This window comes from Onychomys torridus, chromosome 15 (genome assembly GCF_903995425.1).
Source record: "Onychomys torridus chromosome 15, mOncTor1.1, whole genome shotgun sequence".
NCBI lineage: Eukaryota > Metazoa > Chordata > Mammalia > Rodentia > Cricetidae > Onychomys > Onychomys torridus.
The window spans coordinates 13,508,436-13,960,482 of NC_050457.1; the positions used below are offsets into that span (position 1 = coordinate 13,508,436).

At 38.1% G+C, this 452,047-nt stretch overlaps 5 protein-coding genes, 1 non-coding gene and 1 pseudogene across 9 annotated transcripts in view; 3 read left to right on the plus strand and 4 right to left on the minus strand.

Annotated features, from left to right (window-relative positions):
• Positions 1–47,584: 47,584 nt before the first annotated feature.
• Xrcc4 (X-ray repair cross complementing 4) lies at positions 47,585–306,412 on the minus strand. 4 transcript variants are annotated; one of them, XM_036207307.1, is made up of 8 exons: positions 306,377–306,412; positions 292,777–292,925; positions 239,322–239,497; positions 185,088–185,254; positions 175,744–175,896; positions 174,263–174,354; positions 127,109–127,256; positions 47,585–48,189 (listed from the first exon to the last, which is right to left on the minus strand). In XM_036207307.1, the coding sequence occupies exons 2-8, from the start codon at positions 292,913–292,915 to the stop codon at positions 48,084–48,086; spliced, it is 981 nt and encodes a 326-aa protein (XP_036063200.1). In that variant the 5' UTR covers positions 292,916–292,925; positions 306,377–306,412; the 3' UTR covers positions 47,585–48,083. The 4 variants fall into 4 exon arrangements, with proteins under 4 accessions (XP_036063200.1, XP_036063201.1, XP_036063199.1 ...); XM_036207308.1 differs by lacking the exon at positions 306,377–306,412 and adding an exon at positions 306,179–306,370; XM_036207306.1 differs by lacking the exon at positions 306,377–306,412 and adding an exon at positions 305,867–306,370.
• LOC118596421 (sentrin-specific protease 2-like) lies at positions 88,668–90,179 on the minus strand. Its single transcript, XM_036207304.1, has one exon. It carries the CDS (start codon positions 90,177–90,179, stop codon positions 88,668–88,670), a length of 1,512 nt encoding a protein of 503 aa, XP_036063197.1.
• LOC118596422 (sentrin-specific protease 2-like) lies at positions 257,757–259,259 on the plus strand. Its single transcript, XM_036207305.1, has one exon. The coding sequence runs from the start codon at positions 257,757–257,759 to the stop codon at positions 259,257–259,259; it is 1,503 nt and encodes a 500-aa protein (XP_036063198.1).
• Positions 303,191–303,712, minus strand: LOC118596556 (annotated as a pseudogene).
• Positions 306,413–306,604: 192 nt separating the features above from the next.
• On the plus strand, positions 306,605–326,380 carry Tmem167a (transmembrane protein 167A). Its single transcript, XM_036207458.1, has 4 exons — positions 306,605–306,684; positions 317,869–317,978; positions 320,483–320,517; positions 325,785–326,380. The coding sequence occupies exons 1-4, from the start codon at positions 306,682–306,684 to the stop codon at positions 325,853–325,855; spliced, it is 219 nt and encodes a 72-aa protein (XP_036063351.1). The 5' UTR covers positions 306,605–306,681; the 3' UTR covers positions 325,856–326,380.
• LOC118596631 lies at positions 318,364–318,498 on the plus strand. The gene has a single exon (XR_004946735.1). It is a non-coding gene; the product is annotated as a small nucleolar RNA U109 (small nucleolar RNA).
• A 118,996-nt stretch (positions 326,381–445,376) lies between the features above and the next one.
• Positions 445,377–452,047, minus strand: part of LOC118596557 (sentrin-specific protease 2-like) — an 8,317-nt gene continuing 1,646 nt past the window's right edge. Inside the window, exon 3 of the mRNA XM_036207480.1 lies at positions 445,377–446,573. Coding sequence (XP_036063373.1) covers positions 445,377–446,573 — 1,197 coding nt within the window. The remainder of the gene's footprint in view (positions 446,574–452,047) is intronic.

A 452,047-nucleotide genomic window follows, 5' to 3' on the forward strand; every position in this document is an offset into this window, starting at 1 on the left:
AGTTGCCTGTCAATTTGAGAGTGATTTCTCTACATCCTATAGCCAAGATGTTTAGTGTCTTTAGCAAAAGAGTTTTACTATTTAGTTACAGTGGGCAGCCAGGAACAATGACAAAATAGCCTATGTTATTTTGGATACTTCTGGGGCTCCCCTGACCAATAATATATAAAGAGATAACTAAGATTTTCATTTAATAATCCTTATATATGGGGAGCAGCTTTGTGCATCTTTGAAAGGTATCTCTGTCAAACTCTTTATTTTTAATGAGCTTACAAAATAGTATGTTTTCATAAAGTTTCTTTGTACATCATTAATGTTTCTTAACCTCCTCTGCAGTCCCTCCCTTTCTGTGCCCCCTTATCCTTTTAAAACAGTTTAAGCAATATTTTTTCAGTGACACAGGTTAATTCCATGGCAATACAAAGACTTTCAGAGAAAAGATGGAAAAATCCAGAAAAGCCAACTGAGACAGAGCGCAGTAATGCTTAAGGGTCAAGCCCTGGCTGATGGGTTTAGTATCCAAGAAACAACATTAAAATTGTACTGTTTCCTGGATAACGAGTCAACATTCTCCTTTCCTTCTTTTTCTTTTCTTTTCTCTCTCTCTCTCTCTCTCTCTCTCTCTCTCTCTCTCTCTCTCTCTCTCTCTCTCATTCCTTCTTTCTTCCTTTGAAAATCGACTCTGGCTCGTTTGCTATCCGGAGCACACAGAAGTCCTTTGAGCGGCTGGCATGTTTCTCTCCATGCTCCTTTTCTCTCATAGGGGCCTAGCTTTCTCCCTTCCTGGCTCCACACACACTTTCCTTAAAACAAATATCCTTGTTTCAAAAAGCAAAGAAATCTCTGCTCTCCATTTTTGTTTGACTTCCCACACATTGCTGTTAACAATTCCCCAAACACAGATGGAAGACAGGCTTGGACTCTTCCAGGCTTGACTATTTCACAAGCTCTCTGCCCTTTAAATGTTTTGATTTGTTCTTCAGGGAAGAAATTTTCCCTTTCAGGGATCCCCCTTCCTTGCTCCCCACTTACTCACCACCACCAAGAATGGTTATTTGTAAATCTTACCATTTGGGAGTTTTAGCCATTTAGTGATGCAAGGTTAAAAAGAAACTGCAACCTGGGATTCACCAGGATGCACCCATGGGAAAGAAAAATTATTCATTTAATTATTCATCATTCATAATTTTTTGTGTTGCCAATGAGCTAAGAAAGGTGTGGCCAACATTCTCAGTGGATTGGGGAAATTTGAGAGGACAGTTTGTCCTTGCTATTGTGGTATAAACCACTACTCCTCAGTGCTTTTGGAAGTGAAGTGGACTGTTCCTTTTCAAGGGGCAATGGACTTCACCTTAAATATAAGAATTACCAGCCTGAAACATTATAAAATTCTAGAGTGTGATTCTCAAATAATACAATGCTTTTACTTAGAAAAAGTTCACTCTAGAACAAAAAGTACATAGTTCAGAGATTACCTGGAAATGGGAATTCCCGATAACTTGGTCCTTGCATCTATGCTCACAGTCTTATCTTAACTATGTGGAAGTTAAACCAGAATCAACTCTATGCTGCTTCCAATGCCAATGTCTGTCCTCTCATGATTCATCACACATTGGTACTTGTTTGAAAACCTTGAGGCACCTCTAGTTTAAGAAAATTCACTACTCCAAATTTCTAGCCTTGACTAAGAGCCAATGATTCACAAAACTAGAAGGAAAAAGCTCTCCTTTCCCTTCCTTTCTTCCTCCCTCCTTCCTTTTTAAAATTAAAGCTTGGAAGTAAAAAATGTAACATTAAAATTTCAGACAACTTTGAAGAATTCATATTGATGGATGATGCATACAGTTGTATATCTTGAGACCAGAATGCATTTAAAATCAAATTTAAATTGATTTTTATTTTCTTAGTTGTCTCGTAATTTATAGATGACAGAGTTCTGACTATGTATACAATACATATTTCTCTATATAGACATATATGTGTCAAAGAAACATAGAAATAGTTCACAAACAATACCACTAATACAGAATATACACACATGCAAATATATACACACTAAACTTAAAATCAATATTCCATGAAACCTGATTTTTCTTATATTTTTTAAATTTTTATCCTTTAGACATATTTATTATTCACTCAATATCAAAGCCCATATATCAGTATACATAAAATAGATCTCTACAAATAAATAGATACAGTGAGGTCTCTATTATATAGTATTAATTACATATAATATTATAATTGAGTAATTATACAGCTATAGGGATATTTCTATTTTTGTACTTTTGTATTTGAATTCTGTATATGATATTTACAGATGTATCTATAGGTTTGGGATTTAATATGTATAACAGAAATATCTATTATGTATTTGCCATAGTAATAGCTGTAGATCTATATTTACAGACCTAAAGATAGAAGAATCAACAAATGAGGTGTCACAGGATATGTATTTTTTTCCTATTCTCTTCTTGAACAAGTTTTATAGGCAAAAACAAACATTTGCCCTCAGATATGTGTAGCCTACATTAATACTGTCATTCACCAAATAAATCAGTTGTGTTTTTTCCAGGATTGAGGTAGCATCACCTCTCCTTTGAAGTTAGATGAAGAAATGTGACGTCCTTGGCCAGTGGTATGTACGCAGATGTGGCGCATTTCACACACAGGTGGAAATTCCAGGAGCCAGTGTTCAGCTCAGATCATTCTCATTACTATATAGTGACTGTCAAACATATATTGACCTGAAATTTTCTCCAAGCTGGGTTTCTGATTAGTTCTGATAAGCAGGGAACCCTCATAACCTATGATGGGCATGGTTGGCAAGAAATAAGTTTTTGTTGTACAAAATTGCCGCAATGTGTGTGTGTGTGTGTGTGTCTGTGTGTGTGATGGTTGTTAACTCAGCACAGAAATACAATCTAGCTTGAGTGTTGGCAAACTTTTCCTGTAAGAAGCCAGAGAGTGGGCATTTGGGCTTTTATGGCCTACATATGGTCTCTGTAATATATTTTCTCTGTCTTTTCCCTTCTCATAACAAACAGCATTTAAGATACATTCTTAGGGTACAGCCCATACAAAAACGGGCTACAGTCCAGGCTTGCCTGGTGGGCTGCAGTTTTCTAATTGTCATTTCATGGCTTCCTGAAACAAAAGGCAGGAATGAGAGGGCTGGGAGACACTCCAGTGGTTAAGAGCACTTGCTTCTCCTGCAGATGCTAGTGTAGTTCCCAGTATCCACATCTGGCTACTCACAAACAGCTGTACCTCCACTTCCAAGGTATCTCACAGCCTCTTCTGAATGCCATTAATACCTGCATGTACACGGATATGCTAATGTGTGTGTGCACACACACACAGACATATACACTCACAGACAGACAAACATATACACACAGAAACATAAACACATAGACACAGATGCACACACTCACACACAGAAACACATATACACACAGACATACACACAGAGAGATACTCACATATACAATATGAGCACATATAAAATGTTAAGTTAAATATTTTTCACATATTCTACATCAATAAATACACCTGCATATACAATATGAGCACACATAAGATACCACTGGAAGAAACTGGAGAAATACAGAACTTACTATGGAAACTTGTATTTCACACGTGATGGTTCCAACAGATAAAGGGAAATAAGTGATAAGATGTAGTTAAGGTGATAAATAGTGGGCTGCAGCCAGTGGAGAAATGCCTTTCCACTCAGGACACTCTCTTCTTTCTGTTCAGTCCACGACTCCAGCACATGGACTGCTCTTCCTGTACTCAAGAGTCCTTTATCCTCAACCGAAGCTTTCTGAAAACACACTTCTGGACACTCAGAGGTGAGTTCCCTTGATGACTCTACTCCTTCCAAGTTGACCAGTGAGACTGATGATCACATATCCCATGTAAACAAGACAGTCGATTGTATCTGAATATCTATTACAGTTACTGTTTCTTCCCCTACTTGGAGTAGTGGACTACTTGCTGGGGACATTTTAGGCAAGAAAATACCTCTTCACTTCATATGTATATATTTCAAGAGTTTTACTGATTCTACTGTTCAGCACACAACCTGTCAGAAAAGTAAAATTTGTGCTGACCATTACCTAGAGAGACATATTTCACAAAACTGATGGAAATCAACCAGCTAATTTGGTGTGCTTCCTATGTTTATAAAACTTGACATTGCAGCTGTACCAAGCCCCAAATGCAAGAAACCATCTCCTTGTTGAAATGGCATATGGGTAAGCTGTTGCTGTTTCGGTTTTGAGACAGGATTGTGTGTAGTCTGGGCCTACAGCAAACTCACTGCGTGGCTAAGGATAACATATAGTCTTGAATTATAGATCCTCCTGCTTTTATTTCTGAGTGATGGGGCTACAGGTGTGTGTCACCACACTTCGTTTACATGGTGCTCAGAACTGAACTCAGTGTTTCTTGCATGTGAGACAAAAACTCTGTTAATGAACTACATTGCCATTCCCAGGGGAGATTTTTTTTTTTTAAATTTTTGAGGTTACAATACAATCACAACATTTCTTGCCCCTTCCTCTCTCCCAGCCTTCCCATATACCTTCTTCTCCTTTGCTCTCTTTCAAATTCATGGCCTCTTTTAAATTAATTGTTACTGCATGCACATACTGTCAGTTATTCATGAATTTATTGGTTGTGAAAAGTATAAATTGATTTGGAATCTGTTCTTCTACCTACTAGGGAACAATGTGCCTATGTGGCTGTTATTTTTGGAATATTATTCTAATTTCAATAGTTTTGAAAAGCTAATAAAATGAATCCATGTCTTATTTAAATGTTTATTTTAATAGTACTTAATCATTAGTGATTTAAGAATAAAATAAATAGGACATTACTATAGGCTACTTCACCTATCTCACTAAAAATCTGAGCTAATGCCAACATTGTAAATTCTATTGAAGTGTGATGTGGTCTAGTTTGAAAAGCTCTGTTCTGGAACTAGTCTGGTCCCAGGCAGCTCCCTGGGGAATGTGGGCTTTTGAGGACATAGATTAGAAATGGATGGACATGGAACAGGGAAGCCCATAAGCACCTATGAGAAAATGATCCAGAGCAGGGTCTTGAGTTGGTGGGTTAGTAACCATCATGAGCAAAATAATAATCATGACAGCTTGATGAGTATTCAACCATGCTCAACATCTCATAGCCTTTCATGCAACAATTTCTACAACAACAGAATTATATTCCTTTCACAAAGATGAAGAAAGTGAAACTTTAGCATTAAAGAAACTTGCTCAGAATCACCACTTCTATGCCTCGTAGCACCATGAGGATAGGACTCTACTTGAGTGAAGGCTGATGGGGGCCTGGACTGCAGGCAAGCTCACTACCCAAGCTTAACAAAGGACCAAAATTGATTTTCAGTCTTTTTAAAGCTAGGCTGTATGCTTCCAGTTTTCAAACAGTTCCATGAAAAGCAAATAAGTAAAAGTTTCCTTTAAAAAATATGTTACTTTGTCCTTATATTTTCTTTGAAGAAAACTGAATGACAATAGATAATAGATAATAGAAAATTGAATAATGATAACAATAGATAATTTCTCAGAACTACAAACACTGCTTAAACACCTTTTGTACTTCCAATAACCACAGTGTATGAAAGCATTTTTTTGCTTTCATTCTGCAAACGAAGTAAAGAAGTATAAAAATACTAAACAGTTTTCCCCTAAATTTCACAGCTATGAAGAAGGAAAAGCTGACTGCGATCCAGTCTCCATTGGTTAAATCTCAAGACTGTCTTATGGTACCATGCTGACAGAAGTAAGCGGAATAAATGCTTATGGAATCCACAGGATTTGAAAAACATCGCCCTAATTCCTGGGTATTCTGCCAAAATTCTCTCTCCAATATAGTTCCCAAAATAATTCAGCAACATCGTGGGACAGATACATGTGCTGAAAGTCCTTTACAGAACCAAATATTTCCAGGAGTCAGAAATGCAGAGAATAGAACAAAAGGTTCTTCAGAAACCGAACAGGATGCGGATTATCACAAACATTTTTTTTTCATCTAGTCAGTAAAAGTCATAATCTTATTGAGGTAATTACTGCTGCTATATAAAATACTGGAATTTGTTTGAAACATGTGTGCATTCAGCCATAAAAATAAAATGGAGAACAATGCAAATCAAATTGCATAATTTGTTCAAATGCATGTCTCTTTGGTCACACCTTCTTAATGAATAGAAGCAGACAAGCAAGGCAGCTAATAAGTTATTTTAATAGGGTGATGTAACGGTGTGTGAACTGTTACCTCCTGAGAGAGTGAGTGACAGAATCCTGTTCTCATTTCTGTGCAGATTAGTCTCAGAGAATTCATTAGTGCCCAGAGTGGCGGCTCTGCTGAGTACCCTTAATTTGAAGAAAGAGACAGGAGGCCGGTGTGCCCAAACAACTCCAAAGACGGATGATCTGGAACTGCAGGCTTTTAGGGCAAAGGACTCTCCTGAGAAGATGGCAATTATTCATGGGGTTTTCAGGCCAATGGTGACAGCTCTCTTCCCTTTATTCCATGCCACTATGTACAATAAAAACTACAGAGGACTGGACTTTTGCCTTACCTTAGAGGAAACAGACTGAACATAGGGTGCTTCAAAGAGATCTGTAGGGCTGAGCTTCATCAGAAATCACTTCTTTTACAGAAGGATGACGGTAAGCAGAAACAGCATAGAGAAGTGTAATCTGTCGTTTTTATGCAATAGGTTTGCCCTCTTCACCAGAGCTGTGTATTGACTGATTTTCAAATCCTCTGCATTATTTCTGCCACACATGGGAGAACTATTTCCCTGAAAAACTTCACGAGAAATGCAAACAATATTCTGATTTCTGGATAAGTGGCAGTATCCACAAATTATTGATCATATTCTACCAAAAATCTCTCCAACGTTTCCTCCAGCCCTCAGTAAGAAATACATCTTATCCACAACCAATACTCATAGACATGTAGGTCTGTCTATGTGTAATCAAATGCTATAGTACCTGTGAGGTAGTGTTTCTGTCTTATTCTGTTCTAGTCTCTTTCTTCATACCACTGTACTGTATTGTATTTCTTTTTTAAATAATTTTTTTCAAACTGTTGATTCTATTTTACTCTACCATATTGTAATAATATAAGATATATACATTAAAAAAGCATACAGAATAACCATCTCATGAAAAAAGCCCTTTCATACTAAATTTTGTAAGAAAAATTATTGTGTGTTTACAATTACAGCAGGCACAGTACAAGTGCTTTCCAGAAATGCTTTGATACATTCTTCAAACCAATCTGGAAGCACATACTAGTATTTTCATTACTAATATAAGAACACCCAGCTCAGAGAGGTAGCAAACGTTGGTTCAGACACAGAAAGTATGTGGCACAGGCTGAGTATCGGCACAGAGTAGCTATACCATAAACACTGTCTGAACAAATAGTGTATTATTTGCACACACAATCTTGGCTGCAAAAGCCAGGCTGTTCATGTTTAAAACCGTGACTTCTCACAGTGATTACTCTGTGGAGCTGAAGACCCAGTCAGGCTGGTTCTCACCATTAACTGCACTGGAACCTGGTGAAGGTACTTCCTGTCCTCCCTCAACCATCTCACAGACTCAGAGCCACTCAGAGTCAGGCAGGGGGTTCTTACTACCTGAACTCTTACATTGTCTACTACCCTTAGTAACTGGGTTTAAAGCTTGATTACAATTTCTGTGCATATTACTTATATCACTTATATCGGGAAACGGCATATAATGTAGACTTGTTTTTAACCATTTAGAGCAAATGTCTTGCATCCGGCACATGGTCAATCGGTGTCAGCCATTAGCACTATTACACAGAACATTTTTATTATACTACGTATGCGATTCTCCTTCAATTGACTGGAACAGTGACTTCTAACGCTTCCCTCTTTTCTAGCTAGAGACCCTGGCTGCTTTTTCTTTATCATCTAGGGATGCTGAAGTCAACAACAAAGCTTTGCTCTTTAACAATTCAAAATGTCAAAGTAGTATTCTTTTTGTTTTCAAAAGAAGTTGCTTTTGATAATCTATCAGACTTATGAAGATAAAGGCCACTAACTCTCCTCACAAGGCAGTACTGGAAAGCAGCCATGGATCTGCTATGTGTTTCTTTCTCTGCAGCTGAAAGGCATTTACAATACTCACGTCTGAGGTTTACTTTCCTAGTGTCCAAGGCTACCCAGACTAGCACATCTTTTTGATGAGGTTAGATTATAACAGTAAAGTCAAGAGTACACATTTCAGCATGGTTATAAGGATTGGGCGATTTAAAGTAAGCTAGAATGGGGCACTTGCAATGAATTTCTACACAAAATATTCTTGATGTTTTCCTTTTCAAATATCTTGGCAATTTTTGACAACAAATGAATGTTCAAAGGCTATTTTTGACCTTTATTTTTCATTAGACACTCCATCATGGTGTCAGCCAGCCTCTCTCATGAAGGTAGGAATGTAATTACTGGCCAGAGTTTATCAACTCTATTTCTATCCATCTCAAAATCCAATTAACAGTTAACGTGAAAAGGAACAAATGAGGTACGACCAGAAATCAAGCAGAAGCCTGAAGTTAGTATGGTAACAACAAAGAAATTGCCAGTCCTGGGTGACCATAAAAGCTGACTTGCCCAGACTGTCTGTATTGCCCTCATTGCTTACAGAAGAAAAGGGAGTCACTTTGTGTGCCTACTTTGGAAAGCTTGAGCACAAATCAATAGCTACTTGTTTTCATTTATAAGCTAAATCAGTGATGTATCTAATTATCAATTAATGAGTATCAGATACTTAAATATTAAATGAAGCTTTAAGTCAAAATATGTCTTCAATTGCAAAGTAAATATATATATATATATATATATATATATATATATATATATATATATATATATATTTTTATTTAACCGGATAAGGCAACAATGCAGTATTTTGTCCTTTTGTTGGTAGATTGGTCATGTTCTCTATAGGAACAGAACTTATAGAATGAATATATATATTCTCTATATACTTGCTAGATTTATTAGAATGGCTTACAGGTTATGGTCCAACAATGGCTATCTGTCAATGGAAGTTCCAAGAATCTAGTAGTTGCTCAGTTCATAAGACTGGATGTCTCAGCTGGTCCTCAGTATATGTCAAAAACCCAGAGAAGTATGTTCTAATGCCAATGAAGGATTGAACTTGACTTCAAGAGCGAGAGAGCTAACAGGCAAAGAGAACAAGCTTCTTTTTTCCATGTCCTTTACATAGGCTGCCAGCAGAAGGTATGACCAAGATTAAAGGTGACTCTTCCCACCTCCAAAGGTCTGGATGAAAGATATATCTTTCCACCTGAAAGATCTGTATCAGAAGTGGGTCTTCCCATTTCAAAACATTTAAGTAAAGTTCCTCACAGTTGTACTCAGCCATTTGGTTGTTAGTTAATTCCAGGGGTAGTCAAGTTGATAACCAAGAATAGCCATCACAAGTTCAGCCCTTGTCAATTTGACACACCACCATATTTCCTCATGTCATGCTTAATTTCCAAATGAAAATAATAACCAGGTCATAATTAAACTTAATATGGTGTAACTATCCCTTGCACAGCTACAAGCATCATGATGGGCCTCTTTTCTATCCCCTGATGGTGACACACAGTTTTAATTCCCTTTGCAGCACTGGATAAACAGAGCCAGGCACCTCCCGTGGCTTGCTGGCCAGTCAGCTGAGTCTAATTAGTGAGCCCCAGGTCTCAAAGAGAGATGCCCTCAAAAAACAAGATGGGGTGTGTGTGGTATGGATAGCTCCTGAAGAATGACACCCAAGATTGATCTCTGGTCCTGGCCTAAACACATGCACATGTACACTCAGTCATACACATTATTATAACCTGCATCCATACACACACACATATATGCATCTACACATAAACAACAATGCAGGTATACACATGCACACAGACACTCCTGCATACATACATATAGACACAGACACAGACACAGACACACACACACACACACACACACACACACACACACACTTGGAAGCACACACGAATCTAGTGAATAAACATTTTTTACTGCTACGTGTCTATTTGTTTTGTATAGTTTTTGCACACGTGATCCCGCTCAGTACTTATATCTTCACATAAGTTATATACCATGAACATCTTATTTAACAATATTTACAGACCATGTGTCATAAACTATTCTATGCATCTGGAAAACCAGCAAGTCTGTAGAAAAAAAAATGATTCGTGTTTAACAATCACTAAATTCTGTAGAAACTTGAATGTTTAACATTTTTAAACTTCAAAAAAATAACAGTTAAACATTATAGTCTTTGAAGTTTAGGTTAGGATATTTCATTATAACCCTAAGTAATTGGTGTTATTTTAAGTTTATTTTGATACTTTTCTAAAAATGTAAAAGGACACCAGAGTTTGCGGGTCGGTAGCTGGTGGGAATTCTTTTTGCAGCTGCCTGGGTCATTTGTCTTGATCAGGCACTAACTAAGCCTCCCGTTCTTCAGGATATTAAGATCACCGTGGCTTTTCTGTTCTGGCCCCTGGACTTTGAAAAAAACAGAGCTCGATTCTCTAATTTTTTTTCATCCACGTGGAAAAATACACAACAGAGTCTCTAAATCCCATTTCAATTCAACTACTTTAAAAATAAGAATTAAAAAATACTAGTTGTATGATTGCAGAAAAGAGAGGTTATGTTATATGTCTGTTTTACCAGAGATATGCAAAACACATGTGAAAGTACAATAATATAGAGGCCACTAGCATAAACCTTTAAGTATACTGCTAACCCCTCTGAGGCTCTAGTGTCTCACTGCCAATTACATATGTGAATAAGAAGTATATATGTATAAGCAAGTATATACATATGTATGCACACACACATACACACACACAATCACACACACACATATGTAATATCAGGAGTTGTATTTACTGGATAAGCAGTGATCTTAACCATTTTTAATTTCTTGTGTATGGTTTGCAAAAGTTAGTGAAGGGTGAAAGCCTGTCCAGAATGCTATCATAACAAGGTAATATGAAATCTGATTGTGTGAAAAGCTGAATATTTACATAAAGAGGTCAGAAACCAGCTGGCTATATGTAAACTAAAGAAAAGTCAACAAACATCCTCATACAGCTCTTTTTCTTGATCTGCTATAGGCAAGGTATAATTTTTAAGATCTAGATATTGCAAATGTTTTCTAAATCAGCACATGTTCCCTCAAAAACAATTTTTGGGGGTAGTTTGTGACCCAAATTATCCTCAATAAAATAAGAAAATGTGTTTAATTTCTCTCTGTGACTTTTTTTTTTTTGTCTTGAAAATTGCATTTTAAATTCAGTACTAACAGTTTATCTCTATTATTGAGTGAGAAGATCTGGACTATTTATATGTGGTTTTCTTTTTCTGAGTATCTGAGAAATTTTAATTTCTTACACATTGAAGTTAAGACCCTATTGCTGAAGGTACAACAACAACACACTTGGACACAGGCCTTGGAGAAATCGATCTGGAACTTGGAAATCTCCTTGACAACTAGTTCTCATAGTATACAAAGATTCTATGCACACTGCTCCCCCACCCACCCCCAAAAAGCAATCAGTAGTGCTATCCAGCTGTAAAGCCTATGAACCACAACAACAGCCACCCTGTCAAAGACATATTAATGATAGTTACATGTTTGGGTAACCAACAGCTGTGTAATTGGATTTAAGGCCCACTTAATAGGAGGAAATTTGTGCCTAATACTGTAAACCTATCCAATTACCCATGGCTACTGAGGTCACATAAGCTAGAGGAGAATGTACTATTATTCTAAACCATTATATTTTCTGACTTCAGTCTAATCATGTTTCCTTATCACCAGTGATAACTATAGCTCTCACCCCTCACCAAAGTGTACGGAGACTACCACAGCAACTCAAGGGGTCAAAATACTCTCATACAACTGACTGTTGGGTGTCCAACCCTTGAGGATATATTTACAACACAACCCCTGCACCTAAGGCTCAGGGACCATTAGGAAAGAAAGTAAAAAAGATTGTAAGAGCCAGAGGACCAGACTTCTACTGCAAGGTAGTGTCTTCTTTGACATGGAAGTCATGTCAACCATAAAGTCCCAACAATAGGGAAGTAAGACCTGCAAAATGGCAACCTGGTTGGCATTCCAACATAGATAGGGAAACTCTCAGAAGGTCTCACTCCTATATGAAAAGTTATAGGCAGTTAATAGTTGCCTTAAGAGGGTGTGTCAGTCTTCTCCAGGGGCAGCCCTTCTGATTGGTCATCCAAGTCCTAATGAGTAGCCCTGAATATATATACATATGAACAACACATAATGGACCCAGCAAGTTCTCTCTTTCTCTCGCCCATCTCTCTCTCTCTCTCTCTCTCTCTCTCTCTCTCTCTCTCTCTCTCTCTCTGTGTGTGTGTGTGTGTGTGTATGTGTGTGTGTCTGTCTGTGTGTGTGTGTGTGTGTGTGTGTGTAACAAATAAGAAGTCACAGGAATTGGGTGAGCACAGAACTAGTTGGCTGCGGAAGAGATGAATGGAAATGATGTAAATTCAGTACTCAGGTAAGAAATTTGAAAAGCATTAATTATTTTTGAACCCCACAAAGAGAGTCTCAAATAGAAGTTTTCTAATTCAGCTGCTGAAGGACCATCTAACTTTAAGTTCTTTTTTCCAAGACTAGACAGAAGTAGTAGCAGTCTGTAAAGGTCCCTGAAAGACTCCGATGCCTTGAACTTCTGAGGAGACTGTAATTGCTTCTTTATCACGCACAGGTTTCTACAGTCAGGGTCATTCACTCACAGAAAACTCCAGTTTTTTCTCCATTTTTTTTTTATCGTTGAAAATTTCATCATTTGTGCCTACAATACAATGTCAGCAAGTCTAGAAAGTCAAGTGGGGTTTAATTATAGCTTGGATGGCATTCACCAAGCATTTTGCTATCTATTTTTCTACATTTTTAATATGCATTTAAATATACATACAAAATTGTTAACCAAAGCACACAGACTATTTAACAATATGATAAAAATATATACCATTCCAATTTAAAGAGTATGCTGGCTAATTGAACCCAGGTGTTTCATATGCTAAGCAAGTGCTTTACTGTGGAACTACATGCCCAGCTCTCACCATCTGAATATTAGGTGTACAGTTCTGTTGAAGTCATTTGTTTGCATCACTCTGAGATGGATCTCCAGAGCATTTTCTTCTTGTAGAACTGAAGTTCAATATACATTAAACAACATCCATTTTCATTGTCCACTAACCACTATTGCATTTACTAAAATTTTGACTACTTTAGGTGGCTTGTCTTTACACTTTGTCATTTTGTGACAGGCTTACTTCATTAGCATGTCAAGGTTCATACTTATTGGATAATGTGACAGGATCGCTTCCTTTTTAAAGCAAAATAATATTCCATTGTGAAAACATACCAGTTCGGTTAGTTCATTCACCTTTCGGTGGATATATAGGTTGCTTCTACCTCCTGACTACTGTATGACATAATGGTGCTGACTGTATGGATGTACAAAAATATGTTTGGACTCTGCTTGCAATTCTCTGAAATATAGTGTTGTGTGAGAGATGTTTCCTGGGGAGATACAACACACACTAGTGTACTTATCCCAGGTATAGAGCCCACAACAGACTAAACTACAAATACCACCAAAGTTCAACTTGGTGAGCCAATGATTTTTTTGGGGTGGGGGGGTTACTTTCAGGAATACATGTAAGGAGTTGCTTCAAAGACAACTGCATCACTAAACCTCACACCAGCATGGGTGACCAATAATAAAAGCTGGAAACATGGAGCATATTGCATAGCCTGCAGGCAGCTTAATAGGCCGTCTTTTCCAGGTGTCTCAGTTGCCCTAAGCCTCTTCCAGGTAGATCTGTTAGTTTCTACTGTTTGGCCTCTGTATCTTGGCAGCTTTGCTCCTCTGAGTGTGTTTTCAGTGTGGCTTGCTTGAGAGTGAATCTCAGCAGTGTTTACTGTTTTTTCTCTAGGGCAGGGAGGGGACTAATGAATCAAGTCAACTTCAGGGACTTCCTGAAACTACTTGAGTTGCTTCCCATCTTAAGGTGTTTCCCTGTAGGGTGGAATGTTTTAATATCAAAGTAAACTGCTAAACTTATAACTTTACAGATGAATTATTAGATGTGTTGGTTTGGTTTTTGTCAACTTGACAACAGACTTAGACATATACAGGAAGAGGGGATATTAACTGAGAAAATGCCTCCATAATGTTGGCTATAGTAAGACATTGCTGTGGGATGTTCTGTATGTCAAATGTGTTGCTCTGATTGGGTAAAATAAATAAAGTGCTGATTGGCCAGTAGCCAGGCAGGAAGGATAGGGTAGGCGGGACAAGAAGGAGGAGAAGGCTGGGAACAGGAAGGCTGGGAAAGACACCGCCAGCAGCCGCCATGACAAGATGTAAGGTACTGGGAAGCCACGAGCCATGTGGCAAAGTATAGATTAATAGAAACGGGTTAATTTAAGATAGAAAAAGTAGATAACAGGAAGCCTGCCACAACCATACAGTTTCTAAACAATGTAAGTTTCTGTGTGTTCACTTGGTTGGTTCTGAGTGTCTATGGGCCTGGCGGGTGAGAGAGATTTGTCCTGAATGTGGGCCAGGCAGGAAAATTCCAACTACAGGGCATTTTCATAAGTAATGTGTAATTTCAAAGGACCCCACTCACTGTTGATGGTGCTACCCCTGGGCAAATGGTCCTGGCTGGTATATAACAGCAAGTTGAGCAAGCCACAAGAAGCAAGCCAGTAAGCATCATCCCTGCATGGCTTATGCTGCAGCTCCTGCCTCTAGGTTCCTTCCTTGAGTTCCTATCCTGATTTCCAGATAAATGATGATAAGCTATAAGATGAAACAAACCCTTTCTTCCCTATGTGCTTTTGGTCATGATGCTTCATTACAGCAATAGAAATCCCCACTAAAATCTGGATCATAAGACAATGCTACTTTTAACTTGAAAAAAATCACAATGTAATTTCCCATAATGGTCACACTGTTGTACATCTTCACCAGCTATGCAAAAATATTCCAGTTTCCTTAGGCCTCAACAACACGTGTTGTTTCTGTTTTTAAAAGACTAATAGAAAGCAAGATTGGGAGGTGAAAGTGCAGATACATGTGGAGGCCAGAGGTATATGATGAGTGACTTCCTCCATTGTTCTCAACATTGTTTTTGTTCATGAAAGGATGTTTCTATAAGCCTAGGGTCCATCTATTTGCTGCAACTGGTTTGCCAGTGAGTTCCAGGGATCTCTCTGTCTTCACCTCTAAGCACTAGAATTACAAACACATGCCATCATAACCAAGTTTTCACATGGTACTGGGAACTCAGATTTATCCCTGGAGCCTGTATTTTGGGTCTGATTGTCCAAACCACTCTAGAATTGGATGCTCCATATGGCTACAGCCCCTTGGACATTCTAGAACTGAATGTTCCATGTGTCTACCACCCTTGGACATCCTTTCATGAGCTTATAGCGTCCTCAACGGAAGTACCCCAAAGTGGCTTCACAAGAGGTGATTCAAGGCCCATGTCCTCGACACTATGCTTTTAGCTCTCTAGATAGGCAATAATTTTACCAGGAACACTAACTTTATTAGTCTGAAGGTTTTTTTCCTCTGTAACTTGGTATCTTCTTGTTAACATTTTTGAGTATTTATTTTTGGAGATTATAATTGCTTTATTTCACCCTTCCCTTCCCTGCCTCCAAACCTTCCTGTATACACATCCTTCCTCTCTTTTAAATACAGTGCCCCTTCCTTAATTGTTGTCACAAACATGGGTGTATATATCCCTAAATACGTGAGGACAACCTGCTCAGTCTGTTCAGAAATGTCACGGAGTGCATAAATATGAATTTTGTTTGATCACTAGATTTGGCCTTGGGTGGGACGATTGAGCTGAAGTTTCTCATCTTTCTCTAGCTCCAGTACACGTCTTTTTATTACCTGTTTGCACACTATTAGCATGTTTTTCTCTCTTTCCTTCTTTCTCTGGTTTTTATTAGTTGGATGTTGGCCTGCTCAGTTTGTTCCTTATCTTACCATCCTTTCCATTTGTAGTTTTATCTGTTGGTAGATTTATAATATTTTCTGGCCTCTGTTTGATGATTTTAAATTTGGCAGTCATAATTAAATCTCAGTTTCTCATTGCTCTGTTTCTTTGGTTGGATGTATTTTCAGGATGATTTTCTTTTTGGTTTTTCGAGTTTCTCTGTGTAGCTTTGCGCCTTTCCTGGAACTCACTCTGTAGCCCAGGCTGGCCTTGAACTCATAGAGATCTACCTGCCTCTGCTTCCCAAGTACTGGGATTAAAGGTGTATGCCACCACCGCCCAACTTTCAAGATGCTTTTAAGAATGTTTTAAATGTGTTTTTTATTTCCTCAGCTAGTTTAGCTTCCTCTAAGGTGACTTTTCTGTTTTCAGAGCTTTGGAGCTTCCTTTTTAATTTCAACTATTTTCCGTCTCTTATTAAGGAAGACTCTTGAGGAGATGAGTATATGTTTCTTACAAAGTTTCTCCTGTATCTATTGGAATGTCTTCCTGGGATGGGTCAGACAAGGTTGACTTGTAAGTTCTTCAGGGTGAACGATGGGAGCTGCCTGTTAGGTTAATGGTTCATAAATAATCCAGAGGTGATGGTTTTCCTCTTACGTACCTTTTAGAAGTTTTACTTCTCTGGATTTGTTTGGCTTCTTCAGAAAAAAGTTCTCAGGTGTCTCCCCTGGGACAAAATGCTGCCTCTCTGTGCTTTGTGTACATGTTGGTGAAGAGGTACTGGTTCGAACTGTCATATTCAGCCTCAAGTAATCTGTTTTTAGCTTCATTTTTTACCTTCCACCTAATTTTTTGTCAACTGATTTTGCACCTAGAGTTCTCTGGGGTACCAGAGGCAGGCCCTGCTGCCTTCTTTCTACATTGATCTCTATTGCAGGCTGTGGACTCCTCACTCTTTTCATGTCAAATGCTCTTCTCTACATTTATATTCCAAGCATTAGTTAGAAATTTGGCCTTCAGGAATGCACAGGCCTTGTCTCTCCTATTGTGCTGGGTATTTTCCTTTGTGCTCTTGTTCCCTATTCCCTGAGCCTCACTTATTTCAGTCACAGGGAACCAAACCCAGACAGTGATGCTTTGCGACCAACTTCCAGGCAGCCTTCATCCAGGTTCAACCACTAAGATGCACCAGAGATACACTGAAAATAGGGGAAAAGAGAGAAGGTAAGCGTATCTCTCCCTGAGGATGCCTTGGGCAGCCTCTCTACAATCGCCAGCACTTCTTTTAGTTCAGTCAACTCAGTACACTCTGAACCTACATAGCCCTTAACTTGTGATTCCAATTCCTGCCCGGCAGTCCTTGATTCTGGGATCTGCTAACCATATCTTGTCCCTGGGCACCTCCAGCCACAGTGTTGTTATTAACATCTGATGTTGCTTACTTTTATGACTTTTTACATCACCCCATACTTTGGTAAATGGTGGTGTATACTGAACTTTTTCCTCTAAAACTATTTGACTTGATTTTTTATTACTGTGTTCTGAAAGACATAGATGCAAGGGGTATTCTATATATCTATTCTTTTAGTTTAATGGTTCTTGGAAGAAATAGGAGGTCAATGTATATGGCCAGTCTATCACCATGAATTGAAAAACATACATGTTTTGAGGATTTTGGTGTATACTGCCAAAACCTCTGTGTCATATTTCATTTCCACTAACAGCAGATGGTGTCCATACCCTGACATCTGCACAGCACAGGGTTTGATGCTGACATTATCAGTGCATCTATCTTTATGTGGGAATCTGAATTTTTTTTCTTAAAAAAAAAATGCAAGTTCCCTTGGCTCAGAACATCTCAGACTTTTGTTTTCAACAGCTGGAAAAGATCTATGAGGACAGAAAACCAATAGCAATTTCCTAAGTTTGGGTTCAAAATGGCTGGTAAGTTACCCAGGAGTTCAGACTCACAACAGCAGGAGATACAGAAAGCAGCTTTCTGGGAGGTTGTTATGATTGATGGCTAACAAGGAGGGATTTTTCTGGCTCTCTAGAAACGTAAAATTCTTCCCAGAAAAGAAAGCCATTACTGAGATCCAAATATTTGGAGCATTACTCATAAAAGAGCATGTCTCACAAAAGACTGAGTCACAATTAACTACCTCTTCTCTCAAGATTAATGCCCAATCAGAAAAAAGTTGTTTCTTCAGAGATTTCCATATTTAGGACTGAAATAGGGAAGGATATAAGGAATATCTAAAAGTGACATGTTATCTTCTCTTCACCGTATGGAATAAACCTGACTGTATCCCTTATGGAAATCACATAGATTTATCAATTTGAAGTCTCGATTGGCTGTGATTCATGGCCTTTTATAGTGGCTTTGAAATTTTGCTCTCAGTCTTCATCATTTGTTAGTTAACATGGTCATCTACACACTCAAGATGTTCTAACACCTCACTTCTTCCACCTGCAGAGACGGTGCACTTTTTCATCACCACATTGCTTTTCTCTAATAGACATGGCTTGCATTCATTACTTGACATCTTTCTTATCTCTAAAATAAAGCTAAGTGGCACCAGAAGTATCTACTTAGTACTGAGGAGAGTCTATGACTGGGAAAGTTAGCATCTTTAGGAAGTCCATACAGCTAGGCCTTATATTAAAAAAAGCCCTGGATTGGACTGCATGATCTTTTCTCTCAGTGGGTTATTTTATTTTATATATTCACAGCACAATTTTAAAGAGTTAAGATGTCCCTCTCTCTTTTTTGTCCCAACCTTTCTTTCCTCGCCTTCCCCCATTATTCAAGGAGATTGAAAAAATGGAGCAGCTTCAGATCTCTTTTGACATCTAAGGAAGTTGGGCTTTATCATCAATGAGTTCATTCACAGACCTCACTTTCTCTATGGTCAATGAACAGGTTACTGTGGAATGGAGGGCCACTTTTAGTTTTATGGAGTGACGAATTGGTGTTCTGACTAAACTCAAATGTTTTGGTGACTTGTTGGGGTGGAGCCCAATAATTTTGCCAAGTTGGGATCCACACCAGTGCTACTTCCTGTTGGTGAATATTCAGCCTCAAATCTCAGCCAAAGGGAAACAAAGGCAGTTCAGCAGACAGACAACTCAAGTAGAGTAATCACTAGAAGTGGTGTGCTCAGCTTCCAGAAGAGAAATATGGACAAATCATTGACGTACAATGAATATGTTATTGAAGACTATTTCTAATGAGAAATTAAAAGCCAAAAGAGATGAAAAACTTAGGCCAACTGATTTGTGAAAAAAAAATGCCCCTGGAGTTTCCCTTACTTCATTTACCATGTTTCCACACACATCATTTTTATCTTATTATTTATTACTGATTCCCTTAAACCACAGAATTAAAGTAGAATTCTCAAATTATTTTAGAAAATAACATTTTAATAGTCACAAGAACTATGAAAAATCCTGTAACTATATGCTTCAATTTATGTCTGAAGGAATTTGACTTGAATCTTCTTGATCCCTTAGCAAAGATGAAACTTGGGAATCATGTAGTATGACTAAAACTTGCCCCACATGCTGTGGTTTTAATTGTGGCAAGCCAGTTACCCCTACAGTTCCCTTGAGTATCATGTATAAAATGCCTAGAAGGAACAAACCAAGTGTACTCCATGTTCTTCTAGTTGGAGACCTTCTCTCCAGGTGCCATCAAGCCCTGTTAGTCCAACAACCCACTTGTGAAATAAACACACAGACATTTATATTATTTAAACTGCTTGGCCATTAGCTCAGGCCTACCATTGTCTAGCTCTTACTCTTATATTTAGCCCATTTCTACTAATCTATACTTTGCCACATGGCTTATGGCTTACCAGTGCCTTATTTCTTTCTTGTCATGGCAGTGGCTGGCAGTGTCTCTCCTCCCCAGCATTCTACCTCCCACAATTCTCTTCTCTGCTTGTCCCGCCTATACTTCCTGCCTGGCTACTGGCCAATCAGCATTTTATTTATACAGAGTGATATCCACAACATGTTCTGAAATGATGGACACCTCTGCTTTCTATTTGGTTCAAACACACAACTGAATGAATCCATAAATAGACCACTTCTAAAGGTTCATTTCATTTTATTTATATGCGTGTTTTGCCCTTATGTATGTCTACATACATGCTTTGCCTGTGGAGGCTCAAAGAAGGCATTGGATTTTTTGAAACTGGAATGGTTGTTCGTTACTACTAGGGTGTTTGAATTGAACCTGGATCCACCGCAAGAGCAGCCATTACTCTTAACTAATCCTTCATACCAGAGACCACTTCTACTTTGTCACTAATTTTTAGTATAAAGTATTTTTATTTTTAAGCCATTGTTGACATTTGCCTATCAGTCTTTTTCAGCTACAATAGAAGATATCCTGCGACACTCAGAAACTGGACAGGGACATCATACCTCTTCTTGGATTTCCTTTGTATGAATTTGGGATAGAACTTAGGAAGATAATGAAAGGCGAAGTGTTAATAATGTCTCAAGTACTAAACTGAACAGAGATATAAGCATATATGTTTTAATTATATTTTTCATAAATGTCATAATCATGGGCTATTTTTTCTATGACAAGTGTTGATTTTGTATTTTGAATGTGACATGAAAATCTCTGTCATGACATTTCTAGCAGAGTCTGCTTTTTCTCACTGTTCTTTCTGACTCATAAATCTCCTATTTTAACTCAATTCAGTCTTCTTTAACGGGGGCAGTATGAATAGACAGCAACACCATTTTTTATGTGTTTACAGTATCAAGTTTAACTATGTAGTCTCAGCCCAAGTAGATACAAAAGTTCTGTCTCTACATTCTAAGTAAAGTTAAAAAGTAAAGTGTATTTGGTGTGTAACAAGTAGCACTCCCATTTCATGAAAAGCCATGTATATTTCAAGTATATAAATAAATAAATAAAAAGATTAACAATTTAGATAATAGTTAATAAGACACAACTACAAAGAAAAATGGTGCTGCTTGTTTTATAAACATATTGAGGTACACTGTAAGTGATTACGAGTAAGGAAATTGGGTGGTCTTGAATACAGGAGGGGCCTCCTGTCTTTTAGTCTCTTGACATTGGCAGTATATGGACATGGTTGACTTAAGAAATCTTAGGGAAATGTCTTCTGGGAAGAGCTTTTTTTGTGTGCATCATTCCACTGCCTCTGCTGCATCAGCCCCTGTCTGTTACTTAGATGGAAAATTTGGATAATCAAGATAAGTTTTCAAGGAAGCTGGCTTCCAAAATGAAGTCAAGAGGCTAGTTTGAGAATTGAGAATTAAGCAAGGAGATCTAGGACTGGAACATAGGTTAGTGACTTCAGCCCATTTATCCTACTTGTGATGTTGTCTCTAAAATGCTGTATTGGAAAAACAAGTATTGTGAGGATTATCCATCAACTGGAGTAGGCATTTGTGCTATTTACAGTCTTAGAAGGGAAATATTTTCAGTTAGCTGTAAGAAACACCCGCTCCTCTTGTTTCAGAGGTCACTGTGAGTGAGGTAGGTGTGGGATTCATTCTTTTTGGCAATAGCATCATGGAGAGAAAGGGAGAGCCAGGATTATCTCACAGATAGAAAGGAACAGTGAGTTTTACACCCACTGGCTGTTAAAACGATAGCAGTGACGTCTGACCTGAATTGAGTAAGGCACTTGAGATGACCCTGCCTGCGTTCCAAAAGTAATCTTTACCCTCTTATGTGAGTCGTCCCCGAGACACCATGACATAGAGGAAAAGGGAATAAAATACAAAGGATGATCCCTCCAGGCAGAAAGAAAGTAGAAGAGTAGAAGGAAGGTAGGATTTCCCCTTTTTCCTGCCTTGGTGAATACTATCAGTATTCAAAAGAGAAAACCCTCCTGTCAGATTAAAAATATTGTCTTGGGTGCTAGGTTTCATTTTCAAGTCATGCTGATGTTTTCATTGTGGACTAACATTGGCTTTAGCACAAAAGCAGTCTACAGGAATAACCATTGAGTAAAACAAGCAAGCATGTCATACCATTTTACAGAATTTTAATAATGCATGAAAAGCTTTAAAAACTCAGTGTAATGCGTTTAGAATGTCTTCAGTCAGCAGAGCGCTTGCCTAGCATGCAGCCCTTCTTACAACCACCAGGACCAAAGAAACCAGGCATGGTGGTGCACAGGTATAATTCGAGCACGAGGATGGCGGATGCAGGAGGATCAGAAGTACAACCTCATCTAAGAACCCGTGTCCACACACACACCAAAGCCTGCTGAGATGACTCACAAGCAAAGGTTCTTGTTATGAAGCTTGGCGATCTGAATTAGACCCCAGAACATAAGGGGAATAACCGACACCCACAAGTAGTTCTCTGAATTCCACATGTTATGACAGCCTCCCCCCAAAAATAGCTTCATAGAGCCTTTCTTCAAATGGCAATACTCACTCAACTGTTTTTGACTATGAGGATGTATCAATGACACTTTCAATATTTGTAGATTGAGAAGACCCACAGGCCAAGCTTGGCTTTTACTTCAGCCAAGTGAACAAAACTGTGCTTTCCCATCACCTCTTCTATAGACATGTTAAAAATAGTAATGTATGCTCATGACATATTATTTATTTAGTCTGCCCAGACTGAATGTGTATGTGGATTTACAGACCCCCTCACAATAAATTCTGCTACCCTCAGGGGTCTGAGACCTACTGCTTGAGAACCACGGGAACAGGACAGGCTTATGATTGATGACAATGAGGAGGGTCTGGGGCACATCTGCTATTCTTCCATGGCTTTCATCCTCACAGCCCTCACACAGCCTCCTTGAAACGCTGCACTCTGCTCTGTTTACTGGAAATGTTTCTGTGTAAACTTCAACAAGTTAGTTATGACTTTCTACAGCAGAAACATTTTTCATACAAAAAATGAAGTGTACCTTGGAGGGAGATTCATTTTTCAGGAAAAAAATGTTTTTTCCTTCAGGATCCACCAGGTCTTCAAATGTGCATGATAGTACTTTAAGTGGGAGGTGAATGTATGCTTGTTTATTCCATGAGTCACTAGACTTTTCTGAAAAGAATTATTAATAAATTAAGGCGAAAGATTTCCCACATCTCTGTTCTGTTTTCCTTTACATTGTGGTTTCAATACAGCAACAATTCCTACAAACAAAGACACTAACACTACACAATACAGCAACAATGCCTACCAACAAAGACACTAACGCTACACAATACAGTAACAATGCCTACTAACAAAGACACTAATGCTATACAATACAGTAACAATGCCTACTAACAAAGACACTAATGCTATACAATACAGTAACAATGCCTACCAACAAAGACACTAACGCTACACAATACAGTAACAATGCCTACCAACAAAGACACTAACGCTACACAATACAGTAACAATGCCTACCAACAAAGACACTAACGCTACACAATACAGTAACAATGCCTACCAACAAAGACACTAACGCTACACAATACAGTAACAATGCCTACCAACAAAGACACTAACGCTACACAATACAGTAACAATGCCTACCATCAAAGACACTAACGCTACACAATACAGTAACAATGCCTACCAACAAAGACACTAACGCTACACAATACAGTAACAATGCCTACCAACAAAGACACTAACACTACACAATACAGCAACAATTCCTACTAACAAAGACACTAACACTACACAATACAGCAACAATGCCTACCAACAAAGACACTAACGCTACACAATACAGTAACAATGCCTACCAACAAAGACACTAACGCTACACAATACAGTAACAATGCCTACCAACAAAGACACTAACGCTACACAATACAGTAACAATGCCTACCAACAAAGACACTAATGCTACACAAGACAACAACAATGCCTACCAACAAAGACACTAACGCTACACAATACAGTAACAATGCCTACCAACAAAGACACTAACACTACACAATGCACAGGCCGGTAGCGCTGTGAACTCCCTTTCTAGAGCCTTTGGGAGTCTCTGTTTCTCTGAGCAGACTTTTGTCAAAGCTTGGGATTCAAAATGTGAGTGTGTACATTTGTCCAGTTGTGCTTCCTTCCTCCCCATGTTTATTGTCTCCTTTTGGTTAATCCTAGGGAGAGTTTTGATTTTTTTTTTCTTTTTTTTGGCCAGAAGTGACTTTTAAAAAGTCTTTCATGTATGTATCTGTATATATGTTTCTCCACTTTTTGTACCAACAATATCTTCCTTTTTTAAAAAAATCATGGAACAACTTTTCAGGGAGTTTGCTCACCTTTGGCTCCTACACAGACTTATGTCACAACCAGTTTCAATGAACTCCACTTTGGTTTCCAGCCCCACGATGCCACTGAAACTCTTCTTGCCATAAACCCAAGTCATGCGGCTCTGGTTCTGGAGGGAACCTGCTGCTTCTCCTTCACCAGCTCTTACAGCAGTGTCTTTATATTGACCTATCTTTCGTTAAATGCTCTCTTAGTTTTATTCCCATGACAGGCTGATTCATTGATTCAGGAAGATTTGCTCATGTGCAGGATGGCACACAGAACAAGGAAGGCAGGGGCTGCTCGAATTCATGAGCTGAAAGTGTGAGATAATTAGAGAAGTGAACATGTGGCTGCAGTGGAGCAAGTGTGAGGCTGACACAATCCAGTTTTGAGAGCACACTTAAGAGAAATACCTACTTAAGACTGGAAAAGTCAAGGGAAACTTCCTGGGGACTGTGACACTTCATCAGAGATACTTGTCAGATGAATGAGAGTCAGCGAGTGAGCGAGCAGGCAGTACTGTGAAGTCACTGTACTGGACAAGGTGATGAGGGCAGAAGAATCGACATAATGGGCTCAGGGTCAGAGAGAAATCCACACACACACACACACACACACACACACACACACACACACACGTGCACACACGCACACACAGAGACAGAGAGGGACAGAGAGACAGACAGACAGAGAGAGAGAGATAGAGAGGGAGAAGAGAGAGAGAGAGACAGACAGACAAAGACAGGGAGACAGACAGAGACAGAGGGAGAGGGAGAGAGAGATAGAGAGACAGATACAGGCAGAGAGAAACAGAGAGGGGGAGGGAGAGAAAGAGAGAAAGAGATAGAGAGACACAGGGAGAGAGAGACAGACAGACAGAGACAGAGAGAAATGGAGAGAGAGAGAACTTACCAGTCACACATACAAAGCAGGGGAGCTTGAGAGGAGTATCACTAAAGGGTAGAGTAGAAAACAGGAAAAGTGCCACTGCCCCGAGGCAGCATCATGATAATGCGAGGCTAGACGTTTCAATGGAGTGGAGCTGTCACAGGAGCACAGACGTTACAGTTCCAAACAAGGGTTGGGAATGTGGCAAAGGTCGGTGAAGAGCTGCTGGAGGCTGTCACGTCAGGCCTTCACAGTGGGATTGTCACCCGGCATCGGTGTCGTCGGTGTTTCCCTGTGCAGCAGTCAGTTCTCTCTGCCCACCGACACTGTTATGGGTCGTTCGTGCTGGTGATGGTGGGGATGTGGACACCATAGCAGCAGTGTAAGAGAAAGGAGGCAGGGAAAAAGAGAAAGAAAGAAACGGGGTGGGGGAGGGAGGGGAAGGGAGAATTAAGTGCTACATGGTAAGAAATGAAAGACTTTTCAGCTGAAGCCAGAAGTAGGTATAATGCCTGGTCGTAGCAGGTTCTAACAAGGGCAGCCAGCAGCATGGTGATGCTGTTCAGCCCGCTGGAAAGAACTCCAGTGGGAATGTGGCATGGCCAACAGTGGAAAGGAGACTGGATTCAGGCTTAGGTTACTGGCACTTTCCAAAAGCAAACACACTCAGAGAGGCAGCTTTCTGGAGACAGGCAGCAGAGTGAAGAAATAAAAGGATTTGTGTGTTCCTAGGAGCTTTATTAGGGAGCGTGTCTGAATGACCCACAATACAAGAGAAGAGGAGTGGGGATGCTGTGGCCCTGGGGAAACCTCTTTTCTCTCTGGGCAGGAAGGATGCTTCCAAGAATAGGAAGAAACCACAGCTCTGGATTCTTAGCTCTTAATATTGAGATTTCCAAGATTATGTGACAAGAATCACCTCTGTAGGGCTAGAGGTAATTCTTCAGCGGCAGAGAACTTGGTTACACGAATAAGGTCCTGGATTCGAACCTTGGCACTGTCAAAAGAAAATACAAAGCACGAATGTTAAGGAAGTAAATAAAAAGAACCACACGTCTAGTACCTGAGGCCATGGGACTTTGTTGTGTCTTTATCACCATGCTATGAGTGACACTGGTCATCAGAGGGGCCAAGGAAAGTTTGGAGAAGTAAAAGAAGCCCCAGAATTGTTTCCCATGAATCTCAGGGGCTTTCACTTGCTCAGCATCCTGCCAAGGGCTTTGCGACATGACCAGGTATGGGATCTATAAGTCACACACAGTTCTAAAGAGAGCGCAGACATATGAAATACCAGGGAAGAAACCCAGTGGCTTTTCAACCTCGGCTGGTTTGTTCCTCCTTTTGTGTTTTATGGCACACACCACTTGCAGCACAAGTCACGTTTTTTGCGAGATCATTGCTTTGGGGACCGTGTGGAGCAATAGGTTACAAAAGGTGGGGGTTTTCTAAAAAAGAAGGAACTGTATTGAAGCCAGTTTCAAGACGTTGCCACATACTTAACCACTATCAGTGACATTTCTGACAGGCTTCACAGTGCTTTGAGAGAGATAATTTCAAAACAATTCCAATGTTGAGGCCAATATGGACTTTTTTTTTTGTTGTTATTGATATGCATTTTCAGTTCACATTTTCATTTTCAGTTCACATTTTCAGCTCACCATCATTTATCAAGCTCTACATCTCTGCTCATGCCAACGTATTCAGGGACACAACCTGCCAAAGGGCTGTTACCACACCATTAAGAAATGAATTTTACTTTAGGAATTCAAAACTAATTTCTAGAAATTTTGCATTTAGCGTATCTTATGGTTGCCCTTTGTTTCCTGAAAATGAGTAAATTTTTTCCAGCTTGTGAAATATTATAGCAGCTACAAGGATCAGACATTATCTATGGTGAAATTTCTTTAAGAAATCATGGTCAGTTTCCCAACAGTGTCTTATAAGAGGGTGGCCAATTCCCTTCTCTGTGTTAGTCATGGTTAGTTAGTCACAGCAGGGAGGGACTTACCTCTGCTCACAAAAAAGTGATTGTTCTACTACTCTAAGGGATGTGGTTAGTCACTAGCACCAGACTTTGCTGCCTGGGGCATGACATTGCATCCATCCCTCCCCCAGGACAGTTTTATACTCAGATGAAAGTGCCAGCAGATCAAACTACACCACCACCACCCCACCCCCCCCCCCCCCACCCCCCTCCCGCCACCATTTCCCAGAGGTTCTTGAGCACAGGCACAAGGAAAATCACTGTTCATGTTATCTCACTTGGTCCTCAGAACCACCTGGAATTTTTGGCTGCATTTCAGAGGTGACAAAGCTAGGGTTTGGAAGTAAAAGACATTTTCCAAGGATCAACCAGAATTGAGTTTTGAACAGAGCTTGGCTCTTGAGTCTGCCCTCATAACGATCACACCAACGCCTTCCAAATTGTGTCCCCAAAGTAAGAAGAATTGGAGTGTCCTACCCCGGCCACAGCATCTCCTCTCTCTGCTTTGTCTGTTGACATTCTGTGAGGAGCTTACTATCAGGGGCCAACAGACATGTTTTTAAAACTCTGTGAAACTGCTGCATCAAGAAAGTCCTGTGCCCCTCAGTGTAGCATGTGGCTGCAAATATAGAAATGTCTGTGCTGTTAGATCCTCTAAATTGTTAACTCAATAATAATCCAGCTGGATTATTAATTATGTCAGTAACTCTGAGTTAGATCAACTCAGACCTGCTAAAGTGCTCACATGAGAAGACAGTGCAGCAGCTTAATATCAATGACCTCAAAAGCACCATAAAAAGAACCAATGAATTATTTGTCTTGCATGTCCTTATGCATGTATTGTGGCTTTTGTAAAATACCTTCTGTTTCCGGTAATTTTCCAGAAGTCTAGCTACGGTCATTTCCTGAGTTTGCAGTACTTCTTTTGCACTATTGCTAACATTTTGGGTTTTCACACAATTGCCATTACAGTATAAGTACAAGAAAGATGATGGGCTGGCCAGTAGACTTAGCAATACAGAGGTTATTAGAGAACAGATGGGAACTTAAAGACATCCTTGTCTCAGCTGGGCCCATTTGGGGTATGAAACTTTTTTCGGGTGCATATTCAAGATTATATGGTTTAAGATGATAGCAAATTAAGTCTAGAGAGGGACAGAGACCTAAGACCCCAGCCAGATGGTTTGTCTGAAATGATAAACAATGACCCTGATGGATTTGCAGAGGGAAGAATTCAACATTTACACAGGCTGAAGGGCAAAGTCTTTGTTTTGAAATTTTAAGTTTAGTGATTTCAGCTGGGGCTTGTACATGAGATGTGCACACAGACGTGTAACATGAAAATAATGTCAATGTTAAGAGTCTGATTCTGTCCTTTTGCTCAACCTTTCATGTTTGATTTTATACAGGGTAAATGGTCTATTCTGGGACATTTCATTGAGATCAACCAACCATATCACAGGCCTTTTTATGTATTAATCTTTTGTATAGTTATAATGATACATAGATAAAATATTCATTGAGCACCTATTATACTTTGCTCTAGAGAGAGGCTATTGGGGAGAATGGATCAGAATAGTCCCCTGTTATAACTATATTTATAGTGCGGTGGGAAAAGGTGGTTAAAAACAAATAAATACACTATTTGGAATGCCTGGTTTTGATACACAGTGAAAAAAAAAAACCTAATCAGGGCAATGAGAATAGCACTGTGCTAGGCAGAGAGGAGGGGGCATTCTACATAGGGTGGTGAGGGAATGCTTCAGATGACATGAACTTTGAAGTTGAATAGCAACATAAAAAGTAGAAATGTAGGTATTATATAAGGGAAGGAACATTCCTGCACCCCTACTAGAAGGTACAGTACACACAGAGACAGTGGGTACAGTGATTGCTTCAGTGTGCTTGGAGCAGAAAGTGGACACAGAGGACCAAGACAGATAAATGATGTAGAGATAAAGTCAGTGAGGTGGTACAGGCTGGTTACTCCCAGATCTTTGTAAGTCATGGCAGGAACTGTGACTTCAATTTGAAGGCTAGAGGAGTCTTGAGGAGAGAAAGGGTGCCATGTGACATTTTGGTTAATCATTACTATGTGTCAAGGCCCAGGGAGAGTGACTGGGAGGTTCCTGCAATCATTCAAGTGAATGAGATGCTGAATTCACATAGCTGTGACATTACTAAAAAATAAATATTCTGGATGCATTCTGCTGTGAATTAGGTGTAAATGGTAGGGGAAAATGATGAATCAAAGAGGAGAGGAGAAATGGAATTGTTTATAAAATGGGAAAGACTTGTTCAAAGCAGTGTTTGAAAGGATTTTCCCCCTTGAGACCGAATATTGTTGATTAACTCTGACTAGCCTCATACTTGCAGTAATCCTGACTTTGCCTTTCAAATGCTGAGATTGCAGGGCTGTGCCATCACATCCACATTTTAGTTTCTTCTTCTTCTAAGGGTGCAAAGTTCATTACAGGAACTCTATTGTCATGACCCTAGATATCTACACCAATTATCCCTCTGAAGACCACACTGTCACAGGGGCAGGTAGAGGCTTCAACACATAAATTTTAGGTGGAACACAATTTAGTCTACAATAAGAATCAATGTGCAAAAGAAGAGACTGTGTCCAACTAGAGAGCCTTTCACAAGTCTTAGCAAACTTAGAAGGGAGTAAAAAGAGCCAAAGTGGGTTATTGTGAGGTAGTAAGAAGAGGGCTAAGACAGCTGTTTGTAAATGTGGAGTATATCGATCGTCAATGTCGTAGTATGACTCTGATGAGACTCAGGGATGGCCACTGAATTTAACACTGTGAATATCGTGGGGACATGAAGAACTCTGTGGTGCTATGGTAGAAATGATGGCCCCAGTGCAATGGGTTTCAACAGATCATGGGATGTAAGCCTCCAGCATGCCTTGTTTGAGACAGTGCTCTGGAATGTTAGTCATATTCTAAATCCTGAGTTATTCATTAAACATGGGGAATAATCACTACTGTAATTAAGTCAAACTAGTAAGAGTCAGTGGAGCGGTGAAGAGAGCCAATGGAGATGGGACACTTCTCTTCAGGCATGTTTTTGAGGACACACCTCAGATGTCAATAGAGGGGGTAATTGGAGGGGGCAGGAAAGTGATGGAAGGTATGTCTGCTGGCTTTCTGTCCATTTCTTTGTGGCATCCTCATACAGAAATGGAGAACTATTGTATAGTCATGAGACCTAAACAGGACACCGGCGACTTTTGTCACAGAGCCTGACACTGAAGCTCCCAGAAAGTCCATCTCGATTACCCTTTCTCTAGTCAAAATTAGAAGAAAAAAAACCCCACTTACTCAGTTTTACCTGTTTTTGATTTTGCTTTACACTAGTAAGTGCATTCCAGACTTATGCAGTATGTCCAGGGGGCAGAGTTTTTTGCCATTGATGGGCACTTTGGTTTGAGCATTATGGCACAAAACTGAGCGGTATCTGGAAACGTAAAAGCCAGACACTGAGAGCTTTGTTAGTTGCTTTATGCAGGAACTAATCACACAAAGGGTTAGGTTATCACCATTCTGAGACAGAAGATATCACAATTTCCATGACCCAGAGTGGGAACATCTCAGTGTTCCTGGACCCATGGAGGGTAAACAACATCCAATAGAGCCGTAAAATATTTTATTTATCTTAATTTTTCCTCTTGCATACAGAAAGTAGAATCTGATGGCCTAAATTAAGCATGCCCACACCGAATTTCCAGATTCTGGGGCACTCACTTTATTTTGCCACTTTAAGCCACACCAGGCTTCCAGCAGTTACTCTGAGGAGCCCTGCTGCAGGCAAGTACCCCATCAGTTTGCAGCAGGCTTGGAAACAATTTCCTTGAATGGGGAGTTCTATTGCCTTTTGAGCAGAGTGGTTGTACGAAACAAATCTACTGTACAGTAAGTTGTATTTCCTGAGGTAACCAAGTTCCCATCTAATGGTCCTGGAGTGCAGTTCCCAGGAGCTGTAATGCTTCTTGCACACAAGCTTGCAAATGCTCAGTGCAGACCTTGGCAAATAAGTCCCCCTATGCACACACGGTTCTAGAAATCTATTGCAGGCAATTCAAACAACATTGCACTCTCCTTTCTTCACCTTTCTCTAAGCTTATACCTCTGGGTTTTTGTTAACATTTAAAAAAGCTATTTAAAACTGCACTTTGGCCACCTTGTAAAATGAAAGAGTACATTGTCCAGGCACTGAAGGTACACGTCAATGCTTTTATCAAGTCAGGGGCCTGCACTGCCGCACTAATTGGAAACATGTGTCGAAAATGCAGGACAGAGTCTGCAGTGATTCTTTAATTGAGTAGAATAAAATAAGAACTAAACTCACATTTCTTTATGAGGCCATTCTGTTGGAGTCATTCTATTAGCAGGACTGATGGATGACTCTGAGGGCCAAAGCTGGCACCTGTGTCTAGGCTGCCAGGATGCTGGCAGTTGTTTTATTTAAGACATTATCAATGGTTCTATTATACATTTAAGCAACATTAGAGAGGACTTGGTTGCAAATGCTTCTCTGTTAATTACTAGAAGGATATTGATAGAAAGTCTAATTGATTTCAAAACACTGGATGACCGTATTCACGGAAGGTTTTTAAATAACCTTTTATCAGAAGCTAAATCCATAAAGTGTGCCTAAACATGACTCGAAGAAGGACAACAACAAACAGACATGCCAAAGTAGGCAAGGGGAAGACAGCAAGGCCTAACCTACGCCAAGACCCACAAGCAGTGAGGAAATGTGGAAAGTGAGAAACAGTCTTCCCCAGGAAGAGCACATCAACTGGCCATGTGATACAAAATGGTTAGCCCTAAAATCATACATTATACAGAATGAGCTGGTTATATGTATGTAAGAACAATTAATTACAAGAGAGTTCATGAATTTGAAAGAGAACAAGGAGATGTGTTTGGAGGGAGGAAAGGTAGGGGAGAAATGGTATAATTATATTATAGTCCCAAAAATAAAAGAAAGCAAAAATAAAAGTTACTGCAAAAATCATTCAAGAAGTAGAAAAAGTGTCTCCTCACACACTTGCTAATAAAGTATGTGGAGATACAGGGGCTGGCTTTTGGGCTCTGCTCAAAAATGATGACAAAAATTGTCCCAAGCTCTCTGTTTAAGTGAGTAACTACAATTTGAGATTTTTAAAAGAGTGTTATTTATGCCACTGTTTGCTTGGGGGAAAGATACTCTGTACCTTCTAACTGATGTAGGATCAAAATCCCAGGGAACAAAGTGTTAGCTCATAATATTTCCTGTCAGGCTTTAAGGCCGTTCTTCACAATTCTTTTTATAATTGAACATCCCTTGAATGAGAGTAGTGTGTGGAGCTGACTCCTTCCCCTGTCCTTCTGCAGACGACAATGATACTGGCGTAGACACTGAGTTGCTACCTTTGCACAAACTGCCTTAAGAAGCAAATGACTATTTCTTCCAAGATCACAGGTCCTCCTCCGCCTACCTCTGGAAAGAGGTTCCTAGGGAAGTGAATTAACAGAAACAACAGCAGCAATCATTTCAAATGTGCACACAAGTAGCCTTTGGTAGGAAATGAAGAGTCAATGCATGATTTGGAACAGTCGAAAAAGGAAATTAATCTATCAGAGCCTAAAAACACTCCTAACATCATCCCTGAAGGTGTGACCCAAGCTCCAGACAGAGGGCCTTTCAATAGGGATGAGTGAAGAGTTTCTCTGTCAGCTTCCATATTGTTCCATCTGTGAGTGTTCCTGGGTATGAAGTACAGTTTGGTGATGTCCCACACAAGCTGGAAATAGCATGAAGGAGTTGCACAGCCTACAGGAAAACTGAACCCTTCCTTTGAGTGCATATGGTAGTGCCTGCCCTCACATGACCTTCAAAATTTTCACTCAGAAAACAGATCCAATCAAGTCACCTCCCTACTTCCCTTGAGAATCTTCTAGAGCCTCCCATTCACATTAATAGCTTTACTCTTAGTAACAAATTCAAGACTCTTAGTTGGTAGACTGTGCTAGCACCTCAACCCATAGTTCCTTCTGACTACAGAGTACTGGTCATGGTACATACATTCCTCTGTGCCTCAAACAAATTCAAAAACTTTACTTACCTCTATCTTGCATTTCCTTGATCTCCAATCTCTTCTCCCTGAAGTTTCTCACAGAAATGAGAGCATAATAACATTCTAGGATTGTAATGGAGAAAGGAACTTCAGAAATGGCAATGTTTAGGGGCTGGAGAGATGGCTCAGTGGTTAAGAGTTCGCAGCACTCACATTAGGTGGCTCCAAACCACCTCTAATTCCAGCTCCAATGCTTTCTTGTGGCCACTATAGGGGCCTGCACTCATGCAACCCCTTCAACACACATACACACACACACACACACACACACACATACACACACACACACAAAGGAAAAATAGCAATGTTTTATATAGAAGTTGTACTACTTTTGGTACTGTATTCTTTTTCTTCTATCATAACTCTGGCAGAATGTTGCAGTAGCGCCTGCGCTACCACCACCCGTTTACCATGTCTGAGCGAGGGGCTGTGGAGGCAAAAGACAGTGGGTCATTCGTGCCAGGGGATGCCAAATGCTGTTTATTGAAGAAGGGAGAGAACCTTAAATACAGGCTAACAGCACAATGGAGGAACCTTGGAGGGCAGAAGTTCGCTATTGAACATTCTACATTCTTGCACCTAAACTGTTAACACCAAATGCAGGAAACACAAACAAGGAACTTCCCTTAAGTATTCAGGAGGGTGGAGACTGGTAGTGAATCAGCATAGGGAGGACATCAAGGTCAAGGTCAGGCAAGCAGGGCGGCAATTACCCAATTTGGGAGTTCCAGGGACCTACAGGTCCCCCCTTTTTACTAAAAAATGAGCTTCTGACTTAGGTTGCCTTACCTGTCATGGAGACACTTGTCCAGGCCACACAAGTGCTCTGTCTTAGGTTGACAACCGCCCCCCAGTATTACCCGTCTCTGAATACTCATTATCATACAGGCTCAGCCATGTTAGCTATAGGGTTAACTGCTGCCAAAGATCTCAAAGTGGCACTGGGCTTGCAATCTGTGTGACACAGAAAAGACCAACAGAAGTCCTAACCCACCCACAGCCATTAGGCTAGAGGCAATTGAGCCATTCCCTTCTTTAACGAGCCTTACTGCAAATTGGAGTCCTTGTAAGACGGTATCCCAAAAGCAAATGGAACTTGAGTTTATTGAATTTATAACATTCAAAGCCAATCAAAATGTATATAACTACTGAATTAAATTTATCATGCCCAATAGAATGAAAGAGTAATTAACTGTGGTAGCTACTTTTGCTGCCAGGGTCTCCATTGTGCTAGCTGCAGTGAAATGGCAATCCCAGAAACAGTAGCAGCAGTGGCTGCCACTGCTATAACAGCAAAAGCAGTGTCAAATTCTCTTCTGGAGCATCTGAGCATCATCGGTGTCTAACTGCCACAGTCCGCTGGCATGGACACAGCTCCAGGAACATGAACCACCAAGGCCCATTTTTCTTGATCCCTGCATGACTTAAGCTGGCAGATCTGTAAAAGAACAACTAAGAACCATAAAGAAAAAAGACAGACAGAAGACAAAAAGCAGAACTAATGGTCTCATAATGGCTACATTCAGGCTCACAGATTTTAAGGTATCTTCAAAAGGGGTTAGATGAATTTCAGGGGGCCAGTAAATGTTACACAGAGCCACTCCTGAAGAGTAGGTACTGCACCAGCTTGAAGAGGTTTGCAAAAAATGAAAAGGCTTAGCTGGCATGGTAAGTGTTAACAAATGGAAGTCAGTGACCTTCAGGGTTATCCTTAATCTCCAAGGTGTCTGGGTGACATGTTCTACTTGAAAGAGCAGTTACCATACATTACCTTCTGAAGAATCCAAGTGAATGGCTACAGTTCCTAGGCTTACATTAATGCTTGTCAAGGCTGGCTGTATTGGGCTCTCAATCCCCATTGGCATCAGAAGGGGAGAGTTTTTCACGAAGGCCCAATAGGTCTCTGCCATGTTGGGCTTCAGCAACAGCCACAGGGCGCACACAGCTCTCAGAAACCCAAAGAGGAACCTCATTGTCCTGAGGAAAGACACAAACAGAACCCTGGATCCACACCAACACCGAGTCGGGTCCCTTCCAAGTGCCAGTAGAAAGATCCTTCCATCGCACCAGAGGGTGATTTGCAACAGGAGCCCTCCAGTGCTTATCTGCAGCGGATACTCCAGCAGAATCCACCGATAAAAAATTTAAAATGTATAAAACAAGGGAAAGAATAGAATGTGGAGAGGAAAGATGAGCACCTAGCTCCCCCCTTTTTACTTTAGCAATATGTTTTTAAGGTATGATGGTAGCGTTCTACTATAGCCTGTCCTTGGGGGTTATAACAAATACCAATCTTATTAGCAATAGAAAAATCTTGGCAGAATTTTGAAAATCCCATACTGCTGTAGGCAGGACCATTATCAGTCGTTATGCATTTAGTCACTCCCATATAAGTAAAAGCATGAAGACAATGATTCTTTACATCCTTAACGTTTTCCCCTGAATGGGCAGAGGCAAAAATTAAAGAGGAATATGCATCAATAGACACATGGACATATTGTAATTTTCCAAGGGAAGGTACATGTGTGTCGTCCATCTGCCACACATGATTTGGTAAAAGTCCTCGAGGATTAACTCCCAAATGAAGAACAGGTAAAAATTTAACATAAAGAGGACGTGATTTACACACTCATCAGAAAATATCTGTAAAGCAAACAACAATGCCCGTACCTCCACCATCTGGGTAGAAGTGACTTGGTCTTTCATTCTTTTCACTATGTTACCAGAAACTAACTACTACAGCAAAACCACGTGATGTGCCATCAGTAAATATTACACAGGCCTGAGGAATAGGAGTCAACTGTACTATCTTGGGAAATATAACAGGATGCAATTTTAAAAAAACTGTTGAAGGGGTAGTGAGTATCAAACTGACCCTGCATGGAGCATGTCAGTATGGTCCAATCATTATCATTAGTTTGCAACCATGCTATTCGAGACTGGGTGTATGGGGTCACCAAAATAACTGGCTCCTTACCAAAAGTTTGAACAATGATCTTGATTCCTTTAAATATAATTTGAGTAATAGCCTGAAAATAAGGAGTAATGGTTTTTGCTGGAGAAGGTGAGGAATGTACCCATAGAATAGGACCTGTTTGCCAAAACACTCCAGTAGGTGAATGAGTGAAACAAAATATTCATAACCTAAATAATGATAGGGAAAGGATACCTATACCTTTTCTGGGGCTATCTGTAAATTAACCAGGCTAAGAACATCTTGTAATTTAGAAAAAACATCAAAAACAAGTTTTTATCTTTAGCAGCCAATAAATTATCCATGTAAGTCAATCACAATTAAATGCCAATGTTTAGGAATTGCCACAGGGGCAGGCAAACCAAGCTGTGTTGCTCCTATGAGAAGTACGGTTTTATGTACAGCTCTAAGATCCTGTAACCGTCTCCATTTTCCAGACTTCTTGTAGAGGCCAGTTGGGATCTCAGGATTCTTGTGAAATTTTAGATATATCCAGCACCAAAATCCAATAATCTTTCAGTCTCAATCCAATATAATTTTATTTTTAATTTAGGCTGTTTATCATCGATAACTGTTCGTCAAACACCTTTTCTCCTGAACTTCCTAAGCCTCCAGTTCTACATGTAGGCACCATTTTGCATTTAAAATATGAAAGCAAATAATAATTGAGCAATTATATCACCAGCTTTTATTTCTATGGTCCTTTTTACATATGCCAATTATAAAAGCTTTAAATACAATCTCTATAGGATTTGAAGAGGTAACTTTAGGCAGTACTCTTGAGTATAAAATCTTAAAAAAAAAAAAGAGGATCCTTTATAGATTCCAAGTAACACATTAATGCAAAAAGCCAATTATTAACAATGTGGACCAAACAATTTACCTGTATTTTACTTATTGGAGAAATAATTTTGTAACCTCTTTATCAGTAAGAGATTATTTTTTATGGGTTTATCTTAGCAACATTATTTAAAAAGCTAACAACCCAATCCATTTCAGGTGTTATATTTCTATAGCATTAAACCAAGAATTTCTAGAAAGCAGCTTAAAGAGCAGAGCCAAATTTTCAGTAATGACCAACAGACAAGAGCATACCTAATATATATAGTTTAGAATAATGAATTCTGTTCCTTTAGCTTATCTACCATAAGAATCAACCATTCATCCAAACATTTATTAAGACAATCAAAAGAACATAACATCCTTTATGCAATGAATGATTAATATTCCTGGAAATTCAAACTACATTGACTTAGCATTCCATGTCCTGACCGAAACCTTTTTTCACCAGAAGTTGTTGGGCCCGTTTAACTTTTAGCGCCTGACCCTCTCCAGGCCTTTGCTCTCTTGGTGCAAGCTTTGGCTTTGGATCTGGCACTGCTGGGTGCTTGGGCTCTAGTGCTGGCCTGCCTGGGCTGTGCTCCATTGCAACTCCATCTCCCACGGTACATATCTGTCGGCCTGTTGCTCTGAGTTGTTTATCACATGTACATGCACTTTTATTTAAACTGCCTCTTACTCCCATGAAGGGACTATCTCATAATGAGTTATTCCCACCATAAGGGAAAAATAGAAAAACATTTCCCATGAAGGGATCCTAAATATTGAATTATTCCCACTCTGAGGGAAAAATAAAAAACATTTAAACCAAAGTCAAGCAAATGGACAACAAAACTTGAACCTCTGGGTTTGCTTGCTTGTTCAGCCAGCAGCAGTGAGGCCTACCTGCCAACTCCCTGTAATTCAGATGCTGCCGCTCTGCGCTGGCAGGCAGAAAGAGTTCAGAGCTCTAGCTATCCTGAAACTTCTACATCAGAAAGAGCCCTTACTTCCTCCATTCCACTGGGAAGAGGCTTTTCTCTTTCCTCCATCCTTCCTCTACAAGGCCCCAAAATCTTCAGGCCTAGTTTCAAAAATTTTTACCTTTTACTGGGAAAATCCTTTTTACTTGATTAAAATTTTCTCCCTTTTCTAACGGGAAATTATCTTTCCTTCCCTCTTCTCCATTGGGAAGATTTCCTTTTTTATTTTAAATCTGTAGCCGTCTTGCTCTTTCTTACCTTTGGTGCCTTCCTGCTTCAACAGTCCAATTAACTGTGAGCTACCTGCACCCATTTCAATTCACCCTTATCTTCTCTTTTTTCTTTAAATTGCTGGCACCAGACTTACCCGGGTGTCCATCAGCTCTTCCTTTCTTTCTCAGATCTCGGTGGGACCTCCATTTGTTGCGGTAGCGCCCGCGCTACCACCACCCATTTACCATGTCCGAGCAAGGGGCTGTGGATCAAAAACAGAGACAAAAGACAGCAGGTCATTCGTGCCAGGGGATGCCAAATGCCATTTACTGAAGAAGGGAGGGAACCTTAAATACAGGCTTACAGCACAATGGAGGAACCCTGGAGGGCAGAAGTAAGCTACTGAATATTCTACATTCTTGCACCTAATCTGTTAACACCAAAAGCAGGAAACACAAACAAGGAACTTCCCTTAAGTATTCAGGAGGGTGGAGACCGGCAGGGAATCAGCATAGGGAGGACATCAAGGTCAAGGTCAGGCAAGCAGGGTGGCAATTACCCAATTTGGGAGTTCCAGGGCCCTACAGCAGAATAGGATGATCTTATTAAAATGAATAATCTTTGACCAGGCTGGGAAGACAGCTCACTTATGGGTAAGAATGCTTGACATGAAACTTAACAACCTGGGTTCATTTCCTCCCTGAGTGGGAGAAAAGAACTAATTACCCCAAATTGTCCTGTGACCTCTCCATGCGAACTGTAGCATGCATGCGCTCACACTTATACACACACACCACATAGCAAGTGGTCATTCCGGTTTGACAGTAGGATATTGGACTATAGTCTTACAGCCCAGCCTGTCTGTAGTGGCTTCATAGAACAGCTTTCCAGAAAGTCTCAATGAAGTGGACTGGGCTCGGCAAGTCAGCAGATGCCAGACATGGGGGACAGCAACTTCTTGGGAAATTGGTACTTGAAATCTTTGGAAAATGTATTTCATTTCCTTGCTAGTTTAATTTCCCCTCCCTTTAAAGAGCCATTAAACTAATAAAACTACAGAAAGGGAAGCATCAGTGTTTAGCAGAATACTCATGTCAGAACAAGCTCTGAAAAGCACAGGCATTGCTTTCCTTTGTCATTAGTCCTTAGAGTCCTTTGCTTCTCTCTGCCAGTTTGCTCGGGGTTTTTTTCCCTTTAGTTTCCCCATAACTTATGGATTGACTTCCCCAGAAAATCCACATTCAGACAAGTCATGAACCCTACTTAGCCAGGTCACTTATTCCTTGGCCCCCCAGTCTTATCAACTTGATTAAGGTTGTGAAATGGTATAACACAATGTGTTCCATATTGGTCAGCCATTGAGCTGTGGCTCAAAATAATCAAAGTCACTATCAATTGTGGTAATATTTGATGTCCTTCAGTAGGCGCATTGGCTCCCATACTTCTGCTTTTGACCCTAGGGCTTCTCTGTAGCTGCCACATGGGTCATCAGCAAGAATTGAAACATGAGGGATCAAGGCATCTAGGCCACCACTAACAGAAAACCAATAAGTGATTGTTTCCTTTTTCACTCCCCCATGCATAGTTCTGAAAAAAAAATCTACAGGGTTTCTTCCAAGATCCTGGTGGGAACACATAATGCTCATGTAACCGGTTAGCCATCTTGATAGGACATCTCTGCGCTGCCTTCTCCTTTCCTGTTTTACCCTGTGTCACACTCCCTTGATGTCTGGATTTTATCCCTAAGAATACTACCTTAATAAAAGCTCTTGTCTCAATCACAGCTGTGGGCAAAAAGCACAGCTCAGAGGCAGAGTTTATAGGAGGGTCTTGTATAAGCAGTTTCCCCCATTATTGTTTAATCTACCTATGCTTGACTGGCTAAGTATATCCAAGATAACCATTAAGTTGCAAACGCTCTATAAACAAAGCAAATGGTTCAGGACTCATCCATATTCCTTCAACTGGAACTTTGGCCACCAAAATATCTGCTGCTTTTCAGGAAAAAAAGTCCCTTATCAATATGGAGATAGGGATGTCTCTCTCCCACAGAATCAAGAGTCTTTAGTGGCAATGAGACCTTTGTGTGAAAGTCTATTCTCTGTGAGATTGTGGGATGTGACTATCAGATGAAATCCATAAAAGACAGGAAGAAAAAACCTAACAGGCAAGCAATAAAATTCATGTCGAATTTCACTCAAATATGGGAGAGGAAAATTAGAAATCATGGATAAATGAAAAGGATAATGGGGCAGGGAAAATATGAGCCAAGTATAGTCGGGATAGTATTGTATACTGAGGAGATAAGAGAGTTACTGGTCAGAAAGAGAGAAAGTGGACAATCATTTCAAAGCACTCTTTACAATTAGGATACAGAGAAAATCAGTTTAGGTTAATGCAGAGAACATCTACAGTGAAATCTCATCTGAAAAGCATTTGCTAGAAATTGTCAGAGCCCTGGTGAAAAACTTAAATCCAGACAAGAGCCATAAATATGTGTGGGGAAGGTCTCATGGGTGTCATCATTTCCCCTTACAATATCATTAAGATGAGGCAGAAGTGTGACCATGTGTTTTTGGGGATTATTAACTCATAGGTAAATTGAGGGGGCTTACTTTGAATGTAGATGACAGATATTTATGATGGGTCCTATCAATGATACTGAGTATAGGGATGAGAGAGATGTGAAATGATGAAGATTGCTTTTTCGGGGCCATGTCTAGCAAAAGTCTCACTGACCAGCAGTTTTCTTTGTCTTTTCTTCTTTCTTATTCTCAGATATCCTAAAAGAGCTAATTACAGAGTAGTTTCAGCTTCTCAATATATGGCCCTGTTCTGAGGTTTCCAGGCTTCACTTACTACAGTGTGAGCTCTATGGCAACAGAGTGCTTACCTATGTTGCTCAGTATCCCATCCCATGCCAAGAACAAAACCTAGCACAAATGTTCAGCAACTGTTTGTAAAATGAATAGACATACCCTTTATTTCTCCAGATGGCCAAGGTCTGTACTTTGTATATAACCTTTCTTTGGTAAGCATTTGTTGAACTGAACACCCAATAAAGAGTTGCTTAGCTCGACACAGAGTCCTGTATTTTAAAAATTTGAATTATAGGCCATGAAGCATATCTCTTTGAAAGTAGATCTCTGACCTTTTAAAACCATATAGTAAAGACACCTTTTCTTGTGCAGGGACTTTTTCTTCCTTCCCTAATGAATCCTGGACCATATCTAATTGTCAGTCCCCAACTTAGAAATTTTACGCTGAAGCCACCCTTTAGAGCAGAAATCCATTCATCTTAGAATGAAGATACTAACATTCAAAGAGTCACAATGTATTCCACATTCAGTTCTGTGCCTTACAAGTCAGTCAGTGGTCTTCAGAAAACTTTATTTTAGAGCAGAGACAGTGGAAATCATGAGTATAGATACAGCTTAGCATGGCAGGATCTGACCACTTTGGAGAGCTGTCTAGAGTGTGCATGAAACAGAATTCCCTGCCTTTCATGTCTCCACAAGGCATGAACAACCTGTGATTATAGGCTGTATGCACCCTGTTGAAACCAACTCAATCATTGTGACAGAGAAATGGATGAACATACCATTGTTCTACAAAGATAAAAAACAAATTAAAAACTTTCTCTGTGGAGAATTCTCTGTTTAGTTCTATAGCCCATTTATTAATTGGACTGTTGGGCATTTTGATGTCTAATTTCTTGAGTTCTTTATATATTCTTGATATCAGTTCTCTGTCAGATGTGGGGTTGGTGAAGACCTTTTCCCATTCTGTAGGCTGTCACTTTTTCTGGTTGACCATGTCCTTTGCTCTACAAAAGCTTCTCAGTTTCAACAGGTCCTATTGATTGATTGTTTCTCTCACTGTCTGTGCTACTGGTGTTATATTTAGAAAGTGATCTCTGGTGCCAATGAGTTCAAGAGTACTTCCCACTTTCTCTTCTATCAGGTTCAGAGTAACTGGATTTATGTTGAGGTCTTTGATCCACTTGGACTTAAGTTTTGTGCACAGTGACAGATATGGATCTATTTGCAGCCTTCTACACATTGACATCCAGTTATGCCAGCACCATTTGTTGAAGATGCTTTCTTTTTTCCATTGTACATTTTTGGCTTCTTTGTCAAAAATTATATGTTCATAGGTGTGCGGGTTAATGTCAGGGTCTTCAATTCAATTCCATTGGTCCACATGTCGGTTTTTATGGCAGTACCAAGCTGTTTTTATTACTGTAGCTCTATAGTAGAGCTTGAGGTCGGGGATTGTGATGCCTCCAGAGGTTGTTTTATTGTATAGGATTCTTTTGGCTATGCTGAGTTTTTTGTTTTTCCATATGAAGTTGAGTATTATTCTTTGCAGATCAGTGAAGAATTGTGTTGGTAATTTGATGGGGACTGCATTGAATCTGTAGATTGCTTTTGGTAAAATCGCCATTTTTACTATGTTAATCCTGCCTATCCATGAGCATGGGAGATCTTTCCATTTTCTGACATCTTCTTCAATTTCTTTTTTCAGGGTCTTAAAGTTCTTGTCATATAGGTCCTTCACATGCTTAGTTAGAGTAACCCCAAGGTATTTTATATCATTTGTGGCTATTGTAAAAGGGTGATGTATTTCTGATTTCCTTCTCAGCCTGTTTGTCTATTGTATATAGGAGGGCTACTGATGTTTTTTTGAGTTGATCTTGTATCCTGCTATGTTGCTGAAGGTTTTTATTAGCTGTATCAGTTCCTTGGTTGAGTTTTTGTGGTCACTCATGTATACTATCATGTCATCTGCAAATAGGGAGAGCTTGACTTCTTCCTTTCCAATTTGTATCCCCTTAATCTCTTTATGTTGTCTTATAGCTCTGGCTAGAACTTCAAGTACTATATTGAATAAGTATGGGGAGAGGGGACAGCCTTGGGCTGAAAGACATTTAAGGAATTGCTCAACATCCCTAATTATCCAGGAAATGCAAATCAAAATGACTCTGAGACACCACCTCATACCTGTCAGAGTGGCAAAGATCAAAAACACAGAAGACAGCTTATGCTGGAGAGGATGTAGAGCAAGGGGAACTCTCCTCCACTGCTGGTGGGAATGCAAGCTTGTACAGCCACTTTGGAAATCAATATGGTGCTTCCTTAGAAAATTGGGAATCCATCTTCCCCAAGACCCAGCTGTAGCACTCTTGGGCATATAGCCAAGGAATGCTCAATCACACCACAAGGGCATTTGCTCAGCTATGTTCATATCAGCATTGTTTGTAATAGCCAGAACCTGGAAACAACCTAGAGGCCCTTCAACTGAAGAATGGATAAAGAAAATATGGTATATATACACAATGGAGTACTACTCAGCAGAGAAAAACGATGACACCATGAAGTTTGCCGGCAAATGGATGGATCTAGAAAAAATCATCCTGAGTGAGGTAACCCAGACTCAGAAGGACAAACATGGTATGTACTCACTCATAGGAGGATGCTAGATGTAAAACAAAGATGACTAGACTGCTACACAACTCCAGGGAGGCTACCTAGAAAACGGGACCCTAGGAAAGACACAGGGATCACCCAATGACAGAGAAATGGATGAGACCTACATGAACAACCTGGATGATAGTGGGAGTAATGAAGGGCAAGATTTGAGGGAAAGAAAGCTTAGGGGAGCAGGAGATCCCAGCTGGATCAAGAACAGAAAGGGAGAACAAGGAATAACAAACCATGATAAGTGAAGACCACATGAGAACAGGAATAGGCAGAGTGCTCGAGAGGTCTCCTTAAATCCACAATGATATATCCTCTGTAGACTACTGGCAATGGTCGAGAGAAAGCCTGATCTGACCTACTCTGGTGATCAGATGACTAAATACCCTAACAGTCGATCTGTAACTCTCATCCAATAACTGATGGAAGTGGATGCAGAGATCCTCAGCCAGGCCCCAGGTAGACCTCCAGGTGTCCAACTGTCGAGAAAGAGGAGGTACTGTATGAGCGTGAATTGTTGAATCCAAGATTGCAAAAAGCACAGGGACAAATAGCCAATCGATTGGAAGCACATGAATTATGAACCAACGGCTTTGGAGCCCCCAGCTAGATCAGGCCCTCTGGATAAGTGAGACAGTTGAATAGCTTGATCTGTTTGGGAGGCACCCAGGCTGTGGGACCAGGACCTGTCCTTAGTGCATGAGCTGGGTGTTTGGAACCTTGGGCTTACACAGGGACACATGCTCAGCCTGGAAGAAGGGGACAGGACCTGCCTGTACTGAATCCACCAGGTTTAAATGAATCCCCAGGGTTGTCTTGGTCCTGGAGGACATGGGAATGGAGGGGAGGGGATGGGCGGAAGGTGGGGGTGGGGGTAGGAGTGGGGAGGACAGGGGAACCCATGGCTGATGTATAAAATTAAAACTAATAATAATAATAATAATAATAATAATAATAATAATAAACTTTAAAAATTGGATGAACTTTATGGATGTTATTGTCACTAAGATTCTTCTCTTTTACTCTATGCATACTGGTTGAGTACTTTTAATTAGCTGTGTACCATTTGACTTTTAAAAGTGCCTTGGTTTTACATCTAGGATCCTATTATGAGTGAGTACATACCATGTTTGTCTTTCTGAGTCTGGGTTACCTCACTCAGGATGATTTTTTTTTTCTAGATCCGTCCATTTGCCTGCAAACCTCATGATATCATTGTTTTTCTCTGCTGAGGAGTACTCCATTGTGTATATGTACCATATTTCCTTTATCCATTCTTCAGTTGAAGGGCATCTAGGTTGTTTCCAGGTTCTGGCTATTACAAACAATGCTGATATGAACATAGCTGAGCAAATGCCCTTGTGGTGTGATTGAGCGTTCCTTGGGTATATGCCCAAGAGTGCTACAGCTGGGTCTTGGGGAAGATGGATTCCCAATTTTCTAAGGAAGAGCCATATTGATTTCCAAAGTGGCTGTACAAGCTTGCATAGACTGCTACACAACTCCAGGGAGGCTATCTAGAAAACCGGACCCTAGGAAAGACACAGGGATTGCCCAATGACAGAGAAATGGAAGATGAGATCTACATGAACAACCTCGATGACAGTGGGAATAATGAAGGGCAAGGTTCGAGGGAAAGAGAGCTTAGGGGAGCAGGAGATCCCAGCTGGATCAAGAACAGAAAGGGAGAACAAGGAATAACAGACCATGATTAATGAAGACCACATGAGAACAGGAAGAAGCAAAGTGCTAGAGAGGTCCCCAGAAATCCACAATGATCCTCTGTAGACTACTGGCAATGGTCGAGAGAAAGCCTGATCTGACCTAGTCTGGTGATCAGATGGCCAAATACCCTAACTGTCGATCTGGAACTCTCATCCAATAACTGATGGAAGTGGATGCAGAGATCCTTGGCCAGGCCCTAGGTGGAGCTCCAGGAGTCCAATTGTCAAGAAAGAGGAGGGATTGTAAGAGTGTGAATTATTGAGACCAAGATTCGAAAAGCACAGGGACAAATAGCCAAACTAATGGAAACACATGAACTATGAACCAAAAGCTATGGAGCCCCCAACTGGATCAGGCCCTCTGGATAAGTGAGACAACTGAATAGCTTGAACTGTTTGGGAGGCATCCAGGCTGTGGGACCGGGACCTGTCCTTAGTGCATGAGCTGGCTGTTTGGAACCTTGGGCTTACACTGGGACACTTTGCTCAGTCTGGAAGGAGGAGACTGGACCTGCCTGTACTGAATCCACCAGGTTTAATTGAATCCCCAGGGGGGTCTTGACCCTGGAGGACATGGGAATGGAGGGGAGGGGACGGGGGGGGGGAAGTTGGAAGTGGGGACGGGAGTGGGGAGGACAGGGGAACCCATGACTGATATGTAAAATTAAAACACAAATATAATAAATAAAAAAGGAGAAAAAAATAAAAGTGCCTTGTAAATATCTAAAGTACATATATCTAAGATTATTGAAGACTCAACAGGATAGAAACATTCCTGGGTGACTCCATAGGTTTGTGTTTTAGAATTATATTTATAATTGATAATTTATAAATATATAGACATTTTCTTATGTAAGTCATCAAAAAATTAAAATGTGGTAAAATTTCTTTCTTTTAAAAATATTTTTCTGCAGCCCAGCTACCTTGGAACTCAGTAGGTAATACTGGCTGGTCTTGAAACCATGGCTAATTCTTCACCTTTGGCCTCCTGAGTCATGGGGTAATAGGTATAAGCTATATGTGGCAAAATGTAGGAAAATCTCTACACACACACACACATACACACACACTTCATTGCACACATATATGAAACTCAAGAATAAATGAAGAAATGTGAGTGCTTATGCTTGTAATGTAATCATCTATTTTGGAGACCAGAACAAAACAAAATAAAATAAACTAAACAAAAACATATGTGTGTGTGTATATATATATTTATATTTATATTTATATGTATATATGTATATATGTATATATACACACACGTAAGTCTCTTTATAACTTTGCCTACTAACTTTGGAGGTAAAAATACATAGGTGATATTTAAAAGCATAAGAAACCTAAAGTGGTGATATGGATAGCAGACAGCAGAGTGTTGACGAGCACACCTAGAGTAATGAAGCTTTTAGCTACCGTGCAGAGAACAATCAGCCAAGAAGCCTAAGTAGTAGGTGGAGAAAAAAGGAGGGCTGCCCAGAATATATGCTGTTCCAAAAGCCAAGAGCAGACAGCAGAAGTGCTGGGCTTTATCAACAGTGCAGGTGACACAGAGTGGACCAGTACTGATCTGACAACATGCTGTGCAGTATAACTTTGACAGGAGGGACCGGATGCTCAGCTGGAAAGAAATGAGGAAAGAATGTGGTTATGAAGCAGGATGGTGAAGAGTAGGAAAAAATGTACCCAGTTTGACTGATGACAAATATGCCATGGTCTTTGCTTTCAAGATGGGCTGGAAAAAGGTTACTTTTTTGTTGTTGTTTATTTTGTTTTGGTCCCCAAATGATTATATTTACATATGTAAGCACTCATATTACTTTCTTTATTCTTGAGTAAAATATGATAAATTCGTTCCTTATTTCTCCCCTCCAAATCCTTCCACAACTCTTCAATATCTTCCCTTCACAACTTCATGTCTTTTTAAAAAATAACCCACTAAGGCCAATTGGTGCTGCCCGTGTGCACATGGGTATGGGCCATCACTGGAACACAAGATGTCTACCAGTCAGAACTTCAGAAAACAATTTATTACAATAAAGAAAATGTGCAGTTAATAGTTTCTTTAAGAACACAAACTTTTATTAACTATCAGATTTCCGGATTGTTTACACACAACTTAAAGATATATTTTATATGTGTCACCTCATAAGTTAAACTTTTCAAAAACGTTGTTTAAAGTGCAATTCAAAAAGAATCATTTAAAGATTTTTTTTTTTTTTGCCCTATTCCCCAAATCTTCCCAGAATTGTTAGACAGTTACAATAACATGTAAAGGAATATGATAAATGTGCCCTGTGGAACAAAACTCAGATTTAACAGGCAATACGAATGGTAAAGTGTCCCTTTGCCATCCAATCACATTGTCATGTCCTTGTGGAATCCACTGTGTGTGTATGGTGAAGCTGCAATGCAGTAACCATCGCTGCTAAGTCAAAAGCCTCCCTTTTTATGAAAGAACTGGATACAGAAGGTACTTTAATGAACACCAAAGTCGGCTCCCAGGATTTGTAACTAATCAAAGATATCTTCTGGGCTGCTGTTTCTCAGGGTTTCTAAAGACATGTTTTCAGCAGAAGGGTGCTCCTCCTTCAAGGTCTGAGGCAGTACAGAGGCAAGCCTAGAGTAAAAAGAAAACCAAGATAGTTATCTGTTGTTAGTTTTTTTAATTTCTAATTTTTATTTTATTTTTTAAATCGTACCTAATATATTCTAAATAGTTTCCTCTCCCTCTACCCCTCCCAGTTTCTCCCCAACTCCTTTCTCATCCAGATACACTGCTTTTGTGTCTCTCGTCAGAAAACAAACAGGCTTCTGAAGGATAATAACAAAATACAATAAGATACAATAAAAACTAATATGTTGGATTAGGGCAAAACAAATAATCACAAGGGAAAGAGCCCAAGAGAGGGCACAAGAAACAGAGACCCACTCATTTTCACACTCAGGAATCTCGTAAAAACACTACACCGGAAGCCATAAGTACACACACACACACACACACACACACACACACACACACACACACACACACAGGACCTGTAGGGTAAAAGGCAAGAAAAATAAAGTTAAATAAAAAAAAAAAAAAAAAAAAAACAAACAAACAAAAAAACCAGATCAAATTAAGCAACAACAAAAATGACTTCAACTTCCAAAGATGCCATGGGGTTTGTTTTCTCTATGGCCATCTACTGCTGTGCATGCAGACTGCCCTCAAGAGTAGTTTGTTTACCCACTGAGACTCCGTGGTGAAAAATAAAATTTCATTTGCAAGTAGTTTTCGATTAGACATGGTTTCTGGGTCAGGGATGGAGCATGTGTCCCCTTTTCTGTTCATCTCTAGGACCCCAGCTGGTGCAGACCCACACAGACTTGAGCACGCTGCCCCAGTCTCTGGCCTCATCTGTGCTTCCATCATGTTGATTTAGAGGGCCTGTTTCTTTGGGGTCTTCCATCCCCTGAGGCTCTCACAGTCTCTTCTTCTCCTCCTCTGCAGGGATGAGCCCTGAGAGGAGGGGTTTGAGGGAGTCACCTTGTTTAGGGTGGAGATTGCCCAGTTCTCTCACTCTCTGCATGGCCATGGGTCTCTGTATTTGTTTTACACATTAATATCCACATTGTCCCTCAGTAACTGTACTCTCTGATCACATGAGTTTCCTCTAATAGTCAGCTGATCAATTGATTACTTGTGTATAATTAATAATGACTCCATATCCACCGCAGATGGGGATAAAATGTACTGGTCCACCTCATTTATTGGGTCTACATATAATTACACAGTAAACCGAATTCTATTGAGACCATGAGTGCAGCTACTACTTTACTGGATTTGATGTCTATATGTAAACACAGTTTGTGAAACCAAGACAACCGTCTTGTTCACTTCATGACCACTGTGGCCGAGCAGACTGGGATCACAGAGCTCAGCCCAGGGAAGCATTACTCAATATTAACTAGAGATGGTTTCAGGGGTAGATGTGATGAGATCAAATCAATCCATTAAATAGTTATCTCCATATATTCAGCTTCAAAGCCACGGCTTCCTTACTATAGCTGAAAGAGTTACAAGGCTGAAGTTGGAACACATGGGCGTGAACCAGTGGTGTGGCTTTAGGCAAGCCAATTCATCCAATGGGACTTCAGCTCTCTTTCCTGTAAAACTGAGGTGACATGTACCTTAACAGTGATGGGAAGATGAAACTAGGTGATGCAAAGGAAAATGCTTGTATATTCCCATACAAGAAACGCAGAAACTATTAATTATCAGTGGCTAAATACTGAATAAAGTATTAAGATCTGGTAGTAGCAGAATAAAGGAGCAACCAACTAAAATCCAGAAATATCAGCTATGTATGATTACTTTAAAGTCCTTGTACCTACATTTAGTTGCACAGATGATTAAAAATGAATTTAACATTCAGTCCTCCTTGGTCTCTTGACTATGCAGAATTAATCATGACTCGCTACTCTCAACCTGGGATGTGTCATTTTTACACCAAGTAAGCCAAGGGTAGATAACCTGATTGGGTCAAGGTGCTAGGTATTAATACAGTGTCAAAATGACAAGTACAACCCTTAGGAATTAATGGGAAATGCAGATGTAACTATCATAGCATGTAATCAAGTATCTAAAAATGTACTTCATAAGAGGGAAAAAAAGATACCATATACATAGCAGCTTATCATCACACACACGTATACACACACATACAATTTCACACAAGTACACACACATATAAATGCACACACACATTCTTTTTCCTCTAGTCTGAGATGTCTTAGTTGCTTTTAGCTCTCTTGTGTAAAATAGAGGACTGAGTTATGTCAATTGTAAGTCAGACTTGGAAAGGCCTCTGCAATTTTGTTCACTATCTAGACACTGTACTCCTAGAAAACAGAGGTCTATCAATTCTGTTTTGAAATATCAGCAGAGGATGAAAGGATTACCCTGAAGGGGCAGACAGAATGAAAGAGATCCCCAGTCCTACACTTACACTTGCTGTCTGTCTACACCCTGGTGCTTAAGAGATGGATTTAAGCCTTGTTAGGGTCCTGAGCCCTGAAAGGTGCAGCAAGAATGGCGACAGACAGGGGTGTACAATTCTCAGCCCTCACATCCACAGTGAGTCAACAGAGAACATTCAGAATTCCGTCCACACAAAGAAAAGGTAAGTTTTCACAAGCGACAACTATTTCAGAGATACTCTGTAAGTTACAGAAGACAGACAAACTCAAACAAAGTTTTCCTGTTTTACATCTTTACTATTTATGATTCAGGTTAACAAAAATAAATATGTAATAACATCAAAGCTTCCAGGGGATGTCAAATAACTAGATAAAATATTGTTGGTAAGATAGTCAACATCTGAAATTACTACAGAAAACTTGTCAATATCTGCCAAAGATAAGAAAATGTTTCTCCTTGTGGCTCAGGAATTCACCACTACATAGACACCCAGGACATACATACATACACATATACAATCATAGAGGTGCTTTTTAATAGTGAAAAACTAAAAACTAAACAAATGTCTCTCAACAGGAAAATGGCATATCGATTTCTGAATTTTCACGTACTAAAATACTATATAGCTACATACAAGCACAAATCTCAATGAATGTTGATCAAGGCACAAAAGAATGCACAGTACCGCATGGCTCTACCTAAAAGTCAAAATCACAAAACTAAGCAATACTGATCTTTGAACAGCGGCATATGTGTGAATATGTTGTGTGTACACACGTGTGTGTATACAGTATATATATATGTGCACCTATGGGTGTTTGTTATATCTTCTCTCCCACAAGATGTCATTTCTGGGTCTTTTCAGCTCCTCTGTGACAATTTTCTCAGACCTTGTGGCTTTGGCTGTGGTGGGGATGTTCATAGAGAGGAACAGGAGATTCAGTGCTAGCTTAGAGAGCTTGGTTCGGAAGTGAAGGGATCTGAAACACCAGTAGGTCATCTGTCTCCTTGGAGGGAGGGTGTGGTAGGGAGTGCTCACACAGGAACAGAGCTCAGACATCTTCAGGGAAGGGCAGACACGGCTGTCAGCGCCTCGTCACAGTCACGACAGCAAAGGGGAAGGGGAGAGATACCCAGAGGAGGGCCATCAGAGAGAAAATGCATCGATATGGACAGTGGAGATTAACACTGAGAGATGGAGACGTGAGCGAAAGGAGACAGAGCTGGGACTCGAGGCAGGACTAACTGCTTGAACTGCTGCTGCCTGCCCCAGGTCTGTTCTCGCTGTAATGTTGACTGCTGAAGCTCACACTTTCGGTAAATTATTTCACTCATTATTAATTATCTGGTGCTGAGAAGAATAATCTGGAAGGACACTGTTAAGTTTAAGATTTATCTTGGAAGGACAGGCAGTTTTTTCTCAGGACAGAGGAAGTAGTAAACTCCCAGACCCCAGCCTCACACATGGAAGTGCTGAACCATCATCCCCCAGCCACCTCAGCACGACAGCTGGAAACAACTGTTCTGCTGATGCTAAAACAGTCTACACAGTTCAACTTCGCTTTACTCTCTCTGTCTCTCTCCTGGGGCTTGCGTGGTGGCACACAAGCATCTGCCTGTGGAAGCACATGCACAGCACACATGCAGACACCGAAAATGCAACTTGGAAAAGTCCATGTGGCCAAGAATTGCTGGGGCATGTCAGCATTCCTAGTACATGGGGAGTTGAGGCAGTAGGATTACATGTTTGACGTGAGCCTGGGCTAGCTTGTAGCTTACAAATAAAAAGCTTATCTCTAGCTGGGCACTGGTGGTGCACACCTGTAATCCCAGCACTCGGGAGGCAGAGCCAGGTGGATCTCTGTGAATTCGAGGCCAGCCTGGGCTACCAAGTGAGTTCCAGGAAGGAAAGGCACAAAGCTACACAGGGGAACCCTGCCTCGAAAACCAAAACCAAACCCAAAACCAACCAAACAAAAAAAAGCTTATCTCTAAAAGCTCCCCGCTCCCAAGAAGAAGCCAACTATCTAATGGTTTGGCTTAGGATGTGTCAGGTCAAGTCTTCATGAGAAAGACTAAGAAAATGCCACAAAACCCAAAGGGGGGAAAAAAAGAAACCCATAATACAGCAATGGCAAAACTGAATCAAAAGATAAGGTCCTGCCGAGATGAATCAAACAGACCACCATCATACTGACTTTGAACAGAGTTCCTATCATGCATTTTACAGGAAACTTCTGAATTCCCCAACTCAACTACATTACTACCATTTAAATAAAATAGTTAAATAATGAACTTAAAGGGTAGATGTCACCAATGGCACTAGTTTATTTTTAAATTAGAAATTAATACTTAGAAATACATTGAGTGTTAGGACAGGAAGAGTAGCTGACTGATTTCTAGCTGCCCTTATAAAAACCAAGGCTTCTTCTAAATAAACTAACTAACTGAAGCTACCATGACCCAGTAAAATCAGAGGCTCACACTGTCTGGAATTCACTAGTCTAGACATCATTTCATTGGCTCGAGCAAATAAAAGAAGAGGAACAGACTCTCCTGGCAACCCAAGTGGCAAGCAAGAGCACCTACATTCATTAGTTTCAATTAAATTCACAGATATCTTCTAATACATATGACCCTGCTGCTCAAACATGAGCAAGAAGAACACAGAAATGCCCTTTGGAATATGTGACATTGAATAAAACAAGAAAGGAAGAAAAAAAAGTAGTCATATTTAACCCAATAATGCACTTAATGATTTATAGACATCATAAAAGGATAATTCTAAAAATGTCCTGTAAAAGTATCTAGAATAGATTTGAAAAGAAGACTATTAGGGATGAATGAGATGGCTCAGCATGTAAAAATTGTTGCCATAGAAAAATGATGACCTGACTTTGATCCCTAGAACCCATTATAAAGGTAGATGGAGAGGACCCACTCCACAAAGTTGTCCTCTGAGTTCTGTATATAATTCAGTTTTAAAACCAACCATTGGGCTTGGACCTGCCTAGGCTCAGTGTGCTGGGCTCTGCTGACTCCCCATGGGAGACCTTGATTTGGGGGATGTGGGGATGCGGGGTGGCTTGGGAGGGAGGGCTGGCAGGTGGGAGGAGGGAAGAGGTGGGATCTGTGGATAGTATGTGGTGTGAGTAGAAAATTTCTTAATAAAGAAAAATGAAAAAAAAATAAAACCAACCATTAGATAAATAAATCCACAATCCATAAGGAGGGAAGCACTCAGATGGAAATTTCATAACAATAAATACTTGCTAAATGTATTTGGATAAATAAATTATTGTGGCAACCAGCCACATAACTGGTAGACTAGTTCACACAAGCTTTAAAAACCAGTTTTGAGTATCTTCAGCTCCACTCTGTGTATTTACTGGGTTGAACTGGCACAGGTGATGTTTGCTATTGCTGCTCAGTACACTACTCATGAAACCTTCTTGGGAGGGCTCTGCTTTATTTTATCTGGCATTGTATCTGGCACACAAATGTTCCGGTGATTGCAAGAATTAACAACGACAAATGACTAAAGGAATGAGGTAGACAGCATGGAGGAGAAGACTCAATAAAGCCACATGATCCACCCAGCACGCAACAGTGGACGCGGTAGTAAGCAGTCAGGAAGCAAAGTCAGGGTGTTAGCCAACGAGGCTTTCCTCACTCCAAAGTCAACAGTACCTATGCCACACTTATTAATGGAGACTATGAATTTGTGTGTTTCCTCCAGGGGATGCTCCTGTTCTCAGGAGGGCAGCATGGATGTGGAAATGGCATGTCTGAAAAAGTTGTCCTGTGAGGTGTTCTTGGAAGAGGAAGGAGACTTTTGATGTAAATGTTAGGAGACTATTTTCTTTCACTAGCTCCTCTACTATTTCATGGGAACAGTCCACAACAGAAGGCACAGAAATCCTTCCATAATAACACTTTTAAGTAAAGTGAGTGCAAAGTACAGAATAGTATATGCAGAGAACTAGATCATATATATGTATTTACAGAAACATATTTGCACATAAGTGCATGAACATATGTGATTGTGTGTCTAGAACAGGTCTAGAAAGTGCTGTGGACAGTGTTCTCTGAACAGTCAACATTCACTTGCCCCCTGAGGATACAATCTATTGACTTGGACTCCAGAATTTAGTAGTTTCATGAAAGGAAATGGAAACACAGAACATGAACTCCAGGTTTAGGCAGGTCTAGTGCTGGAGCAGTGGAGAATGGTCTTCTGAGCCACAGAGGGTAGTGATTTCTCAAGAACGGAGGACCAAGGATGGCTTCCCACATATAGAAGAAGCTGCTATAATTCCCATGACTGGTGCTACAATTCACATAATGAATGTGGCACCTTAGAACACTCTACCATCCTGTAGTTAGAAGCTTGAGTTAAAAAATTAAGGTGTTGGCTGGAAGGTGCTCTCCTTTGGAGGCGCTGGTGGAGACCAAACTGTTTCCTCCACTTTCAGCTTCTTGAACTCTCCCACTTTCAATGTGGGTAGCTGTAACATTCTCACATCATCATCACGTTTATGCTGCCGACTTTTTCATTTTCTCTCACTTTCTCCTCCTGACTCTACCACATAGTGATCACACTGGATAATCTAATATTACACTTGTGCTAGTACAAAACCAGCTTATTTGCAACATCAGTTCACGTGTGAACTTAAATTTTGCTTTCATGTGGTCAAATACATTCTCAGAGTGCAGGGAGTACAAATGCGGGCAGTTTGGAGTGTTATCCTGCCATCATTCCACTATTCATTTTGTTCGGGCTCCATTGTTGCTCCTACTGACCAAGTTAAATACTTTTCAGGAGAACTGATTAGAGCAGGAGGCATAAGAACATGCTATGCAAAGCCCAGAGCTAAAGAAGCCCTTGGACTGGTTGACAGATGACTTGGAAAGGCATCTGACAGATTCATGTAAGATGACCCAAAACATCATACAAAATACATGTGGGGTCTTTGCTAGCGATGAATGGAACCAGAATCATTGACACAGGCTAGCCAGAAGGGTTTTTTTTCCTTTAAATTATGAGCTTATGAAATGAATTTTCTAAGTAGTTCTGGAGTACATGTTATATGCTTAAAGTTCATATTAGTACTTTCAGCACATTTTATTGGCAAGTTTGAAAGAGGCAAGTTGTGTTAAATGAATGGTCTTTCAATCTTCGTGGCTGTAGTATCAACAGGAAATGCTGGAAAATTGCCTGGCACACACATCCTCAGAAACCAACCAACTGAAGACCCTAGAATACTGAATTTTCTCTTTATATGACTTATTAAGTTATTGTTTGTTATTACTGGTAAGCCTTTTGGAGTGTCAGTAAATAAAAATGTCTTCTAGTTGGCTACTGAAAAACAAGTCAAGGATGAAATAAAATCTGCTACATATATCTGGTTCTTCTCAAAGGGGGATTACCAGCTCAGTCTCTCAATAATCAATCAAGAAAGAGAATCAACCAGAAAAAAATAAAAATATTCAAGCAAGAAAATATAACACTTGCTTGGAATTAAGAAATTCACAAGCATATTTACTCTACTAAAATTGAAGAAGCTATAACAACTCATGGGAACTATTCATCTGGGTTCTTTAGTCTGATCATAATTACTTTTATATATATAATTTCAAAATTTTCCCCAACTATTAATCTACAAAAAAACCCTTAATTCCTTTAAGCGACCATCTAAAGTACACTTTTTGTTTTTTTCATAACAGAAGGTTTGTTTATCACTGAAAAAAAAAAGGATGTTTAGGTTTGATATTTCCCAATATAGCGCTGAACAGTTCTGTATGGCTGGACAATTTGTAACTAACTACAAGAAACACCTTAATAGCTGGAATCTGTCATCACAAATCCATTCTGTGAGTGATTTTTTTATATGTAGACAACTTTCAACTCAAGAAATGCTTTTTAAGGTTTGTTTTAAACTCAACATATATTTTTCAAAAATGATATAAATAACACATACAAAGACTTCTTGGTCTATGATACAGACAAGTTATTAGAAAGTAGTAATCATAAGAACTGAATAATCAATCCAATCCATCAGAATGTGTTCTTCATACATTCCAAACTTCAACATTTTTAAGTCTCAGGTATCATGCTATCCCTTGATACAAAAGTCTATCTACAACTAGAAAAGTTGAATGCAACTCTGTATTTCCAAAAGTTCCTACTCCTAGGATGCTACAGAAGAAGTGCAGCTCATGAAAATACCATAGATAATTTTTTACAACCTGGAAATTTAATTAATTTTTAATACAGTTCTATTTTGATATGATCACCATAGAACGATGTGAGTTGCATAAAGCTATAAAGAAGTTGATGGGAACACAGACTACAACCTGGAAAGAAGGAATACATCTGGGGGAGTGGAGCTAGTACTTAGTCAAATGCAGCACATTATTAAAATAGAGGCTGAGTAAAACCATCTTTCAGTTTACCCTTGAAGACTTTCTTTCCTCACCGTGTCTCCTAATTCATAGTCATAACCATGTTCTGTAGATCCTATAAACATCACTCCAGAGCTAAAGCTTTACTCATTTTTTAAAATTTACTTCTGGGACTGATAGACCTATGCTGCCTTGAACTCTCTATGTACTACAGGATGTCATAGAGCTTCTGCTCCCCCTAACTCCACCTCTTTACAGACGTGTACCACCATACCTGGTTTTGTGGTGTTGGGGATCAAATCCAGGACTTTGGGCATTCTACTACAGAGCCTACGGATCCAGATCCCCAGGTAACTTTTACTTATTTTTTCCTGGAAAACATACAGTAGGCCATCTTATCAGTCATAGATGGTGTTTCTTATCTATTTACACTTGTACGGGGGCAAATTTTCTTTCTTACTCATGAAATAAATGGTTATTATTAATTGTTAAATAAGACAAGTTTTCTTCCATAGCTTAGTATCTACAGGCTTCTGAGCGTAATAGAGGGATCAACAGATGAGCTAAAAAATAAACGTAACCTATTCTTTGTATTCATCATAGAGATATTTAAGCTAAAAAATGTACGATGATAGCTTGACATCAATCAGAGAACATGTGTAACTGAAATAACACACACAACAGAAATCATTTTCAACCTTTGTCTGTGTAAGAAGATTTAGATGCCTATGTACAGCTGGAAGCTTCCTCCTACAATTTTCTTTTTGGTTGGCTGATTTGGTTGTCCTATTTCATGCAGTACTTAAAATATTATGAAAATTCAATGTAAAGTACTTACTAATCTTATGCCAAGCTCCTTATACAACCAATAACCTCATGTTCTAACAGTCTCTATTATCCAGATGAAAATAAAACCATAGACACAATAGTGATTCACCAAGGCCTCACAACTTGAAAAGTGGCCAAGGCAGTAGTCGACTCCAGGCCCTTCTATTCCCTCATGATCTGAACCATTGCTTCCTGCTCTGTTTTCCTCTTTTCTCCAACACTCCTTCCTTTTATTATAGGTTCAAATTCTACCTAGGAAATGCCAGCTAAAAATGGTACATCCTTCATGTACCTCAGTATATGTACAATGCATAATGTACACTATAGAACTATTTTCACATATTATGAACTCATTTTACTGAAAACAACATGGCTATGTGTTATCTTGCTAACTATAATGTATGGAATTCAAACCCGGACCATTTATACTGCTAATGCCCCTTTAATGCAAAAGGTGCTTATAGTCAGGTTATAATGCTATTTTTAAAAGTCATTAACATCTCCATCTTGACTGACAAAAACTTAGCAAACATTCAAAGGAGAATTATGCATTACTGGATGTTGTCTGCATAATATAAAACTGACATGGTCACTGCCTTCTTTGAGGTTACAATCCAAAACAGATGTCATGCTATGAATGAATACCAAAAGATCAAGGTGCTTTCACTACATCTGCTCAGCGATAGAAAAACATTTCATGAAATGTTTACATTAAATTTCAGGAACAGTGCAAATTTTGTGTTGTGTGTGAATGCATGTATCAGAATAAATTTTACATTCAACAATCGCTAAGGTACAAATTTTATGAATGCAATATTTTTGTCTCTCTGAGAAATCAAGAGTTCACGTTTGTGCATCTAGGACTTTATGAGAAGAATACAGTTGTCAGTCACCACAGAACAACCACTGTACACATGTGTACCAGATGCGTCCATGTAAAATAATCCAGCATGTTTCACAGATGAATCACTGAAAACCTAATTACACATCAGTCCTACTTTATTAGCAACAGGTCGACTTATGACAAAGCCATATGGTACAGTCCACCAAGAAGTCATAGAAAATTTAAAAGTTGCTACTTGGAGATGTTCAAACAGCAACTCTGCTTGTGCTGTTTTGCTTTGTTCTATTTGTGACAAGGTAAGTAATGATTGTGTTTTCAATAAAATATCTTTGAGGTAGGCATGTGTTGCCATCTCATTAGTAAATGTTATACTGATGAAGTATATTACCCTATTTTGAACAAAACGAAAACAGTTAGTGCTCACAAAACTCTCACCTATATAATTAATGACAGTTAAGACAAAATTCATTTTTAATATCTCAGATTATCAGCTTGGTACTGATTATTACAGGTATTTTACTTCTGTATATAGTTGAAATGTTAACTATATATATAAAACATATCTGTTATATATATGTATAGATATTCATACACACACACACACACATACATATATATGTTGACTTACTGAAAATAAATAAACACATGTAAACTCTGCCAGGAAATACCCACCCTTTATAGCATCAGCCCTTAGAGCATTAAGAACCACTAGTCTGTGTTTAATAAATCTCTTTGCCTATTTACATAGCAATTTGCTTCCTTCAAGTGTTAGAGTGCCATGTGACAAATGAAATTATCTATTTAGTGGAAAAGTCTTTTAAGAATTCAATTTTGTGTTTCAAAGAGAATATTTAAAACAAAGAAAAGCAGCACATCAAAATACACTGTGAATGCAATTCTTATCTGATAATTGTTTTTATTATAGAAAGTTTTACTGTGTTAGAGTTAAAACCTTTTTTTTTTGCATTTAAACAAAAAGAGAGAAATGTTGTGGAATATTTCTTTAGTCTGAGTAAAGATGTGCCACTGTGATTGGTTTAATAAAGAGCTGAATGGTCAATAGAACAGGCAGACTTCCAGGCAGAGAGAGAACTCTGGGAAGAAGAAAGATAAAGTCACTAGCCAGATGTGGAGGACACTGGATGGGCAGTACAGAGATGAGGAATGACCCACATGGAAGAATATAGACTGAAAAATATGGATTAATTTAAGTTGTAAGAATTAGTTAGGAACATGCTTAATCTAAGGCTCAGGCTTCACAATTTGTTGTTGAAGGGTTAAAATCAAAGTCCACAAAGTTGGTGGGATATTGTTGGATATTGAAAGGGGATGGATTTGGGAAGGGTGTCTGATTTTGATATTGAAATAAATAAATAAATATCATAATTACACCAATAAACATACCTAAGACCTCAAAGAGATTCTTTTTTGTGGTTAACTAATAATTCTATTGTCCATGAGATTCCTAGACCTCACTTAAGCTGAAACTTAGTACCTTTGACCTACCACTCTTCTAATTCCCCTTCCTCCCCTCATTTGTAATAATTAAAATGACTGCTAGAGTAAGCTTGCTTTTATCGCTTGAAAATCTTCAACTATGTTCTAGAATAATAGTGGCTTGTGATTTTCTGTGTGTTGCCCCCCCCCCCACACACACACATACTTTTGTCTGTTTCTGCAATCAGTGTTATGCTAGTTTTCTAGAATAAGTTGGTAATGTTTATTCATTTAATTTTCTGGAAACATTTGACAACATTGAGATAATTTATTACTTGGGAGACCTGTGGATTTCCTCAATAGACATCTGTTTTTACTTCTATTGACACCAATAGGTGTCTCTTAGGATACTCAGGGGTCTGATGTTAGTCTTCCCCTCATGTGCCCAATCATAATCTCTAAGTTGCCCTATTTGACAGTTCATTGTTGAGACCAAAGCACTTATTTTGGCTTTACCTTGTTTAAACCTTGTAGACATTATAATTTTAGGTTTTATTTTGTTTGTATTAAAACTTACATGTTTATCATTTATGTAGAAATTAGATCTTAGCAGAATGGCTACTCAAAATGTTAATTTTGACAAAAGCACTTTAAAAGTACTTCATTTTAACTTCTGTTTCCATGTGTGTGTTTCTGTGAGTATATGAGTGTATATGCAGGTGACATCAGAGGGTTAAAGAGAGCTCTGGATCCTCTCAAGCTGGATCTAGAGGCAGGTTTGGACTTTTTGGATGCTGGGACCTGAACTCTCAACCTCTCCAAGAACAGCAAGCATTTTTAACTTCTGAAAATTCTCTCCAGCTCTAGACTTAGCACTTTTAATTAAATAAGATTCCTAGGAAAGAATGAAGTTTCAAATCAGATAAAGTTGTGTTACTATCTTGGATCTGTCATTTATTGTCATTTACTGATAAGATGATCAGAAGAAAATCAGAACTTTGCCTGTTTGAATTGAGGATGACAAAATCAAGCTCTATAAAGTCCCCAGTGGTAGACAGCGCTGTGGATCAGGTGGGACCTACTCCAGAAGAGCAGGCGGCGAATGTCTGTGGCGATGGAAATGCCCGTCTGCTAAGGTGCCACAGCTCACAGAACCACATACTTAAGAAGCAAAGCCTTCACTTTATGTTAATTATGTCTTGATAAACAAAGCAAACAAGAGCATTTTCAAACAATTCAATACCCATAATGATCTGATTCCTGATTAACATGCAGATTTATGCCATCAATGATTTTAAGAATCTGCTGACATCAGAAACAGCATATTGTTAATTGTGAAGCACATTCCCATGGAACAGCAGCAGGGGTTCCTCATCAACTCTTTGGAAATGGAGAAAAGCAATTTAAAAGGAGAAGGTTGTTATTACTGTCAGATTACCAGGGACACTAAGTATGCGTCTTCAGGCTTTCTATTACTTTTCAGACTGTTTAAAAATCAGACTAAAAGCTCTTTACTGCTAAGAACTAGTTGTAGGACAGCAAAAGCAATATAATCCATAGAAGTAAAAGGTCATGTTATACAGTCACAAAATTACAACTGTCACAGCTGAACATCAAGGAGAACACTATGTTCCAGTCCAGAAGGAAAGAGTCGACATTGTGATGACACTATAATACACAGATCCTATGTGGACTTCCCTATCCAGACTTTTCCATGTGAAATGCCTGTTAGAAAGACCTCAGGAAGGGAGACAAGGTCTAATACAGAGAACACATACAATGGAAGCTTCAGAGAACAGCTTGCAGGAATAAAAGAATCAAGCTGACAATAAGCGAGGCCACAGCTCCTGAAACCACAGATCCAGAGTCACTGTAGGAGGGAGAGGCTGACTGTGGCTTACAACAGAAAGACCAGGAAACATCAATGAGCTAAAGGAGGTGGCTCTCAACTATGTCATTTAAGTAATATCTTCTTAAAAGACTCACTTGAAGGGTTCCCACGTCACCTATGAAAGCGGTGAGTGTGTGTGTGTGGGGCTGCTCCTACAAGTCTGCCGTAATGGCCATCAATCTATGAGTCTTCAATAATTCTATCTGTAAATTATTTTTATGCTGCTTCTATGGAACAGACCTTTTTTTTCTTTTAAATTTAGATAACAACAAATAAACTGACTCTATCAAAATACTTTCACCAGGGTATGATGGTTCATGCCTTTAATCTTAGCACTTGAGAGCCTGAGGCAGGAGGATTTCAGTGAACCTGAGGCAGGCATAAATGACATAGTAAATTCCATGAAGTCTAGGTTACAGAGTAAGACCCTGTCTTCAAAAATCAGCATATCCTGCATCCCTAAGATGACTATCCTAAATAAAAGGCCACAACCTTAACCCCCAATTCCATCTTTGGAAGAAACAAAGTCACTCACAGACATAGGCCACTGGCATCAACACATGGAATTCAAGGGCATGTTTGACCTTCTAAATACATACTGGATTTCCCACTTCCAAGTACTAACATTCATGATTATTGCAAAAGTCAATTTTATCTAATATATTAAAAGTATATTGATGTATGCATTTTAATTTTCCCTGTATCTTTACTGAAAATTTTATTTATGGGCTGAGGACCAAACCCAGGGTTTTTCATTTTCTAGGTAAGCATTCTACCAGGGACCTAGACTTCCAGCCTCTCCAAAGAAACAAACACTAAATAAATTTAAACAGTTACCCAAGATCAACTGTTATTTCTGTAAATTTGACACTGATATATTAGCTGATTAAGTTGGTATATTTAAAGTATATTAGTTTTGTTATAGCCTGAATGGTGAAGTTAGAAATAAGTTTTTTTTTGTGTGTGTGTAGTGGAGATCTGCGGAGTAAGTAGTTCAAGGATGATTTAAGTTTCTGGGCTTAGGGTAGTATAGGTTAAATTAAGATAGAGACAAGTTAATCCATTAAAAAGTTAAAATAGCCTATGGTACATCTTACTAAAGAACTTGGAAAACTAATGGAAATGTATCCATTTCTTTAAACAAAAAGTAACAACATACATGGACACATAACTTGGAAACTAAAAGTTAAAGTGTATCTTAGGATAGTTATAGGAATCTTATTTTACAATAAAACAAGAAGTAAAGATTTTAAAAATATTTAGGTACATCTTTCAATAAGTAAATATCAGCATATGTATTCTTCCTACAGGTGAGTATACTAGGAATATATTCTAAATACAGGATTCTAAATATGAGTAGAGATATTTAAAATAAATCTATCTACAAGCAAATATCAGCATATATGTTTTTCCTACAGGCGAGTATGTAAGAACATTTTCCTACTTATTTATTTATTTATTTTAGAAAGTCCAAGTGATATATTCCATGGGAAAAAGGGAAGGATGATCAGAGGGAAATGAGAGGGTAAATTCTTACTCTTCACCAGCAAAATTGCTGTGCATAAAAATAAAACATTTACAGAGTTTTATCAATAAGAGAGTTCTCTTGGACAGTTCATAAAAGCAAGCAGGCAAACACAGAAGCAGACAGGAAATTGCCATCTGTCTACATGAATTATAATCTCCTTTGCAGTTCTACATTCATTTGCATTAATAGCCAACTTATTTAGCCTGCGATGGAAGCAATTATCCCTGAAAACCCTCTGCCAGAATAAAACATGAAGGGAGGCCTCCCCGATGGGCTGAGCTTGCAAACCTGCATGTAACTGGGATGTAGACATTGCTTAATTTACTAAAGGTTTGGGCTGTTAGCCAGGGAAGCCTGGGATGGTCTTGTGTGCTCCAAGGCTCTCAGGTGAGCTGGGCATTTTTAGAAAGAGAGCAAGTGTTGGGCTTCCACAGAACACTGGTACATATGGATAAAACATCACTTTTAATGTTTATTTTCTAGTAGTTTGGGAAATACTAGGAAGTATTTGGCTTCTTTCCCTACAAAATTGAAAAGTTGGATAACATCTAATGCTATGATGTGGGAATGAGCTTTGCAGATTTATTGATCGGCTGGCTCTGTTGCTTGGCTCTTGGTACAGAGAGAAAATCAACAGTTGTCTTTTTATTTCCTTCATTATCACTGGATGAAATATAATCATCCTTTACATAATTTATTTGTCTTTTCATCTTTGTTTTCACAGCCAATCCACTGAAGCCTTCACATCATAGTCCATCTTCATTTTTCCTTATGGTGTCTTTTCTCACCTGTCCTCTAATTTGCTCAAATTCACCTTGACGACACGATTCACATCTCACTGGAGTGCTGTGTGACATGAGGGACTGCAGTACATCAGCTTTCTCCACTTATCTTTGCTACTACTTTGAAAAAAGAACACAGGAAAGTGACTTCTTCCTACTTTTCAATTTGTTAAAAATTATCAGGCAAAAATTCTCAGTGAAAAAAGGGACAAATGGGAAATATTTTTATTAGCACCACTGCCAAAATTTTATTAGAATTTCAGGTTTTAGTGATGTTCATAGACAGAAAAAAGTCTTGATTCCTTTGACTGATTAAAATATGGTGTCTTTGAGAAGCTCACTTCACATTTCTGTGAACCTGCTTCTCTAACATCCTAGGAAACTGTCAACAACGTAAAATGATGGTCGTTTCTGGGGTAACAGTGGAATATTCTTTTACCATATGTGATGTTACTTTTCAAACAAACAGCTTATACCATTGATGAATATGACTAATGAAAGTTTAGAAATCAATGAATATGGTTTAGGTCTTAAACTTTCTCCTATTTACAATAAACATGGAAAATATAGTGTTGTACTATTTAAGTAGCCCAGATTTGGTTTTAATTCTGCAACTTCTCATGCTTGCTTAGGAAACTCTTACTTCTGCTATGAGATCAGATTGGACTTTCTAAGTAGTTTCATATAACTCAGACTACCAGATTTAGGACATCTCCTGTACCCTGTGTTTCTTCCCCACATTCCAATCACACACTCATTTCACTAAAACTGGTAGTATTTTTATCTGTGTCTGTCATTAAAGTCATTCTATTTGATGTTTATGAATTGTGTAGAAAACTATCATAAACTCAGTGGTTTAAAACAACACAGGTTTACTCTCTCATAGTTCTGTATTCCAAAAACCTAAAATTCCTATTCTTGAACAAAATAAAGCTGTCAAATAAAAAGGCTGTGCTCTCTCTATGTCTACAAGGAGACAACCTGTTCTTCTAGCTTTGGGCTTATGGAGTTGTGGCATTTCTTGGCTTGGAGTTTCACCACTGCATACTCTGCTCACTTAATCACACTGGGGTTTTCTTCTCTGTCTCTGTATTATCCCTCTCTTCCCTACCATAAGACACACACCACTGCATACTCTGCTCACTTAATCACACTGTTTTTTTTTTTTTTCCTCTGTCTTTGTATTATCCCTCTCTTCCCTACCATAAGACACACACCACTGCACTTGGCCCACACTGAGATTCCAACAAAATTCAAGGAAAATCTCAAAATTCATACTTTAACCACAGCTTCAAAGTCTGTCATATATAGCAAAATCCATCAAGTCAAGGAAGAAAGATTTCCTTTTCATGCCAGACCTTTAGTCCTTAGATTATCTAATATAAGGTAGGTGCCATAAAATTATCAAATGTATTCAAAACTTCCCTGAAGCATATAAAAAAACCCTGAGGTTTATAGAGGCAAACTCATAGAAAACAATGGGCTTACAGTATTTATCAGAGTAACAAGTGAGAAACGCAACTAGAGGCTTTTATCGTGTTTGGGAATGATTGGTGCTATGTATGTTTAAATGATGTGTGATGTGTACTTGGCATATGTATACCATGGTACATATGTGAGGCCATCAGACAGCTTTGTGAAGTCAGTTCTCTCCTTTGGCCCTGAAGTGGTTCTAGTGATTGCGACTCGTCAGGGTTTTCTGCCCAGCATCTTTACCTGCTGGGCTGTCTTGCCGGCTCCAGGGTTTTATACATCACTTTTACTCATTTATCTTTTTTTGTCTTCAGTACTGGGGATTAAACCCAAGGCCTTGCACTGCTACCATTGAGATACAGACTCAGCTTGAGCAGGACATTTTTTGATGTACTTTTTGTGTCATTACAGAATTTCTGATGAAACTTGTGGTAAATTTTGCAATTCTTAACAATGAAGTGAAACTAATATCAGTGTACTACAGTCATTAATAGTGTCCATTAAAATCCATTATCATCCATACCATTTATATTGAAATTTAAGTAGTCAGTAGTTTCTTTTTTATTATGAATATAGACAATCTAGACCATAACATACATCAACTTCACATAAAACTGGAACATTTTTCTTACATAGTAAGTGATTTTCTTTTACTAATCTATGATTAACTCAAAGCTATATTAGAGGATACCACATTATCTATTTTTAGAGTTAGGCTTCTTACTTATTTGAGTAGCACAAGTTTTTAAAGTGCTTCATGCCATATACTATGATTATGATATTTAAAGAAACAGATTACACTGACATTTTCTAAAGGAAAAGTCTATAATATTTGAGAATAAAAAGGATGTATGTGGAAAAAGAATGATCATCAAATAATGACTAAGTAACATTAATGGGGAATGTTTCAGTTAAGATTATGATCTTAGTTGGACATACTGTGTCTGGAAATTCTATACTCAGATAACTATCAGCGGGAAACTGTGCATAAAACTTATTGTCTTCATGTAACACATATTGTGGAGAAGGTACATCACATGAATTTTAACATAATATTTTAGAAACTGGTACGGTCAGAGAGGAAAAAAATAAAGGTAAGAAACCCAGTCCTTGGGATGGGATAGGTTACAATATTGCTATGGCCAAGGCGGTTTCAAAGCGAGCGTGAAGTGTAGGCTGAGACAGGAAAAGGAGACAGCGAGTGTCTACCAGAGGAGCGCTCTGGGCAAAGGGATGCTTGAGTAAGGGCTGGTCTGCAGGTGACCCAGGTGGTGGCAGGTAAGCAGAAGAAGCAAGGGGGTGAGGGGCCTCAGGTAAGTTCTGAGGGGTATGGAGGGCACAGAGGAACAATTAGGGAAAAGTAAAGAAAAGAAGAGACACAAATATCCTGTGTCATGGGAAATCCATACAAGATATTTTGTTGTCATGGAAACTGAAATTTTTGTGTATTAAAGTATCTCAGGGGAAAGGGTCAGCATCATTGAGTAGTTCCTGACCCCACTTTAGCACATTAACACATAGTGTCTTCAATTGGAACGATACTTTAATAAAGATTACAGAAGCAAATTCAGTAGAAACATTTAGATAAAGGTTCAGAGGAAGGTTCAGTGAAGACTAACTTACTTCTCACTTGGTACTTCTTGTATTGTGGGCTTTTAAAACTACCTATATTATTTGTACTTTAGAAACCCAAGAATAAGAGCCCCACGTATGACATCAGCATGGTCTGCTTGCAGGCAATTATGTGGGTCCCACTTATTATTTTTAGGATAGCAGTAAACATCCATGTGTAAAGGATGTTTTAGACAGACTTAAGAGTCCTTTGGGTACATATGCAGAAGTGTTAGAGCTGGGTCATGAGGTAGTTCTGCTTTTACTTTTTTAAGCTTTTTTTTTTTTTTTTTTTTTTAAATTTCATGTGAATGTATGTTTTGCCTGCATGCATGACTGTGCCTCATATACATGCTGGGCTCATGGAGACAAGAAGAGGGTGTCTGATCTCCTGGGACTGGAGTTCTAGACAGTTATGTTCTGTGCTGTCATGTGGGTGCTGGGGATGGAATCCAGGTTCTCAGAAAGAGCTGTCAATGCTCTGAACTGCTGAGCCATCTCTCCATTCCCTGTTTGTAGTTTGTAAACAAGACTTCATACTGTTTTTCACAGTAGCTGCACAGATTAATTCCCACCATCAGTTAGTAAGTATTTCTTTTTTCCCAGATACTTGCTAATCCTTGTTGTCTTCTTGATGTTAGCCATTCTGACTGGGGTGAGATGGAGTCCCAGAACACTTCATTTGCATTTTTCTGATAACTAAAGACATTGAATGATTTTTCAAATAGTTATTAGCCATTTATGTTACTTGTTTTGAATACTGTCTCCACAGTTCAACAGCTTATTTATTGACTGGAGGACTTGAATATACTTTTCTTTAATTTTTGTAGTCTTTTATATATTGTAGACTTTAGAAAAGGTTTTTTGCTCGTTTGTTTTTCTGGGTCATCCATTCTATTCCCTTCCATTAGTCTATGAGTGTTTGTGCTATTACCGTATTGTGATGATAAGTTCTGTATGTGGAGAGATGGTGGACAGACTATATATATGCTCTTGTGGCCATTCACAAATTCTCAGGCTGTCATGCAGAGGGACTTTCTAGCTTAAACTACAGCTTCTCATGTTCTATTGGCAGACTAAATGGATCATTTCTACAGCAATTAGAGCCTAGTCCAGTCTTCCCCATGATTGTGGGAACTTAATTCCTAATGTCTATTGGATAGCTATGGATAAATGACCACAAAGTGGAGGATTTCATCAACAGAACATGTTCCACACAGTTCTGAAAGTCACATCTGAAATGACGCTCACACAGTTAAAATCAAGGTGTGGACAGAATGATGGTTTAACGGTAGTTCTGTGGGATAACCAGTCTCCTTGGCTTTTCTGCTGTGTAGTTTCAGTTCTTGCATGGCTTTTCTCAAGCCGCCTCTCTAAATGTGCGAAGGCAGCAGCTGAGCATCTTCTGTCCTCTGTGCTGTGGGCTCCTTCTCATCCATCTCAGCATCTTCTGTCCTCTGTGCTGTGGGCTCCTTCTCATCCATCTCAGCATCTTCTGTCCTCTGTGCTGTGGGCTCCTTCTCATCCATCTCAGCATCTTCTGTCCCTCTGTGCTATGGGCTCCTTCTCATCCATCTCAGCATCTTCTGTCCCTCTGTGCTATGGGCTCTTTGTCATCCATCTCAGCATCTCCTGTCCCTCTGTGCTGTGGGCTCTTTCTCATTCATCTCAGCATCTTCTGTCCTCTGTGCTGTGGGCTCCTTCTCATCCATCTCAGCATCTTCTGTCCTCTGTGCTATGGGCTCCTTCTCATCCATCTCAGCATCTTCTGTCCTCTGTGCTATGGGCTCCTTCTCATCCATCTCAGCATCTTCTGTCCTCTGTGCTGTGGGCTCCTTCTCATCCATCTCAGCATCTTCTGTCCCTCTGTGCTGTGGGCTCTTCTAATCCATCTCAGCATCTTTCTGTCCTCCTGTGCTGTGGCTCCTTCTCATCCCATCTGAAATTGTCTTTTCCTCCCTCTAACACAGACACACTTAGAGTTCATTTAGGGCCATCCTGATACTCTGAACTATGGGATCCTTGAGTTATTTATTGCTGAAAATCTAGTTTGTCCTACAAGGTAGCAATCACAAGCTCTAATGACTGTCATGGTGATCTTCGAAAACTACTCTTTTGTCACCACACTTTCACATGTTGTCACAGAAAGTCACATTTTCACAGACTCCAGGCAATTGGATTTTGACTATTTAGTTTTTTTTTTTTTTTTTTTTTTTTTTAGGGACAGTAGAAGCATTACTCTTTGTAATGCAGAAAGGTACAAAGTCACACCGAGTAAATGTGAAAATGTATGTGTTGCCCAAGGGAAAATTTCTGTTACATATTTCTAAATCACACCTCTTCCTTCTATTCAGCTCCTACTGGGATATCAAGCCTGGAGAGCTACAAAACTCCCAGAGGAAATCCTGATTTGGCTCACACGACCCTGTTCTGTGGGACTGTCTCTCCTCCTCTCTTCACAGTGCAAATCAAACAGATGTTCTCCTAGTCCTGGAAGTTGCCAATATGACTTCACCTTTAAGGATTTGGGGGGATCCATGGTCTACTGCTTTTATCACCATAATATTTAAAATACCATTTTACATTTCATTCATAGGGGCTATACATTGCAGAGTATATGAAGAGAAGATACATATGATTGAGCTTAAAAGAATATCTAATTTTTCTCTAAGAGACCTATAACATAAACTTGGTTTCAAATTTTGTAATAACTTGCTGTTCTCTCACATAGCCAGCCAATGATAGAAATGATTTTGATCACTGTGTGTTGTGGAAAATTCACTCCTTTCTAACTAAAACCTCAATCTACTTTCTAGAAGACTATAATATATTTTTCTTTTGTTCAAAAGCCACGTGAAAGTCACATGTTGCAAATACTAAAGAATGCCTTATGGAGTCCAAGGTAACTTTAAGATTTGATAATTTCACTTATTAAATTAATGGGGTGCCATGAACAGCCTGCTGAAACTTTCTAAATATATTTCTAAGGGTAGTATTACGTAAAGATCTGCCCCATGTGCAAAGAAATTGAAAATGAGGTTCTGGTATTATGAGTTCACACATACGGAAATATAGAGAAGCAAATAAAATTTTGGGAGTATGCTGACAATATTAGCTAACAGAACTAATTATGAATTAAGATTAAACTGAACAAAGATTATATAATTATATAATACAAATTTTAATGAGTGGTTTGTAGATTATTTGAATAAATTTTAGTTTTCACCATTTAATTTGAAAAACCCGAGGATAACATTTTCTGTACTTGAAGCTTAGTTGAAACACATTTAATGAGTCTTTTATTATAAAGAACATGGCATATTATAAGTACTCATAGTTTCATAGACCTCAAAAAGCAGTATTTTAAAAAAATGTTTAAATACATAAAAAACTTTCAGTATTGATTTTTCCAACAAACCAGGAAATTAGTTAGCAAACGTGAATCTATGCATTAAGAAAGATTACTGTTTTCTCCAAAATATAAATGGTTAAAAGCAGAGCATATTGTAACAGGTACTATCTTATTCCTATATCTATGGATTTTCATTCAAACAGCCACACCATACTTTACTATTTCTATACATCCACGTGTTTCTGTTTCAATCCATCCCTCGATCCAGGTGGTTTGTGTCCATGTTAAAAGAAATAGAATGCTCAGACTGAACGAATACTGTCTTAGTGGACAACACACAAACTTCCTTACTAGATTCAAACTTTTTTCATTGTTAGAATATTGCTTTTCAAGAGAAGTTTTGCAAGTAGTTTTCTAATAAGCAAAATGGTGAAAAGTTGACCTGAGTTGAGAATAAAGGAAGAGGAGATATCACTAAGATCCTTTGATTTACCAACAATTTTCTTGGCCCTTCAAAAATATTTGAGGGATATTTAAGGATTCATGAGACAGTCATAGAAAGAAGAATACACAATATGCTTAGTAAGACACAGAATATATCATGTACTTTTCAAAAGCTTTTTCACAAAAGTCAATTTTATCATTCAGTATTAACTCTAAGCTATTCTATTATAATATATAGGTATTTCTATGGCTCAATTAGGCCAATCTTCTACAGCATGTGCATGTAGTATATACATGAGCACATAAGTGCCTCTTGGATTTCATCTCTCTTACCCTTACTATTATGCCCTACATTTCAGCTACAAATTAACCTATTTCTTGTTCCTTACACATATTTCTTTTTTTATTTCCATGTTTCTGAATCTTTCATGACATTTTTGCCTTACCTATAACATTTCCAAACCCAGCACTGAACCATTTGATTAAACTTCCTGATAGCCACAACTAAGTTGGTACCATGTCCCCAGTCTGACATGCAGCTTATGACTTTCTTAAAATAGGTAAATGTACTCTTTATAGTTTCCTTAAAACATGAGTCCTACTTTGTATTAAAAGTGTTTTCTATAACTGCGTATCCTTTAGCTAATTGAAATATGCATTAGAAAGCTAGGCGGCCCTCAGTGTCGAATATGGTGTCGAAGCTGTCACAGTGCTTGCAGGATGCTCATAAATGGAATTCTGCCCATACTCTTTATTTATCCTCACTCCAAGACCTAAGCAATCAGCAGGAACAATGTGTAGCCGCTGTTTGTACACTAGAACAAATAACTAAAATTGCTGACTTGAAATAATGAAATTAAAAATCCCATTAGAGTTTTTAAAGCCTTCTAGTATTCTTCCATTAATGAGTATATCAGACTAAAGTATTATAGGCAAAACTAAATTTCTTTGCATCATTTGGTCAGAATAATCCTGCACTATGTTATGGGAGAGAGGAGAAGAAGTTAAATTTCCTCTATCATAGCAAAGACACTGAAAGCCAAATGCAATTATCCCCGAACCCATACTCCCACAGACAAAGAGGGTGATCAAAGAGCTGAGTACTGATACGTCTTATAGTTATGACATTTCCCTTTCTGTTTCCTCATTTCCCTTTTCTGTTCTGGTCTATGTTCTGGTTTATTGTGGGTTTCATGCAAGAAAAGAAACCCCAAAAGGATGACTCAGAATTTCCAGCATCTCTGATGCTCACGCCTGCCAAGCTGTAGCACTTCACCAGGGCAGGATCCTGTTGCCTAATCAGCCTCTCCCTGGAGTTGGGGTGGAAGAGTGCTGCTGTCTGTGGCTCTGCTCACGCCACCCACTTTCCAGCAGCACCATGTACTGCTGACTCAATTGGAGAAGTCATTAATCCAGCAAACTATCAAGCTACGAGGGTGAACACTGTATTATACCATCACTTTGGTACCGATTCTTCCGTCTGATTAAGAAATTATCCATACTAACCTAAAACTGATAATAATTTGGTATTTTAAAAGTCATTCTTAAGAGAAGAGGACACAACTGTAACAGATTTACCAATTACTTGATTTTTTTTAAATTAAGTTTAGCCCTGTGTTGAAATGTGTCTAGGTTGCTTAATATGGGAAATTAATATTGATTTTGATCTCACGAACTGAAGTCTTTTTCTTTTCATGTTTAAAGTGAGATGAACATACAACTTAATTATGAATAAAATTTAATATGATGAAAAGTTCGAGCTTTCAATAGCTACTAATTTTCCTACTTCTTGAAGGTTATGAATATTCATAAGTAGAGGCGTTAGCCTTAATTTTCTATGAAGTATAATAATAGCACTTGATTTAAGTCTTATAAATACAGTGATCTGTACTCTAAGCCCAGAGTGTTTGGACAACAATTTATGAGATCTGGTATGAAGCATGTATACATGTTTTTTTCTATTTTGGGATAATATCTATACACTAAGTTCTGAAATACAAGATCAAGAATAACTTAACTGGCTATAATTTTTATTAGTTTTACAGACCTATGTTAGTGACTATTCTGGGTAATCTATGATTTCCTTTCTACCTATTCCTCATCAAACTCTCGCCATACAATTCAGTTGACTGTGGCTGGATTCAAATAAATGGATTTTATAATGCTTAAATCTTTCCTTATTTTCCATGCATCATTTACAATAGTATCCAAACTTTCTTTCACTATATCTGCAACATTTAAACCAGGAAATCGGTCTCATTGGAATCATTATTTTATTTATTCACTCTCAGTTTACTTCATAAGTCATTAACAATATATAGGCTAAGAATTGCTCTTTGTCTCTTTAACAGGATTTGTTCTTATATTATTTGTAGTTTTTTGCTAGATTATAGTACTGTAAAATTTTTCCAGGTATCAGAAACAAAGTATAGAAAACACCTTGATAACAGAATTTCAAAAAATCTCAAGAATTCTCAAGAAAAATGAGTGTCATGTAATTCATGGTTACTTTAGCCACAGGTAACATGTACCTGAGAATGGTAGAAAGGACTACAGTGTTTGTCCAAAGGTGCCAACTAACCATAACAAACTAACCATTATTTATTATAGTCACAGAAATAATTTGGTACATCAAAACATACAAAAGTATTTATAGGCTACCAGGTGACGTTTTGATGCATGTATGTGTTATTTAACATCGTGGTGAAACACATTCAGGTGAAAACCTTCTATTGGGTTTCTGAAAGTAACAGTGCATCATTGTTTAAGTGTGCACGCCAGAAAACCTTTCCCAGTGACTGAAACAGTGCTGTCTGGAGGAGTGAGGGGCTTGATTGGCTTTCTAGCATGCAGAGTTAAGACAGTGTGTTCGACTGTAGAACCAGTAAAAGAAGAGAGGCAGCCCATCCCCCCATGTCAGCAAAGATCCAATCGATCAGACTTAAGAAAAACAAAACATTGCAATGCTGTACATCTACAGAGACAAAAATGTGAGCTTATATATAAAGGTAAAAAAAAAAAAGTTAGGACTGGAATATACCCATACCCTACAAACCCTAACAAAAGACAGTTCTGTGTTCACATAAACACCACATAAAACAGTGCTGTAAGAAATAATCAGAGCTAGTTTATAACAAACAGCACCTCTGTTCTCCAGGAAAACCACTTCATCTAACAACACAGCTTCAGACTGAGCACTGTAAAGCCCCAGGCACATTTATTGACACAGCAGGGATTTGTAACACATCTCTTTTCACTGAACAGAAGAAAATGAACTTTAGCTAGGACAGATATATAACAAATTTACAAATCTGACCCACTAAAACATGGCAGACACATCTCCCCAGCACCGTGAGGACATTTATAGTTCCATCTCAGTTTTCAGAAAAGTTCAAAGTTCAAATTCATACAAAATCTCAACCAAATTCTTTATCATATTCCTATCTTCATGTTCCTATAAAATCATTCTCTTTCTGAGTTCAGTCTCCTAAACTTCCAAAGGCGATGGAGCACTGGAACACTTGTAGTATGGGAGAGACAAAGCATGAAAGTGCCTTGCACTAATAGGAAAAGCTTGTACTTAGCCTGAATGAGTTCAAGGTGAAATGGCATGCTGTAGAATGGCAATTTTTGTAGGAAGTAAAGAATATCATAGAAAAAAGATATGTAAAAGCAGGCATATGGTCAGAAATAAATGACCATCAACAGAATGGGAAATACAAAGCTTGCTGAGATTGAAAGGAAACACCTTTACCTATATAGCCATGCTCACAAGAAATGTAATAAAGAAAACCCTGAAGAAAACCAATCACAATTAGGCTTACTAAATATGTGGACATTAGTGTAAAACCCTGGTGAACAAGAATACTGTAGGATATAGTTTTAAATTCCTTAAAAACATTCACTTAAAAACCAGCCTTTAAGGTAAGGATCTTTATGACTTAAGAAAAAGAAACAGAATCTTAGTATCATTTTAATATACCACTGACTACTCATACAGCTGTAGCTAGAGTTCTGGTCCTGCCTGGCCCACGGTCAGGACAAATCTCTCTTACCTGCCAGTCCCGCAGCCACTCAGACGTAACCAAGTAAACACACAGAGACTTGTATTGCTTACAAACTGTATGGTTGTGGCAGGCTTCTTGTCATCTAGTTCTTCTATCTTAAATTAATGCATTTCTATAAATCTATAAGTTGCCATGTGGCTTGTGGCTTACAGGTACCTTACATCTTGCTTGTCATGGTGGTAGATGGCACTGTCTCTCTGCCTCAGCCTTCTTGTTCCTAGAATTCTCTTCTCTGCTTGTCCCGCCTATACTTCCTGCTTGGTTACATGCCAATCAGCATTTTATTTATACAGAGTGATATCCACAGCATACAGCTTTACATACATTCATACATATAGGAGACATTTAATTTTAAAGCATTCTACAGTCCTGCTCTTTAGTACTGCCAACATAAAATACATTAGTGTTAGATAAGTTTCTTTACAACCAGCTCTCAAAAGCAAAAAGTATTTTTGCAAACTGAAATGAATAATTATTTAAATTTCCTCTGTATTACATAAGAATGTACACACACACACACACACACACACACACACACACACACACACAAACACGCTCCCTAACTTTAGAATAAAAGTCAAGAAAACAAACTTCTTAACCACTTAGATTTAAGGAAATACAGTTTGTAAATGTATCTTTTGCCTGGGTGGCAAATAGCAAATCAAACCGTCTCCTAACTCGCCTCTCAGAGTTCTTTTCTGGCCACTTTCGATCACATACAGAAGAAAAAACTGATTTTCTACAATATAAATCAAATAAGATAACTACTTATAATTTTGCCAAAGCCCCCCTAGGCACACTGAATAAAACACAAGCCTCTGAACTCAGGCATTTAGTGTCTGTGTGACCTGTACAGTTTTACCTCTTCATGCTAACACAGGAAGGCAAGGAGGCATGGGGAGAGGAGGAAGGAATGGAGGAGGGATGGAGAGAAAGAGAGAGGTCCAGATATCCAATATATGTGTCCGTAAATAATGACAACTCCTTGCCAGTCCCAACACAGCTTTTGCACAGATCTTCATTAGACTAGCTCACTTAAAAAACATTCCTGTTTGTTGCTTACATGCAGCTTAATTATTCTAAGAGGTGTTCCTGATCACTTTTTTTTATCTGAGGTAGTTTCTTTCTATGATTCTCTGTTTCAGTTTCCTCATTTGCTTCTCTCAACATCTATCACAGCACACAAATTCAAAATGACTCTTGGCACACTCCCAAGGTTCATCTTCCATTACACAGGTGTCAAGGTGACCACAAAGCATGCCTCTTTTCCTCTGATGGTGTTTGTGTTTATTCTAATGAAAGAAGTTCAATGTAGTTTATTAAATATGACCATTTGCTGGTTAGGATCAGTAGGTTGGCGTTAGAAAACATGTTCTGTGCTGGCGTATGATTTTAATAACAGAGATTTCACAGTCAGAGAATCTCTTTGGGGCTACATATGTCCCTTTTGAGAGGCCAGGGGGCACAGTAGAAACTCTTTGGGGAAGAAACTTTTATTTTTACTTAAGTCTGTTTATTTCTATAGTTGTGCATGTTCATCTCCATCTCCTTTATTAATCTCTAGAGATATTAGGATTCAGCCTTAAAAAAAAGAAGCCTTGAGAAATGATATTCTACAGCTCCAGGGAAGAACAACCTGACTGTTTATTTTCTATTTATCTATTCAATGTATTAAAAGGTTTTATGATGTTACATGATGTTACACAGGATTTAAAAACATAGAAGTCTTCTTGTTCTATGAAATAATGAACAGAGAAAACATGGCAGCTAGAAGAAAACTATTACTAAAGTGAAAGAATTTCATTGACCTTACAATAAATCATTAATAATTTATGAATACATAAATTTAGGTCAACATATAGATTTCTGTAGGGCATGTGGATTTGTATGGCCTATAAAACATAGTGAGTTAAATTAGATTTTAATTCATCACCTTACAATTCTCACATGAAACGCTGCTAATTTTCAGTTCTTTTGTTGGTTGGGATGTCAAGGCCATGCTTTCTCCCTCCTCCCTGCTCCTGAAAAGTATCAAGCTTTAAGTCCTGAAGACACATTCCTCTTTTTCCGTCTCATCTGGACCACAGCAGCCTCCTAACTCGTCGCTGAGAGTTCTATTCTTGCCACTTTTAATCACATATAGAAGAAAAACTGATTTTCCAACCATATAAACCAAATAACATGATCAATCACTGAAAACCTTGCCAAGCCTCCATAGGCACATAGAGTATTGTACAAGTTTCTTTGAATTGTCTGGGAACTAATACGATGACCAGGAATTTTATTCTTAGAATGCTGTCCAAGTAGAACATGCTGCAATGACAGTTTTCCTTGTGTCTTTGACAAGCCACATTTGTTCGATATCTATCGCTCCTAAAATACTTTCTGTAGCTGGTTTGCAGCTGTGCTGAGAGTCGTGAGTGCTATGGGGAGTCCCTGACTTCTAATAGCACAGTATAATGAAGATAAAGTTCTGCTGTCGAGACTACTTCAAAATATCACGTTACATCTGTAGAAATGCAACAATACCAAATCTTTCCTTTTGATCCACCTCTCTATCTTTTAACTATATGTTTTTGGTACAAAACACTTGCCCAATGTTCTTTCTATGCATGTAGGAGTGTGAGTTTCTCCACGCCATCAGCTGGAGCTCAAGGGTGTGGTTGCTCTCAAACGATATTAAATGTCAATCACGTTGTCGTCATCATCTCATAATTTGCTTTTAACTTGAGTCTACAAAATTTTATATATATATAAAGAATGTGCTCCAAATAAAGTATCCTTGAACAGTTCCAAAAGAAATTCAAAAACAATTCAGAAAAATTAGATATCAATGCCATATACATATTTTTATAAAATGCACCTTAAATATCTATATATTGATTATTTTTGTAGTGTTAATTTACAGGACTGTGGTGGTTTGAATGACAATGTCCTACAAAGACTCATAGTGGAATGCCTGCTCTCTATTTGGTGGACAATTTGGGGAAGGATTAGGAGGTGTGACCTTGTTGGTGGAGGTGTGCCACTGGGGATGGGTTACAGGTTTTCAAAAGACCCATTCCAGGCCTAAGCCATGGCCAAGGCCCAAGTGTGCACATTCTTTCCATTCTCTCGGTCTGTCTGTCTCTATCTCCCCTCTCCCTCTTTCCCTTCCCCATTCTCTCTCTGCCTCCACTTAACAAATAAGATGTGAACTCACAGCAGGGCAGCAGTGGCACACGCCTTTAATCCCAGCACTTGGGAGGCAAAGGCAGGTGGATCTCTGTGAGTTCAAGGACAGCCTGGTCTATAGAGCAAGATACAGGACAGGTACCAAAAAACAAAACAAAACAAAAACAAAACAACCCACAAGAAAAATCTACACAGAGAAACCCTGTCTCAAAAAAAAAAAAAAAACCCAAACAAACAAACAAACAAAACAAAACAAAAACCAAAAATAAAAAATAAAAAAACCCCAACCACCAGATGTGAGCTCCCAACAGCGCTCCTACCATGCCTATCTGCCTGCTGTCATGCTCACCATAGTGGTCATGGATTTACCCTCTGAAACCGTAGGCAAGCCAGCAATGAAATACTTTCTTTTATAAGTTGACTTGGTCATGGTGTCTCTTCAGAGTAATAGAAAAGATAAGGACAATTTAAAAATCTTCTTTGTTTAACATCATAAATACTTGTATATTTACAATGCCTAATTTTTTCTTAGGTAATCCAATATAACAGGTACAGAATAAGGGACTAGATGGGAGGGCTGGATCACTCTAGGAAGGGGAAGTAGAACAGATGGTTATGGGTGAAGAGTGGTGGCTAGAATGGCAGGGTTAAAGTGGGGAGAATGAGGGGATTGAGGGAGGAAATATGGGGAGGGACAGTAAAACTAAGGGCCAAATGAGGGGTCATATGGAAATCTAATACAGTCGAAGTTTATATATGTATATATACAAAATACATATATACATATATATACATATGTGTATATATAATCTAAACGGAATTGGCGTGGGAAACAGAGCCCCTGCCGGACATCTCTAATCCCCAAATAAGGTCTCTAATTCTAGGAATGGATTATATCTAATTGATTTATTGACTAAGGGGCCCCAAGGGAAATCCCAAACAATGTAGGTTATTGCCGAGATTATTGGTTGCTCTCCACATACTGACAGCAAGGCCCTGTTGCTTAGCACAATATCTTCAGAATTCACTGACCATGGAGATGTCAAGCTGGTGTCTACCTAGAGCCTTCACCTGCTCCTGACTGGTATTTTCTGCAAGCTACCAAAGGAGAAAGGTAAACACCAACCCAGCTACAAACTCTTCTATCTATAATGGTGACATGACATGCCTACTAGATAAACTGGTCAAATAGTGACACAATTTATTGGAGTAACCTACAAATGTCTGATTTGACTTAAGGCCCACCCGATGAAATGGAACCCATCCCTGACACTACTTACATGGACAAGAACCTGACAGCACATAGGCCAGGGACCTAGGGAAAACATATTCTACTCTTCTGCTAAAGGAATGTAGCAAAGAAATGATTCCTAATGGCATTCAGCTATCCTCCCAGGTCAGTATCTTGCTCAGGAATCATCAGAGAAGCTTCTTCCTGAAGTAGATGGAAACAGATACAGAGACCCATAACAGGGCAGTGTGCAAAGAATAATTCCTTGAAGCACTTAGCCCCAAATGGGATGCCTCCATCAAACCAGTCCCCTCAGGCTCAGGGAACCCTGTCAAAGAGGAGGCAGGAAGAATGTGAGAGCCTGAGGGGCATGGACACAGGGAAAAAAGGCCTTCTAACTACAGCAGGACTGATAACCATAAGAATCTAGAGAGACTATGGCAGCACACATAGGGCCTACACAGGATCGGACCACTGAGATCCCTGTGCTGAGCGGGGACAGGGACACAGGTTCACATGCCCAATTCAGAAGCTATCTCCAATTAGTAAGTACTCCCAAATGAGTAATTGTTTTCTCCAACAGAATCTCACTGGGTACAAAAACCACTCTTAAGGATAAGTAGTACACCCAGCTACCTAGTAGATGGTCAACACCAACACAAAATGAACTCAATGCATTTCTGATGGTCTTTGTTTTAGAATTTTTCCTTTTAATATTATGGTTTTTAGTTTTGTGGTTTTTATGGGACCTGTGTGTGTTCCTGTGTGTTTCTTAAGCTTTTTCTTTGGCTCCTTTTCTTCTGTTTGCTTTGTACTATTCTGGTTTGTTTTTATTTTTTCTAATTTTATTATTATTTTATTTATCATCATCATCATCATCATCATTATTATTATTATTAAATTTTATGTTTGTTTCCTAATAAGAGAGAAAAATAAAGGATGCTGATTTATGTGGCTGGGAAGTAAGGAGAATTTTGGAGGAATTGGGGGAGAGGAAACTATAATCAACATAGACTGTCATTTAAAAAAATCTATCTTCAATTAAAAGAGTTAGGGTCATTGAGATTTTTGTTAGAGAAAGGATTGAAATTTCCTTTGGGAAGAAAGAAATGAATTGGTTAGAAATAAGAAAGAGAGGTTCAATTACAAGAGACACAGAGTCTCCAGTGTGGTGGCCTGGGAATGAATCCCTGGAAGAAAGAGCTGAGTCAGCAGTCCAACACAAAGTTCCACATCCTCATTCACATTTCAACGCATAATTGTTAAATGCAATTACATTGGGCAAGAAACAGGCTGGTAGTAAATCTCATTGTTATTCTTATTGTTTATGACAATTGTAACTAATCCTGCCCAATTACCATATATTGACTTAAAAAGATCACATTTTCCTGCCATTATATCTATGGCGAGCTACAGAAAACTCTCTTTCCTTGTGAACAGAAATCAAAAATACTTTTTATCATCTAGTTCAGGAAATAAATAATAGAACATTTAATTTAATTGTGGGTTTATACAAATGTTTAATATGCTAGATTACTAGACCAAATCAAAATGAATGAAGAGAGGAGGGAAGGAGAAGGGGAAGGGGATGGGGAGTAAAGCAAAGCGTCCTAAGTGTCCATGCGCAGGGCTTTGGGACGCCAGCTAGCCTGGAGTGAGAGGGAAGTATTCTTGGTTAACTTGTAGAATTGTAAACCAACATCATCTTCAGAAAGAATTTATAACACTGAATTGATTTAGGTACAGTATTTACATTTCATTACCATAAGGCAAACAATGAGACTGTCAAAAGCATATTTAAATATTTGCTTTTAAATTGTATTTCAGTTTGTGGGTAAAGAATACCATAAAACACTCCAAATTCTTCAGTATAGAAACACTTAGTCAATCCTAATTTTTCTGAGGACATTAAGTACAAATTGTAATAATTTTAATGAGAAAATGCTCTGAGCCAGTGTTTTTTATAAAAGCCCACAAAATACTCCATTTAAAAAGATTTAAAATTCAAACACATTTGGGAAGTATTGATTCAATAAAGTTAACATGCTAGTGTGTGTTCTGAATCCCAGGCCAGTTCTCTTTCCTTCAGAGTTTCCCAAAAGTATGAAATGGGAAACACAGTACTGCCAGGTCCTTCTTTATTTTTCAGTTCAAGGAGTAAACTCTACCTGAGAGTCTATTCTATGAGAAATTATGGAAACTGCACTTCTCTTTAGAAAAATTGTGGTTTTGCTTAATCTTTTTTTTTTTTTTTTGTATCACACTCACAGAATACCCATGAGTTCTTCATGTTCCAATATATACAGATGGAAAGAAAGCAATTGCGCACATCTATATTTGTCTAACTATCTACCTTACCTACCTATCTGACACATACATATTTAGAGATAAACACATGCTCTTCTTGAAACTGACTCAAGACTCAGTTGTTTACATCCATCTTCTTTCCCAAAAGGTTTAACATACAAGCAAGCTGTCACAAAAGAAAAGCACCTAAAACAAATCATAATGATTTGGTAAGTAAGTAATTAGATAGGCATGGATTTTAAAAAATATACTAATTTATTTATTTAGGATGTGTGTGTGTGTGTGTGTGTGTGTGTGTGTGTGTGGCACACACACAAGAAGAATGGATTTCTAAGTGACCACAGTCTACCCTCTATATATCCAACAAGTCCTCTATATAAGCCCTCGCCCACTCAGCTGTACCATGCCAGTAATAAACACTGATATAGGAAAAGCACTACAGTTTTCCTAGGGAAACATCTTTACATTTTTATTGTTCTGGCCTTCCCAACTCTAAATTAAAAAAGATGTCAAAGAGAAACAGCCATTTCAATCAGAAAGGGAGCCATGAAAAAGTCTACAAATGGGTTCCTGAGATGACTTAGTTGGAAAAGGTGCTTATAACCAAGCCTGATGACCTAAGTTCCATCCCTGGAACCCACATGGCAGAAGTTAACCTCTGACCTCTGTCTTGGCACATGCATAAATGTGAACATACTAATAATTGTCTTATGTTAACAATCACTTTGCCAGGCAGCTGTGGTGCACGCCTTTAATCCCAGCACTCAGGAGGCAGAGCCAGGTGGATCTCTGTGAGTTCAAGGCCAGCCTGGTCTACCAAATGAGTTCCAGGAAAGGTGCAAAGCTATACAGTGAAACCCTGTATCAAAAAACCAAAATAAATAAATAATAAATAAATAAATAGATAGATAAATAAATAAAAAACCACACCAAAAAAAGACCAATTACTTCAACCAACCTTTTATTTTCAATGCATGTGTTAGGTGTGTCTGTATGAATGTACTCCACACGTGTGCCCTAAGAAGCCAGAACAGGGTCTCACATCCCCGGAGCTGCAGTCACTGGTGGTTGTGAGCCATCTGACATGGGTCATGAGGGGGTGAACTTGGTTCCTCCAGAAGAGTTCTAAGTGCTCTTAACCATTGAACTACCTGTGTAGTCCCTTAATATTCTCATTTATGAATGAAAATTCAAAAGGGGGAAGGATGACAAGCAAATACAAAACCATTTACACATGTGTACACAAAGGTACACAACCCAAGTTCCCACACTCCAGGTCTTAAGCCTTGACCTTAACAGTGTCTCTCACATGCTTGTTTCGCTTCTGAGTATATCAACCCCCCATCAAGAAGATATATAAATTTAGTACTGGTTTGTGTTTTACTTACTTAGACGTTTAATGAATTTAAAAGCTACCAGCAGAGTTCATCTTATTTTCTAAATTTATTTATATTTTATCCAGGAATCAAACCTTCTAAAGTGAATAAAATACAAAACACAATAAAGCAATCCTTTTATGGATATACATTTCCCCTTCAAAGATGACACATTATATTGTGGAAGAATGAATATATTTTATCTGCTAATATTCATTAGGAGGGGTAATTTGGTAGCAATTTATAAATTCCTGTTATATGAATATTAAAAGGATAAAGAATAATTTATTTATTATATGTGCTGCCAAAGCGAGCACAAGAATAATTTTAGATTAAAGAAAATAGTGGACAAACTAAGATTTTTTTGTACTAATTTAAAGAACCCCTGAGCTCTCTAAATTGATAAATTATAAGAAGTCTCAATGGAAAAAATTCCATTAATCTAAGTAATAAAGTGAATCCAACTATTTTGATTGTTTTTCAGACAACAAACTGCCATGTAAGCTTTAATGAAATGATCTACAAAGCAACAGAGTAATGTACATTGATTTTTAGCAGACAATCCTTACAAAAACACATGATACAGAATATAAGCAGGGTACTTATGATGTAGTACTAATAAAACACATATAGTATAAATGATGCACATATTTTAAAAATTTAAAAATATAACAAAAAACCTGCTGTGGGATATCTTTCTGTATGCTGTAAATATGTGTTGCTATGATTGGTTAATAAAGAAGCTGCTTTGGCCTATGGCAAGTCAAATTATAGCCAGGCAGGAAGTCCAGGAGAGAGACAGGAAGAGGAAGGGCAGAGTCAGGAGCGGCAGCCAGACACAGAGGAAGCGAGATGACAAGGCAAAACTGAGGAAAGGTACCAAGCCACATGGCTAAACATAGATAAAAATTATGGGTTAATTTAAATGTAAGAGATAGTCAGTAAGAAGCCTAAGTTAATGGCCAAGCAGTTATAATTAATATAAACTTCTGAGTCATTGTTTTATAAGAGGACGACAGGACTGTGGGGACCTCAAAGGGCTGGAGAACCCTTCTGACTACATTTGGCTGTTCAACATGGAGCAAGAATTTCTACCCAAAACCTGACAAAGCTTTAAAAAAGATTCTAAAATGGAGCTATAAACAGCTTCCTTGTTCTGTCTTCTCAGGCAAGGCTTGGCCTGCAGTCTTGAGCTACAATATTGTGGGTTTGTGGCATGTGGTCTTGACATGCAGCATGGTGGATTCTCGGTGGAAGAATCTCCAAGCCTGTGCACACACACACACACACACACACACACACACACACACACACACACACACAAAAAGGTTTCTGGGCTACATGCTGCTGGAGGCATGAACTCACTGCCTTCCAAAGTCAGCAGAGAGCATGGCTCCCAGAGCTGGAGGCGAATTACCTCCACTATGTTGAGAAGCTGAAATGAGTCAGCAGTTTAAAATCTGTCCTGGTCAGAGAATAATCATACATTCACAATAAAACAGACTCAGATGAAATAAATCTCTGAGCAGTTTATATTGTGTGTAAAAAATGTATGTAGGCTTGGAAGAGAGAGGAAAAGGAGTATATACAGCTATACAAAAATAGTATTAAAAATAAAGTCTTTAAAGGGACAATAAGAATAAAAGACAAGGTTGGGGATTTATCTCGGTGGTAGAGCGCTTGCCTAGCAAGCGCACACAGCCCAGGGTTCGATCCTCAGCTTAAAAAAAAAAAAGCCACATAAAGATGAATATTACAGAGAGAATCTGCACTGTGTTGTTTGGGATTTTTAAGTGCAGAAAGACATTTGATGGTAAAGCCTGCTGAGTTAAATCAATATTATAAAGGTATCTTGACTTCAAAATTTTTGTCTAAGGATATGTTGCTATGGAAAAGAGGTTCTCTTTTTGCTTCCACAGAAGATGAGAACCTGTGGATTGCTTCCAGGCTCATATGGTTTGATCAGCCAAGACCCCCTAAAAGGTCTCCAGTGACGCCATGGCCCAGATGATCCAACATCCAGAACAGCTTCAAGGCAACTGGCTCAGACAACACAGCCTCAAAGACTATTCCAGTCAGAATTTGATCATAATTCCTTTCTATTTATTTATTTTTTTGGATGTGAAAAAGCATTTTTTAAAATTTTTATTTATTTTATAATTTAATTTAACTTTACATATCAGCCATGGATTATGGATTCCCGTCCTCCCCCCACCTTCCCTCAACCCACCTCCCATTCCCATCTCCTCCAGGGCAAGGACTCCCCTGGGGAATCAGCTCAGCCTGGTAGATTCAGTCCAGGTAGGTCCAGTCCACTCCTGCCTTCACCCAGACTGAGCAAAGTGTCCTTGTATAGGCCCCAGGCTCCAAACAGCCAGCTCATGCGCTAAAGACAGGTCCCGGTCCCACTGCCTGGGGGCCTCCCAAACAGTTCAAGCTAATCGACTGTCTCACTTATCCAGTGGGTCTGCTCCAGTTCCATGGGGGCTCCTCACCTATTGGTTCACAGTTCATGTGTTTCCACTCGTTTGGCTTTTTGTCCCTGTGCTTTTTCCAATCATGGTCTCAACAATTCTCGCTCATACATTCCTTCTTTCTTGCCGATTGGACTCAATATTTTCTCACGATTATTTGGTTTGTTGGATGCTATAATCCACAGACCAAGAGAAGCTAAGTAACAAGGAGGGGAAGGGGAAATAGAACAGACATGGCAGGTGGGTGGGTACAGTGGGGAGGATGGGAAGAGAAGGGATCAGGTGAGGTGGAGAGGATAGAGGGAGAGAGTAATGGAAGAGAAAACTGGATTGCGGGATACAGCTTAGGGACAAGCTAGAAACCTAGTGCAATGGAAACTTCCAGGATTGTTTTTAGATATCCTGGAATTTTTGTGTTTCTATATGAAGCTGAAAATTGCTTTCAAGATATGTGAAGAATTGTGTTGGAATTTTGATAAGGATTGCATTGAATCTGGGGGTTGCTTTTGGCAGGATGACCAGTTTTACTATGTTAATCCTACCAATACATGAGCATGGAGATCATTCCATCTTCTAATATCTTGTTCAATTTCCCATCTTCTGATATCTTGTTAAATTTCTTTCTTCAAAGACTTGACTTGAAGATTTATTTATAAGTTGTTCACTTGCTTGGTTAGAGTTACCCCAAGATATTTTATAATTTTTGAGGCTCTTATGGAAGTTGTTTCTCTGATTTATCAGTCCATTTGTCTTTTGAATATAGGAAGGCTACTGATTTTTCTGAGTTAAATTTTTATCCTCGCACTTTTCTGAAAATGTCTGTGAGCTATTGGAGTTTCCAAGGGAAATATTTAGAGTCACTTATGCATACTATCATATCATCTGCAAATAAAGATACTTTCACTTCTTCCTTTCTAGTTTGTATCCCCTTGCTCTCCTCTAGTCCACTTGCTGCCCTAGCTAAGACTTCACATACTATATTGAATAGATATGGAGAGAGTGAACAACCTTGCCTTGTTCCTAATTTTAGTGGAATTGCTTTGAGTTCCCCCCATTTAAGTTAATGCTGGCTACAGAGTTGATTATCATAGTGTTGCCATTATCGTGTTGAGGTACGTCTCTTGTACCTCTAATCACTTTAGGACTTTAATCATGAAGAGGTGCTACAATTTGTCAAATGCCTATTCTGCATCTAATGAGATGATTATCTGGTGTTTGCCTTTCAATTTGTTTATATGGTGCATAGAATTTATAAATTTACATAGGTTAAAACATCCCTGCACTCTGGGATGAACCCTACTTGTTCATGGTGGATGATCTTTTGGATTGCATTATTGGATTCAGTTTATAAGTATTTTATTCAGAGTTTTTACATTAATGTTCATGAGGTAAATTTGCCTGTGATTCTTATTCTTTGTAGAGTGTTTATGTGGGTTAGGTATCAAGATAACTGTGGCCTCTTAAAAAACTGGGCAATGCTCTTTATGTTTCTATTTTGTGGGATAATTTGAGGAGTACTGTCTTCAACTCTTCTTGAAGAGTCTTGTAGAATTCTATGCTAAAACCATCTTGTCCTGGTATTTTTCAATTGTTTTGTTTTCTTTTATTGGTAGACATTTAGTTACTTCTTCTATTTTACTTGGGATTACAATTCTGCTAAAATTGTTTATCTAATACAGGTTTACCTTTAGTAGGTAGTATGTACCAAAAATTATTCATTTCTCCTTTATTGCAAATTATGCTTTCAACAACTTTAAACTTTATTGAATGAAAATTGCATAAACACAACTGTAAAAGTTAAATATAATTTATCACATGCAAAATGGATTATTGTATAATTAGCAGTATCAACCCTAAATCATCCGCACTTCCACAGTGGGGATGGGATACAGCAATGTTAATCTAATAAATTTTAAAAAAAACACTTATTGAATCAAACATTTCAAATAATTCAATATAGTCCTAGCAAAGCTGAGGTTTGGCTTCACTATAATAATATGGATATTTACCATTATAATTACTTCTAATCAACTTCCAAAACCTAAGGCAAGTCTCCTTAATTCTGGGAAAGAATGTGTCTTTAAGTAACCATGATGCTTTCCCCAATAGTTCTGCATCATATTCAAGTCTGGTAGAGGGTGATGGGTCAGAAAAGCATCAGTCTGTGCAATTCATCGTCCTTTCTTGTACTATTTTCAAGCTTTTTAAAAAAAATACATTAAAAAAAAAACCCAGCACCTCCAGCTTCAATTTAACAGATACAACTCCAGCATTAGAAATGCTAGTCAACACTTCCTGCCTCTTCTTGCTGATGTTCCTCCTGATCTTAAACAGGGAATGACATTGTGATGGGCATTCCTTTCAGGAATAAAGAGTTCAAACAAGGAACAGAGTTGGCAATTAGAGAATATTATAAAATGAAAACTGCCAAGGTTTGCAAATGAGTGAGTGAAAACATCAACAAGCATTGGTGGGGGAAGAAGGTAAAAAAATTCATAAACTAAATCTAACATTGAAACAATTAACAAAATAAATCCAACATGAAAACAACTCATAAACTAAATGCAATATTAAAACCATTGATAAAATAAATTCAACATTAAAACAATTCATAAACTAAATCCAACATTAAAACAACTCAAAAACTAACTCCAACACTAAAACAATGTTGTCTGAACATGTGTTCTTCTGTGGGTTGAATTGCTGTTTCTAAGCTTGCAGTTGTTACTTGCAGCTACAGATGGCATTGGGCAGGACTCCCCAGGTCAGGACTACATTGAAGAGAGTGGGCTTCATCCACGTCAGGCAGCTCAGTTTCTGTTTTAAATCTTTTCAACCCATCTTGCTTGAGGTATATAGAAACATCGATGGAAAAGTGCAGGGTGTCATAGCAACCAGGTGGACATTGTTACAGTAAGTGACTATGCAGGATCTCCCACACCATCCTCTTCCTAAAGATGGGCATGTGTTGCTGAGAAAAGGTAAGTGGTTGGTCTCTGGAAATGTAATCTGCATATTTACAAGTGAAAATTCCACAGTCACTTCCATTCAGTTGTTGAGGAATCTCCTTTGATGTCATACTGTATCGTTTCCACTCCAAAGGGTCCAGCTCAATGTTCCTTTGAGTCTTGCTCTCATTCTGTAAATATTCAAAGATGGTCTCACAAATACTCTGCCCTGTCTGTCCCATTGAATCAAAGTAAACAATACTTTGTTTTCTTAGGTCGATTACTATCAGGCTCCAATGAACCTTCTGGTGAATAGGTACTATAACAATTTCCTTTTCAAACAGTTTTATTCCTCGAGTCCATCGTTTAACAGAACAGTAGCCACCATGCTTTAGTTTAGGATAAAAGAAGGTGTTGAACACGTGGAGAGCTGGGTACCCTTTTTTGTTATTTCTCTCAACCAGAAGATTCATGTAAAAATTGATGACCTCATCATTGAGCCACTCACCATTCTTTAGTGTGTGGATATCTCCTCGAGTAATATGCAATTTGAATGCACTAGTTAAGATTTCTTCCTGGGGTCCTGGACCTAGTGCATTTCTTACTTCCTTTTCCATGTTCTCTGTAACATCAAGGACTTCATTTGTTACTCTGCCCTTTTCCTGTTTTGTAACAGGCTTTTTCTCTGTTATAACCACTGGCTTCATGTTGGGGAGTGACCTGCTGCTGCCACTATGCAGGAAGACTTGAGCCTCTGCTCTTAGCAAGTCAGGCTCTAAGTGTTGTTCCCGTCTTCCTTCAAGGTTTACTGCATCTTTCTTCTGTGTATCAGAAGGGTTCTCTGTACACGTCTTCACTTTTTTGTCTGGTAAGACACATTCCTTTGTGGTAACAACAGTAGATTGTTTAGGATCACACTGAGTTGTTCTGGATGCATGATTGTGCCCTTCCACACAACCTTTGATCTTCAAAGTATCCCTCAGGGTTGTGAGAGCCCTCTGTGGGTTAGAAATCATATGAACACTGGGTGGAAGGTGCTGCAGTAACCTTTGGTACTTTTGCCTCTGGTGGTTTTCAGCATATTCCTCCATGTCGCAAGAGGGCCGCTTGCGACCTTTGCCATCATCCCCAGACTTTTTCCCAGTTACAGCCTGCTCCTGTGAACCTTTGGCCCACTCTGGGGGCTTTAGTTGTCTTAGATTTTCTTCCTGGGGTTCCTGTACCTTATCCTTGCCTGGCTGTTGACTTTGAAGCTCTAGGCCTTGCTGTTCTTGAGGTATCCTCTTCCAAGGTTTGCTGTGCTCACCAAACGCCAGATCTGTTGCACCCTCATCCTGACATTTCAGTTTTTTACCTTGTCCCAAAGCTTCAGACTCGATGTCCGTCCCAACTTCATTCTGGTATTTTCGTTTGTGACCTTGCCCTGAAGTTCCAGGCTTCATCTCCATCTCACACTGTGTAGGTTGCCACATGGACTCACTTCTGAATTGGCCTTCCTTTGCTGGGTGCTGGCTCCCCAGTATGGTATAGCCTTCCTATTTCCAAATGAATGCAACTGTCTGCCTGACTCTGGCTGGGTATTCTGGGGCTACTGTCACCCTGAGGAATTACTTATTCCAGTAACAGTATAATCCACAAGTTGGTTCAAGGTTGGAAACCTATCAGTCCACAGGATGAAGAGCTCATAATAGCTTTTCTTTATAAGCAAGAGTTGACTTTGGACATCAGGATAAGACAGAGTAAGAAGCCAACTGAGCTGACAATGGGAAACAATTGGTAAATAATCAAATGGTGGCAGTTCACTGGGGTCCTAGAAACCCCGTGGAATTCTAGGACTCCTTCCTCAGAAGGGTCCCACAAGGGCTCAGTAACCAGCTGAAGATCTAGAACTTAGAAATTGGACAGATTGTCCTAGGCACCGTAAGACACCAGGCCTGAACCATGCAGCTAACACATCAGAGGCAAGCCTCACAAGTGATGCCTGACTCTGAGGTTGCCCTACTCACAGCCTTCAAGGTTCCATAGCTGATTGTGATGTGACCTGAAAGAATGTAAGTCAATGTTCTTTGGAGGGAGGCAGCCCTGCTCCCCCACAAATGGGTCCAGGAGTTGGATAAAAAGGGTTAGAGTGTTGCAAACTGATCATACACATCTCAGTTCACTTCCAGAGAGCACAGGCTTACATAGATCATCTCAGTATAATCTAGCTTGTCCTGATTAGCACATTTATCTTTTAGGAAATTGTCCATCATAGTCAATATTAGAAAACCAAATATAATTGCCCTTCAAAATGGCTCCTCACAATGCTTACTAATTACAAAGAAAAAAAATAGAATTTTACAGTTATAAAACCCAGTAGGTACTGTTGTGTGACAAAATTTTTCATGGGGAAATGAAACACACACATCTACTCTCTCCAGATAGAGAACCCTGGACAGATCAACATACAGATACCACCAAAGTCCAACTTGGTAAATAAGTTTTATTGGGGTTACTTACAGTAATATGGGTGAGAGCTTATTTACAGGAGCAGAAATTACTTAAAGACGGTGTATCATCATAGCCTACCCTCAGCATGCATGACAGCTCACCAAAGCTGAGAACCTGGAAACACTGCCTACCCTGTAGGCAACTCAACAGGCTGGAGAGTGTTCTTTCCAAGTGACTCAGTTGATCTAAACCTCTTTATGCAACTGGTTGGTTTCTGCTTCTTGCAGGTAGCTGGTCTGAGGTCGGCTCTTCTGAGAGTCTTCCTTGCTGCTCAGCTTCCTTCCATCTGAGAGGGACTCTCAGCTTTTATTGCTTATTCTGGCAAGGAGGGGTTTTTACTTATATGACCTGGTGTACCACATTTAAAACATTTGGTACCAGAGGGGCCTTATTCCATCTCTGGGAATTGCCTCTCCTATCCAAGCCTCATTAGTATCATTAAGAGACTCAACACCATTAGTATACTGAATCCATTCTTCCAAAGGAGCTGATCTAACGTTTAATGGTCTAAGTATTCTTTTGCATTCTGTATTAGTATTGTCGAATGCCAAGGGCTCAGTTAATACTTTTAATTTTTTATTTGACACAACTTTTGTTATAGCTGTGGTCAGCCTTTGTAAAAAAAATCAGTGAAGGTTTCTTGCAGTCCCTGAAATATCTTTGTGTATACCTTAGTTGATTTTCCTTGTTCTGGAATTTTCCACAAGCATTTATAGCTGCTGTACAGCACTGGGATATTATTGTAGGCTCATCGTAAGTGGCTTGTACGTTCCTATCAGCAAAATATCCCTCACCAAGAATTTGATCTTAGGAGATCTCAAAACCTCTGAGTTTACCTTGTTGCTCAAAATTTCTTGCCTCTTTTCTCAACCAGCTTTTCTATTGTACCTATATTCTATAGGTACCCATATTCTATTGGTCCATTTTACCTATATTCTATATTCTAGAACAGCTGAAATTAACTGATGACAGTCATCTGGAATGATTCTGCGTGAGGTAGACCACAAATTTAACATCTGTCTTACATATGTTGAGTATATCTCATACATGAAAATCGCTTCCTTCATATTTTTAAAGTCCCTCATTGAAACCGGTTGTAATGTATATGTCACATACGGCTCAGGGTGTGTATCATCTGCTGGCCTCTCATGGATGTTGACAGGATAAGCCATTGTATGAGAGCCATCTGGAGATGTTGCAACTTGTATGGTCTTGCCCTTGTGCTTATTAGGTCCCTTGTCATGTTTACTGAGAGTTTCTCCCAGGGCTTGCAAACGAGCTCCTAGGGTATGTTCTAGAGGGGTGAACCTCCTCTCTTGCTAGTGATTCCAGATTTCTCATGGAATCATGCAACTTTTTATGTTCTGAAACACATGATTCCATAGACATTATTTTATCAGTTAATGATAATCTTTATTCCTTACAAAGTGTCTGAGTAGCTACAACTTTACCCTGGATAGTTATTGTTCTACCCATTAAATATTCATATTTATTATCAATAAAATCAATTTTAGCTATACATTTATTATTAATGGACTGAAGTTCTTGTATTAGGTTAGCAGATTCAAAACTGAGAAGCCTGATTTGTAAATTTGTATTACTGTCTTGTAAATCCTGGTTAGCAGATTCCAGAGAAAGAATCTTTTTATGTAAGATTTCATTGCTATCTTTTACAGTCTGTATCAGTCTCAATAATGACTCATCTTTATAAAACCAGTATTTGAATGCTGTATGAATTATTATGGTAAATGCCAAAATGGTACAGGCCAGATATGCCTTAGGAAGGTCGTATATTTCCAGGAAAATGTCAGTCATCATATAGGCAAAAAAAGGTTTTAAAATCTTGTGAGGTAATGTTTTTGGTCATATTATAAGAATTACTCAAAATTTGTTAGTCAGTTTCAAGGTGTGAAATTATCAAGTACTCTAACCTGAAATTAAACACTGGCTTGCCTGTCATATCTTGCTTTTAATGGTGAAGGAGTGCTTCGGCCAGCAGTTGTTGCTGGTGTAGCTCTAAAGCAGGTACCCTTGAAGATGGTGGCTGGCAATAGCTGCAGGAGGGAGCAGAGTGTGCACAAGGCAGCACAGGCAGTTCTTCCTGTGATTCCCTGGAGCTCCAGGCTGCTCCAAGCCTCTCTCAGAGCCTTTGCAGCCAAGGAAGCCACACCCTCAAGGAGCCATCCAGTGCATGATGCGGCATCTATTTTAACCAGGTGAGACTGTGGAAGCCTTGGGCTCATGTGGGAAGCCAGTGCACAGGGACGGAGTGGGGGGGGGATCACCTCATTCATAGCATTTTTTTTTCCCACTGGTTTGGGGACTAAGTTTGCCAGGGGAACTGAGACTGGACATAGCTGCCCCCTTTCTTCGGGAATGGAACCACAGAGGCGCTCTATGGTTATATAGAACTTGGCAGGCAGGTTCAGGTGCCTGCCAGCTGGGGAGGATGAAGCAAAGTAAGGGAAGAAACAGTACTGGGAGGTTAAGGGCTGAATGGGTAAGCATTTGGTCACCAGGAGGGGTCGGCATTTAAAAAGAGACAGGAAAGAAGAGACAGGGAACTGTGGTAAGTGTGGAAAGTGTGCCACAGCAGCCACAGAGGAGGCTGAGGGTGGAAACCACCCAGCCCTTTGGAGTTTGCCCCATGTTGGGCACCAGATACTTGTGGAAGTATTAAAGCAACTCACCGTAGTTAAAGGGAGGTTTATTTTGTGGGGTAACTTGTAGTGGATAGCTATCCCAGCATTGGCCTGGAAGTTCTAACCCCCATTGAGGCTTTGGTAATGGTCACGCCCACAAGGCGGGGTGGGGGAAGGAAGCAGAAGACCCAGGATTGAGAGGAGAGGTCTCTCTTGGTTCTGGGACCCTGGACGCTGGAGGCAGAGAGAGTTCTCCAGAGAACACCGCTGGACTGCGCCATACCTTTGCCAGACCCTACAACCTATCCCTTCATTTGTAAGTTACCCCACAAAATAAACCTCCCTTTTAACTATGTGGAGTGGCCTTAATAATTTCACCAATAGTAACTTACAAGTGAAGGGATAGGTTACAGGGTCTGGGAGAGGTGAAGTGCTGTCCAGCGGTGTTCTTTGGAGAATTCTGCTTTGTCTACCATTCTGCATCCAGGATTACCAGGAACCAAGAGAGCCTGCCTCAGGGGCAGGACATAGGTAGGCATGACTGTTACCAGAAACCTCACTGGGGGTACTACTTTCAGGTCAAAGCTAGAACAGCTAACCACTACATCTTGTCAGTTGCAGCGAGTTTCTAAGCTCTTTTGAGTTGTTTGTCATCCCACTTAAGGAGTTTCCCATCAGAGTGGAATGTTTTAATCTTGGAGGAAACTGTTGTACAACAGGTACCAACACACTAAAGATAAGTATGTTGCCATAAGAGAGTAAATAAAATCTCAGCATTGTCAATAGGATTCATGCTGTGGGATAATGCTTTTGTACACTGGTTTATTAAAATGCTGATTGGCCAGTATAGGTAGGAAGTATAGGCAGGATAAGCAGACAAGGAGAATTCTGGGGAAAAGGTTGAGTCAAGAGAGACCAGTCTGCAGTTCAAGGAGCAGCATGTAATGGCACACAGGTAAAGCCACGGAACATATGGCGAAATATAGATTAACAGAAATGGGCTGAGTTTAAGTGTAAGAGCTAGTCAGTAGTTATCCTCAGCTAATGCCTGAGTGGTTTTCATTACTATAAGGCTCTGTATATTTACTTGAGTCTGAGTGGCTGTGGACCAGGCAGGATGCAGGAAAACTTCCAGCTACAGATTCATTGAGAAAAAGACACATCACTACCTTGGTGACAGTGCTGGCAATAACACAAGTCCTGAACTTGTCCCTAGAAAACAGTAGGAAGAATTAAATTGGAGCTGGAGTGACAGATGTGTGGTTTTTCAGTGGGTGATCTGAACGCAGTTGCCATCATTACACAACAAACACTTTAACTACTGATATTCTCTGGCCCCTTCAGCAGCTCTTTCATCGACTTTCAAAAGTAGAGATTTTTTTTTACAAAAATGTGAGTGAAGAAGTAGAGACACATATTGTTTGTTGTTTACCATTGATATGTAACCACTTAACAAACCATGTAAGTATATTTATAGCAGTGTGTTTTACTGTAAGGAAAAATGTACTTTTTTCTGTAAAAGATTTGACTTTCTTATGATTGTTATTTCCCCAGGTGTCATTTTATTCTTACCATGCTTCTTTCTCTCCTTTCTAATACAGCTTGGAGATATTTATTCACAAACAGAAAAAAAGAGTTCAAATTCCCACAATGATCTTTATATCACTGAATAACCTAATGACTAGGCTCCCTTTGTAATGATGAACAATATGTTTAGAGGATAAATTTACTGTACTAGGCTAAAAACCAAAAACAAAAACAAAACAAACAAAAAAACCCAAGTGTTTTTAGCTTGTGTGAGCCATGAGGAAGTTGCTCCTACCTTGAACATACCCTGTCTGCTTCCTGAAGATGATCTACTTCCTGGTGCAATAGGGGGTAGTTTGCTTTCCCGCTGGAACCACCAGCCCTCAAATAACAACATGAGACTATTATTAGTTATGAAAGCTTGGCCTTAGCTTAGGATTTTCTTCTAATTAGCTCTTTTAACTTAATTAACCTGTTTCTGTTAATCTATGATCCATCATGTGGCTTGATTACCTTTCCTCTGTCCAATATGTTTGACCTTTTCTACCTCCTGTTGGCATTTCCCAAGCACCTAGACTCATCCCTTTTACTTCTTCTCTCTCTTAGCCATTCAGACCTTTATTACATCCAACACAACTACTGTGGAATGTCATGCTGCATGCTGTGAATGTGTGTTGATAAAATACTGATTGGCCAGTAGCCAGGCAGGACATAGGAAAACTTTCAGCTACAAGTGGTGCCCAATGGCTTGAGTTTCCACCTGAAACCTGAGCGATTCTAAACAGAGCCAAAACCAGGATGTGGGCCACAAGATGCTGCAGCATTAGGGCTTGAATGCAGCATGGAGGATTCCCCCTGTGGTACACATTGGCATCTCCAAGCCACACATAGCACTGCATGGTAGATTTAGCTTTTGTTATTAAAAAAAGAAAAAGAAAAAGAAAAAGAAACCAAAAACAACAACAAAAAAGAGGTTTCTGGGGTACATGCTACTTTAATGGAGTCATAGACCCACTGCTTCTGAGAGTTGATGGTACACATGGCCTAGAGCTGAGGGTGAATTACCTCCACCATGTGAAAAGCTGAATTGGCTGTACTCTACAACTAAGACTGCCATTTCAGTCCTAAAATTTCAGTTTATCTTCTTCTTGGCAGAAATAGCCATTTGAGCAAGAAATTGTTCTTGCCTGGACTGCTTGTCAAAATGTTGTATCAACTGGACATGCAGAACCCATAGTAAGCTGACCACTGATCTTTGCAAGGCAAGATGTTTCTGCAGTTTCCTGTTTTACAGAAGAAATTGCCAGACATTCTACAGGATACAGAGAAAAGCCGCTGAAAGACTCTAGGCCTTTAGGCTGAAAAATAGATGCCCCAACATTGCAGAAGAACCTTGGGTAACTGTCCAAGCATCCAGATGTCTCTGTCATTCTAGAATTTTGGAAGTTGCTTACAATTGCTCTTCCTGTTTACTTAGGTAATATTATATCCTTCTGGGGTCTTTGATGTAGTTGAAGACGATAGTTTTCCTTGGTTATGATAAAAGATGTGAAACCTTAGACTCACAAATATAGGAGAGATACAATATTTTCTTTAAATTTGCCAAATACAAATAGGCTAGATATTGCAACTATAATTCTTGCTTGATAACTGTTTTGCTATATGTAAAAACCTTCCCTTTTGATTAGACAGAAAAGGGGAAGTGCTGTGGCATGTCTTTCTGTATGCTGTGAATATGTGTTGCTCTGATTGGTTGATAAATAAAGCTCTTTGGCCTATGGCAGGGAGGATGTAGCCAGGTGGGAAAATCCAAGAGAGATAGGTGGAAGGAGAAAGGAGAGGCAGGGGAGATGCCATCCCACCATCCAGGGAGCAGCATGTAATGGCACACAGGTAAAGCCATGTAACATGTGGAAATATACAGATTAATAGAAATAGGCTGGGTTTAGTTATAAGAGCTAGCTAGCAAGAAAACTGAGCCATAGGCTATGGCTATGAAATTTGTAATCGATATAAGCCTCTGTGTGTTCACCTGGGTCTGAGTGGCTGCAGGACTGGGTGGGATGCAGGAAAACTTCCAGCTACAAACTCCTTTGTATATAACATGAAACTCTGTTTTTTATATTTTCTGTCATGAAAATATAAATAAAATGTTAGTTATGGAATTAAAACATCATGTTATACACAGGTTAATATATGAGCAAGATATACCATTCAGTACATTTTCCTTCTTCAATGTAAAGAAATCTCATATTATTCTTGAAAGAAAAAGCTGAATAAATTGAAAAGCAACTTTTACTGACTCAATGAAGTAACTGAACTAGTAGAGCTATTGTATGGAAGAGAATACTCAAGAAGATTTCATGATTGCATTATTAGATACTTGCCTGCATTATAAAATGTAATGGAAACTGCAAAGTTGGAAGAGTCAAACATCAACATACCAATCAGACTCCAAGACCTTCCCTGTCAACACTCATCCTTTTCCAGTCTATCTACCTAAGACTATATTAACTAGACTTATGTGAAAACATGGGCTAAGCAAGCGCAGGAGGATGGGTAAAACTGTCATGAAACATCTGTGACATTACTTCTTGGCAGTATGCATGCCGAATGCTTGGCATGCCACACTCTAGGAAGGGCTGATCTAGAACACTCAGTCAGGGTCAATGCATGTATTAGAACAGTCCTTTACTTCTTGGTTACATCTCTTTACAACTGGTGACAGAGGCCAGTAGTACTCACTTTTCAGAACCACATCTAGGGTAAAACAGGTATATGACTAAAAAATATCATAATAATGTCATATCTGAAAATTTAATCTAGACTTCTAAAGCAGGAAAACTGTTATCAATGACCCTTCAGTAATTTGACCAATATCTGCTGGGTTTATTGCAAGTAACACCACAGAGAAGAAAACGATGCGCAGAGCTAAGTTCGACAGCAACACACATACTCATTACTGGTCTCTCTTCATTTGTTTTCAATGTAGAGTAAGATTCCTGTCAGGCACGTTTTTCTTCCAGGGGATTGAGTGCTTTTGTCACAGCCACATATTCTTGAGCTTTACTTACTTCCCAGTGTCAGGTTCTTTGTGTGTTTGGTGTCGATAAGAGTAAGTTAAGCTTATTATATGGATTGAAGAGTTTGTGTGTTATTATGATGAAAACCCAGCAAGTGCTAACTAAATAGTGACTGTATTTATTGCTATCATTATGTTTGTTATGACAAATATAGAGAGTCTTCTGTGTTTCATAAACTGTACATCCTGGCCGGATATTATGGCACACAGCTTTAATCCCAGCACTTGGTAGGCAGAGGCAGGGGTTTCTCAAAGTCTGAGACCACCCTGGTCTACAGAGCAAATTCCAGGACAGTCAAGACTACACAAAGAAACACTGTCTTGAAGCACCAAAAAATATGAGTAAGTAAAAAATAAAATGCACCTACAGGACAATCACATCAGAAAGCACTAAGCAAGGGGAGACCACTGTTAATGGCTCTGGTCTAGAAATGTCATGATTCTAGAAAGAACATGACAAGCAGTCAGGCAGAAACTCCAATCTGTGAGCCAGCAAAGTCAACAGGAAGCCTGACAGAGAGCTTCCTTCAGAGATTCTCTGACAGAAAGTTGATGAGTTGAGAAAGGAAACTGAAATTCATGCAGACAGACCAATTTCTAGTCCACTGGTCCCAAGAGAGCCACTTTGATTTCAGCCAGAGATTCACCAAATTATTCCTTCCCCCAGACCTCACCCAGCTGCGGATATTATCTTACTAACCAGGAATTAAGTACTCCATGGTCTGACTTTCCTAAATGAACACATGCCAGGGACGTGGATATCTTAGGCTAATGTCAAGTGAACTTTGGAAAATGAATAACAAGCTCCTGTGAAACGGCATGTTTTCAGCTTTTGAAAGTTAGTTGCCACATTGCAAGAGGGTGGAGTGACAGCGGAGGGGGGTCACAGACCATGCCTCCACCCCTCTGAATAAACACCAGCGGAAATACCACTGGGAACAGAAAAAAAAATTACCACTCAGATTCATAAGAACAGACTCGTGGTTTGCAACTGAATTTATTACTTTTAATTTATTGAGGCTATTGTAATGAAACCAACAACTCTCCCTTTGATTGTTATTAATTTGTTGTACAATTCTGCACCATAGCCATTTTATTTTTTTGGCTGGGTATTTTCCAAAACTACGACCAAATCAGAATTGTTCTGGAAAGAGGCTTGTTTTCAACTTTGTTTATACAATACAGCAAGTCACGAAAAACACAACAGAGAGACTCCAAAAGCAGTACAATGTCCCATGGTTTCTGTTTTTGTTTTTTCTTCACAAAAGCCGTGACTTCTTCATTTACCCTATCTACTCCTTCCTGGCATAGTTATGCCAGATTCTATCTGTGCAATTCTGAATTTTAATTCATAAGAAATATATTTGCTTTTAGAGTCCCGTTACTGAATGTACCATTTATAATCCTAACACTATTTTTACATATAAAAGAGCCTTTGTTGATTTCAAGAGCAACAGCCCTGTGAGAGACATGCCCAGGCTTTTGGACCCATGAACTCATGGCAGCTAGGACTGTCTGTGTAAGATCTGCACACGGTCAAGCTGCCCCAAACGCCTGCATGGAGTCAGAAAGTCCCACTCCTGGCTAAGGAGCAACTGCCAACAAATGGCTGCCTGGGGAGGGAAAGTTGGTTTGCTTCAGGGCAGCAGCCTCTGATGGGCCACTTATGCTCTGTGGATGGTCCTATATCCATGCAAATAAAGGCTTAGGGGATCTAGAAAAAACAGCCCCTGAAGTTGGGAAGGGAAAGCAGTTAAGGGAGGAGATGGAGGAAAGGTTTTGGGTGTGGATTTGATCAGAACACACATGCATAGATAAAATCCTAAAACAATATAACTGTTAAAATTCGAACTTAAAAAATCAGGAAAGACAACGTGACTCTAAGACATTTTAACATGAAAAAAATTAAAACTGAATCTCCTACATGTGGTTTCTGGAGGACCAAGTTAGGTAAATTAAATGGTAATACTTTCAGGTGCTTTGTTCTCTATGATACAAGACCAAATGGTTTCCACTTCAGTACATTATGTCATTAAGATTTTCAGTGGAGAATGGAAAAATACTTTAGTCTATGAGTTAGGATATATTATGATAAAGTTAATTACATATCTTTAACTAGGCATTTTATTTCCCTTTTACCATAATAATTAAATATCAAATAAAATGTTCTATGATACTCTCTTTTCCAAGCTTTTTTTTTTTTTTTTTTTTTTTTTTTATAAATGATGTCCTTAGTGATTAACTGTATCACTTCTGTCTTAAAGATATTGGTGTGTGCTTGAGTGCTCTGCATTAAGGACTAGAAAGTCTCTGGAGGGGGAGTGGAGTTCTGCAAATTAAATATTTTCCTTATACCACACATGGACATGGTATCTCTTCGCAGCAATAGAAACCCTAAGACAGCCTATCTTGTTCAACTTTGCTATGATAGTTTTGTTTGATCTCATTATATGTTATTTTGTTAAGTTTTGTTGTCGTCTCTTAGAAGCCTGCTCTTTTCTAATGAGGGAGAAAGGGAGTGGCCCCAGTTGAGAGGAGGTGTGGTGGAACTGGAAGAGTAGAGAGAGGGAAACTGCATTTAGATTATATTTTATGAGAAGAGAATCTATGCTTAATAAAAGGGGAAGAAAATCTCACTCAAATGGAAATAAATAATTTAAAATAAAAAATTCTGTGAAGAACTGCATTGGAATTTAGGTGGGGATTTTATTGACTCTGTAGATTATTTGGTAGGATGGACATTTTGCTATATTAATCCTACTACTGATCCATATAGTACAGGAGCACAGGAGATCTTTTAATCTTCCGATATCTTCTTTGATGTCTTTTTTCAATGTCTTAAAGTACTTATTATACAGATCTTTCATTTTCTTGGTAAGAGTTACCCCAAGTTATTTTCTGTTTTGGCCTTGCAGGAATGATTGATGGTTCTTCTTTCTTTTCCTACATTTCAAACATATCACCTCACTTTTTCTTCTGAATCTTCAAGTGAAAGTGAATACCAGTTTTCATATCTCAATATTAACATAAAAAAGAACCATGGGAAAGATTTGACTTATACTAGGGGAAAGAAGGCAAAGCGGTGATGAGCTAAGATCCTAAAGTACTGGGCAGATTGCTTCACAAACTCATTCATGTCTGCGAAGGAGGGTGGACCCATGGAACATGTATCTCATGTCTTCATTTCTGATGACAAAGTGTAGGCAAATATGAAAGCTTGGGTCTATTTAGTTCATTCAAATGACAAACCTGAGTGGATTTACGTGTTAATTGAATTAGTGAAATAAAATAGATTAGGAAAAACTAATCAAAGAAATCAGAAAACTTAGTCACATTGCAGTCTTCAGACATATTTTAATGCCCCAATTTGTGCTGATCTTTCTAAATAGAGAACTTTTGGTCACTGGCACTCCAAAAAACATTAATATTTTAATTAAGAAAAAATAAGAAATTATGATGGATGTTCCAAGTAGGTAGACACATAAGTGGAAGAAGTAAGAATTATGAAAAACCAATATACAACTGAGAGGCTAGAAAAAGCACAGAAAACCAAAGATTCCAGGTCTAGCCTCAGTATGCTAACAGACTGCTGGTGATCAGATTTTCATGTAAGGTGAGAATAGACTATTACTGTTCTCTATAGCTTGCAATATTAGCTGGAAAAATTTCCTAACTTTAGCAGGTCATGATTTAGAAGTGACAAATGGTAAGCTGGTAAGTTAATTCAATTACTGTTGTTACAAGAGGTGCATTCTCTGATGGAAAGAGACACTGCATGCACAGTGTGTTTCTTAAAAAAAGTATCAACCACAACGAAAGGAACACACACACACACACACACACACACACACACACACACACACACGCTACTGAAGACTTGTGACAAACATAATTCACTCTGAGGCCAGTAGACAGAGGGGAGGTTGGGGGAGTTTTCTGGAGAATGTGCTGCTTCTCCTGTAATTTGAGGGAGTCCATGGGCCAGTGCAACACAGACCTGGAATGGCAAGAGGCCATCCCAAACAGGAATGATCATCAATTTGGAAGGAACTTGGTGCAGTACAGGACTACAGATGATGAACACTTCAAAAGTGGTTGGTGAAGAGACTAGAATGGTAGACTAAATGGCCAAAGTTACCAAAAATGATGAATTTTGTGAAAATTAAAGAATGAGGAGCAGCAATACGGCTCATTGCAGTTGTGCCCAGATCTGATAGCCTGGGTTTGATCCCCAGGATGCACGTGGTGAGAGAGAAAACTGGTTCTCTTCAGTTGGCCTCTGATATGCACATGCATACTGTGGCATGTGCCCACCCACATCCATCCATACATATACTCACATAATACAATTAGTGACTTAATCTAAAAAAGAAAACTAAAGAGTGAATATGCCCTCTGGAGAAAACAGCTGCCATTTGCCATTTTATGTGGCAACAATGTGCTAATTTCAAGAGATGTCAGAAATCTCTTCTTTGTAAGTTAAAATGTCAATGCCAACTTTTAAAGAAAACACAAGGAAAGAAGGCCAAATGCAGATGTGACTGAATTCTGCTAACAGTCTGCCACTTTGCAACTGCAGAGCTAGAGTGAAGCAAAGGCAAGCTCACAAAAGAAAGGCTCTGTGTGTTAGGCCAAGGGGTTTGAACTTTCTTGAAACCCACAGGACTCATTAAGAGACCAGGAACTAACATTCCAGACAACATGCTCAGGCTGCAGTGCTGGAAGGCTGGAAAGGAGTTGCATAAGACGGGCTTCCACAAAGCAGTGATGTTCAGGGAAACCCCAATCTGGAAGAAGCTAAACACGATACAGGCTAGTTTTCAACACAAGGTAAACGTGAAGGCTGGTCTCCTACCTTGCTAGATGTTTGGATATCTACCTTAGTATTTTGATGTTTTCTGCCTTATGTATCTATTTATTTATTTTGAGCCAGGGTTTTACTATATAGCCCAGGGTGGTTTCAAACTTGTGATTACAGAGGTGCACCTTGGAGCCAAGCCAGAGATATCTTTTTAAAGTGATGATAAATCATGTAATGCATAAGGTGCCTGGATGATTCTTCACAAATACAAAAACTCAGGCAGTGCAGGTTGTTTTAGAGGTACTAAACTAACCTCTGAGAAGTATAAACAAAGATCATGGTGACAGTCAATGGAATGCTGAGTAAGGCCCCCAATCCCTGCTTCATTAGGGCAATTTTCTATGCAATTTACAATGAATCAAAAGATCGACATATGACAATGGCTTGAATGATGTTTCTCTTCCAAATTCATGTTGAAAATCTCCATTTGGGTGCAGGAAGACGTGGAGCCTTATAAGGAAGGACGCACATCTAGAGGCCTGCTTTTATGAACAGATGGGTGTCTTATGGAAAGGCAGGGCGGAACTCCTTTAGGTCTCTTTTCACTGTTGCATCTCTTCCATCCCAGGATACAGCACTGATCTCTTTTCCAGGTGTCTCAGGGTTACTATTGCTGTGTTGATACAGCAGGACCAGAACAACTTGGGCACAAAAGGGCCTTATGAGTCCATATCCCTGTTCATTATCAAAGGAAGTCAAGGCAGGAGCCCTGAGGCAGGAGCTGATACAGAAGCCATGGGTGGGTGTTGCTTACTGGCTTGTTCCTCATTGGCTTGCTCGTCCTGCTTGCTTCCTTCCTTCCTTTCTTCCTTCCTCCTTCCTTCCTTCCTTCCTTCCTTCCTTCCTTCCTTCCTTCCTTCCTTCCTTCCTTCCTTTCTTTGTTTATAAATGCTTATTTTTATTTAAGGAAGGTTGATTATAAATGCAATCTCCCTGTAAAGAAGAAAATGGGATAAAAATACAATAGGATGAAAGGACAGATCACCGAATCCACTTCCAAAGAGTAACATCTTGTCCGAAACACTTTACATTGCCACGGATTCTAGTCCACTGACAGAAATCCAAAGTTAATCTTGTTACACCGTATGCACATTTCCACTCTTGTCTAGGGCATCATACCTATACAGCTCATTTCAAAATGTAATATACAATTAAAAATACAAATTAATAGTCATCTATAATAGTCAAACTTATAGTCACAGTGATTAGGTCCTCTCGATATGCAGAGATATATCCCAGATAGACAGGCAATCCCCAAACACCCCAAAGACCTGCAGAACATGGCATTTAAAACGTTCTCAAGAACTTAGACTTTTCTGGACAGTGAGACACATCTGCTCCTGACAGCACCAATTACTTCAAGGAAGATGATGAGCATCAAAGACACGCCATATGGAGTTTCCTTTCTTTGTGGCAAAAGTTAGCCACTGGGCAAAAAAGTGCTCCTGCCTCAACTGGTAGACAGGATGCTGTATAAACTGGACATACAGGACCCACAGGAAGGCCACCAGTGAACCCTGAAAGGCAAGATGGTCCTTCAGGTTCCTGTGTTGCAGAAGAAACTGCCAGACTGAAGTTCTAAGATTTATTAGAGTCTTCTCAGCTTTAGCTAATTCATTTTGGAATAGCTCAGGAGAGATTTAAAGAAACTTTGCTTTGATTCCTTGATTGTTTGTATCAAAGCCCTATTTTTAACAGTCTAGGTAGGCTCAAGAAAGCCATTAAGTGACCTGGTATGGAGTGAGGCTAGATCTTAAGATAGTAGATCATTAGTTATGTGGTAACTACACATAATGGTTGTCCTTCCAGCATTCCTAGAGAGGAATGTAAGGGTTTTTTCAGAAGGTCTTTCAAGCACTATCTTCCGAAATACATGCTTATGCCTTTTCATCCAGCTGTATACTAGGAGAGCACTGGAATAGCACATGCTGGGAATGAAGTCTTTAAAGTCCTATGCTGTTTGAAGAACAACAACAAAGACATCATTATGTTGTGATGCTTCAGTATAGCTAGAGACTCAGACATTGAAAGAGAAATTTCTACTTCTCTTTAGTAGACGGGTACTAGACAACTACTAAGCCCACAAATTGAGCAAATATGTACTCCAGAATTAGTTCAAGGCTTGTAGCCATAAGTTTTCTCTGGTCCTGCCCGGCCCTGTGGTCCCTCAGCTGCTTATAAAATAATCATTCAGAGGCTTAAAATTAATTACCAATTGCATAGCCTGAGTCAAGTTTATTGCTAGCTTATAACTTAGCCCATTTCTATTGATATATAGATTGCCATGTTGCCATGGCTTTGTTGGTCTGCTGGCATCTTGCTGCTCCATTAGGTGGCAGCTGGCTTCTCTCCTTCCTTTCCTTTCTGCTCTCTGTATATCTGCTTGGATTTCCCAGCTGCCTCTAAGTTGCCTTGTCATAGGCCAGTGAAGCTTTGTTTGTCAGTCAATCAGAGCAACACATATTCACAGCATGCAGAAAGACATCCCACAGCACTTCCCCTTTTCTGTCTAATCAAGGAGGAAGGTTTAATCTTAACATCATCCTGCTTTCTTGTAGAACCGAGGACCATTATCCAAGGGATGGAACCACCCACAATGGGCTGAGCCCTCCTACATAAATCCCTGGTTCAGGATTGCCTACAGCAGAATTTTATGGAGGCATTTTCTCAAATGAGGTTCCCACTTTACTGATGACTCCAGATTGTATTATGTTGATACAACACTAACTAGCATACCAGGGGATAATGTAGCAAGAAAGCCCTCACTGGACACTGACTCTTAGACTGTACCTTGATCATGGACTTTATAGATAGAGAACTGTGAGAAATAAACATCTATAACATATAACGTACCCACTACATTGCATTTTGGTGTAAGCCATGAATGGGCTAAAACAGATATTTTCACATATGTAGGAAGGGAACAGAAAGTACTATCTCACTCTGGTCACACCTCACAAATGCTATGACTAAAAAATCAGTCACTTTACAAGTTCCCTGGACCATCTGCACTGTGGTTAAACTGCATATTTAGAGGGAACAAAGACAACAGCTTTCCTTTGGATAACTACATTTTCTTTTAAGCGCCAGACAACAGTAAATCAAATAGAAAGTGAAGTCATTAGGTGGGGCGAGGTGATGTCAAACCTCTGAGTGTTTTTTTCTCTTAACCTTTCAGTTAGAAGCCTGATTCTATTTGCCCAGCTGGCACAAGACAAGATTATAAAAGAGCATTTCTTAAATAGGTCTGTGAATAATAAAATCAATTCCTACTGCCTGCTTTTTAAAAAAGCTAAAAATGTTGCGTTTTTCTTTTTAAGTAAAATGCTAATTTTTAATAAGATAATTGAAAATATTTATTTGTTGTAAAGTTTCTATACCATGCAATTGTATTTATTTAAGAGTAGAGAAAATTGTTAATTATCACATATGGAGATAAGTTTCATAATTGTACATTTATAATAGCACAGCTAAGCAATCCTTTATTCCAACTCTACTCTGCTTCAAGTCAATATTCCCTCAAGGACAATGGTAACAAACTTTAGCCAAGGCTATCTAATGCTTTTTGGTTTTAAGAGGACATAGGAACATGAAGGTGATAAAAATATACTTTAATTAGATAAGTCCCTGCATTTAACCAGTCAGTTATATGAAATAACATCTAACACCAAAGTGGCCTGAAATAACAAAGATAGAACTTCTTAATTATTCTTCACTCATCAGATATGGCCTGGAGCATGGGGTAACTCTAGTCTCTGCTGTCCTCATTTCTTAAATTGAATGAGCAGAGGCCAACACTCACTAAGGCAAGTTTTCTGGCTTTAACCTTACAGGTACCACTTTTAATCAAAACCTTTTGTCAAGAATGGCTCTACTAGCCTCATTCAGCTACAGCTATAAAGTGCAAATTAACCATGTTCACAGACGGCAGAGCGAGGTCTGCTTATTGTTGGTGACAAGAGCTAATAACTATCACAATTGCCCATATAATGGACTGATTTTATCTCATGTATCTTTGTTTTCTCTATTTGACTAGACTATGGAGTCAGATACCATGGCTAAAGTTTCTCCCAACAATTTTGTTTTTGATTCACTCAATGTCCACAAAGACCTTAATTTAAGATCCGATTTTAGTCAAGTCAGCTAGGTATGGTAGCTTGCCTCTGACACCAGTTCTTGGGAGCCTGAGGCAAAAGGACTGTTGGAAAGTTTGAGGCCAGCATAGGATATAGAGAGATTGGAAGTCAATATAAACAAACAAGCAAGCAAACAAATAAAATCTGCTTAGGAATTTTCTCTTCAAACTCCATCTAACTGTCTGTTACTCTACATTTAAATCTAGTACTGAGATGACATGAAAGTTGCCAGAGACAGATAATAAAGTAGCCCAAGCACATCGAGGAACCAGAAAGGAAGCACACAGGTATTACATCTAGTATATTTCACAATAGACATCCAAGCTCTGGCTAATTTCATTATTCTACCGATGTTATCACCCATTAAAAGATGAAGCATGGAGCTTTGGCACCACAGTTATTCATTCCCTGCTTTTCTTGTATTGTTGTTTAAAGTTCAACTTTGTAATCACTCGTGTTGTTGAAGAGGGGAACAGTCAGCCATGCCGCCTGTTCCCACTCACTTTAAGGACTATTTGGTATGAATCGCAAATGCTTAGGGCTACTAAACCTTTTGCTTCAGATCTCTTTTCTCCCAGAAGAATACATTAACATCTCCGTTTTCATGATTGGTAAGTCTCAGTTGTCTTTCTAACTTAATGTAATTAAACCATCAAATTTTTGTTCTTTGATAGTTGATAGCTAATCTTGGTTTTCAACCTGTGAAATAACTAAAACCGAAGCACCAGGACACATTATGAGGAATTTTTTGAGTGGATAATTTAAGGTGGGAAGATCCACCCTAAATCTGAGCACTAACTCTTAGTGGTTGCCCAAGAAATGGAAGGAGTCTTTCGTTTTTGCCTGTTTGCCCTTACTCTCACTGGCAAGTTCATCTACCCCACTGCTGAGCCATTCCTTCTCTGGTATTAAATCCTACCTCTCTGTGATTCTGATGTAGAGTGAAAACTATCTCACCTCTCATCCTCAAGGACTCAGCTTCAGACAGAGGCTGCTGAGACATCCAGCTTTGCACTTTGAACAAACACTGATTATTGGCCTTTCCATAATTGGACTAGCTGGACCACCACCTGTAAACCACTTCAATAAATCATTTTTTAATATATAGATATACACTTTATTAGTTCTGTCCCTTAGAGGACCTTGACTAATACAACAGATGTATATTTCTATGCAATAAAGCATATCATTCATCCAAACAGGAAAACCCTTGATTTCCCTTCTTCCCCATCGTGACTCCTGGGAGCAAGCAAGACCTGACAAATTCCTGCTGAAATAGTCTAGGATCTAGGAACTCCTCAAACTCCAACCAGCAGAGATGACACACGACTTTTACTGGACTATTGGATAGACTATTTGTTGTCTTCATTCCCAACTTTCTGCCGACGCCTTGATAATTTGAGTGAAGTGAATCTAAAGACAATTTCTAAGTGTTTGGCAGAGGAAGTTTCAAGAAATCATAATATCCAGGTTATGGCATGGTTTACTGCACACTTCTTTTAGTCAGATCTACAGTGTCTTACACTTTTATTTCACTTGTTGCTGCAAGACAACACCTGCCAAAGGCAATTTAAGGAAGGGTAGGTTGACTTTAGCTGACGGTATGGTTGGAGTGGGGAAGGTGTGGCAACAGAGAAGTGAGGTGGCTGGTTACATCATGTCTGTAGTCAGGAGACCGGGACAGATGAGTGCTGGTATTCAGCTCATCTTCTCCTTTGTGTATCCAGCTCAGCAACCTGGCCCACGGAAAGTTGCCATTCAAACTCTGGGTGAGTGTTCTCACTTCACTTAAACCTTTCTGGAAACACACTGACATGTACAACCAGAGTATGTTTCCATGGTGATTCTAAAACCAGCTGATAATGAAGATAAGCCACTATATCACATGACAGAAATCAAATTTGCAGTTTGGTACAGAAAGTAGTATGAGCTTAGCATTGTAGTCAAGCTGGGCATAGAAAAAACAGATATAATTGTCAAAGTGATTAGTGTTATTAAAGAGAAACCTGGAGATGTATACTGGGACAATAAGATCCTCCCACTCATCAAAAAAGGCATCAGCTTTTAAAAGTGAAAATTCGGAAATAAGTGAAATACTGAAAGAAGAGTGACTGAGCTTAGACTGTCCCCAAACACGTTCCCTGTTTGAAAACAAACACCTGGATGACGTGTTTTGTTTTGACGGTTCAGTAAGCTCAACAGCTGTGTACGAGGAGGCCAGACATCTTAAATTGGAAATATAACTTGGCTCTGTTGTTGGTATGGTGCCCATTTCGCAGGCACTGAAAATGAAAGATGAAGTCATAAAGGCTTGATCCACAGTGGTAGAAACTGCTGAGGACAGGCAGCATTTTCTGGGTCAAATCTCCTTCTCACAAGGCTCTGAGAGGCCATGGTGTGAATCTGAGAAGCTTCATTATAAGTTCTTTTTTTTTTTTTTTTGAGCGAGACTTAATTACATTTTATTATGTATGCCTTTTAAACATTGTATTTTTTTGTTATTTATTAGATTTGTGTTTTAATTTTGCACATCAGCCATGGGTTCCCCTGTCCTCCCCCCTCCCATCACCGCCCCCACCTTCCCCCCAGCCCCTCCTCTCCATTCCCATCTCCTCCAGGGCCAAGACTCCCCTGGGGATTCATTTAAACCTGGTGGATTCAGTACAGGCAGGTCCAGTCCCCTCCTTCCAGGCTGAGCAAAGTGTCCCTGTGTAAGCACAAGGTTCCAAACAGCCAGCTCATGCACTAAGGACAGGTCTGGGTCCCACTGCCTGGGTGCCTCCCAAACAGTTCAAGCTATTCCGTTGTCTCACTTATCCAGAGGGCCTGATCCAGCTGGGGGCTCCATAGCCTTTGGTTCATAATTCATGTGCTTCCATTTGTTTAGCTATTTGTCCCTGTGCTTTTTCCAATCTTGGTCTCAACAATTCATGCTCTTACACTCCCTGCTCTTTCTCGACAATTGGACTCCTGGAGCTCCACCTGGGGCCTGGCCAAGGATCTCTGCATCCACTTACATCAGTTATTGGATGAGAGTTCCAGCTCGATTGGTAGGGTGTTTAGCCATCTGATCACCAGACTAGGTCAAGGTCAGATCAGGCTTTCTCTCGACCATTGCTAGCAGTCTATAGAGGATATATCATTGTGGATTTCTGGGGACCTCTCGAGCACTCTGCCTATTCCTGTTCTCATGTGGTCATCATTTATCATGGTCTGTCATTCCTTGTTCTCCCTTTCTGTTCTTGATCCAGCTGGGATCTCCTGCTCCCCTAAGCTTTCTTTCCCTCAAACCCTGCCCTTCATTATTCCCACTGTCGTCCAGGTTTTTCATGTAGATCTCATTTATTTCTCTGTCATTGGGTGATCCCTGTGTCTTTCCTAGGGTCCCGTTTTCTAGGTAGCCTCCCTGGAGTTGTGTAGCAGTCTAGTCATCTTTGTTTTACATCTAGTATCCTACTATGAGTGACAAGACAAAGCGACAGCCTACAGAATGGGAAAAGGTCTTCATCAACCCCACATCTGACAGAGGGCTGATATCCAGAATATATAAAGAACTCAAGAAATTAGACATCAAAATGCCCAACAGCCCAATTAAGAAATGGGCTGTAGAACTAAACAGAGAATTCTCAGCAGAGGAAGTTCAAATGGCTGAAAGACATTTAAGGAATTGCTCAATATCCCTAATTATCTGGGAAGTGCAAATCAAAATGATTCTCAGATACCACCTTACACCTGTCAGAATGGCTTAGATCAAAAACACAGAAGACAGCTTATGCTGGAGAGGATGTGGAGCAAGGGGAACTCTCCTCCACTGCTGGTGGGAATGCAAGCTTGTACAGCCACTTTGGGAATCAATATGGTGCTTCCTTAGAAAACTGGGAATCCATCTCCCCCAAGATCCAGCTGTACACTCTTGGGCATATACCCAAGGAATGCTCAATCATACCACAAGGGCATTTGCTCAGCTATGTTCATATCAGCATTGTTTGTAATAGCCAGAACCTGGAAACAACCTAGATGGCTTTCAACTGAAGAATAGATAAAGAAAATATGGTACATATACACAATGGAGTACTACTCAGCACAGAAAAACAATGACATCATGAGGTTTGCAGGCAAATGGATGGATCTAGAAAAAATCATCCTGAGTGAGGTAACCCAGACTCAAGGAAAAACATGGTATGTACTCACTCATAGTAGGATGCTTCATTATAAGTTCTAATAGAGAAGCCGGACAATGAGATCTGACATACCTGCCTAGGAAAGCTGCAGGCATGGAGTGAATCTGGCTTAAGAGAGCTAGAGTGATGGGACAACCAAAGCTCAATAAGACACAGATGATGCCAATCATAACCCTAGGTGCTAGACACAGAGCTTCAACATTTGGTGTTTGCCTTGCTGTAATTCTTGCTTATTTTTCCTTGCTATATTCTTATCCTTACCATTAGGAATAAGAATGCCTAATCTGTGTCCTTGTATGGTAGAAGTATATGACTTTCCAGGGGCTCATTGTTACAAGACTTCCTATTGCAGTACATATGCTGCCATAGTGAGCACTTTTAGGTGGATTTCTAAATGGAGAAAGATAATTTTGCTTTGGGAAAGATTATGTCTATCAAATTACTTTCAAAAGCAGGTGATGCTTCATCCATCTTGGGTTGTAGGGAGACAATAATGTTAAGTATCTCTCAGTTTCTGTTTATTCATAATCAAATTCACATTTATATTCCTTCTACTTAAGTTTTTCTTGGATTCCTACTACAGCATCTTTTCATCAATGCCAATCAGTAGTTTTTCTCCAGCTAACGCATTACATAGAGATATAGGTACTGGTGTTCAAATGATAGAAACATATATACAATAAGACCTTTTACTTGAAACTCAGATGGAGGAGCACAGATCCTTATTAAATTTATTTCATAATATATCCAAATCTGACAGTGCTTTTCAATGTGAACTTATGCGTTAACTTGAGAGGTATAAGTAGGGCTTGTTCCCACTGGGAGTTACGAACATAAAAAATATATTTTAAAATACACTTGGAAGCTCTATTGAAGTATATTATCTTCAGGTTTCATTAAAATAGAAATTAAATCACATTTACTTATAAGACTAATTTCCTGATAATTTCATAGGTATGCTTTCAAAGGTCACAAGACTATAGTTAATACAGCATACAATTTAAAATAAATGAATATTTTGTCCTTCTTGGACACTTAAAATGCTAAAAAATCCTCCTGGCAAACTTTATTTTAAATAATAATTTCTGATACTATTGGCAAATACATAATAATACATATGACCAATCTTACTTTTGGAGTTGCAAGCACAATTAATAAATCATCACTGAAGTGACCTGCCCATAGTCAGTGTGCTCGGGAACAAGGCCAGCAGGTCATTAATCAAAACATGCACCAGGGAAAGTGAGAGCCACAGTCTCAACAGCTAGGTAAACATACGGAAAGCTAATAAAAACTACCTTGTTTTAAAACTACCACAGTGTTTACTTTTGCAAGTAACATAAACATTATGATAAAATAAAGTTGTATAATAAAACTAGTTTGTTTTGATGACCTAATAAAATATATAGCAATTCGATTCTAGGTTCCTAATTTGACAATAACAAAGTTTAAAATTCAGATATGCCAAACTGTAAGAATTAGCTATTTCTGTATGACATTCTCTATATAGATAAATATATATACGCAAATATTTCAAATAGTTGAGTTTCAACTTCAAAAAGCCATACATTATTAACAACTGTAGGAATCAAATAAAAATACAGAAGTAGGTGGAACATTTGGAATATGCAATTTCCCCTCTCTCTCTTCATATATAATGTATATGTATGCCTATGTAGAGCAAATTTTATCAAATTTTTAAATAAGGCTTTCAAAACATGTTGCCTTCATTCATTAGTAAAGAGAAGGAAATATTTGCTGAGTTAACAGAAAAGAGGCATAAACAATTCTCATTTCCGCAGGAAATATATGAAAAGGAATTATTCCAAGTCTAAACATTTCATAATTACTCTTGCCTTTCCAGGAAAAGATACTCATGATTTAGCCAACAGACCTAGGAAGACAGTGTTTTAAAAAACAAAGTCCAGCACAATCTTAGTTATGCTAGGACTGTCTATCCTCAGCTGTCCTAAAGACACATAGCTGTTATTAACCCATCTCTGAACTCACAGGGCTTACAATTATGTCTCCATTGTGTTAATACAGTGGTTTGTAGCAAGAAATTGAACTTCACTGAAGTTCAACTTTATTCAGTTATTTTACAAATATGTATAAAAATGTAGCCCCAATTAACAGAGTTGCAATGAAAATTAAATACATTAAAGATGTTCAATTAAGATGTTAACATAGTAGTACTTGGCATACAGGGATCAATCCAAAATTAATATGGTAGTACAACTGCTATAGACTATTCCTTTACATTGCGTGAAGATGTGTCACTGCGACTGCTTTAATAAAAAGCTAATTAGCCAATAGCTATACAGGAGGTATAGGTGGGACTGCTAGACAGAGAGAGTTCTGGGAGAAAGGAAGGGGATGTTGCCAGTCAGTTACAGAAGAAACACATTGGACAGTGCAGAGTAAACCTAACTGAGTCACGTAAAAGAACACGGATTAAAAAAAAATACGCGTTCATTTAAGTTATAGGAACTAGTTAGGAACAAGCATAAGCTAAGCCCAAGCTTTCGTAATTAATAAGAGGTCTCTGTGTGGTTACTTGGGAGCTGAGAGACAGGAAGGAAGGCAGGCACAGAAAAAAACAGGATGGGCAGTAGTGGGTCAAGGTAATTAATAAGTCTCCATGTCATTTTTTGTGAGCTGGCATCACCCCAAATCCATCTACATGTAACAGTAGCTAAAAATACAGTCCTTGGAATAGGATGAATCTATCCTAAAACATAAAGCCAGAAAATTACTTAGTTTAAGAGCAAATAATCTAGTTTATCTAGAGTTGAGTTTTCTGAATGTGTAAAGATAAATAATATAACACACATATGAATCATTTATCTATTCATATCTATATGTGGTTTAGTACTATGCTTAAGATATGAAAATATTAGAAATGATTAAATTTAATAACTCAGCAGCATTTACAGAAATTGAAATTTAGGTGGCAAGCTGGAGAAACAAGATTAATATTTAGGATATTAGGAGCACTAAAGCAATAGGAAACAAATATCACTTACTGAAAGCTGAAGTTATGAAGAGGTAAAGATAAATGATAAAACTCTAAACAGGATCTGAGACTTGAAATATGGGGAAAGTGATTCAGGAAGATCAAAGTCAGCCTGGATAACACACGGAGACACTGTCACACACACACACAGGCATGCACACGCACACACCCATGCACACATGCATGCACAAGTATGCATACATACAAATGAGCTTGTTAATGGTTAAACAGAAAAGTTTCAATAATGGGGTAATATCTGTCTATTAAAATGATTTGGCTGTAACCAAAATGAGAAGATTATGAAAAGCACAAAGGATATGCTACTCCTTAAGTCAAAATAGTTAAGAGTCTTTGAAGGAATCTTGACAAAGACATGACTAACAGGTTTATTTCTCTGATGTTCTAGTAATTTTACTTTTGGGACCCTCCCTAAGAAAATAACCAAATTTTAAAAATTACACTACATATTATATTAACATAAACACAATTCTTTTTCCAAAAATGCAAAAAGACACAGATTCCAATGGAAGATTGGTTAAAGAAATGTTAAAAAATTTACGGAGAGGAATGTGAAATTCCACTGAATAAACTATTAAGGTGAAAATTTTACACGTATTTGTATTTAAGAATAGGTTGTATCATTCATGCTGTGTGCCTAGTTTTGTAAACTAAATGCTGATGAAGGAGAGCAAGATGATACAGAGCTACTACAGAGTTAGCACTGCTCATCTTCATGTGGAAGAGACTGTGAGCTACTCAGTTCCATCCTTGCTGCCTCTATTTTCTGATTATTTTGGAATGACCATTTACCCCTTCTACAATTAGAAAACAAATAAAATGAAGCTCACTTCACTAAAAACAAATGAATTAATAGTAACTTCTCTCTTGTATTTTTAGCAACCAGACCCTTAATTTTTAAAAAAAAAATATGCCTAACCCTGATGGCTCTGTGGGTGAAGAGCTTGCTATATAAGTGTCCTGACCTGAGTGGAGATCCCCAGAACACACGTATTTTCAGATGTGGAAGCATGTGTCTGTAATCCAAGGGTGCCTACAGAGATATGGAAAACAGACACAGAAGCATGTCCAGAAGCTTGCAGACCAGTTAGCCTGGCACACAGTGGGGAACAAGAGACCCTAAGACTCTCAGGTCCCTGGTAAGACACAATTTCAGGCTTATTTCAGAGTGTACCCTTTTACCATTCACTATGTACCCGAACTACAACAGCTTCCACACGTCTTTAATGGAACACTTAAGTGAGGGTAACTCAGAACACAGCTCAAACTCCTCTGGTACAGTTTGAGAAGCAACATCTGTGAAGTTTTAATAATTTTTTTATTATTTTGGAAAACATGTTTGAACTTTTTTAGAAGACATCTACCACACAGAAAACTAAATCATTCCCATGAAATTCTGCTTGAAATACAGGAACCTAGACATATTTTATTTGTAGCCTGTAGAAACAAAAACAGTCTCTAGAAGTTTCTAAAGGCTATGGAAGAATTTGTTTATACTTTGGCTTTGTGCTTTAATGGATTTGTCCTGCAACTCCAAATGAGGTGGTGCTGAATATTTTCACATGTGTCCTATCACTCAGAAAATGACCTTATTACTCCCAGCAAAGGCCATCAATGTGGTGTCAAACAACCTCCTAAGCAGGATTGTACAGAGAATGTAACGAGATCCCACAGACACACTAGAGTCTTCTCTTATAATTCATTTTAATGCCTAACATTATAATTATGTTTGAAATTTCTTCATATTATAAAATCACTGACATTAAAAAAAAAAAGAGTCCATATCCCAAATCAGTACTAAAGAGAATTCTATTCCTTGAGTTGTTACTATGTTCTGTATGTCTCCATTTTGGAGAGTGTAATGGAGATGAATTATTTATAATGCTGAGCTTAAGAACATTTGGAAACTCACATCAAATAAATTATTTACTGTGGAGTTTCTCAGAAAATTTAATGTGTAAATATCTAAGTTATGGAGACCAGAGTAGAAGGGGATAATGGTGATGATTCACTTCACTTTCCAACATAATTTGGAGGTAGAACTCTTGCTGGAGCCTAGCCTTTCACTCCTGTCTCTAAAATGAATGGTGTCATATGAGTGTGTCATCACCAAACTACAGTCAATGCTTCTATTTCTTCCCTGTATTTCACATGGAGGCACTTGGTTCATATCTACTAGGCTTCCCTTGGCCAGAGGAGACTCTTAGTTACATTGTTGGCAAAGGCTTGTGGAATGTACATGTTTGCACGTTTGATGTCCCACCTTGGTTGCCAGTAATGCTAGTCTGGCAACAACTTGATGTGGATCTACTCTTAGAGTCCTTTCCATTTTTTTCTCAGAACAACTATTTTAAGAGAAAACAGTTTTCATTTACAAGTTTTTATGAATAAATGACCCAGCCTTTGTTAATATGTAATCCCAATCTCTTTAGATAAAACAGCTTAGTGAGGGAGTGAGAAGCAGAAATATTAAAGGAGAAAAGCAGAATTTCTACATGGTAAAAGGGGATAAACATCTGAAAGGCATTAATTATACCTGTGGTGATAGTTAACCTGTGTCCCCCCCAATAAAGTTTATCTGAGGATCAGAGGAAAAAGCCAGCCACTATATTAAACATAGAGGTCAGGCAGTGGTAGCACACACCTTTATTCCTATCACTCAGATCTGTCTGGATTTCTGTGAGTTCAAGGCCACACTGGGAACAGAGTCAGCTGTGGTAGCACACGCCTTAAATTCCAACACTAGTTAGACCATAAAGGTCTGGAGGTCTGTACAGAAAGTTAGGAAGTGACAGAGCTGGGTAGGAAGAGGAAGTGATGTAGCTGGGCAGAGAAAGGAAATGAGATGGCAGAACAGAAAGGCATATGGGCATGGGTATACAGGAAGTAGCTCACTTTTGGCTGAGGATCTCCAAGTGGTGAGAACGTGACTGGCTTTTTCCTGATCTTTCGGTTTTAACCTCAAAATCTGGCTCCAGGGCTTTTTTTTTTTTTTAATTTATTAATAAGACCATTTAGCAATTCGTGTTACATATACCATTTACAATATTATTTTCTGGTTTTATTATTTGGCTGAGAATCCTAATAAGACAGGGTAATTGCCCCAGTTTAGCCAAATAATGAACATATTCATCAGTTTCTTTAAAAAGTCTAGGTAAGACTAGCCAGAATTGACTTCAGGACACACCAACAGTGTGCTATGAATAGACTTCTACTTACTTCTATGAACAGTTATACACACACACACACACACACACACACACACACACACACACATTAGCTTTTGTACGATTTTGGAAGACATAAAAATTTCTTTATTTAAAAAGATTTGTGTGGAAAAATTCTTTCTTAGATATTTTGCTATATAATATAGTAAGGCTTCATTAAGATTTTAAGATGAGCAGCTAGAGTGATGGTTCAGTGGTTAAGAGTACTTGTTGCTCTTACAGAGGATTTATTTGGTTCCCAGACCCCATGGTAGCTCATCACCATCTGACCCTCCAGTTCTAGGGGCTCTAATACCCTCTTTTTTGACTTTCATAGGCACTAGGCACATATGTGTAGTAAACATGCATTCAGAAATGTAGCCAAAACACTCCAAAATAAGTGACTTTTAAAGAATTAAAAGTAAAAACAACAACAAAAAACAAAAATAAAAAACTTGAAAAATGGACACCAAGTAAAGCTAGAATACAATGTTATTTCATTTAGTTATTTTTCCAGCAAAAATTTCATAGAAAGAAATTTTATAGTGCTCTTGTTTGCTCTCAGTATTGCTCACGATGACATTTTTGAAGTCTATAAATTTGGCAGTATTTTCACAACGTCTGTAGACTCTGCCGCTTGCTCCCTTTGATGAACACACAGGAGTGAGAAGGCCAGCCAGTCTACCACCACAGATTTACGCGGTGCAGTGCAGTAGAGAGCAAGGGATGCACAGCACATGGTAACCCTGAACAGTAACTGAGCACTGAGGCTGACGGACAGTGAAGCACAACCACATGTCTGCATTAGTCACACTAAGTTGTCAATAAATATTTATCAATATACACCAGACTGGAGGATTTCAGAATAATACTATGTATTAGTATGTATGATGTACTAGAAGCAGTACATCACTAGCAATCTAAAAATATACCTACGTAAAGGCATTTATATTCATTAGAAAGAAGCAAAATGACAGTTTAATTTAGCAACTCTGGACTGCTAATTCATGCTAAATTAAGCTTTTATTCTTATAAGCATCTAGTAACCTTCAGTATGTTTTCAATTTTTTACTTTGTGTTTTAAAAAATGAAAGCTGCATCATTGTGAATTTAAGATCATAACACAAGAAGCTTAAAACAAAACAGAGAAAAGTACAATAACTTGAGACATATTTAAATCATAGATCTCAATGATGTAAAAGTGGCCCATATATCAGAATTTTCTGTCCAATCTGATAGTTTGATAAGATTTTTAAAAGATTTTTTAATTAAAATATTTTCACATAGTTTGATCCCCTTCTTTTCCCTCCCTCAACTCTAAAGATCCTCTTAACTTCCCTTATTCATCAAACTTCATTCTCTCTTTCTCAAACAACAAAAACTCAACAAACAAAAATGATAATCAAAACAAACAAGTTAAATAAAATCTAATGAGACAAAAATTACAAAAACAAGACAAAGAGTAAAAAATAAAAAAGGAGTCAGTCTGTTTTGCGTTGTCCAAATTCTCCTGGGCATGGGGCCTGCCCTGGTTTTCCCTTTTCCAGATGGTGTCAATTGCAAATAGCTTCTTAGCCAGGGTGCTTTATGCCAACTTCCCTGCCTCAGGGCTTAGATTTTGTCTGTTTTTAACCTGTGCAGGTCTTGTGAATGTGTCACAGTTTCTCTGAGTTCATATGTGTATCACTCCGGTTATTTCTGTAAGACACTGTTTCCTTGGAGTTATCTATCACATCAGGATCTTACAATCTTCTTGAAAGCCTGCTCTTCTGTATAGAGCCTCGAGGGGAAGGGTTTGATAAAGATATCCATTTAGAGCTCAGTGCTCTGAAGTCTCCCACTCTGCATTTTGTCAGCTTTGGATTTCTGTGTTACCCACCATCTGCTCCAAGAAGAGCATTCTCTGGTGAGGCTGAGTGGTGCTCTCATCTCTTGGTGTAGCAATGGCCATTGGGACCATTTTGTTGCTATGTTCATTTAGTGGAATAACAGTAACAGGTTTTTCACCAGGGTCCATGATCCATCTAGTCTCAGGTTCTAGGCCATTTTAGTAGTGTCAGGTATGAGTTCCATTTCATGGAATGGGCCTTACACCAAATATTTTAAAATGGTCAGCTACTTCCATGACATTTATGTCTCTCCTGTACCAGTATATCTTGTATATAGGTAGGTCACTGCTGTTCATCATTGGGATTATAGCTGGGAGATATTGATGATTAATTTTCTCCTCTGGTAGCAAAGCAAAGTGCCTTCCAAAAGCATGAAGGGTAAGTTAATTGGTCAACAGTTTGGATTTTCCATGTTGGATGGCATAACCAAGTTATGTCTTCAGAAATAGGGATTTGCCATCCATTTATGAAGAAAGAGTAAAGGGGTGAAGCTGGACTAGAAAGAAATCAGAAAGGGACCACATGGAAAAATTAAGGGGTCCCTGGATCTGTACCAAGAGGTCCAAGTTCCTAGGAAATGAAAGTGGTGTGGGAGGAGGGGCACCTTCTGGGAGGATGCAGGACTAGGAGTTAAGTCAAGAGACTGGAAGCCAGGACAGAAAGGAACAGAAAAGTTCCCTCCCAGAGTCTCAGCCTACTATGAGTCCTTGGTACAGTGTGGTTCTATGGCTTCTCCCAGTCACAAAGGAATGGAGATGAGATAGAAGAAAGGCCTGAAATGGGGAAGACCTAGGGGCCTTGGCATGCACCATGATGTTAGGTACCAAGGATCTGGAGGTAGGATGGAAGGAATAATTTGATGCGCCTTAAAATGAGTTACAAAGCAGTGTCAACAGGCAGAAAACACTGAAGGGAGATTTACTCTATAATATTGGGGATACTCTTATATTGGAGGAAAGGTAGAGTTCCTAACAAGGGTACATGCTCACCGTGGTCTACCCTCAGAGTAGCACCCACCAGCATCTAACACTATCAGCCTTGTTCTATATCACATGTACACCTCTGAGCATGTCTTTCCAGCTTAAACCATGACTGAACACTTATTTCTACCCCACCTCACTGTTCTACTCCTCCTATCCCTTCAGGTTATAGATCACATGATGGATTCTTCAAGCTGAATACTCTGAGTGCTTCTGATACATCCTGAAGGTCTTCAAATCTAGGTTCATTATCTAATTGCATCCTGTCATACAAACTAAGTTATATGACATGAAGGAAGGTGAATACTTTGCATAACAATGTATGGCAAGTCATAGAAAAACAAAAACAAAAACAAAAACGCTCACTGTGCATTTCCTTAGTCAATGTACAGTTAGACGGCCATCATATAGTAAATGCCAGCTACTGAGGCTGAGGCCATCATGGGAGACACAGAGGAAATCATCTTGTAAGCAATTGAATCAAATACTTAAAATTCCACACGGGTTAAAACTAATGTTCTATTTCTGTCTTTCCCCGTCTTTGAGACAGTGTGACATTTAGGCCAGACAGGCTCACTATGCAGCCAACCAAGAGGATGTCCTTGAATTTCTGATTCTCTTGCTTCTAACTCCAAAGGGTTTGATTATAAGGGTATATCACCATACCAAAGTGCTGAGGATTGAACCCAGAGCTTTGGACATGCTAGATAAGCACTGGACAAAAACAGAACTATATTCCACTCTAAGAGATATTTCTACTGACCATCCTTAAAAATAAACCAAAAGAAACATTTTATATATTTTAGTAAACTTTACAAAAAAGATTACACCTCCCTTAGAACAATAAACTGAAGCAGACCATCATAAAAACAATTACATAAAAACAGTGACCCATTAATGTTGTATTTACAATGAAATGCTTTATAACATAAACAGTTCATTTGCTTGGGAAGATAAGGTTGATGGTAATAACCTAACTCATGTATACAGTGTTAAGGAGAACTGGTTAGGAAAAACTGTTTAAGATGCAGTTAACATATGGAAGTTTTGATTTTTTTTTTAAAAGGGTAGTCTGTAGTAGGAAGGTTTCTCCAGTCCTGCCAGGCACGTGCAGTTCTGTGGCCCACTCATAAAGTAATCACCCAGAAGCTTACATTAATTATTACTGCTGTATGGCCATTAGCTCAGGCTTATTAATGACTATCTCTTATACTTAAATTAACTTATAATTCTTATTTATGTGTAGCCATGTGGCTTGCTAACTTTTCTCATTTCTGCCTGGTCATCTTGCTTCCTCTGTGTCTGGCTGGCAGCACTGACTCAGCCCTTCCTCTTTCTAGCATTTTCCTCATCTGCTCGCCCCGCCTATACTTCCTGCCTGGGTACTGGCCAATCAGCATTTTATTTATCAACCAATCAGAGCAGCAGACATTTACAGCACACAGAATGACATTCCACAGCACTTTCCCTTTTTTCTCTAATCAAAAAGGAAGATTTTAACTTTAACACAGTAAAATTACATATAGCAAAATAGTTATTAAGCAAGAATTATAGTTATAATATCTAGTCTATTTGTATTTGGCAAAATTAAAGAAGATATCCTATCTATCCTATATTTGTGAGTCTAAGGTTTCATACCTACCTTATTTATTATAACCAAGGAAAACCATAATTATATCTACCTAGTCTTCAACTACATCAAAGACCCCAGAAGGATATAATATTACCTAAGTAAACAGGAAGAGCATTGTAAGCAACTTCCAAAAATCTAGAATGACAGAGACATCTGCATGCTTGGACAGTTACCCAAAGTTCTTCTGCATTGTTGGGGCACTGATCTTTAGCCCACAGGCCTAAAGTCTCTCAGTCACTTTTCTCTGTGTCCTGTAGAATGTCTGTTAATTTCTTCTGCAAAGCAGGAACCCGAAGGACCATTTTGCCTTGCAAAGTTCAGAAGTCATCTTCCTATGGACTATATGTCCAGTCGATACAACATTTTGTCAAGCAGTCCAGGCAAGAACAGTTTCTTGCCCAAATGACTATTTTTGTCAAGAGGAAGATAAACTTCATATGGAGTGTCTTTGGTGCCCATCATCTTCCTTGAAGTAATTGGTGCTGCAAGGAGCAGACGTGTCTCATTGTCTAGAAAAGTCTAAGTTTCAAAACATTTTAAATGCCATATTCTGTGGGTCTTTGAAGTGTTTGAAGATTATCTACCTAACTGAATTATACCTATGTATACCTAGAAAACTTAACATGACTGTAAGTTTGACTATCATAGAAGACTAATTATTAATCTGTATTTCTTAATTATTCATTACAATTTAATGAGCTGCACAAACATAATACCTTAAACAAGAGTAGAAGTATACATACAGTATAACAAAATTAACTTTAAATTTGTATCAATAAACTAAAATCTATACCATTGTAAAACATTTTAAACAAGTTGCTCTTTAAAAGTAGGTTCAGTACAGGTAGGTCCAGTCCCCTCCTTCCAGGCTGAGCAAAGTGTCCTCGCAAAAGCCCCAGGTTCCAAACAGCCAGCTCATGCACTAAGGATAGGTCTGGGTCCCACTGCCTGGGTGCCTCCCAAACAGTTCAAGCTATTCAATTGTCTCACTTATCCAGAGGGCCTGGAAGGGGCTCGGGGGAAGGTGGGGGCAGGAGGGGGGGAGGACAGGGGAACCCATGGCTGATATAAAATCACAAATATAATAATAATAAAAAAACTTGCTGTTTGAAAAAAAAAAGTAGGTTTAACAATCCACCCTTTTATCCTATCGTATCTATATCCTATATTTTATATCATATTCCCTTTTCTACTTTTAGAAAAATATTGACTATGACTAATAACAATTTGTAACCTACAACCTAAACAAAGACAAACATCCATAATCTATTTTTTGGAAATGTCAGCGTAGTTTTCTAGGCTACTTCCTGCTGATAAAGGGCACTGTATTCTCAGGGGATCCTGAGAAAATTACGAATTATGGTCAAGTCCTGACTGGAATAGTCTGTGAGGTTATTCTCCGAGCTAGTTGCCTTGAAGTTGTTCTGGATGTTTGATGATCTGAATTCTTGCCACGTTGGCTGCCAATTGTAGATGAATTTCTAAATGGTCTTATTAAATAAAAAGCAGGGAGCCAATATAGGGGTGAAAGCCATAGAGAGATCACGGGAAACAGGGAAAGCCACCAGCTAACCTTACCTCACCAACTCTGCAGCTTCCAAATGCAAGTTACTTCCTGTCTACCTACATCTATATGCCTTGCTGTTCTGCCATCTGATTTGTTCTCTGTCCAGCTATATAACTTCCTTTTCTTACACAGCTCTGTCACTTTCTGTCTGTCTGTACAAACCTTTAGACCTTCATGGTTAACTAGTTTTGGAATTAAGGTGTGTGTCAGTCACCAAGCTTGGCTCTGTTTCCAGTGTGTCCTTGAACACACAGAGATCCTGCCTGCTAAGTGATAGGATTAAGGGCATGTGCTACCACCACTGCCTGACTTCTTTGTTTACTTATAATGGCTGGCCTTTTTCCTCTGATCTCCAGGCAAGTTTTATTTATTAAAGCACAAATAAAATATCACAACATTTCAGCACAAATAAAATATCACCACAGTAATCATCAATATTTAGTCATGTCTTCTTTACCGGCCACACCTGCCCCTTAGTCACATCTTATCCCACTTTTTTTCTTGTTATTGTTGCTTTTTGTTTCATTTCCTGCTAAAAATGTATTTTTGTTTTTTAGAAGCTTCTTTTTCTAGAGGAATAATTGGAAATGAAGAACAAGTATTTAAATTTTGTAAGTGTTCTAAAATTTCAGCTTTATATATTCAAAATGAAAAAGACTTTCTAAAGTACAAAAAAGTAAAGCAAAATTTATACATTAGTATCTTACTTCAGTTGGATGATGAAAGAGGAATCTTAAAGCAGGGTGTCAGAGACTCAACCTCTGATTGACATGTGCTCAACTAAACTGCTTTTAGTCCTCAGAATTGTTATATATGCTTTTTAGTTCTGCATCGGGATAGCCTTGACAGATGGTCCTACAAAGATTGGCATACAACTCACAACAGATAGTATGGTTTATGACAACTTTTAAAATGCTGAAAATATATGGGAAAACTGTCACAATCATTTCAAAGAATAAAGGAACAGTATAATGTGGAATTTTTAGAAATAAAAGCATATTACATGTATTTAAAAGTTTTATAAAAATAGTAATGACTCAGAGCAAAAATTCTTTCACCTATCTACCAACATATATCACAAGCCTGTTTTAGCAACAATGTGTTCATAGGGAATGTTCGTAATCTTGAAATTTTAAACTTAGTTAACAAATGCACTGGAAAGATGTAAATACTATTCTACCACATAATCCAACACATTTCCTTCTTACAGCCTGAGATTTTCATTAGATAAAACAACCAGACCAAAAGTAGTAAGAGATATTGGTTAATTATTTCTGTTTTTGACTTTCTTGGATCTTAATATTTCCTATCATGCCTGACACATAACTGATACCAATGAATTACATTTTGCTGATTGGCTAAATCGGGGGTGGGGGGTAATTCTCCTAGTTTTTCTGGATTGCTAGTAATTTATTCTTGGCAATAATTATCTATATAAATATATTGGTAAACCTAATATAACTTAGTAATAACTCTTCCACACTCTGTAAAAGAGTAATATGCTTTGAATAATACAAGCTCTTTCAGCTGGTTAAGAGCTGAGGAAGAAACTCAGATGAGGAACAGGAAAGAGCAGGAGTTGAGTGCACACTGTTTCCTACATATGTTGTCTGGACACACATCTATATGCAATGGACAAAGAGATCAGATCAACTTCAGAAAGAAATAATGAGTATCCCAATTAATCCCATTTTTATCCATATGTTTTTGTTTTGTTTTGGGGGCAGGATCTCACTCTATAGGTAATTGGCCTTGAACTAACTATTAGAGGAAGGCTGGCTTTGAACTTGCACAATCCACCATCACCAGCCATAAGTGTGCCAGGATTATAGACTAGGAGAGCAGTTACATACATAAGCAATACTTATTTATGCTAGAAACTTTAAAAAAATCCTGCTGTCATCTTGACAGACTCCTGAGACATGACTTATGCCTCCGTTTGTATCTTCATTGTTTATAGAATTCGAAAAAGTTTTGGTATCAGGATCATTTTACACTTTTTAACTTTTTGAGCATCTCAAGAGTGTTAGATCCACATTTTTGTTAATGTGGACTATAGATGACATCTTGAAAATTAACACTAAAATATTCATTAATTATTTCAAGATTACACCAATCTTGCTGACAACGTGAATAACATACACTTTCGAACTTTTTTTTTTTAAGTTTTGAGACTGTAATATAATTACAGCATTTCTCCCTTCATCTCCTCCCTCTAACCCATCCACGCACCCTTCCCACTCTCCTTCAAATTCATGGCCCTTTTCCACTAACTGGAATAGCACACTCTTTATGAAACCTCAGTATCTTTTCCAAACAAACAGGGATCAGCTTGTTACAGCATTGTTCTGTACATCTGTAAATCTGTTTGTTTGCTGGCTTGATGGAAAGCAGTTCAATTTTCATTTGCTTCTGCATTTTATCAACTATGACATATTATTTTAATGAGGATGTAAAGAAAACCCAGCTTCACACAGGTGAGGACTTCAAGAAGTGAGGAACATATGGAGCCCCAAGGAAGGGCCGTCAGAGCCCCAGGTGTTCTCTTCCCAGATTCTGCAGAGATCTAACAAACAACACCATCTGCTAAATCAACCACAACTTATAAGAAAAGAAATCCTCAATACACACACACACACACACACACACACACACACACGTCACACATTCATTTAAAACTGAAGTAATAATACTATATAAATATTCATTGTTTTGTTATAATGAAATTTTTTTACTTTAAATTCAGTACAATTATATTAGAATATAAATTCCTGTTTGAAACCAAGAGTAAAAATAAAGCACATAATTCCAAAGTTTGATATAAATAAACAGATGACTAGAAAGAGGGATTTTATCAGAGGGGGAAAAAAAGAGCATAAACTGACAAAGGAGCTAATTTGAATGTGATCTGGGTGTCCTTTAAACAATAAATTAGATTGAAATGCTTTACTGAACACAAGCTTGCATGCTATTTCTATCAAACTGTGAAAAGTACAAAGAAAATTGTGTATATTTTTGGCATTTCCACCTTAAATATTAAAAGGAATTAACCAAACACCAGAGAAAATATATTTTCTGAGTCACTTTCTGTGATCTCACAGCATACCGTTGGAGCTCTAATGTTCTGGGATGTCCTTTCTGAGGATGCAGTCCGCGTCAGGCAGGACACTCACCTTTCCTTCTCCTGCAGCTGCGGCTCAGGCGGAATCATTTTAGGTTCTGTCCCAAGATTCTTCAGCATTTGATGTCTCCTCTTCCTACTTGGCGCAATATCAGTGACATCGGGACTTGAAAATAAGGAATCATCTTTACAAAGAGTGGCTAAAATAAAATAAAATGCAATGCTGTCAGATTATGCATGTAATTTATATTAAGTATTAAATTGCTTCCTCAACAACTACAGTGAAAAATCTAACAAAATTACTTCCTCAAACTGTTATGCACACTTGCTGGTGTGAAGCAGGCAGATGGTGTGCAGTGGTTCACTACCAATTTGAGAATTGTCAACAGAGTCTACTGAATAATCTGGTTAACAATCTCTGTCCATCTGAGGCAAACATGACTTCAACAGAGCATAAGAAATGTACTAGAGGGATGGCATGAAGCAACTTAGAACAGTGGTAATGTGAGGGTGGGAATTTGTTAGTTACAGAAAATTACAAGCTTAAGAATCAAAGGACCTTAGTGAAAGAGGAATTTAAAGAGGCTAAAGTCTGAAAGCCTCAAGGTGATCTGTACTTGTGAGGCACAGGCAATAGTGGAAACACACTTGGTTTATGTTCCTGTATTTTCTATTAATCTCCTTCCAAAAAGCTTAAGGGCACTAACAATACCTGCTTGTTAACCAATACACAAATTGTTCTACCAAGTTCCATGTTTCTATAAAAATGGGAGTGTTTGTGGGATTACAACAATGATATAAAAAAGATTTGAGTTTTAATGTGTCCTCATGGTATATATACATGTCCTTGAGTCTCATTTAATCTTATCAGACAGAAAAGTTGTGTTTCACAATGAAAGTGGAAGCTTGGACGCTATACAGACACTGAAATGAGAAGATGTAGACAGCTGAAAATACTGTGAAGGCCCAGTTCCTCTACCATAAACAGCAGCAGATTCAGTGAAGACAAGGGGTCAATAGAAGGTTTTCAAAAGGTAACTTTCTCTTAAGGTGAACATGGTGCCGAAGAAGGTGTGAAAACATCTCACCTGAATCCTTAATTGGATTTTTAAATGTCTGTTTTTTTTTGAGACAGGGTCTCACAATGTAGCCATAGCTAGCCTTGAACTTGCTATGTAGAACCAGTCCCGCCTCAAATGCACAGAGATCTGTCTGCCTCTGCAGTCCTAGGATTGAAGTTACACACCACTATACTTGGCTCAAGAGTCAATTTGAATAAAGTATGGGAAAGCAATGCATTCAAAGCCCATCGCTTCCAGTTTAAAGAAGGTGTGATGCAGAGTCAGTTGATTATGATGATGGGCTCAAGTGTTGCTTGAGATCTAATGTGATTATGATGATGGGCTCAAGTGTTGCTTGAGATCTAATGTGATTATGATGATGGGCTCATGTGTTGCTTGAGATCTAATGGAGCCAGGACTTTTACTAGTGTTGTAAACATATATCAACAAAAACAATAACAGAACTGCACAGATTCTGAACTCATGTCCAGATCTTAGTTGGCTTCCCAAGCAAACACTACTAATTTTAGTGTTAATTTTTTTAAATGAATAGTTCTGGAAATATATATATATATGTGTGTGTGTGTGTGTGTGTGTGTGTGTGTGTGTGTGTGTGTGTGTGTTTGTAATCTTCTCATACTTCCAAGTTATTGGGGACCATCATTCACCACAAAGAGCTGTGCATGACCAGTATTTCTGGACAGTTAACTGCAACACTACAATTCATTTATGTGGATGATTACTACAGAATCTTTCTACAAAATTAGTGTGAGGAAAAAGGCTAGCTGTATAATCTAACTACCATTTAATAGATTGGTCAACATCATATAGATATTCTGTTTGTAATCACAACTGGAGAAACAGTTATGGCATAAATCCTAAATGGTCTTACAATAAAAACCTGGAGCCAGATAACAGGGTGAAAACTGAAAGAGCAGAGGAAACAAGCCACAGACACCTCCTCTTACCTCACCAACTCCTCAGCTGAAATGAGAAGATCCTGTCTCCAGGAATCCTTAGACTGAAGGCCTCTGGGTCCTTAGCCAAAAGGGCCTCTCCTCACATCTTATATGCCCTTCTCTGCTCAGCCATATCAACTTCCTGTCTCAACCTTCCTACCTCCTACTGTTGATGAGATCTCAAGTGCTGGGATTAAAAGTGTGTGTCATTACTGCCTGGTTCTGTTTCCTTAGACTGGATTAATCTCATGTAGTTGAGGGTGGCCTTGAACTCACAGAGATCCAGACAGACCTCTGCCTCCTGAGTGCTAGGATTAAAGGTATGTGCCACCACTACCTGATTTCTATGGCTAATTCTGTGGTTAGTCCTGTCCTATGATCTTCAGGCAAGCTTTATTAGAGTACAAGAAGTTATCACCACAGGGTTCTCTGCTTCTTTCTCTGCAGTTTTTCAGGAACATGTAATGTCAACTGTATTGTGATGCATTCTCTTCAGGTATTGATTAAAATAAGATTTTTAACAACTACCACCCCTGTAATAAATGGCAAAATACCATGTTACATTCTTCCCACCTCACCCTGTAATTCCAGAAGACAGAAAAGGCACACTGTTCCTAAATCTTACATCACTTATTTCCAGAATTTTCACATTAATGCATCCTGGTGCCAGCTAGTTGTTTGGTTTTCTCAGTCCCTCAGATTTGAATGGTGTATACTATATTTCTAAGCTGTTTCATGTAAAACAGGGAACTGAATCATACTGAGAAGAAGTAAACAAAGAATTAGAACTTCCGAAATGCCTATACCATGCTGAATCTTTTAATACTAATAAGTAGTAATGTATTGGGATGGATTCTGCATCCAGGGATTCAAAGAACCAAGTATCAAATGTATTTTCAATATTTGTCTTGGTACCAAACATGTGCACATATGTTCTTTCTCAATCCATTCTGAAAAATGTAGCATAATAATTACTAAGCAGTGCCTAAGTGTTATTGGGCATAATAAATACATACTGGTGGATATGTAGCATAACTGCACAGTCAGCCACAGTATGAAGGAGACTAAACATCTAAGGACTTTAGTAGCTCCCATGAACATTTGAATGTGATTATATTTTTGTTATTTTTCTGTTTTCTTGATTCCTAGTCTCTTTTTAAATTGTTTATTTTAAAAAAATTATACAACATATCTTGATCATATTCTTTCTTTTCCCAAATTTCTCTCCTCCAAGATCTGTTCTTCTCCCTACCTACCCAATTTCATGTTCTTTTTCTCTCTTAAAAAACAGTACATATAAATATGTATGTATATGTGTATATGTATATACTAAAACCAAAACAACCCACCCCAACAAAACAAAGAACAACAAAACATGACATAAAAACCATGGTATCTGATTATGGTGGTCACTGGAGTGTAGTTTATATAATCAGTGATACTCCACTGTAAGACAAATGATTTTCCCTTTTCCAGCAGGGTCAACTGCAAACAGTTTCTTGGCTAAGGGTAGGATTTTGTGACCACACACCCTTTTCCTTGCTGAGGTTTTGTGTGCCTTGAACTTGTGCAGGTCATGTACATACTGTCATGGTGTCTATAAATTCATGTGCAGCAGCCCTTTGTGTCTGGAAAATGCTGTTTCCTTGAAGCCATCCACCATCTCTGGCTCTTAAAATCATCTGCCTCCTCTTCTGCATAGATATTTTTAAGTGGAACAACTCAAGTCTTCACTTTCAATTCATGTACCTCATTTTAAAGAAAACATTAAGTATGTTATAAATTACATATTCTATTCAATTTTTAGATTTATTTTACGTGTTTGAATGTTTTGTCTACATGTCTGTATATGTACCATGCCCTTGCCTGGTACCTGGAGAAGTCAGAAGAGAACATCAGATATGGTGTGGTGCTAGAAACAGAACCTGGGTCATTGTGGTAGTATGACTGTAATTGGCCCCTATAAGCTCATAGGGAGTGGCACTATTAGGAGGTGTGATTTTGTTGGAATATGTATGGTCTTGTTGGAGGAAGTGTGTCATTGTGGAGGCAGACTTTGAGGATCCTAAACTCAGGATATTGCTCTGTGTGGCAGTTGACTTTCTGTTCCCTTTAAGCCAAGATGCAGCCAGCATGACATTTGCTTGCACGCCACCATGCTCCCCACCATGATGATAATGGACTGAACCTCTGAAACTGTAAGCTATTCCCAATTAAAGGTTTTCTTTTATAAGAGTTACTATGGTCATGGTGTCTCTTCACAGCAATAAAAACCTTAATTAAGACAGTCATCTTCAAAAGTAACAATTGCTTTTAACTGATAAGCTATTGTTACATTCTTGATATTTATTTTAGACATAAGAGAAACTTGAACAGAATTGGAAAAGAAAGGATACTATTAAAAAACAATGAGGAAATGCATGGCCTGAATGGAATCATACTCATAATAAACTATAACAAACAGATAAGAAATGAGTATTGCCAAGGCTATTGATTGGTCTCTACAAACAGATGGTAAATACCTATTGCTGAAGACAATATCTACACAACTCACTGAACATGGAGAAGTTGATCTGGTGCCTAACTAGGGCCTTCATTTACTAATGACTAGTGTTCATAGTACTGGAAGTTACTCTGCATGCTACCAAAGGAGAAAGGTAAACACCGTTGATCTATAATGATGACCTATCTTCATGAAATGCTGGTGCAATGGTGGCAAACACCATGTGATACTAACCAACAATACCTAATTGGATTTAAAGCCCACTCCACGAGATGGACCTCATCCCATATACTGCTCAGTTGGCAAGGAACCTGAGAACAGATATGCCCGGGACCTAGAGGAAAACCAAATTCTAATGTTCTGCTAAAGGAACATAACCCTAAAATGACTCCTAATGACATTGTGCTATATTCATAGATCTGTTCCCTGCTCAGTCATCATTATATATGCTTCCTCCTGCAGTAAATGTGAAACAAGTACAGAGATCCACTGCTGGACAATGTGCAGAGAATGAGAAAATTTGGAAAACTCAGTCCTAAATGGGTTGTTTCCATTAAATCCCTCTTTTCAGAGCTCAGAGAACCCTATGGAACAGGAGGCAGAAAATTTGTAAGAGACAGTGGGGATGGAGGACAGCAAAGAAAAAAGGCTTTTAGACAAGGTAGGACCAGTCACATATGGCAGCATACAGAAGGCCTACAGGGGTCTGAGGTAGATGGGGTTTCAGGGCTGAGAGGGTAAGTAGACACAAACCCCCTTCCCTAACCTAGAAGGTATCGCCAATTGGTAACTGTTTGCAAATGAAAATTAGTTCTTTCCAAAGGCATCTCATCGGGGATAGAAACCACTCCTACAGGCAGGTCCGATGCCCAGTTTTAGATGGCCAACAGGAAATGAACAAAGGTCACCTTTGGATGTTTTTTGTCTCATGTTTGTCTGGAGTTTTTTTAACCTTACAGTTCCTTTGCTTATACATGATGGCCTCCCATTTTGTGTGTTTTTTTTTTTATGGGGTTCTTGTGTGTATGAATATGTGTGTCTCTGCATCTTTTACTTTTAGGCTTCCTTGGTTCTCTCTCTTCTGTTTGCTTTTTCTTTCGTTATTTTCCAGTTTTTTGTTTGTTTTTGTTTTATTCTGCTATATTACTTTTTTAGATGTTTATTTGTTTTCTAAGGAGAGGCAGATAGGGTATAGAATGAGATGGGAGGGGAGGTAGGGAAGATCTGGGAGGAGTTTGCAGAATAATCAGAATATATTGTATGAAAATAATCTATTTTCAATATGAGGAAATAGAGTGTAAAAAGAACAAAATAGGTAAGTGTTGATTACGGAGGAAGAAGAGTAAAGGAGATACATAGGTAATCAATTTCCCACCTCTCAAGTGGAGATGGGACACTAAGACTTCCAACTGATTGGAAGCTGAATTCCCTATAACCGTACTTTTTAAAAACTGTCATCTGCTCTCTTTCATCACAAAGTATCTTTCCGTATTTCCAGTAACTTCTAAACAAGGAAACCGAAGGAAAAGACCATTGCCAACCGACGCTCTAACACTGAAGCACTGCCTGGTGAGGTTGTGGGATGAATCTCAAGTTCTCATCAGATTCGCTGCTCTGGAAATGAGGGACCTTTACACAATCCCAGCTATTATAAAAGGTGGCTCACAAAAACCCACACTTCTCATCTGACAGCAGAGCTGCAGGGTCTTGGCAGCAGAGAGAGGACATGAGGAGAGTGTTGGCTTCCCTGGGCATTCTCAATGTCAAATTAAATGACCCTTGGCTAAACTGCCAGGAATTTGAAAAAGTTCCATGAGAAAAACTACTTGGTACATTTCAATTTCTGACCAATAAACCCTTAATTCTTAACAGTTTTAGATTTTTTTTTGTCAACACACACACACACACACACACACACACACACACACACACACACACACAGAGAGAAATGATTCATAATAATATTCTTCTACACTCATAGATCTGGCCTTGTCCAGTAATCATCAGAGAGGCTTCCTCCTGCAGCAGATGGGAGTGTGTGCAGAGACCCACAGCTAGACATTATGCAGAAGTAAAGTCTAAATTGCAGAAATAAAGTCTAAATGAGGTCCCTCCCCTGGGGAGATCAAGGAACCCCACAGAAGACGGGGAGGACACTAGTAGAAACTAGAGGAGTTGAGGACACCAGGAGAACATGGCCCACAGAATCAACTAAGCAGGGCTCATAGGAGCTCCCAGAGACTGAAGTGACAGTCACAGAGCCTGCATGGGTCTGCACCAGGTATATGTGTATATGTTACAGCTGTTTACGGTGATATTTTATTTGTGCTGAAGTGTGATTTTTATTAATAAATAAAGTTGCCTGGAGATCACAGCTAAAAGTGAGCCATTTAGCAGAAGTCTGGCAGTGGTGGCTCATGCCCTTAATCTGATCACATGGCAGGCAGAGTCTCTGTGTGGTCAAGGACACAGCTAAAAGGTGACACGAACCTTTAATCCTAGTACTAACCATAATGACCTGGAGGTCTGTATAGACAAGCGGTGACAAGGAAATCATGTGGGTTTAGAGGCAATGAGAAGGCAGAACAGAAAGTCAATAAAAAGACAGTCACCCAGGAAGAAGGTCTCTCTCTCTGGGGAAGCGAAGGCAGCAAGTGGCAAGCTAAAGGCTCTTCTCTAGTGTTTTGATCTTTTGGGCTTTTAACTCTGTATTTGGCTCTGTTTCTTATTTAATAAGACCATTTAGAATTTCATCTACAACTAACTGTTAGTTTGATGTTTTTATGGGACTCCTAACAGAGGGAATGGGTGTATCTCTGACTCTTTTGCCTGCTCTTGAGACTCTTTTCCTCCCTATTGGGTTACCTTGTCCAGCCTCGATGTAAGGGCTTTCCCCTTGCCTTATGTTACCTTGTTTTGATCTATTTGGTTGGCTATTGACTCTTGGAGGCTGCTCTTTTCTGAAGAGGAAACAGAGAGGTAGTAGATCTAGTGTAGAGGGGATATGGGGGGAGCTAAGAGGAACAGAAGGAGAGGAAACTGTGGTGGGGATGTGGGAATGTGGGAATGTATTGTATAAGGGAGACTCTATTTTCAATGAATAAAATAAAATCAAAATCAGAAATTTATTTCCAGGTTTATAATTTATCAGGTTCTCATCCTATCATTTTGTAGAGATTTTCATTATGATGCACAGCTTATTATATTCTAATGGAGGGAGCCACATCTCTTCTTCCTAGGCCACACACAGTTACTGATAACTTCCCATGTGCTTTCCCTGAGGAACATTATTTATTACTCATGGTATTGGCAATATGGTTCTCAGATTAAACTGTACTTTGAAGGAGGTACTGATCTTTAATCTTTGACCATTAATATAATAAATATGTGTTGTTTGGAAAGGTCATGAATAAACAAAAAGCCACCATTTGCTTCCCAGACTCATAACAAAGTATTAAGATCCTAGCTTTTAAATGTGACCCTGAATTGCTTTGGTGGCCATACCCTCCAGAAAATGTCTTCCACATTGTGTTGAGGTATGCAGTGTTCCTCATATTCACGTTTGTCCCTTGCTTCCTGTTCTGAAGGCCCACTTAAATTCCCACTTCAACACCGACTCATATTCATCACCTCTAGTAGCTCCAACCCACAGAAACCTTCCTCTTTTCCTTGGGCTTTGTCATTTTAGCTACTCATTTTACAGCCCCTATCTTGTATTGCTGCAATTTTCTTTCCATACAACCATCTCTCTCCAATTATAGTTATGAATATTAGTGATAATTTACATCTTACACATGGAAATATTGCAGTTTTACGTATGAGAAATTGGAACATCAAGCTCCTATTTTCACAGTCAGACTTACTCAGGAATCCAATACAGAGCAGGGCAAATGGAATGAGAGCACAGGAGTGTGGATCTCCAGTTCTGCCATTTACTGGGGGCAAATCATGGAATCTCCAAACTCCTCAGCTGAAAAGATGTATACTCATTCTGAATTCCAGTATATTAAAAACCAATCAACTGTAAATTAGACATCACTTTATACATGTACAAATTACTTTGTGAGTCAAAATATATCAGATATACATGACATAATTGCATTATTAAGAATACTTGTGATCTTATAGGAAAAAACTGAGATTCACATTGAATGAATTTGAAGAATGAATTTTTAGGACAACTTCTAGATCTTTTCATAAATTAACAGGGCAAAAAATAACCCAACTTTCAGAAAATCTCCATCTGATTATTAAGACAGTCAGCTATATCAATGCTTACACTGTTGGGCTACTTGATTCAATTACTTATTTTGCAAGAATTGATTAAGTATTTATAATCAATTAGGTATATATAGTCTTTTATTTCCAAAGATACAAAACAATAAGGGGGAAAAAGTCATCTGAAACTTCAGAAAATATATTCTTTTTTTCCACAGAGAGAGCAAACACCATAAGGCCTGAGGCTACCTTGTGCTTCTGTGTTATGTCTTAGTGACAAGAACCCAGATAATCAGGAAATGAAGCTAAGATAATGTGGGTCACACCACACTTCAAAAACCAGTATCTTAAGGAATCTATAGGGGTAGTAAATTAGTAATCTGATAGAGCAAGTGAACATTATTTTTCCTCGTCAGTCATCAAATAGCCCCTTTAAAACTCTAATCTTTTCTCATCCTGTTTTGATGATCTCCTGAACAACTGATGACCATCACAAACAAAAGGTCAACAGTTCAGCCTATTCATCAGCAATCACTAAATAAAATGATTATACAGCATAAAACACAGAAATCTTCTGTGTGCATGTAGACACACCCCCAGGTTCATACACACTGGTAAGTCAGGCTTCTCTCTGGCTAGCACACTTGACAACAAATATTTACCAAACTGGGGTAGCATAAGAGGTTATTTTAGAAATCCAGTTCTCTAAATTAAATGGCTAGTAATGAAACTCTATTCTTCATACAACAGTGATACATTATTCCTTCAATATCCAATAACTACTGAAGTTTTTCTACATTGGGTACTATCTACAAGACATTCACAAGGCTTACAGCCAAGTAGGACAGGAGAATGAAACTATTTCCAAGAAGCCATATGGAGGAAATTATAACATAAAGTTGAAAAAAGAACTCACAGTTTTAAACCTCTACCTCCCAGCAGTATATTTTTGTAATTAATCTGTGTAGCTCCACGTTAGCTATTTCTTTTGCCAACGATCTATTTCAATTTGATTTCCTATAATGCTTTCCTTATTTACAGGCACTTCTTTAGAATATGTAGTTGCTGTCAGATGGTATGGAGAGCAATTTCCCAAGAGGAAGTTAAAAATCTATCTCACTTCTGAGCACACTGATGTAAGGAAGGCGAGGGATGAAGGTTTTGTTTCAGTACAACTGTTTTTGTGTGGTGCTGTGCTGAGTATCAGGCCCAGGACTAGCTCCTTGGTGAGTAAGCATCCTGCCACTGAGCTACATGCTAAACCCTAGAGAATATTCTAGAGAAACTCAAATAACAAATGTGAATCAAAATTGCCTAGTCATCTTCTCAAGTCCTTTGGCTTGCTCCCCAACATGTTTAATCGATTTCATCACTCCTAAAATAATTAATTTGAAACTTACAAGAAGCATAAAACTGGGCAGGAACTGGCCTATGTGCTGCTAGTATTAGCACAATGTATAAAACAGAATAATTCCTCAATACACACTCATTGATTAACTGCCATAAATTTTAAATAGCAATCAGGTTAAAATAAGTAATTCCTCAAATTAGTTTATGTTTATGTGAAATATTACACTGTTGACTACGTCTGCTGCCACCAATCTAGTTAGCATTAAAAAAAAAATAGTGCTACCTAGGAAAAGCAGTTTACTAAAGAACCCATTAAGGATTCAGTTTATATAATTTTACTGTTAAAATAACAAACCTTAGAAAGTACTTTTGCTAGTTAATAAGTTTCCACAAAACAAAACTATAATTTCTCAGCTTCCAACAGTTCCCCATGTATGCAATGCTTGAGCCAACAGAGTGCATTGTTCCTGTGTCAGGAGCGGACCTCAGCCAATAGCAAACATTTGAGTGCGTTTGTTCATGAGTGTCTGTTCATACAGATTTCTATGATTTTTAGTTTTTCTCTTGATGAACTTTTAATGAAATGTAAGTCTTTATAAAGCTTATGGATTATTCCATTGAGATGAAAAACAAATAGATAAATAAAATAGAAACCACTCTAATGATATATAGGGATTCTCTGAGTTTACCTTTCTTAAATATATTACCACTATATACTCTAAAGTAACTCAGCATTAACATAAATCACACTCTGGTAAAAGTGGCTGAGGTAAAGGATGGACCTCCTGAAGGATGGGTGGGACTCAGTAGAGCTGCAAGCTCTCTCTGCTGAGGACTAGCATCCCCCCCCCCCAATCTCAGAAAATCTGACCTAATTTGATACATTTACAAAGCACTGATTGGACCCTTCATTAAGGTTGATGCCTTGGTGATACAAAGTTGCTAATGGTTCTTTGGGAGGCAAGAACGGCCAATTTCAGACATTCCTTGAAAGCATGAAGTGGTTCTGAACAATGAAATTACTATTTTGTAATGCTAAACATCTCACAAGGAACTTTCAAACACAATGACTAAGGTCATCAGGTTTGGCAACCAGCAACTTAAACCACTGAACCATCTCATGTGGTACTGTAAGCATAGTCAAATTCACAGCTAGAGGAGCCACAGGCCCTAGAAGGAAAACTATTCATACTTTTTGGTCACTGTCAAACTACCTATTAAATATTTATAATTCTATCCATAGATTTCTGTTTCTCCCAGCTTTGGTGGGGAAAGCTTGTTACTGTGAGTAATGCTTAATGTATAGATGTATTACTGTTCAAAGTGCAGAGAATAAGCAATTTTGAGTGCTTAGCCATAGATGGGGCATTGATATCAAGCCCAGTCCCCAACAGCCCAGGGAACACTGTTGAAGAGGGACAAAGAGAATCTAAGAGGAAGAAAATGGTAGAGTGTTGTGAAATGCCATCCTCTAGGGCCGACTTGGCTGCCGTATTGATTCATGCAGCTGTGGTTAGTTACATAGGACTCAAAGATGAAGGCAGGTAAGTGTTCAATCACTGTGAGGGAAGGGCTGCTGAGGCCCCTAGAGGAGGAGCTATTGACATGTGATGGCTGGGGGAGAGGGACAGTAACTCTTCTTTAGGAATGTGGTCACTGGTAGGTTCCTCAGGCCTCCTTGGATGATTGGACACTGATATGTGTCTTGGCAGCACTTATTGGACTCAGGCTTTAAAAAATTAATAAACAAAAAATGTTAAAGGAGGATATGAACTTGGGGAGAGATGTGACAGGCAATTGTGGGAGTCGCTGGAAGTGGGCTGTAATGGCTGGATGTGGTGGTCTGAAAGAAAATGCCTACAAAGGGAATGGCGCTGTTACAAGGTGTGTCTTTGTTGGAATAGGTGTGGCCTTGTAGGAGGAAGTGTATCACTGTGGGGATGGGCTTTAAGGTCTCCTTTTGCTTAAGCTACACTCAGTGTGGTACACAGTTCACTTCCTGTTGCCTGAGGATCAAGGTGTAAAACTCTCAGCTCCTTCTCCAGTACTGTGCCCTGCTTATGTGCCATCCTGTTTCCTGTCATAAGGATAATGGACCAAACCTCTGAAACTGTAAGCCACTCAAATGAAATGTTTTCCTTTATAAAAGTTACTATGGTCATGGTGTCTCTTCACAGCAACTGAAACCCTGACTAACTCACTGGATATGATCAAGATAAAGATACACTGTTTGCATGTATGAACTTTTCAAATAATAAATGATAAAAAGGGAGATATTGAGGGAGGATGAGCTAATCACCATTAGAGGCATGGATAGAGGGGGATAGAGAAGGACTTTGAGAGGGATTCGCAGAGCAATTCCCAGAACAAATGGGCTCTTACACTTTCATAAGCTTTTAGCAATGGCAAGAAGTTTTAATATCACGTGATTTTATTCAACATAGAATACAGGACAAAGAGCATCACATCCCAGTACTGCTTAGTACCATAAACCAGAAGCTCTCACAATCACAACACAAGATAACTCTATCTTAAAGAAAGCTGTAGGGAGAGCTGGCCTGATCTTTACAAGCAGAGCCAACACTGTCTATGGTTTGGGTAGCAGCTGTATCTGGGAGTTTCTAGGGAAGGAATATGGGGTGAACTGATCAAAATGTATTGCATGCATGCATAAAATTCTCAAAGATTTAATAAAGTACATTGAAAATATAGTAAGACATTAGATCAAATAGTTACTGTGAATATAAATGGATACAAGTTAAACTGATTATTCTTTCAAACAAGTGGTGATCTTATATTACTTAAACTTGCTAAGACAAAGTGGATAAAATCTCCAACTATCTCATAGTGCTGGAGTTATTATTAAAAGAAATGTCTTGCAAAAGTTGAAAGTTTTTCTTTCCTAAATATTAGTATGATACTCTTTCTCTTGTGGTATTTATGAATTAACTTTATTTTACAAAAAGTGTAGTTTTTATCTTGAAAACTGAATAGTTTATTTTTGTCACATGCATTAAAATGTACAAAAGTAAAAATTATTTTGTATATTAATTGATAAAATGGATATATGAGAAAAGTATCATTTATTTTGAATAGCTGATTTTACTCTCTATTAGCATTTATCAGGTGGCAGAAACCCACATTTAGTCATCATTCCTAACAAGGTGTCACCTTTCTAGTGTGTTCAGAAAAATCACTCTGAATTTGGAATCCATCTTGATCACTTTCAATACTTCATTTTGTATATGTAATTAATATCTCATAGGGAATATAAATGTGTTAATAATTCCAAATCATCAACACTTCTATAATATTTCACCAATATTCACCTGCTATAGGTTATATACAGTCGAAGCAAGATAATTCTAAAAATGCAAATTTGATCATTCCTTCTTTTCTGTTATCATTATGACAATGATATAACTCTCTACTTTTGTGATTCATCTTACATCTATAGAAATACTGGATTTTGTCTGATGGTCTTTCCTCCCTCTTCACACCTGGGCTTTGCTCATGGTATCTCTGCTAGAAAAGAGAGTTCCACCTGGCTCTCGGCCACCCTTGACATCTCCTTAAGGTTATCACTTGTACCAGGAAAGCTCTCCCAGTTCCAGAAATGTCGACTTAGTATCTGCCCTCTATGCACCAGGGAGTACCATAGTTATCACTGTAGTATAGAGGAAAGGGTAAAAGGTTAGGGAGCTAGAGCTATAATCTGACTGAGAAAACTAATAAAAAAACACAGCTTCTCTACTGAGTAGCAAGGTATACCAGCAAACACAAGGCAAACCAACAAGCAAACAAAACAACAATAAAAACTTTATGGAAAATTTCTCATTACATAAGAATAGTAAAACATATGGTTACCATATAACTCGGTGTGGTATACATGCACAGATATACAGTGAATACACACAGTGTATAATTTTACAGAGAAACAATATCCTCAAAGAAAAATTGTCAAGGATTTCAGTATTCCAAATACCTTATCAGTGTAGAAAGACTGAACCTGCTAGCTTCATGCCACCATGCACATCTTCTGTAGAAGATGGACTAGCTTCTGTGATGCATCCTCAGGAAGATTTCTCCATCACCCTAAATGCACTTCTCATTATCTTCTTTACACCTATATGTTACTTGCTTGGCGACCTAAACTATTATCTGTTCCTTCTAATAGAACTAAATAAAGTCATATTCATAAATGTATATAAATTTATACAACTGGAAAAACTCCAGTTAGTCTGGTTAAATCTAATACTTTGTAGGCTGATATTGTGTGTGCTAATGAGAGTATAAGTAATTAACATATCTGCTGAAAAACTAATTTTTCTTTCCTCTTGTAACATCTATATTTACATGAAAATACAAAGAGATTTAAAACTATACTTGTATGCATATACATGTCTGACTTGAGACTACCATGATTTGAAAGTACAAATTTCAATCTCTTACTGTGTAACAACAGTCTTGAAGAACTGAGAACACAAGATCATGGCAGAACTCACAGTTACCTATCTTACTAGTTTAAAAGTGTGGACTTTCAGCCTTTGGTCAAAATTCATTTATGCTAATTTTATCATAAACTAAGATGATATCTGGTTACTATAAGAAATGACTCATTTTTTAAATAATTCTTTTTGGTATAAAATGGAAAAAGAAAAACAAGGTCTACTAATAGATGTAAATTTCTATTCTATGTTCACATTTATTGATATTTATAATGTCTTCATAATAAACTGATATTTAGAATAATGACTTATCATTTTGCCTAGTGCATAATAGCTGCCTGAATATATTGCTGAGGAAAGAAAATAGCACCACACAGAGTACTATAGATTTATAAGTAGAATCTAAAATATAGCAAGGTATGTATAATTGAACACAGACTTTAGCAAAACAACAAAGTAAAAGTTTAATTGGTTACTTTATCCATAAATATGACTTCTAAAAAGATAAATCTGTAATTTTCATTATAATATACTAATACTGAATTCACAACGTATTAAAGAAAAGCCTGCATTCAAAATTCGACTGGAGAGAATAATATTTACAAAGAAGTACATTATTTGTATACCATCACTGCCAGATATCTCAGGCAAGGAACAGAGTCAGCTCCTGTTACTGGTAAGACAGATATACAGACATAGACATGACACTACCAGAAGAGAGGAAAGCAACAGTGGCCTTCAGGAATGAACCACCATCTACAGTCAATCCCCACTTCCTGGAGTTCCTGACTCTAGCAAAGGGAAGGATGCAGGGGATTGAAAGGGAAAGGCCGAGTGCACGATACTGGAGCGAATGACAAGTATCTATAGAACCTTTCACAAACAAGTGTCTGCTTTGCTTCATGTTTTATCAAATGGAATGTTGTCTATTGTCTTTCATTTACCGTAATAGCTGTGTGGGGTTTTTGTTGAATAAAAATTTCTTTTAAATATAAAAATCAAATGGACATTTTCATTAAACTCTGAATAAACTGGAAAATTTTAATGTCTCTGAATTTTCAGCAAAACCTGAGGTAATTATTCAAAGCAGTATTTTTAATATAATTTCTCTGTATTGATTCATTCTTGAGCAGTTATGCCATTCTCATAGTGATAATGAAATGGAAATTTCTCATTTCTAGCAGATTTATCCTTCTGATATTATATCCGGTGATAATGAACTATTATAAAATCTTTTAACTCTAGATCTAGATAATAGCACTAAACACAGCAGGTCCAAAGAGTAGGTAGATTATGCAACCCACTTCTTGGCCTGCTTTGTCCTACTTTACAGAGAGTATCAGATAAACTTCACATTGTCTTGTTGCAGGAATTATAACAAAGAGAATAGGGAGGCAAATGGGTAAGCCCTAAGTCCATTCTTTTAAATTAGAAAAGCACCTGCTGTTTATTCCAAACATATTTTCATTAAAGAATGCTAACTTTCTTTTGTTTAAGTTTATTTTACATATCAACCTCCTTTCCCTTGTTCCCTCCCCCCACATTATTAATGTACCCCCTTCATCCACACCTCAGAAAGGGTAAGTCCTCCCATGGGAGTCAACAAAGCATGGCATATCAAGTTAAGACAAGACCAAGCTCCCTGCACTGTATCAAGGCTGAGCGAGGCATCCTACCATAGGGAACAGGTTCCAAAAAGCCAGCTCATGGGCCAGGGACAGATTCTGGTCTCACTGCTAGGGCCCTACAAACAGATCAAGCTATACAACTGTCACCCACATGCAGAAGATGTAGGTCGGTCCTATGCAGGCTCCCTAGCTATCTGTCTAGTCCATGGGGGTTGAATGCTGAATTTCTTAGTCAAGGACATAAAGGCAAAGAAACAAGCTTTCATGATGGCCACTCTCAGAGCTTTCAACCCAAGTGCTTTTCACCAGCTGCTCTTCCTTGGGACAGGGTTTCCATAAAGGAGATAACATTATGGTTGCAAGCTGCTAATATATATATGTGTATGTTTAACTTTCTCAACAACAATATTACTATGAGAATATGATAAAATTTATCATTTCAAGAGGCATGAAATATGCATATGGAACTAACATGAAGATATTTCCAATTTCTCAATAATAAACAGCTTGTTTCCAATAGTGTACAGTCTGGGCATGGTTCTGTTTCCTAAAAGGAGGTAAGAGAGCAGAGCCATAGAACTATACTTTCTTTGAACATGGAGGCCCTTTCTGGACCTCAACACAGAGAGAGTTGGAGCCCATGCAGAATAGGATGACTTCCCCCACATAAAGAGCTCCATGCTACAGCTTGCCTTCACCAAGCAGTAGCAATGGAAAGATAACTGCAGAGTAAATAGGCCCCAAAGCAGTCATTGTAAGCTGTACACGGACAGTGCAGGACTCTGTTAGGGCCTGGTGAGGTGTGTAGTAGCCCAGACATCAACTATGCATTGGGAAATCGTCTAGACCCACCATGCTGTGCTTAAAAATTAGTAGAAAAGGGAGCAAGGTGAGTTGCCAGCAAACTGACTGCCTGCCAAAACAAATCAAACCTCTTTAAAGGAAAATAATAAATCCTGACTCTCTACAGCATAATAATCACAATGTCTAGTAGAAATCGGAAACTACTATGAATTATTAAGAAAAAATAACTCATAAAGCGACATGAAATTACTAATATGTCAAATGCATAAAAAAGATTAGTATTTTTGTATTGCATACTGGAATTGATACTCCTTGGAAAACTATCTTTCATTTAGTTACATCTCAATTCTAAAACTATCTTGAATTTATGCAGTGTTTAAAGTAAGATAAAGTCTAAGATCTGCTTGATCTGCTATACTCCACGGTTGCCTCTTCATTCTCAGAGACTTTCTTGCTCACAGAACTCAGCAGGGTGATAAGAACTGTAGAATATTGAATTTCTGCTTGCACACTGGGTGGATGGCTAGGTCAGAACTTAGCACATGTTTCCATCTTGTCCTCCCCGCCCCTCATTAAAATGTGATTTTGATTTCTAATTCTTACTGTCTTTATTCTGCTGATATCAGCATTCAGGATTAATACTTCTCTTTTGGCATGTCTTTCTTAGGTCTTATTAAATTAAGCCACCATACTTCTTTTGGAAACTGTGCAGTAGATTGCTGTTTGGTTGTAAAGAAATCCCTGAATGTTTCTCTTGAACCTCTCCCTGGTAGCTCAGTGTGGTGGTTTCAATGAGAAGGGCTCCCCAGGTTCATGAGTTTGAATAGTTGATCTCTGTGGGGTGGAACTGCAGGAGAAAGTTTAGGAGGTATAGCCTTGTTGGAGAAGGCATGTCACTGGGGACTGGCTTTGAATTTTCAAAACTCCTTGCCATTCCCAGTCTCTCTTTCTCTGCCTCTTGTCTCCACAGGTGAGCTCTGTGCTACTGCCCCACTGCCATGGCTGACTGCCTGCTGTCATGTTCCCTGCCATGATGGGGGACTTTAACCCTCCGAAACTGTAAGCCCCAAAAGAACCCTCTCTTCTAAAATTTGCCTTGTTCATATTGCCCGCATAGCAATAGAAAAGTAGCTAAGACATTCAGACTATGACAATATTTTTAAACAGATGTTTGAAGTTATCATTAGACTAAGTGAGGTGATAGGGCAGGACCTAATCAAGTCGTACTTGTGTACATGAAGAAGGTAAGAGAAAGACCAGGCATGTGCACACAGAGAGAAGTCAGCACCCACAAGCATGTCAGAGAAGTCTTAGAAGAAACCAGTGTGCAGATAAAACTAGTCAATTGCTGAACATATTTCACCTTTCCTAGAATTTCCACTCAAATTTATAACTTAGATACTGAGTTGGTGGCATCGCATCCAGGAAAATTCTCATCTCTGGAAGCAGTACAAGAATGTGAGTACCTTTTACCAACCATGGCTCCTTCTAGACTGCTATTTTACATACCAGTATTTAGAGATGGTAGGTTTGATCTGAATAGTGATATGTCACAGGAAAAAGGGAAAGAAGCAAGAGAAGAAGAAGGAGGACAGGAGGGAGGGAAAGGGCAGATGAAGACGGAGAGCAACAAAGTGAGAGAGCAAGAGAGCAGGTCCGAGATTAAGTAGAAATCATTGTTGATAATATGACATTGCAGAGATTAGCAACATAGGATGCCTTGGTTTGAATCTCAGTTTACCTGTTTCCTACCTGTAAGATACTGGGCAAAAGACTGAATTTCTTGGAACACTGTAAAAGAACTTACTATATATAGTAGCAAATAAACTATAATAATACATGTAAAGTAATGTAGCCTGGTACATTAATTATTATAAGTGCTTACTATTAGCAGAGACTTCGCCTGAGGCTGTTAAGGAAGTAAATTCGATGAAAGTAGCATTAGAGATAGGAAGGCTTAGGTAGTCATTGCTGATTACATAAACAAAAGTTTGAGGCTGGAGTGGCTGCTCTGGGTGCAGAGGCAATTTCAGCCAAGGCTAATGGCCTGAGTTTCACTCCTGAGACCTATAGAGTAGACGAAAGACCACAGAATGTGCACTCCCCCCAATAAATAATAAAATAAATGTAATACCAATTATAAAGAAACTGAAGATTAATAATGGAGGACACATTGGGTAGTAATTTTTAAATTAACCAAACAAGTTTCAAGAGAGGAATTTTAAATAATTTGTTTTAAGAGAAATTACAATTGTTCATTACATTACACTTCAAGGAATTCCAAGTTTATAATCTCAAACACCTACTGAAGATAATAAGAAGAATAAGTATCAGGGAAACAATACACTAAAATAAATTGAGGAGGTATAAAAATCTCTGAATAGAGGTTTTCAAAGAGCAGGACAAGATCCATGAGTGAGTTATAAAACAAAATGAGTAGTAACCAACATTTAGAAAATATTACCGCAGTATATAACAAAGCAAGGCTAAGTAGTGATTCATGCAACATTTATATCAGCTCTACATACATGTGTACACCCACTGAGGAAGTACAATATGTTATTAGAGGTCCCAGGGAACCCTTAAGTTTTATTGGAATATAGCGGTTTTCTTATTTTAATGTGAGATAAAAGGGATTAGAGAGTTTGAAGAGGGAAAGCCTTCACCAATTTCTTTCATTTTCTATGCACTACACCCTCTCTGGAGGAACTGGGCAGCTAATAGGTGCTGGGAGAAGGAGTCCACCTGTCCTCAGTGGTGCAGCTGCTGGCTAGTGTCCATGTCAATACATCACAGCCTCTCATGCTCTGCACACAACCAGAATTAAGCACGGCAAGACAGAAATAAACAAATAAACACACAAACAAATAAACAAACCACAAATAAATAAGTCAAAAAAGAAGGAAGGAGCTTGTTGAGAAGAGTTTAAGTGGGAAAGAAGGGTAGGAGAGGGGGGTATGAAGATAGTGAAATTCATACATGGATGAAACTGTCAAATAATATTAAAACATTCAAAGATAAAAATCTGCAAGGAATGCTTACAAATTATAGACTGGCAAAACATGATATGCTTTACTGCAACAGATAGGCATATCAAGAATAATATCAATATGAACTTGTAATTATTAAATTAGTGCTTTTACATGAAGTCTTACAACACAATTGCTTTACTTTCTTATTTTGTTTAGTTTCTGTTTTGAATTGTTCACATGTGAATGAATCACTGTTGGAAAAATCACTGTTGGGATATTCAGTTGGTGTTAATTAAATCTAACCACTGGCTTTCCTGTGCAGTGTTACCTAATTTGAGTCACTTAAAGAAATGCCTCAAATAATCTTTGTTTTTCTGACAGCACTCTTCCATGTAGGTCTCAGGAACTGAGTATATCCTGCTGGCTCTTGCCCACTGGGGAGCTGAGCTGCCACATTTTCTCCTTCAGCAGTCACAAAGGCAGAGTACCCACCCTGTGTGCTTGCGCAGCTCTGGATCCAGAACTCATCTGTTTCCTGAAAACTTATTTCAAACAAAATCTGAGGTTCCCCAACACAAACTCCACATCGAAAAGCTAGCTTATTCCATAAATCATTAAGGGCTGCCCAGGGGTTGGTTTCACACCAGCTCTAAGTCATTCTCCACTCTAGTGCTAGAAACAATGCTTTAGCTTGAGTCATTATTTCTCTCATTTCAATTCTATGCCCATTCAGCTCCGCCTTTTGCTCCAATACCACCCCTACTCCTGCAGTCCATCTTAGACGTTCTAATCAGCTATCTTCTAAAAGTCACATCACATTACTTCCACACACTCTACCCAGCCTTTTCTCACCACTATGCCAGACACACTGTAGGACTGCAGTCCATATCACCTTTCCCTTCCTTGACTATCTCCTATTGGCTCATTCAGCACTTTCATGGCTTTGTAGATTAAGTTATTATCCCTGAGTGTTCTGTGCTTTCTCCTCAGCCTTCTCACTTTTCTTTTTTTTCTTCATATATAGTTTCAAGATTTGTTCATTGTAAACAACAGGTTGAGGATGATTTCTTTATCTTTCTAGAATCTGATATATAGCATTTCAAACAAGTAGTCTTACTATACCATTGATTTATTTAACATATGCAGAGCACTGGCTGTTGTCAATGCATTCTGCCTGTACTTGCTATTTCATATTGCAATTGTTTATGTTTTCCTCTTCCCCTAGAAGGTGAGGATGGAATGAGAATGTTTTATTTAATATGGAATCCCCGAGCCAGAATTCAGGTCCAATACCTAATATGCACTTACCAAATATTGTAGTAAATGAATTAGTTTAATGCTAGCACACTTTTCTTCCATCTTCCAATGATTTCCACCTTCTCTAACAATGAATTAAAATTCTATGAGTACAGACTCATTAGGCATTAATTGCCTGATAATGACATAGTCTAATGCGAACAGGAATAAATACCACTTCTAATCACCCCTGGGGATGTGAACAGATATAGCCACTATGCAAATCAGAGAGCAGATTTCTTATATAACTAAAAATAGAAGTATCATATGACCCAACTACACCATTCCTGAATATATACCCAAAGGATTTGAAGACAGAATGCCATAGATATATTTATGCATAAAACTCATTGCTAACCATATAAAATAGCTAAGAAATCAAACCAACTATTATGTCCATCAGGAAATGATGAAATAAAGAACTTTGATACATATACATGATACAATTTAATTCAGCCATTAAGAAAATGAAATCTTAATACTTGTTGAAAAGTGATGAAACAATAGCCAGTGTATTCAGAGAAACAATCCCCACCAGAGCAACAAATGCCCTGTGACTTCTCACATACACAAAACTGTGTACATCCATCTGTCCCTCTCTCCCCCTCTATGTTCTTTGTGTATAAATCATGAATATAAACAGCATATCATGAGAAAAGATGAGATTTTATTTTAAGAGGTAGAGAGGAAAAGGGATATATATATATAATATATATATCATTTAATTTAGAAATATATAATATATAGAGAAAAATTAAAATGAGAGAGATCAATTAAAAGTGCTTAAAACTTGAAACTATTAGCATTGGATTATAATACCTCAGCAATTATCAAAATATTTCACTTTTAATTTTAATTTTGAATAGAAGAAATATTTTGCTGATTTCTTTATACTTCAAAAATTCTGTATCTCAACCACCTTTATACTTTCTGGTACTGTGAGTTCTTTTCTTGTTTTGTCCCTCATGAATCAAAGGTCCCTGTAGCTATTTGCATTAGAATACAGGCTTGCTTTTAGTTTTTTTTTTAATATAAAAAATAAAAGGCCTTATGAACAGTAATTGTGGTGGTTTGAATAGGCATGGCCCCCATAGGCTCACGTGTTTGAATGCTTGGGCCATAAGGAGTGGTGCTATTAGAAAGTGTAGCCTTGTTGAAGGGATTCTGCCACTATGGGGGTGGGCTTTGAGGTCTCATATGCTCAAGTTATGTCCAGTGGGACCCAGTTCACTTCCTATTGCCTGCGGATCAAGATATAAAATTCTCAGGTACCTCTCCAGTACCATGTCTACCTACCTGCTGCTTTGCTTCCTGCTATGATGATAATCGGCTAAACCTCTGAAACTTTTAGCCAGTTCTAATTAAATGTTTTCCTTTACAAGTGTTGCTGTGATCATATTATCTCTTCACAGTAACAGAAACCCAACTAAGGCAGAAGTTGGTACCAGAGACTGGAGTAATGCTGTGATAAGCCTGATCATCTTTTTATTTGGAAGAATTTAGACTTTGGTACTTTGGGTTAGAAAAGCAGTGAGAAGATTTAAGTACTGCTTGATGTGCCATAACTAGTAGGAACATGGGAGACAGTGGTGCTTAATGTGATTTTAACTGTAGGGTCTGGCTCAAGGGGTTTCAGAGGAGAATTTTAGTATGTTGCCTAGAGATTGTCCTTGTGATATTTTAGTGAAGAATGTGGCTGCTTTTTGCCCTTTCTGCAGAGTCTGCCTAAGGCTAAAGTGAAGAGTTTGGATTAATTCCATTGGCAGAGGAAATCTCAAAAAAGCCTAGTACAGACTCTGTTGTATGGTTATTAGTGTTAACTCTAATGAAGATTCATAGTGAATAAGTTATGCAGGGAAAAGTACAAAATGTACAATTTGAGGAGAAAAGGGGTACTCAGAAGTGGAATGGAGCTAAGTCTTGTATTCAAGGAGATAAACAGATTAAGAAGTGGAATAAAGGGATTGGTAATCTCAAGGCAAGATCCCAGTCAGCTAAGCCTCCAATTTGTGAAAAAGGGTTATAGAAAAGCTCAGAGACAGGTGTGGTGTTGCATGCCTTTATTTCCAGCACTCCAGAGGCACAGACTGGTGGATCTCTAAGTTCAAGGCTACCTTGGTCTACAGAGTGAATTCCAGGACAACCAAGGAAACGATTGAAAACAGAAAGCTAATGAAGATGTATTTGAACAAGGGGTTGATGTTCCAGCCCCAGCAAGCAATAGAACTTGGCCATATGATTCTAGCTTTAGAGTTAAGGTGTGGTCTTGTTGGAATACGTGTGGCCTTGTTGAAGGAAGTGTGTCACTGTGGGGGCAGGCTTTGAGGTCTCATATGCTTAAGCTATACCCAGTGTGGGACCCATTTCACTTCCTGTTGCCTGCAGGTCAAGATGTAGTTCTCTCAGCTACCTTTCTAGCACCATGTCTGCCTACATGCTACCTCGCTTCCTGCCATGATGATAAAGGGCTAAAACTCTGAAATTGCTAGCCAGTCCCAGTTAAATGTTTTCCTTTACAAGTGTTGCTGTGATCATGGGGTCTCTTCATAACAATAGAAACCCTAATTGAGACAGCGATCAAACTTACTTTGATATCAGCAATATTCATCCCTATGTAAAAACAATTGTTTTTTCCTCATATATACAGAAAGTCAAGCAGTTTGTACAGATAATTACTTATTAGTGTGTACTGTATATTTTCTATCTCACTTTTTTTTTCTTTGTTTTGTCTCATATTTGGTTGTAGGTAAGAGCATTTACTCAGAAAGATCATCCTGAAAATTTAATAACATGTACTGACTCTGATAATCCCTCAGAGAATTATTATAGGACAGAACCTCTGTCTACATTTTTTTTAAATGTCCAGAGGGGTGAAAATTCACTATTAGTTATCTAAAATGCACCATTCTCCAAACTCTAGCAGATATATGAAGTGATCTAATTCAAGGCTGGGGAAATAAGTAGGATTTAGATTGACATCAAATTTATTACAAGTTTTAAAAGTTCTTCACAAATAACCATGTCTTTGTATTTAACTGACTTTTAAGTCATATCTCAGCCATCCTGATTAAAACATAAAACAGAGCAAGATGGGCAGTGGTGACCCACGCCTGTAATCCCAGCACTCAGGAGGCAGAGGCAGGTGGACCTCTGTGAGTTTGAGACCAGCCCGATCTACAGAGCTAGTCCAGGACAGGCTCCAAAAGGTACAGAGAAACCCTGTCTCGAAAAACCAAAAAAACAAAACAAAACAAAACAAAACAAAACAACAACAAAAACAAAAACAAAAGGCCAAAAACATGGCTATTAGATTTCAGTTTACTCTACTTTAAATATTGTAAGTTCATGTAAAATAGTCAACATTTATTTAACAATAAAATATAGTTATTAACTATAAGGGAAAGACCTTCAAAGAGCCTGTGCTTTCATGGTATTTCAATATGATTTCAGCTGGATGTGATGACATATATTTCTATTCCAGCACAGTGGAGGGAGAGGCAGATAGACATCTATGTGTTAAGAATCTGCCTTTTCTACTTAATCACTGTATGTCCTTGGATAGATTATGTAACCTTCCTCAAATGAGAGCTATACGGCCTGATATTGATTGTGGTCAAGATGAAAAAAAGATAAATTATAGAAAGCACCTAGCTGCACAATAGTCTACAAAGAACACATAAAATCAATCTTGACTCAATTGCCCATCATTCTATTTGACCAACAACTTCCAAGTCTAAATGACCTTGCTTTTGAACCAGAGACAATTGAAGTAATCCTAGTCAGCCTAATTGAGATTCTGTTTGGAAAGGGAGCTAAGAATTGAATAGACAGATTGTGACAAAACTCTACAACATTCAACTTTAAATAGAAGTCCCTGTGCACTAATGAGTAATGTCATACACATGCCTGGGAATGGTGTCAGAGTTCAGTTACCACCCTAGATATTTTAGCTTTAGGTAACAGTACTGTTTAAATCTCCATGGGACACTCAGTGCGGTTTCAATCTCTATGCAACACTCTTGCCACAATTTTCTTATAGAAGTCCTATGTAAGTACTGGATGCTTCAACTTGATAAAATCTGCAAAAATCTTGGTAAATGTAAACTACTATGCCAAGGTTGGGATGGTAAAGCATGGTTCACTATTTTCTTGAAGATTAAACTCACGCAAACATACGATTAATTAAAACAGCACTGCTGAACATCATGACTGCAGAAAGGCATTTGTAAAAGCTGACTGATGTAAGGCTGGCAAGACATTATAGCTATCTATTATTATGGAAATATTTTATGGAGACACTATCTGCACACAGGCCTTTAGACAATATCCCAGGATAGTTTCATGGAAAGAAAGGGATAATAAGGGATGAGATTGTTACTAGGAGTGGTATCCAACAGCTAGATTAAACTAGGGTGAACTGCTATTAAAAGAAGCATACTGTGTGGTAAGTCACTAAAAGCACCTCACTGAATGCTGCAAAGCCCAATAGCCAAAAGAATTATGAGTCACTTGAACTGTAATAAATGACAAATCCAGTGAAGTGGTTCTCCCAGGCAGTTTATAATTCATCATTGTGCATCTGTGAGTACATGGCACACTAGCCAAAGAACAGAAGAAGAATGGTGTCTTGTAGGTTAATTTGGGTATAACACAATGTTAAGGAAATGTCATAAGGCTTGGAGAAAAACAACTGGTAAAAACTGTACTTTATCCTCCTGAAACACTTAGGAGGATTTAATTGTGCCAAATTAAAGTACTGAATGCTGGGTTTTGTTTAGCTATGTCATTGTGTACAAATAAACTATTAGTCTGTCTTCATGGTATGCTAGATAACAATAAGAGTCCAAATATGTCAACAATTTACAAAGGGCATTAAAACAACTCAGCAGGTGGGCTATTAAAAAAATAATTGTGTTAAACTTCATTTATTGTGCTTGTCTCAAATATATTCAATTATGAAACAAAACTTGGTCACAACATATTAAATGTTAAAAACACTACTGCCAGTACGAAAAAGAATGGGTGATGTGGGAAAACACATATTAGCTCATGTGTCTTTTGGAAATAGAAAAGTAGAGAGTAGAAGAACCTAGAAAAGTGAGTCAAATTTATAAACTTATAAACTTTTGCTTACAAGAATAAAACACCTAAGAATAACAGTAGTCTGTGCTCTATAAACTGCAAGTACCTGTATATATGTATGACTTTCAGAATCCCCACCTGATATATGTGTATGAGAGAGATCTTCTTTACTACTGACAATTATAAAGAACAGACATGAGAGCTCAGCTCATGGTTCAGATGATTTCCATTAAAGTGAGCTGTACTGCATCTCCTTACACACATGCCTTTTTAATTTTCATCATCACTGCTGACAGTGCAGCAAGAGAACAGAATCAGGGTATTTGAGAGATGGCTCCTGGTTAAGAGCATGCACGTGCTGATTAATCATGGGGACCAGAATTCACATCCCAGCACCCATGTCAGCTGACTCATAAATGTGTGTCACTCAGCCCCAAGGTACCCGATACAGATACATGCACACATACACATATACACAAAGAAAACAGAATAATCATTTACATGAAAATGCAGTTCCATCTAAAGTACATGAGTTACTGTAATGTTTGTGCTATTTAAGCAAGAAGGTGGAACAACTTCAGGCAAGGAACCTCACCGAAGCAAAATGAGTTCTTACAGCAGAATAGCAAGAAATCTTCAGACTCAGTAGGAACTGCTGGTTCAAGAAATATCTTACTTGTCCTTCTAAAAGACAACAGAATACATTAGTCAGTTCTTAGGCCCTTACGGCTCATGATTTAACTCTTTGGTCTCTGATCATGAAGATAGGCAATAGAAAAATAATTTTAACTCTTTGGTCTCTGAACATGAAGATAGGCAATAGAAAAACACTAATAAAATAGTGGCCCCTGCATCCTTGGTTCTCAAAGCAATGCTTTTCATATTCTATCATAAAACTGCCAATGACACTTTGTGATGTAAGTTATAAAAGCTTGGTTTGAGTAAAAGACTTTCTGACTGTGTTTATAGAAGGCTGTTTGTGTAACTAGTAGATGCTTTTCCACTTTTCTTTGTCAATTCTTAAATCTTTCATTAAATAAGTTCTTTATCGTCATACATATATGTATACAGTACATTGAGATTACTACACTCTCACCCTCTCTGGGAGTTTGAATGTGATTGGGCCCCATAATCTCATAGGGATTGGCACTATTAGAAGGTGGGTATTGTTAAGAGTGGGTGTGGCTTTGCTGGAGGAAGTGTGTCCCTGTGGGCAGGCTTTGAGGTGTCCTATGCTCAGCATACCAGCCAGCGTCTCAGTCCACTCCCTCTTGTCTGAAAGGCGTAGGACTCTCAGCTATTACTCCCATACCACCTCTGCCTGCACACCGCCATGCGCCCATGATGACGACAATGGACTGAATCTCTGAAAATGTAATTGAGCCACGCCAATTACATGTTCTCTTTATTTGAGTTGCAGTGGTCCTGGTGTCTCTTCCCAGCAATAAAGACCCTAACGAAGTCACCCTCTCTTACTCTCATCCCATTTCCACCTCATCATGCCCCACTTCCTCTATATGAGCCCATTTCCCACATTTTTGTCCTTTATTGCTGTTTTGTGATGAACTCAGTTTAACCAGGGCCATGTATGACCATGGTTTGGAACGATCCACCATAGTGTGGTGGGTTTATCAGAAGAGAATGTCTGCTCTTCCTCTAGAATTCATCAGTAGTCAACAGTGCATCAGGGAGGGTTAAGGCCACCTTGGTCCTCCCTGATCTATGACAGACTATTTACAGGCTCAGTGCTGTGCAGGCCCATTTCCAGCACCCACTAACAATACAAGATCCTGACCACACTGGCTATTTCACACCCATAAGATGACATTTCACAGCCCTTCTCTGAAGCCTAGAGCTCTTACATTTCCCCTTCCTATAACTTTTCTTCTACATTGTTCCCTGAGCCTCTGGGAAGGTGCAATGAATATCCTGTTTAGGGCTGATTGTTACTTATTCCCAGGACCATAAACAGCCCTGTGTCTCTGCATTAAGCACCATTCCCAGTGAAGGGAAGTTTCCTGATGAAGACTGAACATCTGTGCATACATATAAAAAGGAATATTCAGAAGACATTTTGGTGCTATGTCAGTTTAGTTAAACTTCAGTACGAAGATCATCCCCTAGGACATAACACAACTTCACTCATGGGTTTGGCTGAGTTCACAGTACCGGTAATGAATTTACTCTTGTGGAATGTTGGGTTGTCCTTATGACATTTGCACCGCCATTTTACCAGTGGGCACTCCTTGCCTGGCAGCCTCATGCTGTAGTTCACAGGGCTCTCCGCCGGGTAAGACCACCGATGCCTGTTCTCCCTAGGCCATCCATACTGAAGTTTCTAGATCTATGGGAGCTAGACAGCAGGGAGAAAACTGCAAGCTCATTTCAAGCTGAATTTCTTGGTATCATACACCAAGGTGTGTGGTTTCTTTAGCAACAGGTTCTTATCAACTCATTCCAATGGGCAACCAAGAGTAATGAAGGGTCTTGTATTGTTTGGGAAGCCTTTGGGACCTCCTTTACAAACAAGTCACCAAGAGGTATCCCACACGGGGCCCTGTGATTTTCATTTAGTAAGTCATGGCTATTACATGTAGCATTATGAAGCAATGAAGGTTATCACTGGAATAAGCCTACTGTCCATCAATGGATAAACGGATAATGAAAATGTGATTTATTTGGAAGTTGTATGAAGAAATCATATGGCCAGCTAATACTTGGTAAGCCAACAAAAAATATGGAAGTGTTTGGTTTCTTTCAGGGCTAAGAAGTATAAAAAGGAGAATGTCATTTAAAAAAAAAGAAATTAAAAAATGTTTTAATTAATCCTTTTTCCTTTGTAATGGATATGAAATAAAGAAGTTGTAGTTAATATACACTGTGATTAAATACATTTTCATTAAATATTTCAAAGTGCTCACCCCTGAATGGGACATCTGCATCACTGTCTTCCTCCCCAAGGTACAATTATCATTGCAGAAGAGGTGGCTGAAAGAATTCAAGAGCTGGAGCAGGGGAAATGTCAGGAAAGCCTGTCTAGACTGTACTGTCACTGCAACTGTCAACACAGAGCAGTAACAGATACCTGCCCAAGATTGACTTGATTCATAAATACAGGAAGTGCCCGCAAGGCCCCATTCCTTTCTGGTGCATATATGGTAGAGGAAGTGGGAACCATTTTTTCTTTAATGGTGTAGCAACCCTGGTAGAAAGAAGGGTTCAGAGGGAAAGGAAGGAAGATATTCAAGGGCTGGCAGGGGCATGTGTATATATATTAATAATGCATTGAGAGAAATGGAGAGAGAGAGAGAGAGAGAGAGAAGTAAAGAGAGAGGGAGGGAGGGAGGGAGAGAGAGATGGATGTGTAAACTCATCAAAACAACTGCCCTTATGAATGCTTTTTCCAATGGTAAAAAAAAAGTCCAATTTTACTTCACATTGGGAAGCTATATGATACTTACTACTGCACAGTAAGAGTTCATGAGTAGGCTTGCTATTCCTTTCAAAAGTCCCCAAAAGAATCCTTAAGAATCAACAAAGCAGGGCTCATTGGGGCTCACAGAGAATGAGTGGCAGTCACTGAGCCTGTACTGGTCTGTGCTAGGTCCTCTGCAAATATGTTATGGTTGTTAGTGAGGTCTTTCTGTAGGACTCCTAACAGTGGGAGTGGGGGTACCTCTGATTCTTTTGCCTGCTCTTAGACCCTTTTCCTCCTACGGGGTTGCCTTGTCCAGCCTTCGGGGTTTGTGCCTAGTTTTAGTGTATATTGTTAAGACTGTTTGGCTGATATCTCTGAAGACCTGCTCTTTTCTGATGGGAAACAGAGGAGCAGAAGATTTGGGGGCAAAGGCGTGGGGGTTAGGGAGAGACTTGGAGGAGTGGAAGGAGAGGAAACTGCAGTTGGGATGTATTAAAAAATAAGAAAACATAATTTTAAAAACTTTGAAAAAATTCAAAAAGTAAAGTCACATTAATAAACCTTATATATTGTTTTCCAAATGAGTGACAACAGCTTCTCAGGAAAAAGTAAACTAATGCTTGCAAGCTTCCAAAGTTAACATGATTAAATTTTTGTTTTTAAAAATATAATTGTGATACCTTCCAAACAATGCTGGAAATATCACAAAAAGTATTAAAAAGTATAAGAGACATTTCATAATTTTATAACTACTGATTATCAATGCTAGAAGTCTCACAATGAAACCAGTTAGGATATGAAAACTCATAAAAAGACAAATGAGCAGTTAAAAGTAAAGAAGCCTTTACTTGAACACATATTATTCTTTACAGATGTAATATCAATAAAAAGCAATTGTATAGTTAAAGGACAAATTTCAAAGTAAAGAATAACTAGTTACTCTCTTCTTTAAATTTTCATTCTTATGATCAGTTGGAAAGTAATTAACTTTTTAACAATGCAAATATTGAAATAAAGAAAATGATGCATGCTATCTGCATTCCTGATTTAATGAAACTGCTTTTAATAACCACATTAAAGTTAGTGATTCATAACTTCAATTTTTATTAACTAATTCTTTTTGAAATTTCTTTGGTTATAAAAACCTATCTTTAACAAGAAAGTACTTAAGTAATTATGGTAGAATGAAGATAATTTCTTATATTCCTCTCATCCAAATTGATCTTCCTGCTGTTATTTAATTTTAACTTCTCCCACTTAAACAAAACCACCGGAAGAGCATTCAGAAAGAGGACAAGTAACCCTTCATTCACAAGCCATCAGGGGTCTTTTCAGTGAATGAACCTGGAACACACTGGATCTTCTGTCATCGCTGTCATGGCCACTGGGTCTAGCAATAGTAACGTCACCATGATGACATACTGAAGAAAACATCCAGTCTGACTTAATACCCTTTCTTAACACAGACTGTAGCCATTACACTATCAACCAAAACAGTGTCTGAGAGATCACCACATGTGCCAGGGCCTTGTAATGCCAGTCTAGCTCATACAGGGAAATTCTTTGTCTCCATTCATGCTAGGACCAAACTTCCATTTCCCTTCTAATCCTTTTAAAAACCTCCAGTGATAGGTAACAGAATTTTATATCATGATTGACAAGGAGAGTACACTACATATAGTTTCTGTGTTCCAGAGGATCCTTCTTTTTCCTCAAATTGCTTCTTGGTGCACTTAAGATGTGTTGATACTATGTCATTTAAATGTCCAAATGAGCTGGTCTGTGTTTCTGTGTACCATAGGGGATATAAAAATTAGACTGGCCGACAAGATACTATTAAAATTTGATCTCCAGTGATACACAGATTCACAGTTACAAAAATTCTAAGGATGTGAATGGTATGACCTGTAGTAACTACAGAGCATGTTCCAGGACAGGCAGGGATACACAAATAAATCCTATCTCAAAAAAAAAAAATCATCTAGTGATCAATTCCTTTATACAAGACAGTGTAATATTTTAATATAATCAAATACATTCAGCTTTATGATATAAATCACCTCAGGACTACCTAAAATACCTAATGCAGTATATATCTAGTATAAATAGTTGTTGTTTTTGCTAGACAATTAAAAAAAATACTGTGTCTTAAGTTGTTTGAGTGTGTAGGTAAGGAAACTGGCCAGCAAACAGCAACTGAACATACAGGAGGCTATGAGCAGGTGATGTGTGTATACTATATATGTTATATAAGGGACTTGAACATCACAGAGTTTGGCCTCTGCCAGAGACACTGGATATAATCCCCTGTAGATACAAAGGGACAGAGACACACTGTCACCCAACATAGACATCATCTTCTTTCAAGAGTCACAAACATGCACTTTAAGAAGCAACACAGGGGTTGGGGATTTAAATCAGTGGTAGAGTGCTTGTCTAGCAAGCACCAGGCCCTGGGGTTGGTTCTCAGCTCCAGGGGAAAATGAAGAAGCCACACAAAAGACAGTAATGGAGAATATGAACCATGCATAAGATATTAGGAATTGTGGAGGTCCTATTACAGAGCCAGTGCCTTCTTTCAAGGCATTTATATACAATATTACTAGAAAAACTTAACACCAAAGGAAAATCAGAATATTCATCTTACTTCATAAAAGGAATCATCCATTTAGAACATTTAATTTTAGCTGGTTCATTCACTTAAATTACAGAATAACAGTACCCTAAGCTCTTTCCTGTTTGGACACTCTACAAAACATCTATATCTGTCTCCTTAGAAAGTCCCAGTGCTCACTGCTTTGCTCTGCTCCCTCATCCCTCAGTTTGCCACAGGCTTAACTTTGGCACTTGGGTCTCACATTGTGACTTTCATCTGGCCACCCTACTTGTGACCCTTCTCCTCCACACACCACACTGTTCAGCTTTGTCTGGCGAGCCTGCTGATATCCATCCTTCACACGTCCCAGGCTCCAGAGTGAAGCCACACCAGCTAGTACTGCATCAATGCTGGTGGGCTGGCAGCACTCCAACACTTCATCATGGTAACCTTTTCTATCCTTTTGATCTCAAATAAGTGACAGTGATGAATTGGCTTAAGGGACCAGATGTGCTGTTTGTGGTAGAGTTCCCTGTCACAGTAACAGAAGGTGAGAATTCTATATATGGCCTTATTGTGCCTCAGCTGATTTTGAGATAGCTGCTGTCTTCACACCAGCTTTTGTTTCAACTCAGTTATGGCATGATTTAAAGGATCAATGCAGATGTGAAGTTTCCCTTTCCTAGGATAATTCATAAGTGATTCAGACTTTGTTTTCTTCCCTTAGTATTGTGATCTGAACCCAGGCCTCATCCAGGGAGGTCTTCCACTGAACTACAGCTCTTGATGTGGGCATCCTTAAGTTGTTTTTACTACAACTAACTGTGTTATGTATTTAAGTATATGTAGTGATGTCTACAGTCAGGTTTAAACACCGGTCCTTAGACCTATGGGACTCAATATTAACTTAAATTAAAAGCCGCACAAAAACTTGGTAGTTCAATTTGTTTTCTTTATCATGACAACACAGAGTAAGCACAAAATGGGACATTTAGCACAGATATCATGATAAGTATGTTGAAAAGAAACAATGTGAGTCTTTGATTTTTAAAATGTGGCTAATACAAAGGATGGAAGTATTAACTTTGTAATAGGCACACTTTTAAAATAAAAAGAAAACTGAATTTGTAGTTTAGTGGTAAAACATTTACTGGGCGGAAAAAAGATCTGCATTACAAAGAAGACAATATTTAATATACCTGAAGAGATCCAAAATAGTATTCTAACATATAATATAAAAATGCACTAAGGAAGCATATTCTACTATTTTTAATAATAAGTTACACTAAAAGATTTTGAAATAATGTAGTATAGTTACAGCATATCGAAATCTGTACAAACTCACAATTTCATCCTAACAGTCCCACGTGGCTGGCTGCTACCTTACTGAAAAATGAAATTCTAGCCAGATCTCTAGTAAATGAACAGAAAGGAAGAAAGTCAGCTTTCTGCTTGAACGTGTCTACTCCTTCTTATCTCAACAAAACATCCACTCCAAGCTTCAGTTTTCATGCAATATCCTAATCCAGTCTTTGTACATTAAACACTCATTTGGAGGTTAATACAGTTCTGAGTCATTTTTAAAGAATTCAACAAAATTTGGATCCTTGCTCCAAAAAATTGGTGGTTTTTATTGCTAATGGTTGAATTGTAACTCTTATCATTCCTCTATAAAAACACACACACACAAAACAAAAACAAACAATTGACAATGCAGAAAGAGGCTCAGTGAGAAAAAGCACTTGTTACCTAGCCTGTATAACTGAGTTCAATTCCAGACACCCATATTTTGCAAAAAGAGAAATACGTTATCTTCCTCTAACTTCCATATAAAGAGACTAGGGATAAGGGGTTTGTGTATACACATACACAATTAAACGTAAAAGAAAGCAAAAGCATTTAAGAGTTCTAAAGTCTGTACATAAGAATGTAAACTTAAGACATGGTATTTATAAAGATAACAATATTGTGGGTCATACTTCAACATGGCTGGTATTGTTGTAAAGTTGGCTTTGATAGAGACAGAGGTAGGAAGATGATGTGCTTGCTGACACACGGAGATCATAGTAGCCTATAGGTCAGGCCATCAGGAAGGCCTGGAGCAGATCCTACTTTTAGAGCCCTCAGGAAGAACTACTCTGCAAATCTCTTGCCTTTAGATAGATCTATGGCCCCCATAAACGTAAGCAAATATATTTCTATTTTTCAACAACCAGCTTGATACAGTTAGCAGTTGTAGCTAAACAATATATGCAGATACATGCATTATTTTACACATAATCCAAAATAAAGACTTATCCTCTAAAAACTTCAGAATTACAAATTAGTAATCAATCTGATATTAATAAAAGAGAATTTGTGTAGTGTTTCTACAATTCATGTCTATTCATTATATCAACTAACATTTGTCTTAAGCCAATTCCAGTGCATTCTTCTTATTATAATGGCAAAGCAATATATTTAACTTCCCTCTAAATTCCTAAAGGTCTTTGTGTATTCTGAAGTTTAATATTTTCATTCTATACTTTGAAAAGGTATCTATTATCTTAAGATCCTCCTCTCATATTCAGTACACATCTTCTTATCATAGAAATACAGCAACTCTGCCCTTGGGAAATACTCATCTTATTTAGAGACTTCCTTATTTGCACGCTAGTACTCAGGAAGTTGAAGTCATCAGGGACAGTGTTTCTCACACAGTTGTTTTTCTAACACTAACATTCACTGAGAGGTGTTCATAGATCTTTTGAGTTTGAAATGGTACACAATATCAGAGCTAGAAAACAGGGAGAAAGGCTGAAAAAGGCCATCTTCCAATGCAGACACAGCCTCTGAGTGAGGAACACTCAGTACTTGTGGCGCCATGCACTGGATCTGTGTGAAAATGAGCCATCTCAACAGTCAGACATGGATAAAGGCAAGGCTCCTGAGGCCTTGCTACTCACTGCTGAACTACTAGCTCCAGACGGATTTCAGAGGGGGTGGGGGATCCTTGCTTCAGTTATACAGCCACTAATGATCACACCCAAATCAGACAGACACTGTCAGTCTAATAGTCACACAGATGGCAAGGTTAAATTGAATGAGTCACAGAATGAAACAAACCCCAAAGTTACGGTTCTGGGCCTTGTTGGGATGGGATGGGGACACTGATTTGGATGGGGGGAGGTAAGAGGATGTGTGAAAAGAGAAATAAGAACATACGGTTTCTATGAATGAAGTGATAACAACAAAGTCCATCTACAAATCCTCCTGAATTGATAGTCCTGTAATGTGCCTAATGACAAGATATTTATCATCCAATAACTGCTCTTGACTCCAGACAATCACAGATCGGACTCTGCCAATAATCACTGAAGATTCCACGGTCCAGATTCAAGTAGAGCTCAGTCAGCAACTTGAGTTTTGCCCTGTGCCTCATGACTAAGATGCAGGCAGCCCATGTCTATGTTTCTGATTCATAAAAATACTGGAGCATAAATTTTTCTCTATTAAAAGAAAAAAAAATCAGGATAAGCCAAAACCAAAGAACAAAACATGCTAAACCTGGGGCTGGAGACATGACTGAATGGTCCAGAGCACTTACTGCTTAGGCGAGAACCAAAGTTTCGTTCCCAGCACCCACTATGCAGCTCACAAGCACCCTTGGTTATAGTCCTAGGGTTGTACTCGTACTCACTTACTTTGTGCTCAATGGGCTCTTCATGCATGCAGTACATACACACTCATACACACAGGCAGACATTCACACACATGAAATAAATGTTTAAAAGAAAAACAGACACTGCAAGATGCTTTCCTAAAGTGTTTGGAACATTTTCCCTTCTCATGAGCAGAGCGTAACAGGTCAATTTCCTCTACATCTCTCCCAGTACTTGATTTGATCTGTATCTCTGTGAAGCAGTATTGCATTTTATTTTGGGAAATTTGTATTTCCCTAATGACTAATATTGTTGGACAGATTTCCATTTGGTTATTAGCAATTAGTGAGTATTATATCATCTTCAATGAACTGCCAATTCAAATCTTTTGTTAACATTAATTAGGTTGCTTCTTTCCTTTTTATTTAGTTACAGTGTTCTTTATTTAGGAAACAAGTCCCTTGTCAGATACAGGACTTGCAAATGCTTTCTCCTAAATTATAGCATTTACTTAATGGTGTCCTTATGAGCTACAAAGGTGTTATGATAAAATACAGTCCATTTCTGTCTAGTATGGGTTTCTCTGTGTAGTTTTGGTCCCTGTCCTTGACTTCACTCTGTAGACCAGGCTGGTCTTGAACTCACAGAGATCTGCCTGCTCTACCTCCTGAGTGCTGGGATTGAGGCGTGTGCCACCACTGCCCAGTGTATTTTACTTTTGATATCATAGATATGAACTAAGATTTTTCTTCATTTAGGCCTATGATCTACTTGAGCTAGTTTTGGAAACATGTTGAACAAATATTTAAGTTAATTTGTTTTTCAAACAGATAACACATGTCCAACTAAAATAGAAAAAACAAAAACAACAACAACAACAAACAAAACATCAAACTACCCTTTCTCTGTTGTCGTGGTAACTTTGCTAAGGATCAGTTGAACAGAACCATGACAGTCTGTCCTGCGACAATTCTGTTCAATTTATGTAATGGCCATCCATATGCTAAAATTACAATGTCTTAATTTCTCCATCTGTGTAGTAACTCTTAAAGTTCTGGTTCTTGTTTTTAGGAATATTTTAATTATTCCATTTAGTTTAAATTTTAAGATGGGCATGCCAATTTCTGCCAAAATACCAGCTGTGCTTTTTGTTATGGATGTGTGGAAACTAAAATCTGATATAATGGGCTGACTTTAACTAAGCAAAATAAAAATTTCCAGTCAATAAATTCAGATGCTTTCCCACTTATTCATTTCCTTTTTTCATGTTTTGTGGTTTTCAGTATACATGCTCTTGATTTTTTGTTTGTTCCTTAACTTAAGTCTTCAGAACTTATTATTATCACTATCTTTACAGAGCTGGGATTAGATCAAGGACATTCCTCATGCCAAGAAAATGCTCCTCAGTAGGGATGTATTCCCAGCCCTATTCTTCTTGAGGCTTCTCTCTATTTTCTTGCTTTCTTTTGGTTCGCTCATTGAAAATTTATTGAAAAACCAGTTAAGTTTTATGCATTGTTATCACACACTGACACCAGGTTTATTCATTGACTGGCTCTACTTTAATTCAGTTTCTTGGCTGATAGCATCAGGTCAATAAAGTGATAGTTCTCACTATTAGCCTGTCGGGGTGTCTTGTATTTATTCTCTCAAGTAACTATTCTGACTGGAATTTGCAATACGAAGTTGACAGATGTGATGAGGTGATGAAAACAGACATCCTCTTTTTCCAGATATTGGAGTGGTATTAGCCAGGAGCTCCCCTATAATAAAGTTGTAAGCTTCTGACAAATACTCTCATCAAGCTGAGGAAGCCTCTTTAAATTCCAATTTTGTTGAATGTTCCGGTAACGTGTATGGAAAAGTCCAGGTGCTTTTTTTTTTTTTTTGGAGGGGCGGGTTGTACACTGAACTCTCATTTTTGTGTGTGCATTAGTGTATTAGCAATGTAAGGTCAATTGATGATGAATTTTAAGATGCAAACTCTTTTGTCATCAGAAAGATAAAAATAAGTAAATAAGTTGTGCAGGATATATATTTACTGTTTCTGCTTTCAGTTTGCTAATATTTTGATTAGAGTTTCTGTATCATTGGTTATGAAAGATATTACTCTATAATTTCTTCTATTATTTGTAAAAATTTCTTCTATTTTACATTATGCTGATATCAGCCTCACAGAACGATTTGGAAGTATTAACCTCTCTATTTTCTGAAACAAATTTTCAGAGATTGTTACAACTTATTTAAATAGCTAAACCTTGAAACTACTAGGATGCCACCAGTGCCCAGAAATTTCTTTGTGGAAATATTTGAAATTACAAGCTGTACACTTTCATCTGTTGATGTACTCTAGGCTGCTGGTAATCTATGGAATCACTGTTCTATGTAGTTCTATGGCAGGTTTACTCTGTTATTGCTCTTTGTTGTATCTCTGTTTTAAGCTCACTCACAGTGTTACATTAACTTCATTGTCCAATCTTAAGTTAAGGACATCAAGTGATTAAATATTATATTCTCTTGATACTATAGTATTTATTATTTCATTTATTTCATGCTTTGGTGATTTAATTTCTTTCTGTAATTCCTACTAAAACTTGTAGCCATTTCATCTTAGCCTGAAGGGTTTCTCTTAGTGATCCTGATAAGGTAGTTTGCCGATGACTGTCTCATTTTATACTATTTAATTTAAAATTGGCATACACAACATCAGGTACAGTGACAGCATTTTCAGATAACTTTTTCTAGTAGGTTCTCCTTTTCCTCAGCCTTCCTTCCCTCACTCTTCTTCCTGCCCATGCTTGCTTCTTTCCTGTATGGGGTTTCTTTTGTACTGTTCTGCAATGTCTGAACATCCCTGTCTTGTTCTCATCTTTAGTTTAATGTTATATACACACAGTAATTTTACTCAACTATAAAAATGAAATTTTATAATGTACACAAAGTGGGTGGAGCTGGAAAGGATTATAATAAGCATGACTCAGAACGATAAGAACCATGTGTTTGCTCTCATGTGGATCCTAGTGTGTGGTATACATATGCATGTGTGTAAGTGGGTGTAAGTGTGGGTTAAGCCTAAGAAACTGAAAATAAGTATGGTTTTACTTTCTCTTCATTTGGAAAGATACTTTACTGAATATAAAATTATGGATTCACATTTTTCTCTTTACTTTCAGAACTGCATTAATGCCATTCATTTTTCCTCTGACCTCTATCTGTACCATGCTTCAGATGAAAAGCTAACACACCGGAGGCCCTGTGCAGGTCACAGGCACTGGAGGGGCAGTGGCTATCAGGATAGTCTCCTGCTCTCTGCCCCTGGCTTTCAGGCTATGAGTGTAAGTCTCAATAAGCATCTCTGGACTTACACTTACTTAGGCTTTAGACATTGTGAATACTTACTATTTTTGATATGACTTGCCCATTATTTCTTCAAGCATTTTCCTAGCTTTCATGTTTTTCTCTTCATGCATTTATTGGACTTTTATCAGCACACTGGAGGATATCCCCCAGCCTCTGAGAATCTTTTTTTTTTTTTTTGTATTTTTTTTTGGTATTTTTTATTCTTGGTTCTTGTAGATTACACACTCTATTCATCAACCTCAAGTCCACTGATTCTCCTTCTGCTGTCATGAGGCACCTGTTGAACTACTCTCAAGGAAAATTCCCATTCTGTACCTGTTAAGTAATAACTTCAAACTCCTTGTTAAGAATCTTTCCATGTTAACATATTATCATGCTTGCTTTTAATTCTTTAAGCATGTTTTCTTCACATATTTGAACTGTGCTTTGTAGTCTTTTTCTACTATATTCCACATCTGGGGAAAATCTGAAGCTTCTATTCCCTCTTTGCTCACTCTCTGCGACTGGGTATGGATCCTGGTTTCCTGTCTCTCTGCATGTCTGCTTTTGTGGAAAACTCTTTTCTTTGCCACTGCCAAGATCATTACTTCCAGCAAGAAATGCCACCAGATGTGGACCTCAACCTCTGGGAAGATCAATTGAGCCTTTTTGGTCCCAAGCAAATTAGTGCCAATCCTTCTGGTCTACCAGGTCCCATGAGAATCCCCACACCAAGTTCACAAAAGGGGCATAGAGCAAGAATGGCAGTCCAGGATAAAAATACAACCCACGGCCAGTTACTATCCACACTGTGTTAGCCTTCAAGTCTAAGCAGGTCTTGTGTTCCTGCCTGCTTTGAAGGTCATGGGTGTTCTGACATGGTTCTGTTTGTTTGTTTGTTTGTTTCATCAATTTCTGATTGGTTCTTGTTTTGTAAAGAAAGGAGATGCCAGCAGTTTTTACTATCTATAGTCAGAGACAATTCAAACACAATTTCTGTGTTTCTTCAGGGACACACAAAAAGTGAAAATACTTGTCCAGGAAGTCATACACCTATAACACGATCTCATATCTAAGGCTCAGAGAACATCATGGAAGCAGGGCAGAAAGACTGTGAGGGCCAAGGAACAAGCCCATTTGTTAGCAGATTGTGTAGTCTACATATGACAGGAAGCTGTACCCATGGCGCCAAAACAGTATGTCTGCTTAACAAGACATGAATTACAACACCAGTTGCCATGCCAATGTTGACAGGGAAATCTCACTGGCGGTAAGGGTTCATGGTTGTCTCTCTTGGCTTCTAGATGAAGACCTACAGACAATTAATGGATGCTAGAGAGGGCCAGCCAATCCCCTCCCCAAAACGGGGGACACAGACTCTTAATTGACAATACCAAGTAGTCATCTCTAAAAATCAAGGTAAACAACAATAAATAGGCTCACAAGATTATATTTATATATTCATTCATTTATATATATTTTATACATCACAGTATGAACAAACATACATATAGGTACAATGACAGTAATTGTAAAAAAAGGACAGGAATCTGGCTGAAAGAAGTGCAAAAGTGATGTAAACACAGTGCACATATATTAAAATATATTTAAAAATATGAAGAAATTACCAAGCAGAGCAAGGATGTCATTAGAAATATGTCCATCTATGGTTTTTCTGCAAGCTGCATGGAGTCAGACTTGTTCTACTTATGATGGAGACAGTCTCTCAAGCAAATACCTACACACAGGATCCCTCTAGGAACTGAGTGTCCTCAATACCCTCCTGTCAATGGCTTGGTTTTCAATGTTAGGAAATCCTAAGTGTTTTATATTCCAACCATATGTTACAAATGTAGCTAATTTATTGTTTTAGAAGGCAATTATAAAAACTCTTCAATGTGGCCAAGGGTAATGTACTGACCTTCCTAGGACTCAATTCTCTCTGAAATAATATGTATGAGGCAGTTCCTGGCAGTAATACTTACATTAAAACCCCACTCCTGCTATGAAACAACCCAAATTGTCTTCTCAGCACAGAGATAGGTTTTGATAAACTGGGCTTTCCATTTAGAAGTCTTAAATAAATATATCTATGATAAGGATGCTGGATAAGATTAAGAGCATATTTATGATTCCAAGGTTAGGATTCTGGGTAATCTCTTTGGCAGTACACATTGCTCTACCCTGTGTGAGTGGAGATTCACTGTTCAAACCAACAAGCCCTTTGATACTTAGAAATTTTAGATTCTGCTCTATTTTTAAAAGCAAATGTATCAGTATTCATCCACTGTTTGGCATGGCCATTCATTTATTTTCAAAAAGGCTATTTTATAACCACACTTCCTTCCAGGAAGCCTAGCAACTAAGTAGAGACCCAAATGACTGACAGAAATTATACAGGGACCTTCCTGTTGGCGAAAAAGCAGGATTAATTAAACTAATGGGCTAAATCTTGAGCAAATAATTATGCAGAGAAATGGACAGAAAGCTTCTTTACTTGTTTTTAATATTTGTGCATTTTAATCTGCACTGAAAGAAAGGCAAAACATAGTAGAGAAGTATTTTTATATTTGATCTTTCAGTAAGGCTAATTCAAATATTATGCAATGGTAAGAAAAATGCCTATTTCCATGAGTAAAATGATTATTCAAATATACTGTTTATTAAAACTAAATAATCTTATACATACTTCTTTACATGATGGCTAATTAACAGTGATCAAACATATGATCGAAATGTTTCAAAAGAAAAATTCAATCTCTATGAAATTAATCTGGCTTTCTAGCAAATATTTGTTTGCTTTTTAAGCCATACTAAGACCTGAAATGCTTTGAACTGGTTAAAATTCTTAGAGTGTTCATATATAATTCAATTTATTATGATATATAGCTCTACTGTTCCAGTGCCAATACAGTTCTGAATTAATATTAAAAGAGTTCAGAATGAAAAAAATGGTCATTACAATATATCTGATACTTGGGCACTTATAACTTGACTATTGCTTTGTAAGATTTTATTATTCATTAAAATAAACTAAGAAGTTTTCTCATTTCGGATATAAAAACACAGTTTCCTATAGAGAAAGATGGTTCACAGTATTTATAATAACCATTCAGGTTCTAATTGAAAACCAAACCAAAACAAAACAAAAAAACAATTTGAGGCAGGGGGAACGAAGAATACCTAGAAAATTCTTAAATCTATGAGACATTAGAATCAGTTATATAGGAATGAATGTGGCCCAGTTGTCTCTGTAATCCAAGGCTTTACTGTAGTGATTTCAGCTATTTTAGCTGTTATGACCTTAATCTAAAACAAAACAAAAACTCTACCAACCTTAGGGTTACAGCATGCAGTAATAATTTTAATGAAGTCATTAATGCTGTTTTAAGCTGTCTCAAAATTCTGGACATCAACATCTTGGGAAGTAAACTTTGCTATAGAAAAACATGAATTGCATTACCTATTATATTTAGGGATACTTGGTGTGGTAGCTTCAACGTAATTGGCTCCCATAAGCTTATAAGGAGTAGCACTATTAAGATGGCCTTTGCTGGAGTCTGTGTGGCCTTTTTGGAGGAAGTGTGTCACTGTAGGGGTGGTCTTTGAGGTCTCATATATGTCCAAGCCACACCCAGTGTCTTAGACAACTTCCTGTTGCTTTTTTGATAAAAAGGTAGCCAGCACCATGTTTGCCTGTATGCTGCCATGTCCTGCCACAATGATAATGGAATAAACCTCTGAAAATGTAATCACCCCAATTAAATGTTTTCCTTTATAAAAGTTTATAAAAATAGAAACCCTAGCTGAGACACTTGGAAATCTCTTAGGTAATAAGCTGTTCCCAAGACCATTAAAATCCATTTATTTTATGTGATGTTGGGAATTGAAGTCCAGGCCTTATATATGCTGGAACACACTCTACCACTGAGTTCTATCTCCAGCTTTTCAAGAAATTTTTATGCTATATAATTTCATGCTATATAAGCATGATACAGTTTATGAGACTAGACTACTTCTCAGGAGTTAGTCTTTAATGTTTAATGACATCAGCCCTAATGACAAAGAAAATTTTAAACTCTGGGTAAGAAAATTATTTTTTTATCCATAAAACTAATGCACACACATTTCTTTCAAACTACTATATCCAGATCCTACTTCTGGATAAATTCATAAAAGTAAACTGGTCTTGTAGGGTATGTTGACACACACCTTTAATCTCAGCACTAAGGAAGCAGAGGGAGAGGATTTCTGTGAATTTGAGGTCAGCCTGCTCTACATAGTGAGTTCTAGGACAGCCAAAACTATATAGATACTCTACCTTTAAAAAAAAAAAAAAGAATTAAATACATCTTGCTCTTGAAATAAATATGGTTGAATCAGTGAAAGATCAGCACCTCAGTGAACTTTAGTCATTGCAAAGGACCAGGGCAATCCTGTAAACAACTCATGAGGACTATAGGAATTTTAGTAACTAAAAACAAAAGTCACACAAAAAAATTACTACCAAATTACACATCCACACTTTTAGAAATGGCTTTCTGAAAGACAGAGTAAATCTAGTAATCCTCCCTGACTCCTTTCCCACTTGTTTTACTGGAGGGAAGGCAGGTATAACTGAAACAGAAGTATTGACAACAGAGCCATGTGTTTACTTACATTGCAGGGAAGCTTGGTTCGTCACTAAAATGCTAGCAGAAGTTCAAGAAGAGTCAGTTCAGACTCACTCTCAGTCATAACCCAGGGAACATGAGACCTGCAGTGAAATCACTATGGCATGCCCCATGGGATAAGCTGTATTACATGCTGCAGAACACCTCATTGCAGAAGCTGGTAATCTCAGAAGCCCATCTGTTAGCTAACATAGAAGGATTCCTCTTTGATCTGTGGAATCAAGTTTGTGGTTCAACATCAACAGTTTCAGATCTGTGCTTCATTTTTATTACGACCAAATAATTAAAAAAATAGCTAGGCAGTGGTGGCACAGGCCTTTAATCTCAGCACTCGGGAGGCAGAGGCAGGCGGATCTCCGTGAGGCCAGATTGGGCTACAGAGTGAGTTCTAGGAAAGGCTACAAAGCTACACAGAGAAACCCTGTCTCAAAAAAAATAAAATAAAATAAAAAATAACCAGAGGCAGGCTGGGCGGTGGTGGGGAACGCCTGTAATCCCAGCACTTGGGAGGCAGAGGCAGGTGGATCTCTGTGAGTTCCAGGCCAGCCTGGGCTACAGAGTGAGTTCCAGGACAGGCTCCAAAGCTACACAGAAACCCAGTCTCAAAAACCCCAAGCCCCCCCCCCAAAAAAAAACAAGAACCCTCCCCAAACCAGAGGCTTACATATTAAATATATAGTTAAGTGGGATCTATATAAATGACACATAAAATGAAAGAAAAATACGAAATAAACAAGATAAAAGAGAAATGTTACCAAATTTAAAATAGTACAATTATACTCAAGCTTTACTAAGAATAGGTTTAAGACATAAAAGTCACTAATCTCATGTATACAAATTAAATGATATATTTCTCATCAATAATTTTTAGCCTCTATATGTGTGGGTGAGATATGCTATTTAGATTTAAGAACAAAATCAAAGTCCACTGCAATTATTAAAAATTCTGAAAAGTTAAAGATGGAAAGAACATAGATTTTCTTTTTTGAATTTTAATTACTACTGAAATAGATTTAAAACTATATATGTATAACAAAAACAAACTCAGAAGGTTGTATTTATATATTTGTGCATATATATAAATATATATAATACATAGACAGATGCAAAACTAACTGGGGAACAAGGCTATCCATTTGAAAGGGAGGGCAGCATGAAGATGTTAGAGGGACATGGAAAGGCATAGAGAGAAGAAAGGGAAGGAGGAAAATTAAGTCATTACATTTTGATTAAATCAGATAAAAATTATTTAAGTAGGGAAAGTGTAAAGGAACTATTTCCTTTAAATGATAAAAACTCTCATGTTTGAAAGTGCATTTGTGTTATGATGTGAACTAAATAAAATCTGATTTATCAATCAGCTAGTTTAATAACCCTCCCTTAATCTCCACTTTTCTAGAGATTTGTTCACTCATTTTCCCTACAAACCATCACTGTGCAAACCTTCCATGTCCTAGACAAACCTATTCACAAGCTCTTTAGCTCCTATCAGTATACAAACATATTTTTCTTCTCCCTTTCTTTACTTCTCTGTCCAGTCTATCTCCTTTTCTTTTGAAATCTAGGCTTCTTTATGTCTGTGGTCTCATCTGTGATTCCCTTAACTCCTATCTTACCTTATTCCATCCATATCACTGACATGTTATATCAAGGTTCCCACAACTGGTCTAAGTGCAGAGAAAAAGTGTCTGTGCGTGACCTAGTCACATGTGGGACCTATCACAGCCCCTTCCTTAAAGGCTCAGGCATCACTAAAAAAAAAAAAAAAAAAAGGAAACCAATGGATTTTAAGAGCCAGGGGTTGGGAAGGACTGGAGCAGAACAGTGTCTCCTTGATTACAGAAGCACTGTACTCACAAGCTCACAGCAGCTGGAACTGCTAAGTAAAAGCAGGCCAGCCAATACTCCCGTGTGGAGAACCCCACTCCTAGATAAAGAGCTGCGGACAATGGCTTCTAGGAGTCAGTTTTCCTCAAGTGTATGGCTTCGAGTAAGTTGACCAGGAACCAGTGGGTAGTCCCACATCCATAAAAAAATATACACGTGTGTGTGTGTATGTGTGTATGTGTGTGTACGTGTGCGTGTGCGTGTGTGTGTGTATACATACCACAAATTGGACTTGGTAGGTTGATAAAAACCAACCAAACAGAAGACATTGATTTGGGGGAGGAGTAGTGAGTGAATCTATAACAGTTCAGAGAAGGAGCAGAGGCTCAATACCATCAAAACACATTGTATGGATACATGAACGTTTCAAAGAATAAAAGATTATATTTTAAAATATACATCTTATCTAAAGATGGATTTATATTGGGTTTAGGACAAAACTTTGTTACTGTTCCATGAGTTCCTACTTCTACTGCCCCCCAAATCTATATAACTACAAAATAACTCACAGGATTAAGTACCTGCTGGGACTGTGATTTACAGGACTGAATAAGGCTTATTATAAATTGAAAACCAAGATGCCTTCCTCCTTGTTTCTGTCCTTTTTAGACTTTTTAAATTGAAAATAATTTTTATGCAATATATTCTGAGCATGTTTTCCCTCCTCAGTCTCCTCTCAGATCCTCCCTATCTGTCCATCCATTCAACTAGAGCCTTTATTCTTTATTCTCTCTCTGATAGACAAACAGGCAAATGAACAAACCAGAACAACAACAAAAAGAAAACGAAGAAGTGCAGAAACACACCTGTACAGACACACACAAAAACAGAAATGAAATCACAAAATCTGAAACCATAATATACAAGGAAAAGACCATGAAGATAAAAAACGCCTGAAAAATGCCCAACTAGACATTTTTTTTTTATCTCCATCCATTTTAATCCTTTCTACAAAATGGGAGAAAGGAAGACTTTAACTTTACCCAGCTCCATCCAGAGCCCTAGCACCATAAGATCTCAGAGACGAAAGGATCCAGTTCTGCGCTGGTGATACTGAACAAGATGACGTCTTCCCTTCTCATGCATGCATCCTCCTTTAACAGTGAAAACACAGCCCTAGTGTATGGATGTACACTTGCCTTGCCTGGCTGTGGCTAACTGCTACCGTCTAGGGTAAACATTAACTTTAATGTTATACTCTGAAAGTTCTAGGCTAAAAATATTTGATCAGTTTTACAGACAATCTTTTATAATTTTTTTTTTACTTTGGTTACTATTTATAGTAGAAAGACCAAGTGGCATCTTAGACAAGGTAAGGATGGCCCTCTCACCCGCAGCCAGCTCAGAAGTTCTGCTTTCTTCATCAGTACTTCCATCATAAATTCCATCTTGGTCAGTTGGTTTTTCAGAACAAGTAGTTTCCCTGGAAACAGAGAAAGGCAGAACTGGAAATCATCAGTTCATCCATGGCTAACTATTTACATTACCTGTAAGTAAATACAAAAAAAAAAAAAAATTCCTGGAAAGAAGGTTCTGCTCAGACAGAAATAGAGAGGATTATGTGATTTAGATAAAATCAAGGTAAGTCCATAAAAGAAAGAGGTTTTATTTTAATTGTAAATGGTTGTTTAATGTTCACTATTAATTACTTAATTACCTTATCACATTTTCTTCTTTTAATCTCTGTGGGCCAGTGCTCAGCACTGTAAAAATCTGAAAGCAATTCTACATTTCATTAAATTGTCACAAAAATGAAGAATAGAGCTTATATGATTGTTCAATACCATATGTAGATAGCCCTCAATGCCAGACCAGGACCTGAATTAGGAAAGGCTAAAATTACCCGTTCCCTTCTTTATACTATGGTATTTGAAAACCTATGCTTCATTTCAGATTCAAGGCAACTGAATCTAATCTAAGTAAGTTAATGACTAAAAACACTTAAATTTGTCCAAACTTATACTAGCCACTTGTAATCTATGATTTTTTTCCTTAGGAATGAAGTATACAGATAGTTTCAGAAAGAAAAAAAAAACATGATAATGATAGAATAAAATAACATACTTTGATCAGACAACATGAATGCCCCATGAAATTTAGCATTCATTAGCTGGATATAAAGTTAACATTGCTTAGATGTAAAGATTACAGATGTGTAACCAACTTGCGGCCTTGGAGGAGGTGCAAGGTTTTTTTTTTTAACTGATATATTTCTTTGTTTCTAATGTCTAAGAATTAAACCAATTAAACCCTGTTTTAGTTAGGGTTTTTATTGCTGTGAAGAGACACTATGACCACAGCAACTCTTATAAGGAAAACATTTCATTGGGGTGGCTTGTTTACAGTTTCACAGGTTCAGTGCATTATCATCATGGTGGAGAACACAGAGGTCTGCAGGCATAATGCTGTTTACATCTTGATCAGAAGCAATGGCAAGTGGCTTGTCTCACCTGGCATGGCTTGAACACAGTGACACACTTCCTCCAACAAAACTACACCTACTCCAACAAAGCCACATCTCCTAATGATGCCACTCCCTTTGGGGGGCGTTTTAAAACCACCACAAACCCCATGCCAACTTTGTAGGTTATGATTGTTTGTTGTACTTTAAATGAGACTATGGATGTCATGGAGAAATTCTGTGAAGAATGCACTGTCTGTGCTAGAATTTCTAAACTCAGACTACAAAAACCAAACAAACAAACAAAAACAAAAACCCATATTACTAAAAGTTGGCATCTACCTTGCTATCAGCTTGTAAAGACATTCTCCTTAGATTTACACCCGGTGTTGGGGAGCAATAAGGATATACCTTTCAGGTTTCCTGTTCTGTTCCAGCTGCTGGATTTCATTTAACAACTTATGCAAGCTTCGGATCTTTGTTTTCTTCTCATTCAGCACCAAGACAAATCTCTGATAAAGATCAGCCTCCAAGGCTTCTTTGGCACTCACACATTTCTCAAATCTAAAAAAAAAAAAAATCAAACAAGTGAACGAATTGTAAGTCATATAGATTTTATATCATTAATATTATTCAATCTCATTCTCATGATTTCAAGAAAACTTGAAGATAAAAATAACTAAGGTTATTTTTATACATGATTTCAAAGACTTAAATGTTCTAAGGAAAGGAGTGAACAAATTAGTTATTAATATTTGAAATTTATGTTCTAAAACAAAGAATAATGAAAATGGATAGAAATAAAGCTTTATAAACTAAATTCTCAAACATAATAATTTATCCACATATATTTTATTTACAAAATATTTTCATGAGAATTTCAAACAAGCAAATGTATGGCTTCCTTAGTACATTAATATTATTGTAATAGCAGCCATTAGCATATTTTATATTAAAGCAATACAGCCAATTTGTTGTCAGTCTTCTGACTATGACTTGTTCCACAAGAACATAATTTATCAATTTGTATCTTTATAACCCACATATGCTTGCACACACCCAAACAAAAATAGAAACACATATGTAATGAACTCAATTATACCACTCGATATTTCAGATAAGATAATACAGAAATAATTAATTTGTCAAGAAGTATATATCTTCAGTTTCAGATATGTAAGAAAAAAGGATACAATTCTCTGGTATTTCTCATTCTTCATGGAATGCTTTAATTGTCAAAGGATTTAATTTGTCTTAATACGCCAAGATATATAGAGAAGGCAAACCAGTAAAAGTTGTATACACCTGGTATGTACGTACATGTCTTGAATAAATTCCTATTATACAAATTTAAACAAAAGTTAGTTCACTGAAAATATTTTTTTAAATATAGTCAAGCTCTGCCTGTTTTTATCTTTACAACACTGCTTATTGTATATGTTTCTAAAGGGGCTTGACATGTATTCCATGTGTCCCAACAATCGAATATGTACATATATACATATCTTACAATAAAAGTCTTAGAAATGAAATTGTCAAAATGGGATACTTTTCAGATAGGCCTTTAATGTGTCCCACAACCCACCTATTTAAAATTACAGAGAATATTCTTTTGACACTATCTAGAAATACATTCATTTGGCATCTGAACCATTTATATTATGTTATTTTATCAAATATGCCTTATTTCTACCTGTATCAATACCATGGCTTTAAATTTGCTCAATGCCTATTTCTTTTCTTTCTTTTTTTTCTTTATTATTATGTGTTTTAAATTTTATACATCAGCCATGGTTTCCCCTGTCCTTCCCCCTAGGAGCTGGGCGGTGGTGGCGCACACCTTTAATCCCAGTACTTGGGAGAGAGAGGCAGGTAGATCTTTGTGAGTTCAAGGCTAGCCTGGTCTGCAGAGTGAGATCCAGGGAAAAAAAAAGAATTTTAGGTTATTAATATCATAAAGGATTAGTATCAAAATATCAAGAATAAACATTAACTACCAGTAAATTAAAAAAAATATTACAGAGAATATATTCTAAGATGAAAAGGATAATCTAACAATGCTATCCTGGAACTATTTAGTGCAGATTCTTTTTGCATGAATTTTCTGAGGTTGTCATTCCAGGAGACCACTGACCATGTTTATTCTACCCAGTGCTTTACTCTCAGTGCCTAGCAGAGAGTGCACATTAATGAGATAAAGTAAGTTCAATGGGACAGGTTTTTTCCCAGCTCGATTGATGATTTTTACATGTCCTCAAGAGTGTACCTGTGTTTTTCAACACACCTTTAGGCCCTTCACACTGGCAGAAGGTGGCTTGATGGACTTGTTTTGCCTCACTGGATAGATGCAAGAGACACCAGTGGTCTGTTGCTCCTCTTAGGAATGGCTCCTTCCCTCAGTCTTTCAAATTTCCAAAGATATAGCTAGCATTCATTGTTCATATTATGCAGAGGTATGTTATTTTATGTACAATTTCAGATGCAAACTGTTATGTGAACATTCTCTTATTTTTATATTATATTTTCTAATGTAATACCATAAGAAATACAAATATGAATAGAACATATATATGTATATACATATATATACCTAAACAAACTCAGTATATATAATAATAAAACACTTTAGACAAATAAACATAAATATAAACAATATAATAAATTTCATGCATATCACAATTTTTACAGAAAAATTTAAAAATAGCAACAAATTCAGAATCTATTAGATTTAATTCCACATTTAATCTTCACATAAACCTTTCTGAAGTTCTTGACTTAAAGATTATGCACATATATCAAAACTATCAAGGTAATTCCCACAACTTTATGAAAACTATCATTTCCATAACACATAAAAATCTGAAAAGGTATCAAAATGAAATTTATATAATTTTCACAGAAGTAGTACTAACTTGAATAACCACAACTATACTGGGAAATGTCACATCATTTCTGTTACAGGGAAAAAAGTTGTGAATTATGTAGGTTAACCTTCCCTGCTTTTACGCCTTTATTGCAATCAACTGGTCATCAAACAGGACAACACCTCCCAGAAAAAGTTGAGTTGTACAGTACAGCATATTATTATCAAAAATCATAGCACACAAATTTACTCTCAGTTATTACTTTCTCAACAGATTCAGAGAATAGTACTCTTTTTTCCCCCAGTATTTAGGAATTAAGACATGCATAGCTTATGGCTTATATTATCTTTAAAACCAATCTTCGGTAACATTATAATTTGCTATGCCTTACATATTACTTGGTGAAAAATTGAGCAAGAATTACTAGGTGAGACTATTGATCCAGGAGAGACATGGGACTCACTGCAACCTATGGACAATAAAACAAACCCACAGACCACTGAAGCAGGATACAACTAGTCCAAGGATCTTTTCTAAGGCCAGGCTCAAATGAATGACACCATAAGTATCACCAAGAAGAAAAGGATTAATGACATTTGTCCTTCCAAAACTGACCATGACATAGATCAATAATACTAAGCTTCATCATTAACCTCAGTAATCAGGGACTTGGGAAGTTAGACCAGAATACAGTAATTTTGAAAAGTAACAAATACTCCCACTGTTGTCCAGGTTGTTCATGTAGATCTCATCCATTTCTCTGTCATTGGGTGATCCCTGGGTCTTTCCTAGGGTCCCGTTTTCTAAGTAGTCTCCCTGGAGTTGTGTAGCACTCTAGTCATCTTTGTTTTACATCTAGTATCCTCCTATGAGTGAGTACATACCATGTTTGTCCTTCTGAGTCTGGGTTACCTCACTCAGGATGATTTTTTCTAGATCCATCCATTTGCCTGCAAACCTCATGATGTCATTGTTTTTCTCTGCTGAATAGTACTCCATTGTGTATATATACCGTATTTTCTTCATCCGTTCTTCAGTTGAAGGGCATCTAGATTGTTTCCAGCTCCTGGTTATTACAAATAATGCTGATATGAACATAGCTGAGCAAATGCCCTTGTGGTATGATTGAGCATTCCTTGGGTATATGCCCAAGAGTGCTACAGCTGGGTCTTGGGGGAGATGGATTCCCAGTTTTCTAAGGAAGTGCCATATTGATTTCCAAAGTGGCTGTATAAGCTTGCATTCCCACCAGCAGTGGAGGAGAGTTCCCCTTGCTCCAAATCCTCTCCAGCATAAGCTGTCTTCTGTGTTTTTGATCTTAGCCATTCTGACATGTGTAAGGTGGTATACCAGAGTCATTTTGTTTTGCATTTCCCAGATAATTAGGGATGTTGAGCAATTCCTTAAATGTCTTTCAGCCATTTGAACTTCCTCTGTTGAGAAATCTGTTTAGTTCTATAGCCCATTTCTTAATTGGACTGTTGGGCATTTTGATGTCTAATTTCTTGAGTTCTTTAAATATTATGGATATCAGCCCTCTGTCAGATGCGGGGTTGGTGAAGACCTTTTCCCATTCTGTAGGCTGTCGCTTTGTCTTGTTGACCATGTCCTTTGCTCTACAAAAGCTTCTCAGTTTCAACAGGTCCCATTGATTGATTGTTTCTCTCAGTGTCTGTGCTATTGGTGTTATATTTAGAAAGTGATCTCCAGTGCCAATGCGTTCAAGAGTACTTCCTACTTTCTCTTCTATCAGGTTCAGAGTAACTGGATTTATGTTGAGGTCTTTGATCCACTTGGACTTACGTTTTGTGCATGGTGACAGATATGGATCTATTTGCAGCCTTCTACACATTGACATCCAGTTATGCCAGCACCATTTGTTGAAGATGCTTTCTTTTTTCCATTGTACATTTTTGGCTTCTTTGTCAAAAATTATATGTTCATAGGTGTGCAGGTTAATGTCAGGGTCTTCAATTCGATTCCATTGGTCCACATGTCGGTTTTTATCCTAGTACCAAGCTGTTTTTATTACTGTAGCTCTATAGTAGAGCTTGAGGTCGGGGATTGTGATGCCTCCAGAGGTTGTTTTATTGTATAGGATTCTTTTGGCTATCCTGGGTTTTTTGTTTTTCCATATGAAGTTGAGTATTATTCTTTCCAGATCTGTGAAGAATTGTGTTGGTAATTTGATGGGGATTGCGTTGAATCTGTAGATTGCTTTTGGTAAGATCGCCATTTTTACTATGTTAATCCTGCCTATCCATGAGCATAGGAGGTCTTTCCATTTTCTGCCATTTTCTTCAATTTCTTTTTTTCAGGGACTTAAAGTTCTTGTCATATAGGTCCTTCACAGGCTTAGTTAGAGTAACCCCAGTAATGAAGGGCAAGGTTTGAGGGAAAGAAAGCTTAAGGGAGGAGATGCCAGCTGGATCAAGAACAGAAAGGGAGAACAAAGAATAACAGACCATGATTAATGATGACCACATGAGAACAGGAATAGGCAGAGTGCTGGAGAGGTCTCCTTAAATCTACAATGATACATCCTCTGTAGACTGCTGGCAATGGTCGAGAGAAAGCCTGATCTGACCTAGTCTGGTGATCAGATGGCCAAACACCCTACCAGTCGAGCTGGAACTCTTATCCAATAACTGATGTAAGTGGATGCAGAGATCCTTGGCCAGGCCCCAGGTGAAGCTCCAGGTGTCCAATTGTCAAGAAAGAGCAGGGAGTGTAAGAGCATGAATTGTTGAGACCAAGATTGGAAAAAGCACAGGGACAAATAGCTAAACAAATGGAAGCACATGAATTATGAACCAAAGGCTGTGGAGCCCCCAGCTGGATCAGGCCCAGCTGGATAAGTGAGACAACAGAATAGCTTGAACTGTTTGGAAGGCATCCAGGCAGTGTGACCCAGACCTGTCCTTAGTGCATGAGCTGGCTGTTTGGAACCTTGTGCTTACACAGGGACACTTTGCTCAGCCTGTAAGGAGGGGACTGGACCTGCCTGTACTGAATCCACCAGGTTTAAATGAATCCCCAGGGGAGTCTTGGCACTAGAGGAGATGGGAATGGAGGGGAGGGGATGGGGGAAAGGTCGGGGTAGGGGCGAGTAGGGGGAGGACAGGGGAACCCATGGCTGTTGTGTAAAATTAAAACACAAATATAATAATAAAAAAGAAAAGTGACAATTAAATAATAAATATACTAAATATAAAAAGTATTGATGCTTCAAAAGAAAATATTTCTGAGTAGCAAAACAATCTAAGAACAGTATGCAAACAAAAAGACAGAGAGCAAATCAAGGAAACTTCACACAAAAATATTCCAAATACAGTAAGAGACTGGCAGTCCAGAACAAATGGGAGGCACATGCACGTGAGTAAACAGTACAGAAAACGTATAGTGACCATTGTAGTAACAGTGAGTTCTACCCAGGTCACTCCAGCTCAAGGCTGTAAAATAAAAGAGAATCTGAGCAGCACAGAATCGCTCAAGAAGCTTGAGAACTGGAGAAGAGAGCAATACCACAGAGGGAGTAGGCCCCAGGCCAGGAAGAGGATGGCCACACTGTCTCTCGGGCTCTCTGAAGGAAGGTTTCCTGTAACTGTTCTTAAACAAGCTAATGGGCTGCCATGGAGACATAAAGATATCACCCAAGGTCTTTAAAAATCAGACTGGGGCTGGAGAGATGGCTCAGCCATTAAAGGCTAGGCTCACAAGCAAAAATATAAAAATCAGACTGAATTCATCTATAGATAATGTGATTCTACCTTGAAGGCACAAGGACAAAGAGAGAGCACTTTCAAGGCTTGCTAATTCAGTCCACTCAGTTCACAAAGACTGCCACCTATTATGGGTTTAATAACTATAACTCACACAAAAGCCAGAGAGTTCCTAAACTGAGGTCTGCCTGCAAACAAAAGACCTATTCAGTAACATGGAACTTGAGATTTATTGTTTGAAATTAAGTAAGAAATCCAGTAAATAAATACAGCTAATAACCTCAGGATTCCTAAAATTTTCCTGTTATTTAAAGTATCCAAAACTAACCCTGTAATGAAACTTGCTCAAAGGTGAGCAAAGAGCACAATTGTTGAATGATAATTAAAGAGCAATAGCAAGAAGATGTTAAGGCCTATGCATTAAAGTTCATACTTTCTATCCATCTTGTAATTCCTTACTCTTCTTTCAAGTCTTGTTTATTCCTACCATCCTGAAGCAAAAGAAATTCATATTTGCTTTTGATCACAACATACTGATATATATTTCAATTAAAAATACATCCACAATTGAGAATATATTCTATTATCATTTAATTTCACTTTAAAATGTAAATATAAACATGTTTTGTTAAAAATTTGGTAGTAAACAAACCTCCTGAAATACAGCATAAACTGTTTGGGATTTTTAAGTATACAATAACATTATCGAGTTTGCTCATATTATTTCCTACTCAATTCCAACAGATTTGAGATGCATCTACCATAGTTTCTGAAAGAATTTCTGCAGCCCTGTGTGTGCCCTTCTTGCTACCAGCTACCAGTTTCTTTCCTTTATCTGCATTACAGATACGGTGGGGTGGGAAGAAATGATCAGACCATAAATAGACAAATCACAATCAGAGGCTATGTTGATGAGTGAACTGTGACAGGGATTCCTAACAGGGCCCAGTTTCTGATGAGTCTCTAATCTATGTCCCCAGTTTCTGGACTCAGTACATTTATGTTCTATTTCTAACCTCTTGAAAGACACGTCTTAGTTGATACTCATGTCACAGGGCAGCCAGTGGGCTCAATGCTCTGCTCACTTTCCAGGATTCTAAGCTGGTAGGAAGAAAACCTGGAGGAACTACTGCTGTGACAAGACCACCCTATGGAGAGAGCTTCAGAGTCATCACATTGTCTCCTCAAAAGGAAGAAAAGCAAATTTGGGAAATATGTAAAATCACTAATCTCAAAGAAGATATAAAAACAAGACCCTGGAATTCTCTAAAGGGGATTCCTTTCTCTCAATTGGTAGGTTCATCCACTGGCAACGCATTGTTAGGCCACATAGAAGAATCAGACCCAGTAATGAAAGCAGAAAAGATAACAGGAGCAATCCTATAAGACAGGTGACAGGAAATGCCTTGTTGCCAGCATGCAAAAGCTCAGAAAACAAATCAAGCTTGCACTGCACAGGCTGCTGTCCCCAGGCTCATCTTCATTCCCCCTGCTGTACAGCTCAAGCAAGTGGAGCAGAGTCCAATGAGATGGCCTTCTTCAGTTATTAGCAGCAGACACTGTGAAGCAACTGGTGTAAGAGTGGAGACCCAGTCTGAATTTCTGTGGGCAACTTATGGATCGAATTTCCTGTCACTGAGGATAGTTTGAATTTTAAATATAAAAAAACTGTAGCTTATCAAACCACAGTTCATCTCCTTTAATTTGATTTATTTCATATACAAAATATAAAAATATAATCAGACTATATATATTATTCCAAATAATGCTTTATAGCACAGATACTTGATACAGAGTCATATTAAATGAAAAAAAAAAAGTCTAAGAGAAGAATTAATTTTCTATATAGTTTCCTAATATATAAACTAAATAATTTTATAAATACAATATAATATATATTATAAAATAATAAATATATTTAGTTTATATATCTGGATATAAAAATAATTTTGATCTAAAAGAGTATACAAGTATTCCCTTAATATAAAATGTGAAAGTTAAAGATAACTGGGTATTAGTTATTTAATTTTATAGTGGCTACCATAACTGATTTTATTAACTGTTAAAAATATCTTCTAGGTACTCTTATTCTCATATACATATGTGGATAACTACCAAACTCTTTAATATGTACTTCTCCAACGACTTATAGCAAGGATGTGCTATAAATGTACACATATAGCAATCACAATAGTTGCTCTAAAAGTTCACAAGTACTTTTAAATGGGATGCACATTATGCATGTTACCTTTACCTTGAATGAGAGATTTTTACAATCTACTACAAAGCACAATTTGTAACAGCATTAAGTATGTACATTATGTGATTACTCCAAGCACTGCTATACACACAAACATATACATATCACATTTGTTTCTGTGAATGTATAAGTGTTCATGACATAGTTCAAACACCTTTTGTGTAACAGAGTAATATAAATTATTTTACCGGTGAGAATGTATTATGATTTATATGAAAAACATAATAATTGAACACAAATATGTCATTCTTATTCATCATTAAAAAAAAACAAGAGACAAATCCAGGAAAATGAAAGACTTTTTAATGTCTTATTCAGTAGCCACAATTACTTCATCTTTTAAAAATGATTATAGCATGAACTTTCAGTTGGGGAAATGTCTCTAGTGGAGCCAAAACACACATCATTTGAAGTAGTTATTATTCACTAATTCCAAACCTAAAGTCAACTGTATTTATTTATATGTCACATCTCCTTTTGTTGATTATTAATGCTATAAATTAAGCTACAGGGACCTTTCCCTTATAAATACCGCTAGTCTTTGCAAGTGCTGGCGACTCTATAAGCCACGTGCACACTAAGCACATATTCTTTCAGCAGGCACCATCCTGGAACTAATGTTTTTACTAATGATACAGTAATGGGCTGGGACACCTGATCTGCGGTTACTTCTTCTTCTATTGTCTTGATTCTACCAAGCAACAAGGAAGCTGAAATGGTTAATAAGCTGCTGCTGTACAAAACAGCCACTCATAATGTGGTTGAATAAAATGGAGTAAAGGAATAATTAGGAAGGGATTTTAGAAAATGCCTGTTCTACATATGTTGTAAATTTATATATCATTAGCGTATGTCTACAGGAATGAAAGAGCTCAGTGTTTTCCTGGTGCAAGCACACTGTGTACATACCGGCCTTGAACATCGTTCCAGTCTCTCAGGAGCCTTTCATTTTCTTTCTGCAGGTACTCATTTCTGGCTTGTTTTTCTGCAATGGTATCCAGGCAGTAACAAATGAGTTCTCTAATGACTTCAGTTGAGTTTGGAACTTCGTCTAGGTTGAAGGAACCAAGTCTAAACTAAAAGAAAAAGAAATAAAAGGAAAACACGTTCAGCTTCAGAGTACCGTTGAGACTGAACATTTGAACAGTCCAGTTCTCAACATACTTTCTTCTGAGGTGAAAAATGTATGAGACAGAAACTGCACTCACTTACCACATACAATACAGTCAACATAAAACCGGTCACCCCTAGTTTCCTATTGCATTTATAATATGAATCAACGAGTACCTAAAAATAATGTCTCTCACTTCCTATCAGAAAAGACAGCACTATATCTGCTCTTAGATATGCCTCACCATCTGTTTACAAAAGCCTAAGTTTATCTTACTCTGCTCAGAGTAAGGGGACATGTCACATATTACAATTTTTAACCCATGTATCATTAAAATAAATGGATATATATATATATATTACAACTATTGGAATATTACAATTTTTAACCCATGTATCATTAAAATAAATGGATATATATGTATTACAACTATTGGAATGATTCATATATAAGGTACTACTGAAGAAATATCTAGTATTGGTATTAGTTAAAACTTACGGTTAAATATCCAATTGGTAATAGCAAAAAGAAAACCAGAATTTCTGGGAAAACTACAAAGGAATTACCTTTTAATTTAAAGATTATGATTTGCTTACAATAATAATACTAAATGACTGTTGTGTGACATTTTGTTTGTGTTCTGGCAAATAAAGCTTGCCTGGAGATCAAGATGGTGGAGCTAGCCACTAGTTAAGCATAGAGGCCAGGGTGTGGTGGCTCAGGCCTTTAATCCCAGCACTCAGGGGCAAAGACAGAATCTTGGTCCCTTTTGGTTGGAGGATCTGGAGAGGTAAGTAGTCACTGGTGACTGCTCCTCTGATTCTCTGATTGTTCAGGTTATTACCCCAATATCTGACTCTCTAGTTTTTATTGATAAGACTAATTATATTCACACTTCAAATGACAACTTGAATACTTTTGTAAATGGTGAGAATCTTAAAATAACATTAGGTGGGAACTTCAGAATAAAGTGTTACAATGCAAGTGTTAGTTATAAAACTCAAATGAACGCACAGGCTGGTTATCAATATATTTATATCAACATAAATTTCTATCATCTCCATCAAAAAGTGACTTGTTTAATCTTTTTTGCTCCTAGATCACTACTTTCTAGTATTTTATGTATTTAATAAAAATATTTCAAAATATATCATATTTCAAGTTGAGAATTTTGAGACAAAAGCAGATCACACAATTTATAAAACAAAAACAACTCAGGTAGAGGTCATTAATACAGAAATCCAAAGCCTATAGACTATATCAACCAATAACTTCAGTAACTTCCTTTAATGTACTATCATTTGGATCTATAACTCCAAAAGGTGAACTTTTCTAGATAAATGTTTTCTAATTTAAGTGTTCAGATAGAACATATGGTTAGAAGACAGTTTAACATCATGAAAACTATGACAAAAAGTTTAAAATATGAATCTTAGATGTTGAGAAACACTTATACTCATTTAATAAAGAAAGAAACATCACTCTTGTGGTGGTTGCTTTTGACTGTCAATGTGATGACACAGTCTAGAAGCACTTGGGAAGAGTGTCTCCATGGCTGGCTAGACCAGGCTGGCCGGAAGACATGTCTATGGGGTCGCGCACTGTAGTGGTGCCTGAGCAGCGGGGATTCTAGGGAGTAGGAGAACAGATAAAGAGAGCACAGCACAGCATGTGTGCACTGTTCTCCCTCCCAATGAGTGTGGACAGTCAGCCAGCTCTCTCAAGTGACTGGCACTCTGGTGGTTTTCCATTACAACAGACTGTCACCCGGAATTGTGAACTGAAAGAAACTCTTTCTCCTATAAGTTCCTTTGTGGGGGCATGTTGTCATGTTGTCACAGCAACAAAACTGAAACTAGAAGAAATGTTTACAGACTTGGAGATTGTAAACACATGTTAGAGGATTAAGTATTATATTACTAAGCATAAAATATGAATAAATCTACATCTATATCTATATTACTATTTTTAAGCCTGACCTGCTCATATTATTCACTTAATCCTCTGTTTTATCTCATCTTTTACTGGCTGCTTAAAAAGTTAAAATGGTATCAGATAAACAAAATAATTTCCTTTATTTCAATGAGTGTGCCCATTTGAAAGGAACTCATTTGCTTGGATTAAATTAAACAAAAACACATTTGGAAAGAGTAGAAATTCAGGTCTAATTTTTTTGAGACTGCTGTATCTGATCTAATTATTTTAAACTTTTAATCAAATGGTCAAAAGCATTTGAAATTTTTTTCATGCAATGAAAGATGAGTCTATATAACAAGGGTAAAAGTTTTAAAAAGACAATTTTAAAGACATGAAGAACATATAAATTGGAAGTAAATTTGAACATATTCCTTTTGAAGCTTCTCTGAGGTTAAACACACTGAAAGTTAAAGGTCATCTCTGCAATACCAGCCTGTGAGATTATATAAGGCAAGAGGAAAACTAAGTTGACTTTCATTGTCAACAAAACACGACAATGTCAACATAAACGTGCCTGGCATCTTCTTCATACTACAGTTGTCAGTGTGTTGAGAAATGTGTACATCTTTAGAGAAGAAAGGTTTTCATCATGTGAGACTTTCAGAATGTCAAGTGTACAGTGAATGTGCCCACACTTTGATGTGAATAAAGCAATCTATAAAATACTAATGGAGAAACAAAACCAAGTCCATCCTGATACATTATGTCTTAGGAAGAAAAAATAATTCTAAATCAATGATTGTCAAAATATTACTCAAATATTAAGAAACATTTTAAAATGTTATCATATATGAATACAGTGTTTTTTAAATTCATCCCTTGTTCCTAATTTCTCCCAGATAAACCCATAAAGCCCGCCTCAACTTCATGTTCTCTTTTTCAAATAAAAAAAAATCTTAACTTATTCTTTAATAAATTATAATGTTGAAAATAAACTGAAAGTATCACTTCTTCTTCAGAGTAAGCAATTTCTGGCTATGGATTGCCTTCACTAGTTTCTGGTGCTTTGGAAGATATCAGTTATCCCCAGGAATAAAATGTAATAAAAGACAAGTGTCTGGGCCTGAAACCCATAGATCAGATTTCTTGGAGTATCCATTTTATCACTGTTTGACTTCTCAATGGGAAGGTTTGGTCTCCCTGTACACAGTGCTCAGAGCCAGGGCAAGAAGAGCTCTTCTCCAGCTAGAGTTGCAAAGGATGAGATTTCATAAGAGTCTCTTCCTCTGGAGCCTGAGAGGAAAACATTCCCACAGTCTAGCTTTACTTGAAGCTCACATTGCCCCCTGAGCACAGGAAAACTGGGGACTACATACCATTTAAAAAGAGGAAGTCCACACAAAAGCTATACTATATTGTTGCACCAATTTAAAATTCTTTAGCTGGTATAGCCCAAACTGGCCTCAAACTGTGACCTTCCTGTTGCCACCTCTTCATCACATCATACAGGAACGTGCTACCACAGGGTGGTACTAACTTCCAGACTCACTAAAAGACATGAAGTTGTCAGGATGACATGAGAGAAGATGGAATGGGGAATGAGGATATGGATAAGGTCAAATCACATTGTTTAGGGCCAGGCATCCTAGGAAGCAGGGGCAGAAGGATCTCTGTAAGTTCAAGGTAGGCCTAATATACATAGTGAGCTCCAAGATAGTTTGGTCTACCTACTGAGTCCTTGCCTCAGAGAAACTAAACAAAACATAGCAACAACAAATTACACTGCTTGCAAGTATGAAATGCCAAAGGAAAAAAATAGAAAACATCCACTAGGCACTAAAGCACAAACCTGTAATGACAACACATATCCCTTATGAAGAATTCATTTACAACTGATGCCAGCTAAGAAAAGGAAAATCAGTTTTCTCCAATGGAGTGAAACTGGACATATCTACCACATGCTGAAGCAAAACCCATGCCCAGGAGTAGCTGGCCAACCAGAATGGATCCCATGTTTCTGTGTGCTTTTTGCTTTGATGTTTTTATTTAGACAGAGAAATAACATGAAGTAGGGTGGGCAGGAAGATGGGGAAATCTGGGGAAAGTAAGTGTAAGAGAAAAAACAAGATCAAAATATATTATATGAAAAAATTCAAATAATAAAATTTTAAAAAGAAAACAAATTTGTGTTGTTGTTGTTTTACTATTGAGTTTTGATAAGCATGTCACCAAGACATTTTTTACTTGTCAGAAAAATACAAAATAAAAATTAACTACAGTAACTACCAAAAAAAAAAAAAAAACAGAATAAAATATACCATGTTGGCTCCACATGAAGATGCTCATCTACCTACCCACTAGGTTCTATGCCTGGACTATGTACTGCTTTTTTATGTCGTCATGGTTAATAAAGTGAGTAGTTTAAAGTGCTAAGAATATGGTTTACTTTGAGATTCATTAATTTTGAAATCATCCTATAATGAAGAGTAATTTGCAACATGAATTACAAACTAAAGTCACCTCCTCAGTATCCACGGTTCCAGCACTACTTTGAGATGCCAAGCGGCATATGATCACATGACTTATATGAAGGGTGTGTTTGTATATGCATATATCCTTCTGCATACTTAAAATTGCAATTGATATAGTACTTAACAAAATATAAAATATAAAAGGAATGGAAGGAGATAGTATAGTATATTATGTAGAGAAGATAAAGTAGGTGAAGTTTCAGTTAAGATGGAATTTTTTCCCCAATATTTTTAGTTCTTAGTTGCTGGAATCCATACAAGCAGAAACCCATCTTCACCAACCACTGTGATGGTTAAAGTCCAGTATTATTTTGAAAGGATTAAAAGAATGTCTGGTCGTTAGTGAGGCACATGTATGGGCACATATATGAAGATGCTCCCAGAGATGACGAGCTGAGGAAAAAGGAATCACCCTGAAGGAGGTGGCCCACACTGGGCTGGAGGAGAATGGAGAGAGAGAAGTGAGAGACAGCAGTCAGCTACTTTGGCACCTGAGCCAGTCAGATGTGTGGCCGGATGGCAACAATAAGCAGTCTCCCATGAGTTTCAAGGAGTAAACAAAATGAGATATTAAAAAGACAGCAAAGAAAGCACACCCACAGGTATAATAGTTACTTTTCTTGCCACAGTGACCAAATATCTGAAAATCAGCCACCTCATTTAGGAAGGCTTTATTTTTCTTCGTGGATACAGAGGGCTATAAAATTGATTTCCTCAATTCTGAACCATTGTTTTTTATGTTAGTCATTTTCTTATGAAAGTCACAAGTTCCCATGACAAACATTGTAAAGGAGCAACAATTTACTTTGGCTCAGAGTATCAGAGGTTTGAGCCTATGGTCATTCCACTACACTGCTTCTTGGTCTATGGTGAAAGAGCTCATCATGGTGCGGAGCATGGACAGAGCATTAGCTCAACTCAAATGTAAAATTTGTTACTTTAGAAAGTCAATGTTGACAACTATTTGTGGTAGGGTTCGCTGTGCTCTAAACAAGGAACGGGTGTATGACACTGGAGATTCATAAACACTTTCAAACGATAGCTCATTATTTTGTAAATAGGCTACAAAGGAACAAGAACCTAACAACACACACACACACACACACACACACACACACACACACACACACCACCTGTACTCACTCTCCTTAGTCAAAATTTGATACACCTTTTGAACATGGTTGATTACTTTCCACAGAAGCATTCCAAGTGACAATGCCAGAGAAAAATCTCCTAGGAATGGAAGGGGACGAAATCAAGACTTCTGGTGTGTAGCATGCGTTGCTCACAGAAATGGTGGGACATTAAAGTTACATAATGGTTTAAACACCAAACTAGGAGATACTTCAAGACTAACTTGACAGTTCAGAGTATACAATGCCAATGACCATTTTTCTCTGAAATTAGTTTACTTTGTTAAAGAACAGCTTATCAGGCTATTGATATCATTCTCTAGAAAGATTTTAATAGTAAAATACACACACACACACACACACACACACACACACACACACACGCACACACACACACATACACACACACTCACACACACACATACACACACACACACATACACACACACACACATACACACACACACACACACACTCTAAAAATTTGGCTCCTCCCTATTGGAAATTACAGCGCACTTCCATCAACGCTTCCACCCTCCAAAGAGGCTTGAACTACTTTTACTTGATGAAAGCACATAACTATTAGAAGCCATTGCACAGATATTGCAAACATTTTAGAAACAAAATATTTACAGTATCATTACAGACAACTCCATTATAAGTTATCAGAAACTACTAAACTCAAAACTGAGATCCTTAAAAATCATAAAAATGGAAAGTATCCCTAAGTCTCTAAACAAAATAGTAAAATATATAATTGATTCTAAAAGCTACTTGTGTGCTTAATTTTTGAATTTATTGCTAAGAAAGAACAAAGATTAACCATTTTCAAACTACTGATTATAAGAGCTAGCAATATTTTGCATTAAAATACTTATACCATGCTAAGAAAGGACTTCGTTCACTACAATTTGATCTGAGATCTCTAGGAAACAAAGTTCTCTGACTTCCTGCCACTTTGGAATTATCCAGGCATCACTGACCAATGATGCCACTATATTATAAACATGAAAAGTCATTCACCACTGATTAGAACAGATTCTCAGGGCAGTCTAAAGACTAGAACTGTTTACTCTGACGTCCTACTTTACCCAGTGACAAATGAAACAAATGAGCAGCCTGCAAGACACAGACATTTCAACAAACACCTTCCTTTTGACGAGGCTGAGGAAAAATGGGGAGAATAACAAAAAGTGAGCATTATTTAACTGAATTTTCTGCCAAAAATATCTTGTTAACGGTTGGCACTTAGGTACCCCAGTGCAGGCGATGCTAACCTGAACTTAACTAGCTCTTCTGCTGTAATTAGAAACACTGGGCCCAAGGAAAAGCAAAACAAAGCCAACGAGGGGCCAAATGCCTGTTTGCAGTGCTAGGTAAAGGAATAAAAATAGAAACTGAACGTCATTTAAACAGGGTGACATCCATATTTACGCAGCTTGTCCCCCACAGGGCCCAGTACAGTTCACAAAAAGAATACTAAATCTCAAGTTGAAATATTACTTCCTGGCTGCAAGAGCCAGATAATGGAGTGTATAGACACACAGCAACACTCATTGCCACAGAAACAGAGAGAGACACACAAATACACAAATAATAGTGAGAAATGCAAATGAGGGATGATTCTATTGAGAGGCAGGGCTGTGAGGAGGTGGTAAGGCTTAAATCACTATGTCTTCATGGATCATCATAAAGAAAACTTGAGGGACCTCAATACAAATTGAGAGTTCCTACAGAGGGTTTTAAATTCACTTGATGCAGTCAGCCAAAGCAAAAAATAAAAAAAATAATAATAATAATAATAATAATAATAATAATAATTATGTACCAAAGGCTGTGGAGCCCCCAGCTGGAGCAGGCCCTCTGGATAAGTGAGACAACGGAATAGCTTGAACTGTTTGGGAGGCACCCAGGCAGTGGGACCTGGACCTGTCCTTAGTGCATGAGCTAGCTGCTTGGAACCTGGAGCTTACACAGGGACACTTTGCTCAGCCTGGAAGGAGGGGACTGGACCTGCCTGTACTGAATCCATCAGGTTTAAATGAATCCCCAGGGGAGTCTTGGCCCTGGAGGAGATGGTGATGGGGGGAAAGTGGGGGCAGAGGCCAGAAGGGGGAGGACAGGGGAACCCATGGCTGATGTGTAAAATTAAAACACAAATATATAAAAAAAGAAAAAACCCAGAAGACATGGAATTTTAAAAGTAGTTATAAAAATATGAATAGGGGCTGATTATTTCAAATTTTAGTTTTAAAAGAGAACTGCAAAGCCAAAGTGATGGTATTAGAAGGGTATTCATATAAATATAATCACTAAATTTCAGAACAGTTGGAATAAAAGGAGGACTCTAAGAACTCCCAAACAAATGAAACAGGTTACACATGAAAGATTGGGATTATAATGACACTTGATTTCTGTTGCAAGGATGGATACTAGAAAGTAGTGAAATAATGTTTCCTGATTGAATAAGACATATTCTGACAAGAAGCTATTTGCGAATATTTTTAATTGTGACAATGCAAGACACGTGTCTTGGTTTATTTAGGCTATGGTAACAAGATGCTTCACACTAGATAATTTATAAGCAACAGAAATGTACTGCTCATAATTCTAAGAACACGACATTCAGTGTCTAGTAAAGGGCTTTTCCTCACAGATGATACCTTTGAGTTGCATCCTCAAATGGTGGCAAGGCAGTTAACTACTTAGATCCCCTCATGCTCCTTTGTTAAAGGTATTAATCCCATTCATGAAGACATAATAATTTAGGCCTGGTTTACCATATTAGTGATAAAAAATTAACATGTAAAATAAGACAAAAGAATTGCATTTACATCACAGAAATACAAAGTCAAAACAACATGAAATTCAGTATAAAAGAAAAAATAATGAATTTTCCAAATGACGGTCAGTTTGTATGCATCAACTGACTTCTTTTAACAACCACTTTCAGTTCCTTGGACTGCTATGAAAATAACTGTTAGTAGCAGTTTTATAATTTAGAACCAGGATTATATGATAACTGGGTGTCAGACTGATTGTTTTTGCATGTTCCTTTGAAAAACATAAAAGAAAAATGAATGAAGAGTTGAATACTGTGCTGTTTCTTATGGAAGTGAACATGAGATCATTTTCACTGAGGATAAAACAGTTGGCTCTTGTTTGCTGTTAGGAGAATGAAGTTGCATGTGCCATTTCCCATGGGTTCCGGTGTGCACAGGAGGACACTGTGTTCAGTCACTGTGGACTGTGCAGGTTCTTGCTTAGTTCCGTATCAACCCTCCGCATTGACTCCACTAGTGTGGAACTGGCTAGCACCATCGATTTCCCTGACGCCAGTGTCACCTGTCTTCAGTCTGGCAACCGGGCAAACTCCAACCACACTCTTCACAATGATGTCAACAACTCTTTCCATTCTTAATCAATCTACATGGCAGACTTTAGAGTTCTCTAAATGAGTGAATGGGCTTCTGGGGAAATGGTAAAAATGTGTCATCTCTATCATCAGCTTCTCTGGGACAAATCTTGTGGTGCTGATAAGCCTCAGTTTGCTTCAGAAATCCCAAGCCTTCTCCACCCTCCCCATCCCTTTTAGCATTAGCAAGAAGACCTTGCCTTCTACTTTCCAGAGCATACAATAATCCCCTCAAATTTCGGATACACCGACTCCTATCTGCATTCTATTCATTGAAGACTGTCATTATGCTGTCCCTTTCCAACTTCTTTTCTTAGATAATCCATCACCAGTCTAAGCTCTCTACTTACATCTCATAAATCCCCTTACCAGAACTCAGTGTATAGTGTAAGACCAGTCTGATTCTTACAGGGCCAATTAATGATGGTTTGAGTTTCTCATGTTCTCTATGAATAATGTTAACTAGAAGAGAGTCAATCCAGGGATCTGGTGAGTTCCTATAGAGTTGGATTGACAGAAGGCTTTTTTCCCTTACTCATTTTTTCTTTTAACATAGGAACACGAAACAGACAACGTCTGGGTATAAACAGAAGCAATAACATAAATTTATGCTTAAAAAAGAAATATAGTAAACATGTAACCAATGTAAATTCCATCCTTAACCCCACAGGATTCTCTGCTAACCTGTGCCTCTAAAATATTCTGTCCTAGCATACCCTACTCCTAATATTTTCAAGATAAATTAAGGTTTCTACTTATCTTCATGTCCTTGCTGCATATTTCAGGGAAAGAAGGGTGCTTACTGAATTGTAAGAATAACCCTTCCAACTGAGTTCCATTTCCTCAAGGACTCAGTAACTCCACAGCACATATCTCACATACTCACTCAATATACACTCTGAGGAGATGGTGTGTGCTAGACATTTTAAAACAGGAATTTGGGGCATTTTGAAACAGGTAAATATGTTTTCTATGGTCATAACATATCATGTAGAAGGAAAGGTGGATAATTAAATCAGCAGTTACATGGAAGCATTATGATTGCCATGAGAGGGAAAGACTGGATAAATACCACATAGTGCTCAGAGGGGGGTTTACCCTTTTGGAAGAAATGGGCATCAAGCAGACACTGCAGACTATGGAATAGCTAGTTATGGAAGGCCATAAAGAGCACGGGAATACACTAAGCAGAAAGGGCAGATACAAAGACCCAGGGTGACCAAGCCAAGGCACATTGGAACCTCTCCTTACAAGGTGGATGTGAAATAAAGACTGACAAAGGAAGAAGAATGTGATACACCTCAGGAAGCAATCAGAGACCAGGATAGAAAAGCCCATCCAAAGCTCGGCAGCCAACCATTCTTTCTCCAGCATTGGCAAACTTCATTTTTGTTTTGTTTTACATTTGTGTAAATGTTTGCATTAAAAAAGAAACCTTCAACTCTACTACCACTCCATTCCTTTCCCACCCTCTACATTGTCCATTGAAATATTCTCAGGAAAGCACGTCAGGAACCTTTAAAGTTTAAAGGCAGAGGACGTGCCACAATTTTGATTTTCTGTGCACGGTCTTTGTTTCAGGGACACCTGACTGGCCTGCTTTTATCCTGCATTGCTTCTCATCAGTGCCCTTGGCAGACTCCTAGTTTTGGAACAGTTCTTTCCTGGCTGCTTATATTCTTGTTCTCAACTCCTCTTACTTTTCCTCTTCTCCCTCTGTGTGATCTAAGCACTCTTGAGGTTTGTCCTACTGGCAGGATGCTGCTATTTGCCAAGTCTGTTTCATGAGGTTCCAATCCTGAGTTTTCTATTGAATGTCTTCATTTATGACCCACGACACAGACAAATTGATATCTGACACTAAACTGCCCATTACCTGACAAATCTGCTTCACCTCTATTAACCAAATTCTCTTCCCAAGTAGGAATGCAAATTATTCTATTGTCCAAACCCTGCTTCTGCTCTCTTTTACCTCATCTTTCAATTTCAAATTGTTGTCAATTCTACATCCTAACTATGTCCAGTCTGTCTGTTTCCCTCTCTCCCAGTGGCTTCTCTCAGGGCTAGTTCTATTGCATGCCATTTGGATGAGTGTGACAGCCTTCCAACTACACCTAATGCCCCTGCCCGCCCTGTGTGTCCATCTGTAGTGGGTAGCCATCCCAGCTTTGGCGATAATTTGCACTGTTATGAATTCTTATATGTTGATACAAATATAAACTTTTTATATTCCTATTTAAGATAATTTGTATATTGTTACAAATATAGAACTATGTTTGTTATAATATACACATATTTTTACTCTTATTTGAAATATTCTTATATTGATACAAATGTGAATTTATGTCTGTCATACTGTATGTATGTTCTACTTCTGTTTAAGATATTCTGTATACTGATATATATTTAGGATTATTATCATATTGCATATTGCACTATACATTCCTACCTCTGTTAAAGATATTTTGTGTATTGTCACTATTTAAAGTCATTGTCCTTTAACTGCACATTTGCTTACAGGCCGTTTGCCTTATTTATATGAAGCCTTAGTCCTTAGGTTGTTTAGACAGATAAGACTTATAGATTTATTATCACCTATGCTTGTCATCTCTATAATTATGTTAGTTAGTTTATCCAGATTTATAAATACATAGGTCAGATGGACAGGTAATCTTCAAACACTTCATGGACCTAGAGAATATGGCACTTAAATAACTTAGAATTCTGTTGACGTGAGACACAATTGCTCCTGGCAGCACCAATTTGATCCCGAGAGAATGTTGGGCTTCTAAGACATTTCCATTTGGAAGTTTGTCTTCTTGGCACAAAATGGCCTACTGGGAAAAGAACTGTCCTTGCCTCAACTGCTGACAGTACAAATGCTGTCCTTCCTGGACAAGCAGGACACAAGGAAAGCAACCACTGTACTTTGCCAAGACAGGGTAAGATGGTCTTTCAGAATTCCTGCTTCTGAAAATGGTCTGTCAGATACTCTAGGCCTGTAGCCAATTTGAATGCACCAACGATGCTGAGAAACATTAGGTGACTGTCCAGGCCGCCAGCTGTCTCTGTCTACTCTTGCAAGACTCCTGAAAGTTGCTTACATCCTTCTCCCATTTCTCAGGTATTATTATATTCCTTCTCAGGTCTTTGATGAGGTTGAAGACTAGCAGTTATAGTTACAACTTAGTATATATACATATATAATATCTTAGATAAAATATATTAAGTATTAGACTCAGAGTTCTTTAGGATAGGACACCTTTTGGAATGATCTTTGTAACATGTCACATACCCACGCTCTAGACTTCCCTGGATTTTAGTATATGTTTTTTTGCTTGATATTGTTTGCATTTATTGTAATTCCAACTTACCTAGGTTATTATCCCTCATTACTCCTGGACAATATTTGATAACCATTTCTTTGTATATAGTCTTGTATTAGGTTAGAACCTTCTTATTTAGACAAAAGGGAGAGATGTAGTGGATAGCCATCCCGGCCTTGGCCTGGAAGTTCCAACCCCCATTAAGGCTTTGATAATGGTCACGCCCACAAGGCGGGGCTGAGGGAGGAAGCTGAAGACCCAGGATCAGGAGGAGAGGTCTCTCTTGGTTCTGGGACCCTGGACATTGGAGGTAGACCGAGTAGAATTCTCAGCTGGACTGTGTCATACCTTTGCCAGACCCTACAACCTATCCCTTCATTTGTAAGTTACCCCACAAAATAAACCTCCCTTTTAACTACGTGGAGTGGCCTTAATAATTTCACAAATATGCACCTCCATTTTTACTGTGTGGTCTCTAAAACTTCTAATCTGATGGTTAATCCTAGCTTGAGAGTCTAATGCTCCTTTTGTGCCTAAATGGTGGAGCTTTCATGGCTGCTGCTTATCTCTCTCTCATGCTTGATCTCTTATAATAACTACTTTTCTAAAATATCTGCAGTTCTCATCTGCATACCACCATGTACTCAGAATTTCTCACTCCTCTGTATAGGAAAGATTTGCCTAGTGAACACTTAATGACAGTTCTCTGACCCCTCTGCAATTATTTTTATTTTTAGATTTTGATGAGTCTCAATATAAAGGAAAGCTATCTGTAGGGACCGCACCACTAATGTGGTACAAAATGTTCATTATATTGTCCAGTGCCCTTCATACAGTGAGACATGATCAATAAATTCTATGAACCAAAAAAATCAATAGATAAAGGATTGTAACAAAAATACTGATAACTTGCTGCTTTACTATTTAATGGTCTTGAGAGCAATGTAATAAATTATCCTTCCACAGAGTAGCAAATATATAAAAATAAAGGTTCACACTTTGTTAAACAAAGCATTTCTGAAGAGGCAGAACTGCTTCTCTTCTTTATTTCTGTGCCCCACTTCTTCTGCAGGCACAGCTTTTGGCTTTTGTTCATCACTGAGTTTGTCCATGATCTCTGCACATTCACTAAAGCCTTCCTCAATCACTCTTTACAGTAAGAGGACAATAATCAACTCACATTAAAGCAGAAATACTAGCAGATTTAGCATATAATCCCAACCCGGTGTTTTGTTTTGTTTTGTTTGAAACAGCATTAGAAACAAGGCTCTAGTAGTTTGCTGGAGTAAAACAGTTCTTATATATCTTATCATATCTACTATACCACACTGAAATGAATAATACTAAACAAATCAGTCTGAATGAGAGTTGCTTACAACTAGGTTACATTACCATTGTGTTAATCTTGATACCACGGAACACTTTGGAATACTTTAGGTGCCAACTGTCTCCTGAAAAACCACTTATAAAGATATGCATCTTTACAAATTAGACCACGTAAAGAAGGCACCACATAAAACTAATACATCTATTAACAGTGGGTTCCACATAACTTGGCCTTCTGTCTTGGGAAACTTCAGAGAAACCTTCTATAGGCCCCATGCTGCACTATATCAATCATCTTGCTTTCTTTTTCCTTTTCTTACAAGAAGTAATTTATTATGGGAAAATAATCTAAGATTATAATAATAGTCCTGTTCACAGACAGCAACCAGGAGAATCCCTCTTGTATTTACTGTCAGAAAAGATGGGGATAGCATGCTCAGTCACCCAATCTTCATTCCTGATCTAGCAAGAGGTCTGATTGCTTTGGTTCTGTCTGCTCCTGTGTACCAGAGTTTGACAGGAGAGTAGTGACCACCTAGTAGCTTATACATACAGGCCACATCCTGAGTAGCCAGCACGGCTGTGTACGGGGAGGACTCATCTTGGCCAGCCTTTACCGTCACTCCACCAGTTACTCCAGAAAGATCGGTGACACGGACAAAGGCATCACTGAAGGATGCCAAGATGTGGTAGAAATCGAGTACGTTCCTTCTGTCAGCTGCCTGAGCTCAAAGGCTGATGACTTCTTCCTTCTTTGCTTTCCCTGGCCAGGTCCCAGACCCCACCACAGCAAAGTCTTCTTTGGTTTGTTTGTTGATTTTTCTCTTTTGTTTTTCCCTTTTCTTTTGTTTTACAACTAGACAGCCCCATGAAAGATGTCTAAGTTCTATATCAATGTACCATACCTTTAATACCAGAATGCATTTATTGGTTGAGTAAAAGGTGAATGAATTATACTTAGTCATGGTCAGACATTTAAAATGATTAACACAGACCATAATTAAGACTAATCAACTAACAAGGAGCTATGGTGATACCATTAGTTAGCAATATTTATGTATTTGTGAAATTCATTAATATTTCATTTATAAAACATACATGTATATATGTATGTGTATATATATATATATATACCTTTAAAATATTTTTATTATGGAAGGAGAGCAAAATCTATCATTTCAGTTTCAGTAAGTATGAATCTAAGGAGAATGAGGAAAGAAATAGGAAAAAGAAATCTACAAAAGGTTCATACTAATATCACTATTCATGGAATACTCATGGAGAGGTGTCTGTACAGAGAGATATCTGCCAGAGGTTACAGTAATTAATTCCATTTTGGAGTTCTCATTCTAACACTAAAGCAGTACAGAGAACACATGTAGACGGTAAGTTTCCATAGAATCCACCATGGAAACTTGAAATTTAATTATACACACTTTCTTTAATTCTTTCTGTATACATGAACATGGCCACCAATAGTATAGAAGGATGACTCAGACAGAATATCTGCTTCATAGAAGTGGATAGAGAGTAGCAATATTTTTCATGGCCCACAATACTAGTAAATTCATTTCAGAAAACTATTACAAACCATGACTATTATACAGCTATCCTGAATTTTTCAAATTTCAAAAGCTCAAGTATAAATGTAGCCAGAGAAAATATTAAAATATTGCAACACTAAAATCAGTGTTTGCAATGAAATAATGTCCCTACTGTATGAAATACCAAGTGTTGTGTGGTAACTATGTAAATAAGTCATTTTACATAGAACAGCTTCTCACCGTTAGCAATTATTAAAACCAGAAACTCAGTTACAGTGACATCCAAAAGAAATCAACTGTTTTGGCATACTATCATTCTACTTCTGTGGACTGTGTTTTTATGAAGCAATCAATGTCAAATGAGAACACTCACCCATTGCCAAAAAATTGTTCAAATAGTATAGCAGCCATTGTATTTTGGCAAAGTAGTGATCAGAATTCATTCAAGGAGTGGCTAGAGATGATTCCAAAACTTAACTGAAGGAAGGCATAAAGGGAGGATGGCATCTGCAAACACAATTATAATAAGACTACTCATGTTTATAGGGAAGGTCAGATTAACAGGAAAACAAACAATGTTAGATACAGCATAATGTCTGGTAAGTTTTACTGTTTGGAATCACTCAAAGGTAGGGTCAAAGGTTTAGAGTTACTACTAGATATGTTTTTGTAACAGAGTCCCATGTGTAATACAGTCAGGAGGAAAAGTTCATCCTCTAATATAGGAATTCAAACAACCACGAATGTGAGCACTGATAATATTATAATGAAGATATAAATTAATACTGGGTCATAAATGAACAAAAGCATTCATAGTACATGGTATGCCTTTCACATGTATGTCCTGATTTAGAAAAAAAAAACAAAACACAGCTTACATTGTTGACTCATTTTAAACATCTACAAAATCAAGGCAGATTTTTACAAGTTCATGCTTTGAAATTTAAACTGGACACCCTGGTACTGATAACTGGATCATAAGCTGAAGGAATCATAAGTATAAACTGAAGGAAATCATAAAAAGGACTGAGGGCAGTGATGGCTGACTGTCTCTGAAGTGACTAGATACAACTCTTTCAAAGCGATTCTATAAATTAGTAAGTGGTATTGCTATTTCAGCATCACTTGGAATTACGAAGACTTCAGAAAACATAAGGCAATTCCTACGAGATTAGGTTTTCATCTTCCTCTAGAAAGACCTTATATTCTAGTTCATCATATATTTTCTAATGGAAGCCGTAAGGCAGGCATGACTGGGCCCAAAGAGCCTATATTCCTTTCTGACGCTAACTTCCCTTAAATAACATAATCCCACCTGTAGATATTCCTGACACACTTTCATCTTTCAAGGTCATTCTGCAGATATCCTTGTAACTCTATAAACAAAATAGATCAAAGGACACTACACTCTCGGAGAAGACTTGTCCAAGTACAGTCATCACTCCTATGTCCCAACACTTGGAGGAGACCGGAGGAAGACAGTAAAAGGCAATGTAGGCACCACAGCTCGTTTGACGCCTGTGTTAGCTACATGAGACCCTACCTCAAAAGTATCTAATTAATTTAAAAAAGACAAATATTTTGAGATTAAACCCCTGCACTAGCTACCTCAAAAGCAAATACTAAAAACGATGCCCCTACTCCTATGTAGTAACATCCAACATGCAAAATGATGTATGAAGAAGTAACATTTTATGAGAATTATATGATATAAAGGAGTGCTAAATGATGCAGTATCAACTATTCTTAACAAGGAAACTAATCTCAAAAGAGATACACACATTTTTTGTGGGTATGGCACAGCCCCAAATGAATGTATCAGGATTTGCTGATTCCCATGGGAGGCCTTGCATTTTCAGAGGAGGGGATGGGGGGGGGAAGCTGGGGATGAGCGGGAAGCACGGGAAGTGAAGGGGATGTGTGGCTGGTATGTAAAATGAATAAAAAATTTCTTAATAAAGAAAAAATAGGTTTCAAGATACAGGCAATAGTCAGATTCCCATATCAAGACTGTACTTCAGCCTTAAAGAGTTTATAGATATATACCAATATATATGACATCACTCACTGGTCATTTCCAACAGGAGAAAGTGAAACAAGTTCTATGCAAATTTGTCATTTGTTTTTCATGAATGTTGATTGCACATTCCTTATAACAAAACGCACGGACGCTTTAACAACATCTAACAATAGAGAGCATCAAAGCAGGTGACTTGTGGATGAAAAGCAGAAACCTTGGTCTTGTGGACACCTGTGTCGCAGCACTGAGCACCACTGACAGAGGACCAGTAAGAACACCCAATCCTAGGCTATGCCTCAGAAAAACACGATTCCAAGTGAACCGGCTCATGATTCGGCACGAAGGAGAAGTGGTGACGCAAGCTTGTCCACTGTCTTTCATTAGTGAGTTGCCAGGGCAACCCCAGCCCCGGACTAAACACCCTCTTCTTCTCATGGCTGAAGCAGTCCATGACACTTTTTAACATTACTAGCTACTCTACTTTCATTCAAAAACTGTTTTCCTTAGATACCAGCTAAAAAATATACACTATTAACAATTCAACATGGCATTTCCAAAAAAACAAAACTAAGGTCTACAGAGAAAATGACATGCTCAAACACTATTAGGAAAATGTAAGTAAACAAGTGCAATGTAGTTTTCTTATAGAATTGTAGTTTAATAATTGCATTTACATTTCATGATAATTAAACCATAAGAATAAAGACTAAAGGAGAAATTCTATTAATCACGTATATTTAATTCACCAATAGCCAAATCCATCATTCTCAAATAATTTAAAAAATTAGTTTAGAATGCTTTTTAGTGACTAGCAATTGTGAGAAAGGTCCATTCAGAAAAGAAATGAATATCTATTGATTAATACACAAAAACAAATAAAATGCCTGTTGGTATTTGACAGAGAATCTACCACTATTGCAAGTTTTATTTTATCTCAGCATACCCAAGCAGAAAAAAATGTGTAACACTGTAAGAAAGTCACAATTCCTACCATTCCATTAAAGCATAACTATAACATAAAGAGTTGTCACCACCATTCATCTTAGCACTTCTGAAGATGATCCTTTGCAACTCAAATGTGACTTTGCTACAGCATTTTCAGCAGGAAATAATATTTTGTTTCCAAATTTTTAAAAAAAGTTATAGAGTTAATAAACACTCGGTCCATTGTTGGCTTTTGAAATATCACAACAGACTCTTATTATCAACCAGAGACTGGTCCAGCACCTCATGTAAGATGCCAACAGATAGATGCTCAGTTCCTTGGGTCAAATGGTGTAGAATCTGTATCCTAATACAGGTATATCTTCCTATATACCTCAAACTATCTTTCAATTACTAATAGTACTTAATATAATGAAAGTCTTATTGTATTGTATGCAGTGCTAAATATTTATGGAACAATTATAAATAAAATATATCCACATGTATTCTGAAAAGATGTAACTTTTAAAAGATATACTCAATCTGCAATTAGTTGAACCTGTGAAGGAAAAACTTGTATATATCTGAGGCCCACAGTACATAAACTAATGTATGTCAATGCAAAAGTACAATTAGGAATATTCAAACCATTCTCATTTCGTTTCTGGTGTATATATTAAGAATTGTGCAAGCAGCCCAGAAGTGAGGAATTAAGAAAGCATACTTTGTCATTACAGGAATCATGATCTGGCATGAGGCCACTGAAATAGAACAAAGCAACAAGATTTGAAAGAGTGAATGGCACTGAGCCAGTGATTATAATGTCAAATACCTGTGAGCCAGGTCAATAACCTGAATGAGTAAAGTCGATGGAAGGGCAAACCAGAGAGAGAACATTCCCAATCCACAGAGGTAGCCATAAAGTAGTGGTGGGAAGTGCTAACATGCAGAGCTGTGGTGCTGTATACACAACTGCCTAGTTTTTCAAAACTCTGAAAATCTAGATGATTTTCAGTATACGCTTCTAATTTAAGAACTTGTTTAATTGTCTTCTACACATAAAGATGACAAATAACATGTCTAAAAGCCATATTGGCTCCTTTCTTAAAAACAAAAAGGATTTTCCAATGATTTCAAATTGGAGATACACATGATTATTTTTGTATTTTATGCATGCCCTCTGGTGACGACAGGTGAGATAGGATCCACTGGAAACAGGAAAAGTATTATCAAAAAGGAAAACAACTGTGTATTTAAATCTGAGCAATCTCAAAGTACAATCAGACTCACCTGCATGGAAAAACAAAAACAAAAAACAAAACTGAAGAGCAGACACTAAGCTATTGAGGGGAGGAGCAGCGGGAGATTGAAAACTAAAGACCCAAGAAAAAGCTGAGTGTGAGGGGGGCATATGTACCTACAACAAATTCAGGAGGGGTAGGAAGGGCCAGAGGCTTTAAAGATAAAACAGAATAAGATTCGTTCCCCCTCCTCCCAACTCTCTCTCTCTCTCTCTCTCTCTCTCTCTCTCTCTCTCTCTCTCTCTCTCTCTCTTAGAGCTGTAAAAGATACAGATAAATTTGAAGATGGCAAAAGAAAAGTACAGAAATACATACCTACTAACTCCTATTACCTAGGTGATGGAAATAATTCTATGATGGCTCTCTGGATTCCGACTCTCTGATATGCATGCTCTATATATTTTCTCCATTTATTTGTATTTAAGAGTTTATTAATTTGATGGGACATTTACTCCCATAACTAGGCAACATTAGAGCAATACTGACTATAGAAAGGAAGATATGGCAATTGAGACAGATCAAATAAAGTGGGCCTTCAAAGAAAGGAGAAATAAGAATTGAGCAAATATTTCTGTGGCTGGCCTTGATGACAAAGGATGCCCAGATGATAATGTCTCGAACCTGAGAGCTGCCCTGAGCTAACAGTAAGCAAAAAAATGACAAGACTGATGCCCACCATAAGAATCTGTGAAGCTCAATCCAGCCTTGCTGGAATTATGGGATAGTTGTATACTGTGTGTGTAATAAAAACCTGAATAACCAATAGCTAGGCAGGAGGTATAGGTGGGATTTCCAGACAGAGAAAGGAAGAACAGACACAGAGGAAGAAAGATGGTGGCATGAAGCAGAATGTAGATTGATAGGAATGGATTAATTTAAGTTATAAGAGCTAGTTACAAAGCAAGCCTGAGCTCTGGCTGAGATTTCATAACAAATAAATCTCTGTGTCATTATTTGGGAGCTGACTGATGAGACAGAAAAAGATTCTCTTCAAGCTGGTACTCTGATTTTCACTGTAGGAGATCCATTGCAAATAAATAAACAAATAAATACATAAATGATCACCTTTGCTCTGCCTAGATTTCTCACCTTTAGAAAATGGACACAAAAGATAGGTGTTTCTTCAAAGGATAAAATGAAAATGGCCAATAAGCATATACAGGCATCAGGAGCATACAAGTCAATGCTAGTTTGTATTTAAGAATGGCCATCATTTTAAAAAAAATAACAAATGCTGGTGGCATTGCTAGGATACAGGTAACCTTTACCCAAGGCTAATGTCAATATAAATTAATCTAGCCACCTCAGAAATCAATGCAGAGGTTTTTCTAAAAGCTGAAATAGAATTGATATATGACCCAATTATACCTTTAAGAATAACCAAAGGAGTGTATCATAGAAATATTTGTGCATCTATGCCTATTCCAGCACTATTCCGCAGTTGTGAAGATGTACAACCATACTAAATGGCCACCAGCAGGTGAATGAATTAGGAAAATGTGGCGTAGATATACAATGGAACTTAACTCAGCCTTAAAGAAGAATGGAATTATACTCTTTGCAGAACATAGATGCAACTGACGACCTCCATCTTATATGAACTAAGACAGGTTCAGAAAGATCTCATCTTTCCTCTTATATATGGATCCTAGATTTTGATAAATATGTACAATTTTGCACGAAAAGAAAAGAGACTCTCTGGGAAAGGGAAAGAGAAGTAGAGAGGGAGAAGAGCAGGAAATAGGGAATAAACATGAATATGTCAAAATATGTGATGTACTTGAATGAAAGAATCTTCGTGAAATTGATTATGAAAAATGAATATAACCTAATTTAAAATTAGCTGTTGGACTAAACTTCCATGATGAGAGTCAAGTTCAACTTATTTTGTATAAATTTTGGTGGCATCAAGTTTTAATCAAATCTTATAGTAAATATAAAATAATTCACTACACAGAGAAATAATTACTTGTGTTACACAAAAACAAATGGGTTAGAACACTGGTTCTCAACCTTCCTAATGCTATGACCCTTTAAATACAGCTCCACATGTTGTAGTGTCCTCCAATTATGAATTATTTTTGTTGATACTTCATAACTATAACTTGGCTATTGTTAAAAATCTTAATATAAATATCTGTGTTTTCCAATGATCTTAGGTGACCCCTGCCAAGGGGGTTGAGATCCACAGTTGGGAACCACTAGGCTCAAAAGTTACAAATAGGTGTCCAGATGCTACATATGTGCAAAGATTACAGAAGAAAAAGATGCTTCAGGCTCTTTAGTGACCAAGACAGGTCACTAAGCATTTCAGCACTACCTAAGAGCTATGCAGACAGCATTGCAGAACATCACTGCAGATTTCACAGCTTTACTACGTTGTAGCAATAAACTGGTATAGAGTAAAAATGAGTAAGTTTCTACTAAAAGTCTAAAATGAAAGTGGTAGAAGCATGGCAAAAGATTAACACACCAATCACAAAATTAGTTCATAAAGCACTTCAATAATTACAAAAGAACTAAAATTATGAATGGAGCAGTCCCGATGCATTTCATCACCCTGCCTACTGACATCGTTCTGCGTATGGTCATCTCACTGTCTGGTATCCACAGTGATAAATACACAGCTCGTGTATGTTAAACATTGTTCCCTGAAATGACAGGGTTTCTTTTTCTTCTTAAAACTCATACTGCACTAAGCCAAAAAAGAACCCAGGGGAACAAATGTTTAGGACAAGCAAGATCCAATATGAACATTTTCCAGTCTTTAGATTTGAAAAGGGAAGCTGTCAAACCCAGCTGTTCTAGCTTCGGAGAAGGAGCTGCGATTTCCAGAGCCCCTCTTCTCTTGAGTGCAGTGGCCAGGATCCTAACAACCATTTTGTATTTTCGGTTAGCAACACAGAGCTTTCTTTGTGCTTCAGTTCCTAATCCAACACTTCCCTCCCCCCAAAAAAAACCTTTAAATAAAAAATTTAAAAACCCTCGCTCCTCCTAGTAATGATGGCACATGCCTTTAATTTCTATACTTGGAAGGCAGAGGCCAGTTGATCTCCATGAGTTCAAGGCCAGCCTGATCTAGAGGGAGTTCCAGGAGAGCCAGGGCTACACAGAGAAACCCAATCTAGAGAGGGGAAAAAATCCCTCTTTCTTGATTAAAGGTGGGAGTCTATCCTAAATAAAGTTCCACAGTAAATCATTTCCTGATGCAATAGAATGTACGGGTCAGAATTGTACAATCAGCACACAATTTAATTGAACAAAAATGCCTCATTAAACGTATGGTGAGAAGTGAAGTGACCCATACTTTACAAGGGAAGAGATAAATTGGAAGAATGAAGACTCTCTATGAAATCATAAAACTGAATTGCCTTTTGGCACATAAATAAAGTGGAAGAAAATAAATCTAAAATATGCTCCTTTAAAAAATTAAGCAGAAGATAAATAAGACTGAGGAAAATGCCTCAAACATAGAAACTCCAACTCAAAACATTGAGACATCATTCAGCCCCTGCCCCTGCCCCAGCACGTAGTCCTCACAGTCCTCTAAGCAGCCCTCAGCCCACGCTCCAGGAGCAACTGGAGTTCCCTAAGGCAATATGTTTACTAGGGCTAGATATCCCTCTGTCTACTGTGTACTTTCTTAGAGCACATGTATGGGCTTCAGGTTTTGCAAAATCATGCGTCTACAGCCCCACCAAGTCTGAAAGTTCTAATATGGAGAATATTGGCAGCTGTTCAGCTCTACAAATTTCATAATCCTTCTTTATTTCTGGCATACAAATTTTTGTATGTGTTATAATTAGTGGAGAAATCCTTTTCGAAATTAAGTTATTACATGAAATTGTACTCTACTGTTGTCCGACAATTGCTCTGTGACCTATTACATGGTTACATTTTCTCGTGTTTTAGTATGCTTAAAGGAACTGTTCACTCTCTAATCTTAAAAAACAGAGCTCCGCTATCCTCCATAAGAATAATCTTGTTAAACTGAGCTGTGAAAATCTACTTTCTCATTTGCATGATAAATTGTTTGTCAATGAAGTGCTTGAAGATACTTGAAGATGATTTTGGAATTTCAAATTTGAACTTGTAATCAATTCAATTTGTTATTTTAAAAATATATATTTTTAGGTTGTATATAAGGTAAATACAGACTCTCCACATTATTTTTATTTTGTTATTTGGTCTTCCCTATTATTGCCAACACTTATTGCATTTAACTATATAATTTGTATGATGATATTAATACCTCATAAGTTATATTTAAATAAATATTTTCTGCTATATTATTTGTATATATTTCCAGCATTTCTGATTCCTATATTTTTATGTATTTGTTGTGTGAATAGCATAAAATTATAATTTGCATTTTTTAGACTTATTCATTTTATATATATATTAATGTTTTTCCTGCATATGTATGTGTGCATATAAGTGTGTGTTGTGCATACACAGTGTGCCTGCAGGTGCCAGAAGAGGGTAATAGATCCTCTACAACTGGAGTTACAGATAGTTATGAGACATCTGTGGGTGTTGAACTAAACTTGATTCCTCTGGGAGAGCAGAGAATACTCTTATCCAATGAACCATCTCTTTAGCCCTAGAATTAGCATTTTATGTAACCTGGACCCTATTTTTTCAAAGGAGAGTTTTATGTTCATATAACTGATTAAATTATTTCTGCCTTATTAATTTGCATTTCTATTTTCTATGTGACTCATTTGCTGCATTTTGCTATTTATACCTAATATTCTTTTAAAACTTCTATAATTTCTTACAACATGTTTGTAATTTTTTATCTCTTTAAATTTGGTACATATTTTGTTTTTCCAGATGATAACTTCTATGTCGCTGGTGATTATCGTCTATATTATTAGGTATTATATACAATATTCTATAAGGTAATTTACATATATATATATATATATATATATATATATATAAATCTATTAGGAACATCTTCATAAAGACTATATTTTCATAAGAAGTACAAATGAATGGGCTTTACATTGACTTCTACGTGGCTTTGCATTTGCTTCTGCAAATTGCTGACTTCAGAGAATCCTTAGCTTGTGCTACATGGATGATATGAACACTGATTCCATCTAAACAAGTACAAAGGAGGCTCCTTCTACATAAATTCATAATCCCCTACTCCAAGAGGAAGCCCCGCACTTTAAATACAAGAAAATGAGCTAATTTTCAGTTCTGATCACCACAGACTCACTACGATCATGCTGCTTTAGCCATGCCATAAACCCATTGTGGTGTGAGGGATTATAAACCAACAGTTCCTACTGGGCCAGAATCTATACAACACTTTTCTGAACACTCATGTAACTTAAGTGAATGTTATTTGTTAATCAGTAAGTGATCCACTAGATACTAAGTGTGAATGGCATAAAACTCATGATCTCTATCATCTTGGAGATAAAGAAGGCTGGAGAATCCTTTCCCCTTTCCCCAGCAATATCAATGTGTTCAAGCTTATTCAAGACATAATATTTTCTTATTTCATAAGAATTGCTTATAATATTTGAAATTTAATATAATAGAAATCACTCTGTCTATTAATTAACCATAGACATGCAATTCATCTAAGTAATGCTAAGAGATTTTCATAAAAATATCATCCTCAAAAACTCTATAATTTTTATTAAGAGAGATGAAGTAGATGTAAATAAAAGGGTTGTTTCCTAATGTCATGAACCTTAAAATTTGTACTTATTTTCCTCTTCAATCAAAAAAAATATTAAACCATATTTGATCCTAATGGTGGAGATCCCAGATACTAATTTTATTTATATTTTTAAAAAAGATTCATTTATTTTTCTTTTATGTGTATGGGTGTTTTGTCTGCATGTATGTCTGTGTACCTTTTGCATACATGGCTCATGGAAGCCAGAAGAGGCCATAAGCTGCTCAGGACCTGTAGTTCCAGGCCATTGGGAGCAGCCATGCCAGTGCTAGGAATTGAGCCTGAGTCTTCTGGAAGTACATCAACACTGTTCTATTGCTGAGCCATAACTCCAGCTCACTGTATGCTACTTTACAATGAAATTAGCTTAATTGCTTACCTAATCCAATGAAAATTTCTTCAAGAATGTAAGGACAAAATTTTAATTTAACATTAAAAAATAAGCATATCAATCAAAACTTAGAGAATTATTGTAGTATCCATAAAGTTAGTAAATTTTTCTAAGTATTTTATATGCTCTCAGTTATAATTATTAATTATAATTTATACTTAGGCATTTTGCAGAATGAAATCAAATATGATTTACTAAGCATATTTTATTTTAATCTGGTAATTATAAGACTAAATAAATCTTAACTCTTCAAGAATTTTATCCAAAGAAATTTAGTTTCCTTTTTCCCATTTTATTGAGTTATAATAAACTCATTTATAATCCAACATTTTAACCATTTCAGGTGTAATACATGTTTTGACACACATACTCACTGTGAAGTGACTTCTACAATGACACTATTAGTGTATTTATCATCACACATAGCTACCATATTGTGAGGGGTCAGATACTTAGAGCTCACCCTGAGAGTAGACTTTAAGTATATAATATGAAGTTACTAACAAGAGTCACAATGCTGTGAGGTCTTTAAACTACAATGAGCTTTATTACTGCTTACTTTACTAGAGTTGGTTTTGTTTTTGTTCTTAAGATGTGATGTCTAGTGGGTCCCCACCTAGAATGGAAACCTAGCTCTCTAACTCCAGAGTACTAGGAACACAGGTGTGCAACATGATGCATCCAGGAAAAAAACTACTTTACAGAATTGTTTCCCATTTTCCTTATATGAATATTATTTTACTGCCTTTCAATTACTTTTTATTAGGTTTTTACCTGGTAGGACAGTGTACACGTGTGCCTTTCATGCATGCAGAGGTCAAAGGCCAACCTGTGGGAGTCAGTTCTCTCCTTCTTTCATGTAGGCTCCCAGAATTGAACTCACATCATCAGGTTTGGCAGCAGGCACCTGTACCTGCTGAGCCACCTTGTCAGCCCCAACAGCAGACAATGTTAATACAAGATATTACATGCTATAATATACAATGTATCCCAAACTATAAAATTTTGTAATATCTTATTCTTGGCATAAGAAGCCAAAGAATACAAAGTACCTATGGCAGCCAGAGGAACATGTGAGGTTCCCTGCTGGAGTTACAGGCAAATATGAGCCCACAGGAATGAAACTCTGGTCCTCTGTAAATGCAGTAATCATTTTTAACCAATGAGCCATCTCTCTAGACCCAATATTTAGATTCTTTTAAAATTATGCATTGAGGGGTTTGGAATTTAGCCCAGTGGTGCTCAGTGCTCACTTGCCTAGCAAGCACAAGGTCCTGGGTTCGATCCTCAGCTCAAAAAAAGGGGGAGGGGGACGACTGTGATGATATATTGCATACCCTAATAAAATTATGCATTGAGATACTTTTAATATGACAAAAACTCATCTGAAATTAATGGACTGTTCTGTTTAATCAAAATTCATTGTACTCTAGAATTCTATATTTCTTGATAAATGTGGATGAGGACGTATTGAAGATACCACTGCATGATCATTTCCTTTTAAAATATTCATTTACTATATATGTGTCCATGTGTCTGAGTATAAGCAAATGTACAGCATGCATACAGGAGCCCAGAGATGTTAAAATAGGCACCTGACCCCTGGGACTGGCAGTACAGAAGACTATGAGCTAGTGTGTGGGTCTGGGAACCAAACCCGGGTCCTTTCTAGAGCAACAAGTGTTCTTAACTGCTGCCCTCATAGCCTTATTTAATAATTTCTTACCTGACGATCAGGGATCATTTAGGATGAACCAAATTAGTTTCTAAGGATTTAACAAGTTTTGAGTAACTTGCAAAAATTATTATTAACTTAACAATTTTAGCTGTTTTACTTCAGAATAATAATGTCCTCTCTCATATCATTTCACTTAACATCCCATTAGATAACCTTTGATATACTGGTTGGGTCTTCTAAAACCTTGGCAATTCTGAGAATTTTTAAAAATTAAATTTTTTACCAGGTCATAACATTTTTCAAAGCTACAATGCTTTCTTATAGTCTGTTTCTGATATATGTCTGTTCTATCATAACAAGACTTTACTACTGCCTCAAATGTTCTTTCTGATGTGGTCATTTCCCCAAAGGACCCACGCATTCAACATTTGAAAATGAGAGCAACGACAAGAAGAGAGGCTCGCCTCGCGCGTGACAACACAAGAGGAAGCTCGCGCACCCTGAGCTCGCACAGCTGTGGTGTGAATCTGAAATTCACTTCAGGATGAAGTTGAGACCATTCCCTAGTATAAGCTCGTCTGCGTTTGCACATTATTTGGATATTAAAGCCAAATACTAGAATTGTGTTCATACATCCCATGATTCCAAAGGTTACATTTGGTTATTTCCCTGAACTTACCCAAATCACATTTGCTTTATATTGTTTTGTATGGTCAGGAGGCTTAGAATTATAGAAAAGATGCCTACTAATAAATTTTAACTATAAGTGAGGAAGTTTGTATAGAAATACAGGACATTCTAAGACAAGAGTAGCATACTTGGTATGTTTAAGGCTCTTCTTCTGATATATTTTGGAGCTTGTCTTCCAAGTAACAAATGACCGAGAAAACCTAGCTGCCTTCAAATCAGGGAAGGAGAGCTGACAGCAGCCCCAGGAGGCTCCAAACAGCAGCAGGAACTATTCCAAACAGACACAGATGTCCACCACATGAGAGCCAGCACGGGACCACAGGGACATGATGAAAGTCCTCTGTCCCCTGGTATTCCTACTGAGGTGTGAACAGCCATCTGTTCTTTATTTATGTTTCTAGAAACAAAATAACTTCAAAATGTATAGAGGAAAAAAAGTATGTTAAACAGAATGAAGAAAGTGGTGTACTGACCCACTGCTGTAACACATTTTAGTAGATACACAATAAGCATTAATAAAATGCCTTCTAAATATATTTATTACTTCAACAAAAACACAAAGTAGCTGAAAAATGGTCAGGAGTTAACTGAGGCTGGTAAATTTCACATGTTTCTATTACGTTTGGACAATTATTAAAACAAGACTCTAAAAATGAAATAATAAGTGGGATTCAAGGAAATCATAATGGTTTAGTAAAAAGGTGACAAAAGACAGTTGGGCACTTCATCCTAACTACAAATATGTTATGAAAAAATAAGTGAACTTAAACTTCATGTAACCACTAGAATGCAATAGCTGTACAAAAGGTACTTGCCAAACCACAATTTAAGATAATAGGGCATTCAGATTGCTGCAATCAGCAAACCAACAGTCCACTGCACCAAATGTATGCAGATTCAAGGACAGGTATAAAATGTGGTTTATTTATTAACATTAATTATACTTCTAATAAACAAGACATGAACAAAATGAAGGGAAAAAAAACACTACTTCATGAGGAAACTGTGACAAGCGAGGAATCTGTTTGCATTAAGACTGCTGAGGCTTGAGACCAGAGACATCCAACCAATCTGAACTTTCAAAAGTAGATACTGTCTACATTAGTAATCACTAGTGCTCTAGACTTTATCAATCAGGCATGATTTTATCCTCTTCTCTATTTCAGTGTAATCTTTGCAATCATAAAGGTCTCTCTTTAAAGTAAAAGCACATGCAGATATCTATCCTATCAGACTTAATAAAGCCAAGCTAAATACACAGTTGCCACAACTAGCTATATACTATCTTCTGCATTCACTCCCTGCCTGTAAGGTGGGAATGATAACAGGATCTACTTCACAGGATTGACACATTAAATAAGCATCTACTTGCCTACTCACAAAGCACTTAGAACTGGCTTTTTTTTTTTTTTTTTTTGCTGGTTTTTCGAGACGGTTTCTGTGTGTAGCTTTGCGCCTTTCCTCAATCTCGCACTATAGACCAGGCTGGCCTCGAACTCACAGAGATCCACCTGCCTCTGCCTCCCAAGTGCTGGGATTAAAGGCATGCGCCACAACCGTCCAGCAGAACCAGCTTTTTATGTGCATAATCATGATATTTAAAAAATAATGATTTCCAAGCAACCAAATTTTACTTTAACCTTTTTCTTAGTGAGAGAAGTAAGCAAGAACCCCTGAAGGATCACCCCATCATAGAATCACCCCACCCCAGACATGCTCTCCTTAAAGACACCTCCTCTGACACTGCAGTGCTCAGTCCAAAGACTACCAAAAGCTACAGCATGAGTGGATCTCTCTGAGTTCGAGGCCAGCCTGGTCTACAAAGTGAGTTCCAGGAAACGTGCAAATCTATACAGAGAAATCACATCTCGAAAAACCAAGAAAAAAAAAATATTTAGAAGAAGAACCTCAGGAACTTTACTCAAAGACAATTAGAACTAACTTCCTACATGAAGATGCCACCTGATGAGAATTCTGAAAAGCCACTCTATGGGTTAAGAATAAAGAATTTTCACATTATAATATAAAGAGTGATCATGGCACACTCTACAAAGGCATCATTGGAATACACATACAGAAAATTTCATTTGGACTACACATACATACACAAGCAACTGTATTTAATTGTGGATGCATAAAGCATTACCCAACATGATCAATGTTTGGTGGTAAATTTGAAAGCTAAATATTTTACAGTAGTGCACAGCACAGGCTTTGGAAGATTTTTTTCTGTTTGTGTGTCCTCAAATCATTTAATGTTCCCTGGATGACACAATTTAATAATATAGCCTATCATTAAATGCTATCAATCTGCAGTATCTCAGAAAAGCAATTTGATAAATTTAATTTTTAATTTTAGTTTTAAAAAGTAGTGTTTACATTTTTAATTTTTAGTATATAACATTTTAAATGAAGAAATATTTAAAGTATATGAAAATTAGCATATTTAGTACTTTATATTTAACAAACTAGTATAAAATTTTAACTTTATTATAAAATTCTTTTAATTTACATTAATAATAAATTGACAAAAGATCTGAAAATATTCAGAGCTTAAGTAGGAGATCTAACCTAGTGATAAGACTCAAACTTTGTAAGTAGCAAGATGAAAATATACCCTCTCAGCCTGTCAGAGGTCCTCCTAGGAATGTAAACAGAATCTTACAGGACCTGATATCACAGCACCTTAGATATTTTACAAATGTGAATTCTGCTACCATGACAGTTTCAACACAATAAGATTTGGGGCTCTCATCATATATTTTTACTCTTAAGTTCTTATCTAAACATAGAACCTTCTCTATGGTGGGCAAGTCTTTCCACTGCACTACACCTCGGCCTTCCTTGTATTTTGAGACAGACTTGACCAAGTTGCTCACACACTGCCTTAATAGCAGCACTCTGTAGTCCACCTGGGTCTTGACCTTGCAATCCTCCTACCTCAGCCTCCTGAGGACCTGGGATCACAACCCTGTGCCAACAGGCTCATTTATCAATTTTCATCAACTTTCTACTCTATATACATCCTACCCCACTCCCTGCATTCATGACTAAAAATAACTTCCATATTTTCCCTGGAGGAAGAAATTATTAGTACAAAAAAGAAAGCATTCAACCCATGCAGGTAAGATGTTGCCTCACTCACCATGAGAACAGGTCTTCTCTACATTTTACATGTTTTGGCAACACATAACTATACCATTATATTTTCATCAAATTTCCTAAGTACAAATCTTTCTTTTTGTTTTTCATTATGTACAATGTTTCACTGGAGACAGTAGGACTAAACAGTTAGTGCTTTCTTAGTTCTTTGTAAGGATTCTGTCAATCATTCCCACTGCCCTCAAACTTCACTCATGATCTCCATCAAACCAGACAGACTGACAGTCCCACTTCAATAAAATATTAAAGGAAGGAAATTAGGTCATACAAATAAGTTTGAAAGTGAAACAGCAATTCATTCCTTGAATTAGGAAATTGTGGGAAGTTTCAGTATTTTTAAAGTTATGGACTGTTTTCTTACTTTACTGTATGTTCATCACTTTTGTATTTTCCTAGAAGCCCTCTGCTTACTAATCTCCAAAGTCTGTATCAGCAACAGTTCATACTGGAGGTGGGAGAGGGAAGAGTGAAGTGATGTACTTATATTATAATCTCAAAATATAAATCATAGTAATGAAAAGATGATCTAAATCAACAGAGAAAACCTCAAACAACACTTCAAGTTTGAGGTATGAAAATGAAACCATCATGGAACAGGGTATCCATGTATATAACCACTTTCAAATTACATTTGAATAAGCATTAACTGAATAATATGCTATCTACCTATAGGTAGATTCTGGTAAATAACTATATTCTATATAACAAATTTCAAATAAAGACTAAATATTTTAAATAATGGAATAACCCAAATTTTTTAGTGTTTATTTTCTCACACAATAGTTTTTGCTGCTTTTTGAGTGTGTGTGTGTGTGTGTGTGTGTGTGTGCGTGTAAAATTAAAATCTTTATTATTTCCTTCTCTTATTTTTCTTAAATACCTATTTGATAATGAAGTTCCTGGACTGATCAGACTTTCTTATTATGTCCACTCATGCTACTCATCTCTTATTTTCCCTTTATTTTACTTCCTAAGACTTTACTTCCCTTAATCTTTTACCATTCTAATACTTTAAATTTTCTGCATTGGCAAGAGAGATATCCTTTCTTTGATAGCTTTTTTAAATATTGTGTATCCTAGTTTTTGTTTCACTGGTGAAAATTTATCTAATTCAAGTGAATGTGTTAATTAGAGGTTATCACAAAGTTATTATGTCTCTTGGGATTTCTTTTTACACAAACCTACTACTATACACTTTTGCAAAATCTAAATAGATCACTGTATTTATATGACAGGACTTCCATTGATGTATGGCAATATATGGTTATGTACTTATACTGAAGAATAAATCTGAATGTCAACTATATACAAAAGGCTTGGTATACTATGACTATTCAGAATCACTACATTCAGAGAAATACTCCTCCATGCACCAATATCAAAGAGTCTTTTTCTTCCTTTTTCTTTTTTGAACGGCTTTCTTGCAATTGAGATTTATAAAAATTGCCTTACAACTGAACAAAGGAAGGGATTAGTTTCCATTGTTAATTATGAGGTCTGTCATTTGATCCTTGTGATTCTTAGGTCCTCCATCTTCTTCAACTGTTTATTTAGTGTGAGCTATTGACATTTAGATTTTTGAGGAGGAGAGCAGAGGAAAGCAAAGTTATGGATGCCTGGTTGGTCTAAGAGTTCCTCATGAGACTGTAACAAACCTTTAGAGTTTTGGCTCCAGTTTGTACATCACACATTTAGAGGTTAACTGTTCCATAAACTCCTGAGGCTTCCTGCTTGGAGATCAATTTGCACCTAGGAGAATCAGGACCAGTTTTCCACGAACTTACTGAGTAATAAGCATCCTCTACTATCCTTCCGAAGAGCACTGGGACCCGTTTTCCACAGACTTCCTGAGTAATAAGCATCCTCTACTATCCTTCCGAAGAGCACTGGGACCCGTTTTCCACAGACTTCCTGAGTAATAAGCATCCTCTACTATCCTTCCTAAGAGCACCGGGACCAGTTTTCTAGAGGATGTACTGAGTTAAAAGCATCCTCTATTATTCTTAGCTTTCTGAATTTGTAACAGCTTTCTATCATGTCAACAGAAAACTCCCTAAAACTATTAAAGCACCAGGAGCCATCTTTAAAAACCAGGCATTTGTGACAGTTCATATTCCATATACCCAGTTTGTAAGGACTTCTGACAAAAGGAGAAGTGAACAGAAAAAACAATAAAGAACTGGCATTATCTTAATTCTCTGAAATTTAAAAAATAATATTCTTTCTCTTTTAATTGTGGATTTTGAAATTCTTATCATCTGTACCAGCATGTGTTACACAAATTTTCTTTATAGTGAGTTCTCCCTCTCCCTCCCTCTCCCCAATATCTCTCTCTCTCCTTCCTTCCCACCCTTCTCCTTGAATTAAAAAATGATACACACAATCAGAGAAGAAACATGGCATTTTACTTACGGATTTGAAAAATTGGCTTAACTATTGATTGTAATATGTAAATATAGGTAACATTTATTTAGTTATAAGACAAGCTATAGTTATCAAGTACATATTCATATCATATCATATAAAATGAATTTGCAGCAACCTCAGTACTTAAACATCATGATCCAAAGGGCAGGTATCACTGTTGTTGTCAAATGCAGAAAAAATACTCATTGAATGCAGACTTAAAAGTTCTAATCATGACCAGAGTATTAGTAAGCTTATACTCTACAGCAATACTATAAATTTGAAATAAACACATGATGTAATTTTTGAGGTACTGCACAATAGTAAAAATGATGGTGTTGATCTAACTAATTTCGTAAGACTTTACATTTTTATGCATTTTTAAATGCTGGCTCATCTCTAACACAAACATTTTTGTTTTCCTTTAGATAGTTAACTTAAAAAATATTTCATCATTCTATGATAGTTTTTGTACTAACACAATGAGTTATAAAAAGCTGTCTTGAGAATACAAAATTTTCTACTTTGATCTTTCACTTGGTAAACGACAACTATTCAGAAGATCCCTTGTGGAATATAGAGTTTCAATTTGTGTCTTCAGAGAAATGATTTAGGATATGTCATAAATTTATATTTTTGAATTTATATTATAAATGTAATTTAAAGACATTGGAAAGAAATTAACATAGCTCTATCCAAAATATGCAGCAACTAGGCTGAGATATTTTGTACATAATCATCCATTCAATTATATGAGCTGTTTTAATTTGTTATTCTCATAAAATGTATTTCTTACTTTAGATGGCAACTTCACAAATATATAACATCACAGCAAAATTATATATAATACAGTAATAATACTGTTTCATGTTACACATGAAATTAAGCATCACTGCACATTCCTTTCACCAGGAAACGTATTGACTCTTCTGTAATCACCTTCCTCTGCATGATTATACAGCTTCCAAACAAGAAAAGAATGAGTCTTGTTTTCAAATAATTCAAAAATCACTTATTTTGTGATCAGAAAAACTTAAAAATAACATGGTATCTGCTGTTATGAACCTACAGCTCTTCTGAACGCATGGAAAAAACACCTCCTCAGATGCACACACACTATATGAACTGTTCTTATGAGAATCTTTTCTTCATACACTATTAAATGATCAATTTGGCATTAAGACAAGAACAACTATAGAAGCAAAGAGAATGACTAAGAGAAATCTGAAGGCTCACAGCCACAATTAAGATGTAGGTCTCAACCCAAAGAAACACTTTCCTAAGCAAAGCCTATGAAGGAATGAAACAGTGTCCCTAGGATGCACAGACAGCTGCATCACTTCATCAGAAAACTGTTCTAGACAAAGCACAGAGGGAAATCCCACAGGGATCAGACTTGTGTTGGCAGAGAAATCGCTTTGATTAATGTCGGGTATTTTCAATGATGTTTGTTATTCAAAAGGCAAAAAATGTATCGTATATTCCTGTTAGGCTGTATGAATCTGTATCTGTAAATGGATGATTTATCAAGACCTCATTTCCAACAAAATGTTATATTTCCTTTTGGAATGACCATCTACAAACCTCAAAATGAAAGCGCTATAACTATATAAATAAATATATATATATATATGAATAGATATATATTCATTTCACAACAACGTTATTGTTTACTATGTTTTACACATTTGTATTTTTAATTCACTAAGATTTGTTTCTTATTATGTGTGTAAATCTATAGAAAAACAGGCAAAAAACAATGAGTTAAAATAAAGTATCCTAGAAAATAGCTTATTAAAGTGATTTTTAAATTTTATGATCCTTGTAAAACATAGTTAAAACAACATAGTTGCTGTTACTGAAATGAACATCAGATGAAACTGTACAAATGTTTTTAAATAGTCTACATGTTGAAATTACTGGTAGTTATAGTTTTTTTTTTTTTGGTTTTTTTTTTTTTTTTTTTTTTTTTTTGTTTTTCAAGACAGAGTTTCTCTATGTAGCTTTGCCCCTTTCCTGGAACTCACTCTGTAGTCCAGGCTGGCCTCGAACTCACAGAGATCCGCCTGCCTCTGCCTCCCAAGTGCTAGTATTAAAGGCGTGAACCACCACCGCCCGGCTGGTAGTTATATTTCAATCATGTCTATTCTTATAGTTTTTACAGTGTTCTATGTGTATATTTTGATATGTTAGAAAAAAAATAAGATAATTTTGGGAATTGCCACTGGTTTAGATTTTAAATCACTTTGGTATAGGCCAGTCAACAACGAATCTTCATTCTGGAATTAAATATAAACAAATAAAATATTGGGAGACTATTTCTGATAGTAACTTTAATAAAATCGTAACATAACACTTAACTCACCAATTTGAAGACCACAGAAAATGAAAGCATTTGAAAGATGTTTTATATTTTATAAGTGTGCTTATATTTTATAAGAATGTTAATTGAAATTAATTTAAATTTTAAATAAATCTTGTGCTGAAATTTGTTATCTTAAAGATCTATATCTAATAAGATAAATAGCACAACACTACAAATTCCTCTTGGCCAGAAGACTATAAAATATATAAACATGGACCCTTCTGAATAGATAGTAATCTTTATTATGCTGGGAGCAACTCCAGACTTAGTAAACTAAAGGAATCCTTTGTAGTCACTTATAGCCATAAGAAAGAAAAAATTCTCCAAACTTTAGGATGCATTTTGTTAAAGCACATCTTGAAGTGAATACAATAACAACATTTTTCATTAACAAGAATGTATATATGCACATGTGTGTATATTGATATACATGTGAATGTTTATATATGTGTATATGCATGTCCATGACTGTGTATGTCTGTATATATACATGTGTATGCACAAATTTGTATTTGTGTATATTTATGTTTGTATATACATATGAATATATATGTATGTGTACATGTGAGTGTTTGTGTGTGTGAATGTATGTTTTTATATGTATGTACGTGTATGCTTGTTTTCTGTATATATGTGTATGTGATAGTATATGTGTGTAAGTATGTATATGTGAGTGTGCAAGTGTTTCTGTATATAAGTGTAGGTGCTAGTATATGTAAGTGTGTATGTCTGTGTCTGTGTTTATATATGTGTGTATTTGTGTGCATATGTGTGAATGTGAGCAAGCAGTCAATGCCATAGGAAGTTAATATCCATGCAATGCAGTCTTACTGCACCGAATTTTCTGTAACAATTGAATCATTATTTCACCCATGAGCAGGAATTTTGCCTTAAATGAACATTTCATCTTATTACGTGGGAAACACTCTGCACTCAGAGACCTCTGCTATTATAACAATCTAAAACCAGACCTCACAAATACATTATCATTCAAATCCTGACCTTCCAAGTCATGTTTAGGAAGCTTTAAACACCAAGAAACTTTATTTTGAGTGTTAGGAATATTTACAATTTAAGAATATCCACGAAGATTGTAACTGTTTTTTATATTGTTAAATTCTACTAAACTCAAACTAAAAAGATAAATAATAAAAATAAAATGTCTTATGAATGAGTAAATTGTACAAAATATATTTAAATGTTGTTCAAAATAATTACAAGGACATATGATACAAAAATCAAAGTAAATATTACAATGTGACCATTATTCCAAAATTTAATTATCAGACCTAAAATTTGCATCAAGTTACTTTCAGTGTTTATTACTTGTTCTATCTCAGTAGCTCAAGCACTTAAAAAGATTCACTCCTAAGTAGCCACTTAGGCCAGGCATTAAATCACAGAGTGGGCAATATTTGCTTAGGTGGCACCATTTATCCAGAGCTCACTAATCCCTCACTCCTCTCTGTGGGTGGTCCATTCTGATGTCACAGCTGGCTTGAAGCACACTATACTAAACAAATTGTTACTGAAATAGTAAAAAGCAACAATATGGCCTTTCTCATTATCCCAAACCCATAAGGAAAAGGCTGTCACATGGAAACCTACAAGGTACTAGAGCTAGAGAGCAGTGTGGAGAATCAATGAAACCATACATTCACAAAGCAGTTCTCACAACAGCATCTCTGTAGCAAATATGATTTTAAGTTGGAAATAAACATTTCAAAACATGGAGTCTTCTTTAATCACTGTTTCAAAAGATGGAGAGGAGACCAATAACTACAATAAAATGTTAGTAATATTTGGATCTTTGTTGGGTTGAGTTATATTTTTGCTTTAATGTTAACTACAGTTATTATGCTCATATTAAATTATAACAAGGAATAAAAATAGCATGTGATGACATATCTTTACACATATTTCCTAAATTTAAAAAAAAAAAACTATTATATGCCAGAAATTAAAATGACATACTACATTATACTTCAGTCACTTGAAAAAAGCATTCTAAACTTGGTTATCTATGAAATTACCATATAAAGAAGAAACTTCTCTTATTTCAAGATCTATCACAAAGAACTATCAATGGATTGAACCAAACATGCCCATAGCTAATGGAACTGTTAAGAAATGATAATATGGCATTCCCTGGGAACCCATCCTTCCAGCTAGCAAGGGGTCAGGCACTCTTGGGAAGTCCATCTGCCATAGGGCTAGAGAATCAGCCTTCATGAACTACCCCATCCCTTTGGTTCAAATGCCAACTTCCACAGGAACTCCCTGGGAACCAGCCCACCAAGCCAGCCAGGGAATCTGGTAGGGATCATATCTCTCTCTTCTGTCCTCCACTTCCAGTCCCTTAACCTTACCGCCATCTTTGTAACAGACCACTTGCTGAGGCCTCTCCTTCCTTTCTGCTTCCATTCCCAAGGGTCTATGCAGATCATGGTGGCACACACAGCATTCCTCCATACAGCAGAGACTTTCAACCACTACCCACCAGCACCCCTCAATCTAACCCCATTCCTTAATATAAGCTCCCAATACCTAATAACACTTTATACCCAGGACCCCCGAGTAGCCAGCCACACCTGGAGGGATCTCAGCATTCTCTATCAGGAAATACACAAGCACAGACTCTTCTAAGAAACAGAGAGGGCAGTAGAAACCAAGGGGACCAGATATCAGCTAGAAGTACAAACATCTCAAACCCAGATGCCTAGATGTTTCAAGCAATGGGCCCAAGAAGAAAGCTGGTGTAGCCATTTTAATGTCTGACAAAATAGACTTCAAGCCAAAACTAATCAGAAGAGATAGGGAAGGTCAGTACATACTTACATCAAAGAAAAAACTCACAACAAATATTTACAGAACATTTAACCCAAACACAAAAGAATATACCTTCTTCTCAGCAGGTCATGGGACATACCCCAAAAACTGAATAAATACTCAGACAAACACACAAAAAGCCTCTCAGATAAAAGAAGATTGAAATAACACCGAGCAACCTATCTGACCACCATGGATTAAAACTGTGTATCAACAACAAAAACAACAGAAAGCTCACAAACTCATGGAAATTGAACCAGTCTATACTAAGTAAAATATGGGTCATGACCCTAGGAAAGACCCAAGGATCACCCAATGACAGAGAAATGGATGAGATCTACATGAACAACCTGGACAACAGTGGGAATGATGAAGGGCAAGATTTGAGGGAAAGAAAGCTTAGGGGAGCAGGAGATCCCAGCTGGATCAAGAACAGAAAGGGAGAATGAGGAATAACAGACCATTATAAATGAAGACCACATGAGAACAGGAATAGGCAGAGTGCTCGAGAGGTCCCCAGAAATCCACAATGATATATCCTCTGTAGTCTGCTGGCAATGGTCGAGAGAAAGCCTGATCTGACCTAGTCTGGTGATCAGATGACTAAACACCCTAGCAGTTGTCTTGGAACTCTCATCCAATAACTGATGGAAGTGGATGCAGAGATCCTCAGCCAGGCCCCAGGTGGAGCTCCAGGTGTCCAACTGTCAAGAAAGAGGAGGGTCTGCAAGAGCGTGAATTGTTGAATCCAAGATTGCAAAAAGCACAGGGACAAATAGCCAAACGAATGGAAGCACATGAATTATGAACCAAAGGCTGTGGAGCCCCCAGCTGGATCAGGCCCTCTGGATAAGTGAGACAATTGAATAGCTTGATCTGTTTGGGAGGCACCCAGTCTGTGGGACCAGGATCTGTCCTTAGTGCATGAGCTGGACACTTTGCTCAGTCTGGAAAGAGGTGACAGGACCTGCCTGTACTGAATCCACCAGGTTTAAATGAATCCCCAGGGGTGCCTTGATCCTGGAGGACATGGGAATGGAGGGGAGGGTCTGGGGGGAAGGTGGGGGGGGGGGCAGGAGTGGGGAGGACAGGGGACCCATGGCTGATGTATAAAATTTAAAACACATAATAATAAAGAAAAAAATTTAAAAAGAAAAAAATCTAAAAAAAAATATGGGTCATGATAGGAACTAAGAAAGAAATTAAAGACCTTCTAGAATTGAATAAAAATGAATGCACAACACTTTCAAACTCATGGAATACAATAAAGGCAGTTCTAAGCAGCAAGTTCATAGCAGACAGTGTCTACCCTAAAAAAATAAGATATTTTATATTATTAACTTAACAGTATGCATGAATGAACAAAGTGAAAGAAATCACACACAATTTAAAAAAAGTATTCTGTTACTAGAAACTATCTGAATCTATATTTTAAGTGACATTGGGCATAGAAAGTCCAACTTGGCAGGCAAGCTAATGGAGAAATATTTACACTAACCAACTTGTTAAAATAATTAAACCAACAATTTCTCTAAGGGAAATTTCATGATGTCAACCTTTTCATCTAGCACTTAGTGTGAGAGGAGTAGAGGTCTTTGTTCTCCCAGACATGCACTAGAGAGGGTCCTGGAATATTAAGCACACAGGGATGTTACTTCAAGGGAAGGAATGCAAAATTTTTTTCTACCCAATGACGTTATATACTGAAAACTACTCCTTTAGAGGCATTCTAGAAACTGTGGCAGATCAATGAGTTATTAGTCCAGAACAACAGCACCAACACTGGGCAATGTCTAGAGGAGCCTCCCCGCCCCACTTCCTTAAAGGGTGTTGGAGGCCAACAGGATGCTTTAAAAATACTAATATCTTAAATTGGACTGATGAAGATACTTTTTGTGCCACTGTGCAGCCTTATATTATCTCAGGACTCTCCGTAATCTGTGGGGGAAAAATGTATTATAACAAATGCAAGAAGTAATTATAATGCATGACCAGCCCCTAATATGGGTCATTAAGGGCATTTTAAACAGCATTTGGAACTGCAAGGGGAATCTGACAACCCCTGAATGGGGAAGAATTAAAACAGGTCCAACTCCCAGTACAGGACTATATGTCCTAGTTACAAGCCAGTCCTTGGAATTACTAGATTTTGTAATTGACAGAAGGAAAAGAATAAATTTCAACAGTTGCATGATATCAGAGGCATAAATGCTACTGTGAAAACAAGCCTGTCAGCCAGGCCTCCCTCTGATCCTAATAAGATTCCTCAAGCACATTTCATTATTATACTTGACTTAAAAGATGGATTTTTGTCTATCCCTTTACATCCTGGTGATAAGGAACATTTTAAATTCTCTGTTCCTGCTTTAAACAATCAACAGCAAATGACTCGATGTCAATGGAAAGTTCTACCACAAGAGATGAAAAATAGCACCATTATATGTCAATATTATGTACATGAAGCACTTAATCCAGTGCTGACCAAATTTCCCAAAGTTTTGGTCCCTCATTATATGGATGACATTTTCTTCTCCTACCCATCTAATAAATACTGAAATAAATACTTAACTAAACTAAAGGGGGAAAATCTAAACACAGTTCTGGAAAAAATACAAAATAACCTTATATTTAGTTAGAATATATTATTACTCAACAACAAATTTGCCATCATCCTCTCTGTGAAAAACTTCCCAAACAATGTACTTTCACTTCCTTAAAAACAAAACAAACAAACAAAAAAACAGGGCCATGTCAGTTAGGTATGTCCTACATAACTATTACTACTAAAGATTTAGCTCTGCTCTTTAAATACTTTCTGGAGACTATCAGTGAAACTCTGTAAGAAACATAAGAGCCAAAGGGGAGTAAGTTACTAGTTTAGTAAATAATGCTGCTGCTGAGGCGGTAGCTCCTTCAATTAACCCTGTACTTCCTTATCAGTCACTTATGCTTCCTTTCTCATCATCATCTATTGGAATTACATCTCAACAAGATAATGGTATAATGACATAATTCTCTATAATGATCTGTACCACTTTATCTAAAGTAGATTATAGACTTGAGAAGAATACATCTTAAATAACTTACTGGCATAGAGCTTATAGAAATCACTATGCCATTAAAACCGCGGTTTATTATTTCTTCCACGCTGATAATGATTGGCAGGTAACAATGGTGTGTTACTCGGGATTAATAACCATTATCCTAAAGATCTGCTAAGGTTGTTTTTGAAGATACCCCATGGGTATTACCTAAAATCATATCTGAAAATCCTATAGAGATCATTTTTAATGCTTTTACAGATGGCTCTTCAAGTGGATAGGGAGCTTAGGTCTTATATATAAATTTCAAATCCTCCACAAAAAAAGATTGTACTTACCCCTTGTTATACAGCTCAACAGTCTGAACTTGCTGTAATCAATCAGGTTTATTAGATGTTTCTCAGCATTGACTATTTTAATTGACTCTACTATTGTGTTCAAATTGTTTCTCTTTTAGAAATTACAAGACTTAAAACGAGCCCCATTACTAATGTTATTTCAAGATTATTTCTCTCTTCAGAGGTCTATATGACAATAAACTCAATCTTTTTTTCATAATTCATATCATGGACATTCTAATTCGCTATGTCAGTTAACATTTGCTAATATGCAAGCTGATACACTGGACTCCTCCCCACCCCTAATACTTTCTTTTTAGGATGCTCAAAAATTTCCTGAACTTCATCAAAAGGCAAAAATTGTTACAATCTCTTGACCCCATGACAAATCATTTGACCCTGACCTTCATTTTCTTCTTTCACCCACTGCCCTCTGCTGGGAGAATGAATCCTCAAGGGTGAAAATTTAGTGCTATCTGGCAAATAGATATTACTCATCTTTCAGAATTTGGGCATTTTAAATTTGTTCATGTAATGGTTGATACTTTTTCTAATATGATTGATGTTTCTGCTCACAAGGGTTAAACCACCTCAAGATCAAGATATTGAATGACACCATCAAATAAACAGGGAATTTTAAAAGTAAAAAGGGGGTATATACACCCACCAAAATTTGTGCATACTATGCTACTTTTAGCCATGCTTAATTTTTTTCTTCACATTAAAGGATAATGCTTCTTTTGCTGTCCAAAAACAATTTGGGGACATGGCCTAAAATACATGTTAAATGAAAAGACCTAGAAACTAATCAATGGAAAGCACCACATGTTCTTCTAGCATTAAGACAAGGTTATGCTTGTGTCCTTCCAGAAAATGAAAGAAGTCCCAGATGGCTCTTGCTGTGATGGACAAGATAAGGACAGCATCCTGGAGACAAGATGAAATTGAAGTATCTGAGGATAGATGATAAACCCATCAAGGGAAGTCCCAAGGGGATGAATAAGCTGATGACTTGGGAAGATATCAAGACTTTAACTTTTCAAGCCAGGATCGTGGGGAGACAAAAAGAACACACAACTACTGACCCCAAAATGATGCTGTTTACTGACTATACTACACGTTAATACTTAGGCTGTCAATACAGAATCTAAATGCTTTCTGTCAGGGGGAGATAAAAGCTATGCCTCTAATATGAAACACTAACATGTTGCCTTGGAATGCCAAGGATAGCTTTTATCCTTTGTGAGTAGTTGTCTGGACAAAAGATACTAAACAAATATTTAGTTACATGAATAGAAGATATTTTGGTTGGACTAATCTAACCAATCAATCCAAACTATATACTACATATTTTAGCATTTAAGTACTCTTCAGAAAGCTCCAATAGTAGAAATTACAGTTGTATAGAGATGAAGAAAGGAATATCTGATATATGGCTTATTTACTGACAATAGTTTAGAAAATAACCTCTGGCTTCATTTGGCACATGGTAGTCAACAAGAACAATCTTTTTGTAGCAGAGAAAACCCATCTATTCCTAGACTCTTAAAAAAAACAACAACAAAACTTATACAGCATAGGAGTTGCTCATATGTGTTGTACACAAATAACAGAATGGAGTAGAGCCCACCATACCCATACTCATAGGGCTTTCTCTGATACTGTCAATGGTGATTTTTGGTTTTGTCTTTTGTAAGTGATACTGTTTATAATTCAAATGTAATTATATCCCTCCTTATTACAGTACCAACTCCAATCATATACTTCTGTATGGTAAACAACTGCTTTTGGGGTGGACCCTTTTGTGTTTTGTTTTGTTTTGTTTTCAAAAATGCTACCTACACTGCTATTCCTGTAGGTTATAAAGGCTTATATGGGATAGGCCACATTACACCCATTTTGCTCAGTGAATCCTTACAATTGCTCAATAGAATTAAGAGTGCTCTCCCTGCAAATTGTGATGATTTTTGCATCTATTGGATACTTTAATGGTTGCTGCCACAATGGCATTTTTTTATTACCAGTCCCAGGAGTGATTACCTGAATACAAAAAGAAATTTCATTCCTGAATACAAAAAGAAATTTCAAAAGTGGCCTGTATGATTAGCAAAACTACTACTAATACTACAGCAAAAACATTAGCCAAATGAATCAAGAGAAGGACAAGCTGAGAAGCAAAGTTTCACAGAAATAGATAGATGCAGTAAAGATGATTTCCAGTTAATCATAATCAATTTCCTGGCATGTGTTGCTTTAATGTGTCAGATGTCTTTAAGACTATAGATGGTCAAATTGATGATCTGAATAAAGACATAAACAAAATTTCTTAAGTGACCTTCAGTGGCCACCATGGTTAAGATGGCTTTCCCCTTTCTTTAGTCCTCTACTAGATAGTGTTATAATTCTGTTATTCTTGCCTACATTAGTTAGACTAGCCATGCAGGCAATCCATTCAACTGTGGTGTCTAAAACAGACACAATTTTCTCTTTAAAAAAAAAGAATGGGAGAGACGTAGGGGCATGGACATCTTCATGCTCACAGATATCACTAGGGGAACATGGAATGTTAGGCACACAGGGTTGTTCCTTCAAGGGAAGAAGTGCAAAACCAGTTTTCTTCCCAGAAAGTTGGAACAGATATGCTTTCTAGTCTGGTGACCTTTGTGCAATCTGTGTGGCTGGAACTTTCCAGTACCTGACCCTCCTCCAGACCCTTCCTGGAAACTTGTTTTCCTCAATTTATAGAGCCCATCTTTATGGAAGGAATCACATGTACTTTACTAAAAGTATCATGAAGTCACATGTGATCTGTAGTTTATTTTCTACCTTAAAGCATTTACGTTTTGTTGTGCTGAGTTTAAATATTCCTAGAATAAGCAACTCGTGTCAGACTCCCAAAGTTTGAACCAACATTGGCTTATTGAGTCATGTTACACCAAACTGCCTTCTTCTTTCCTATGGTTTATCTCTCTGCTGCCTGTGAAGGTTGCAGAGACTGCTACAACTTAAAAAAATAAAAATAAGATCACACATGAAATCTGAACAGCAATTTAAAAATCAATGTTTTCAAAAAATTTACAGCAGAAATTGAGATGTCATCCATACATTTGCAATCTACAGAATAAGTTCCTTTTATTGATAATAACAAAACAACACTTTCTTTAAAAGAAAAGAGGTTGACTCTAAAAGTACTTCAAAGATGGAGACTTGCCTATAATGGCATATTGAGTACATATATAATAAGCTCATGTTCTCTTCCACTATGGTTTCCATTGACTGTCACTTATTTACCCAAGGCCCTTCTCATTTAATGGGTAGAATATCATAAATACAATAGAGCTTTTTAAAAAAATCAACTGAAGGCAGGCCAAACCAGCCCATTTACCCTTAGACATCTCCCATTTACTCAGTTCCATCCACACAGACCCAAATCATCACACCTTCCCGCCACCTCCACCTACTCATTCTTATTGCTGTGCCCAAGCCCCCAACTCCAATGGTGATCCCCTGCTCAAGTGCAGGTCAAGCCAGCCATAAGAACAGGAAGTCCACTTGCCCATGGGACTTCCCTACTCCCTTGATTCCCAAAGATGCAATATTATGCCATCCCTTCTCCACCATCCACACTCCATCTCCTTGTCCCCAGTCCCCAACTAGGGAGGTCACCCCCTGTGCAAGTGCACACCACACAAGTCAAAAGAACAGGTAGACTAACTCAGGTGGAGGGAGACTCACTGCTGGACCAGAGGCCAACCTAGTCACCAGAAATCCAGAAACCCACACATGGACCTCCCCCACTCTCTTGGTGTCTCCATGTTCCTATCCCCAGTACCCCTCCCTATCAGCATGTCCCAACCCCCAACTTAATGGAGAACCCCCTGCTCCCTGCTTCACAAGAGGCCATGCTGCCTGGAAGAAGTCCAGCCCCAAACTCAAGCAGAGAATCCCTGCTCAACTATAGGCCACACATATCAGAAAATTAGAGAAGAAATAGAAACCAGGCAACAAAACACCCACACAACAAATACACACTCAGAAATCAGCACCTAGACCTATAATCACCCAACCCTGATGCCTAAACTACAGTATAAGAACAAAATCAACAACAGTCAGGGTAATATGTCACCACCAGAGCCCAGCTCTCCTACAAATAGCCCTGAATATTCCAATACCTCTGAAGCACAAGAAAAAGACCTTAAAACCAAACTTAGAAAGATCTTAGAGGTCCTTAAAGAGGAAGTAAATAAACCCCTTAAAGAAAGTGAGAAAAAGGCAAACAAAAAAATGGAATAAATGAATAAATTACTTAAAGAAAGCCATGAAAGATAAGAAAAACAAACAGTTGAAGGAAATGAATAAAACTGTTCACAACCTGAAAATGTAAATAGAAGCATTAAAGGAAGTACAAATAGAGGGAATTCTGGAGTTGAAAAACCTAGAAAAGTGAACAAGAACTACAGAGGGAAGCTTCATCAATGGAATACAAGAGCTGAAAGATATGATAAAAGAGAATGTTAAATCTAAAAAAATTCCTGATACAATATATCCAGAAAATCTGGGAAACTATGAAAAGGCCAAACCTAAGAATAATAGAAATGGGAAAAGGAGAAGAAACCCAGCTCAATGGCCCAGAATATATTTTCAACAAAATCATACCAAAAAACTTCCCTAATCTAAAAATAGGAGCTGCCTGTAAAGGTACAAGAAGGATATAGAACACCAAATAGAACCAGAAAAGAAAGTCCCCTCATTACATAATAATCAAAACACTAAACATACAGAACAAAGAAAAAATATTAAAAGCTGCAGAGGAAAAAGAACAAGTAACATATAAAGACAAAGTTATTAGAATTACATCTGAATTCTCAATGGAGAATCTACAAGTCAGACAGGCTTAGACAGATGGAAAATCTAAAAGTCAGATGGGCTTAGACAGATTTCTTGCACACTCTAAGAGAGCACAGTTGCAAGTCCAGACTACTATACTCAGCAAAACTTTCAGTCACCATAGGCAGAGAAAACAAAATATTCCATGATAGAGTTAAATTTAAACAATATCTATCTATAAATTCAGCCCTACACAAAATACTAGAAGAAAAACCCCAACCTAAGGAGATTAACCACATCCAGGAAGACACAGAAAATAAAAAATCCCACACCAGCAAAACTAAAAGAAAGGGAGTGTGTACACACACACACACACACACACACACACACACACACTACCACCACCAACAACAAAAAAATAGCAAAATAATAGGAATTAACCAACATTGGTCATTGAGGTCATTGTTATCTTTCAATGTCAATGTACTCAACTTCGTAATAAAAAGACATAGACTAACAAAATGGATACGAAAACAGGATCCATCCTTCTGCTGCACAAGAAACACACCTCAATATCAATGCTAGATAGTACCTCGAAGATAAGGTTAGAAAAAGATTTTCTAAGCAAATGGAACTAAGAAACAAGCCATTCTCATATCGAACAATATAGACTTAAAATCAAAATGAATCAAAAGAAACAAGGAAGGACACTTCATATTCATTAAAGGAAAAAATCCTCCAAGGTGACATCAAAGTTCCATTATTTATAGATGATATTATAGTATATATAGTAATCCCAAAAACTATACCAGGGAACTCGTACAGCTGATAAACACCTTCAGTGGAGTAGCTATATACAAGATTAACTGAAAAAAAAAAAATCAGTAGCCCTCCTATACACAAAGGACAAACAGACTGAGAAGGAAAAATAGTACCCTTTACAACAGATACAAACAATATAAAATAGCTTGGGGTAACCCTATCCAAGAAAATGAAAGGCTTGTGTGACAAAAATTTCAAATCTTTGAAGAAAAATATTGAAGAAGACATCAGAAGATGGAAAGATTTCACATGCTCATGGATAAGTAGGATCAACATAGTAATAATGGCTATCTCACCAAAATTAATCTACAGATACAATATAATCCCCATTAAAATTCCAATACCATTCTTTACAGACCTTCAAAGAACAATACTCAACTTCGTATGAAAAAAATCAAAGAAAGAAAGAAAGGAAGGAAGGAAGGAAGGAAGGAAGGAAGGAAGGAAGGAAGAATGGAGGTAGCTAAAACAATCCTGTACTATAAAAGAACTGCAGGGGTTATTAACATTCCTATTTCAAGCTGTACTACAGAACTAAAGAAATAAAAACAACATTGTTTTGGCATAAGAACAGACATGTTGATCAATGGAATAGAATTGAAGTCATAGATATAAATCTATACACCTATGGATACCTGATTTTTCATAATGAAGCCAGAAATACGCAATGAAGAAAAGAAAGCATCTTCAACATATGGTGCTGGTCTAACTGGATATCAGGATGCAGAATATTGTGAATAGATCCATATCTATCACCCTGCAAAAAGTTTAAATCCAAGTGGATCAAAGATCTCAACATAAAATCAGATAAACTGAACATAAAAGAAGAGAAAGTGGGGAATAGCCTGGACACATTGGCACAGGAGATAACTTCCTGAACAGAATACTAATATCAAAGGCATCAAGATCAACAATTAACAAATGAGACCTCATGAAATTGAAAAGCTTCTGTAAGTCAAAGGACACTGCAATAGGACAAAATAGCAGCCTACAGAATGGGAAAAGATTCTCATCAACTTCATGTCTGCCAGAGAGTTAACATCCAAAATACATAAAAAACTCAAGAAATTAGACATTAACAAATCAAGTAATCCAATTTTAAAGATGGGGTACAGATCTAAACAGAGACTTCTCAACAAATTTAAACAGGAATCTCAAATGGCTGAGAAACACTTAAAGAAATGTTCAACATCCTTAGCCATCAAGGACATGTAAAGGAATACTATTTTGAGATTCCATCTTACAACTGTCAGAATGGCTAAGATCAAAAACACAAGTGATAGCTCATGCTGGTAAGGATGTGGAGCAAGAGGAACACTCCTCCATTGCTGGTGGGAATGCACGTTTGTACAGTCACTATAGAAATCATTATCATGGCTCCTCAGAAAGTTGGAAATTGGTCTACCTCAAAATATAACTATACCACTCTTAGGCATATGCCCATAGGATGTTCCATCCTACCACAAGGACACTTGCTCGACTATGTTCATAGTGGCTTTATTTATAATAGCCAGAAACTGGAAACAACCTAGATGGCCCTCAACTGAAAAATTAATAAAGAAAATGTGATGCATTTATACAACACTCAATTGTTAAAAAAATGACATTATGAAATTAGCAGGAAAATGAATGGAATTAGAAAAAAAAAAAAATACTGAGTGAGTTAGCCCAGTCCCAGAAAGATCAACATGATATGTACTCATTTAAAGGTAGATATTAGCTGTTGTTAAGTAAAGAATAATCAGTGTAGGATCCACAGACCTAGAGAGGCTAAGTAACAAGAAGCGCTCAAGGCAGGACACATGGATCCCTAGGAAGGAGAAGTAGAATAGATTTTGCTGGTAGACTTTGGGGTTGGTAGAAATGGGAACAGGGAATGGAATCAGGAAAGGGTAGGAGTGGAGAGAAAAAATAAGGCAAGAAATGACTGGAATTGGAGGGCATTTGAGAGTCAATGTGTAAACCTAGTACAGTGGAAACTCCCAGGAAATTATGAGGGTGACCCTATAAAGGACTCCTAGTAATGGAGACTACAGAATCTGAACCAGCCATCTCCTGTAAGCAGGCAAAACTTCCAGTAGTGGGACTGGGACATATCAACCCAGCCACAAAATCTTCGACCTACAATTTGTCCTGCCTGCAAGATATGCTGAGGTAATGGTTGTGTAGGCCAACCAATGATGGCCAGTTACTGGAGGCTGGATGGTCCATAGACCTAGAATAGAACCAAACAAGACTGGCAAAAAAAAAAAATCAATGAAATGATTCCTAATGTGCTATACTCATAGATTGGTGCCTAGCCCAATTGTCATCAGAGAGGCTTCATCCAGCAATTGATGAGAGCAGATGCAGAAAATGGTGGTCAAACATTAGGTGGAGCATGGAGAACCCCACAGAAGAGGGAGAGGAAGGAAGGTAGGAGCAAGAGGGGTCAAGAACACCATAAGAACAAGGCACACAGAATCAACTAAGCAGGGTTCACAGGGGCTCACAGGACTAAATCAGCAATCATGGAGCCTGCATGGGTCTGTACTAGGTCTTCTGCATGTATGATATAGTTGTTAGCCTGGTGTTCTTGTGGGCCTCCTAAAAGTAGGAATTGGGGTGTCTCTCACTCTTTTGCCTGCTCTTGGGATCCTTGGCCTCCTACTGGGTTGCCTCATCTAGTCTTGACATGAAGGTTTGTGCCAAGTCTTATTGTAACTTGTTATGCCATATTCAGTTGATGTCCCTGGGAGGCCTGCTCTTTTCTGAAGGGAAACAGAGGAGGAGCCCATCTGGGAGAGAGGGGAGATGGTGGTGGGAACTAAGAGGACAGGAGAGGATAAGAAAGGAAACTGCTATTGGGATGTACTGTATGAGAGAAAAATTTTTAAAAAAATACATTTAGTTGTGATTTATTTCCAAAAAATCTATTCAAAGCAAATAAGAATTATATTATAGTCATACAATGTCAAAATGACCCAGTATCTGCCACAAAATCAGCATGAAGTATGAAAAGTTGAAGGAATAATCTGGCAGATGCAGGTTTATAAAGATAACATCATGATCAACTCCCAATGCTGACACCAGAGTGTACATCAGCTTGCTGTTATAGAGTTCCTAGTGGTGAGGTTCATATTATGGAGAAATGGTATTAGTGTCTAGATGAACATATATTTATTCCAGTGAATTTAAATTAAATAAAAATATTTACTTAAAAACATAATCTGAACATACCTATATTTAAGGAATTATTTATAATTCAAAACTCATCTCATAAAAACTGTGAACCCATTCTTTCCTAAAACCCAAACATCACCAAACAAATTATGTATCTAAGTATCACCTTACTACAATGGAAACTGAAAATTCTAATACTCAGGAAAAATATGAGTGAATCTTTCTTAACAAGTTCTTTGTAATTGTAAATATGAATAGTATTTTCTTATTTTTAAAGAGGGAAGTAAAAATATAAATTTCATACAACCTTTACATAATTCATATATTCCAAATTATTCAGTTGTATAAAGATCCTAAAAACACGATTTGGCACATGAAACTGTTGAATGATGGCAAGAAATGCCTTAAACAGTGCCTGTCAGGGGGGCAGTCTGGAAGCAAATACAATTGGGACTCACCAAGGTCCCTTTGCCATGGGAACAGGGTTATGTGAAAACACAACAGAATTCAGTACAGCTTTCTGAATTGAATCTGTACATTCTTTCCCATTCTTCTAAGTTGAGGAGGTCTTTTTTTTTTTTTTTTTTTTTTGGCATTTGTCTGTTATCTGTGTCATTGAGGAAAGCATTACAAACTCCTTTACAATGTGTGGGTCATCCAAGTGCAATGAGCCTTAGAGTGTTCGCCCATGTGTGCAACTATCAGCACAGTTTTGCAAGCAGATGAATGTATAAGACGGTATCACTCTGAAATCAGTTTGCAGAAACACATGGCATACTAGAAGACTCCCAAGGAGGTTTGACTGAATTAGCTTGTCAATGTTTCAAGCTGCATCCTTAGCTGACCTTAGCACAGAAAGTTTTACCTCATTTAAATATCCAAAAATCTCTCTCAAGCAAGCCAGGCATGAATAAATGTATGGACAAATAAACAATGAAGAAGTAACAGGACAGCCATTTAAACTGCAAAGTGATGGTTGAAGGCAGTTTGTCGAGGAACTCAACGCTCTTCTGAATTCCTGGGTATTTTTATGCTGTTTAATCACTAGTAAAAATCAGCTGAAGCCAGGCATGGTGGTGCTCACCTTTAATCCCAGCACTCAGGAGGCAGAAGCAGGTGGTTCTCTGTGAGTTTAAGGGCACCCTGGACCACATAGTGAGTTCCAGGACAGCCAAGGATGTTACATAATACATAGAGAAACCCTGTTCTGAAAAACTAAAACCCAAAACAAAGCAAACAAAACAACAGTTCAAAAGATAGTGCTCAAGGCCTTGGTTTTGATAAAGAATGATTAATTTCAGGATGGAAAACAAGACATTTTTCAGGATTACTGCTGTCTTCAATCCATATACACAGCAAGCAAACAGTAAATGACAAAAGTCATGAGGAATGAAAGGCTTTACTTCAGAGAATCAGCAAAACCTGATTCACTACCAAGCAGCCAGGCCAAGTCCTGCAGCTTGGCATCTGCTTTCATCACAGCACAGGTACCAAAAGCTTCTCACGAGCTTGGCATATATCATCACAGAATAACATTACTTGTTTAAAACAAATGCCTGTTGAATAGGAAATAGTATTCCTCTTAATTTGCTCTATTCCACTTCATAATACAAGAAGAAACAGGCAGCAGTTTTAATATATTTAGAATCATCTGACTGAGCTTGAACCACAGAGGGAAAAAACACAATAAAACTGTAGCTGTCAGTTCAGATCTCCTTCACTTATTTTTAAGTTATTATTTCAATAACTGTAACATAATGAAAAATATGAATTGGCAGCTAATGTGAATATGTATCTTCTAAACTGAAATTACAGAAGCCAGTCATCCTACATTATTGCCCACAAAAACACATATTTGAAAATAATAATTTTATTTATTTCTTCAGGTAGTTCTCAGATTGATAAATCTCCTTTACTCTTCTGAGTTTAAAAGGTTGCTTTACAAGTATTTAAAAATTAGATTTAGCTAAACATACACCACATTCTTCAGTTCTATCAATGACCCTAATGAAGTAAGTTTCCCCATTCTTAAGATCTATTATGATTAGTGAACCACCGGTGACAGCAAATTCAATGTATGATTAATTTGATTAAGATGTAAAGATAGTAAGCACAGCCTTTAACAAAGTAGCCAGAACCTTAGTCAGAACTGGTGCAGAAAGTGAGCCAACTAGCAGATGATGCATGTGTCTAGAGAGTATGTGATCTTTGGAAATTTTTTTGTTTTAAAATTTCAAATATAAGGGTCTGAAGAGATGACTCAGTGATTAAAAGCACTGGCTGCTCATCCAGAGGACACAGGTTCAATTCCCAGCACCCAGATGGCAGCTCACAACTGTCTATAATTCCACTTCCAGGGGATCTGAAACCCTCACACAGACACACATGCAGGCAAAGTACCAAGACACATAAAATAAAAAATTAAAAAGCATTAAAACTATAATAAAATAAATTTTCAAATATACTCTAAGAAAACAAATCAGTTATTAAACAGCCAAAGGTAAATGCATTGCTTTCTAAAATTCTATATTTTTCCATATTTACTTTGAGCCCACAAGGCTGCAATGGTCTACAACTTTTTATCTCAATATTTCAAAATTGTTCATTTTAAATGATTTAAATATTGAAGAATAAATGTATTCCCTGATATTTCCTTTCCGGTGTATTAGAAGAACTATGTCATAAACTTGAAGTCTGGAGCTTGTGAGCTGCTGAGATGGCTCAGTGGGTAAAAGTACTTGCTAACAAAGCTGAGGCCTGAGTTCATCCCCAGAGCCTTGTGAAAGGAGAGAACTGACTCCTGAAAGCTGTCCTCTGACCCTCACGTGTGTGATATAGTACATACACACACAGAGAAACACATACTCATGCACACATATGCACGCACACACATACACACAGATACTCATGTACTCACATGCACACAAGCACACATACACATGGACACTCATGTACACATATGCACACAGGCACACACAGATGCATGCACACATATAGAAAACTCACACACAGAAACACTTTACATATATGATTTCTTTTTTTTTAATTGAAGTATATTAACAAGTATACTAAATAATTCCTTGGTATTTACTTGAGAAGTGCTCCAGGAATGACGACAGCCTTGCTACTTAAATGTGAAACAAAATTCATCAGTAAAAACAAATTTGTGGAAGGGTTACTTACTGAGACATCTTTCAGTTCTTTCTCAATGGAGAAATGGCAGGGCTCTTTAGACAAGAAGAACCTGTATGTGTCTGCTGTTCCTGACCCTGACATCAATGCTTTTCTCAGTTCCTCAACATATTTTCCTTTCTCCATAGCCATGTCATCAGCTTCTTGGGAAATCTCCGATTCAGAAACTGTGGGAAAGATTAATAAAAGTGATGAAATAAAAAGTTCCTATTAGAAAATATGTATTTACAGTTACTACTACTTTATCAAAATGTAACAGAAATTTGGAAAAAAAAATAAAGTCAAAATGTTTTCCTGTGGCTTTTTAAAGTCCTCCAAGTGCTATCCCCCCCTTTCCTCCCTCTCCTGTCCCTCAATTCTCTCTCCCTTCCCTAGTGAACCAGCCCTGCATTTCCCCTTGGCCCTCTGGAAGCACACATGTCCTTTAATCTCACCTCCTGAGCTCTTTCTCTTCCTCTGCCATCATTATACCTATACTTCCCCAACGTCTGTAGTTCTGCGTGACTAGATACTCAAATCCAAATATACAGCACTCAGAACTGTGTGTGTGTGTGTGTGTGGTGTGTGTGTGGAGGGTGTGTGTGTGGAGGGTGTGTGCATGCGTGTGTGTGCGTGTGTGCGTGTGTGTGTGTGTGTGTGTGTGTGTGTGTGTGTGTGTGTGTATGTGTTTAATGGATGCATGCCACATGGGTGATAATACTCCCTGCAGGAACCATAGATTCCTTAACCAATGTACCAGGCAAGGGAAACACATACAAGTTGTTGGACAATGGTCCTAGAGAGCCACCAAACAATATGAGATCCTTCCATTGGTCTTGGCTACACATCTACAACTTCAGAGGGAGATGCTATTTCTAAGATAGCATACACTTCCAACACAGACCTGGAGGAATTGGCCCAGTACTGACATGGAAGCTTCTTCTCTGCGATTAGCATTCATGGTATCAGAAAATGCCATGCACTCTGACAACAGACAAATGTTATCAATAGTTCTACACAACTAAAAAGCCTGCAAAGCAAAATAATAATTGGCCTGCCAAGATATCCCTAAAGGCGCAACAGTGCCATTTTTATCTTGGGGATAACCAATAGCCATCTGATTGGATTTAAGCTGTACTCAGTAGGAAGGAACTGATGCCTGGTTCTGTAAAATTGCCAACTATCAATGCCTGGCAAAGACACAAGCCCTAGGGTAGGACCAACCACTACTGTTTTCCTAAATCAATATAGCTTCTAACAGTACATGAAATGCCTTTTCTTATTCCCAAAGATTAGTACAGTTCTCAGCCCCTGCCAAAGAAGCTTGGTTTTGCAGTGAACAGTGGCTACTACAAAGATCCACAACTAGCAAAGCTGCAGAGAATGAGTGTCTTCGTGGTCCTCAGTCCCAAATGGTACATCGACAGCAGGAAACACCAAGAATGAGAGGTGAAAAGACAGAGAGAGAACAGATACTGGGACATCTGCTATGAGAAGACCTTCCAAACAAAAATATGGCGGCCTAAATAAAGTCTGAATAATGACCACACCAATTGTACTCTAGGCAGAATCAGTCTTAAGTAAAGACTGACGCTTGCCTTTCTTGGAGTCTCTGTAGTTACTTTTACATTTTTTTCTTTACATGCTTTTTTTTTTTTAAATAATTAAGAGCTAAATTTTCAACCATTGTCTATAAAGAAAACAAGGTTTGAGATGTAAACTTTCTGTGCAGCTCATTCATTCTGTGCAGGTGCATGTGCCCTATGCAATGTGAAGCCACCAGGCACACCTGCTGTCCTCCTTCTCATTCTCCAGCTGCTTTGAGACAGGTTCTATCACTGAACCTATAGCTCACCATTTAGGCCTGACTCAAAAAAATCCTCCTTTCTACCCCCGAGTATTGGGTTACAGATGTGTGAGGCTACACATGGATTTTTCACATGGGTAATAAGGCCCATGCCACAAATCCTCATGAGTAAGCAACAGGCACTTTACCTGTTAATGCAGGTCCCAGGGCTGAGGGAACTGTTTTAAACAGTTTCTGTGATGATAATTTTTTTGTACTCTAACAAATAAAAATTTCCTGAATATCAGAGGGCAGAGGCAGCCACTAGATTAAACATAGAGGTCAGGCAGTGGTGGCACACACTGTTAATCCTAACACTTGGGATCTCATGCCTTTGCTCCCAGTATTTGAAGCACACACACCATTAATCCCAGCAGTAGGAAGATTGAGATAGGAAATGATATGGATGGGCAAAGAAAGGCATATAAGGCAGGAAGAGACAGGAACTCAGTATTTTTGGCTGAGGACTCCAGCATTCAGTCTGAGGACTCATGGAAACAGGATTATCCCCTTTCAGCTGAGGAGTAAGTGAGGTGAGAAGTGGATGTGGCTTGTTTCCTCTGATCTTTCAGCATTTACCCCAATATCAGGCTCTGGGTTTTTATTTTAAGACCAATTAGAATTCATGCAACAGGTTTCATTAACAGAAAAATACTTTCAGTTGTTTCTCATAAGGCCTAATATAATTCTAGTGACATTAAGAATCATGGAGACTCAACTTCTGCCCACTCAGTTGTCATAATTAGAGTCACACTTATGTCTAGTTCTGATATTCTTTTTCAAGATTTATTTTTATTTGTGTGTGTGCATGTGTACAAGCTACAGTGTGCAAGTATGCATTTGAAAACTGCTTTAGCCTTATAAATGCAAGAAATAAATCTGTATGCCAATATACTCAGCCTTCAATCTGTTGTAATGTTTTAATTAATATAAGTTGAAGTTAAAATACAATTACTTATGTACTTTCTTCCCTTTCCTCTCTCCAAGACCTCCCATATACACCCTTCTCTCACTCAAATTCACAACCTCGTTTTCTTTAATTGCTATGACAGACAGACAGACAGACACAGACACACACACACACACACACACACACACACACACACACACGAGGCTGCATGCGAGCACTTTTAAATATATAAATACAAGCTCTTCAGTCTGTATAATGTTATTTGCATGTAAGTGATTTCAGGGCTGGCTTCTCGGGCTTAGGTAGCCAAATGCAGTGATACACCTGGAGAAGTGTATTTCTCCTGCTCTCGTCATTCCTTAGTTGCCTGTAGTTCTTCATCTAGGACTGAGAGCCAGTGAAACTTGTTATGTTTAATACGATTACATGAAAACGTAAGGGAGAAAAATTAAAACCATGCAGCAAAAACATATTAAGTTAAAAATATTCTAAGGATTGTAATCTCAACAAATAATGCTTAGGAAACCTGACATTCACAGGTATAAATGTGAAACTAGATTCCTCTCTCTCCCCCAACAACAAAGATATATTCAAACTGGAATTAAAAAATGAAACTTCTAGAGGAATGCATAGAGAAAACACTTCAAAATAGAGGCTTAAAAAATAGGGCTCCAATGGCTCAAGACATGACTGCAAGAGTTGGGAAGAAGTACACAAAATTACAAGCAAAGCTACATAGAAAAGAAATGGTCACAAAATCTGGAAGAATGAGAGAAAGTTTTCCAAACAATTCAACTCACAGAGAATTAGTATCCAGAAAATATAATGAACTAAGTAAAATCAACACTGAAATAATAACCTAAGCAATGTGCAAACGAGCTGGACAGTGCTAATTTAAATTAATGAGATAAAATGCTCAATTCTTATTCATAAAGATAACTAAAATCAAAATCATTCATTTCTACCCCAAAGTGAGAAAGGCCTGCATCAAGAAAACAAATCAACAAAAGTTGGTGGAGATGCAGCAAGTGGAAGGTGTCCATGGTAGGTCTGCCCAGTGCCTAGTATGAATATGCTCTATACTAACTAGACTCAGGAAATTATTGATAATGATGATTAAAAAGGCCATAAGAGGAGAGGGTATTGGGCTTGAGATTATCATTCAAATTTAGACAGAAGTAGTTGGGGAATTGAATGATCAAAATACATTTATAAGTTATGACATTTTCAAAAACATTGATTAAAATTAAAAAAAAAAAAGAAACCTTTAAACACTGTTGGAAGGACTGTAAATTAGTCAGTCCCCTCTGGATCAGTAAAAACTTCCCCCAAAACTCCAAATAGAATAGATCATTTTAAAGCACTCTTAGGTAAATATGCAAACACAGTCTGTATAAAAGGGATATCTTCATATCCTGTAGTTACTATTCACAATAGCCACAAGAATCAGCCTGACTACCTATCAATGAATCAGCAGGTAAATGTAATATGGTAAATATACATAACCAAGTAAAATTAATAAAACAGGAGAGCAAACAATAAAGAGAAATAAGCTAAACTCAGAACTGCATGTATTCATTCATATGTAAAATCTATTTTTAAAAAAGTGTTCTGAGAGGAAGAGGGAGAACAGAAACATCAGAAAGAGAAAAAATAAGAAAATGAAAGTATATAGAATCAAAGTCTATTGTACACATGTATGAAAATGCCATGATAAAGATTTTGGTACAAGTAATATGCCAATAAAAAATTAGAAAACTGGGGCTGGAGAGATAGCTCAGAGGTTAAGAGCACCGACTGTTCTTCCAGAGGTCCTGAGTTGAATTCCCAGCAACCACATGGTGGCTCATAACCATCTGTAATGAGATCTGGCACCCTCTTCTGTGTACATAATAAATGAATAAATCTTTTTTAAAAAATTAGGAAACTTAAAAGTATGCTAAATTCTATTAAAAAGAAAGTATATCTATCTTAAAATATTTAACATATTTTATTAATTCAATTCATGTATTAAAAATGCTTAAGGAACAAATACTATGTAACAGATTATCGTATTCATGAACACAAACATTAAACAAACACAAAAAAATTGCTAACCATATGGAATTCACCTTCTGTTCACATCTGAGATTATGCTCTCAATCTCATCTAATAATTTCCTATGTTCCAAGTCCTGTGAATTCTGTACATAACAGGAAGAACTTAACTTTTGAGAGAAAAAAGAAAGACAGCATCCTTCTTTTTACACTTCTTTAAAATTTATATAAACACTGGGGAGGTGAGCATGTAATCCCACCCTTGGCTTATGATGGCTGCTCAAAAGGAGTAGGTTTTCTTTAATCATGTGACCATGGGTATTTCATCTAGCCCTGAGATCTATGATGAAAAAAAGAAGTCGATGAAATGATTCCATCAATATTCTGCGATACTCAGATTGGTGCCACTAAAGCCAACAGCTGATGGGAAGACATGCAGAGACCCACAGCCCAATATTGGATGAAGAGAGAGCCCAAATTGAGACTCTCCATTTGGTCCCTCTTCTCGGAGCTTAGGGAATTTCAAGGAAGGGAAGAATGTCTGTAAAAGCGAGAGAGGTCAAGGGCATAAGAATAACACAGCCCACAGAAATTAACTAAGCAGGACTCATAGGAGCTCACAGACTGAAGCAGCCATCATGGAGTCTGCACGGGACTGTAGCAGGTCTTCCACTGCAAGTTAGGGTTGGTGTTTATGGGACTCCTAACAGCAGAAGTGAGAATTGTCTCTGACTCTTCCATCTGCCCTTGAAACCCTTTCCTTCCTACTGGGTTGCCTCTCCCATCCTCGATGTGAGGGTTTGTGCCTCATCTCATTGCATCTTGTTAAACCATGTTTTGTGAAGGAAAACAAAGGAGTGGATGGGGGGGGGGGCACTGGGAGAAGGAGTAGAAGGAGGGGAAAATACAATTGGAATGTGTTAAAAACACCAAATAGATAGACAGATAGAGAGATGGATGGATGGAAGGATGGATGGATGGATGGATGGATGGATGGATGGATGGATGGATGAAAAATAGGACCCATTCCCAAGAGCAGTTGGCCAACATAAACTGGACTATATAGTTTATAAAAAGAAGGATAAAAAGAAAAATAGTAGTGTTGGATTGGTAAGGAGATCAAGGTAGATTTCACAGAAGTTGGGAGGAAGGCATGAAAAATGACCAAAAGAATATTGTGAAAAATTCTCAATAAATTAATGAAAATATTATCTAAAGCTAATAAATAAGTAAACAATTCTTTAAAATTAAGGAAAACTTAACTTCATGGTTCCTACCTGACCATAATGAAACAAAGTTTAAAATCAACAGAAAATGAATCCTAGTAATGACAAAGTCAGAAGGTTAAACAACTCATTACTGAATGATAAATTGGTCAAATATGAAATCAAGATAGAAATGATAAAAAGTGCCAGGAATTACAGGACAAGGAGAATCCAAAACAGCTAGGTCTCTGTGACACATTGAAAGAAGTCATATGAGGGAAAATGATAGCCCTGAGTTCCCATATTTAAATCAGAAAAAAATATAAATGACTTAATAAAACTAAAGAACTTAGAAAAAGAAGAACAAAACAAAGTCCAATAGATAGAAAGAAAGAAAAATCAAAGCCTTAATTAATGACATAGAAACAAAGAATACAATACAAAAATGCAAACAATCTAAAGAACTGGTTCTTTACAACACACACACACACACACACACACACACACACACACACACACACATCAAAAGGCCCTTGGTTCAAGTAACCAAACAAAGAAAAGATGACACAAATTAACAGGATCAGAAAGAAACAAAGAAACATGGCAATGGACACCAAAGAAATTCAGAATATCATAGGGGAATATTTTACAAGCCATACTCCATTAAGTTAGAAAAGTCTAGAAGAAATGGGCAATTTTATATTCATGAAAATTATCAAAGTTAAGCCAACAAGAGGAAAACAACTTAAACAAACTCATAAGTGTAGTCAGAAATTTCTCTGTGTCTACCTGGTCCCATGGTCCCACCACTGCTTATAAAAAAAAAAAATCATTCAGAGACTTAATATTATTTATAACTGCTTGGTCATTATCTTAGGCTTGTTACTGCCTAGCTCTTAAACTTAAATTAACCCATAATTCTTACAATGTTTAGCCATGTGGCTTGGTAATTTTTCTCAGTTCTTCCTTGTCATCTTGCTTCCTCTGTGTCTGGCTGGCAAATGACTTCTCTTCTCTGCCTCTCCTTTCTTCTTCTAGTCTGTCCTCTTAGATTTCCCATCTGCCTCTAACCTGCCTTGCCATAGGCCAAAGCAGCTTATTTATTAACCAGTCAGAGCAACACATATTCATAGCATACATAAAAACATCCCACATTTCCCCTTTTCTGTCTGATCAAAAAGGAAGATTTTAACTTTAACATAGTAAAATTACATATAATAGAAAAATTATCAAGCAAGAATTACAGTTACAATATCTAGTCTAATTTCATTTGGCAAAATTAAGGAATATATTCTATCTATTCTATATTTGTGAGTCTAAAGTTTCATATCTAATTTATCTTTTATCATGACTAAGGAAAACTATAATGACTAGTCTTCAAACCCATCAAAGACCCCAGAAGTACTTAATATTACCTAAGTAACTAGGAAGAACACTGTAAGCAACTTCCAAAAATCTAGAATGACAGAGACAGCTGGCTGCCTGGACAGTCACCCAAAGTTCCTCTGTAACACTGGGGCATCCATCTTCAACCTATAGGGCTAGAGTCTCTCAGGTGCTTCTCTAGGTCCTATAGAATGTCTGCCAGTCTCCTCTGTGAAGCAGGGCACCATTTGTAGTCAGAAGTTCTCATGTGTCCCACCTAGTCCACAGGTACTTGGTCCCAAGTCAGCACAGAGGCTTATATTATTTACAAACTATAGAGTCTATGGCACACCTCTTGCTACCTGGCTCTTATATCTTAAATTAACCCATAAGTATTAATCTACATATTGCCACTTTTCCCTGGCTTTACCTGTGTCCCATTACATGTTGCTCCTTGGGCAACTGGCTCAAGTCTCTTCCCTTTGCCTTTCTACTTCCTGTCTATCTGCTTGTATTTCCTGCCTGCCTCTAAGATGGCTTGCCATATGTCAATAGGGCTTTATTCATCAACCAATCATAGCCAACACAGTATGCAGAAATCAATCCCACAGCAGTTCCCCTTTTCTGTATAATCAAAAAGAAAAGCTTTAACTTTAACATAGTATTACATATAATAGAATAGTTATCAAGCAGGAATTACAATAATAATATCTAGTTCATCCATATTTGGCCAAATATTCTATTTATCCTATATGTATGAGTCTAAAGTTTCATATCTAATTTATCATTTATCATTAAAGTTTCATATCTAATTTATCTTTTATCATAACCAAGGAAAAAGTATAACTATCTAGTCTTCAACTACATCAAAGACCTAAGAAGGATATAACAATACCTAAGTAAACAGGAAGTAAATTGTAAGCAACTTCTAAAAATCTAGAATGACAAAGACAGCAGACTGCCTGGACAGTCACTGAAGTTCCTCCGTAACATTGGGGCATTCTTCTTCAGCCTATAGGTCTAGAGTCTCTCAGGTGCTTCTCTGAGTCCTGTAGAATGACTAGCAGTTTCTTCTGCAAAGCGGGAACCTGAAGGACCATCTCACCTTGAAAAGTTCAGAGGTCACCTTCCTATGGGTCCTGCATGCCCAGGTTATATAACATCTTGTCAAGCAGTCTAGGCAAGAGCAGTTTCTTGCCCAAATGGCCATTTTGTGCCAAGAAGAAGATAAACTCCATATAGAGTGTCTTCAATGTCCATCTTCCTCTTTGAAGTAAATGGGTGCTGCCAGGAGCAGATGGCAGATGGTCTCACTGTCCAGAAATGTCTAAGGTTTTAAAACATGTTAAATGCCATATTCTGTAGTTCTCTGAAGTGTTTGACGAGCACCTGCCTAATTCAATTATATCTATGCATTTCTAGAAAACTTAACCAACCAACATGATGACAAGTGTGATTATCATAGATGACTAATTATTAATCTGTATTTCTTAAACATGGCAATTTCAAATGAGCTGCACAAACACCTTAAACAAGAGTAGAAATATACATACAGTATGACAAAATTAAATTTGTATCAATAAACTAAAACCCATAACAATGTAAAACATTTTAAACAAGTTGTTACTCATTATCTATCATATCTATAATATGCACTTTTCTTCTTTAGAAAGAGATTACATTTATAACCAACCCCCTTTAAATAAAAATAAATATTTACAAACAAAATTTTGGGAATTTGGGTGTAGCTTCTCATACTACTTCCTGCTGATAGGGGGTGCTGATAATCTTATGTGGGTCCTGAGAAAATTAAGAATTATAGCTAAATCCTGGCTGCAGCATATGTGAGGATGGATTGTCTCAGCCAGTTGCTGTGAAGCTGATTTTTGGATGTTGGATGATCTGGGCCCTGGTGTCATCAGAGACCTTTCAGGGAGTCTTTGCTGATCAAACCATATTAGCCTGGAAGCAATCCACAGGTTCTCATCTTCTGTGAAAACAAAAACAGAACATCTTTTCCAAAGCAACATATCCTTAGACACAAATTTGAAGTCAAGATACCTTTAAAATGTATAAATTGATTGAACTCAGCAGCCTTTATAATCAAATGTCTTTCTGCAGTTCAAAGTCCCAAAGACAACACAATCCAGATTCTCTGTGTAATAGCCGTCTTTACATGGCTTATTTTTTAATATTACTTTTACTGTCTCTTTAAAGACTTTATTTTTATAATTATTTCTTTATGTAATTCTCTATATTCATTTTCCTCTCTCTTCGAAGCCACATACATTTTTACACACACTGTAAACTGTTTAGGGTTTGTTCCATCTGATCTGTCTTATTGTGAGTCTATTGCTTTAAGCTGCAATGGTTAGGACTGATGCGGCAGGCTTGGCTGCTGACTCTGCCCAACTGAGCTTCCCTACATAGCAGAGGTAATTCACCACTGGTTCTGGGATCCATGTTCTCTACAGACTCTGGGAGGCAATGGGTCCATGCCTCCATCTCCATCTCCATCGCCCAGAAATCTCTACTTTTTTTTTTTTTCTGTACTAGCAAAAACTAAATCCATCACTCAGTGTGCTGTGGGGCTTGGAGACACCACTGTGTACTGCCGCAGGAATCTGCCAAGCTCCTTAGCTTATGGAGGCTGGTGGCCCAGCTCACCTCACAAGGCATCTGTCTCTTTGCTGCTACTGGCATGAGACTGTGAAACTAGGACACTTAGTGTGGCTCCATTTCTGTGTATTCAGAATCTTTAAGCTTTCTTGGGTCTATGTAGATCAATGCCCAATAGTGAATGCCAAATGTAACTGGAAGGAAACTCTGGTCCCATCAAGCCCCTGGATTCCAGCAGCCCAGTCCACACGAGACAAAGGATTACTGATCCTTGCCAAGACAAGTGTGGTTGCAGCTTTGGCAACAGGCATCCTCTGAGGCCAGGGCAATATGGCACCATTGATGAAGTGGCTTTGCAATCCGAAAAAGGTACAGTTCCCATTTCTTCAAAGGCAGCTGAACAGGCAGTGGGCCGATGGTTCCTGCTGTGCAGTGGAAAAGTGGCTGGAGCAGTTATTCTTGAAGGAGTAACTAGACTGATGGAGTCTGGACTGGCATTTAATAAAGGAGATGAAGCCACCCACAAGCCGAGAAGAATGGGAAGCTGAATTCCAAAAACACCAGCAATTTCCAGAATTTAAAATCCTGAATCATGACATGACACTGGCGGAATTCAAGTTTATCTGGTACATGGAATACTTGCACGGAATGTGGGGTTGAGCTGTAGGCCTTGCATATAGCCTGCTTCACAAATAAGTCTGTCAGATATGTTAAGCCTGTAGGCAGATGATAATGCCCCAACATTGCAGAGAAACCTCGGGGACTGTCCAAGCAGCTGGCTATTTCTGTCATAACTCACAATTTTTGGAAGTCACTTGTTTGCACTTTCTGTTTTACTATGCAATATTATTTCCTTCTCAGGTCTCTGAGGGAGTTGAAGATTAGACAGCTGTAGTTACAGTTTTTCTTGTTAAGAAATTCAGAAAAGAAACTCACTAAGAGGTGTAATATGTACAAATTTGAAAGACATCATAAGATAGATTTCTGTTGATAATACAAGATAGGATAGAAAGTGAATTAGGTATATTTTAGACTCACCAAAATAGGATAGATAATGGAATATTTTTGCTAAATCTGTCAAATGCAAGTGGACTAGACATTGTTGATGTATTTATTGTTTGTATTTATTGTATATAGTTATTCTTATATTAGTTATATTTTTATTTTTTATTATTAGACAATATTAGACAAATATTATTTATTATTTATTAGACAAAAAAAAGGGAAAATGTGGTGATATTTGTGTCCCCAAATAAAACTTATTTGAGTATCGGAGGAAAAAGCCAGCCACTACAGTAAACATACATGTCAGGCAATAGTAACACACATCTTTAATCTTATCACTCGGGAGGCAGGGATCTGTCTAGAACGCTGTGAATTCAAGGCCACATTGGGAAAAGAGCCAGGTGTGGGGGCACATACCTTAAATCCCAGCACTAACCATGGAGGTCTGTAGGTCTGTACAGACAGACAGGAAGTGACAGAGCTGGATAGAAAGAGGAAGTGATGTAGCTGGACAGAGAGCAAATGAGATAACAGAACAGAAAGTCATATAGGAGTGGGTATACAGGAAGTAGGTCCCTTTGGAAGCTGAGGTGTCAGTGAGGTGAGGATGGCTGTGGCTTTTCCTATTCCTCTGATCTTTCAGGTTTTCACCCCTATATCTAGCTCTGTGTTTTTTATTTAATAAGACTGTCTAGCAGTTTGTCTACACATAACAAATAAGGAGACTAAAGCATTTTAAAAGTGTCTTCTGACTATAATAAGACCAGGTCTAGAATTCTATCAGACTTTCAAAGATCTGAAAGAAATACTTCATAACTTATTCAAAAACAGAAAGTCAAAACCAAAAGGAATACTTCCAAACTTCTTTTAAAAGTCTGTATTAACCTAACACCAAAACCAAGTAAAATATGAGAAAGAAAGAAAATTACAGGTCAGTATCCCTGGCAACCATTATCTTAGATCGTGTGCTATTGCTGTTAAGACACACCATGACCAAGGGAAATATAAAAGAAAGTATTTAATTGGGGGCTTGCTTATAGCTTCAGTTCATTATCATCACAGAGAGGAGCATAGACAATACTGGAGCAGTGGTGGGGAGAGTTACATCCTGATCCACAAGAAGACAGTGAGTGAGAAAGCGAAAGAGAGAGCCCCTGGGCTTTGAGATACCCCAAAGCCCACGCCCAGCAACACACTTCCTCCTATCAAAGAATTCCACTCCCTGGTAACTAAGCATTCAAATATATGAGGCTATGGTGGCCACTCTCATTCAATCCACCACAATTTATAAATAAAAAAATCATAATTAAAATACTTGTACAGTGAATACAGGCATTATGTCAATGAGATAATCCATTGCAATTAGCATGGTTTTATTTCTGAAATGAAGCAATGAGTCATCATATACAATATATGTAATAAATCATATATATGTGGTGACTTGAATCTGTATGGTCCCCATAGAGTCATGTGTTTGAATGCTTGGCCCATAGGCAGTGGTACTTTTAGGAGGTGTAGCCTTGGAGTGGGTGTGGCCTTGCTGGAAGAAGTGTATCTCTGTGGAAGTGGGTGTCGAGGTCTCATATACTTAAGCTAGGCCCACTTTGGCACAGTCTCTCCTACTGCATGCAGATCCAGATGTGGAACTCTCAGCTCCTTCTCTAGCACCATGTCTGCCTGTATGCTGCCTTACTTCCTACCAGGGCAACAATGTACTAAACCTCTGAAACTCTAGGCCAGCCCCAATTTAATGTTTTCTTTATAAGAGTTGCCATGGTCATGGTATCTCTTCACAGCAATACAAATGCTACTAAGATATCATATAAATAAATTTAAAGACAAAAATCAGAAAAGACCGTTGACAAAAATCCAATGTAGCCTCATGTTTGAAGTTCTAAAGAAAGTAAGACTGGAAAGAACATAGCTCACATAATAAAGTCTATATATAAAACTGGCCAACATCATCCTAAGTATATAAAAACTCAAAGTAATCCCAGTAAAACCAGGGGGGATAAAAACAGTGTTATCCATTATCCCAATTCATTTTAAATATAGTTTGAAACAGTAGCAAGAACAACAAGGAAAGTAAATAAAACAGAAATAAATAAAAAAAGAAGTAAAAGTATTCTTATTTACAGAAAATATAATATCTATTTGAAAAAGTCCCAAAAATTCCATTAGGAAACTTGCAGAAATTATGAACAACTTCAACAAAGTGGCAGAATACAAAATCAACTTTAAAAAATCATAAGTCATACACTAATAACAAACATGTTGAGAAAGAGATCATGGAAACACTCCCATTCCTAAAAAACAAAGTAAAATATTCAGAGATAAATCTAACTATGAAGGTGAAAAACCTTCCACAGTGAAAACTTTAAATCCCTTAAGAACGAGATGGAAAAAAAATAGAAGATGCAAAGACTTCTTATGTGAAGAGGCCAATCTGCATACCGGGATATCGGTGAAATTAATTGTTACACCTAGTAAATTAATTGTGTCTAATAAACCTTTAATTATGATGTCATTTATTCACAAATTTTTAGCTTTGGTCTTTGATAATTTATAAAATTTTGTAAAAATATTATTAATGAAATTCAGGAGTCAAAGATCAGGGTAAAACCTGACAGATCAGATAAGCCGCAGGGATGTGACCAGTTACCTCCTCTCTATCTCCTCTAATCCAAAAGGCTGATTTTGTAAGTACAAATGTATTAAAACTAATGGCCACTATGGAAATACCAATACAAATTAAGACTGACAATGCTCCAGCATGTCTCTAGTTAAATGAAAGATTTTTACATGTTACAACTTAAAGCATATTACAGGTATAGCACACAATACTACATGACAAATATTTATATAAAGATCTAATCATACTTTAAATGATATATTTAATAAGCAGAAAGGGATAATAGAGTACTAAAGAGATAAATTACACAATGTTTTATTAACTGTAAATTATTTAAAAGTTAACGAGAAAGGAGTGAAAGCTATGGAGAGAGATTGGATAGTACAAAAAATGCAAAATAATAAAAAAAATGCTGAATTAAATCAGTTTGTATACTTTAAAGATGTGTTGATCTCAGAATGGAAACCAGGGTATATGTTGTGTTGGGGAAAAAGTTTTGCTTTTGTTTCCACTGGAAAAGAAAAGCTATGAATACTGTCAAGATTGATAAAGATTAGATTCAAACAAGAGATAACTCTTGGTAAGGAGGGGTGATATTTCATCAAACAGCATGACCATTCCATCTAAACCAACCTATATTTAATCAGATATAACCTGCAAAAAAAAGAGAAGTCCCCGAAGTCAAGGTTGAGGCAGTGTTTGTTTTTGCCTTTCCAAGAAAATAAAAACATCCAATTAAGAAATCTGAAGACTACTGGACAAATGAGACATCAGAAGAAGAAAGACAAATATGAACCAAAATTATCCCCCAAAAAAGAATAAACTGGCCTAATGATACATTACACAGGATAAAATGTCAAGAATCTTCCCAACTGTTTATTTCTGCTGTCGTGTATAAACATATAAGGCAAATGATCTTTTTGTAGTCCCAATTCACATGAAAATTAAAGCTGGCTTGTCAGCTGGAATGTGGCTCTCTCCTCTACACTCAAGCATGCTTGTTAGAGAAAAATCCAAAATCTCTGTCTCATGTCAGAAGAGTTACTTGATATGGGAGAGAAAAAAAAAATTAAGGGACTATTCTACTGCCATAAATCTCAAAATTCTTTGGTTTTATTTTGATTCTTTAAAACTTTTCATAAGGTATATTATCTCAGTATTTATAAGAATATATATATATATATATATATATATATATATATATATATAAACTTTCTGTCATGATATTAATGGAGATATAAAGTCTTACCTAATTCTAGAAATAAGCACCATCTACCTTCCTGTATGTGATTTCAGGCTTGAGACTAAAGCAGGGAACTAGGTTTATGTATCCCAGACGTACTTAACAAATGGTAGTCCTTTAACCTCTTAGAGATCTGCTAAATATGAGATTTAGAATGTGTAGGTTTTCTGCAGTGAACCATAACTATTATGGGCAGTGACGTTTGAGGTCTCTAAGATGATGGGCCCCAAGAATAACGATTCCACTTGGGCTGTGATAACATCACTAGGCTGACAAACACCACTCAAAGGTAACCTTGGACTACAAAATGCTCAGGACAACTTCAAAGTGGTTAGCTAAGATGGTCCAGTCCCATATATTACTCCAACTTCAGATATAAACTCTGTACTTTCCCATCACACTGAGACTGGACAACAGCTAGCTCTCCCAGGAGCTAATCATTATCTCAATTTTATCAGGGGCACCTAAAGAAGTCATTGCCCCCAAACAGCAAAGTACTTTTAAGAACACAAAGCCCACATTCCCAAAAGGAGAGATGGGTAATTTCTGGTCGTTTGGTGGATGATTGTTTTATCATTATTTATGGGGGCTAGTTGCAACTTGTTATTGGCCATGGTTAGAGAGGAAACTAAGCAAAGAAGATTAGATTCAGGAATCTTGTTCTGAAAAAGAAAAATTGGGGGATACAGAAATGACACAATGAAAGAACAGATTATTGAATCTACTTTTAAACTAAAAAAGCAATTAGTCTTAAATATTTTACATTGATATGGATTTTTGTATATTTAAGATTTTGTATATTTAAGATTTTGTAAATTTAAGATTATTTTGTTATACTGTATATGTGTTTCTACTCTTGTTTAGGGAATTATACATATGCAGTTCATTTAACAATGTAATGTAAACTTCCAGTACGTGAAAACTATTATTATAAACTACTTAAGATAATTAGGAAATGCAGGTTTGCTGGGCAGTGGTGGTACACGATTTTAATCCCAGCACTCGGAAGGCAGAAGCAGGTGGATCTCTCTGAATTTGAGGCCAGCCTGATCTCCAAAGTTTCGGGAAAGGTGCAAAGCTACACACAGAAACTTTGTCTTGAAAAAAACAAAAAACAAAAAGAAAGAAAAAGAAAAAAAAAGAAATGCAGGTTATTAGTCTTCTATAACAATCAGGCATTTAGTCATATTAGGTATGTTTTCAAGGTCAAACATATATTTTAGATAGATAAGTTGTCTTCAAACACTTCAGGGCTCTACAGAATATGGCATTAAGATGTTTTATTAACATAAGGCTTTTCATGACAGTGAGACATGTCTGCTCTTGGCAGCACAAATTTACATAAAAAAGTATGATGGGTATCAAAGAACCTCCATATGGAATTTGCTTTCAATGTGGCAAAACTAGCAAGGGCAAGAAACTGCCCTTGCCTTGACTGCTGACAATATGCTGTCAAAATTGGACAAGAAGGATACAAAAGAAAGCAACAGCAGAACTTTGCCAAGACAAGGAGGGCCAGTCCTGAAAAATTCCTGCTTCACAGAAAACTCTATCAGATATTCTAAGCCTGTAGGCTGAAGATGAATGCCCCAACATTGTAGAGGAACCTTGAGGGAGGGACTGTTCAGGCAGCCAGCTGTCTTTGCCATTTCTATAGTTTTGGAAGTTGTTTGCTCTGCACTTCCTGTTTACTCAGGTAATGTTATATTCTTCTGTGATCTTTGATGGAGTTGAAGACTAGATACTTACATTTACATTTTTTCTTCTTACCAAATTCAGAAATTTACATAAGAGATGTAAAGTTAATAAGGTTGAGAAACATAAAAGTTTAAGTTGTTTATCTAAAAAATGTTTTAAGGTTTAAAAAGGTATTTTTAGGATGGTAATGCAAATTATGATAGAAAACTGGTTTAGGTATAAAACTTAGACTCAAAAAGATTGATATTACAGCACTTTCTCCAAATCTGCCAAACACAAACACACTGAAAATTGCAAATGTAATTATCTGATCATTGTTGTTATTGTAAATAGTTAACTTTTTCTCACAAATCCTACTGATAAAGCTGAGATTTTATTTATTCTCATTGTCAATGTACTTATCCTTGGTATGTTGGTACCTTTTGTGCAACAGTTTCTTCCAAGATTGACACATTCCACCCTGATGGGAAGCTCCTTAAGTGTGAAGACAAACAAATCAAAAGAGCTCAGAAAGTCCCTAAAACTCACAAGATTCACTATACCACTTTTTAACAGAAAGCGCAATAAAAAGCTGACACTCCCTCTCAGATGAAAGGAAGCTGAGCAGCATGGAAGAAGCACAGAAGAGCCAAACTCCGAAGAAGCAGAAACCAGCCAGCTGTTGGAAAGAGGTTTAGATAAACTGAGTCACTTAGAAAGGAAACTTTCCAGCTGGTTGAGTTGACTGCAGGATGTGCAAGGTTTCCAGGTTCCCAGCTTTTGTGAGCTGTCACAAATGCTGTGGGTAGGCTATGATGATGCACCTCTCTTTGATTAATTTCTGCTCCTGTAAATAACTTCTCACCTATAGTACTGTAAGTAACACCAATAGAACTTATTAGTTCACAAAGTTGGACTTTGTGGTATCTGTACTTTGATTTGTCCTGGGATCTCTATCTGGAGAGAGTAGACACATGTGTTTCATTTCCCCATGAAAAGTTTTGTCACACAACAGTAGCTACTGGGTTTTATGACTATAAGATTCTATTTTTTCTCTGTAATTACTAAGATTATGATGAGAAGCCAATTTGAATGGCAATTATATTTGTTTTCTATTATTGACTAAGATAGACAATTTTCTAAAAGACTAACGTACTAATTAGGACAAACTAGATTATGCTGAGATGATCTAGGTAACCCTGTGTTCTCCAGAAGGGAACTGAGATGTGTATAATTACTTTGCAACACTCTAAGCCTGTCTTCAAACTCCTGGATACACTTGGGTTTGAGTAGGGCAGCCACCTTCCAGAGAACATGTATTTATGTTCTTTATGTCACATCACAATTAGCTATGGAACCTTGAAGGCTGTGAGTAGGGCAACCTCGGAGTCAGGCATCACTTGTGAGGCTTGCCTCTGACGTGTTAGCTGCATGGTTCAGGCCTGGTGTCTTACGGTGGCTAGGACAATCCGTCTGATTTTTAATTTCTAGGTCTTTAGCTGGTTACTGAGCCCTTGTGGGACTCTTCTGAGGAAGGAGGCCTAGAACTCCACAGGGTTTCCCACACAGTGGACCCTGGTGAACTGCCAACATTTGATTATTCACCAATCAGTTCCCATTGTCCACCTGATTGGCTTCATACTCTGACTGACCCTAACGTCCAAAGTCAACTCTTGTTTATAAAGAAAAGCTATTCTGAGCGCTTCATCCTGTGGACTAATGGGTTTCCAACTTTGAACCAGCTTGTGGATTATATCATTACTGGAATAAGTAATACTTCAGATATCAGGGTGACTAGCCCAAGAATAGTCAGCAAGAGTCACGCAGACAGTTGTTTTAATTGGAAATAGGAAGGCTATAACATACTGGGGAGCCAGTACCCAGCAAAGGCAAATCCAGAAGTGAATCCATGTGGCAACCTAAACAAAGTGGGATGGACGTGAAGCCTGAAGCTTCTGGGCAAGGTCAAAAACGAAAATACCAGTATGAAGGTGGCACAGAGATCGAGTCTTTGGGAGAAGGTAAAAAGCTGAAATGCCAGGATGAGGGTGGAATGTATTTGAAGTTTGAAAAGCCCAGCAAAACTGAGAAGAGGATACCTCAGGAACAGCAAAACCTAGAGCTTCACAGTCAACAGCCATGCAAGGACAAGGTATGGGAACCCCATCAAGAAAGTCTAAGACAACTAAAGCCCCTAGAGTGGGCCACAGGTCCACAGGAGCAGGCCATAACTGGGAGAAAGTCTGGAGATGGTGACAAGGGTCACAAGCGGCCCTGGTGTGTCATGGAGGAATATGCTGAAAACCACCAGAGGCGAAAGTACCAAAGGTTACTACAGCAACTTCCACTGAGTGATTGTATGAAATCTGACCAACAGAGGGTTCCCACAACTATGGTGGATTCCTTGAAGATCAAAGGTTGTGTGGAAGGGCACAGTCATGGATCCACAACAACCCAGTGTGATCCTAAACAATCTACTATTGTTACTACAAAGGAATGTGTCTCACCAGACAAAAAAGTGAAGACATGTACAGAGAACTCAGATACACAGAAGAAAGATGAAGCAAACCTTGAAGGAAGACAGGGACACCACTTGGAGCCTGACTTGCTAAGAACAGAGGCTCTAGTCTTCCTGCATAGTAGCAGCAGTAGGTCACTCCCCAACAAGATGCCAGTAGTTATAACAGAGAAAAAGCCTGATGGAGAACAGGAAAAGGGCAGAGGAACCGATGAAGTCCTTGATATTACAGAGGACATGGAAAAGGAAGTAAGAAATGCACTAGGTCCAGGACCCCAGGAAGAAATCTTAACTAGTGCATTCAAATTGCATATTACTCGAGGAGATATCCACACACTAAAGAATGGTGAGTGGCTCAATGATGAGGTCATCAATTTTTACATGAATCTTCTGGTTGAGAGAAATAACAAAAAAGGGTACCCAGCTGTCCACGTGTTCAACACCTTCTTTTATCCTAAACTAAAGCATGGTGGCTACTGCTCTGTTAAACGATGGACTCGAGGAATAAAACTGTTTGAAAAAGAAATTGTTCTAGTACCTATTCACCAGAAGGTTCATTGGAGCCTGATAGTAATCGACCTAAGAAAAAAAAGTATTGTTTACTTTGATTCAATGGGACAGACAGGGCAGAGTATTTGTGAGACCATCTTTGAATATTTACAGAATGAGAGCAAGACTCAAAGGAACATTGAGCTGGACCCTTTGCAGTGGAAACGATACAGTATGACATCAAAGGAGATTCCTCAGCAACTGAATGGGAGTGACTGTGGAATTTTCACTTGTAAATATGCAGATTACATTTCCAGAGACCAACCACTTACCTTTTCTCAGCAACACATGCCCATCTTTAGGAAGAGGATGGTGTGGGAGATCCTGCATAGTCACTTACTGTAACAACATCTACCTGGTTGCTATGACACCCTGCACTTTTCCATTGATGTTTCTATATACCTCAAGCAAGTGGCTTGAAAAGATTTAAAACAGAAACTGAGCTGCCTGACATGGATGAAGCCCACTCTCTTCAATGCAGTCCTGACCTGGGGAGTCCTGCCCAATGCCATCTGTAGCTGCAAGTAACAACTGCAAGCTTGGAAACAGCAATTCAACCCACACAAGAACACATGTTCAAACAACATTGTTTTAGTGTTGGAGTTAGTTTTTGAGTTGTTTTAATGTTGGATTTAGTTTATGAATTGTTTTATTGTTGGATTTAGTTTATGAATTGTTTTAATGTTGAATTTATTTTATCAATGGTTTTAATATTGCATTTAGTTTATGAGTTGTTTTCATGTTGGATTTATTTTGTTAATTGTTTCAATGTTAGATTTAGTTTATGAATTTTTTTACCTTCTTCCCCCACCAATGCTTGTTGATGTTTTCGCTCACTCATTTGCAAACCTTGGCAGTTTTCATTTTATAATATTCTCTAATTGCCAACTCTGTTCCTTGTTTGAACTCTTTATTCCTGAAAGGAATGCCCATCACAATGCCATTCCCTGCTTAAGATCAGGAGGAACATCAGCAAGAAGAGGCAGGAAGTGTTGACTAGCATTTCTAATGCTGGAGTTGTATCTGTTAAATTGAAGCTGGAGGTGCTGGGTTTTTTTTTTTTTAATGTATTTTTTTAAAAAAGCTTGAAAACAGTACAAGAAAGGACGATGAATTGCACAGACTGATGCTTTTCTGACCCATCACCCTCTACCAGACTTACATATGATGCAGAACTATTGGGGAAAGCATCATGGTTACTTAAAGACACATTCTTTCCCAGAATTAAGGAGACTTGCCTTAGGTTTTGGAAGTTGATCAGAAGTAATTATAATGGTAAATATCCATATTATTATAGTGAAGCCAAACCTCAGCTTTGCTAGGACTATATTGAATTATTTGAAATGTTTGATTCAATATAAAGTGCTTTTATTTTTTAACTTAATTTATTAAATTAACATTGCTGTATCCCATCCCCACTGTGGAAGTGCGGATGATTTAGGGTTGATACTGCTAATTATACAATAATCCATTTTACATGTGATAAATTGTATTTAACTTTTACAATTGTGTTTATGCAATTTTCATTCAATAAAGTTTAAAGTTGTTGAAAGCATAATTTGCAATAAAGGAGAAATGAATAATTTTTGGTACATACTACCTACTAAAGGTAAACCTATATTAGATAAACAATTTGAGCAGACTTACAATCACAAGTAAAATAGAAGAAGTAATTAAATATCTACCAATAAAAGAAAATAAAACAAATGAAAAATACCAGGACAAGATGGTTTTAGCACAGAATTCTACAAGACTGTTCAAGAAGAGTTGAAGACAGTACTCCTCAAATTATCCCACAAAATAGAAACATAAAGAGCATTGCCCAGTTTTTTAAGAGGCCACAGTTATCTTGATACCTAAACCACATAAACACTCTACAAAGAATGAGAATCACAGGCAAATTTACCTCATGAACATTAATGTAAAAACTCTGAATAAAATACTTGTAAACTGAATCCAATAATGCAATCCAAAAGATCATCCACCATGAACAAGTAGGGTTCATCCCAGAGTGCAGGGATGTTTTAACCTATGTAAATTTATAAATTCTATCCACCATATAAACAAATTGAAAGGCAAACACCAGATAATCATATCATTAGATGCAGAATAGGCATTTGACAAATTGTAGCACCTCTTCATGATTAAAGTCCTGGAGTGATTAGAGGTACAAGAGACGTACCTCAACATGATAATGGCAACACTATGATAATCAATTCTGTAGCCAGCATTAACTTAAATGGGGGGAACTCAAAGCAATTCCACTAAAATTAGGAACAAGGCAAGGTTGTTCACTCTCTCCATATCTATCCATTGATGTTTCTATATACCTCAAGCAAGATGGATTGTAAAGATTTAAAACAGATACTGAGCTGCCTGACATGGATGAAGCCCACTCTCTTCAATGTAGTCCTGACCTGGGGAGTCCTGCCCAATGCCATTTGTAGCTGGAAGTAACTACTGCAAGCTTAGAAACGGCAATTCAACCCACACAAGAACAAATATTCAAACAACACTGTTTTAGTGTTGGATTTAGTTTATGAATTGTTTTAATGTTGGATTTAGTTTCTGAGTTGTTTTAATGTTAGATTTAGATTATGAATATTTCTTTTATCCTCTTCTCCCAAGAATGATTGTTTGTTTTCACTCACTCATTTGCGAACCTTGACAGCTGTCATTTTACAATATTCTCTAGTTACCAACTCTATTCCTTGTTTGAACTCTTTATTCCTGAAAGGAATGCCCATCACATCATTCCCTGCTGAAGATCAGGAGGGACATCAGCAAGAAGAGGCAGGAAGTGTTGACTAGCATCTCTAATGCTGGAGTTGTATCTGTGAAATTGAAGCTGGAGGTGTTTTTGGATTTTTTTAATGTATACTTTAAAGATTAAACATAGTAAAAGGGATCCTGAGACGACCTGCCCAACTTGGCCCCAATTTCTGGCCAATAGGTGGGCCCTGCAGGAAGGCTCCCCTTTTCCAAGACTGCAGGCAGACCCTGCAGTCTCCACGCCCTGCCCACACACCCATTTGCCCAAGACCCCAGCCACTTCCTGAGAGTCAGAGAGCAGACCCAGCTCCCATCCATCCGGAACTCCCATCTGGACCAGAGCTGAGTGCCGGGGCTACAGTCAGAGAGGCAGCCGCCCCTGGGTCCCACCCCTGGACACCATCCTGAGAGGACCTGCCCAACTTGGCTCCAGTTTCTGGCTAATCGTTGGGCCCTGTGGGAAGGCTCCTCTTTTCCCAAGGCTGCATGCAGACCCTGTAGTCTCTACACCCTGCCCCCACACTCATTTGCCCAAGACCCCAGCCACTTCCTGAGACTCAGAGACCAGCCCCAGTTTTCATCCACCCCGGAACTCCCATCTGAACCAGAGACCAGAGAGACCATCCCGTGGACACTACAACCTCAAGGCCTTGCACACACACCCATCTGCTGGAGACCCCAGCCACTACTGGAGACTTAGAGACCAGAGTCCAGTATTCCATTCTGTCCCGGATCTCCCATCTGGACCAGAAAGCCCCCAGCTCCCATCCGCCCCAGAACTCCCATCTGGACCAGAGCTTCCATCCTGTCCCGGAAGTCCCATATGGACAAGAGGACCTCCCATCTGGACAAGATAAGGAGACTCCAGGGACTTCCTAAGACTCAGAGTCCAGCCCCCCCAGCTCCTATCCAGCCAGCACTCTCATCTGGACCAGAGATCCCATTCAGCCCAGAGCTTCCATCGGGACCAGAGAGACGCTCCCTAAATCTGTCAGCTCTGTCTGGACCAAGTACACTGGTAAGACCAAGAACGAACCCACAAGGAGATGGGCAGACACCAAGGCAGAAGTACATACAACAAAATAAAGAGCAATACAGCATCACCACAACCTAGCCCTTCTCCAACAGCTAGACCTGAACATCACAGAATGGAAGAAGAAGAAGAAAACAACCTTGTAATTAACATCATGAGGAGGCTAGAGCCTTATATAGAAGAAATCAAAAATAAAGTGGAGGAACAAACACACAAAAAAATGGAAAGAACTTTATAAAAAACTAGAGGAAAGGACAATTAAAGCAGAAGAAAAAAATAAGTCCCTGAAAGAAAATCAGGAAAAAACAAGGGAAACAGTCCAAGACGTTAAGAGAGAAATAGAAAAAATGAAGAAGGCACTAGCAGAAGGAATGCTGGAAATAGAAAATCTGAGTAAACAAACAGGAACTTCAGATGCAAGTACAACCAACATAATGCAAGTGATGGAAAGGAGGAACTCTGGTGTTGAAGATACTGTAGAAGAAATAGATTCACCAGTCAAAGAAAACACTAAAACCAACAAAGTCATGACCCAAAATGTCCAAGAAATTTGGGACACCATGAAAAGACCAAACCTACGAATAATAGGGATAGAGGAAGGAGAAGAATACCAACTCAAAGGCACTGAAAATATATTCCACAAGATCATAGAAGAAAACGTTCCCACCTTAAAGAAGGAAATGCCTATGAAGATACAAGAAGCCTATAGAACACCAGACTAGACCCCCAAAAGAAGTCCCCGCGCCACATAATAATTAAACAACTAAACGTACAGAATAAAGAAAGAATAAATATTAAGGGCAGCAAAGGAAAAAAGCCAACTGACTTATAAAGGCAAACCCATCAGAGTAACACCCTATTTCTCAATGGAGACTTTGAAAGCCAGAAGGACTTGGACAGATGTAATGCAGACACTAAGAGACCATGAATCCAGCCTAGAAATAATATACCCAGCAAAACGTTCAGTCATCATAGATGGAGTGAACAAGACCTTCCAAGACAAAACCAGATTTAAACAATACTTATCCACAAACCCAGCCCTACAGAAAGCACTAGAAGGAAAATTCCAACCTAAGGAAGGCAGATACACCTATGAAAACACAGGCAATAGATAACACCACAGCAGTAAACCCCAAAGAAGAGAAGTACACACACACTACCACCAAAAGATAAAAATAACAGGAACGAACAATGACTGGTCATTAATATACCTTAATATCAATGGACTTAATTCACCTATAAAAAGACACAGACTAACAGAATGTATATGAAAACAGGATCCATCTTTCTGCTGCATATAAGAAACACACCTCAAATTCAAAGACAGACACCTCCTAAGAATAAAAGGCTGGGAAAAGACTTTCCAATCAAATGGTCTTAAGAAGCAAGCTGGTGTAGCCATCCTAATGTCCAGCAAAATAGAATTCAAACTAAAATCAATCAAAAGAGATGATGAAGGACATTACATACTCATCGCAGGAAAGATCCACCAAGATGAAGTCTCAATTCTGAACACTTATGCCCCAAACACAAGGGCACCCACATATGTAAAAGAAACATTACTAAAGCTTAAACCACATATAAAACCCCACACATTAATAGTGGGAGACTTCAACACCCCACTTTCACCTCTGGACAGATCGGCCAAATTGAAACTTAACAGAGACATAATGGACTTAACTGATGTTATGGCTCAAATGGACTTAATCGATATCTACAGAACATTCCACCTGAACAAAAAAGAATATACCTTCTTCTCAGCACCCCATGGAACCTTCTCTAAAATCGACCACATACTTGGCCACAAAGCAAATCTCAACAGATACAAAACAATTGGAATAACCTCCTGTGTTCTGTCAGACCACCATGGTTTAAAGTTAGATTTCAACAACAGAAAAAACTACAAAAAACCTACAATCTCATGGAAACTGAATAATGCTCAACTGAATCACCAATGGGTTAAGGAAAAAAAGAAAGAAATTAAAGACTTCCTAGAGATCAATGAAATTCAATACACCACATACCCCAACTTATGGGACATATGAAAGCAGTGCTAAGAGGGAAATTCATAGCACTAAATGCCCACATAAAGAAGCTGGAGAAATCTCAAGCTAGTGACTTCACAGCACAACTGATAGCCCTTGAACAGGAAGAAGCAAAGTCTCCCAGGAGGAACAGATGCCAGGAGATTATCAAATTGAGACCTGAAATCAATAAAATAGAAATAAAGAGAACAATACAAAGGATTAATGAAACAAAAAGTTGGTTCTTTGAGAAGATCAACAAGATAGACAAGCCCTTATCCAAACTAACCAAAAGACAGAGAGAGAGCATCCAAATTAACAAAATCAGAACTGAAAAGGGGGACATAACAACAGACAATGAGGAAATCCAGAGAATCATCAGGTCATACTTCAAAAACCTCTACTCCACAAAACTAGAAAATCTAAAAGAAATGGATAATTTTCTGGATAGGTACCACATACCTAAGTTAAATCAAGACCAGATAAACCATTTAAACAGTCCAATAATCCCTAAGGAAATAGAATTAGTCATTAAAAGTCGCCCAACCAAAAAAAGCCCAGGACCTCATGGTTTCACTGCAGAATTCTACCAGATCTTCAAAGAAGACTTAATACCAATACTCTTTAAATTGTTCCACACAATAGAAGCAGAAGGAATATTACCAAACTCCTTCTATGAGGCTACAAATACCCTGACTCCTAAACCAATTAAAGATGAAACAAAGAAAGAGAACTACAGACCAATCTCCCTCATGAACATGGATGCAAAAATACTCAATAAAATACTGGAAAACAGACTCCAAGAACACATCAAAACAATTATCCACCATGATCAAGTAGGCTTCATCGCAAAGATGCATGGGTGGTTCAACATATGAAAGTCCATCAATGTATTACACCATATAAACAAACTCAAAGAAAAAAAACCACATGATCATCTCACTAGATGCAGAAAAGGCATTTGACAAAATCCAACACCCCTTCATGATAAAGTTCTTGGAGTGATCAGGAATAGAAGGAACATACCTAAACATAATAAAGGCAATCTACAGCAAGCCAACAGCCAACATCAAATTAAATGGAGAGAAACTCAAAGCAATACCACTAAAATCAGGAACAGGGCAAGGCTGTCCCCTCTACCCATACTTATTCAATATAGTACTTGAAGTTCTAGCCAGAGCTATAAGACAACATAAGGGGATTAAGGTGGATACAAATTGGAAAGGAAGAAGTCAAGTTTCCCTATTTGCAGATGACATGATAGTATATATTGAGTGACCCCAAAAATTCAACCAAGGAAATGATACAGCTAATAAAAACCTTTAGCAACATAGCAGGATACAAGATCAACTCAAAAAAATCAGTAGCCCTCCTATATACAATAGATAAACAGGCTGAGAAGGAAATCAGAGATACATCACCCTTTACAATAGCCACAAATGATATAAAATACCTTGGGGTTACTCTAACTAAGCATGTCAAGGACCTATATGACAAGAACTTTAAGTCCCTGAAAAAAGAAATTGAAGATGTCATAAAATGGAAAGACCTCCCATGCTCATGGATAGGCAGAATTAACATAGTAAAAATGGCAATCTTACCAAAAGCAATCTACAGATTCAAAGCAATCCCCATCAAATTACCAACACAAGTCTTCACAGATCTGGAAAGAATAATACTCAACTTCATATCAAAAAACAAAAAACCCAGGATAGCCAAAAGAATCCTGCACAATAAAACACCTCTGGAGGCATCACCATCCACGACCTCAAGCTCTACTATAGAGCTACAGTAATAAAAACAGCTTGGTACTGGCATAAAAACCGACATGTGGACCAATGGAATCGAATTGAAGACCCTGACATTGACCCGCATACCTATGAACATATAATTTTTGACAAAGAAGCCAAAAATGTACAATGGAAAAAAGAAAGCATCTTCAACAAATGGTGATGGCATAACTGGATGTCAACATGTAGAAGGCTGCAAATAGATCCATATCTGTCACCATGCACAAAACTTACGTCCAAGTGGATCAAAGACCTCAACATAAATCCAGTTACTCTGAATGTGATAGAAGAGAAAGTAGTAAGTACTCTTGAACACATTAGCACCGGAGATCACTTTCTAAATATAACACCAGTAGCACAGACACTGAGAGAAACAATCAATCAATGGGACCTGTTGAAACTGAGAAGCTTTTGTAGAGCAAAGGACACAGTCAACAAGACAAAGCAACAGCCTACAGAATGGGAAAAGGTCTTCACCAACCCCACATCTGACAGAGGGCTGATATCCAGAATATATAAAGAACTCAAGAAATTAGACACCAAAATGCCCAACAGTCCAATTAAGAAATGGGCTATAGAACTAAACAGAGAATTCTCCACAGAGGAAGTTCAAATGGCTGAAAGACATTTAAGGAATTGCTCAGCATCCCTAATTATCCGGGAAATGCAAATCAAAACAACTCTGAGATACCACCTTACACCTATCAGAATGGCTAAGATCAAAAACACAGAAGACAGCTTATGCTGGAGAGGATGTGGAGCAAGGGGAACTCTCCTCCACTGCTGGTGGGAATGCAAGCTTGTACAGCCACTTTGGAAATCAATATGGCACTTCCTTAGAAAAGTGGGAATCCATCTCCCCCAAGACCCAGCTGTGGCACTCTTGGGCATATAGCCAAGGAATGCTCAATCATACCACAAGGGCATTTGCTCAGCTATGTTCATATCAGCATTGTTTGTAATAGCCAGAAGCTGGAAACAACCTAGATGCCCTTCAACTGAGGAATGGATGAAGAAAATATGGTACATATACACAATGGAGTACTACTCAGCACAGAAAAACGATGACATCATGAGGTTTGCAGGCAAATGGATGGATCTAGAAAAAATCATCCTGAGTGAGGTAACCCAGACTCAGAAGGACAAACATGGTATGTACTCACTCATAGGAGGATACTAGATGTAAAACAAAGATGACTAAACTGCTACACAACTCCAGGGAGGCTACCTAGAAAATGGGACCCTAGGAAAGACCCAGGGATCACCCAATGACAGAGAAATGGATGAGATCTACATGAACATCCTGGACGACAGTGGGAGTAATGAAGGGCAAGATTTGAGGGAAAGAAAGCTTAGGGGAGCAGGAGATCCCAGCTGGATCAAGAACAGAAAGGGAGAACAAGGAACCATGATAAATGAAGACCCCATGAGAACACGAATAGGCAGAGTGCTAGAGAGGTCCTCAGAAATCCACAAAGATACCTCCACAATAGCCTACTGGCAATGTTGAAGAAAAAACCTGAACTGACCTACTCTGATGATTGGATAGCCAAACACCCTAACTGTCGTGCTAGAACTCTCATCCAATGGCTGATAGAAGTAGAGATCCACGGCTAGGCCCCAGGTGGAGCTCCAGGAGTCCAATTGGCAAGAAAGAGGAGGGACTGTAAGAGCATGAATTGTTGAGAGCAAGATTGGAAAAAGCACAGAGACAAATAGCCAAACAAATGGAAGCACATGAATTATGAACTAAAAGCTATGGAGCCCCCAGCTGGATCAGGCCCTCTGGATAAGTGAAATAATTGAATAGCTTGAACTGCTGGGGAGGCAAACAGCCTGTGGGACCTGGACCTGTCCTTAGTGCATGAGCTGGCTGTTAGGATCCTTGTCCTTACACAGGGACACTTTGCTCAGCCTGGAAGGAGGGGACAGGACCTGCCTGTAGTGAATCCACCAGGTTGAAATGAATCCCCAGGGGTGTCTTGGCCCTGGAGGAGATGGGAATGGAGGGGAGGGGATGAGGGGAAGGTGGTGGTGGGGGCAGGCGGGGAAGGACAGGGGAACCCATGGCTGATGTGTAAAATTAGAACACAAATATAATAATAATAATAATAATAATAATAATAATAATAATAATAATAATAGTAAATCTATATCTTGCCTTGAGGCTTTTTATTTCTTTCATTCTACAAATCCTACTCTCCTGCTTTCTCCATGCCATATCTGGCTGGCTAATCCTTGGTGTCTCCATGGCATGTCTTTTTTTTCTTCCTTGGAGCCTAAATTCCTCTTACAACTTATTCTCCCTGTCCGAAGTCCTGCCTACACCTCCTCACTAACTATTGGCTGTTCAGGCTATTAGACCAATCAGGTGCCTTAAGATGGCAAGGTAAAACAGCAACACATCTTTACATAATTAAACAAATGCAACATATCTTTATATAGTTAAACAAATGTAACCCATCTTTTCATACTTGAATATTTTGCAGCATTTCCTGATTTTTGCCTAAATTAAAAGAAAGGTTTTAGTTTTAACATAAGACTATATACAATAAGAATTATCAAGTAAGAATTACATTTACAATATCCAGTCCATTTGTATTTGGGAAATTTAGAGAAAATACTCCACTATCCCATTTTAGTGAGTCAAAAGTTGTGTACCTAACTTACTTTGTATCCTAACTTCTATTACCAAACAAAAATTATCTTTTTGTATCTCAAAGCATTTTCTTAGATAAACAATTTAATCTTTTATGTTTCTCAATGTTATATTTATATGTAAGTTTCCTTTCTTAATTTGGTAACAAGGAAAGTTATAACTATCCTGTCTTCAACTCCATTACAGACCAAAGGGAAAAAAACGTATGTTTTCTGAGTAAACAGGACGTGTGAAGCAAGCACCTTCCAAAACTAGGGAAATGACAAAGAAGTCTGCTGTCCTGGCAGTCACCCAAAGTTCCTCTGCAAAATTGGGGTATAACCAAACCTCTGTCCATGCCATATGAAAGAATGACATGTAATAAGTCATGAGGACTCTAGTAGCAACAAGATTTACCATGTCTCATCCAGTCTCAGAGTGGTTCCCTTGTTAAGAGATCAGCATATACACCACCTGCCTCATGGTTTTTATAAGTTTATTTCTTTATGTCTATAGACCATGTTTTCAGGGGGTCTCCTATTAATTTTGGAGGATTCCACAGCCTTTGATTTCCCATGGAAACAAAAGCATAACCTCTCCTGCAATGCAATAATTTTTTTGAATTCCATTTTAAAGTTAAGATATTCCTAATGTATCTAGGCTACTCCTTTTACAGTCCCATGTCTCCCAGTAGCTGCTGTTCCCTCATCAACATTCAAAAATTTCAAGTCAATATAGCACCATACAGGTTCCAGACTCTCTGTGCACATCACCACTTTACATGGCTTATTCTTTTTTTATTACTTTACTCTTTCTTGAAAGAATTTACTTATTATTTAAAAATTATTCATTTTTTGCTATGACTGTCTATACCCATTTTCTTTTCTTTCTTAAGCACCTACACACACTGTAACCTGTTTAAAGGTTTTTCTAGTCTGAACCTATTTTACTGTGCTCCTGTAGTGTCTCTGTCCATGTGAGCCAAACATTAAACTGCCAAGTGGTATCAACGCCCACCACCTTGTAGCTCAGGCAGTTGGCTTCACCCCTTCTTCAGGTCCAATACAGCTGAGCTTTAAGCACATAGACCTGGCTGAGTGGTGTTTTTAACTGGGAGCTTCATTTAAGTGGAAGCTGCATTTAGCTGCCTCATTTCTAGAAACATCGTGTCCACAATATGGCAGGAATTTTTACTCACCTTGTTGATTCTACCAAGTGTGCTGTCTGCTCACATGCTCTGCTACCAATAGCATCTCTTAAAGGAGCCATATCTGTTTTTTGTCCTGTTTCTGTTTTACTTTGTTCTCTTCTTTTCTTCTCAGCTTTCTTATACTCAATGTGGTAATTCAGGCCACACATTGGGTGCCTACTATAGTTGGCATTTTCTTTGAGGCTCCCACCAGCTCCCAAATAAGGACATGGAGACTTATTATGAATTATGGAAGCTCAGGCTTGTCCTACAAACTCTTTTAACTTAATTTAACCTGTTTCTATTCATCCACATTTTGCCTCAGGGCTTTTTACTTTCCTTTCATTCTGTATGTCCCACTTTCCTGCTTTCTTCATGTCTGTGTGGGCTGGCTCTGGTGTCTCCTAATACCTCCTAAATACCTCCTATTTCTGATTCTCCCTGTCCAAAACTCCTGCCTACACCTCCTTCCTTGATATTGTCTGTTCAGCTGTTTATTAGACCAATCAGGTACCTTAGGTAGGCAAGGTAAAACAGCAACACATCTTTATATATTTAAACAAATCCAAAACATCTTTACATAGTTAAACAATTGCTATGTAAAATAAACAAATGAAACCTATCTGTACTTAGTTAAATAAATATGACACAACATAAACAAATACAATACATATTACAAAGTTAAACAAATATAAAACATTTTTTAGACTTAAACAAATATTCCAAAATATTTCAGCTTTTGTTCTTACAGAGGGGAAATCAATAAGATTCTCTGAATTCTTACAAGAATAAAAGTGTAATTTGGCAGGAAATTTCCATGTGTTTTGATGGGTTTTTCTTGCTGCTTCGTATACACATGCAAAGAACTGTATAGATTCATAATAAGAATGCTCCATTTTGTTCAGTTCATATACATTTGTTTTTAGTAAATATGCAATAGTAGAACATGACAACAGCATACTGATTCAAGGTTCTTTATAGAGCTAGGTAAAGTGTCTTAAAGTGTAAACATCTCATAATTTCTTCTAGAAAAAGTGGCATGTTATGTCCCTTTTTCCACTCTATGGCCCGAGTTTTCAAACATCTTTTCTAATTTAATGTACATTTTAAATATGTAACTTATTTACTTTCCACGCAAACTCACTAAAGGGAATTAGAAGCATAATGACTAGGCCCCTTTGATCCAAACTTGTAGATTGCCGTTCAATATTTGGCTCCCTTTCTTGCTTGAAGATGGGGTTGTTTATATCCTGCTTCAATAGAAGATAGAAAATAAATCACTCCTCTCCCCTCAGTGGTAGGCAGGCAGGCCACTGTTATAATATCTGAACTTCACTACTGCCATTAGAATAATTAGTCCTCCATCCTGTATCTAGGACTTTAGCTAGATGGCTTTCCAGCTCCATTAATCAGGAATGACAACTTTTATGTACTATTCTGTGTTGTCTTATGACTTTTTTGGCAATGGAATGTTAAAAGATATGATGGTGTAGAGGTTCAACACAGGTTGGCCTGTCATCTTGAATTATTGTCACCTCAAGAAAAACTGACGGGTAATTCAATGAAGTGAGACAAAGTTAGACAGAACCCACCCTGAGTTTGGAGGTAAGCACATATATGTACATGTCAGAATACCTGATGCCCACTTAGTAAAACAGAGATGAGTACATTATTATAATTCACGAACTATGGAGTTATTTTGGCATGTAACATGATTATGGGGACAAATGTCAGATACTCTTGATTGTGGGACTTTTTTAGCCTTAATGATTTATTAAGCTTTACTTAACTGGAGCTCTTGTTACTTCAAAAGATGTCTAAGTATCCACAGTTAGAAAATGAGCAGAAAGGTCAATGTGGCATGATTCATTCATTCTTGGATTAAATAAACACAATTAATATTTTAAAATATTTTTATATTTATTCCTCTTGAATCACATTAATCTCAACTACTCTGTTGCTCAGATGTTCTGTGTGGTACTTGAAGAATTGATAGTTCTCAAAGACATAAAATGAAAATCCTGCCTATAGCATAGAGAAATTGCCCTTGAAACCCTACAATGGGAGTGTGGAACCAAGGACTAATAATGGTTCTGATTGGAACACATTCTATATAGCACAATTGTTCAACATGACATCAAGTAACAGTTTCAGTAACATGGTTATTGTCGCGCCCGCCTCGACCAGCAAGGAAGACGCGACACCAGGATCCTTCTCATCACAGTTTATTCAGACCTTTAATTAATTGCATTGTGTCTCTCTCCCTGGGGCAAGCCTCTCCCAGCACCTAAGTAGGGCTGGGCTGCCAACCCCAAGCAGCCACGTGGGCACTGTCCACAGGTTCACGCATATGCCAGCAACACACGAATCCAGCCACAGCCAAATAAGGAGCTGTTTACCATAAAGAGTGTTTGCCATCGGGAAGGCAGAGGGTAGAAGCCAGAGCCATCTTTAGGGTGCGGCTACACGCGGCTCTCTACAGGTTATAGAAAAATATGATGCACAAAAGCAAACTTAATTACTACAAAATAATTCATTCAGCCTTTCTTTTCCAATCGTTCTTTCCTTCCTTTCTTTCTTTCTTTCCTTTTGGTACTAGTTCATTTTTTGCCTGGTTCTTGAAAATTTTCCAGTTTTCAAAAATCTCAGAGTGTACATAATTGATTGGCATAATAAATACCAGATTGGCCAGTATATTATAGGGTATGTAAAAAGCATGGAGACACGTTTGCCATTATTGCCATAAACCAGAAAAATCAGAGAAATTTACAAAGTTACAAGTTTTGTTCCTTGTAATGCCAGATAGCTGACTTTCCTTTCATTCAAGACAGAATTGAGCTTCATCATTCAAAAAATAATATTTATTTGGCATTCATTTTCTATTTAGTACAAGGCATTTAATTCTAAAAACTGGATCACACTGTTATATGCATAAAACCTTCCTTGACTGGTATACACATTTTAAGTTTATTATCTTTTGCCTTTATACAAAGTACTTGGGAGAATATTCTTAATGCATATATTTTAAAGACAACTGAGTCTGTTTCTTGTCAGTCCTAACTAAAAATGATTTTCTTTTTCTGATGGTTGAAAATGCTTGAAGTCAAGGCATTAGAGTGTAAATTCAGTCCATTTGCCATTCTCCAAAGAATTAAGAATATACATGACAGATAGAAGTTTACTTAATAGTGTTCATTCTGTATTTCCAAGAGCAAATGAGTTGGCCACCCTTAAAAGACTTTCAATTCAGATGAAACACTGAGTTGTAGGAGTAAGTGTGGGAGAAGAGAGGTAAAGAGAGAGGGGGGGCAAAGATTTAGAGAGAAAGGAACAAGACCTTCCACATCTTCCAGAGAACAAAACAAAAGAAAGGGAGGCGAAGAGATGCTCAGTGGCTAAGAGTGCTCACTGCTGGTTAAGAATGCCAGCAGTTCTTCCAAGGATAGGAATTCAGTTCCCAGCACCCATGTCTATAGGCAGCTCACAACTGCTTGTTACTCTAGCTGCAGGGGATCCAGTGCCCCACTCTGTCTTCTGTGGACACCCACACACATGACATCCACTCACAGACACAGAATCACAAACATAAAAATAGTAATAATAAAAAGAAAACAACAAGGAAGAAACTGATGGTCAGAAAGGAGCAAACATATAGAAATTACAACATGAAATTCAATGTATCATCTACTTGCCATTAATCTTATCATGTGTTTCCTGCAAAAGCATGTTTCACAAAAGGAAAAGAAATATACTCATTGATACTACCCCTCCTAGGTAAAATCATTAACATACTGGCATATGTTCTTGCAGGTATTTTGGCTGTGTGTTGCAGGCTGATTATTCTCATACACATGAAGTTTTTCTCTGAGGATCATATTGCAGTCAATCAACCAATCAATCAAACAATATTATCAACAAATAATCTTTTTTGTCAAAACTTTATTTCATATATTTAATGATCATACCAATGCAGCATGCTATAGATTTTAAAACGTGACTTCAATCTAAATTTTCAGTAACTACATCCCTCTCATATTTAAATGGAGATTCAGCCCCACTGCACCATGAATTTCTAAAGTCTATTAAGACATGAGTGTCTGTTTAGTTCTATAGCCCATTTCTTAATTGGACTGTTGGGCATTTTGATGTCTAATTTCTTGAGTTCTTTATAAATTCTGGATATCAGCCCTCTGTCAGATGTGGGGTTGATGAAGATCTTTTCCCATTCTGCAGGCTGTCGCTTTGTCTTGTTGACCATGTCCTTTGATCTACAAAAGCTTCTCAGTTTCAACAGGTTCCATTGATTGATTGTTTCTCTCAGTGTCTGTGCTACTGGTGTTATATTTAGGAAGTTATCTCCAGTGCCAATGCATTCAAGACTACTTTCTACATTCGCTTCTATCAGATTCAGAGTAACTGGATTTATGTTGAGGTCTTCGGACTTAAGTTTTGTGCATGATGACAGATAAGGATCTATTTGCAGCCTTCTACATGTTGACATCCAGTTATGCCAGAACCATTTGTTGAAGATGCTTTCTTTTTTCCATTGTACATTTTTGGCTTCTTTGTCAAAAAATATATGTTCACAGGTGTGCGGGTTAATGTCAGGGTCTTCAATTCGATTCCATTGGTCCACATGTTGGATTTTATGCCAGTACCAAGCTGTTTTTATTATGGTAGCTCTAAACAGAGAATTCTCAACAGAGGAAGCTTAAATGGCTAAAAGACATTTAAGGAATTGCTCAACATCCCTAATTATCTAGGAAATGCAAATAAAAACAACTCTGAGCTACCACCTTACACCTGTCAGAATGGCTAAGATCAAAAACACAGAAGACAGCTTATGCTGGAGAGGATGTGGAGCAAGGGGAACTCTCCTCCACTGTTGGTGAGAATGCAAGCTTGTACAACCACTTTGGAAAACAATATGGTGCTTCCTTAGAAAATTGGGAATCCATCTTCCCCAAGACCCAGCTGTACCACTCTTGGGCATATACCCAAGGAATGCTCAAATATGCCACAAGGGCATTTGCTCAGCTATGTCCATATCAGCATTGTTTGTAATAGCCAGAAGCTGGAAACAACCTAGATGCCCTTCAACTGAAGAATGAATGAAGAAAATATGGTACATATACACAATGGAGTACTACTCAGCAGAGAAAAACAATGACATCATGAGGTTTGCAGGCAAATGGATGGATCTAGAAAAAATCATCCTGAGTGAGGTAACCCAGAATCAGAAGAATGAACATGGTATGAACTCACTCATAGTAGGATACTAGATGTAAAACAAAGATGATTAGACTGCTATACAACTCCGGGGAAGCTACCTAGAAAACAGGACCCTAGGAAAGACACAGGGATCGCCCAATGACAGAGAAATGGATGAGATCTACATGAACAACATGGATGACAGTGGGAGTAATGAAGGGCAAGTTTCGAGGGAAAGAAAGCTTAGGGGAACAGGAGATCCCAGCTGGATCAAGAACAGAAAGGGAGAACAAGGAATAACAGACCATGATAAATGATGACCACATGAAAATAGGAATAAGCAAAGTGCTAGAGAGGTCCCCAGAAATCCACAATGACACATACTCTGTAGACTACTGGCAATGGTCGAGAGAAAGCCTGATTTGACCTAGTATGGTGATCAGATGGCCAAACACCCTAGCAGTTGTCTTGGAACTCTCATCCAATAACTGATGGAAGTGGATGCAGAGATCCTCAGCCAGGCCCCAGGTGGAGCTCCAGGAGTCCAATTGTCGAGAAAGAGGAGGGACTGTAAGAGCATGAATTGTTGAGACCAAGATTGGAAAAGCACAGGGACAAATAGCCAAACGAATGGAAACACATAATCTATGAACCAAAAGCTGTGGAGCTCCCAACTGAATCAGGCCCTCTGGATAAGTGAGACAATTGAATAGCTTGAACTGTTTGGGAGGCACCCAGGCAGTGGGACCAGGACGTGTCCTTAGTGCATGAGCTGGCTGTTTGGGACGTTGGGCTTACACAGGGACACTTTGCTCGGCCTGGAAGGAAAGAACAGGACCTGCCTATACTGAATCCACCAGGTTTAAATGAATCCCTAGGGGAATCTTGGCCCTGGAGGAGATGGGAATGAAGGGGAGGGGCTGGGGGGGAAGGTGTAGGCGGGGGTGGGAGGGGGGAGGACGGGAAGGCATGGCTGATGTGTAAAATTATAACACAAATATAATAAATAAAAAAAGGAGAAAAAAAAAAGAGGACATTAGCGTCAACTGTCATTCAGGCTATTGCTCACACTGAACATTCCATCACAGTCCACCTCTGCTTACCAATGAAGCTCTCATGTCTGCTATTCTGTCTCCATCTGTTTCCAAATTCTAGTGTCTTTTGTTAAGCCAGGGGCCCATCCATTTCCTGCTAAGAATTTCATAGACTGAGGAACCTCTACCTTGTTCAATGTCTTGCAATGTTCAGAAGTCGGTTCTAATATGCTACTGTACTGTTGAGTCCCTCTCCTAACACATGTAGTGCATCACACAGAGACTCATAATGACATGAGGGAATTATTTAAAATATACTGTCGCCTATTCTATTAAAAGTTTATAAAAAAAAATACTAAGCATGTTTCTAAAATGTGTGGTTACAAGTAACAGGTAGGGTGAAGTGTAGTTTTCCAACTAACTCTGAGATATGGGAGGAAATCAGTCAACACTCTTGCTGACATGTGCAGCTTATCCTGGAACATCTCCGGATAGATCTAAGTAGAAATGGGATTCTGTTTTTTTTTTTTTTTAATGTAAGTACATACATGAAATAAATTAACGTTGAAGACATTGGTGTGACTTAAGCCATGCTATCTTTTACGTATGTCATTTCCAAAGTGGAAACAATTTGTTGTAACCAAATTGTTGTGCAAATAAATTGTAAGCTATAGTGGATTGCTCTGTAATTATTTTTATATGGTATATAACTTAAAGAGCAAATTTCTTTAAGTTGTATATAAATTTTGATAATATTAAATGGAAGGAGGCTAAAAATAAGCCAGAATGCTCCATTTCATTTCATTTGGTGAAAATAAAATTTAAAAATATTTACAGATGTCTTTCCATAATTATTAGAAGTATATTATACTGTTACTAGAAATCTTTTTCTTTGTGTTCATATTTTGTACATCTCAGTAATTCATAGACTTTGATTTTTTTAATGATAAAAAAATCATGCTACTGAGGTTTTATCATGTGAACCATTTCTTGTGCACAGGGTTGGAGATTCTGAGGAAAGCAAGAACCAGCTTTTACTTAGTGATTCATGCTATTCTAGGGTGATCACAGGGGCAGCAATGTGAGTGTGTATGTAGCCTTGGATGACAGCTGATAAAAATAAACAGAAGACAAAGAAAAAATATGGAAAATATTAAGCCTCTAAAGACCTAACTACTTTCCTGTTGTCCTCGCTTTTCTTCTTGTAGTTTGTTGTGGAAATCCATGAACAGTGTAGCCAATAGGTGAGTTCATTCTTACTGAAACTCCTAAAGAAGACTACGCCCATACATTTCCCTTCTGAAGTAACCACTGCTGTAATCACATCTCCCATGACTTCTAAAAGATCAGAGTGAGCCCTCATGGAATGTTGGGAAAGATGAAATACTGGATACATTTTACAAACATAGAAATTCCAGCGAAAATGGGATTTCCAAGAATTTACCTTTGGGAAACAAATGAACATAAACAAAATCTATTCTTTCCTTGAGAGCTCTTTGCCCTAAGACAGGTAGGAAATAGACATGGAGACCAATAAAGAGAACACTAAGTCCAGGGATCTCTGAGTTTAAGGCTGGGAAGGCTTTTGTAACCTTCTCGCCCAAATTCTACCTCCCACTTGAATGGTGGTTCCCTGCTGCCGCTTTGTCTGCACATACATGAAAAGCTGCATTTACCTTTTAAGGCCAAAGGTCCGCTCCTCACTCTCATGGCGCCTTTTGCATTTGTTTTTAACTGTGAATGCACATGCTTTATTGAAGGAGACTATAGGAGTAAGAAACGGGACATCAGCTTTGGCTAGGTTATGTGGGTAAGAATATGAAATATAATCTGCACGGGATATTTGCTCTTTTTAAATTCTACATGGCTTAAGTTTGATTTTAAGGTTAATATTTAGTTTTGGAGATTCACCTTTTTCAAGATTTCCATGACTAAAAGATTACAAACCTGGTGGAAGAGAAAAGTCCCCTATGGGATAGATTGAGGAGTGTCAGTACACTTAGAAAGAAAATTACTGTAGAATGGGTGACACGTGACCCAGGTAACTGAGATTCTGCAGCTGCTGGTGGCACATGCCAGAACCAGTTCACCACTATCTTCCAGTGACCAGTTACTTCCTTGTAACTCCACTGGGTGTGATGAACAGCATGGCCAAGACCATCTATCATCACTCTGTAGGCTTTTTCATAGCCCCCCTGTTTCCTGGCTGGATTATTTATGTAACATTACTCAGCATGGGAAAGGCCAGCTGTTAAAGTTTTAGAATCAGCAATAAGAACCCATTTTTATTAGCTCTTTCATCTTGTCTACAGTGTTTTTCTTGGTTTAAATAATGATAGCAGCATGCTAGCTCCTCCACTGTAACTCTGTATGCTTTTGGAGGGCAGAATGTTCTTTTCATAGTTCTGGAGTTCCAGAAGGAGACATATCACAATGGATATGAATTCAGCCTGTGGGACCGCCTAATCACCAGTGAGGTTGAATTCACACACCTGTGTGGGAGATGTAGCGCTAAAACAACAGATCTAGTTTCAGGTTGGTGATAGCACAAGGGAGACAAGTTTAGTATTAGATTTGAGCTAAAAGTGGTACTCTCACTATTTCGTCCTATGTCAACTTGGTTAAGCAATGTTTCTCTAATTGCCTTCCCTATAAAGCTCAGGCCAGCATACACCACAGCAAAGAGTGTGAAATGTGTTCAGCAATATGAAGCAATACATATATAGCATCAGAGATCTGCCAACTAAACTAATTTGAGAGGGGAATCACATGAGCCTAAGAAGATTCTACCTTCTCTTTGTCATCTTTCAGCCGGACTCATGGGAGAGAAGGGGACAGCTCAATGATAAAGGGTGCTGGCTTCTTCTAAGAACTGCCATGGTATTAAGGTCACAACAAGAATGTAAACAGGTTGTACAGATGAATCTCCCCACCTGCTTGTTCCGGAATAACCAGAGGCTTAATATTAATTACAAATTGTTTGGCCTATGGCTCCGGCTTATTACTAGCTAGTTCTTACATCTTAAATTAAGCCATTTCTAGTAATCTACGTATCTCCACATGGCCAATGGCTTACCAGTACTTTCATATCTTGCTTCTTGGGCGGCTTACTGGTGTCTCTTGACCCTGCCCTTCATCTCCCTCTTCAGTCTAAATGTACCACCTAAACTTATCCTGCCTTGCCATTGGCCAAAACAGCTTTATTTATCAACCAGTGAGAGCAACACATATTCACAGCATGCAGAATGGCCATTACTATGTTAAAGTTAAAACCTTCCTTTTTGATTAAACAGGATAAGTGGAAGTACGATGGGCTACCTTTCTGTACACAGAGGTTGTGTATGCTGTGTGTCTCCCTCCCCACTTTTGATCTCAACTAAAACCTAGGTTCTTTGAGGAGGATTTGACTTTGTCTACATTGAGTATTTTGACCTTAGCAGTATCTGGCATATTCAAGTCATCAAACACCAAGAGTTCACCTATGAATGGAATAGGAAATATAGACAGTCCTAGCTGGTGAGTTGGTTGAGGCATCAGTTTTCAAACTCTGGAGGAGCTGAAGATTATCCTGAACTCTACTGTTATGTTTGTTCTCTGTGACTGGCCAACAGAACTGCTTAGGGATTGAGGGATCATGTCAGTAGTATTCGGTCACACTTCTTTCTGTTACCTGCTGACATTAAACTGGAATACTAAGAAGATACCTGCAATTGAAATACTGAAAAGAAAAAGAGTTCTCCTACCATATTTGTTTAGAACTACCACCACACTTCAGGTGTTGATTTATGTAGACATAAGAAAAATAGCCCTTTAAAAGACCTGAATGTTTCCTCCTCAAATAACTTTTCAGAAAATTCACTCAGCTTTGTTATTCTCTATTTGGGTGGTATACAAGTTTAATTTCACATTATAAACTTCTTAGCAACCTATTTTACAAGTCATCATAATTTTATCTTCCAAAGCTTATTATAGGTCTTACTTGTAACATTTATTTAAAACAAAAATTATTTCTATTGAGTAATCAAAAGGAGAAAAAATACTTTCTATCTTTTGATAATGCTGACATATTTTCAGGATTTTCCTACCTTTAAAATTTCCAATATCCAATCTTTCTATGTCATCATAGGCCTGCAGATCAGTTTTAATATTTGGATACTGCATAGAAATCTTCTTAAAGTGCTGGCCTTCTTAAAATCCTTTATACTTTAAACATGTATTTCTTTTAAACAGTTTAATCTTTGCACACGACTTTCTCAGTATTTAGCCTAGGACAAGTAGTTCATCATGTATTTTGGAAGAAGCTGACAAAGTCCAGGTTTGAGCACTTAACAATCTCTACACATTTATTTTAGGGCCCTTCCCTTGTCAAATAAACCATAACAGTAGCATCTGGCTATCACACTGCCCAACATGTTCCCATGCCCCATATTATAGTATGTGAAAGTAACTCAACCTAACTTCTAATACTTTACTTTTTTAATCCTACCCCCAATTTTGTATTGGTGAAGAACATCTATGTAAAGCCTCTGAATTGACAAGATTTTCCTTTCCCATATATGTCAGAATGGCTGAGATCAAGAATGAACTGACAACAAATGTTGACAATGATGAGGGGAAAGGAGACCCTCATTCTACTTGGGGGGATATAAGCTGGTACCAACATAACGAAGAATTCTCAAAGAATCTTAAAGTAGCCCTATGACAGGCCCAGTTATACCACTCCCTGGCATATGTCCAAAGGACTTGACATCCTACTCCACGGATACTTGCTCAGCCATGTTCATTGCTGCTCAATTCAAAAGAGCTAGGAAATGGAAACAAACTTCTTTCAGCTGATTAATGATAAATGAAAATATACATATTTACAACATAATTCTATTCAGTTGTAAAGAAAAATAAACAGTGAAATTTGTAGGTAAATAGATGGAACTAGAAAATATTTTACTGTATTAAGTAACTCGGATCCAAAAGGACCAATGCTGTGTGTTCACACTTCCTTATAGAGCCTAGTTCTGTATCCTTCAATGTGAGCATATAGCCTGGAATGAGAACAGATACCAGATAGTAATGAAGAACCACAGAGGCAAGAAAGACAGTGATAGTAGAACACAGTGCTATAAACTATGAAATAGAAAAAATATGGGGAGGGGAGTTTTCTGGGGAGACAAAAGGAAGGCATATATATATGCATATATACATATATTTGTATGTCCTCTTTTTGTCTCCCTAGTTTACACACACACACACACACACACACACAGAGAGAGAGAGAGAGAGAGAGAGAGAGAGAGAGAGAAAGAGAGAGAATGAGAATTAGCTGATATCACTTCAGGTCTTCAGGTGGTAATGTCCTCCAAGAGCTATAGACAATAAATCTCCAGGACCAGGCATGAGAAATCTCCTTTTAAGTTGTTGGTCTGGAGAATTGAACAGACCCCCCCCCCAAATAATACAGGCTATTGTCATTGGCTCTGAATGCCTTCCAGAACTTGAAAGTAAGACCAACTCTATTCCTGAAGACTCTACACACTTCACATACAGGTTGGGAAGAGTCAACCTTCCAGAAACTGAATTGGAAATATTTTCTGAGAACTATCTCTTATAGAATCTGAAGGCACTATGCAAGCTTCCAAGGGAGAAAGGGAATCAGTAGTCCTACCAGCTGTTATGGGTATGAACCACAATACTGAGCAGTCAGGCCAGATGTTTCCAAGGGTACAACAGTGGCACTTAAATCTTGGGGGAAACAAGCAATTGTCTAATTGACCTTAAAGCCAACTCAATAGGAAGGAATTTATACCTAGTATTGTAAACCTAGCCAAGAACTTGTATCCGGTAATGTCATGAACAATAAAGGAGAATCTAATGTTGCCACTTTCCTAAACCAATGTAACTTCTAACTCCATTCTCAATACTAAATACTTACCCTGATCCCCCTGATCCCACAGGTAAGTACAATTCTCACTCTTAATCAAAGAAGCTTCTTTTTGTGGAAGATAGAGAAATCAGAAAACAAGTGCCTGCAGAATGCCCAATGCCGACTGATACACCTACAACAATCCCTTTATCAAGGCTCAGGGGTATTGGGGAAGAAGGAGTGGAAAGATCTTAAGAACAAGAAAACCTGCTATTTGCTGGGAGACAGTGTCTTCTATATATCACAGGAAAGTTACATACATGAAATCTCAGTATCATGGTTGCTTATAGACAAACCTATATAACAGCAAGGCCAGGTGACATCTAGTCTGGATGGAAGAAATCTCAGAAGTCCCTACTCCTAGATGCAACTTATGGCTGCTGAGAAAGGGAGAATCCGTCTTCTCCAGGGATGAGCCCTCTGATAGGTTATCCAAACAGAAGTGGTCAGCCCTAAAAACACACACATATGAGGAACACTAAACAGACTCAGAAGAATGAGTACATAAAGAAATACACACATACATAAACATAAAGAAGGACATGAATTTGAGAGGGCATGGGAAAGACACAGGAGGAGCTGGAATTCGAAGGAAGTTTACAATTATAAATTAAAATTTTAAAAATTCAACATACAAAAAATTATATGAAAAAAATGAACATTTTTTTTTTCAAAGTTTGACCAAATATTTCTTATTTAAAGGAACATGAAATTTTCTTTGCTCCAAACTTCAATCTTGGAAAAATAACTTGTTTGCCAGCTTATTTTTACATTAAGAATGACAGCACAGTTGTGTGCATTCCTTGCTCTAAACTTAAACAGGCTGGAATGAAAACATGATAATAAAATCCATCCAGAATAAAGCTCAGCGACTTCATTAAAAAGTGAAAGGACAAACAAGAACATAAAAATGAGGAACTAGACCAGCCCTGATCTCCCATCCAGACCAGAGGTGAGTGCCTGGGGTCATATCCAGAGAGGCCTGCCACTAGGTCCCATCCCTGGGCACCAGCCACTCCCGAGAAAGACCAGCCCAACTTGGCCCCACATTCTGACCATCGGCAGGGGCCCCGCAGAAAGGTTCCCCTTTCTCCAAGACCCCCGGCAGACCCTGCAATCTACGTGCCCTGCCCCCACAACCATCCGCCTGAGACCCTACCCACCCACCCCCACAGCCACCCTCCAGACTCCTTCCCACCCCCCTCATCCTCTCACCACCACCACCACCACAACCACCACCCACCTCCCCACCCCCACCACCCACCCCACCCCACCCCACCAATTCCTGAGACTTAGTGACCAGTTCCCAGCTACCATCTGGCCTGAGCTCCCATCTAGCCCAGGGAGCTCCCATCTAATCCAGAGAACTCCCACCTGGCCCAGAGAAAGAGAGAGCTCTCATTGGACAAAGACCCAACATTGGACCAAGAGAAAACACAGGAGACAGGGAATCTGCCAGCCCTAATTAGAACAAGAGTGGCTTTCTGAGAAACAGTTCTGCCACCTCTCATTGGACCAAGAGAGGATTCCTGAAAAGTCGAATCTGTCAGCTCTGTCTAGACCAAGAGCACTGATAAGACCAAGACAAAACCACAAGGAGATGGGCAGACGTCAAGGCAGAATTATATACAAAAAAATAAAGAGCAATACAGCATCACCAGGACCTAGCAACAGTAAGATCTGAACATCACAAAATGGAAGAAGCAGAAGAAAGCAACCTTAAGAATAACATCATGAAGATGCTAGAGACTTTTAAAGATGAAATCAAAAATGAAATTGAAGAAAAGAAAAAAACAAAAAACAGATAAGAATGCTATAAAAAAAAAAAAAAACCTAGGGGAAAAGACAAATAGGCAGAAGAAAACAATAAATCCCTGAAAGAAAACCATGAAAAAGTAATGAAACAGATGAGGAAAACAATCCAAGACCTGAAAAGGGAAATAGAAAAAATGAAGAAGACACAGAGGGAATGCTAGAAATAGAAAATCTGAGTAAAGGAACAGGAAACACAGATGCAAGCACAACCAACAGAATACAATAGATGGAAGAGAGGATCTCTGGTGTACAGGATACAATAGAGGAAATGGATTCATCAGTCAAAGAAAATACCAATGCCAAAAAAATTATAACACAAAATGTCCAAGAAATCTGGAACACCATGAAAAAGACCAAACCCATGAATAATAGGGATAGAGGAAGGAAAAGAATACCAACTCAAAGGCACAGAAAATATATTCCACAAGATCACAGAAGAAAACTTTCCCAATGTAAAGAACGAAAAGCCTATGAAGATACAAGAAGCCTATAGAAAACCAAACAGACTAGACCCCCTCACCACATAATAATTAAACACCTAAATGTACAGAATAAAGAAAGAATATCAACGGCAGCAAAGGAAAAAGGCTAAGTGACTTACAAAGGCAAACCCATCAGAATAACACCCGATTTCTCAATGGAGACTTTGAAAGCCAGAAGGACCTGGACAGATGTAATGCAGACACTAAGAGATCATGGATATGGTCTAGACTAATATACTCAGCAAAACTTTCAATCAACATGGACTGAGTGAGCAAGACCTTCCAACACAAAGCCAGATTTAAACAATACTTATCCACAAACCCAGCCCTACAGAAAGCACTAGAAGGAAAATTCCAACCTAAGGAAGCCAGACACACCCTCAAAAACACAGGCAATAGATGAGACCATAGCAGTAAATCCCAAAGAAGAGAAGTACACACACACTACCACCAAAAAGAATAACAAGAATGAAGAATCACTGGTCATTAATATCCCTTAATATCAATAGACTTAATTCACCTGTAAAAAGACACAGGCTAACAGAATAGATATTAAAGCGGGACCCATCTTTCTGCTGCATACAAGAAACACACCTCAAATTCAAAGCTAGACACTACCTAAGAATAAAAGACTGGGAAAAGACTTTCCAATTAAATGGTCTTGAGAAGCAAGCTGGTGTAGCCATACTAATATCCAGCAAAATAGAATTCAAACTAAAATCAACCAAAAGAAATCAAGAAGGGCATTGCATACTCATTACAGCAAAGATCCACCAAGATGAAGTTTTAATTCTGAATATTTATGCCCCAAACACAAGGGCATCCACATATGTAAAAGAAACATTACTAAAGCTTAAATCACATATAAAACCCCACACATTAAGAATGGGAGACTTCAATACCCCACTTTCACCACTGGACAGATCTCCCAAATTGAAACTGAAGAGAGAAATAAAGGACTTAACTGATGTTATGACTCAAATGGACTTAAACGATATCTACAGAACATTCCATCCTAACAAAAAAGAATATACCTTCTTCTCAGCACCCCATGGAACCTTCTCTAAAATCGACCACATACTTGGCCACAAAGCAAATCTCAACAGATACAAAACAATTGGAATAACCTCCTGCACTCTATCAGACCACCATGATTTAAAGTTAGATTTCAATAACAACAAAAACAATAGAAAGCCTACAATCTCATGGAAACTGAATAATGCTCAACTGAATCACCAATGGGTTAAAAAAAAATAAAGAAATTAAAGACTTCCTAGAGATCAATGAAAATGAATATACCACATATCCAAACTTATGGGACACTATGAAAGCAATGCTAAGAGGAAAATTCATAGCACTAGGCCCACATAAAGAAGTTGGAGAAATCTCACACTAGTGACTTAACAGCAAACCTGAAAGCTCTAGAACAAGAAGAAGCAAAGTCACACGGGAAGACTATATGTCTGTAAATAATCAAATTGAGAGCTGAAATTAAGAAAATAGAAACAAAGAGAATACAAAAAAAATTAATGAAACAAAGAGTTGGTTCATTGAAAAAATCAACAAGATAGACAAGCCCCTATCCAAACTAACCAAAAGACAGAGAAAGGGCATCCAAATTAACAAAATCAGAAATGGAAAGGGGGACATCACAACTAACACTGAGGAAATCCAGAAAATCATCAGGTCATACTTCAACAACCTCTACTCCACAAAACTGGAAAATTTAAAAGAAATGGATAATTTTCTGGATAGGTACAAAATACCTAAGTTAAATCAAGACCAGATAAACAATTTAAATAGTCCAATAGCCCCGAAGGAAATAAAATGGGTCATTAAAAGTCTCCCAACCAAAAAAAGCCCAGGCCTAGAAGATTTCAGCACAGAATTGTACCAGATCTTCAAAGAAGAGTTAATACCAATACTCTTTAAATTGTTCCACACAATAGAAACAGAAGGAACATTACAAAACTCCCTCTATGAGGCTACAATTGCCCTGATTCCTAAAGCAAACAAACATGCAACAAAGAAAGAAAACTACAGACCAATCTCCCTTATGAACATTGATGGAAAAATACTCAATAAAATAGTGGCAAACAAAGCCAGGCAGTGGTAGAGCATGTGTAATCCCAGCACTCAGGTGGCAGAGCCAGTAGGATCTCTGTGAGTTCGAGGCCAGCCTGAGCTACCAAATGATTTTCAGGAAAAAGGCGCAAAGCTACACAGAGAAACCCGATCTTGAAAACCAAAAATAAATGAATAAATAAATACTGGCAAACAGTCTCCAAAAACGCATCAAAACAATTATTCACCATGATTAAGTAGGCTTCATCCTAGGGATGCAAGGGTGATTCAACATACAAAAGTCCATCAATGTAATACACCATACAAACAAACTGAAAGAAAAAAAGAACATGATCATCTCACTAGATGCTGAAAAGGCATTTGAAAAAATCCAACAACCCTGCATGATAAAGGTCTTCAAGCAATCAGGAATACAGGGAACGTACCAAAACATAATAAAGCCAATTTATAGCAAGCCGACAGCCAACATCAAATTAAATGGAATAAATTCAAAGCAATTTCACTAAAATTAGGAACAAAGCAAGGCTGTCCGCTCTCCCCATACTTATTCAATATAGTACTTGAAGTTCTAGCCAGAGCAATAAGACAACATGAGGAGATTAAGGGGATACAAATTGGAAAGGAAGAGTCAAGCTTTCCCTATTTGCAGATGACATGATAGTATACATGAGTGACCCCAAAAATTCAACCAAGGAACTTATACAGCTTATAAAAACCTTCAGCAACATAGCAGGATACAAGATCAACTCAAAAAAATTAGTAGCCCTCCTGTATACAATTGACAAACAGGCTGAGAAGGAAATCATAGATACATCACCCTTTATAGTAGCCACAAATGATATAAAATACCTTGGGGTAAGTCTAACTAAGCAAGTGAAGGACCTATATGACAAGAACTTTAAGTCCCTGAAAAAAGAAATTGAAGAAGATGTCAGAAAATGGAAAGATCTCCCATGCTCATGGATAGGCAGAATTAACATAGTAAAAATGGCAATCTTACCAAAAGCAATCTACAGATTCAAAGCAATCCCCATCAAAATACCAACACAAGTCTTCACAGATCTGGAAAGAACAACACTCAACTTCATATGCAAAAACAAAAAACCCAGGATAGCCAAAAGAATCCTGCACAATAAAACACCTCTGGAGAAATCACGATCCCTGACCTCAAGCTCTACTACAGAGCTACAGTAATAAAAACAGCTTGGTACTGGCATAAAAACCGACATGTGGACCAATGGAATCGAATTGAACCCTGACATTAATACACACACCTATGAACATATAATTTTTGACAAAGAAGCCAAAAATGTACAATGTAAAAAAGAAAGCATCTTCAACAAATGGTGCTGGCATAACTGGATGTCAACATGTAGAAGGCTGCAAATAGATCCATATCTGTCACCGTGCACAAAGCTTAAGTCCAAATGGATCAAAGACCTCAACATATATCCAGTTACTCTGAACCTGACAGAAGAGAAAGTAGGAAGTACTCTTGAACGCACTGGCACAGGAGATCACTTCCTAAATATAACACCAGTAGTACAGACACTGAGAGAAACAATCAATCAATGGGACCTGTTAAAACTGAGAAGCTTTTGTAGAGCAAAGGACACAGTCAGCAAGACAAAGCGACAGCCTACACAATGGGAAAAGATCTTCATCAACCCCACATCTGACAAAGGGCTGATATCCAGAATATATAAAGAACTCAAGAAATTAGACATCAAAATGCCCAACAGTCCAATTAAGAAATGGGCTATAGAGCTAAACAGGGAATTCTCAACAGAGAAAGCACAAATGGCCTAAAGACATTTAAGGAATTGTTCAACATCCCTAATCATCAGGGAAATGAAAATCAAAACAACTCTGAGATACCACCTTACACCCATCAGAATGGCTAAGATCAGAAACACTGAAGGCATCTTATGCTGGAAAGGATATGGAGCAAGGGGAACCCTCCTCCACTGTTGGTGGGAATGCAAGCTTGTACAACCACTTTGGAAATCAATATGGCGCTTCTTTAGAAAATTAGAAATCCATCTCCCCCAATACCCAACTGTAGCACTCTTGGGCATATACCCAAGGAATGCTCAATCATACCACAAGGCATTTGCTCAGCTATGTTCATATCAGCATTGTTTGTAATAGCCAGAAGCTGGAAACAACCTAGATGCCCTTCAACTGAAGAATAGATGAAGAAAATATGGTACATATACACAATGGAGTACTACTCAGCACAGAAAAACAATGACATCATGAGGTTTGCAGGCAAATGGATGGATCTAGAAAAAATCATCCTGAGTGAGGTAACCCAGACTCAGAAGGACAAACATGGTATGCACTCATTCATAGGAGGATACTAGATGTAAAACAAAGATGACTAGACTGCTACACAACTCCAGGGAGGCTATCTAGAAAACGAGAAAGACCCAGGGATCACCCAATGACAGAGAAATGGATGAGATCTACATGAACAACCTAGATGACAGTGGGAGTAATGAAGGGCAAGATTTGAGGGAAAGAAAGCTTAGGGGAGCAGGAGATCCCAGCTGGATCAATAACAGAAAGGGAGAACAAGGAATAACAGACCATGATAAATGAAGACCCCATGGGAATAGGAAGAAGCAAAGTGCTAGAGAGGTCCCCAGAAATCCACAAAGATACCTCCACAATAGCCTACTGGCAATGGTCAAGAAAAAACCTGAACTGACCTAGTCTGGTGATTGGATAGCCAAACACCCTAACTGTCATGCTAGAACTCTCATCCAATGGCTGATAGAAGTAGAGATCCACGGCTAGGCCCCAGGTGGAGCTCCAGAAGTCCAATTATCAAAAAAGAGGAGGGATTGTAAGAGTGTTAATTGTTGAGACCATGATTGGAAAAAGCACAGGGACAAATACCCAAACTAATGGAAACACATGAACTATGAACCAATATCTGAGTAGTCCCCAACTGGATCAGGCACTCTGGATAACTGAGACAGTTGATTAGCTTGAACTGTTTGGGAGGCACCCAGGCAATGGGACTGGGACCTGTCCTTAGTGCATGAGCTGGCTGTTTGGAACCTGGGGCCTATGCAAGGACAATTTGCTCATCATGGGAGGAGGGGACTGGACCTGCCTGGACTGAATCTACCAGGTTGAGCTGACTCCCCAGGAGAGTCCTTGCCCTGGAGGAGATGGGAATGGGGGGGGGGGCTGGGGAGAAGGTGGGGGGGGGGAAGGAGGGAGGACAGGGGAATCCCTGGCTGATATGTAAAATTAAATTAAATTTAAAATTTTTTAAAAAGAAATAAAACAAATAGGAAAAGTAGTCAACTATTTTAAAAAAAAATGAGGAACTATTCTGAGACTAGCAGAAATTCCAAAAACACTATTCTGTTATTATTCATAGACTGTTCCAAAGTGTAAGTGAAAACTGCACGAATTCATCCTAAGCCATGTCAGAGAGAAGACACCCACCTATGCCATTGAAAATAAGGGTGGCCTCATATCTGAGACTTACTTACACAAAGGCCTTTCTATGAGTTCTGTAATGTTATTTCCATATAGTTCACAAAACACCTGTTTTAGAAAAATTATACTCAATTCAATTATTTGATAGTAAGGATCCAATTAATCTCCAACCAACGTAAAGACACCCCCCAACAAATAGGTGATGGAAGTTTTTTGCTGCCAAAGCAATTATTTTCCAAGACACATAGTGATCATCAATCATGAACCCACTTTGTGAAATACCCTGCGACACAACACTCAGTAATACAGAAGAGATTGATGACAGGCCACATGATAATTAGGTCCCCAAACATTCATTAGATAAAGCATTGCTAATGGGAAAGAAATGGGCAAACTTAGTGTGTGGGAGAATGAAACAAACCTCACATCCTTTCCATTTAAATGAAAAGAGAAAAAATTATCCGTAATTGAAGGTTGCAGCAATCAAAAAGTTGAACACAAAAACACAGGAAGAGGTATAGGAAGGAAACCCATTTTCATGTTTCATTTAGTAATTGTTTCAATACTCTTAATTGTGTAAGGTCTGTAAAGCACCATATGATATGTATGTAATAAGCCTTAAATAACAAAGATACATTTTAATATTTGCTTACACATTTGCCCTAATATTTAAACAAGTAAATATAAATGGATAATGCAAGGCATAAATTATATGCAAAATCTAAAACTTCATTGGATAGTTCAGAAAATAAAATCATTACAGACTGCACTATAAAATTCCATGCTTGAAATATGGTCACTCTAGGAAGCCTACATGTCAACATGCCACCAGGAAGACAGAAGGAAGTCTCCTGTCACATTTCTGTCATACTAAATTACATTTATTAGAGAATAAAATGAAGATTGCACTGAATTTGTGATAAATGTGCGATGTAAATAAATAGGAAACTGGAGTTCTCATTTAGAAACATGCTAACTGTGAAGTGATCAGTTTGTTCTCTTTTTTCTAACTACAATGATAAACTTAAAACTCTCTTCTCTAATTATTGCCTATATCTTTATAGATGCATGTATGTATGTATGTGTTTGTATGTATGTATGTATGTATGTATGTATGTATGTATGTATAAACACAGTCTGTATGTATGTATATATGTATGTATGTATGTATGTATGTATGTATGTATGTATGTGTGTATGTATGTATGTATAAACACAGTCTGCTGAGTCCCCTTAGGCAACACAGGTCCACACAGAGCCACTACCATGGTTTTAGCCATGCACATTCTGTACCCTTTCAAACAAGAGTTGTCACATAGGTGTACTCACTCCACAATGCTGGCATAACAAACCTAACTTCCTCATTGCTACCCTGCAAGAAGCAGTCAGCAGCTGATATTTCTCACCAAGAAATTGACATCTCAAATGAGAAACATCCGGAGTACTGCACACAGTATCCTTGAAATCCCCTTGTTTTCCTAAAACAAAAATGTAAACGTTTCTCATTTGCTGTGTGAAAGAAATGAAAAAACTGTATAATTATAGTGCTAAATCTTAAGGAAACTTTGTTAGAATATATAAATAGTATATAAATGAACTCTTAAATTTTCATCTAATATACCATTTACAACTCCACAAATAATTGTGTTATGGAACTAGAAAACTAGTTTTTTTGTTAAAATACTTAAGAGAAATCTTGTTATTTGAAATCTTGTTATTTGAAAGCAATATAATTCTAATTTTGAACCTTATACCTGCCATAATCTGAGACTGACAAGTTGTCTCTGTACTAATGAGGCTCCCCTGCCATATGCTATGTAAGACTTGAGAACCATTCACAGTTTAAAAGATCAGTAAAAACCTTTCACAGAAGCAAGTCTGTATGATGAAACTGCCCAATTTCCACATAAAAATGTACCCCTTGAATTATAGTGTTAGGCTGTGGGTCTGTTTTGTTTTCTTAGAAGCACAGTACATATCCTTTCAAAAGTAACACAAGCTATACAACTAGATGAAGTCAGAGCAGAGCCTGAGAATGCCACACCTACAATCCAGCAGAATCTCTTGGCACCAATCAGTCTACATCCTTTGCCCCCAACCCTCCTCAGGTCCCGAGAGGATGTAACTATTTTAAAGTGCTCTCTAGCTTTTCTTTAAAACGTTGTTGTAAAGCTATTACTAAGTCCAAGCAATAAGGCTGACATAGCCAGCAGAATTAGCCACTATAAATTGTGTTGAGTCTAGAAAACAACATCAAGTATTATAGACCTATACACAAATCAGCAATGTATAACAGGGAAAACTGAGCATTGATGTTACCTGTGTCCACAAAGAAACACGTTAACTTGAAGAGTTCCTAAAGAGTAAGACATCATTTAACTTTTACTTGAAACATGTTTGCTATCAAGATTACCTGTTGCAGTCCAGGCTGAATGGCCATCCGTCAGTGTAATAACAAAACCAGATCCTACCGTTCCCTCCCAACACACTTGCAGAAAATAAGTTATGTTGGGCTCAGAAGCAAGACAAATTCTGCTCACTTCCCTTTCCATTTCTGACTACCTGTAATGAAAAAACAAAATCAATATGTAAAAGGAGACTACAACTATCAAATGATGATAATTTTTAAACTTGTCTTTCAGCTATTTAAACTCAAAGGAAAAAAAAAAGTAAAATGCTGTATGAAAGAGTCAACTACTGAACTTAGTAAGTCATAGTTTTGTTCAATAATGACTTGCAGATTTTATAGATGAGAAAAACAGAAGCGCTTTAGGGCAAATAATTGGCCAAACTGATGGGCTAAATAAAATTACTATAGCAACATGGGAAAATTTATATTTCCTTTTTTTCAAGAGTAAATAGCCTCCTCTAATAAAAGAAACAGGTTCTTTGAATAAACATATTTGAAAGATTAATCTATACTATATTCTAAAGTTATAGATCACTCAGAACATTAATTAATCATATTAATTTAATTTATTCTGCTTTCCTACTGATAGCCATTTGGAACTTTACACGTCTTGACTATTACAAGCATTGCTGTCATGAACATTCTAGAAATATCATTGCATGGGGGACAGGTAGGCTCATTCCTATAAGAAGAACTACTAGAACAGAAGATAACATGTGTTCAGTTTGGGTACTATATAGACAAGTTCCTTTAAAATTGTATCAAATTGTGATTGTAGTATGAGAGTCCTAAACAATTATTTTCCTTTTGGTTCATTTTAGCTACATTGGTGGACAAATCCTAGCATCATGCTGTGATTTTAATTCACATCCACTGACGAGTAATAGGTGTTGCATTCTTTACATATACTTATTAGATGTGAATATACTCCTATCTTCAACCTTGACAATGTTTTCAATTCATTTCTTTTCCTGACTGATGTTCCAATTAATCTGTTTTCATTTCTTCATGGTTTGTTGTCTAATTCAGATGACAACATATATGTAAACATGTGTGCATTTTCCTACATTGTCACTTTCTTTTTTTCATAATAATGAAAGACAGTAATTTTAATGAAATACAATTCATCAAACTAATTCACCAAAATGTGTATCTTTCGGTCAGTATTGTGAGTCTGGCATCATTGAGTATGAGTCAATAGATATTCTCCCATGTTATATAAAAGCTTTACATATCATACCTCTTACATCTAGATCTCTAACTCATCTGTCTCCCATTTGAACTTGTTGTTGGCCTAAATTTCTCAACAAATTTTATTTTCTGAGTAGTACCATACTACAGCCTATATATCTATATGTATATACAGTGCATATATAGAGATGTGTATACAGTTTTTGATATTGGTTCTTGGTATTTTTGCTGGAGTGAAATTTCTTAATTTCGTATTTCAGTTGTTGAGATTATATTAATTAGGTGGTTTGTTCTCTCGATCCAATACAATACAATCTCTATTTGACTCTGTTACTAAAATTTTTGAAAAGCTCCCATCTAAGGGTTCCAGTAATTTATGTAAAATATTGATCAGCAAAAACTCAGGCATAGACCTTTGAAAGCTACCACTGGGGGAAAGGCCCAACAAGACATCAATCATCAGTACTACTCCACTATCCCATTCTCATCTCCATTCAGGAGTCACCAGGATCAATCAGGAATGTTCTTGGCCACACACACTTAACTCTCCATCTAACAATATGTGTGTGTTCTAGGGGTGGGTTGGGGGTGGTTGAAAGTGAAACTGAGACTTAGTGATTGTATTCTCAATTTTAGAGGTTCTTTTGCTATGAATTCATATTGATAGTTCTGGTAAATTACTCTGGGGCTGGATATTCTTGAATTATACTGGATAGGGTTAAATACATATTATTCAGTTTGAATAAAGCAATGTTTTAAACTATAACCCGCTTATCCCTGGGTTGTATGTGCTTCATTAAAATATGCTTAATAGGCCAATGAGATGTCTCAGAAGCAGATAAGAATGCCTGTCATCAATCGTGATGATCTGGATTGGATCCTGGGAATCTATGTGACAAAAGGAGAAAAACAAGAAAGGATTCCTGCAAACTGCTCTCTGATTTTCCCACACACCACTGCACAAGCACACCCACACGCATTAGAGTAGCAATACATTGTGTACCCTAATAAATTTACCTGAAGATCAGAGGACAGAACAAGTCACTAAATTAAATATAGAGGCCACGCAGTAGGTGGCACACACCTTTAATCCTAGCACTCAGGAGGCAGAGATCCATCTGGATCTCTATGAGTTCAAAGCCACCCTGGACTACATGAGATTGACTCAGTCTAAGAGAGAAAAAAACAGAGCCAGGCAGTGGCACACACCTTTAATCCAAGTACTTGGGAATCACACACCTTTAATCCCTGGCACTTGAGATCTCATGCCTTTGCTTGAGAAGCATACTTGCTTTAATCCCAGGAAGTGATGGCTGGTCAGAGAAAATTATATAAGGTGTGAGAAGACAGGAAGTAAAGGCTTTTCAGCAGAAGTGTCCCTTTCAGCTAGAGGATTTTTAGGCTGAGGAGTTGGTGAGGTAAGAGGTGGTGGCTGTGGCTTGTTCCTTTGTCTCTCTGATCGTTCAGCATTTACCCCAATATCTGGCACTGGGTTTTTATTATAAGACCTATTAGAATCCATGTTACACATTAGCCACACTCACACATGTACTAATTGAGTAAAAATAAAATATGCTTATTAGTAAAAGATGCTAACAAAATCAAATCAATTAAAATTTAAAACATGTAAGGAAAAATATCATAAAAAGTAAAAAATCAATAGAGTACAAACATTAACAATAAAAAGCTATTATAACGAATTCTTCTATAATCACATAACATGAATCTCTTCCAGATAATCCTTTAAAATCTAAAAGAAAAGATTAAAAGAGCACTAGCTGCTTTTGCAGAGGACCCAGTTTTGATTCCCAGCACCTACAAGGCTTCTAGCAACTGTCTGGAACACTAATCCTAGGGAAACCCATGCCCTATTCTGGCCTCTTCTGGTGCTGCATGCCTATGGTGTACCTACTTAGACACAGACAAAATACCCATATTCATAAAACAAAATCAATAATTCCCACACATTTCTTGAAAGTCTAAAAGAATATTATCATTTCTCTTGTATAAGAAAAGTAGATGTAAAATTGCAATATATATTCAAAAAGGCAAATATTATAAAATTCAAAAGTAAACTGACATTTAAATAAATTGACATTGAGTAAAAGTTTTGCCAACTGCAAATTTATAAAATCATCAGTTTCAAGTTAATACTAGTATACTATCTTAAATAAGTAATAATTTTATAAATTTTCAATATAACTTGGAATATTGCTCTCACTTCACAAACAAGTCTAAATTATTATACACCTCTATCTTCTGTGTTCAAGAGAGTGTGTAATTATAAAGTATCACAGCTTTACTCTCCTATAGGAAATTGTACAAAGAGCCCAGAGAATATCTAAAATTAAAAATATCTTAAATTTAATGTATGACTCCTGCAGAATGATAAATTACCAAAGTAATTTCTATCTGAAGTTTAGTAGGAAAAGTAATATTCTTCCTAAAGATATAAAATGAAATAATAATTGTACCCACTTTGAATATGTAAAACATTAAAACATTTAAGCTTGAACCCCTGGCATTATAATCACAAAATCTAAAACATACTTCACTTGTTCAAACTATTTCCTATAGTACAGCGCATTTTGCATAAATGTAATTAATTCCAAAATGCCTTATCAATTTAGAAATATCTACCTTTATATCAACTAGTCAACACAACTCTTCTGAGATCTCATCATTGCATTATTAACCCACTGAGTGCTTGGGATGTTTTGCTCGGGGGTATTTAGTTAGGTTCTTTATGTAGTCTATCTATTAATCATCTATCAAATGTACAGCTCTCAAGATTTTCCCCTAATCTGGAGCTGCCTCTCCACTCTGTATCAGTGCTTCTCAACCTGTGTGTTGCAGCCCCTTTGGAGGTCAACTGGCCCTTTCATAGGAGTCATGTACCAGCTATCCTGCATGTCAGGTGTTTGTATTAGGATTCCTAACAGGAGCGGAGTTACAGTTATGAAGCGGTAATGACGAGGATTTGATGGTTGGGCTCAGCACACATGAGAAGCTGTGTTCAAGAGTTGCTCTATGGAAACATTTTGTTCACTGCAGCCTCACTTGTCCGATCTAGGACTTATGTCCTGAGTTACTGGTGTCACTTTCCAAAGTCCTTACTGTAGCTACATCTTCAAATATTTCCCTATTTCTTTTCCCTACCACATTCAGGGTTTCTGGCCTTCCATTGAAAATCTTTGATCCATTTTGAATTAGGTTTGAAGGAGGATGGCAGACATGGATCTAGTTCATTCTACATTTAGAAGTCCCGTTTTCTGCTAGGCATGGTGGATCACCCTTTCACCCTAAAGGCAGAAAGATTCCTGTGAGTTGGCGGGCAGCCTGGACTACAAGTCAAGTTCCAGGACACAGAGAGAGCGAGACAGAGACAGAGAGAGGAGAGAGAGAGGAGAAAGAGGAAAGAGAGAGGAGAGGAGAGAGAGAGAAGAAAAAGAGGAAAGAGAGAGGAGAGAGAGGGGAGAGAGAAAGAGGAGAGATGGGGGAGAGAGGGAGAAGACAGGAGAGAGAGAGATAGAGAGGCTAGAGAGAGGAGAGAGGAGAGAAAGAGGAGAGAGGGGGAAGAGAGAGGAGAGAGGAGAGAGGGGAGAGAGACACAGAGAGAGAGGGAGGGAGGAAGGAGAGAGACTGATTCAGTTTTCCATTACCATTGTTAAAGATCCAGTCTTTTCTCCAGTGAATATTTCTTGCATCTATGTGGAAAACCAGGTGACTGTAGCTGTGTGGGATAATTTCTGAGTCCTTTATTTTATTCAGTTGAACTTTCATATGAATTTAATATTTTTCTACTTCTGTGAAAGAATGTTATTGTAATTTTTCTGGGGACTGAACTGAATCTGTGGGTCACATTTCTGCTTCTTTATGAATATGGAACTCTTTCCATCTTCTAGTCTCTTTCAATTTCTTTCTTCAGTGTTTATTATTTTCCGAAGAGCACTGATTTTTTTGAGACTGGGTGTCATGAAGTCCTAGCTGCCCTCAAAGTAGAATCTGCTACATGCCTGAGGATGACCTTGAAGTGATCAGAGCTCCCTGCCTCTACCTCCCAAGTCCTGAGATCACAAGCAGATGTCACTACACCCAGTATTTTGTGGTGGTATGGAAGGAAGCCAAAGGTACTTGAGTACTTAGCAAGCAATCTGTTGAATGAGCTACATCTGTAACTCAGAAGCACATAACTTATATGGATTCAAACTTGAATTTGGGAATACGGAGAAAGTTTAGTTGATAAAGTTTTTATCAAACAAACATGGCAGAAACTGGCAGATGTCAGGGGCTCACTGGCAATCGAAACTTGCCTAATGGGCAAGTCTGTGTTTCCAATGAGATCTTGATTCAAAAACATAGATGTAGACAGCTACAGAGGAATAACACCCAAGGTTGGCCGCACACTTTCACGTACATGCACACATAGATGCATATGCACACACATCAACACACTCACATAAACAAAAACACGTTAATTAGAAAGATGGGGTAAGGTACAAAAACTACTCTAAAATGCCATATTTTGCTTCTACAGACTTACATAAACACAAGGGGACACATAGAGATGTGTGCTCCAGCACACACACACACATGCACAATTATTCCTTTTCACAGATGCCTGCAGAGCCATGACTATTGTTAGCATTAACTTGATCAAAACAAAATCCAGCAGTTTACATCATTATAAAACAGACCGTTTCATCGTTTTTAATTCCATATTTAGAATCGCTAACAAATTCCTAAATATAGAGACAAATTCATTTAAAAGTCAATATTCCAGATGCCTGTCAGTCACTCAACTGACAGTAAAATAAAGGGTTATAAGCTCAATAGCACTGAAAAGGCAGCTAAGAATCAGATCCTTCCTAGAAATAGATTTGAACTGTTAACATGTTAACTATTTTCCAATTTTCTCATCAATTCAATATTTCACAAAATTAGCTAATTTTATTTTACAGAAATACTGTGTTAGAATACTGGTTTCAAACTGTGAAACATTCCATCCCCACTTTAGAGTACCTGCTGGTAAAGCAAGGAGAACCATAGTTAAGTAGCACACATATTAATAAGCTCACTCACATGAGACAACACTGTATACCGTAAGTAATCTGTGCCTCAGGAGCCTCAGAAATATATTGTTTAAATTAAGTCTTGATAATATACATTTGAACAAGTTTCTTAAATACTTTATTCCTTTACTGAGATTACCCTCTCATTAAATATCAAATACAAAATATCCAAGAATCAACCACAAGAACAGATGAGAGTTCGAAATTCTTTTAAGTCAGCTAGAGCAAATCAAGTCTACTTTTGCCTCTACCAGCCCTGCACACAGAAATCACCAGTTTTTTGCTCCCATTTTGGAGAAAATGGGTGGAATCCTCTTCACAGAGGCTGATTGGCGTCTAAGAGAGCCCAAGTTTTGTTTCCTGAGAGTACTAAAGGACACATCCATATCAACACCTCTCTCAGCCAAAGCCAGGGATCTAAGAGAGCCTGCAGGTGGAGCCACTTGGGTCCCACCCCAATTTGTCCATCAGTAGCTTTATTGAGAGCTCAGAACAGTTGAGAATTGAGAAGCTTATCTTTAGTACTGTGTGCCTTTGATACATGGCCTCTCTTTAGAAGACTAATACGTTGTTGGCTGGTGTGCAATTGATGTGATCTTGGTCTGAACAAATACCATTCACAGTTGCTTCTGAATAAACAAGACACTTTTTAAATTAGTTTACAAAGCATTTTGTATGCCCTTTTGGATGCTGATAAGAAGCAGTGCAGAAGCCAGCGCTTAGGTCAGCTCAAGTTAGTTACAACACTATCATTGAGAACACCATTTTGAACTTGGACTTCTTTTCTTGCTCTTAATAGTCAGTTATGGCTCCTCTTCACACTGCTTGGACTGCAGGTGTTCAAATCCTGCAGCTCTGCCAAGGAGTTCTACTTACAGACTCAGAGGAGATAAATGCATGTTTCTAATGAAGCAATTACTTAAGTGGCCCCTTGTCAAGAAAAGTAGGCTGATACCTAAAGGGAATTCAGAATAAAAATTACTATATAGAACCAGCTGGTAAGTCTATAATTGGATTTCTGCGCCTATTATTTTGTTAGACTTCACTTTTTAAAAATGAAAAAGAAAATGTAATTGTGGACATGAAAACAAATTTATTTAAAAGACTTCTCATATTTTAATATTTCAAAAGCAAGGACAGACAGAATTTTTAGACAAAAAGGCAGACTTATATCACACCCACTATGCTGCATTTACTTGTGTGTCCATTCCCACACAGAGGCCAGAGCAGGTCTTTTGGGGTCTTCCTCTATTGCCCTCTGCTTTACTGCCTCACAAAAGACCTCTCACTAAAGCAGAAGCTGTGTCTCGTGCTGGACTTGCTGCCAAAGAATACTTAGGGTTTGCTTGTCTCTACCCACAATGCTTGGCGTTATAGGGACACCCAGCTACTCCCTGCTAGTAATGGCGGTGGATTTGAACTCAGGTCTTTATGCTTTCAGTCCAAGTGCTCTTACTAACTGAGCCATCTTCCCAAACCTTGTATTTACTTTTGCTTGTGAGGAGGGAGTTGGGGTGAGGATGTCTATTGGGTTGGTTGGTTGGTTGGTTGGTTAGTCTGTTACCTGCATAGCTCAGAAGATCTTAGAACTTACTCTTTTGCAAAAACAAAAAACAAAAAACAAAACAGGGATTTATTAAGTTTTAGGTACAATGGTTCTGTTCAGCTTGAGCATTTATCATCAACAGAACACAAAATAAAATCTTTTCTTAGATTTCTTCTCCCTAGAGTTACCCAGAATGTCTTTAGGGATATGGTTGAAATCACTGCCTGGTAGGGAAGTATGTAATTACTCATTTAATTAGGAATGTGTGTACTTGTGAGCAGTTAGGTTGACTAAAACGCTAGGTATTGGTAGTTTCCTATGATTCCTGCATTTTTGTGAGTTTGGTTCAATTGTAGGAAGTAACTTAACTTGGGATACTGAATAGAATTTTCTCCCCAAGATTGATTTTCATTTGTCTTTTACCCCAATGTCACTCATTCTCTTGTTTCTCATTAGCAAACAGGCAGCTAAATGGGCGCAGTTGTGAGCGGCAGGCTTGGGGCAGGCAGTGCAAGTCTGAGCCCCTTTCCACACACGTGCTTCTAACTAGACTTCAGTTCTGGGCATCACATTTTTAAAACAGGAAAGACTGGATATGAGTTGGACTGATAATACCTTATGGGAGAGGACACTGACTCTGCTGAAATTTAATAGAAGAAAAGCATAAACAGTTTGAGCTTAATAAATCCCATGTTACCAACACCGACACATTACAATAAACCTCAGATTCTACTTGGAATTCACACTTTTTCCATTGACATCCTTATTGTCTTTTAAGATGTAATCTTTAGGACAAGGTGGTACACTTAGAATCCTACAACCTAATATACTTTTGACATACATTTTAAAAAGCAATAATCCGACCAATACCAGGAGACAAGGACTGAAAAAAAAAAAAAAAGGAACCAGTAAAAACATGAATTCTGTAATCCATGCCAAAAAAAAAAAAACCTAGAGTCCTACAGTGGCCAACATAAAAGAAATCCAGTGTACTAACATGAAAGGCAGTGGAGACTGGGAAATTCCAGGTATGTTTCATAGAGTGAAGACAATTTGGTGATGGACTTAGCAGAATATAAAAGAAAGGCAGGAGTCCGTGTTTCTTCCTTTGTGTAGCAGTCCTGCCTGTCCTGGAACTCACTCTGTAGACCAGGCTAGCCTGAAACTCATAGAGATCCACCAGCCTCGGCCTCCCAAGTGCAGGGATTAAAGGTGTGCACCACCACCACCCAGCTCAATTTCAAAGTTAACTTACAGAAACTGGCTGCACACTGTTGCCACTAACCAAGATGAAAATATATAGAATAGGTTTGGGAGGCAAAGTGCTCACATTGAGATTGTGGGGGCTTGAATAGGAATGGCCCACATAGGCTCGTGGATTTCAATGTTACATCACCAAGAAATGGCAATATTAAGAGGTGTGGCCTTGTTGGAGGAAGAATGTCACTGGGTTGAATTTTGGGGTTCAATGCTCAAGCCAGGCCCAGTGTCTCTCTCCATTCCTGCTACCTGCCAATCCAGATATAGAACTCTCCACTCCTTCTCCAGCCGTGCTTCCTGTCATGATGATAATGGACTAAACCTCTAAACCTTAAAGGTAGCCCCAGTTAAATGCTTTCCTTTATAAGAGTTGCCATCATCATTGTGTCTCTTCACAGCAATAGAAACCCTAATTATGACAGGAAATGTTTGCACCATTCTTTCAAAATGAAAAAAGAGGGGCTTCAAAAAAAGACTAGTGGCTGACAGCACGTGCTATTGCAGGGGACCTTGGTTTAGCTGCCAGCATTCAGATAGGGCAGCTCACAACTGCCTAACTCCAGATCCAAGGAAACTAACAACCTCTTCTGGCCTCCATGGGATCCTGCATATATATGATGCACATATAGAGGAACAGGCATGTGCGCACACACACATACACCACACACACACACACACACACACACACAGAGAGAGAGAGAGAGAAAGAGAGAGAGAGAGAGAGAGAGAGAAAGAGAGAGAGAGTATTTTTAAATTAATTTTAAATGTCAATGTTCAGGTAGACAACTAGATAGCTGAATAGCATGTAAAGAAAAAGGAATAAGAAATATGAATATGTAAATCATTGATATATGAATCATTTCAGTTAAAAGTCTTTATATCATCTAAAGGAGACAGAAAAGAAAGGAACAAAATATAATAAGCAATAGAGCACTTCAACAACAAATGTTTGCAAAGAACAGAAGGATCCAGCAGAGCAAGCCTAAAAGGAAAAACCCAGGAGAAGAAAAGCATGTGACTATGGTCCATAGACCAAGTTAAAAACAAAAACCATCATGGAGAAGGAAGTGAACAATTGATAGGCCAAATGTGACCATGACTAGAGACCATCAACATCTGGAGATCACTGGTGACATTAAGAAGAGAATCTTAGTGCAGTATGGGAGCAGGAGTTGTTTTGAAGAAAACACATAAAACCATAAACACTAGAAACTGGGACAAAAGAGAACTACACAGAAATGTGTAGTTTCTGGGAAAAATAAACAAATGAGGTTGAAATATAAAAAGATTAATAGAATCATTTTTTTTCATTAATACCGTATTTATTTGTGTTCTATCAAACCCTGAGCTAAGCACATTGCCCAGACTTCCTGAGGAGGTACAGGAAAAAGGAACACACAGGGCAGCATGGCCATGAAAGAACTATGGGAGGTGGAAGTGGAGACAGCCACTTCATATAGCAGAAGAGAACGAGAAAGGCCGCCATTGGGCCAAAGAGCTCCATGGCCTCTGAGAGGGCAAAGCCCAGAATCTCACTGAAGATCTGTTGCTTCAGAGAAGGGTTCCTGTCATAACCAGTGATGAGGCTTCCAAGACAGTCCCAATCCCAGCCCCAGAGCCAGCCACTCCAACTGTAGCAGGCCCAGCCTCAATGAACTTGGTGGCTGTGTCAATATTCTGTGAAATGATGCTGGTTTGGCAATGGCAACAAGGCATGAGTAGGGTCAGAGGATGTGGGACTGCCAAGCTGCTGAGGACCCCATCTGTCAATGTCTGTGGTCAGTACAATTCTACTGCAGACAGCAGACTAGTCAGCAGCTAAGAGGTGCTCCCGGGAGCAGGAAGAGAAGAACTTGAAGCAGGCATACATTTTCAGCGGTGAGGGGCCAACACAGAAGAGCTGCTCACATGGTACAGAAGACAATTAGAATCATGTATTAAGATGAGAGAAATAACAAGTCATTAAAACAAAAATTTGCATGTCACGATCTAGGTAGAGAATGAAATACATAAAGACTAGGAAGGCAGCAATCAAAGCCAAAGAAATTTAGCTTCATTTTATGTATTTGTTTAAGAATCAGAGAAAGCACAAAAATAAATAAATAAATAAATAAATAAATAAATAAATAAATAAAAGATAGATAGATAGATAGATAGATGATAGATAGATAAAAATAAAACCCAGTAATACATATGAGTAGTAATAAACAAGTAACTAAAGTAAAAAGAAAGCAAAAATACTATCAATATCAGAAATCAAGAAAAAAGAGAAAATGTAGAGAAAGGGGTCTGGCAGTATAAGAAACCAAATTAATTTTTAAACGTAATATATAAAAATGAACCATTTTTCCATCATTAGCCCTCCACCCAAGAAGGAGCATGCAAGGTACACTATAACACTGTGTACCAAACACTCAGGTAAGTTACTTACTTGTATTTACTCATTTAATCCTCACAACAGTGAGGAAAGATAAATGCACTCTTGCAGAAAACTACAGATATATCATTTTATATACAACTCTGGGGATATCATGATATGAAAACTGAAAATACTCTTCCAGATGCAGAGAAGACAATAATGTCTGTAAATGGAATGACAAAGTCAGGTTTTACTGTTAGGAGGAAAATGACCCAAGAGGATTCTAAATGAGAAATATACATTGAGCTACCAGAAGGAAGAGAGAAAAAAGAGGAAAGGAAAAAGGAAAGGGAAAGGGAAAAGGAGAAAAAGGAAAAAAGGGAAAGGGAAAGGGAAGAAGGGGAGGGCAGGGGAGAGGAGGAGAGGGGAGGGGAGGGGAGGAAAGGAAAGGAAAGGAAAGGAAAGGAAAGGAAAGGAAAAAGGAAAAAGGAAAAAGGAAAAAGGAAAAAGGAAAGGAAAGGAAAGGAAGAGGAAGAAATCCATCACTGGCAATCAAAATCAAGATCAGGGTCTCTGTTTGCCTAACCACCTTGCAGCTTCCTCACAGATCTTAGTATGTTAGGTTAATTTTGCTATTGCTATTTTACATGAAAATAATAAATACCACACACATGGATTCAGCTTTATTTCTCCACAGTATGTACTTCTATGGATAACTTAACAGTTGACAAACTGCATTTGCTACTACTCTCAAGTTAAGATCTGTAAGAAACTATGGCCTAAATTGTCCATAAACAGAACAAACAAATTACTATCTCTAACAACTTTAGCTTCCTGTGCTCTTTACCAGAGCCTGAAACATAGGCTCATACAGAAATATCAATCTGGAGTGTCATAGGGTAGCACATATCAATCTCGACATGAATAAAGTCATCTATAACATCTACCAACACTTTTCACTACTACAGAAGCTAAATTTATTGAGCTGCAGATTATATTTTCTACAACTACATTTGAAACGTTCCTGTTTATTCAACTTGAACAGTAAGGTATAACACAAACAATTTTGAAATTATTAAATAACATGGGGAAGGTACTGTATCATTTCCTATTGTCCTCTTCCCTATCCCCCCATGAAAATATTCAAAGAAACACCCCTTCCTCTGCTGCAGTCTCAATAACACTAATAATAAAGATCCTTAATTTCAATATTTAACTAACTTTTAGCAAATGAGAATAGTTTATTTTTAAAAATCTAGTTATAATTCCAAACAAAATCTCTGAAACCATACAGTATCAAAAAAATCACATATAGCACTAAGTAAAAATAATGTGTTGCCCTAAGTATTGGATTCTCTTGATTCAGCTGAATAGAGCTCATAAATCAATGTATCATGTCGGTTTCCTTCAGTCATGCTTTCTATACATCTTCTAGGCCAATAAATTAAAGAACGGGTAACATTCTGAATAAAAAAAAAGAAAACCATACTGCCTAAGAAAAAAAGCCAGTATTTGGATACACAGGGTTTCCATAATTTTGATACACTTGAAAGAGTGAAAAAATGCCTGACTTCAAAATCATTCCAAGAACTACATATAATTGAACACACCCTCCCCACATCTACAAAACTCATAAGGAAAACTAGAGGTAAAAGAGTGTCTTACCTAATGATATTATACTAAGCCAATTACTCCCCTTGGCAAGGGGCCGGTACTTTCCAGTAGCTACCATAGAGTTCTTTCCCTCTCTTCGGGGCCTAGAAGGTCTAAGGCCCGGATGCAGACTATACAAAAAGGAGGGGGCCTGGAAAGGCAAGTTATTGGGGGTGTGAGGGGGTGGTGGACACTGAGCACAGCCTTCTGAATACAAGTGTCCATCACACAGTAATGCAGCATATTTCCAACGCGCCTCTCACTCTTGAAAACTCAAATGACTACAAAAAGAGAAAATTAGGAGGGACCCCAACAGGTGCACACCTTAGGAAACCCTGACATCCCTTGGGGTCCACAAACACAAGGCTCAGAGGTCACAAGCAGGGCAGACGCCGCGCACTCAGTAGCGTTAGCGGTAAATGGCAGGGAACCACAGGAGGTTGAAACGGGAAGAAACAAAAGGAAAGCGCAAGTAAAAACCATTGCTTAGGGAAAAGGGCCGCAGCCACTTCCGGACCCTACCTCTCCGTGACTCCACTTCCGGTTTCCTAAAAAAAAAAAAAAAAAAAAAAAAAAGTGGGCACTCAACGATAAACTTGCGCGGCCAATGAGAGAGTCCGCTAATTCCGTGGTTTGCGAGGCACCGCCCAAGGCCCGCCTCTTCCGGTAACGGGAGCCTATCACGGAGTCCGAATGGCACAGCCGGGGCGGAGGCGCCGCGATAGGCCCAACCGGGCGGCTGGAGAGAGCGGGAAGTGCAGCGGGCGTGCATCCACTTCCGCCCCGGCCCGGAAGGGTGATGTGGCTGGACCAGCACCGGCCTCACTATGGTAAGAACCTAGGCTGCAGGGCCGCGGTGGAGCTTGGTGGAAGGGCTGCGGGCTCGCGCGGGGCTGTGGGGATGGAGCGGGTGCTGTGGGGCGCGGGAGCCCCGGCGGGAGCCCGATCCTCCGGGACCCCGGGCTGCACGGGCCGAGGAGTCATGTGGCCCCTGATGCTCATCCTGGAGCATCAGGCCGAGAGCCCGGGTGGTGGGTTAGGCCTCTCGCGAAGAGATCGCCTTGCGTTGTTTAGTACAATGGCGGTGGCATGTTCCACCATTCGGTTACACATCTCTGTGGACATCTTCTCTCAAACGCTAGAGTTTCAGTTTCCTTCCCCGCCCCCTTTATTTATGTGTTCCGTGTTTCGCCCAACCCGTATCTTTCAGAAGTAATTAATGGATTGCTGGTTTTCCTCAAGTGTAGGTCCTGCACCGTCCCTTTTACCTGTTGAATCCAAGGCGAGATGGGGCTCTCCTACACCATTCTTTCAGTTCTAATGGTGCTCCTTTGCAAATGGATGTTTTTAATGATTTGAGTTCCCTGCAGAGGTGGATCTGTCTTGTAGGAGCTTCATGTGCTTCCTCATACTAATGTCTGGCTTGGGCCTTCCTTGCAGACCACCACCCTCACAGGGATATCACGTTTGTGTTATGGATTATTTAATAGTTTAGACCTCAGAAAAGTTTGCACTGCCAAAAGAATCACAAAAGAGCAGCAACAAAGTTCAAGGCAAGGAACGGGAAGCCCCATGTGGCCAGGGCATAGATAAAGTAGAAATCACTGATGGATACTGAAAAGTATGTATGAAGGCATATTACCAGTGTTAGGGTAAATGTCAAATTCCCCTGCACCACTACTTAGGTGAATTTAGAAGCCATTTATAAACTTAGTACTAGGGAAAGCTTATGTGTGTTATCTCCTATGCAGCCATGACCCCCCTCACCCCCTCACCCCCAACCCGGGTTTCTGTGGTAAAGAGAGACTGAATTTGAGTTCCTGGAAGTTGCTCCGGCATCATCTACAGTATACAGCCTTTAGAACCGTAGTCAGAAGCTCAGTTAGTCCTCCCTACTTTACGTTTATGCATCAGTTGGAGTTCTTTCCTAAAGACGATTAGCACTGGTAAAGGGGATAGCATTTATTGGAACGTTTTTGTTCTCTGGGTTAATGTTTTATTGGCCATTGCAGCCTCTTGTGCAATCTACCGCACAATGATATACACTTGACCATAAGGATGTGGTTAATAAGCTGTTAACTAAACCTAGGAGAATGCTTTCTTGCTTATTACCAAGAAACTGAAGTAGAATTACTTTGCTCACAGAACAAATCAAAGGTGCATTCCTCATCCTGTCCTTCATACTAGGTGAAATCAAGTTAGCTCAAGATTGATGGGATTTAATTTTTTCAAAAAAAAAAAATAATAATAACAAAACACAAGCTTCTGTTTACTAGTACTTGATGTGTATCAGGTTCGGTTTTAAAGAAGGAGTTCCTAAGCGTAGTCTTTCTTTCAACTCCTGACTTCTAAGATATTGACAGGTAAAGGAACTGAAAAGTGGGGTGACTGAGTTGCCTAGACTCACATACCTAGTACGTAAAGCCAGGCCTCAAATGTATCTTCATGTCTCCCTACAGAATAGTAACAAGAGAAATGTCTGGTGTGTTAGTGCACATGAGCAACTTCCTTTTCCAGTTTTGTTTTGTTTGTTTTTTTTCACTCCGTGACTTGTTGAATTGTGGATGCCTAACCCACATTGGAGGGTGAACTGTATGCATTTGTACGTATGTTGTACATGCCGAATGGCTGTGCAAGGTTGTGGGGTAGTAGTATTGAACTATAGGACTTCTTATTAATCCCTGAGTTTTACTTTTTTAAGTGTTGTAAGAAAATATAATTGCATACAGTGTTCTATTAGAGATGTTACAGGCCATATATACTTTAACACATAAAAACCATTAAGGATATTGCCCAAGACCATTTGTCACTGTGTGTCCTGGTCCTGTCTACTTGTCAGAGGTGCCGTTAATCACACAGGAAATCCAAGAGTAAAGACAGGTTTGTGGGAGAAAAGCCTAGGTGATAATTTTGGTTGTATTTGCAATGAAAAGGACAGTGGAAAAGCATGTGTCTTTAGTATTATGAAAATAACCTTAGGAAACTGTTTGATGAGCTTCACTCTGAAAGCCATTGCACAAGGTTAATAGGAATGTGATGTAGATGCAGTGATTTCTCAGAGGGCTTACCCGCCAATAAAAACCTTCTGAGTTTCCTGAGATTGTAGTTTCTTTATAGTTTAAATCTAAATGTGGGGCATTGTTGTGTGTTAAAGCTTTGATTGATTCTAGTGAGCAGCCAGGGATACATGGCTGGCTCCCAGTATTCAGCTTTTCTGTTTTACCAGCCTCTATTTTGTCTTTTCTTGATTGCAAAATACATTTTTTCATAGTAGGATTTGCTCTTTGCCCTTCAGAATATCTTTTTAGTCATTTTATCGAGGTATCCTATGATGAATTCATTTTTTTTTAGACAACTAATCAAGTGTTAGTTCCACCTTTGGACTAGATAGCGACTGGCATGGCCAGAGATGTGTGAACTCTGAACTGTAGCTTGACTCACCACCAAAGTTCTGTAGTGGAAAGTGAGTCTGTGCACTTCTGAAACAGAAATGTTGATTTACTCAATGATAGATGTATGTGTTAAGTAATCCAGATGTGCAGTAGCCTCTGGATTCTGAAGGAGAGGTTATGTGTTCAAGCAGTTTGTGCCACTGCTGTAGATAGGGGTGTGTTTGTATTTGCAGGCTAATATTTATCTCTGTTTTTGTGGTTCCCATTTTTAAAAGACAACAGTACATACGAAGTTCTAAATAAAATCTAGTTGGAAAATGCTGACCTGACCTAAATTCGTAAATTATAAAATGTTGACCCATTTTCCCAGTGTGGTATAAATTTTATCATAATTAGGTTAGGGGTGTTGATTCTGTGTTCTTCTCTGCCCTGAGAAAAGAATAAACTAGTTTTATGTAAAACAAGTGTAGCTAGTGTTTTGAATTTTTGCTTTCGGTGTTTAACTCTTAAAATTTTTTTAGTTTATTTATTTATTTTACATCCTGACCAAAGTTTCCCTTCCCTTCTCTTTCCAGTGTCCCCGACCTCTCCTCTGCCCATCCACCCTCCACCCTCTCTTCCTCCATTTCTATTCAGAAAATGGCAGGCCTCCCATGGATATTGACAAAACATTCATGTCAGGTTGCAGTAATAATAAGCACATCCCCTTGTATTAAGCCTGGGTGAGGCTAAGGAATAGGGTCCCAAAAGCCAGCGAAAGACTCAGAGACAGCCCCTGCTCCACTGTTAGGAGTCCCACAAGAGAACTAAGCTACACACTGTCACATATATGCAGAAGGCCTGAGTCAGTCCTATGTGGGGTCCCTGGTGGTCAGTTCAGATTCCGTGGATTTTCTTATGATGTCCTTGACTCTCTGGCTACGACAGTTCTTCCTCTCTCTTCTTAGCGGGATTCCCTGAGCTTGGACAAATCTGTGGCTGTGGCTCTCTGCATCTGTTTCTATTAGATGATGGCTGAAGGCTCTCTGATGACAGTTGAGCTAGGCATCATCTCTTGAGTAGACCACAATATCATTAGGCATCATTACATTGACATTTTTTCTCTCCTGTTGTGCACTGGGCCACCCAGCCTCTGGGTCCTGGCACCTCGGGCAGTGTCAGTGGTGAGCTAATGCTTATGGCATGTGTGTGAGGCTGGAACAGTCATTGATTGGCCACTCCCACAATCTCTGTGCCACTCAGCATATCCCATAGGCAGGACAGACCACAGGTGGAAGGTTGTGTGGCTAAGTTGGTGTCCCAACCCCTCTACTGGAAGTCTCGTCTGGCCACAGGAGATGGCCAGTTCAGACTACATACCTCTGTATGTAGTCTTAGCTGGGATCATCCTTGTAGTTTAACTCTTAATTTTAAAGTGTACTTGAGTTAAGCTGGGGAAATTAATCAGTGAAAAATTATTTTACACGTGAGCAATAATCATTTGAAGCTCTAAGACTAATACACAAAGAAGCCTCTTACTCAGCAAATAAGGTGAACATTTTGTTTTGCTGATGATAAAAATAAATCTGCAAGGAGCCAAAGTGATCTAATACTTATGAAAATATTGTAAGTTAAAACAGCAGCCTTTCTGTCATTTAAGTCTTGTCAATAACCAATCATTATAGGTAAAGAGTGCCTACCATATTAATGTATGTATTTCCCTGTGTGGGTTTTTTTTTTTTTTTAAAGATTTATTTTTGTACTTATGTATTGTTTGGCCCTAAACCCCTACTCTATATTTCCAATGTTTAGAGGTGGTTTAAGATTTTTAATTTAAAAGTTCTATTAACAATGTGCAGGCTGCTGTTATTTATAATTCTAGAGCAAGGTCCCGTATCCAAACTTGGTGGATATAGCGTTAGCGTTCAGGAATGGCTCTAGAAATAAGAATGCCTGTGGACCCTTTTGTTATTTCACTACTTAAGAAATTGTGCTTTGTAGTCGGAAGGTTTCTTCGGTCCCACAGCTCAGATGAACAGAGGCTTAATATTATTTACAAACTGTATGGTCTATGGCTGACTTCTTGCTAGCTAATTTTTATATATTAAATTAACCCATTTCTATCAATCTATGTTGTGCCACGTTCTGTGGCTTTACCTGTGTCCCATTACATGTTGTTCCTTCAGCTGCTGGCTCGCATCTCCCCAGACTCTGCCTTTCTCTTCCTATCTCTCTCCTTTCCTGCCTGCTTCTAAGCTGCCTTGCCATAGGCCAAAGCAGTGTACTTATTAACCAATGGGAACAACATATATTCACAGCATACAGAAAGACATCCCCCAGCATTAAACCTTCTGTCTACAGTGCTTTTCTTCAGGAAGATTATCAAGTAGCTTCTCATCTGGCTATATTAACTCAGGGCACTAACATGGTTATTCCAAGCTATTGGAAGCTCTGGTTAGTTATGGTTGATAGTTATAATTGAACTTAAGAGGAAAATAATTTAGGAGCCGCTAATACAGTGTTCTAAAATTAAGAACACAGCTCTGAGTGATCTAAGGTCAAGGAAGGGTTTCTGTGTCCCAACGTAAGGTTACTATTAGTTGTGTTTGGTATTGTTTTCCAGTGAATGCCACAGCAGCCCTGATTCAAGGGTCTGTCATTTGATACTTCTTTATGAAAAAGAAACACTTATAGATATGGTAGATAGAATGCACCCTATGAAAAAACAATGCTTGCGTGCATACACACGAGTATGTTTCTAATCATATGTGACAAGACTTTGCATCCAAATTTTCATTTGGAAGATAATTTTGTGGGGCAATATAGTCACAAGAACATTTAACAGATGAGAAGAGTAGGGTCATAGCCACAGAACTAGTGACGTATGTGTCAGAATGTCAGAGGGCTGTAAGGCACTTTAGAAATACAAGGTAGAAATAGATTTGTATTGGTTTAAGACTCCAGATTTGTAGAAGTTTTAGTAGAGTAGGAGCCTAATACTTAATTGGGTCATAAGTTTATATTCATCATATTTCACAATTCGTCTAAGAGATGTGAGCTATCTAAATTTTTTATGGAAATTTTAGAAAATACAAATTTGTTCAACTTTTATAGAATGCAGGTGAGTAGAACTAAAATATGATGTGTAAGTTACTTTTAACTCAGGATTTCCAGTACTCTCCATCTCTCACCACCAAGCCATTAAGGAACACCTGCACCTGTGCAAGAGTAGTTTAGTGTAGCCATTACACATCACTAGAAGAGATAGTTTAGTGTGGCCATTGCACATCAGTAGAGGAGATGGCTTAGTGTGGCTGTTAAACATCACTAGAAGAGATGGTTTAGTGTGGCTGTTGCACATCACTAGAAGAGATGGTTTAGTGTGGCTGTTGCACATCACTAGAAGAGTGAAGTTTTGGAGACAGTGTGCCTATCAGAGAAGGTTAACAAATGTGGAGTTTTTTTGCATGTAAGAAATTAAAGTATAGATCAGGAAAGGTGGCACTACCCTAAACTGCTAAAAAGAATGAACATCTTACGTGGGAAATGTTGATTCTAAGTTGTCCTTTATGGTAGCATCCTATTAAATACAAAATCTGCATAAATACATGTTTATGTGTGGAAAAGGAGCTAGAGTCTCTTTATATGTATGGAATGATCATCTTCTAGTTACTCTAGGGCAGTGGTTCTCAACCTGTGGGTCACAACTCCTTTGTGGATCACATCAGATATCCTGTATATCAGATGTTTGCATTACGATTCATAACAGTAGCAAAATTATAGTTATGAAGTAGCAACGAAAATAATTTTATGGTTGCAGGGTCACCAAAACAAGAGGAACTGTATTAAAGGATTGTAGCATTAGGAAATTTGAGAACCATTGCTCTAGGAATGAAAAGGTCAGAAATCTGTGAAGGATTTTTGATTTAATTTGATACCTTTAACTATCTAAATTTACTTGTACTATCCATGGATTTTTAAAGGTTAAAACAAAAACAAAAACAGTTAGGAATTAGCAAATTAGCATGCAAGAGCATATATATTTGGGACTCCTTGATAATTAGCATGTCTCATAATTAATATTTTAAGTTGTAGAGTAATTAAGTATCTAGAGTTTTCAGTTAGCAAGTTTACGTACTCAGCTATACAAACCTTGAAAATGTATATATTGTATGTCTTAGAATGAATTAGAACAATACGCCCTGTTCAAGGTGTGAGCACCCTCAAAGTCAGGCTCCTGATAGAACATTGGAGTTGCAGGTAGTGATAGATGTGAATACTAGATAGAAATTACATTGAACTGTCACAGCCTAGGCCTTTGACATAATCAGGATATTTTGTCTTTGCTTATTTCTCCAAACTGTCTTTGACAAGTAAATATAAATTCACAATAGTTGTGGACTTCTCTTGGATAATTAACAAAATAGTGTCCTCAGTGGTCTAATCTACATTAGTTTTTCTCAGTAATGCCTGTCATTAATGAAATTTGCATCTTTCTATTTTGTTATCATGTACTTCCTTTGTTTAGCTTCCATTCTTCCCTTATTAACATTTTCATACGGAAAGTCTCGTTTATTTTTCTACTAAATAAGGACATCTGTTTCTCTTAACCCAGAGACTAAGTTTGTATTAGTAGAGAGCAGATGCTAAGCATTAGGAGAAATGTTACAGGTGACAGACAGGCTGATGTCCATATTGTAGAAAACACTCTTTTGACCTAAGTCTAAGTATATCTGAAAGACTTTACTATTTAATACTTGTTTAAAATACAGAGTTCTTAAATCCCAGAGCAAAGTTGTATATATCATATATTTTGTACATGTAAACAGCTTTCATTTGTAAATGATTGTACACACACAAGTGTATATATACACATTCCACTTAATAATAGGCATGATGATGAGTGTTGTTTTATCTTTTATTATGAAAACCTTCAAACACAGGAAGGTAAAAAGAAGGCTAAGATGAGCTTTTGCATACTCAGCATTTCATGGGCAACTCCACTTTCCCCTACACCCACAATCAGTGAGAGACCAGCTTTGGTGTCTTACCATTAACCTTATTTTTAAAGACATTGGCGGGAGGGGGGATACATGATAAAATCCTCAATTTAGATACCCTGTTAGGAAGATAGTAAACCTACATTGTAAAACTAACCATTTACCACTGGAATCCTTTGTTTAAATATAAGTCTATTAATTATTTCTGTAATTTCTTAGCCAACACTTCTCCACCCCCCCCCCCCCCCCCACTCCCCACCACCACCACCCACCACCCACCACCACCACCACCCCTGCACACACACACACACACACACACACACACACACAGACATGCTGCCTGCCATGTTGATCTCTTCTGGAGCCTACCATATTCTTGGTTTTGCAAATGAAATCATTTGTGGATTGACGTGTATTTGCTTTCTTATTAAAGCTTTTCCTTTTGAAAACCTGTCTTGATCCCCAGGGTTCCAAGCAATCTCTTGCAGTTGCTACAATATATTACTGTTTAGTTTGGAAAGTATCCATCTTTTTCTAACTGGATAATTGTTGTGTGTGTGTGTGTGTGTCATCTATAACATAAAGATAATAATAATTATGTTGCTACAAAAATGATTAAGAGCACTGGCTGCTCTTCCAGAGGACCTGGGCTCAATTCCCAATACCTACGTGGCAGCTCACACCTGTCTGTAACTCGAGTTACAGGGATCTGACACCTTCACACCAATGCACATAAAATAAATTACTTTGAAAAAGAAGAAGAATACCAGATGAATGTCAGTAGTAGTTGTTAGTTATAAGCCCCAAATACGGAAAGATTCATGCACTCTAACTTTAAATCCTCAGTGTCAACTTCATTTCCCAATGTACCTTAAATATGCATATCGTTGTTTACCTAGTGGAAAAGACTGTCAGTATATTTGTGTATGGGTCAAATGATGTTTGAAAGACAACCATTTGGGCAATGTTTTCTGTTTATAATTTTTATATCAGTTACCACTTGTTTTCACAGACACCAACTTAAAACCAAATTTAATTAAAAGCCAATACATATTAAATGTCACCTTTGCCATGTACGTAAACAAATTCTTTACACAGGAAAACAAACATTAAAATGGCGATTGCAAATGTTTCTCTTCATCCTTTTCAGACCATAAAACTAACACTCACTAATAAAATCTATCCACGGTCATCCTCATTCTTCCACTTCGCATCAGTGTTTAGAGGGCTAAAACTACTAGCATTGAGATCTTGTATTGTGTCTGCCAATACCTACAGTGGATAGTATATTTGTATATAAGCATTTTTGTCACTGATTATATTAGTAAGTGGGGCTAGGGAAATGGCTCAGTTGGTTGATTGTTTAATGGGCAAGCATAAGAACCTGAATTCAACCCCTGGTGCCTACATTTTCAAAAGTGGGCCAATAATCCCATGGCTGGGAAGACTGAGAAACTTGCTGTCCAGCCAGGTTAGCTGAATTAGCAAAGTTCAAGTTTCATGAGAGAGCCTGCCTTAAAAACGAAGATAGAAAGTGGCAGGAAGATACTGAGCTTCAACCTCTGGTCTCTATATGCAAGTACAAATCCATAAAATTGCACACACAAAACAGTGTTGGTAAGTAATATGCAATCCTTACATTTTTTTCAGTAATGTTTTAATTATAAAAATATGTAAAAATAATTTTAGTAATGCCTGACAGGGCTTCTTAAAATTCTCCTGTCCGTTGCTTATTTTTTCACATTTAACCTTGAGAATCAGCTGCCTGTTTCATAAGTCATGTGTTGTTATTAAGTTCATTTTATAGGTTAGTTCACAGTGTTCCATTCAGTCTATCCTAATTCTACACAGTGGCCTTCTATGTGTATCAAGGTGATTGTTGGGGTTTGGGGGTCCTTTCCTCCTTCCTTCCTTCCTTCCTTCCTTCCTTCCTTCCTTCCTTCCTTCCTTCCTTCCTTCCTTCTCCTCCTCCTCCTCCTCCTCCTCCTCCTCCTCCTCCTCCTAAGATGTTTCTTTTCTTCTAGTTCCTGTCTTTATAGTCTTGTCTTTTCTGTTTCGTCTTTCATTTGGTTGATATCACAATTCTGAAGGTTATTGATGTGTGCGATTTGATCCTGTACTCCTCTTACCTGGCTTAATTCCCTTGACATTTGTAGCATTTTCACTAGCTCCTGAGATTTTCAAGTAAAGCTCATTTACAAATAGCAGTTTTACCTTTGAAAAATAATTATAACAGATTCCTCCTGGTTTTTAAGAAATCTAGCTGGGCCATGGTGGTGCATGCCTTTAACCCCAAGCACTCGGAAGCGCAAGGCAAGTGATTCTCTGGGAGTTTGAGGCCAGCCTGGTCTACAAAGCAAGTTCCAGAATATCTAGAGCTTTTACACAGAGAAATGTTGTCTTCAAAAACCAAAAGAAAAAGAAAAGAAAAAAGAAATCTATTTTTACTTCTAAATTTACTAAATAGGCATACTGTTAACTGCTGAGTGGAATTCTTGTATTTTATGTGCCTACTAATGGAAGTGCCTAATAATGGAAGAGTTTTTATCGTATACCATGATGCTATTACAACTTCTTAGAATTGTTAGGAGTGAAACATCTTTTCTTTGGATCTGCACTATGCTCAGACATGTGGCCAGGTGTTAGAAATTGACAGTCTGATAGTGCAGTGTTTGCACTTTGGGTGTGACTTGTATAATGAAAGTGTCAGTTGCTATGTGAGGGACAGAGAAGAGATTGCTAAGGAAAAGCATGGGTGTCCACCTGTAATCCTGGCACTTGAGAGGCAAAGGCAGAAGGATCTCTAGTTCAAGAGTGGCCTAGGCCATGAAAAGAACCGTGTGTGAAATACAGAGGACAGCTGGATTCCTGGAGACTTCCTGACAGAGCTGAGCTGAGAGTCCAAAGAGGACTCAGCAGTTAGGACACTTGTTGCTCCTGAACAGGGCCTGAATATTGATGGAATGAGCCAAACTCCAGTTTATTTACACTTAAAATGTATGATTTCCTGTTTGCCTGTTTAAATATATGATAGGATTCCTATTAAAACTTTACAGTAGAGGAAGGAACAATTCCATAACAAATAGCTGAAAAGGAAAAGCAGGTACTTTTCTTTCACCAGCATCTAATAATCTTAATATTTGTCAAGACTTGGAACATTATTTCATAATTTATGCTTATCCCAAGCAAAAAGTTGAGCTGAAAGAAACTTTAGTCAGTATTTAATCTTTCTCCCTGGCTGTGCCCAGGTTTGTAAGTTCCAAATGAATACTAAGAGCACAATGATCCCCTGGGGTCACAGAGCCAGCCACTGGCAGTGTGTGGACAGCACACTGTTTGCTGTCTTGTACACTGCATGCCTTGAACATCTGTGTTAATTATATACTGAGTCTACTTTGCTCAGACGTTTTGAATCCATGACATTCACGTTCATGAATTGACATTTTCTACTGCATCTCCTGCATTCTTTACCTTAAAGAATGCAAGAAAAGAATATCTTGAAAGACTTCATGGTACTGGTTTGCATGTTGTACAACATCTTTTGTTTGCCTGTAATGTGGAATTGTCTGGCATTTTTTGTATACAAAGTTTTCTCTTGTGATATTAATTTGTTTTTGTTTTTTTTCTCTCTCTCTCTTTATAGTCTGCCATTTTCAATTTTCAGAGTCTGTTGACTGTAATCTTGCTGCTTATATGTACGTGTGCTTATATCCGATCCTTGGCACCCAGCCTCCTGGACAGAAATAAAACTGGGTATGTTACTAATGATATCAGTCAAGTCAATTCTCACCAACATCAAATGTAAATTACCATGAGTGTGGCTTGATATTTCACCTACTGAATAAAAGCAGACCAAAGATTTATCTAACTGAAGATGAAACATGTTAAATATCTATCAGTTGTTATCACAATGCCCCATTAACTTTGTAAACATGATTTTCCCTATTCCACCCTCTTCTCTGAGCTCCTATTGTACATGACTTTTAGCATTTTATTCTGTTAATCAGTTATTTGGAATTCTAATGTAATTAGTAAGATCTAGGAAAACAGAAGTTCTTACAGAGTAGTCACTATTAAAATTCCAATCAAGTATTTTTACTTTTCTAGGCTGTCATGAAATTTTTCATTCAAAAGGAAGTTGCATGTGGACATGTCTGCCCCTCTTTTCTTTGGGAGTAGGAATGTATCCGTAACATGCTACATTGATCAAGGAGTTATCAGGGCTACCAACCTTCCAGAACAGGTTGAGTAGTAGTATATTTCTCCTACATGAAAGGCCCCCAAAAGGCTTTCCTGTTTATACATTTTAAAGTATAAGCTAAAGTGATTAGAAATAATTTTACTTATAGATCAGAACTACTTTTCTGTAAAGGTAATTATTAGATTCTCTTTCCTTTACATGTTTTCTCTGAGATTCATAATAAATTTGTTGTTGTGTTTACCATGCTTAGGTGGAGTTACTTAGATATCTGATGTGATGCATTTTTGGTGACTTCACTATTTGAATTTAATTCCCATTATCTAAAAGCTGATTCAAATGGTCTAGAATGGGGCTGCATGGAAAGACTGCTTCTTAGCTAGCTTCCTTCTACTCTCCTAACCCTAATAGCATTATCAGCTGCTGCAGATACATTCAAGCCATAGAAATTAAGCAACTGATTGGAGTGCTTTTCAGCAACTAAAAATTCCTTTCAAACAATAAAATAAACAGCACGCTAGATATTACAGATGCATGTCTTAGGAAACTCACTGATGCTTGATAGGTCTGAACTAAGTCCAGGTTAGGATTCCAAAAAAGCTCCTTATTTCTAGAATATCAAACCTGGAAAGACCTGCCTTTTGTGGTCTAATGATTTCAAACTGTTCAGGGTCCTGAGTTTCCCATGAAGGCACTTTGGCTATTTCACTGTGTCCTTCAACTCAGTCAACCAGAGTAGCTTCAAATCTTTAGTGTTTATTGTGACCCATAGGTGCCTAGAATCAACACACATGGCTTTGCATGGGTGACCTCAGTTTTCTACTCTTCGGTAAAGAATAAGCCAGTTCTGAGTAGTACCTAGAGTTCTGTCCTATGGTCCTTTAGTCCTGACATTCCTGAACACGGACTCTGTATAATCATTTACTCCTCATAAAGTCCTCCGGGCATGGAGACTGTTAATAAAGAGATGAAGAGCATCCTTACAGCCCCACAGCAGTAAGTAGGGCTGAGTTAAAGCACAGTCTGGCCTTGGCAGTAGCTTAGATTATTTTCAGAATTGTATTTGCCTGTTAGCTTGCTGTTCACATGGGATGATTCATTAACGATCTTTCTTTGAAGGAAAAAGTATAGAAATATCCCTGAAATATAAGTTCTATGATTTTATTGATCCAGTCTTCATATAAGGAATAAGTAAGGTTGATTTGTCTTAATTAGTATACCATTTATAAACATAATTACAAAAATAGATAAATATAGGTATGTATAATATCATTCTCAAACCAGCAAAATGGTAGCTGTACTGTTCTTTTTTTTTTTTAATTTATCTGTTAATGGCTCATTTGCTTTTGCCAAAGCTGTTGTTTTTTATGTATTACAAATAAGTGATGTCCTTTATGTGTGTATATTTAATTCATAATTATTTTATTCGTGGCATTAAAAAGAACATCTTCATTTTAATTGTTATTCCTAGAATATATATTTTAAATGTCACACTTAATAAAATCATGCTTACTTCTGCCTAAACTAATAATTTTCATTATATTAAAAATGTAACCACACATGTTAATTTCCTTGTTGTCGAGCACAGGTAAGGACTACCTTAGTGTATACAATTACAGATTAATGAAACACAGCTATATTCTGTAAGAAATAAATCTTCTAGTATATTATAAAAAACTCACCTAAAAACTATCTTCATGTATCATTTTCTCAAAATTATTACTTAAATTAACAAGTAATTTTTCTACTTTTGAAAGTGATGAGAAAGTTGAAGTTAATTGAATTAATTCAGTAAGTCCTTGTATAAATTTCGCCACTTTCACATTAACTTACCCTAATTGTGACCTGTGAGACACATACAGTCCAGTTAATAGTGGCTTCTGTCCAATAGTGGTTCATGGTGTATGCGGTCCTGCTTTCATATATAAGTGATGGCTCCATGTCCAACGCAGATTTTAAAATCCAGTATGTAGAATTATTGTTCTCTGTGATGTTGACGGGAATGAACTGGCTTTCCCAGTAATCAGGAATTGTTTTGTTCTTTTTTTATCCTGTGTAGACTATTGGGAATATTTTGGAAGTGTGCCCGAATTGGTAAGTGTCTATCTCCATTCATTTCTTCAGCTGTAAATTATTGGTCACTTCGGTTATATTATATGTATTGCAATCAAATGTCAGTTTTAGGCTTCTCAATCCTCTGTACCCTTTTTTGCAAGAATTTATGGAATTCTTCCAATCCTTTTTCTGCTATTTAAAACTAGGTGTAATGGGGGACTTTGCAATGTTTTATTAACAGGAGGTTGGAAAAATGATAAAACACAGAGCTATAGTCTGTAAGAAATAAATCTTCTAGTACTGTCTATGTACCCTTTTCTCAAAATGACTACGTAATTAATATAACTTTTCTGCTTCGGAAACCGATAAGGAACTTGAAGTTTAGTGAATTAACATTGAAATCAAGTATCAGATCCCATGTGTCTCTGGACTTGCAGCAAATTTAGACAGTGTCTGTAGTACATGTTTATACCATGCTCTTTTGGATCATGCATTCTATTTTGTTAATTTACAAATCAGAATTTTAAAGCTTTTGTTGTTATGTTTTTTAAGGTTTTGTTTTGTGTGAGGGTGCACATGTCGCACTGTACATGTGTAGTTCAGAGCACAGTTGTAGTGGTTACTTTACTCCTTCCCACACGTGGTTCCTGCAGAGGCAGGCTCGGCAGCAGGTCCCAATACCCTCTCTGTCATCTCAGCAACCTCATGACACTGTTTGAGTAACTAGGATGAGCTGCACATCTAATAGAAATAGTAAGATTATTTACCTTTTAAGTATGCCTGTGATACAACAGGTTAGCATCTTATTTTATCCTCACACCTGACACTGGTCACATAAATTCAATGATCAGTAAATAAATGAAATGCAATTCAAAAGTACTAGTCATTTTTAATAATCGGTTATATCATTGTTAACATGTCTAATTAAAAAATACTTTGTGGCATTTGTACTTAGACTGAAAATGAAATTTGTTGTCCTCCTTGGAATTATTTGCATGATATATATACATGCATAAATACATATATGTGTGTATATATATATATTAATTTGTCATCTTTTTATATTTTATTAGCCTTGAATGTCTGTGAAACTACTTTCTTCTGTCAAAACATAGTTAATTTCGTAATGTAAAAAATACATCTGTCTTTTTAGCTAGTTTAGCGACAGACTACATGCCCCAAAACCCTTGAGTTAGGATTAAGGATATACAAATCCCATTCCTGAGGGAAACAATCCCTCATTCCTAGGTTCTCCTGCTTTTGTTTTTGTTTTTTCTGTTTCCATCTTCTCAGAGACATAAAAAGCTTTGAAGATGGTGTGTAACAGGAAACAAAGTTGTTGAAAGTTTCACACTACAAACTAAGCTCAACAGTACTTGGACATTTTTCTAAAGACCTGGGAATCAGTGTAATGTTCCTAAGCACAGTTGAGGTATAAATTGGTCTTCAGTGTTCAGACATTGTTTGTTAGTCATTCAACTAATTTTTAGAAAAGGTTTTCTTCCATTGGACTTTTAGATGATAGACAAGTTCCTAAGAGAAATTAGCAGTCTAATGCTAAATTATCCATAAGTTTCTAAGTCTTCTGGATAATTGATAAGCACAAAGGATTTCACAGAAAAATACCTTATTCAAAGCCATTCTGAAATAAGCATTGTCCCCTGACAATTAAGTGTGTTTTTAACATGAAGTTTTGCTTCCTCTGTGTTCTTCGTGATGTTTTCTTCTTTCCTATGGAAAGAAGCATGAGAATCTTTCTATCATGGGAAATATAATTGGCTTTAAATTAGCAAAAGAATATGTGTAGCCTAGACAAGAGATTATTATTCAGGGAATATTTAGGACTCTAGCATATGTGTTCAGCCTACAGCCCAACCCTGTCACTTAAAACTTTTTGAGACTCTAGCCAGGCAGTGGTGGTGCACGTCTTTCACCCCAGCACTTGGGAGGCAGAGCCAGGCTGATCTCTGAGTTCAAGGCCAGCCTGGTCTACAGTGTGAGATCCAGGACAGGTACCAAAACTACACAGAGAAGCCCTGGGGGGGGGGGGGGCACCTTTTTGAGGTTTTCATTTCTTTTTTGTATTCTTTAAGCATGAATTTTGTAGGTAACAGTGTTGTATCTCCATGGCATGAAGTTAGACATACCTTGAACAATTTATTGTCAAAACTAGAGTCTGGGACATATAGTGAATATAGGTTACTGAGTTCCCTAAGCATCATTCAATATGTATATGGCCATTCCCAATAAAATTATCCAGTCCAGGATGTTAGTGATGCTAGTATTGAAAAGGACTGGCCTAGATTTACAGGGATTTGTATAGAGACTTGTCTGCCACTCAGTCAAGAATAATGGCTACAAACCCAAAAATAACAGAAATCTTTAATACTTCAAAAAGAACCAAGAAGAGAAACAGATCACCACCCTCAGTACCTAATGCTCATCGCTAAGTATAAGTAAACCAAACTGCCTAGGAGTCAAGTCAGCCTGGAAAAGAAAGCATATATAACCAAGAGTATTACCGAGAACAAGGTAGTTAAGAACCTGAGTATAACTGCAAGAGAGACAGCAGAGATCTGGCACTGAGGAGTTGAGTTTTCATCTCCATCATAGAAAGTTGCCAATTCCAAAAGAAAACATAAAGGCGCCTTTTTAGGTCCATTTTATGTAGGAATTAGACATATAGACAGTTCTGTTTAATAGCCAACCCAAGTGTCCTTTCTGTTCATAATTATGACTAGAAGGGGCTGTAGCTTAAAGCTTCAGACGTGTAGTATATACATGTCTTAATGATTTCCTCAAACATGCTGCTTTTCTGCCTAGGTATAAATTCCTTTTCTTTGTGCTTGCTTATTTATTTATATGCACATACACACACACACACACACACACACACACACACACACACATACACACACCGCCATTCTGAATGGTTCACTTAAAAGTGTTTCTTACAAGAATGAAAGCATTTGTTTTATTTTAGCAAACTAGCCTTGAAAACTCTGGTGCTGAGACACCTTTTTCAAGTACTTGCTCCTCTCTATTCTTGAACACAAAATGGATGAGATTTTAACAGAACAGTCAGATCATCTTATACTACTAGATATCACATGACAGCAACTGTTTCCCATTCACTGCACAAAGCAACAACTTGACAAGAAGCAACATTCTTACTCAAGTTCAACTAAAGATGTTTAGCTCTACCACATGGCAATCTCTTTTAAGAAAATGAAAAACATGAAAATGAAACCCATCTGTAAATTATAGGATTCTAAGTCATGAGAAGAGAAAGAAAAGAACTTCCTCAAGAATTAATACTGAGCAGATGGAAAACTCAGTACAAGGATAATTGCTCCCTTTGGGTGTTTAGTATGACTATGCTAAGCAATGAACATACCAGCCCTGAAAATAATAACAGGCTTTTATACATCTACCTAAAGTTTATGGAGCAGTGAGGTGCTTTGTGGTACTTTAGCCCTAATGAATTAGCATTGCAAACCAGTGTGGTGTTTAATTTTTCAGTTCATGTTACTCTAAAGCCCATTTTCAGTATAGATCCTCCTTTAACAGAAGGCAGTCCATTAAAAGTCTGTGGAGAGGGGGAAGGGCAAAAATAATTTTTAAAAAAAATGGAGAGCACCAAATCTGTGGGTTTTGTTTTGCTTTAATATGGTTTAATTTGGATTTTTTTTTTCCTTTTGTTTGGTTTTGTTTAGATTTGAGGACACATTTGTGAACCACATTGATTGGCTGATCTTCCTGAAAGGGGATTGTAGGAAAAAAAAAAAAAAAAAAAACCTGGCTAAATGTCTGTTTTTTAAACTATATGTGATACTTTTGTAACTTTGGCTTTGAATAGACATAAACATATTAACATATCAGTGTGAGCTCAGTGAAGAGGCTCTGAACATTCCAGTGACCTTGAGAATTTTAGTTAATGAGGGTGTCAAGGTTGACATTCCTGAGAGCCAGGTAATGAGGATCTAAGGTAAACTAAGGCGCCTAGTTATAGGGAAGTGGAGTTTAGACATCATGGAAGAAGTAAGGCTAGTCAGAGCCATCCCTTAGGCTTGCAAAGAACCTGATGCTCCCATGTGACTGCTGCTTTCTTTCTTACGCCTGCTGTCCTCTGAATCAGTACAGCTTACAGTTACTAAAGGAGCAGCGACAAAGCGAGGTGACTTCCCCTTACAGGGTCTATGTGCTGCCAAGACATTTTCACAAGCCAACATCAGATCTCTAGATGAGGTGAAGGAAAGTCAAATACAGACACTCTTATATGAATGTGGAATTGACTCATTCAAGAAGTTATTGTGTTTAACATCTACTTTTAAATTATTGAAATATTGAGATTTCCACTTTGTGAATGGAAATGACACCCAAAATATTCCAGACTTGAGAGAATTTCCAGCTTTTTAGGGATGTTCAATCAATGAAATCTAGTCAGGTATTCCAAAATCTCCCAAATGGAAACTTTCTCATTCTAAACATTTTGAATAAAGAATGCTTGACTGTAAAAGACTCAGTACCATGTGTATCAGAAGTAGTCATCATCTTGGGAGCTTATGCCAATTTTTTTTAATGGGATAATATTGGCTATCTTGCTGGTCTTCACATATGTGTGCCTTCTAAATTCTACAAGTGTCATGAACTGATATCATGATATAAAGAAGATATTGCTGAATGCTGTGTATTGGATTCCTAAAGTAGAAATTCTTTTTTTTTTTTTTTTTTTTCCCAGAAATAGAACTAACTATCCTTTTTCTCTGAGTTGCTGGAAAGCATTTCTTTGGCTCTCTCCTACATTCTACATGGGCACAGCCTTGGGACTTTCAGAAATAGCTTGGCAGCTAGCCATGTCCAGCCTTTTTACATTGAGATGTGATGTTGTCTACATAGTTCACACTTGCAAACTACACAAAGTAACAAAAACAATAATGATAAAATAAAATAAAATCTTGGGATGGGCCAGCAGGATGGCTCAGCATGAAGAAGCACTTGCCTGATAACCCGAGTTCAAAATCCAGAATTCATAGTCAGTTGGAAAGAAAGTTAGGGCCCACTCCAGAGTTGTCCTTTAACCTCCATGCACTGTGGCATGAAGGAGACAGCACGTGATACGAATGTTTTTTGTTTTTGTTGCCCTGTGTTGGGTGGCAGTTTTAGCACACCTTGTTAACCAGTTTGTATTGAGCTTGTTTTATGTTGCCTCTGGCTCCTTGTTTTCTCATCTCTCAGTAGTAACCTTATCATATCCATATTAGTCATTCGTTCAACTAAGGTGAATGTTTTCCATTTTTCAACAGGTGAGCGCAAGAGTCCTTATGTTGCCGTATGCTGTATAGTGATGGCCTTCAGCATCCTCTTCATCCAGTAGCTTTGGAAACTACCAGTGTGTGATTGCCATCAGACTGTGTAAACAAGGACTTGCCTCCAGAAAATAATGGGAAGAATGGTTAACCTTTTTATCTCTGAACATGAAATGAGATAAATTTTGAGATGCTGTTCTCTATTTTTATGCTATTGGACCAATGAGCTATATAAATAATTAAGATGTAACAGTTTAATACACAGGAATGTGATTATAGCGATCAACCTCAGTTCTGTCACTCCAGTATTACACTTTGGCAAACGTCATTCTGTTGTGTCGGGACTCCTTTTCATAAGGTTCTTGAGGGCATGAAGTAGAACACAGAGCTGGCGGATTCCACTAGGGCTTGAAAATACCTTCGCAGAATGAGACCTTCTAACGACTGGCTTATTTTTATTGAGAAAATTTGTTCTATTTTTGTTGTTACTGTTCTATGGGTTGCATTCATATTTAAACCATTTTGATTGCTAACTGGAGTACCTCTGTTCTTGGCAAATTATTACAGGTCTAAAAATAATTTTTTTAACATAAGAGTGAGGCTTCTGGTCAAGTGTGGTCAAAGACATAGATGCCATCCTATGAAAAAGATCGTTCTAAGAATGGAAAAAGCAGTGGAACAATGATACACTAATAATTCATGTGGTTTTCATTCTCTTAGTGTCAAGCCTTCCAAATAGAGCAGCCATTGTAGTTATCCCAAATGTGGGATAGTGCATTTGTTGTGTTTTTAGTGCATCACTTTAAATCTGGTTTCTTTTCTGTCAGCTTAAACTGGAATCACTTCTAACTTTGTAGATGATAAACACATCTCATACCTGCTCAGTCTGGATAATATGGTCTAAGTATCTCTCAGCTTTGACATCAAAGCAGGAATGTGGGCAGTTTGTAATATGGGTATGAAAGACTGGCAGTGAAGCATACATTATCAAAGGGCACTTAGAAGATTGTGTTTACCATCTTTTCAGGTTCAGCTGGAAATCCAGTGCTGTTTCAAAGTTAAGAGAACTAAATCTACCTGATAAAACGCTTACTACACATAACATTTATCATTTAAATACTGGTTTTGGCTGCTCCTTTAAAAGTAAAAGAGAAACTTTTTCTTAGAAATGAAATTCCTGCAGAAACAAAAAGTGCTGAACTTGAAGCCTTCTTTAAAGCAGCATATATCTATCACTCTGTAGCCCAAACAGGCACAAAGCTCGCTAGACCACCAGCTTTTACAGACTGCTTGAAGCTATATGGATTGCAGTCTAGGTTAACATCGAGGAAGCTTACTTTGTGTTTTCTTGGGATTATCTGTTTGTTTTCAAAAAGATCTTTAGAATGTCAGTAGCTAGTTAAAACCGGTACATTTTACTTTGGACAGGAAATCATATAGTAGTTATTCTACTCTGAACTGCATCTTGGGCTTCATATTAGGTCAAGGATTTTCAGGGCATCCCAAAAGTAGGACTCCCTCAGCATATTTGTGCATAGTAACCTTTCAAGGTCCGATTTCAGGGTGGCCATCTGTTGTCCATCTCTGCTACCAACTGAACTTTCCAGAAGTGTTGTGAACTTTTTTCCTAAGTTAGAACACATCTCATAAAAAGGAGAAAATAAAGGATCTAGTCCAAGATGTTCTGTTTAATTTGACATTTCAGACAGTGTATATGGAAATGAGAAGAGACATAATTAACTTGGACTGTGTAACATATAAAACAGTTAACTGTGTATAGCAGTTTATTTCTACCCTACCATCCTGGTCTTTTAAAGTATGAGCTCTTGGGATTGTAGGAAAGATAGAAAGCTACAAGATTTTATAAAGAATAGCAATTAGCATTTTCAGTGTATAAACACTGGCTCCTATTTTCCAAGCCACCGGGTGGTGTAGGGTTGTGAAGCCCACAGAATATTCAGCTCTGTGCTGTGGTGGGATGTGGAGAAGTAGTAAAGCATGCCAGGCAGCTGGCCTCTGCACAGAGACAGTTTGCAGGAGCGGGAGGGGGGTCATTGAGAGCCAGAGTCAGCAAGCTCCACATGTTCTCCCTGGTTACCTAGCTGGCTACAGTCTTTAATTCATGTCTCACAATCTGTTCCAGGTTGGTGTTTGGTTCCTGATGAGTTTCATCTGTGTCATTGACAGGGCAGGGATATGTCTTAACTTCAAGTAGTCTTGCAAGATAGTCAAAGGCCACATATATATCAAATTCATCTTTTAAACTCCAGTCCAGTGTCTTGCTAATATATTTTCTACCTATACCAGAAATTGCCTTATATGATTCCATTCAAGATATTTTTTTGTTGGGGTTAGTAAGAATTTGAAATTCATAAATTTCTCCATCTTCATGATAAAATTAGTCTCATACTATAGAATGACACATATTTCCATGAAATAACTTTTCCAAGTTTACAGAGTCCAATACATCTTTGCCACTATTTGTGAAAAATATTTAACACTTGTAAATAATATGTGTTTTAGGAAACATTTACACACTTCATATGGTGTGTGACCACTGAAAATAGAAAATCTGAGTACTTTCTCTGTATTCACAATGTACATTAAAGATGAGACTAGTGTATATGAAGTTTAATGTGCTAGCACTTGTTATTGAGATAATCCCAAGAAAGAAAATAGAAGAAAATGAAGAGCATTGGTTCATTGATGGTAGAGCTTCTAGAAGAGCATGGAATCAGTTGAACTTGGCAGTGGTTTCCAAAACCACAGATGGATGTTAGGGATTATATGTCCCTTAGTGTGTTGTGGCACTAATGAAATACGGTGTGAACCATAAAGTGGGCAGACGTCATATGGAGAGTCATGTATTTTACCTACCTCAAAACTGAAGTCGTATCTTGTCCCTCCTGCCTCACAAACCCTTCTGGCAGATAATAAAATCTCCCTTGGTCTATGAACAAAAAGGTTGACAGTGGAATACAATAGTATATTCTCTTGATATTTTTCTAAACATTGTGAATAAAGGCAACTAGGCAGTCAAGACAGTTTTCAGAAACTGGTAAAATCCCATAATTCCATCTGCCAAAATAGTCCCCAATGTTAAAGCAATTACCCACACCAGAAGTGCACTGTTTACATTTCCTGGATGCACAGAAAATATTCCCACTTATCAAGAACTTAAGCTTCACAAAAGCCCTTGGGAAGTTTTTCCATCTTTGCAATCTACAAATGCTTAGGGGCCACTCTTCTTAACTTTTGTATCATCTAGTCATAATACATGTTCTCAGAGTGGTGCTGGCAATGACCCTGTGACCTTCACCAGAAACTGACTAGCTTCTGAGAAATAACTTCATCTTGTTTCTCCTTTGCTCTAAACTAATTCTGAAATAAACTGACATGCCATTTCAGTACCTTTTGGAGAAAAAGAGAACTATCATATTTGAAAGTGGAGGTAGTCACCCTACTCTGGTTAGTTCATATGTCTACTATGTAATAAAAAGTGAATTGTCAAAATCCTTCTAGTTTTGTCTTCTTAAAGCAGAGTATAAAACTTACAGAGTGGCCATTAAAACTAGAGTACTTATCTACATTAATGTGTGGACATGCCAAGATCAGTTTGGAGGTGATATTTTATCGATTTGTTTCTTAAGACTACCCACATAGTCTCATCACTGCATCTTTACAAACCCTGAGTATCTGAAGAAATGACTTCTGTATTGCAATAACCGTGACACCAGACAGAAACAAAGGGAAAGTTTGTGAGGTACTTGTTTCCCTTTTAGACAGTGGAGTTACTGGAAGAATGTGTAACAGGCTCAAAAAGTCAGAGTGGAGCAGGGAGCTGAGAATGAGGCCAGAAGCTACAGACCAGGCCAAGCTCTATCCTTCAGTGGCTCTCCTCTAGAGACCTACTTCAGAACAGGCCCCAACTCCAAAAGTTTCTGTATTACCACCAGTGCAGAAATAAGCATCCTTAAAAGCCAAAACAGTGATTGACTGGTTTGTTTTGGATCTGGTCTTGAATTGTCACAGAGGTGGTTGAATTCCAATTCTCTGTGAAAATAGTTGTTGTTGATTACTAACAATTTCAAATGTAGTCTCAGCTGAGGGCCTACAGATAGCATATTGTGGCAAATAGCTATCAGTTTGTCTCCAAAACCTCTAATTATCAGTTTTTTGAGAACTAAAGGAATGTTCTTTGCTTTAGAAAGCATGGTCTTCATACTATACTCTTCCAAGGTTGAAATCAACATATGCAAACCATTTTCCACCTGTTCCTGAAAAGATGTTTTTCCTAACCAGTGCATAGCAATTTTGGCTTTAAGTGGGCTTTAAATTCAAACTATACAGCAAGTGTGGCAGCAGTATTGTAGTCACTTAGTATGTTGTATGACATTACTGTGCATTGTGACTTCCAGTTGATTTAAAAACAATTACTAAATTTCTCATTTCTCTTAACTCAAAATGGCATTGTAATAGACCACTAAACCTAACATATATGGGAAGGGAAAATCTTTTTAATCCAGAAGATTTACATAGATGTCCTTCAACAAAACAAAATTGGGGGCAGGATTAAAAAAAGTAAAGTATTGCGAGTTAGGTTGAGTTACTTACACATACATATATAATATGGGGATGAGAACCTGTAGAGCAGTGTGATAGCTAGATACTACTGTTAAGGTTTTATTTGACAGGGGAAGTGCCCTAAAACAAATGTATAGAGATTGCTAAGTGCTCAAGCCTGGACTTTGTCAGCTTCTTCCAACATACTTTATAAACTACTCATCCTAGGCTAAATATTGAGAAAGTAGTGTGCAAAGATTAAACTGTTTAAAAGAAATACATGTTTAAGGTGTAAAGGATTTTGAGAAGGCCAGCACTATAAGAAGATTCCTTTGCAATATCCAAATATTAAAACTGATCTGCAGGCCCACGATGGCATGGAAATACTGGATCTTGGAAATTAGAAAGGTAGGAAAATACTGAAAATATATCAGCATTATTAAAGGATAGAAAGTGTTTTTTCTCCTTTTGATTACTTGATAGAAATCATTTTTTTCAGTTTTAAGTAAATGTTACAAGTAAGACCTATAATAAGCCTTGGAAGATAAAGAAATGATGACTTGTAAAGTAGGTTGTTAAGCTTATAATGTGAAATTAAACTTGTATACCACACAAATAGAGAATAACAAAGCTGAGTGAATTTTCTGATAAGTTGGTTTGATGAGGAAACATTCAGGTCTTTTAAAGGGCTATTGTTATTGCTTCTACATAAATCAACACCTGAAGTGTGGTGGTAGTTCTAAACAAATATGGTAGGAGAACTCTTTCTTTTCAGTATTTCAATTGCAGGTATCTTCTTAGTATTCCAGTTTAATGTCAGCAGGTAACAGAAAGAAGCATGACCGAATACTACTGACATGATCCCTCAATCCCTAAGCAGTTCTGTTGGCCTGTCACAGAGAACAAACATAACAGTAGAGTTCAGGATAATCTTCAGCTCCTCCAGAGTTTGAAAACTTATGCCTCAACCAACTCACCAGCTAGGACTGTCTATATTTCCTATTCTATTCATAGGTGAACTCTTGGTGTTTGATGACTTGAATATGCCAGATAGCCAATGTAGAAAAAAAGCAAATCCTCCTCAAAGAACCTAGGTTTGAGTTCAGACCAAAAAGGGTGGCGGGGGGTGGGGGGACGGGGACGACACAAAGCATACACAGCCTCTAATGAAGACCAAAGAGACCTGAAAGATAATTTATTTATTCACAGAAATCCACTCCAAAAATTTGATGGGTATACTAAGATCTCTCACAGTCAAAGATCATGACAAAAGGAATGGTATATTCAAAAGAGCTAGGAAAGACCTTAAGAATTCAGGTAATGGAGAAATAAAAAAAACCAGTAAAAAGAATTAAACATAGTGATGCAATGAACCATGTGTCAGATTAAAAGAAAAAAAAAAAAAAAAAGACTGAATCAGAGGGCTTTGAGCCTTACAAAAGGCTGGCTCAACAAGCAAAGGATTTAACCTTTCATAATTGTAGGAGCTTCTATAGTATGGCGTCTGTGTCAAATATTGGAGCTATAAATATTTAAGGATGATCTGAGGCCTGTTGTAGTTGGACGTATTCCTCCAACTAAGCACACAGCCTTATATTAATTACAAACTATATGGCCTATGGCTCAGGCTTCTTGTTAGCCAGCTCTTTCATCTTAAATTAACCCAATTCTATTAATCTATAAATTGCCATGTGGCCATGGCATTACAGGTCTGCTGGTGTCTTGTTGCTCCTTGGATGGCAGGCTGGCATCTCTTCTGACTCCACCCTTCTTCGTCTTTAGTTTGAATGTACTGCCTAACGTTGTTCTGCCTCGCCAATGGCAAAGCATCTTTGAGAGCAACACATACTCACTGTGTACAGAATGATATTCCAAAACATTTCCCCTTTTCTGTCTAATCAAAAAGGAAGGTTTTAACTTTAACATAGTAATGGCCATTCCATATGCTGTGAATATATGTTGCTCTCACTGGTTGATAAATAAAGCTGTTTTGGCCAATGGCAAGGCAGGATAAGTTTAGGTGGTACATTCAAACTGCAGATGGAGATGAAGGGCAGGGTCAAGAGACACCAGTAAGCCACACAAGAAGCAAAATGTGAAAGTACTGGTAAGCCACCAGCCATGTGGAGATACATAGATTACTAGAAATGGCTTAATTTAAGATGTAAGAACTAGCTAGTAATAAGCCTGAGCCATAGGCCAAACAATTTGTAATTAATATTAAGCCTCTGGTTATAACAGAACAAGAAGGTGGGGGAGACTCATCTCTACAGCCTGTTTACATTCTTGTTGTGACCTTGATACCATGGCTGTTCTTAGAAGAAGCCAGCACCCTTTATCTTTGAGCTGGTCCCATCTCTACAATGAGTCAGGCTGAAAGATGACAAAGAGAAGGTAGAATCTTCTTAGGCTCCTGTGATTCCCCTCTCAAATTAGTTTAGTTAGCAGATCTCTGATGCTATATATGCACTGCTTCATATTGCTGAACACATTTCACACTCTTTGCTGTGGTGTATGCTGGCCTGAGCTTTATAGGGAAGGCAATTAGAGAAGCATTGATTAACCAAGTTGACATAGGACGAAATAGTGAGAGTACCACTTTTAGCTCAAATCTAATACTAAACTTGTCTCCCTTGTGCTATCACCAACCTAAAACTAGATCTGTTGTTTTAGCGCTACATCTCCCACACAGGTGTGTGAACTCAACCTCACTGGTGATTAGGCGGTCCCACAGGCTGAATTCATATCCATTGTGATATGTCTCCTTCTGGAACTCCAGAACTATGAAAAGAACATTCTGCCCTCCAAAAGCATACAGAGTTACAGTGGAGGAGCTAGCATGCTGCTATCATTATTTAAACCAAGAAAAACACTGTAGACAAGATGAAAGAGCTAATAAAAATGGGTTCTTATTGCTGATTCTAAAACTTTAACAGCTGGCCTTTCCCATGCTGAGTAATGTTACATAAATAATCCAGCCAGGAAACAGAGGGGCTATGAAAAAGCCTACAGAGTGATGATAGATGGTCTTGGCCATGCTGTTCATCACACCCAGTGGAGTTACAAGGAAGTAACTGGTCACTGGAAGATAGTGGTGAACTGGTTCTGGCATGTGCCACCAGCAGCTGCAGAATCTCAGTTACCTGGGTCACATGTCACCCATTCTACAGTAATTTTCTTTCTAAGTGTACTGACACTCCTCAATCTATCCCATAGGGGACTTTTCTCTTCCACCAGGTTTGTAATCTTTTAGTCATGGAAATCTTGAAAAAGGTGAATCTCCAAAACTAAGTATTAACCTTAAAATCAAACTTAAGCCATGTAGAATTTAAAAAGAGCAAATATCCCGTGCAGATTATATTTCATATTCTTACCCACATAACCTAGCCAAAGCTGATGTCCCGTTTCTTACTCCTATAGTCTCCTTCAATAAAGCATGTGCATTCACAGTTAAAAACAAATGCAAAAGGCGCCATGAGAGTGAGGAGCGGACCTTTGGCCTTAAAAGGTAAATGCAGCTTTTCATGTACGTGCAGACAAAGCGGCAGCAGGGAACCACCATTCAAGTGGGAGGTAGAATTTGGGCGAGAAGGTCACAAAAGCCTTCCCAGCCTTAAACTCAGAGATCCCTGGACTTAGTGTCCTCTTCATTGGTCTCCATGTCTATTTCCTATCTGTCTTAGTTAGGGCAAAGAGCTCTCAAGGAAACAATAGATTTTGTTTATGTTCATTTGGTTCTCAAAGGTAAATTCTTGGAAATCCCATTGTAGCTGGAATTTCTAATCTGTAAAACATATCCAGTATTTCATCTTTCCCAACATTCCATGAGGGCTCACTTTGCTCTTTTTGAAGTCATGGGAGATGTGATTACAGCAGCGGTTACTTCAGAAGGGAAATGTATGGGCGTAGTCTTCTTTAGGAGTTTCAAAGTAAGAATGAACTCACCTGTTGGTTATACCCTTCATGGATTTCCACAACAAACTAGAAGAAAAGAAATGAGGACAACAGGAAAGTAGTTAAGTCTTTAAAGGATTAATATTTTCCATAATTTTTCTGTGCCTTCTATGTACTTTTATTAGCTGTGAGCCAAGGCTATTTACACACTCACATTGCTATCCCTGTGATCGCCCTAGAAAAGCATGAATCATTAAGTAAAAGCTGGTTCTTGATTTCCTCAGAATCTCCAACCCTGTGCTCAAGAAATGGTTTAATAGTCCCCTTTAGGATCACATGATAAAACTTCGGTAGCATGATTTTCTCATCATTAAAAAAATCAAAGTCTATGAATTACAGAGATGTACAAAATATACACACAAAAAGATTTCTAGTAACAATATAATATACTTTAATAATTATGGAAAGACATCTGTAAATATTTTTAAATTTTATTTTCACCAAATGAAATAAAATGGAGCATTCTGGCTTTAACTTTAGCCACCTTCCATTTAATATTATAAAAAACATTTATATACAACTTAAAGAAATTTGCTATTTAAGTTATATACCATATAAAAATAATTATAGAGCAATCCACTATAGCTTGCAATTTATTTACACAACAATTTGGTTACACACAAATTATTTCCACTCTGGAAATGACATACATATAATATAGCATGGCTCAAATCAAACCAGTGTCTTCAAGGTTAATTTATTGCATGCATGTACTTAAGTTTAAAAGAAAAAAATGGGATCCCATTTCCACTTAGATCTGTCCAGAGATGATCCAGGATAAGCTGCACATGTCAGCAAGAGTGTTGACTGATTTCCTCCCATATCTCAGAGTTAGTTGGAAAACTACACTTCACCCTACCTGTTACTTGTAACCAAACATTTTAGAAACATGCTTAATATTTTTATTTCATAAACTTTTAATAGAATAGGGGATAGTACATTTTAAATAATTCCCTCACATCATTATGAGTCTCTGTGCGGTGTACTACATGTGTTAGGAGAGGGACTCAACAGTACAGTAGCATATTAGAACCCACTTCTGAACATTGCAAGACATTGAACAAGGTAGAGGTTCCTCAGTCTATGAAGCTCTTAGCAGGAAATGGATGGGCCCCAGGCTGAACAAAAGACCCTAGAAATTTGGAAACAGATGGAGACAGGATAGCAGACATGAGTGAGACCTTCATCGGTAAGCAGAGGTGGACTGTGATGGAATGTCCAATGTGAGCAACAGCCTGAATGCCAGTTGACGCTCATGTCTTAACAGCCTTTACACATTCATGGTACAATGGGGCTGAATCTCCATTTGAATAATGTGGGGGGAATGTACTTACTGAAAATTTGGATTGAAGTCACTTTTTTAAATCTATAGCATGCAATATTGGTGTGACCATTAAATATGAAATAAAGTTTTGACATAAAAGAATATTTGTTGATAATGTTGTTTGTTAGATTGATTGGTTGATTGACTGCAATATTATCCTCAGAGAAAAACTTCATGTGTATGAGAATATGTGGCCCACCACACACAGTCACAATAACTGCAAAAACATATGCCAGCATGTTAATGATTTTACCTAGGAGGGGGGCAGTGTCAGTGAGTATATTTCTTTTACTTTTGTGAAACATGTGTTTGCATGTAAGATTAATGGCAAGTACATACATTTGAATTTCATGTTCTAATTTCTATATATTTGCTATTTTCTGACCATCAGTTTCTTCCTTTATGGTTTTCGTTCTTTTTATTATTATTATTTTTATGTTTGTGATTCTGTGTCTGTGAGTGGATGTCATGTGTGTGGGTGTCCACAGAAGACAGAGTGGGGCACTGGATCCCCTGCAGCTAGAGTAACAAGCAGTTGTGAGCTGCCTATAGACATGGGTGCTAGGAACTGAATTCTTATCCTTGGAAGAACTGCTGGCATTCTTAACCAGCAGTGAGCACTCTTAGCCACTGAGCATCTCTCCACCTCCCTTTCTTTTGTTTTGTTCTCTGGAAGATGTGGAAGGTCTTGTTACTTTCTCTCTAAATCTTTGCCCCCCCCCCTCTTTACCTCTATTCTCCCACACTTACTCCTACAACTCAGTCTTTCATCTGAATTGAAAGTCTTTTAAGGGTGGCCAACTCATTCAACTCATTTGCTCTTGGAAATACAGAATGAACAGTATTAAGTAAACTTCTGTCTTGTAAATTCTTAATTCTTTGGAGAAAGGCAAATGGACTGAATTTACCCTGTAATGCCTTGACTTCAAGCATTTTTAACCATCAGGAAAAGAAAATCATTTACGTTTAGAACTGACAAGAAACAGACTCAGTTGTCTCTAAAATATATGCATTAAGAACAGTCTGCCAAGGACTTGTATAAAGGCAAAAGATAATAAACTTAAAATGTATATACTAGTCAAGGAAGGCTATATGCATATAACAGAGTGTGATCCAGTTTCTAGAACTAAATGCCTTGTACTAAATAGAAAATTAATGCCAAATAAATGATATTATTTTTTGAATGATTCTGTCTTGAATGAAATGAAAGTCTGTGATTGCATGGCACAAAACTTACAACTTTATAAATTTCTCTGATTTTTCTGGTTTATGGAAATAATGGCAAACATGTCTCCATGCTTTTTACATACCTTATAAATACTAGCCAATCTGGTATTTATTATGCCATTCAATGATGTACACTCTGAGACTTTTGAAAACTGGAACATTTCCAAGAACCAGGCAAAAAGATGAAATAGTACAAAAAGGAAGGAAAGATAGAAAGGAAGGAAAAAGAAAGAAAGACTCGGGGTTGGGGATTTAGCTCAGTGGTAGAGCGCTTGCCTAGCAAGTGCAAGGCCCTGGGTTCGATCCTCAGCTCCACAAAAAAATAAAGAAATAAATAAAAAATAAAAGACCGAATGAATAATTTATAGTAATTAAGTTTGATTTTGCATATCTTTTTTTCTATAATCATGTCAGTTACTAAAACCGTTACTAGATATCATGTTTAAAAACTGTGTTATATAGAATGTGTGCCTATCAGAGGAAATACTCTTTTAGCCTTGATTTCTTCACCTTTACTTAATTGGAGTTCTTGTCACTTCAAAAGATGTCTAAGTATCCACTGTTAGAAAATGAACAGAAATGTCACTGTGGCATAATTCATTCATTCTTGGATTATGATAAAACCACTTAGTATTTTAAAATATTTTTTGTGTTTATTCCTCTTGAATCATATTCCTCTCAACTACTGTGTTGCTCAGATGTTCTATGTGATATTTGAAGAATTGATAGTTCTCAAAGACATAAAATGAAAATCCTGCTTGCAGCATAAAGAAATTCCCCTACCATGGGATTGTGGAACCATGGATTAATATCCCTGTTTTATTTACTTTCAGCCAGTTTCATTCTTAGCTTTTCCCAGTCCAGTAATTCCAGTGAAAATTCCAGAAAAACTTATTGGGATGTCTCTGATTTGAAAATAACATACACTGACTCTGACCCCATTAGGTTAAAAATAAATTCTTTTGGAACAACATTAGCTGAAAAATTCTATAAAAACTGAAGAGTAGAAATCTCATCCAAGCAGTTATCCTGATCCACTGGACTGACTCTGGCCTTTGTCACTAGCACTCCATCACTTGTCCCTGAACATGAAATCTCTATGGATGGAATCATTCTACTCCATCTCTGTTCGTCTGCATCAAGACTGCAGAATAAAAGTCCCAGAGTCAAGAGTATCTGACAGTTGTCACCATAATACATGCCAAAATAACTCTGGAGTTGGTGCACTATAATAATGTACTCATCTCTGTTTTCCTAACTGGAGATTAGTTATTCTGACCTGTGCATATATGTGCTTACTTCCAAACTCAGGGTGGGTTCTGTCTAACTTTGTCTCATTTTATTCAATCAATGAATTACCTGCCATTTTTCCTTGTGGTGACAATAATTCAAGATGACAGGCTAACCTGTGTTGAATGCATTTCCAACCTCTACACCATCATATCTTTTAACATTCCATTGCCAAAAAAAAGTAATAGGACAACATAGAATAGTACATAAAAGATGTTAGCTGGATGGCGGTGCAAGCCTTTAATCCCAGCACTCGGGAGGCAGAGGCAGGCGGATCTCTGTGACTTCAAGGCCAGCCTGGTCTACCAAGTGAGTTCCAGGAAAGGCACCTAAGCTACACAGAGAAACGCTATCTCAAAAAACAAAAACAAAAACAAAAACAAAAACAAAACAGAAGATAAATCACCCTGTCTTCTACAAAGGAAGGGAGCCAAATACTGAATAGCAATCCACAAGTTTGTATCAAAAGGGCTTCGTCATTATGCTTCTGGTTCCCTTTAATGAGTTTGGGTGGAAAGTAAATAAGTTACATACTTAAAATGTAAATTAAATTAGAAAAGACGTTTGAAAACTTGGGCCATAGAGTAGAAAAGGGGACGTAAAATGCCACTTTTTCTAGAAGAAATTATGAGATGTTCATACCTGTAAACCACTTTCCCTAACTCGATAAAGAACCTTGAATCAATATGCTTCTGTCATGTTCTACTACCCAAGATTTACTTAAAAAAAAAAAAAAAAAAAAAAAAAAAAAAAAAAGTATGTGAACTGAATAGAATCTTTACAGTTCTTTGCATGTGAACAAGAAACAGCAAGAAAATTCCATCAAAACACATGGAAATTTCCTGCCAATTTACACTTTTGTTTTTGTAAGAATTGTGATAATCTTTTTGATTCCTCATCTGTAAGAACAAAAGCTAAAGTATTTTGGAATATTTGTTTAACTATAAAAAAATATTGTATTTGTTTAACTTTGCAAGATGTGTTGCAGTTGTTTATGTTGTGTTACATTTGTTTAACTAAGTAAAGATAGGTTACATTTGTTTACTTTGCATGACAATTGTTTAACTGTGTAAAAATACATTGCATTTGTTTAATTATGTAAAGATGTGCTGCTGATTTACCTTGTCTGCCTAAGGTACCTGATTGGCCTAATAATAAGTTGAACAGCCAATAGGGAGGGAGGAGGAGTAGGCGGGACTTCTGGACAGGGAGGAATTTAGGCTTGGGGGAAGAAAGAAAAAGAGGCACTGGGGAGACACCAGGGGCCAGTCCAGACAGACAGACATGGAAAAAGCAGGAAAGCAGGACATACAGAATGAAGGGAAGGTATAAAGCCCTGAGGCAAAAAATAGAAACAGGTTAAATTAAGATTAAAACAGCTAGTGGGACAAGCCTAAGCTAAGGCTGAGCTTTCATAACTAATAATAAATCTTCATGTCTTAATTTGGGACCTGGTTGGAGGCCCAAAGAAAATACCAACTACAAATGGCACCCAGTGTGAGGCCTGAATTTCCACATAGAGCCTAAGAAAGCTAAAAATAAATTTAAACAAGAAGAAAATAAAACAGAAAAACAACAACAAAAACAAGATATGGCTCCTTAAGAGGCGCTGTTGTGCAGCAGAGCACTTGAGCAGACAGCACACTTAGAATCAACAAGCTGAGTGAAAATGCCTGCGACAATGTGGGCACCAACTTTCCAGAGCTGAGGCAGCTAAATGCAGCTCCCAGTTAAACACAGCTCTCAGCCAGACCTATGGGCTTAAAGCTCAGCTGTATTGGACCTGAGGAGGGGGTGAAGCCAACTGCCAGAGCTACAAGGTGGAGGGCCTAGCTGCCACTTGGCAGTTCATGTTTGGCTCACATGGACAGAGACACTACAGGAGCACAGTAAAACAGGTCCAGATTTGAAAAACTTTAAAAAAGTTACAGTGTGTGTAGGTGCTTAAGAAAGAAAAGAAAATGGCTATAGACAGCCATACCAAATAATAATAATAATAATAATAATAATAATAATAATAATAATAATTTTAACATAATTAAGTAAAGTCTTTAAAGAAAGAGTAAAAGAAGAAGAAGAAGAAGAAGAAGAAGAAGAAGAAGAAGAAGAAGAAGAAGAAGAAGAAGAAGAAGAAGCCATGTAAAGAGAAGTACACAGGGAGTCTGGATCCTGTCTGAGGCTATATTGACTTGAATTTTTTGAATGTTGATGAGTAAACAGCAGCTACTGAGAGTCATGGGATTGTAAAAGGAATTGTTGAATTAAAGCAGCCTTGATACATTAGGGATATCTTAACTTTAAAATGGAATTCAGAAAATGTACTGTATTGAGGGAGAGGTTATCCTTTTGTTTCCACTGGAAATGAAAGACTGTAGATTCCTTTAAAATTAATAGAGACAGATTTAATTGGGGGAGACTCCCTGAAAACATTGTCTACAAACATAAAGAAATAAACTTATAAAAAAAAATGAGACAGGTGATGTATATGCTGATCCCTTGACACAGGAACCACTCTGAGACTGGATGAGACATAGTAAATCTTGTTGGTTACAGAGTCCTCATGACTATTTATTATATGCCATCCTTTCATATGTCATGGATAGAGGTTTGGTTATACAGTTAAAACAAACATATAAAGTTGACAGATGTCTTTTATCTGCACAAACAAAACCAAAAAAAAAAATCTTTGGCTGACTTGTGTATAACATACAGTCTATACTTGTGTTAATAGAGATATATATGCTACCTTTGAAAGTTTGTGTGTTTTAAGAGCAATGGGACCAGACACTAATGAAAGAAAATGGGGTGACCTAGGTGATCTAACCTTTCAGAGTGCCTCTGTTGTAGCTTCTTCAGGGTTCTGCATTCAGTGCTGCCAGCTGAGATGGTCCATCCTCACAAACTATTCCAGTCAGGATTTCAGATAAGCCTTGTGATTTCCCACTACACAGTGACTGGACAATAAATGTTATAGCTGGTTTTCTTAGGACTTGACCATTACCAAAAATTTCTCAGGGCCTCCTGGGGATGCTGTCACCCCCAGACAACAGGAAACAGTCTAGAGTACATAACATTCCCATAAACAAGAAGTGGAGTGGGTGGTTTTGGTCATTCAACAGGTAATGGGTGTTTGTCTTCATTTAGTGTTGATATGAGAATATAGGATAAAAAGAAAGCTATTCATCTCGAATATTTTATATTGGTATGGATTTTTGTATATTGATACAAATTTAAGGTTATTTTTGTTATAATGTATATATGTTTCTACTATTGTTTAAGGTATTGTACATATGATACTCTCTTTAAAATATAATGTAAAGTTCTAATCCTTGAAAGCTATTATTACTAATCATTTAGGATAATTAAGAAATGCATGTTAGTAGTTAGTTACCTATTATAATAAAACTTGTAGTCATGTTAGGTATGTTTTCAAAGTTAAACAGATATATTTTAGATAGATAGGTGATCTTCAAATACTTTGGAGACCTACAGAATATGGCTTTTAAGATGTTTAATAACCTAAGGCTTTTCATGACAGTGACACACGTCTGCTCCTGTCAGCACCAATGTACTTCATAAAAGGATAATTGGCATCAAAGAACCTACATGTGGAGATTGCTTTCATTGTGGAAAAGCTAGTCATTGGCGCAATAGACTGCCCTTGCCTTGACTGCTGACAGTGTACTGTACAAACTGGATAAGTAGGACACAAAGGAAAAAGAGTGCCAAACTTTGCCAAGATGAGGTGGGAGAGTCCTTCAAAATTCCTGCTTCACAGAAAAGTCTTTCTGATATTCTAGGCTAGTAGGCTGTATACCCCAAAGTTGCAGAGGAACCTTGGGTGACCGCCAGGTAAGCAGATTTCTTTGTCATTTCTATAGTTTTGTAAGGTACTTGCTCTGCACTTCCTGTTTACACAGGAAATATTATATCCTTCTTTGGGTCTCTAATAGAGTTGAAAAAAGGATAGTTATAATTTTCCTTGTTACCAAATTTAGAAAGGAAACTTACATTTAAGTATAAGGTTGATAAAGATAAACGTTTAAATTGTTTATCTAAGAAAATGTTTTGAGGTCTAAAAAGATAATTTTGGGTTGGTAATACAATTTAGGATAGAAAGTAAATTAGGTACACAACTTTTTATAATTATTTTTATTAAGAGATTTTTCTATTCATTTTACATACCAACCACAGATTCCCCTGTCCTCCCTCCTCATGCCCCCAGCCTTCTCCCACAACCCACCCTCCATTCCCACCTCTTCCAAGGCAAGGTCTCCCATAGGGAGTCAGCAAAGCCTGGTACATTCAGTTGAGGAAGGACCAAGCCCCTCCTTCCTGCATCAAGGCTGTGCAGTGTCCGACCAGGTACTAGGTTCCAAAAAGCCAGCTCATGTACTAGGGGCAGGTCCCAATCCCACTGCCTGAGGGCCTCCTATACAGTTCAAGCCAAACAACTGTCTTGCCTATCCAGAGGGCCCAGTCCAGTACCGTGGGAGCTCCTCAGCTATTGGTCCACAGTTCATGCATTTCCACTAGTTTGGCTAGTCATCTCTGTACTCTTTCCAGTTATGGTCTCAATATCCCTTGCTGACAGCATCCCTCCTCTCTCTCTCATCAATTGAACTCCTGGAACTCTGCCTGGGGACCCAGCCATGGATCTCTGAATCTGTCTTCATCAGTCACTGGATGAGGGCTCCATGATGACAGTCAGGGTATTCAGCTATCCAATCAGCAGAGTGTGCAAGCTCAGGCACCCTTTCAACCATTGCCAGTAGTCTATGGTTGAGTCATTCCTGTGGATTCCTGGGAACCAGCCCCCCACCTCTCACCCCCACCCCCCCCCCCCCCCACCAGCACTCTGTTTCTCCCTATTCCCATGGTGTCTTCGTTTATCATGGTATCTCTTTCCTTGCTCTCTCACCCTGCTCCTGTTCCAGTTAGAACCTCCTCCTCCCCTAAGCTCTCATCCCCCATCCCTTGCCCTCCATTACCCACCTCCTCACCCCCAATTTGCTCATGTAGTTCTCATCCATTTCTCCATCACTGGGCATCTATGCATCCTTCCTAGGGTCCTCCTTAGTAGCTAGCCTCCCTGGAGCTGTGGATTGATGTTTTTGTAGTTAATCTTGTATCATGCCACATTACTGAAGGAGTTTAGCAAATGTAAGAGTTCCCTGGTAGAACTTATGGGGTCACTTATGTATACTATCATATCATCTGCAAAAGTGAAAGTTTCACTCCTTCCTTTCCAATTTGTATCCCCTTGATCTCCTTTTGTTGTCTTATTGCATTAGCTAGAACTTTAAGTAATATATTGAATAAATATGGGGAGAGTGGACAGCCTTGTCTTATTCCTGATTTTAGTGAAATCACTTTGGGTTTCTCTCCATTTAATTTGATGTTGGCTGTTAGCTTGCTGTAAATTGCCTTTATTATGTTTAGGTGTGTTCCTTGTATTCCTGATCTCATTCAAACCACCACATTATTGCAAACTTTTTTTTTTTTTTCTTTTTCAAGACAGGGTTTCTCTGTGTAGCTTTGAGCCTTTCCTGGATCTCGCTCTGTAGACCAGGCTGGCCTCGAATTCACAAAGATCCGCCTGCCTCTGCCTCCCGAGTGCTGGGATTAAAGGCGTGCGCCACCACTTTTGTTTATGTTATTATTAAAACATTACAATAGTTTATGAGGTAGATAACATTATCATCATAATATCACAGATAAATAAATGAAAGCATCACAAACTTGACTCACTAGTCATGGTGGTAGTAAGTGCTAGCTCCCCAGGTTGGGAACAGAATATCTTGACACTAACATCAAAACTTTACATGCCCTATTCAAGTTTCTAGGCCAGACATATGAAGTGCTACTAACACCTGAATTCAGTCAGTGTTGAAATTGGGGAGATACAGTTCTATAAAGAGGCCTTTACAACCCCTTTCTTTCCTTCCTCAGTTTTAATGTTAACAACTTGCAGCCTTTTCCAAAAGAGGAGTTGCAAAAAGTGGGGTGTGAGGTGTGTGTCATCCCTTGTGGTCAGTTGTAGTCAGCAGCTCAGCATATAGTTTCATTCTTTCTGAATATTTTCCATAAATTTGAAATGTTTAATTCTCTTTTTATTTTCAAATTATATAAAAATTTTGGGGTTTCTTGTGACTCTCCTTTGAACATCACTAATCTGAACATTCATGATTTTAAACACTGCAAACTTGAAACTTTTAAAAAGTGCCATTTTGAAGCTACAAGTAGAAAACTATTCACCTGATCTCATGTGATGGATCACAATCCGAAGCACACCCATAAAACCATTGCATATAATTAACTTCAGGCTATGTGTAGAAGGTATATACAAGACAGAAGTACAGCCCATGTGTATACTTGGAAGCATGCATATGCAACTATCCCAAAATGAAAATACCAGAATTCTGAAAGATTTCTGTGCTGTGGATATCGCTCTGTGTAAATAAAGTTCTGATTGGCCAGTGGCCAGGCAGGAAGTATAGGCGGGACAAGAGAGAAGAGAATTCTGGGAAGTAGAAGGCTGGGGAGACACCGCCAGCTGCCGCCATGAGAAGCAACATGTAAAGACACTGGTAAGCCACACGCCATGTGGCAAAGTATAGATTAACAGAAATAGGTTAATTTAAGATAAAAGAAGTAGATAACAAGCAGCCTGCCACGGCCATACAGTTTATAAGCAATGTAAGTTTCTGTGTGCTTTCTTGGTTGGGTCTGAGCAACTGTGGGACTGGTAGGTGAGAGAGATTTGTCCTGACTGGGCCAGGCAGGAAAACTCTAACTACAAATGGCGCCCAACGTGTTGGCAAGAGTTTCCACCTAAAACCTGAGAACAAAGATTCTAAGACGGAGCTAAAAACAGCTTCCTAGTTGTCTCTCTCAAGTTAGCGGTAGCCTGCCGGTTTGAGCTACTATGGCGGGTTCCTGGTGTGTGCGGCTGACCTGCAATGTGGCAAGAATGAGGAGTCTACAAGGGACATTTTACTCTGCTGAGTGGTAGATTTAGCCTTTGCTAGTTAAAAAAAAAAAAAAAAAAAGTTTCTGGGCTATGCTCTACTTTGATAGAACTGCTTCTGATAGTTGATGGTACACATGGCTCCAGACCCAGAGCTGGCGGTAAACTGTACCACCGCCATGTTGGGGAGCTGAGGTGGGCAGAGCCAGCAGCCACAGTGGTGTTTCAGTCTTACAAAGATGGATATTACACAGAGAATCTGGCTTGTGTTGTCTTTGGGATTTTTAACTGCAGAAAAAGATTTGATTGTAAAAGCTGTTGAGTTAAACAAATATGTAAATTTTAAAGACACCTTGACTTCAAAATTTGGATGTAAGGATATGTTGCTTTGGAAAAGAATCTCTGCTTTTGTTTCCACAGAAAGCCAGAGGCTGTGGATTTGTTCCAGATTAAGATACATCAGGTTTGATCAGCCAAGACCACCTGAAAGGTCTCCAATGACACCATGGCCCAGATGATCCAACATCCAGAATGGTTTCAAGGCAACTGGCTCAGAGGTTTACCCTACTGGACTACTCCATAATCCTAAAATTTTCTTTGTGTCCCCATAAGATACAGCGCCCCCCTCCAGCAGGAAGTAGTAAGAAAAACTACCCCCAAATTCCCAGCTGCCTTTGGAGATGGAATTGGCTCACTCCTTCTCTAAACCCAAACATATTGCTAAAAGAAAAGGTTAAGAGATTCTTGTGTCCCAAATCAGAAGAGCCCTCTGGTGTGGGACAGAGAAAAACCAATACTTTTCTTTAAAGCAGTTTGATTATAAATGAGATCTCTTTCTAAAGAAGAAAAGGGGATATGATACAGATATAATAGGATGAAAGGGTAGATTAAGGAACTTACTTCTAAAGAGCAACAACATGTTTAAAATGTTTTACCTTGGTATAGATTTTAGTCTATTGATACAAACTTAAAGTTAATTTTGTTATACTGTGTGTATATTTCTAATCCTGTTTAAGGTATTATGTTTGTATAGCTCATTTTAAATTGAAATGGATAATTAAAAATAGATTAATAATTAGTCACCTATGATAATCATACTCGTAGCCATGTTAGTTAAGTCTTCTAGATATACATAGACATATTTCAGATAGATAGGTAATCTTCAAATACATCAAAGACCTACAGAATATGGCATTTAAAATACTTTTAAAATTTAGACTTTCTGGACAGTGAGACATGTCTGCTCCTGGCAGCACCAATTTACTTCAGAGAGGAGGATGGGCATTGAAGACACTTCATATGGAGTTTATCTTCACCTTGGCAAAAATAGTGATTTGGGCAAGAAACTGTTCTTGCATGGACTGCTTGATCGACTGGACATGCAGGACCCATGGAAAGGTGACCACTAAACTTTGCTTGACAAAATGGTCCTTCAGGTTCCTGCTTCACAGAGGAAACTGCCAGACATTCTACAGGACACTGAGAGAAGTGACCAAGAGACTCTAGCCCTGTGGGCTGAAGACAAATGCCCCAACTTTACAAAGGAACATTAGGTGACTGTCCAGGCTGCCAGCTGTCTCTGTCTACTCTTGCAAGACTCCCGAAAAATGTCTACTCTTGCAAGCATCCTTCTCCTGGTTCTCAGGTAATATTATATCCTTCTGAGGCCTTTGATGTGGTTGAAGACTAGATAGTTATAATTGTCTCAGTTATGATAAAAGATAAGTTAGATATAAAACCTTGGACTCACAAATGTAAGATAAGATATCTTCTTTAATATTGTAACTATAATTCTTGTTTGATAATTGTTTTGTTATATGTAATTGTACTATGTAAAAGTTAAAACCTTCCTTAAAAAAAAAAAAAAAGAAAAAGAAAAAGAAAAGGGGAAGTGCTGTGGATATTGCTCTGTGTAAATAAAGTTCTGATTGGCCAGTGGCCAGGCAGGAAGTATAGGCGGGACAAGAGAGTAGAGAATTCTGGGAAGTAGAAGGCTGGGGAGACACCGCCAGCCGCCGCCATGAGAAGCAACATGTAAAGACACTGGTAAGCCACACGCCATGTGGTAAAGTATAGATTAACAGAAATGGGTTAATTTAAGATAAAAGAAGTAGATAACAAGCAGCCTGCCACGGCCATACAGTTTATAAGCAATATAAGTTTCTGCGTGCTTTCTTGGTTGGGTCTGATCGACTGTGGGACTGGTGGGTAAGAGAGATTTGTCCTGACTGGGCCAGGCAGGAAAACTCTAGCTACATTTCTGATTACAAGCCTTTTGAATGAGGGATACTTGCCTTATGGTTCCACATGATTACTTATAGTAGAGTGTTGTTTTCTTCATAATTTCCAGGGTAGTTTGCATTTTCCACAACAGTACAGACCTCCACTTTCTTGTTCTTTTTTTTTTTTTTTTAATTCTGGGCATAAAGGGTGCACAGAGACCATGTCGGGTTAGGGAGGTGGTAGAGACAGGAGTAAGCTAATGCTGGGAAAAACATGAAAGAAAACAAAAGCAGCAGACTTGGTACAGCAGGACGTCAAACTGAAGCAAAAGCCACCAAACCCCAGTGATCTGACCTGTTCATATTAGAAAAACAAAGCCAGCCTGAGATGTGTGAGACACTTGAAAAGTACAATTTGGATCTTGAACAATGTTTTCCATATGGTGCATATGTCACCACAGGCTTTCCAGATTACTAGCTCACCACACAATGAAATGCACATTTCCAACTTCAGTTCATGAACATTAGCAATTATTACCCTGCACACCTTAACGATATATGAGAAAAAGCCTAAAAAGTGATAAATGACCTTTAATATAATCTTCATATTAAAAAAAATTTATTAAGAATTAGTGTTGACTTATAAAGAATAAAGATTTTCAGAGGTATTTTTGGGTTGCATTATTTAATTGTTTGGTATGTTACTATTTAGTTGTTCTGGGGAGAGTGTTGGTGAGTCATACACAGGTATCTTTTGACTCACTGGTTAGGAGTACTTTGTAAGCTTATTTTATGATTTCAAATAATATAATGTACATAAGAGGTACATTGCCTTCTTATTTGTATGATTACTATATACTTTGAAGTTTGAAATGTTGTGGACTGGAAATGTCATTTATACTTCCAAAACACAAGATTTCATGTAACTTTTCCCCCTCCAATTAACAGCAAGATAGTAAAGATTTTCACTTTATTCTTCCACTATAATAAAGTGATTGACTTGGGAAATCAGGGGCAAATTAGACAAAATTCTGCCCTGTATTTACCAAGTTTCTAATTCTATTCATGAAATGCACTGAATTGACCAACTATGGAAATTGTCACACAGCACCAGCTCACTGTATACAAAAAGCATCAACTGGTAGATTATTAGCCTGCTGCCTTAGAAAAAAAGTGTTGTTACTTGATAATAAATTACTTACTATTCTTATAAATACTTCTATACTCAGTTAAGAATTTCACATTTTCTTGAGTCATAAATCTCTTAGACAATATGTGGCTTTTCAGGGTTTCTTCTGATTCAAAATCCCTAAGATATGATTCCAGTTTTTAAATCAAGAGAATTAGTCATCTGTTAGGATCACAAGGACAGGCTATCCCATAATTTACCAGTGAACTCTGAAGGACTAAGGGGCTTTGTTGGAGAGCCACTGAAATCAGTTACCTTGAGGCCATAACACTGGTTATTTTGAGGACTGTTTTTATTTATTATTGTGCGTGTGTGTGTGTGTGTGTGTGTGTGTGTGTGTGTGTGTGTGTACCCGAGCACATGCGTGCATAGTGCATAGGTACATAGGTCATTTCTATTGACAAAGAAATACACTTTAATTTACTTGAGAGAGAAAAAAATTAAGTGCTACGATATTTAAGGGATTTGGTTTACTTATGGATAATGGCAGCAGGGCACTTTCTCGTGCTGATTGCCTAGTGCTGATTCTTTTAGTTTCGGAATACTTTTTATTTTTTATTTCATTCCTCTTTAGTCTTAGTTTTTCTTTGGAAATATTTTGGGGTAGGAATAGGAAATGATAGAGGGAAACTATAAAGACTTGCAAAAAAATTAATAGTACAGTCACATTTGACTCCAAAGATGCCAAGGTTTGTCCTTGAGCAACTCCTGCTTCCCTCTAATGTCTGCTAACTCAAGTATCAGGTTGACTAAGTAGAGTAGACGGGGACTCTCTGGAGACTGAAACCTCTGTCTGGGTCTGAACATGCAAGAACAGAAGGGCTATCCTTCCTTCCTTCCTTTTGTAGCTGATGGATAGGCCCATAATGAGCACATTTTCTAGCCAGAGAGAAAGAAAATGAAGGTGAGCAAGAATCTTTTGAAGACTAGGAGAGAGGGGAGAGAAATTGCACTTAAACAGCCAAACCCCTTAAATTGTCTCCTAAGCAACAGAAGAAAGAACACTGTTTAAAGTCACATTCTCTTGTTATAATCAGTGTGGCTTCCAGAAAATAAATAAACTGTAAGGGAATATATGGATGTCTGCTAGCAACTACTTTTTCAGAGTGGACAAAGAAAATTATCCTTAAAATATGATTAACATTGGTCATCACTGATCCTGGCTACAAAAACTTTCAAGGTGGCGTGGTCCCTGTTCATAAGTGAAAGCATTCTTAGGATTTCTGAGACAGTAAGACCAAAGGATGATTTTATGTTTTACTTTCAAGAATGTGTATGGAGCGTTCTTAAGCATTCAAATATTTTTCTTTTATTGTTGGAGTATTTTATACATGAATATAATGTGTTTTGATCACAGCCACCCTATCCCCTCCCTCTAAGTAATTTTCCAAACATATAAATTTTAAAACATATAAATGCCATATAAATACCCATTAAATAACCCTTTGAGAATTTTCTGTCCTTAAAAAAAAAAGTCTAATTATGAGAAAATTTGCTCTAAAGCCAAAATAGATTATGTGACTTGAACTGCAAATTGTCAAACTGTTCCCGAGGCTGTGGAAGGAAGGACTGCATCCATCATGCTGTTATTTCAAATGAATTTTAACCCCGTAGGCTGACAACACACACAAACCCAGATTGCCGTAAACGGGAGCCAAGAAGGCTGTTAGAAAAAGGAACTGCTCCCTATTTCCAGTAGCAAAAAAAGTACAGCAACAATACCATAATGAATGACATTCGACGTTGAATACAGACATAATCTAAATGTAACTGGGTGTGACTGAACACGGAACAGGGCAACTTGTGTTGCTTTTCATAATGGTGTGGCAGCAGCCATATCATAAATCCACCCCATTTTAAATAGCTTGTCGATTCCTACTTTGAAATCACCAATGTTCTTTTGGCTCTGGGGAACCACCCTGAAATCTCACAGGAAATAGTGGCTTGCTTTGTGATTTACTTTTTATTTCTTTTATTTTGATATTATAAATTCACAATTTCTCCCTTCCCTTTCCTCCCTCCAAGTCCTCCCATTTGCCCCTCTTTGCTCCCTTTGGAATTCTTTTTTTATTAATTGTTGTTACAGACTATATACATATGTGTATGTAAAGGACATACATGTATATATTTCTAAATACATAAATACAACCTGCTCAGTCTATATAATGTTACTTATATGTATGTTTTCAGGGCTGACCATTTGGTGTTGGATAGCCAATTGGTGTGTTCTTCCCTGGGAAAAAAATATTTCTTCCGGTCTCAAACTTCCTTAGTTGTCTGCGGTTCTTTGAGTAGGGTTGAGGCCTCATGAGCTTTCCTTTGTCCACTTTAGCATAGCTATTGTTTTTTGTTCAGCTCATGTTGGTGAGACTTTATGAATGAAGCTTTTGGCATCACTAAGAGACACAGTCTCACACCAAAGACCTCATTCCTTTGGCTCTTACAACATTTCCTTTCTTTCCCACAATGATCCCTGAGTCTTGAGTGAATGAGTTTTTTTTTGTTGTTGTTGTTGTTGTTTTTTGTTTTTTGTTTTTCTTGTAGATGCACCCATTGGTATTAAACTCCAAAACTCTGCAGTTTGATTGGTTTTGGTTTTCGGTAATGGCCTCCATCTGCGGCAACGAGAAGTTTCTTTGATGAGAGGGACCTGTGAGAATAAAGACAATTATTTAGAATGTAGTTGGGGATTACACTGGTTTAGTAAAGTGGTGACTGTAGGTTCTTCTCCAAGATCCGTGGCATCACTACGCCTGGGTAGTTTGCTAACATCCTAGTTGCTGAGTATGTCTTAAGCTCAGTTAGAAAACTGTTGGTTACCCCCAAGGTGTGTATGCTATTGCTGCGTTGCTAGGGTTACCCTGCATCATTGTGGTTCATAGGTATCATAGCTGGGTAGTACTGTTGGTTGCCTCCCTCCTTTCAAAGCTTGCAGGGCACTTTTTGGTGCCATGAGAATGAATCCTCAGGGAGAATGTATTCAGGTATACTATCTCAGGGGCCCCTGGCCCTGTCTCTGAAGTATATGGTGTTATCAGCAATAGGGAATTACCTTCCATCTGGAGGGGACCAGGGTCAAGAGCAGTAGCCTGCAATGTTTTGGGGAGTTTCCTGGATAACCTAACTATAGCTGCTTATTTATTTTTTATTAGAAAATACATTGAACTCTAGAATATATATACTGAAATTGGAGTTTCACTCAGAAGTCAACCTAGAAGCAAGTATTCTCAATCTTGTTCTGCCTATCATGATATATTATTTTAAATCTCCCATCACCATCTGTACAATGATTTAAATAAACCATTCCCTGTATTCTCTCAGAAGCCAGTGGCTCAATTCTTAATCAGTGTTAATGGTGCAGAGTAGTTCCTAGTAGTATCTTGCTAAAGGAGGTGTGTGTCTGTGTTGTCCCAGCCATCGCCAGCCCTGCTTTCTTTGGGATGTGGCTGGGTGCCCGAGGGATGAGCTACTGCCTGGTAGAGGAAGAGAAACACACAGTGGCACTTGGCAGGGGCCTCTCCTCCTGCAGCTGTTGAATGCTCAATTCATTATTTCTGATGTGTTTCTTCAGCTGTGCTAGACAGGGCTGGCCTCACACAGCCAGAGCCCTTCCAGCCCTTAACACTGCTCTTGAACGTCAGAGTGATAACGAACAGGACAAAGTGATGTGACTTTTCCCCAGGACAGATGATGCTGCTGAAATGCTCTCCGTATATTTCTGCTGTTCATGTGCATGAAGGCATTGTAAACCTAATGTAGCCGCTTAATAGTTCTCACGCAGGTGTGTGAGCTCATCAAACAAAGCCTTTGAGGAAAAGTAGTACCATTCAGATGGAGCCTCCACAAGGCTGAGCAGAAATGGTGGGCTCAGTGGGAGATGATATAGTAAAGGGATGGAGGTGACTTTCTGCGTTCTGCTAAGAGAAACAGCCAAGGCCAACCCATCTGCGATTCTCCAGCCTGGCATTAGATGTCCTATAATTTTTCAGTACTGTATACTTGATGAGTGTGTCTGCTAAGGAGAGCAGTTTTGGGAGAGACAGACAAGGCTCACAGAAATGACCTTCAATGTCGATGCTCCCCTCTCGGAGACTGACTACACAGGCTACAGACATGAGCTGTTTCTCTTATCTCATTTAGGCCCCCAATGGATCAATGAGATAGACTGCTGACTCTGGACATAGCCTACAATTTTAGAATGAACTTCCTGCAACTTCATCATTGTATATATAATCAACATATAAATCATAATCTAATAGATTTATGCACCCTCATGCTCACACATTCCACATTCAAGTCTACTTACTAGAAAGAACCCACCTCTACTCTGAACCTTCCCCATAGTGTTCTTAGATTAAAGAGTGAAAATAAGACTGATTTCTCTTTTCAAGATTTCTTTCCAAAAGACACTTGAGTAGATGTTGACCCAAAGTACTGGTGGCAATTGAGGGGCTTTGCTTCTCCTGATAAGCTTTAGGAAAACATGAGAATTTGGGTCCATGTGTGTTGCTGCATAAACCTGAAGTGTTCTATGTGCTTTCCTCTTTCCCTTCCTAAGAAAGTACAACTTAAAAAAACAAATCTTTTTTGAAAATAAAAATACCCCATTTCCCTCGGGAACCAGCTGGAACCCATTCCTCTTTGCTCCTTTTCCAGCAAGATATTTACTGATCATGAAGGAAGGCCTTCCTTCATAGTTCCTGTACACTGTCTGAGGATAGCCTTCATAGTCCAAACAACTAAGCTATTAATATTTCATTTTTCCCTGCCAGTTACTCTGTTGTAATAAGAATACTAATTTCTCTTAATTTTTGTTCTTTTTAAAAAGTTTGAGTCCATAGCCCTATACACATATGCATATGTATATGGTTTAGAAGACGTACATGTATGTTTTATTCACATTAGCTTCTGTTTTTCCTAATGCCCATTTTCTGTCTCAGTATCTCATCCAAGACCACATCACATCTAATCACAATGGGATCTTATTCTCCTGTTCCTTATTGAAGTTTCTAGGATTTTTCTGCTTTTAATAACCTTAACAGTTTGAAGTGTTTGTAGCATTCTCAATTACAGTTCGTGGTTATCATGGTTTTCATGGTTATCCACAGGGGGTTGGGTTTTAGGAGGAAGACCTCAGAGATGATCTCCCATAATGTCACATTGTATCAACAGTGGGTACTCTCTCTGAGATAACCCCTTCTGTCTAGTTATGCTAACATTCCTCAGGTTTTTAAATTCTGAAACCAATCCTCTCTGTGCTTTACTCTTGGGAAAGAAGTTTCTATACACAGGACAAACTCCTTGGGGCAGAGAACCTACATAAATAATTTCTTAAAGTTTATTTTTTTATATTTTATTCATATTTATTTTTATAGAAAAATATTTTTTTCATAAAATATATTCTGATCACGTTTTCCCCTCCCTCATCTGCCCCAATCCTTCCTACCTCTCCGCACTTCCAACTCCATACTTTCTTTTTCTCTCCCTTTTGAAAACAAACCAGCCAATAAAACAAGCACAAAAGCCAAAACAAAACAAAAACAAACTAAGGAAAAACCCCAAGAAACAAATACACATACAGGTAAAAACACAAAATCAGAAATCATAATGTAGAAGCAAAAGACAAGTATGGTTAAAAAAAAAGCCAAACAAAGCTTTATGAGACAAAAATTTGCCAAACATGCTGATTACTTTGTTTTGTGTTGAACATCTGCTACTGGACATAGGTCTGCCTTTCAGTATAACATAATAGCCTATATACTACTATCTTGCTATCTTTCATACTTGATTTAAAAACACCAAGTTTAAGAGAAGACTTCATATGCTGGTGGGTACACTGTTTTTATTTGCCTGAATTATTAGTTATGAGAATAACGTGGTAATGTTGCCCAAGATTCAGCCACTCACCTTAAACCACACATAAATCTGTCATAGGAAGATGTTCATGATAGTGTATGTTGCACTATTTCCCCAAGAATTTATGAAGAATCATAAAAGAATAAATAGTGCCAAATATTGGTTTTGTAAGGTTTTACACAACACAAACACACACATACACACACACACACACACACACACACACACACACACACACACGGTCTCCATTGATAAAAGAATAAAAGAAACTAGCATTCCTGGTCCTGTGTCCAGGTCAGGAACTGTACAAAATGAGCCTAGAGCATCTTGCAATGCCAGAAAATACATGAATTCCCTAGAATAAAAGAAAAAGTGCCCAGATGGAACTCAGTGACAGAGAAAACAAGCAAACTGCATGTACAATGGCCAATAGAGGAGCAACAGGATAAAGTATGGTTAGATTATAGTCAAAAATATAAAATAAATAGTAATGAGCCCAAAAAGATATAAATCATATTGTTCGACAAAAATAAATGGATTTTATTGCTGTAGACAATTTCTCAGTGACCATGGAGAAGTCATGCTGGTGCTTAACTAGAGCTTTCACCCCTATTGACTAGTGTTCATGGTCCTGGGAGGTACTCTGCACACTGCAAGAGGAGAAATCCAAACACCAATCCTGCTACCATCCTCCCATCTACAGTGGTGACCTACCTGCAGGACATGCTGGTGCAGTAGAGGTACAAATGTTGTGGGAGTAACCAACTACTCTCTGAGCAGATGTAAGGCCCACTCCATGACATGGAGACCATGCCTGACACTGCTCATTTGGCCAAGAACTTGAAACTAGATCGTCCAAGGACCTTGAGAAAACCAAATACTGTTGTTGCAATACAGGAACATAGCAATAAAATGACCCCAGTGACATTCTGTTTTACCTATAGATCGGTGTCTCACTTAGCCATCATGAGAGAAGCTTCCTCCTGCAGGAGATGAAAACAAATACAGAGACCTGCAACTAAATAATGTGCTGAGACTGAAAGACCTTGGAACGTTCAGTCCTAAATGGGTTGTCTTCATCAAACCCCTCCTCTTAGGACTCAGGGAGCTATACAGAAGATGAGGCAGAAAGATGGTAAGAGCCAGAGGGGATGGTGGACACTAAGAAAACAGTGTCTCTCAGACATAACAGGAAAGACACACGTATGTGCTCTCAGAGACTGTGGCAACATGCACAGGACCTGTGCAAGTCCAAGGCAGATGGGATTCCAACAATTAGAGGGGAAGTAGACATGAGCCCTCATCCCTAACCCAGAGGCTATCTCCAAGTGTCAACTCCTAACAAAGGAAAAAAAAATAGTTTTCTCCAATGGAATCTCACTGTGTACACAAATCATGGGTACACAAACCACCTAATTAAAATAGAAAATATATCAGCCTAAAGAAAGATTAAAGACTTACCAGAACTGGAAAGGGGATTAAAATTATGCAATACTGCTTGTGGTCAGGTCAGTATGTCACAGTCTTTAGAGACTATGTTTATGACTTTCTATAAATATACTGTCTCATATACGCCAGACAAATGCTTCTTTAACTATTGGTATGAGTTGTAATTGATTTCTAAATGTCATTGCTAACCATTATTATAAGCATTCAGTCTGATGGTATTCAAATTATTAAAAAAAATAATGCTACAGAAAATTGGTCTGTTTTATAGAGAAGTTTACATGAATATTACATATTCTGCTCTAATTGCAAATCCTTTTGTGGCTGCTCTCTTGCCTCAGTGCCATAAAGTCATTAATAAAGACTTCTTTTGTCAAAGAAAGCATAGTGTTAGTATTGTTTAAGACAAAGCCAGACTAAGCCAAGCAAAGATCTCACTCAAACGTTCCACTGCAACTGATCTTTGAACAGTGGAAGAAGCATTCTTTCCAAGTATGCATACACTAATACAAAACAGTTCTGGTGTTTGGTTTGATTGCTCTGCTTCTAATTCAGTAGGGCACTGACCTCATTGGATTGCTAGCCCCTGTTCCCTGGGTAATATCATTCCTTTCCTCTGGCTACCCCAGAATTGTCTGCATCCTGCTGCTCGATGCACTCCTGCAGTCATTTCTATGCCTTGGCCATGCCTTCAACCTTCATGTCTTGAACTACATCTTTCAAATATTCTCACTAATGGTAGTTTTTGTCTGGTTGGTCTAAGGAAGAGGAAACTACAAAATTTTGATATGGTCCATAGTCCATAATTTAGGCCAATACCTCTTTAGGCTTTGTTGAATTTGAAACAAAAATCTAAAAAAGAATATGAAGAATTCAACTACGCACACTTAAAGGAGTTAAATATACCTGTATTTGGGAGTCCAACACCATAAGCTTACTAAACAGAAGTTGTAAATAATTTCATCCTAAACTGTCAGCTATTCCTTTCCCAGATAATATATTTGAATTACTATGACCACCCCATTTACCACAGTGCCATTTATTACAAAGTTTTTTTTTAACAACATTGATCTCTTGACAGAAATCTCAGAGAATCAAACTTCAATCATTAACCTAAGAATTTTTATCACCTGGAATTCACTTCTTTATTAAGCTTACTGTTTCTTTTAAATGGATTAATTTGTGGAAAGCCATCTTCTATACTGGAGTGAAATGTATCTCAATGTCTACTAAAATTAGATGAGATATTGTATGCGGAAAGATTCTGAAATAATAAAAATTTCAATAAATACCAGATAAATGAATATCAATTGTGTCACACACAGTATGGAAGAATTTAATAGCTCTGTGGTCTCACAAGTCACTGGGTTAGCTGAACATGAGAGTATTGCAAAGATAAGGTGGCTAGATGTCTGGAATCCTTTAACACTAAACCAACAAACCATTCTTCTTTTTAATTTTATTTAAATATATCATGAAAAGGCTGTGGCTAACCCGAGAACTAGAGAATATGAGCAAGTCTGGAGCCCAGACCCAACAACAAAGGCAGAAAAGGAACCAGAAAAAGCAAAAGGAAGTCGATATGGCAGAATCATCTCTGCTATTAATACACACCTACTCTTCAAGATTAAATTTATTGAGGCAGTGGTTTCATTTCATGCTTTTCTCCTCATGGAGAGACAAATGGTCAGAAAGAACTTCAGAAAAGGGTTCTAGTTCTGAGTTCAACACAAGTTCTGAAGTAAAAGCTCAGAGCTAGTTAGGAAATGACACCTGAGTATAAGTATAAGATCCATGCTTATGCTCAAAACATGATTTGGGGTCATCCTTGTAGCCAGACTGGATGAGCACAGCTTCTAACCTGTGCTCTAGAAGCAGTTTTAAAGGTAGTGATATAAGTAAGCAAGATCAGGGGGGAACCAGACCCAAGATTATGCATGTGGTCTAGGAAAGTGACTAGTTCTCCCACATCCACCATCTACCTGTGGTCTGAAGTCACTAGAAGCTGTGTGGCATAGCACAGGTTGTGAATAGAATGCCTTGACCTGAGTGGATCAGAATACTCATGTAGACATGTAGATGCTCCATGGGAAAAATCTCAGGTTCATTAATTGTCAAGGCAGTTCTCACAGAGGGTGAGGGATTGGTTCAATATATAACAAAGAGATAAAATGAGTAAGGTCTATTTCCTTTAGAGTTGAAATTGAACGTGTTTTTCACTTGGAACATAAGTTCAGAGTTCACAGTAAGATCCAAGTTATAGAACAAGACCTTATACCATAATATTAAGCCTTTATATCCAATGTTCTTAAGTGCTTTGACAGAGATAGAGTTGAAACACTTTCTCAGCCCTGTCACAATCTTTTCATAATATTGGCTTTGGCAGTAATCTGAACCTTATTGATTAAATAACTTAACTATCTAGACTATTTACAAAGTATTTATTGTACACACTACTGTTCAATGCAATTGTTAAAGTCCAAATCTATAAAAATAATCTTGGCCCAAACAAATGATTGTGTGGAAAAGCTTTCTTGAAGAATATTAATAATAAACAGTAAAAACCCTACCTTGAATATTTAACCAATGTTAAGTTATACCTTGGGAACTTTATACAACATTTTACTTCCTGGAGTATTATGAAAACCACACTTGGAGTTGAAATATAGCAGGCATCCTTATATTAATTGAATTCTCTGAATTAAAAAAAAATGAACTAAGATAAAATTTGATGATTGACACTTTAGTATGAAAATTCTTCCTAAGCGGTGTTTTAGAACTCTTATAATGGTCTCCACATCTCTTTCTTTCCTCCCTCACTCTCTTTGATCTTTTCTCCCCTCCTTTCTTCTTTCAGCAAGAGGAAAAAGGAAGAGCATGAAGCTGATTCAAGCTGTATACTAAGGCCAGCTGATTTCAAGCTGGACTCTAGGGTCAGCTTGGTCCTTGGCTATAGCTGCTGCTCAAGCAGTCTCTACCAGACACATGTAGTTTTTTCTCATGTTCGAAATGGTAATGGTTAGCCCCAATTTAACTATCAAAAATACTTTCCTGTGGAAGATGATAGAAAGAGAACCCTTTCATCCTACCCACCTACTCCATGAACATTTTTTTTTTCTCATTTCAAAGAAACCTCCCAAGAAGCTTGTTCTGAGCCCCCAATGAGTCGGAAGCACAGCCATTGTCCCCAGAGCCTCTGCACTGGAGGGCAACCCCTGGAAGGTCACAGAGTTCAGCCACCCCCACAAACACTCTCACTTCCCAGCCTCTTCTGGGTTATGTCACATCCCTTTGCTCCCCACTGAATGAGACATTTAAATTGCAACACACAGCAGCTGCCATCTGACCTCTTCCCAGAATTTGTGTTTGAGAGAGGGTTCTCAGTGCCTGGTTCACTAGAGAAAATTATTATAAATGGTGCAGTTGAGCCATGTGGCACATTGTTAAAAAAATAAACAACCCTCTTGTTGACACATGACTTACAACTAATAGAGAAGGCTTTACGTTAATGGAATGAAATATTGATTTCTAAGGAATGTCACTTGTCTTGTTTTCTTTAGCAAGGAGCACAAATTTTTATTTTCATATTAGACTGACTCTCAAGTGGGTGAACCTTGTGATATCTCAATAAATCCAAAACATTCAAAAGTCGCTAATCATTTAGCTATAATAAACAAAAAAATTGAAATATGAAAACCTAGGTGCCCTTCTCATCCTTTTCTCCTCTCCTTGGCTGCTTGAATTACTGACCTGGGGCTCTTTCCTTGGTGGTCTGATGACTCATTTCATTTATAATAAGAGAAGATAGCAAGGAGACTTGGACTTGGATGCTCAGATACACAGGCAATTAAAAGCCTGGTGGGTGGGCTCTTTTCCTATTTGGCTGGGTTGCTGATCTGGCAGATAACACGGGATTCTTTCTGTGGTGCCTACTACTATTGTAGAAATGATCACACAGAGTGGCAAGACAGAGGCAGGCTACCCCATGACCTCTTCGTATCAAGTGTTTTCTCCTCTTTGGAGCTTCTGAACACTGTTATCTTCTTTGAAAAAGGTTCAGCTATATGAGCTAAGGGAATCACTAGGTTGTGAGCGTTTGCCTACCATGAGGGGGGCCTTTGTTTCCATCTGCAGTTTCAAAAATAACAATAGCAGCAATAGAATTCAGATGTGAAATTGACTTGGAAAAACAACCTTAGGCAAGCAAACTTGTGGAAATTGTGGCAGATATTGGGCTGTAATGCAACTCAACGTCTAGTCCCTTAAGTCCGCTTTCCTGGGTTCCCTCTGCCTCCTTCCCTTGCTCCCTCTCTTCTGGCCCTCTCCCCATGTGCTAATATTGCAGGGTCCACCACCAGCCAAGCTGAAGATCAAGTACGTTTTGTCTCTCACTCATCTCCTTTGCTGTTGTCACCCCACAGGTAGAGGGCACCGTGTTTTCACAATGGGGTGTGTAATTGTCTTCATACTTCTTATAATCCTCCTTGACACTCTATCTTGTGCCTATAGAAAACACCTTTGAAAATACAAACCTAATGATCTCTACCTAAAACCCTTCAAGGGCTCTCTATTACCTCAAGGTCAAGTTCAGGATTTTATTGTGGCAGTTAATTTGGATTTACCACCACTTCATATAAGCGAGAGCCAGAAAAGGCCACACCTAGTAGGGAAGAGTCCCCTTCGCCTGGATTTTTCTTCTTTGACTTCTGTATTTGCAATTCTCTTTTATCACTTGATGGCACTAAATCATTCCCCACAATAGAAACTTTCCCTGCTAACCAGCCCTCCTACTATGTTACGTCCCTGGTCCCTTTCATCAGCAGATATATTGTACACTGACTCTGTTGACTATGGCACGGCTTTTCTGTTAGGTAGTGACTTCCTCAGTCACTGTGAGACACAAAGGAAGTATCTGTTGAATGAATGGGTGCAAAGCCAGTTTCTTCAGGGGTGTATTGACTGATATTTGGATCATTACTATTCCTGATTTTCTGCTTTCTGTTAGGTTATATTCACTAAGGAAAAATTGTAATTTCTTGATTAACAATCAAGAAAGGCTAACAGAACCTGTATCCAAGGGCAATAGAAAACAGAAATATTACTGCAACACAGTGAAGATACATGCAGATGCAGAACAGACTACTACAGAAGTAAAGGAGAAAGCTGAGTGATTCTGGTTGATCTGAATATTTCATTAGTTTTGGCTAACAGGAACTCTCTTCCCCGACAGCCTAGGTTTTTGGATCTTCCATTTACTAACAGAAATCTTGAGGAACTTATTCAGACTCTCTCTGACTCGAATTTCTCATGTGTTAAGTGGAAGAAGAACATCTGTCTAGCCCATAGGTTTGTTTTGATTGCCAAAAGTGAGAGATCCAGCATAGTACTGAGCTGGCCATTAGCATTTCTACCAATGAGGGTAGAGAAGAAACTGGTTTTTGTGTTTTGTATACTTTATTAGTCAGTTTATTGACTCATTATGAAATTTCATTATAATCAAACTCATCACTGAAAGACTTTTTATTTGAAAAATTGTTCATGTAAATTTAGGACAAACTAACACGTATATGTTATCCATAAGTGCCACTCTCGCCCACCTCTACCTTCTTATCACTCCAGTCCACAGCCCTCCCCCAAGCAAGCTCTCACTTTATGACCGATCGTTTTGTTTTGTGATCCATTCAGATATTGGGATGAACTGAGACTTCCAGTACCACTGTACATTTGGAGTCCTTTTTAAACTTAAAACAACAATGTGATAATTTTCTACATTTGTATAATGGCTTTTAGTCATTTTTTAAATTCCCCATTTCCATCCCTAACCTCTTTCCTCTCCCACTGGAACCCTTCTCCTCAGCAAACCCACCCTCTATTTCTATGTGTTCGCGTGTGGCCCATAAAGTTTAATCAATTTTTTACCCTAGTATAGGTGGGATATTATTAACTGGAATAAGGGTAACTCATCAATGGCTACACCACTGTAGAAAAAGACACAGCCCACAACTATGTATTGCCAATTGTCCCTCAGAGAAGGATGGGGACTCATGGAGCCCTACCCCACTCACAAGGAAACAGTATTGGGCCCAGTCTTGTGAAGATCTTGTGCAGACAACCACAGCCACTGGGAGTTCATGAGTGCAATGGCTATGTCGTGTCCGAAAGCACCTGTCTGCTACACATTTCCGCACCCTATAATTACCCTTATCCTACCACATTACCCACTAGTAGTTTCAGTTTTTCAAGGACCTAGTATTTAGGTCCTTGATCCATTTGGAGTTGAGTTTTGTGCAAAGTGAGAGATAAGGATTCAGTGACATTCTTTTACATGTGGATGTCCAGTTTTCCCAGCATGGCGTTTCTCCAATGAGTGCTTTTGATTCTTTGTAAAATCAAATGAACAAACAAACAGAAAACCACAGATGGCTGAAGCTGTATGAACTTATATCTGGGTCTTTGTTTCTGTTCTGTTGACCTATGTATTTACTTTTGCACCAGAACCATATAGTTTTCATGACTTTGGCTCTGTAGTGTAACTTGGAGTCAAATACTTTGATACTTCCAGCAGTGTTCTCTTTGTTTAGGGGTCATTTTGCTACCTTAGGTGTTTAGTGTTCACATAAAAAATTAAGGATTATTAATTTTTTGAGAATTTCACATGATGTATTTTAATCATATTCACCCTCTCTCACAAAAGCTTCTAGATCTACCACCACCTCCTAACTCACCTAACTTTGTGTTTTCTCTCTGTGTCTTTCTGCCTCTTTCATCCTCTATATCTCTTTCCTATTCAAATCCATCACATTCCGTTTGTGATGGCCAACTTCTCCTGGTTGTGGGGCATGGCTTGGAGTGAGATTTCACTAAAGAATGCAGACTCTTCTTTGCCCAGAAACTATCAAATGCCAATAGCTCTTCAGCTAAGGGTGAAAGGCCTTCATGTTCACCTTCACATCTTCATGCTAGGATTGAGTTTGCCATTGTCTAGCTTGTTTGCACAGGTCTTTGTGCATACTGTCACAATCACTGTACAATTGTATGTGAACTTGCCATGTTGTGTCCTGAAAACATTGTTTTCTTAAAGTCATTTCCCATTTCTGGCTCCTATAATTTTTCCATCACATGAAAATCCTTGAGCATTGAGAGGAAGGGTATAACGTAGAGGTTCCATTTAGGGATGAACTCTCAGAAGTCTTTTATTCACTACATGCCGACTAGTGGTGGGTCTCTGTATTAATTGTCATCTACTTTAAGAAGCAGCTTCTCTGATGAAGGCTGAGAGATACACTGGTATAGGGGTGTAGCATTAACAGTTCTACATATGGGTTCCATCACTTTCTTGGAGCAGGCTTTAAATCTAATCAGAAAGGGTTGGTTACTCCTACAACAGTGTGCCATTAGACCAATGTGCATATCTTGCCAGGCAGGTTGTTATTGGTAGCACACAGGGTTTAGAGCTGGGTCAGGTTGATGGTTTCTTCTCTCCTTTAGTGGCATAAACACTTTCTAACACCATGAATGCAATCCAGCAACAATGAAGCTTTTTAAGATTTTTTTTTCTGTTTCTGTGAAGGATTGATTGGGCATTTTTTATTGGAAATGCATTGAAGTTAGAGATTTATTTTTGTAGAATGTCCATTTTTTCAAAATCGATTTTTATCAATTGATGAGACTACTAGGCCTTTTTATCCTTCAAGTTTTAGTTGTAGAAGTCTTTTATTTCCTCAGTTAGATTTATTCCAATACAATTTTTTGAAACTATTGTGAATGTGATTATTTCTCTATTGATCTAGCTAGGGCTTCCTATACTATATTATATGGGAATGGGGCCCCTGAGCCCCTTTATCTTGTTTTTCATCTTTTTTCCTTTCTTTTTATTTATTCTATTTATCTTTTACATCAAGCATCTTGATCCCATTCATTTCCTTGTCCCTTTGCATACACCCTCCACCCCTGAACACCCCCCACCATGAAACAAAATTTAAGAGTAAAAAAGAAAAAAGAGGAAAAATTAAAAATCTTGTCATGGAAGCTACAGTGTCATACAGTGAGTCATGCAGTAAACCCCTTTGTCCATATATCTTTACTTGGAAGTCATTGGTCTGGTTTGAGGCCTTTGGTTTCTACTATATCAATAGATGCTGGGCTCTCACTAGGACTCTTCTTGGATATCCTGTCGTTACCCTGTGTTGTGGAGATCCTGCAGCCTTGGGTCTTCAGGTAGGTATGCTCCAGTAGATCATAGATGGGGTGGATGTTGGGGCAAGCCAAGTCATAACCCTGGTTCTGGGCCTGGGCAGCAGTAGGGTTGGTTTGCCAGTCACTTTTCCCCTTTCTCACCACCAGGGTAAACTCTACAGCATTGTCCCAGCTAATTCACCTCTTGGAGCAATGAGTGAAGGGTAGGCCCAGTTCTCCTGCTTTCATGCCTTCAGGGTCAGCTCTCCCACACCTACACCTTTATGGCCAGTTCTATTGTGTTGCACAGTTGAGGTATAGAGACCATTCTTTGGAGTGCTGCAGCTGGTGAGGGATATGGACATCCCTCTTTCTCTTATGACCCCAAGGCCAGGTCCTCCTCCTGTCTCAGGCATTGTTGTGAAAAAGGTGGGGGAGAGTACATCTCTCCTCCACCCCTGCTACTACATGCCTAGTGAGTAATGGGAACAGCTCTCTTTTGCTCATAACATCAGGACATAACCACCAGGCAGCTTTGCTGTGCTGCCTAGGCCAGGGGCAAGGGCAGGTTTCCTGAGTGCTGCAGCTGGTAAGGGGGAGGGACAGTGTGAAATAACTCATCCCTAATAGGCTTGAGGGCCAGCAGCCAAAACCAGTAAAAAAGATACTTTCTGAGAGCCAACCTGACTGAGTCTGCCTGAGAGCCTTAGCAACAGCAGCTGAGAAATGATCTGGAGATGACTCAGACCAATGAGAGGCAGCCATGTCACACCAGCAGATGCATATTCATCAGACATTCCCCCAGGGTGGGGTGGAAGGTATATAAGGCTTGCCTCTTCCTGAATAAACTGAGCTTGTTGTTTCAACATGTTCCCAGAGTCTGTGTCATTGACTCTGCGCCTACTTGGCCCCCTCCCTCAAAGGGAACAACAGCTCAGAACCCTGTACAGGTCATCTCTCTCACTTGTTGCAGGCAGTAAGAGGGGGACATGAGAGGGGGACATCTCTCACCCTCCTTCACTGCCACATGACAGGCGAGTAGTGGGGACAGCTCTCCCATGATTACAACTTCAGAGCTGGCTCACTCACACCTCTGCCAACAAGGTTGGCTCTATTGTGTTATCTAGGTGAGGTGCAGAGCCTTCTCTTCCAAGTGTTGTAGCTGGTGGTGGTCAGAGACAGCTCTTCCATCTTATGATCACAGGGACAGCTCTCCCATCTGCCTCAGGTACTGATGGGCTGGAGGGGCGAGGGAGGCCTGTTTCTCATCCTAATGGTAATACTTTGAGCTTTTCTCGATTTATCATTATGTTGGCTCTAAGTTTGATGCATATTGCCTTTCTTATATTAAAATATGTTCCTCCCATCCCTAGTCTCTCCAGGGATATTGGACATAGTCAAAGGCCTTCTTTGTAACTATTGAGATGGATATATGATTTCTGCCCTTGAAACCATTTATAGGAGGAATTGTATCTATTAATTTATGTATGTAAATCATTGCATGTCTGCAACAAAGCCAAATGCATTATGGTGAATTATTGTCTGATATGTTCATGAATTCAGTTTGCCAGTATCCCATTTTCCTACTTAGAATAGTTTCATCTGTATTCATCAGAGAGATTGATCTATAATTTTCTTTCTTTGATGATTCTTTGCTTGGATTTGGAATAAGGACAATACTAGTCTTATAAACAGAGATTGGAAGTTTTCCTATTTTAACTTTTTAGTGTCCAAATGAAAGATTTAAAACTGAAAGCAGAGCAAAGGCTTTCTTTACCAAAAGTCTGAAGTTGTTTTACTGTATTAGTCTAAATTCAAAAATGCGATTATGTCTCTCATTTTAACTTGTATTTGGAGATTAAAATTCATTATTAGTCATTTTCTAACATTCATATCACACATAAAATATTATATTACCTAGCATTTCTCAGTAAAATAATATACTCAGCTTAACTCTCTTGCTCCTTGATGTTATAATACTGGCATTTAAGGGAAAATGTGATATCACTATGCTGTTAAGCAGTTTACAGAAAACTGGCTGCTATTATAATTGCTATTGTTAACAGTAGCAAGACAGGTAAACAAAGAAGTATTTTAGGAATGCTACCTTTAGGCTTCTCCCTGAGGACTAGTTTTCATAGTGTAGGAATGCACTATGCAGGCTTCAAGGGAGGGAAACAACAAACACCCCTACTTATCTGTGATGTCTACAAACACAGCTAAGACCAGCATGGCAAGGTATTCCTGAGGGTGTAACAGTGGCACTCATATTTTGACAGTAACCAACACTTCTCTAATTTGACTTAGGGCTCCTCAACAGGAGGAAAATCATGTTTAGTACTTTAAACCTAGCCAACTACCTAGGGCTAGTGAGGTCATGGATCTTGGAGGAGGACCTGCTACTGTCACTTTATGAAACCATCATAATTCCTAATTACATTATACATACTTATCCTTATACCCATAGGTAAGTGCAGCTCTCATGTCTCATCACAGAAACATCTCTTTGCAACAGATGGAGACCATTACAGAAAACCACAGTTGGTCAAAATGCATAGAACAATTGATTATGGGGTACTCAGCCTCAGCTAGCACATGTATAATACAACTCCTACCCCTAAGGCCCATGGAACTTCATGGAGAGGAGGTGTAGAGTGCGCACACATAAGAAGGCCAGGATATTTACTGCAAGGTTGTGTTTCCTATCAGTCTTCACTCATGATACCTCAACAACATGACTGTCTAAACACTTCAACAATATGACTGTCTAAACACCTCAACAATATGACTGTCTAAACACTTCAACAATATGACTGTCTAAACACCTCAACAACATGACTGTCTAAACACCTCAACAATATGACTGTCTAAACAAGACCTGAACAAGTACAATACCAATAGACATGCTAACATGTAAGAGGAAGGGAATCTCACTCTGCCTCCATCCCAGAGGAAGGAAAGAAAGAAGAAAGAAAGAAAGAAAGAAAGAAAGAAAGAAAGAAAGAAAGGAAGGAAGGAAAGAAGGAAGGAAGGAAGTAAAGAAGGAAGGAAGGAGAGAAAGAAAGAAGAAAAGGAGGAAAAAGGAGAAAGAAAGAAAAAGAAAAACGCTGTAGGCAACTAAGGAATACTAGAGAAATGGAATGGCAGAAATATTCTTCGCTAGAGATTACCCCCTAATTGTTTATCTGTTACTCATCTGTCAGTTCTGAAATCACATACAAGTAGCAACAAACAGACTGAGCCAGTTGTATTCATGTATTTAACCATAAATATGAAACCATAATAATTTTAAAAAGAGGCCATGAACTTAAGAGGGAACAATGGAATATACATGAAGTGGTTGTAAAGAAGAAAGGGAGATGGGGAAATGATAGAATCATATTTTAATTTCAAAAAATAAATGCCTTCTATGTAAAAGTCAATAAAAGTTGCCAGTAATTTACTAACAGCAATTTGAATATAACCAATACAAAGATACTCTGGTTGAGTTCACCTCATTCCATTTGACTGGTTGAGAAATATCTCTTGGCCATAATCAGTATGTGAATAATGCTCATTAAATTGTTAAAGGCATTTGAAATGTAAAAATAGCATTCATTTCTTCCTCTATAATTTTGTCTTGATATTCACTTCCATTAAGCAGCTAGATGAAGTGTCTTAGATGAAGATAAACTTCATATTCCTCTTTAATGAAATCATATTAATACAGCAGTTTAAAATTCTTTGTATAAGGTGGTAATGAATAGCTATTTTATAAATGAAGTTTCTGTGTATTTTAAAATAGGATATGATGTCATAAAAGTCATAAGAACTGTCTGGAAATGTGAGAAATTTTAAACAAGAGGTTACTTGTTTTATTAAGTTAATTAAAATGCACACGAATCTTTCTCCATCCCTATTTGAATGGCAGGTCATTGTGCAATTTTCTGTATTTTTCATCTGGCAAACGTTAAACTGTGAGTACAGAGATAAATTAATTTGTTTGTGTCATCAGTTTGTTTTGAGGACCTCATGTTATAAACTTTAAATTCTAATTGGAAATGTGACACTAACATGCTCTCTTTGGGAGCATTATTGAATTACTTCTTTTATGCATGAAGCAAAATGTGAAATAATAATAAAAGTTTAGGTCTCTTAATCAACAATCATTATGAATTATCATAAATAAAGGCATTTGGATGTCAAGGCAATAAAGCTCAGGGAATGAAAAGGACCAGATAACTAGTTAAAAAGAATCCCCATGTGTCAAATTGAGCAAATAAACACAGCTTAGAAGTGGGGATACATTTTCTCTCACATAGCTTGTTATCTTGTTTTAATGTGACTAAAGCTCAACTTTGTGTCTGATGTTGACTTCCTCTCTAAATATTTGGATCTTATCAAGGTTGTGAACTACTTTCCAAAAGAGAGCATGCTCTGGAGAAGAACTCTCAAGGGCTCGTATCAGTTTGTACAATCTACTCAGAGCTAATGAGAGACTCTGTGAGTTTACATAGATTATTTCTTGTGGCTGCCTTGGTGGCTTGACATTGGACTGAAGGACAGCTGGAATCTCAGAGGCTAAGACAAGGAGAGGGAATAATTGGAAAACCCTTCAGAGTGGTTTACTTTCAAATGCTTTGAGTCTGGCATTCTTTATATGTCATGTCTTTTGATGATGATGCAAACATTTTCATTTTTATCCTAATGGTTTATAGAAAAATAGTGTTTGAAATTTGAAACTATATTGTGTGTTGAGCAAACACTGTCTGTTACCCACTGGTTCTTGTGCTATGGGAAGTCAGCACAGCAGTGTATAAAAACAATGAAACACTTGCCCTTCTGGGGATGGCAATTTTACCATTGATTAGACAGTGAGTAGGAACAATGTAGGCTCCCCACATATTCCCTCTTTTAAAATTCTTTTTCTGCTGTCCTCGCATGTGGCACACTGTGTCTAAGTCCCCCTGTCACTTTATGTTACTATACAATGAACATCTATTAATACATTCATTTTTCTTCAACAAATACCAGTGCAGTGGACCTATCATCTCCCAACAACTGAGTGATCGAAAGAGGCGTTATTTCTGACCTCAGGCATAGTATGACCTAATAAAAGAGACAATCTATGTATAGGCACTATTGTGACTTAATTTTGGAACTTTCCCATTAGGTTCATGTATTGGAACACTTGGTCCTAATCTGGTGGAACTGTTTCAGAAGGTTATGGAGCCTTTTGGAAGTAGGGACTCACTAAATGAATGGGGTCATGAGAGCAAACCTTGTGGTTTTACCTGACTGTTTACTTTCTGTTTCCTAACTGTGCATGACCAGATGAGTCCTGCCCCTGCCATCGTGTCCTCACCCACCATGATGAACTGTACCCCTCGAACTATAATCTGAAACAGACCTTTTCTCCCTTGGGTTGTTTCTTGTCAGTTATTTGTCCAAACAGTGAGAAAAGCAACTTATATACACATCATGATGATGAGGATACACCATTAGCTTTCTAGAAACTCTCATATAAGAGCAATCATTTGGCAGTGTCAGGAAGTTTCCATTCATAAGAAGCTATAAGACAGGGGCTCATGATTAGTGAGGGTAGAAGAATATAGCAGAAGGAGAAAAGCAACCTCAGCAAAGGATAGTTTAGACAACAAGGGGAGAGCAAGCATCCCATCTACTTTATGTTACATTTAGCTTTTGTCAGGGAAGCATAAGGAGGGAGTAGAGGAATGAAAACTAAAAGAAGAGTATTCAAAGCAACTAACAGATGCTTGTTGTCAATGATGACCACAAACTACTCATCTATTGGAAGCTTCTTTATGATCACTTCATGGATTTCCTTGTGAAACCTCACATTGATGGTCTGCTGTAGAACCATCTTTGTACACTGTAAATATGTATTACTCTCATTGGTTAATAAAGAGCTGAGTGGCCTATACCTGGGCAGGATGAGATTGGGAGAGAAAGCCAGAAGAGGAGGATGCTGGGAAGATGAAGGGTGAAGTCTGAGGAGTCATGAGCGAGACACAGATGGAGCAGGAGATGAATATGCCATGTTAAAAGAAGGTACTGCCACATGGCAGAGGGTAGATAAGAAATATGGGTTAATTTAAGTTGTGAGAGCTAGTTAGTAACAAGCATATGTTATCAGCTGAGCTTTTGGAATTAATAAGTCTCTGTGTGGTTATTTGGGAGCTGGCCAGCTGTACAGAAAAGTCCACTTACACTGGTCCTTTAAGTTTAAGCTCAAGTTCTCTTATGAATTCCAGCTATTCAAAAATGTACATTAGACAGGATTGATGTTAGGGCTCTGTGGTCAATATAGGTACAAGCTTGCACTCTGCTAAGATATGTGCATCCTTAGCTTGAAATGGAATCTCAGAGCAAGCTTCTAGAATTTCATGTTTCATCATGAATGTTGAACTTTTTGAAAATTTAGCGAGATTCTCTTCTAAGGAACCTGCAGTGAGTATAGACAAAAATCAGATCCAGTTTAGGTGAGAATGTGAAAATATGCATTCATAGGTACGGACAAACATGCCCCAGCCCTTAGCAGCTTACGATGGAAACCATATGAAAGATGAGGTGACACAGCTTCAGCCGGAAGCCTAGGCATTCCAGTGCATTCCAGCATGTCTCCCTAAGTTTATTATGTCTGATAGTGAGTTTATAGTAGGGTGCTCCACCTATCTATCCAAAAATAAGGAGCTTAAAGAAATTGGTGGGCCAAAGCTACTGACTTATCCTTACTGCCCCCCAAATTGACAACTGATACAATCACCTTACATCTCCATGTATGCAAGGGAGTTGCCAGGCCACCCATCATTGAAGTTTTCCAGTTGACATCAAATTCTGGTCATGGAATTATAAAGCAAAGAAGACAAAAGGGATAAAACATTCTAAGAAAATAATTTCTGGTTTTGGCAGGTTATCGGTTCTGTTACCCTGATTCATTAAAAAGCATATGCTTTTACTATAACTTATTTTTCTGAGTGATCTTTCGCCTGCAAAAGATCGAAAACTGTGATTGTGTGTATATTTTTACTATGCTTCCCTATTCCAATAAATCTTCAGAAAAGTTCAACATTTCCACCACTGGGATTTTTCTTATGTGTAGAAAATAACAATGCTAACAGGATTTCTCTGTGAATGGACTTAGAGAACTTGTGTGGTATGTTAGTACATGGTTTATGAACATTAGCTAGAAAGTCATCTGCAACTGGATTCGCTGTGTATTGAGCACATGAACTTAAAACATGTCTGAATCCCATGTGTTCACATCCTTTTATACTTCTACAAAAAGCTTCTTAAGCCCTATAATGGTGCTAATTTTTTAAAAGCACATCTTTTAACACAAAAATCAAACATACAAATGAGAGAAATGTGTTTTGATGTTATAAAATAAATTTGAAAATTGAGCATTTAAATAAATTTGTTATTAAAAGTGAATGTCACACTGAGTAATGACATCCATTTTCTTACTCATTTTCAAGGCCCAGTACAAAGGAATATAATACCCTGCCCCCAGCAAGCTGCAGGAATTCTAGAAATTGCAGGTAGTTTGTCTCCATAAGGAAGGGAACTATATTCCCTCTATGTGTTCAAAATCTAAGGTGTTAGTCTCAGAGACTTAGAGAAGAAAAATTTAAAAATTCTCTCTCAAATGATTTGCCTCGTTTGAATTATTTGGTCAAAGATGAAAATTAAATAAATATAGGGGAGGAGGGTAGAGAAAGGCCACCTTTCAAAGAAAGGTGACATCATTGATTTTTCTTGAAGTGTTCCATAAGAAAGTGGCATGATCGAGTGATCTCTGCACCCCAGGGCTTGCAGCTGGAGGGCAAAAAATACCTTTTATCCATGATTGACAAATAACACGTAATGAGGAGAGAGAGGCAATTCAAGGTTTAAAACTCACTCTCTCTCCTGTCAGGGCAGCTGGGTGCTGCTGTTCTCACTTGGCGACCTTTGAGGTGCTGCCAGGAAAAGGGACCAGGGTGACAGTTGTTTCTCTCCTCCTACAGTCCCCCAGAGCTCTAATAAATGTGTGTGGCTTGCTTATTCAAAGAGCATCCAGCTGCAAACAATCCTCCATTTCTTTTCGGAATGACAAATGGGGGGGGGTGCTCTGGAAATGTATTATGCAGTTATAAAAAGCACAGCGGAGGAAAACTGAGATCTAGAATCCCTGAAGATAGCATTGTGACTGGAGAGTCAGCTGGTGGCTGATGCATAAGCATTTGGGAAAAGAGGGGTAAAAGGACCAGTCGAAAAAGATTAAATTTGAGTTCTGTTGCGAGAGAGTTTCTAAAGTTGTGCCATTATGTATGTATTAAAGATAATGTTTACATTTCATAAGAGTGAGATGTTTAATGTAAATAATTTAGAATACATGTGAGAAAAGAAAAACCAATAACCTCAAAATCTAGAGATAGGTCTTGTTAACATCTATCTTAGCCAAAAGCCAGTGCCCCCTCTCAGCAACTATGTGTACACACAATGCACATCCTTATACATTTGCATCTGTTCATCAACCTCAAAGGTGTTGCATGTCATATTTCCTCCTCACATCTTCAACGCTAAGCACAACTTTTCTTTACATGTTCTCCATCACAAGGGAATAGAAACTCTGTTTTTCCAGTGGCTCAGGTCAAAATCTTGGATCTGGATCTGTACTGCAGAGATGGCTCAGTTGGTAAAGGGCCTGTCACTAAAGCATGAAGGCCTGAGTTAGGGTCTCCAGTACACATGTAGAAACTGGGCTTGGTAGTAGCTCTCTGAACTTGAGGGATAGAGACAGGAAGATCCATGAAGCTTACTAACCAGCTAGTCTAGCCAAATGGATACTGTGGGTTCAAGGAAAGACTCTATCTCAAAAAAGAATGTGAAAAGTTATCAAGGAAGATATTCAACATCAATCTCTGACTTCCACACGTGTGCACACACACATGAACTTGTGCCACACTAATGTGCATATACCTACACAAACTTATGTATGTGATACACAGATACACACACACACACACACACACACACACACACACACACACACACACATCTTGGATTCATTCTTTACTTCCCCTTCACATTCTACTTCATGCTTTCCCACATTCATTTGGTTGTCAAGTTGCTTCGTCTTTGGTGCCCTTTTTACTTCAGTTTGGGAGGACAACTTTGATTCTCACAGGATGTGAACCTGTACCATGCATGTCTCAAGCTGGCTGGGTAACACCAGACTGCAAAGCTCTGGAATATGCAGGAGCAACCTTGGAGGACCACTTGGATCTGTGGCTTTCCAGGTCACCAGAAATCTCTTGCTTTTTTTCTGGGATAATCTGACCCAGGATTTGAAATGTATAATATTTCAGCTATTAAGAACACTTTTATACTTTTGAGTTTAATCTAAACATCTGAAAGTTTTTGGATGGTCTCTGGTTAATTATTCAAAGTGCATTAGTATTCAAAAATATATGTAAGGATGAGAAGGTGACCAGAGAGCTTGAGTTAATTATTTTATACTAAAAATTTGTAAATGCATCTCATCAACATCTTTGTTAGCCTCTACAGTATTCCCCTACTAGATATGTCCTCTCACTAGACTGGGTCTGAGCAATTTGCATAAGAGTTCCAATATGTGTCATGCACTTTGGTAACTGTGCCTTTACTCCTGTTGGTTATCCTTGCTACTTCTCTCTCCATTATCCCTGACTAAGAAGGACCCTTCAACTGCAAAGTTCTTACTCTTTGAGGAAAAAACACTTTAGTATCTGAGCAACTCCAATATTTGACTGCCTATGCTCAATTCCTAAACCTACAATTCACTCCATTTTTGAGTTGGGCAAGTTAATCTAGAGAAAAGATAATTCCATGTCTATAAATTACTAGAATTCTAGGTTGTGATGAGGTCAAATGGTCTGTTAGGGAATAACTGGTACAGGTAAGTGCTTACTTAATCCATGTTATGAGGCTGTGCAGCGTTCTGTCATTTCCCCCCAACACAGTTTTCTCATTTGGACTTTTGTGTGTCAATATGTTGTGATCCATAGCTTAGTAGTCTGCTCAATGATTTTATTATTTACTGTTTCTTAGTTTTCTAATATAGTTCCAGAAACACATATGAAACCCAAGTGAAAAAAAATCAGACATTATAATGTTTTCTGAGCCACAGCATCTGCTTTGTAATTAATAAAATAACCAGTCAATATAAACATTTAAACAACTTTCAACCTTAAATTAGCTTTTAGAAAAGTATTTAATTGCTTCTTTGGTTCAGGTATTTGGAAGCATTTTTAGAATAAGACAGCGAATCAAAACAAAACAAAAAAACCTAAAGAAACAGTTTATTATTTTAATGAATTCCAAACATCATTTCTAAAAAGCCCACATTTTCTTCTTCCCACCATCAGAGCCCCCCAAACCACCTTTTTTTCACTATTTAAAAATTACAATAAGCATTAGTAATAGAATAGAAATTTTCTTGGAAGTGAAACCACATTTCCAAGGAAGTTCTGTTTGTTTGTGTTTAAGTTGTGGCTGGGCCTTGAGTGAAGTCTGTCTGTGCATTATACTAGTCCCTGGCATTATGTGAATCTTAATGATGCAGACTCGTGCAAGCCAAACTCCACTGAGAACCGCTGATCACAAGAAACCTGAATTTTTCTTGTTCAGTGCTAGCTAGAATGATACATTCTGATTTACATTTTGTAATATGCACTATTACATGTTCATGAGCATACTTGTAGAGAAATGTGTTCTTACACTTGGATTTAACCAGCCATTCAGTTTAAGTTCCAATCTTACCCATGTCCTTTGATGTGCTCCCTTGCCTGCAGTACAGAATTTATATCTCAAGCCAGTTTATTTGCTATTTAGAACAATTGTAGTTTCTTTCCCCAAAGGCTTAGCAGGAAGTTCATTTGATTTTCAGGATCTTATTAATTTAGGTAATGCCACTTAAAAGTGATTTTGTATATATAGGAAGAAAGAAAGGATATTGCTGATTGGCTGTGAAGTAGTTTGCATTTTCCACTTTTTCTTTCCCAAGGAGTCACAATTTTATTTCTCTTCTTATGCTGTTCTCCTGTTGAAAATGACTTAGAAAAATCGACCGTCAGAGGGCTCTACTTCTAGCCTCCCAGTATCTCAATCACACCATTTCATTTGAACAAAATCATTTGAGTGGTGGGTGCTGGTGGGTTTGTAAAAGTGTGCAGCCTTTTCCGAAAGAGTCCTTAAGCCTGTCTCTTCTCCTGGCTGAGACCATTTGAGATGTGGAAACGATACCTTTGGACGCCATCTTATTCCATTCTGAGGGCTGGAAGGGAGACAGGGTAAGACAGGGAACATAGCCAGAATGAGTTGGTGACACTCCCCTGAAGCTCTGCTTTTCTCATATGCTTCACTATAAGCCAATAATCTCCTTAGTGTTTAAGCCATTTGGAGTTCTGTTATTTATGACCAAGAGTATCTAACAATATTCTGAATTTAGTTTGAATGTCTTTGAATCTATTGGAATTATGAATTCGTTACTCACCTTTATGTTGGTTAGTAATGCAATTCCATCTATGTTTGAAGGATGTGGCAAAGTCGTCAGGAAACAAGAAAATAAACAAATGTTCATTACCAATTAAAATTATTTTATCAAATAGAGTCTTGGTTTAGTTAGTTGGTATATTCAAAGAAAGAAAGTCAACCCATAAAGGAAAGGACTCTTTTAATAGCTAGAAACCATTTCAAACTTGACAACCTAATTTTTAAAATATAGTAGTTATAAATTCCTGTTGACTGAGGTTTGAAAGCCTAAGTTTTCTAGAATGTTGATTGGTATCCCTATTGAACAATGCAAAGTGTTTTTTGAAAGTAATGCTTTCCTACCCTATGTATAATTATCAGATACTTCATTTGTTGATTAAGAAAACCAGTACCAGAACTGAGTAAAGCTCTTCAATATATTTTAAATGTATTCAGTGATACTCCAGAAATAAGTTACAGAGAATCACAAAGCTATTGAAAACACACTATTCTTCCAAGGCAAAGAAATGCTTTTTTGGCCATCTGGATTCAAGGGCCTTTTTGATAATTGGAAGAAATAGACTATAAGTTCTTGGAGGAAAGGTGTCCCCTGGGCATTCAGCACTTTTGTGTGTTATAAGCTGTATGATTTTTTGTTTTCTTGTCTTCAAGAAATGTTGTATGCCTTTTTTTTAGTTGCCGAGTTTCACTGGTGAAAGAAATATGTATAAAGTGATAGTGTTAACAATGATGTATACAACACTTATTACGACCAAGAATTCTGCCTTTGGTATATATTTGCATTTTCATTTCTCAAGTCTTCAGTTAGCAAATGAGGATACTGAACCTTGGAGGAGCTTGTTAATAGATGCTCAATAAGCTGGTGACAAGAAGAACATGTAGTAAAGTAAGATCTGCTTGTCTCTAGAGCCCATGCCCTTAACAATAGTGTCATGCCGTCTAGATTAGTGAGTGGTAAATTAGGTTATTCAGGGCTGCGGCAAGGACTCAGAGTTCATGAACTTCTCACTTCTCCATATTAGTCTCCCTTGGCTGCTCAAAATAATTGTATCCTCAGAATTAGAGAAATTGGCAGAGCATATCCTGTGCAAACCAAACAAACCTGGATTATCAACCTAACTATCATTTGCTAACAATGTGACCTTGCATATATTATTGATCTTTCTGAGGCCCTGTTCCTATTTCTTTAGCACAGACAGAATGCGGACCTGACTGTCAGTGTGATAGGTTTTGCACTAAAGTACACACATACAGTACACAGAACAGTGTTGTTATTTCCTATCCCCGAAGCTTTTCCACAAATCAAGAGGAGAGGTGACTCTTCCTGTAGTTAATCCCATAGAAGGAGGCAGGATTTGCTCTCCAATGAAGAGAGAATAAAGGTAGGGAAAAATGTTCTATGACTTGTGCTCACTTCTGGAAACTTGGTGAAGTAGTTCTTGAATAGGATTTTAGACTGACCTCAGCAGAATAGGCTAAAGACTGCCAAGGTGAAGCTTTAAAAAATATCTCATTTAGGGGGGGATTTTAGAAGTCGCATCAACTGGCTGAGGAGCTATTGGTAGTTAGTGGTGGCTGGGAGAGAGAAAGTCATTTCTTCTCGGGGCCATAGTCACTGGTAAGTTGCCCATGATGCAGGAAATAACATCACACCCATGCTCATGTAAGCAGCTCTTATAAAACCAGTGTGTCATTAAAGGAAAGGGAATGCAAATGGATGTCTTAATGGGAATAATGAGTTCAGAGGGAGTGGAGAAGGAATAAGAGAGAGTAGTGGGAGGAGAATATGATCAAAATCCATCGTGTACATGTATGAAACTCTCAAACATTAAAAAGGAGTCTGGGAAAGAGCATTTCTCCTGTTCTTGGTGTTCTGTAGTTGCTGGTAGTTTCTCGTGTGAAGCTGAGGCCTCATGGACTTTTCTCATCCACTGTGGCATGTCTACTGTTCAGCTCAGGTTTAGGCAGTCATGTTGATGAGACTTCATGGCTGCAGCTTGGGACATTCCTCGAGACGCAATCTCACAGCCAACTCCCCGATTCTCTGGCTTTTACAGTCTTTCCCTCCCTCTCTTGGGCAATGTTCCCTGAGCCTTCTGCTCCGAAGTTCTGTTGCAGATTATCTTTCCAGGTAAGAGAACACCAGCTGGTGTTCCAATTCTAAATGAGCAGCCCTGTAAACATAAATATAAGTAATACCACTTATGTATTAAAATGAGCCTCTCTCTCTCTCTCTCTCTCTGTGTGTGTGTGTGTGTGTGTGTGTGTGTGTAAGACAATTATGAAGAAAGAGGCCAAGAATTGTAAGAGAGCGAGGGATGATATATTAGTGGTGCACTGGGGTTAGGAAAAGGAAAGAAGAAATGGTAAAACCTCAAAAACTAAAAGAAATACCTTTTTAATTTATGAGAAGAACTCAAAGTGGATCACTGATCTAAATATAATGCCCCAAACTCTGAAACTTTGCATTTACTTGTAAAAGTTTATTAGTGATGACATAAAGATTGAAATTTAAAAAAGGAACTATCTGAGTTTAAAACAGGTAAAATGTCCATCCCATTTTCTCATTCCTAAGTAGAGTAGATTTTAGTAAACACATATACAATACAATATTAATTTTTACTATTAATGCAGACTGTGTTAGGCAATTCATTTTTTCTACATTTGAGTGATCAGAGGGCCTATTTTAATAAATATAGAATTTCTTGAAGTGAAACTATTACAGAGCTTGCAAGTGAAGTAAGTAGAAAATGAAATCAAATTTACAAAATCAATTAGAAAAACCCGTTAATAAAGATAACCCATCAAAGTAATTAGGTCTATCAGATTTTTTACTACATTGATATTCTAAATGAAACATTAGTATTTAAATACTAAATGAAATTAGTATTTCCAACCATCAGATGGTTGGCCAAATAGATTTTTTTTCTAACACTATGTGCAGTTACAATCTAGGTCCTTAGTCACAGCTACTTAGAGATATTACTTACTGGATTTTCAGTAACTTGCAGGGAAAAAAAGATTTTAAAAGAAAGATATACAAATTATAGTATGAAACAATAGAAAAAGATCTGCTCTAAGATACAGAGGTCCCAAGCCCCACAACTTCTGGATCTGTGAAAACTGGGTAAACATGCTGATTTCAAGGCTTGATTTTATTAGCCACTCCAAGTCAATAGTAATGTGTACTCAGTTTACATTATGATTACTGCAAAGATAAAAATGCATCAGGAAATATAACAACTTGGACTTTTCTAGTCACCCCCAATTGTTTCTACACATTTCTTCTATTATTATTTTTACAAAATGAACCATTGTCTGATTTTATTTTAAAAAGCTATCCTTTGAGGATGACACTTTGAAGGAGGCATGCCCTGATATGAGATGGCTAAAGCCAATTTCTGACTTGCTCTTGGTTTTCATTCTGGAATCCATGTACCATAAATTTTGCAGAAAACCAATTTTGAAACAAATGTAAGAGGCATTAATTCTGCCTCACTATTGTTACTCAGCCCTCAGTAAAGCCTTTGAATGTGAATATATACTAATTGTATTTCTAAAACCCACATTAATTCTAGAATTCTGTATATTTAAAGATGGCCTGTATCCTTTAAAAGACCCATAGCTCCTTTGTGCATGGAAATATTTCTTTGAAACGGAGCAGAAGTTATTATTAGCAAATCTTTTCATTTTCACTGTTGTGGCAGGCTAATCATGTGAACTGAAACACAGATAAGGAAACATATCTGTAGAAGAATTTCTAAATGGTCTTATTAAATAAAAACCATGGAGCCAAATACAGGGGTGAAAGCCTTAGAGTGATCAGGGAAATAGGGAGAGCCACAAGCCAACATTACCTCACCAAGTCTGTAGCTTCGAAATGCAAGCTACTTCCTGTCTACCCACACCTTTATATGCCTTGGTTTTCTGCCCTCTCTTTGGCTCTTAGCCCAGCTACCTCACTTCCTTGTCACTGTCTGCCTATACAGACCTCCAGGTCACTATGGTTGGTACTGGGATTAAAGGTGTGTGTCACCACGCTTGGCTCTCTTCCCTAGTGTGGCCTGGAACACACAGAGATCCTGCCTGCTAAGTGATCAGTGTAAGGGCGTGTGCTGCCTGATTTGTTTACTTAAAATGGCTGGCCTTTTTCCCCGATCTCCAGGTAAGTTTTATTTATCAAAGCACAAATAAAATATCATCACATATACCTGTTCCCATTTCTGAACTCAACATCAGATGTTGCTTTCAAGATTTGTCCTGCTCCAGTTTGCATAAAACCATGTTAGCCCAAGGGGGAAAATTATGGTGGACTAAAGTTTTAAATTTTATATTTCATAATTAAGCCATGATTATAGGGAACATCTCTAATCCATGACCCATAGACCAAAGTCTATCTCAATAACAGTCTTATACATGCAATGCTCACACAAAGATCTCACAACAGACCAAAGTACACATACGTCTGAAGATCAGGTTGGTGAACCAATACGTTATATTGGGATTACTTAAAGAAATATGGGTGAGGGGCTATTTACAAGAGCAGGAATGACTCAAAGTTAGCTTCATGATCAAAGCCCACACCAGCATGGGAGATAGCTCACAGAGCTGGGAACTTGGAGCACACTGCACAGCCTGCAGGCAGCTCAACAGGTTGGGGAGTGTCTTTTCCAGGGTGCACAGTTGGTCGGAACCTCTTCCGAGCAGCTCAGCTTATCCTTTATTTTTCTAGGGAGTTCTAGTCTTTGCTTCTTTCAGGCTGCTTGTCTGGTTTCTGTTTCTTCTGTAGGGCTGGGCTTGTCTGAGAATCTTCTTTGTAGCTTGGCTTGTCTGAGAGTGACTCTTGGCTCTGGGGGAGGGAAGGCCCTAGTGAATCTGGTCAGTTTCAGGGACTTCCTGAAACTCTCTTGAGTTATTTACTTTCTGTCTTATGAGCTTCCCTGCAGGACGGATTGCTTTAATCTCTGAGGTAACTGCTTCACACCTGGCACTTCATAGTGAAGACCTAAAACACATACTTAAAATTTATAAAGAAAGCATGGAAATATTGGAGTATTGCACAGTAAAACAGCACTAGATGACTTACATTGTTGTTCATTCATTGGCCATACTTACCTGGTCACCTATAATATGTAGCGCTCCCCAGATAATGATGAAAGGCAAGTAATATGGACACAGACTTGCTGTTCTCCATGGCAAGGCCTCAAACAGTTGCTCCTCTTGAACATCAGAAGTGGCTGGACCAGTCATTTCTGCCTTCTACTTTTTTCTTTGAGCACCCACACTTCTCCTAATCACATTTTTGTGCCTTTGCTTCCTGGGGCCTCAGATGTCACCCTGTCAACTCTTTCCTTTGCTACTTCCTCACAATGCTCTTGTGCCTTCCTCTTGCTTACTATCTGGTGGCCTGTTTCACCGTCTTTTCCCTTGCTGGTCCACTCCTCACGTCTGAAGCTAACTCCCTCCTGATCTTCACCGGCATTTTCAGTCTCCTCTCTACTCCTCCTAGTCTTTTGTTTTTTGGTTTTCCCGAGACAGGGTTTCTCTGTATAGCTTTGCAGCTTTCCTGGATCTCACTCTGTAGGCCAGACTGGCCTCAAACTCTCATAGATCTACCTGCCTCTGCCTCCCAAGTGCTGGGATTAAAGGCGTGCGCCACCACTGCCTGGCTCCTCCTAGTCTTTACCACATTTTAAATTGATTATTAGATTATTCTTCCAAAAGATTACTAATCATATCCCTATCTTATTGAGCACCCTTTACTGTCTTCCCAGTCCCTGATTAATTAAGCAAATTTTGTCAGCTTGTCCATTTGAGCTTTTTGTAATAGTTTTGATCACACTATCTAATGAATATAAATTCTATTTATGTACAAATTACAACAGAGCAGGTATCTTCCCTAGAGAGAATATTTCCTGAATTTCTGCTTCTGATTATCTAACTTTGTTTTATGTTATTATATCTTTAGGGAAAAGGCTTTCAGTTTGTGAGCTTGGGGGTTTTCTGAAGATTGTTGCAATACAGCAACAGTGGTACAGGACTTTGATCTCTCTAGTTTTCATTCTTGACTCTGAGAGTCAAAAGAATGGAACTGACAAGTCAGTGTTCCTCTGAATGGGTGGAGAAAGGCAGGAAATGGTATGCAAAGTCGGACTCCTGCTGAAAATAATAAAAGGATAGAGGAGACTGACAATCACCATCCGTTAATAATTTTGCTCCCAATCACACACATTGGCCAGCTGCAAACACCACTTGGCTTCCTACAACTTCTTACCTTCTGGTTTCTACTTGTCATCCCCCAGTGCATAAGAAGTCCGCCCAGAGAGCCTGACCACTGCTCCATCATAAAAGCATCAGTACCTGTGCCAAGAGATGCCTACCAAGAATGAGTCCTGCCTCCTAGTCACCAGATGAGTGGAGCCAGAGGTTTCTGCTTAAGCATACTTCAATCTCGGGCATCCATGCCTTTCTTTCTGAAATGACATCATCCTATTCTGCCTGCTATAGGCCTGTCATTCAAGCTCCTTATCTCACACCAGCCACTTTCAGATGCTTTACAAGTCCTTTAATAACAGGATGATCACCGTCTGTGGGAAAGAAGCATTCCTGATTACCTTGAATAGCATGCATAATTCAAGACTGATTTTCCCAAGTGAATCCAAAGGGGTGGCAAGTACTTCCATCTGCCAGGTAAAATAAGACCAGCACACGGAAGCAGTGTGGGGGTTTATGGCCCCTCTCATCTTCACGCATTAAAGACATGATCCCTGACAAACTTTAGACATCTTGAAATATACATCATTTGAAATGTCTACTCTAGGCACGTAAAAGGATGCCAATAATACCTCAATTTCCATAACCATAAGTAGATATTATACAGAATATAAGTGAATGGTATGTGTATAGAATATGAAAGTATTCACGGAGAAAGGATAGAATAAAACTTTTCATTTAGGGAAAGTAACAACAAGTCCTTTCTTCAACCACGTTTTTCCACAGATGAGACCTGAGAGCCCCACTATGCCGCATTCTGAATGGTCTGGAGACCTTGTTAAAGCGTTACTTAATTCTGGTTCCTTCCTATATTAGCAAAAAGTGATTCAAAGCTCCAAAACCGTACATTTTGCTCTCCTTCCTTCTTCTTGTACCTCTCTGCTAACACTGTTTTCCCATCTGCTCCCTCTCACCTGCTTTAAAATTAAACATGAAATCATAAATTGGACTTATTGGCTCACACACTGCAGTAAGCTGGGGGAGCTTTACTGAAGACAGTAGGGGAATGGGGATCTAGTGACGTCTTAGTTACTTTCGTTTTTTCCTTCCTACTTCATTTACACTCCTGAGTTTTGCTTTTTGCTCATCACAGAAAGTCATTAAGGAAGGATTCTTTTCATTCTTTTACAATTTATTTTCATTTAATTAAATTTTTTCATTGTAATACATAAGGCAGTTTTATACAAGCATACAAATTTATATTGAGTACATTTTTACTCTACAGCCCATACCCTCCCCTTTCTATGCCCACCCCTCCCAATTATCCTTTATCATTCTATTTTTTATATAACTAGGACGTTTTGTGTATATTGTATAAAACTTCATCTCTACCTCTTCAACTTCAAGCACCCATAAATTTGTTTCCTGGAGAATTTCATTGTCCTTCCTGAAGAGAATTCTGGGGAATTTCTTTTTCCATTTGAAAAACATCCCAGAGGAGTTTAGCAACCAGGCCTTAAATCATGCTGATGTGTTAATATGAATTATGTATGGTGATTTCAGAATTGTCATTTCATCTTGGAAGCTGTGAGTAGGCTTGATTGCATGTTTCTCAACTTGGCCATAACATTAAAACCTAGGGCTTATTATAAAATAAAATGCAGTACCAATGAGGACATTTAATGATATCAAACATGTGTTTAGTTTGTTGCTATGAGAAGAAGGGTTCTTGTTCTAGAGACTGTCCACTGCATTGCTTAGATAGTCCAGCTTCCTGGGACATATTTTAAAGCAAGAGGGAAGTATATGACAAATGCTTTCAAAAGAGTAAGCCGAGGTCAGCACACATCATTCACCTCCTGAGGTTGTTATCAAATTGTAATCATTCAGTCATTTGTGGAAATTTCACATTACTCTAAAGGACTAGATATATTTCAACACAGCTACTAAGTAGCATTTAACATTTTAAAAATAGTCCAGATATTTATTTATCCATACATGTCTCTTAAAAGGTCAAGAGTGGAAAAAGAAGAACATTTCTGTAAAGCTGTCCAATGCTTCAGCTCTGACATGGTACGTCAATGAACCACTCAGTTTTTGAAATCTCCATTTTAAGGAGTTACTGTAAAGATTAAAGATCATACAGAGAACGTGTCTAGCTACAGGTACTGGCACATTAGTAGAAACAATCATTTTTACTTGATTTACTGATGTGTGTGGATGCATGGGTGGATGTGTGAGTGTGTGTGGACATCTTCATGCATGTGCACATCTTTGCATGTGTGCATGTTGGGGGTTGCATGTGCACATAAATGCATGCATGTGTGTGGGCCTGAGGTTAATCTCGGGTTAAGCCTGAGCCTAGGAATCCAGCAGTTCTGGCTTCCCTGGCACTGGGATTACTAGCACACGCTACCATGCTTTGTCTTTTATGTGGATATAGAGATTGAACTCAAGCCCCATAGTTCACTGACTAAAGAATCTTTGCATCCTCTAAATATAATTGTGTTTGTCAGCTCAAAGACTGCATTTTCTAAGCTAATACTTAGTGCAGACAATTAGCTCTGTGTCAGAGGAAAGGAACAGTGAGAACTCACTACACAGAGTTTACTCTTGTTCCCAGCCTACATGCACATCATCAGCTGTTTCACTCACAGTGACTCTGCCAATCTTAGAATTTTAGAATTCCTTTCTTAATAATTTCCCAAGCTGAGGGAAAAAAAGAGACAACCATTTTTTTTTCACTATGGATGCTTTCTCCTTACCACACTAGAAAAGATACAGTGTTAACATTTGCTAATATGGCCAATATTCTGGGGAAAAAAAAGATGCTGAGGATTAATTATGAACAGTTACAAAATAGAATACTTCTTGACTTAACCTTTTTAAAAAAAAAATGAATTTGAAGAGGGAGGAAGTGAACAGCAGAAAGGAAACTGTCTTTTGGCAAGCTCTGAAACACAGAAATATTATTCTTCCATGGTTTTCCATGTATTTGAAACTCTGGACAGCTTCTCAATTACAGCTTGTGAATGCTGGCTTCAAAGCAGTTCTGTAGTTCAGCTCACCTTCGTCAGTCAATCAGTCTTCAGTCAATAATGCATGAATTCCCAAGAAAGGAAGGATTCTGAGTGAGAGGCCCATTGTCCTTTTCCTCAGCAAGATGCTTGATTCCGAGAGCCTGTCATTTCATCAGGAGGCCCTGCTAATGGCCCTTCCTTTCCAGTCCTCTGCAACTGTTTCTAGAGTTCTGAAGAGGCTCGAGTTGACTCCCTCCCACCTGCCGGCCGGCGGCACAGCTCTTCCTCCTGCACCAGATGAAACCCTTTTAGTCTGGAAGCTTTCCATATTAGGACCAGACCCTTAATATCATACCACTCCCGACCCGCTGCTTCCCAGCTTTATAAATATGTGTATTGTTTGGGCTGAACTGAACCAAATTGTATTCTTCTCCCAATTGAATGATAACACTCAATTATAAGATCATAGGGTATTCAAGTTCAAGGGGGTTTTTGAGGTTTAGCTCGATCACCTTATTTTTCAGATTAAAATAAATCAAAACAAAGACCCAGTACAGGAAAACTGTGATACTACAGAGGAAGGCAGTAGAATCCAAGACAGGATGAGAAAACCTGGAGCCATGTGTGGCTTAGCAGAGCCCTAGCTGTGTGGACTCCAGTGGGTCACCGGCTCTCTTGGTGCCTTGGTTTGTCAGTCTGCAAATTGCTGACATTCTTCACAACAAATATTAAAGGCCTGGTAAATTTAAATAACCGTTGCCTGCCATAAGATCACAGCTGACACGTGGCAGACTCGAACCAGAACCCCAAATGCTGGAGTCCAAATTCAGGATCTCTCCTTTCAACCTGGGCGATTGGGTAGTTCCTTCAACTGCTGCATTCCCTCTGAACATTCCCAAGCGTGCTGGCCTCCTGAGAACCCCTTAAGCATCCTTCGAGGGTGGCTCCTTCCCAGACAGATTGGAATTCTTTTGAGACAGGCAGGTAGGAGGGAATTTGTTATTGTTTCTTGCCTTAGGGAAAAGATCCCATCAGTAAAGCAGCAATAAAAACGTTACTTCTATTAAGGGGAAATGATTAACACGCCTTTAGTCTGGCAATATTTCCCCACCCATTTCTAAATCTGGCCTCACAGGAGCTAAGCCACACAGATGGGGAACCAGAAACCTAAAAAAAGGAAAGAAACAAAGAAACAAAGAAATTGATTTGGTGAGTAGATATGGTTGGAATCTTTCATCTGGTTTGTCTCAGCTGGTTGTGGAAGTTATACAGATTTGAATAAAGTTGAAAATCCAAGCAAAATATTATAAACCTGCAGGCGCGGGTATCAAAGCTTGAGGAAACCCAAGAAAACCGAACCAAGATAAACTAAAGTGTGAGGTGCTACATGTCCTTCCTGAAAGGGAAGCCCCATCACCTTGTAAGAAAGGATTAAGCCCTTCTAACTAATTACCCCCCTCGTGTTTACTTTGCCCGCGTCAGTGAGCTGGAATGATTAAAGCACAAGTTGCTCTGAGACTCAGACAGGAAGGAGTGAGCCGGAGCCGCAAGATGATGCTCCATGTGCCCATCCTGGCCGCCCCTGTCGAATCCAGGCTTCTCGTGAACTGAAGCTTTCTGAGGCATAAGCGGTTACACAGCCTGCCAGCGGTTCCACCGCATGTCTGTGGTGGTTACTTGAAGAAAGTAGTTCCACGTGGGAAGTCCATCAGCATAAAAAAAAAGAAAAAATTAGAACACCTGGTTGTTCTGAGCAGAGAATCTTAGCCATGCCGGTCTGGGAATTCCATGGTGTATTGTTTGAGCCCACAGAAATAAGACGTTTTCCATCAGAACAATATGTGAGATAGGGCACATGACTTGTCTGAGTAATGGATGAGAGGAAGTGTGCGAGGTTGAGCAGAATGAAGTAGGTTTTTTTTGGTTTTTTCTGTTTTTTTGTTTTTTTTGTTTTTTGTTTTTTGTTTTTTTTAAATCAGGTCCAGAATGAAAAAAAAAAAAAAAGAAAGCATGCCCTGTTACAAGATATAACCCTATAGAATCTTTGAGGGTTCTTTTGATTGGAATTTTAACAAAGAAGTGATTAACCTGTTCAAATCCTCTAGCAAGAGTAGAACATGGTGGCATATGATTATAATCCCAGCAGTGTAGAGGATCTTGAGTTCAAGTCCACTCTTAGTGACATAGTGAGTTCAAGGCCAGCCTAGACATCACATAGACCAGGTCTCAAACAACCAAATCTAACAAACACAAATAACTCACAGTGACGCTGGAACTATATTGTCACAGACTATGTTTTTGAAAGTTTCTATGTGGTGGAGACCAAAGAGATGGCTTGGCAGTTAAGAACATTGGTACTCTTGAAGAGGGCTGGGTTCAGGCAGTACATGTTCAAAGTTGCTTTTCTTCAGACCGGTTATTGGTCAGCATCATGGAAATTAGCACTAATAGAGTAAGAATCATTGTCACAGGCACCACTGTGGCTACAGTAGAAAGTGGAGGACTATCTCAGCTATTAAAAAATTACTTAGTTATGTTCTTGAAATAGAAAGTAAGTTCACAGTTTTCTACGCAATAGTATAATATGAAGCACTGAAACCGCTCTCAGAACACATTCATCACCGTGTGTGTGTGTGTGTGTGTGTGTGTGTGTGTGTGTGGCGCTCGTGCGCACACGTGCGCACACACTCATATGGGTGAATCTGCCTGTGGATTCCAAAAGTTGGTGCCAGCAATCTCCCTCAGTTGTTCCTCACCTTACTTTTTGGGCATAGGATCTCTCACTAACCCGATGCTCGCTGATTCCACCAGACTGCCTGCTCACTAATCCTAAGTCATGGGCGTCTTCCTGTTGTTACATCCCTAACCCTGGACTGGCAGGCATGCACCACCCTACTCAGCTCTTTCACGTGGGTGCTGGGAGTTCTCCTCCATGCATGGCAAGCACTCTGTGGACCTAGCTATCTCCCTGGTACCCTACTGGCATTTCTTATTTCTAAATGTTCACTTCAAGAGAGTGATCTGAAAATATGCTTCAGTATTCCATTCTGTATCACTCAGGTATCATCAAGACAGCAAGTCAATCTAGACTTTAAAGGAAGAAATTTAATTCAGATGAGTTACCACATGGAAATGCAGAGAAAGGAAACAGGAAATGAAGAGACGGTCTGTCCTTTCAGCAAGCTCCAGGGTGAAGAAGAATGTCTGTCTCCTCTATAGGGAATACATGAAAGCATTTAATATCTAAACAGTACTATCTTACAGAAGGAAAAGAAGAGTTTATGAAATTGTATTGCTTTGCGACTAAAATTTGTATTATTAAAAATATCTAGCGTGTCTTCAACAACTTACTCTAAGATTAAGTCTGTTGATGATCTGAGTATTTAAAAACAATTTTAGCTATGAAAAATTATAATAATTTTCATTCAGACTGGAAAATCCAGTTTAACTTAGTGATGGCCTGGTATGGTGGTATGTATCTTTAATCTCCACACTGAAGAGGCAGAAGCAGGAGGATGTCTATGAGTTCAAGGCCAGTCTGGTTTATGTAGCTGGTTCCATGCCAGCCAGGGCTTCATATGAGATCATGTCTCAAAAAACTAAAAAATAAACAAACAAAGCCTCAAATTATCCTTAAATTGGAATTAAATATACAAAGTATTTTTGAAAATAATACATTTGGAAAAATCTTGCTTCACAAGTAAAAGAAAACAGAACATTAAATTTAGATGTAAAAGAACATTTATCTCTTTGGAAGGTATCAGATCGACCAGGTGAAACAATACATCCTGGCTCATATCTATCTGTTAATTGAGCGGCACTGAGAAGGCTTCAGTGATGGCTAGCACAGGCACCAGGATAAGGTTCCAGCAGTTCATCCGGTCCTGTTTCCGCCTAGGCTTCTGTTTGTAGGTCTCTGACTTCCATCAAGGCGATGAAACAGCTGCCATCAGTCCAGGTGCCGTCTGTAAACACTACACTATCCAGAGCAGGGCAAGGGCTTTGTCTTCCTCCCACTGTAACATAAACTCTCACATTTCACTCTGCATTAACCTGAGCCAGTCACTGAAGTCAGAGAATCTTCATGTCCTGATTCATATCCTTCTCAATTAATTCTCCAAGTTCAGCTGGTAACGGGTGGTGTCACATCAGAGTCCACACCTGGAGCCAGAAACAGACCCAAACCCATTCAAACTAAACATCTACTATAGAATTGTGGGAAATTGATCCCAAATGTAACCCCATTTGCCCTTAGGAAGGCAGAAAGAAAGAATGATTACTTAGTAATCCACTAACAAATAGCTACTTCCAAGTTGAACATTTTATGCCTACCATGGAGATTAAAAACAAAAATACTTAGAATCTGAAGGTTTTCCTGAGATACAGAGAAACAAAAGGCACAGAAGTTAAAGATTAACCAAATATAGCAAAAGAAAGGCTGTATGTAAACTCAATCAAAGGTGTGTGACCATAGCAGAGACATTGTAGTGGTCTGAAGAAACATCCTTCATAGTTAGAACATTTGAGCACTTCGCCCCTAGGATCAGTGGTTCTCAACTTTCCTAAGTTGACCCTTGAATACAGTTCCTCATGTTGTGGTCACCCCCAGCCATAAAATGATTTCATTGCAACATCACAATTGTAATATTGTTATTGTTATGAATCATAATGTAAATATCTGGTATGCAGGAGATCTGATATGTGACCCCTTTAGGAGTTGTGGCCCACAGGTTGAGAACCACTGTCCTAGCTGATGGAGCTGTTTGGGGAGGTATAGGTGGTACAGACTTGCTGGAGAAAGTGCATCCCTGGGGGTGGACTTTGGGATTTAAAAGCATTCTCCACTTCTGGTTTGCTCTCTCTGCTTCATGCTTGCAGTCAACATATGAGCTCTCTGCTTCCTGCTTCCATACCTGGTGCCTGTTGCCATGGGTTTCCCACAGTTAATGATGCTAACCCTCTGGAGCTAGAGCCAAAATGATATTTCTTTTGTAGGTTGTATTAGAAACAGAAAAGTAACTAACATAGCCATTAAAGTTAAAAGTTTAGAGGTGTGAAGCAAAAATACACACTAGCTGGAATCTCAATGTGTGTGTGTGTGTGTGTGTGTGTGTGTGTGTGTGTGTGTGTGTGTGTGTGCTTTATATCATTCTGAAAAAGCTTCAAATTAAGGTAAGGAAAAAAGAGGAAACCTTTCTGTTAGTAAAATCTTCAAAACTCCATACCTTAGAAACACCACTAGAACAGTTATTGTGCCCAGGCCTACAGAATTAGCATTTCCTTGCAGAAACAGTTTGAGAGGCCTTAGCTGGAGTATAATGCCACGTTTAGGTCAGTTGTTACTTCAGAAAGATGTGGCTATTGTACCTGAGGGGGAGACTGAAGGGGTGGAGTGTCAGGAAAGGCAAAGGGACAAGGAGACAAGTCATCGGAGGGAACGTGGGAGCTGCTTGAGCTGTTGTTCTCCTTACATTCAAATTAAGAACATGATTCTGGGGACCTTAGTAATGAAGCTGGGTATCTGCTTCACCGAGAAGCAGATGGGTCTCTGATAGGCATATAATGGTCTGTGTTTGATAAGACGTATATTAGTGTCTTGTTCATGTCATCAATTCAAGTATCACCCAGGCTCTCTTCTGGGACCTTGGAAAAGGTTAGTAAACCAAAGAGACCAAAGCCCTGGGTTTTTATTCATCATTTACCTCTCTCAATAAATACTTTTGTAACTTGTCTGCAAGTTCTCTTCTTTTGGAAATGCCAACAATCCAAACAAAACTTAATTTCCTAGAGGCTAGAAGATAAATTTAATTGTGTTGGTTGCAATTCTGAGTTTAATTAATGAAATATAGCTTAAACAAGCATATATTATACTAAACATCAGCTTTAGAAACAGAGATAAAAGATGGTGGCACATGCCTGTAATCCCAGGACTAATGACAGGAAGATATCAAGTATGAAGCCATTCTAGGCATGATAGCAAGACTATATTATAAAAAAGGGAAATGGGGTTGATAAGATGGCCTAAAGGGGAAGAGCATTTGCCACTAAGTCTAACAACCTGAGTTCAGTCCTGATCCCACACAATAAAAGGAGGGAACTCCAGTAAATTGGGCTCTGAGGACCACATGTAAATCTTGTTGCAAGTGCACATGTGTGTGCATGCACACACACATTCAAAATAGATAAATGAAATGAAAATTATTTTTAAAATGTAAAGTTCATAGTCACTCTTAAATACCCACAGCATTTCAAGTGTTAAAAATGTTAATATCTCATTGGAACTTACCCTTAAGGAGCACCACAGATGTAATGAGTCCATAAAAATCTTTATGGCAACTGATTCTACAGACTCATTACATCATTCACTCTGAAAAAATAGGTGTTAACATTTCACCTCTTTTGCAAAGTCATGAATGATGTGCACCTCCTGAATGGGAGCACATAATGAATTCCAAGATAATGTCAAGAAGTTGAAATACTGTTTGCATAAAAGTTGCAACAGAATTTCTCAATAACAAAATTGAATTTTTTGGAGGCTGGAGAGATAGCTCAGCAGTTAAGAGCACTGGCTGCTCTTCCAGAGGTCCTGAGTTTAATTCCCAGCAACCACATGGTGACTCACAAGCATCTATAATGGGATCTGATGCCCTCTTCTAGAATGCAGTCATACATGCAGACAGAGCATTCATATATTAAGAAATAATAATAATAATACTTAAATAAATAAAATTTAGAAAAGAAAACTATTTTCAAAAAATATTTCTTTTATAATTTTAAGGAGGCTATAAATCCATTTTAAAGGGCAGAGTTAAGGATGGCATTGTCACAGGAAGTCAGGGCACAGGAAGAAGATAGTGAGTGTGGTACATCTTATCATGTAACAGAATGTGGCCTCTTCCCAGGTCCTGGTAAAACTCAAAGAAAGCTGTAGCATGCTTCTAATTCTTGATTTGAATTAAACTTTTGAATAAATCAGCTCAACTGAGTTTTGACATAAATTAGTGGAAATTAACACGAGATGGAGTCAGGAAGATCACAATCTGAGCTGCCAAAGATTGGTGGAAAGTATGGAACTTTCTAGTCATAGGAGTGTGTGTGCCTAAGTGCTAGGAATGCACAGGTGAGAGCAAGCAGACTTGTCGATTAATGGCTGCAGGTGAAGGTAGCAAGACATTCAGCCAACATCTGGGTTATAATAAATACAAACCCAACAGTGACTGAACTGCTCATCAGATTTATTCTTCAGTTGGATCTGCAGCTTTTGGATCAAGAATTTTGTATTGATATTTGAAATGTGATAGACACCTGGACCCTTCATAAGATATTAGAGATCCATAATATTAGCTGATGCTTATCAAGAGGTTATTGTGTATCAAAGATATCAATGCCTTTGAAACAATGGGTTTATTAATACATCAGCCTGTGAGGTAGGTTCTGCTTTGATTTTCACTTGAAAGATGAAGAATGAAATTTAATTAGCTTTTCCAAGGCCACACAACTGGAAAACTATGGAAAATATTTTTTGTTTGTTTTTATTGGGAAGAGGGTTTGACGCCTGACATCTATCTATAAATTGTGTATCCTTAGAGAACCCCCCTTATTAACTGCATTTTCTGTAAATGGCTAAGGTTTCAGAGTCAAGGTGTGGGGAAAGAAAACTAGACATGTTTAGGAATATATTTAGCATCTAATTCAGAGAACTATCATCTGGCTCTACAGGATAACTCCAGCCCAATGCTCACAGACTCCTAGAGCATCGTATAATTTTTAAAAAGATGTTATGTCTATATGCGTTGTAAATTCTTTGTGTAAATTATATGACTTGCCCCTTAATGCCTAGACTTCAAACAGCAAGCACCTAGCTTACCAGTCTTTGACAGGAAATCCCATTATACTCTTAACTTGCTTTGCATCCCCATATTTGAACCAAGATGCATATATTCTCTCAGTACTACCTGAAAAGCCCCTGCATTTCCTCCATGGGCACTTTTAAGGGCTACCCTTTACATCACTATCTTCTGCTCTTGGCCTGCTGGGATCCCTGTGAGCTCAGGACCTGGCAGAATATGATGTCAAGGAAACCTTTGCCTTCAACCATGTAAAAAGTCCCCCAAATTAAGGGATTTGAATTTTTTTTTCTTTTGTTGATGCAGTAACAGTTTCTTATTTTGTTAAGGGGCATCAATTTTTGGGGGGAATACAAATGTTCTTTCTCGCATTTTGCTTATATAAATTCTAATACAAAATGTGTTGTCTTCCTTGAAGTGGACACACGGTTCAATTGGCATATTCTGCCCCTTGGACCATAGTGATTGCCTAAGAAACGGGAGGAAAACCCAAGCTAGGCTAGTGAGACCCAACTCAGGAGTGGTGGGAATAGAATGATCGGCTGCTGAGGCAGGGATCCGGGTGTGAGGTACAGAGGGAGGAATAAGCCCAGAGGGGCAGAAGCCAGGAAAAAAGCCTACAAGAAAGTGAAGGCATGCTAGAGAAAGGAAGGGAAGAGAGGTGAGAGAGATGGGTATTACTACTTGAGCCTGTTTCCAGACAAGGTTAGATTTTCCAAGGGATTCAGAACCCAGCCCTTTGCAGTGATTTAATCCTGCTTCACAATGGGATGTTCTCACTGATCATCTTCTGACATGCTGTTCTCTGTGCTTTGATGAAGTTTGGGAAAACTGAAAACTATCTGAAACACACTTAAAAAAAATTACCCCTTTCCATACACCAGTTATGGCAGAAAACTTGATTTGGCTGGCTGTGACGACCGGGCATGCCTGTAACCTAAGCATTCAGTAGGCTGAGGCAGGAAAGATGAGGATCTGAGTTTGAGGCCAGCTGAACTATAGAGCGAAACATTGTCCTATGTAAAATAATTGTTTATTCAGACTATTGGAAATGATCAGATCTATTCCAGATTAGTGGGATTTGAAAAGACCACATGAAAAATAACAACTTGATTCATTCCTTCAAAGTTTCTATCAGGATTCTTTTAGATTTTCCTTTCATTACATACATTAAGAAACAAGACACATTAAAAAAAAGAAAATTGACACTTTAACCATTACAACTTAAATCTTTAAAACATCTGTAGCTTCCCAAATAGCCAGTCAACAGGACAGATGTCTGGATGTGTCAATTCTTGAGGGGGACCACCTTAGTCATCAATGCTTGCTGGCTTCTACCTTTATAGATAGCACATATTACAACAACTAGCCCTTCTATCGATGCTGTTGCTTTTGAAAACATATTTTCACATAGAAAGACTGGAAAACTTTTATTGTTTATATCCATATTAATTACCACATTTTCAAGCATGTGGGTACTACAGTAATCTTTTGAATGAAATATTCATTCCAAAGACAATGAATATACAGTAAATATTTGCTGTTATGTATTTCCTTGACCAGCAGTGTTTTGCGCGGCGTGCGCGCGCACGCACACACACACACACACACACACACACACACACACACACACACACACACAGAGTCTCCTCCTCCTTCTCTCCCTTTCTACTTCATCCCCTCCCCCCATTAAGAGTTCTTAGCCTGGAGGAGTTGAAAACCACTAATGGAAAGGATTTTGTGCCCTGCATAGTAAACTAAAAAGACTCCTAATACCCTCTGGGTTCAGCAGTGACTAAATCCTCAGCAGGGTTCAAAGCTGTGACATTGTCTTTTGCAAATTAAAGCCTTTTGTGGAAGAATTTCACTTCTTCTACTAAACCTTCTTCACACTTCAAATGCAAAAATGAAAACATTTCAGGTTTCTATCAGAAAAAAATGAACTCATTTTTGCAGAATCCATCCAGTTTTCTACATCCCAGATGACAGTATGGAAGTTGACACATTCAGCAGCCTGAACAAAGAACATGAATGGGAAAACCAAACAAAGTGAACCCACGCATTATCTGCTGAAGACAATCTTAGGACTCAACGTCAGGTAATTTTAGGATTACATTTTGCCTTTCACACTTTTCATAGAGGGAAAGTTAATCCATAGCTGATGTCCCATATTCTTACAATAAGGACTAATGCATTTTAATCCTTCAACAACGAAAGCTGCTTTAGTGTGCAGTTTTCTTTCCTTATTCAAATAAATAGACAGGAAGATATTTCTGTTCTACATTTACCTCTGTGTGGATAACTGCTTTGACATGAAAACTCAATTGTGTGAATTTATTTGAACTAACATAAAATTGAGTAAATATGGATCAACACAGCAAAATAAAATTTCCTAAGGATTTTTATAATTTAAAACATACTGTAGTTTTATTGATAATTAGAAGAGTGAAACATGCCCTATCCACAAATTATCAGAAAAAATAAGACATTTTTCAAATTTCTATTTTGTTGAAAAAATTTCTTACAGTATATTTTGATCATATGCTTTCCTCTTTTCCTCCCCCAAATCTTCCCAGGTTTTTTAAGTTAATTTTTTTTTTTTTTATCAATTTCAATACTTAATGACAGCCACTGTTCTTGCCGTTTTTTATTGGACACATAGACACATAAAAATACTTGCAAATATCAGATTACAATGAGTGCTTTTAAAATGAAAATTAATAGTTTCACAGATCACTCCTGTATCGATAGAAGATTGAACCTTGAAAACTGGCACTCTATTTCATAAACTATGCTCAGAAAAAACACTTACAGACACCCACTGTGAACTGTATTCCTTGGTTCAGACTAGCAAGAACAAAATTAGAAGGATCTACTGGATATAATTTCCACGGCCTAGCTGGTAAAGTCCGGCACTGTCCACATGCTCACACACTGTCCTCTGTAGCCAACTGCCAACCAGCCTGTGTCAAGCACAGGACACCTCCCCGCCTTTTCCCCATTTCCCCAGCTGTTGTCAACACCCGCTCTTCTTTCACATTAGGCGTGACAGAATACAGCACTGATGCCAGTGGAAAGGACTTCATGGAGGCTCCTCTCTGGGCTGAAACTACACCTCTGACGTTCCTTGCTTCCACTCTATGGTTTCTGCTCTTATCTGGCTGCATCTCCTTCTTCTGTGTCCCTTGGTAACAATGCTCTCCCACATAGTTCCATCAGTAGCTTCTCTCTCTTTCCAGGTTTCTTCCTCTTTAGTCTTCCTCTTTTACTACCATCTATTCTTACGGCTTTGAGTGTTATTCTTCTTAATTTTTTTAATTAAAATATAATTATGTCATATCCACCGTTCCTTTTCCTCCCTCTAACATGTTCCTTGTTCCCCTTCTACAAACCTTCCTGCTGACCCCACCACACCCCACTCAAACTTATGGTATCTTTTGCTTTGGTTGTTATTGTTATACACACACAGTCACACACACACACACACACACACACACACACACACACACACACGACCTGCAAAGCCCACTCTGTTATTGGATAACCAATTAGGGGCTCATCCTGGAGTGGGACAAAAGCTAACTGTCTCTCAGCAGTCATTCCTTGCCTGCTGTTCTTTGTCTATGGGTTGGACTCCATGGGATTGTTTTTGTCCCCTTTAAACAATTGCTTCCAAGTATATATCTAACCTCTATACCTCTTTTCAGCCTCCAGATGATATCTAACTTCTTGCTGGAAGTATTTATCTATGTATTCCTAGAAACTAGAGGCAATATAAATTATTTAGGGATACAATCTCAGGACATGAGTTAGGAAAAGGAAGTGAGAAAGGAAGGAACGTCATCCTACAGTTGCTAGAGTGCTGGTCTTCCCAGGAGCCTTCCTTTCCATATAAGGATAATTAGTACTTAGCAAAGAGCCTACACTTTGGAAGGCATCAAGAAATCTTAGTTTAACTGAATTGAATTGACAAGTGTTTCTTTCCTTTGAGTATCTACTCTTTGTTCATCTTTGAACTGCTGATGATTACTGTCAACTATTGTCTGGAACATTGAGTGATACAATACATCCTACTCCAAGCATCTAATACTTGTTGTTAAGCACCAGTAAAACGTTTAATGTATTACAAATTGCATAAATTCATCATCAGTAATGAGAAAGAGACATCTGTCTTTCCTTTTGTACTTCACCATCAAACAATTTTTCTTTCTGAAGCATTCTGGCAAGAAAGAAAGGGAATCAAGCATTTTGGGAACCATGTTCACACTTACAGCACTAAATGGTTTTGATCTGTGTGCATATTGCAGTGACCACATGAAACTGAAGGTAATCTTTAAGTGTTGGATGGCCAGTTTGCAGTAGCCACTGACCATTTTGAAAACATTCCTGCTGGAAGGCTTGAAGTGTATCATAAAAGCCTCCTACTTATCCAGTCTTGCCACCCAGCTATTGGACTAAGGGATGTCTGAGAAGTCCCAAGGGAGGAAGCATGGCAGTTGAATGATAGAAGTGTTGGAAAGGAGAATCTAGACATTGGCTTTTGCCAAATGTGGCAGTGTCTGTTTACAGCTATTTGAGCATGAGTTCCTTTGAAAATATCTCCATGTTTTGTTATAACAGGAATATAAACAGCAAAAACATTGAACTAGAATTGGATAATATAAATACTAGACTTGGTGTCATCAGATTTTTTCTGTTAATCTGTCACTTGAGCACATTGAGCATCAGTTTTATCTCAGTGAGAAATGATAATCAGCCCTGTCTGCCAATGATGCTATTGTAGAGAGTAGGAAGAAGATAAACCTTAATCATAAAACAAGCAAACAAACAAACAAAACAAAACAAAAACATCTAAACCTGCCTCCATCAGTCACTGGATGAAGGCTCTCCAATGACAACCAAGGTAGTCACCAATCCTATCACAGGGGATGGTCTGTTCAGGCTACACATCCACTGCTGCCAGGAGGCTTAGCTGGGGCCATCCATGTAGACTTGGGGAAATTTCCCTTGTATCAGGTTTCTACCAACTCCCCAAATCCTTCCTTTCCAGTTATCATTCTCAACACTTCCCTCTCTACCCCACCCCTAAACCTGATCCCTCAAGTTACCATGCCAACCCACCCCCAGTCCAACCAGGAGATCTCCTCTATTTCACCTTCCCTGGGAGATCCCTTCTCTTCCCTCTGGACTCCCCCATCCCCATTACCTAGCCTCTCTGGGTCTGTGGATTGTAGCATGGTTATCCTTTACTTTAGAGTTAAAAATCTATTTATGAGTGAGTACATACCATGTTTGTCTTTCTGGGTCTGGGTTACCTCATTCAGGGTTTTTTGTTTGTTTGTTTGTTTGTTTGTTTTTTTCTAGTTCCATCCACTTGCCTTCAAATTTCCTGATCTATTGTTTTTAACAGCTGAGTAATACTTCATTGTGTAAATGTGCCACATTTTCTTTGTCCATTCATTGGTTGAGGGACATCTAGATTGTTTTCAGGTTCTGTATATTACAAATAAAGCTGTTATGAACATATAAGAGCAAGTGTCCTTGTGGTATGATTGAGCATCCTTTGAGCATATGCTCAGCAGTGGTATAGTTGGGTCTTAAGGTAGGTTGAGTTCCAATTTTCTGAGAAACCACCATATTGATTTCTAAAGTGGCTGAACACGTTTATACTCCGGCCAGTCCCATCAGCAATGAGGAGAGTTCCCCTTGCTCCACATCTCTCCAGCATGAGCTGTCATTTATGTTTTTGGTCTTAGCCGTTCTGACAGGTGTAAGACAGAATCTTGGAGTCATTTTGATTTGTATCTCCCTGTTGGCTATGGATGATGAACAAAAGTGTTCTCTGCCATTTGAGATTCTTCTATTGTGAATTCTCTGTTTAGGCCAGTACTCCATATTTTAATTGGACTATTTGGTTTTTTCTGATGTCTGGTTTCTTGAGTTCTTTATATATTTTGGAGAGCAGCCCTCTTTTGGATGTAGGGTTGGTGAAGATCTTTTCTCATTCTGTAGGCTGCCATTTTGTCTCATTGACAGTGTCTTTTGCCTTACAAAAGCTTTTCAGTTTCATGAGGTGACATTTATTAATTGTTGTTCTTAGTGTCTGTGCTACTGGTGTTCTGTTCAGGAAGTTGTCTCCTGTGCAATGCAAATATTCCCTCACTTTCTCTTCTGTGAGGTTCAGTGTATCTGGGTTTATGTTGAAGTCTTTGATCCACTTGGACTTGAGTTTTGTGCAGGGTGATAGAATGGATCTATTTGCAGTCTTCTACATGCTAACATCCAGTTATGCCTGCACCATTTGTTGAAGATGCTTTCTTTACTCCATTTTATAGTTTTGACTTCTTTGTCAAAATTAAAGTGTCCATAAGTAAGTGGATTTATGTCTGGGTCTTTGATTTGATTACATTGATCAATATGTCTGTTTTTATGCCAATATTATACTTGATTTTATTATTATAGCAGAGCTTGAAGTCAGGGATGGTGATACCTCAGAAGGTTCTTTTGTTATACAGGATTCTTTTAGTTACCCTTGTTTTTTGTTTTTCCAAATGAAGCTGAATATTGTTCTTTCAAGGTCTATAAAATATTGTGTTGGAATTTTGATGGGTATTTCATTTGCTCTGTAGATTGCTTTTGATAAGATAGACATTTTTACTATGTTAATCCTACAAAGATCTTCCAGTTTCCTGATATCTTCTTTTATCTCTTTCTTCAAAGACTTGAAGTTCTTGTCATGTAGGTCTTTCACTTGTTTGTTTAGAATTACCCCCAAGATATTTTATATTGTTTGTGACTATTGTGAAGGATTTTATTTCCATGATTTCTTACTCAACCCTTTTATCATTTTTATATAAGGGGGCTACTGATTTTTTTTTTTTTTTAGTTAATCTTTTATCCAGCCACTTAGCTAAAGATATTTATCAGCTGTAGGAGCTCCATGTTAGAATTTTTGGGTTCATTTATGCCTGCTACCATATCATCTGCTAATGAACACTGGACCAAGCTTGGGGAGTTCTGCTGAAGAGAGAAAGGAGCAAATGTAGGAGCCAGGAGGATCAGGGACATTGAAGGAACACCAACAGAAATGGTGAACCTGGCTCATGGAAACTCAGAGTCTGAACCAGCAGCAAAGGAGTCTGCATTGGACTGACCTAGGCCCTCTATGTAAGTGTGAAAGTTGTGTAGCTTGTTCTATATGTGGGACTCCCAGCAATGGGAACAGGGGCTGTCCTTGGTGCTTTAACTGGCTCTTAGGAACCTATTCCTCATGCTGGAATACCTTGCCCAGCCTGTTTACAGGGGGGAGGTGCTCTGTCTTATGACACCTTGATATGTCCTGCTTTGCTGATGCCCACGGAAGGCCTGCCCCTTTCTGAGTGAATAGGGAGGAAGGTTGTTAGATTGGGAAGAGGGGTGGAGAGAAGGTGAGGGAATAGAGTGGAAGAGGAGGGAAGCAAGGCTGTGGTCAGGATGCAAAATAATAAATTAATTAATAAAAAATAAAAAAGGAAAAATCTTTAAAAAATTAGTTAAGAATTATAAATCATTTTGGCATTCAGTTTCTTTTTATAAATTTTATAAATATTTATTTATTGGTTTTATGAGTGCAGAAATGTGTGCATACTTACATGTGGAGGTCAGAGGACAACTTTAGGAGTCAATTCTCTCCTACACCATGAGTCCTGGGAATTAAACTCAGCTCCTTAGGCTTGACAGCAATTGCCTCTACCCTCTGGGCCATTTGCTGGCTCCAAGTTCCAGTTTCTCAATACAACTGTTTTATATGCTAGGAACGTAAGCTCATTCTATTTTGAATTAAGTTCCCAAGATAATAGGATAACAAGACCAATCATTTTGTTTCTGTTATGTATAGTACTAGTTTATAATTGAAGGAGCTCATTGATAATATTTGTAATTCGGCTTTTGAGCATGTGCCTTTTTCCAGTTTCCTAGCCCTCTCCTCCTATTTCCAGGTTCTTTTCTCATTCATAGCAAACTGTTTCTCTTTCGTGTGTGTGTGTGTGTGTGTGTGTGTGTGTGTGTGTGTGTGTACATTCATGTAATGAACTGATTTTGCCTGAATACATATTTCTACACTAAGCCACCAGAAAATGTTAAGCCACTCATTTGAACGTCTATTGTAGCAATGTGTGTCTACTTAGATACATTGTGTGGAGAGAAGATGAGTGTACACAGAAAATGAGACAGGATGACACATTGAGTTAGATGTGGTGATATATGGTGTACCCTAATAAAATTTACCTGAAGACCAGAGGACAGAACAAGCCACTAGATTAAACATAGAGGCCCAAGCAGTGGTGACACTCACACTATCACAGGAAGAGATGCCTGGGCGGAGAAAAGTACATAAGGCATGAGGAGACAGGAACTAAAGGCTTTTTGACAGAAGCATCCCTTTCAGCTAGAGGCTTTTTCAGGCTGAGGAGTTGGTGAGGTAAGAGGTGATAACTGTGGCTTGTTCCTTTGTCTCTCTGATCTTTCAGCATTTACCCCGATATCTGGCTCTGGGTTTTTATTATAAGACCATTTAGGAATTCGTGTTACAGTTAGACAAAAACACAAAGAATATTTAGAATTCCCGAACTAAGCTCTCATGAGAGAGAGATTTATCTGCACATGTGAATTTGTCTTTTTATAGCTTTTAACTGATAATTTCCTAAGAACTTAAACTAAGATTCTTTGCTTATTTCTTCTACATATAATGTGGAAGATTCCATGATCATGCGTCTTGCACAGGAACATATAAAATCTGTATTATAATAAACACAAGGGGTGAATACTGTAAACAATTTTATACATGTGGTGAGAAATATTGCTTAATGTCTGATTTAACAACTTCCCATTATAGTTAATAATGTAAAGAGTAAGATAGACTAAATAGAGGTCAGAGAAGTGGACAGCAGTTAAGAATTAGTTCCCAGTACCCACATCAAGTGGTTCATAATTGCTAGAATTCATTCCTGGGGGAACCAACACCCTCTTCTGGGCTGCACTAGCATTTGTATGCATATGATACACATACATATACCCAGACACACACACATATATAAAATAAATACATTTTTTTTAAAAAGGGTCAAAAGTGGTAATAAAAGCTACATTTTAAAATTCAAGTCATACTATATACTATCCAGCATATGCTGTATAAGAATAAACTGTACATCATACAATTTTAAAGTGTTTATATAAAAATAATTTTATCTTTGCTAACAAAATAGGGATGGAATGAGTGGCAGTTGACTTATGATGCTAAAAATCATTATCCACCTTAGCAAAAAAAAGTGTATTTTCAAATGTCTTTGTGTGCTAATTTTCTGCTACATGTGTTCAGAAGAAAGCAAGCTTGTAGGCTCCTCATCTACTTTGAGGACTCACAGTGTATCACTCTATCCTTGACATGTAGTCATTATGTTGCTTATGAGGTTCTCTAGAGTTCCATGGGAGATGTCCAAGAGATTTCATAGTAAGGTATAAATGCTTCTTCCTAAGGAAATTGCCTCAAAAGCATGCAATTTACTAACCCCTAGGGACATTTCTTTCTGTAAATAGCTTCAAGAGAGCTCTTCTTATGTTAATTGCAGCTCAGACTGGACTTAAGCATAACTATAAAATAATTGTAAAATTACCTCAAAACTTTCCTTTTACACGGGTACCTGTATTTGATCAATTTAAGCACCTTTTTAGCAATCTCCATTAAGAGGATCTCCTTCAACTCTGAATCAAGAATCGAGAATCCATATTATACTACAGAAGCACATGACAGAAAATAATTGGAACATAAATATGAGCAAGACATTTCCTATTGTTTCTACAGTTTGCACATCCCTTTGTAAGACCTATTCATTAATTTCATGTACAGACTTGTACACTGAACAAAAGAATAAGTCCAAAGTTAGAATTTTTGGGCTTGCACAATCTAAGCCTTGTAAACAGAAACTGACCCTTTTCAAGCTAATGCAACTTCTCCCTTATGCTAAGAAATGACTAAGAACCCAAAGCAGATGAGAAGGAAGCTAGAGGCTGAAGTCTTTACAAAGAAGACATCTGTCTGAGCTGACAGACAGTTCAGTCTTCATCTGTGAAGCAGAGTCAGTGCGGGGTCATAGCAGTCGCAAAGATGAGATGTATTGCTTGTGCCCCTTGCACTAATGTTAACCTGTAAAGGAAAATAATGCATGCACTACATATGCACCCATGTGCACGCGCGTGCGCACACACACACACACACACACACACACACACACACACACCTAAAATACCCAACAACAGCTTTTCTCCAAAGAGCCAGATTCTAGGTTACAGCTGGAGTGGAGACGTAAGGCCGTTTAAGTGTCTCTTGATGGAACTAGGCAGTTTGCTGTGCCATTAATTTTTCATCTCAAGACAACCTCTCTTTGGCTGATTTTTTTATTTTATTATTTTTTCTTTTTGTCCTTGCAGATGTTGAAAGGGCTTTTAGGTCAGACGCGAGTGCAGATGCATTACCACTGACAGGTCTGTCACTCTCCTCTCGTTTAAAATGCTTTTTGGCACTTAGCACATTGCGACTCATAATCATGCCTGTTCACCCTAAATTATAAAGTCTTTCATGGCTGTGACTGGCCTTTCTGGGGAGGCCTAATGCAATGAAGACTGAAGCAAAGAGGTCCGTAACAAAAGGCATTAAAATCCATTATAAGGCAGATCTTCCCCCTCTAGGAAATAGCCTCACAAAGCAAAAGCATTCAGAGAGACCACACCGGAGCGAATGGAAGCGTTTCTCATGCTCTGTTATACATATCTGTCTCCCCAACAGCTTCCACGGATCTAAAACAGTTGTCTAGCACAGTAAATCTCTGCAAACTGTGCTGTGGAAGCAGACATTGTCATCGTGGAAGTAAATGCTGGTGATTTATATTTACACTAGAATCTTTTTTTGTAATGGAAGGAGAGCTGAGACTATTTCTACAGTTCTTAAAAACAGCAATGAAATTGCAAGTCAAGACATGGCAATTATTTATATAAATCTTTTCTTGTTATTTCCTTCCTTCTTATCTCGCTAATATTTATTTTGACTACTTCACAGAGGGACTCTGACTTCATCCAGGATGGGAGCAGGGCGAGGGGACAGTGCCACCCAGGTAGTTCTTAATAACAAACTCTCCAGCGTTTGATGCTCTTTCTTTCTGTACTTCTCATTTGTACATTATAAAACGTGTTTCCTTTCTATACTTGTATCTGTGAATGGTTTCAAAGAAGACTGTTGATATCCACAAGATCAATTGCATGTGTAAATACTTTATCACATTTTTCAAGCATCCTTGTCTTTGCTTTTACATTTGATGATCTGGCTCCACAAGAGTAATTCAGAGCTTACCTGGACCAAGCAGCTTTTTCAAAAAGAAATACAGTAAAATTGTACAGGGTCATTTCCTCCAGATACTTATAAAATCCACATTTGACTCAAGTCGAATGGTTAGTGTGGGAAATTTATTCTGAGTTAAGATTTTATGGATATGGAGGGGGGAAATGTGAATCTTTGTGGTTATAAACCAGTGACTTTCAACCTGTGTGACCTCAGGATGAATCTTACATGAGAAATTGTCAGAATTTCAGATTGAAGTCCTGCCCAGACCCACTAACCCGCAAGCTCCTGGAGAGGAAGCACAGTAACCTGTGTTTTAAAAGCCTTGTGTCTTCTGACACTCACCACGATGGAGAGCCACTGGCCTAAGTACATTAAAGAGACGTCACTCACTGTTTCAAGTTTATGAACGGTTTGAGGCCACAATGTCCCACGGGAGTAAAGCCTACATAATCATTCACAAATTTTATCTGAATGTCATAGGGACATAAAGTCAGATTTAAAAGCAAAATTTTAAAAAAGTTTTAAAATGTAAAAGTTTTAAAAGCAGATATTGTTGGAACAAAAGTCATTCATTAATGTTATTTGAATCCTTTCACTGTTTATATAGTTTATATGAGAAATCAGTGTCAGTCATGTATGTACTAAAGTTCTGAATTTCTATTTAGTTTTCTTTCTGTATAGTTGCCTTAGTCTCTGATGTCTGTCATTGTCAGCTAACCCAAGTTATGTAATCTAAAAGTGAAAGGAGAAATCCACCTATATATAGATTTATCTGACTTTATGTAAGTTAGTATTTTTATAAAAATCATTCACGCCCTAGAAAAATTCCAGAATTATCTATGTGAAAAAAGCTAAGAAATGCCTGAGAACATTCCTGGGGTTTGGCACACCATGAAAGAAGAGTTTGGATGTCATTTTTCAGGTGAAAGCTAGTCTCAGAGTCGTGGTTCCTGAAAGATGGTTTGAGGGTTTGAAAATAAAACAGGTATTGATGATATAAAAAAAGAAAACTTTTCACATGAATTTTGTAAGCTTAAAGTATATGGATGTTGATGATATCAGGGGACGGAAAAAATGAGGAGAGTAGAACTGTCCACTTTCTAAGGAAAACAGGGATTTCCGCTCTTCCTTTGACCCCTGGAGGCAGGTCATTTGTTATATGTTCCTCACACTTGAGATAGGACCAGCAGCTCACTTGTAGGACCTACACCTCAGATGTAGGACCACAGTGAACCTTGCTAGTTTCATAGAGGAATCAGAAATCAGAAGAACTGAACTCTTCTCTCTATTTTTGTCTTCAAAATATTGAGGGAATAATCAATAACCTCCTGCCTCTGTTCCTTCTCATGAATTTTAATTGGTTCTCTTATCTATAAATGAAAGACTTGTGCCAAAGATGCCCAGTGGTAATGCCATTATCAATACCAGATCAACCATTCTGTTTTCTTTCCATTTGTCTGGCTATTCTAGGAAAATTACATTTAAATGTAAGTTATTATTGTTTCCAGAAGAAGATGATTTTGGCTATCAGGAAACAAGTTTTCTGAATCCTACTTCTACCCACTCTCATTCATTCTTTCATTTCAAAAAGCACACAATGACTGGCTGGGGTTAAGTATTAAACTATTAAGTTATGAATTAGAGGAAAGTCTCACAGTGCACATTTATGATTTTGACCTCATTAGCCCTGAACTTTAACCCCAACCAGCTGAGCTCGTGAACCAGAAGTATGTACCAGTGGAGAATAACAGAAAAGCTCCTTGGTTGTTCAACCCAATTGCATTTATCACATGCATGCATTAGGACCCTGCTCTTTAGCCCTCGTTTTCCCCGAGTGTATGACGACCACTATAATTTCACTTTGCCAAACACTTGCAAGTTGCTTTCTGATAACAGAGTTGTGCCACATGGGTTAGATCCCAGTCGGGAGAAATTCCACATTTAAGAGTGGGAGAATGGTAGACATAGACTTGAAACAGAATGTATTGTTAATGTATGAACACAGACTGTCTTCACTACAAACGTGAGTAGCTTATGTTTGTACCTAGAAGGCATGAATTTAAGGACAGAGTGTCACTGACTCTTCTCTTTGTCCCCTACTTGAGCAAATTCAAGCCAGTCAGAATGCAAATATAATAACACTAAAGTAATGTGGTCAATCATTATTCTCATGCCCTGAGGAATTTCCCGAGTATTAATTAATTCCAATGTGCAAATGTAAATATTAGCTGTTGAGATGTGGTTTACACAGCATAAACTAATGTTGGGAGGACTCTTAATCTTTTGATTTCTCCTTTTCCTTTCCTTTTGCTCCTTCAAGATATTCATTACAAAAGTGACGTATGCAGAAGAAATGAATGAGAGAGAGAAGTTTGCCCACAGACAGGAAAGCTGAGTGGAGGTCTCTCAATGCTTGTTTAAAAGAGACACCTACAGACACCCCTGTGACTTGCCTAAGGCACAGGTGTCTTGTGTTCCTTTCTGCATGCACCCAACAGCAATGGGTTGTTCAACCCTCCCCGGAGAGACTTCTATTTGCAGCAAATAGTGATTAATGCAAACAACTGGCCAAAGTACGGAGAATAAGAGACTACTGAATACAAGCCTGAATGGAACATGTTTATGGCAACCTCTCTTCCAAGGCTCAGGTCCAGTGTGTGTGTGTGTGTGTGTGTGTGTGTGTGTGTGTGTGTGCATGTGTGCGTGTGTGCGTGTGTGTGTGTGTGTGTGCGTGTGTGTGTGTGTGCGTGTGTGTGTGTGTGCGTGTGTGCGTGTGTGTGCGTGTGTGTGTGTGTGCGTGTGTGTGTGTGTGCGTGTGTGTGCGTGTGTGTGTGTGTGCGTGTGTGTGCGTGTGCGTGTGTGCGTGTGTGTGTGTGTGTGTGTGTGTGTTGCAGCTAGAAGTCTAAATGTCAGTACTTCTACACTGCTGTCTAGTAAATTCATAGTGACTTAAGATATCTGTAAAATTAATAATAGAAAGTCTTTCTTTGAACAGAATCACACAGAATAACATACATACAAATGCAACTTATTGCAGAAGTATATTTGGTAGAAAATTTCTCTAGAATTAAGTCTTTGACATTTCATCAAAGATATGTGTCTTCTGCCTTCCGCCAGCCACAGTACTAAGAGAGCATCTCTGCACCTCGCCTGGGCAGCACAGGAGAGCTGAACCTGTTGGCAGGGGTTCAGGTGAGTGGGCCTGGGGGACATGAGAGCAGGAGGGCTGACCTCATCACTCCTCATCTGCCATGTGGTGGCACGGGTGAGAAAAAAATGCCCTCCCTCCCTTTGCCCCTTGCCACCTGTGGCAGATGAGAGAGAAGGCCCTGGGGCCACTATGATGGTGGGAGAATTGACTCTGCCCCCCACCACCTGCAGCACAGAGAGCAGGCACAGCACCTCACCTGGGCAGCACACTAGAGCTGACCTGGTGGCTGGAGGCCGGGTGAGCCAGGCCTGTGGATGTGAGAGCGGGAGAGCTGTCTGTGCTCTCTCCCTGGTACACCCAAGGGATGGCACAGGTAAGGGAAACATGCCTCTTCCCAACCTTTCCATCTGTGACATGCCAGACAGGAGAGCTGACCTCGGGGGCATGAGCTGGCTCTGCTCCTCACCAAGTGCAGCAATCCAAACAGCAGGCCCTGAACCTCACCTGGGCAAAAGGGTAGAGCTGGCCCTGGTGGTGTGTGTGTGTGTGAGTTGGACCCAAGGGTGTGAGAGCAAGAGAACCAACCCGCTTCTTGCTGTCTGCTACTTTGGGTGAGCTAGCCAAGACAGTGCTGGAGCACTCACACGTTAGGAGGACTTTCTGTAGCATGAATCTTAAATGGTCTTATTAATAAAAATCAAACCTGAGGACAGTTATTGGGGTGAATGCTGGAAGATTAGAGAAGCAGAACAATCCACAGCTATCTCACTTTGCCAGTTCCTCAGCTGGTCTTGTTTCCTCAGACTGGAAGCCTCTGAGTACTCATCCACATGAATCTCAGCTGAACTGCTGCTCCAAAGCCTGAATGCTTAACCAGCCAAATGCTGCTAGTTTCCGGTCTTCACGCCTTATATATCTTTGTCTTCTGCTGTCACTCCCTGGGATTAAAGGCTCGCTTTCTAGAATTAAAGGCGTATGTCACCATGCCTGGCTGTTTCTAATGTAGCCTTGAACTCAGAGATCCAGAGGTATTTCTGTCTCTGAAATGCTAGGATTAAAGGCATATGTTACCACTGCCTATCCTCTTGTTTAATATTGTGGCCGTCCTGTTCTCTGACCCCAGATAAGTTTATTTTGGGGAACACAAAACCACCACATTCCCTCTGTTTTTGTCTAAAATTTTAAAAAGCTTATAACTAATACAAGAAAAATCATATCCAATAAGTATATACAATATACATATTCACAATTACATTAGTGATGTCTAGTCCATTAACATTTGACAGATTCGGACAAAAAGCTCCATTATATGTATTAACAATGTCCAGTCCAGTAATATTTGATAAACTCAGGCAAAAAAAATTGTTGTTACTTCTCCTATGTAAAACAAGTAGTTCCATTTTAAAAGTATTTTTTCTTTTCATAATAGATTCAGTAATCTACCTTTTGTCATTTTTATATCTTCTCCTTTTTCTTTTTATAGTAGATTCAATGATCTACCCATTTATCCTATTATTTCTACATCTTTTTTTCTCAGAGTAGATTCATTGATCTAACTCATATCTATAACTTTCTTTTTTTTTTCTTTTGTTTTTTTTCAAGACAGGGTTTCTGTGTATAGTTTTGGTGCCTGTCCTGGATCTCGCTCTGCCTGGCTCTGCCTCCCGAGTGCTGGGATTAAAGGCGTGTGCCACCACTGCCTGGCTTTAGAAGGACTTTCTCAATTTTTAAATTTCTCCTTTTTAAAAAATGGATGATGATGGTGGTGGTGGTGGTGGTGGTGGTGGAAAGCTGGCAGGCTGACCAACCCAACTACCACCCAGGCCCAGAATCAGGACTACAAGGTAGCCCACTCCAGCACCCATCTCATCTACGAACTGCTGGAACAGGTGAAGGGGATGAGTCTACAAATCCAAAGCTCCAGGATCTTCGTGACACAAGGCAATAATAAGATATCCAAGAGGAGACTCAGTGAGGGCCCAGTATCAAGGGTGCAGCAGAAGCCAGAGCCTCCAATCAGACCAATGGCTCTTTGTAATGAACACTTGCCAGGGGAGATATACAGACAAAAGGATATACTGTGTGACTTACTGTGTGACTCATTGAACCACACTACAGCCTCCATGCTGAGATTTTTTGTTTGTTCATTTGTTTGGTTGGTTTGGTGTTTTGGTTTTACTTTTAAATTTTGTTTTGGGGGCGGGGTAGGTTGCAAGGGAGAAGCAAGGAGACTGGCAGAGTGGAGGGAAGGGGTATATGAGTGCAATCCATGACTTGAAATCCACAAAGAATCAATAAAAAGTTAATTATAAAAAAGGATGTGTCTTAACTAATAATTCAAAAGCCACTGTACTACTCGAATCTAAGGAATACCCTCAAAATACAAGTTATTCTGTAAGCTATGGCTTTTGATGCTCTTTGTATGTGAGGCTATAGAAACCATCCCATATCTTTGAACTGTGATAAATGAACAGTGGATTAAAACTGCAACAGGATCTGTGGGAAAAAAAATGTTATTTCATCCATCCAAATTCCCATGAGATGTTCCACTTTCTCTCCGACAAACCTGGCTTCACCACGCTCCTGTTAGGTGGGCTGACGTACCTGATGGGATAAGTAAACCCTCTTAGAAGTTGCAATTATGGAAGTACTTGACGGTTCATTCCTGAAAGGAAATGAATCTTCTTGAGCTTCTTGTACGGCAAACACCAGGCCCTCCCTGGAAGCCAGTGGCTGCAAGGTGGGAGCATCTGGAGCTCATTGTGGAGGAACTGCACAGCTTCCCTGTGTAAACACTGCCTTTCTTGGCTTCGGCTTTTTTTTTTTTTTTTTTTTTTTTCTGATCTTCAATTCAGAATGCCAGTGAGAAATCTAATGTCAAAAATCAAAAATATTTACTAGACAAATGAATACAACAATTTCCCCCTACCTCATAAAGCATAAATGATCAAATAAACCCTGACCAAAATGCATGCTATCTGACTGGTATTGAGTCGCTCCTGCTGTAGCTACCAAATGTTGATAGAGATGTTTAAAGCACAATAGAAGACACTGAGTTCAGTCAAGCCTGAAAGGAAATGTGGACATGTTTTTATACTTGTGGCCTCGGCACTTAAAGAAATTATTCAATTCACAGTACACTGTCATGTGGTGGTTTTCTTTTTGAAGAAAAACATATGCACATCCAAAGAAATACCAAGTGTTTCAACCGCTGTCACTTGACAAAGAGCAATTGTGTTTTGAAATGATTGTGGTCATATTTTACCTTCAGACATGCCCTTCTGGGATTGGGGGGAATCTCTTTCTCTCTCTCTCTCTCTCTCTCTCTCTCTCTCTCTCTCTCTCTCTCTCTCTGTGTGTGTGTGTGTGTGTGTGTGTGTGTGTATGTGTGTATCAAACAATCTGCTGTGCATTTTAAACTTTGTTCATACCCACAAACCTAGAGATATTTCTGTGTTTGATAAAATGTAAAATTAAGATAATTGTATTCATTAAAAATCACTTAGTGCTTAATTCCAACTGTAAATGTATCATTTCACTGAAAAATACGTAGATCTTACTATTGTGAATAGTTGTGACGATTCCTATAATTGTGGATTGGATTACAAAAGAGAATTATTTAACAATTATTTAACACAGAATAAAGATGACCTTATGCTCTAAGGGTTTAACATGTATTAGTGCATTAATCATTAAATAGCCTTATGACTATATATTATTATTATCTCAATTTTATGAATGCAAAAAAATAAACTACAGATAAGTTAAGTCACCTGTAAAACTTACCTAGCACATGAATGTCAGAGCTGGGAAATATTTCAGAAGTGAGTCACCACATTGTATTTTATATCAGCAACTATGATGCTGGAAAATCAGTGATTTGAGACTCTTAGAATCAATTTTCTGTCCTCACAACAATATTAAATTTGTTAAATTCCTAACTTTAAATGTTGTTGGAATGTGGACAGTGAAGAGTTAACTGAAATCATTTTCCTTAAAGTTTGGGGAAGAAATTTAGAGCTGAAATATACTGTGGATGAATTGGACTTAACATATACTGAATATTCAACCCAACAGATAGGGAATACACAATTTTCTCAGTGGTACATAAAACCTTCTCCAAAATTGATCCCATAATATGAAACAAGTCAAGTCTCAACAAATGCATGAGGAGGGGGAGAGGGAGAGAGAGAGAGAGAGGGAGAGGGAGGGAGGGAAGGAGAGAGAGGGAATATGAGTGTGAGAGAACAGAGGGAGGAAGCCCCTAATGACATTTGAGCCTCTGGTTATAGATGTTCTGAGGCAATGGTGTCTCTCTGCCCTCTAATCATTATAACTAATATAGTTTTTGCTTAAGCTGTAACAGTTATATTCTGCTATTTACAGCCAATGAATGTAAGCATATATGATATATGCAGATGTGTGAGCAAGGAATCTTTCAAGTACTAATGTAATTTATGCCCTTCACTGCTGGAGTCTAGAAAATTCTAGGCTACACATCATAAACACTATAAAACCAGAAACAGACTTTGTTGCAACATCCATGTTGTCCATAACAAGAACAAACAAATTGATGCTCAGTTGCTTTTAATCATATTTGAGACTAGAAAGACATTTCTTTCAGGAATCCTCGTAGAGGGGACTCTGTGTAATATGCTGAAAACAAACAAGATGCCAAGCAATCATATTGCCAGTGTATTTGTTTCCCAGAGGGTACCTGGGCTCTATGTGAGTTCTTAGTAGAATCAAAGTAAACAAGCAAAGATTTCCTTCTGCTGGCTCCAAGTATTACTTCAGCACAAGAAATAATAATAATAATAATAATAATAATAATAATAATAATAATACTGGTAATAACAAGAGTAGACCAGAGAACTCAAACCTCTCAGGAATTGACTGGTCCCCATGTTCCATAAAATCATTAGTTACCTTGACCACACAAAAAGCTTTGAGTCAGAATTGTCCTTCACAGTCTTAGAGTTTTCAAGAATAGAACATGTAAGATTGGCTGCTTGGAAGAAAACCTCACAGAGGAGGAATAGAGGACACTTGATCTGGCTTGACCCAGAGGGAATGATTTGCTCAGGGAGCGAATCTGGATGAAGAGTTTGTTTAGTGTTCATAGAGTTTTTCCACAAAGAGCCAGAGAGTTATTTGGTCTTTTCTTTTTAATGGAGGAAAATTATAACTGAATATTTTTCCTACTTTACCCCTTGAAAGTTATCTTTTTTCTCTCTTGTTCCCTTGCTCATCGAACTACCATAAAAGCATAGCATGGTTATCTTAAAAGAGAAAATATTCAGAAGTATAAAATTGAGAATTTAATGATCTCCATCTACCACAGTCACCTTGATCTTCACTTTTTAAGGCAAAACACAGTCATCAGCTTATTTTTTGTTTCAAATCAATTAGTGCACTTAGTACATATGTGTGATCAATTAATAACTTCATAAAATGATGTAGCTACATGTGTTTGCTGAAGAAATACTACAGAATAGTTTGAATACACACACCCACTCATACATAAAAAGTGACAAATAAATATATGTGTGTTTCAGCTCTTAGTAATATTTCACATATATTTGAAATAGCATTTTACATTGTGATTAGAGATCATGTCTTAAAGGTTTATTATTGCCAAGGACTCTTACAATTTCTGTATACTTGATTTTACAGTATTCATGTTTTTTAATGGCAGTGGTAAAAATACAGCATATTATACATTTTGGAAAAATATGAGTGACCATACCACTCTTTTTCAAGTCTTGCCCTACTTCTCAGCAATTTTTTGATGATAAACATTATGTTTAAAAGTTTAAAATTACTGTGCTTAAGAGAACAATAAAATAAAAATGCTTCTAACCTGTAAGCCTCACTTGCTCAAGGACGGATAACATCCTGGAATGCTAGAAGCTATTCTTGTAATTGCCTGGTCTTGTACAAACTTCGTGTTTTTGCTTCTGTAAACAAGCTTGCTTGCCTGATTACACATAGGCAGGAAGTACATCAAGCTGTGCGCTTTCCCCTGATTGCACAAAGAGGGAAGTGAGTTTTGCCTTTATAAAGCCTGAATAGTGTAGTTTGGAGATGCATCTTGCATATGCTCTTGGGTACAGTTCTGGCACCATAAGTAGTCTGTGCCAGTATCTGAATAAAGCCTCTTTGTTAAAATTTATTCATGGTCAGACTGGTGCATCTTTGAATGACCCCAGAACCATCAGAATTTGCTTCTTGGGACCCTCTAATTTCTAATTGCTTCTCTGTGATCTGATTTCGACTACCACAATAATCCTCTCAATTATCTGATGAAAGTATGTAGTGAACATTTGTTATTGATATCATTCATTAAACTCCTGTTGATGTCTTAGCCGATCAAGACAGGGGTAAATGAACTTTCAGAATTATTCTCTGTAATAATTGAACTTCAACCTGGATTTCCTATGACAGATTCTTGTAGCATCTCTATGTATCTGCCCTTTTCTGAAATAAAACATGTCCAGTAAATGCTTAAAAGGTAAATAGCTCCCTACTGCTCTATCACAGAGGACCAAACTCTTCTTTTGTGGCAGATTCTAAGATTCCTGAATGTGAAGCCCCTACCACCATCAAAGGAGACAGGTGTTAAACACCTCCTAATCAAGGGACACTCCCATTTCTCTCTGAATATAGGCCTCAGACAAGATCTCGTCTACCTTTCCTTTAAAGAAACAGTGAAAAGGCCAACAAATTGTCTTCTCACAAGTTGGCCTCTCCCTTTCGTCATCCCAAACAGAATCATCGTAACAGCTAAATATCAGTTAGAAGCTGCTGCATCACATTATTTAGGGCTCACATGGAATTCCATTCCTAATTTTAATGACCATAATAATCCTCTAATAGAATAACTTTCTAAAAGTAAGACGTCTGAGACATTTTCCCTAAGCTCTCAGAACTGGTGACTTCACTCATCATCATTCAACCGGTCTGAGATATTATTTGTGTTCACAGTTTTATGGGGCTCCTTTCAGATTCTTAGTGCTGAGGAAGGAGCAGTACCCGGGAAAAGGAGAGTCATCAACAATGACAGAGACTTTTCTTATGTGTGCCGGGTGTCCATCTTCTGCTTCAAACAAAACCTCAAATGGTTAATGAGCAGGAAGCAAGGCCTCTGGTTGGTTCTTTTTGTCTCCCTGTTTGTTTAGTTTGCACCATGCTGTGTCTTCTGTTGTATTTTGCTAACTGGAAAGAATCCACCACATTTGAACTTTGGAGATGCTCACAGAATATTCTTTACTATGGCGCACAAGTTTCCACCCAACTTCTCTCTAGTGGTCATCTGATTATGCGCATGTCTTTGTTGTTTTGTTTTGTTTGCAATACATCCAGACTGAAGTTCCCCTCCCTCCACTCTCCCAGTGCCTCTGCCCCACCTTCTCTCTCACTCAGATCCATTCTTCTTTCCCTTCAGAAAAGAGGGGGAGAGACACCAGGGATGCCTGTGCACATAGAAAATGCCATATGAAAACATAGCTAGAAGGCAACCTTCTCTGTAGAGCGAGGAGCTCTTAGGTGCAACCCCTGACACTGTGATCTAGGCCTGCCAACCTCCAGAACTGACGAAACTAATTTCTGTGAGTTAAACCAGCCTGTCTATGATGTTTTGTTATGGTAGTCAATCCGTGGTAGTTAGGAGTGGCTAACCATTTGTAAATGTACGTACTTTAGCATTTGAAATGCCCTGTGTCATATAATCACCTTCATATCTGTAATATGAAGAAAAGAAAACTTATAGGTTGCACGTAAATATGTCATAAATATGACATAAAAATTCTTGAATCATAGTGCTGAAAACAATGAAAGGTAAATGATAGGAAATCACAACATGTCCACAGGGTTGGGCTTTCCCGGCAGACTGCCTAGTTATTTCCGGTTCAAAATGGCCATTTCCAGGTCAGAGCATCTCGCGTGGCTAGGACTCCGTGGCTTTACATGGTTGCGTAAAGTGCGCACGGCCATGCAGTCTACACGCATGCGTGGAGTAGCCACATTCGGTCCTGTACGCATGCGTGGCTCACTCTTTAAAAAGCCGGCGCCATGTTGCACAGGTCTCTCTCCTCTCCTCCTCTTCTCTCCTCTCCTCCTCTTCTCTCCTCTCCTCACTCATGTGTGTGCTTCACACAGGCCTGTCACCTCTATCCTCTATGCTATATTAATAAACAGCTCTTCTGTGGATTTGTCGTGTTCCGGACGTGTTCCTCGCGGGGTAAGAGCGCCTAAATAACTAACAGTAAATCCAACCATAATAGGCCAGTATTTGCTCACATGTATAATTCATAAGTATTCAAGATGCTTATGGTTAGATATTCATTACTTCAAGGACACAACCAACTGAGCTCTCCAGGCTATTTGTTGTTACTTTGTATATCATATTATTGCTAGCCCACTGCAAAACTAGACAGCATCAAATTAAATACCACAACTTGGAAACAAAACCCAAGGGAAATAAATCTATCTTTGACACATCATATTTTAAAACACAAGGCATAGTAAAACCAAGTACTTGTAGGGATAAAAAAATCTCACTTATGTGAATTTCTGTGCATTGTTACTAGGGAACCTAAGATTCTCATTCCAGACATTATAATTTTGTTGTGGTTTCTCTTCAATAAACCAGACTTATATGACTACATCTGTGCATTTATTATGTTTTTACTGTACTGATTCTGTTTTTAACATATTATATGATTTAAAAAAAAATATAGCTTGGGCCCATTGTTTTTGTTAGTTCGTACTTCTTAAAGTGCTTTCCTAAACAACACATTCAAAGCAACGAGGAAGCCAGGTTATGAAGCTTTAAACCTGAAAAAAATTAAATCAATTACTGACACATATAGAATGTGTTTCAGAATTAATTGACTCTCTCCAAGGTTTTTGCTTAGTCATAGCTTGCATACTAATTTTATCTTATACCAGGTACCTGGAAGGTTTCCTACCTTCATGGTTGTGTAAAAGAGTTTTGACCCCTTGCTGCTATCTGTTTTCTTTCAGAAAATACATTGAATTGAAGGGACTTTTGCAGGAGTTCCCTCTAGAACAAGTGGGAAGTTGAGAGGGAGACAAAATGTGGTCATAACTCTCCCCTCACACCCAGCGTTGACTGGGGTTGGCTTCTGACTACTACATCTGTTGGAAGTTGAGGTGTAAAGAGCAGTGGAAAAAGCCCATGCACTTCACAGATTCTGTTCTTGAGGTAGAGGCTGGCAAAACCCCAACCTCTTTTAGGGTGATTCTGTTTCTACCCCCTGAGATCTGTAAGACCTACATGTGTATAAGATACACTGGATATAAGACCATATGTGTTTTTATATATCTTAATATTTTCATTCTTTCCCACCTCCAAGGATTTCCATCTTTCCACTGGGGCTCAGATCTTGACCTCAAGTTGCATATCCTAGAGTTCTTGCCAGGCTTCTAATTGATTCCACACCGAGTCCGCAGACTGACCTTGGGTTTTCACTCTTTACACCTTTTATTACGCTCAGCAAAAGTGAAACAATGAACTTCTGAGATTTCCACCCTGACACAAGTCTTTAAACTAGGCTGTAGAATAACACTATTGGGCACAATATAAGACTGAGGCCACAGATGTAATCCAGAGTTCTTAAAACCAGCATTCAGTTTGTGGAAGATAATAAAGAGTTTTTAAAGTTCTGACAGTCTAAATTAGTTTGTTCTAAACATCTGGAACAGCACTAAGCCATAACTTTAAAATTTTATTTCTTAAATTCAACAATGAGCTAAAATAAAATTAATAGAAGTGCATCCAGGCGTTACAGATGATTGCTGCTGAGCAGCGCCATTTAATCCCAGGGCTTGCAGATTCACTGTCAATGATTATACTCTATTGGCACCCAAATAATAATAATAATAATAATAATCATCATCATCATCATCATAATAATAATAATAATAACAACAACAAAACCCACCATGATATTGCTATGTTGTGGCTAGTGGGGAAAAAGCTAATTTGCTGTGGAATAGTCCTCTTGTACACTGTAAGGATTTGTCACTTGAATTGGTTTAATAAAATGCTAGCAAGTGCCTTTGCCTGCTGAGCTCTCTCTCACACTTGCTTTTATAAATTATCATTCTGAGCTGCTCTTACCTTTATATTTCTCTATCAATATATAGTATTCATATTCCCTCTTTCACTGAAAACACGGGGTCCCTTTTGCAAGTTTTTAGTTTCATAGTCTCAGAAAGTCAGGTCTTTTGTGCTTATTTTATGGCTTCCAGGTTAGTGTTTTTATGAGATTTCTGAGTGTGTGAATGAGTGGGTCCCTGACTCTCATGCCCTCTCTTGGGCTCTTTTCCTTCTGTTGGTCCATCTTGTCCAACTTTGATGTGATTTTTTTTTACCTTATTATACTTTATTTTGTTATATTTTAAATAAAAGAGTTAATGCAGTTGAGTCGGGTAAAGGACAACTCGCCAAGAAGATGAGTCCATCTTAAGCCATGCTAAGGATAGGAGGAATACTTAGCCTTTTAATATGCCTTTGCTTCCCAGAATTTCTTCCCCTTAGTACAATCCTTATAAGCCTATGTGAGGTTCTCTTGGATCTGCCTGTTTTTCTGAGTTCTTCTCTTCTTTCTTCTTTTCTATCTCTTCCTTTCACATGCTGGCCAGAGCCCAAGCATGCTTTTTCTAGTCCTTTGGACTTCCTTATCGAAACTCCCCTCCCCACCACGTGGCTGCTTGCCAATCCTGTGTCTCTTGTCTATGCTAACTAACTCAAATGTTATGGCACTTGTCCTTCTTTTCTCCATTCTCTTCCTCCAGACGGCTGCCAACATTTAAAGCTTGTCTGCCTTGGAGTGTTCCTTTAAAATTATAGTAAAATTGTTCTTTAGCTTCTGTTTGTGTTTGTTCTTACATTCTTTTATTACTGAAACTTAGAACCCCAAGAGGTAACTTTGATTTTCCTGGTAATGTATAGCGACTCCCCCCGCCTCCCAGATTTCCAATAACACTTTCCTTTGTCACTCATGTTTTTATTATTTAAGCTAATAAAATTTCCTACGAGAACTTTTTTTAAGTCTACAGTAAAACTGAGTAGAAGGTATACAGAGAGTCAGCATCCACACCACCATCATTGTAGTAGCAGATTTATTACAGTCCATGAACCACTGAACCACCATTATCACCTCAAATATGTTGCCAGAAGGTATCTTTTGTTTTCTCTGTGACATAAAGTCAAGGTACTGTTGGTCCAAAATGGCAGTGCTGGTGGCAATCTTAATCAGGAAGACTCTGGCCAGATAAACAGGATTGTTATTGGGTAAACAGAAACCCACTTGGTTTCTTACATACCTAAAGGCAGGTTTCTGTTTACTAGAGAAGAAGATAGCTTAGGGCAGATTTCTGTTTACCAGGAACCTGCCTGAGTCTGCCCCAAAGGTCAACTGCCCTGGGCAAGGGTATCTACTTCAGAAGAGCCTGTGTCAGCTCAAGGACCCCGATCTTGAAAATCTGCTTTCTTTCCCACTGCCAGTTTGCTTCCCCCTGTGCCCCCAGCTCCCCAGGGGATTGCATTCACAGTTTGATCCCCAATACTCCTTCCTTCTACCAATGTCCCAGTGGCTCCACTGTCCCCTCTGAAAGGATACAGAAAAAGAAAGGCGAAGCGGGTACCTTCCTTTGGGCCCTGCCAAGGAATGCCACTAAGCAAACACACCAGGGCTGCAAGAGGTTTGTTGGAGGACAGGGAGAGCGAAAGAGTGAAGGCTGGGTTGGAGAGGGGACTTGAGAGAGGCGACAGACAAGAGGAAGAAGGGACACAAGAGAGGAAAGAAGAGACAAAGAGGAGCGAGAGGCAAAGAGACAAGAGAGAGCTGTGCTCTGGCGGCACTTTGAAAGGGTGCACGCGCCGACAGGTGATGACGTCAGTGCTTTAGCGGCCTGGGCCGGCTGCTGTTGTTGTGGAAACCGACACCCTTGCTTACAGGTAACTTGTGATTAAAAAAAAAAAAAAAAAAAAAGGGAACAAAACACAGGAAAGCAGAAATGAAAACAAGATTTACTGAAGGTGGCGGTAAGTGCAGAGTGAGCTTCCCAAAACTGTCTGTCTCTCTCTGTCGCTGTGTCTGTCTCTCTGTCTGTCTCTGTCTCTCTGTCTCTGTCTCTCTCGGTCTCTCTCTCTGTCTCTCTTTCTCGTGTGTGTGTGTGTGTGTGTGTGTGTGTGTGTGTGTGTGTGTGTGTGTGTGTGTATTTTAAGTATATGTATGCCCCGTGCATGATGTGGCCAAGAGGACCTTCTTCCCAAAAAGTCACTTCAAGAACAGGTGATCGGCCTTCATGCTGGTGCTCAGCACCAGTTTGAGCTGAAGTGGCCTTTTTCTCTCTACCTACCTGTTTGTGCCCAAGTCCAAATGATCAGGATGGAAGGCTTAGGTATTGCTCAATCTGGAAAGGGCAGAAAAAAAGTGTTTTCAACAGGAGGTGACCTGGGTCACTGGGTTGTCCTTAAACGTGCCTGCCTCCTTTACATTCACACCAATGTTTTGTGTTTCATGATTTGGACAAGTCTATGATGATTTGATATCCCCATTGTAGTTCACACTGAAGACTTTCTTCTATGGTATGAGATGGTTGAATCCTCATCATGCCATATTAAGAAATGGTTGAGATCTGTTAAAAGTTGATTACGGCTTTGATTCTGCTTTTTCTTTTCTTTTCTTTCTTTTTTTTTTTTTTTTTTTTTTTTGGTTTTTCGAGACAGGGTTTCTCTGTGTAGCTTTGTGCCTTTCCTGGAACTCACTTGGTAGCCCAGGCTGGCCTCAAACTCACAGAGATCCACCTGGCTCTGCCTCCCGAGTGCTGGGATTAAAGGCGTGCGCCACCACCGCCTGCCTGCTTCTGCTTATTAATTTAACTTAATTTTTTATTTTTTGAGATAGGGTTTCTCTGTGTAGTTTTGGTGCCTGTCCTGGACTTGAACTCATAGAGATCTGCCTGACTCTGCCTCCCGAGTGCTGGGATTAAAGGTGTACCCCACCACTGCCCAGCAAGGCTCTGCTTTTTTTTTCCCCCTTTCCTTCTTTTTTTTTTTTTTTTTGGACCTGAGGATCGACCTGGGGAGCAGTGGAGAGATGGCTCAGTGGTTAAGAGCCCAGGCTGCCCTTCCAGAGGTCCCAGGTTTGATTCCCAGCACCTACATGATGGCTCACAAGGCTCTGCTTTTAAGAATGGAATAGTCAGCCAGGTGCTGGTGGCATACACCTTTAATCCCAGCACTCGGGAGGCAGAGGCAGGTGGATCTCTGTGAGTTTGAGGCCAGCCTGGGCTACCAAGTGAGTTCCAGGAAAGGCACAAAGCTACACAGAGAAACCCTGTCTCAAAAAACAAACAGACAAACAAACAACAACAACAAAAAGAATGGAATAATCAATTCATGCAATCAATTGAATGATTAAGATTTAAGAGTATGTTTGTGGTACAAACAAACAAACCCAGGTTGGCTATGTCCATCACTCAGTCTTTGTCTTTCCTCACTAAGAACCCGTGTCCCCTGATGACTGCAAACAAGAAGGCCATGAATAGAACTGTCAGCCAGTGTGGACCACATTTTAACATGACTTACCTATAATTGTGAACTCTATAGAATTGTGCACTAGCAACAGAAAATGGATTCAGTTTAACATCCCTAAAGCTCCCTAGGCCACAGTTACCAATCATTCCATTACTTTAACATTTTGCATTTTCCAGAACGTCATATCACTGTGATAATAGAGCACATAGACTTTTCACACTCAGAAGCCACCAGTGGTGTGCATTTAATTATCATTTGTATGTCTTCATGGCTTGAAATTTCTTCTTTTTAAATCACTGGAATAATTTTCCATATCACAGTTTATCCTTTTACCTGTTGAAGATGTGTTGGCTGTCTCAAGATTTAGCAATTAAGAATAGTGCGGTTATAAATATTCATTGACATTTTGTTAGCATATTTAAAATGATCTCTTCTCTTTTTGATATTATAAAATAATTACATTACTTCTCCCTATCTTTTCCTTCCTTAAACTCTTCCTCAACCAAGAACTACCAACAACTAAGGAACACTGGAAATGAAAGAAATAGTCTTCACCAGGGAGAGCAAATGAACTAGCTATCCTAAATGGTCAGCCCTGAAAGCGTATATATGAGTGTTAGCATAAATGGTCAACCCTGAAAGAGTATATACGAGCATTAGCATATGTTCTCAACTCCATTGGGTAAGCACCAGGAGTGAGGATGTTTAGTCATATGCTATAAGTGTGTTTGGTTTTAGAAGAAGCTGCCAAGCATCATTTAAAAGGGCTGCCCACTTCCTCTTAAGGCCAGCAATGAACAGGTGTTCTGTTGTGCTCTCCTGCTGATATTTGATGTCAGTAACCGGAGGATATTAATTCTGATAATTGTGGTGTGGCCTCTTTGTTCACTGTAGCTTGGATACACAATTCTCTGATGAAAGATGGGACTTTAGGAAGTGATTAGGTCACAAAAACTCTGACCTCATTGGTGGATTAATAATGTTCCTAAGAGAATGGGCTACTGATAGCAGTGATCACTTGACTTTCTCTATGTCACACATGAAAACTTACCTTTCCATCATGTCATAGTACAGCATAAAAATCTTCATGGTTTGCCAGCACCATGTTCTTGGACTTCCAAGAACTGTTAAATTGAATAAGATTTTGTTATTTATCATTTACTCATCCTATTATATTTCTCCACCTGGAAACTTTCTTTGATGAAATGTCTGTTCATTGATGAAATGTCTGTTCAGATCCTTTGCCCATTTCTTAATTAGGTTTTCTATTTTCTTTGTCTATTTCATGAGCCACTTACGCATTTTAGTTATCACTCTTTTAATGTCTTCTCAAACCTCTCCTTTAGGATCATTCCTTTCCTTTCCTTTCCTTTTTCCTTTCCTTTCCTTTTCCTTTCCTTTCCTTTCCTTTCCTTTCCTTTTTCCTTTCCTTTCCTTTCTTTTCCTTTCCTTTCCTTTCCTTTCCTTTCCTTTCCTTTCCTTTCCTTTCCTTCTTTCCTTTCCTTTCCTTCTTTTAGGATTTTTAAGAGAAGGTTTCTCTGTGTAACCCTGGTTGTCCTGGAACTCTTTCTGAGGACCAGGCTGACCTTGAACTCACAGAGATTCTCTTGCCTCTGCCTTCTGAGTGGTGCAATTAAAGACTTGCACCACCACTACCTGGCTGACTTGACTTTTCATTATCTTCATTATGTCTTTCAGAGTATAGAAGTTTTTTTTTTGTTTTGTGCTTTAGTTTTGGTGTGTATGTTGGTGCATGTACATGTGGGAGTGTGCATGCATATGGACACATATGGAAGCTCATGGTTGGTGTATGGTGCCTTCCTTAAATGCTCTCTGCCTTCCTTTTTGACATGGGTTCTCCCACTGTTGACATAACTTGCAGATTTGCTAGACTGGCTGGCCACGCAGCTCCAGGGATCCATCTCTGCCTTGCCAGTGTAAGGGTTACAAGACTACAGCACCACATAAGGCTTGTGTATGGGCTCTGAAGGTCTAAACACAGCTCCTCATGCTTGTGCAGCAAGCTATTTACTGACTGAGCCATGTTTAATTTTAATGAAATCCAGCTTTTAATTATTTTTTTCATAGATTATGATTACGGTATTGTATCATCAATTGAGTAAGCTAACTAATATTGTTAATTTTCCTGATAGTTAATCTCTCTTTAAATAGACTAACAATGGTGATTATTTGGTTGATTTGCTTCAGATGGTTTCCTTTCGCCTTCAGCTACATTGAAAGAGACAGGGAAAATGACTCAGGTTCTGTTTCCTTTCCTCTCCCCACTTTGTTAGTGGTGTCATGTGGCCACTGTCAGCATTTGGAAAATGGGCACACTGTGGGGCTGCACTCAGCTCACATTTGTTTCTGATTTTTGAATATCATTAAATATCATTACCATCCACTATTTCCTAGCCTAAAGCCTGTAGGAGCAAAGACAATCAAACAATACCTTTGGTACTGGTCGGCACCACACCAGCACACGAGGCATGCCTCAAGGCTCTTGTGCCAGCTGTTTTACCGCTCGCTCTGGCACCGAAGTGTGTGGAAATGTCCGAAAGTCTCTAACTTTTCCCCACTGTGCGTTTTTCTTGTTACGCTGCTGCTGTTCTTTCCTTAGCCTTAAATCCAATGCGTTTCATAGACGTGTCTTGGTATTAATGTTCCCTGGGACTAAACTTTCTCTTTCCTGACTCTTTCATTGTACAGCTTAAGTTTATTTTATTATTCAATCAACTCTTAATATTATAAGCATAAAATCACTAAATTACATTTTATTCTTTTATTTTATCATAAAAAACCTTGGAAATAAATAAAAAGATAAAGCACCAAATTTTAAAAACTGAAGATCATATACCTTAGTGGTTTTCAATGCTTATTAAATAACAAAAAAATTTAAAAATTATTTCAGCATTTAGTCTTTTTTGTTTTGTAAAGGGAATTGAACACAGGTCCTTGGGTATGCAAGATGATTGATATACTCTGAGATGTATTTGCTACTTGCTATCAACTTTTGCCTAACTTTAAATTAATTTCTAAGACAACATGAAAAATAATGGGTTTCATTATGGCATTTTTATGCATGTATGCCATTATCATTTGTTATAACCCACGCACCTTTCACTGCTACTGCTCACCCACTTCATCCAAAGGTCCCTCGATCTGTTTTCATGCAGTATAAATTCCATTATACACTTTTTCTCCATTTCCATCCCTTTTCTACTTTCATGATCGACGCATACACAACCACATACCCCACCACACACACTTAAATTCAAATTCCACATCAGAAAGAATATATGCGATGTATTGTTTTTTCTGAGTCTGGCTTATTTTACCTAACTTTTAAAATATTATAAATTTTCCTGAAAATCTTTTATGGTTTTGTTTATGACTGACTAAAATTCCCTTGTGTACATACACTACATATTCTTTATCTGTTTCTCTGGTGACAGACACCTAGGCTAGACTATTTCATTGCTATTTTGAATAATGCACTAATAAGCATGCTTATGCAAATATGATGACTTAAAGTCCTTTAGTTATGTATCCAAGCATTATATAGTTGGGAAATACAGCAGTTTTGTATTCAGAGTTTTTGAGACATTTTCACAATAATTTCCATAGAGGCTGCACCTACCAGGAACATGTAAGTGTACCTCCTTCCCCACGCACTCACAAGCATTTGTTGTTATTTGTTTTCTTTTAAAAATAAAACTTCATTATTAAATATGTGCAAATAACTAGCATCCATGGTACTGGAAAAATATTCTGCATGCTACCAGAGGAGAAAGGGAAACATCAACCTAGCTACACACCCTGTGAATTACAACAGTGACCTGCTTATAACTGATAAGTTTTTTGTACCCCAATAAGTCTCTCTACCAATGCAGCAATCCAAATCAGACCAAATTAGAAAATCCCTGGGTTAATGGGTAAGGCATTCCCTGGTGATTCTTCAGCCCCTCAGAAAGGAGACTGGGAAGAGAGACCAGAAAACCACATGTCTGTTTTCTGGGATGCGGGTTCTATATTCTGTGGGAGTAGTCTTGAGCCTCTCTGGGGGAGGAGCTGTGTTTGGTGGCCTTTGAAGGGATGAGTTTGGGGAAAGAGATGGGGGAAGGGGAGTTGAGGTGGATCTTCCACCAGAACATTCCAGACTCTTTGGGTATAGGGTGCCAGGGTGCCAGGGGTTGAGGTAGAGCTCCCTGCAAACAATAACATCTACTTGTGCCATAATGACACATTCATAAATCATTTTCCCAGCAGACTTATGAAACCTTCATCTGGTGTGTTATGCATTTCAGTATCTCTGCATTAGTGGTTGTGTGTGTGTGTGGCTGATCTTTTGGAGAAGTCATATTACCTTGCTTTTTCATGTTTCTTGTATTTCTTTGTTTTACACATCTGTTGGTTTGAATAGCTCTCTGAGTTTTGTTGGGGATTTTTCTTATTAATTGGACTTCTCCTGAGGGCCAGTCCCCAGTAGCACTTTTGAAAGAGGCTTCAACTTCCCTCCCCACCACCAGGGAGGATCTGTGCTTCCCTGGGTTTACTTTTTTCCTTGCATTGTCTGTCCTTTCTATGGCAACTGTCAATATCCTCTCAGAGCCTTGTGAATTGAAACTCTTCCCTTTTGTTTTTCTCTTTAGAGTAAATTCAGTGCTGTTCTTATCCCAGGATCTCTTGTTCACCAAGTCAACATTAGCACCATCTATTCCACTATCTTTTCAAGAAAATGTCCTACATATTTTATTTTTATGTTTGGTAGTATAGGGGATTGATCCTAAAGGCCTCACATGCACCATGTAAGTTCTCTGCCAATCAGCAATATCCACAGTCCTCTTTCAATTATTTTTCCTGCCATGATCCCTTAAGTTGCCCATGCTGGCCTTTCACTTAATCTCCTCTTGCCCCCCGGGGTTACAAATTGTCCTGCTACATCACATAGTTTTAAGTCATTTTTCATATTAAAAAGGTATCTCTGAAATTGTGAATATTTTCCCTTGCATGCCTATAATGGCAAACTTGATTGCATCCAGAATAAACTAAAAAACCTGAACAGTTGAGTATAGCTGTGAGAGGAAATTTCTTGATTGGATCACTTGAGGGAGGAAGACTACCCTAGATCTAGGCCTCACCTTCCAGGGGCAGCCCACAGGAGAGGACATGGAAGAAAGAAGAGTTTGCTTTTTGCCTGCTTGTTTTCACTTTCCTTGGAAATTTAATCTATCCTGTTGCTGAGGCATCTTTTTAGCTGGTGTTTGAAGCTAGCTCTTCAGAATTCCAAAATAGACTGAGGACCGGCTGAGAAATCCAGTCTAATGGACTGAACAACTACAGGATGCTTGGCCTTTTCATCTTGAGTCAGCCATTGCTGAAATAGCCTGTAAGTCACCCTAGTAAATCCTTTTAAAACATACATACATAAATGCACACAGATATAAAATGTATGAATATGTTACCTGTTATATAAACATGTACATGTCTTATATATGTTTTATGTTCTATATACATATAACACACACAGGGGTGTGTGTGTGTGTGTGTGTGTGTGTGTTAGGATTACTATTATGATGAAACACTATGGACAAACAAAACAAGTTGGGTAGGAAAGGCTTTCTTTGTTTATGCTCCCACATTACTTTTCCTCACCAAAGGAAGTTTGGCCAGAAACCTGGAGTTCTGCTGATGCAGAGGCTGTAAAGGAGTGGTGCTTACTGGCTTGCTCCTCATGGCTTGCTCAGTGTGTTTTCTTCTAGAAATTGAGACTACCAGTACAGGGCTGTCAGCCACCATGGACTGGGCCCTCCCCCATCAATCACCAATTAAGAAAATGCCCTACAGGCTTACCCACAAGCCTGATATTATGGAGGCATTTGCTTAGTTGAATTCCCTTCCCTCAGATGACTCTAGATTGTGTCAAATTGACATAAAAACTATTGCAGGACAATATATATGCATACATACATAATTACGCATAAGCACATATACATGTGCATGTTAATCCTATTAGTTGTGTTTCTTTAAAGAACCTTAAAACACAGAATAAACCAAACAAATCAGTGCTCTTTACATTTGACTACTAGATTAAAGATCTCCAGATGGGAAGATTGTCCTGGATTGTCTAGGTAGGTAAAATGTAGTTATAAGTATCCCTCCAGAACAAGGTGTCAGCAGCAGAGCCACAAAAAAAGATATAGAAGTAGAATTAGAAGAAATATGCTCAGTAATGCTGTGCTGTTGGTTTTGAAGATGGGGTGTCTGTGAGACAAAAAAAATTCCAGCAGCCCCGGCAGCTAGAAAAGGCAAAGAACTAGACAGTCTCATCCAAGTTCTGGGGGGGGGGGGTAACTGTCAAATTAGGCTTCTGACCTTCAGAACTCTGATATAATAAAATCACATTTTAAGCTTGTGATAGTTCCTTACAGCATCAGTAAGACACTCACACACCTGTCTACCACTGACTGCTTCACTACTTGGTTTATCCGTTTTTCATTTGCTGTATAGAACTTCTGTTTTGTTATCCCAGATTTATGCTAAAATCTAGAGAGGCTGTGTATATTATGTAATAAAGTGGAACTCAGATTTGTCACTCTCCTGTCTTCATCTTTCAAATGAAGTAGATGTCGTAATAAAATAGGTGCTCGAATGAGTTCTCTATTCAATTGCTCAGAATTATACACCCATGAGATGACACAAGCAGTCAAATGAGTTTTCCTTCAGATGGATCATACAGACTCATACAGTTGACAGAAGTCATTTAGATGTATGTGCTGAGATAAGTCACTTGTTTCACTTGATCTGTAGAATTGCATAGGTTGAATGCTTCCTGCATTCTTATCTGAGTAAGTCATGAGTAAATGGCTGAGCAAACTAAGATTACCATTAATTTATACCCAAATCACCAAAATTGTAATGCAAAAAAAAATAATAATAATACAAAACTGATGCCATGCTATGATTTGATTGGAGTTGACTTGGGGAAATTGAATACTATTTAACACTGTTGGGAGAGGAGAATTTGTTAACTTGTGGCTAGAAGATAGATATCCATATGGTTTTCTATTTCTTATGATCTGTTTGACAAAATGTGGAGTTTTCAAAGGAACAATGATGGTCTTTTTGGATCCTGAGTTCAAAGGCCTTATGTGTGGTTTGTCAACATTTCCATGAAAGCTTTGTTCAAACAAAATAGGCCATTATCTAATCTGCATGGAAACTCTGGGGGTGGGAAGAAGGAGCCTTTTCTTTACTGGGGAAAATAAATTTTGCTTTGGTTTCAATAGAGTATTTATTTCTATTTTGACTCATAAACTATTCAATGTACACAGCCCACTGGATCTGGGATAATGTTTGGTTTTAGGATATTGTTAATGTGAAATGGCAGTAATAATTCTTTGAATATAGTTTTGTTATTAAATAACACACACACGTTTAAAGACATTGTATTCTTTCCTTTTAGTGTTTATTTACCAAGAAGCACAACAATAGTTAAAGGGACCTTCATCCAATCCCAAGCCATAGTAAACAGTGTTTCTAAAGTTATTTGGGATCTACACAGGCTGCTCTTCAATGTTCTGGTGGAATCAACTTCTCCCTCTTGTTTCTCTTCCTCTTGTTATTCCCTATCAACCACAGCTTCTTTTTCACACTATGACCCTTGCTTTGTAAATGGTATAGGTTTAGGTAATGAAGATCCTTAGCTACTGAGGCAAGCCTCTGCTGTCTGGAAGAATCTCAGCCAAGTGTCTCCTGTTCTGACAAACCTCTGTGGAAAGCCAAGAAGACTGAAGTGGCCATGTGTCTGTCTGAACTCTTCTGCTAGCCGTGTGGCCATGCCTGGATCTCACTCCCTAGTGAGTGGTGACAACACATGCATGTGACCTGCCAATAGCTCAGAGAAACTGGTAGCATAATTTAGATCAAGATGTGTATAAGTGGTATGGCTCTATAATGTGCTAGACAAGTATAAGGCATTACTTGTATTTGAGTCCTTGGATACCCTGCTGTAGAGTGATAGGAGTCTCTCCATTCTGCTGGCATCAGGGCCTTGGATCTCATGAGGGCAACAAAAGCTTCCTCATCCACAGCTAGGAGAACAAGGCACCCTTAGAGACGGTGTTTTCCAGATAAATTACTCATTCATCCCACCTTTTCTACTTCCTGTGGTATGCAGAAGCCACCACCCTGGAGATATGACCCCCTGCCTTACCACACAAAGAGCTCTACTTCCAAAGACACATCTGAGGATACTGGAGAGCAGCTCACCCTCCCCAGGCTCATGCCTACTCACCTCATTGTTCCCATGATACACCCATGGCAACAGCTTCCATGTCCCTGTGGCTTCCTCACAGTGTTCCTGTATCTTGCAGACCTCATTGTCAGTGTTCACAGCAACTCTGTATGAATTCAAGAACTGTTTAGAAACAAGGAAATGATATTAACAATGTCAAAACGAGGTTTAAGTACAATTTTCCCACTGCTCACCAAATGTTGTGTTTTAAAAAAATGGCAGGAAGGAGTCACCATACAACAGGGCCCATATGGGAGGTTTATTGAGGGAAGGGTAGAGAAGGGGCAGAGAAGGGGGCAGAGACCGGTCCCTGGGGACAAGAGCAAAGGAAGAGAAAGAGAACAGAGGTGGGGCAAGGCCTGCCTTTTATAAGGGAATGGAAGCCCTACCTGGGAAAGGGAATCACAGAGAAAGTAGAAATGAAGTGAAGAACTATCAGAGGATGAATTCAAAGCCCAGAGGACAGTCTTCCAGGGTGGGATGAAGTGACTTAAGTTATTTAAACCCAAAGGCCCAGCATCTAAGATGTCTCCCAGCCGGTCCCTATCTGTACCAAACAGGACGATGAGGAAATGGTTTATATAGAGGGAGAGGGATTAGTTAGAAACAGAGAATGTCTTAGTAATGTCATTTGTTAAATATCAGAAGAGGTTACAAAAGAAATTGTGGAATTTTCTTCTCTAGCAATCTTTCTATAGTAAGATCATTTCTACCCCCATTATGTGTTCTGAACAAAGTATCCATGGTCATTTTCAAATGCCCATACATTCAATTAAGTAAAATGCGCTAGGACTTAAATAATATTTCTCACTCGTGACTACCTCACTATCTTTTAACAATCTGGGAGAGGTTTTATCCTATTGGTTATGATAGATATAAGGTTTACCACTTGCACTGTCCAATTCATTAAGTATATTCACTGTTTTAAACAATCAACACAACTTGTCTCAGTAAAATTTCAACCTATATTGAAATTCTGGACTCATAAAATAACAATTCCCATCACCTTCTATGCCTGCCTTCAGTAACCACTATTCTTATTTCTATTTCTATGAATTTAAGCTCTTTGGACATTTTGGTGGTTGGCCTAACTAAGTGACCCAACATAGACCCATAGACATGTACGGCATGCCCCAGTATATTTCATCTAAAGTGAGGACAGGTAACCTTGTTCTGTCAGGCAGATTCACCCAGTGACTCTACCCAGACATAAGCTCTGCAGAGCAGAAGTGGGCAAGTGGCATCTTTTGTATTGGGGCAAGGTGGCAGAAATTGGATGAGGTAACAATGGCCATCTGATTTGGGTTAGGAGAGCATGAACCTGTGTTGGTCTGTGGACAGCTCCCTTGTTGTGTCTGAGAAGATTTATTCAATCTTAACTTGTTGGCATTTTACTGTTCCGTCCCATTACCCAAAATCGATTCACAGGTAAAGAATTAGAAACATGCCACATCCACCCAGGGCATCACAGTGATTTCACAACAGTGGCTATAACAATGATTCACTATGGGTATATTCTAAAGTGGGGGCGGGTATGAACCTACACTGGGCTATTTTCCTCATTAATTTGACAACTGAAAGAAGCAATGCAAGAGAGAAAGGACTGACTTTGGTTTCCGGTTTCAGGATCATTCACTCCATTGTGGTGAGAAAGGCATATCATTGTGAGTGGATGAATGTGAGCTAAAGTGGCTGGCTTCAGCAAGGCTAAACCAGAAAGTGGAGAAGTGGACCAGAGCAGAGGTGGGTGTAATTTTCAAAGTCTTACCTTTTTTTATTATGTCTGTTAGTTACACCTCATGGCCCAAATGTTCCATGACTTCCCCAAACAGCACCACCAGATAGGAACCAAGTGTCCAAATACCTGAGCCCATATGGGATAACTCACATGGAAAATATCACTCATTTGTGTGAATTGACATGTATGCAACACTTCACACTTTCACCTCTCTCATGGCTTAGTGTCGCTTTATTTTATTGGTATCCTCTGCTAGCCTTTTAGCTTAGGTATGTGATATTTTCAGAAATCTTTTATCACATCCAGTCTTCACATCAACCTTGTAAAATAGACAGAGATGGACTTTTATTTTATATACAAGTATAATTTAAAATAATTTTAATATTAGTAATGCCAGAAAAATCAAACTACAGAATTAATATTGAAAAAATGTAGTATTATCTTTCTTAAATTCAGTTGTACTCTCTAATAGCAAAGTTGTTAAGGTTTTGTTTTTCATCACATTGCTGCATCTAACTTCAGTAGACATTTCCATTGATGTGATAATTCAGGTTGATTGGCCTAGACTTTTCTATACTCCGGCAGTGAAGGGCGAAAATTACATTAACATTTGAGAGGATCCCTTGCACACACATATGCACATGTCATGTATGCTTACATTCATTGGCTGTGAATAGCAGAATCCAATTGTTATAGCATAAGCAAAGAATACATTAGTTATAATGTCCCTGATTTCTCTATTTTCAGCCAGTTTCATTCTTAGCTTTTCCCAGTCCAGTAATTCCAGTGAATCAGAAAAGCTGATTGGGATGACTCTGATTTGAAAATAACATACACTGACTCCAGCCCAATTAAGAAAAAAAAAATTCATTTGGAACAATGTTAGCTGGAAAATCCTATAAAAACTGAACAGTAGAAATCTCATCCAAGCAGTTATCCTGATCCATTGGACTGACTCTGGCCTTTGTCACTAGCACTCCATCACTTGTCCCTGAACATGAAATCTCTATGGATGGAATCATTCTACTCCATCTCTGTTCGTCTGCATCAAGACTGTAGAATAAAAGTCCCAGAGTCAAGAGTATCTGACAGTTGTCACCATAATCATGTTACATGCCAAATAATAATTTACTCATCTCTGTTTTACTAACTGGGGACTAGTTTTTCTGACCTGTGCATATATGTGCTCACCTCCAAACTCAGGGTGGGTTTTGTCTAACTTTGTCTCATTTTATTGAATTATCTGCCATTTTTCCTTGTGGTGACAATAGTTCAAGATGACAGGCCAACCTGTGTTGAATGCATTTCCACCCTCTACACCATCATATCTTTTAAAATTCCATAGCCAAAAAAAGTCATAGGACAACATAGAATAGTACATAAAAGATGTCATTCCTGATTAATGGAGCTAGAAAGTTATATACCTAAGGTCCTAGACACAGGATGGGGGATTATTATTTTAATTTATTCCAATGGCAATAGTGAAGTTCAGACCTTATAATAGTGGCCTGCCTGCCTACCACTGAGGGGAGAGGAGTGGTTCCCTTTAGTCTCCTATAGAAGCAGGCAACAAGACAAGACAGCTCTGTCTTCTACAAGAAAGGGAGCCAAATACTGAACAGCAATCCACAAGTTTGTATCAAAGAGGCTTAGTCATTATGCTTCTAGTTCCCTTTAGTGAGTTTGGGTGGAAAGTAAGTAAACTTATATACTTAAAATGTAAATTAAATAAGAAAAGACATTTGAAAACTTGGGATAACAAGTAGAAAAAGGGGGAGTGAAATACCACTTTTTGTCTGGAAGAAATTATGAGATGTTCAGACTTGTAAGACACTTTCCCTAGCTCTATGAAGAACCTTGCATTAATATGCTATTGTCATGTTCTACTACCCCAGATTTACTAAAAACAAATGTATATGAACTGAACAAAAAAGAACATTCTTATTATGAATCTATACAGTTCTTTGCATGTGTATAAGAAGCAGCAAATAAACTCGGTCAAAATACATGGAAATTTCCTTCCAGTTTACACTTTTGCTCTTGTAAAAATTTTGACAATCATATTGATTACTCCTCTGTAAGAACAAAAGCTGAAGTATTTTGGAATATTTGTTTAAGGATAAAAAATGTGTTGCATTTGTTTAATTTTGTAAGATGTATTGCATTTGTTTATGTTGTATTGTATTTGTTTAACTAAGTACAGATGGGTTGCATTTGTTTATTTTGCACAACAATTGTTTAACTTTGTAAAGATAAGTTGCATTTGTTTAATTATATAAAGATGTGTTGGTGTTTTACTTTGCCTGCCTAAGGCACCTGATTGGTCTAATAAAAAGCTGAACAGCCAATAGCGAGGGAGGAGGTGTAGGCAGCACTTCTGAACAGGGAGAGTAAGAAAGAGGAGGAATTTAAGCTTGGGGGAAGAAAGAAAAAGAGGCACCAGGGAGATGCCAGGGGCCAGTCCAGACAGACAGACACAAAGAAAGCACAAAAGTAGGACATACAGAATAAAGGAAAGGTAAAAAAAAAAAAAAAAAAAAAAAAAAAACCAGAGACAAAATGTAGATGAATAGAAACAGGTTAAATTAACTTGAAACAGCTAGTAGGTCAATCCTAAGCTAAGGCTGACCTTTCATAATTAATAATAAGTCTCCATGTCTTAATTTGGGAGCTGGTTGGAGACGCAAAGAAAATGTCAAGAAGAAATGGCACCCAGTGTGGGGCCTGAATCTCCACATAGAGCCTGAGAAAACTGAAAAAAAAATTAAAAAGGAAGAAAACAAAACAGAAAAATAACAATAAAAACAGATATGGCTCCTTAAGAGGCACTGTTGTGCAATATAGCACTTGAGCAGATAGCACACTTACAAGCAAAAATCTGAGTAAAAATGCCTGCTACAGTGTGGGCACCAACTTTTTAGAACCAAGGCAGCTAAATGTAGCTCCCAGTTAAATGCAGTTCCCAGTTTAACACAGCTCTCAGCAAGGCCTATGGGCTTAAGTTTCAGCTGTAATGGACCTGGGGTAGGGGTGGAGCCAACTTCCAGAGCTACAATGTGGAGGGCCTAGCTGCCACTTGGAAGTTTAAGGTTTGGCCCACATGGACAGATACTACAGGAGGAGCACAGTAAAACAGGTCCATACTAGAAAAACCTATAAACACGTTAAAGTGTGTGCAGGTGATTAAGAAAGGAAAGAAAATTAGTATAGACAGTCATAAGAAAAATAAATAATTTTAACATAATTAAGTAAAGCCTTTAAAGAAGAGTAAAGTATTAAAAAAAAGAATAAGCCATGTAAAGAGAGGATGTACACAGGGAGTCTGGATCCTGAATGGTGCTATATTGACTTGGAATTTTTTGAATGTTGATGAGTGAACAGCAGCTGCTGAAAGACATGGGATTGTAAAAGGAATTGCTGAATTAAAACAGCCTTGATACATTAGGGTTATCTTAACTTTAAAATTAAATTCAGAAATGTATTGCATAGGGGGAGAGGTTATACTTTTGTTTCCATGGGAAATGAAAGGCTGTGGATCCCTTCAAAATTAATAGTGACAAGGTTTAATTGAGGAAGACCCCCTGAAAATATTGTCTACAGACACAAAGAAATAAACTTATAAAAGTGCATATGTTGATCTCTTGACATGGGAACTACTCTGAGACTGAATAAGACATGGTAAATCTTGTTGATTACAGAGTCCTCATGACTTATTATTACATGCCATTCTTTCATATGCCGTGGGTAGAGGTTTGGTTATACAGTTCAAACAAACATATAAAGTTGACAAATGTCTTTTATCTGTACAAACATAAAACCAAAAATATCATCTTTGGCTGACTTGTGTACAACACACAGTCTATACTTGTGTTAATACAGATATGTATGTTACCTTTGAAAGTTTCTCTGTTTTAAGAGCAAGGGGACCAGACACCAGTGAAAATGATGTAACCTAGGTGATCCAACCTTTCAGAGTGCCTCTGTTGCAGTGTCCTCAGGGTTCTGCATTCAGAACAACTTCAGGTCTGCTGGCTGAGATGGTCCAGCCTCACAGACTAGTCTAGGCAGGACTTTAGATAAGCCTTGTGCTTTCCCACTACACAGTGACTGGAAAATAAATGTTATAGCTGGTTTTCTTAGGACTTGACTGTTATCTCAAATTGCTCAAGGACCCCTGGGGATGCTGTAACTTCTAGACAACAGGAAACAGTCTAGAGTACATAACACCCACGTAAACAAAAGGTGGGGTGAGTGGTTTTGGTTATTCAATAGATTATTGGTGTTTGTCATCCTTTAGTGTAGATATAGAAATATAGGATAAAAAGAAAACTATTCATCTCAAATATTTTATATTGGTATGGATTTTTGTATATTGATGCAAATTTAAGGTTATTTTTTATAATGTATATATATTTCTACTCTTGTTTAAGGTATTGTACATATGCAGCTTATTTTAAAATATAAAGTTCTAATCCTTGAACACTATTATTACTGTTTAGGATAATTAAGAAACACAGATTAGTAGATAGTTATCTATAACAATCAAGCTTGTAGTCATGTTAGGTATGTTTTCAAAGTTAAACAGATATATTTTAGATAGATAGGTGATCTTCAAATACTTTGGAGACCTATAGAATATGGCTTTTAAGATGTTTAATAACCTAAGGCTTTTCATGAGACAGTGACACACAACTGCTCTTGTCAGCATCAATCTACTTCATAAAAAGATAATGGGCATCAAAGAACCTACATATGGAGTTTGCTTTCATTGTGAAAAGCTAGTCATTGGGGCAAGAAACTCCCCTTTTGTTGACTGCTGACAGTGTACTGTACAAACTGGACAAGTAGGACACAAAGGAAAAAGAGTGCCAAACTTTGCCAAGATGAGGTGGGATAGTCCTTCAAAATTCCTGCTTCCTAGAAAAGTCTGTCAGACAACTATGCCTGTAGGATGTATGAATGTCCCAAAGTTGCAGAGGAACCTTGGGTGACTATGCAGGCAATCAGATTTCTTTCTATAGTTTTATAAGGTTTATAGTTTTATAAGGCTCTGCACTTCTTGTTTACTCAGGAACTATTATATCCTTCTTGGGTCTGTAATGGAGTTGAAACAGGATAGTTATTATTTTCCTTGTTACCATGTTCAGATAGGAAACTCACATAAAAGGTTGAGAAACATAAAAGTTTAAGTTTTTATCTAAGAGAATGTTTTGAGGTCTAAATAGATAATTTGCCTTTGGTAATAAAAGTTAGGATAGAAAGTAAATTAGGTATATAACTTTTGACTCACCAAAATAGGGTAGATAATGGAGTATTTTCTCTAAATTTGCCAACTACAAATGGACTGGATATTGTAAATGTAATACTTGATAATTCTCATTGTAAATAGTCTGTGTTAAAACTAAAACCTTTCTTTTAATTTAGACAAAAAGCAGGAAATGTTGCAAAATATTTTTAACTATGCAAAAATGGACTGCATTTGTTGAAATATGTAAAGATGTGTTACATTTGTTTATGTTGCATAACAATTGTTTAACAATGTAAAGATATGTTGCATTTGTTTAATTATGTAAAGATGTTTGGCTCTTTTACCTTGCCTACCTAAGGCACCTGATTAGTCTAATAACCTGAACAGCCAATGATGAGGGAGGAGGTGTAGGCTGGACTTCAGAAGGTCAGGGAAGTAAATAGTAAGAGGAATTTAGGCTCAAGGGAAGAAAGAAAGACATGCCATGGAGATGCCAGTGCTCAGCCTGCCAGACATGACATGGAGGAAGCAGGAAAGTAGGACATACAGAATGAAAAGAAGTTAAACAGCCTAGAGACAAAATGTAGATTAAAAAAAAAAAAAAAAAAAAAAAAACAGGTTAAATTAATTTAGAAGAACTAGTGAGACAAGCCTAAGCTAAGGCCAGGCAACCAGGAAGCAGGAAAGTAGGACATACAGAACAAAAGAAAGGTAAAAAGATTCAAGGCAAAATGTAGATAAAAAAAAAAAACAACAAAAACTCAAGTCAAATTAAGTTAAAATGGCTAGTGAGAGAAGCCTAAGCTAAGGCTGGGCAATCATAATTAGTACTAAGTCTCTGTGCCTTTATGTGGGAGCTGGTTAGTGGCCCAAAGAAATTGCCAGCTACACTGAAGTATCCATGAAATGTTGCATGATTCTACCTCTAATCTCTTGACTTCTGTAACCTTTTTAATGAGACTTCAGACACTTCCATGTTCATATTTACTGTGAATGGTATTCAGTGAAGAAGGGAATAGAGAGGCAAGAAAGGTCACTAAGTAACTAGTTACTCCACATCCTTTGGAGGAGCACAATTGGACTAGTGCACAGCTATGGTCAAAAGAAGAACTGAAGGGACACTGGCCCTCTCAAGCACATGCTCTAGCAGGCCTTGCCCTTCTCCCCATTCCCTCTGCCCTGCTAAAGTAGTTAGATTACATTTCTAAAGCTAGCCCCCAAGATCTGTTCCCTTATTTGGCCACTCCCTCCTCCTGAGGCTGACCACCAAATACCAGCTATCAACATATTGACGTCCAGCAATCAGAAGTCCCCTTTGGTTCACCTAATTAACATACCCTATTAAAATTAAACACCTCATCCTACCAGGGGGGTTTTCCTTTACCTTTATAAACTGCCATTTTCCTATGTGCCCTGATTGTCTCCCCTCTATCCTTTGTCCTTTGGTGACAAACACCCCTGCCCACTTTCCAAGGTTCCCTTCTCCTTCTCCCTCTTCCTTTATCTCCTATTTGTAGTCCTTATCCCTGCCCTCTATCCATCTAAGGCAAATAAATCTGCTTTATACTGAGAACTTTTTCTTCATATAAATCAAGTATGAGAGCTACCTGCCTAATGGCAATAGATACTTTAAATTCAGCTGCAAAATAAATGCATTACTAGTCTATAGCAGTCACAGGAGATAGTACCTTTTCAGCATCAGGAAATGAGGGATCCATATTCCTATAAGAAACTGAATCCAGATACACTACACCATCCTGCAAGATCCACCTAACCTGCAGGAGTTCTGTATGATCCTTTGAAAAATACTTGCTAACTAAAGATGGACCATTTTCTATTCTGCCACTCTAGAAGGGGAACTCATCAGACATCTGAACTTCATAAAAAGTTGCAGTTGCTCTTGCTATTGGTGATCACATGTTCTGCTGATTTCTCCAGATAATAGTCTTCAAAGTGACTGTTGAAAGACAAAAATCTTTTATTATTAATTTTATGCAGTCCTTAAGAAATGTCTTAAACAGCTTCTACCTTCCTGTCAACTCCATGCATGAGGTACCATCTTAGAAGCAAGGAAACATCTGGTTTAGCCTTCTTGTCAAAATGCAGGTGTAATTCTCCATTTTGACAAATAAATTCTGCTCTGTCATAAAGAACATTTTGGTTTAATTAAATTCACCATCAGAAGAATTCCACTGCTGTTCTCATTGCTGGCGCTTTCATGGACATCATGTGAGTTTGAGTGACTTAAATTTGAGTGGTAAGTTTTCTGTATTAGACCCTTTGAGAGTACTAACCCGTGTTAGTATTCTTGTTTCTCTAAGAAAAAGCTCACATGGGTCTGGGTTTAAAGGAATGGGACTGTTGAGCAACAAAGGAAAGGAGTGAGATTTAGTAATTTAGAAACTGTAAGGATGACTGTTGAGTAATAAGATTTTTCCTTTCGAGTACTTAAAATCCTATTTGTAGATAGAGTGTATGTTAGGATAAGAAGAATTAAGATGCATTGATGAGAAATCTGGTCAGAGAATCATAAAAACCCTCAAAACCTTTTTGCTGCAGATTTCTTATTTCCTTCTTTTAATTATCTTCCTTTTTCTTTGAATTAACTGAAATACATTCCTGTTGTCTGAAACTATAATTGTTAAACATGCTACTTTTGGGGAAACATGGGTTGAAGATGTTTTTCCTTTGTAGGAACATTTACATTATACAGAATTCTCTTCTATTAACCAGAGAATCAAAGAAAGAGCTCAAGCATTTTCCACTAACCTCCTCCTAAAAAAGAGCCTATGCTGAAAGTTTCCTGTCTTCTTACTAGGACAGGAAGTTTAGCTCAAGTCAAGCCACTGCCTATTAATGCTTTTAAATAGAAGAAAAATCCACAATATTTGTCTATTGTTATATATCACTTTATTTGAAGAGTTATAATAATGTTTTTATTTGTTATATACTTTGGTATACACTCAAGTTTCTAAGAAGACAGTAACTAGAAGATCCTAAAGTATCCAGATGTTTCTAGATAAGTCAGAGGTCATCTTCCTATAATGAGAAATATATGAAGAAAAGAAATCAAAGGATGCTTATAACTCCTGCCAGCTTGCCCTGAGAGTCCTTCTCCTCAAATATTCTTTGGATAAAGATTGCAGAAAACATTTTGTTCTACCACAACAAGTTTCATGAAATTAGTGGCTATTAAGATCACAGAAATGGTTGGTGTACCTTCCTTTTATCCATGATTCCTCAGTGTAATCCAGAGAATCATCAGGTCATACTTCAAAAACCTCTACTCCACAAAACTGGAAAATCTAAAAGAGATGGATAATTTTCTGGATAGGTACCACATACCTAAGTTAAATCAAGATCAGATAAACCATTTAAATAGTCCAATAACCCCTAAGGAAATAGTAACAGTCATTAAAAGTCTCCCAACCAAAAAAATCTCAGGACCAGATGGTTTCAGTACAGAATTCTATCAGATCTCCAAAGAAGACTTCATACCAATACTCTTTAAATTGTTCCACATAATAGAAGCAGAAGGAATATTACCAAACTCCTTCTATGAGGCTACAATTACCCTGATTCCTAAACCAAACAAAAATGCAACAAAGAAAGAGAACTACAGACCCATCTCCCTCATGAACATTGATGCAAAAATACTGAATAAAATACTGGCAAACAGATGTAGTGGATAGCCATCCCAGCATTGGCCTGGAAGTTCCAACCCCCATTGAGGCTTCGGTAATGATCACGCCCACAAGGCGGGGCAGAGAAGAGAGCAGATATAAACTTTTTATATTCCTATTTAAGATAATTTGTATATTGATACAAATACAGAACTATGTTTGTTATATTGTACACATATTTTTACTCTTATTTGAAATATTTGTATATTGATACAAATGTGAATTTATGTCTGTCATACTGTATGTATGTTCTACTTCTGTTTAAGATATTCTGTATACTGATATATATTTAGGATTATTATCATATTGCACTATACATTCCTACCTCTGTTAAAGATATTTTGTGTATTGTCACAATTTGAAGTCATTGTCCTTTTACTGTACATTTGCTTACAGACCATTTGCCTTATTTATAGGAAGCCTTAGTCCTTAGGTTGTTTAGGTAGATGAGACTAACAGAGTTATTGTCACCTATGCTTGTCATCTCTATAATTATGTTAGTTAGGTTGTCCAGATTTATAAATACATAGGTCAGATGGACAGGTAATCTTCAAACACTTCATGGACCTAGAGAATATGGCATTTAAATAATTTAGAATTCTGTTCACATGAGACACAATTGCTCCTGGCAGCACCAATTTGATCCCGAGAGAATGTTGGGCTTCTAAGACATTTCCATTTGGAAGTTTGTCTTCTTAGCACAAAATGGCCTACTGGGAAAAGAACTGTCCTTGCCTCAACTGCTGACAGTACAAATGCTGTCCTTTCTGGACAAGCGGGACACAAGGAAAGCGACCACCATACTTTGCCAAGACAGGGTAAGATGGTCTTTTAGAATTCCTGCTTCTGAAAATGGTCTGTCAGATACTCTAGGCCTGTAGCCAATTTGAATGCACCAATGATACTGAGAAACATTAGGTGACTGTCCAGGCTGCTAACTGTCTCTGTCTACTCTTGCAAGACTCCCGAAAGTTGCTTGCGTCCTTCTCCCATTTCTCAGGTATTATTATATTCCTTCTCAGGTCTTTGATGAGGTTGGAGATTAACAGTTATAGTTGCTACTTAGTATATATACATATATAATATCTTAGATAGAATATATTAAGTATTAGACTCAGGTTCTTTAAGATAGTACACCTTTTGGAATGATCCTTGTAACATGCCACCTACCCATGCCCTAGACTTCCCTGGATTTTACTATGTGCTCTTTGCTTGATATTGTTTGCACTTATTGTAATTCCAACTTATCTAAGTCATTATCCCTCATTACTCCTGGACAATATTTGATAACCATCTCTTTGTATATAGTCTTGTATTAGGTTAGAACTTTCTTATTTAGACAAAAGGGGGAGATGTAGTGGATAGCCATCCCAGCATTGGCCTGGAAGTTCCAACCCCCATTGAGGCTTCGGTAATGATCATGCCCACAAGGCGGGGCAGAGGAGGAAGCGGAAGACCGAGGATCAGGAGGAGGTCGCTCTCTTGGTTCCAGGACACGGGACGCTGGAGGTAGACCGAGCAGAGTTCTCCAGAGAACACCACCAGACTGCACTATACCTTTGCCAGACCCTGCAACCTACCCCTTCATTTGTAAGTTAGCCCACAAAATAAACCTCCCTTTTAACTACGTGGTGTGGCCTTAATAATTTCACCAATAAACAGACTCCAAGAACACATCAAAACAATTATCCACCATGATCAAGTAGGCTTCATCCCAGGGATGCAAGGATGGTTCAACATATGAAAGGCCATCAATGTAATATACCATATAAACAAACTCAAAAAAAAAAAACCCACATGATCATCTCACTAGATGCAGAAAAGGCATTTGACAAAATCCAACACCCCTTCATGATAAAGGTCTTGGAGTGATCAGGAATACAGGGAACATACCTAAACATAATAAAGGCAATCTACAGCAAGCCAACAGCCAACATCAAATTAAATGGAGAGAAACTCAAAGCAATACCACTAAAATCAGGAACAAGGCAAGGCTGTCCCCTCTCCCCATACTTATTCAATATAGTACTTGAAGTTCTAGCCAGAGCACTAAGATAACATAAGGAGATTAAGGGGATACAAATTGGAAAGGAAGAAGTCAAGCTTTTCCTATTTGCAGATGACATGATAGTATACATGAGTGACTCCCAAAATTCAACCAAGGAACTGATACAGCTTATAAACACCTTCATCATCATAGCAGGATACAAGATCAACTCAAAAAAATCAGTAGCCCTTCTATATACAATAGACAAACAGGTTGAGAAGGAAATCAGAGATACATCACCCTTTACAATAGCCACAAATGATATAAAATACTTTGGGGTTACTCTAACAAAGCATGTGAAGGACGTATATGACAAGAACTTTAAGTCCCTGAATAAAGAAATTGAAGATGATATAATACCTATTTAGTGGATCACATAAGATAAAAGATGTGGGGGGAAAGATTTATGTAATTTTTTGTTCATTGCTTAACTCCAAGAATTTTAGAAATAAATATAGTTAGAGTTAACATTTGAGTGTTGACTGTTCATGTTTCAGGAAAAGGTAGTAAAGATTTCCTGCTTGCTATCTACTGCTCTTAGTACTTAGTAAATAAGATTGATGGTGTTATTCTTCTGTTTACAGGAGAGTAAAGTGATACTAAATAAGCTTAGGAAGTTTCACAAGTTGCCCATCATCAGATACTGAGTGTAGCAGAATTTGTGCTGAAACCATGTGTGTCCTGAACTGTGTTCTTCACTCCAATTCCAGTCTCCAGATATCCATGTCTGGCTGTTTTCAAATAATCATCTTTATAACAAAAGAAAATACCTTGAGGTCACAGAAGAGAGAAGGAGGCAAAGTGCAGTGCTCTTCACTGAGTAAAATGTCTTTGAATTCGGTGTAGTCCACCAGTCTTCTTTCATGCTGTGCTGCTATAACAGAATACCTGAGATTGAATGCTTTTTATTTGTTTTGCTTTGTTTTTATTTTATTGAAACTAGATTTTTTTTCATATAATATATGATAAAAGTTTCACCTCACTCTAATCTCAGTTCTTCTCTATTTCCCCTCTAGTGCAGACCCAACTCATTTCTCTCTTATTAGAAAAATAAATAAAACAGGCATGCTTATCCTATACAGTGGGGGGATGGGAACAGAAAGGATCAGGTATGGAGGAGAGGATGGAGGGAGAGAGTACTAGAAGAGAAAACTGGATTGTGGGATACAGCTAAGGGACAAGCTGGAAACCTAGTGCAATGGAAACTTCCAGAATTGTTCAAGATATCCTGGGATTTTTGTGTTTCTATATAAAGCTGAAGATTGCCCTTTCAAGATATGTGAAGAATTGTATTGGAATTTTAATAGGGATTGCATTGAATCTGTAGGTTCCTTTTGGCAGGATGACCAGTTTTACTATATTAATTCTGCCAATCCATGAACATGGGAAATCTTTCCATCTTCTGATATCTTGTTCAATTTCCCATCTTCTGATATCGTTTTCAGTTTCTTTCACAAAGACTTAACTTGAAGGTTATATCATAAATGTCTTTCACTTGCTTCGTTAGCGTTACCTCAAGATATTTCATAATTTTTGAAGCTCTTATGGACAGAGTTGTTTCTCTGATTTCTTTATCAGTCCATTTGTCATTTGAACATAGGAAGGCTACTGATTTTCCTGAGTTAAATACTTTATCCTCCTAATTGTCTGAAAGTGTCTGTCAGCTATTGCAGTTTCCAGAGGGAATATTTAGAGTCACGTATGCATACTATCATATTATCTACCAATACAGATACTTTTACTTCTTCCTTTCCAGTTTAGACCCCCTTGATCTCCTTCAGTCCTCTTGGTGCTCTAGCTAAGGCTTCACATACTATATTGAATAGATATGGAGAGAGTGAACAACCTTGCTTTGTTCCTAATTTTAGTGGAATTGCTTTGCGTCGTCCCACCCATCCCCGCCATTTCAGTTGATGTTGGCTATGGAATTGATTATCATAGTGTTGCCTTTATCATGTTGAAGTACATTCCTTCTATCCCTAATGACTCCAGGACTTTAATCATGAAGAGGTTTTGGATTTTGTCAAATGCCTTTTCTGCATTTAATGAGATGATTATCTGGTTTTTTGTTTTTCAGATTATTTATATGGTGGATTGCATTTATCAATTTAAATAGATTAAAATATCCCTGCACTCTGGGATGAAGCCTACTTGTTCGTGGTGGAAAATCTTTTGGATGTGTTATTGAATTCAGTTTGCAAGTATTTTATTGAGATTTTTGCATCGATGTGCATGAGGTAAATTTGCCTGTGATTTTCATTCTTTATTGAGTGTTTATGTGGTTTAGTTATCAGGATAATTGTGACCACTTAAAAAAATTAGGCAATGCTCTTTATGTTTTTATTTTATGGGATAATTTAAAGAGTATTGTCAATAACTCTTCTTGAAAAGTCTTGTAGAATTCAATGCTAAAATCATCTTGTCCTGCTTATTTTTCTTTTGTTTTGTTTTCTTTTATTGGTAGACATTTAATTACTGCTTCTATTTCACTTGGGATTATAGATCTGCTTAAATTGTTTATCTAATATTGTTTTAACTTTAGTTGGTGGTATATAGCAAAAAAAATTTTCCAAAATATTTTCTGGACAATTTTAAACTTTATTGAGTAAAAATTGCATGAACACAACTATAAGATAATGAACAGAAAAGTTAAATACAATTTATCACATGTAAAATGGATTATTGTGTAATGAGCAATATCAACCCAAAATCCCCATTACCACAGTGGGAATGGGATATAGCAATATTAATCTAATAAGTTAAAAATATAACTTTAAATTGAATCAAACTTTCCAAATAATTCAATATAGCAAAGCTGAGGTTTGGGTTCAATGAGACCTGTAAAAATAATGGATATTAACCAATATAGTTACTTCTAATCAAGTTCCAAAAACTAAGGCAAGTCTCCTTAATTCTAGGAAAGAATGTATCTTTAAGTAACTATGATGCTTTTCTCAACAGTTCTGCATCCTCTGCAAGTCCGGTAGAGTATGATGGGTCAAGAAAGCATCAGTCTGTGAAATTCATTGTCCTTTCTTGTACTATTTTCAAGATTTAAAAAATACCACCTCTATCTTCAATTTAACAGATACAACTCCAGCATTAGAGATGCTAGTCAACACTTCCTGCCTCTTCTTGCTGATGTTCCTCCTGATCGTAAGCAGGGAATGGCATTGTGATGGATGTTGCTTTCAGGAATAAACAGTTCAAACAAGGAATAGAGTTGGTAACTAGAGAATATTGTAAAATGACAACTGCCAAGGTTAGTGAAAACAATCATTGGAGGGTGAAGAAGACATAAATATATATAATTCATTAACTAAATTCAACATTAAAACAACTCATAAACTAAATCCAATATTAAAAAAATTGATAAAATAAATCCAACATTAAAACAACTCATAAACTAAATCCAACATTAAAATAATGTTGTTTGAACATGTGTTCTTGTGTGGGTTGAATTGCTGTTTCCAAGCTTGCAGTTGTTACTTGCAGCTACAGATGGCATTGGGCAGGACTCCCCAGGTCAGGACTACATTGAAGAGAGTGGGCTTCATCCATGTCAGGCAGCTCAGTATCTGTTTTAAATCTTTTCAACCCATCTTGTTTCAGGTATATAAAAACATTGATGGAAAAGTGCAGGGTGCCATAGCAACCAGGTGGACGTTGTTACAGTAAGTGACTATGCAGGATCTCCCACACCATCCTTTTCCTGAAGATGGGCATGTGTTGCTGAGAAAAGGTAAGTGGTTGGTCTCTGGAAATGTAATCTGCATATTTACAAGTGAAAATTCCACAGTCACTCCCATTCAGTTGTTGAGGAATCTCCTTTGATGTCATACTGTATCGTTTCCACTGCAAAGGGTCCAGCTCAATGTTCCTTTGAGTCTTGCTCTCATTCTGTAAATATTCAAAGATGGTCTCACAAATACTCTGCCCTGTCTGTCCCATTGAATCATAGTAAACAATACTTTGTTTTCTTAGGTCAATTACTATCAGGCTCCAATGAACCTTCTGGTGAATAGGTACTAGAACAATTTCTTTCTCAAACAGTTTTATTCCTCGAGTCCATCGTTTAACAGAACAGTAGCCACCATGCTTTAGTTTAGGATAAAAGAAGGTGTTGAACACGTGGACAGCTGGGTACCCTTTTTTGTTATTTCTCTCAACCAGAAGATTCATGTAAAAATTGATGACCTCATCATTGAGCCACTCACCATTCTTTAGTGTGTGGATATCTCCTCGAGTAATATGCAATTTGAATGCACTAGTTAAGATTTCTTCCTGGGGTCCTGGACCTAGTGCATTTCTTACTTCCTTTTCCATGTTCTCTGTAACATTAAGGACTTCATCGGTTCCTCTGCCCTTTTCCTGTTCTGCAACAGGCTTTTTCTCTGTTATAACTACTGGCATCTTGTTGGGGAATGACCTGCTGCTGCCACTATGCAGGAAGACTTGAGCCTCTGTTCTTAGCAAGTCAGGCTCCAAGTGGTGTCCCTGTCTTCCTTCAAGGTTCACTGCATCTTTCTTCTGTGTATCAGAAGAGTTCTCTGTACACATCCTCACTTTTTTGTCTGGTGGGACACATTCCTTTGTGGTAACAACAGTAGATTGTTTAGGATTACACTGAGTTTTTCTGGATCCATGACTGTGCCCTTCCACACAACCTTTGATCTTCAAGGTATCCACCAGGGTAGTGTGAGCCCTCTGTGTGTCAGATAGCATATTATCACTGGGTGGAAGGTGCTGCAGTAACCTTTGGTACTTTTGCCTTAGGTGGTTTTCAGCATATTCCTCCATGACACACCAGGGCCGCTTGAGACCCTTATCACCATCCCCAGACATTCTCTCAGTTACAGCCTGCTCAAAATATGACCACACGAGAACAGGAATAGGCAGAGTGCTGGAGAGGTCCCCAGATATCCACAATGATACATCCTCTGTAGACTGCTGGCAATGGTCGAGAGAAAGCCTGATCTGACCTAGTCTGGTGATCAGATGGCCAAACACTCTAACAGTCATCTTGGAACTCTCATCCAATAACTGATGGAAGTGGATGCAGAGATCCTCAGCCAGGCCCCAGGTGGAGCTCCAGGTGTCCAACTGGCTTAGAGGAGGGCCTGAAAGAGCATGAATTGTTGAATCCAAGATTGTAAAAACACAGGGACGAATAGCCAATCGAATGGAAGCACATGAATTATGAACCAAAGGCTGTGGAGCCCCCAGCTGGATCAGGCCCTCTGGATAAGTGAGACAATTGAATAGCTTGATCCGTTTTGGAGGCACCCAGGCAATGGGACCCAGACTTGTCCTTAGTGCATGAGCTGGCTGTTTAGAAGCTTGAGCTTACACAGGGACACTTTGCTCAGCCTGGAAGGAGGGGGCTGGACCTGCCTGTACTGAATCCACCAGGTTTAAATGAACCCCCAGGGGAGTCTTGGTCCTGGAGGACATGGGAATGGAGGGGAGGAGCTGGGGGGAAGGTGGGGGTGGGGGCGGGAGGAGGGAGGACAGGGGAACCCATGGCTGATGTATAAAATTAAAACACATAGTAATAATAATAATAATAATAGTAATAATAATAATAATAATAATAGTAATAGTGATAAAATAAAATAAATACTATTCCAAAGAGGAAAAAAAAGAAGAAATGAAAGTTAGTAGTTAGACATTACACTGGAACTGGAAGTCATTTTAGGTATGTTTTCAAGATCGAGCAGATATATTTTAGGTAGACAGGTCATCTTCAAACCCTTCAGAGATCTACAGAATATGGCATTTAAAATGTTTTAAAAACTTAGAAATTTTTTCTTTTTTTGCTATGACTATGAGACATGTCAGCTCCTGGCAGTACCAATCTACTTCAGAGAAAATATGGGCATTGAGGAAACTGCATATGGAGTTAACTTTCACTGTGGCAAAAGTTAGCCACTGGACAACAAAGTATCCTTGAATCAACGGCTGACAAACAGGACAAAATGGACAGATAGGACGAAACAAAGGACTACTAATTCTTGCCAAGACAAGTGTGGTTGTGGCTTTAACAAAAGGCATCTTCTGAGGCCAGGACAATATGGCACCATCCCTGAAGTGGCCTTTGCAATCCAGAAAAGGTACAATGCCCCTTTCTTTGAAGGCAGCTGAACTGGCAGTGGGCCGATGGCTTCTGATGTGCAGTGGAACAGCAGCTGAAAGTGTTACTCTTGAAAGAGTAACTAAGCTGACAGAGTCTAACCTCTCAATGGTTGACTGGCAATTAATAGAGGCATGCGGAGAAGAACGGGATGCCGAGAAGAAGCCACACACACAAGCCAAGAAGAATGTACAGCTGAGTTAAAAAAATTTTAAAAAAAATCAACAATTTCCAGAATTTAAAATCCTGAATCATGACAGGACACTAGTGGAATTCAGGTGTTTCTGGTACATGGATTACTCTCACCGAATGTGAGGTCAAATTATTGGCCTTGTGTCCATCCTGCCTCACAAATGAGTCTGTCAGATACGCTAAGCCTATATGCTAAAGATGATGCCCCAAAACTGCAGAGAAACCTTAGGTGACTGTCCAGGCAGCTGGCTGTTTCTGTCAACTCACAACTTTTTTGGAAGCCACTTGCATGCACTTTCTGTTTTTACCTTTTTAGGTAATATTATTTCCTTCTTAGGTCTCTGAGGGAGTTGAAGATTAAATAGTTATAGTTAAAGATTAGATAGTTATAGCTTTTCTTGTTAAGAATTTTACTAAAGAGGTATAAGTGTATAAATTTGAAAGACATTATAAGACAGTTCTGTTAGTAATATAAGTTAGGATAGAAAGTGAATCAGGTACATTTTGAACTTACCAAAATAGGATAGATAATGGAATTATTTTCTCTGAATTTGTCAAATGCAAACGGACTAGACATTGTTTAGGTATTTATTGCTTGTATATATTATATCTAGTTATTTTACTTATTATATATAGTTTTCCTTATATTAGTTATAATTTTTCCTTTTTTCTTTTTATTAGAATAGAAAGGGGAAATATGGTGATATTTTATTTGTGCTGAAATGTGATTTTATTTATATGTTAATAAATAAAGTTGCCTGGGGGTCAGAGCTAATAGCAAGCCATTTAGCAGAAGTCTGGCAGTGGTAGCACACACCCTTAATCCAATCACATGGCAGGCAAAATTTCTGTGGGTTCAAGGATACAGCCAGCATGGAGACACACACCTTTAATCCCAGTACCAACCTGGACCTGGAGGTTTGTATAGACAGGCAGTGAAGAAGTCATGTGGTTGGGTTTAAAGCCAATGAGAAGGCAGAACAGAAATGTAGCATGAATCTTAAGAGTCTTATTAATAAAAAATAAAAACAAAAAACAAAACAAAAAAAAACCTAGAGCAAGGTATTAGGGTGAATTCTGGGAGATCAGAGAAACAGAACAGGCCACAGCCACCTCACCTTGCCAATTCCTCAGCTGATCTGTTTCTTCAGACTCGAAGCCTCTGAGTCCTTATCCGAATGGATCTCAGCTGAACTGCTGCTCAAAAGCCTAAAACCTTAACCAGGTCTAGTTCTTGGTTCTTACACCTTATATGCCTTTCTGGTTTCTGCCATCACTTTCTTGGATTAAAGGCTCTTGTTACCACACCTGGCTGTTTCCAGTGTGGCTTTAAACTCACAGAGATCCAGATAGATCTCTGCCTCCCAAGTGATAGGATTAAAGGTGTGTGTGCCACCTTTTTCTGGTCTCTATGTCTATCTAGTGGCTGTTCTGTTCTCTGACCCCTAATAAGTTTACTAGGGTACACAATATTTTGGGGAACACAATATCACCACACAGAAAGGCAATAAAAAGATGGGTCACACAGAAAAAGGTCTCTCAGGGGAAGGACGTCAGCGACTGGTAAGCTAAAGGCTATTTGCTAGTGCTCTGGCCTCTTGAGCTTTTAACTCTTTATTTGGCTTTGTGTTTCTTATTTAATAAGACTGTTTGGAATTACATCTACAATTTTTCTTTCCAAATCTGTGAAGAATTGTGTTGGGATTTCGATGGTCTTTGCATTGAATCTGTAGATTGCTTTTCATAAGATTGCCAGTTTTACTATGTTAATCCTACCTATCCATGAGCATGGGAGATCTTTCCTTTTTCTGATATCTTCTTCAATTTCATTCTTCAGAGACTTAAAGTTCTTATCATACAGGACCTTCACTTGCTTAGTTAGAATTACCTCAAGATGGTTTATATTATTTGTGGCTCTTGTAAAGGGTGATGTTTCTCTGATTTCTTTCTCAGCCCATTTGTCATGTGTATATAGGAGGGCTAATGATTTTTTTTTTTTAGTTAGTCTTGTATCCTGCCACATTACTGAAGGAGTTTATCAGCTGTAGGAGTTCCCTTGTAGAATTTTTGGGGCCATTTATGTATACTATCATATCTTCTGCAAATAGTGAAAGTTTGACTCCTACCTTTCCAGTTTGTATCCCCTTTATCGCCTTTCGTTGTCTTATTGTTCTAGCTGGAACTTCAAGTACTACATTGAATAAATATGGGAAGAGTGGACAGACTAGTCTTGTTCCACTGATTTTAGTGGAATCACTTTGGGTTTCTCCCATTTTATATGATGTTGGCTGTCAGCTTGCTGTAAATTCCTTTATTATGTTTAGGTATGTTCCTTGTATTCCTGATCTCTCTGGGACCTTTATTATGAAGGAGTGTTGGATTTTGTGAAAGGCTTTTTCAGCATCTAATGGGATGATCATGTGTTTTTGTTTTTCTTTCAGTTTGTTTATATGGTGTACTACATTGACAGATTGTCATATGTTGAACCATTCTTGCATCCCTGGGATGAAGCCTGCTTGATCATGGTGGATAATTGTTTTGATGTGTTCTTGGATTCAGTTTTTGCCAATAGTTTATTGAGCATCTTTGCATCAATGTTCATGAAGGAAATTGGTCTGTAATTCTCTTTCTTTGCTGCATCTTTGGTGTGGTTTGGGTATTAGGGTAACTGTAACCTCATAAAAAAGAGTTTGGTAATATTCCTTCTGTTTCTATTGTGTGAAAAAAAGAGTATTGGTGTTAGCTCTTCTTTGAAAATCTGGTAGAATTCTGCACTGAAACCATCTGGTCCTGGGCTTTTTTTTTTTGGTTCAGAGACTTAATTTTATTTCTTTGGGGGTTATTGATCTATTTAAATAGTTTATCTGGTCTTGATTTAACTTTGGTATGTGGTACCTATCCAGAAAATTGTCCATTTCTTTCAGAGTTTCTAATTTTGTGGAGTAGAGGTTTTTGAAGTATAACCTGATGATTCTCTGGATTTCCTCATTGTCTGTTGTTATGGCTCCCTTTTCATTTCTGATTTTGTTGATTTGGATGCTTTCTCTTGCCTTTGGTTAATTTGAATAAGGGCTTGTCTATCTTGTTGATTTTCTCAAAAGAACCAACTCTTTGTTTCTTTGATTCTTGTTATTGTTCTCTTTGTTTCTATTTTATTGATTTCAGCTCTCAATTTGATTATTTCCTTGTGTCTGTTTCTTCTGGGTTAGGTTACTTCTTTTTGTTCTTGAGCTTTCAGGTGTGCTGTTACATTACTAGTGTGAGATTTCTCCATCTTCTTTATGTGGACATTTAGAGCTTTGAATTTTCCTCTTAACACTGCTTTCATAGTGTCCCACAAGTTTGGGTAAGTTGTACTTTCATTTTCATTGAATTCTAGGAAATCTTTAACTTCTTTCTTATTTCTTCCTTGATCCATTGGTGATTCAGTTGAGCATTATTCAGTTTCCATGAGACTATAAGCCTTCTGTAATTTTTGTTGTTGAAATCTAACTTTAAGCCATCATGGTCCGATAGAATACAGGAGGTTATTCCATTTTTTTAATCTATTGAGATTTGCTTTGTGACCAAGTATGTAGTTAATTTTAGAGAAGGTTCCATGGGGTTCTGAGAAGAAGATATATTCTTTTGTGTTAGGGTAGATTATTGTGTAGATCTCTATTACTTCTTATAAGTCATAACATCTGTTAGATCCCTTATTTCTCTGTTAATTTTCTGTCTGGCAGACCTGTCCATTGGTGAGAGTCAGGTGTTGAAGTCTCCTACTACAAGTGTGTAGGGTTTGATGTGTGACTTAAGCTTTAGTGTTGTTTCTTTTACATATGTGGGTGCCCTTGTATTTGGGGCATAAATGTTCAGAACTGAGACTTCATCTTGGTAGATTGTTCCTGTGGTGTGTATGTATGTAATGTCCTTTCCCAATCTCTTTTGAGAGGACACCTATGGTCAAATTGATGGACCTATATACTCTTGTACTATAGCCAGCACTTAGTGGACTTCATGTGTTTCAAAAAAA

Excerpts from the sequence above, each read along its gene's own strand:
- Xrcc4 (XM_036207307.1), bottom strand. The coding sequence starts at position 292,915 with ATGGAAAGGGAAGTGAGCAGAATTTGTCTTGCTTCTGAGCCCAACATA. Across the intron at positions 175,897-185,087 it reads TGGAACGATGTTCAAGGCCG|ATTTGAGAAATGTGTGAGTG; the intron begins GTATGTACACAG and ends TTTTTTTTTTAG. Across the intron at positions 48,190-127,108 it reads CAGCTGCAGGAGAAGGAAAG|GCTTGCCTCTGTACTGCCTC; the intron begins GTGAGTGTCCTG and ends TTTTTACTCTAG.
- LOC118596421 (XM_036207304.1), bottom strand. The coding sequence starts at position 90,179 with ATGTGGCAACCTACACAGTGTGAGATGGAGATGAAGCCTGGAACTTCA.
- Tmem167a (XM_036207458.1), top strand. Across the intron at positions 317,979-320,482 it reads CTGGACAGAAATAAAACTGG|ACTATTGGGAATATTTTGGA; the intron begins GTATGTTACTAA and ends TATCCTGTGTAG. Across the intron at positions 320,518-325,784 it reads TTGGAAGTGTGCCCGAATTG|GTGAGCGCAAGAGTCCTTAT; the intron begins GTAAGTGTCTAT and ends ATTTTTCAACAG.
- LOC118596422 (XM_036207305.1), top strand. The coding sequence starts at position 257,757 with ATGTGGCAACCTAAACAAAGTGGGATGGACGTGAAGCCTGAAGCTTCT.